The following is a 576,716-nucleotide window of genomic DNA, read 5'->3' as shown; positions in this document are numbered from 1 at the left end:
GTAATGCTCTGAACAGGGAACATAGTTGGCAAGTGAAAGATGTGAGTAAACTCCTAATAGAATAGTTTTTATGAGAACCTTGCACAGTATTAACTTCCTGTGCATCGGGTTAGGAGCAACAAAGCAGTACTGTCATACCAATGTGTCACCTTCATTATTGGGTTGATCCCTGTACCAAATGGGGAAAACTACCACAATGGTGACTCATAGTATCTGTGTAATTTGGCGGAATGATGTTTAGTTCCATATGTGGTAATACCACAGTAAATTTGTGGCTATCTTGCATTAGTTACACCATATCACCAGCCTCTCAAAATTGCACCTCAAGGATTAGCTGAGTGATGTGCATCATCAACATTAACCAGTGCTCAAATATGAACTAAATATGACTGCGGGTGTTGCTTCTCAAAAAGATACATGCTCCAGTGCATTACAACAATGACAACCACCAAACAAACTACATTTGTACTTTCTACACGATTTGGCATCAATTGCAACATTTCATGACTCAGCAGGACAGATCAGACTAAATATGAACAATAACATTATACCCAGACCAAGCACCAACTGCATCAGCAGCATATTTAAATGCTGCTACGAAATACATCTTCCATGTATGGCAAAGTGCAACAGGTCATGCACTACCTGGATGTGATTCCCATATTTGTAACCATGACATGATTGCTCCCTGAGACTTCATCAGTTATGCTGTTTTACAAGACAGAATCAGTGAGACCACAACTAGGTCATGCTTCATGAGACTCAACACATGACCCACACTGCCGCCATTCTGGCTGGAAAAATCAGCACTCTGTTCACAACAGCAGAATGTGTATTTCCTTTGTTGGATTTTTGGATAATATCTCTCGATTTGTGCCAGTAATCTGCCACGTAGCAGAGCATCCTGACATTACTTGTTATGTCATACTTGCACCGTCCGAATGAAATAAATATGAAATGGCAAAATCTGCCTTCCTCCAATGCTTATCACACACCCTTGAACATCAGCTATGACAGATAATCTACGATGGACAAATTACCAACAAGACACTGTCCCAGCTATGGTGCTGGCTATAGGCACTATTGGATGCAAACCTCATCCCAAATGATGCATTATGGATTCTATGGATTGTCAAGCATCTGCCACCACTGCAACTTACTATGAATGCTCATGAGGCAGAGTCACTAGAGAAGAAGCTAAGCTTGGTAAACAGAATGTTCACTGTGTTACAGCATAGACAAAGCATCAATGCTGTAGATAAAAACACACCACACAGTGCTAGATGTCCGTCAAACGCCACACCACTCTGACCCATGTCAAAAGCGCACGTCAGGTACATCACCACCACCAGCCAGGAACAGGCCTGCACAATAGCCACACCACGATGCTCCTAGCAGGCAACAATGCATTATGCACCACAAAAATGCTAATATATGTCAGATCTGGTGACACCGCATGTAATGGCAGGCCTCCTTGCAACTACCCAAACTCGAAATGTGTGAAGCAGTAGGTGCACCAACCTGCACCAACACATCAAAAGGTCTATGTATTTGATTGAAGCATGCATAAATACTTCCTCATTGATACAGGTTCAGACATTGGTACAGTACTGAAGAACACAAACCTGAGACTATCCAGCACACCAACCCCACAACTGCACACGTAGCTTGCATATCAACCTGAATGCAACAACTAACTTTACCTTAGAGATGGGCTCAGATCAACTAATTCCAAAGACATTCTTCATTACAGAAATGTGTGAACCAGTGGTAGGAATCGACTTCCTATGGAAATTTTGCCTTTCACCAGATTTAAAAAACACAGTATTACTACATCATGACAGCGGACATCTCATTCAAGGGCTCTTCACCAAGACACCTCTTCATCCATCGGAAACTATCTCATGTCCTGTGGAGCATTACCATGGCAATGATGCATACTCTCATGCACTACAGGAGAGCATTATGATGATGGAGAAGCTAATGACAACACACCAGCTATATCTTAAGACCTGAAAAGCATCAGATGGTCTCCATACCAATTATGCAGCTTTACATTAGCACATACACATTGTGTCCATTGCACCTGCAGAGTTTCTCATGTGATGCAAGCCCTTATCACTCACACGTCATACAGTCTACTTTGGAAGTACCTCTGCCATGCCCACTCTGGCAGACCGCACCTCACCAGCACTACAACCCACATCTGTGCAGTAAATAACCCTGAGCACACCACACTGAACTCAGGTCAGTATGGTGCACTCTGTCTCATCTCTCAGCACATTGAACAAGTGTACGATCCCTCCAACTAACCAGTCATGAGTGAAATTTAAACAATGCACTGTCTTTAACTGTGCTCTGCACCAAATTCTCCTGACCCCTGGTCTGCCAATTCACCACAAAGAACACCAGCTGGCACTGGTTCATGCTTCTGCAGTACTAGCCATAGAAAATATTACTATTGCAATCAGGGATAATTCACCCTTTGGATAGCCCATAATTTTCCCCAGTAAACTAATACTGAAAACAGATTGTTCCTTGGGACTATGGTGTTAAAGAGCTCTCAACAGTCAAACTATACATGACAGTTATCTAATTACAAAAGTTCAAGACTTTACACACTCTCTACTGGGTGCCACTATTTTCAATATCACTGATTGCAGAAAAGCTTACTTCCAAATACCTATGATTCTGGATGTCTATAACACTGCAATAATGACACCATTTGGACTTTTTTGTTCCTATTTGTGCCTTATTGAATAAAGAATGCAGCTCAAACATGGCAGCAGCTCACTGATGGAGTTCTCTTGAAATCTAACTTTTGCTATGCTTACCTGGATGATATCCTAATATTTTCTGTCATCCCGCACAATCATGAACAGCATCTTGAACTACACACATCAAAAAATGTTCTGCATCACCTCAATTCTGAGAGTTCCAGAACCTGTACAGAAAACAGGAATAGAGATCAACATAAACATCATTTCCATCCTTTTTACTGCCCAAGAAAACCACATATTGCATGTTGTGAGACCTTCAGAGGTGGGGGTCCAGACTGCTGTATACACCAGTACCTCTAATACCCAGTAGCACATCCTCTTGCATTATTGCATGCCTGTATTTGTCGTGGCATACTACCCACATGTTCATCAAGGCACTGTTGGTCCAGATTGTCCTATGCCTCAACAGTGATTCAGCACAGATACCTCAGAGTGGCTGGTGGTTCACATAACCCATAAACAGCCCTTTTCAATCTGTCTCAGGCATGTTTGATAGGATTCATATCTGGAGAACACGCTGGCCACTCTAGCCATGCAATGTCATTATCCTGAAGGAAGTCATTCACAAGATGTGCATGATGAAGGCGCAAACTGTCGTCAATGAAGATGAAAGCCTGGTCGATATGGTTGCACTATCAGTCGAAGGATGGCATTCTCATACTGTACAGCTGTTACAGCGCCTTCAAAGACCACCAGTGGCAAATGTTGGCCCCACATAATGCCACCCCAAAACAGCAAGGATCCTCCAACTTGCTGCACTCGCTGAACAGTGTGTCTAAGGCATTCAGCCTGACCGGGTTACCTCCAAACACGTTTCTGATGATTGTCTGGTTGAAGGCATGTATGACACTCATCAGGGAAGAGAACATGATGCCAATCCTGAGTGGTTCTTTTGACATGTTGTTGGTCTCATGATTGCAAAGATGGACCTTGCCATGGACATCGGGAGTGAAGTTGCACATCATGCAGCCTACTGCACACAGCTTGAGTCATAACACGACGTCCTGCAGCTGCACGAAAAGCATTATTCAACATGGTGGTGTTGCTGTCAGGGTTCCTCCAAGTCATAATCCATAGGTAGCGGTCATCCACTGCAGCAGTAGCCCCTGGAGCAGCCTGAGCGAGGCATGTCACTGACAGTTCCTGTCCCTCTGTACCTCCTCCATGTCCGAACAACATCACTTTGGTTCACTCCTAGATGCCTCAACACTTCGTTTGTTGAGAGCCCTTCCTGGCACAAACTAACAAAGGAGATGTGATTGAACCATGGCACTGACCATCTAGGCATGATTGAACTACAGACAACACAAGCCATGTACATCCTTTCTGGTGGAATGACTGGCAATGATCGGCTGTCGGACACCCTCCGTCTGATAGGTGCTTTTCATGCATGGTTCTTTAAATCTATGGGAGGGTTTAGTGACATCTCTGAACAGTCAAAGGGACTTTGTCTGTGATACAATATCCATAGTCAATGTCTATCTTCAGGAGTTTTAGGAACTGGGGTGATGCAAAACTTTTTTTGATGTGCGTATTTCTTGCTGCCCTGATGGATGCAGGCATGGTCATATACAAGGATAAATCACATTTACAGAAAGAAAAGGTAACATTTCTTGGGCACATACTAAATGTGATAGGGATAAAACCAACCTCAAAATGAACAGAACACATTAAACATTACCACCTTTGCAGATTTACCATGGCCTATGATACTTTCTATTTATTGTAAATTTATGTTGGTATCTCCTGTCACATGTGGCAGTGATACAAGCCACCATCACTGACATTCTTGTGAGATGAAATATACAAGGGAAAAAATTAGAGTTGACTGGCAAACTGCAAGAAGTGTTCAAATTAGCCAAAGACCACCTTAGAAAGGCAACCACTTTGGCCCACGCAGTTCCCAATCCACAGTTTGTTGTCACAACAAATGCTAGTGATTCAGTCATTGGAATGGTCTTACAACAAGTTTTCATGGGTGAAGCACAGCTGCTTTGCTTCTTCTCAAAAAAACTCACAGCCACTCAGTCAATATAGCCCATTTTATATCATGAATTACTCGCGATCTTTGAAGCACACAGATCTTTTAGAGCAAACATTAAAGGAAGAGACATTGTTATCTATATAGATCACAAGCCATTCCCAGATGCAATATGGAACCCCACAACATGCATTAGTGTTTTAGATCAGTGTTATTTATCTACAACTGGATCATGACAGACAAGTAGAAGAGCAGAACTTCTCCAATCTGTTCATAGAATAATCCACAGTCGCTGGGCCTAACACTCAAATACTATGTGATGCATCTCTGAACATAATTCAGCTACTAGTACCAGGTCCATGTGCTGCATGATTTTCAAACAATTACACAACCTGTCACACCTGAGTGTTAGGTCAACAGTTCAGCTCATCATACAATGTTTCATTTGTGCGAACATTAAATGTGACTGTCGAGCCTGGACACAAGCTCGTTCGGTGTGCCGACACAGCAAACTTGATCATCATACACAACCTCAACTGGGACATTGGTACACCATGAGCACATTTCGCTGGGCCTAACACCCAAATACTATGTGATGCATCTCTGAACATAATTCAGCTACTAGTACCAGGTCCATGTGCTGCATGATTTTCAAACAATTACACAACCTGTCACAACTGAGTGTTAGGTCAACAGTTTAGCTCATCACACAATGTTTCATTTGTGCGAACATTAAATGTGACTGTCGAGCCTGGACACAAGCTCGTTCGGTGTGCCGACACAGCGAACTTGATCATCATACACAACCTCAACTGGGACATTGGTACAACATGTGCACATTTTTAAAACATGCATCTAGACATTGTTGTCCCCCTTTCAGAATCAGAAGTATACATACAGATAATTACATTACTGACAGAGTTTCTCGTTGGGTGGAAGCAGTCCCAATTAAAGATATTACAGCGTAGTCAACAGCTCCTGCAATCATCAGTGCTTGGATGCCTCAATGTGGCTGTTCTGGAATGATAATTACAGACCAGGGAAGACAATTTGAAACTGTTCTATTTGAGGCACTCCACAACCTCTGTGGCATTACTTGTAATTATATGAACGTGCCCCATCTTCTGAGTAATGGACCTGTGAAACATCTACATCTACATCTACATGACTACTCTGCAATTCACATTTAAGTGCTTGGCAGAGGGTTCATCAAACCACAATCATACTATCTCTCTACTATTCCACTCCCGAACAGCGAGCGGGAAAAACGAACACCTAAACCTTTCTGTTCGAGCTCTGATTTCTCTTATTTTATTTTGATGATCATTCCTACCTATGTAGGTTGGGCTCAACAAAATATTTTCGCATTCGGAAGAGAAAGTTGGTGACTGAAATTTCGTAAAAAGGTCTCGCCGCGACGAAAAACGTCTATGCTGTAATGACTTCCATCCCAACTCGTGTGTCATATCTGCCACACTCTCTCCCCTATAACGCGATAATACAAAACGAGCTGCCCTTCTTTGCACCCTCTCGATGTCCTCCGTCAATCCCACCTGGTAAGGATCCCACACCGCGCAGCAATATTCTAACAGAGGACGAACGAGTGTAGTGTAAGCTGTCTCTTTAGTGGACTTGTTGCATCTTCTAAGTGTCCTGCCAATGAAACGCAACCTTTGGCTCGCCTTCCCGACAATATTATCTATGTGATCCTTCCAACTGAAGTTGTTCGTAATTTTAACACCCAGGTACTTAGTTGAATTGACAGCCTTGAGAATTGTACTATTTATCGAGTAATCGAATTCCAACGGATTTCTTTTGGAACTCATGTGGATCATCTCACACTTTTCGTTATTTAGCATCAACTGCCACCTGACACACCATACAGCAATCTTTTCTAAATCGCTTTGCAGCTGATACTGGTCTTCGGATGACCTTACTAGACGGTAAATTACAGCATCATCTGCGAACAGTCTAAGAGATCTGCTCAGATTGTCACCCAGGTCATTTATATAGATCAGGAACAGTAGAGGTCCCAGGACGCTTCCCTGGGGAACACCTGATATCACTTCAGTTTTACTCGATGATTTGCCATCTATTACTACGAACTGCGACCTTCCTGACAGGAAATCACGAATCCAGTCGCACAACTGAGACGATACCCCATAGCTCCGCAGCTTGATTAGAAGTCGCTTGTGAGGAACGGTGTCAAAAGCTTTCCGGAAACCTAGAAATACGGAATCTACTTGAGATCCCCTGTCGATAGCGGCCATTACTTCGTGCGAATAAAGAGCTAGCTGTGTTGCACAAGAGCGATGTTTTCTGAAGCCATGCTGATTACGTGTCAATAGATCGTTCCCTTCGAGGTGATTCATAATGTTTGAATACAGTATATGCTCCAAAACCCTACAGCAAACCGACGTCAATGATATAGGTCTGTAGTTAAATGGATTACTCCTACTACCCTTCTTGAACACTGGTGCGACCTGCGCAATTTTCCAATCTGTAGGTACAGATCTATCGGTGAGCGAGCGGTTGTATATGAGTGCTAAGTAGGGAGCTATAGTATCAGCGTAATCTGAAAGGAACCTAATTGGTATACAATCTGGACCTGAAGACTTGCCCGTATCAAGCGATTTGAGTTGCTTCGCAACCCCTAAGGTATCTACTTCTAAGAAACTCATGCTAGCAGATGTTCGTGTTTCAAATTCTGGAATATTCCATTCGTCTTCCCTGGTGAAGGAATTTCGGAAAACTGCGTTCAATAACTCCGCTTTAGCGGCACAGTCGTCGATAACAGTACCATCGGAACTGCGCAGCGAAGGTATTGACTGCGTCTTGCCGCTTGTGTACTTTACATACGACCAGAATTTCTTCGGATTTTCTACCATATTTCGAGACAATGTTTCGTTGTGGAACCTATTAAAGGCATCTCGCATCGAAGTACGTGCCAAATTTCGCGCGTCTGTAAATTTTAGCCCATCTTCAGGATTTCGCGTTCTTCTGAACTTCGCATGCTTTTTCCGTTGCCTCTGCAACAGCGTTCGGACCTTTTTTGTGTACCACGGGGGATCCGTTCCATCTCTTACCAATTTATGAGGTATGAATATCTCAATTGCTGTTGCTACTATATCTTTGAATTTGAGCCACATCTCGTCTACATTCGCATAGTCAGTTCGGAAGGAATCGAAATTGTCTTTTAGGAAGGCTTCTAGTGGCACTTTATCCGCTTTTTTAAATAAAATTATTTTGCGTTTATTTCTGATGGATTTGGAAGAAATGGTATTGAGCCTAGCAACAATGACCTTGTGATCACTAATCCCTGTATCAGTCATGATGCTCTCTATCAGCTCTGGATTGTTTGTGGCCAAGAGGTCAAGTGTGTTTTCGCAACCATTTACAATTCGCGTGGGTTCGTGGACTAACTGCTCGAAATAATTTTCGGAGAATGCATTTAGGACAATCTCGGAAGACGTTTTCTGCCTACCACCGGTTTTGAACAAGTATTTTTGCCAACATACCGAGGGTAGGTTGAAGTCCCCACCGACTATAACCGTATGAGTGGGGTATTTATTTGTTACGAGACTCAAACTTTCTCTGAACTGTTCCGCAACTGTATCATCGGAGTCTGGGGGTCGGTAGAAGGAGCCAATTATTAACTTAATTCGGCTGTTAAGTATAACCTCCACCCACACCAATTCGCACGGAGTATCTACTTGGACTTCACTACAAGATAAACCACTACTGACAGACACCAACACTCCACCACCAATTCTGCCTAATCTATCTTTCCTGAACACCGTCTGAGACTTCGTAAAAATTTCTGCAGAACTTATTTCAGGCTTTAGCCAGCTTTCTGTACCTATAACGATATCAGCTTCTGTGCTTTCTATTAGCGCTTGAAGCTCAGGGACTTTTCCAGCGCAACTACAACAGTTTACAACTATAATTCCGACTGTTCCTTGATCCAAGCACGTCCTGTAATTGCCAAGCACCCTTTGACATTGCAGCCCATCCCGCACTTTCCCGAGGCCTTCTAACCTAAAAAACCGCCCAGTTCTAGCCACACAGCCTCCGCTACCCGTGTAGCCGCCAGCTGAGTGTAGTGAACTCCTGACCTATTCAGCGGAACCCGAAACTCCACCACCCTATGGCGCAAGTCAAGGAATCTGCAGCCAATACGGTCGCAAAACCGTCTGAGCCTCTGATTCAGACCCTCCACCCGGCTCTGCACCAAAGGTCCGCAGTCGGTTCTGTCAACGATGCTGCAGATGGTGAGCTCTGCCTTCATCTCGTAAGCAAGACCGGCAGCCTTCACCAAATCAGATAGCCGCTGGAATCCAGAGAGAATTTCCTCAGATCCAAAGCGACACACGTCATTAGTGCTGACATGTGCCACCACCTGCAGCTGGCTGCACCCTGTGCTCTTCATGGCATCCGGAAGAACCCTTTCCACATCAGGAATGACTCCTCCCGGAATGCACACGGAGTGCACACTGGATTTCTTCCCCTCCTTAGCCGCCATATCCCTAAGGGGTCCCATTACGCGCCTAACATTGGAGCTCCCAACTACCAGTAAGCCCAACCTCTGCGATTGCCCGGACCTTGAAGGCTGAGAATGATCCTCTGAAACAGGGCAGGCAGCTGCATCTGGCTCAGCCAGAGACAGTGCCTGAAACCGGTTTGTCAGACGCACCGGGGAGGCTTTCTGATCAGCCTAAGGGGACGCCTTTCGCTGCCTGCCACGCCTTGGAACGACCTCCCAATCAACCACAGGCGAGGGCTCAGCCCCACTGCGGGCAGCAACCGGGGCAACCACAGCGGCAGACCGATCTGGGGACAGACGGGATGAGGTTGACATGCCCGTGATACCCGAGTCCGGCTCCCCACAGTGGTGCCCATTGGCAACAGCCTCAAGCTGCGCGACTGAAGTGAGCGCCGATTGCAGCTGTGAGCGAAGGGATGCCAAGTCAGCCCTCATCCGAACACAGCAATCGCAGTCCCTGTCCATTCTAATCGATGTTTAACAACAGTTACTGAAACACGAGTCCGTGCCTAGATAACGCAAGCGGAACACGCAAAGAATGTATCAACTAACCTGTACAAATGCCTAACGACTGCGCTACAATCTGCTGAATTTACGATTACAGTAACTAAAACTCGAAATTGCACCTCCTATACGAAACTCTCACGCAATTTAAATAAGAATCTATGAAGTAAACACTAAAGCGCGATGCTACAACTGTCAAATACTATAATACGCCCGAAATATATGAATTAAACAATGCAAGTACCCAAAAACACGCAAAGAAATTAATTAAACTATCTAACAAATAAGTAAGCTAGGGTTATACGACTTGCTGCTGCAGCTGCTTATCCAACGGCGGCAGGGAGCACACTGACTGGCCAACCGACACTAGCCGTTCACAACAAAAACAGAAGACAGACGACTACGCGAATTTGCACTATTCAGGTACTAAGGCGCGATGCTACAACCCTCAAATACTATAATACGCCCGAAATATATGAATTAAACAATGCAAGTACCCAAAAACACGCAAAGAAATTAATTAAACTATCTAACAAATAAGTAACAATGGCACAAACCCTATTAGATGCACTAATGTGCCACAGAGGTCTGTGGATGGAAGCCTTGCCATGGGTGCTATTAGATGTTTGTACAGCATTGAATGAAGACCTATAAAGGTCACAAGGAGAAATCTTGTATGGAGAATCACTCACACTCCTGGCAGAGTTTGCTTTAGCAACCAATCCCCTGGAACCTGCATAATTGCCAGTGCTTTTCCAGAGGGTAAAGAGCCACATCAACCATAAATGAGTAGCACTCCCTACCTTGCATACCATAAGTTTTCATTCACAAGGCACTGAGTAACTGTGAATTTGTAATGCTACAGTATGATATGATACGATCAGCCTTATAACCACCCTAAAGTTTTAAAGTGAAACAGAAACTCGTTTGATACTTTGCTCAATGAAACAGCACAACAGTCTCATCAAACCACCAGAAACCAGCATGGTTCTGCATGAACACACAGCTGTCTATGACGTGGACCCAGAAGGATAGGACAATGGCCCATGCCAATAGCTAATTTGGACTTTGAACAGCCATTAAACATTGAACTTTAGATGAATGACTTTGATCCAGAGAACATCCTTCTGAAACTTGCAGACAGTGATCTGATAGTGGGTTCCTGTCATATTAATCCTGACAGATAGTTAACTGATAGCTCAAAAACTCACACAAATATGCCAGTTACCTGTGAATGTTGATTACACTGGTATATCTTCACATTTGTCAGCAGCTGGCATACTCAATATTACAGCCCTGAGGGACTCAAAACAACAGCTACAGCACACCACATCACAGACAGCTTCAGATCTTCCTATCTATGTGCCATCCCAGCCACCCCAGCCCTTGTTGCTGCTTGTGCCAAGCAAATCTCAGTATGGCTATCCCTCTTTTTCAGAAATGTGTATATTGAGTGGTATCTGTTCTATCAGACATGTTTAAGAGAAAGGATCCCACTGATTATATACATTCCTCACTGAATCATCCACACAGCAAGAGCACTGCGGGACAGTCCACGACAAGGAAAAGTCCAACAATGTCCTGCTTTGCAGCCAGTTACAACATGGCCAGTCAAAAGACTGCACATAACTCACGCAGGAAGGGTGAGGGGGAAGGGGGTGGTGTTCCATGGGGACGCCAACACAAGTAATGCGTCTTACCAGAGATCACACATGGCTGAGTGGAATCTCTGGCTGAATTCCTCAGAGGATAATTTGACTGAGAACCTTGCAGAATTGCCATATCAATGTGTAACCTCCATTATTGGTATCATCCCTGAACTTAACAGGGAAAGTTTCCACAAATACAAGAAAACATGGCAAAATGATAGACACTATTTTATGAAGTGGAAGTTTTAATGTGCACTGGAATTTTCAAAGCCCACCAACAATTTTCTGAGAAGTTAAATTTTCTAACTGGAATATTTCACAAATTTTGACAGGATTTATTTTTTACAATTTGAGCATCCTAGAATACAATAATTCTGAATATTGGTACTAACAACTTCTTAAATACACGGTCTTTGAAGAGCAAGATTCTACTGCAAAATTGAGAATAAGGAATTTTAATTAATGTGTTTCAATCCAAAAATAATTAATTATTTCACTGTTTGAGAATATTTTGTTACTTTCATGCAATCATGTGAAATTTGATTGAATCAGGAAGAATTTAAAGAATTCAGACATCATCAGTATGAGACAAATTACCAAAGTCAGGCAAAACGACATAAAGAAATTCAGCAAAGGGAGTGAACACCAATAATGATTTTTCCACAATAATTAGCTATCAATATTAAAAGCAAAGAAAATTTTCGAGCAATTTAACTACCCTCCCGACCTGGTACAGAAGCAAATAACCAGAGCCACTTCCTCATCCCCTCAAACCCAGAACCACCCACAGAAGAACCACAAAAGTGCCCCACTTGTGACAGGATACTTTTCGGGACTGGATCAGACTCTGAATGTGGCTCTCCAGCAGGGATATGACTTCCTCAAATCCTGTCCTGAAATGAGATCCATCCTTCATGAAATCCTCCCCACTCCACCAAGAGTGTCTTTCCGCCATCCACCTAACCTTCGTAACCTCTTAGTTCAACCCTATGAAATCCCCAAACCACCTTCCCTACCCTCTGGCTCCTACCCTTGTAACCGCCCCCGATGTAAAACCTGTCCCATGCACCCTCCCACCACCACCTACTCCAGTCCTGTAACCTGTAAGGTGTACACGATCAAAGGCAGAGCCACGTGTGAAAGCACCCACATGATTTACCAACTGACCTGCCTACACTGTGAAGCTTTCTATGTGGGAATGATCAGCAACAAACTGTCCATTCACATGAATGGACACAGGTACCAAACGAAAGCGCTGGCAGGTCGATAGACACACAAACAAACACAAACATACACACAAAATTCAAGCTTTCGCAACCCACGGTTGCTTCTTCAGGTAAGAGGGAAGGAGAGGGAAAGACGAAAGGATGTGGGTTTTAAGAGAGAGTGTGAGGAGTCCTTCCAATCCCGGGAGCGGAGAGACTTACCTTAGGGGGAAAAAAGGACAGGTATACACTTGCACACACACCACACACACACACACACACACACACACACACACACACACACACACACACACACACACACATATCCATCCACACATATACAGACACAAGCAGACATATTGCAACTTCTCTGCAACTTGTCTGCTTGTGTCTGTATATGTGTGGATGGATATGTGTGCGTGTGTATACCTGTCCTTTTTTCCCCCTAAGGTATATATATATAAAAATAGAAAGAAACTTCCACATGGGAAAAATATATTGAAAACAAAGATTCCAAGACTTACCAAGCAGGAAAGCGCCGGTAGACAGACACAGTAAATAAAACACACTAAATAAAACACACACACAAAATTTCTAGCTTTCGTAACCGACGGTTGCTTCTTCAGGAAAGAGGGAAGGAGAGGGAAAGACGAAAGGATGTGGGTTTTAAGGGAGAGGGTAAGGAGTCATTCCAATCCCGGGAGAGGAAAGTTTTACCTTAGGGGGAAAAAAGGACAGGTGTACACTCGTACACACACACATATCCATCCGCACATACACAGACACAAGCAGACATTTGTAAAGGCAAAGAGTTTGGACAGAGATGTCAGTCGAGGCGGAGGTACAGAGGCAAAGATGATGTTGAAAGACAGGTGAGGCATGAGCGGCGGCAACTTGAAATTAGCGGAGGTTGAGGCCTGGCGGATATTGAGAAGAGAGGATATACTGAAGGGCAAGTTCCCATCTCCGGAGTTCGGATAGGTTGGTGTTTGGTGTTGGTGGGAAGTATCCAGATAACCCGGACGGTGTAACACTGTGCCAAGATGTGCTGGCTGTGCACCAAGGTGTGTTTAGCCACAGGGTGATCCTCATTACCAACAAACACTGTCTGCCTGTGTCCATTCATGCAAATGGACAGTTTGTTGCTGGTCATTCCCACATAGAAAGCGTCACAGTGTAGGCAGGTCAGTTGGTAAATCACGTGGGTGCTTTCACATGTCGCTCTGCCTTTGATCGTGTACACCCTCCGGGTTACAGGACTGGAGTAGGTGGTGGTGGGAGGGTGCATAGGACAGGTTTTACACTGGGGGTGGTTACAAGGGTAGGAGCCAGAGGTTGGGAAGGTGGTTTGGGGATTAGTAACCAAACCAAATTGTAACAAATTACGTAACTAAAATAATACAAGATACATTACTGTAATTAAAGTTCAGAATGATTCTCTTATGTGAAAACTAAAGATATTACTAAAAGATATTGTTATTCAAATTTTGTATTTTATTCCTTATTCGGCTGTAACATCAGTATCTTAACATTTTGTAAATTTTAATTGTAACATTGAAATTATACAAAATTAATAATGGAAAATTTTGTGAGCAACTGTTAAAATTCTATATAAGCGAAAGCAGCAAGGCTGTGTGTCAGTTAGTTTTGTTGTTGAGTCTGCTTGAGAGTCAGTTTGTAAAATAGATAACTGATGTCTGTGAAGCACTTTGTTTAAATGTGTTGAGAATGCAGTTCTATTGTCAATAAATAATGAGAAGTTGCAAATTTATGTTCTTTCATCAAAATGAACACCAGGAAAAAGTTAAGTAATTTTAAGTAATGATCAAGAGGAATGTAGCATGGTTGTAGTATGCAAAAGCTTAGAATGATCAATCTGGTTGCACTGAAAAAGCTGCTACAAACATTAGGTACATTTGTAAAAGAAATCGATTAAAATATCACACACAACTAATAACAATTACTTACAAGAAGGATAGCTGTCACCTATTGGCAACACATGGAAGTAACAACAAAGTCATAGATGAATATTTGATGCAAAGTCAAATGTCAACAATGCCATCAGTTGTCAAGGAGATGTGCTATCAACACAGTACCTCTGCAGTAAGGCAAATGACAAGCCAGAGATGTATTATTTTCTAATTACCATAAGAATTATCCTGATGTAAATACATGTGTGGAGATTGGTCAGCAATCGTAGCACATTCTCATGGATGTTGTTACACCATTGGAAATAGACCTTAATTATGTATTAAATATTTTGTGTTATACTATCGCTAATGAAACTTTAAGACATTCAAGTCATTAGCAAAAAGCAATGGTTTTGCTGATCAGTATGCTACATGCTTGTGCCATGTAGTTCTTATTTCAAATACCATTGTGCAGTTGCTTTCTCTGAACAACTCTGTGTACAATGTTAAGTAGCTCAGATAAATATATGTTGGACTGGTTTGTAAATACTCACTCAATTTCTCTTCTGAAAATGAAATGCTGAAACACTTAAGTTTTACAATGAAATGAACACCCTTAGATGCTTACAGTCGTTGACATACGCCAACGGGGACAGATGAAATTGTGTGCCCCGACCGGGACTCGAATCCAGGATCTCTTGCTTAACTGGCAGACACTCTATCTATCTGAGCCACCGAGGACACAGAGGATAGCGCGACTGCAGGGATTTATCTCTGGCACGCCTCCCACAAAACCCACATTCTCAACGTATTGCCCCGCACTACATTCGTAGTGCCCCCAACCATTATACTCATTACTCGCAGTGTGTCGCCAATTACTGTAACAGTTCGGGCACTGTTTGTGCATTCACACAGAAGTAGAAGATGGTTAAGTGGGCGGTGAGCTTTAACTGGTATCTGTTCTTTCAGACATGTCCAAAAGAACAGATATCATCTTAGTATATATACACTTAAGTTTTCACATTCTTTTTAATACATTTGAGAAACACAGTATAGTATCATTATAAAAACATCACAAAATCTACACTACTGTAGTAGCATAGTGGATATAGTAACTCACAGGTATACATAATGTTGTGGACTTGATGTCACTCAACGTTAATTTTTTTTAATGTTCATCAAAATGATATCCTGATTTTACACCTAAGAATAAATTAATTTTGGAGGAAATTCAGCCTTTATAGGTGACGCACTGATCACCTTTCCTTAAGTGGTGATCTTCACATACAGAAGCATTCAGTTGTATCATTATGAAGAAATATCTGGAGGGTAGAAGAGTGCAAAGAATCTCTCCCGGGGTGAGTATCACTTTTCAGCTGTCACATGAGCAGTCATTGTAGTGTTTCTCACTCATTCGTGTTACCCATAGGTATGGTGAGAATGGCTGAAAACCAGTCATGTTCTTTTGTGAAACGCAAAAAGAAACACCATTAAAAAGTGATGAGAAACTGATAGTTCCCAATGCTTTCAATAAAATGCATTGCTACTGGTAAAGAGACTTGCAGCAATGACATCTAAGTTTACTGGTGTTTCTGCGACAAGTGTAATATGTGCGTGTGGAGAAAGATGCAATATGGCTAATCTGTCAACTCAAGGAAAGACAAGGAAATGAAAATCATCTGTCTTAGGAAAAAATGATAATTTCATTAAAAATGCTGTGGGGTTAAAGGTGCATGAAATTTTCTTCAGGAATGAAGTGCCTACAAGAAACAAAGTAATTCAATCTGTAAACAGTGGTGATAATTTGCCTATTTTTATTTTATAAATTGATGGAAGATGTTGGTTTTCAGTTCAGAAGCAGAAAATGAAGTAGTTTAATTAAGATAGGGAAGATATTGCTTTGTGGACAAGGCACAAACTCAACAGTGCAGGTACATGAAACAGAAGAATTTATTACCCTGACAAAACATTGGTTCATGCACTACACGAGACACAAAAATTGGGGCTGACAAATAGTGACTAATAGGAGACAAGCTTTCATTCCAGGCGTATCACAGGAGTTAAAAAATCATATGGAGAAAGGAAAAGGCTAATTATAGCATGTATGGGAAGCAACTGTGGTCTTGTGGAACATGTTGAATTGATTTTTGAATCAAAAAAAGTACTGGAGATTATCATAAAGACATTAATGGTGCAATGTTATTTAAAAGCTTCAAAGATATTACACCTAAATTAGAGCCGAACAGTGTTCTATTTGTGGATAATGCTTCACATCATAGTGTTATGGTTGAGCATTGACCACAGATATCTTGGAGGAAGAAAAATGTCATAAATTGGCCGCCAGGAAGGAGAGCACATGTCAATCCTACTGTGATTAATCTTGAATTTCTGAATGAGGTTGAAGCTTAGTAGATTGGTACATTATTGATGAAATGGCACAATGTGTGGAAGTCTTTGTTATTATGTCACTGCCATACCATTGCACACAACACATGCTTAAATTAATGCTTGAAGCTCCACTGCACATCACTGTCAAATGCTGGTGTGATTAATAAAAGAAGAAGCCAAATTGTGGTACTTTGATGGTATCATTGAATTTGTTGTTGAGCGGCTACTCATCAGTGCTGAAGATGGCAGCTAAATTGATGAAATGTCTTCTTCAGTTTCAGATCCAGAGACAGAAGAAGTTCAGAGGTCACCACACGAATGAGGTGAGTAATATCTTAAGTGGCTTCAGTATTTCATCATACAGCAAAATCTCCACAATATGCTCTCAAAAACGTACACTGCACTCATGAATAATTTATATACTGTGCTTATGCAAGTATTTTTTATGTTTGTTACAGAATATCCTCCAAAGAACCGTTCAAGCCTCAGGTATGCATATAAAATATTGTCAAACATTCAAATATTGCAATTTGATACTAATTATTATGTGAATTATACAATTAATATGGGTGTTCTGGTTTTAAACCAAATAGAAAGCTCATGATTACATCAGGTTCAAGTACACTTAACATCCAGACTGTATAATTGGTAGGAATATCCTTTTAACATTGAAGACCCTAATTAGCTATTTTAATGACTACCAATGTTCACTAGAATTTATATTTGCTTCATGTTCTTTTCACATTGTACACATTATTTCATCAAAGTCTGCAATACAGTAGGTGAGCAAAGTAAAATATTTGCAACATAGTTTGCAATTAAAGAGAAATTATGTAGTCCTTTATTACAGATGTAAACATATACTGATTTTCAGCCCTAGCAATCTTTTGAACTACATGGTTATTATTAAATAAAAGCAAATTTAATTCAAAGCTCCAGTTTGAGTTAGGATAATTATACAAATTATATTTTGCTTATAAATTAATCAAACATAATTAATAATTAGTTTTCATACATTAACTTGTTTCACACTGCTAAACTGTTTATACTATGTGGTTATTATTAAACAAAAGCATATTTAATTCATAACCCCAGTTTGAGTTAGGATAATGACACAAATTATATTTTGCTTATAAATTAATCAAACATAATTAATAATTAATTTCCATACATTAACTTGTTTCACACTGTTAAACTGCTTATTTTACAAACTATCTATACATACTCGTCAGGAAATAATGTACTTAAATTATGCTGTCCAAGTTTACCTCTATGTATTGATTTTCTATTGTAATTTTGTAAATTTTCATCTTACATAATACTATTGATTGTTACTAAAAATATAAATAGACATGAAACAGCTCTGTCATTGCACATAGTGTAGACAGTTTTCAGAGAGAGAACATGTAGTCAGTTTGTAACCTAGTTCTTCATTGCCGTACACCACCTATGCAATTTTTTGTGTTAACAAATGCCTAGTTGAAAATAAGTTCCCCAACATACTAAAAATTTCTAGACTTGTGCCCATATACAAAAAAAAGGGAAAAGAACTTTCCCGCTAGTTACAGACCTATATCCATAATCCCAGTTTTTTCAAAAATTTTAGATTCGATTATGTATGAGCAAGTTAGTGCTTACTTGGGTAAACTAAATATAATTAGTGATAAACAGTTTGGATTTAGGAAAGGTAAATCCACAATGGATGCAATGGACTCCCTCGTAAAATTAGTCCAGATGTGTTCGAGGCTAGGGACTATGCCTAGGCTACATTTTGTGATCTGAGCAGAGCCTTTGACTGTGTAGAGCATGACATTGTGCTGAATAAGCTAGTGTACTATGGTTTTGATGGCAACAGTATAAATATGTTCAGGTCTTTTCTAGCGAACCGTCAACAAGTTGTGTGCATTGGTAGGGAGAAATCAAATTTGGTTAATGTTAGGTACGGAGTCCCTCAACGGTCGGTGCTTGGACCTTTACTGTTTATACTAATGATTAATGACCTGCCCTTATTCATAAATTCTCATACAATATTGTATGCTGATGACACAACTTTTCTACATAAAAGCTCCGATCTAGGTACAGTGAAAACACCGACCGAAAATACCCTCGCTCAGTCCTCATTACGGTTCAAAACTAACGGCTTCTTGCTAAATGAAAACAAAACCCAGACACTTTACTTTAGCCCCAAAGAGATTCCTAACTACCAGGAATTAGAAACTGTTAAATTTTTAGGTGTTACTATTGACAATAAATTGGTGTGGGAACCACACATTAAAAATATATTGGCTAGGCTTTCAAGAGTTATTTATCTAATTAGAAATTTAAAAAGACATGTTCCCAATGACTATGTGAGATTATCATATTTTGACTTCTTCCAAAGCATCATCTCTTACAGAATTTTACTGTGGGGTAGTAGATGTCATGTAAATGACATTTTACTTTTACAGAAGAAAGTAATAAGAACAATAACGGATTCTGATAAAACAGAACATTGTAAACCTCTGTTTATTAAATTGCAGTGTCTTACAGTAGTAAACTTATTCATCTACAATGTTTTAATGTACATTAGAAACAATGTGTCTAATTTTGTGTTGATAAGTGATATTCATAGCCATAATACTAGAAACAGAACATCTGTAGACATACCACATCATAGATTATCAAAATTGCATAACTCTTACCTAGTTCTTGGACTAAGGATGTTTAATAGACTAAGTGCTGACTTTAAAGAACTGCCTGTAAACGTCTTTAAAGCTAAATTATACAAGCTACTAGTGAACAATCCGTTTTACAGCATTGATGAATTCTTTGAAGATGAAAATAATGTATTCTAACGTGTACCTATTTTATGTAAACCAATTTACATTGATATAGTAATTTATGTGGAAATATATGTTCTTGACTTTGACTATTGCTGTAATCAGCTGAATGACAATAAAATTATTATTATTATTATTAAAAGAATTTATTGCAACTCCTGAACTATCATTGATGATTTCTATGATGTGGAAAAACTGCTACAATTTCTTACAGCAACATATTTGAACAACAAGACATCAGCAGCAAAGCAGATAAGAAGATCTAAAAGTTGAGTATTAAATTGTACCAGTGAGTTTACATCAGCCAAGAACTTTATTGACATTTGCACTCTTATTAGTTTCAGTCTAAATTTTCAGTACAAACACCACATTTTGTGTATCTGGTGAAGGATCACTTTTATTATTCATTTTTGGTGAGATTATTCAATGAGATTTCAGAGTGAACATTACTATTAGCAGTTTTAAATAATTATATTTACAGACATTCCCAGCACTAATGTTACACAGTGTTTGCAGTGCAGTTGTGGTCTCAAAGTTTGAGATTTGAATACCATCTGGACTATGGACAATAGTGGACAATTACTGAAAGGACTCATGGAACACTCGAATGCATGTTATTGTATGCCAGACTGTTGCCTCACATCATAACACAACAAAAAAAGGCAAGTGCTTCTTCTGTTAATGTTTTTCAGTCAGTTTGTTAGGGGTTGATATGCCATGTGTGATTCTTGTGTTAAGGTTGTACTGGGTTTTGAAAAGTATGCATGTGATGAATTTGTACATTTTTTTCAAAATGATCATCAGCACTATAGTGATATAGGCATGAGTGTCAGCCTGGATCATAGTAACAACAAAGTGCAATAACGTCAGTCGTCAAATTCAGAGTTAATTACAAAGCAGGGAAAGGATTCTAAAGATAATGCAAACAGTATTTGTTTGCTGTTCCAGTGATTTCAGCAGCTAGATCCATTAAAAGACCTTTCTGATCAGTTAATAACATTTTCTGTGAGAAAAAGTCAGAACAAAATAAGAGTATAAAGAAAAATTTTGAGCAAATGGGAATAGGTTTAAAAGAAATTTAGGAAGACTCAACACAGGTTAAAAAAATGAATTTGTACTGTTGAGAGAGTTGCTAAAGTATAAGCTGAACTATGGTAGTTGTATTTAAACAATTTACTGTTATAGAATTGAAAGTAGTGGGCGAGACAATTACTGTTGTTGAGGAGAAATTAAGAGAAACAGAGGAAACAACAATTAAGGAGTCAGAGAAGAATGGTCAGGATTTCAAGGATATGCATAAACATTTGAAGTTAGAGTCACAGACTTTATACAAAAAGTAATTAAGTAAAACAGAAATAAAAAAAAGAATTATTCATTGTAAGTGGAAATGTTGAGGATTGTAACAAGAATATAAATGTAGTTACCTCCAAAGTCAATCAATTAAAAAGCAATTTTTATGCAAATAATTTGATTCATTATTTTTTGTTCGGTAATTATTCAGCTATGTGATTTTAAAGTACTTTGCAGGAGATCATAAGACCTCCTTTGTGCTGATGCAAAGGTAGTCAAAGGCATGGCAGATCATTTCAAACTCAATTAGTTAAGAAGCTTTATCCTAGGCTAACCAGAGTACGTTAATCCAGATATGACACTTGAAGATTTTAAAAAGTTGTTTCTTAGTCAATTTTGGTCAGAGAGCAAGCAAGCTAGGATTAAGAGTGAGTTTTTGAATGGTTCCCGTCACAGAGAACATAACATGAGAACAAGGGAAATCTATGAGAGACAGTTACAAACATCCTAGATGAACTTCTTCAGATTGATATCTTAAAATATACACTCCTGGAAATGGAAAAAAGAACACATTGACACTGGTGTGTCAGACCAACCATACTTGCTCCGGACACTGCGAGAGGGCTGTACAAGCAATGATCACATGCACAGCACAGCGGACACACCAGGAACCGTGGTTGGCCGTCGAATGGCGCTAGCTGCGCAGCATTTGTGCACCGCTGCCGTCAGTGTCAGCCAGTTTGCCGTGGCATACGGAGCTCCATCACAGTCTTTAACACTGGTAGCATGCCGCGACAGCGTGGATGTGAACCGTATGTGCAGTTGACGGACTTTGAGCGAGGGCGTATAGTAGACATGCGGGAGGCCGGGTGGACGTACCGCCGAATTGCTCAACACATGGGGCATGAGGTCTCCACAGTACATCAATGTTGTCGCCAGTGGTCGGCAGAAGGTGCACGTGCCCGTCGACCTGGGACCGGACCGCAGTGACGCACGGATGCACGCCAAGACTGTAGGATCCTACGCAGTGCCGTAGGGGACCACACCACCACTTCCCAGCAAATTAGGGACACTGTTGCTCCTGGCGTATCGGCGAGGACCATTCGCAACCATCTCCATGAAGCTGGGCTACGGTCCTGCACACCGTTAGGCCATCTTCTGCTCATGCCCCAACATCGTGCGGCCCGCCTCCAGTGGTGTCACGACAGGCGTGAATGGAGGGACGAATGGAGACGTGTCGTCTTCAGCGATGAGAGTCGCTTCTGCCTTGGTGCCAATGATGGTCGTATGCGTGTTTGGTGCCGTGCAGGTGAGCACCACAATCAGGACTGCATACGACCGAGGCACACAGGGCCAACACCCGGCATTATGGTGTGGGGACCGATCTCCTACACTGGCCGTACACCTCTGGTGATCGTCGAGGGGACACTGAATAGTGCACGGTACATCCAAACCGTCATCGAACCCATCGTTCTACCATTCCTAGACCGGCAAGGGAACTTGCTGTTCCAACAGGACAATGCACGTCTGCATGTATCCCGTGCCACCCAACGTGCTCTAGAAGGTGTAAGTCAACTACCCTGGCCAGCAAGATCTCCGGATCTGTCCCCCATTGGGCATGTTTGGGACTGGATGAAGCATCGTCTCACGCGGTCTGCACGTCCAGCACGAACGCTGGTCCAACTGAGGCGCCAGGTGGAAATGGCATGGCAAGCCGTTCCACAGGACTACATCCAGCATCTCTACGATCGTCTCCATGGGAGAATAGCAGCCTGCATTGCTGCGAAAGGTGGATATACACTGTACTAGTGCCGACATTGTGCATGCTCTGTTGCCTGTGTCTATGTGCCTGTGGTTCTGTCAGTGTGATCATGTGATGTATCTGACCCCAGGAATGTGTCAATAAAGTTTCTCCTTCCTGGGACAATGAATTCACGGTGTTCTTATTTCAATTTCCATGAGTGTAGATTGGCAAATAGAGTTGAATGGGATTAGTCTATGGGACAGGTGATTCAATAAAGGAATTTTTGGAGTATGCAGATAAATTGAGTAGGTTATGGAAGAGAAATGACATATGACAGTAATAGTAATCAGAGGAAGAACCATTACCAGAGGGGGAGGGGGGGGGGGGCAGAGTACTCTCATAATCAACAAGATCAAGATGATAGAAACATGAGAAGAGATGGATATAATTTGAGAGATATGATAGGCAAGACAGGAGGAGTGATGATAGATGTCTTGATGTGAGAAATAGACAGTGGGAAAATTAAGGAAGGAGAAATGCAGATAGGAGAGGACAGAAATTAACAACCAGTGAAATTGATAATCATCTCCTAGGGAGCCTGTCAATCTCAGGTGAGATGTAGATACAGAAACCAGGGTAGTCAAAACAGAGTTAAGAGAAGGAGCAAAACAGAGGTAAGAGGAGGTTTAGCATTTTTTGCTGATAAATTTTGAGATCTCAAGGGTAAGTAAAGACATAAGTTGACCAAAAAATGTAAGGACTTCCATATTTATCCCCCATTCTGTCTTGTTTTAGGGCACGAAAACAGCCAGGTTCATATGCACACATGTCTAAACTGTAAAACATGAAGACAAAGAGAGGAGTTAAAAATGACACATCCTACCCCAATGATGAAAGAGAAGACAGCTAAAAACAGTGACATGGAGAAAGGTCAATAAAATACACAATAGAAAAATGGAGGTCCAGAAAATTAAATGGCGTTCACCATATTGATACAATGGATAAAAAGTAGAACGCAGTTGACAGCCCATGTGTTGTTCACTAAAATGGCCGATAACTCATATGGCAAACTTAAACAGGAACATAACCAGTAAAGAAAATGGTAGACAGTTAAAAGTTAGGGGCAATGTGCACAAAGTGCTGGGGGAGCACCACTTAACAAATGGCGATGACTAAAAAGGCAGTGGCCAATACGCAACCTAGTTAAAATGACCTCCTCATGGCAGGAAGTGTGAGAGGAGCTCATCCAAGTTGCTGGGAGAGGCTTAATATTCCGGAGCTTATTCCCATGAAGGGAGGACCAGTGGCGATGCCAAAGTCACACCACCTTCTGACAGATGTCAACACAGATATCATCAAAGAGAAAGTAAGAACTAGTGGGCTGAGGTATGAGGACTACAGCATTGGCAGCAGTGTGAGCAGCCTCATTTCCTGTAAGACCAACATGACCAGGAACCCACATAAACATCACAGTGGCTCCATCATGAATGAGTGAGTGCAAGCCTTCCTGGACCCGTTGTGTGGAGAGATGGATGGTGTACAGTGTACAGAGGCTTTGAAGGGTGCTCAGGGAGTCTGAACGGATTGCAGAATTGAACTGCTGCTGTTGCTGGATGTACTCCATGGCCTGATATAGTGCGAAGAGCTCTGCTATAAATACTGAGCAGTGTGCCAGAAGTCGATACCAAAACACGTCAATGACAAAGGCACACCCGACACCATAAGCCGTCTGAGAGCATCAGTGTACACAAAACTACAGCAAAATTCCATGTTGTGAAACTGAAGGCAATTGAGCAAGGCTGGTGTAGTGTCCTTAGGAAACGAATGAAGGCCAAGGTTAACATGGGCTTTGTAACACCTGCAGTGCCTCTCGGTGTTGAAAAAACAAAAATAGCTCCCAAATTAGCTTCCATGTCCTTAAAATATCAATTCATAAAATGACCCGAGTCCCTCCACAACCATTAATTACGAAAAATAAATAAAAAACAGAGGGAAATATCTAGTATAGAAAGCAAAAGAAAAGGAAAGGAAATTTTAATTATAAATTTTAGATACATGGGAAGGGGAAAAACAGTAGATAATATTAAAACATTAGTTATTCCAATATGTAAGAAAATCAATATTATAGTCATAAAACGTAGGTCTGGGACACCAAAGGTAGTGTTTATTAAAGTATAAATAGTCATACGTTGTAATTACGATATTCCATTCTCTAGTCTATCCTAGTTCGGAAGCTATTTAGGATGTACAGCTTTAGAGAACAACAATTGGGACTTTATTAAATGGGATCAAGAATAGATCGTGAGAATAGATCGTGACGAGATTGTTTTTGAGGACTGTCTATTCAAGACTTTAATTTGGAGATTTATCAGATTAAATAAATGAGAAGGTGAATAGTAATCCCTTTGGCTTCGATGTCAATTCGTCTGAATATTTAAATGCTTTACTGAATTGAAAATTTTAACTGGATTCGGACTTTGAATTGTGATAGTGGGAAACTTTAACGTCATGCGACTAGTGATCATAGTTAATCACAGTTTGCAGATATTAAATAGAAATAACTTATTTACCGAAAGTGACAGGATATTATCTAACATCTATAATGCCAGTGGGAATCCTACTTAGAAATCTAATTAAAGAACTTCTTTGAATGAGATCGTATGAGTGAACCTATTTATTAATAATTCTTGTCAATAAACTGACGTCATTAATTTGAAACATAATACAAGTCTCGAACATTAATTTAACTTAGATTAATGAAAATTAAGGTTATGTGATCTACGCCAAGAACAAACTAGTGATTCGTAACTAAAACAATTGAACAAAAGGTTAAAGTATCATCATCTGTAAACATTGGTAGTAGAGTTACTAAAGATTTTTTCTCTCAGAGTTGGGAAGACCATATGTGTAGTGACCCACATTTAACATTGGGTTTTAAAAGTAATCAAACCGATACTTAGCCAGGACAATATTAAATAAAAGTAAAACCCTTCAATGACAGTCAATGCGTAAAAAATAAAATCAAACTTTCACCTGTTAGACGAAAAAGCAAAAGCAGAAAAAGGTCTGCTACAGCTGCTGCACGAAGCGAGGGTGGTGAAAAGTCGACACCCACCAGGTAAGTTGCAGGGAGTGGGAAATTAATCTGCCAGAGTGAGAGCCAAAAGCAAACTCAAGGAGGTAACAGAGAAGAGGGACACACCCCATATTGACAGTAAAAGGAGTCATTGAAGAAGGAGCCACAGTACAGGTGGCCATGCACGGCAGACAAACAGCATGCATATCTGCTGAGGAGGATGTCACAGCAGTAGGACAGCAGTAGTAGTAGTTTGCCAGCTTCTGTATACAGTCTTTCAACTGGGCTAGTGCAAAAGGCACCAGTGGCCAAACGGATACCACAGTGATGGATAGTATTGAGATGACACAAGAGGGACGGACACGCAGATGCATAAACAAAGCACCCGTAGTCTAGTTTCGAACAGACGAGGGATCCGTACAACAGGTGGAGGATGGTTTGATCTGCACTCCAGGAAGTACCATTGAGGACATGTAGGACATTGAGTGACTGCATACAGCAGGCTGCCAGGCAAGACGTGTGAGAGGACCAAGAGAGTTTCCTATCAAGCAGGAGCCCCAGGAATTTCGTAGTTGCAATGAATGGAAGAGCAACAGGCCCAGGATGTAAAGATGGTGAGAGAAATCAATTGTGCCATCAGACATTCATACAAATGGTTTTGTCAGTGGAAAAATGAAAGACATTGTTGATGAGGTAATCGAGACATTGTGTTGATGAGATAAGCAAGACATTGCTGAAGACACTGCTCAATGAGATAGGTCTATGAAGAACTGCAATAGTGGGCAAAATAGTCAACAAAAAGGGAGCTGGAGACACCTGGCAGAAGACTGGCTATTATAGAGTTAATGGTGATAGCAAAGAAGACGACCTTCAGGACTGACTCCTGAGGCACACTGTTTTCCTAGATAAATGTGTCTGACAAGATGGAACCCACAAGTGCATTCAAACCTCAGTCTTTTAAAAATTCTTCAAGGAAATGGGGAGGTGGCCACAGAAGCCCCAAGTGTAGAGAGTACGGAGGATACCAGTACTCCAGTAGATGTTGTAGGCTTTGTTGAAATTGAAAAACAAGGCCACAGTGTGGGATTTCAGCAGAAAACCATTCATGACCTGTTTGGACAAAGCAACAATATGGTCAACTGCAGAACAGCAATCTCAAAATCCACACTGTGCATTGACTAATAAGATGCGAGACTCGAGCCACCATACCAGCCAGGCATGAATCATATGTTCCATCACCTTGCAGAAACAGTTTGTGAGAGAGATGGAGCAGTAACTAGAAGGAAGATGTTTGTCCTTACCAGACTTGGGTAGGTGTATGACAGTGGCTTCACACCAGTGTCTAGGAAACTTGCCCTCTGCCCAGATGCGATTCTATGTATTAAGCAGAAAGTGCTTGCCCACAAGAGAAAGGTGCTGCAACATTTTAATGTGAACAGCGTCTGGCCCTGGGGCACAGGATCTGCTCCCTCATAGTAAAGGTGGCATTGTAACACACACAATTCTGAGAAGAGAAAGGTATCACCTGAGTCTCCTCCACTCGTTTCTCCAATGGAGGAAGGCAGAATGATAGTGAGAGGAGCTCAAAATTTCCGCAAAATGGCGGCCCAAAGTTTTGAAGACAGTAATAGGATCCACGATGACATCATCTGCTACTGTCAGACCAGAAACTAGGAATGGATTTTGGTGCCAGAGAGCCATTGGACATTGGCTCACAAAACAAAAGAGTGGAACTGTTAAAAGAACTAGTGAATGAAATCCAGATAGTTTTTTGGTTATCCTGAAGAATGTGATGTCACTGTGCATGCATCTGTTTATAATGAATGCAGTTTGCCATCATAGGATGATGATTAAAAATGCAGACAGCACTTTTCCATGTGTGAATTGCGTCGTAGCATGCCTCAGTCCACCAAAGGACAAGGACATGGTGTGGTAAAACGGAAGTGCAAGAAACGGAATGTTCTGTGGCAGTACACATAAGGTTTGTAAAGTATTCCACCTGGTCATCTCAGCTGGGGAAACCATGTTCATCGAAGGTCGCCAGGGAGGAGTAGAGCCTCCAGTCACTCTTAGTAAACTGTGGTTTGGATGAGCACGGAGGTGGGGTAGGAGTCAGCAAATAGATAGCACATGGGAAATGGTCGATTGAGTAGGTTACAGAATGGACCACTCAAGACAATGGGCAAGACGGGCAGTGCAGAAGGATTGGTCCCAATGCTAACAGGTGTTTGAGGACTCTGAAATGAACATGGATGATCCTGTGTTACGGCAGAAAACGTTAAGTTGATTAAGAAGGTCAGCCAAGAGGGCACTTCAAATCGGATGGTGGGCAGTAGAAATGGGTGGGGTAGCTGCCCAATAAGTTGGAGGAAGTTGGCCCTGGTGACACTGAATGATGAAGGGATGTAAATAGTACAAAAGGAAAAAGTCAAGTGAGGAAAGGAAAAGGCTAGTTGCAACAGCTTGAAGAAGGGTAGTCAGGGAGTTGGGTTGACTATGAACATCATCCCATATGAGCAGCAAGACTCCTCCATGAGTTGGAATGCTGTCCTCAGGCAGAAGGTCAAAATGGATCAGGAAGAAATGTGAAAGCTCAAAGCATTAGTGAGGATGCAATTTGTTTCCTGAAGTCAGAGTACAAGTGGATGCTGCAATTCTAAAAGCAGCTGTAAATCCTCTTTGTTGGTCGAAGGCTAAATGTTCCATTGGAAGAGAGTCATGATGAGGAAAAAATTAAGTGGTGTCACCTTGGCAGCTGCCAAGTGCCAGCCTGCGAAGACTCACTGCTACAGGGCACTGAGGCAGGAGGATCCTGCTCCCTGAGGTCCGGAAAAGTGTTGGCTTTCTTCTTCTGTCAGACTGCGGAGTCCAATCCAGAAAAACAACAGGTGGTGCACACTGGCAACATGGATGTTGGCCGTATGAAGGTATCACATGGTGATACAATCGAAGAGGATCTTCGAGTCGGTGAAGGAGAAGACCATTTTCCTTTTTGGACTTCTGTAAGCATTTCTGGTTAGCAGAGGAAGACTGAGGTGTTGGCTGGCTGGAGGGCTATAGGAAGTCTTCAAGAGAGCATTCCTTCTCTTCTTTCTGGCCTTCCAGTTGTGTAGTTGCTGACTTTGCCCTGTGAGATGAGAGTTTGATAACTTGTCTGGTAGTAGCGCATCGGGTTTGGAATTTAGGCTAGACTGTGAGAACCTCATAACCTGCTTTGATCTTGGTTTGAACCACCACTCTCTCAAAGGCGAGAAAAACAGTGCGTGTGGGCACTAAAGAGGCATCTACCTTTTTCATCACTTAATGGACGGCAATGACACCCTGATCGGAGAGGTATGTTTCTATTTTGGCCTAGGTCAGACCATTGAGCAGCCTAGTGCAAATAACACCACAGGAAGAATTTAGTGTTAGAAGGACCTAGACACAAACAGTATAGCCATGGAGAAGTAAAACAGCAAGCAGTCTTGTGCTTGAGAACCAGAAGTAGTCTCCAAAAGCACAGTGCGATTCCGTAAACAAGAGCAGGATTTCACAAGAGCAGGATTTCACAGAGCTGGCAACTGCATCAACACATTTTTGAATAATAAACGGATTTACCATTGCAAAGGACTGACTGTCTTCAGAACATGAAACCATGAGGAACTGTGGTGCAGCTGGGAGGGTCTTTGAATCATTAGTCTCATTCTATTTATGTTTTGTAGACATTTATTGTGAAGATGATTGCCTCACTGCCAGAAAAACCTCCATGATTGCCAGTGTCTCCAATGGCATGCGCCTTCCAACTGAGGTCCCCTTTCACAAGGGGGTGTACCTGCCTTAGGTAACTGGTCACATCAGGTCGCACCCCTTGAACACCTGACAGAGGGACCAATTGGCAATTTGGAAAGTGACCAGCTCAGGCAATCACCCCTCTCTGCCCCTGGTCTGTACCAGGGGGTATGTGTGTACCCTACCCGTTGACCTGGGGATGGGAATTGCATGTTACCCCATCATCTGTTATGTGTCAGACACATGAGGCTGCATTCAGGAAGGAAGAAGATAAAAGAGGAGCCGCAAACACTGAAGCAGAGGAAGGATAGGAGAGGGTGAACAGATCCCTGGTTTCCCTGACATATTTTAAATTCCCTGATATTCTCTGATTTCCCTGATTTCCAGAACTTGTAGTAACACTGTGATCAAAAGCTAGTTGTCATCAAAGAAGTAATAGGGATTACCAAGTAAATATAGTTGATTTTGGTAGAGAGTTTTTGGAAAATATTTTGAGGTAAATAAAAAATGAAGAATAGAAAGTAAGTCAGGCATTTGAATTGAGTGATGATGTGTTGACAAATCTTTTTGATGGAGCTAGAGATCAGTATTTATCAATTAATCTTAGCAGTTGTAAAAATGTTGATGAATTTGGATTGATAAATTAGATGAATGATGAGGTTGTGTTTACTCTGGGTGAAATAGATATGGTGGAGGTTGATAAACATGTACTTAGGGGGGAAGATAGTATGTTGAACATGTTATTCATGAACCTGATGGCATAAATAATATTACTTTTGATGATGATGCAAATGTTATTCATAAGATTGATTTTTATGTTTTTGTTACCTACAACTACATCTAAATATATACTCTGCAAACCACAGTGAGATGCATGGCAGAAGGTACGACCCATTGTACTAGTTATTAGGGCTCCTTCCTGTTCAATTCACGTATGAAGTGTGGGAAAATGATTGTTTGAATGGCTCTGTCCATGCAGTAATTATTCTAGTCTTACCCTCACAATCCCTATGTCAGCGATAAATAGGGGTTGTAGAGTCTAGACTAACCATTTAAAAGGGCAGTTCTTGAAACTTTGTAAATATCAGTCCCTTCAGTATCTCTGTGACACTCTCCCATGGATTAAACAAACCTGTGACCATTCGTCCTGTCCTTCTCTGTATAGGTTCAATATCCCATTAGACCTATTCAATACAGGTCCCATATACTTAAACAGTATTCTAGTACTGGTCAACATGAGTGGTTTGTAAGCAATCTCCTTTGTAGACTAATTGCACTTCTATTCTCCCAATAGACCAAAGTCTGCCATCTGCTTTACTCATGATTGAACCTATGTGATCATTCCATTACATATCCCTTCAAAGCATTACTGTCAGGTAGTTGTATGAGTTGGCCAATTCCAACAGCGAATCATTGATATTATAGTTACTAGATACTATGTTTTTTTTTTTGTGAAGTGCACAATTTTATATTTCTGAACATTTAGAGCCAGTTGCCAGTCTCTGCATCATATTGAAATCTTAACACATTCCAAATCAATCTTTATGCAGCTTCTCTCAGACAATACTTCATCATAGATAACTGCATCATCTGCAAAAAGACTGATTTTAATAATAATATTGTCCACAAGGTCATTAATATACAACATGAATAGCAAAGCTCCCAACACCCTTCCTTGGGCCACACGCAAAGTTACTTCTATATCTGATGCTGTTTCTCCATCCAAGATAACGTTCTGTGTCATCCCAACCAAAAAGCCCTGAACTGAGTCACAAATTTCACTTGATACCCTATATAATTGTACCTTTAACCAATAATTGTAGGTGTAGTACTGAGTCAAATGTTCTTCAGAAATCAAGGAACATTGCATCTACCTGGCTGCCTTGATCCAAGGCTTTCAGTACGTCATGAGAGTAAAGTGAGAGTTAGGTTTCACATGATTGATGTTTTCAAAAATCATGCTGGTTGGCACTGAAGAGGTCAGTCGGTTCAAGGTACCTCATTATGTCTTTGTTCAGAGTATGTTCAAAGATTCTGATGCAAGGATATTGAATGGTAGTTTTCTGAATCACTTCTACTACTCTTCTTGTAGACAGGAGTAACCTGTGCCTTTTCCCAAGAACTGGGAACAGTTTTTTATTCAAGGGATCTATGATAGTTTATAGTTTGTAGTTAGAAGAGGGGCTAACTTAGCTGCAGTATAGAATCTGACAGGGATTCTAGCAGGGCATGGAGTTTTGTTCAATTTTAATGATTTCAACTGTTTCTCAACATCACTGACATTAATAATTGTTTCATTCATCTTTTCAATGGTACAAGGATTAAATTGTGGCAGTTCTCCAGGGTTTTCCTTTGTAAAGGAACATTTGAAAACAGAATTAAACATTTCAGCTTTTGCTTCGCTACCCTTATCTTGTCTCATTTGCTAGGGACTGGACACTAACTTTGGCACCACTGACAGCCTTTACATACAACCAGAATTTCTTTGGCTTTTGTACAATATCATTTGACAGTATTCTGCCATGGTAGTCATTGAAGGCATCACACATTGCTCTCTTGACAGTCATATGTGTTTCATTCAGCATCTCTCTATCGATAGCCATACACTGTGTTTTACACCAATTATGCAATAATCTCTGTTAGTTCAGAAGTTTCTTTTCAGTGACTGTATACCACGGAGGTTCCTTCCCATTATGAACTGTTTTACTGGATACATATCTGCCCAGTGCATGGTCAAGTATTCTTTTAAACTTGAGCCAGAGTTCCTCTACATGATCCCGACCTGTGCTGAAAGTTTCAAGTTCCTAATCAAGATATGACATTACCAATTATTTATCCAGTTTAGTGAACTACTGGATACATATCTGTACAGTGCATGGTCAACTATTCTTTTAAACTTGAATCAGAGTTCCTCTACATGATTCTGACCTGTGCTGAAAGTTTCAAGTTCCTCATCGAGATATGACATTACTGATTATTTCTCCAATTTAGTGAACATATATAGCTTTCTGTTTGTTTTAGTTGTCCTTTGTTCTTTGGTAGTTATTTTTGCTACAACTGCATCATGGGCACTGATACCACTTTTCGTGTGGACGTCCTCAAAGAGGTCAGGTCTATTTGCTGCCATTAGATCCAATACATTTCCTTCATGAGTTGGTTCCTAACTATGTGCTTTTGGTAGTTTTCAGAGAACTACAGGATCTCTTATCACACTCACCACCAACAAGACTGAAACTTTGTCAATTAATTGTTGAATGATTCCAGCTTCCACACAACTGAAATGAAGTTTCCTCTGAAGCTTTTAGTTACATCAGTCTGGTGGACAATAGAAGGATCCAGTTATCATTTTATGCCCACTGTTGATACTGAGTCTTGCCCATACAGTCTCATATATAGCTTCAGTTTCTATCTCAGTGTATTTGAGTTTTTTGTTTACTGTGACAATCATCACTTCCATTTTCCAATTGCCTATTCTTTCAATATACACTTAAATTTTCCCAAAAAAATCTCACTGCTATCAATTTCAGGTTTCAACCAGCTTTCTGTACCTAGTACTGTGTGAGCTTCACTGCTTTTCATGAGTGCTTCAAACTCTGGCACTTTGTTGCAAATGCTTAGGCAGTTTACCATTCGGATTTTGATACTCTCACCTGTGGGAGGCATTTCTTTTCAATCTCACACTGATACTTCTAGGTTTTGTACAGGTATTGTTACCTGGGTTGGATGTAGAGCCACCAAATCTAAAAAACCATTGTGTGCACCCCACACACAGTCAGCTACCTGAGTAGCAGCCTCGGATGTGTAACTACATCTAGTGCATACCTGATCTATTTAGGGAGACCCTACAGTTACCAGCTCTATGGCGCATATCCACGAACCCACAGCCTAGCTTGCCACAGAACTTTTGAAGTCTCTGCTTCAGTCCTTCCATTCGACTCAGAACCAAAGGGCCACAATCAGTTCTGGTAACAATGCTGCAAATTCTGGGCTTCATTGAACCTTCTCTGGCAGTTACTGGAATGACCCAAGAATGACTTCATAGCCCAGACGACATGCATCATTTGTTCAACCTACACCATAATCTATAGTTGGTTACACCCTGTTCCCTCAATGGCTGCTGGAATAGCTTCTTCAACATGTTAAATGAGGCCTCCAGATGCACACACTGAGTGCACCTGGTGTTCTTTCCTGTCTCTTGCTGCTGTTTTCCTTAGGGGTACCATCATTCACCTTACATTTGTACTGCCAACAATGAATATGCCCCTGCCCTTTTGCGTTTTCCAGCTTCTGACAACATACAAAACATGTTCCCCCAAAATCAGTGAAGTGAGCCCCATTGGGTCAGTTTCAATTTCCATGAAAGACAGCACCTCAAACGTTTGGTTATGGGATCGATAGTACACCCTGAGTTGTCTCTGATCCCCATCTACTCTGTACAGGTCATCTAGATCTACCATTGGCACATCACTCACAGTCAAGTGGACAGGTAATGATAGATCCTGTACTTCTGCAGAAGAGACAGAGTCCACAGGAGATCAGAGTACTTGAGGTACATCTGATAATCTGGTACGGGTATCGCTCTTGGTATCTCTTCAAAAACACTGATCTGCAGCAGCTGTCAGTTGTCTGACAGTAATCAGGGCGATTTCCGCTCATCCCATGTTTGGGAACAACATTCACAGTGGGGCTGCATTTAAGCTGGCGCAATGTATTACAACACAGTGAAAAAAGACTTTAAATTAAACCTGATGATTATCTTTTAATCTGTTGAGCTAAAAAGCTACTAATTCTCTATAAGAATTGAAAGACATACACAAAACAAGATTTCCATTAAAGCAACACAAAAACCTGTGGTAAAAATCATTAGTTTCCTAAAAAGTTTTGATGATAATTATAGTTGCTAGCAAACTCGAAATCCAAGTTAATTTATGATAAATGCACATAACAGGCTATATAGGGCTACTCCTCTTCGAGGGAAAACTAGATGTAACACAAAATGTTAGAAAATCTGTTAACAGTAACTACATCACAAATTTCTTACAGGTTGCTCATAGATTATGCAAAGGGCAATGGCAGCTTCTAAAAATTCTCAAAAATATACATTTATTTGCATTTAAAATAGAAAGAAACTTCCACATGGGAAAAATATATTAAAAACAAAGATTAACAAGACTTACCAAGCGGGAAAGCGCCGGCAGACAGGCACATGAACAAAACACACAAACACACACACAGAATTACTAGCTTTCGCAACCGATGGTTGCTTCTTCAGGAAGGAGAGGGAAAGACGAAAGGATGTGGGTTTTAAGGGAGAGGGTAAGGAGTCATTCCAATCCCGGGAGCGGAAAGACTTCCCTTATGGGAAAAAAAGGACAGGTGTACACTCGCACATACACACATATCCATCCGCACATACACAGACACAAGCAGACATATTTAAAAGCAAAGAGTAAGGGCAGAGATGTCAGTCGAGGCGGAAGTACAGAGGCAAAGAAGTTGTTGAAAGACAGGTGAGGTATGAGCGGCGGCAACTTGAAATTAGCGGAGGTTGAGGCCTGGCGGATATCGAGAAGAGAGGATATACTGAAGGGCGAGTTCCCATCTCCGGAGTTCGGATAGGTTGGTGTTGGTGGGAAGTATCCAGATAACTCGGACGGTGTAACACTGTGCCAAGATGTGCTGGCTGTGCATCAAGGCATGTTTAGCCACAGGGTGATCCTCATTACCAACAAACACTGTCTGCCTGTGTCCATTCATGCGAATGGACAGTTTGTTGCTGGTCATTCCCACATAGAAAGCGTCACAGTGCAGGCAGGTCAGTTGGTAAATCACGTGGGTGCTTTCACACGTGGCTCTCCCTTTGATCGTGTACACCTTCCGGGTTACAGGACTGGAGTAGGTGGTGGTGGGAGGGTGCGTAGGACAGGTTTTACACCGGGGGCGGTTGCAAGGGTAGGAGCCAGAGGGTAGGGAAGGTGGTTTGGGGATTTCATAGGGATGAACCAAGAGGTTACGAAGGTTAGGTGGACGGCGGAAAGACACTCTTGGTGGAGTGGGGAGGATTTCATGAAGGATGGATCTCATTTCGGGGCAGGATTTTAGGAAGTCGTATCCCAGCTGGAGAGCCACATTCAAGGTCTGATCCAGTCCCGGGAAGTATTCTGTCACAAGTGGGGCACTTTTGGGGTTCTTCTGTGAGAGGTTCTGCGTTTGAGGGGATGAGGAAGTGGCTCTGGTTATCTGCTTCTGTACCAGGTTGGGAGGGTAGTTGCGGGATGCGAAAGCTGTTTTCAGGTTGTTGGTGTAATGGTCGAGGGATTCAGGACTGGAGCAGATTCGTTTGCCACGAAGGCCTAGGCTGTAGGGAAGGGACCGTTTGATATGGAATGGGTGGCAGCTGTCATAATGGAGGTACTGTTGCTTGTTGGTGGGTTTGATGTGGACAGATGTGTGCAGCTGACCATTGGACAGATGGAGGTCAACGTCTAGGAAAGTGGCATGGGATTTGGAGTAGGACCAGGTGAATCTGATGGAACCAAAGGAGTTGAGGTTGGAGAGGAATTTCTGGAGTTGTTCTTCACTGTGAGTCCAGATCATGAAGATGTCATCAATAAATCTGTACCAAACTTTGGGTTGGCAGGCTTGGGTAACCAAGAAGGCTTCCTCTAAGCGACCCATAAATAGGTTGGCATACGAGGGGGCCATCCCTGTACCCATGGCTGTTCCCTTTAATTGTTGGTATGTCTGGCCTTCAAAAGTGAAGAAGTTGTGGGTCAGGATGAAGCTGGCTAAGGTGACGAGGAAAGAGGTTTTAGGTAGGGTGGCAGGTGATCGGCGTGAAAGGAAGTGCTCCATTGCAGCGAGGCCCTGGACGTGCGGGATATTCGTGTATAGGGAAGTGGCATCAATGGTTACAAGGATGGTTTCCAGGGGTAACAGACTGGGTCCGGATTCCAGGCGTTCGAGAAAGTGGTTGGTGCCTTTGATGAAGGATGGGAGACTGCACGTAATGGGTTGAAGGTGTTGATCTACATAGGCAGAGATACGTTCTGTGGGGGCTTGGTAACCAGCTACAATGGGGCGGCCAGGATGTTTGGGTTTGTGAATTTTAGGAAGTAGGTAGAAGGTAGGAGTGAGAGGTGTCGGTGGGGTGAGGAGGTTTTGTAGGGGGCCTAAGGTTCTGAGGATTCCTTGAAGCTCCGCCTGGACATCAGGAATGGGATTACCTTGGCAAACTTTGTATGTAGAGTTGTCTGAAAGCTGACGCAGTCCCTCAGCCACATACTCCCGACGATCAAGTACCAGGGTCGTGGAACCCTTGTCAGCCAGAAGAATGATGATGGATCGGTTAGCTTTCAGATCACGGATAGCCTGAGCTTCGGCTGTGGTGATGTTGGGAGTAGGATTAAGGTTTTTCAAGAAAGATTGAGAGGCAAGGCTGGAAGTGAGAAATTCCTGGAAGGTTTGGAGAGGGTGATTTTGAGGAAGAGGAGGTGGGTCCCGCTGTGATGGAGGACGGAACTGTTGCAGGCAGGGTTCAATTTGGATAGTGTCTTGGGAAGTTGGATCATTAGGAGTGGGATCAGGATTGTTTTTCTTTGTGGCAAAGTGATATTTCCAGCTCCTACCCTTGCAACCACCCCCGGTGTAAAGCCTGTCCTATGCACCCTCCCACCACCACCTACTCCAGTCCTGTAACCCGGAAGGTGTACACGATCAAAGGGAGAGCCACGTGTGAAAGCACCCACGTGATTTACCAACTGACCTGCCTGCACTGTGACGCTTTCTATGTGGGAATGACCAGCAACAAACTGTCCATTCGCATGAATGGACACAGGCAGACAGTGTTTGTAGGTAATGAGGATCACCCTGTGGCTAAACATGCCTTGATGCACGGCCAGCACATCTTGGCACAGTGTTACACCATCCGAGTTATCTGGATACTTCCCACCAACACCAACCTATCCGAACTCCGGAGATGGGAACTCGCCCTTCAGTATATCCTCTCTTCTCGATATCCGCCAGGCCTCAACCTCCGCTAATTTCAAGTTGCCGCCGCTCATACCTCACCTGTCTTTCAACAACTTCTTTGCCTCTGTACTTCCGCCTCGACTGACATCTCTGCCCTTACTCTTTGCCTTTAAATATGTCTGCTTGTGTCTGTGTATGTGCGGATGGATATGTGTGTATGTGCGAGTGTACACCTGTCCTTTTTTTCCCATAAGGGAAGTCTTTCCGCTCCCGGGATTGGAATGACTCCTTACCCTCTCCCTTAAAACCCACATCCTTTCGTCTTTCCCTCTCCTTCCTGAAGAAGCAACCATCGGTTGCGAAAGCTAGTAATTCTTTGTGTGTGTTTGTGTGTTTTGTTCATGTGCCTGTCTGCCGGCGCTTTCTCGCTTGGTAAGTCTTGGAATCTTTGTTTTTAATACATTTATTTGCATTGATATACATTGAAACGTTGGCTGAAATATGAACCACAAATGCTGATCTGTGATCTCATGAAACCTGTATAAAATTAGAGCTGATTTGCTAGGAATTAAATTACGTACCCAAGACACTCGTTTCACTAACTTATTATAATATACTTTTGTAAGAATCCAAAAATTCTGAAACCCACCTATTTCTCATGAAACTGTACAATGAAGTGTTTTGAATGGGTATGGCCTACCAACAAAAATTTTAAAGGAGCATGATTTAGTTTAAGCCCATAATTGATGACGATAATACTATGATGATAAAATCTTCTCGAGTTGACAGCTGAACCAATGTGTTGCTCTCCAGCAACGTTTCAGCAAGTTTCTTACTTGCCATCTTCAGGCAAAGTGTCGGGTTGATGTCTCATCTGGATCTTTATGCAAATCAGGCACGAGCAGAAATGGCGAGGTGGCACATGGTGTGTGGGGGGGGAGGGGGATTAGGGGGGAAGGGGGGGAGCCTCTGGCACCGGGTCCCGGCATCTCGACTCGGTGCGCCCTGTTTATTCCATCTGTCCCCACCAACCTTCCTCCATCAGTGCAATTCAAATTTCCACCCTATGCTTAAACTGACGAACTACACTCCTGGAAATGGAAAAAAGAACACATTGACACCGGTGTGTCAGACCCACCATACTTGCTCCGGACACTGCAAGAGGGCTGTACAAGCAATGATCACACGCACGGCACAGCGGATACACCAGGAACCACGGTGTTGGCCGTCAAATGGCGCTAGCTCCGCAGCATTTGTGCACCGCCGCCGTCAGTGTCAGCCAGTTTGCCGTGGCATACGGAGCTCCATTGCAGTCTTTAACACTCGTAGCATGCCGCGACAGCGTGGACGTGAACCGTATGTGCAGTTGACGGACTTTGAGCGAGGGCGTATAGTGGACATGCGGGAGGCCGGGTGGACGTACCGTCGAATTGCTCAACACGTGGGGCGTGAGGTCTCCACAGTACATCGATGTTGTCGCCAGTGGTCGGCGGAAGGTGCACGTGCCCGTCGACCTGGGACCGGACCACAGCAACGCACGGATGCACGCCAAGACCGTAGGATCCTACGCAGTGCCGTAGGGGACCGCACCGCCACTTCCCAGCAAATTAGGGACACTGTTGCTCCTGGGGTATCGGCGAGAACCATTCGCAACCATCTCCATGAAGCTGGGCTACGGTCCCGCACACCGTTAGGCCGTCTTCCGCTCACGCCCCAACATCGTGCAGCCCGCCTCCAGTGATGTCGCGACAGGCGTGAATGGAGGGACGAATGGAGACGTGTCGTCTTCAGCGATGAGAGTCGCTTCTGCCTTTGTGCCAATGATGGTCGTATGCATGTTTGGTGCCGTGCAGGTGAGCGCCACAATCAGGACTGCATACGACCGAGGCACACAGGGCCAACACCCGGCATCATGGTGTGGGGATCGATCTCCTACACTGGCCGTACACCTCTGGTGATCGTCGAGGGGACACTGAATAGTGCACGGTACATCCAAACCGTCATCGAACCCATCGTTCTACCATTCCTAGACCTGCAAGGGAACTTGCTGTTCCAACAGGACAATGCATGTCCGCATGTATCCCGTGCCACCCAACGTGCTCTAGAAGGTGTAAGTCAACTACCCTGGCCAGCAAGATCTCCGGATCTGTCCCCCATCGAGCATGTTTGGGACTGGATGAAGCGTCGTCTCACACGGTCTGCACGTCCAGCACAAACGCTGGTCCAACTGAGGCGCCAGGTGGAAATGGCATGGCAAGCCATTCCACAGGACTACATCCAGCATCTCTACGATCGTCTCCATGGGAGAATAGCAGCCTGCATTGCTGCGAAAGGGGATATACACTGTACTAGTGCCGACATTGTGCATGCTCTGTTGCCTGTGTCTATGTGCCTGTGGTTCTGTCAGTGTGATCATGTGATATATCTGACCCCAGGAATGTGTCAATAAAGTTTCCCCTTCCTGGGACAATGAATTCACGGTGTTCTTATTTCAATTTCCAGGAGTGTATCATGTACCGCCAGGTAATAGTGACAAAATTTTGAAGCCGAGTATAACTAATTTGAAGCTTATAAAGAACAGAAAGAATGGCTCTGAACACTATGGGATTTAACTTCTGAGGTCATCAGTACCCTAGAACTTAGAACTACTTAAACCTAACTAACCTAAGGACACCACACACATACATGCCCGAGGCAAGATTCGAACCTGCGACAGTAGCGGTCGCGCGGTTCCAGACTGTAGCACCTGGAACCACTCGGCCACTCTGGCAGGCCAGAAAGAATGACAAGGCAACACTATGTAAAGAGCCGAGGAATAAATGTGAAATCAGTATATATTCCAATAGTCATGGCAGAGGAATCACAAACATTTTACGAAATGATCACAGTGTTAATGTCACCAGTGTCATCAAACCAGGAGCTCGTATGTGTGAAGTTGTTAATAATTGCTCCAATAAAGAATGGTGCATGGTAGTAATAGCAGGTGCTAATGGCTTGTACAAAAATAAACTCAAAGAAGCCACTAGATGCTTAATGAAAACATTGAGATCACGGGATAAGCAAACAACGATTGTTGTGGGAATTCCACACAGGCACGACCTTCCAAATTTCTCATGTGAACAAAGAGATCCAGAAAGCCAACAGATTGTATTGCAAAATCTACCAAGCCTTTCAGAATGCATTATTCCTCCCTACAGGGACATGGACCGTGAATTCTTTACCATACATGGCATGCACTTCAATAGGAGGGGAAAATCATTTCTTAGTAAAAAAAATCATGGAAATTTTTAGAAGTGCTCATTGCACACCTGATTTAACAACTATACCTCTACCTCAGACAGTACTAACAGTTTCACAGAATGCTAATCATAGTCGATCAAAGTGCAGTGAAGTGTCCCAAACCACAGGAACAGCACCAGAAGATTGCTCCCACACTGACAGTAGGACTACACAGTCAGTGTCAACACCAGATACCTCCCAAGAAAAAGTTATGCTAGCATCGTGAATACAGTCCCAGCTTATGTTACAAATACAGAAGAAGCAACACCAGCATCAGTGTCCATTGAGCAGAGCAGAAGGAAAATAGTACTGCCACCTTCCCACCTGAATGATTTTTTAGTAGAAAACAGAGCAAAGAAGAACAACACAAGATAAACAGGTCAGGACTTCATTTGAGGTGAGTCGTTCATCAGAAATGACTAAAAGCAAATTAAATCCAACCTTCTGCCACTTCATATAATGTATCATAATGTTCAGTCTCAGACTAACAAATTGCAAGAACTAGAAATAACACTGTGTTCTGACCTTCAAACAGAACCAATGCAATCTGGCAAGTTGTAAAGAAAGAAACCAAATCTTACAAAAATAAGAGTTAATAATACAGTATTAAAGGCTGGCTTGGAAAACATTAATAACCCACAGGAAGTAGCTAATATGTTTAATAACTATTTTATAAATGTAACAGAGAAACTAGTACAGTAGACCTATAATAGAAAACAGCATACAGAAACAGGGAAAAAAGTCTCAGGCAGATCAGTGTTCCTGTACCCAACAAATGTAGAAGAAGTACAGGTTACAATAAAAAGTCTCAAAATGAAACACTCTGCAAGTGTAGATGATATACCTGATTTCATTATAAAGAAGTGTGGGGACTTGATTACTGAGCCCTTAACCCACCTATGTAAACTATCTTTTGCTACAAGAACTTTTCCTTCATGTTTGAAAATGGCAAAAGTAAAGCCATTATACAAGAAATGAAACAAAGATGGTATTTCCAACTACAGACCACTGGCACTTTTGTCTGATTTCTCAAAAATGTTAGAAAGGCATTTCAATAAGAGGCTAACAGACTTCTTAGAGTATAATGGCATTCTGTCAGAATCTCAACATGGATTTAGAGCAAACCATTCAACCGAATCAGCAGTTCACTCCTTTCTATTAGAGGCACTGATAGCATTAGGCAACAAAAAACTTACCATGGGCATATTTTTAAATTTGTCAAAGGCATTTGACACCATAAATCATGACAAATTGCTACACAAACTAGAAAATATTGGCATTATGGGAACAGCTAACAACTGGCTCAGCTCTTATTTAAGAACAGGGAACAATATGTGGAAACAGATCAAGAAAGGGACAATGTCATTAGGAAATATAATTTCAAGCTACTGACTGTTAAATATGGAGTACCACAAGGATCAGTAATGGGTCCTGTTCTGTTCTTACTCTATGTAAATTACCTAAACATAAGCAATGACAGCAATAAAATATTTCGATTTGCTGATGATACGAGTGTTCTAATTACAGGAAACTCAGACGAAACTCTTCTAAAAAACAAAAGAAGCCACTAATATGCTAACATGTTACTTTGATGATAATGACTTAATAACAAACACAGAAAAAACTGTAGCTTTGGATATACAGACAGCACAAACAAAAAATCTGATATCACCCAATCTAGAGCTATATGGACAGACGATTGCCAAAGCAGCCTGTACCAAATTTCTTGGACTTCATCTACAAGACAACTTGAAATGGAAAGCACATATTGAGCAAATGAACAAAAAGTTAAGTACTTCTTGTTTTGTGTTGCATACATTAAAAATTTGTACCAGCTACAACACCCTTCAGTGTGTATATTATGCAGTTGTACACTCTCACCTCTGGTATGGGATTATGTTCTGGAGAAATTTTGGATATGTCATTAAAACATTCAAAATTCAAAAAAAAATTATAAGAATAAGGGAAGGGATAGATAATCGCAAATCATGTAAACTTTTGTTTCAAAAAAGGATGATCCTGCCACTTCCTTGCATATATATACTTGAAAATATAATGTATTTAAAGTAAAACTTACATACAAAAACACCACTCATCACTCAAAATCACACAAAAATGGCTCTGAGCACTATGGGACTTAACATCTAAGGTTATCAGTCCCCTAGAACTAAGAACTACTTAATCCTAACTAACCTAACGACATCACACAACATCTAGTCATCATGAGGCAGAGAAAAGAAAATACACAGAACACGGCTATGATACAAGACAAAAATTGGATGTACATGTTCTAAGCACCAACACAAACTTATTTCAAAATGGCCTTATCCATCCTAGTATCAAACTATACTATGCCTTACCAGATACCATTAAACACATACTAAACATTCGTCACTTCAAATCTAAATTGAAGCTGTACTTGGTTGATCACTGCTTTTACACACTAAATGAATACCTACAAAACTACATTGTTCTATGTTAACCCAATGTAGTCTCATTCAGAAGAAAATTTGTATTTTATCTCTATATATAGTGTAACAACATTTAATTAAGTATTCCTCATTAATTAATATATTAATGTGTGTTATTATGTACAAATATAATATAAATGGGAAACATTCCACATGGGAAAAATAGATCTAAAAACAAAGATGATGTCAAACGAAAGCATTGGTATGTTGATAGAGACACTAACAAACACAAACACACACACAAAATTCAAGCTTTCGCAACCCACAGTTGCTTCATCAGGAAAGAGGGAAGGAGAGGGAAAGATGAAAGGATGTGGGTTTTAAGGGAGAGGGTGAGGAGTCATTCCAACCCCGGGAGCAGAAAGACTTACCTTAGGGGGTAAAAGGGACTGGTATACACTCGCACACACACACACATATCCACCCCCACATATACAGACACAAGCAGACATATGTAAATGCAAAGAGGTGGGCAGAGATGTCAGTCGAGGCAGAAGTACAGAGGCAAAGATGTGGTTGAAGGACAGGTGACGTATGAGCGGCGGCAACTTGAAATTAGTGGAGGTTGAGGCCTGGTGGGTAATGGGAAGAGAAGATATATTGAAGGTCAAATTCCCATCTCCGGAGTTCTGATAGGTTGGTGTTAGTAGGAAGTATCCAGATAACCCGGACGATATAACTCTGTGCCAAGATGTGCTGACTGTGCACCAAGGCATGTTTAGCCACAGGGTGATCCTCATTACCAACAAACACTGTCTGCCTGTGTCCATTCATGCAAATGGACAGTTTGTTGCTGGTCATTCCCACATAGAAAGCGTCACAGTGTAGGCAGGTCAGTTGGTAAATCACGTGGGTGCTTTCACACGTGGCTCTGCCTTTGATTGTGTACACCTTCCGGGTTACAGGACTGGAGTAGGTGGTGGTGGGAGGGTGAATGGGACAGGTTTTACACTGGGGCGGTTACAAAGGTAGGAGCCAGAGGGTAGGGAAGGTGGTTTGGGGATTTCATAGGGATGAACTAAGAGGTTACGAAGGTTAGGTGGATGGCGGAAAGACACTCTTGGTGGAGTGGGGAGGATTTCATGAAGGATGGATCTCATTTCAGGGCAGGATTTGAGGAAGTTGTATCCCTGCTGGAGAGCCGCATTCAGAGTCTGATCCAGTCCCAGAAAGTATCCTGTCATAAGTGGGGCACTTTTGGGGTTCTTCTGTGGGACGTTCTGGGTTTGCAAGGATGAGGAAGAGGTTCTGATTATTTGCTTCTGTACCAGGTCGGGAGGGTAGTTGCAGGAAGCGAAAGCTGTTTTCAGGTTGTTGGTGTAATGGTTCAGGGATTCAGGACTGGAGCAGATTCGTTTGCCACAAAGACCTAGGCTGTAGGGAAGGCACTGCTTGATGTGGAATGTGTGGCAGCTCTCATTATGGAGGTATTGTTGCTTGTTGGTGGGTTTGATGTGGACAGATGTGTGAAGCTGGCAGTTGGACAGATGGAGGTCAACATCAAGGAAAGTGGCATGGGATTTGGAGAAGGACCAGGTGAATCTGATGGAACCAAAGGAGTTGAGCTTGGAGAGGAAATTCTGGAATTCTTCTTCAGTGTGAGTCCAGATCATGAAGATGTCATCAATAAATCTGTACCAAACTTAGGGTGGGCAGGCCTTTGTAACCAAGAAGGCTTCCTCTAAGTGACCCATAAATTGACTGGTGTATGAAGGGGCCATCCTCGTACCCATGGCTGTTCCCTTCAATTGTTGGTGTGTCTGGCCTTTGAAAGTGAGTGAGGATGAAGCTCGCTAAGGTAATGAGGAAAGGGGTTTTAGGTAGGGTGGCAGGTGATCGGCATGAAAGGAAGTGCTCCATCGCAGTGAGGCCCTCGATGTGCAGAATATTTGTGTATAAGGAAGTGGCATCACTGGTTATGAGGATGATTTCCAGGGGTAACAGATTGGGTAAGCATTTCAGGTGCTCAAGAAAGTGGTTGGTGTCTTTGATGAAGGATGGGAGACTGCAAGTAATGGGTTGAAGGTGTTGATCTACATGCAGTACTATCTGGTATACAAAAGATTTTTGTTTAGAAGACACAATGTAGATTCAAAAACTGGTAGCCGGAAAATATACTAGTCAGAACAACACATTGAGAACCTTATTAAACACATATGCCACAGTTTTTGTCACTTTGGCACTAAGAAATGTGTTCAGAAAATCCAGGAAAATGTATGTTTAAACAACATTAGAAGGAGAGTAAGGAAGTGCGTAGTTTATTGTGACATATGTCAAAGGCTACAAATCAAAAACGTAGAAGTTTAATGTAAAACATCATACCAAAGAAGCTACAACTCATTGGAGTGGATTTATTTGGGAAACTGTCTCATTCAAAAGAAGGTTATACTTTTATTTGTAATAGTAGGTTTGTTTCAAAATTAGTTAAAGTTTAAGGCAACTGGTAAGAAGATTATTCATAATATTACAAAAGGTATTTTGCCAGATAAGATCAGATAGATTAGATTAGAGATTAGATTAATACTTGTTCCATAGATCATGAATATGACACTTCGTAACGATGTGGAATGTGTCAGGTTAATGAAAGATGTCTTTACAAGATATTACATTACACAAAATATTGCATGACAGTAATGTTTAAGTTAGTTTTTTTTTTTCCTTCCCTTAATTTATATCTAAAAATTCAGCCAATGAGTAGAAGGAGTTGTCATCTAGAAATTCATTTAATTTATTTTTAAATGTTGGTTGACTATCTGTCAGGCTTTTGATGCTGTTTGGTAGGTGACCAAAGACTTTTGTGGCAGCATAATTTATCCCTTTCTGTGCCAAAGTCAGATTTAACCCTGCATAGAGAAGATCATCCTTTCTCCTGGTGTTATAGCTATGCACACTGCTATTATTTTTGAACTTGGTTGGATTATTAACAACAAATTTCATTAAGTGAATATATATACTGTGAGGTTACTGTGAGGATCCCTAGATCCTTAAATAGTTGTCTGCAGGATGACAGTGGGTGGGCTCTAGCAATTATTCTGATTACACGTTTTTGAGCAATGAATACTTTTCTACTCAACGATGAATTACCCCAAAATATGATACCATACGAAAGCAGTGAATGAAAGTAGGCATAGTAAGCTAATTTACTGAGATTCTTATCACCAAAATTTCAATAACCCTAATAGCATACATAGCTGAACTCAGACATTTCAGCAGACCATCAATGTGTTGCTTCCAGTTTAACCTCTCATCAATGGACACACCTAAAAATTTTGAAAATTCTACCTTAGGTACAGACTTCTGTTCAAAGTCTATATTTATTACTGGAGTTGTGCCATTTACTGTATGGAACTGTATATACTGTGTTTTATCAAAATTTAAAGAGAGTCCGTTTGCTGAGAACCACTTAATAATTTTGTGAAAAACATCATTTACAATTACATCACTTAATTCTTGGTTTTTGGATGTTAATACTATACTTGTATCATCAGCAAAAAGAACTAACTTTGCATCTTCATCAATATGGAATGGTAAGTCATTAATGTATATCAAGAACAGTAAAGGACCTATGACCAAACCCTGTGGGACCCCGTACTTGATAGCCCCCCAGTATGAAGAATCAGCTGTTCTTTTAACATTACATGAACCACTTATTTCAACTTTCTGCATTCTTCCAGTTAAGTATGAATTAAACCATTTGTGCACTGCCCCCCTCAAACCACAATGATTTAGCTTATCTAAAAGAATTCCATGATTTACACAATCAAAAGCCTTTGAGAGATCACAAAAAATACCAATGGGTGATGTCCAGTTATTCAGACCATTTAATATTTGATCAGTGAAAGCGTATATAGCATTTTCTGTTGAAAAGCCTTTCTAAAAACCAAACAGACATTTTGTTAGTACTTTATTTTTACAAATATAGGTTGCTACTCAATGCATTACTTTCTCAAAAATTTTGGATAGAGCTGTCAGAAGAGAGATTGGGCGATAGTTGTTGACATCCGACGTATCCCCCTTTTTATGCAATGGTTTTACAATGGCATATTTCAGTCTATCGGGGAAAACACCCTGCTCCAAAGAGCTATTACATACGTGGCTGAGAATCCTACTTATCTGTGGGGAACAAGCTTTAAGTATCTTGCTGGAAATGCCATCAATGGAAGCCAGTTCACAGTGATGGTTTCAAAAGAACATAAAGCACATACCAGTCTGTGATTATTCACCTTCATGTAATCCAACAGAGAGATATATGAGGGTTGTTGACACTTAAGTAGGACATATTGTAGCAAAGAACAAATTAATGGGCCATCTAACATCAGACAGTTTGAAGTCATTTTCAACAGTTTACAGCATTCTATGGCTGTATTTTCACCCTGTGAAGCAAACTTAGGTAAAAAAACTGCTAATTTATTAAAAAACTGTTTTAATTATTCTGTTTGTACAGAGAGAAGAGGTGGTTAGAAAAATGTGTGGTTATGTCACAGTAATAGAAAGCAGAGACATAATAGAAAATTGAAAGCTACACAATTTAGAGCAGGAGATTGGGTAATGCAAAGAGTTCTGTGAACTCTAAAGCCATAAAAAAGAGATAAAATTTTTTATGAGATTTGTGTAGAACCTTTTGAAGTTTTAAGGAGTGCCATATCCTAACATGTACAGACTTATTTATCCCAAGTCTAGGAAACTGTTTGGACTCAGGAATATCACACAATGTAATGTGTTTGAAAACTGAAATTTATCCCTCATGGGGATACACACTCTTTGTGTATTATGCATGTGGCTTACTTATGACAGCAACATGTGACATTTGTTTCTTCAGCTACACATTATCCATGTCACATCCACACACACATCCTCAGATACAAACCTAATACTTAAACATGTACCTACAATTATGTACATTTATACTGGAATGTAACAATGTCATCAAAGGAAAGTTGCTAATCACCATATAGCAGAGATGTTGAGTCACAGACAGGTACAACAAGATGACTGTCCCAAATAAAGCTTTCAGCCAGTTTCCTTATTCCTAGCCAGAACCCAGTCCTACACACTGTTCCTGCATTATTGCTTGGTTCATGGAATCCTCCCAAATGGCCTTACCATCAAATTACCCATCTTCGGCTGCCACCCCTCCTTCCACAATGACCTTCACCTGTTCAAATTCTGCCAACCCTTCACCCTCACCAACATAGTTCTGCAAAACTATATCATCCAAGCCAAAACCTTCTTGCAGTACCTTCTCTCCATCCACAATCCCAAATTCCTGGAACCCATAGCACACCCTGAAACGGTTGCCCTGCAGAAACTAGAGCAACATGCACAATTCCACCTCAAAAAGCTCTCCACCTTGCTCATTTTCTACTACTGCTTTGGAATACCACTGTCCGACACCTCTACAACAGCTTCCAAACCTCCTCCACATCCACTCATAGCTGACAACAAACCCTCTCTCACAGACCTACTACATTTACTCCACCCTCCAAAACTGCCTCCCACCATCACACAGAATTCAGACCCTAAACAGACCAGAAACAGTCATGAACCTTTCCTCCAGAAGTCTAAGCCACACAGAAATAACAGTCCTTCCCAAAGGTCTCACCTTTTGCCCCATTTCCAAATTCAGTCATGGAAGACTTGTTAAATACCTGCTCTCCTTTTCCCAGTCCCTACTGTGGAAACACTTTTTTGCCACCAACTCTACCAATCAGACTCAACCAAAGACCAATGCTGAACCCTGCCTAACTCAGTTCACTCCTCCATCCAACCATTATCCACCCCCACTGCTCCAAATCAGCCCCTGTTAACTTTCCACAGTTTCTTAACCTTGCAAATATGACTGTGACCTACGCCATCACCCTATTGAGATTATCAATATTATGAAGAGTTTCATTGCAGAGTTGATACACTAATTTTTTATATACTTAGTCTGATTGTTCATACCATGGCACCAGAATTGAAACACTATTATTATGTGTTAAGATTGAAGATCACACAAGCTGTGTAAGTTGTAATATACTACATTATTCATGAACTTCTGGTCATGCATTCTGTTAGAAAAGGGAAACATTGTTTGCAGCAGAATTATTTGTGTTTTGCACTTGTTTGTGTAATCACAAACTATACATGTATATTTAATGGAATGCATGACCAGTAGTTCATGAATAATGCAGTATATTACAACTTACACATCTTGTGTGGTTTCAATGTTAACACATAATAACAGTGTTTCAATTCTGGTGCCATGGTGTGAATAGTCAGACTCAATATTGAAAAAATTAGTGTATCAACTCTGCAATGAAACTCTTCATGACATTGAGAGTCTCATTAGGTTGATGGCATATATATATACAGACACGCACATGCAAAGGATACCCCAATTTGCAACTTTCCACTTCTTATCTCGTTTTAATATGTCTTTATTATCACAAATGTGACAAAATTAAAATGAAATTTTTCAGAAAAATATTGCTTGAACAGTATGACAGGACTAAATCAGGTGCCACAGTATCACACAGATATTAAACAATCTTGAAGGAAATAGTACATTGTTAAAAGCATGTAATACTGATTGTAAACTTTCATTTGTAATTTGCTTTATATATTTGTTTGTGGATAAATGTAGTCAAAAAGCGCCTTGTCAACAGTAGTAGTTGACAAACCTGTTCTGGGAGGTCTTGTTACAGAACACCCTCCAAAGAGCCATTTAAGCCTCAGATGCATGTATAAAATATTGTCAAACATTTGATATTACAATTTGATACCAATTACTATGTGAATAACACAGCAGTTTTTATTTGTTTATTTATTTAGGAACCAATAGATCACACAAAGGAAGTTCTGTTTAGTTGCCAAACAAAAACCTCATCATGTTCTGTACCTGGTGGAAGGACCTGTTTTATTACTCATTTTGGTATTTCTACTCAATGAGTTTTCAAATTGAACATTATTATTTAGCAGTTTTAAGTATTTATATTTCTCACAGTCTTTCAGGAGCATATTACTGTAGTGTTACTGTATATTGATTTATCCCTTTTGAAATTTAAACGGACTTTCAAGTTTTATTATCTGTCTGCTGTATGTCAATTTTATTAATTGTCTGCAGTGTAATGTTGGGTCTAACATGCTTCAAAATTTTAATACTTTTGATATCAACTATTTCAGTGTTCCAGCAGTTTCAAATACCTATGTGTAAGAAATGTCAAAATATAGCAATTGGAAACAGATTAAACAATACATCATTAATATGAATTTGTGGAATGTCTGACAGGTATGGGTGTGCTTGCTGCTTATGATATGAACCAGTAGCATATTAACCATAAAGTAGTAAATGTTTAGTTGCAACTATTGCAGAATGTAACGTATGTTGGAAATACAATTTTTGTGACTTTATTGATGTTTGCAAAAGCCATAAATGTGCTGTCTGTATGAAAAGAAATTTTTACAAAATTTCATAAAGATTCAAACTGTATGCCAAACTAGGACTTGAACCTGGAAACCTGCCTTTCACAGTCAATGCTCTTACAGGCTCAGCTATCCTGCTAAGACTAACAACCCTTCCCTACAGTTTGTGCATGGGGGCTAGTGTATATCTTGCCACTCTAGTTTATCTCATACCAGCTGGTGGATGGCTTTTGCTGTATATAGTTTGGTATACCCTTAAAATTGCAATGTTAAGCAAATACATGTCTATCCATGATAGCTGAGTGGTCAGCGTGACAAAATGTCAATTGTAAGGGCCTAGGTTCAATTCCCAGCTGGGTCAGAGATTTTTCCACTCAGGGACTGGGTGTTGTGCTGTCCTAATCATCATCATTTCATTCTCATCAACGTGCAAAAGTGACGTCAAATCGAAAGACTTGCAACCAGCGAACAGTGTACCTGACAGAAGGCCCAAGTCACACGACATTTACATTTTAACAAATATATGGCTTTATGTTGTTGATTTATATGACCAGTTGAAAAATATTTTATTATATGACATTTTCTGTTACTGTATGCCTACTACACTTTAATTCTGCATATGTTGAACTTTACTGCATGTTAGACTGTCCCACAGAATTTTATGAAAATATGATGAGTTTCAACTGTTATCAAAATATGACCAGTTGATTGCTAACAAGGATGTTTCAACTGGAGTAAAGTGGGCAGCACACCCTGCCCTCCACCCCTCCCCCCTTTCCCCTCCCAGCTTACAGGAAAAAGAAAATATAATGTAGCTCAGGTATTCTTCTTTCTGGACAATGATTTAAAAGTCACGATTTAGTATGTCTTTAACAGGGTCATAACTGAAACTTTTGTATGGCTACTTACAAGTCACCATTCACCTCCTGAAATATTAAAAATACTTCATACTGACAGGTCCAGCCCTCTCCCCTTCCCTTCCTCTCCACCTCTGCTACAAACCATTATATGGGCACCATTAATAGATTACTCTTTGTATGTCTTTTCTATTTTCATTTAGGTTTTATTCTTTTAGCTAAACTACCAGTGATTGTTTTTATTGGTATTTTAATTATGTTACACCTTGCATGCATTTCAAACTCACATAAAATGGTTATGCAGCCAAAATTGTTCAGTAGTAATGAAACTGAAATAAAAGGATATTTTAATCCAATTAATGACAGGGAGTATTATAGATTACTGTCATTCAGAAAATTTGTTTAGGCAGCAGATCCCATTACAACTCAAATACAAAGAATAAGGAATAATAGTAACAAGACAGCGTAATAGATTCAACAATCTTAAAAGAAAAGTACGAAATAATAATTCTCTTGGAGCATATGGCAACTGCCGGGAAATCTGTTTTCTTTAATCTCTTCAGCAACTTTAAAATTATTAAAGGAAAGAAGTAGACACTCTAGGTAATAACTTGTAATACATAAATGTCTATAGTATAATCACACATTAACAAAGTTTTTAACATTACACTGAGGTTAACTTTGTGCATTGTCTGCTTTTCTTCTGCTAGATATTCATTAATGATTGATTTACAATTTCACAAGTAACACATGTATATATTCCACAAAAATACTATTTATTGGATAACAAAAATCAAGCATTAAACCAAATAAATGGGAGAAAAGCAAAAATTCATCTGCAGGTGACTGGTGAGATGTGCATAGATAAACAAGACAATTTAGAATAATGCTGCAATTTTGAGTTATTGCTCTTTGTCTTGTTTAAATACCCTTCACCCTTGTCTTTCCCTCACCTCCCCCCCCCCTCTCTCTCTCTCTCTCTCTCTCTCTCTCTCTCTCTCTCTCTCTCCACCCCCCCCCCCCCCCCACACACACACACACAGCACAGTACAGGACAGTGGCTATAAACTGCTGACATACTGTAAGAACGCAATGTTTCCAGTACTTTTTCTTCTAATTTTTATTTTCTCCTTCAATCTTTTACTTAGCACATTCTGAAAACAGACCTGTAGCTCACACTGCCAACCAACATTCTGAAAACAGACCTGCAGTTCACACTGCCAATCAACCCTTCCAGTTCCACATATTTAATTATAATTGCATGTATAGTTTTTCAAGGAGGCTGTACAGAAGACCACTTACCATTATTTTTACATTTTACAGAATCTACATAGCTCTTATCTCTTTATTAACAATTTGAATTATTTTGTAAAATTATTTCTATTAACAATATTAGAGAAGGAAAGTTGCTACTCACCATATAGCGGAGATGCTAAGTCGCGATATGCACAATAAAAAGATTCACACAAATATAGCTTTCGGCCATTAAGGCCTTTGTCAGCAATAGGCAGACACACACACACACACACACACACACACATACACTCATGCAAACGCAACTTGCACACACGTCTGCAGTCTCATACAGCTGAAACCACACTGTGAGCAGTATACCAGTGCATGATGGGAGTGGCAACTGGTTGGGGGTAAGGAGAAGGCTGGGGCAGGGAGGGAGAGGGATAGTATGGTAGGGGTGGCGGACAGTGAAGTGCTGCAGTTTAGAAGGAGGGCAGAAGAGAAGGTGGGGAGGGGGGGGGGGGGGGGGGCAGAGTAGCGGAAAGGAGATATATAAAAAGAAATTAAAAGACTGGGTGTGGTGGTGAAATGACGGCTGTGTAGTGCTGGAATGGGAAAAGGGAGTGGGCTAGATGGGTGAGGACAGTGAATAATGAAGGTTGAGGCCAGGAGCGGTACAGAAACGTAGGATATATTGCAGGAAAAGTTCCCACCTGCTCAATTCAGAAAATTAGGTGTTGGTGGGAAGGACACATATTGCACACGCTGTGAATCAGTCATGGAGATGAGGGATATCATGATTGGCAGCACAATCAGCAACAGGGTGGTCTACTTGTTTTTTGGCCACAGTTTGTTGGTGGCCATTCATGCGGACAGACAGCTTGTTGGTTGTTTATGCCTACATAGAATGCAGCACAGTGGTTGACGCTTAGCTTGTAAATCACATGACTGGTTTCACAGGTAGCCCTGCCCTTGATAGAATTGGTAATGTTAGCAACCGGACTGGAGTAGGTGGTGGTAGGAGGATGTATAGGACACGTCCTGCACCTAGGTCTATTACAGGGGTAATGAGGTAAGGGTTTGGTAGCAGCGGTTATGCAAGGATGGATGAGTATATAGTGTAGGTTCAGTGGACAGTGGAATACCACTGTAGGAGGAGTGGGAGGGATAGAGGGCAGGACATTTCTCATTTCAGGGCACAACAAGAGGTAATTGAAACCTTTTTGTTGTGCCTATCACAACTCAGCATCTCCGCTATAAGATGAGTAACAACTTTCCTTCTCTAATATTGTTATGTTGCATCCTGGATTTTCAATTGTTTGATTACTTCTATTACCTGTTTTTCTCATTTTTTATCCCTGTCACACCCATGCTGTCTCCATCTAGCATAGCCATGAACCATTGCTTATTCTACCTCTTTCAGTACTAAAACTTGTCTTCATTCTAGCCACATTCTCAGTCCCATGTCATCTTCCTTAAATCCATTCCAGCCCTGAAATCCCTGTGAAAACAATGCCTTACAGGAGAATTCGTCGCCGTTCTAAACAGACAGTGTATAAAATGATTGAGAACATCGAGTTTGCCACAACAGCTGGGGACAAGAAGAACCACAATCCAGTGAAGAGTGTTGCTGCTACTGCACTTGTTGATGGACCTTGTGTTTTCTGTGGTTGTAGACTTAATATTAGTATTGACATTAATGATACGTTTGATCATGGTAATGGTTGGCTCACTGTATGCATTGTACGTGGTGGTACTGGAGTTCCTAACGTACCTAGACTTGAAAGTTTTGTTGATAGAGACATCATTGCCTATTGCACCTACCATATGGCAGAACTTGCTAATAAAGATTTTGGTAAATCTGCTTATTCTACCTCTTTCAGTACTAAAACTTGTCTTCATTCTAACCACATTCTCAGTCCCATGTCATCTTCCTTAAATCCATTCCAGCCCTTGAAATCCCTGTGAAAACAGTTATCATAAAAATTGCTGTCTCTGATACCCAACCAATCTTTCAGAAAGTCCTTTGCCTTTACTGATCCAAAAAGAGTATAATTCTCACCCATCTGATCTGGTTAATTATATCAGTCTCTCCTTAATTATCTCTGTTCTTTTTACAAATTATTCTAGTCTATGATAGATATTTAGCTGCTTATACCTTTTTGAAATCAACACCCTTGCCCAGTAGCAGCTGAAACAGCATGCACAGTATCATTCAAGAAAGTTGTCTAAGATACTTAAATCTCATTCCAAAATGCAATCAAATAATCTATCATTTCCTTCAAACTCTCCCACCACCTCATCAGTGCATCAACACAATTAAACTCTCCAACCACCTCATCTGTGCATCAACACAATACAGCTGCCAAATCCTCCATTCTTAATGTGCTCTGCCTTTCATATACCCAGAAATTTCCTTCACACCAAATGGAACACATTAAACATGAAAACCCTCTTCAAAATAACTCAACACTTACATCTGTCTATGTCTTGAAAATCTGTCATGTACAGAAATCTCTGTGCTCTCCGTAGTTCTCACTTACAGTCTCATATTCCAGGTTAACCATTCTAGACTTGTCAGTGATCTGTTTCTCTTTATTCATTCACTTTAATAGAAGCACTTTACTGACCATAGCCAAGCCAAAATAAAATTTACACCTTGTCCACCATTACCAATCTCCCTCCAATGAAGATACTTTCCATCTCATTCCACCACCCAACCTGTGATAACTTGTTAAGAGTTTCTTACCTCTGACTTTTCTTCACCTTCATCCTGGAATCTGTTCCCTTTGTGTCCAACATCACAGCCGTGGACCAAAGTGTGACACCACACATGCAGAAGGGAAGCAACTGATGGTGAAGGGAGAGTAGTGAGGTAAGAGACCGAGGAGGGGGGTATATTGATAAAGGGGAGAGAAAGAGAAAGACAGAGGCAGAGAGAGAGAACTTCATTTCTATTTGTTGTTTACAGCCTGAAATTTACTTTACCATGACAAGAAAAATTTTTTTGTGTTGAGATATCACATCATGTTATAAATTCAACTAATATTATCACTACTGTTCATAACATACCTCCTACTAACCTTTCCTTGTGGGGAAATATCTTCAAGAGCTTTTTCTTTGTTCTGCAACAAAACAGAAAATATTTCATCATCAGTAATATTAATTGCTGCGCCATATTCAAAACAAAGTAATATCAGAAAGGAAGTTAAGAGTTTAACACATCATTGAAGACTGATATCACTACAGGTTAATCAGTGCAAGGAAATGAAAATTAGATTTTAAATCAAACAATGGAAAATCCAGTATGGAATGTAACAATACCAGAGAAGGAAAGTTGCTACTCACCATATAGCGGAGATGCTCAGTCGCAATAGACACAACAAGAATTTTGATGTTACATTGACATTAATATCATTAAATGTAGAATAAAAGCTCCCAGTGGAAAAGGACAGGAAAGCAAATCAATCACCTCTTTTGCAGAAACCATACTAGTAATCACCTTAAACAATTTAGGGAAGTCACAAAAACTTAAATTTATCTGGCCGGATAGGAATTTTAACTGCTTTCCCTTCTGAGATTAATGAATAGTTGAAATGGGAAACTATCTTTGTAAGAACTGTGGAAACAGGAACTGTGGAATTTACTGGAGGAAATGCTTGAAGTGAAACAAAGAACACAGATTTAGTCATTTATAATCCATTTTCTTACTTAAGCACAACATTAAATGTGTGCAGCAGATAATTGTTCACAGTGAATTGAAAATAGCACAGACAACCAATCACTGACCAAAGAGTCTTATTACCTCACTATCAATGTGGAGGTCCCTGAAGAGCCCATCGATTCCTCCCAGGAGAGTGGAGCACTAGGGAGAAGAGATCAGCAGAGCTCCTCTCACATATGTGTGCATGACTGACCATACCTCTGCATGTGGCATGTCTGGGTGATTTCGTGCCATAAGAGAGGTGTTGTGATCCCCATCTCCTTTCGGTACAGGTATATTGGTTGAGGAAGGATTGGTGATCTGTGATGGTGGGATGCTGGAGTGCAGAGATGACAGGGTATTGGATGCAGCAACATCAGACTCTGCTTGCATGCTAGGGCGTGACTGTTGTAATCCAGGATCTGTATTGGTAAGAAACATGTCAGCTGATAACCTCGATGTAATCATAGTTAGTTCTACATTACTAGGTGCATTGTAGCTTTGAATAAACAGTCTGTTAAAACTGTATCCTGGTGTAGTATTGATTTTATGCACAGTTTAATGGTGAATACTTTTCTATCAAAATATCACATGCGAGTTATGGGGGCACTGGGAGCATCACACACAGAGAATGTGTCCACAATGCCAGAATAATTCATCATACTGACCTGTGTTGCCAGTAGCTTATGTGCATTATGTGTCATGGCAGTATGTGTATGTCCACTGCTGATGCCTTGACAGTTGCTGTCTTGTTATTATTAGTTGTGCGGTGACTACAAGAGCTGCTCATATTGGTTGTGCTGCATATAAGAACATGTGTTGCCTAACTCACTTCTTATAGAAGAAATTTTGATCTTCTGCATCTCCAATTCTAACATTTGATAGCCACTAAGTAGCTGTAGAAGGTGGTTGAGTATAGCGCACATTGACGGTGCTTGTGGGTTGAGGTTCTCTGGAAATAGTTGTGATGCAATGTACAGATTCTCTGCTATTGGTTTGCTGGACTGTTCTTTGTGTCATACTTGGGGAGAGTTAAAAGTCTCAGAAGAATCTATGCTTAGGTTTGGTTCCTGAATATCTGCAACCAAAGATTGCAATGAAAATTTTTCACAGAGACCAAGGTCTGCAGCACAGGTATCAGCTAGATTGAGGAGTTGTTCACAGCTTGTAGTTGCACACCAGGTGCAAGAAGCTCCATTGGCAGGTTCTTACTAGGAATGGTACTGGCTTCAATCCGGATAAAATTTGTTTGGCCCATGTGTGTGAGCTATGGGTGGCAATGACCCAGAACATGTCTTGCATTTGGGTGGTTACATGATGTAGAGCAGTCACGCACTTTTTGACCAAAGTAAGTGTAGACCCAACAAAACAGGGATGACATCAGTGCATCTGTTGATGGGATGTTGTCATTAGGTGGTGGCACGTTTGTTGTGGCTGGACAAATGTCACCACCTTCATGGTGGGGGTGAGCATCATCAGTACCTTGGGAGTCCCGAATCATTTGATTTGCCTTAGCTGCTACTGACTGTCAGAAACATGCCACAGCCAAGTAAGTCTAGTACCAGTTGGGGTAAATGAATGAACCAACAAAATTTAAGACCAGTACCCTTAATAATGTCACACTGCACAATTGTTCTGTGTATTCTAAGCTGAGTATAATAAATTTCGTTATGACAGAAAAGGTTCTGGACGCAAATCAGCATGCATTTAGAAAGCATCACTTGTGCAAAATTCAGCTGCCCCTTTTCTTGCACAATATTCAGTGAACCACGGGTAAAAGGTAACAAGCAGATTCCACGTTTCTAGATTTCCAGAAAGCATTTCTCATAGTGCCCCACTGCAGACTGTTAATAAAGCTCTGAACGTACCAACAGGTTCCCACATAGGTGACTCGAAGACTTCTTAAGTCATGTCCTCAACAGTCAGCCTTTATGAGAAACAAGGGTATTATCTGGAGTGTGCCAGGGAAATGTGATAGGACCCCTCTTGTCCTCTACATGCACAAACTTTCTGATAGATATGGTGAGTGGCAGTTTGCAACAGTTTGTTGACAATGCTGTGGTATATGAAAATGTGTGTGAAATCTTATGGGACTTAACTGCTAAGGTCATCAGTCCCTAAGTTTACACACTACTTACTCTAAATTATCCTAAGGACAAACACACACACCCATGCCCGAGGGAGGACTCGAACCTCCACCGAGACCAGCCGCACAGTCCCACTCTCCTCACCCCTCAGGCAATCAAAATTCTCGTTTGTGAATGCTCGTGGCAAGCTGCGCCCTAGAATGGGTAGAACACAAACAGTGGACTAAGAAGAGGCAGAGACGGACAGGCTCTCCACTAAGGTAAAAAATAACTGTTGAAGTGACTTCTCACACATAGTCTGCAGACTGTCTTCATAATCATGCTACTATGTGAAATACTGGTAATGGTGGTGCATACTTTGTTTCACATTGTTGTGTATGTCATTACACTGGTATACTAGTGGGAGATTGCTACTGTCATATTTTTTTAATTGGTAGCATGACAGATGGACTTCTTAGATTTTTGCACGAGTGATTTTGAAATGCTGTATTTCTCTGCATTGCAATTTCATGTACATAATGTTAATGCGATGTACTAAGTACAAATGTAAATAACCTCATATTATTATTATACTAGAATATTTTATATAATTTGGCTAAAGTGCACGTAAAATGTCTGCAGCTCAACCAATGCATGCTGCTTTTGACAATTCGTTGTAAGAGGGTAACACTTAAAAGAGTGCCCTGGGGGACACCATTCTCCTGCTCAAATCAATAAGACAGTGTGTGACAATCTCTGGTCCAAAAAAGTGCTGAGACAGGAAAGACCGAATGAAAATTGGGAGGTGGCCACAAAAGCTCCATTGACGCAGTTGTGCAAGAATACAGTGTCTCTAAGTAGTATCGTATGCCTTAGTGATATCAAAGAATATGCCAATACAGTGATGCTGACGGAGGAAAGCCTGCTGAATAGCTGCTTTGAGAAGGATAAGGTTGTCGACCATCAACCGAAATTTTCGGAATCCACATTGAGAGAGGCTAAGTAGTTGCCTGGTCTCTAAAAGCCAGATCAAACGACGATTAACGATCTGTTCCAGGGTCTTTCCAACACAGCTCATCCAGGTGATATTCCGATAATTACTGAGACATTTGCGGTCCTTTCCTGGTGTGAGGAGAGGGATTAAAATTGCCCCCCTCCACGAGTTGGGGAAGACACCTGTCTGCCATATTAGACTAAAACATTCAAGGAGGATTTCCTTTGATGCCACTGGCAGATGTCGAAGCATGCAGTACCATAATTGGTCGTGACTTGGTGCAGTGTCAGAAGTTTCAGTCAGTGCCGATTCTAGTTCACACGTGGAGAAAGGGGAGTTGTAGGCCTCTGAACTGTTCGACCTGAAGTCCAACTTTTCCCTCTCGATAGTCGCACGTTAGTGACGAAACGCTGGATCCTGTCTTGCATTAGCAGTAGTTTGTGCAAAATACTCGTCCAGCGTCTGAGCAATATTTTTAGGTGTTGTTTGGAGGTACCCCTGGTTAAACAAGGCAGCTATTGATTAATGGCTGTGTTTACCGAATGGTTTCCCATACTTTTGAGGAACAATTGGAACGATTCATGGAGCTCAGGAACTCATGCCATGACCGCTTTTCGCTCTCTTTATTGTCACAGCGAAGCTTGGCTCTCGCAATTCGAAAGGTTGAGAGATTGTCCGCTGTTGGCGGCATTTAAACCATCGAAGAGCTGCAAGCCTGTCCTGAATTGCTAAATGGTACTCTTCTGTCTCCCAAGGGACAGGTCACCTCTGAAGAGGGCCAAAAGACGTTGGTATGGATAGATCAGCAGCGTGATGGATCACATATGTGATGTGATCCACCCATTCCTGGACACTGTTGTGGTGTTCAAACACAGCCAACTGGCCACACAATGTCCAGTTAGCCCTGCCAATCACCCACGTTGGTGGCTTCTGTTCCACCAACACACCATCGATTAGCTGAAGACGTATTGGGAAGTGGTCGCTGGAATGAAGGTCGTCAATGACCTCTCAGTGAACAGAGTCGGCGAGGGCTGGAGAGCAGAGAGATAGTTCGTTGGCTGAGAATGACCCAATAGCAACACAGAAATGAATCAGAGTACCAGCGTTTAGGAGGCACACATGGTTGGGGGAGTTGCACAATAACATCTGTGAAAGCCTCAGAGTCTACTGCATCCAGTGGAGGTATATAAAGAGAACAAACTGTAAGCCGCTGACGAACAGAAATTTCAACTGCAACTGCTTGCAGGTCGGTATCCGGGGAAAGAGCAGAGGAGAGGTGCCCATTATTGACAAATATAGCAACCCCTCCTTTGGCTCTTTCCCCAGTCAGGTCATCATTGCGATACAGGGTATAGCCCCATATTACAGAAGCATCAGATACTTTGAAATGTGTTTCTGGCAAACATAAGCACAGAGGGCGTTGCTGCGCTAGGAGTTTCAGTTCCTCCATGTGCATACTGAATCCATTCATGTTCCACTGTATATGGGAGCCATCTATCAAGGGGGTAGTACTTTCATGGTGGGGAGCCCACAATGGGTGGAGGCTCAGGTTTGGAGAGAGATGGTTGCCCCAATCCGACATCGAGCTCCATAGCCTCTAAAGAAGAATTGACAGAGACGTCAGAGAGGTCTTTGTCGACATCGCCACGCTGTGTTTTCTGTCCAGTTTGAGGTTTTGCCTTGGATTTTTTTTCCCTGGGTAGAATTTGCAGTCACAACTGTGGTTGCAAGTGTGGCAACATTGGACAGCGTACCATACGGAACCTTTGGAGGGGCAGGGAGCTCTACAATGTCAGCATCCACAGCTTTTTCTGAAGTTCTTAGTGGAGGAACAGGCTTAGAATCGACTGCAGCAACACAAGTGCAGGGACACAAGCAGGTACTAGTGCTGACACTAGCAGCCTCTGTTTGTGTAGCAGCATTAGCTTTCCATGTAGGCTATTTAATAGCTGAAGTGAAGGAGGTAGCAAAACACAGGGGCAGCATGGCTTTATAGAGCTTTTTTGCCCCAGTATAGGGGATTCGCAAAGTGTTTTTAAGCTCATGTATCTTCCGTTCTTCCAGATACATGCTGCAGTCCCGACTCCAGATGGGGTGCGGTCCAGAGCAATTCACACACTTCAGGCCTGACCACACTTCCCACAAGTAACTTCTCCACGACACCCAAGCACGTGCAAAGTGCTGGTATTTGAAACACCATACTGGGTTGGGTATATAAGGCCGCACACTTAAGCAAAGGAAACCTGCCTTAATATGCTTAGGGAGTTTCGTGCTATTAAACGTCAGGATAAAGGAGTTGGACTAAACAAGAACCCCACCCACCCTCTTCATGATATTTCGCACGTCAACTATTCCTTCTGGAGCCCACTCATCTTTCAGTTCCTCCTTGGGAATGTCCACCAGATCCCTGCACATCACAGCACCTTTGCTGTAATTCTGGATGGTGAGCAGCTCAGTTTCAATGGCATATTCCCCAAGGGATTGCGCGTTCTGTAGATTCTTAACTTGTTGGGAACTAGCGGTTTCCACCAACAGTGTCCCATTATGCAATCGCTTAACAGATTTCAAATTGCCAGCAATGCCCTCGAGCCCTTTTTGAATACATAAAGGCGAAACTTTCTCAAAGCTGCCCTCTTTCCTTTTAACGATTAAAAACACGTTCTGACCGCCAGCATGTGTTCTGTTGCTAGTCTTGATACCCTGAGATTTCGCTCCTGAGTCAGGAGGACTGGCTACACGTGCCCTCTTGTTGGATTGGTTGTTGGTACCTACAGCAGCACACCCTTCCCGCTGGGAGGAGGCAAAGAAGATTTTGAAGGCTCCATCTCGGTCCCACAAGCAGCTAGGGAACTAAGAGTCCAGCTAGACAGAGCCCCATGTGCCAAGGTAAACCTTATACAGCTAATCTGCAGCAAGTTCCACAGAGGTTGCCCGCTAATGACTGTTTCACCTCAACAGCCATGCATCTCATCAGTGCACAGCACACCTTGAAAAATGGTTCAAATGGCTCTGAGCACTATGCAACTTAACGTCTGAGGTCATCAGTCGTCTAGAACTTAGAACTAATTAACCCTAACTAACCTAAGGACATCACACATATCCATGCCCGAGGCAGGATTCGAACCTGCAACCGTAGCGGTCGCTCGGTTCCAGACTGTAGCGCCTAGAACCGCACGCCCACTCTATCCGGCTGCACATCTCACCGGCTGCACACTTTGAGATTGAGGGGTTATTTATAGAGGTTTATTCCATCCTCACGATCCAGCCGGTCAATCCAAGATCCCCATTCCTTGAGACACACAACTTTCCACGGCCGCGCCGCATGGTGGTCACCTAAGCATGCCCAGAACTTACGGTGACAGGGGACTGGCGGCGCTTACCAGTCCCCAGCTCAGGAACCCCAGGGTCGCCAAGCATAGCCGATTAGCATGTTATCAAAGTAGTATATGAACGCCAGTGGTACCAACGCATTTCAATGGGGCATACCTGGAGTTCGTTCTACATCTCTCAGTTCAAGATAACCGTGCAGAGTCCTCCCTACCAAAAAATTCTCAGTTCTGTTATTTTGTTTCATGCTTTATATAATCATACTTTCGTTAATAAGTGTTGTGGTACTGGGTCAAATGCTTTTCGGAAGTCGAGAAATACTTTATTAGTCAGATTTGATCCATGACTATCCCAACGTTGTGTGTGAAAAGAGTAAATTGGGTTTGATACGGTAAATGTTTCCAGGATCCATGTTGGTTGGCATAAAAGATGTCTTTCTGAGTGAAATATCTCATTATGTATTGTTACTTTTATATCTGTAACATCAAACACGGCACTATTAGCGCTCAATATTCACTTTACTACCAGCACTCAGTATTCACTTTACTACCAACAACTACTGGTTAATAAATAGAGGGCGTAGTAATCAAGATAAGTTCATTTGCGAATATATATTATGCAAGAACTTTCAGAAGGCCCATTTTATAGAAGCCTGTTAGGAGTGGACAAGGCAGGATCCTCTCCTACCCAGTGACTAGTGTGGTGAAGGTAGTCATAAGCAAAGAGGAGTCTCTGTATCCCTCACCCATAGCTAATAATTTTTGTAGCTTCTCTTGATAACTAGGCTCTCTACTGGTGAATTAGAATAATTCACAATCCTCGTTTTCTCATGTACAGACACTACCAGCCTTGCACATAGAAAAATAGGTCATTGTGTACAAGATTATAGTAGAAACTACATGGTGAATGTCATGTTTCGTTGTCGGTTAGTTTCGAGACAAGCGATAAAATGTACCATAACCCTAGGCCGATGTCGTACCTACCGCCGTTTTAGCACAACAAACAATACCAAAAACTATGAGTTTTGGAGAGATCTTTAATTTAGATGTATCAGAGGGACTGTATATATTCATAATACTCAGATATTAACACGCAAATCACCCAATACAACACGTTAGCTTCACAAATACTGAAATGAACACGACGACCTTTCAACTTGCTTCTGTCAACCAATTAGAGCAAACAACACGTGTTCTAGTCAGCGAATCACAATATCACATTTTTATAGTGCAAACACTGTGAAAAACATTAAGTATATCACACAAATAAAACAGGGATGGTCAATGTCTCAAATGGGTATACACGGTCCAGTTACATTGAAGAGACCACCGTCTGTGTTCGATATATATGTGCAATGACCAGTCACGGGCAGCAGGTGGCAGCATCAGCAGTGAAGAGCATATAAAGTGTGTTGGGAGGACAGGGAAAAACATTGCAGTCATTATCATATTGTGGACACAGAGCGTTTTATCTGACATGTACAAGGGCATGATCATTGGATTTTGTGGTAAGGGTAGACAGTTTGTGAACTGCCCATGTGCTGCTGTGGTTAAAATATGCTGTGCATGGAAAATGGATCTATCCAATGCTGGGAATGAGACAACTGTGGGGCATCATGGAATATAGATTACAGGGGTGAACAACAGCTGTGGAGGTATGTACAGGCGAATATAAAAGCAACTGTTGAGTAACTGAGCGCCCAGATGAACCAAGGGGTTACCAACAGTGTCTCCTCAATGGTCGTTCGGGAAACATTCCTGCATATGGACCTTTCCAGCAGGTGCCTGGAGCATGCACACATGTTGGCTGCTGTTTAGTGGAGACGAAGACTGGAATTTGGCCACCAATACTGTAACTGGTTGTCCACTGAACGGCGACAGGCGGCCTTTTCAGATGATTCACTTTTTATGTTCGATGACACTGAAAGTAAACATCTAGCAGCAATCGTCTGAAGCATCCAGGCTGGAGAGGGGAGTGTTATGGTCTGGTAGATGTTTTTGTAGCATTCCCTGGCTCATCTCACCATTCTGGAAGGCACACTGGATCAACATAAACATGTACTTATCCTTGGAGCCCATGTCCACGTCTACATCCAGTTCGTTTTTCCTCATCAAGATAGCATCTACCAGCTGGACAATGCAATGTGCCACACAGCTCGCAATCTATTTGTGCAGTTTGAAGAGCACCAGGATGAGTTTGCTGTACACCCCCGGCCATCAAATACCCGAGATTTTAACCCATCAAGAATCTGTAGGACCTTCTCGGTCGGGCTGTTCGTGCCTTGGATCATCAACCGAGAAATCTAGTGCAGATGGCCACAGAACTGGAATCAGCACGGCTCCACATCCCATTTGGTACCTTCCCGAGCCTCACTGAGTCTCTTCCTACACCTCTCGCAGCGAACTGTGCTGCAAAAGGTGGTTATTCAGGCTTCTGACAGCTGGTCGCATTAAAGTTGACGCGGCAGTGCGCAAACATTATAGTTACAAGCAAAGCAATGCGTTCACATACCTTTCATCCAGAGGAAAGGAGGCCCTAAAGGCGACTGTTTCGCCGAAGTATTAGGAGTTGTAGTCGCCAGGCATTCATGGAGCACTCTATGAAGGAACTATTGTGTTACAATTTTGCTGGGCAAGTAAAGTTTATCTGCCTCAACGAAGAAATGAAATAATACTTATTTCGAGCGACATGCTCAATGGCACATCACCATAAATGGTTCAAATAGTTCTGAGCACTATGGGACTTAATATCTGAGGACATCAGTCCCCTAGAACTTAGAACTACTTAAACCTAACTAACCTAAGGACATCACACACATCCATGCCAGAGACAGGATTCGAACCTGCGACTGTAGCGGTCGCGCGGTTCCGGACTGAAGCAATTAGAACCGCTCGGCCACCACGGCCGGCGAACATCACCATAAAATTACTTATAGAAGTACAAATTCTCCATTTTCTATGTGTGGAAAGAAGGACTTGTTGTATCCACTGGGTTCACAGCACAGTTCATTGTTAGGTATTGAAAACCATCAGTACCTAGAGCGCTGTATAACGTCCAGCAGTCACGCTGTATAACGTCCAGCAATCACTTACAATATTTGTCCCAGCATTGATTATTCTTATCAAGAATTCCTTAGCCTGTTCTTCTACAGACTCAAGGAATACCTTTCTGGATCCTTACACAATTCCACCAAACACCCACTGTCCTACGAATTTACTGCCATTACTATATTTTCTTTTCCTAAATTTCGCCGCACCTGTTTCAGTGACGATTCCTTGTCCCCCCTAACTGTTGTGATTTGTTAATCAGCCATTCGATACACACTTCGTTGTAGAAGGAAGGTAAGTGAATCACCAATACTTAGAGAAGTCGAAATCTGTGACTGTCTTTGGAAACCACAAGGACATCTACAAGGCACAACAGTCAGATATTTTTTTGATCATTATTTGTGAATTACAAATCCAAGTACCATTCCACATAATCTGCTTGGTTGTGCATTGCACACTGACAATGTATATCCCTTCTGCACCTTCTGTAGGGACCAAAACGGAACGTTTCCTCACTCGGCATAAATGTTGCTGCAGTGCTGCACTTCAGGAAGTCTGTGCTACGTGGAACGACATGATAATATTTGGTAAATGACCATAAAATGGCTTTATTTTTTTCTATATAAAGCCACTTCTCCCAGCAAACATCCACTACATTCCATTTCAGGCAGTAAGTAGTACACTCAATGCACAATCTTTGTTTCATTGTTCCTTTCTTTGTTCCGCAACCTAATACTGTATATGTACTTCATTCTCAGTGATCGTAGAGACGATCGTAGAGATGCTGGATGTAGTCCTGTGGAACGGCTTGCCATGCCATTTCCACCTGGCGCCTCAGTTGGACCACCGTTCGTGCTGGACGTGCAGACCGCGTGAGACGATGCTTCATCCAGTCCCAAACATGCCCAATGGGGGACAGATCCGGAGATCTTGCTGCCAGGGTAGTTGACTTACACCTTCTAGAGCACGTTGGGTGGCACAGGATACATGCAGACGTGCATTCACCTGTTGGAACAGCAAGTTCCCTTGCCGGTCTAGGAATGGTAGAACGATGGGTTCGATGACGGTTTGGATGTACCGTGCACTATTCAGTGTCCCCTCGACGATCACCAGAGGTGTATGGCCAGTGTAGGAGATCGCTCCCCACACCATGATGCCGGGTGTTGGCCCTGTGTGCCTCGGTCGTATGCAGTCCTGATTGTGGCGCTCACCTGCAAGGCGCCAAACACGCATACGACCATCATTGGCACAAAGGCAGAAGCGACTCTCATCGCTGAAGACGACACGTCTCCATTCGTCCCTCCATTCACGCCTGTCGCGACACCACTGGAGGCGGGCTGCACGATGTTGGGGAGTGAGCGGAAGACGGCCTAACGGTGTGCGGGACCGTAGCCCAGCTTCATGGAGACGGTTGCGAATGGTCCTCGCCGATACCCCAGGAGCAACAGTGTCCCTAATTTACTGGGAAGTGGCGGTGCGGTCCCCGACGGCACTGCGTAGGATCCTACGGTCTTGGCGTGCATCAGTGCATCGCTGCGGTCCGGTTCCAGGTCGACGGGCACGTGCACCTTCCGCCGACCACTGGCGACAACATCGATGTACTGTGGAGACCTCACGCCCCACGTGTTGAGCAATTCGGCGGTACGTCCACCCGGCCTCCCGCATGCCCACTATACGCCCTCGCTCAAAGTCCGTCAACTGCACATACGGTTCACGTCCACGCTGTCGCGGCATGTTACCAGTGTTAAAGACTGTGATGGAGCTCCGTATGCCACGGCAAACTGGCTGACACTGACGGCGGCGGTGCACAAATGCTGCGCAGCTAGCGCCATTCGACGGCCAACACCGCGGTTCCTGGTGTGTCCGCTGTGCCGTGCGTGTGATCATTGCTTGTACAGCCCTCTCGCAGTGTCCGGAGCAAGTATGGTGGGTCTGACACACCGGTGTCAATGTGTTCTTTTTTCCATTTCCAGGAGTGTATTTCAGTTAATACACAGTCGTTTGGCTGGTAACAATTAAATTTTACTTAAGATCCACTGAAATGTATAGCAGTGAAACTCAGAATCTTGGTTGTCACTTCACTAGTGACCCCGATATGATCTATATTCACAACACATGGTGAGAGACTTGATCGTTAGAATTGAGGCAGAGCTGTGACTGGACGCCACGACAGACATTCCTGTGCTTGTCCATAGCTCCACACACACTAGGTTTGAACATCGAACATTTATTCTTTATGTGTGTTTTCTTAGTGTGTATCACATTACTGTCATAGTCCGATCTACGAACGACAACGGTTCGCGCATATTTAGTCACGAACGATGGTTGCATTGTTGACGATTTCAAGTGACAGTTGCGATACGTGCATGCGCGTTCTTTCCATTGAAGGAAACATATATCCTGCAAATTATGTCTCCCCGTTGCTTATGCGGAATGTGTGTGTGTGTGTGTGTGTGTGTGTGTGTGTGTGTGTGTGTGACAGAGTGAAAGAGACATAGATAGATAGATAGATAGATAGAGGCAGAGACAGAGAGTTTACATGAACTTATAATATAATATACCAATGTATTAGAGTGAAGGTATGTGTACATTGACACACATGAAGGAGTTAGCTGGCATCTTAGGTTCTAATATTTTATGTCCGTTAAACAAACAGTGAAGACAATATGTGTAATGATAAGCCTGTGTTTATGTTGCTCTTGATTTGTTTCTATGATCCATGTTCACCATTATTATGAAAAATATTCAATCTTTTGATTTATTATTGACTATTTGCAAAGCAGAACATACAGCTTAAGTCTGAGGACGTTATTATCATAAAAATAAACAAAAGTGAAGTGTTCCATTCAATATTTTGCTCATCTCCATTTCACATTTTTATTGTCACGTCCTTGACCGGCAGGGAATCATCCATACAAACAAAGGAAGTATGTTACAGTACACTTATTCGCCTACTGCTTGAATATTGCTCAGCAGTATGGGATCCGTACCAGATAGGGTTGATAGGAGAGATAGAGAAGAACCATCAAGATCATTTAGTAATCGCGAAAGCGTTACGGAGATGATAGATAAACTCCAGTGGAAGACTTTGCAGGAGAGACGCTCAGTAGCTCGGTACGGGTTTTTGTTCAAGTTTCGAGAACATTCACCGAGGAGTCAAGCAGTATATTGCTCCCTTCTACGTATATCTTGCGAAGAGACCATAAGGATAAAATCAGAGAGATTAGAGCCCACACAGAGACATACCGACAATCTTTCTTTCCACGAACAATACGAGACTGGAATAGAAGAGAGAACCGATAGAGGTACTCAAAGTGCCCTCCACCACACACCGGTCAGGTGGCTTGCAGAGTATGAATGTAGATGTAGATGTAGACATGGCTCTGTTTTGTTCACGCGTAGTGATTTGCGAAGATGGGAAAAATCGAGATTCGAGCAGTGTTACGTACTTCGTAAAGAAAGGTATGAAAGCAAAGGAGAGTCATGCTGATTTCTAGAATACACTGGGGGGACTCTGCTCCTTCATATTCAATTGTTGCCAAGTGGACAAATGAATTTAAATTTGGTCGGGAGAGCTTACATGATGACCCACACAATGGTTGGCCAAGATGTGTCACTACTCCATAAATCATTGCAAAAGTGTACAAAATGGTCATGGAGGATCGCCAATTGAAAATGCACGAAATTGCTCAAGCTGACCAGATGTAATCTGAAAGGGTATATCCCATTTTAACTGAAGAATTAGAAATGAAAACATTATCTGCAAGATGGGTACTTCAACTCTTGACACTGGATCAAAAACGCATCGGAATGGACATATCAGAACAATGTTTTGCCCATTTTAAGAGAAACGAACAAGATATTCTGTGCCGGTTTGTGACCACACATGAAAAACAGAGACAAAACAACAGTGAAAATAGTGGAAACATGCTCATTCTCCGCCACCAAAGAAAGCAAAGAGAAATTCCTTTGGCAGGAAAGGTCTTGACATCAGTGTTCTGGGATGCGAAGGGGATTCTGTCTGTAGATTATCTCCCCTCTGGGCAAACAATTACTGGAGAATACTATGCTGACCTCCTGGACAAACTGCAACAAAAGATACGCATAAAAAGACCAGGTTTAGCAAGGAAGAAAGTTATCTTCCATCAAGATAATGCGCGCCTGCACACGTGCTGTCGCCATGGCAAAATTAAAGGAAATAAGGTATGAATTGTTGCCACACCCACCTTAATCACCTGATATGACTTCGTCAGACTTCCATCTCTTCCCAAAACTGAAAATTTTTCTTGGTGGACAAAGATTCATTTCAAACGAAGAACTGATAGCCGGAGTTTACAACTATTTTTCAGGTCTGGAGGAAACTCATTTTCGAGGTGGGATCAAGGCACTGGAACATCGTTGGACCAAGTGCATTAATCTACAAGGAGAGTACATTGAAAAATAGAAAATTTTCAGTGATGTAAGCACTTTTTTTCTATTCCATTCTGAGAACTTTTCAAACCACCCTCGTACTTTCAGTTTTCTACACTGTAGACTCTAAAGTCTTGTTGCTAATTATCACCTCCCACGCTCTCCCCATCGGCCCCTTCCTCCTCCCCTCCACCCCCCCCCCGGCCATTCCACACACACACACACACACACAGATATACGGCTATTCTTTTTCTACATCTGAACATCCCTTCATTATACACAGTACCATATGGTAAGTATATTCCACTTTACAATATCAAAACTGACCTTAATCGGGAATGAATCCAGAGAGAAAAGTCTAAATCCTACACATACTCTTTTGTATTTCACTAGCAGAAGAAATGGACATATCTAGCCGTACATTTTCATTTCCTTCTATGTGCGTGAACACCAATATGGAATTCGCAATTAGAAGTGACTGCTGCAAACGGCCAAAGACTCTGCTGATCAATCCTAAACATTTTGCACATATAACAACAAATTTAAAAATTTATTCAAAATGTAGCCACAACAAGGCAATACATCAACATAAACACATAATATAAATTTTTCCCCCTTTCACGTGTTTCTCTTCGCATAAGTTGCAACAAAGTAATTCATCACTGCTATTACAAATAAACAAATTTTAAAATGCAGCAAGTACATCTAGTATTAAAGTTCTGAACTCTACAGAAAGCGTATGCAAACATCAGTATCCTAAGGTCACATGACAATAGCAGTATATACACTGTAGATTAAGTCGAAATGAACAAATTACTACACGACACTCTCAGTCCATCAAGCAGGACAACAACCTCAATTTGAGCTACAAAAGCCACCTAAGCTACAGCGCCTGCGCACCGCCAGAAATTCTGGCTGAAATCGTTCTTGAAATTATAGAAGGAAAACATGTTCTTGCACATATACAATGTGAAATTAAAGTTTGTATAAATTTTACTTAAAATCTTGTGAATTTTAGCAGCATAAAATTAACTAATAAATTCTTTAGTTTGTATGGCCTTATGACCACGAAACTACATTGTTTGTAAGAGTTAAGTTTAGATAGAATTGTAAACGTAATAAGTTCTTGAATGACGTTTGCAAAAGTCTTTTTCCTATTATTACTTCACGGGAAAGTTTAAATTAAAAATGACGTTAACGAAATAGCTAAGCTGGTGGTATAACAGAGGGAGATGATATTGAAAATCCTGCACGGCGCAGGTGTGCTGTAGCTTAGGTCGCTTTTCTATTCCAATTGGAGGTTGCTCCTTGGCTTGAGAAACCGCTAGTGTCCTGTATGAAACTGACTGCCTCGACTTCTCCTACACCGCTGCGATGCAGTGTAAACCAGCGGTGGCCATACGCCCAACCAGGCTGGTACATTCCCCCACCACCAATCCAAGGCGTCTCAGCGCGAGGAGAGACAGGGAAACTGCGACCGCTCCACATTTAAATGGTACTGCAGCCACACTGCGTACGATTTGATTTTATATTTTAGATTTCCGACAACACAGATAGAAAATGAAACAAATGTTCAGTAATATTTAACTATTTTTGGCGCGCTGAAGATATGATATAATATGTATCTGTACTAGTTGTTGGCATATGGACAGCAGCAAACTACTTCACAGATTTTCGTACTCAGGTTGCCACATAAGTGTGACTTATTTAGTTCCACAATCGAAAAAAGGTCTCTCTCACACACAAATGTTGGGCGAAATATTCTAGAACTTTTGCAGTCTCAGTGTGAAGACGTGGAAATTCTACACGACGAAAACAATGTAGACGTTCTGGGCAGTTTGAATGTTAAAGGGACTCGTCTTTAAAACAGGAATTATCTTGCACATCAATCAGTTCCATCTGCATATGCACAGTGACACTTTCAGCTGAAACTGCACACGGTCTTGAAAGCAGCTCAAAAAGAAATGTGAGATTGGCAATGTTCGCAAAACGTTTACGAAACTGTCCTAGTAATTCTTCAAAAGACTCAACAAATTCTTCAGACCTAGCTTTTTCTTTAACGCCAGCGAACTTAGGGAACTGGAATGTGTTCGTCAGTATGTGTCCCTCCTACAACGCGACTTTCTTTTTAAATTCATCGCTAACAAATCAGAAACAAGATGTTCCTCACCTTCCAATATCTTACCGTGGCCAGTGTGCAGTCAAGTCCACTTAAAATGCGAGGTCCGAAAACCACTCCGGTTGTTCTAATTCTAGCGAGTCGATCAATGTACTTTTAAGTAACGTATAAAGCATACTCTTCGTTCAGCTCCATTGAAAATGTTCGCAGCTGACATGGAATAACATGTGTGACTTCAGGAATTTTACTATTCGTAAAACCAATTTCTTCACGTGATCCATGCCTGCAAATTTAGTACAAGAACTTCGTGATGAGTCCCGTTTGGCGATCGTTGTAATTTTTTGCTCTTTCATTGTCAACTAAATATGTAAGTCCTTTCTGCATGGTATTGTAATATCATTTCATAACAAATCTATAGTGCCCATCGCTTATGCGACTGCATAATAGTTATCGAGAATTTTGATTCCTCTCGCCAGTCATTCCCATTAATTTTTGAAGAATTGTGACAATAGAATTCTAAACTGCCATATTTTATGCAAACAGCCACTGGACCTATGAACGTCCTGCATATCACGAACAAAGAGCGAAGGGTAAACAGTACTGACACCACGATTCTGGCGAACTGAAGAGAGTAGTGCCGACCGAAAAATGTCACACCGCAGTACTCAATAAATGTCGCACAGTTCCGGATACTTCCGAGGAAGACCGAGCAAAGCCCAGACAGGCCGGGCCGTGGCCTGCATAATGTACAGGCGTGAAGTATGGCATGCTGTGGCCGGCCCTGGGCTAAACAGTTATCGTTTACACGCCCTGTACATATACTGAAGTGTCAAGTTCAATAACGGCTTCTGCACAAAGTACGGCTTAATGATTAAGTTTCATAGCGATCAAACACAAAACACTACAGGCCGCATACAGGGTGCGTTCCGAAAGTAATGCAATTATTTTTTTTTAAAGTAATTTATTGAACAGATTTGCACAAACACTTAAAATTCTTCAAAGTACTGTCCTTGGGCCTCTACACATTTTTTCCAGCGACTCTGCCATGACCGGTACGCGCCCTGGAAGGCGTCTTCTGGGACCTCTCGCAAGGTCTTCGTCACGGCGGATTGGATCTCGTCTATGGACGAAAAACGGGTTCCTTTCAGGGCTGACTTAATCCTAGGAAACAAAAAGAAGTCAGCTGGGGCGAGGTCAGGACTATAGGGGGGGTGGGGCAGCGTTGGCACCTGGTGTTTGGCCAGGAACTCGCGGACTCGTAGCGCGTTGTGGCAAGGCGCGTTGTCGTGATGGAGTTGCCAGGTAGCGGAGATGTCCTTTCTCGTCCTGACGACCCTTTTGCAGAGTCTTTCCAGCACATCCACGTAGTAGGCAGCGTCAACTGTCTGTCCTTGAGGAACAAACTCCTTATGGACCACTCCTTTGCTGTCGAAAAAGACAATGAGCATTGTTTTCACTTTTGATTTGCTCATTCTTGCCTTTTTGGGCTTAAAGGCCTTTAACCACTTCGAAACTTGTGAGTAGGACAGAGCAGAGTCCCCGTAAGCCTCACGAATCATTTTGTTAGTCTCCTCAAAAGATTTGTTCAGTTTAGCACAAAACTTAATCGCGTAACGTTGCTCGATCCCATTTTTTCCGTGACACGGTCGGCGCGCAGAGGTTTACAATAACAGACGTCCTGCCGCTTCCACAGCTCGGAGAGCACTGAAACCGGTTTCGCGGCAAAGCTTAGCGTCCCCCCACCTACTCCATGTGGCCCGCTCCCACTCCGACTACTAGGAGCGGCGCGGGAAATTCAATTGCATTACTTTTGGAACGTACCCTGTATAACTAATGACACACTTTCGTTCTGTGGGTAGTCTTGTCTCCACTAAGACAGAATCGGGTGTTTGGTACCGGGATCCTGTTGATCTTTGGCAATAAGAAATGCTGTATGCAAATTTACCGTATTACTCGGCCTCGAGCGTCACGAAATTGTTATGTATTCTGGTTGTTTGAGCTAAAATGATTGATGAAGTTGTTCCTGGTTCATCGAGATTAGCTACTGATGACTCCTCCTCGAAAAGAAAATGAGAAAATAAGAAAATCAGCAGGAGGTTGTATCTGGTAAGAAAATTGGCAAAAATATATCTAAGTAGTGACTTAAAAATAGTACACTATGGAACAATTTATCCATTTCTTAATTATGGTATTGAAGTACGGTGCTGTAGGACTCACCAGCACCAGAATAGAATTTTAGTATTACGGAAGAGAACAATTAGGGTAGTTCATAGACTAAAGTCCACACAGTCCTGTTGTAATACCTTTGTCCAACATAAATATTTAACAATAAGTTTCTTGCATTTCTATAAACTTATATATGCACTGAGTAGCAGAAAGAAAATAAATAAGTGCAGCGATTCACATAATTATGATACTAGAAGCAACGGTGAGTATTTCAGACAGAAGACCGAATTAAAAATAACTGACACTAGTCCTTATATTAATGGGCACATATGGTTCAACAAGCTTCTACTTACTTCAAGAAGTTATGAAACAAAGCTGTCCCACATGGAGTTAAAAGCTTTCCTAACAGACAAGTGTTTTTATTCACTTGGTGGATTCTAAGTTGCATGTCCTCTGTTCCAACATTTAATATATTTAGAACGTGAAAACAAATATATGTAAGAGTCATGTTAATTCACTTTATAACTCCTGACATACATGGCAATACACTTGCAAAAGTCCATATTTTGATCACTACGTACAAAACGTGTAAATAAATAAATCACCCTCCACAAGTTGGTACGAGGCAGAAAGCATTGGTATACCATAGTGTTCATTACGTAAATGATGTCAGGTGGCTGCTTCGTCTACAGCACTTTTTTCCCCAACTGTAGTCATTGGTGCTTTTTACTTTATTCCTCACCAATTCTTCCATTAGTAGCGCAAGAAAATGTTTGTGGACTGTACATTTTGCCCGTAGGCATTAAAATAAATTTAGAAATTCCGTGTTATTAAAGAAAGTACTTCATGTGGTAGGAATGACGCAATGAATATCTGTCTTTCTACTTGCTAGATGGATTACACGTTAAAGATCATGCTCCCGTTATTTAAACTATCGTTTTTGATTAGCCAAACAAGTACAACGGTGACTTACCAGCTTATCTTCTCGCGCAATAGATGACATTAAATCTAGAACGTAACTTGCTCTCTCTCGACTGTCGAGACTCCAGGCACGGGTGTCTGTACACGACTCATACCGTTTCAGACGACCTTCACTCCTTTTATGACATACAAGACATTGTTCTGCATCTCCCTTTCTGTTAAATAAGCGAGAATGCCTAATAAAAAACATGACTAAAATTTTTCATTCTTTGTACCTCCGATTTATACCACTGTTGCTATAGAAACGAGTAACCAACGACAGTTTTAGCAGTAGCCACTGGACGGCTATCTCTCTCATTTGAAATTCACGTTAAAAATTGACACTTCATCGTAAGTGGTACATGAGCAAATAAAATTAAGAAGTCAATCAGACAGCTGGAAATGTGAACCAATCGGTTCAAAGCAAAAACTGTCCGATTTTAAGAAAGCGACAGCGCAGTCTTCAAAAAGATATTTTAACATCAACACACACACACACACACACACACGTACTGGTGTGAAAGTCGATACGTTTTTTTAAAAGTCGTCATTTTCCACTTACGGCTGTATGAGTTTTTATTGTGGTCTTGCAGTTTTGATGTTACGCCATTGTAAAGGATCTAAAAACATACCAGGAAAATAGATTGAGGGAAATAACAACAATGTGAACAACAAATTCGGGAATCTGCTGACATGCAAGTTGCTCACGTGTTTATCCGTCATTATATTCTGTTTATAAGAGGTATTATATGGCCTCGAACTTCATGCCTTAATCTTTTCAAACAACGCAGTATAATGACTAAAACGTTTCAGTACGTATGTTCCTTGATTTGTTTAGTCATAAAGAAAACCATAGGTCTACTCAGTTTGAAACGAATCTCCAAGACTATAGCCAAATAATATAAAAAGCATAACACAAATTTTCATTTTAAAATATTTTAGAGAAGTACCTTCCTGCAATCTTATTTTGTATCAAAGCAGATTTCTTTAACAGTACGATACCGTAGTAAATAAAATCTTTCGTATAGACTTTTCATGTTCTTCACAGACTTGTAAATTCCATTGAACTGTTTGTGACAATATCTATTTTAGTCTTAAGGTGACAAAGAAAAACTATTGCGGAACAAATCACTGACTGTGCACCTCGCTACTGATGTGTAGTTATTGTTGTTGCACTCATGACATTTATATTCTACATATTTGTGTGCTGCTGGCAGTGTACATATTTCATGTATTGACTCGTTCCTCATTCAAACTAGTAGCTCACACATAGCTGTTGTAGAATTATGGAACACGTTTTATGCTCCTGTATTATGACGATAAAAATCAACATGGATTCCGCATATAGAAATAATACGGAAACTCAGCTCGTTCTGTTCTTCCATGAGATCCACAGAGCTGTAGACAACGGCGCTCAGGTTGCTGCCGTGTTCAGGAAGGCATTTGATACCGTACCGCACTGCCGTTTCATGAAAAAATACAAGCTTACCGAGTGTCGGGTCAGATTTTCGTCTGGATTCATAATTCTGTTCATAATTCATAATTCTGGGACGCCTACTAGAGAGGACTGATGGAAGAAAGAGTGAAGGCCCAACAAAGAGCGAAGCGTTTTTTCACAGGATCGTTCAGTCCTAGCGAGAGCGTTACAGACGTGCTCAACAAACACCAGTGTCTGACTCTACAAGAGAGGTGTTGTGCGTCACAGAGAGATTAAATACTGAAATTTAGAAACAATACTTTTCGTGGAGAGTCGGACAACATATTATCTCTTCCCGTTTCGCGATTTGACCACAACGAGAAAATTCGAGAAATTGGAGATAATACACAGGCTTCCCGACAATCATACTTCCCACGTGCCATTCGCAAGTGGAACAGGGAATGGAGAATCAGTTAGTGGTATCAGAAGTACCCTCTGCCACATAGCGTCAGGTGGCTTGCAGAATATTCATACAGATATAGAGGCGGTTCTGCAGAACACGTATACCATAAGTAAAAATAGATATATGGCCGCTCCAAAACACTTTCATTAAAAGTCTATCACTTTTGCACCGCTTGCAAGAATATGAATCGGGCTGCGTTTACGTTCGATGTGGTACATGTCCTCTCCCTTCCTTCCAGTCGGTACTGTCTGGCAGCGGAGGTGTCTCTGAACTGTATGCAAGCAGGCTGTCGGCTAAGGGGCTCCAGACTAGTTGAAATCTTGAAATTTTCAATTTTTCTTTTTCTATTGCTTAATGTACTTTCCCACTGGTGTCGCCACCTTCTTATGGACAATCGCATCATCTTGTGAACAGCCTTAAAGAGCTCCCCACGCATTCTACTTGATCATTCATATACACCGTGAACAGTAAAGGTCCTGCCTCACTTCCATACGGTATTCTCGAAATTACATTTACGTCTATAGATTTTGTTACGTTAAGAGATCTATCTGCAAGCAAGTCTTGAATACAGACGAGAATCTGGCCAGATACTCAGTAAGCTTCTATTTTTCACTAAACAGCAGTGCAGTGCGGTGTCAAATGCCTCCCTGAACAGGGCAGCAACCTGAGCGCCCACGTTTACAGCACTCTGGGATCTCATGGACGAACAGAGCGAGCATAGTTTTTGCAAGATCTCTATATGCCGAATCCATGTTGATTTTTATCGTCATAATACTTGAGCATAAAACGTGTTCCATAATTCTAGAATATGTACGTACTATTGCCTTACTTCTGGTTTATTCATCCATGTAAACAAAACACTGTCTCGGAATGACCGTTTTTCAAGACTCAGAACAGCTAAAGAAGGTAGGATTCGTCAGTTATTTAGGAGGTGGAGATTCAAAAGGTTTCAAAACAATTGAGGAAGAGAAGCCATATGGAGAAAATATAACTATCACTGAACTGGAGTGCATACGTCATGTAAAAGGAAAGCTGTATCAGCAGCTTTGTTTTACCTCTCTTCAACAGACGATAAACCCATTCACGTCCTATGAACTCCAGGAAGAGATTCATGGTGCAAATACAATAGAGAACAAGAAAATGGTGAGAAATTCATTTGCAAACTACCTATATCTTTTGACATAGTGCAGGTCTTGAAAGAAACTTTCAGAGATTTGTCAGATGTAAGACAGTTGAAGAAATGTCTTCCTGGCTGCACACAGAATCCTAATGAGTCCATCAACAGCGTAATCTGGGCATAAGTCCTAAGGTCTGTTTGTGTCAATTAGTACACTGCATTTTGGTGTCTTTGGTGGAGTGTCAACGTCCAATGAAGGAAATGGTGCTGGGTGTGAAGTCCTGAAGAGTTGGATGCAAATTGTTGGTTAAATTTAGATAAAGAAAGAGACAGGCATCAGAGAGAGCTGTTAGAGAACTTGGAACAAGGGAAAATAATAACAATAACAAGATTTTATTGTCATTAAACTTACATAAGCAATAGACAAAGTCAAATTACAAAATATAAACAAAATTATATGCAGCAGTTATAAGCACAATATTACAATAGTTTTATAAATAGTTAATAGATAGGAGATACAATACATAAAGTGAGGTAGTACAACCAAATCAATCAGATTGTACCAGTACAAAATACAGAAACTAGTCAGAATACAGAATACCAAGACAGGAAAACATATTATATACAAAGAAATATTACATCAGATTATAATAACTGCCCTTTGCAACTCTGCAGAGAAAAACAGATTAATGCTTATTACTAGCTGCTAACAAATAGGTAACTAGAACTGATAATGAAATAATAACATTATTACTAGCTACTAACAAATAAGTAACTAGAACTGCTAATTAAATAAATAATATAGTATAATGGGAGCAGCCAAAGTTTATAATATTATTTGTTTTTTACTGCAATCAAGAAATTCATCAAGGGAATAAAAAGGAAGCTCGACCAGCCACTCACACAGTTTTGGCTTGATCTTTTCAATATGACAATCGAATTTAGAAAGAGAAAATTTATTGCAACATTTGGAACCTATTACATGATAGCTTTTTAAAGACTTAGTTAAACGTTGAAAAGGTACATCAATGTGTTTCCTGTTCCTCATATTCTATGAATGTATATTTAATGTATATTTTCTCTTAGTTGCTGGTTTGATAAATTGTTCATGGTATGTACAACAACGGTATATATATATATATATATGTTTACAGTGCTCCAAAAAAGGCCTACGAATACCAAAGCCACTATTTTGAAAACCTAAAATGTCTAATTTATGAAGAAGTAACTTGTTGTTCACACAATCAAATGCTTTACTCAGATCACAAAAGGTGACCAGAGAAAACTCATTATCTTTGAATACCTGGAGAACCTTTTCAATGAGCGAATCAATAGCATGAGTGGTCGATCTATTTCTCCTAATATATATATATATATAGTGTGTGTGTGTGTGTGTGTGTGTAGATTAACAACAGTCATAACTTTAAGTTTCACAAACAATCAATCTACCAGAATCAGTGATAATTCTTACAACTTTTTTTGCAGTAGAAGAATATCATGTACATGGCTACAGTTTCCCCATAATAGTAAACCATAAGAAATAATGCTCTGAAAGAACGCAAAATATGCTGATCTAATATACTGATTGGATACATAACCTTTTAACCTTCTCAACAAATAGATTACTCTAGAAAGCCTAGCAGATATATAGTTAATATGGTAATGCCAATTAAGTTTACTATCTAAATATATACCAAGAATTTTAACATTATTTGAAACATTCAGGAATAAGGTATCTCTCAAGCTGAAAAACATGAACTGAGTTTTATTTTCATTTAATAAAAAACAGTTTGCTCTGAACCATTTTGATGCTTCACTGATAGTATTTTCTGTTATATTTTTTAACAATTCAATGTCAGGGTCATTGTTGATAAAGGTTGTATCATCAGCATGTAAGATTGAATGGGAACGTATATTAGATGGTAAATCATCAATCATAATCAGAAAAAGCAGTGGGCCAAGCACTGAGCCCTGAGGCATGACACACAAAATATTGAGTCCATTAGATCTATCTTCATTAATACAATCTGTTTACGGTGCCCCAAAAAAGGCCTACGAATACCCAAGCCACTGTTTTGAAAACCTAAATCTCTAATTTATGAAGAAGTAACTTGTGGTTCACACAATCATATGCTTTACTCAGATCACAAAAGGTGACGAGAGAAACCTCATTATCTTTGAATACCTGGAGAACCTTTTTAAAGAGCGAATCAATAGCATGAGTGGCCAATCTATTTTTCTAAAACCAAATTGCTCATTTGAAATAATAGAATTATTATCTAGAAAGCTACACATTTGGTTATACATAACAGTTTCTAATACTTAAGAAAAAACAGAAGTGAGGAATATGGGGCAGTAACCAGATGGACATTTTCCATCTCCATTCTTATACACAGGAACAACTCTACATAACTTCAGTGCATTGGGGAAAATTCCCTGTGTCAGACACTTATTTATAACATAAGTTAGAGGGCTGACAATGCATTCAATAACATTGTTCAATATGTTACAGGACATGCCATATATATCGGGACTGCTTGAAGACTTAAACTTATTTACAATATTTAAAACCTCCTGCTGCATCACTTCAGAGAACACAAAATTATGTCTGTCATGCCTAAACCCCGAATTACAAGTTTCCATCATTTGAGAAGCAGTTTCCGCGGGTTTAATGATTTTTTTCTGAATATCCCTAACCGACTGTATAAACAAGTTGTTAAAATCATTTTCTCAGACAGCTACTTCTTTTGGTTTGTCATTTTTGGTGACTGAGTTTATTATATTCCAAGCTTTTTTACATTTATTTTTTGATGCCTCGATACTTATAGTGTTATGTTGTTTTTTTACTTCAATAATAGCTGACCTATATTTTTCTGAGATTTTGTAAAGAATAAATTTGGATTGCTGAGTATTAATCTTTTTATTTAGCTAGAAAAACAACATAACTTTATTCTTTAAACTGGCTAATTCGGGAGTAAACCACTCTTTATTTCTCTTTTTGATTTTAGATTCACTGGTGGTTACTTTAATTTTACATTTTCTTAGCGAATAGTCATTTCAAACAAAGTATTGAACACTGAAAAAATTTCTCAAAAACACAATCAGCTGACAAATGTTCTATTTTAGCTAACATATCAAAACAAGTGAAGGAACTAAGCTGGGATCTAAAATTAAATAATTTTGTGTCATTTACAGGTCTTGTTACAACTAATTTGGACTTATGAGATGTATTGTGAGTTACAAAAGAATTCTCAAAAGTGAGAAATACACCATCATGATCAGAAATGGAAAGTTGACTACACCACATGAAAAAGTTGATCTTAAGTAGTTTTTTAGTATGTTATCAAGAGAGGCCAGGCCTCTGGTTGGTTTGGTATTGTGGTAGACAAAGTTAAATTGACTAAGTAAATTTTTAAATTCTCGTACACTGGGTTTATCTTCTGTGACATCAAAGTCAGCATTTAAGTCCCCCCCCCCCCCAATTAGTATCTCATAGTTTTTCCACTTGTTACCATTAAAAACCTCTAATAATTCCTCCAATTTTTCAACAAACAAAGAGGGATCACCATCTGGGGATCTGTACAGAGATAAAACTACTAACTTTTTGTCATTTATACATATTCCTGATTCCTCAAAATCCAATTCCCTACACAGAGAACTCGCATCTAGCTTGCTACTATAGCCCAGCAAAGAGTTTTTAACGTAGACTGCAGTATCCCCATGTGTACACTTATCCCTGCCGAAGTTACTAATCAGTTTAAACTCATCAAATTGAAAATAAAGCAAATTTTATCATATCTACACCAATGCTTATTATCACAAATCACATCAAACTGATTCTCTAAGGCAAATTCATTAAATATTAGGGTTTTACTACTCAGCCCTTGCACATTGAGGCAGCAAATTCTGAGACTTGGTTATTTTGTGAGGAATTAGAATCAGCACTGATATTACTATTCACTGCTAAATCAATGTGCTTGGTTAGACTAAAAAAGTATTATCAGAGTGTGCAGAGTGGTTATTACTGTATTCTAAGGCTATTGCATTATGGTACTTAGCTTGATTCTTGATTTTGTACTATGTCTAAAATATCATCTGAGACAAATCTTTTACCTAACCTATTTAGGTGAAAACCATGAGATGTATGAAACCTCCTACCAATGTTGCTGAGGTCAAAGAAAGTGACATTCCAAAAGCGTTTACAAATCTTAAACATTTCCTAGTTAGCCTTCTTCACCTCTAGACTGATGGCTGACCATACAGGTAGATCATACCGTGTTGGAACAGAAAAAACACAGATAAGTTTGGCACTCCAAAGATCTTGCAGCCTGTCTTTCAGTGAGGAGATAAGATTTTGCTTTTCATTTCTCACCACATCGTTTGTTCCCACCAGTAGTACAGTAACGTCGAGGTCTGACTTGACACTTCCCACAGCACTTTGGGTGGCTTCCTAGAAGCATCCCCCTGGCCTCACCAAACTAGTAACATTGAAGTTGCTTTTCTCCCTTATTCCAGCATACAGATTCCTACCTTGGCTATCAGTGTGAATTTGAATGTTTACGGATTTTCTAGGCCTAGAGAAGCAGACAAGCAGGAAAAAAGATTGCAAGATGACATGGAAGAGGATCCAGACAACACATCTTATGGAACTGGAATGCACGCATGACTTTAATGGTTGTTTGCCATAATCTGTATTTTTTAAGAATAAAGTGTACTTTTCCTCACCTTTTACTTGCCAGAATTTTTTCAAATTTAGAGGCTACACTACTCTGAGTATTGTGCATGTTTCAACACAAGGGTTTTCCTGTTTTATAAATCTCAAAGAAGTTAGAGCCTTACATACATAGAAAAAATAGCCTGTTTCTTTTTTTATGACCAATTTTTACAATGATAATTACTTTCTTACTAATCAGTTAGAAGTTCTTCTGTTCAAGTGGTTAGAAATTTGTAAACTACAATCCATATTCTTTACAAATTTTTATTACCATCTTTTTCTAATAAGAGGTACCATTCATATCAATGAAATTTATATCATTTAAATAGGGATTACGAACCTGTCAGATCCCTTAGAGGCCGATTCCCAACTGATGGCACGCAACGTCACGTAAAATCAAAACATTAGCATTTCACAATGTATTTCGAATGATGGCATCAACAAACGTCGGCAACGGGACAGAACAGAAAAGGAGGTCACCGTCAATGTCTCTTCACAAGAAAATGTTGAAGTTGACTTAGGTGGGGGGAATTGTGTGGTAACATCGGAAGTTAACCGATTTTCACCGTACCAACTCATTTTATACTAGTGAATCGTGTCTTTTTGTCTTCTTAATCTTTATTTTACTATTTTGCTTTGTTTCCATGACAAATTGCAAACGTTCTATGGCTACTTTGACACGTTTTCCATTGATTGTTGTTCCATAAGAGTCCACATACCTGAAAATGTAAAATGACATTAGGTTAGGTTAGGTTAGATAAGTTTTACAGCAGAACAGAGCTAAAACACACACGGAGTATATAAATAAGAATATAAATTGACAAAGCAATTTTCATTACATAACCTTTCATTAAATGGCCAACTCTGCTCTATTGAAGGACAGGCATATGGTTGTTTTTGTTGTTTTATTCCTAGGAAAAAAGCAATAATAGATACAGAAAACAGACTTTGTGCATTCGTTTGTGGGAATAAACAGTCAATCAATTGAGTGTGACATATGACCTGTGGAGGACTTCTTGTTTTTGTACTGTCTTTGTGATTTCTTCATGTATGATTTACAGTCCTAAATAAAGTGGTTATTAATACATCCACAATTAGTGTACATGTTTTGTACATACAACATTGGACAAAATTATAGAAACGCTGCTAGAAATGCATATTTGAACATAAATGCAAATGCTAGCCAAGTTTGTAGGTTGAACTGCTGTATTTGACGGTGAACGGCACCTGTGCAATGTTCTCTGTATGTAGCAAGTGTCAAGCATGGTCGGAACAGTGTTCTTTGTAGTTGTGTTTGTATTTCGTCGGAGGTACCAGATTTCCAACGTGGACAAATTGTTAGTACTCTTATCGATTGTTTTACATAATCAAGGTAGTTCTCCATTCCAAGATGACTAGAAATAGAAGTTGTTTTGAATATAAGACATTTTCCTACACCATATTTAAGCATGGTGGTGTGGCTCTGTTGTTGGTGTTTCCAAATTTGTGTTCACTCCTTTAGGCATTAGTTTCCCCTAAGTAATTGATGTGTCCAGTACAAGACTAGTCCCACAGCGGACGAATTATTTTTTGCAGTTTGCATAGTCCAACTTCATCATGGAGGACAGGCACAACCTGCTACATGCCAGATCAAGCACATACAAATGCAGATTGAGGTTCTGGAGCCCTCTTTGTCTGTGTAGCGATTGGTGGAAGCAGTGATGTGAGTAAATCGGACCTTGTACAAAGTGCAGTGATGAGCTAGTATTGGGGCAATAATCGTTCTGGCATACTCTGCATTGTTGCCAGATGTATCCAAGATGGTGTCAATGACGTCATTCAAGATGGCGATATGCAGACTTGGCAAAAGCACATGACATCAGTCAAGATGGCGGCCATGACGTCAGCTGATGACACAAGTACCATTATCGAAGATGGTGGCTTTTGGTGGGAAAGTGCCACGCCCCCTCCCCTCGCTTCCACTAGAAAAATGACGGCAAGTTCAAATTCCAACAGGATAATACATCACACCATGGCTATCCCTACTAGCCTAAGAAAATCGTGGCAAGATAGATCACTTGGGCTACCTCCACTAACCTAAGTCATCCGACTGCCACCTCTTCCTAGGAACTGGCGCCAAGTTTGAATGTTGGCAGTAAAGAAAGGTCACTTGGGGTTTCTCTACCAACCTAAAAAAATTGCAGGAAAGAAAGCTCACCTCCACTAACCTAAGTCACCTGACCGCCACCTCTTCCTAGGTATTGCTGGGAACAAGACACCGCTTGCGCTGGGCTGGTGGAGAGAGGAAGGGGTGTACTTTATTTATTTTGACACAGTTTATATATGGGTGGAGCATATATATGACAGTGATACAGAACACACCCTCTGATATACTTGGGATCACACCACACAGTATACAGACATGCAAACCACTAAAACACTCTGCAAATATGCTTGCCAATCGTCAGCTGTTGAAATCATGCACCAATCTTTATTCAAACAACTTAAGCCACTACCACCATCCAGTCTGTGTGTTCACCACGAGGTCCAAAGCCCAACTGATCTAGCACACAGTACCACCACCAGAGAGCACTGTCGTCCACTCCAGGATGTAATCCAAGATGGCCGCTGTGACATCAGCTGGTGACACAAGTACCATTATCTAAGATGGCAGCAAAAAGTGTGTTCACCACGAGGTCCAGTCCTAGTACACAGTACCACCACCAGAGGGTGCTGTCCTGCGTTCTGTGACGTAATCTAAGATGGCTGCTGTGATGTCAGCTGATTATGCAAGTACCCTTATCCAAGATGGCGGCAAACAGTGTGTTCACCACAAAGTATGAACCTAGTACACTGTACCACTACCAGAGACTGCTGTCAGCCGTTTTCTGATGTAATCCAAGATGGTGGTTTGAGGGGGAAAATGGCGCGAAAATAACTCAGCCTTGCCTGGGCTGCTAGGTGGAGAATTATTTTGGAACACTGGCCCTGACTTGTTTGGGGTCACAATATATAGTCTGCAGACCTGTAAACTACTTTTAAAAACCGATCTCCAGATGCATAGAAAACTCCTAATTTACCGAACTAATTTCAGTACAGGCATGCAGTCTCCTCCTAAACAATGCAGCACAGTGATGTGTAGACACACTCAATACTTGTAAACTGTCCAAATAACGCAGAGCACTACTTACAGATCTGCTCGCAAAATAATACAACAGACACGCAATCGACGCACATAAGCACCTCTCCTCACACCCAGTATACTGGACTGCACAGGAGGTTAGCGGCAGCTCCCTCAACGTGACGCAGCCAATAGCTGTCAAACCATACACAGACACCCGTTAAGGTCTTGCACGCATGAGGCAGCAGCATCCCTTATGCGAGACGCCTCTGGCCAACATGTGTCTTTACCACTGATGACAGAGTACCACAGGGCATATTGTTCCTAGCGTGACATGAGACATGCGTCTAAACCTGCTTAACTGCCCAGAATAACTGACGCAATGCTGCGAAGTGCATGCACATAGCTACAAACCTTAGCAAGCACATCTAACAAGGTTGATCTTGATGCCTGTGCTTCTGGAATGAATCTTAGTATCTATAGCGTGTATAATTTTCCATGTAAAAAATTTGTCTCATACCCTCGCGGTTATTGATGTGCCGAATCTACATGTCCCTCACGATAGAACACACAGTCATCTTCTCTAGCCATGCCACAACATAAACCATAGTAACTATACAATGCAATATACACACATTTTACACAGTATAAGCCACAGTAACTTTACAATACAATATATACACATTTTACACAAACAGTGCAGTTATCTTTTATAACTGTACAGCACCCAAAAAAATTATGGTACGCCTACACTTACACCGGCTATATGTCACGATGCTCCTGAGTCCTAGGGAAGCACTGTCAGCCATTTCATTATTTCTACAGACGTGACATACAGCGACAGCAAACTAATTTACACTGATCACCATACTGCACTGACAACTAAACTACGCACCGTACCATACATATCGTCAAATACGGAAAGACTCTTACTCAATTACACTGCTCTTCCACTGAGAACAGGAGCTTGAATATTGGAGAGTGAAACGGATCTCCAACATAACAATATATCACCGTGTACTGTGACGATGCAGTAAACATACAATTCATATCCTTCGCCATACAAAAGCATCTCTTTCACATCAGAGCACCCTCAGCGGACCGAAGTCACTGCCAGAACTGTTCTACAAATTCGAGTTCGTTTCCCCTTGCCACAAACGCATTACTGTTACTGCTTCGAACCTGCTTCCTTGCTTTCTCGCTTTTCTATGCACATTTCCAGACTCAGAGATTACAAGAACACACGTATTTTCACCTGGTTCGCCATAATATTATACCATTTTCGTGGTGCTTTCGATATCGAGCACTCCTACCGATCGCTAGCGCAACATAGTTCCCAAGATATAGATTGGAAATAACTTCTCTACAAACCCCAAATTTCAAAGAGTTGCAGCGGGCTGTAAACCAGTGTGTAACTAGAAACAAATAGAGGAAACTGATATTTCCAGTCTCAAATATCTATGTCGGTGATGTAACAGATTCCAAATCATCCCTATGATTTACAAGCCAACTAAGGTCTTTCCCATGTCTAGAGAACAGGCAAATGTGTCATCCACTTGCTAGATGCACACTGCACAATCGATCTTCTCTCTACCAAATAAAGGCGCGAAATGTGGAGAAGCAGTCAACTGAACAATTTAAATGGGAGGGAATAACAGTCCATCACAAACGCACCTCCAACACAATCTTCTCAAATTTCCACTCGATCACGAAAGCTACCCAACATATACTAAGTATTAGTTCGCAATACGGTTGTCTAGACTACAGCAAAGTTAACTCAGATACATTTCTACACTCCAACAGCCCTCTGAATTCGGATGGCTGCTGCCGCTAATGCGAAACATGAATCATTCCCACCACAGTCCATGCATACACGGAATCATTCTTGAAAACTGGTTACATATATGTTTTATCATTATACTTAAAATTTAATGTTACGATTGCAGTCTCAATTGAACGGCATTCGACAATAAGCAAAGTATTGGAAATACACCCTGCTGAAGGCTGTGGCTCAGGAAATGGAAATATCTGTACCTTCCTTACGACTGGACATAGCCATCTCGTTTACACATGTCGGAAAACAAGCACATACATTATAAGCCTAATGCTCAAATGCGAATGAATCACGCACTCCCTACTACTACTAAGTATAATACTTCATCAGTAGATGATTCCACGCGATGCAAAATAATACTGGCTGAAAATCAACGATAGGTGGACATGTCTCCTAGATTTTTATTGCTGTGCCTTAGAAAGAGAGACGTAATCGGTCAGATGTTAAAAAAACCCGATCGCAACAACTACTGTATGTTACCGTCACAAGCGGTCTTGGTTCTACAGCTGCACAAAAGTATCCATGTAAAAAGATATACCTGCTTTACAAATTGAGGTACGACATTACCTCTGATTGAGGTGGCTTTCTTCTGGATAAATACTGTGACGGTGATCATAGGAATGCGTGTTATCAGACCAACAAATAGCCCATGATGCAATCTCGTGATAAAATTACTGCATTTTGAAAGTGATTCGGCTAAGGAACGTGGTATGTAAGCGGTATTTGCAATTCCCTCACACCACCTCAGGTAGATAATTCTATAGTATTTGTAGCGCATTATGTTTCGATACCATATCAGAGGTACTACGACATATCCACCGAGTTACAGGCGATGACTGATTAAGAAGGAACACAAACAGTAGTAGTAATTGATGTGCTGTTGCGGTCGTAAGAAAATGTACACTATCTTCTCAAATCCCTAGTGTTACGCTGTCCACTAGAAATGATGTCCATGATTTGGAATCAGGGCTTTAAATTCAAATACATACTTGCGTTGGATCCTATTGACAATTCCTAAATATTACAACCACTACTCAATCATATTTCTGGCACTCTCATATCTTGCAATGAGTCACCTTTCTCGAACTTGTCTGCTACAGTAAAATTACAACCTGGATTTAGTCAGTCCCTATGGATCTTGCAAAATAAAATGTGTACATATTATATTATAAAGTTACTGTGGCTTACGTTGTATAAAATGTGTGTATATTGCATTGTAAAGTTACTATGGTTTATGTTGTGGCACGACTGGAGAGGATGGCTGTGTGTACTATCGTGAAGAACGTATAGATTCAGCACATTGATAACCACAAGGGTATGAGAGAGGTTTTTTACATGGAAAATTATACACGCTATAAATACTGAGATTCATTCCAGAAGCAAAGGTGTCAAGAGGAGACATCGATCGGTGTCAGACTGTAGCAGCAATCATAATATATAATTATAGTTACATTGGGAAATATCTTACAGGCTTCCAACATTCTTGTGAGTCTCGTATGTATTTGATGATCTATAGACAACTTCGCGGGCTTAACTGTCAATGCACTTCAGCGATCTGTGCAAAATAATTTTACCTCTGAAAGTCCCATCTGCAGAAAGAAAGAAAAGGTGGAAGGTGCTTCGATAGCAATGGCATCAATAATTCGGAGGGTAAATTCAATAAGAGACAATCGTAATGCTCGAACTCATTCACATCCTTTGCACTGGGATGTAGGAGCCTCTAAGCCTCTACATAGCTGAGGGAACGTTTGTGTGTGTTGAAAGCAGGAAGGGTAACACGTGATACACTGGGTACCACGTTACGTCTGCGAGAAAGACTACATTCGACATCATTCTGCATTATTTTCGTAAACATTTTCTGTTAGGGCAAGAATTTTCATGCATACAAGCTGAGACACCAAGAAAGTGAGCATTAACTATTTATGGGACACTATACAATTTCAAAGAGGTCAACTCGGTGCTTATTTTTTACACAGTCACGTGACATCAGCCTAAGATTGAGAACCTTGTTAGATGCCCTTGCGAAGGTTTGTAGCTACACGTGTGCACTTGAGCCAGTCACGCTGGGCAGTTAAACCAGGGTTAGAAGCGAGTCTCATGTAATGCTAAGAACAATATGCCCTGTGGTACTCTGTCATCAACGGTAAAGACACGTGCTGCCCAGAGGCGTCTGCCTTCTGTGCAGTCCAGTATACTGGGTGTGGGGAGCGGTGCTTATGTGCGTCGATTGCGTGTCTGTTGTATTATTTTGCGGGCAGGTCTGTAAGTTGTGCTCTACGTTATTTGGACAGTTTACAAGTATTGAGCTTGTCTACACATCACTGTGCTGCATTATTTAGGAGTCTGCATGCCTGTACTGATATTAGTTCGCTAAATTAGGAGTTTTCTGTGCGTCTGGAGAGCGGTATTTAAAAGTAGTTTACAGGTCTGTAGACTATATATTGTGACCCCAAACAAGTCAGGGCCAGTGTTCCAAAATAATTCTCCCCCTAGCAGCCCAGCGTAGGCTGAGTTATTTTCGCGCCATTTTCTCCATCAAACCACCATCTTAGATTACATCACAAAACGGCTGACAGCGGTCTCTGGTAGTGGTACAGTGTACTAGGTTCATGCTTTGTGGTGAACACTCTGTTTGCCGCCATCTTGGATAAGGGTACTTGCAAATCAGCTGACATCACAGCGGCCATCTTGGATTTTATCACGGAATGCATGACAGCACCCTCTGATGCTGGTACTGTGTACTAGGTCAGTTGGGCTTTGGACCTCATAGTGAGCACACAGAGTGGATGGTGGTAGTGGCTCACATTGTTTAAATAAAGACTGGTGCATGGTTTGCCAATTGACGATTAGCAAGCACATGTACAAAGTGTTTTAGTGGTCTGCATGTCTGTATGCTGTATAGCATGACCCCAAGCATGTCTAAATGGTTCAAATGGCTCTGAGCACTATGGGACTTAACATCTGTGGTCATTAGGCCCCTAGAACTTAGAACTACTTAAATGTAACTAACCTAAGGACATCACACACATACATGCCCGAGGCAGGATTCGAACCTGCAACTGTAGCAGTCGCGCGGTTCCGGAATGAGCGCCTAGAACCGCTAAACCACCGCGGCCAGCAAGCATGTCTAAGTGTGTGGCCTGTATCACTGTGATAGATATACTCCACCCCTAAATAAATTGTTCCAAAATAAATACTGTACCCCGTTCCTCTCTCCACTAGCTTAGTGCAGGCTCCGTCCTTTTGCCCACCAATCCTTAGGAAGATGTGGCTGTCGGGTGACTTAGGTTAATGGAGGTGAGCTTTGTTTCCTGCAATTTTCTTAGGTTGGTAGAGAAATCCCAAGTGACCTTTCTTTAATGCCGAAATTCAAACTTGCCGCCATTTCCTAGGAGGAGGTGGCATCGGATGACTTAGGTTAGTGGGTGTAGTCCAAGTGTCATTTCTTTCGTGCCATTTTCTTAGCTAGGTAGATATACGTAAATTGACTTTTCTACACCACCAAAATTCAAACTTGGCGCCAGTTCCTAGGATGAGGTGACGGTCGGATGAGTTAGATTAGTGGAGGTACCCCAAGTAATCTATCTTCCTGCGATTTTCTTAGGTTAGTAGAGATAACTGTGGTGCGATGCATTATTCTGTTGGAATTTGAACTACCTGCCATTTTTCTGGTGGAGGGGAGGGGAGGGGAGCGTGACACTTTCCCATCAAAAGCCACAATCTTGGATAACGGTACTTGTGATATCAACTGACGTCATGGCCGCCATCTTGGATGATGTCATATGCTGTTGCCAAGTCTACATGCCGCCATCTTGGACGATGTCATCGCCGCCATCTTGGATACATCTGGCAACAATGCATAGTGTGCCAGAACAAATATTGCCCCAATAATTCCGCATATCACAGTGCTGCTTCAGCACTACATAGTATCAGATATTCCTGCTATGCCAGAAAGTGACATTAAACCAAACGTTATGAAGTAATCTTCTTCAGTGCATTAACCCATGTTGTGACCACACAGCAGAGCTATGGAGTTCCAACCTACCAGCTCATGCATCTTATCTGCACCATGCGAACTACTGCCCGGCCTACTATTCGTGCTCAACCAACCCAAAACATGGTTCAAGATTCCAGAGAACATTTTTGTACTTCAGCAGATCACTTAAGACTACGAGAAGCGTACACTGGCGTTCAGCATGCTGGATCAGCAGGTGACGGCTTTTGCGTCAGACATATTTTGCACCCCTTTACAACAGCTATATCTTACTCTCAAAAAAACTTTAGTTTTTTGTAGTTTTGGCGTCATTTACACGCTGTGACTGATGGTAATGTGGTTTCTGATTGTCTGTTATTACATATCTGACAAAAACGGCTGCCTTCACAAGTACAATTACCCTTAACAGTGCACGAAGGGCAGTCATTACAGTAGTGGTCAACAGAGTGCACGCAACGCTAGATTCGGCTGCCACTGTCGTAGTGATGCTAACGGCAGACAACCCTCCAGTCAAGTACAAAAGACCGCGCCATACCCACCTGGTGACACGACACATCTCTGCCCCTCTGCCTCGCCATGACACTTACTGAGCGTATGCAAAGTCTGTACGCCAAAGTTGACTTGATTACCAAACATTTTGGGTGTTAATAAGCGCTTCAGATATACACTCCTGGAAATTGAAATAAGAACACCGTGAATTCATTGTCCCAGGAAGGGGAAACTTTATTGATACATTCCTGAGGTCAGATACATCACATGATCACACTGACAGAACCACAGGCACATAGACACAGGCAACAGAGCATGCACAATGTCGGCACTAGTACAGTGTATATCCACCTTTCGCAGCAATGCAGGCTGCTATTCTCCCATGGAGACGATCGTAGAGATGCTGGATGTAGTCCTGTGGAATGGCTTGCCATGCCATTTCCACCTGGCGCCTCAGTTGGACCAGCGTTCGTGCTGGACGTGCAGACCGTGTGAGACGACGCTTCATCCAGTCCCAAACATTCTCAATGGGGGACAGGTCCGGAGATCTTGCTGGCCAGCGTAGTTGACTTACACCTTCTAGAGCACGTTGGGTGGCACGGGATACATGTGGACGTGCATTGTCCTGTTGGAACAGCGAGTTCCCTTGCCGGTCTAGGAATGGTAGAACGATGGGTTCGATGACGGTTTGGATGTACCGTGCACTATTCAGTGTACCCTCGACGATCACCAGAGGTGTACAGCCAGTGTAGGAGATCGCTCTCCACACCATGATGCCGGGTGTTGGCCCTGTGTGCCTCGGTCGTATGCAGTCCTGATTGTGGCGCTCACCTGCACGGCGCCAAACACGCATACGACCATCATTGGCACAAAGGCAGAAGCGACTCTCATCGCTGAAGACGACACGTCTCCATTCGTCCCTCCATTCACGCCTGTCGCGACACCACTGGAGGCGGGCTGCACGATGTTGGGGCGTGAGCGGAATACGGCCTAACGGTGTGCGGGACCGTAGCCCAGCTTGATGGAGACGGTTGCGAATGCTCCTCGCCGATAGCCCAGGAGCAACAGTGTCCCTAATTTGCTGGGAAGTGGCGGTGCGGTCCCCTACGGCACTGCGTAGGATCCTACGGTCTTGGCGTGCATCCGTGCATCGCTGCGGTCCGGTTCCAGGTCAAAGGGCACGTGCACCTTCCGCCGACCACTGGCGACAACATCGATGTACTGTGGAGACCTCACGCCCCACGTGTTGAGCAATTCGGCGGTACGTCCACCCGGCCTCCCGCATGCCCACTATACGCCCTCGCTCAAAGTCCGTCAACTGCACATACGGTTCACGTCCACGCTGTCGCGGCATGCTACCAGTGTTGAAGACTGCGATGGAGCTCCGTATGCCACGGCAAACTGGCTAACACTGACGGCGGCGGTGCACAAATGCTGCGCAGCTAGCGCTATTCGACGGCCAACACCGCGGTTCCTGGTGTGTCCGCTGTGCCGTGCGGGTGATCATTGCTTGTACAGCCCTCTCGCAGTGTCCGGAGCAAGTATGGTGGGTCTGACACACAGGTGTCAATGTGTTCTTTTTTCCATTTCCAGGAGTGTATTTGGTCGTCTATTACTCGATCACTACCAGTTTCGTGGTGCTAAATGCCACATCTTCAGGTGAACATGATTACAATATTAGAGCGGAAAAGCTCGGAATCTGTTTTCCAAAATTCGTTGTCCGTCGAAACAAAACACCAGACAACGAATGTTAGGGAAAAAAGATTTCGAAATTTTCTACTCTAATGCTTTAATCATGTTGACCTGAAGATGCGGCTTTTAGCGCCACAGAATCGGTAATGATTTAGTAATAAAGGACCAAATACAGTGAAAACGGTTATTAATACCCAAGATGAATACTTATAGCTGTGGTTGCCCCACCTACAAGGTTGTCTGCAGATGGTCAAACAGTTTCCAACGCTATAACCATAGATCGGTCCTGGTAGAAGGATATTTTCTCAATGCTCCATTGTTCCTCAATTCTAACGTTTGCTGGCATCATAGAAGTTTTGGGTCTCAAACTATTAAAAGCAGTAATCCACGAATGTATCTGAATGCCAAATGCGACCTGCATTGTGCGTGACTGATCACAGCACTTACAAATAGTGCTACCAGCCGAAGAGACATCACTTCTCAGTTTTTTAACAGTCCATAGCACATGAGGAAACACATTGTTAGTAACAGTAAAGCACCTACACAGACGACTCAAGCGCTACTCCGGCGTACACTTCTGTGTCACAGTGGCTACATAGTTGTGAAAAAGTTTCTGCCATGGATTTCTTGATGGACTACTAGATCACTACCAGCACATTGCTAGTGTCTTGTGTAACTTACGTTGCGCCTGCTTACCCACTAAAATTGATGGCTGTAAACAACCTTGCTACCCTCATTCTTGGCCACAAAGCTTTAACGGTCAGTATACGTTTTGCTTCACGTTTCAAGTGGACGCCTTGATATTGGCGAAGTGGAAAGAGCAAACAATATTAATACTAATGACGACCATCAGCTAACACCAGCTATATGCAAAGACGTAAGAAGCTTTGGTGTATCGCTCAAAATACCCTCCTGGAAATGGAAAAAAGAACACATTGACACCGGTGTGTCAGACCCACCATACTTGCTCCGGACACTGCGAGAGGGCTCTACAAGCAATGATCACACGCACGGCACAGCGGACACACCAGGAACCGCGGTGTTGGCCGTCGAATGGCGCTAGCTGCGCAGCATTTGTGCACCGCCGCCGTCAGTGTCAGCCAGTTTGCCGTGGCATACGGAGCTCCATCGCAGTCTTTAACACTGGTAGCATGCCGCGACAGCGTGGACGTGAACCGTATGTGCAGTTGACGGACTTTGAGCGAGGGCGTATAGTGGGCATGCGGGAGGCCGGGTGGACGTACCGCCGTATTGCTCAACACGTGGGGCGTGAGATCTCCACAGTACATTGATGATTTCGCCAGTGGTCGGCGGAAGGTGCACGTGCCCGTCGACCTGGGACCGGACCGCAGCGACGCACGGATGCACGCCAAGACCGTAGGATCCTACGCAGTGCCGTAGGGGACCGCACCGCCACTTCCCAGCTAATTAGGGACACTGTTGCTCCTGGGGTATCGGCGAGGACCATTCGCAACCGTCTCCATCAAGCTGGGCTACGGTCCCGCACACCGTTAGGCCGTATTCCGCTCACGCCCCAACATCGTGCAGCCCGCCTCCAGTGGTGTCGCGACAGGCGTGAATGGAGGGACGAATGGAGACGTGTCGTCTTCAGCGATGAGAGTCGCTTCTGCCTTTGTGCCAATGATGGTCGTATGCGTGTTTGGCGCCGTGCAGGTGAGCGCCACAATCAGGACTGCATACGACCGAGGCACAGGGCCAACACCCGGCATCATGGTGTGGGGAGCGATCTCCTACACTGGCCGTACACCTTTGGTGATCGTCAAGGGGACACTGAATAGTGCACGGTACATCCAAACCGTCATCGAACCCATCGTTCTACCATTCCTAGACCGGCAAGGGAACTTGCTGTTCCAACAGGACAATGCACGTCCGCATGTATCCCGTGCCACCCAACGTGCTCTAGAAGGTGTAAGTCAACTACCCTGGCCAGCAAGATCTCCGGATCTGTCCCCCATTGAGCACGTTTGGGACTGGATGAAGCGTCGTCTCACGCGGTCTGCACGTCGAGCACGAACGCTGGTCCAACTGAGGCGCCAGGTGGAAATGGCATGTCAAGCCGTTCCACAGGACTACATCCAGCGTCTCTACGATCGTCTCCATGGGAGAATAGCAGCCTGCATTGCTGCGAAAGGTGGATATACACTGTACTAGTGCCGACATTGTGCATGCTCTGTTGCCTGTGTCTATGTGCCTGTGGTTCTGTCAGTGTGATCATGTGATGTATCTGACCCCAGGAATGTGTCAATAAAGTTTCCCCTTCCTGGGACAATGAATTCTTATTTCAATTTCCAGGAGTGTAGTACACGAAGCTCATGAGACTCTAGATTCTAGTAAGACGAAACCTAATAAGCCATTTGGTGGTGTCAATAACTGTTCGTAGCTGCAGACACACGAAGTCCAGGAGAAGTGCGAATTGGTCAAGACTGATAAAAGAATGTGACATGACCAGTTTTAAGGTTTAATATGTAACTTGTTGGACAGAGAAAATGAGTTACAAGCAGTTAGGAATGAGGTAGAAATTTTGAAAAGGAATGCATAGTGGTCAAAGAACTCAAACAGTGCACATTCTGTGGACTTTTTACTTGTGGCACAGATGTCACTGCAACAGTATGGTGTTAAGCATAATTCCGAACATTGTACTGTATGCGTACCACACAACGCTCACCTGTTTCACAATGCAGCTGCAGGATGGCACCAGAGCACCTAATAGACACTAAAGCAGTCTTTAAAGAAATACCTCAAACGGGAGTTATCCATCGGTCCAGTAGTGTGTGGTCATACATTTACACCTGGTTCATAATGGACACTTGCACTTGAAGTGAGTGCCAGAACGGTCCCAGATTGTTGTCCCATACACAACACACAATACTTCGGATGCGCACGGGCAAGCAAAAACATTTTCTCGGTTTTCAACAGCCGCAAGACTTGTAACCAGATTTATGTGGCATCTAATGGCACACTAAGATAAGCAGTGGTTACATATTTTGGTCTGTTTGAATTTTTGTGTATTCCATTCTGACTCAAAAACGCTGCTGAAACTTGGTAACACTTCGTTATGAATTTTTGAAGGAACTGCAATTTTGCTTTGCATGTCTTGACGTTATCTTAGTACTCTGGAATAACATCCAATCACATGAAAGACCTGTTCATGAAGAGCATCAGGAACTAAACAACAATGACATAGTGTTGAACGATTATGAGCGTATCAATGGAAAGCTTTTCCTGGCCACAGTATTTTACAGATGGTATCTACCCGCTACCAGAGAAGATAGTCACTTTTTGCACTGTTTTAAAGCCTCTGCAATGTCAGTGGTTGAGACATGTGTTTGGGAATGGTGAATTTTTATCGCTTTCATCTTCCCAACAACGGCTTCCATTCTGTCACCCGTCATGAATGCATTCTCCAAAGACAATACCACGAACAAATGAGTAGTCAAGTGGACTTTGGAAATGGACAAAACGTTGCACAATATGGTGAATTTCACTGAGGCAATGTTGCACGTTCACCCCATACTTTCTACACCAGTATCTACGATTGTGAATGCAGTTGGTGCTTCTCTACACGAGAAAGTCAACCAGAACTGGCAACTGTTAAGTCTCTTTTCGAAAAAATTGTAGCCAGAACAAAAGAAATTGAGTGTTTACGATAGAGAGCTTTTAGCATGAGGCATTCCCGCCCATAATTCGTTGTCTGACCAGCGACAACATACATAGAAAGTAGCCAATGGTGTTGGGCATTGATAATTTCAGTGATAAGTGTTCTCCTCGACAGTTTAAGCACATTGAACTTGTCAGTCACTTTACCACAGATGTATATCATATTAAAGTTGTGTAAAATATTGTAGGTGACTATTTCTCTCGCACCTACAATTTGACAAATATTTTGAACTGTAACTGTCACACCAGAGCTCAAGCGACAGATCTACAGCTGCAACTACTATCAAACGATTCTTTCATGGAAGTGTGACAGAAACAAGTTGAGGTGCCAGGTTGCAGTTCGAAAACATGGTGTGATATCTCTTAACAGGATCCACAGCCCTATGTTTCGCAGCAGTTTCACAAGACAGCATTTGACACTGTCCGCAATCTGGCACACCCAGGAGCCAGAGTCAGTATCAAATTACTGACTGATCATTTTGGGTGGTGTTCAATAAAGAAAGACACTCGGTATTAGGCTCATTCATTTCTGAAGTTCTAGCGATGCAAGGTGGAATCCCATGTATGTGCAGATGTCAGTCACTTTCCCAAGATTTCCAGTAATGTTTGGTCACGTACAAATCTGCGTTATTGGGCTTTTTCCTTCTACAGGAAGTTACAGGTATCTTTTCACAGCAGCTGACAGATGTACGAGATGAACACAAATATACCACTTGCTGACATCTCCGCCAAGACAACTGCTAAAACATCTGTCAGACTAGTGGTTACTACTGTTTGAAGCATTCCTTCAAAGACTGCTTTGGTGCCTATTAGGTGTTCTGTGGATGGAGTGGGCCTGAACTGTTATTAGACAATATGTGATATTTTACTTATTGTAGTACTGTTGCATCGACATACAATGCACGAGTGAATACTCCACAGACTGAACGTCGTTTGAGTTATGGAAGCACTGGACATTCATCTTCAAAATCTGTGCTTTATTCTTAACTCTTGCCAACAGTTTATATCTTAAATCTTGATTCTCATCATGTATCATAACCTTTTTTCATCACTCTTTATCACTTCGTACTTTTTGACTTCATGTAAGTTAGAAATCAAGGCGTGGAAGATGTTCTGCAGATGTTCTCTGGCGCCGCCAAATGGCTTATTAGTATTCGTCTCGGGAGAATCTAGAGCACGGAAGTGCAACCGGCGGCTTGCGGGCCAGATCTGGCTCACGTTTCGTTTTGGTGCGACCAGCGGTAGAAAGTCGTGAAAGGGAGAGAGGAGGGATGTATTAGAACACTGCAACTTTTGAAATTTGATGTAGTTTGTAACGAATTACCTGCAACCAGTTCTCTTATAGGGGTCTATTTTTCCACAAGGACATTAAAAGATGTGAGGAATTCCATCTCAGATGTTTACATTTACTTACGTGTCGTGAACACTGTTTCTTGACTAGCAGTGTTGCAAAATTTTGCAACGAAAATTTTTAAGAGAGCTATTGAATAAATTCGTAAATACAGAAACAATGCACTTAGCGCTTAAATAAATGTAGCCACCTGAAGATGGGGTGAATAAAATAAAGGTACTCTCAAAAACGTGTGTTTTGAGGCATAATTACCTGGCGTGGCATGTCGAGAAAAAGGAGCCCGTACACATTAACGTCTTGGACACTATAGTTTCGACTTTATGCGCTAGATGTGTTACTGTCGTGTCACTTGACGAGGTAGTCCCTGAGCTTAAGTACGTATGTGAACCAGGCCTGCAGTTCGCCGAAGGTTGCGCAAGTCTGATCTGAGTCTCATTCACTTCACATATTATTTTGACTGCTGCTTACAATTTTGCACGTCGTTGATGTTAGCTGATGTTTATCATAGTATTCATATTGTCTACCCTTTTCGCCATGTCAACAGAAGCCTTGGTTCTAATGACCAACAAACAATTCGTCGCATTTATTAAACGTGCGTTTCCCAAGTACACAGTAAGAGCGAAATGTGGAAGAAAATCGGCTACTAAGAAAGGCTGTCAGATGCTGGCGACCACAAAAGCCTGTTTGAATTGAGAAGCAAAACCTATATCGAATTTTGTGGTCATGAGTGATGAATGCCAATTTTGATTACAATCATGAAATGTAGCGGATCCTTGCGCCTAACGTCAGTTTTACATGAGGCACGGAGAGTGCCGAGCCCTGAGCCGATGTCAGTGAAGAGAATCAAGTCCGAAATTTTGTCAGAAATATGTAACTGCTGTGTGTAGAAGTATACACCAGAGGTAATAATGACTGAGTTATCTGAGTACATGCAGTACTACTATTTATGCCAGCAGTGGATAATGTGCTGCAGTCTGTGAACACTTGGGATTCGATATCTCCTTGGTTGGTGGACTTATTGTATGTGGTTGGGATCTATTAGTAGTGGGGCAATGTGGGTGCAAAGCCATTTTGTGGGTTGCCTACATCAGGAGCAGGTATGCACTGAGGGGCAGGCAAACCTATTTTTCTCCTTTGATTGAGAGGTTCCTAACCTAATGTTCTGGTAAGTGATTTTCCATGTCGCTCCACTTAACCCATTGTTCTCCCCATCTCCTCCCACTCCCCTCCCCCTCACTGCTAGAGATACACTTTCAGGTCTGAGTTACCTATTGTTCTCATTTGATTGACATGTACATAACCTACTGTCCTGTTAAGTGGCTTTCCATGTCACTGCACTTAAGCTATTGTTCCCCCATCCGCTGCTACAGGTACACTTTCAGGTCTGAGTTAATGGAATAGCCCCTGTCACTACTACCAGTTTGATTGACTACATAATTAAGTCAATCAATTAATTAACCTCTCTCCCTCTAGTAAACCCCCTCCCCACCCACCTTGCATCACTCCCAGAAAATGGTTGGAGAAAAAGACACAGTTGATTGGTCATTTGGAGCGAAATCGATTGCTGTGTATGAAATATTGTTTTAGAGGATTCAATAGGTTTGAAAAGGTGTTCAATGCGCTTTCAACTCCCTAGTTTCAACTTCTTTTCAAGGGCATCCAATCACTCATTCCTCCATTTGAAATACAAATGTACCTACATGAAGCATTTCTAGCGGATACCGTGGCATTAGAGATCTGAAAAGCTTGTGTATATTTCTTAAGACCTCAATCATCACACCATCTACTACTGTTTGTGCTCCTTCTCAATCAACCCTTTCCTATATTTCAAATGCACTATGGGGCTTAACATCTGAGGTCATCAATACCCTAGACTAAGAACTACTTAAACCTAACTAACCTAAGGACACCACACACATCCATGTCCGAGGCCGGATTCGAACCTGCGACCATAGCAGCAGCGCGTTTCCGGGCTGAAGCGCCTAGTACTGCTTGACCACAGCGGCCGGCCATTGCCTATAGCCCAGTGGATATATCACCTACCCTTTGACATTGCATTGAGACAGAATGCATTACAAATACTATAGAATTATCTAGCTGGCTCAGTGTGAGGGAGTCGCAAATACTGCTTACATACCTGAAGTCCTGAGGGGGCCTGGGATTGACTCCTGGCTGGGTTGGGGATTTTCTCCGCTCAAGGTGTGGGTGTTGTGTTGTCTTCAACATCATTTCATCACCATCTGGAGCGCAGGTCGCCCAATGTGGCGTCGAATGTAATAAGACTTGCACCAAGGCGGCCGCACCTGCCCCATAAGGGGCCTCCCAGTCAATGAAGCCAAACGCTCATACCATTTCCAGGTATGTGTCTGTGTTCCGACATGTGCAAAAGGGAATGACTATGTCCAGTCGTAAGGAAGGTATGGATTTGACGTCAAGTACTGTGATAGCAAAGAGAGGAGTATGTCAAGTCATAAGAATGCTTCATATATTTCTATTTCCAGAGTCACTGCCATCAACAGGGTGTAATTCCGATACTTTGCTCATTGTAGAATGTCATTCAACTGAGACTGCGATCGTAACATTTAGCTGTAAGTACAGGGATAAAATATATATGTGAGCAATTTCTTAGGATGATTTAGGTAATTCGCGTTTCCCTTTAATGGTAGGAGCTGTAAGAATGGAGAGGCCTGTTGGAGTGTAGGAATGTTGATCAATTAATGTGTTGTCCTCTAGACTAGCGAACTATGAAATTCAATGTGGACATGAGTTTTCACTGGGCCATTATTCCCTCCCATGTGAATTGTTTGGTTGACTGCTTCTTCACATTTCGCGTCTTTATTCAGTTGAGAGAACATCGATTGTGTTGTGTACATCTAGCATGTGGAAGGCACGTTTGCCGGATCTCTAGACATGAGAAACAACTTAGTTGACCTTGTAAATTATAGGGATGATTTGGAATCTGAGACATCACCGACATCGGTATTCTAGAGTGGAAATATCAGTTTCCTCTATTTGTTTCGAGTTCACATGTAAAGGCGCCCACAGACGGGATAAGCGCTTAGGTTTCGGGTTTGCAGAGAAATAATTTCCAGTCTATATCTTCGGAATTATGTTTCGTCAGCGATCAGTAGGCTACTGCTGTGTGCTTGATATCGAGAAGTATGGCGAAAATGGTAAAATGTTATGGCAAACCATGCGAAGATACATCTATTCTTGTAATCCCAGAGTCTGGAAATGGGTGTAGAAATATTAAAGCGTTTGTGCCGAGGGGAAGCGAGTCCGAATTTGTAGAACAGTTCTGAGCATGACTTCGGTCCGCTGAGAGTGCTCTGGTCACACGTTGGGGATGGATGCCTGCTTGGTCTCGCGGTATATACCTAGTGCCGCAAGTGTACGAACTGTGCTGTCTGTCTTTGCGGTATATGTACGAATGATGTAAAAGGGTTGACTTTGTATGGTGGAGGATATGAATTGCAAGTTTACTACATCGATATGGTACACAGTGATATATTGCTGGGTTGGAGATTGGTTTCATGTTCTAATATTTAAGCTCCTGTCCTCAGCAGGAGAGCAGTGTAATGGAGTAGGAGTCTTTCCGTATTTGATGATATATACGGTACATGGTGATATATTGATGGGTCACAGGTCGATTTCACGTTCTAATATTCAAGCTCTTGTCCTCAGTGGGTGAGCATTGTAATTGTGTAAGAGTCTTTCTGTATTTGACGATGTGTAGGGCACATTTCAGGGTTTAATTGTTGATGCAATATGGTCGTCTGTGTAAAATAGTTGTTTCCCGCTGAAAACCTTGCCTACAGAAAGAAGAAAAAAGGCTGACGGTACTTCCACACCGATGGAATCAGTAATTCGGCGGGTAAATTCGATAAGAACCAATCATAATGCTAGGTTCATTCGCAAGACAGCCTTTGTCCTAGGACGTAGGATTGTCTACAAACTGATTTGAACAAGATGGAGGCAAGATATGTATGGAAAGTTCTGAGAAAGCAAGTGTAGTGTTCTAAGACAAGTTGAGACATACAATCCACCTCTGGCGCAGTTGCCATCACTCATCCGCCACTGTGGCATTAGGATATCTCCAGACCTGTAGCTGTAGGATACCGAAAATTCATGACAATTTTTTCTCTTCTGTATGGCAGTGCTTCGAATTCTGTTTGCGTAATTGTTCTGAAACGCCCCTATCTGTGCTCAGTGATCTAGCCGGCCGAAGTGGCCGATTGGTACTAGGCGCTACAGTCTGGAACCGCGCGACCGCTGCGGTCGCAGGTTCGAATCCTGCCTCGGGCATGGATGTGTGTGATGACCTTAGGTTAGTTAGGTTTAAGTAGTTCTAAGTTCTAGGGGACTTATGACCTCAGAAGTTAAGTCCCATAGTTCTCAGAGCCATTTGAACCATTTGAACAGTGATCTATTTCCAAACAAGGAGAATGCTTTTATGATTAAGGATGTTTTTGTAAGTGTGCACAGACTTTTAGCTGTGTGAACGTTTAACGTTTCTGCGAGGTATATTGACAGCAGGACGAGCATTCCTAGGATGAGGTGGCAGTCAGATAACTTAGGTTAGTGGAGGTGACCCAAGTGACCTTTCTTTCCCGCCATTTTCTTAGGTTAGTGGAGGTTGCATTGTACTGATTGTATTTGATTTTCCAGCCAGGGAGTCGGTGTGGCAGGGGGCCATGGCAGGGGGGGCGTGGCACTTTCCCGCCATCTTGGATAACGGTAATTGCGTCATAGCCGACATCACGGCAGCCTTCTTGGATGACGTCATAAACAGCCAATACGGATGCCATCTGGATGACGTTATCAACTGACGTCAGTTGATGACGTCATCGCCGTCATCTTTGATAATATTACTTTGGCATAGAACCCCCCTTGGGGTTGGGTGACGTCATCGCCGCCATCTTCGATAATGGTACTTTGGCGTAAAACCCCCTTGCCCCATTACTTCTATTGTGCCTAATCCAGACCGCAATGCCATTTAGGTAGGCACATGGTTTAGTGCCACTGCTTTTGGTGTTAGCCACTGCAGCAGGCAAATCTAGTGTCGAATGTAGTCTGTCAGCCACTTCCAGTAACTTACATAATGGCTGGTGTTGTGCACTATTAAAGCTAGCATTACCTGCAACGACAGCAGTTTATATGAATATAAAATCATCAGAAACGACATTAGAGTCAATCATAACACATAAATGTTGCAAGAACTCTGACTGGTTTTTGTCACTCCATTTTTTATGCTTTTGATTAAGTAGTTTAGCGCAACGAGCAACTAGAACTGTTTTATAAGTAATGTAGATTTGTTGATGGAAGGAGGGGGGGGGCTGCAAAATAATGTGCAACATTAAGGCAGCCACGTGCAGGCCCAGGTTGCTGATAGCCAGTGTAAACACTGCTTGTGGTCTTGGTTGGCTTGCCGATGTGCAAAAATGTTGTTCATAATCACACACCATATTTCAGGTTGGGCAGGTACAACCAGCGGCACCCGTAGTAACAAACATGGTGTATAAGAACTGCATGAATCATCAGATGGAAAGTCTTTAGCTTGAGACTGCAGTTGCAATGTGGCTGGACGTCCCAGGTCTGATAACTTTGTCACGTTTGGTTTACTGTCACTTCCTGGTATAACAAGAATATCCAGTGCCCTGCACTGTGGGAATGGGACTGCAACATGTGTTTTCCCAACCGACGTGGATGATTGCATTTCTTTAAGGTAGGAACTGTGTATGGCGCTGCATCCACCAATTGTTGTAAAGGCGAAGAGAGCTTCAAAACCTCGATATACTGTTGGATGTGCTGAAACCCAATTCCTACTTATAAAAAAAGAACACTAATTCTGAATGTACTGATAATAACATTATTTAGAACACTAAAGCATGCACAAGGTGAAGTCTCCAAAAGTCAAAGAACAAAGACAAAGGTAGAATAAAGATAGAGAACTACTGCACAATTCATGATTCACTCTCGACTATCAATCACTTACTCCTACAAGCAACCCTCTCCCCCCCAATTATCTAGGGGAAACTAATACCAACATATAAAAATGTACACTAATAATGACTGTACTAGTAATCACTTTATTTAGGGCAGAAAAGCATGGTTGAGGCGATCACTCGACAAGTCAAAGAACAAACACAAAAATAGCTACAAAAACAGAGAACTATGAATATTTCATAGATCGTGGTACACATTCGCTTGAACAATTGTTAATTCTCACCTCTCCCCCCCCTCCCCCCTTCACTCCGCCCATTAAGTAGGAGCACTCAGCATATAGCGATACTGGAACTTAACATGTGATTCGGCTCTTAGGCAGATTGATGCTCATTGCGCTGGTGTAGCTGTACATGTGGTCGAAGACATGGCTGGTGGGTGACAGCTGGACATTTGTTCTGTAGATGAGATCTCCATGACCGTTTTTGTGCATTGCGTAATAAGGGTTTTTGCTGTGCTGTCCAAAGATGACAATAGTATGACCATTAGCAGTAAAACAGTTTCAACTAAAACCTTGTTGCTTTGGCATTCTTCAAGATCTCTGTTGTGTGATCCCTGCTTCATAACACTGGAGAAGGCCTGGTCTATGGTTGCTGAAGAGGGGTTAGAACTAAATCAGTGTGGAGCACTGTCGTTGCAGCAGTTGGCTAACGCTTTGTGTACGAAAATCGAGTGTTTGTTGTGGCGCTAAGCAAGGAGCCATCAGATCTTCCTGACATTTTCCTGAATTTGCTGCACAAGCTGTGGAAGTTCCGCCTAATCCTGCAGTGGTGCAGGTGAGAGGTACTCAACAAGAATCCTTAATGGCTCCTTAAACACGATTCAGCTGATGATGCTCTAATGCCATGTTCAGAAGGACCAGAGCAAGCAAACCCACCCATTTTTCCTGGTGACACAGAAGAGCATCTTCTAAATGTCTGCGTCACCTTTCGACCATACCATTGCTGGAAGAGTGTCAGCTAGTGCTGTGGTGGTATTGGGACAGTTTGTGTATGAGACTGGACTCGAATTGCCAGCCATGATCTGTTTAATGTGAAGGGGTCAGCCAAAGAGCGCTAACCAACTGGCAATGAATACATTAGCAGTCTTCTCGAATGAGATGTCTGTGACTGATATAGCTTTTACTCATCTGTGTCGTGCATCTTTCAGCTGCTATGAGTTCATATCTGTAATTTTATTAAGAAGGAAGAGGGCCAAAGTGTTCGACATGTGTGTAATGGAACCTGTGAAGGAGAGCCTGGAAAACGTCTTACATCCACATGTATATGGCATTGTCCCTTGCATTGATGGCACTGAAGGCATGCACAAGCATAAAACAGAGCACCTTTCTAGATTGAAGGCCACATGAAATGTTCAGACAGTAATTTTATCGTGACGTTGGTTGCTGGGTGTGCTAGTTTGTGGACACTGTCAAAAGCCATCTTGCAAACCCGCAGTAAAATGTAGGGCAGTCACTTCCATTGTAAGGCATTGTACCATATGTTCTAGCTACCACCTGGCACCTCAACTTTTTTAGTTGCAGTAACGTTGAAGGATCGTTTAATAACAGTTGTAGGTGAGGATTCACTGCTTGAGCAATGGAGTGATCTTGTAGTTCAAAATATTTGCCAAACAGCACATGCAAGAAAAATAGTGCCTTCATAAGCCATCGAATTCGCCTGATGAGACATCACTTCTTTGCAATGTCGCCTCATCATGACAACTACCGACTATATCCAAAGAACTCAGAAGTCTATGTACCACAGCCAAGGTTATGGGCAAGCAGTGTCATGCATTGCAACTATGGAATGGCCCTGACAAAAGGATATGTTCCTATCCCAAGAGTGCACGCTATTCTCATCCAAACCTACTAACACTTACTGGTATCAGAGGCGTCTTGCATCTCACGAAGCCATGTGTCTACCAAAACGACATTACGAGCTGGATTAGGCGCGACGATTACAGCACACACAAACAGCGCTGCCATTCAGAGAGCGGTCATCTGACAACTGTTCAAACAGCACAGCACATTGGTAAACACACTGTCAACAGCAGTAGAGCACCTACTCATTCATTTAAACCACTACTGCCTCGAGGTACACTACTCTATCACTGCAACATATTTCTGACAGTCTCGGTTTTATTGGTCGACACCTGCTCAGCCATCAGCACCCTTCTCTGCCTTGTGCCCATCTGATGTTAAGTGTGATAATCCGGATCCTTCATGACCGTAAACAAAGCTGACACTCCTAACTCATGGCCACATGATTCGATGTAGACTGTACTTCTCATTTCAAGTGGACTTTGGTGATCGCCAGCATCGCACATCGTACATTAGGTGCCGATTTTCTTAAGTATTTCGCCCTTCCTGTATACTTGAAAAACGCATGTCTAACAAATGTGACCAACGGTTGCTTGGTTACTGGAACTCAGGTTCGATCTTCTGCTGGCATGGTGAAAAGAACAGACAATATTAATACATATTTCAATCATCAGTTAACATAAACTACAGGTAAGAGAGTAGTGGGATAAGGGCAGCGTCACCCCACTCTTGATTGTTGCCAGATGTATCGAAGATGGCGGCGATGTCGTCATCCAAGATGGCGGCGTGTACACTTGAAACAGTTCATGACGTCATACAGGTAAGAAAAGGGCTCACTACACTTTCAACTACCTAGTTTCAACTACGTTTCAAGGTCATCCAACCCCTCACTTCCAACATCTGAAGTACAGGCACATAGATCGATGAATGTAAGAAATGTCTTAGGATTTTTGGTAGGTTAGCGAATAAGACAGGTAAATATTCTTATACAATACATTTATTAAGTCTTGCATATACATTTACACACAGAAAACAACGCTTTCCTTACTTTTGTTGGGTTTAGTTTTAATAATGTCCAATTTAACTTTTAACTTACAACTTAAATCAAGATCTGAATTATCTATTTCTTTCTCCAACTACTAATTTGACATATACAGAGAAGGTATATTCTCTAATTCCAATACATATCTAATTTTCTTTCTGTAAAATACTTGTTTTATGGCTCTGATACCTCTTGGAGTACTTCTAGGCGAGAGCATTTGGATATTGTAATTTTTCCTCGTATCTCCTCCATGACGCTATTGTTATGTCTCCCTGTGTGTATGTCGGCATCTCTTCTGCTCCAGATTCTCATGGGATTTCTGTATAGAACATTTAAATTTACAACCATTGCAAACGAGATGCCAATAAATGCAGTTATTCCATCAGTTTTAAACTTGGCAAATGTTTGTGCTGTTGCTGGATGGACAACATCCAGCTCGCAACACTTGGATAGAATATAAACATCCTTTTTAAGCCGATCCAAATGGGAATAGAGCTTAATAAACACATGTTTCGTGTATCCCTTAACATGGTAAATGTTCTCAATTCACTGATTTCGGCCAGTACACCAACACGCGACCAGTTTCCATAGCTGTTTACTAATGTTTAAATCCGTACATAAACCTGGCCTGCACATAGGCAATAGCTTCTTCCTTTTCCAGTTGCAGCTTATATTGCTCCTTTATAGCAGTTGTCTCTTCCATATACTCCAGTTTCCTTTTCTTTACTTCGAGGTCCTTCATTTCCAGTTTTCGTTTCTGTACACTTAATACATTAACTGCACTTAAAGGAGTAATTTCTTTAATGGGGGATGGCTTAAGTCGGTTTGATACATTGTCCTTTTTCGTAGGGCTTGTGGTATAACATTATTTGTAGGAACCAGTCCCAATTTGGCGATATCTATATTGGACAGTATTGTGAAGAACAGGGTTCTAGACTGAGAAAAATAAGTTTCTCCTGCTTTAACATAACATTTTTGCGTAATATTTATATTGTCTTTGTTGAAGTCATAGTTAAGAACCTCCACGCAGCTTACAGGTAGAAAGTTAAAACTGTATGCAGACAGAGCATAACTCATAAGCTTTTCTCGATGCTGAGAGTCAGGCAGACTTACTTGACTACCAGTCAATTTTCGAATGTTCTTATTACCCTAGTAGACAAACTTTAGAACGTTGTTAAAGAAAAAATATTCAAATGTGTGTGAATTTCTAAGGGACCAAACTGCTCAGCTTATCGGTCCAGAGACTTACAAACTACTTAAACTAACTTATGCTAAGAACAAAACACACACACATCCATGCTTGAGCGAGAACTCGAACCTCCGGCAGGAGGGTCTTCACAGTCAGTGACATGGCGCCCCTAACCTCGCGGCCACTCCTCGCAGCTGTTGTTAAATACCACACAGCAGCTATTCTGTAAACACCACATGGATACAATTGCCACAGAGTAAAGTGGAGCACATTGTAAATCCCGCTTGTTGGTGTCTGTCGCTACCAGTTTGAATTACCGCGATCGACGGTTTAACATCTGTGTGCGCTGGTAGGCTGAATAAGGAAAGTAGGCTTGACTCAGCTTGATGTAATAATTTATTAACAAAGCCCTGCGGGCAGAACAGATCATAATTCACTGCAATCAATAACTCGTGTGAAGGTACGGGCGGGAATACGGTGGTTGGAGCGAGGGTTTAATACCTTCCGTTCGTAACATGACGTATGTGCGAGAGGATAGGACAAACATGGCAGGAGTCCTATGTTGGTGAGGTTGCTATGGTCGGAGGTGAGCCACACGTTGTCACAGTTGACGGAGAAATGTACTGGGTGGTCGCCAGTAGGATTCGGCAGAGCGTCGGTAGCCATGAATTCTCCCAGCAGGTGTAATGCTTCGCTGTAAGCTAATTCGGCTGAAGAAGCATCCAGGTCTGGCTTGAATGTGCTTTGGAGTCCAAGTAATACCACAGATAGTGCTTTGGTCCAACCGGTGTCATGCCATATTTGGGCAGCTTTTAGGGAAAGGTGTCATCGCTCTACTAAACCATTGCTGACGGGGTGATAACTCGTCGTCCAGTGGTGAAGTGTGCCACAAAATTTCGTCAACTCTCGAAACAAATTGGACTCGAATTGACGTCCCCTTTCCGTCATAATGTGCAGCGGGCAACCAAAACGTGACACCCAGTGGGTGATGTCGGTGAAAGCGATAGTTTCTGCCGTAACATTGTCCACTGGTGCAGCTTCTGGCCATCGAGTGTACCGATCAATCATCGTAAGTATGTAACAGTGACCATCGGATGATGACAGTGGGCCAACAATGTCAAGGTGGACATGAGTGAATCGTGCTGTCGTGATTGGAAAGCTTCCTGCCGGTGAGTGGACGTGGCGATTTATCTTGCTACGCTGGCATTTCAAGCAGCATCTCGCCCATTCGCGGCAATCCGTTTGCATTCCAGGCCACACGTAACGCATTGTTACTAAGCGTGTCGTAGCTCGAATGCCTGGTTGCCATAAGTTGTGCAGCGAATGGAAAACGTCGTTCCGAAATTCCAGAGGTAGGAAGGGCCTCGGTTTCGATGTGGACATGACTCAGTTTGATGTAACAATTTATTAACGAACCCCTCGGTCAGAACAGATCATAATACACTGCAATCAATAACTCGTGCTAAGGCGTGAGAAAAGTTAAGTTCGCTAACTTATTCCGTATCTAACACTTGACTCACGCTTTTCGTCAAGGGGTAGGACGTGAAACAGAAATCAACAATCAAAGGGTAAATCACAGAACAAATGTCGCTTGTGTATAGCATCCCTGGCGTCCAGTGGGAAAGTTTCGCGGCACTGTACATGCAAACACCCGCTCATGTCACGGCGCTGGACGATGACAGAAGACGCCACAGTGTCTCATACACTTAAAGAGCTTTGCACTGGGTCGAACACACGATCCATTCTGTAGTTGTATATTGTGGCCTCCAGCCTGGTAATGCCATGGTCCTTAGCCAAAGAAGGCTTAAAAGTTTCCCGTAGTCGCGTGTCTGGAAACTTTATAAAATCTATAAGATGGTTACCTACAACTTTGTTTACTCCTGGACTTGTGATTTGACACATAAATTTGTTGTATACCTTTACCCTACAATTGGAGCTCATCCACGTTAAACAGTCTATTCCAGATGTTTTATCGTTGTCCACAATGACACTGCTGCTTCCCTGATGCTCTCCTTCCATGCAGAAGTCGTGGGTTGGTATTAGGTAGTCGCACATCTACATTTTATTAAAAATTACGGCAAAGTCTTGCGTTATGTCTAAATCCAAAAGGTAATAATCGTCTACAAGTAGCTGCTGCAATGTTCCAGGCAACTCCTCCATTAGAACATCCAATTTAACGTCCGCTAATTCCACTTTATATGGTGTAGCCACATGATTTTTATATTTCTTCGAAGTTGTTTCCAGTGGTTCCTTGCCGATTTTGTCCAATATTCCTCTTGCTGTCACACTGTCGCTTCCATGTAGGAGAAATGGTAGCTTCACCTTGACACCATGTCTTGCGGCGACGAACTTGAAGAATTTACTACGTAGATGATAGTTAATTGAGCCACACATCTCCTTCTTTAACATTACAGATCGTCCCTTCTCTAACTGCTCCTGACAGTCCTCTTGAGCACAGATTTTAACTACCATAATGTTATCGCAAAAGGGTTCTGTAATACTAGTAAGCACACTTGAATTCTTCTTGCTAAGGAGCGGTCCATCATCGGTGTAATTTATGTTGCCGATGTCAGAAGCAAGATTGTCCAGGTTCTTCAGTAGTAACCATAAAACAAAGCGTTCGCCATTTGGTCTCGTTCTCCTCCCAAACAGTTGAGGCATGTTAAGCGCTTTGGAGGAATCCATGTTGACACTTTCAACTACCACAGAAGACTGATTAATTGCGACTGTCATACATCCTTTTATACTCTGCAAATCCGAGATGATTGCACTTCCGGTCACGTGATTTCCGGTCATACACTCTGCTTAGATCCTAGCCCAGTTGCGGTATTTTGTGCACAAGGTGTCCGTGTGAGGGAAGGCGACTGCCCCCCGCGAGTACACCCTATCCCGCACCACACAATACCGTTCTCACGCTCGGATACTAAGATACATTAGTCCGTCCAGCTATTGCATTGCATCATCCCTCCGAAACTATGTCCGGGAACAGTGCTATACTCTGCTGTACGAATACCGTGCTGTACCAGCCCATCCGAAACCGAATTCAGGTACAGCCCCAGACTTTACTGTATGGATATTGCGCTACACTATACCGTCCAAAACCGTGTCCATGTACTCGCGGGGGGCAGTCGCCTTCCCTCCTTCGGTACAGTGTGGTCCACAGCCAGAAGTCTGTGTAGCCTTCGAAGGTCGTGGTTTGTATAAGTAGCACACCAAGTCCTGTTGTCCTGTGCATTGAGTTGAATGGGTTTCAGTCACTTTATGGAGACCGTTTTATGCTGTCCATTCTAATCAATCACAAAGTCGTTTGGCAATCCGTGAAGCACTCAGAACGGAACTATGTATGGTAGCCAGACAGGAGAACGTACAGTGTCATCCCATAGCCAGATGTGAGTCGATGTGGCCAGATCCTTATGTACGAAACCTACTTTGTTGCCATGATGTTGCGGACGATGCATATTAATTCGTGACATTCTCTCTTTTAGTTCAAAAAGGGTTCAAATGGCTCTAAGCACTATGGGTCTTAACATCTGAGGTCATCAGCCCCCTAGACTTAGAACTACCTAAACCTAACTGACCTAAGGACATCACACACATCCATGCCCGAGACAGGATTCGAACCTTTGACCGTAGCAGCAGCACGGTTCCGAACTGAAACGCCTAGAACCGCTCGGCCACAGCGGCCGGCTCTCTTTTAGACGTTTACCAAAATCGGACGTTTGTTCTTCAGACAGTAGGAGTGTAGCTTTGTCGATCAGTAGATCAGCAGGTAGGTGTACTTGACCACCAAGCACTAACTCTGCTTGTAAACAACCTTCACTGCTCATTAAAGGCTTAATAACACCGGAGGCAAACCTTCTGTCTACTTGGAGCCATGCATCACAGCCTGCCGTGATCAATGAAATCTTTCAACAAACGTGTTATTTGGTGGGTGGTAACTAGTAGCTCGAATGTGACTGCAGCTGTATATCTGTAGTGGCTCTGGAACCATATAAGCCTCAAATTGTCTTCTGTGGTCAGACATTATCAGTTGCAGTATGCCACAGAGAGCAAACTAGCCTCCCAGTAGTGTTGTAGCTGTAGTGTCTGCTGAAGCACTGCGAATAGGAAATGCTTCTAGCCAACATGTAAACCGATCCTCCATTGTCAACACGAAGCCACAATTTTCGGAACATGGAAGAGGTCCCACTGAATCAATATGTAGGTGCATAAAATAGGTTGTAGTTTCAGTGAACGTTCTCATAGGCGTGTACACATATCTGCCTACATTACTCTTCTGGCACTGTATACGACACTGAGATCAGCAGTGGGTATACTGCTGTGTTTCGTCAGCGGCTTAGTTGAAGCCCTGGCTCCCTCGTGTGCTAGATTATGAAAGGCACAGAAAACCTCTTTCCTGTGTCACAGTTGGAATGTAAGGACGTAATGTACCTTGTGATGTATCACACCATAATTTAAGTGCCAGCTCTTTCAAGACCGCTTTATCAAACATCAAACCATCAGATCCATTAGACAGCAACTGAGCCAACTCAGAGTCTTCCTTCTGATCTGTCGCTATTTTCTCGCAGTAGACTGCCTTGACACGAGCGCAGCCACATGATAAATAATCACCAGCAACATTATGTATCCATCGTCTGTAAAGTACTGTGCTATGAAGTCTGCTACGTGACATTGACGGGGCAATTCTAGATACGTCGTCTTGGAAAAGAACGCTGTGAGCGGTGCATGACCTGTATAAATTGTAAAGTGCTTGCCTTCCAGGTATTATTTGAAAAATTAACTGCTGCGTGAATTGGTTGGTTGGTTGTTTTTGGGGAAGGAGACCAGACAGCGTGGTCATCGATCTCATCGAATTAGGGAAGGAAGGGGAAGGACGTCGGCCGTGCCCTTTCAGAGGAACCATCCCGGCATTTGCCTGGTGTGATTTAGGGAAATCACGGAAAACCCAGATCAGGATGGCCGGACGCGGGATTGAACCGTCGTCCTCCCGAATGCGAGTCCAGTGCCTAACAACTGCGCATGCGTGAATTGCTAGTAGTTTACGGTCTGTAGCAGTCCATTTGCACTGTGCTTCTGTCGAGGGGTGGGAGAAAAATGATCCTCTGTTGTAACATCGGTACAACCGCCTCCTTGCTGACGTCGACCATGATAACCCATTTGGCATCATGACTAGGATTGTGTAATAGTACAGCCACTTCAAGGCGTCTTTAACGTCCTTAAAGACCTCCAGCAGATTCTCGTTCCACAGTACCATCTTGTTCCTAAGGTGAACTTTCCCTTCAGACGTGCAGTCCAAGGAGCCTGTTTTCCATCTGTCTTTGGAATATGGCGTTGGTAGAAATTAATCGTTCTCAAGGATCTTCATAATTCCTTGACACGTCTTGGAACCAGGAAGTCATGGATGTGTCGTACTCTTTCAGTGTTTGAAGACAGACGTTTTGTAGAAATGATAAACTCAAGAAAATATACGCTCTCTTACCCAAAAACACGTTTGTCTTTCTCAGTCACCATTCCGAAAACCTTAAGCCTCTGGAAAAGAGTTCATAGGTGCTCTTTATGCTGTTCCACCCTGCAGAGAAGACGAGAATGTCATCCATGTAACAAAACAGGAATGAAAGCCGTCTAAGAAGTTGGGGAATAAACCTTTGCCATGACTGTGTGGCATTTTTAAGACCAAAGCGCATAAACTTGAAATAAAACAAATCAACGAAGTAGTAATAGCCGTCTTCTTCCTGTTGCCCTTTGTAAATGGAATCTGTATATATGCCTTGTAGCAGTCAATAATACTGAAAACTGTCGCTCCTGCTGTGGCGTTTTTGCAGTATGCTGCCTGAGGTAATATATTTATCGGGAATAATAAGGGGATTTTTTTTTTTTTACTTGGTGGATAGACGACGCCCATTGCCTATCTGATGGAACACGATGCCTTCAGTAATCTATCTGTGTCATCCTCAGCTGCAGTGACCTTTCTGGCTTTCTGGGATAATCCTGTGGTAGGCCATTACTTGCTGAGTGTCATGCTTGCAAGATGTTCCCACGTTCCTATCTGTTATCTATGGGAATTCTTGCAGTACCGCCTCACACCTGTTAGAAACTTGCGCTAATTGATCCACTTCTAGGAGATGGTTAGAAGACAGGTCTGGAGCGAGTAGGAAGAACTACAAAAAAAAATCAGCTCCTAAAATCGGTTCTGTCACGTTTGCCATAAGGAATGGTCGTGTGAATATATGTTGTAGCCGAAAATCGAGTGTTAAAATCTTTCTTCCCATTATCTCAGTTCTGGAATTATTTGCCACCGTTAGAGTTATCGGAACCTAGGAACCATCGTCTGTGTAACTTCCAGCCGGTAACACACTGCAATCAGAACCTGTGTGTACCTAAAATGTTGTTTCAGACGTGTTGTCTCCTACAAATAACGGACGAGACTGCTTCTCAGTTGCACACAGAAGGCCTAACTGTTTTGTCAGTTGCCTCCTATCCGCCAGCTGCAGCTCCTCAAAACTCTAGTTTTCGATTACCTTCATAAATCTTATGCACTATCTTCCCATAGGCCTCTGACCTGCATAACAATCAATGCCTTCCAATGGCATAAAGACAGTCCGTTTATCCCGTTACACGTCAGAGGTACATGACCTGTTGACTGACACTCATTAAAGCGTGAGCCCGAGGAAATCTTCCCAGATGACATACCTGGGTATGTTCTCCATTGCCTATGCGTGGTAGTGATCGACTTCTACAAGCCCGGCACGGTAGATGCGCGAGAAAAAAAAGTAGTAGGCGAAGTTTTTGTCAACGAGCGCGTACGCCCTTCCATTGTGGTTGAAATAGTTTGGGAAACTGCACAGACTGATGCATTGGTGTGCATTTCTATTCTCTCGTATTTCAGAGCCGCCACCATGGCCTGTAATTCCCTCACGCACTCCGTCAGTCGTTATGTTCTGCTTAGATGCGTGGCTGGCACTATACCTGAGTCGGGGACACCTTGCCCGTCTTCACTGGTAACACTTGGTTCGAGGTCTCCAGCCATGCTGGTCTGTTCAACAGTGTTACAGCCTTTATGCTCTGAACATACAGACATCGTCTCAGCTTTTTTGGCCAAGACTGCCAAGGGTAATTCGATGTGTGCTGCTAAGGCAGTACTGGCTAAGCACATAACAAAATCATTGCCTGCTAGTGATTTTAGTTTTGCAGACATTTGTTCCAGCAACATATCACCAGTTGACATCTCCTGTAACAGTTTATGCAATCTGCTCTCTGGGGTTAAAGAACACTCATTGATTGATGCTGTTTTGAGAATCTCATGAGTTTCTTTGAATGCATAATTTGTGCCTCATCCAAATATGCCACCACACAATGAAATCCATCAAGTGAAACTAGGATGCCATGCTGCAAATATATGCTATCTGTCTGAACCATAGGTGCAGTCGTTTTGTCCACAAAGTGGCAAGTTTAACATTTCCAAAGTTCCCACCTGAAACTATGATGACTGTAAGTTTATTTGAAGAGCTTGCTTCTGCTGTGATATTCTGTGTAGCTGCATTTTGAGGTTGCTGCTGTGCCTCTGAATTGATTGTAGTGCTGTCAATAATGATTCTAGTTCTTTTGTTACCTTACGTGAATAGAATTGATGTAGACAAAGAATAAATTCCATGCCAGCTAGATAACTTAATATATTTGCCCTAAAGCACAAATTACAAACACGGCGGGTTAGGGCCAAAACATATCGAGAGCGAGCATAAGAAAAGTAGAACAAAGAAGCACATTTATAAAGATAAAACACATTGAAACATATCACTGGAGTCTATGTCCACTGATCGATATTAATTGCTGCTACAATCTTGTTTCTCCCTTCCATACGTATGGCGATTTTCATCAGTTGTTAATAAGTCCATTAAATGTTTTAATGTTTGTTGATCTTCAGATGTTGCCTACCTTGAGTGTCATAGACTTTCACAACCGTCAGGCAGTGTGCCGAATCGTAGCAGCGTTAATGACATGTCATCAACTTTTACGTTGAGTTATTGCATTCAAAGAAGCAAGTTATCAAAATGAACGAGATGCGTCACCATGTCATCTCCTGAACTCATATGAAAACTGAACAATTACGACTGAACAGAACCTGCAGACTGTTTTGTTTTCTGTTCAGACGGGCATGGAACTTGTCCAACATATCTCGCACACTTTCACACGCAACAACAATGCCATTACTTTTGCTTCGACAGATCTGACAATTATCTGACTTTCTGCATGATAAACATTGTACCATGTTTTCAGTGCAACATTAAACTCATCTATGAGTTTTGATGTCGCACCTGCTAGCGAAATCGCCAGTTTTTCTTCATCACCAACACATACTTCGTATACGCCATTTGGTACACGTCATAAATTTCATACTGCAAACTTCTATATGGTCCAGTTATTAGCCCCACAAAGTTTTTCGATACAATGGAAACCCTTTGCAGTCCTGTAAAACAGTTCAGATTTACAGAAGTAAACATTCACCATGAGAATGTGCGGAAGTTGCCCATGTATACACAATACGAACTGCACATATTCCACAACAAGAACTAATGCGTTTGTGATGTAACGAAATGCAAAACTACAGTACTGAATTTTTTATGACCCATAGACTGGGCTCAAAACCTATTGCAGAAACTTCAAGAAAAAAAATGGGCACAATATAAATCACTCACACAACATGGGTGCTACAAAGAGACACATGTATTTTAGGACAACAAAAGACACTGCATGGAGATTAATAATTAATATAAACATTTCAGTTCAACGTACTGGGCTACACACAGGACAATCTGTTGTCACCACTTTCATTTGGCGTTTACATTCATTGGCATCATCAACACACAAACAGATTATCATCTTTCAAGATAAGCTAGACTTCAGACTACACTTTACATCAGTCTCTCAGCACAATCAAATAAAGCAATTTCAAACAGATTCAAGTTGTACTGTACTCATCTAGTGATACATTTATTAATTTTATACTGCAAATTATGGCATTATAACTGTGACAAGAGTAAAACGCAAGGAAAACGAAACCCAAAGGAGGAATTCAAAAAGAAATTTCGTGCAGGAATAAAACTGGAGCAACAAACACATTTATAAATCAATATTAATCGCAGGCAAAAATGCTGTCTGCTATGGCAAACCAACTAACAGCCTATATGTAAATGACACCTGCAGATTCACCACCATTCCAAGATTTTAGAATTCTAGAAGGTGTAAGTCAACTACCCTGGCCAGCAAGATCTCCGGATCTGTCCCCCATTGAGCATGTTTGGGACTGGATGAAGCGTCGTCTCACGCGGTCTGCACGTCCAGCACGAACGCTGGTCCAACTGAGGCGCCAGGTGGAAATGGCATGGCAAGCCGTTCCACAGGACTACATCCAGCATCTCTACGATCGTCTCCATGGGAGAATAGCAGCCTGCATTGCTGCAAAAGGTGGATATACACTGTACTAGTGCCGACATTATGCATGCTCTGTTGCCTGTGTCTATGTGCCTGTGGTTCTGTCAGTGTGATCATGTGATGTATCTGACCCCAGGAATGTGTCAATAAAGTTTCCCCTTCCTGGGACAATGAATTCACGGTGTTCTTATTTCAATTTCCAGGAGTGTATGTCAAAACCTGTCCTAGTGTGAAAAATTTGGAAACTAAAAAATTTTGTGTGGAGCAACATACAGAAGTATGTGCATATAAGCATAAGCTGTTGTGCTATATGGCAGACAGAGGGGAGCAAATTATTGTTTGTGTGGATATCAATGAAGATTTTCTGAAAGTGTCCAACAGCAAGCTTGATCCTGAACTATTACTTGGTTCTTCCAATTTGATGTAAGTTATTGATTTTCTTACTTGGGTGATATATGAAAGCAGTACACTGACAGATAATGTTTTTATAGACCAAGATAAATTTAATCAAATAAACACTTTTCCTGTTAAGAATGGGCTGTCTGATCATGATGTGTGCTAGTTACAATATATGACATAGCTCCATACAGTAACAAAAAACAGTCTTCAAAAATACTGTGTTCAATTAACGATTCAACAATTGAAAATTTTAGGGAAACCGGGATGAAGTGTATGGGGAACCTGATGCTAATTTAAAATTGAATCTGTTTATGATATCTTTGAGAGGTTATTTGGAAATAGTTTCCCTGAGAAAACAGTGAAATATAATTGTAAGAAATCATCTAAAAAGCCATGGCTTACTAAAAGGATGAAAAGTTTTGTAAACAGAAAAGGGAAATGTATCTTATAGCTAAGAGGAGAAGTGATCCATAAACAGTGAAACATTATAAAAAGTACTTCAATGTGTTAAGAAAAGTTATTAAAAAGTCCAGAAGGATGTGCATTATGTCTGAGATTAGGACATCTGATAATAAAATTAAAACAGTGTGGAATATTCTTAAAAGGGAAACAGGGCAACAAGAGCACCGGAAGACTGTATTTCTATCAAACTCAAAGAAAAGTTCGTTAACAGGAAGTCTGAAGCAGAAAATATTTTCAACAATCATTTTTTAAGTGTTGTAGAGAAAATAGGACCCAGCTATTCATTAGAAAACGCAAGGCAGTATGTGGAAGATGTAGTACCTATGCAATTTGATAAAATTGAAATTCAACCCACCTCTCCTGCTGAAATTAGGAAAATAAAAAATTCACTCAAACATAAAGGCACACGTGGAATTGAGAATTGATGGCATTTCCAACAGAGTACGAAATGCTTGTCTTCAACAGGTAAGTAGGATTTTCAGCCATATATGTAGTAATTCACTGAAACAGGGCATTTTTCCAGACAGACTGAAATACGCTATTGTTAATCCATTGCATAGAAAAGGGGGTAGGTCTAGTGCTAACAACTACTACCCAATCTCATTTCTAACAGCTTTATCCAAAATTCTTGAAAAAGTAATGTATTCAAGAGTAGCATTACATGTCTAAAAATGAATTACTAACAAAATGTCGTCTATGTTTTCAGAAAAACATTTCAACAGAAAATGCTATATATACTTTCACTGATCAAATACTAAATAATTGAATAACTGCACATCATCCATTGGGATGTTTTGTGATCTCTCAAAGGCTTTGGATTGTGTTAATCATGAAACTCTTCTAGATAAGCTTAAATATTGTGGTATGAGAGGGGCAGTGCACAAATGGTTTAAGTCATATTTAACTGGAAGAATGCAGTAGGTTGAAATCAACATTACAACCAGTCTGCAAAAACCAGCAGAGTCCTCTAACTGGGGAGGTAGCAAGAATGGTGTCCCACAGGGTTTAGTCTTGGGTCCATTATTGTTCTTAATATATATTAATGACTTGCCACTCTACATTCCTGAAGATGCAAAGCTACTTCTTTTTGCTGATGATACAAGTACGGTAAACACACCCAACAAAAAAATCAGCTGAGGAAATCGTAAATAAAGTGATAACACTTTGAACAGAAGTCTCTTGCTAAGACAGGATATTCAAAATTTCTGAGTGCGTGCATTGATGAGAAATTGAATTGGTAGAAACATGTCGATGATCTGCTGAAAAGGCTAGGTTCAGTTAGTTTTGCTATTAGGGGTATTGCAACTTTTGGTGATAAACATATCGGTAAATAAGCCTACTATGCCTATTTTCACTCACTGCTTTCATATGGCATCATATTTTGGGGTAATTCATCATTACAAGAAAAAATATTCATTGTACAAAAGTGTGTACACAGAGTAATAGCTGGAGCCCATCTAAGATCACCTTGCAGACATTTATTTAAGGAACTCAGGATATTCACAGTACCTTCACAATACATGTATTCACGTATGAAATTTGTTATTAACATCACATCACAATTCAAAAATAACTGCGAAGTGCATAGCTAAAACACCAGAAGAAAGCGGGACCGTCACTATCCTGGGTTAAATCTGACTTTGGCACAGAAAGTGGCAAATTATGCTGCCACAAAAAACTTTGGTCATTTGCCAAACACCATTAAAAACCTGACAGATAGCTATCCAAAATTTAAAAACAAATTAAAACAATTTCTGAATGACAACTCCTTCCACTCAATAGATGAATTTTGGATATGAAGTAGTAACTGTAAAAAAAGAAAAAATAATAAGTATTATTATTTTGTATAAAGAAGATTTATGTTACAGTGACACAGTCCACATCATTGCAAAATGTCGTGTTCCATGGAGCAAGTATTAATGTATGTATATATGTAAGTATAGTACATTCCCATGAAGGAATTCATAGAATTTTTCCAAATTGTTGAAACAAAATTAATGCTTAAAGCTTTCTATGACGCTCTGACTATATCACTGGAGACTATAGAAGATATTTGCAATAAATCCGATAAAGAGCAGTTGTAGCAAGAAATAAAATATCATAGGCATGTAGGTGCGAAGGTGTACATTGCTGATAGATAAAAAGCCCAATAAATTCTTCAGTTTATGATTAAATGGTTATTTAATGAATAATTAGATTTACATCACCTACAGTCCAATACTGCTTGAAGATTTTGTCTCAGTCACATCATGGGAGAGACGTTTTTCTAAACTGAAACTAAATTATCTTCACTTTTCAATGAATCAAGAACGCTCAGTCAGTCTGTCCATTTCAATGATGTTACTGAAAAAGTCATAATAAAAGACATGAGAACATGTAGTGTAATAATATCAATAGTATAATTAATTGTACATAATTGTACAGGTTTTGTCTCCAAGCATACAAAATAAAAAGTAATTTTCTAATTCTATTCTTTATCAATTCTGTGCACTCTACCTGATGGTGGCTGTTCTAAATGATGATTCATATCACCTTTGTCTTTTATTACATATATTACAATTACTGGAGCATATTACTCTGAAATGCCAAAGTATTCAAATACAGTGATATGTAAACAGGTAGAATATGGCACTGCGGTCGGCAACGCCTATATAGGACAAGTGTCTGGCACAGTTGTTAGACTGGTTACTGTTAGTACAACGGCAGGCTATCAAGATTTAAGTTAGTTTGAATGTGGTGTCATAGTTTCCGCATGAGTGGTGGGTCACAAAGTCTCCGAAATAATGATGAAGTGGGGATTTTCCCGTACGACAATTTCATGAGTGTATCGTGTATGTCAGGAATCTGGTAAAATATAAAATGTCCAACATCACTGCGGTCAGAAAAGGTTCCTGTAAGAACGGGACCAATGACGACAGAAAAGAATAGTTCAACGTGAAAAAAGACCAACGCTTCCGCAAATTGCTGTAGATTTCAATGATGGGCCATCAACAAGTGTCAGCGTGCAAATCATTCAACGAAACATCAATGATATGGGTTTCCAGAGCTGATGACCCACTTGTTCACGCTTGATGACTGCACGACACAAAGCTTTACACCTCACCTGAGCCTGTCAACACCGACACTGGAGTGTTGATGACTGGAAACACATTACCTGGTCTGACGTGTCTCGTTTCAAATTGTACCGAGCTGATGGTCGTGTACAGATATGGAGATAACATTATGAATCCATGGACCCTGCATGTCAGCAGGGGACTGTTCGGGCTGGTGGAGGCTCTGTAATGGTGTGAGGCGTGTGCAATTGGAGTGGTATGGGATCCCTGACACGTCTAGATATGACTCTGACAGGTGACTTGTAGATAAGCATCCTGCCTGACCACTTGCATCCATTCATGTCCATTGTGCATTCCTATGGACTTGGGTAATTCCAACAGGACAATGCGACGCGTCACACGTCCAGAATTACTACAGGGTGGCTTCAGGAACACTCTTCTGAGTTCAAACGCTTCCGTTGTCCACCAGAACTTCCCAGACATGAACATTATTGAGCATATCTAAAGATGCCTTGCAACGTGCTGTTCAGAAGAGAACTTCACCTCCTCGCACTCTTACTGGTTTATAGACAGCCCTGCAAGATTCATGGTGTCTCTTCCCTTCAGCACTACTTCAAACATTAGTCGAATCCACGCCTCTTCGTGTTGTGGCACTTCAACGTGCTCACAGGGGCTCTACACGAAATTAGGCAGGGTTATCAGTTTATTTGGCTCTTCAGTGTGTAAGTAGTTGACTTTCTTGTTAGCCATAACATCTACATTTTTTTCTAATATGTGGGCTACAAATACATCACTTTCTAAGCAGACCAGGGGCTCTCAATTGGGATTGACACCCCAGGCCACCGACTTAGTCCACCACTGCTCACATCACGATTTTCATACAACTGGTTTTTTGGTTTCATATAAAGTTTATTTTAAGCAGATTTCAAGATTGTGGGATACATCATTCGCTCGTTTGTAAATATTGTATATGAATGCACACACACCCGCGCGCGCGCTTGTTGTTCTTGTAGTTGCAGAAACTGCGAAAGTGTACCTGAAGAGCACGTTTCGGTTTTTTTTTTTTCAATAAGAAAACCAGAACATACTGAAATCGAACAGAGTATAGTGATAATAATTACGATAACTACGACAGTATGCTGGTGTTTCGAAATACAGCTACTAGGGATCGCTCTAACGGTACTACTCAGTGGTGCTTGAAAGCTAAAGTGGCGTTTCAAAGTACAACAGAGTTGAATTGTTTGTTCCATGGCAAAAGTGACGCCATTGAAAGCTGCGTGCTCACGTATGCTGCTGCTGTGCCGTTTCAGTACCGGTATGCCACAAACTTCGGCGTCCCATTAGTTGCGTCTGTGCTGTCACCAGTTCGAGTTCTTGTGATAGAGCAGATGTCCCTTACCACAACTGGACTGGCAAGTGAAGCAGGGGCACTATACTGCACACGTGCTAATCACATTCAACGACACAACGCAAAGACACTTTTTACGTTTCGTTAACAAGTCGGGGAAAGGTAACGGCAAGCCTGTCAAGAAAGAAGCGTAGTAGTTGCCATGCTAAACTCGAAACCTTATAACAAATGCAGGACTGATTTTACATTTGCGTATAAATATACAAACATATCAAGTTTTGAAGTGTCATAGATCTGTACTTACTGAGGTAAAGACTCATATATGCTGCCTCTGATTGATATTTCATGATGACAGCAACCCATATCGAAGCACCAAGTTAAACTGTAATTGCGAGCGTGGCATGGCTCAACGAAGAGCCCTGGAGATGTCCTCCTGGAGCGGCATTTGAATAAAAAAAATCCAGTCCTCGCCACCGTACTAAAATATAATGCAAATTACACTGAAACTGCTTAGTCAGTCAGATATAATGTGTTTTTTAATGAGTCAGGTACTTCATTTTAGTATATTCAGCACTGTGTTTTACTCCTAGGAGGTAAACTTATGTGATGTGTTGTATCACACATGATTCCCAGTGACTACTAATGCCTGTTATCCCGATGAGTTATAAAAAAGCAAGTGTCTTTTTAACACTTGAGAGGTTACTCATGTGATTCATCCTCTAGCTTTGATTCGCATACGTGACACAAGATTATGTTTATCATAGACGTTCATCTATAATATCATATTGTTTTGCATATACACAGATTTTGGTCATCCGCGGACGAAATTCGTATTTGCGCTTCCAACTCGGATGACAAATACTGGAATCAATGTTATGTATGTAATCTACCTTGCATGAGAGAGGAATACAGGCCCTCATCCGTACTGTAGTGAGCATATGGAATAATTGTAACTAGCAATAAATAAGCAGTGTGAGATTCGCAGTCGTTTATGCAGCTAATTTTCAGTTTTAGCAACAATCTTGAGTGTACAGATAGTATTATTGGGTCAGTATGTACTGTGACGTCAAATGTTATTTAGCCAATGGGAGAAAAATGTTACGAGTTGCGCAGTGGCAGAATTTGTGTGGGCAGGAAATTTCGGCCATCTTGGAACTAAGTTTGTAATGAGTTGAGGTGGAAAACCAGGGGTTTACATGTTTATTATTGGATTCTGCACCATACCAATGGGTTAGTACATCCCGGAGACAGAAAATAAGTCTTAATATTACGTTTACAGGCTAATCTAGTGCTTCACAACTAATTCCAATCGTCACCTTTCAGTTTGTGATGTGGCTAGTTTGTCACTACAAGCTTGTTAGGTGTGATCATACGACAGCTTCAGCAGTAAATGCCGAGAGGAGCGACATCTGTGCAACATCGGCGTGGTCTTCGCTTGTTAAAGATTGGAACCGGAAGGATTGTAGCCCTTGTCGATTTGTGGGTGTTGTTTTTTTTGCCTTAGAAACGTAGGCTGCACTGCTCCTTGTAACGTCCACCGGCAGTGAGTGAATGTTTCTCTCGATCGTTTTCAGTGTTTCTGGTGGCACATACTGACAGTGCCTAGTAATTGCGTGTGCCGTGATCTCATGTGTTGCACTTGTATTTCGGAATAACACTAAGCAGACTAAAACAGGAACACTCCTGTTCTTCGCTGAAACTGTCTTACATCTGATATGGCAGTGGCGCCTACAGAGACTTTTTTTTGCTGCTGACTGGTAATTTATACTGCGAAGATAATACATTATGATTCTAATGAACTTCAGTGAGCCGTGGGCCTAATTTTAAATTGTATTCTCAGGATCAGAAATTTCCACTGTTTGTTTTCGTTCAATTTGTATTGACTGTACTTTGAGCAGACCGCTTCCTTTTGACACAATACTATAAATGATACTGAAGTACAAAATAAAATTAATTTGATTAGAAGCGGTGGCCGGTATTAATAGAAATGGACAGTTTGTGAGCTGTGCCTCAAACCTCGAACTCCATTTTTACATTGCTTAGGCTATGACAGCTAATACAGAACTCGTTTACTCACATTAGAATTTAGTTACAGCTGATAACACAATTACCATTCAAAGAAGTGGGAAAGGAATCAAAGACAACGTTTAACATAAAATTATCGTGTGGAAACAAGTATGCGACATCAGTAACTTAGTTTAATGCAAACCCGTTCAAAGTAAAACATTATATTTTTCGCAAACGTTTGTTGGCACCTAAGTGTTACAGCTTTGTCGCGTATGAGTACTGCAGTTCGATTGCCTTTTTCATTTAGTTCCACTGCCCTATTTAGATCTGTTAGAAGGAAAACAATCTAAATTTTCTTTCCTCCTCCAACAGAGAAATATGGAAGGTACATTGAGTCATCATCTTTACAGTTTGCCTAACATTTTTCAAGTTAATGTGTATGTAAATGTCTTTCTGTTGTTGCTTGAAGAGTTGTTTATGTAATGTGTACAATGAATTTAGAATAATTGAAGTACTTGTAGCAGTTTGCCCTGAAAAGTTTAAAAATATTTTTGATACATTTGTAACCTTTTATTTGACTTCCACTTTTCATTGTATAGCATTTTCGTTGTGATAAGTAAATTTATGTTAGTGCTTTTAACATTTTCACATAAGTGATTATCATAAATCAACAGCAACGTTTTCTTGTTTGTGAAGGTGTAGTGGGGAAAGGTGTGTTGGAGAACACTTCCTGGCTTCCATGGTAAGAGGAAGTGGAAAGTGGGACCTAACTGGCCACACCACTTCCATTTCTTCCTGGGCCCGCTGTTGCCGCCACCTCTCATTCCTATCTGTGCAGAGAGTGCAGCAATGTCCTCAACCATGAGAACAACATTACAGACTGTGCCTGAATCCCTGCCAGCTGACCATGTCAGCAATACAAAGGTAAGATTTTGTCAGTGGGATGTTTTTGATTTGTGTGGGCAAACGTATGTGTTGTGAAATTTGTGTCCGAAAGGTGTGTGTGGTGAAATTTGTGTCCAAACAAGTGGTGACTGAAAAGGAATACTGATACTGAAATAAAATGTAATAACATTTCCAATTAAGATCTTGTTGGTTGAAACTTTAGCAGTTTAAGAATTACAGCTGTTATGGGGACTCATCATTTTCGCCAAATGTAGATATTGCCATGGCATTGAGAATATTTAGGTTAAAGTGTGCTGCTGTTGAACAGCCCCCAACTGCACTCTCCTCTGCCTTGAAGTCTTGGTTATGTGGACACAGACCAGTAGTGCAGACAGTTCTCTGGCAAGTATTTGACTTATTATAATGAGGATACAGAGTAGCTGTATTTGCTGTCAGATCTGGATTACTATGAGTACCAAACTCTTTCAAGTACCAATGGTGGACTGTACATAGTTTTAACCTTGAAATTGAGCAAACCTGTATCTGGAAGTATGGTACCAGCTGTCTGCTCTGTCTCATCACATCATTAAATGGAGTACTTCAGCCACTCATTAAAATCTAATAGTGTGAAATCTGTCCCATAAGTGATAGTTATTCTGGTGATATCACATTTCTTTGCATCACCAACTCAGTACTTTCATAAATTACCTGGCCTTTGGGCTATGGTACAGATCAGTCTGTAATCTCAACCTTCATTTTAAAGAATAATATAGGATCAAAATAAATATTGATAGTTGTCTGTTCTATCTTTATTTGCACATTTATGATGTGGAATCCCTCACCTTTATTCCATGGGCACAAACTAACAACTGCTCTCAGCAGGTTCAACTAGTATCTCACTACTTTTGACAGTGACACAGTTAATTTTTGAGTGTCAGCTTGTATGTTTTCACATTCAGTGTTGATGTGGTGCCGTGACCAATCCCATTGCGTTTTGTAAAGTAAATGATTTGCTTATTGTTTGGTGTAAGGAATTATTGTTGGTGTGTTATCTGAAATGTATGTTAGAAACCTATTATTCAGTGATGTACTGTCTTGGGTTATCTACAATATTAGACAGAGGGTGTGAGGGCTTGATGTAAACTTAGTAAGTTCTCCTATCCCCCCACCCCTTTCCTCCTCATACATGTGTGGCTTTGCAACATTATTTCCATATTTGTCACTTCTGAAGTCTGTTCCATGATTCACATTTATAGCAGTGGGTGCTGTTGGTTCTGCTGTTTGTATCCCACATTGTACATGTGCACTGCAAGGAATATTAGTACAAATATTTTTTTCTTTTGTCTTGTTTGTGAAAATTGTGGGGAGGGAAACTAAGGCTTGTAATTAAGTTTTGTCTTAGGTTCACTTATATTGATTTGTCTGTTTTTAAAAATAATTATGTAGTGGGAAGGCAAAACTCAGAATAGACATGCATGAGGATGTGACACTTCTGTTGTATTGTATCTTGGTGGAGAGTATTCAGCTGTTCTGCAATAACTAAAGAGACCAGACAAACCAATCCCCTTGTAAATTTTGGTCTTCAAAAATCAAATATTTAACTTACAATGACACAAAGTAAGATAGAAATAAAGGATTAATATTTGGAACAAAAATAGTTTTGAATCTCTCCTCACATTTATAATTTAGAGTTTTTACACCTTCCTAAATCATATTTTTACAAATAGGAAGATGGTTTCTTCCAGATCTTTATCTGATCAGATTTTTTGGTATATCTTTAATGGCTTAATATCTATAGGACATCAAATTCTGACTATCCTCCCTTGGTTTTATTATGTTACTATGGTTGTTATTGTCTTTGGTATAAATTTTAGCAAACTTGTGGTTATTTCTTGATCCATAAATGCAGTGTGACTTGTCACTGTTACAAATGTTGTTTTGAAGATAAAATTGCCTGGTACATCAGTGTCACTATTATTCAAGCACTGCACCTAAATTGACTGAAGCTGTTCCCATCTACAAATATCTCAGTAAGTAATACATTGAATATGCTGTTAAAAGGACAAATTTTAGTACTTCTCATGATCACAAAGCCTATCGCAGATTTTTTTGCTCACCATACAGCTGGATAACCAAATACATTCAGGAATGAATAACTTCCAAGAAAACAGAAATTCACACACAAGATGTAAGCAGCCTGTACTTTTTCCATTCAATACAAAAACCAACAGCAAAAATAAAAGAAACCCTAGAAATACAACCATAAAAACAATTTCATGCATATATTCTGGTCAAAAAACAATTTCCGTAGAAAACTGTGACCACTAAATTTTTGCTGTTGGTTTTCGTCTTGAACGGAACAAGTACAGGCTGCTTCCATCTTGTGTGTGAATTTCTGTTTTCTTGGAAGTTATTCATTCCTGAATGTATTTGGTTATCCAGCTGTTTGGGGAGGGGGGGGGGGGGAAATCTGCGATAGGCTTTGTGATCATGAGAAGTACTAAAATTTGTCCTTTTACATATGTATGTTTGTGAATCTTAAGGAAGCAGAAGTACAAAAATTCCTACTGCTTTGTATAATAAGTAAGTGCCAGCTTTTTTGGTCTTCAGTTTTCTTCATGTAGTGCTTTCTGTGCACCAATAGCAGGCAGATGGCTTTGGCAATTTCAGTTTGTTATTGCAGTGTACAGAAACTGTACTGCAGATAGTAGTTTATTTAAAAGTTATGCCTTGAACTGTTCACAAATAAATACCTTTTTTTTTTAATATTTACTAACTGTGGTGTACCACATGTACAAAATATATTTAGTTTGTTTGAACAAATGAATGAAATACATTCTGCATTAATTGCAGATAATTAAAATGTATTTTCATAAATAGATGAACATTGCTTGTGTGTGTGTGTGTGTGTGTGTGTGTGTGTGTGTGTGTGTGTGTGTGCGCGCGTGCGCGAGTATATACCTATCCTTTTTTCCCCCTAAGGTAAGTCTTTTCCGCTCCCGGGATTGGAATGACTCCTTACCCTCTCCCTTAAAACCCATATCCTTTCATCTTTCCTTTTCCTTCTCTCTTTCCTGACGAAGCAGCTGCCAGTTGCGAAAGCTCGAAATTCTGTGTGTGTGTTTGTGTGTTATATTCATTGTGCCTATCTACCGGCGCTTTCCCGCTTGGTAAGTCTTGGAATCTTTGTTTTTAATGAACATTATGATAACTGTAGATGATACAAATAACTTACATTTTTCTGAGTGACCACATATTATGTAAATTTTCAGTCATCTAAAAATAATGTTGCTTGTCTTATCATGTCTGCTGGCCTGCTTTGTTACAAGGATTGACACCTTGAGATCTCCTTCACTCACTCCCCAGTGGCACTGCATACAGATTTACACATACACAGCAATCACAGTCCAGCTTATACAAATAATAAGAGTGTCAGTTGAAGCTGTATGGAAAACTATTTCCTGAAGCTGGTCTGTGAGCAAGTTTGTGACTTAAGGAGCTTGTTCTCACACTTCATCAGCAGGAAGCTTGCCTCCATTGGTGTAGCAGAAATTTGTGCCAGGTTCCAACAAGAAGAGTGGCAGCTGCCTGTGTTTATCAGGCAGTGACATACTGGATCAATCATGTGCAGTTTAGAATGGGGAGCCATAGTATTTAACCCCTTGATGTAAGTTTTAAGTTTCAACTGTCTGGGCCCAAAATGTTGACATGATCATTCGGTCTTCGTTCTAACAATTGTGCGTGACTTACAGGACGCAAGTATCTCTGTAAGATCAAACTGTCTTAATTTTGTGAAATATTGATGAGTAGCTACAACCACATGTAATAATGGTTAAAAATACCACAAAAGATTTATTTTAAGTCGATACATTATACCAGAAATCAGTATCATTTATCTCCAGTTCCTGAATACATTCAAAATTCGCAAAATTGGCGCTTCTATTAAAAAAAAATCAACAACACAAATCAATAATGTTTTAGGATGTGATATCATCCAAAACATACAGTTACATGTAATTAAAATTTGCATCTCTTGCACTCCTACAGTGTTTCACTGCATTTTTTTTTTATTTTATTTTTAGCACAAACGTTACATGGACTTGATGCCTTGATTTTGGTGCTATTGTGTCAGTGCATAGGAGAAAAAGTTCAGTGTTTTGCTTGCACTCTCTCTGGTAAATCTTGGTATTAACACTGGTCCTTATCCTTGATAATCTGGTATTGATATATTAGTCAGTAATGATTCGGCTATTTGTATCCTGTAACCAACATTACTTTTTTCCCCATTATTTAGTTTGTTGCAGAAAATTTATAAATCAAAAAGACAAATTTCTGACAGATAAAATAAAATTTTCCAATATCTTTCATACATTTTCTCATTATTGGAAGCGTGCTAGTATTCAGTCTTGCCAACCAATTCCAATCATTCCCATTTGTACCCAGTAACATGGCTTGGTTTAGAAGAAAGATTGAATTCTTGTGTAATCTACTGATTTGTGTCATGTCATTATTATATGAACATTTCACATAGCTTTCGTTTTAGAGCGAGTGTTACATTGTAGATCATTATTACATATTTCCTCGACTTAATTTTACTTTACAGTACTTTTTTTTGGCATATTCTTTCTGTTTGCATGTACTGTGCCAATGACATTTGTTTTATAATTGTGTTTTAATGTCGTAAATAAATTTGGTGAATAGTACAAATTATGTAGGCATAAAATGTGTCCTCTGTGTAATACCTACTGTAATAGCTCTTTGACAGCACTTCGAGGTGCAACCATCACTGTTTATCTTATCATAGACTGTATGTATTGTGAAGTCATAGCAATAACCTGAATCTGGCTCACATAATTTGTAAGATGTAATACTGGATCATATCATTTTGATCAATTGAATTGTTTGTAAGATATGCATCTCTTAAATTTCACGAGTGATACATCAGTAGTAATGTTCTGTTTCATTGTACAAACTGGTATAATTTTTTGATTCAGATACTTGATCACAGATTTTATTTCACTCACTTTGTCTTTATTGGCAGTCAGATTATTATTTGCAAATGTCTTGTAATTTGCAGATACATTTATAGCGGCACTTTTTTCCTGAATTTAGATGTTTCTGTAACGGCCCTTTTTGACCTGTTCAGTTGAATTCTTGGTTTTTCACTGGCATGATTATAATGAACAATGCAAAATATCTTTTAATTTCATTACAATCCTCAGAAAACCAGTCGTTATCAATTCTGTTTGGATTTGTTCTGTGTACTGGTTACAGAATTCTCCCATAACGTGTTATCAAATATTGTACTAAATTTATCTAGTTCTGTTTTACTTAGTCCTACCTGATGTAAGGTTGCCTAATTTAATTAAGCCAATAATCATGGTATAGTTCCAGATTTTTGAACTCTTTCAGAATTTCTTTCCAAATCCAGGGCTTAGTCTTTGTCAGCAGTATCTTCCTCAATAACGAGTCACCTGCATTTTTGTCATATGGTACTTGTGATGTCACTACTTTGCCTGTTGGTGGCAGAAAGATAAACATAATGCTCGCTGTTGTCATCACAACATGCTTTGAAAACATTTTGTAGGGATATGTCCTAATATTCAAGAACTGAGAACTGAGAATAACATGTAATTGGGTGTGATATAAAGGGAGAATACTGCATTTACTAGAGTATAAGGCAAGCCCCCTTTTTAGGCACTTTGAGACGAAATTTATTTTTGCCATATTCTGACTAATCAGAATTAAAAACTGCTTAACTGACATAAAGTATCTGCCAAAAAGTTAACATTATAGGTATAAACTTATGCCTTTTAGTGATTGTTTACATTTTAATAATACTGGAAGAAATAAAGTAAACAAAATGAAATGGTTTATATCAATTTTTGGAGCAGTTTCTTTTCCAACTTGCTTTATTTGCTAACCATGTAGCCTGTGGTATCGCTGTTATTAATCATCATCATGATTCTAGTAGAACAGCTTTGAAATTAGATCTTACTTGTCACAAATATTAGGCTGTTTCTTTGGCATGTGTTGCTAGTTCTGAGGTTGCTGTTACGGTGGGACCGGAGAACACAGCTGTATTTTCTTGTCTACATATCAGATTTTGCTCCTATACTGATATGAGAATGTTCCAATGTCTCTGGCCTCAAAACGTATTGCCTGCTCACCACTCTTATTGTCTATGTAGACACAGGTAACATTGGAGTAAGAAGCACTTAATATGTCACTGGCATACACTCTCCTGTAAAAATGAGTACTATTGTTCCGTATTTGTTCAATTTTTGAATCTGTTCAATTCTGACTACAAACTGATTTGGGCAAACTGCACTTGAAATGTGGTAGGTATTCATAAAAGGCCAAAGTATGTGATATAGATTCTCATGGTTAGCAGCACACAAAATTTGTTGTGTGCCCACTGCTTCCCTATCTGTGGTTATCATGGCTCTCAGCCAAGCTGGTGTGACTGTTCCACTTCCAATCCTTCAGTAGTGCTGAGCTTGAGCACCTGCAAAAAACACTTTGCAATATCTTCTAGACTGCAGATCATATGTAACACTTTCAGCTAATGTCTAAGTAGAAGATCACGTTTACAATTCAGTCCCATTCTTGAACTGTCACTTGTCCCATGATACAGTGATGTCTTTTGGTACTATCTCCACGATGGGTCTTGTTGCTGTAGTTTATTCTCGCAGTAACAGTTAGTCAGTTTAATAAGATTTATTTCCTTTGTTAGACATTTTATTCTGGATTAATTTTCTAATTTTCCTTCTTGTATCAATTGCAACTTTCAATCTTTTTCTAAAACTGAGTAAGAGCTGGTAATATTTTTAACTGGTATTCTAATGCATGAGCAGTGAAAGAATTTCTAAATTGCGATCCACTTAGGGGATGTTCCATGCCAAATCAACACAGTGTCCAAACCTCACCATCTGATTTTTTTGGAATTTGGCACTGATCTATTGTTCGTATAGACTAGGATGTCCATTCGTCCCGGTTTTTCCGGGACAGTACGGTGATAGTGTGGCAGAACAATTGTAAAAAGTGATTTGGGATCATCTGAGTGCATGTTGTAAAGGTAAACTTGTATGTGTACTAAATTTGTCAATACAATATTTATGTCCTAGTTTTTTTTCCCCCCAGGTTTTTCTCTAATTTATTTTAAGTGTCCCCTTTTTCAGTGAAAATGAAATGAACACCCTAGTATATACTTAGAAAATTATAAAATTTTACTGAGTTATGTAAACTTGTATCTGAATTTCATAGTTTTTAAGTTATTATAAAAGGGGTCAAAAACAGGGAACGGCAGTTTTTAGAGTTATTGTAGAAGCTTTCCCAATTGAGCTGCAGACCTGCAATAAATATAATTTTACAGCATTTTTCATGCACTTTCCTATGGTATGCAAGAATGTAAAGGTTAATACAAGAATATTATTTTCAAAACAAAATTTGAAATTTTATTTTTTTTAAAAAAAGGTACGTATTTTTAAATTTTCAGATTTATTCCATGAGTATCTTGTATTGTTGTAAATCACAGGCCAAAATATAAAATTGGTATTGATTATTTCTTTTTTTAATAAAGAAATTAAGACTGAAGCTCTACTTCTAATGATTCAGCTGTGTTCTCATGTTAATTGTTAGAATAATACTCTGTCATAGTGAGTGCAGCACTTCCTGATTGGATGTATTCCGAGTTGATTATGTGTAATAAGTTAGTTACTTGTGAACTCATGTTAAAGATTACTTTTTGTTTTGGCCAAATATGCAGAGCTTCAGTAAAACAAGGTGCTATTAGAAGCTATCAAATGACTTAAAATCAATCATGAAAATGTAAAAGGTTTGGCTAATTTTTGAGAATTGATTTTCTACTGTAACATTAAGTGTGTTTGAGTCGTCACACCCCCCCCCCCCCCCCCCTGCTCAAGATGGAAAAAGACACATTGAGAATACAATGTTGCAGTCCGTTACAGAAAACAAATCACTTTGTTAGAGACAGCATAAAGCTCAGGCATGTCATATGGCGGATGCTTGAAGTGTGTCCACAAGTAGACAGTTGTTCAAAAATCTGTGATAAATGTAGAAAGGAAGCTACTGTGTTAAAAAATGCACAGTCCCTAAGTGACAAAAATGTTGAAATGATCAGTCTCACTCAGAATTATTGCACAGTAATACAGAATTTACAACTACTTCAGAGATCGTTCAGCCACTTAATATATCTATTGAACAGTTGGGCGAGTCTCCCATTGCCAAGAGAAGAATGAAATACAAGAAATGTTACACATGAAAAGTAAAAAAAAGTTTCCATAACTGTGAAATTTAAACTTCTTTATGCTTCTGCTGAAAGTTTGTCATCAGAAAGCAATAGTGGTGTTGAGAAATGGGGGGGCAAAAAAAAAAAAAAAAAAAACTGAGAAACAAGTTTTCCAGTTTTAAAATTTGGATGAAAAGGCTAAAACTTCTAACATGTTTACCAGACAATTGGAGCATTAGAAAGATAATGCATGAATTTAATGTGCTGAACTACATAGCCAGCCAGTCACAGTCACAAAGTTCTTAAAGAAAAAGGCTTTTAGGAAGTTCCAAATTTAAAACAAGAGAAAAGCTTGCCAATAGAGACAGTCGAAATTTTACTTTTGTTTTATGAACATGTATGAGGTGAGTTCAAAAAATTCTGGAACATTTGTAATTTCACACCAATGGTTTGTTGTAGCAAAATGCTGTTGGCATCCCTGCACATGCCCATTTTTAATGTGTAATTGCTGGAAGTTTCACTGTTATATGTCTTATTGTTCAGTGCTACACTGAGTAGAACGTAGTCATGCAGATTGCAAATTTTGAGATGACAGAGTTATAGAAATGACACATCTGCATTAAATTTTGCGCGATACTCAAGAAAATCTTTACAGACACATACTAAATGATGCAGGAAGCCTACTATGATGAATGCTTAACTCACACTTGGTGTTAAGAATGGTTCACACCATTTAAAAATGACCAGATGGGAGTTGAAGATGACCCTCGTTCAGGATATCCTTTGACATCCACCGATGACACTCATGTCAGGAGCATCAACGAAACTGTGCGAGCCAATTGGAGACTGACTGACTCAGAGATTGCAGAAGAATGGAACATTTCAGTTGGATCATGCCATGAAACCCTGACACAGCATCTTGGAATCCATTGTGTTGTCAAGTTTCGCTTCACAATCTTTGAAGAGCTTTTGGATTACACAAATGAGAACTTATCACGCAAATGAGAACAAGATGTTCTGTAAGAGAATCATAACTGTTGATGAATGAGACGTATGTGTCTATGGTTATGGTGTTGTGACGGAGGGTCAATCTTCACAGTGGATTGGGAGAGGTTCTCAAAGACCAGAAGGTGGCCATCAGGCCCGCTCAAATGTCAAAGCCATGCTGATGGTTTTCTTTGACTGAAGGTTTTGTTCTTAAAGGCCAAACTTAATTGGTGGTACTATCAGGATGAATTGCGATGCCTGCGAGAAAAAGTGAGAATGAAATGTCCTGAAATGTGGTGAGACAGTTCAAGGCTCTTGCATCACGATAACATGCCCGCACGTTCATTCTTTTTGGCACATAACTATTGCACAAAAAAATAAATCACTGTGCTGCCTCATCCTCTGTACTCTTCAGAAATGGCATTTGCAGACTTCTTTTTGATTCCAAAGTTGAAAACACCTTGAAAGCACAAGGATTTGCAACAGTAGATGAAATAAAAGAAAATTAGCTGATGGTGTGTCGTGCAATTCAGAGAGGCATATCAAGACTACTTTCGGAAGTGGAAATGGTGTTTGGATTAGTGTATCAGTTATGGAGGAAAGTATTTTGAACGAGACCATTCACAATAAGTTAAAGATAAGCACAGAAAAATGTTATGGGCAGAGTTCCAGATTTTTTTTGAACAGACCTTGTATTTAGTTGGGCAGTGTTAGGGATTAAAGACTACATGACAGTTACTGATTTAGATGTAAGTAAATCAAAAATTTTAAAGATACTCATATTGTGTACCCTTACGGAAGTATACAAAAATTTTAAAGGTGGTGTTTCCAACATAAAAATTGGTTTCTCTAAATTTGCCGAATGTGACCTAACATTGTTATGTAAGCTGGTCAAAGTGGCACATATGCACTTTGTGTGTGTGTGTGTGTGTGTGTGTGTGTGTGTGTGTGTGTGTGTGTGTGTGTGTGTGTGTGTGTGTGTACAAATCACCAAAATGTGAAACTAATGATAGAAAATACTAAATTGAAATTTATGACAAAAGGTAAAGTTCGAAATTACAGGCAATGCCTCACGAGTACCTTGTAACCCATCGTCTATTGATTGCAACATGGGGAAATGTGCTTACTATCCAGGAAGAACTGAAATGCATAAAATTTTGGGAGGCTTCTTCACTCAAAATTCAATTGAAGAAACACCATTTCCCCAATGGATTTCAGTTGACCATTGTTATTTTGTTTTTAAAATGGGTCTGCTGCCCAGTACAAAAAGAAAAATGACCTCTTAAATGTCTGTTTAAGTGAGTAAGATTTTAAAGTAGAAGCAGAGTGGCACTTTTTTGCCACAGCACATGGTAAAGGGGCTTGTGATGGTGTTGGAAGATCTGTAAAGACTGGCAGTTCACGCCAGTTTGTAAAGACCCCATGAAAACCAAATGCAAACCCTACAGCAACTTTTTGAATGTGCAGTAGAAAACATTACCTATGTAGATTTCGCTTATTCATCTCAAGAAGATTATATTGAATCAATGTTTCTTGATAAATCACTTTGAACAAACATCAACCATCAAAGGAGCTCATCAATACCATACATTCGTTCCAAAAACTAGATCAAAAATATTGGTAAAAAACTTTTCTTTGGATTCAGATGTTTGTAAAAAGGAAGTGTCAAAATCTGATAAATTGGAATTAGCAGACATATTGGACTACTTCACTACTGTCTATCAAGGAAACTGGTGGCTCAGTTGTGTCTTACAGAAAAATGAATAACTTGATGGAGTAAAAATAACTTTTCTTATTCCAGTTTGGTCATCTACATCCTTCTCATATCCAAGAATTGCTGATATTCTTTGGATGTTTTGATGAAAATAAATCTCATGACTCCCACTGGAAGAACTTACACTTTACTTGAAAGTGATGTGTACCAAATGGATGAAGCCTTTTTAAACTTGAAGTGATAAATAGGTCCTGTTAGTTTTACTCAAATCTTTATCGCGACAATGTTCATGTTTATTTTCATGAAAATGTCAATATTAGTAATGTTACGTTAATTAACATGAGTACATAGTCTAATTATTGGAAATGGAGCTTCAGTACTCGAAATTGTTGTTGTTATTATTATTATTATTATTATTATTATTATTATTATTATAATTATTATTATTATTATTGTTATTTACTAATGAAGAAATTATCAACCTAAATTTATATTTTGCCCTGTGATTTACAACATTACTAGCTACTCATGGGTGGAAAAATTGGTAATTTTAAAATATGTACTTCTTGAAAAAATTAAATTAAAATTTTAAATTATGTTTTGAAAAGAATATTCTAATATTAACCTATATATTATTATAATGCCATAGAAGAGGGCATGAAAAATTACGTAAAATGGTATTTATCACAGGTCTGTAGCTCAATTAGGAAAGCTTCTACAGCAATTTTTTAAAAAAGCTGCTATTCCCTGTTTTTGGGCCCATTTTCGATTAACTTTACAGCCCTGTAATACAGAAATACATTGACATATCTCAGTAGAATTTCATATTTTTCTAAGTCTATACTAACAGTACATCTGTGCTAAATTTCAAGAAAATCTTAGACAGTGATGTAGAAAATTGTATTTTTGTGTTGATTTGACATGGAATGACATGGAATCTTTGTACATCATTACAGCCTCCTATAACAAAATAAAATATTTGTCTGGGTTCTGATTCAACTAATGTTTACTGTAGGACAAAATTTTCATTTTTGAATATTACCTTTACTTAAAAAGTGGCATTACATCTACATCTCATGTATACTCTACAAACCACCGTGTGGTGCATGGTAGAGGGTACGTCCCATTGTACCAGTTGTTAGGGATTCTTCCTGTTCCATTCACATATGGAGCATGGGAAGAATGATCGTTTGAATGCCTCTCTGCATGCAGTAATTATTCTAATCTTATCTTCATGGTTCCTTAAAATAATCATTTAAAGTTGATTCTTGAACCTTTGTTATTAGCCTTTTCTTGAAGCTTTGGTGTTGGTCTTTTGTTGAAACTTTATCACTTTCTTGGAATAATTTATGTCTATCTTTAAGAATCTTCCAGTTAAGTTCCTACACACACACACAAAACTGGTTGCACGAGTGATTTGTAAGTAGTCTCCCCAGTAAACCAAAGTCTACCACCTGCTTCACCGACAACTGAATCTATGGGGTCATTCAATTTTATATCTGCATGAAGTGGTACACCCAGATATTTGTGTGAGCCAATCTTTGCACCCCTTTGAAATTGTATCAAGATCTGACTGAATGTTTATGGAGCTTCTTCAAATAGTACTTCATTATGAGTAACTGCATTGTCTGCAAAAAACCTGATTTTACTATTAACATTGCCTGCAACATTATTAATATACAGCATGATCAGCAAGGGTCCCAACACACTTTTCTGGGGCACACTTGAAGTTAATTCTACATTTGGCGATGATTCTCCATCCAAAATAACATGTTGCACCCTCCCTACCAAAAAGTCAGTCAGAAATTTCACTTGATACCTCATGTGATCATACTTTCGACAGTAAGCATAGGTGTGGTATTGAGTCAAATGCGTTTTGGAAATCAAGAAAATACTGTATCTACCTGGTTTCCTTGATCCACGCCTTTCAGAATGTCATGTGAGAAAGGTGGGAGTTCGGATTTCAAAATCCATGTTGGTCGGCATTGAGAAGCTCATTCTATTCAAGAAACCTCATTATATTAGAGCTCAGAATATATTCTAAGGTCCTACAACAAATTGATGTCAAGGACATTGGACAGTACTTTTGTGGATTACTTCAACTAACCTTCTTATTGACTACCCTTTTTATAGAGGGGCCTGCAATAGAGTATAGTTAGAAGCTACAAATTCAGTATAGAATATGACAGAGATTCCATCGGGGCCTGGAGCTTTGTTCAGTTTTAATGATTTTAGGTGTTTTTCAACATCACTGAAACTAATACTTACTTCATTCATCTTTTCAGTGGTACAAGACTTAAATTGAGGCAGTTCTTCTAGGTTTTCTACATCTGTGTCTATAAAGATACTCTGCAAGCCACCGTACGGTGCATAGTGGAGGGTACCCTGTACCACTACTAGTCACTTTCTTTCCTGTTCCACTTGTAAATAAAATAGAATGAGAAAAAAATCATTGTCAATATGCCTCTGTATGAGCCCTAATTAATCGTATCTTATTTTGGTGGTCCTTACGCACTGTGTATGTTGGCAGCAGTAGAATTGTTTTGCAGTCAGTTTCAAATGCAATTTTTCTAAATTTTCTCAATAGTGTTTCTCGAAAAGAACATCGTCTTCTTTCCATGGATTCCCGTTTGAGCTCCTGAATCATCTCCGTAACACTTACATGTTGGTCAGACTTACTGGCAACAAATCTAGCAGCTCGCCACTAAATTGCTTTGATGTCTTTCTTCAATCTGACCTAGTATGGGTCTCAAACACTCAATCAGTACTCAAGAATAGGTTGTGTCAGTGTCTTGTATGCAGTCTCATTTACAGGTGAACCACTCTTTCCTAAAATTCTCCCAACAAATCCGAAGTCGACCATTCACCTTCCTTACCAAAGTTCTCACATGATCATTCTATCAGATATCTCTTTGCAGCGTTACACCCAAATATTTAAAGGACTTGACTGAGTCTATGAGGACGCTAGTAATACGGTATCTGAACATTACATGTTTGTTCTTCGTACTCATCCACATTAACTTGCATTTTTTCACATTTACAGCTAGCTGCCATTGATCACACCAATTAGAAATTTTGTGTAAGTCGTCTCGTATCTTCCTACAGTCACTCAACTTCAATACCTTACTGTAACACCACACCACCATCAGTAAGCAATCATAGATAGCTGACTGCCCTGTCTGCCAAATCATTTATGTATATGGAGAACAACAGTGGTCCTTTCGTACTTTCCAGGGGCACTCCTGATGAGACCCTTGCCTCTGTGAAGGAACATTTGAAAACAGTCAGTTTGTCAATTTTAGCTTTTGCTTTGCCGCACTCAATTTCAGTTCCATTCACTAGGGATCTGCTGCGGTAGCCATTGAAGGCATCATGTATTGCTCTTGTGGCAATCAAAGTGTTTCATTCAGCATCTCTCTATCTATTGAACTGTGTTTTGTTTTACACCTATTATGCAGTAATCTTTGTTTCTTTAGAAGTTGCTTTACAGTAACTGTCTATGATAGACAGTTTCCTTTAATTATGAACTGTTCTACTGGGTACATATCTGTCTAGTGCATGATCAGCTATTCTTTTAAATGTGAGCCAGAGGTCCTTTAAATGCCTCCACCTTTGTGCTGAAAGCTTCCTATTCATCATTGAGATGTGACATAAAATTATTTTATATAGTCTACTGAAAATGTATATCATTCTGCTTATTTGATTTGTCCTTTGTACTTTGGTAATCATTGTTGCCACGACCTTGTCATGGTCATTGATCAGTTTCATCATGGAAATCCTCGGAGAGGTCTGGTCTGTTTGTTCCCACCATGAGTGGGGTTCCTATCTATCTATTCTAGGTAGTTTTCAGAGAAGGCATTTAGTAAAGTTTCAGAGGTACCTTATCACCAACACCACCACTAACAAAACTATAATATTCCCAATTAATTGTTGGATGATTTACGTCTCCTTCGATGATTACAGTGTGATTGGGGAACTCGTGTACAAGTGAACTGATGTTTTCTCTGAAGTTTTCAGTTACATCAGGAGAAGAGTCTGGTTGGTAATACAAGGATCCAGTTGTTATTTTATGCTCACCCTTGATACTGAGACTTGCCCAATCAATCTCATATGCAGCTTCACTTTCTGATTTGAGTTTCTTGTCTACTGCAACAAATACACCAGCTTTATTTCCCGTTTGCCTATCCTTTTGATGTACACTTAAATCTTCCCCAAAAAGTCTCACTGCTATTGATTTCAAACAGCTTTCTGTATTTATTATTATCTGAGCTTCACTGCTTTTCAGGAGCACTTGGTAGCGAATGCTTTGGCAGTTTACCATTAGGATTTTAGTACTCTCACCTGTGTGAGGTATTTCTTTTGATCTTTATACATTAGGATTTTAGTACTCTCACCTGTGTGAGGTATTTCTTTTGATCTTTATACAGCTATCGTTACCTAGATAGGACGGAGAGTCGCCTAATCTAAAAATCCCCTGTGAGCACCCCACACGCCGCCAGCTATCTGACATTAAAGCTTGTATGTGGTATCTATATGTGTATGGCAACATTTATTGCAAAGGTGTTCAAATACAACCGAAGTTTGTAATATGATAGGATTTAATACTGTTTCCTCCTGAGCTTCACAAAACTGTGAAATTGTAGTTATTTCAATAGACTGTTGTAGTGGCAAGTTCATTGTTTCTCACGTAGCTCTTGCTCAAGTGCTGTGCAAGTCAGTGTTATGTGATTGTTTCAGCAACTTCGACGTTGTATCAAGCGCTTTGGCGTGTTGGAACAAGAGTGTCATTTGCCAAGCCTACCCTTTCGAATTCTTCAGAATAAATCTGCATGTGACCTCATTAACCAAAGCTTCATCTCTAAATGTAAAACGACCTCTGTAAATGTAAGCTACCCATGTATATTCTATTAAACAATGTAAAAATGTTGACCTCGGCAGAAGTAGTGGTTTAATCTGTGAATAGAAGTCGACCCTATATTTTTCAAATGACGAATTTGGGAAATACCTCATCTTATCTGGTAAATACGGTAATGCTGTATTGTGAGGCAGGTCTGAGCTGTGTGTGGTGGGGTACATCACAGGGTGCAACTGACGTACCATGGGCCAGGTCTGAGATGTTCACATTTGGCCTGGCTGACATACCACAGTTCAGGCATGTACAGTTTATATTTTTACTGACCAATGTACGACAGTACAGGTTCACGATTATCGCATTTGGCACAAATATCAGACCACGAGTCTCACACACCATCATAAATCACGTGGTTAATGACTACCTTTGATTTCTGTTAATGGGCACCTAAACACTGCAGGATATACAATTGAATCACATTCAGTTTCCACATGTATGTCCATTTTTGGAAGTATCAGTTGCATTAAACACATGTTAAAACTACGTATTTATACATTCTCCCTCCCCTCTTAGCATGGTCAGATTTGACGATATTGTTACTGTTAGATTGCTGCAGTTCTTGCCACTTCTTAGTGGTGGGAGTAATATGTTGTGTGCTACGGTCGCAGGTTTGAATCCTGCCTCGGGCATGGATGTGTGTGATGTCCTTAGGTTAGTTAGGTTTAAGTAGTTCTAAGTTCTAGGGGACTGATGACCTAAGATGTTAAGTCCCATAGTGCTTAGAGCCAGTATGCTGTGGGTTGAGGAAATGTGCTGGGAGACAGTGCTGAGAACTTGGCGCATCATACGTATTTTTTGCTGTGTTAGAAATAATGCGCACAACTAGATCAGAAAACGGTAATCCAAAATTTTATTAGTGTGTAATTCAGCCAGTGGTGTCCTTAATTCATGTCTAGTGTTTGACTGATTCTCAATCCATTCTGAGAGACTCTTTTGTGTAGAATGATTTACTTATATTTCATGGTGGAAAAGACAGTGAGACAGTTAAAATATGAAGAGAACTGGAACATTATTCACGAACTGGACAAAAATTATCACATGAAGCATTGCAGTATTGTTTCAACATTTAATATGATAGTGAACAAACTACAAGTAATTATGAAGGAGCATTTTTTGGAAGGAGTAAATGGCTAACATAGTGTGAGGTCTGTTTCCAGAACAAGAAAACATGCTGTTGAAATGTATAAAACAAACTCTTGTTTTGAATATTTCAATTGATGCTAGTGTGGTTTGTGCTGAAGCAACACATTTACTGAAGCAGATTTAAAAGCATCAAATGGTTGGCTTGAAAGATTCAATAAAGGATGTAATTTAGTGTGTAAAGGAGTCTGAGTTGAGGCAGGGTTAATAAACACTGACGCTGTTGAGTCGTGGAAAAATGCTTTTCCATCAATCATAGAAACATTTCCAATGTTGTGTTTAATGCAGATGAAATGGGCTTGTTTGTTTCGTTTTTTACCTGCCCAAACTCTTTGAGTTCAGAGGAGAAAAATGCTGCGGTGGAAAATTTAATAAAGGGAGCTAATTGTCTTATGTTGTAATAAATATGGAAAAGAAAAGTTGGGGCTACTTAAAAAATTAAAATGTGAAGAGGTGCTTTAGAAATTATGTAATTTCCATGTAAATATACATCTAATGCAAAGGCATAGGTAACAACTACTGTATTTGAACAAGTCTTGCATGCCTTGGGTGCATCGTTGGATGTTAGAAATATGGAAATCATCCAGTTCATTGACTGATATGCAGCACATCTGTGAAAAGTCATGTCTGTGTAATATAAATGTAGTGTTTGTTTCTCCCAACTTTACAAGTCATCTTCAGCAATTAGACCAAGACGTTTTAAAGTGCCTGAAACTAAAATACATGAAAATTCTTGTACAGAGGAGGCTGGCCTATCTTCATACTACAGAGTGAAAGATAATGATATTCGATCCTATGCATTTTTTAAGACGTGCCTAGGATTTTGTGCAAGAAAGCACAATCTCAAACTGAAAGAATTGCAGCACAAAATGAGGCAAGAAGAAAATACTATCATAGTGTTGTTAAATGTGATGAGGGCATTGTCGTCTAAGGCAGAGAAACAAGAAGAGAGTGAAGACATGGGTAACTTGGAAACCTTTGTATTATATATAGTTTGCTGTTGCTTAGAATATCAAAAATTTTTAAAGCAGTGGACATGGTTGGGGTAAACATTGTGTTTCGAAGTCTGCAAAAAAAGTGAGTGTATTAATTAAGTTGGACAACACAATATTAAAATTAGGATATTATAGTGTAATTAGTCTGAAGTGTACAATATATTGATAGTTTATTGAAATGACAACATCGATTTAACTACCAGGCACAGTTTGAACAAAAATTTATTGGGGCAGCTTGTCAGGAAATATGGTACTGAGAGATAACATATTACCTAAAATGTTTTACCATTAATTCCAAATTTTCAATAACAAAAACTAGATCATTCTAAAGTAGGTATTTTTAGTTTTTGTTTTCCTGCTCAAGACATTCAAAATCCGAGGTCCATTCAGAACTGTGCTAAGGAGGTTCCGCAGTATTACATCATCCAGCAGGATTAGCTTTTTTTTTTTGTCAGGGAGAGCGTTTTCTATTTTTCGCAGAAAAACTTGGGTACTGTAGGATGTTCCTTTCTCAGTAATTTTTTAAAAATTACTGTACCAATCAGTTTTCAAAAGGCTGTTACATAAAAAAAAGATAAAATTTTGTTGCTGTAACCTAAAAACACAATTGCCATTAATTTTCTTAATTTTTCATCTTAGGATTTACACTTTCAATTATATTACATTTTCCTTACTTTGATGCACATCTGAACAGCAACTTTTTCCATACATTTAACATCAAGAAATTAACAGAAGCTATTGTTGAAAATCAGAACAGCAGCTGCATGACATTTTCAAATTAATCTTCTTAGGATCATTGGCTGATAGTGTCTAGCTTCAGATGAACTCATTTCACTTCAACTTTCATTCACTCTACATGACCATTAGGGAATTTAATTGAATCGATTATTACGGAAATATATATTTCCTTATTTACTCAAGTATAAAATGACCCTGAATATAAGACAAGCTTTTTTTTTTTAAAAAAAGGAGGCTGCTTGAGAAGAACTTGCGTGCAACGTATTTTGACTAATACAAACTGTTTTATTGATAGAGTATATGCGTAAGAACGTTCACACTATACCTATCCTAAACTTATGCAATTTGAGATGATCTACAGCTTAATAATAGAAGGGGAAATAACATATATAAAAAGAAATGGGTTACAGTAATTTTTATCTTTTCCTTATTTGCCTGCTCTCGAAGTCAGTCTTTTGTGGTATCAGTAGTTCTGGTCATAGTCGTCATCATCAACAACCACCCCCCCCCCCCCCCCTGCCCCTCCCACCATGGGGATCGCCACTCATAGGTGGGTGCTATGGAGCCTCAACCTTTGCAGCATCATTTCACTTCGGTGCTGCATGTCTGTCCTTTTGCTGTTCCATTTCCCCTCTCTTGGGGAACATGTCTGGTCTGTTTTTGGAACTGTATTCTGTGTTTTCAGTAGTCAGTATCGGAATACTCTCCACTGTTTTTCATTCCATTTTTCTTTGTCACCTTCTCCTATCTTTCCTGCACTTTGGCATTTGAGGTTCCTCTTTTTCTTCTTCCTCCCTTTGTGCTTCTGAAGGCCGGCCCATATATTTTGATGCATAATACTTGACAGGGTAACACTTAATTCCCAGCTGTGGGTTGACACGTGGGGTTCGCACATACCCCCTGGTACAGGCCAATCCTGCCTGAGCTGGTACCTTCCCAAATTGCTGATTGGTTCCTCTGTCAGGTGTTTGGGTGTTGTGACCTCATGTGTGAACAATGATATAAGGCAGGTGCGGCCCCTTCAGAAGGGGTCCTCTAGTTGGAAGTAGCACACCATTGGAGAAGCTGGCAATCATGTGGCATTTCCTTGCAAAGAGCCAATCATCCTCACAGTCAACGGCAATGAAACGTAAATGGAATGAGGCTAATGATTCAAAGACCCTCCCATCTGGACCACGGTTCCTCGTGGTTTCACGTACTGAAGACAGTCAGTCTTTTACTATGAAAAATCCGTTTATTATTCAGAAAGGTGTTGCTGCAGTTGCTGGCACTATGAAATTCTGCTCTTGTTTATACAGTGTCACTTTGCTTTTGGAGACTACTTGTTATTTTCAAGCACAGCTACTGCTTGCAGCTTTGCTCCTCCATGGCTATCCTGTTTATGTCCAGGCTGATCAAATGCTGAATTCTTCCTGTGGTGTTATTTACACAAGGCTGCTTGATGGTCTGACTGGGGCAGAAATCCAAATGTGCCTTTCTGATCAAGGTGTCATTGCAGTCCATCGGGTGATGAAAAAAGTACATGCCTTCTTAGTGTCCATACACATTCTCTTTTTCATAGAGTGATTCTTCCATCAAAGATCAAAGCAGATTACACAGTCAGATTGTATATTCCTAATGCGATGCACTGCTACCAATGTCATTGTTACAACCAACATGGGAGTCCTGTCGACACCCAGCAAATGTGTAACCTGTGGTAGGGATGCTCACAAGGGTGATTGTCCGCCTCCTTTTCTGTGCCTCCTGCAATTGTCCCATGTATCTCGATAAATCAGGAGATCCAGGTGAAGGAAAAAGTGCTTTACCCAGCCACTCACAAGTTGTTAACTAATCGGAAACCCTTCGTTCTACCATCTGACACGTACAGTACTGTTCTTGCTACATCTCGCTCCACAAAGGACATGCAACCCCAAATTTAGCTCGGTGGTTGTGAAACCACCCAACATCGTGGTAGCACCACCAGCTGTGCAACACGCCACCAAACTTTCGCTTCATGTGCAAAGTCACCAGCTACACAACCGGTAGGCCGGAAAGGACAGAAGGAATACTCCCGTGAAGAATTCCTACATACCTCCAGCCAACCAACATCTGAGTGTTCCTCAGCCAGCCAGAAAGGATCCAAGAAGTCAAAAAAAGGCAAACAGTCTTCTCCTTCGCCAACTCGAAGATCTTCAACAGTATCACTACATGTTACCCTCGCCCTGCTGATCTCTGTGGCACTGGTGCGACCCACCAACCATTTTCCTGCGCCTGACTCTGCAGGCTAACAGAAGAATTCCGACACTTCTGTAGACCACGTGGAGCAGGATCCTCCTGCCTCTGTGCCCTGTAGCATTGAGTCTTCGAAGGCTAGCACTCAGCAGCCACCGGGGTGACACCTTTTCATTTTTTTAACATGGTTCTCCTACAGTGGAATGTTCAGTCTTTGATCCAACAAAGAGTATTTACGGCTACTCTTAGAATTGCAGCTTCCACTTGTTCTCCGTTTTCAGGAAACAAAATTGCATCCCCACGACTGCTTTGAGCTCTCGCTCCTCTTCCCTGTCTGTTTTGACCTTCCCCCTGAAGATTGCATTCCATCTCATGGGGAGTCATGCTGCTCATATGGGATGACGTTCATAGTCGACCCATCTCCCTGACTACCCACCTTCAAGCTGTGGCAGTTCGCCTTTTCCTTCCTCACTTGACCTATTCCCTTTGTGCTGTATACATCCCTCTGTTGTTCTCTGTCACCAGTGCAGACCTCACCCCTTTCTGCTGCTCGGTGACTTTAATGTGCCCTATTCCCTTTGGGGTTCTCTCAGAACCAGTTAGAGAGGTGCCCTCTTAGCTGACCTTCTCAGTCAACTTAACCTCTTGTGCCTTAATAGAGGAGCCTCACATTCCTTTCAGACTCCACTCACACCTATTCCCATTTGTACCCATCCTTCTGCACTGTCCATCTTACCTATCATTATGAGTGGTCTGTTCTCTTTTACACATACTCGACCAACTATTTCCTGTGTGCTATCCGGTTGCTGACACCTACCCCACCTATGTGCACACCCAAATGGCAGCTTACTAAGGCCGAGTGGATGCTTTACTCCTCCCTGGCAACCTGCGATGAACAACATTTCCCCAGTTTTGATGACAAAATAGAATATCTTGCAAACGTCATACTTACTGCCGCAGAATGTTCCATTCTTCGAACTACCTCTTTATCACGCCATGTCCCGGTCCCTTGGTGAACTGAGCCATGTCACGATGTAATTCACGCATGGAGACATGCTCTCCACATTTTTAACTGTCATCCTATGATGGCAAATTGCATTCATTATAAACAGTTAAGTGCACAGTGTTGTTGCATTATTCGGGATAGCAAAAAAGCTAGCTGGTTTTCATTCCACTCCCTCTTCCGTTGTGTGGCCCCAGATCCATTTGCCAGTTCCAGCTTGATAGTAACAGACAACGTCATCGTGGACCCTATTGCTATCTCCAACACCTTGGGCCGCCATTTTGCAGAGATTTTGATCTGGCCAGACAATGTTCACATTCAGATACCCAAGCCCATTAAGAACAAACACCTTCCTTCCAGCTACTGCCCCATTTCTCTCACCAGCTGTGTTTGCAAGGTGATGGAACATATGATTCACGCCCAACTGGTGTGGTGGCTTGAGTCTCGCAATTTACTAACCACTGCACAGTGTGGATTTTGAATGCGCCATTCTGTCAATTTGTCCACCCATATCATGCATGGTTCTTTGTGAAAATCTAGACTGTGGCCATGTTTTTTTTATTTGGAGAAAGCCTATGACACCTGCTGAAGGACTGTTATCCTCCGTACTCTTTACTTGTGGGGCGTCTGAGGCCACAAGCCTCGTTTCCTTCAGGAATTTTTAAAAGACACGAGTTTTTGAGATACGTGTAGGTTCTGCCTTGTCGGACAGCTTTATCCAGGAGAAAAGGTGTGTCTTAGGTTTCTGTCCTGAGCATCATCCTCTTCTTCTATTGCGGTTAACCCTATAATGGTCTGTCTCCCGCCGGCCATCTTCTGCTACCTTTTTGTTGACAATTTTGCCATCTGTTGCAGTTCTCCATGGACTTGTCTCATTGAGCAGCGTCTCCAGCGATGTCTTGATTGTCTTTACTCATGGAGCATCGACAGTTACTTTAGTTTTTCCACTGACAAAACCATTTGTACAGATTTCTGGTGGCACAATTGGTTTCTTCCACCATCTTTACATCTTGGGCCTGTTGCTCTTCCCTTCTTTGCTGGGTCTCCTGCTCTATAGGAAATTTTGTTAGTCCACCCATGTGTCTTTACCGGGCAGCCTGCTGTATGCTGTCCCTCAATTTCCTACGTGTCCTCAGTGGTACTTCCTGGGGAGCAGATAGAATTACCCTCCTCTGTTTGTTCCATTCAAAACTAGACTTTGAATGCTTCGTTTATGTATCTGCACATCCGTCCTTGTTACACTGTCACAGTACTATCCACCATCGTGGCATCTGTTTGACCACTTGCGCCCTTTACACTAGCCCAGTTTAAAGTCTGTATGCAGAAGCTGCCGAACTACTGCTGTCGTACCGCTGTGATTTTCTCCTCAGTAGATATGCATGCTGTGTGTCTGCCATGGCTGGCTACCCATCCTATGCCTCCTTCTTCAATGATTCCTTTGATCACTAGTATAGGGCATGTCCCTCTACTTGGTTACCTACTGGAGTTCGCTTTTGGCTCTTGCTCCGGCAGCTTTAACTTCACGCTACCAGCAACTTTCCTGGTGGGTGTGAACCCTTCACCACTTTGGCTTCGTGCGTCGGCCTGTGTTCACCTTGGTTGCCGTTTGCTTCCCTAGGTCACTATTCCAGCCTCGCTCTATTGCCTTCAGTTTCATGACCTTCGCATGGATAGTACCTTTGCATACGCTGATGGCTCTCAAGACTGGCCATGCTGTTGGGTGTGCCTTCGTCATTGGCACCAACATTTTTTGGTATCGGCTTTCAAAACAGTGCTCAGTCCTCACAGCAGAGCTCTTCACCCTGTATCAGGCCACAAAATATATCCGGCAACACAGGCTTTTCAACTGTCATCTGCTTTGACACTCTTAGTGCCCCTGAAAGCCTCTGTGTGCTGTACACTGTCCGTCCCTTGGTGCAATGGGTCCAGGATAGCTGTCACTTGCTCTCTCTTGGTGGAGCCACTGTGATGTTTATGTGGGTTCCAGGTCACATCAGTCTGACAGGAAATGAGCATGCCGACACTGCTGTCCAGGCTGCAGTCCTCATACCTCAGCCCGCTAGTTCTTACATTCCATCCGATGATCTCTGTGTTGCCATTCTGTCAGCAGGTGGTGTCACTTTGGCATCACCACTGGTAATCCGTTCATGGGAACAATCTCCGCTTTATTAAACCTCTCCCAACAGATTGGACGACCTTCTCTTGACCCTCTCACCGCGAATGGATCATTTTAACTAGGTTGCATATTGAGCAGTCCTTTTAGCCATCGTCATTTACTAAGTTGTGCTCCCCCATGAATTTCTGTGCATTGTGCTCAACTTTTGACATTCTGCCATTTCCTGATGGAATGCCCTTTTTTAAACTGCTTCTCATTTGTGTTTACTGACTGACTTATTGGCCATTTCAATTAATGATGTGAGAGCTGTTGAGTGCGTTTTACATTTTATGTCATAGAAATATGGCAAAGGCCATTTCATTGTTTTGGACCTTCATTTCTCTCTGTCTAATTTTCTAGACCTTTATCCACGTCCCTGTTTTTAGCAGTCTTCTCTTCCACTGATTGGGATTGACATGTAGCCATTTTTAACTCCTCTCTTTGTCTTTGTGTTCTACAGTTTTGACATGGGAGTGTATGACCCTAGTTCTTTTTGTGTCCTAAAACAAAACAAAACAAAAAAACAACAACAACAACATCCTAACAGCACAACTGAAACGACTGCAAGTGAACTAAGCATCAAATAAATATATAATCTTGGTTCTCACAAATATTTGGCCATTTCTGCCAATGTGTTGCATTTTCTGAGTTTGATACTAGAGTGGGACCTAATAACACAATTTTCATTATGTGAATGAAACAGGCATCAATCAGATTCATAAAAATTTGTCTTTGTGTTCTGAGTATGTTGTTATTTCCAAGGTTATGGTTATGGTGAAACTTGAGAAAACAGTTCCTCCATCTCTGGTTTCCAAGCATTATGTCTGCCCAACTGCACGGAACCAGCAGCTGATATAACCTCTTTTATTCCCATCATACCACAAAGTGAGTGTTCAGAATGGCCAAATATCTGACTATTAAGATTATAAATTTCATTGCTGCACAAAACATGCCAGTCCACCACTGGTCTTCATCTAGACTTTTACATTCTGCTGCGCAAATGAATACTATTCTCGAGTTTTTGTCCAATTTTAAAGTTTATTCAATTGGGATGGGTATGTTTTTGGGGATTCAGGCAAGTGTAGCCTCATACCTCCAAGGTCACACAGTGTAATGACAAAATTCAAGTGGGAGTAGGTTGAGTATCTACCTACATGTCACCCTGCAGATGGAATAGGGACATATCACTTCCAGTTTGTGAAACAAGGCTTCGACCACTCCCAGAACACATTAGAATAAAATTCTGTGTCCCATTCAGTATGTAACAGTTCCATGAACAGATCCAGATACACCAATACCACGGGAAATATTTTTGCTCTCTCAGCACATAATTAGGGAGAAGTACAAATGCAGTGAAAATCTGTGGATATGAGGTTGATCAATTTCCTACCAGTATAAAACTACTGTACCACCTTGACACATAACATACTCCTCGCTGACCATCCTCAGCCAAGGACTTACATTGCTCTAAACTCTTATAAAACTGCAGCTTACTAGTAGAGCTTGTTTGTAATAGAGTTCAAAAAAGATTAGGTTATACAGTAACACTAGATATACTTTTAGCCCACTACAGAAACCTGTCATCACACACACACACACACACACACACACACACACACACACACACACACACGTGAATCCCAGCAGAAACTTAGTATACTATCAGATTAAATATTAACTGTCATTGATTGTGATAGGGCTTCCTTCCTAGCTTCATTTTTATTTTTTCTTCTAAACCTCTTTTCTGTATACAGGGCCCTGCAATAAAATCACCCTCAATTTAGTAGATTGTCACAGAAAAACTAAATATGATAGAGAAAAATTATTTTTATTTATAAAAAATACGTTCTTTGCCATTTTGGATTATATTATTTTAAAAATTGTGTCTGCTAAATGACGTTGTCCATTGTTGACACATTGACAATTTCTATCTTGAAAGTTCTCCATACGTCTTCCTATCATTTCTCTTGAAATCACTGCCAATTGATGGGTAACAGCCTCTTTGAGTGCTTGCAGTATCGTGGGACAATGTTTTTACACTAGAGCCTTTTAAGTGTCCCAAAGAAAAAAATCTCACGGCGGTAAATCGGGCAACCTTGAGACCCATGCGATGTCTCCTTGCAGAGAGACAAAACGACCAGGAACTAACTCGCGTAGCGTTTCCATAGAACGATGAGAGGTGTGGGATGTTGCTCCATCTTGCTGGAACCACACTTCTTGATCTTCATGATCTGCAGTAAACTGGTTTAGCCTAGTTTGGAGGAAGGTCTCTAGCATGTGACGATAACAATTTGAATTAACTGTTACTGTGTGGCCACCTCCTTCGAAGAAATAGTCCCTACGCAAAACATTTGGTGCACCAAATGTCACATCAGGGCTGTGTAGTGGTCACTGGGAATTTCACAAGGGTTTTCTGCAGCCCAGTTGTGGAAATTGTTTGTTTACAGTTCCTGGTAAGTGGAAATGGCCCTCATCCGAAGAAATAAACAAAAGTGCCAGGTAGAATGTTTTGAAGAATTGTCTCACTCACAGTTTCAAAATCTCTTTCACTTAATTCACGGGTAACCATCATTTTGAAGGTGTGCATATGAAATTCTCTATGAAAAATTCTTCGTACACTCCTATCGGATAATCCCATGGCAGCTGCAAGTTTAAGTGAAACGCATTGGTGATTGTTGCACAGACACTCTTACAGGTGCCACATTATCTGGCGGTGTTGCAGTCTGAAGATGGCTAGTAGGTTTTCTTTTCAGTGCTGAACCTGTCTTTCTAAAGTTTGACACTCACAGTTGAATAATTTTTCTACCGAGGACACGATCATGTTGGTCAAGTTCGAATCGTGTCTGGAACGCTCACTGAGTACTAATCACAGAACCATTGTTACAAATAAATTCCTCCACAACAAATGCATGATGTTCATCTAGCCATGCTATTGTGCACACTGAAAATGACACGTACACCGCTTTCAAATAAAACACACTCCACATCAATATCTTCATTACAACTACATCAAATGCGGGAGGTTTTATTGCTGGACACTATACTTTTGCCACAATAGAAGTAACCTGGATTTTAATTGTCTGTCTGTTTTAAAAAATGCATTTATTGGAAAAATACTAGGCCTTGTTATCACTACATGGTCATTCCTTTTTCTCACAAGAACTCTCTGATAACAAACTCCCAGTTCCTTAAACTACAGCCAGTAAAAATGAGAGAGGAGAGTCTTACCAATTACTGAAACATAGCACCAGTACAGGGCTTACGAAAACATAAAAATAGTTCGAAGCATGGTCTAAAAGTGGCACTGGTTCTTTAAAACAGCCTCTACCTTCAGCTGATATACTCTTATTTTAGCAGGTGATGAGCCAATTTGGTAAAAATTTATAAATTTTGTAAAATGTCTGACTTTAACTTATACCTCTTTGGACACCGATTTACTGCAGAAGTAATAAGTAAGTATCAGAATTATCAATTGTAAATTAAGGTGAAAAGAGACAAATACCAAAATTGAAGGTGTTGGGCCGTAGACAGGCATATAAAAGAGATTGAAAACATTGCTAGCTTTCGGACGAATCCGTTGTGCAAGGTGGAGGACACACACACACACACACACACACACACACACACACACACACACACACACACACACACACACACACACACAAAATCGGTGCCACTACATTGTGCGAGCAGAAGGTAGTGTCGAGTGGGATTGGTATAGGAAAGAGAGATTGGGGGGGGGGGGGGGGGGGCAGCAGCAAGTGTGGAGGATAGGAATGCAGGAGTGAGAGGCAGTAGGTGCACAAGATAAGAATTTGTCGCATAGGCACCGGAGCCTGTGGGTCTGAGTGGAGCTGTTGTTGTAGTCCTCAGTCCAGAGACTGGTTTGATGCAGTGCTCCATGCTACTTTATCCTGTGCAAGCTTCATCATCTCCCAGTACCTACTGCAACCTACATCCTTTTGAATCTGTTTGGTGTATTCATCTCTTGGTCTCCCTCTACGATTTTTACCCTCCGTGCTGCCCTCCAATACTAAATTACTGTTCCCTTGATGCCTCAGAATATGCCCCACCAACCAATCCCTTCTTCTAGTCAACATGTGCCACAAATTTCTCTTCTCCCCAAATTTATTCAATACCTCCTCATTAGTTATGTGAACTATCCATATAATCTTCAGCATTCTTCTGTAGCACTACATTTCGAAAGCTTCTATTCTCTTGTTGTCCAAGCTATTTATCGTCCACGTTTCACTTCCATACATGGCTACATTCCATACAAATACTTTCAGAAATGACTTCCTGACATTTAAATCTTTACTCGATGTTAACAAATTTCTCTTCTTCAGAAACACTTTCCTTGCCATTGCCAGTCTACATTTTATATCCTCTTTACTACGACCCTCATCAGTTATTTTGCTCCCCAAATAGCAAAACTCCTTTACTACTTTAAGCGTCTCATTTTCTAATCTAATTCCCACAGCATCACCCAATTTAATTCGGCTACATTCCATTATTCTCGTTTTGCCTTTGTTGATGTTCATCTTATATCCTCCCTTCAAGACATTATCCATTCCGTTCAACTGCTCTTCAAAGTCATTTGCTGTTTGACAGAATTACAATGTCATTGGCGAACCTCAAAGTTTTTATTTCTTCTCAAAGGATTTTAATTTCTACTCCAAATTTTTCTTTTGCTTCGTTTATTGCTTGCTCAATATACAGATTGAATAACATCGGGGCTAGGCTACGACGCTGTCTCACTCCCTTCCCAACCACTGCTTCCCTTTCATGTCCCTCGACTCTTGTAACTGCCATCTGGTTTCTGTACAAGTTGTAAACAGGCTTTCGCTCCCTGTATTTTACCCCTGCCACCTTCAAAATTTGAAAGAGAATATTCCAGTCAACATCGTCAAAAGCTTTCTATAAGTCTACAAGTGCTAGAAACGTAGGTTTGCCTTTCCTTAATCTATTTTCTAAGATAAGTCGTAGAGTCAGTATTGCCTCACGTGTTCCAACATTTCTACGGAATTTGAACTGATTTTCCTCGAGGTCGCCTTCTACAGTTTTTCCATCTGTCTGTAAAGAATTCGTGTTAGTATCTTGCAGCCATGGCTTATTAAACTTATAGTTCGGTAATTTTCACATCTGTCGACACCTGCTTATGATAATGATAATGCCGAGGACCATGCTTCAGGTAAGGGGGGGGGGGGATTGCAGGACAGAACGTGAAGAGACTGTTAAGGTAGATGTGTGAGTGTAGTGAGTTAGCAGAGATTAAGGCCAGGAAGATTACAGGAATGAAGGACTTGTTGCAGGGATAATTCCTATCTATGTAGTTTAGAAAAGTTGTTGCTGGCATTAAGATCCAGATTGCACGGGTTGTGATGCAGTCATTGAAACTGAGCATGTAGTGTTTAGCGAGTTTTTAAAGCTTATTCTATTTTTATGTGGATTAGCACTTCCAGCAGTGAAATAATGCAGTTTATTGATCATGGGTAGTGTTCAGCCAATAAGTTAACCATTTCTTCCTGAACAGCATTTACAAATCCAATATCATGATCCATAAAATCATCTGTAAAGCAATGGTTAACTGTTATCAATTGATTTTCCTCATTTATCGCATAACACAAATGGGGTGGATTATACAGCTGCTTTTTGTCCAGTAATGCTGCCTTTCATTCTGATTTACAAAACTGTAGTTTTCAGCAAAGTCAGTTAACAGAATTGCTTCTTCTGGGGCTAAATGTTCTTTCAGACTTTTCAGGCCCTTTGTCTTACAGATAGAAGTGTGGTTTCAATGCCTGTAATTTTGTTAACAACAAATCAGTGTATTCGTCAACAAGTGCAGATTGCTTTACAAATTCAATCTGATGGTCTGGCCTTACGCAAGTTCATCGGCATCTTTGTAAGATAATGTTTCTTTCAAAAACTCTAATGATTTGTCATCACTGTGACAATCGTCACAGTTATTAAGCTTGCAGTCATAGTTTTCCGAGTCACATACAAGGAGTTTTATAAGTTCTTTATATGTTTATTGAACATGTTCCGCATCCAAAAGCAGTTTAATATTTTGGTGGCTACTGCAAACACACACTGAATGACTGTCAGAAACACGGCTAAAACACATCACATAAGTCTTAGTGAACAAAATTTAGAAAAACCAATGTTAATGTTTGGGTTCCACCATTTAAAACAATAATGTAGTTCTCTTAGGCTGCAGAGGATAATTCTTCTTTGCATGTACACATTCTTCTGAATGCCAACTTTGTCTTTTGCTCCTGATAACATTTAAGTATGTTAATAATTTTAGTAAAAATCACTTGGGCTTTACCTCAACAGTGATCATTTTACCTCATTTTGGCTTAGGAATTGATAAAATACCTCTATCTGTTAACAGTTTCCTTTCATGTTGCACTATGCACTCGCAAACATTGAATTCTGAAATGATCGTTTCTTTTGAGCAAGAGGGAGGAGCTGAAGCTAAGATTTGAATTTTTTCAGGCCTCCTTACACCAGCCACTTTTCTTCCATTAACAATATCATGATATCAAAATCTATGGCTTTCATAGCAATTTCATCAACCATTTTAGCCTCCCTACTGTTAGAAATTTCAATTTTGCAATCCAATGCTCTGGTACACCTTTTCTTCCAAAAGTGCTTCACTATTTCTAGCTTCCATTTGCAATAAGAGGCCTTGTTGTGATTTGGAATGGAATGAATTTTTAAGGGAAATCACCACAAATCATCTAAAGTTTAATTTGTATCCGTGATACTTTGACTTTTTAGCAATGACTCATGAAATGTCACCTACAGGTCACTGGTTCACTTTAATTTCCATAACTGATTTCAGTTTTTTGTTCACAAATCTTACAACATGTTGAGAAAAGTTGTTTTTGCATGGTTTGACACCAATTCTCAAAGTGCTTAATGAGTTACACAAAGCAAAACTTAGTGATCTCAAGGATTTTTGAACTGTCCGCCTGTGTGTTTTGAAACCATCACACCAAAGTCAAAAAGCTTTAAGTAATAATAACTGCGACAGCCACATATAGTTCTTTCTCATGTTGCTGGGGTCTTCAGTCCAAAGACTGGTGTGATGCAGCTCTACTTGCTACTCTATCCTGTGAAAGCTTCATCATCTCTGAGTAACTACTGCAACCTACATTCTTCAAAATCTGTTCAGTGTATTCATGCCTTGATCTCCCTCTACGTTTTTTACCCTCTGTGCTTCCTTCCAGTACTAAAATGAGGATCCCTTGATACCTCAGAATGTGTCCTACCAAACGATCCCTTCTTCTAGCCAAGCTGTTTCCCAATTTCCTTTTCTCCCCAATTCTATTCTGTGCCTCCTCATCAGTTACATGATCTACCCATCTAATCGTCAGCATTCTTCTGTAGCACCACATTTTGAAAGCTGATATTGTCTTCTTGCAATGTTTCACTATCATACACGGCTACACTGCATACAAATACTTTCGAAAAGGACTTCCTGACACTTAAATCTATACTCGATGATAACATATTTCTCTTCTTCAGAAGCGCTTCCCTTGCCATTGCTAGTCTACATTTTATATCCTCTCTACTTTGACCATCATCAGTTATTCTGCTCCCCAAACCGAAACTCATCTACGACTTTAACTGTCTCATTATGTAATCAAATTCCCTCAGCATTACCCAATTTACTTTGACTACATTCCATTATCCTCGTATTGTTTTTGTTGTTGTTAGTCTTATATCCTCCTTTCAAGACACTGTCCATTCTGTCTCACATAACTCTGCCACCTCAAATATTGCTGAAACAACAACAGATGTTCCGCAAATGTGTACTGCAACATGTTTCTCCTATCGGTGATGCACAGGTATTGACTCAGTCTCACAGCAAAGCGGACAAGAAGTGACATCTGGGGATTGTTTGATGTAGTACATGTCATCGTGTCTACCCTGTTGCATACCAGGACAGGGAGTGTGTACTTATGATCGGTAAACTTAAGACTGTTTGATTTCCCTGTGTTATGAAAATTTTTTGCAGAAAATTTCACAAAACTTATTCTGAGTTGTTATAACAAAGCTATAATTTGTGGAATATATCTAGAATAAGAGAGACTATGTTGTAGTAAGATACAGTTGTGATGGGTCTATGTATTTATAATCTATAAAATATGTTATTAGTTCCACCCAGGCAAAATAAGGATGACATAGTCTAGCTATTAATCCGCAACAAAGCTTCAAAGCCGAGTTCAGACATTAGTAGTCGAAAATTCAAACGAGGTCCTATACCATTGTCAGATCTGTTGTGTATTGAATAGGTTAAAATATTTTACAAAACTGAAATATCCCTGAATACAGATAGTTCACTTTGGGATGTGCTGTGGATGTGAATAGCATTCTCTGACCTGCACGGACATCTAGTGGAGACTTTCAGGTTCCAGGTCACACAGGTTTAATAGGGAATTAGGTGAATTACATTTTAGGCTGTTATCGTGTATAGGTGCATAAAGCAGCTCATCACTATCGAAGATGCTTCAGAGAATGTGCAGTATTGGAACAGTATTTTCCTACCTATTGTCCAGCACTACAGTTAACATGTCAGTGATAAGTTTCATTCAAGACATAATGTACTACAGGTGTACCACATTCACCTCGTAAACATGTTCCTCCAGGAAATGAAAATAAATGGACGTGAACTTGATGAAGCATGCTTAGGACTAATGTAAGCTTTCAATGTTTCGTCAACAGGAATCCTCTCCCTCTCCCCCAACACATACATTAGAGGATTTCAGGAAGGCTACTGGTGAAGAGTGGACCTGGCTTGATGAGCAACATCTCGGCCATCTTGGAGTCTGTGTGCCAAAGAGGCCCCAGATGCTTTACAGTGGAAGTGCTGAAGTGAAACAACACTGAATGTTACCTAGCAGAAAATTTTTGTTTCACAGAATTGCAAAGACATGTGTGTTTGAACAGACTGCCTTGACTTTTTTGGTTGTTTTGTCTTGCAGTGAAGTTTATATTCATAAAAGTTCCCTGCTGCCCTTGGATCTAAGCCCAAACACTTTTGGAAGGCGCACAACTGACGTAAAACTGAATCGTGTTGCTGGTTTTTGCAGTTGTGAGGTTACAAGGGGTCTCCTTACTATTTCTAAACAGTTAACCCATCAGTTGAAATTCAGATCATTTTTATTTTTCTTATCTTTAATGATTTTCATTACTTTATTGTAATATTTACTTCGTTAATATAGTGGCAAACTTTGCACAATCTTGTGCACATACTTTTCTAGAAACTGTCTTAATGTAGGATTCTGTAGTTTCCACAAGGGATTCCAGCACGAATATAAGCTTTACGTAAGTTGGGTACAAACTGCTGTTTGAAGCAAAGAAATAACCTTCCCAATAGTCCTAGAAGTGCGTTTTTGTGTCTGGTTGTACGGATTTGTTGAGAAATGAAATATTTCATTTCGTAGTTCATTTCCCCTGCGGGTTCGGGGGTTAGAATAGGCCTGCGGTATTCCTGCCTGTAGTAAGAGGCGACTAAAAGGAGTCTCAAACTTTTCAGCCTTATTTGATGGTTCCCCTGTTGGGTTTGACCTCCATCTCTCAAAATTTTCCGAAGAGCGAGCCGATTGGGGAAAGGGCGCCTTACTTGGTGCATTGTGTCCATCTTGCGATCAGACCTTTCGCCAGCTTATACACCGTTTAACTGCAGTCCTGTCTGCTCTCCATCTCTTGGGCATGACTCTTTTTCTGCGTGCAGATAACACCTTGCACTGTGCAGTGCCTCTTTCTGCACCGACGGCGATCATGGACCACATGTTACCTAACATCCAGCAAGGTAGCCAGTCCGTTGTGGTGGGGCTGCCATGTACCCTGTTGGTTGTAGCCCCCTGACAACACAGGGATCGCTCTACTGATGCCTGCGCCGTTAACTCCCCATGTATGCCAAGGAGTAGATGCCTATCCTCTTGGGGTATCGGGACTCCCGGCAACGGCCATCCTGCCAGGTGGCTCTTCCCGTGGCTGGGTGGCACCCGTGGGGAGGGCCCTTGGTCGGAGTAGGTGGCATCAGGGCGGATGACCCGCAATGAAGCGTGGTACATCGTCTCTCGCTGGTGGCCAGCCACCAGCAGTCTCCAAGCGTTCTCGGGCTCAGTTTAATGCTCAGAAGTACGATCCGAAAACTTTCCCCTCCCTGGCCACACCGTGGGAGGAACATAAGTCTCAGGATAGCAGTAGCAGTTATTCGCCCCGCTTCTTAGTTTGTATGAGGGTTGATGGGGAGTCTTTTTTCTCCACAAAGCCTCAGTTCTTCGTCGAGCATTTAGAGGACAAGTTTGGGGCGGTGGAGGGCTTGTCAAAAATGCGCTCTAGGTCAGTCCTGATACAAACGGCATCCTCTGCCCAGTCACGACGGTTACTCGCTTGTGACAAGTTGGGGGATGTTGCCGTTACGATCACACCCCATAAGAGTTTAAATATGGTCCAGGGAGTTATTTACCATAGGGATCTTCTTTTGCAGTCTGATGAAGAGCTGCGTGTCAATTTAGAGCACCGAGGTGTACATTTCGTCCGGCGCGTTCATCGGGGTCCGAAGGAAAATCAGATTGCTACCGGTGCCTTCATCTTGGCCTTCGTAGGGGATACATTACCAGAAAAAGTCAAGGTGATGGTCTACCGATGTGACGTTAAGCCCTATATCCCTCCCCCGATGCGGTGCTTTAAGTGCTGGAATTTCGGCCATATGTCTTCTCGCTGCACTTCCAGCCTCACATGCCGAGATTGCGGACGCCCATCACATCCCAATACTCCATGTGCCCCGCCTCCCATCTGTGTCAACTGCGGGGAGCACCATTTACCTTGCTCGCCAGACTGCCGAATTTTCCAGAAAGAGCGTAAAATCAAATGGACCAACTAACCTATACTGAGGCCAAGAGGAAATACGACCGACTCCATCCTGTGAGAATAACATTTTCCTATGCTGCTGCTACAACACCTGTGCTAGCCCCGTCTGTTTCTCCAATTGTGGCCGGATCGACGAGTAGTAAAACTCCTCCTGCCCCCACACCAGTGGGGGACTCTACCCACCGGGTTGCTCCTGCGCCACGTACCTCAGGAGCAACACCATCCCACCCATCAGGGACATCCGTCCCCACTTCTAAGCCGGAGAAGTGTCCAACTTCTTCGGCTTCTCACGCTCGCAAGGGGTCCCTTGGGTCCCTCCCTTCACAGGTTTCCGCCAGCGAGAAGCCTGACGACCGACAATGGCGTAGGTGCCCGCAATCAGCTGGTCGTAGGGCTTCATGATCATCCTCCGTCCCGGAGACTGAATCGGTGAAGCCCTCCCAGCTGGTGCGGCCCAAGGAACGGCGTGAGAAACCCAAGAAGAGCTCTCAGCCCAAGGAACTCGCGGTGGCAGCCATCCCATCGCAACCTTCCAGCTCTGCGTCTGAGGATGCGGTGGAGATTCTGGCATCCGCTGAGGACCTCGATCTCGCCGGTCCATCAGACGCCATGGAAAGCACTATCACAGGTGCTAAATCGGAGGCAGCAGGTGACCCAGCGGCGTAATCACCCTTCCCAGTCCCGTCAAGCCTTTCTCAGCCATGGACAACACCATCCTCCAATGGAACTGCAGCAGTTTCTTCCACCATCTACCTGAGCTCCACCAACTTATCAGCCTTCACCCATTGCTCTTCAGGAAACTTGGTTTCCGGCAATGCGAACCCCCGCCCTCCGTGGCTATCGGGGTTATTATAAGAACCGGACAGCTTATGAAAGGGTGTCTGGTGGCGTCTGCATCTATGTCCTGAACTCTCTTCACAGCGAGTCTGTACCTCTCCACACACCTTTAGAGGCTGTCGCTGTTCGGGTGTGGACGCCACAGGCTGTTACCGTCTGTAGTCTTTACCTTCCACCGGATGGTGATGTCGCGCAGCATGTCCTGGCTGCTCTCATAGCTCAATTGCCTCCACCTTTCCTGTTACTGGGCGACTTTAACGCCCATAACCATCTGTGGGGTGGGTCAGTGGCAACAGGTCGAGGCGCCATCGTTGAGCATTTATTGCCGCAGCTCGATCTCTTGATCTTAAATGATGGTGCCTTCACACACTTCAGTGTGGCGCATGGCACATACTCCGCCATTGACCTTTCCATCTGTAGCCCTAGTCTCTTACCGTCTGTCCAATGGAGAGTGCATGACGACCTGTGTGGTAGTGACCACTTTCCGCTCTTTCTGTCACTGCCACAGAGTCAGTCTTCTGGGCGCCCTAGCAGATGGGCTATGAATCAGGCTGACTGGGACTTGTTCTCCTCCACTGCCGCTATTGAGCCTCTCTCTAACGATGCCATTGATGCAGTGGTTCAATCGGTCACCACCGGCATCGTTACTGCCGCCGAATCTGCTATTGCCCGTTATTCTGGGTCCCTTCGGCGGCGGACTGTGCCTTGGTGGTCGCCTGAGATTGCTGAAGCGATTAAAGCTCGCCGGCGGGCGCTCCAGCGTCACAAGCGACATCCCTCAATCGACCACCTTATCGCCTTCAAACGGCTGAGGGCGCGAGCCCGCTGCATTATCCGCCAACGCAAGCAGGAGTGTTGGGAGAGGTATGTGTCCACCATTGGCCTCCATGTCACTCCATCGCAGGTCTGGGCCAAGATTCACCGTCTCTATGGCTATCGGACCCCTGTCAGTGTCCCTGCGCTCTCACTGAATGGAGCAGTTTGTCCCGTCTGGACTACGGGAGTTTGGCTTATGGCTCAGCATCCCCATCTGCGTTGCGGGTGTTGGACCCAATTCTCCACAGCGGGATATGCCTTGCCACTGGTGCCTTCCGAACCAGCCCTGTGGACAGCATACTTGTGGAGGCAGGTGTCCCTCCACTACGGTTACGACGCTAACAATTACTGGCTGCTTATGCTGCCCATGTTTTTAGCTTGCCCGGGCATCCAAATTATTGTGTCCTCTTCCCGCAGTCAGCGTTCATCTGCCAGAACGTCGGCCCTGGTTGGGTTGTCCGATCACCGTACGTGTCAAACAGCTTCTTTCCTGGCTTGGGTGTTTCCCTGTTCCACCTCCTTTCCGAGCCCCTCTGCGTACACCCCCGTGGTGTGTGCCTCGCCCTTGCCTTCGGCTCGACTTGGCACATGGCCCGAAGTACTCAATCCCTCCGGAGGCCATCCGACGCCGCTTTTATTCCATCCTGGCCACGTATCAGGGCTCTGGCGTTGTCTACACCGACGGTTTGATGGTTGCTGGTCGTGTCGGTTATGCTCTAACTCTAGGGAACCATTCTGAACAACGTTCGTTGCCGGCTGGCTGCAGTGTTTACACTGCTGAGCTGGTCGCCATCTTTCGTGCCCTAGAGTATATCCGCTCCTGCTCAGGTGAGTCCTTCGTTACCTGTAGCGATTCCCTGAGCGGTTTACGAGCTCTCGACCAGTGTTTCCCTCGTTCTCATCTGGTGATGGCTATCCAGGAGTCCCTGCATACTCTCGCCTGTAGCGGCAGGTCTGTGGTCTTTGTTTGGACCCCAGGCCATGTTGGTATACCCGGCAATGAAACTGTTGACCGCCTGGCGAAAGAGGCCACCAGTGCGCCATTTCTGGAGATTGGCCTCCTGGCGGCTGATTTGCGGGCAGTCTTACGCCGCAAAGTTCTCTCGTTTTGGGATGCTGAATGGTGCAGTCTGACCACCCCTAACAAACTCCGTGCCGTCAAGGACACGATGACTGTGGCGGTTGTCCATGCGAGCCAACCCCAGGGACTCAGTCGTTCTTTGTCAGCTCCGCATTGGCCACACCCGACTCACGCACAGTTATTTACTGTGTCGTGAGGATCCCCCTCTTTGTCGTTGTGGAGCGTCCTTGACAGTGGTCCATATTCTGTCGGAGTGTGCCCTTTTAACCGTGCTCAGGCAGACTTTTGCAATGCCTGACACGCTCTCTGCTCTTTTATCAGATGACTCTGCCATGGTGGACTTGGTTTTGTGTTTTATTCGGGCAGGGGTTTTTTATCCTTTAATCTGAGTTTTTTAGTGTTGATTCTGGCTTTTAGCCTCTGATTTTAAACTGAGTTTTTAAAGTGTTCTTGGTGGTTGGCTTTTCCTCTTTTTCTCTACGGTCGGCCAACCACCGTCACACGATGTGTTTTAATTAGTTTTGTCTGGTCTCTGTCAGAGTATTTCATGTCCTGTTTCGTCTGCTGTCTTTCCTGTTGTTCGTTTTTTATTCTCTTCGGCTGGTTTTAGTTTTTATGGAACAAGGGACCGATGACCATAGTACCCTTTAATCCCACAAACCAACCAACCGTAGTTCATTGACTGCGCACACATTTTGCACATACATTTACAGTCAGTAGGAATTACTTTTTATCTGAAAGTATTAATCTGCCTCCATGGCTGAGTGGTCAGTAGGGCAGAATGCTAAAACACTAGCACCAAGCTATTGGTTTCCCGATGGGTGGCTCTAGCTACATGCAAATTTCATTTTCAATGTAATTTTGTAGTTAACTGTGTAAAGAAACACTGAATTTTTGGCATATTACTAACTGCTTGTATAATGTCTCAATCAAAACTGAAAAAGAGAAATTTAGAACAATAACAAAACAACAGTTTGGCTCTTGCACCCATTGTTGCTTTTGAAGGAGGTGTGATTCAGTAGGTAACAAAGTAAACACAAGCAACAATTAAAATCTGTACCTACTGTTACCTCTTATGCCACGACATTAATTTCATATCAGTCAAGGTAATTACAAAAATTTGTTTTCAACAGGTATTTTAGTCTTCCCTCTACACGATCCGTATCTCCCACAGGTGAGCACACATGTGGCCTTCTTAGTAAACCTAACTATTCCTTGATATCACAGGATGGATTCTATCAGCTGCTCCCTTCTTTTAATAAAATAGTGCTGTTAATCTCTTTCCCCACAATTTGATTCAGTATGTCTTCATTAATTGCTCAATCTACCCATCTAATTTTCGGTATTCTTATGTAGCACTACTCTTTAAAAGTTTTTATTTTGCTCTGTGTATTATTTTTCATACACACTTCTATTCAAGATTGCACTCAAAGCAAATACTTCCAGAAAGAGACTTCATAATTCTTGAAATTTGTGCTTAATGTTAACATGTATCTCATTCAGAAGTGATTTTCTAGGGTTGCCAGTCTGCATTTTGTATCCTCTCTACTTTTGCTATTACCAGCTGTTTTGCTGCCGAAATAACAAAGCTCTTCTTACATTAACATTGTCTCATTTCCTAGTCTAGTTCCTTCAGTATGACTAAATTCCATTACGCTTTTTATGTTTGTTCATGAATATCATCTAACGAATTTTTAAGATATCCATTCTGTTAAATTGATCTTCCTTGTCCTTTGCTGTCTTTGATAATCACAATGCCATCAACAAGTTTTTATTTATTTTCTTAATTTATTTGCTTTGGTTGCAGCTTGTACAAATTAATATAATGGGAATAAGCCACAGACATGCTAAACTCCATTATCAACTACTGTCTCCTGTTACAGCCATACTGAGCAAGATGGCACAGTGGTTAGCACACTCGACTTGCATTTGGAATGACGATAGTTCAAATCTGTGTCCTGTAATCCAGATTTAGATTTTCTTTAATTTACCGAAATCACTCCTGTCAAATTCCAGGATGGCTCCTTTGAAAGGACATTGCCAATTTCCTTCCCCACCCTTAGAACAATATGAGCTTGTGCTAACGCCTCTAATGACTTTTTGTTGACAGACATTAAACACTTATTTTCCTTCCTTTTTCACATCCTATGACTTTTATAATTCCTGTGTAGCTTCTGTACAAGTTGCCAAAATAAAAATAACTCCTTGTATTGTATCTGAAAACTTCAAAATTCCAAACAGTATGTTCCGGTCGACATTTTCAAAATAAGTTTCTGTCTGTACAAATTCAGGGTCCCCCTGAATAGGTCAGGTGTGCACTATACGCCGGAAGCGGCTACGAGGGTAGCGGAGTACGTGTGGAGTGCACATGGGGTTTTTTTAGGTTAGAGAATTCCCTCCCTAGGCCCGACAAGACGCCTCCTGAGACACGGCAAGGCAGGAGTAGGCAAAATGCAACAGGGAATAACAATATTAATGTGCTAATAGAAAACTGCAGGAGCATCTATAGGAAGGTCCCAGAACTGCTCTCATTAATAAACGGTCACAACACCCATATAGTACTAGCGACAGAAAGTTGGCTGAAACCACATGTAAACAGTAATGAAATCCTAAACTCAGATTGGAATGTATACCGCAGAGACAGGCTGGACAGTGAAGGGGGAGGTGTGTTTATAGCGATAAGAAGTGCGATAGTAATCGAAGGAAATTGACGGAGATTCGAATTGTGAAATGATTTGGGTGAAGGTCACGGTTAAAGCAGGCTCAGACATGGTAATTGGATGTCTCTATAGGCCCCCGGGCTCAGCAGCTGTTGTGGCTCAGCACCTGAAGAATAATTTGGAAAATATTTCGAGTAGATTTCCCCACCATGTTATAGTTCTGGGTGGAGATTTTAATTTGCCGGATATAGACTGGGAGACTCAAACGTTCGTAACGGGTGGCAGGGATAAAGAATCCAGTGAAATATTTTTAAGTGCTTTATCTGAAAACTACCTTGAGCAGTTAAACAGAGAACCGACTCGTGGCGATAACATATTAGACCTTCTGGTGACAAACAGACCCGAACTATTTGAATCAGTTAATGCAGAACAGGGAATCAGCGATCATAAAGCGGTTACTGCATCGATGATTTCAGCCGTAAATAGAAATATTAAAAAAGGTAGGAAGATTTTTCTGTTTAGCAAAAGTGACAAAAAGCAGATTACAGAGTACCTGACGGCTCAACACAAAAGTTTTGTCTCAAGTACAAATAGTGTTGAGGATCAGTGGACAAAGTTCAAAACCATCGTACAATATGCGTTAGATGAGTATGTGCCAAGCAAGATCGTAAGAGATGGAAAAGAGCCACCGTGGTACAACAACCGAGTTAGAAAACTGCTGTGGAAGCAAAGGGAACTTCACAGCAAACATAAACATAGCCAAAGCCTTGCAGACAAACAAAAATTACGTGAAGCGAAATGTAGTGTGAGGAGGGCTATGCGAGAGGCTTTCAATGAATTCGAAAGTAAAGTTCTATGTACTGACTTGGCAGAAAATCCTAAGAAATTTTGGTCCTATGTCAAAGTGGTAGGTGGATCAAAACAAAATGTCCAGACACTCTGTGACCAAAATGGTACTGAAACAGAGGATGACAGACTAAAGGCCGAAATACTAAATGTCTTCTTCCAAAGCTGTTTCACAGAGGAAGACTGCACTGTGCTTCCTTCTCTAGATTGTCGCACAGTTGACAAAATGGTAGATATCGAAATAGACGACAGAGGGATAGAGAAACAATTAAAATCGCTCAAAAGAGGAAAGGCCGCTGGTCCTGATGGGATACCAGTTCGATTTTACACAGAGTACATGAAGGAACGTGCCCCCCCCCCCCCCTTCTTGCAGCGGTGTACCGTAGGTCTCTAGAAGAGCATAGTGTTCCAAAGGATTGGAAAAGGGCACAGGTCATCCCCGTTTTCAAGAAGGGACGTTGAACAGATGTGCAGAACTATAGACCTATATCTCTAACGTCGATCAGTTGTAGAATTTTGGAACACGTATTATGTTAGAGTATAATGACTTTTCTGGAGACTAGAAATCTACTCTGTAGGAATCAGCATGGGTTTCGAAAAAGACGGTCGTGTGAAACCCAGCTCGCGCTATTCGTCCACGAGACTCAGAGGGCCATAGACACGGGTTCACAGATAGATGTCTTGTTTCTTGACTTTCGCAAGGCGTTTGACACAGTTCCCCACAGTCGTTTAATGAACAAAGTAACAGCATACGGACTATCAGATCAATTGTGTGATTGGATTGAGGAGTTCCTAGATAACAGAACGCAGCATGTCATTCTCAATGGAGAGAAGTCTTCCGAAGTAAGAGTGATTTCAGGTGTGCCGCAGGGGAGAGTCATAGGACCGTTGCTATTCACAATATACATAAATGACCTGGTGGATGACATCGGAAGTTCACTGAGGCTTTTTGCAGATGATGCTGTGGTGTATCGAGAGGTTGCAACAATGGAAAATTGTACTGAAATGCAGGAGGATCTGCAGCGAATTGACGCATGGTGCACGAAATGGCAATTGAATCTCAATGTAGACAAGTGCAATGTGATGCGAATACATAGAAAGATAGGTCCCTTATCATTTAGCTACAAAATAGGTCAGCAACTGGAAGCAGTTAATTCCATAAATTATCTGGGAGTACGCATTAGGAGTGATTTAAAATGGAATGATCATATAAAGTTGATCGTCGGTAAAGCAGATGCCAGACTGAGATTCATTGGAAGAATCCTAAGGAAATGCAATCCGACAAGAAAGGAAGTAGGTTACAGTACGCTTGTTCGCCCACTGCTTGAATACTGCTCAGCATTGTGGGATCCGTACCAGATAGGGTTGATGGAAGAGACAGAGAAGATCCAACGGAGAGCAGCGCGCTTCGTTACAGGATCATTTAGTAATCGCGAAAGCGTTACGGAGATGATAGATAAACTCCAGTGGAAGACTCTGCAGGAGGGACGCTCAGTAGCTCGGTACGGGCTTTTGTTAAAGTTTTGAGAACATACCTTCACCGAAGAGTCAAGCAGTATATTGCTCCCTCCTATGTATATCTTGCGAAGAGACCATGAGGATAAAATCAGAGAGATTAGAGCTCACACAGAAGCATACCGACAATCCTCCTTTCCACGTACAATACGAGACTGGAATAGAAGGGAGAACCGATAGAGGTACTCAGGGTACCCTCCGCCACACACCGTCAGGTGGCTTGCGGAGTATGGATGTAGATGTATGAATGTAGGTTTGTAGATGTGTCCTCTGTTTTGGAGTCACTTAATGTTCGTAACTATTCCTCTCAAATAATTGCCTGTTATGAAACTTCCTGGCAGATTAAAACTGTGTGAGGATGGGGCATGAGTCGTGCTTGGGTTGCTCAGTTCGTAGAGCACTTGCCTGCGAAAGGCAAAGGTCCCGAGTTCGAGTCTCGGTCCGGTGCACAGTTTTAATCTGCCAGGAAGTTTTATATCAATGCACACTCTGCTGCAGAGTGAAAATCTCATTCTGTAATTGCTTTTTGTTGACTGTAAATATCATGAGAGAATAGGTGTTTTGTAACATAACAACAATTGCCTGGATTAATCACGGTTTACTTAATGTAACCAAAGCTGGGGATGGCAGCTAACAGCTTGTTGTATTTTGTAAAGACATCATAGTCACCTTTGACTAAAAAATTATTTATTTGCACGATTGGAGGTTATCAAGTGGCAATAAATGTGCTTTAGCACATGCCAAAATGTAATAATTTTCTGACATGCACAGGTACACCATTTGATGTGGGTATAGGGCAAAATTGTAATAGTGAAAGTAGATCACATTACAAAGGTGACTATGTCTTTTACAAAATTTTACATGACTGGTGAACCCCAACGATACAAAGTTTGAGGTACATAAAATGTACTCTTTCAAATATGTTTTGGTAGTGTATATCTTCCTGGTTTTTCCACCTAAATCAATATTTTGCCAGAATACTTTTCTAGCAGTGTAAGGTTCTGCAGAAACACTGTTAAAAACTATAAGTAAAATCATTATATTCCACTTCAGACCTTCGTGCTATGATAGTTGTCATTGAATAGTCTAATTCTGGTCAATGTTTACGAATCTTGTATTTGGTCAAAAATTATTGAAGTAAATTTATTAACACATACAATATGCTACAGTTGGAAAGCCAAGTTTTACTATTTATATATAGATCTTGTTAGCCACATGACAGTTCCTAAGATTTTGGGGCAACCATATTAGTTAGGTTCTGTAACACTTCGTTGGTGTCAGTGGCTAGCATTATTTCGAAAGATGGCCTAGATCTTGTGATAATCTCATTGAGCATCTGTTAAATTTCCACTTAAGAGACACTGTGGAAAGTATGAGAAGTTCCTTACTAGCTTCAGAATAAATCTTGACATAAAGATTGTTTATATATAATTAATGTAGTGGAATACTTTATTACACTGCTTGCGACACCAGGAACGATAGCAAATAATGTGATTTTACATATTGTGAGTATACAGAATAGTATGATCACAAGATTATATTTTTGGTTGAACAGGGTGCAAAATTTATTACACATAACTGCCAACGCTTTCCAGCGACAGTGTATTTAACATGGCTGAGGATCAAAGCAAACTGAGCTTGGATGAAGTATATGGATATGTCATTCCTTGCTACTTCTGCTCCAAGCCGCAGTTAGTTGTAATGATTGGCAAGTGATGACACGCCAGTCCCTCAGCTATCCATGATAGAACATTTTCAGTGGGTGAAACATCTGGGGAATGTGCTGTCCAAGGCTATAGCTGACCTCTCCCTGCAGTGAAATAGGTCAGGATAGCTGCTTAAAATATGATTCGCATAATAGCCGGATGTTTGATCCAGGTGCCACCATTGGAATCGAATTTTGTGTACAGTGTGGCATTATGTCACTTGTGTAACAAACCATACTCGGTTTGACAATAGTCTCTGCAAAACGAAGTGCACCACCTGAGAGTCTGTATGCACGTGAATTGTCAAATCTCATTAGCTTCCTTTTGTTGCTCTGTACATAGGAACAAGAAAAAATCATTTTACCTGATGACAAATTTCAATGTTATTTTTTGCTTAATTTAGCCTTTTCTTTGATTTTTAAAATTGATTTCCAACTTGCATATTGCAGTAATGGTTCAGCTTAAAACGCAACATACGGCCATTCACAGGAGAAAAGAAATGCTATTTGCATCCACAAGTAATTGATCTGCACACTTCAGTCTTTTTGGTATCTTGAGAGTTCAGATCATGGGCCTGCACCTAGTGTGAACCTCTGTTTGCCAACATTTGTATACTCAGATCTCATCTCTCCCTTATTAAAAAAAAGCTTCAGTATTTTATGAACCATCACAACTGTGTTTAATGAATGTAAGATGCCAGATGTTGAGTATGTTGTAAGCATACTTTTTTTTCTTGTAAACTAAGCCAGTTTTGCCCCAGATATCCATACGTTTAAAAAATAACCAAATTTATGTGATAACCATTTTCAATTTTAATTTCTCAATTGAGTGTGCTCACCTTGCTGCATCTTACAAAAAATTTCACCCAGGTTAGTCATTTTATTGGCAATCTTAAATTCTGGTATTCGCTGCAGTTAATTGTTGTGGCTATACAGTAACCTATACTCTGCCAAGCGTTGAGAGTAGCAATTCTTTTGGAACAAATATGTGTCACGTGAATCAAGCTTCACTAATGAACATGTGGCTGTACAAGAAGCGAACGTGAATATTTCTTTGTTATGTTTACACAAGTACTAACACCTCGTTTCCATTTTAGGTTGCGCTTAGTAGATTTCTGTATTGTCTCATGGAATTCGCACAAATAATTTTAAACTAAAAGAAGTACGTCACCCAGTTCACACTTCGAAACGTGTGACTGCTCGGAATTAACTTAGAGCGCTGCAGCAAGCGACGCACCCAAGAAAGGTGTGCTACCTCGCGGCCAATAGCGGAACCAGCAGAAGCTTCTGTCAGACAAGGGGCCGTGACGGCGAAGCGGCTAACACACTTTCTCTGGTAGTGTCGGGCTGAGCAGCATGGTGCACTAGAGGCAATCTGTGCACTCGCTCAGTAGTGGGTTGCGTATGTTCGTGGTGTGTGTGTGTGTGTGTGGTGCGTGTGTGTGCGCGTCTTTGCGCCTAAGATACGTGTCTGAAACCAAGGCATGCACACTGAAATGCCACTCGCCGCCACCCTCAAGAATCAGATGCTGCGCTTGTTCCGCCGCAGCGGCAGTAAAAGATCATCGTCCTCACGCAACGCAGCACTTTCGACTACGGTAGTGATATCAAATAACGCTGTTTCGGCTGTGGGAGGTAGCAGAGCGAGCAAAAGGCAGCGTAACAACCACCACCATCACAATCAGCCAGAGCAGCAACACCAACAGCAGCATCATAGGAACCGCGCCAGCAGCATGCGAGCAGAACATCACCACCATGCCGCACTGCAAGCTCGCAGCCGCCCGCGATCTTCGTCTGCTCATCATCCACATCATCAGCATCAGGTTATACAATCGCCGCATTTTTATACACATTGGTTGTCATCAACAAGATGTACTATATTAATTTTCACTACTAGGAATGCGGAGAAGGTACATTTATTTTTAAAAATAGTTACATTAAAACACGCACTGCTGCCGAATGAATCAGTTCGCGACAACTTCTTCGTAGTTGTCTGAATCAGAATTAGGCTGACGTTTAACAGCGCGAAACGGCCTTTGTGACAAACCACCACAAAAGCGATAAGACTTGTGTTGCTAATACACCATCTATAACTTTTATTTTACTTGTAGCTATCAGTTGTCTTTGTTCCCTGACGTTGGCGGAGCACAATTGTTTGTCGAGTGAGTCACCATTTGTCTACTGTCAACCATATCCCCTGTAGATTGCTTTTGTCGGAACCCTTTCCCCATACGGAACAAGAAAATTCTTTGGATGTACTTTCTTAGTATCGCAGTCTTAAATGAAATAAAATCCGGGGGTATGTTAAATTGGAGAAGGTTGTATCAGTGAGCGAATGTGTGTGTGTGTGGGAGGGGGGGGGGGGGCATTTTGTACTTGGAAGCTTATAAATATTTTAAGAAAGGTTTGACTGTCAGGAAGTTACACTGTGATTTTATTTACTGAACTAAAAGTTTCGGTAGTGTTGGCATCTACTGGGCCTTGGCTATAGACACTAGTTGAATGATTATATTGTAGCCTTCCAGCGGCCTTGTATTCTTTGTAATACTCAGTTTTTGTGTTTCTTGGTTTAGTGCACTCCATGTCATTTAAAGAGCTGGTCTTTACTTGACGCAGCACTTGCTTCCTGAAATGCACGTAGAACGCAAGAGACAAAGAAACGAGACAGCGTTATGACTTGGAAATACTCGCCACCTGCTAGTTATTTTTAGCGTTTTCGAAGATCACTGGAGGGCTGCGTGGGAGGCACTGGTCTCTTTTTATGTTTACCCACTCTGACAATTGTTTGCGAGAGAAATGAATTCACACTTTATACTTTCACGAACTTCGGACGTTTCAGTGCGTGAAAGCTTAATATGTGACAGAAAAGTAATTCGTAACAACTTCTTAGAAAATGGCGCAGTTAAATGTCATTCCGGAAATAGGTTACAGATAATTGGCACACGTACTGAAACTACTATTTACAAGATAATTAAAACTATAGAAATGAGTCTGGTGGTTAAGTGTCAGCATGAAGTAAATACAGAGAAAACTTTTAATGCGAAACTGAGGGGATTTGAATATTTTTTCCGTACTAAACGATGTTTTCGCTCTCCCCTATTTCGTGATAATACGAAACGTGCTGGTGCTCTTTGAAATTTTTGCTGTACTCTGTAAATTCTATTCGGTAAGGAACCCAGACCGCTTAGCAGTACTCCAAAAGAAGATGGACAAGCGTAGTGTAGGCAGTCTCTTTAGTAGATCTGTTACATTTACTAAGTGTTCTGCCAATAAAACACAGTCTTTGGTTTGCCTTCGTCACAGCATTTTCAGTGTGTTCTTTCCAATTTAAATTGTTCGTACCTGTAATTCGTAGGTATAAAGTTGAATTTACGGCCTTTAGATTAGGCTGATTTATCAGACTAAGGTTAAAATGACGACGTTATTCCGTTATAGCACCAGCATCACAGTCACCGTATTTGCAACAGGCCTTCACAGCCACAGCTCGCCCAGGCCCGCTCCAGCGCTTCATCTCAGTAAATGGTGTACCTATTAGAAATATGACAAACCTTCAGTGTTGCCAATAATGCTATTCCATCAAACACTAATTAAAACTGCTAGTTCTTCTGCCAGATCCTGTAGGTCTAGGTTGTTTGAACCAAACGAGCTACACGGTCACTACCTCTTCGTGTTAAGCTGTACTCAGACGTCTTCTCTCTGGTTAGAACACACTGCGATCAAACGTTGCCGTTGTTGGATCTCTGTTTTTAATTATGGTATACAGCGTATAGGTAGCAGTTCCCAATTTTGTACAGTTGTTCTTATTCGGCTTTAGATTTTCATCGGCTGCTTTAAGCAGTAGGTTTTCATTCTATTAAAGTGCCACTGAGTTCGCAAATTGATTAGTGTATTGACTGGTACCCAGAACATATCACAGCAGCCACCGTTATTTTGTTCGGTACCACGGAAAAATCAGTCAGTTAATCTGAGTGCCATCGCGTCTGCACAAAGCGAACCTCTTTTGTTCGTCCGAGAAGCGCCAGTTATTCGTATTAATCGATTTTTGTTTAGTGTTTAAGGATTAAACATGTTTGAAATTAGACAGTATTTTGTCGGGATCGCAATATTATTTCATGTTAATCTGTCCTTCGCATTAAGAGTTTTCATTCAATCATTTACTGTAATTTGCCCTAGTGTGAAGAAATAAGTAGAAAGGCACATTATTGTTTGATTACACTATAGGCAATCACTGGAAACTATGACAACAGTAAAATGTGTAGGAGAATGCATACTGAGCTGTACAGAACCAGTTGTAGGAAAGTCAGATGCCAGATTGAGACCAGTCGCAAAAAAATTTAATTCACGCAAGAAAAAGGTGGCTTACAAAACGCTATTTCAACCTCTTCTTCAATATTGCTCTGTCTGGCTCTCTTGCTGGGTAGGAGTAACAGATGAGATATAGGTGATCCCAAGAAGAGCAGTGCGTTCAGTCAGCTGTTTGTTTGGTTAAGTGCAAGGGCGTCATGGTGAATTCGTTTATTGCTAAGATTCAGAGAACCCACTTTGCAAGAAGACTCGGGTAACATATTAATACCACTCATATATTTCAGGAAATGACCATGTCTGTAAATAGGAGAAATTAAAGCTCGTATCGAAATTTGTCGGCAGTTCATTCCTCGCACCATTCATGTAGAAAACAAGAAAGAAGGGAAATGGTCATCAACAGAGTACTCCCCGCCGCACAGTAGGCACGTTTTCACACTCAGAAGAGCCACCAAATCGCTTTAATAATGATTGGAAGGTTGCCAACCAAAATATCGGAAAAAAATAATTGTCCCAAACGGACATTCGAAAAACTATGTATATTCTCTCCGCCGGAGCTTGGAGAATCACTGAATGAGGTGGCGTATAGATGTAGGAGGACAATGCTCAGAAACGGTCGAAAATAGTTGACAGACAGCAATATCAGGATTCTTATTGGTAAAAACTGATTTGTTCTTCTGCATACGATAGTAAAGATTCAAATCACACACATTTGTGGCTGAAACACATTATGAGTACGTGTAAGTCGTCTTGACATAAAACTTATGGTCTGTGTCGTTGTAACAAGGAAAAAAAAAGAAAAAAAACGGGATATTGAACACACATGAGCGAGAGTTTATGGGTCTAATAACCATTCATTGGCAATAATTCTACTGCGTTGTGGGTCGTTCACTCTATTGAATTTTAGAATTACTAACGAATTAAAACCTATTAAAAGGTAGGCCATATAATTTAGTTTATGAAAACTGATCCTTCCTCAGTGGCCTTAAATTATCTGTACGCCAGAATGCACTGTTCTGTTAAGTACTTCGCGCAGTACTGTTTGATTATTAGGTATTTTGTAGCATTATTATGAAGTGTCTTATGGACTTGTTTTTGCTATTTATGCGTCTGATCTCACCAACCTCTGTGTTTGTTTTCGTTTCGTTCGTTCTTCTGCTGTTTTGCATGCTGTTAGATCCTCCCTTCAAGATGTATCATTTTAGTAAGATTTTACACTCTGTACGTAAGCTTTAATTGAAGCATGTTCCTTGTATTAGAAAAAGGCAAGCTCCCGAAAGTCCTGAAAAATTATGTAGTTGCTTGTTCAGTGTAGCCATGAATTTAAATTTGAAATACGCACTTTAAGAACATTGGTCATTAATTTGAGAACATTGAAAAACTGAAGTTGCTTATGGAGACCTTAACAGAATGGCGAGCACATTATTTTCGTCTACATCTACATCATACTCCGCAAGCCACCTAATGGTGTGTGGCGAAGGGTACTTTCGGTACCACTATCTGATCCCTTCTATCCTGTTCCACTCTCGAATAGAGCGTGGGAAGAATTATTGTCTGTAAACCTCCGCACTGGCTCCGATTTTTCGAATTTTCCCCTTATGGTTAATATGCGACATGTATGTGGGGGGAAGTAATGTGTTGCCTGACTACTACCGAAAAGTGCTGTCCTGAAATTACAATAGTAAATCTCTCCGTAATGCACAACGCCTCTCTTGTAACGTCTGCCAGTGGAGTTTGTTAGCATATTCGTAACCCTTTCTCGTCAGCTAAACGATTCCATGACGAAAAGCGCTCTTTTCATTGGATCTTCTCTATCTCCTCTATCAGTCCTACCTGATAGGGATCCCAGATAGATGAACAATACTCAAGAATCGGGCAAACAAGTGCATTATAAGCCACTTCTTTCGTGGATGAGATACATTTCCTCGAGATTCTTCCGATGAATCTGAGTCCAGTGTCTGCTTTTCTCACTATCTGTTTTATATGGCCATTCCACTTCAGGTCGCTCTGGACAGTTACGCCTAGATATTTTACGGCAGACGCTGGCTCCAGCTGTTTGTCATATAGTGAAGCTGTACAGTAGTGCATTTCTCTTACTATGTATGCGCAATATAACTTTGTTTTAACGTTGAGGGTAAACTGCCAGAGTCTGCACCATTCACCAGTTCTCCGCAGGTAGTCCTGCAGATTCTTACTAACTTCTGGCGTAGCTACTTTGGTATAAACAACTAAACCCTCTGGGAATAGCCTTAAAGAGCATCCGACGCTTTCTAGCTCATTTATATATACATTGTAAACAGCAACGGTCCTATCACGCTTACCCGTGGTACACCGGTTATTAGATATTACCTTTACATCTGTCGATTTAGTTCCGTTAAGAGCGACGTGTTGAGTTCTAGCGGCAAGAAAGTCGTGAATCCAATCGCAGATCTGCTCAGATACTCTGTAGGCTCGTATTTTTTTCATTAGACGGCAATGCGGGACGGTGTCAAATACGTTACTGAAATCAAGGAACACTGCATCAACCTGAGCGCCGTTGTCCACTGCGCTGTGGATCTCAAGGAGGAACAGAGCTAGCTGAGTTCTTCGCGGAATCCATGTTGATTTTTTATAGATGAGATGTCCATTTTCCAAGATCGTCATAATTCTTTAGCATAAAACATGTTCCATAATTCTACAACAGATTGACGTCAACTATATAGGTCTATAATTGTGTGAATCTGTCTTAACGGCCTTTCTTAAAAATTGAAATGACCTGCGCTTTTTTCCAGTCGTTAGGTACCTTTCGTTGCTCAAGCGATCTACGATAAATTTCTGCTAGAAGGGGAGCAAGGTGTTTCGCGCAAACTTATAGAATCTTATAGGTATCTCATCCGGTCCTGAATCCTTTCCACTACCGAGCGATTGTAGCTGCTTTTCAATTCCGCGATCGGTTAACTCAATATCTGCCATTTCTACGTGCGCACGATGGTTGAAAGGAGGGTCAGTGTTACGACCTTCCGCGGTGAAACAACTTCGCAAGACGGGATTCAGTATTTCGGCCTTCTATTATCTTCCTTTTCGGTGCCGGTGTGGTCGCTGAGAAAATTAATAGATTTTGACCCACTTACTGATTTTACATAAGACCAAAATCTCTAAGGGTTTTTGCTCAGGTCTAGTGGTGGGCAGGAAATCGCGTATGTTAGAAATCACAGTGATTGAGAAGTCTCAGATATCACAGTAACAACTTTACAAAATCTAACTGCGATTTCAGTCACAGGTAGCAGTCGCAAGTAGCATTTCCCAATAAACCCCGTGAGCCATATGTTGGCCGAATTCCATACTGCTTTCTGCGATTTCAGTGACAAATCGCAACTAAGAGTCGCAAGTAGCAACTAAAAAGCGCAGTTAACAGTGCCATCTGTTGAGCAAAGCTCATACTATGCTATTCGCCACCGAGTCAACTGCAACTAAGAGTCACAAGTAGCAACTAAAAAGCGCAGTTAATTCTTTTCCTAGTGCCATCTGTTGAACGACGTACGTACTTCGTTATGAGAGCCTTGTGTCTCACGAGATCGGTGTGCTATGTGTGCGTATGAAGGACTTATTTATTAGTGGTACAAGTTCATTTTTGTTCATTTAGAGATACGGAGTCGTAAAGTTAAATGAGCGCTGAAAAATCTACAATTGAGATACCAGAAATATTCAAGCATATGGCTTCTTGCTAGAAATGAACCTTTATTAATGTTTGTTTGGATAATTAATTTCAGAAGCATTATAGACAGAAAAGTGGAGGTAATGGACTTGTACCACTATTGAAATAAGCCCTTCACATTATATGACGACATGCACATTCAGCATCAGTTATGATTGGCCAAACACAGCTGTGACTCTGAATGTATTATATTAATAAGAAGCAACATTGCCTTTTTCTCCTGAAAATATCAAGTAACGTAACAAATGTGATTCTACTTCCAATATGACAATTTTGGTTAATACTCCACATGTCTACAGGACTTTGCAATGTTAACACAGCAGAACTCGGACACCTGTATAAGTGTAGTGAAATGAAAACAGCATTATTGAGTCATATGAATGCCTCACTTTTATTCCGGCACAGTTCAAGACTCGGGATAAAAGTTTTGCCCCTGGTGTTTTACATGGCAACTTCACACACACGAACTTTTTGCTGACACTACAACCACCTACATAAGTAAGCTTTTCCTGTGTTACTTTCAAGTACTGCACTTAAGCTATTCCTGATTTAACTGGAAGATCTGTACTTCTCACTTTCATATAAACAGCCTCAAAATGCATATTCTATACCTTGGGGTATGTTACAGGTCAGTGTCCCACCAAGATTGTGGAGGGGGGGGGGGGGGGGGGCGGCGGCGGCGGCGGCATGTCACTCTTCAACTAGTGTTTACCAGTAAATATGTGGCGGAAAATTACGGGTATAGGACGGCTGAAACATGTGGAAAATGAGATTTTCATTATTCAATCACTGTATTTAACATTTATTATTCCTTTAAAATCGCATAACAACTCCAATAAAACACAGTTTAATCACTCATCTGCACACTTACTTGAGTTATCAATTTACTGAGTGACTGAAATGTAGTTCGGGTACCTGTGAACATAACTATGTTAGAATTCATTTTCTAAACACGAACTATTACGCTACTGTATGGCTACTTACATATTAATTACACTATTAATATTTTCACAGTTGTTTCTTTAATACATAATTAAAGCCAACGGAAGAACAAACGTAAAACTTACTTACCAATGACAGATTTGTTGAGATGCAATTTTCTGTGTGGGCAGATGTAACTTTTTCATACGGTGGTAAGTCGCAGAAATAGCAGAAGTCATAGAAATCGCGGAAGTAGCAGAAGTCACAGAAATCGCGGAAGTAGCAGTGACGGAGGGATACGCGACCTACGTTCCTTAACTGCGACTCTTAACTGCGACAAATCACAGTTAAGAATAGCAGATACTGAAAAGTATCATTCACAGAAATCAGTGATATCGGAAAATCGCAGTTTACCCCATCACTACTCAGGTCGGTTGACAACGTCTTAGTTTCAAAATCATTGAACGCTTCTCTCATTGCTCTCTTTACGTTCATTTTCGCTTCGTTCAACTTTTGTTTGTCAGCTAGGTTTTTACTTCTCTTGAATCTGAGATGAAGTGCTCTTTCTTAACGTAGCGTTTTTCTAACACGGCTATTAAACCATGGTGGATATTTTCCAGCCCTGAAAACCTTACTCGGAACATAATTGACTAGGGCATATTGAACGATGCATTTGAATTTTTCCATTTGTTTTGCACACCTTCGTCCAAGTCACCGAATATTTGACTGCTGAGATAGTCTGAAATTTGTATACTGTGACCCTTGCTGAGCAAATACATCCTCCCACCTTTCTTAACATTCCTTGTAGGACCCGTCATCATAGATGTTGTCACAGCCTTATGACCACTGATACCTTCCTCTACGTTAAGTTATTCGATAAGTTCAGGTCTATTTGTTGCCAGGAGGTCTAAGACATTACCCTCTCGAGTAGGTTCTCTGTCTGCTTATTTTAGTCGTAGTTAATTTTATAACAATTTATTTTAGAAACAGTGGCAAGTAATTTTGAGTTGCAGTCTTGTTCTGTATGCTAGAAAGTAATGACGTATAGACTTCAGGACCACAGGTAACACGATACGTAACTGTCCATCCAACAAAACTAGCTTTCTTAGAACCAATCCACATTTCGAAATATACTCTCTGTCTTCAGAATCAACCGTTATAGCCACGTTAAGATCTAGCGTAAATTTTAAGCTATTATAGCTGCTATCGACGTTATTTTGTTGAGGTTAAGTAACATCTAAAACCATTGTTCCAAATTTTAAGGAATTCTGTTAAAGTTACTTCATAGTTATTTTTTCCTGTTTCTCTTTCACAGCAAATCCAATCCGTGAAAGGTTTCAATTCCAGCTTCATTATGGCAATTGACATATGTCTAAAACTCCAAATACTGCACAGAGAATAAAGTGGCGGCAATTTCGCGCGACAAGTTGACTGTCTGAACTCCCAATGTACTGACTCCGTTTCGTTCCGCCACCGTACTGTTACATCCGGGTTTCGCCATACGTCATAACTTGAGCACGTCATGAAACCGTTTCACAAGTCGACTTCCCGTGTCGCTCACCATTGACAGTATGCCTGTAATGGAACGCGAGAGAATCTGCACGTTCCTTTATTTTTTATTAATTAGTAGTTGCTGCAGACGTCCCTCGTGGATCTATCTTGTCTTCTTGTTACGGCAAGTTTGCATTCATTTTCTTTGCTGCAGCCACCTGGTTTGCGGCCAAAAATAGCAAACCTCGCCTTTTACTTTAAGTGACTTATGTCCTACACTAATTTTGTCAACATTGTTTGATTTAATTAGACTACATTCCATTACCATTGTTATAATGTGTCGTTGGGTTTACATCTGTTCAAGGCGCTATACACACTTTTTGGCTGATATTCCAAGTCTTTTGCTATCTGTTAAAAATTGGTCATCGGCAAACCTTGAATTTAATTCAGTTTCCAAATTTGACGATTTCTTTTACTGCTTCCTCAATGCAGAGATTGAATAAGGACCCTGTCTCATTCCCTTCTGAACTACTGCTTCTTTTTCATGTCTTTCGATTCTTGTAACTGCAGTACACTTTGTAGAGAACCTTCCACTCTGTATGTTATCCCTTCTACCTTTAAAATTTCGAAGAATGTGTTCCGGTCAATCTACGAACGTAGGTTTTCTTTTCTACAATCTGTCTTTAAAGCTAAGTCCGTCTATATTAAAGGTGTGTTCCTATATTTCTCTGGAACCCAAACATATGTTCCCTGAGGTCAGCATTTAGCATTTTCTCCATTTGTTTTGTAAATGATCCGTGTTAGTATTTTGCAACAGGAGTGGGGTGCTAAAAACACTGGTGCCGAAGAAGTCCTCGGGGAAAATGGGACGAATATTGAGGAGGAAACACCGAGTAGGAACTGTGTTTTGTCCACCCAGTGAAACACGAGCATTATTGAAAAGTGTCAAAGACGATCTCGGTTTGCGGAAGGCCGGCATATGCCAGAGTCCGTGACAGCGTGGGAAGACTTACATTAGACAGACAGTGCGCACCATTGAAGATCGTTGCCGAGAACATCAGAGACACACGCGACTTAGGTACCCCAACAAGTCAGCGGTCGCAGAGCACTGTTTGAAAATCGCGAAATGGAGTGCCAACATACCGGGGTCTTGGTACAGACGTTTAAATACTGGGACAGTGTCGTTAGAGAGGCCATCGAAATTCGTGGGACGGACTCAACAACCACGATTGCGGCTACAACGACAGCAAGGCATGGGAACCAGCATTGATTCTAATTAAAAAGACGCTCAGCAAAGAAAACGAACGGGCGACCAGGGCGGACGAGGCAATTACACCGTCGCCACTACAGACGCCGACGTCAGCGTCTCAGCGACCGCCCTTGCGCGGCCACCCGCCCTCAGGAGCTCAGTTCGTTAGCGCACCTGACGACGGTGACATGTCTGATCATCGAAATATTGTGCCCGTTGGACACTAAGGACCGGCAGTATACTTGTGGACTATTCGAACAATATTTTTTAAATTTAATTTATGACCAATTTTGAGCTTGATGTCCTGCAATATATGTTAATGACATAAACTCAGTCACTTGAAAATGTCACATAAGGCCGAAATCTGGGTCGTATTTAAATAAAAAACAATACAGTCAAATGGCGGAGCGTTCATTTAAATATTATTGTATGACTTGCTCAGCAACATCAACAATTATCTGGTTCACTTGGGGAGTGGATGTACCGCATCTGTTAGGTCTCCGTGACGTTCTCTTTCGACAGTTTTAGAACCGCGTGCTGCCCTGAGCTTCCCCGATATAGACGGTTTTAGATTGATTTATTGAAAAGAAAACATCAGGTCGTGGTTTGCCAAGAGACCGGCACGGTGCCTTCCACCATCCATTACGTATGATGGTGAACTGGGGCATAGAACTGAAGCAGCATGGAATGATGTAACAGTTCATTCATCCAAGGCCGTTCGGCTCGACGCCCGGCTGGGTTACAGCAGCTTTTGCTACCAGAGGTGGCACCTCTGTGGACTAAATTTCGCACCTTATATGCTTCCAAATCACCAACGAATTAAATCATGTATTTTTATCATATTGTGCGCGCAGAATAAGTAAAGTTTTGTTATTTGCTGTTCTCCATTGTGTTGAGTTGTAATGGACAACAATGTACTTACGTTTCTGTGATGAGTAGAATTTTTGGCTGACTTGACTATGGTAATACGTCCATAGTTCACTTGCATTTCTGTTCTGTTGTTCATTATTAGACTTACTAATGGTTAATCCCTGTTTGATTTTGTTTTGATAACCCTTTATACATATGACCAGAAATCGTGTTCTTTCCGCCACGCAACTTATTTCCCATTCTATCTAATTGAAAGCTATTCCCTCTTCAGATTCTCTAACATACCAACCCGGTTAAGGAATCTAAAACTCCACCCTCTGACCTGCCGAACGGTAATTTCTTTTTATTTGTTTTGTTTTTTCCTCTCCTGTTTACATCCTCCGGGGTAGTGCGCTCACGGAGGTGTGAGTGGTCGGGACGCTATTTTAGCTGTAGAATATTTTACCCGAAAGATTATCTTCATCAAACCATACAAACCTACATGTTCTCAGTGTATATAACGGCTGTAATTTCCCCTTACTGTCAGCCGGTCACAGTACGAACATACCAAAGCCATGTTGAGAAATGTTAAAGGCCAGGTCAATTCTTGTCATATTCGAAGAATAGTCATGAAGTTACCCTGAACAGATAGAGGCTATTAGAGAGAGAGAGAGGGGGGGGGGGTGAAAAGTGAAAGTGCTCCTGCCACATCGACTAATTTCATAGGTAGACCTGTTAAGTTACTCCTCAGATGCCTCCAGAGCTCTTACTGACTGACGGTTTACTCCTCGTATGGATCCAGACCTCTTATTGACCGACGCCCGCGCTTATGACAAAAAAAGTGAGGCATCCAAAAGGGGAGGAAGAAACGAACGGTTGAGAAGTTATTTGTTGTTGGTTTCAGTGATTACAAAATCGAGACAGATTTACGAAGAACAAAGTAGGATGTGTCCACTTACCAGTATATCGTTGCGTCTATGTCCTGGATGCATACGTTGATTCCGTTGGGAAGCGTGTCATAAAGCCGTTGTATACTTCCCTGAGGCTAGCTGACCCACAATTTTTATGACTGATCCTTGATATACTGAATGCTGACACGGTGACAGTTGACGTCAGAACTGCTCCAACACAAGTTCTATCGGTGACTGCCATGTGGATTTCGCTGGCCACGGGAGCACCTCAAAATCATGTAGACAGTTCACGGAGACACGCGCCGCGTGTGAACGGGCACTGTCTTGTTGAAAAATGGCATCACGATACCGTCGCGTGAACGGTAACAGGTGAGGACGCAGGGTACCTGTGACGCACAGTTGTGCTGTCAAGAGTTCCCTCAGTAGCTTAACAGCCGTGACCTGATGTCATACGACTTGCCATACCATGACGCCAGCCGTAACACCATTGTGCCTCCCCATAATAGTGGAAAAAATTGAGACCTCTCACCAAGTCACCAACGATGGTCATCAGGGGTTCACTGCTGAACAAAGTGCGACGCCACCACTCCAAACTCAACAGCTTGTTGTAATGTCAACAGCATCTTACGCATGGGGCGATAATTCCCTAATTCGGCTGTTGCTAGTCTAAGACTATTGATGCGGAATGATACAGAATGTTGCAGGGATTCGAATCCATTACTTGGTCTGTAGTGGCAGGCGCAGATGTGAAGGGGTTTAGATGTGACAGGTGCACAATATGGCGGTCCTTCCTTGTGGTGGGTAGAGTGGTCGACTGGAACCTTGAGAAGTATACCTACACCTGTCTTAACGTTCTCGTGCATTCAAACATCGGGCATTTTGTGACACCCGAATGCCCCACAGATCAGGATATTGTACGATCGACCATCCTCTCATATGGGGAGACACAGTGAAGCCCCATTCAAGCTGTCAGATGCTGATAACGTTGTCTCACTGAGGTACGCAGCATCTACGTGCCTTCAGTGACCACTAGACATTTGAGGCTGTTCACTCTCCTTATATACCTCACAAAGAGAGGTAACAACACTGATGCACTTTGATGGTCGTTATGCCTGTCACAGAGAACTGAAATTATAAATTATTTACATATCCGCTGACTGTGTGTATGCGTACCGTTTACGAAGTAACATTGACATCCGACAGTCTTATATGTGCTTCACGTTCCTTGTCAGGCAGTTTACGCCCGCGAGCCCATACGCGCACACACACACACACACACACACACACACACACACACACACGCCCACTGCAAGGCACAGCGATTAACATGAAATATTAAAAAAAAAAAACAGTTGCCAGCTCGAAGCATGAAAAAGCCCACCGGATTAAGTAGTTGTACGCGTTGTTAGTAGATCACGAGTGTACCGAAAACCATTTGAGGTTGACACATCCGCCTGTCTAGTAATATACCGTCACACCAGATAGTAGATATGTTCTGTGTGCGTTTGGATGTTTTACGTGGGATGAAATGGTGTCACTTGTACGTCTGCCATCATCTCTCACTGACAAAGATTACCGGACGCTATTGCCCGACCACGTAAAGCTGTTTTTCCCCTACGGCATCTCACAGGCGGCCTGTATTTTGATAATTCATCACTTAGGCGGTTGCGCATTGTGACAAACTTACCTAGGGCTCCGCTACTGCCAACCTCATGAATCAGGACGTCTCACCAATGCTGGTTACTTCGAGTGTCCCTATACTAAAGCACATATTGGAAACTACCATAGTAATATAATCATGGATTTGTGTCGCACATTCATAACCAGTGAAAGAACCGTGTACTATAATTAAGAGAAGTTTATTATAAAAGAGAAACATGAAGTGGGTTACATTCATTCCCTTTAAGCGTTGAGGAAAATGAATGGTATCAGATTTGTTAGTAGTTTTATAGTATGTGACTCAGAGAAGCTATTTGAGTTGTGTATTCATACTGTATTTCGATTAAAATACTTTTGCGATGTGACGTTTCAGCCTGTCTAGTGGTAGGGGCCAGCCTCCAGTTAGTTGTCATTCAGTCTCAAACTCCACTTGCTCGCTATGTTGTCTGGTTTTTAGGCACATGCAGGGCCTTTCGCAAGTGTGGCTGGGTACAACACTGACCCCCTTACCCTCCAATAACACCACCACTACGGCCACCACCAATTCTACAATCTGTTAACATAAGAATTAATTGATTCGAGTTCTAGTTACTTTAAAGAAATTTCAATTGCTTATAATTTGTTGATAGTACTGGTTGGAATTTAATATCACTACTTTTCAATTAAATGTAAATTGTGGCCCAGACGTGTCGTTTATTTTTGTAGAAGGGAAAGAAACAGATCGAACGTCACAGTGCGTCGTGTAACATTTAATTCAGTTGACATAAGTTTGTGACAAGGAGAAAACACTGTCGTTGTTGCTGTACGGCGTTTAGCGAGAGATGAATAACTGAAACAGGCTTCAGCGGAGCTCTGCGCCACTTCCTTGCCGGTGGGAGAAAACTTTCACGGGAATGCGTTGTGTCGAACGATTGCGCTTTCTCCATATGTCCCCCTCCACGGTAACGTTGAAGGTATTTCATGACCACATACATGTAGCGTTGTAGTCCTCAGAGTAACTGGAACAGAAATATAGGGTTGCCAAATAAGACAGTTATTACGTCAGGCTCTAGGATCACTTAGGAAACTAAGCCTTCGTGTTATGGTTTTGCTAGAGTTCCTGGTGGTAAGAAATTTATCTAGTTGTTTATTGTTATTACATATAGAAAACTGCGTCCATTAATTGTCATTCTGTATCCTAGCTTATGAGATGGAGATTGGTAGCATAAATTAGTTGTAAATGAGTTTTTGACATTTCAGTTTGTAATTAACTATGCTTTGCCGTTGGTGAATAACACGATTTTTTCGTGGGACTATCGTTACTTCGTTTTTAACATTTGGACGTATTTTATTAAAGTTGTGGTCTAATGGTTTGTTAGACGAAGTCGGCAAGTAGCCAACTAAGTTGCCATGGTAGCGCGAGAGAGTGAGTATTTCTTGGCAAAGCATTGGCGTGATGTAAGCAGTGACGCGTTAACTTGCCAGGCGACAGCTGAGTATGACTGTCACTCCCTAATTTTGCGGTTGCGAATCCCACTCGTTCGCGTCTGAAATTCAGCACCCTACCTCAACGCATCGTACTTTCTACCGCTATCTCGTCTGATGCAGATCTTTTACAGGTAACAACGATATGTTATCAGAAAGAGATCAAAAATTTTGAGAGGGAAGCCAGGAGACACTTGCTTCACCTAGCATGGTTCTCTATTGCTACATACGCTTGTTTAATAGTGCAGTAGACTTCTCCTTTCAAACGAATAAGTGAAGTGTCAATTGACGCCGTATGCGCTCGGAATACTGTGAGAAGACCACGTTATAATGATTAGATTTCATCTATTTTTAAGTCCGCTGCAGAACATGAACCTGTCTCGCGACGTGGGGATTGAATTAAGATGTAATCGTTCCTGAAAAATAATTTCGTGTGAACTAAATATAACAAGGAAGGGGGTACTAACTCAATGAAATAAACAAGGATTGTTATTCTTTCGAAACTGAGGTGATTGTTTCTCCCCTATCATGTCACAGTTTTGTGTACTTAGAATGGTAACACTGTATTCCTGAACATTGAATAAAAGCTGTGACAGAAGCACGCTAAGTAGGCTAGCCGGTAGGCATGTCGCCCTGGCAGTACGACCATTAAACTACAATCCACTGTTCAGTACGTGGTGGACAGTGCTTCGTTCCATTAGCCACTATGCCACATTCCGTCCGCAAACTGAATCACGGAAAAAGTTTTAATTCCACAGTACGCACCCTAATCTCTTGTATTTTATCATTATTCGTATACGTGATATAGGCTATTATGGAAGTTGCAGAATACTTGTAAAGTCTTCAAATTTATTCTTGAGGGCTTCGTAAGAATCGTAGAATTTCTTCCCGATTATTATTTAAGTTCTCTGAAGATTTGATACTCATTCATCGCCTCAATCAATCCGTTATGAGACCCTAGCGTCTGCTGTCGCACTTTGCTTCTTGTATGCAGTTATTTCTGCTGCTGTGGTTTGACGCAGTTTTCCATTCCTGTCGCTATTTACCCTTCTCGTTTCAGTATAATTGTTCCATCCCACATTATCGATTTGTCCATCTGTTTCTTCCCTCCATTATGTTCTTTATTAGACATATTTTCTCGTTAAACGGCACCGGGGGTGAATTCCTTGCACAATCAGCCCGATTGGTCTTCGAAGTTTCCTGTCAAAGTTTCACAAATATCTAGAACTTTACGTGAAATTTTTCGTTGGCTGATATTGTCAATTTTTTGATGTTAACAGGTGTTGCTCTTTTAAAAACTGTTACACCTTGTGCAGTCCTTGCCGAACATTTTTCTTGCATTTTTCTTTACCTGTTCTGCTCCTGCAATAGCAAATTTCGTGCTCTTTCGCAACCCCACGTATTTGAACGATGCAACACTCTAGTGCGACCTTACATAGAGTACTACTCCATTGTGTGGGGTCACTGTCAAACTTCATTAGCAGCAGACGCTGAACGAACGTGCAGCTAGTGTCTGACAACTGATTGATAGTCCATGAATGAATAACAAATGTTGCAACAATATTCAATCGAGTTCTTTCTTTCTCGTATGTGAGTTTTACACAATGTAAGTTCTTTGGTCTCTTTTAATATTCGCTGTCCTTTCTAGCTAATAGTTTGATACAGTTTTCCAAACTACTTATACTACCACTTTTTCAGCACCCTGTTCATGTTTGTATTTAATCGTTAGTAGCGATATGAACTTCCGTTATCGTACATAGTTAAATCATTCCATATTATTTGCAGTTTTATCTTCGGTTATAATCGTCTAGTTATAAAGTATGTTTTTTACTTGGTTCGAAATTCACGAATGGATTGTGCCACGATTATTGTGTGTAAATAGATATAGACGGAAAGCAGGAATGTTTTCTTGGTTCTCTTCAAGAAAAACTAGTAAATTGTTTTGCATAGTGTAGTCACGGTCGATGTCTTCCTCTTAACTGGTCAAGAGTGTTCGAATCATAATAACGTTGCTTCGCGCATTATCTTATACCATAACAAATTGTTTGCGCTTTTATACGGTATTGTGCCCTCAGTCTTTTGTCCAAAGGACAGTACGTTATTAGCTATTCGTTATTTTTTAAATGGAGGTCGTTCTCACTTCCTGTCTTAGTCTCATGTGCCTGTAGTGATATGTATTCCGTTTCATGTGGCGCATGCATTATCCTTAATATACCATATGTTGACTGTAAAAATTGACGATGGGATGATGTGTCAAACTGGTGGACGGAGCTCTGCCCATCTAAGCAAGGTCTCGCTTGTTCGTTGCCGCCCGCTCAACCTAACACGGTACGGGCGACCTTCACTGCTGCCAACGTGGCAACACTGAACTATCAACGCCGTTCGCGCAGCTCCTGCACTATTAGGACTTCCACATAAATGAACACTGGGATAAATTGTTTGGAGCATTTGCTCGTCTTAAAAGCTATAGATAATAAATGCATAGATTACCTATTACTTTTTAGATAATAGCTTTTGTATCACGATGTATAATTCGACAGTTTGCACAAAATCGTAATGTAATCTTATCCCTCCTGTAGTATCGCGTTACCATGTCGGTATGAGAAGGTGAAATATGAGGCATGTAGAAACGAGCGGCGCTTCTTGCACTTGTAATGGCTCTGAGCACTATGGGACTCAACATCTGAGGGCCCTAGAACTTAAAACTATGTAAACCTAACTAACCTAAGGACATCACACACATCCATGCCCGAGCCAGGATTCGAACCTGCGACCGTAGCAGTCGCTAGCTTCCGGACTGAAGCGCCTAGAACCGCTCGGTCACCGCGACCGGCTGCACTTGTAATATTAATGTGCCTTATAACGCATCTTCTCATAGAATATAGGTTAAGGCAAGCATACATTTACAGATTTGGAGACTTGGGACTGCAGTCAACATTGTCAAAAGCTTACTCTGTCAAGTTCTAACGATGGCAGGGATATAATACAGGTAGCGAAAGGCTATTTACCATTTGCACACAAACCAGATGGCAGTTATAAGAATCGAGGGACATGAAAAGGAAACAGTGGTTGAGAAGACAGCGGTGTAACTTGTCCCCGGTGTTATTCAATCTGTTTATTGAGCAAAGAAAACAGAAGAAAAATTTAGAGCACGAATTAAAGTTCAGGGAGAAGAAATAAAAACTCCGATGACATTGTAATTCCGTCGGGGTAGTGAAAGACTTGGAAGAGTAGTTGAACGGAATGGACAGTGTCCTGAAAAGGAAGAGGATATAAGATGAACAGCAACAAAAGCAAATCAAGGGTAATAGAACGTAGTCAAATGAGATGAGACGATGCTAAAGGCATCGGATTACGAAGCGAGACAATGAAAGAAGTTGAGTTTTGCTATTTGGGCAGCAAAATAACTCGCCGACAAAGCAGAGAATATAAAATGCAGACTGGCAATGGCGAAAAAAACATTGCTGAAGATGAGAAATTTGTTAGCATCGAATATACAGAAGAATGCAGGAGATTAGATGGGTAGGTCACGTATCTGATGAAGAGGTACTGAGCAGAATTGGGGGAAAAATTTATGGCACAATCCGACTAGAAGAAGGGAGCTGTCGGTTTTTGACATGAAAGGATCACAAATTTGGTACTGGTGGGAAGCGTTGGGAGGGGGGGGGGGGGGATCCTAGAGGTAGATAAAGAGATGAATACGGTAAGCAGATTCAGAAGTATGTAGATTGCAGTAGCTACTCGGGGATGAAGAAGACAACAGTATAACGAAACCACGGACTCTTTGAAGACGTACAGTCCTTTAAATGTTCGGTGCTGGATGTTTCATTTTACTAAGGCAGGTATGGTTCACATTGAAAGTTTGTAAATACATCATTGCTTTGTACATAAAATCGACAGCAAGATTCAGATAACTTTTGGAATGTTGGGTTAAGCCGATTTCGTTACTGGATGTTCAGAAGTTTTTTATTCTTTTAAGCACACAGTATCTACCCTTGTATTCCCACAATTGTTACATATCTGTGGGTGTAACGCTTTCCGACAACAGTGTATTTGACTGTGACATAACACCTGCCGACATAAGAAAAAGTTATGATTCCACGTCCTTCGAGGAGTTCATTAGAGAAGACAGCAAAATCTCAAATAGGACAAGGAAGAAGAGGAACTTCCCGGCATTCGCTAATTTATGTTTAGAAACCACCAAAAACCAAAATCCGGATGACCAGATTCCCCTTTTCTCGAGTGAAAGAAAAGGCCTTTATCAATGCGTCTTTTCGCTTTGTTTTTGCCTTCGTATCGTCAGAATAGGTCTTAGTTACTGGTTGTTCATTTGTCATAAAGGTAATAGGATCCTCCTGTTGTACCAAGCGTATTAAGTAGATCTTCGAGGAGGAGAGAAGAAACTGTGAATACTGTTCTCTGACGACATTATTTCGCTTTTTGCCGAGCCTTTCTGTCGAAGCAATATTTAATGATCGTAATTATACGAATTACACGAGTTTAGAAATGACGTATGGTAAACGGTGTTGCATTCTTGCGCAACTAGACTGCAGAGTTCCAGAATATTCCACAGCGCTATTTAGTTCTCATCAAAGCTGAAGGGAAAGCCCCGAATTACATAGACGAGATTCAAATTGATATGAATGTTATTGACTCTACTGTTATAGTTGTACTGTGAATCTAGGCACATTGTTGAAAGCCTTATCTTAGGAAGTCTTCCCGAGTCACTGTGTTGTTAGAAATCCCAGAAGTAATGTAATTATGACATTTGGTAGTAACGCGTGTGCGGAACTGTAACAGATTATTTACGGAATTAAGTTTTAAAGTAACTTATCTAGTGTAGTGTTAGAGATACACACAAAATCTCAAGAAAAATGTCATAGTGTGTACAACGACTAGGGCCTGAAATCATGAAGAGTGACTTCTATACCACGAGTGTAAAAGGATACTGTGAAATTATAAATAATTGAAATATGTTTTAGCAAACTTCCGATGAATTCTAGCAAAACTATTTAAGAATCCCATCATATAATCACCAGTCATTCTACTGTTAATAAAAACTTTCCACACACTTGTCCATGCATTACAGTTTTGAACTCTACTCATCGTTTTCAGCCCTGTTACTTTCTAACCGGATGTACTAACCTTCCGTTTAATCGCCGTCTCTGCCTTTACTTATCTGTCGGTTCGAGCAAAGAACTTCGTTCTTTTCCGTGTACCAGCCATTTGTACATCGGCACCCACTTACATTTCATTGACATTAAAATAAGTACGCTTTCCACTCGATTTTGTTGCTGTAGGATATTTTGTTAGTTTTTTCCCGTCTCTCGTAATAGTTACCACCATTCATATTTTCATTTCTCGGTGAACGACGCACTATATTTGAATAATTCTTTGTATGAGAAGCTAAAGTCTCATTACAAGCAGTCAAATGGTTAATATACACTGGTATTAAAGTTTCTGCTTTAGGCACATCAATAGTTTAATTTGGAAAGCTCAATTTAGTTTAAAAAATCATATAATGACTTCTTCGATTTGTTGATATTTGTCAGTGGGCGCAGCAATATCTCAACAAAATTAGCGGTAGACCCCGTATGTTTCATGTACACAGATTCGTTCTCCCTAGTTTTCATCTATCCAAAGGGTTGCATGATGCAGCTCTCCACACTAGTTTATGTCCTGGAACTATTTGAATCTACTACCCTTGGACTTCCTTACTAAACCACAAACCTCCACCCCTTGTCCCCAGTTTTCAGCGTTTTCTGCAGCACCACATTTCAACAGCAGTTTCCGTTCTCTCCTTGTGTATTGTTTTGCCCCCGTTTCCCTTCCATATAAAACTACACTCCAAATAAGTACTTTCAGGAGAGGTTTCCTAACACTTAAATTTTTCAGTGTACACGTGGTTTTTTTTTTTCAGGCAATTCGCTAAAAGCTGCCCAATTAGCAATATTCGTATACTGCTTCTAGTGTCTCTTTTTCGTAATCAGATTCGCTCGGCATCACTTAATTCATTCCATTGTACCCCCTTTCGGTAGTTTATCTTTTGTGTTCATCTTACAACCTCTTTTGTACACATCGTTCTTTCTGTTCAGTTGTTTTGCACATTCTTTGCTGTTTTTTTGACAGAATAAACGTCATTGGCAAGCCTTAATATTTATCTGTTCCACTTGATAAAATATAGTCACGTGTGGTTGGTTAGATGAGCTGCAGCAACGTCGTTTCCATACCTTTTTTTTTAATTATTTGAAATGTGTAGTCACGTGATGCACCACTTTGTCGTGTTGGTTGTTGGATCCCGCATGCCGGTTTTATCTCGTAAGCGGGCGTGTTGGCTACGCCAGAAGCAGTTGCTATGCGCGCCCGCAGCTGCTCGTCCTTGCGACCTTGTGTTTACGCCTTTCACGTGGCCTGCAAGCAAATGCGCTCACGTGTACCAACCTGGATGCTTTTGGTCGGCAGGCCTTGTGCTGTTACTCCTTGATATTTCCACGTAATTGTGGGACTAATGTTTCCCGTGTCCAGATAGATTGCTGGAAACAAAAGACCGTTAATTGTACTGCAGAATTCCTGCCATTGTTGTGAAGCTCTCTATTTTGGGATCGGTAATAAAATTCCTTTATTTTTTTCTGGTCTCGGGTCTCACTATTCGTATCAATACTGGGTAGGCTTATCAGTAAAGTCATTGTTACATGATCTACTTAGAGAAACAAAGAAAAAACTAAACACAAAGATATTAAATATCAAAATCATACAAATTTTGTGATTTAGATTCTTAGTATGTTACTGTTCTCCGTTTTCTTTGTTTTCAAACAGATAATTTTATAATGACGTGATAAGAAGTCGAAACCCGTATAAGCTACCTGAAGCCTATTTCGCCTCGCAGATAGACGATGTCAAACCAGGTTTTACATCTCTAGGGTGGTGGGTTGTCACACAGCGATATAACGCCTGAGTGTATGTCATTTACATGCCAGTGCAATACGCAGCGGTGTCTTAGCGGCAATATTTTCCTTCATTGATATTGATTTTGTCGTAAAGAATTGTGAACCTACAGATCAAGGTCATTATTTTGATAGATGAGATTATACGCGTATTTCAGTCGCGCATGTAACCGTATATTGCTTTTTGTTTTGAAAAGACTACGCCCAAAACGGTTATAGAAGTAACTCCTAAGCAGTGGCAAATCTCCATTTTTCTGTGCTGTAATATTAAAATATTGTGGCTACTTATTATTATTATTATTATTATTATTATTGTTATTATTATTATTCAGAATGAAATAGTGCTATTAAGTCGATAGTAAACGACGAATAATATGACGCTAGCAGGCAGTACCAGCTACTAAGTTGATCAAAATTTCAACAGTTGAAATTAGTCTTACAAATAACAAAGGAACACCATCAAATGGTGGTTGCTTTGGAGTTAGTAAACTTCTCTACTGGCAAACTAGGAAATCGAAGTATAGTTATTGTTCTACATTAAGCAAAAAATGTCATCAGCCTGGAAGATTGTTACAAATATCATACATTATGTTAATTAGGATCTTGTAGGAAGCTGTATATCCATTCATTAATCGGAGATCCAGTTTTGTAGCGGATGTTTAGTATAATGATTTATTTATAAGAGGCGATCAAAAACTTTCCGTTCGAAGACCGTGCAGTCCATAATCGGTATGCTGATGAGGCAGGATTGTCGTGAACTGAGACATCAGGTTGAAGATATCCATTTGGGAAAACACCGTGTCGTGCTGTTTGAAGAAGTCCGTAACTGCCTGCTGAATATCCTCGTCTGACGGGAATCGTTGACCCTTCAGGGCCTTTTTTAAGGGACCAAAGCAGTGATAACGGCATGGGGAGAGATCATTACAGTACGGCGGATGCTCGAGTGTGTCCCGCATGAGTTGGCGTAACTTATGCGTTACAACGTTTGCGGTATGGGGACGTGCGTTATCAGTTTATCACGAAGCAACAGCAAGGAACCAAACGCACGATTCCACAACGGTGGTCTTCAACAGACATGCTGCCCAGTACACATCATCCATTCTCCGGTGGATGTCTACCGTTGTTTGTTCTTCGGCAGCACATTGGTCCTGTTCGGACGCATTTGGTAATAACGTCGCCATAAATCGCATTTCTGCGTTTACCGCACCCCGGAAAGACACGAATACCACACTAATCCTTTGCCTACACGTTGTTGTTCTTAAAGTACCCGCATCGGAGTTGCATATACGCCGCAGGAACGCTCTCAAACGGAAACTTCTTGATAGCTCCCTATAAATAAAGGTGAAAGGAAGCTGAATTGACCTGTTCCGTCGATGATATGATTGGCTATGACTGTAGGAGGAAAAATATTTCCCTACTCAGAAAAGAATACTGCACACCTGGGTTTTACACGTATTAATGAAAGCTATCAAAAGAAAAAAACTATTAATGACTGAATGTTGTCGATTTAATACGATGTCTAGAAAGACTTAATTTAAAATTAACAAATAGGTAAATATCAGCTGTTGGTTATCCGCTGCAATATGAAGGCCTTTTGTTGCAGTAAGGCCTTGTACGTAGCCATGTTCACACGGGTTGCACAATCATGTTTTCTTATTTAGCCTTCCCACCATCCTTTATATATTGATCTAGATCTTGTCCTTAGGGATCATCCATTCACTTGACTACCAATCCTGCTGACATCCATTTTATTTTGATTCCAGTCTTTCGTACATCTTCCACTCCAATCTTTTATCTGAAACACTAGTTCGTTTTCTCATCTCTTGCAGTAGCTCCCAACTGGCACTTGAACGCTGCTAACGCGAAAAAATAAATTTGTAGCACAGCTTGACAGAGTGAACCAGTAGCACAGGTTAGCGGAGCGTGAAGAGCTACATCACCATTAGTTTTCGGACTAATGCAACAACTATTATTTAGTCAGTTTTTTTTTTTTTAGTGAATGGCCGTCATAAGATCGTTGCTGGTCGAAATGAATTTTCTTTATGTCCCACAGAGCTTGAACTGTTACAGAAAACTGCATGCTTTTTACCCGTAACGATACCGACACATTTTCCGTAATGCGCGTTACTTATGCCGATCCTAAATAAATATTTAACTATTGCTACTTTTTTGAGGGCTGATAATGTCTAAGTAGGATTTAGAGTCTGAAAATATATTTTGTCACACTCGTAGCAATACCAACAGACTTTCAATATCGCGTAAGGCGAGGGAGGGTTATACTTCATGACTACCACAAAAAAATAAAAAATAAGATCCTTAACTGTTGTTGCCGTCTACTCACAACATACCTTTCAAAGAGATTTTTGCAGCGGAACTACGAACGCTCATCAAAACACAAAACAAGTATTTTCATGTCCATTTTGCATTACACTAGTTTCACTCTGCATTTGATACATAATTTTATTCTTAGACACGGAAAATTAAAATCAGAACTAATTTATGACATGCTATCAAATTTACATAATTAGGAATAACTCCATGTTTTGGCACAGTTTCACCCTCTCCCTTCATTTAATGACGTCTTTGCACGAAATGTGAGACATACAAATACTTGTCTGGCACTACAAAGATCGAAACTGAATGGTGTCTTTATAATAAAATGACTTACTCTATAGTTGTTCTAAACATCTTCATAACTTAATTGTACTATGCAACATTTTGATTGAAGTACACCAGCCCAACATATTATTTCTGCTGCTGTACTTGAAATTACGAACTACTTAGAAGAGCTCCATATCATCCCTCGTTACCTTACATATTGATGTGTAAGTAGGACCTTGAACCTGAAATATGGAATGACATTCAACGAGGAAAGTGGCATATACTACTAAGTCTTAATTTTTTTGGGTTGACTTCAGCAAAGGATCCAAAAAATATGTTGAACCAAGGTAAGGCCCTTGTGTTTTACAAACCTCGTACAGGTTCCACGGACATGTTATGACACATAAAATACGTTTTCATCCTTCAGACGCTATTAATTCCGACGACGACAATTGACCCACTGTGCGAATGACCGCGCCATTTTACTCTTTCCCCTAAACTTACAGCATAGATATTTTGTCGTGCTGTCTTTCTGAACTTGCCCGTAGTCTGGAGGCGCACCTTTGCGATTCGCTAAGTGTTCGGGTAAAGACCTCTCCATGTTTCGTGCTTAGTTGCTCTGCGGGCGTCGTCTTCAGAGGAACGCCGAGAACCCCGTAAAGTAGAAACAACACCCAAGAAACAATACATTTATATATGCAGTTACGTCGAGCCCAAGGTTTATAGTTCTTACTCACGCCTATACAGTTTTAATCTGCCAGGAAGATTCGCAGAGTGAGAATTTCATTCTGGAAATCTTTTCATCGATTTGCTTTTTATTTCCAACAGTACGCATTGCATACCGAGGCTGACTTTGCTTTAGGAACTGTTACTTTTTATGAAAAAGGCCTTGTTTTTAAGTGTAGTTGTGTGAATAGGACAAAAAAGTTTTAATGATTAACACTAATCATGGATACATATACTGTAAACTGACTCGTTCAACATAAAAGAATCGGTAAAAGAATTCATGGAACATGTAAATAACTAACTTTGTAAATGCTTCTTACTACTTCGTACGTACATCTTTTTACGACGAATTTCGTGCCTGTTTCTTACGGCTTTATACTTACAGTACCAATATTAACCATTTTATAATTATATTAAAATTACTTTTTAGTTGACGACTGTCTCTTTCCGCTACAGTATAGCCAGACCACCTGCATGCTCCAAGTGGAGCAATGTTGAAAGCGGCCGTCTTTGAGGTATGAAGGGAGCGCGACATGCTTTGTCGATGGCAAAGATGGAACTGTGGCAGACGACGGGTTTTGTAGCCCGAATTTGAACTCGTGTCCTGATATAACCACAACCTCGTGACGTGCAGGCATCCGAGAACAACAGTCTGCAGCAGAAGTGTTAATCACTCTCGCTTTGTTCACAACTATTAAAGCTGGCACCTACAAGCAACCTCAAGTGGAAAATGTTCAGTTTGAGTGCTGGGAAAAAAAGCTTTGAGCGCTAAAAGCAAGCTGTAATTTCTCGCTTTGATTGTTTACCAGAAACTGTACGTACACTGCCTACAGCGGGAGCTGCTGCGTTACCAATGGGTGAACAGTCCTGAATACATGATAAGCGACACTTGCAAATTCCAGACGAAAAAAGAATGATAGGAAGAAAAATTAAGAGCAAGTAAAAAAGTTAGTTCGATGAAAATGAAGCAGCAGATTATGGAAAACAAATCAAATACGTTTAAATCAATATACTGAATAAAAATAAGTAATTTTAATGAACTAAAAAGTTTTAAGCTCGTGATGAGATGACCTTCTACACGGCAGAAATGTTTCTTGAGCTCTACGTTACACCACATACCTACATTACAGTTATATTTATGACTCTCCAGAACCAGTCGCAAATATAACCTGCTGCCTTTAAAAATTTTGACGTTATTTGCGAAGCGTAAGGTCTACCTATTGTTGGCCGATCTCTGTGACAATGACAATTGTATATGTGACGCATAATCACCTCTTGTTCGAAACAAACCAGTAGTGTTTGGTTAGTGCTGTGTATGAAAGGTTGCGTTTGTGTTACTTCTGATGAATAGCGAAATAAAAGGGACAGGCCCAGGAAGCGGGATCCAAAATTCCAAACACGTCCAGAAAGCCGGAAAAGGAATCTGGAGTCAACTAAGTAGTAGTTGCGGCAGTTTGGCTACACAATGGCGAACAGTTCGTTCGCGAGCTGAGCGCTCTGATTGGAAGAAACCTACTCTAATGAAATGCCAATCAACAAGTAATTTCAAGCAAACTGTAGTATTACTGGGGTCAACATGACCTCATAGACGTTTTATAAATATCTCTCTCCCTTACTTTGAAAGTAGTTATTTTCAAAATATGTGGCTTTCTTCTTTGAAGCCAGTTGCGTTTTATAATTACAACACATCAGACAATACAAAATTTTGTACAACGTTGATCAAACTCGTCACTAAAAAATGGACTGTAGGTTTGTATTTATACAACTGACCCAAACGCTCATTCACAAATTCGTACGAGTAAGTGATTTATCACTTTTGATATAAAAGAAGACATATTGTACTTCTTTACTAGTTGCGAAATTGTAATGAAATTGTGTTCAGCAATCATTGTTCAAAACCAACGCTGGAAGATTATTACTAGTTCTGAATGTCTAGCAGCATGTCTAATAGCTGCGGCTGCGTAGTCCGACGGTTTCACTGTGTCAGTTGGTGGAATTGAGTGACGTGGTTGTTCTAAGTCTTGGCTGGTCTCCTTCCCATCATCCGTACCAGCTTATAGGATAGACCAGACTAACGCTCAGATTTCTACTCATCACACGCCTCAGGGTTGCCACAAGGCGGCATGTAACATGTTCATTCCGTGGATTCTAGTGTTCTTGGTTCAGTCCAGTCACTCTTGATTGCTACGGCTCGACTCTTCTTAGGCGCAGCCCTGATCAAGCCAACTGGTTCTGTAACATTGTTAAGTTGTAACTTAACAATTACGAGCCCTTGCGACACCCGTCCAGAGATACGTACATAATTTCTTATATCCCCAGATTAGAATTGCGTATATATAACGACAAAAGTGAACTAATCATCGAATAATCCATAGTTACGAAATGAAGTCTTATGGAACAATAGGTTTTAACACACAGTTTAATTGCACACTTGTGTACATGTCCGTCACGAGAAAGAGAAAACAACATACATTTATAGAAGTTGTCATCACATGTGGAGCAATGCTTCAGGCTTTGAAGATGTAGAAAATGAGTCTTCAAGATACGTAGATTATCGACATACCCCGCGTTCTACAAAATACTTCCCCGTTATACAAATATTATTCAGATTTCCCTTCTTTGCGGGATTGAAGATTATCATTAACAATTAAACTTGCGGCTGTAATTTGTTTTACCTAAACCATTATCAAATTTTCCTGTGGACTGACACACTGGAGATTGTGGCGTGACTTACGGAGCCGTAGGAACTGAAAGTGTTTGGCTTCCGAAGCCACAGCTCGCCTGTAAGATAGAGAGCCATGGTAATTGGATTATGGCCGGTGGTGGCCCATACGTCTTCGAGCAGAACACCATTGTGTTTTAACTGATCTTACACGCAGTGTTGGTGACAACACGATATATTTGGAATATCTCCCTAATCGTCGTTTAAACTGTAGATAGTTGAGCTGCAGCGACTAACGCTGTTCCTCAGATATTTCACGCAGTATAATTTATAACTGAATGTCAAATACGTTTGTGCATCGAGCCATAAAACATAACGGTAATAGCAGAAATCCTACTCCAATAGAGCAGCCCTTCCTTTTGGACTTAACGCTCTGGCGCAGATAGTACTGATTCCTGGTAGTATTATTATTTAGGATGATACCTGGCGAAACCTATTGCCTGTTGAGGAAATGTTCCAGCAGCTCGTCCACCTGTGAGTCAGCTGGCGATGGGCGGAAGTACCTGCAGGAATGTGCCGCGTTGCTGTGGGGCCCTCCTCGGGTGTGCAGCGTGTAAGTGAAGCCGTATTCTCCGCGTGTAACAGCGGAAAGTCAGCCACAGATCAGTTTTTCTTCTACTTCCGTGCCCCGAACAGCAGTTAGTCACGCTGAGCTAGAAGTCATTCATTTTGTGCGTAGTCATCTACTCGCATCATGTCTTTTCACGGAAAGGATTACGTGTTGCTTTATTTATTTCAACAAATAACTAGATGACTTGATTGTCATTTTCTCTCAAAAGCTTAGCCAGGAAATTATGACTACTATAAACTAGTACCTGTGCTCAGAGTAAAATGTTTACTGGCTGTAGAGGTTGCATGAAGCTACCTTACAATTTCTTAAAGATACATTGCGGCACTACGGAAATTTAGTGAAGCATCACAGAGACTGAGGGTGACAATCCTCTTGACTTACCGTAGCACAAAAAGTTCAAAGACGCGCAGCCGCACAATTTTTATAGGACACATTTATATGATCTTTTACCGATTACCCTCAGGCCTAAAACTGGTTTCACTCTTTGATTTTTTTCCCAGCACCAGAGTAAATGTTCCCAAACTTACCTATTATCATTTTGAATTAGGTGATAATATCGAATGGCACATTGCTTGTTTGATTTATTGAAGGCATGATATTTTGGTGAATCCTTCGTTATTTTAGCGACACTGTATGCTCTGTTTGGTTTTGAAATTATCAATTTCTCTTCCGAACTGTTCTTTAATTTTACCCCACCATTACCTTATTACTCTCTCGGAATTTTGTTGAAACTTTCATGACGTTTACTTCTTAACGTTATATTTTAATGTTGTGAACTGAGACGAGTCTGATGGTTCTGTACAGGGCTATTTGCAGGTAATTTTTTATTATATTTGCCGACAAGTTCCTTAATGTCGACAGTACCTTTCATACTTGTTAACGTACTTGCATCTTTAGCCGAGAAAGCTGAGATAATGTTTTAGAACCACATGATAGTTTGGTTAAAAGTACATATGTTTTGTGTTTTAACACTTTTGGTGATTTGGGCTGAAGGTAAATAAATTCGGTTATTTGTATCTCTGGACTTACTATTGTAACATTGCGTGCTGTAAACATAATTTTATATTTCTTAGAAGAATTTTTTGCGGTAGGTAGTGATGGATCATGTCCTTTTATTTGTTGAAGTTGTGTATCAGGTAACAAGATTTTTGCAGGTGTGGTCATCAAGTGAGTGTTAACTCACTGGGACAACATTCCTCTTTTGCATCCACAACAGATTCGTGGGAGAGATAATGTGGAAAGCCTGAGGTCGAAGAAATGCTGCCTCATTTCACTGTGTGACTTTTACTGAAGTTTTGTAGCATAGAAACAAATATTTCCTAGGTTTTTAGTATCCATTTAATGTAATCTGAAAGGAAGATATTATTTCTCTATTTTGTTTTGCAAGCTTCTTAATTACATTAGCATCTTGGTTACGCTACTTAATAATGCTTTTCCGTTGCGGTTGTTTTGAGTGACATGATTATAGAAAATACTAAGATACGTCGCTAGAAAACTGCAGTTTTTTACCACTGTTCTGGTGGTGGTTTTGTACTTTTTTTTTGTAAAGAAAACAAGTGTCGCTTGATCGTCCTTGTCATCTAATTTACAGCATATTAAGATAACGAGGCTGCTGCAGTTGTTGGACCTTGATCGGCCATTTCTTGTCATCAGTGAACAGCTATCTCTGTCACAAGCAGCAAAGTGCCTTCTCATCATCACCCGATCACCTGCACGTGTACTTTTTATTTATTATTGTTTTATCTGTTGGCTGCCCAGCGCTCGGCGATATAGGTAACTATTTAGCAATGTGGAATGAGACACTCTTACAGTTGGCATTGTCGCATCGAGGTTACTTTGTGTTAAATAAGCCAGAGGGAAAGCGAGGGAAAAATTATTAGGTAATTAAAAATTGTAGGTCTAGAATTGGAGATCTGTGGGACAACCATATATGTACAGTAAGACAAAACATCCATATTCCAACTCCATATTTTCTGGTATGCGTGTAAACAGTATCGAACGTAATTGTTTTTCCCCTTTAGAGATCGTTTAGAGATCATTCACTTTGTTTGCAACGTCGTACGCTGAAAATTTCAAGTTACATAGTTTTGACTTGTATTGTGCAACCCTGCGCCAAATACGGTACTCAGACTATTCGGACACCTAAGTTTTTCGACTTTTAATGGTTCCTCTTCTCAGATCCTTGTATTAACAAGACTCAAATAAACAAGAGTCTTTACACAAAAGTAATTGTGACGCAAATGTATTTTGATTTAAATGTTGTGTGTCACTACTGATTTCCGGGAAGTTCTGAAAATTGTTAGGTTGCATTAATTCCCCAAAATAAGAAAAAAAAAATTAACTGAAGCGAATCTAAGAGTGATTGTATGCCACCATTGCGGTTGTAGACCTAATTAAAGCACTATCTTACTTTGTCGAAATACCTCACATGAAGTGGATAGCTGCCGTCTCTCCAGCCTGGACAAAATGGGTACCTGTATTACGAGAATAATCCAAAAGCAGCCTAAAATCAGTGCTTTGAAAATAACCGTTGAAATAATGAATACTTAGCAATTATGAGATGTCGTATTAGATGACGTTATAACGATTATCTAGGAAGCAAGCCCGGACTAGGGAAACAATTAGAAAGAAGTGTCCACACCTCGCTGAAAATTAAATCATATTGCAGACTTCAAGTTTCTATATATTTCACGCCTGTGTGCGGCACACGCCAAAACGACTAATTTCAATAGTAAATCATGGATATGGGCCATTGCTTGTTCAAGGATCAGTAAATGCCGTCATTCAAGAAATCTTATTCCATTAAACAGACAATGAACAGCATGATATATATTAATATGTTGTTGTTGTTGTTGTTGTTGTTGTGGTCTTCAGTCCTGAGACTGGTTTGGTGCAGCTTTCCATGCTACTCTACCCTGTGCAAGCTTCATCATCTCCCAGAACCTACTGCAGCCTGCATCCTGTTGCTTGGTGTATTCATCTCTTGGTCTCCCTCTACGATTTTTACCCTCCACGCTGCCCTCCAGTACTAAATAGGTGATCCCTTGATGCCTCAGAGCATGTCCTACCAAACGATCCCTTCTTCTAGTCAAGTTGTGCCACAAGCTCCTCTTCTCCCCTATTCTATTCAATACCTCCTCATTAGTTATGTGATCTACCCATCTAATCTTCAGCATTCTTCTGTAGCACCACATTTTGAAAGCTTCTATTCTCTTCTTGTCCAAACTATTTATTGTCCATGTTTCACTTCCATACATGGCTACATTCCATACAACGCATTCGTGACACTTAAATCTACACTCGATGATAACAAATTTCTCTTCTTCAGAAACGGTTTCCTTGCCATTGCCAGTCTACATTTTATATCCTCTCTACTTCGACCTTCATCAGTTATTTTGCTCCCCAAATAGCAAAACTCCTTTACTACCTTAAGTGTCTCATTTCCTAATCTAATTCCCCCAGCATCACCCGACTTAATTCGACTACATTCCATTATCCTCGTTCTGCTTCTGTTGACGTTCATCTTATACTATCCTTTCAAGACACTGTCCATTCTGCTCTTCCAATTTTGATTTCTACTCCAAATTTTTCTTTTGCTTCCTTTACTGCTTGCTCAATATACTGATTGAATATCATCAGGGAGAGGCTACAACCCTGTCTCTCTTCCTTCCCAACAACTGCTCTCCTTTCATGCCCCTCGACTCTTATAACTGCCGTCTGCTTTCTGTACAAATTGTAAATAGCCTTTCGCTCCCTGTATTTTACCCCTGCCACCTTCAGAATTTGAAAGAGAGTATTCCAGTCAACATCGTCAAAAGCTTTAAGTCTACAAATGCTAGAAACGTGGGTTTGCCTTTCCTTAATCTTTCATCTAAGAAAAGTCGTAGGATCAATATTGCCTCACGTGTTCCAACATTTCTATGGAATCCTAACTGATCTTCCCCGAAGTCAGCTTCTACCAGTTTTTCCATTCGTCTGTAAAGAATTTGCGCTAGTATTTTGCAGGCGTGACTTATTAAACTGATTGTTCGGTAATTTTCACATCTGTCAACACCTGCTTTCTTCGAGATTGGAATTATTATATTCTTCTTGAAGTCTGAGGGTATTTCGCCTGTCACATATATCTTGCTCATCAGGTGGTAGAGTTTTGTCAGGACTGGCTCTCCCAAGGCCGTCAGTAGTTCCAATGGAATGTTGTCTACTCCCGGGGCCTTGTTTCGACTTAGGTCTTTCAGTGCTCTGTCAAACTCTTCACGCAGTATCATATCTCCCATTTCATCTTCATCTGCATCCTCTTCCATTTCCATAATATTGTCCTCAAGAACATCGCCCCTGTATAGGCCCTCTATATACTCCTTCCACCTTTCTGCTTTCCCTCCTTTGCTTACTACTGGGTTTCCATCTGAGCTCTTGATATTTATGCAAGTGGTTCTCTTACCCCTAGCGAGATAAGCCTCTACATCCTTAAATTTGTCCGCTCATCCATCCCTGCTTAGCCATTTTGCACTTCCTGTCTATCTCATTTTTGAGACGTTTGTATTCCTTTTTGCCTGCTTGACTAACTGCATTTCTGTATTTTCTCCTTTCATCAATTAAATTCAGTATCTCTTCTGTTACCCTAGGATTTCTACTAGCCCTCGTCTTTTTAGCCACTTGATCCTCTGCTTCCTTCACTATTTCATTCCTCAAAGCTACCCATTCTTCTTCTACTGTGTTTCTTTCCCCCATTCCTGTCAATTGCTCCCTTGTGCTCTCCGTGAAACTCTGCACAACCTCTGGTTCTTTCAGTTTATCCAGGTCCCATCTCCTTAAATTCCCTCGTTTTTGCAATTTCTTCAGTTTTAATCTATAGTTCGTAACCAATAGATAGAGACCACATCTGCCCCTGGAAATGTCTTAAAATTTAAAACCTGGTTCCTAAATCTCTGTCTTACCATTAGATAATCTATCTGAAACCTTCCAGTATCTCCAGGGTTCTTCTTCCATGCATACAACCTTCTTTTATGATTCTTGAACCAAGTGTTAGCTATGATTAAGTTGTGGTCTGCGCAAAATTCTACCAGGCGGCTTCCTCTTTCATTTCTTAGCCCCAATCCATATCCTCCTTTCGTCTCCCTTCACTACCTGAATAATTTCTTTTATCTCATCATACATTTCAATTTTTTCATCTGCAGAGCTAGTTGGCATATAAACTAGTACTACTGTATTAGGAGTGGACTTCGTGTCTATCTTGGCCACAATAATGCGTTCACTATGCTGTTTGTAGTAGCTTACCCGCACTCCATTTTTTTAAAATTCATTATTAAACCTACTGATTTTGTATTTATTCACGTGACCAAAAGTAGTGTTCCTCCTGCCTCCGAACTTCACTAATTCCCACTATATCTAACTTTAATCTATCCATTTCCCTTTTTAAATTTTCTAACCTACCTGCCCGATTAAGGGATCTGACATTCCACGCTCCGATCCGCAGAACGCCAGTTTTCTTTCTCCTGATAACGACGCCCTACTGAGTAGTCCCCGCCCGGAGATCCTAATGGGGGGACTATTTTGCCTCCGGAATATTTTACCCAAGAGGACGCCATCATCATTTAATCATACAGTAAAGCTGTATGTCCTCGGGAAAAATTACGGCTGTAGCTTCCCCTTGCTTTCAGCCGTTCGCAGTACGAGCACAGCAAGACAGTTTAGGTTAGTGTAACAAGGCCAGGTCAGTCAATCATCCAGACTGTTGCCTCTGCAACTACAGAAAAGGCTGCTGCCCCTCTTCCAGAACCACATGTTTGTCTGGCCTCTCAACAGATACCCCTTAGTTGTGGTTGCACCTACGTTACAGCTATCTGTGTCGTTGAGGCACGCAAGCCTCCCCACCAACGGCAAGGCCCATGGTTCATGGGGGGGTATATTAATATACTAAAAGGAAAATAGGCACTCAAACTCGAAATTTTGTCGAACAATAATGGTCCCAGCGTACAGAAATGAAAACTAAAATGACGCCTTTGTACGATGCTCCAGAACAGCAGTATTGTTTTTTCGAACTCCGTAGAAAATTTCTGAACTGCAGTAGAATTCCATGTTCTAAGCCATCATATAATCCTAAGAAGGAAAAATATCGGTAGTTCTGATACCGAAAATGTCAGAATCCATGTGTAATCGTGTTCCGAGTAGTTGATATTCAGGAGAAATAGAAAACGGTCGATAGCGCGGAGTTGGACGCTATTTTTACATGCCCATTTTTGCCCATCAACATTTCCAGTCTTACCTGTGTAATCGGAAACTAAACCCACACAGTATTAAACGTCAATATGCATTTCTGGCAGAACAGTTTTTGTAACTGCTGCGCAAAATTTGATTCATCATTGCACAAGTTTTTGTGCTCAGGTACCATTAGAAATCAAATATTCATGTTATGTTTTGGAATACTCTTTACACATCCAAATCACTTGTGCTTTAAGCTTTATTTTACTTAACGCAATATATTTAAAGCGTAATTTTTATTGCTCGCTTCACGTGGATAATAAATGTGAACTATCACGTGGCTATAAATCATTTAAATTCTGAAATGTTTGTTTACGTTATCGCAGTGATCGGTTTCGTGAAGACCACAGCCAGGGATAGGTAGGCTCCTGAATGCGGGTTAACCGTGCTGTAATGTACGTCTATTGTGTTCATTGAACACCTCGTGTGGAATTTAAATCTACTACTTACACGTGTACATGATTTTGCAAAACTCCTTATGAACTCGTGCCCGTTCGGTTGAAGGTTTTGGTGTTATAAAAGATGATCATTGCTTTTCCACCAGGTTAACGTAAACATTCTTTGCGAATAGTTTTAATGCTACCCCGTAAGTTGGTTGTTACTTCATAATTAGTTACGAGCCGGTAATTTGTAGAATGTCCACATGCACTTCACCTTTGGGTTCATACTGGCGAAGAGAAACAAGTAGGACATTTGACTTTGCAGTTTAATTCAGTTGTGTATATTTGTAGAGCAACTGGCGACGATGTAATTGAGATTTCTTGGCATTAGGTTTTCGAATGTCCAGAAAACATGCCCAGCCACGTAAGAAATTTTCTTCTTCTTTTGTCAGTTTAAGTTAAATTTATAAAATTGTATTTTTCTGTTTGCAGAAATTGTTTTGTTAACGTGGTGCTACACCTTTGGCAAATGCTGTATCCTATGGAATGCATTGGCTGTATTTACTCGGAAGGAAAGAAGACTGGGCTTAACGCCCCAATCTCCAGAGAGTTTATTAGATACTGATCGCAGGCTCGGAATGTGTTCTTTTCGAAGAATGGTCGTACTATTTGTTCTGAATCTTAAGAGAGATATTGTCGGCATTGGTTAGTGCACATAGTGTGTTGAAACAGTTTGAGTATCTGTGGAGCACAGTTTGTTTATGTTTACCTTTTTTACAGTTTGCCGTACTGCATAAACTTGACACATTTTCGTTAAATTTGCTTTGCTGGCCAGTGCCGCGAACCGTTATACAGGCTGCCCCAGTAAAAATGGTAAGTATTCAGGGATGAGACAGGACGATCATTCTAAGCAAAAAAAAAAAAAAAAAAATCCAGTAAACGAGCTAAGAGCAGTTTTTCATCTTAGCTATTGTGAAAAGCATCTCTTCCACTGAAATACAATACTAAAGCCCTTGATGTATACATTTTAGAGCCAATGTTTACTAGACTTTGCTTCGAGTGATCGTTTTTGTCGTATCCCTGAATATTCACCAATTCTTCTGGGACATCCATTATATGGCATACTATTATTGAACTGAGAACAGATATTAATTTTTAGCGGAGCTTTTTCATTAATTTCTGTCGGTGCAGTTATTCTGCAGTGACCAGATACATTTTATATACCCTTCGGAAATTTTTGTTTTGTACCGTCTTAAAATCTTATGTGCTCCACCACAGAAGAGTGGCTTTTGTTTTAATGTTTTTAGACATGTCTGTGGACGAAGCGCACAGGGATAAGATTGTTTATTCTACCTGTACTCCTACATACGAGGTGTGATAAAAAATACGATTAATGAATTATTATTTTTTTGCAGCAATTGCGGACAATACAGTCATTTTATGTGATTTGTCTTATTTCCTGACTTATTGAGACTAGCAACATCAATTCGGAACACGTTCAGAGTTGGCGGTGTCCAGAAAAGCACGAGTGAGATTGTGTCTTACCATACCTTTACAGGGTCCAGAGACGCATGAGTGAGATTGTGTTTATCATGAATATCGAACAATACCCGTTCAAGTCGCAAGAAAAGTGCCGGGGAAAATCATTAAATGATGAAATTGGTGTATGGCGATAGTACTGTAACTCTGAAGACTTGATTAGAAGTGGTATGGGCGATTTAAAAGTACGAATGAGTCGGAGAAGACGAGCAATGTTGGGGACGCCTATTAAACTCAAAAACAGAAGAAAACGTGCAAAAAGTGGCAGAAATTGTTTGTTAAAATAGAGAATAACTGTTAGAGAGCTCATGGAAGAAATTGCCGTTTCGTACGGGTCCATGCAAAGCATTTTAACCGATAAATTTGCGAATGAGACTCAAAATTTATTCCCAGGCTTTTGAGTGACGAATAGAAGGCTTCTTCATTGAAAACTCGAGTACCCAATGGATGGTCAGTGAATTTCTTCGCCCTAAAAAGGCTAGACGATTAAAATCAAACATCAAAGTCATGGTCTTTTCGATATAGAGGGCGTTGTGCGATCAGAGCATGTTCCAAGGAGGACAGCTGTCAACGACGATGTTTACAAGGGCTAACGCAACGTTTACGAAACGATGTACGAACAACGAGACCAGAAAATGGGCTAGTGACTATTTTCTTCATCACAACGCACCGTGCCATACCTCGCTTGTAATATGCGAGTTTTTGTTCGGAGAAAGTGTTCCTCTCTGTCCATATCCGCCTTACTCGCCAGATTTATCACCTAGAGACTTCTGGCTGTACCCGAAAATTAAAATCGTTCTTAAAGGAAAACTTTTTGTCGCCATTGCTGACGGAGGACTATAACAGAGTTGCTGAACGCCCTTTCAAAACAAGTCTTCTAGAAATGCGGCTAGTCATGGATTCAATGGTGGGATAAGTACATTGCTAGCCAAGGACAGTACATTGAAGGAGATTAACTCAAATTCCGTGCAAGCTTCTTACTTTGTTTCTAAACGAATTATTCACCGTATTTTTTGATCGCATCTCGTATATACTTCATTCTGTTCCAGGCTCTTGTAATTAAGAGAACGATTCCATTCAGAAGTCACTGCTTTGTTCCCAGTAAAATTTTAGGATGCACTTACACTGTTATTACAGATAGTGGTATTTCATTAATTCTGTTAGGCTGGTTTACACCACTATATGTCCATCTTGTTGTTTGTCGCGCAGTACCTTTTCTGAAATTAGCTTGAGTTACCTGTCCTATTTTTAACAGAATGGAGCGTTAAACAAACAAATCATTTTACTTCTTCTAGCATACTGTTTGAATTAAAAATTATATTACTTTCCTATTAAAGATGGAATAATTACAAGCAGTTTCTCTTGATGTATTGATGTTAGTACAACGAAGGTCGGTACTTAAGGCATCAGTGCTTTTTGATCACTGATCCTAGTAAACATTTCTGCCAAACATTTTTATGTAACGGATGGAAGGGGGCGAGCGTTCTTGTTTTGAGGGAGGCTAGTAAAATTCGTTACGGTGTCTTTCGTAATGTACATTACCCATTTTGAACACTTATCCCTGTATTTAACATAAGGCTGATAGTTTAGATTCGTATTGGTACTCAATGCAAATCACATTCATAATGATCTAGAAAAGATGATATCGAATAAGGTTTGTAAAACAAAGCTGAGTTGCATACAAGAAATGTTAATTTTTAACTGCATACTCTAGCAAAAGTACCAAAAGACTAATTTGCGTGATGTTCAAATTGATCATTTCGTCAGATGCAATTGCATTCAATAGGCACGCCAATACACCGCTTTTTCTCCCGTCCCTTAACAGTGAAGCACAAGGTAGTCTCTTCGGCACCAAAGTGCACGAGGAAGAGCGTTAGTTCTGATTGTTGGCTTGGGGGCTGTAATAATTTGGAGACTTCTTGCAAGAGTTATTCTTAATATTATTTTAAAAATATTTAGTGGTTTTAGTGAAAGCACAGCAAACTAGCTACGGACGTCAGAAGACGAGTTGAACTTTGTTCTCCGTGTGAACTACTATGTTAGCGCATCTTACATCGTACACTGTGCAAAAAACAAATTAGGAAACGCATTTCATGGTTTTTTTCACATTTACAGGAGTACTATTTCTTCACAACGAAATTTTAAAAAGTTGGTTGTACAGAGTGCCCTAGATGTTATGCATACTTCAAGGTCCTTAGAAAAAATTCATGTGAATGTGGTGCAATAGAGGCAACTGAGTGTATATATTTGTTTAAAGAAATGTAAGCTTGTAAGTATGATGCTATGTATTTATAAAATAACACCTTCTACAAACGAAGACAATGACACTGCGGAAAAAAACACGGTGCACACATGCTGTATTATTATATTAAATATTGTTGCTGTGTCTTTTTTACTCCAGCGACGATTAAAATCCTGAGCTGGAATCTTTTTGGTAGCACTGTAGATCTTCAGTGGCTGCAAGTATGTAGGAAAGTAGTTATATGTGACAGGAGTTGTCTAAATTAACACGTTCACATGTTTCCTGACAGTTCTGTATGAACTTCTGTGAGAGGAGGTGGCGCTGTCTGTCTGTAATTGTGATGACGTGGACTCGTGTTATCACCTGGGCGATAAAATCCTCGGGCCTCTTATCTGCGGGCGCTGTTTCTCGCTTTGTGAGGTGGTGTCTGTTGGCTCGTCCGTTGACTGTCCTGTTGCGTGTTGTGTGCGTCAAGACGCCGCCATTCTGGTTAAGGGTTTGTGTGTGTTCGTATTCGCCTACACACGATTTAGCTCCGCTTTCGTTGCACCGCAGACGTAGCAGCACCGTTCGCGACGGGCGCTGCCGAGTGAACTGGCTGGAGAAGACGGCCTTCGAGATCTGCCTGGGGAACAGCGCCATCTTGTGCTGGGCGGCAGCTCCGGTGTCGTGTCCTTCTATGGTGCTGGCCTGAGTAACGTTCGCCCGTAACAGGGCCTGGATCACCGAGGTATTACTACTTGGCAGCCACAAAAACCGCGCCGCCAGTTCAGTGAGGCCGGTGGCGTTCAGTTTTCGTTGCGTTGCGTGTAGCGTCATCGGGCTGCAGTGCACCGTCTGGCGACCGTGTGAAATGCTCTTGTCCTCAGGAGAGTCTGCAGTGATATTTGGAAATCGCGTAGATAGTTACTTTCCAGATTACATTAGTTTCTCTCTTTCGCCGGACCTTAAAAAAACTGTGAAACTTGTTCATTCTTAGCAAGTCCTGACATCGTTACGCACTGTTCCTAATATTATATTTGAAGAGTGCTAGCGCTGGCGGAGTTTTGTGAGTGATTTTGACATTGCTTCGTATTGCGTGAGAAGACATTTGATCGCTCCAGGTTTTGTTATATTGACATCGAATTTTCGTATGCGGTACTTTTAGTGACGTAAGTACTGTGTAGCAGTGAATTATTTTTCACGGTGTGCACAGGCGTTATTATTGTGTCCAGTTTCTCGATCATAATTTCGAAGCCAGTGGTGGGAATTTCCGGTGTCTCAGTGTGTAGTGTTTATAATGTGCTAGAGAATGGAGTAAACGCAGAGTGAGAGACTCGCGAACTGAAAATGGAGGACGTAGAACTTCGTAGCAAGTTGGTTCCGGGACGGCTGTCACGTCCCGCCTCTCATTCGGAAGATGTCCGCCAGCACCGCCACGTGGACGACGTGGGGTGCGCTCCTCTGGGCCGTACGCCTGAAGTAGAACGGCTGGCCGAGGCTGCAGCGGAGGCGACCCGCGGAGCGGACGCGGACGACTTGCCGCCCCCCGCTCCCTTCACCAGGCGCGCTTCCGACCGGCCGCGCTACCGGCCCGCCGAGCTGCCGCGCCCGCCTCCCAGGGCCCGCGCGCCGCCCAGCGTCGCACAGGTAGCTCGGCTGCGTTATGACACACACACACACACACACACACACACACACACACACACAGCTCCCTTTCCTCGCCTCGAATACTTGTTTTGTCCCATAACGGATAGTTACAGGTATGTGCGGACTACAGAAATGCTATCTACATTTGCAAGTATTTTATTCGCATCTGTGGATATTAAGGTTTTTCAAAGCACTTTTGACACTTTCATTTGCAAGGAACTCTTAAATTCTCACACTCGGCCATATTTAAGCTTTCGTCTTCTGAAGTCTTTATAATTTACATTCCTTAGAGCTGTGCCGTAGAAGCCAACCATAGGCAAATTTTGACACAGTGCAAGCTGTCACAATCTTGCTACATTCCATAATTTCTAGCATTCTGTAGTAATTACTGAAATTGATCTTGTGAAGTTCACTTGAACATTTCTGCAACATTCAGAAGTCAGATGAAATCATCTTTAAGGTAGTCATACTGTTTGGATATTCAGAGTAGTTATTGCAGGTATCTTTATCTACAGAAACCACATTACATACATAGTAAGTTAATCTTCGTGCCCATGTTTTCCTTGTGTAATGTGATTTCCTTGTGAAACACCAAAATGTTTTTGCTGTAGGAAGTAATTGAGGCTACATTTACAAGACAGTAAATACATTGTACTGCAGGAATGAAATACATGAAATTTGATTTCTGACATGTGTGATCCTGCTCTACTTGCAGTTTTTGAAAATTCCTTGTGCAATGATTCTCCAATTTGCTATGCTCTAAAATTTTGCTGTTAGATGAAAATGGGCTTTCATTTTGTGGCATAGGGCAATGGCTTATACCCATTATGTTGAAAACGTTTTTGTTTCCAGTGCGAAATGGTAGTCCTGCGGCTCTTCCATAATGATAGATCGGTGCACATTATCAGCTGGAGTATTTTTTAATTGCTTAACCAGTGCTGATAAATCTACCACATTTTTTTCATAGTTAATTCTCAAAGTATAATGTGCTGTACTTTTTGTTGTTAGAAGTATTTAGTGCTAACTGTTTCATAAAATTTTTAGAAAATTGTATCTGTTATTGAATAATTGACAAACAACAAGTACTAAAAGTTCATAAGAAAAATTTGTGTCACATTTCCCATTGTCGTCTCCAGGACATAAAAATTCAGAAACAAAACAATTTTTGCATTTTTCCATTACAACTAAATTTCAAAAACAATTAAAACAGTGCACACACACACGAGATGATATATTTAAGACTTCGTAATGCATTAAAAAGCTTCATGTGAAGAATAAATGAAACAAGTCAAATTTGTGCCTGATATCAACAAATGTTTTCATAGTAAAAAAAATCCACTACTACTTCACCTTTAATTACTGGCTGTTCATCACTATGTTGTGCGTTTCCTAGTTGCTTCAACAGTGGTTGCAGATGTTGGTCATTTTTAATTGTGGATTATCTTCAAGGCAAGGACTATAAATTTGAATTGAGCCAATGTTTTGTAATTGATGAAAACCAAGGAGATCATCTCCTCACTGTTTACAAAGTTAGTATGAAATGTTGTTGGTGACAAACCATCAAAAGCAAGATATCCCTAATAATCCACTTGCTTACAAGAAACAGTACTGGAACTTGGCCACCAGTATCTTATTACAAGACGATACACCTCCGAGAGTTTTTGGTAATGACTCCACTTCCTCCAGTTTTCCTTTTCTTTTTGAGGAGTAATACTGTTGATCTTTTGCTTGTTTTGACTCCTGCAACTTTTATGATCTCTCAGTATACTGATCTCTCATTATACTTCATCACCATAACATTTCCGCTTCATTAATTTTGAATTCATGGTCCAACAGGTCTTTAAGTCATGTGTGATCCTCTAACATTTACAACAGGTCCAGCATTTAATTGATTATATTCTTACCACAACATCAAAGTCTCTGAAAGATAAGGTGTACTCTGTTGTCGTTGTACAGATCTACAAAAACAAAGCTGCAAAATAATTGAAGATTGTGATTTAACAAACCTTGAAGATAAAATCATCTTTCTATAAAGAAGTGTGTCTTCTGCCAGCTTCAGTGGGGTAGTGTCTGTGTAGCATATGTGGTTGCTAAGAATACCTAGATGAAACTGTGTTACAGATTTTTCAGTTAGTGGCTTTTGAGTTGTCCGTGTAAAGCATATTTCACTATTCTTTTTTACCCATTTCGAACCCTTTCAGTAAGTATTATCTCCAGTGTTTGTGTTCTGATTATTATGGAAGGGCCGGCACTCTTGTGGATACAACTGTTATGAAATACATTCAATGTATCACAATCGTGAATAAGGACAACCATCAGCTGTAAATTGGAACGATGGCAATGAAAATTTGTGCCGGGAAATTGAGACTTTAACTCGGATTTTTCACTTACCACAAGCCGTCACCTTACCATTTGGCTATCCTTACACGACTCAGGGCCACACCCAGACTTCCATGTGTCAATGGCCTGTTATCGAACATCTATTATGTATATTCCCATACAAGTCAGACATTGTACTTGATAGTCGCTTGCCTGGTGTCAATATAATATTGCAGTGCCTGTGTTGTTCTGATTACAGTGTGAAGTTTTTAAGTTATCCAATTGCCATATATCGAACACATATAATGATATGGTAAACTGTATTAAAGACTTCAGAGCCGGCCGCGGTGGTCTCGCGGTTCTAGGCGCGCAGTCCGGAACCGTGCGACTGCTACGGTCGCAGGTTCGAATCCTGCCTCGGGCATGGATGTGTGTGATGTCCTTAGGTTAGTTAGGTTTAAGTAGTTCTAAGTTCTAGGGGACTAATGACCACAGCAATTGAGTCCCATAGTGCTCAGAGCCCTTTGAACCATTTGAAAGACTTCAGATTAGTTGTACGAGGCTCACTCCAAAAGAAATGCACACTATTTTTTTTAAAAATTCATCTTTTATTCTACATTTTTGAAAGTTTTACAGTGTGTAGATAGATCCTTTAGGAACAATATTTTCATTTCTCCACATAATTTCCATCCCTCTCAACTGCTTTACACCATCTTGGAACCAGCTCCTGTATACCCGCACGGTAAAATTCTGGACCAGCCTGTTGGAGCCACTGTTTGCCAGCGTGCACAAGGAGTCCTCATTTTCAAACCTTGTTCCACGAAGAGTGCTCTTCAGTTTCCCAAAGAGATGATAGTCACATGGAGCCAGGTCAGGACTGTAAGGTGAGAGTTGCAGTGTTGTCCATCAGAGTTTTGTGGTAGCTTCCATGGTTTTTTGACTGACATGTGGCCGTGCATTGTTGTGCAACAGCGAAACATCCTGCTTTTGCCGATGTGGTCGAACAAGACTCTTTAGTCGAGCTTGAAGTTACTTAAGTGTCGTCACATATGCATCAGAGTTTAGGGTGGTTCCACTTGGCATGATGTCCACAAGCAAGAGTCCTTTGGAATCTAAAAACACCATAGCCATAACTTTTCCACCAGGTGAGGGTTTTTTTCCCTCTCCCTTGGGTGAATTAGCATAATGCCACTCCATTGCTTGCCTCTTTATCTCTGGTGAAAAAAGGTGTGTGTGTGTGTGTGTGTGTGTGTGTGTGTGTGTGTGTGTGTGTGTGTGTGTGTGTGTGTGTGTGTGAGAGTGAGTGAGTGAGAGCCACTGTCAACATCCTGGGAACCCACCTGTCACAAACCTTTTTTAACGCCAACACTTTCACTATTCTGCAAACACTTCCTTCCCCTCTCCCAGCGTAGTGTGACAATTCGTTAACTGTGATGTGTCTGTCAGCAGTCACCAATTCGTTAACACTCTGCACATTGTCTGGAGTGTGTGCAGTACGACTCAATATTGCCGTGCCCAGTTTCAGCATGTAACCTGCTTGCCCACCAATTAACTGTACTGTGATTCACAGCAGCATCTCCATACACCTTTTTCAACCTCTTCTAGATGTTTCCCACTGTGTTGTTTTCACAGCACAGGAATTCTATGACAATATGTTGCTTCTGATGAACGTCAAGGTGTAGCAGCCATCTCGAAGACACGCTGTGACGGCGCCACTCACGGGAACAGGTTTAAAACAGTTTGAAAACAAGTGGGAAGGATGTATCTACACACTGTAAAACTTTCACGCATGCAGAATGAAAACTGTATTTTTTAAAAAAAATAGTGCGCATCTCTTTTGGAGTGACCCTCATACTACAACACAGGATATATGTTTCTGTCCCTATTACTCTCCATAGTTATGATTATGGCAAGAATGAATAATGTCAACATTACAAATGTAATTGAGTGTTAGTATTTTTGCATGCTATGTAACTGAAAACATCTGTTTGAAAACATCTTTTTGACAGAAGAACTGTTGTGATCTAGCCCTCTTTAGTTTTGGGATAACTCCCTCTAGCATTGCGAACTACTCAAAATTAGTGGATTTGTAAAAATGACTACAGTTTGCTGGTGAGAACACCAGTTACTAGAAATTTTAATGCATATTAATTGTTGTCATGAACTGTTACAACATTTAAAAATTATTTTTCCATGTGTGTAGGATAGCTCCTACTCGAGCACTAGTCCACGTTCCCCCATAACCATCTCAGTTGCTTCTTTCTCTACTTTTTAGGCATCCCTAGTTAATTTAACCTGATGCAGAGAGGTAGTTGCAGATATTTAGCTTTATCATGTAAACTATGCACACTATACACACATGAAGTTTTAAAGATTCTATGCAGATATCCTCTCCATCAGTTGGAATGCGAGTGGTTGTTTACCTTACTTTCTCAGGAGATTCAAGAGAATGTATTGTATAGCTCTGCCCTTCGATGATGATCTGCAGTTATTGTAGGTCCACTTTAAAGCCTGTGATATAAGGTTTATCACACAAAGTGTAATGGTGAACATAATTTTTTGAAATTTTCCTGGGCCATGAGTGTTCTTACCACTCACAAATTTCAGACATAGTGAACCAGCTGCCTGGGATGATGGCAGTCTTTTCAACTTCTTCTAGGTCACCCTCCTTTTGAATTCACTGTGAGTTTTTGCGAAAAGTTTGACTATAAATGACTTTGGAGAAGCATTGAAGTAGTGCCAAGTTAAAAGAATCACATTATCAATGGTAGGTTTAGGAAGACACTTTAGCAAGTTAGTAATCACAACATGAATAAATTTGCTACCCAATCATAATTTATTTCGTGATGGTCCAACTTCAGGGAACCAATTCCCGAAGGTATGATAAGGGTTTATTTGTGACAAGGTGATTGACTGTTGTTTGTGAATGTGAAGTCTGGACATAGTAGTATTGGATTGGTGAGCTCCTCACGTGCTTTCCCTGTAGAGGAAGACTTGGTTAAGCAAAACGGTTCATGCCTCAGATTGCTGTTGCCTATAGAATAATGTATCGTAATTGAGTGATAGCAAGCCAACTAATTCAAATCCACTTCCGTGGAATGGACCAGGTTTCAAATATCTGCAGTTTGATACATGCAGACCATGGAAGGATAATCATACTCAAATTAAGAACAAGGAACAAATAGGGAAGAATACTGTGCGCCATATCATGATGTAATTTGAACTATTGACACTCTATTTCAAGAGTACTGACCTATAGATTCTGTGACAAATGTTGAAATCGTAGGGAGCAAGAGGTCAAACGTCCCAAATAGTGGAATGTGCTAGTGCCATTGGCTCTACAATACCTCTCCCTCCCCCCTTTCCCTCATCTCCCCCTCCTTCCCCTTTCCCCCATGTCTCCCTCTCTCCCATCACTCTCCCTCTCCCTCACTCCCCCTCTCTCCCATCACTCTCCCTCTCCCTCACTCCCCCTCTCTTCTCTCCCTCCTCTCTTCCCCTCACCCTACTCCGCCCCCTCACCCAGACAAGCTCTGCCCCACTCTCCCCATATCTCTCCTCCCCCAATCTCTCACATTCTCCCACCTCTCCTCCTGCCTTCTTTATCGCCTTCCTTCTCACCTTACGTCTATTCCCCTCTTTCCTGCTCCCACTCTTTGCCCCTGTCCCACTCCCCCTCTTTCCCCATCTCCCCTCTCCCATCTCTCTTTCTTTCTCCCTTCCTTTTCTTTCTTTCTGGTTATTTTTTAGCATATTTATGTCTGGGATTATGTATTTGTGCAAGAAACCTGTGATGATGTGCATGTTGAAAAAAGTGTTTCCCTTCACAAATCAATTAACCCATTCCATTACATATGGAGATACTTTTTAAATTGCCTCTGTAACAGCTAGCCCTTTACCAGAAACTTTGTCAAATGTAATTTACTGTGAAACTAAGGCCCGAATAGATGTACACACAGAGATGCTACCATACGAGCGATGAGCACATCTTTGTCAGAAAAGATATTTCATAGTAGTGAAGATGAACAAGTGGTAATACATCTTAAGGTTTGCATATTAGAACCCATGTTCAATACACTTTTTTTTATTTCGAATGAGTGTTCCTGTCGTAGCCTAGTTATCGACCCGTGGGACGCCGAACTCAAAAACCCGTGTGAGGATTTTTAAGTGCTCACTTTTTTCATTAGTGTAAACTAAAGCTGAAGGAAAAGATACTACAGTGTGAAATTTTGCTCCAGGTTATGCAAAGACACATTATTTCATGTAGATTTTTCTATTTTTTGCCGCCTTTTCCCTTTTTTCCTCCTATTCTGTCCATAATCCACGTTTTCCAATTTTTCTCTTATTGTAACTTTTCAGTCATCTTATTAATAAGATTATCATTTATAAGAGAGATGATTTGAGAATTTAATTCTATTTGTGTATGGTTTCGAGTCAATATAGAATATTTAACTTTTATTTAACGTCTCCCCAGATGGCATTGCAAGTAGTAAGAATTCCGCTTACTGTTAGAGTGGGACGTAAAGCGCACCTGCAAAAATGTAAAATTGTGTTGACAACAAAACCACCTCTTCTCAATTTACTGTTATAGATAGCTTCCAAACCAGTTCACAGTGAGTGTATTTCATTCTATTCTTGTAATTTCACCAGAATCAATAGGTTGACTAGATTTTACCATGCTGAAAGTATCCAGTGCCAGATATTTTTTCTGGCTAAGGGATTCAAACAAGATCTCTCGAAACTTGGAACTGTTATCTGATGTACTCTGTGCCATTCAGGAATTTTGTATATGAGAAGTATCAGTACCATCACATCAAACAACAAATTTTCAGCTCTCGTCATCAAAAGAACAAGGCTCTCCAAAAAACAAAAACCACAACCTTTATTACGAAATGCATTTCCACAGTGCTCTTCAAAAAATTCAAAATTTGATAAAATTCAACATTGAATTGAGTGCAGGAATTGCACTCATTAAAAGAATCATCCAGCCTTCAGGAAACTACTTCAAATATACACAAAGATATCAGTGCCTGATGAGAGTACTTTAAGAAAAACTACTTGCAGCCTGTTTGCCAAGAAACTGCATAAAGAATCAAGGAGAAACTGTTAGGTTGCGTTCTGGGAGTCATTGTGGATGGAACATATACTTAGTATAACAGTATGTGAGGAAAATTTTAGTTTTTCCCAGTAATTTAAGCTGATGCTGTTAAAACAGTGTAGTGACGACTAGTGGGAATTGTCCTTTTACCTGTGTGTGAGCGATAATTTTTCTGATGTTTGATTGTGGTCAATTCTTGAGACATTGGTTGGGGAATGTAATAAGTTCCCCTATTCTTCTTGAACCATGCGTTATCGAAATTTCAGAACTTACCGTTGATGCACCATCTGCCACTGGAGTTGAGTACCTCCATAATGTTCTACACTGGCTAAAGAATTCCGTGACGAAGCACTCCAATCCACTCCACTCCACTCCTCCTCTCTCTCTCTCTCTCTCTCTCTCCCTCCCTCCCTCCCTCCCTCCCTCCCTCCCTCCCTCCCTCCCTCCCCCTCTCAATATCCCTCTCCCTCGCCCCCCCCCCCTCTCCACCCCCCCACCACCCTCATGTTCTAGTTGGAAAGGGTCCTAGGCCGATGAGCGGCAAGCAAGAATCGTTCGAAGTAGTATTTTGCAAGCTACTTCTGTTGTGGGTGAATTACATTTCTTTAAGATTCTTCCAATGAATCTCAGCCTGACATCTGATTTTGCTACAGTTAACTTAATGTGGACATTCCACCTTCCTATAGCTAACAACATTGTCCACAAAAAGTCTCAGAGAGCTTCCGACGCTGTCCTCTTGATCAGGCTTTCTCAAACTGAATAAGTGATCTGCGAAAAACTATTAACATGGTTTTTCTTTGACAGTTTGACAAAACTAATTATTTTTTAAAATTTGATTATGATTTCTGTGTTGTTAGTTAGGATTTACAATTGAAGAAATCACTGAATAGAACAAGTTTTTCTCATTTTTAAAATTCTGTTAACCTTCAAAAGAAACTGTATTCCATCACAGCATTTTCCAAGGTTATCGTCAGAGGCTAAATCTGGGAACCGTGGCTTAAGATAATTTGCTTGTATTGAACTCCTGATATTACCGTTATATCTGTCGATATCGCCCTGTCAAGACTAATGTAGTTCTATCTCTTAGAATGTTCAAAATCCAGTCAGAAATCTGTTTTGATACTTGGCAAGCCCGAATTTGGCTCACTAAACGACATTGCGAGACTGTATAGCATGTTTTCCGGAAGTCGAGGAATGCACCTGTATACACCTTTGTCTACGGCGCTCCACACTACTTACGAAACTTAGCTAGCTCTGGCCGTCGGTGATATCTGTTTGTGGGATCCATGTTTGTTTTTACAGAGCAGATTTTCCTTGTCCAGAAAAATCATGATGGGTAATCATACAACGTGTTCCATTGTTCTTCAAGAAATTTACGTCAGCGATTTAGGCTTAGCCTATAATTACGTGCATTACATCGACGCCTCAAACTTGAAAACAGGAATGACTTCTGTGTGTTTGTTTTCGCTCTTTTTTTTCCATTCAATAGGTAGCGACTAAACGATCAACTACTACTAGAAGGGAGCACGTACTTTCGCATAATATCTGTTCAGTTTCGCTGGGATCTTATCTGGCTCTGATACCTTTCTACTATTGAGCGATATTAGTTGTTTTTCTTTTAGGCGATCACTTACGTCAGTGTCAACAGTTTCGGCATTCGTACAATGTTTAAAAGAATGAACCGTAGTACGATTCTCGGTGATGAAAGAGTTTCGAATAATGAATTCAGTCTTTCGGACTTCTCACAATCTCAACTTCCGTTTCTGTGCAATTATGGTCACTGAGCGACTAATTTAGGATTTTTAGTCAGATCGGTAGGCAAACATTTTCGAATTCGTTGAACGCTTCTCTCATACATCTTTTCGCGCTCTTTTTGGTTTTGTTCATCTTTTGTTTGTCAACTAGACATCGCTTAAAACTGCGGTGAAGCTGTCTGTGTTTGAATAGTAACTTTTCAACACGGCTGTTTACCATGGTGGGTCTTCAGCATCCCTCACAATTTCTGTCGGTACGTACTAGTCTAAGGCGTGTTGTAAAATGCTTCTGAATTTCGTCAATTGTTATTCCATGTCTTCATCCTTAGTGCTGAATATTTGATGTTGACTGCTCACTTTGCAATTTGTTTGCTACCTCTCTTGTTTAACCACAGAAATTTTGTACCTTGATTGACATTATTTGTAATACCTGCAGTCAATGACGCCATCACCGCCTTAGGATCACAAGTACCCTCCTCCACATGAATGATTTGAAAGCTCGGTTATATTAGGTACTAGGAAGTCTTTAACACATTACCCTCATGAGTCTGTTCTCCAACTGCACGGAGCAATTTTCTGATACAATATTCAAAATATTTCGTACGAAAATTTGTTTGTGGCAAACGTTTTAATCGCACGACGCTAGCATTATAAAGCTGGGTAATTGAAGTCTCCAATCTGTAACAGGAAACATTCTCGCAGTTGTCTCCAACTTTTCTCTGAATCACGCTGCCACTATGACTCCTGAGGCATGTAGTCTGTAAAAGCATCGCATTAACACGGTTGATCCACCTGTAATGCTTAGCTTTACCTAGATTATTTCACATATATTTTCTGCTACAATGTCACTACATATTGAGGTCAACGGACTTTGTGTTCTAAGATTCCAATAACGTGGTATTTTTCTTGTAATTCAAGTTAGTGTATCAATAGAAAGGGAAGGAGGGGGAGATGAGGGAAAGGGGAAGGAGCGGGAGATGAGGGAAAGGGGAAGGACCGGTGTGGCCTAGCGGTTCTAGGCGCTTCAGTCTGGAACCGCGCGACCGCTACGGTCGCAGGTTCGAATCCTGCCTCGGGCATGGATGTGTGTGATGTCCTTAGGTTAGTTAGGTTTAAGTAGTTCTTAAGTTCTAGGGGACAGATGACCACAAATGTTACGTCCCATAGTGCTCAGAGCCATTTTAAAAAACAAAGATTCGTCGTGAAGAAAGACCTCATATTTCATGCGTGGTCGTAAATGAAATTTTAGATTTCATGAGGAACATAATGCGACAAAATAGTGGCATTTTGTCATTCCATTGGTGATACGAAAACGGTAGAGCAAATATGGTGGAAAGAGGTGAGTGCCTCACGTTTGCGTGTGACATGGCGTCACAAATCTAAGTATAGAATGAAACACAAGAGCAAATGAGATTCTCGTGCGAGAAGGAATAAGCTAGTGGATGTATTCTATTTAAATGTTTTGACGGAGCAGGTGGTACCCTATTTTAGTTAAATAGTCAGAATTGAAAAGATGATGCATACACGAACGGCATAGTTTCTAGGTATGTGATCTTGGTGTCTGTGGTCAATGTCGTAACTTTACGATCTTGGCAGTGGAGTCATCAGAAATGATTCACACGATTATTTTAATGTCGAATTTATTTTTTAACTTTTCGTTAACCGTATATTGACGAACTGTGTGTCTCGGACAATGTCAGCTTCTAAGTGATCATCTGCATGCAAATAAGAACATAAACACCAAAGTTCCTACCTAGCATGTTCGTTATTTATCAATTACTGAATGCTTGTTTTGATCTGATAGATCACTTCTTTCGAACACTTTTATTACTCTAAAAGTGTTCTGCATGACACAAAACTGCTTAAGATTGTAGAGTTCAGTTCCAATACGTCTCTAAAAACGAAGCAAGTGGGAGGCAATCAAATACTTGAAAAATTTACTGCAGTCATCACTATGTGCGTTTTATGTAAGAAGTTTCACCAACAGTTGACTAGAAGAAACACAAGACAGTACTGTGCCATTACATTCTCATACAATCAGGCAGGCCGTTTTTCATAATTGCATACTGTACTGTTGTATGTATTCATGGTAACGACACGGAATACAGTGTTGAGAATGGGCTAAAGGAACCATGCTGATTGAGATATTCCGTGTAGCTTGTACGTCGGCTTTTTGGCAGCGCTTAGCGATGCGTGATTTTTCTCACCTTTCGAGGTAAATCTTCGTATTGTGTTCGTTGAATATTTGCCGAGTTCACAAAATCAACGAATAAGCTTCAGACTCGTTTCAGTTACGAAAAGGAGAAATCCTTTCCTTATAATCGTCTAATGACCACAGAACGACCGGCGAATTCCAGTGCACATTGAATATACTCAAGGAATGGGACTACAAAAGGACACAAACTTTCAAGATTCTAAACCGTAGACCTTTGCACCTCTCTCCACTCATCAGCGGTACCTGGACAAACTTTCCGTGGATGGCATCACCAACTCCTGCGTCATAGCACGATGAATATTCGGATATTCATGTTATTGAAGAAAGCTGATATTTCTACTGATTTTTTCATTGACAGAACTCATACGTAGAAAGATTTTCGTTTGTCCGTGTGTCGCCACTAATTAAAAGCTACTTCTTTAGAGTTTTGACACCGCTGCTCTCTTGGTCACAAGTTCAGATGCCGTACAACAATGCTGCCTGTCCCAATCTTATTGAATTTCATGTTTATGACGTGTTGCTGCAATAATGAATATAAAATGGCGTGAACTCAATTTTGTTGGAGGCAGTTAGCGATTACCAACGCGTCGAACAGAAAAGGGGTCGTCTTGATCAAGGAGTCTACAGGCTTCAATGGAATTGTATTACCTACTCTCGATGCACAGCAAGACGAATTGACAATATTGACCAATGCAGTTCTTTGCTGGGATCTTTGTGATACGAGACTGTATAAATGGCTGCGTAGTGGGAGATGGAAGAATGTTGTCATGAAACTGCCTAAAGCTGAAAATGTGTGTGGAGTGTGGAAGGGTACTTCTTTAGCAGAGACCATTGACTATTGATATTATAACAAACAAAGAAGTTGTATCCGGTGAGCGGTAGTAACAATACGTGACTCCCGTTGAGTAACAACTTCTAACTTAGCGTGACTGATGTGTAGACATTAGTGGACGGTAACACGAATTAGTTCTCATACAACTGTGATTTCGAAATTCTGGGAAAAGATAATATATTACCCAAGATGTATTTAGAAGATATTGTTTTGTCCGTGTTTTGTTGAATGTATGTTGTTCTTGTATCAGCGTTGATACGGAAGAATGTAGGAAAGGTTTAAAAACAAAGATCTTTAGCGCTCGCAAATGTAGAACATGACCCTCAATGTTATGCTGTAAATTTCACCAAGAAAGCTTTCCAGGAGCATGTCGCAGACTGGTTTGCGACGACAAGACATTCTGGCGCATATGCCTTTGTGAATGAGAAAATCTTGTCTATCTCTGAAGAATATTATGAACGTGATTTAAGACATACAAAACTTCGTTTTGTTCGATGATAAAATGAATACTCAAGAAATGAGAATAGCGTTTTACTGCAGTTTTGAAACTATTATCTCCACTCAATGCTCATTACGGGGGACAGTTAGCCAGGATATGAAACATTCCATTCCATACTGCGTTTAACTGCGAGCAAGTCAAAGAAAAACTGGTTGGCGCAAAATGTTTGGAAAATACATCACAAAAGGACACTTCTCAAACCATTATGGGGATCAGAGGAAATAGAAGCTGTACTGTAATATGCTGGAATACACGGAGGGTGAAGCACTTGGATTACACGCATTCCAACTTCGAAGTGGTAGCCAGACATTTTCACTAGGAATGGCACCAAAAATGCTCTAACTACAGGACCGGCGAAGGTTGTTGTCCATAAAAAGTAAAGAATACTACAGAAAAGAGGTGGTGCAGATTAGCGTGTTTTCGCGGTATTTTTATTTATTCATCCTAACAAGATTAGGACCATCATACACTCTTACGTCTTACCAGGTATTATACATATTTCACATTAAGTTGTTAACGACATAGATGTTATAAGAGAGTTTAAGTTGGGGTACGACACTTGGAAGTGACTATAACACAGACAGATGGCAGTAGATGTGAGAAGAACTTTGAGAGAGGGATAGAAAGAGAAAGTGATAGAACAAAAGTAATGGAGATAGCGGAAAGAAAGTGGAAAGAAAGTGGAATGAATGACTGATGAACGAGAAGAGAAAGAAGCATAACTGGGAGAAGATTGAGGCATTTGCTTTGCTCTTTGACAGAGAGAAACCAGTGTTAAGGTTTCAGGGAAAATTATGAGGTCGATCTCTGTTTTTATGTTTCATGTTTACAGAAAATGGTAACGAAATATTATTTGTTAATTTAAATTTCGCCCTAAACCGGCAGCCAGCATAAGGCTGCAACACTCTTAAGAAATACCGTGTTGAAAATACACTTGTCGGATGTTCTGCCGGATCGTGCGTAAATCGCACAGTATTTCACTGATGCAACTGCTCGACGTCTTCATGTGGTGGTAGTGGCTGCTGTCACTACTGCAAGGCGCGACTTGTAATAGTGCGGCGGCGTCGACATTTATCGGGCCGGGAACAGGCAATATGCGTGCGCCAGAAGCCTGAAAAGTCACAAATACCATGTTTCTTACGTAGTTGTCCCCCCCCCACCCCCCCACCCCCCACACACACCCGTTCATTTTGCATCATCAAAATATTAAGAGACGTTGAATTTCATTATTGTTGTGTTGAATTCCATTGTCAGTTCTCTTTATTACAACAGTGGTGAATATAAATTTACCACGAAACGCATTAACGAGCCACCCTGAAGCAATACATGGGTGCTCCGTGCTGTGGGGTGAGCGCGAGCCAGCTCACACGAGCAGCCATACTGAACTGCTTGACTTAACTAGTGAGCTACCTGTGACAAGCCGGTAAGCGCTGCACCCCAGGCTCCGTCCAGATGCCACTCCGTGCAAGTGTTCTTCCGCCTGCTGCGTTCCTTGCCCTGGCGGCAGCAGCAGGAGGCAGCTACGGCGGGGCGCGCCCACACACACACACACACACACACACACACACACACACACACACACACACACACAGCGCGGGAAAGGGTGACTTGAGTGTGTAATTGAAATCACTCAAGCCCACAGGCAATGAAAAAAACGTTCATGTAACTGACGTAACCGACAAAGATTCTTGTCAGTCTATTCTCTCAAATTAAATAAAACCATTGAAATATGGATGATGATGTTTGGTTTGTGGGGCGCCCAACTGCACGGTTATCAGCGCCCGTACAAATTCGCAACCTTTGCTCGATCTCGCCACTTTCAAGAATGATGATGAAGTAATGAGGACAACACAGACACTCTGTCATCTCGAAGCAGGTGAAAATCCCTGATCCCGCCGGGAGTCAAACCCAGAACCGCGTGCTCGGGAAGCGAGAACGCGACCGCGAGACCACGAGCTGCGGAATGTAACGTGCAGGGTGACGTGGCCGCAGAACAGTTTTAATTCGACGAAAACACCGACTGAACGAAAAAGCAGTCGAGTGACCAATCGGTTGTTGAAACCGTAGGTTGTCCCATCACTACTCCTCTGAAAACGAAAGTACGTACAGCTCTTGCGTCAGTGTTTTTCCAACAGATGTCCGCTGGGACTTGGGCTATGAGTGCGGTACACATGAAAGAAATACATGCGTAGATGCCACATTCACAGCGACTATTGCCGACAATTTAGACTGATTTTATGCTTCATGTTACTGTTGCAAACCTCGCTGTAATTTGCGTTCCGTCTCCTGTTTGACGGACTGACATACAGGGAGAACGATAATCACTGATTGTTTGTTACTTGCGGATGTCTTCGTCCTAATCTTCCACGAATACCCCCTGTGTTGGAAAACTAGTCCACTTCGGCCAGTTGCAGTTTGAGACATTTTTACATCTAACACCTCACTGAAAATGAAATGTCGTGTGACGAGGGCCTCCCGTCGGGTAGACCGTTCGCCTGGTGCAAGTCTTTCGATTTGACGCCACTTCGGCGACTTTTGCGTCGATGGGGATGAAATGATGATAATTAGGACAACACAACACCCAGTCCCTGAGTGGAGAAAATCTTCGACCCAGCCGGGAATCGAACCCGGGCCCTTTGGATTGACAGTCTGTCGCTCTCACCACTCAGCTACCCCACTGACAAGCATATATCCACTGAAGGGTTGCACTGCAAGCTGTGAAAGACACGACAGTGAACCTATATTTGTATCAGTGTAAATATTACACTGAAACCTTAAACTGTAGTGTTTACACAAATCTACGTTCTGATATCAACATTATAGTTCTGAAATATGTATTTTCAGTATTTATTTCTCCAAAGTAATTTTCATTTTACGCAGCAGGACCATAGTGTAGCCGCTCATCTTTGCTAATTATGTATGTAATGTGTCTTTAATAGTTACTGTTAGAATTCTAAATTTGTTTTTTTGGATTATTACAATTGGTTTTTTTAATTATTGTAGCAGTATAGCAATTTATTGTGATTGTGGTCTTCAGTCCGAAAACTTGTTTGATGCCACATTCTACACACTATGGCATGCTATCCTGTGCATGTCTCTGTCTCTGCATAACTTCTGCAACCTACGTATGTTTGGAGTTGTGTAATGTAGGCAAGTTATGGTCTCCATCTGCAATTTTTACCCCACACACCTACCCTCATCACCAAATTCACAGTTCCTTGACGCCTCAGTATGCTCCATCAAATGATATTATATTTTTGTCAAATCGTGCAATAAATATATCTCGTCAGTTCAGTACACGTTCGTTAGTTGTCGCATCTATCCAGCAAATCTTCAGTATTGTTCTGTAGCACAGCATTTGAAAACCTTTTGCTCTCTTATTGTTTGAACTGGTTATTGTTCCGTTATCGCTTACGAACAAGATTACATTGTAGACAAATATATGTAGAAAAAGACTTTCCAACACTTAAAATTTACATTCGACTTTCACGAATTTATCGCTTTCAGAAACGCGTCTCTCCTGTTGCTAGTTAGCATTTTATTTCATCTATACTTCGGTCGTCTTCAGTTATTTTGCCTCGCCGTCTAGGGCGTCCTGTCATGGTTCGCGCGGCATCCCTCGTCGGAGATTCGAATCCTCCCTCGTGTGTGTGTGTGTGTGTGTGTGTGTGTGTGTGTGTGTGTGTGTGTGTGTGTGTTTTGCCCCTAGCGTAAGTTTTTAAATTAGATTAAGTGTGTAAGCTAATTAGGGACTGATGATCTCAGCAGTTTGATGCCATAAGATCTTGCCACAAATTTCCAATTTCAGTTATTTTAATGCCTAAATAGCAAAACTAATCTATTACTTTCAATGTCTTGATTCCTAATCGGATTACCTCAGCTTCGCCAGATTCAATTCGTCTGCACCCCATTATCGTTGCTTTTCTTTAGTGAAATTAATCTTTTCAATACAGTATACATCCCGTTCAATTGGTCTTCCAAGTCCTTTGCTGTCTCTTGATATAATTACGTCAATTGTATATTTCAAGCTTTTATTTCTTCTCTCTCATCTTTCCTCGGTTTCCTTTACTGATTGCTCAATATACAGATCATCAACAGCAGCAGTTATAAGCCACTCCCTCACTCATACACAACTACTGTATCCCTTTCGTGTCCTTCGAATCTTATAAGTGCAATCTGGATTCTGTACAAGTTGTAGATAACCTTCCGGTTCTGTTTTTTATCCCTGTTACCTTCAGCTTTTCAGTGACTCTAGGGTCAACAATGCCACGTCTTACTACATTCCTCCGAAACGTCAACTGATCTTTCCTGTTGTGGCATCTACGTGTCTTTTCAATCTTGTAAATAATTCATCATTCTTTCGCAACGGTAACTGAACTGAACTGATAGTTTCATAATACAAGGTGAGTCTGAAAAGTTCGGTGAATGGTCCATACTTTAAATACCGTGCTCTTAAGATGAGGCTGCCGCACAAATGCATTGAGAGACATGTCAACAAGCGCTCCATTTCGTGCAAATCACCGAAGTGAAGCAGCAGAACACATTGCGACCACCTAACAGTGTGTGAGAGAACTCGTGCCATTTGCAAAATGAACCGACGCTTTAACCTAAAGTTTTGCTTCAAATTAGGGAAAAAGGCGTCGGAACCTCGTGGAATGTTAGTACAAGTGTACCGTGATGAGTAGTGAGTAAAAATTGCGTGTATGAGTGGTTTAAACGCTTTAGAGACCGAAAGGAAGTTGTCAAAGATTAGTCGCGTTCGGGGCGATCATCGCTCACGATCTCAGACAACACCGAACGAGTGCGACGGACGTTATCAGATGATGGGGTTGTCTTGATAACAGAAGAATTGAAGATAACAAAGGCAGTGTAAGCACCAGTGATCACGAACATTTGAAAAGGCGGAAGATTTGTACCCGGTTTGTACCACACCCGCTGACAGACAGTGTATGACATGGTGTTCGTCGCCTTCGCGGCTTCACAAGAAAAAAGTCGACGACAAATTCCAAGATTAAGACGATGTTGATAACCTTTTTCTACAGCAAGGGTTTGATCATGAATTTATACCCGAGGGGCAAACTACCAATGCGGAAGTTCACGAGAGAGCTTCAGAATGGCTGCTGCAACGTATCCGATGGGTTCGGCCACAACTGTACCGTACTGGGCAATGGAATTTCCTGCACTGCAGCGGCCGGCCGCACATTACGATCTGCGTGATCAAAGTTTTCGCTCAATGCAACTGTTCAGCACCCATTTTAGTCTCCAGATTTGTCTCCGACAGACGTCCTTTTGTTTCCTCGCCTTAAATTAGCTCGGAAAGGCTTACGTTGCGGATATCCAACAAGGCGTGACTGGAGTGCTCCGAGTGATTCCACCAGGAGCGTTTGCTGAGAATTTCAAACAGTTTTCCAACTGATTTCAGAAGAGCGTGGTGATTACTTTTAAGGGCAGTAAAAGTATTTTGTTTGTAGCCTTTGTTTTCTGAGACCATAAAGGAACGTCTCAGACGCTCCTCATATTCACACCTTTTTTTTAATGAAATTTTTACGTTGTTCTTGAAATCTGCAAGAATTTCGCCTGTCTCGTACGTCTTGCACACCAGATGCGATAATTTTATCATAGCCGGCTTTCCCGAGCATCTCAATAAATGTCGTCTCCTCCTGGTGTCTCGTTCACAGTAAGGTCTTTTGGTGCTCTGTAAAATTCTTCTTGTAGTATCATATATCTCCCGCCTGATCTTCATCAGGTTCCTATTCCCTTTCTATCATATTGTTTCCGAGTTTGTTTCTTTTACATATCTCTTCTTTCTGTTCCTTCCATCTTTTAGCATTCCCATCTTTGCTTAGTACTAGCTTGTCGCCTGAGCTCTAAATATTCGTACAACAGCTTCACTTTTCTCCATAGGTTTCTTCCATATTCTAAATGCGTCATTTATCTTCCTCATTGTCTCGCGTGCTTCAACAGCTTTATATTTCTCCTCTAGCCTTTTTATACTACATCTTTTGAGGTCTGATTCCCTTTTGCTTCATTAGCTGCACTATACCAAGGAGTTTTGCTGAGCCTTGCCTGTTCGATCCATCGCTGGCTCTATATTTCGCTTCTCAAAGCTACCCTTTCGTCACGAGATGCGACGTAGTTGCAGCTAGAGAGAGAGAGAGAGAGAGAGAAACGTAAATATGGTGCAGTCACGAAATAATCAGATAGCATCATCGTTTTTGTATGAAAATGTAAGTACCCTATATAAACCAGTGAAACATCTATGGTGAGTATCCATTATCATAGCAGACTCAAAGTACTGATCCTGACAGGTAATAACATTTACAAAATTTTATACACAATGTTTAAGGGTATCCATTGTCAAGAAGACCGTCAAACCTGTCCTCAATATTCGCAACATATTACCAAGGACAAGTAGAAATATTTTTATTATTTGCTATTGTCTCCCATGTATTACTTGTAACATGATAAATAAGTTGACACAGTAAACCATTTTAAAATTACATGTTCGCCCGCTCTTATATGACCTTTTGTGACTTATATAGAATAATAAGTGTCCCTCTCAGCCTCAGTTAACTGTAGGTATTTGGCCATACGTCCTTAGTGCGCGCGAGCAACAGTTCAAAGATTTCGAACCAAGAAAAGCTGCATACACCCAACGCCGTGGTGCTCAGCTGGGCGGAGGCGATTCTGGAGAGCGCTTGCGCGCAGGCGCGGCCTGCGCTTCGCTTTGTGCCAGTGCTCCTCGCTCGGGCGCCTATCGATTGTCGGCGGGTAGTAGAGCGCGTGCCGCGGGCGGGGGCGCATGGCTAGGCAGCTTGCAGAGGCCGCACGCTGTCGCAGCCTCACCAGCAGCAGCCGCCTCACCAGCAGGCGCCAGGCCAGGGGGCGGCTGTGGGGACCCCTGCCCACGGCCCGCCGCCCCCGGCTGCGGCCACCGCCGCTCTACGGCCGGGGGCGGCGCACCGCCACCACCCGCACCGTCTTTCCGCACCTCCGGCTACTACGTCCAGGGCCACTCGCATATTCACGGTAAGCAGGAAGTGCGCGCGCGGTCGATTTCGACGCTTACCCTCTCATGCGGTAAGACACGGCCGTTGGCGCAGCTCTTGTGGCTGGGATTATTGTACAGGTATGCTAGTTTTTCCAGCATAGTGGCCTTGGGCGTAATGCAAATCATCTGAATACTACTACAAGTACCCTTCTAAAATGTCGAAGCGCGTTTTTCCCTCAGAAATCGTTTATGTACTCTCAAACTAATTCGGAATAAACTTGCTTTCCCGGCATGTTAAGGGTCGGACGCACCATCGCAGTTTTTGATGTTAAGAAATAGTGATTGCTTAGTTTAAGAATAATTTCTTTCTGAAGAATAATTACTGTTTGAATCTATTGACCAGTTCGGGGATGTTAATGTGTTTCATCATATTGGTAGCTATGAAGAAAGAAATGGGTCAAAGAAAAAAAACATGGTCAGTTGTGTATTAACTCGAATTCGAAGCATAAGTTACCGTAGGACTGCTTATTTTCTGTTGCGTCAAAGTACATCATTTTGATTTTGAGGAGACGAATAATTTGTGGACCCCAAGAAATGTCTGCAAGCAAGACAATCGATGGTTGATCACTGAACGATAACTTGGTCTATAGTCTCAGTAAAGCACGAATATGTTTTTTTTACAGGCATCGCTTCTCAGCAAACGAATTCTTGCTCTTCAAAGGTTTTATGCTTTTTGCCACTACTTCGTTGGAAACACGTCCAAACGAAACACTTTTGCTATATCTTTATATTCGAAAAATGAAGGAGCATACTGTTAAACGTGACGCAGTTTCATGGATTTTAGTGATCGTAACAATTTTTGTATCGAACGTAGTTGAATCCCACGCCGGTATTGTGCAAGGTGCACTTGGCGGTGTGCGAGTTTCTGCGATAAACCTGACCCTTTTGAAGTTTTGCCTGTAGTTGGAAATTGTCCAAGACAGATTTTCGTATTTCGTCACTCTGGGAGAGTTCTCTAAAACTGAATAATAGTTGCGTACATACACACGACTAGAAAAATAGGAGATACACTGTTGTGCAAATTGGGCCAATATTCCTTCTGCACAGATAACGTGCGTTCTGTGTGTGTAATATGTAACGCAAGTCACTGTTCGTTTGTTTCTGATACTCTTTTCTAGTTCCCGCGAGGAAAATGTCACAAGTGATGCCAATGTGAACTATAAATAGCGAAAAAAAAGATGTGCCCAAAACGAGGAGAACATTGTGTCTGAGAGGGTGTTCTGTTAATAATCATGTACTTAGAAGCAAAGGAAGAGTGGTGAACTATTTTTATACAAAATGCCAGACATGTTTCGAAATCACGCCTAAGGCAGTTGTAAAATGCAGGGTTGTCTTTGAAGCCGCAAACATCACCTAGGCAGAATTCAAGTTATACGTTACACAATGCCTGCTCTTGATATATCACATTAAGTTGAACTCCATACAATCTTTCTTCTTAAAATGCAGAAGCCAAATTTTGTAATTGACAGTACCGTTTGTTTTGAACTAGGTGTTATGCTGTAACAATTCAACGATTGATTTCTGTGCTCCTGCTTAAATTTTCATTCGCTCAGCTGTTGGAGAGGAGGAAGAGTAAAATTCCAACTATTGCAAATGAAGTGAAAATCAGCGACGTTCGTGTTAGATTTACCGTAATGAGAGCAATGGATTTAAAAAATTAAATGTTGTCAGAACTTCAGAAGTGGGATATTCAGATTACTCCTACCCCCCTCCTCCTCCTCCTCCTGTAGGTATGTGTCAAATGATAAACTTTGCTGTAATCTTTATCATTGTAGATTCGTCGATGTCGATTTTGACGCGTGTTATCTTACAGTGGAGCGGTACCTTTCCTTCCGATAACGGGAATGAGATGAAATACATTCCTCTTCATATCATCTTGGTAACTACACTACTGGCCATTAAAATTGTTGCTAAACCAAGAAGAAATGCAGAGGATAAACGGGTATTGATTGGACAAATATAGTATACTAGAACTGACATGTGATCACATTTTTACGCAATTTGGGTGCACTGATCCTGAGAGATCAGTACCCAGAACAACCAACTTTGGTCGTAATAATGCCCTTGATACGCCTGGGCATTGAGTCAAACAGAGCTTGGATGGCGTGTACAGGTACAGCTGCCTATTCAACTTCAACACGATACCACAGTTCATCAAGAGTTGTGACTGGCGTATTGTAACGAGCCAGTTGCTAGGCCACCATTGACCAGACGTTTTCAATTTGTGAGAGATCTCGAGAATGTGCTGGCCAGGGCATCAGTCGAACATTTTGTGTATACAGAAAGGCCTATACAGGACCTGCAACATGCGGTCGTGCATTATGCTCCTGAAATGTAAGGGTTTCCCAGGGATCGAATGAAGGGCAGAGCCACGGGTCGTTACACATCTGAAATGTAACGTCCACTGTTCAAAGTGCCGTCAGTGCTAACAAGAGGTGACCGAGACGTGTAACCAATGGCACCCCATACCATCACGCTGGGTGATACGCCAGTATGGCGATGAAGAATACACGCTTCCAATGTGCGTTCACCGCGATGTCGCCAAACATGGATGCGACCATCATGATGCTGTAAACAGAACCTGGTTTCATCCTAAAAAATGACGTTTTGCGATTCGTGCACCCAGGATCGTCGTTGAGGAAACCATCGCAGGCGCTCCTGTCTGTGATGCAGCATCAAGGGTAACCGCAGCCATTGTCTCAGAGCCGATAGTCCATGCTGCTGCAAACGTCGTCGAATTGTTCGCGCAGTGCTGCAAACGTCGTCGAATTGTTCGCGCAGATGGTTGTTGTCTTGCAAAGGTCCCCATCTGTTGACTCAGGGGTCGAGACGTGGCTACACGATCCGTTACAGCCAAGCGGACAAGATGCCTGTCATCTCGACTGCTAGTGATACGAGGGCGTTGGGATCCAGCACGGCGTTCAGTATTACCCTCCTGAACCCACCGACTCCATATTCTGCTAACAGTCATTGGATCTCGACCAACGCGAGCAGCAATGTTGCGATACGATAAAGCGCAATCGCGATAGGCTGCAATCCGACGTTTATCAAAGTCGGAAACGTGATGGTACGCATTTCTCCTCCTTACACGAGGCATCACAACGTCTCACCAGGCAACGCCGGTCAACTGCTGTTTGTGTATGGGAAATTGGTTGGAAACTTTCCTTATGTCAGCACGTTGTAGGTGTCGCCACCGGCACCAACCTTGTGTGAATGCTCTGAAAAGCTAATCATTTGCATACCACAGCATTTACTTCCTGTCGGTTAAATTTCGCGTCTGTAGTACGTCATCTTCGTGGTGTAGCAATTTTAATGGCCAGTAGTGTATTTCGCGTCGCTTATGGGCAACGTTCAGTTGTCTGATAGCCCATTTGATTATTTTGAGCATGGCAACCATGTTGATTAGGCTAATGGGACTGTACGTGAGTACTGACTTCGAGGATTCAGTGTAGTCTTAGAGCCGTCACGTACAGCTAACAGAGCGTGTCGTGGCCTGGAATGGAAGAGGGAATGGGTATGACTTTGAAAATGAACTTCTTTCCTTGTACGCATGTCCGCTGAAGCTACGCAGTGTTTGCTGGATGTCCTTCACGATAAGTCGCTCACCAACAAACCCCCAGGCATACTAGAGATGAAACTCGAAGGCCATGGTATCCTGAAATATGACGTCTAAGAGTTGTCTGACCGAGGGACATTACATTACACTGAAAATACTACCAGATGTAATGGTTGCAATTTCAGATACCCTTTAAATGTGGTGATCTAGATTATACGATGTACCAAATAACGCACGAAACCATCACGTTTCGTACTTACCTGTTCTGTTTCAGTACAGTAGAATATATTGTGGGCACCATAATAGCGTTCTAGACATCAGGACAAATGAAAGTGCGAGTCGACGGAAAACTGCATATTGCCCATCATTCAGTATGGTAGCAATAGAATTGACATGTCTGTAGCTGTCTTACATGTTTGTTATTTTAGACTAATGGAACAGACACTATGGCATGCGTTCCTTCGGCACGTTGCAGTGCTTCAGCACCTCGAAACATGACTGCGAACGAAATTGTTCGGTGCATAACAGTCAAGGGAAGGCGGCAGTCATCTCACGCTTCGGTTACATCCCGTGATTCAGCATTTGCTCTTTCATCCACGGATTCTACAGTCGTTTCATTGACGTAGCAGTATGTTCCGAATGTGTTGAAATGTGATACGGTACAACGAATTCAACTTTCTTAATGTCACATCATGAAATTCGGCCGTGGTCCAGGCCAGTACGTACCAAGTAAAATTAAAGATTCACCTTGGATTAATGGTATCGTTCTCAGAAAATTGTAGATGCAGAGCTTTGTCCGCGCTTGCCGCAAAAGAAAATATAGGGGAACGGAAAGAGAAAACTTAATGGCAAAACATCCATCCTCAATAAGAGATATTCGTGAAGCGTACAATGATTTACACAGCCTGATGCTGACGAAAGTTGGGAAACATAAGAAAGTTCAGTCGTAAATAAAATCAAAGATAGGATCCTACCTGTCCAAGCAATCCCTCGAGGACCAGTGTAGTGTTGAAACTTAAGATGACAGACAGAAGGCCGGAATATCGAATTCCTCGTTCAGATGTGTATTCACACGGCTCTGTAGCTCAATGGTCTCAGAAACCAAATCAAAATTTTCAGAGTTAACTCCCATAGCTCATAGGATTTGTTGTGACATACTGCTTCTTGCATGTCTGGCAGTTACTTGTGTATATGAACAATACAAAGTTGCCACATACACTCCTGGAAATTGAAATAAGAACACCGTGAATTCATTGTCCCAGGAAGGGGAAACTTTATTGACACATTCCTGGGGTCAGATACATCACATGATCACACTGACAGAACCACAGGCACATAGACACAGGCAACAGAGCATGCACAATGTCGGCACTAGTACAGTGTATATCCACCTTTCGCAGCAATGCAGGCTGCTATTCTCCCATGGAGACGATCGTAGAGATGCTGGATGTAGTCCTGTGGAACGGCTTGCCATGCCATTTCCACCTGGCGCCTCAGTTGGACCAGCGTTCGTGCTGGACGTGCAGACCGCGTGAGACGGCGCTTCATCCAGTCCCAAACATGCTCAATGGGGGACAGGTCCGGAGATCTTGCTGGCCAGGGTAGTTGACTTACACCTTCTAGAGCACGTTGGGTGGCACGGGATACATGCGGACGTGCATTGTCCTGTTGGAACAGCAAGTTCCCTTGCCGGTCTAGGAATGGTAGAACGATGGGTTCGATGACGGTTTGGATGTACGTGCACTATTCAGTGTCCCCTCGACGATCACCAGAGGTGTACGGCCAGTGTAGGAGATCGCTCCCCACACCATGATGCCGGGTGTTGGCCCTGTGTGCCTCGGTCGTATGCAGTCCTGATTGTGGCGCTCACCTGCACGGCGCCAAACACGCATACGACCATCATTGGCACCAAGGCAGAAGCGACTCTCATCGCTGAAGACGACACGTCTCCATTCGTCCCTCTATTCACGCCTGTCGCGACACCACTGGAGGCGGGCTGCACGATGTTGGGGCGTGAGCGGAAGACGGCCTAACGGTGTGCGGGACCGTAGCCCAGCTTCATGGAGACGGTTGCGAATGGTCCTCGCCGATACCCCAGGAGCAACTGTGTCCCTAATTTGCTGGGAAGTGGCGGTGCGGTCCCCTACGGCACTGCGTAGGATCCTACGGTCTTGGCGTGCATCTGTGCGTCGCTGCGGTCCGGTCCCAGGTCGACGGGCACGTGCACCTTCCGCCAACCACTGGCGACAACATCGATGTACTGTGGAGACCTAACGCCCCACGTGTTGAGCAATTCGGCGGTACGTCCACCCGGCCGCCCGCATGCCCACTATACGCCCTCGCTCAAAGTCCGTCAACTGCACATACGGTTCACGTCCACGCTGTCGCGGCATGCTACCAGTGTTAAAGACTGCGATGGAGCTCCGTATGCCACGGCAAACTGGCTGACACTGACGGCGGCGGTGCACAAATGCTGCGCAGCTAGCGCCATTCGACGGACAACACCGCGGTTCCTGGTGTGTCCGCTGTGCCGTGCGCGTGATTGCTTGTACAGCCCTCTCGCAGTGTCCGGAGCAAGTATGGTGGGTCTGACACACCGGTGTCAATGTGTTCTTTTTTCCATTTCCAGGAGTGTAGTTCGGTGTTCCTGTTCAGCTGTAATTCCACCTATAAGTGAATCAATTCGACGCTCGGAACAGCACAATGGCATATCATCTCCAGCAGGACCATGCCTAATACAGCATCGCGGCATTCAAACAAAACTTCGGGTTGTGGACAGCTTCGTCTTACTCATCGTCATAGTCTATCCGTTCATCAACTAGACAATACGGTTTTCGCAGGTCAAACGATATGTCAGTCCTTGGAAGAAAATAATATTTAACAGAGAATCAACATTGATTCTAGAAAGAAACTCCCGCGTGAACATAAACCTTTATTCACGTCTTATTTATAGGAGATGCGGGTGAATGGATAGATTGTCTTCCTTGATTTCCGAAAGGCATTATGCTATACCACGTTGTCGATTAATAACAGTTACACTGTCGTATTGAGTATCTTTACATGTATGCGATTAGCTCATTGAAGTTTTGAATAATAGAACTCACTTTCTTTTCTGCATTTTTTCCCATCGGGTATAACGTAGTAACGTCAAACAGACACAATAGGAGCACTAATACTTTCTTTATACGTAAATGATTTATCAGATGCGGTCAGCATTGCTGTCAAAATGTTCGATGGTGATGCTCGAATCTACAGGAAAGTGTCGTCGTTGGACGATCTTGTGGAAATGCTGGATGGCTTCAGATGGCTCTGAGCACTATGGGACTTCACATCTGTGGTCATCAGTTCCCTAAAACTTAGAACTACTTAAACCTAACTAACCTAAGGACATCACACACATTCATGCCCGAGGCAGGATTCGAACCTGCGACCGCATCGGTCACGCGGTTCCAGACTGAAACGCCTAGAACCGCACGGCCATAACGGCCGGCTGAAATGCAGGATGACTTTAAACAGTTGGTTGCAATTACGGGAAGCTGTCTGTAAATATAGATAAATGCTGATAATGCCCATAACAAAGAGAAGAATCCCAATAACATGCGATTACAAGATTGTGAACAAATCGAGTAGGGCACGTATTTAAATATTTAGTAGCTGTACAGTATGTAAAATCTGTAGCAGAAAAGTCGCACTGAAAGGTTCTGCGTAAGTGTGGTGCATTTGTAAAAGAGATGGCATACAAGATGCGAATGCCCCTAACTGTAGAGAACTGTTCCGCGGTTCGGAGTCCTTGTGAAACAGACATTACAGGAATCGAGCTTATTTTATAGAAACGCTGCTTGGATCGTCATTGGCCGATATAGGCCATACGAAATTGTAACAGAAATCCTCGGAGAACTTAAATGGGGATCTTTCAATGAATGGCACGTTGTTGTAGCGGAACTGTAGTGGTTAATGTAGAGAATCAGTATTGTAGAAAGAGATTGCGACAGCTCTGCTGGCAGCATCATATGTCTCACATGGGTTCAAGAGAACATCATAAGAGGATCTGAGCTGTGAAGAGAAGTATACAGGCAATCCGTTTTCCCTCGTACGCGAATGGAATGGAAAAGGAAATTTATAATATTGGTGCGAGGTCCACTCCCCCACATAGGTTAATGCTGTTTGCAGAATTATATGTTGGTGTCTATTCATTTTTCTTTCATTGTACTCCATTCGAACTCCGTTGATTTGTGCCGTTTGAGAGAGGTGCCCAGGCTCTTGCTTCACGTTTCCATTTTGTTTTATGCGAGGACTGCTCTGGCGTTTTAAACACCAACTCTCTGCAGTCATATGTGTTACTCGATGGTACACCACACATCCTCTGAGACACCCCCCCCCCCCTCCACTCTGGTTTATATAGACACCCACTCTGGCTTATTCACAAGTTTCGCTATTTCCGTATGTATCAGTTTATCGTCTTTAGTATTCTACATGATAGGCAGAGGATGATTAAGTGAATGGACGTACAGGGAATACACACGTAACGTCCCATATTGCCACTGTTTGTAATCAAATAATCATTAACTTTTTTAATCGATTGTGACATGATCATTGCACTCTGGTGTTGACTGAACTGATCGGTTACAGCAGTAACAGCAATAAGCCTGTAAATTCTTCCATCTGACAAGTTTCCTGTGGAACGTTGGACCATTAGGAATTCACACACACACCATTACTACTTTTTATTTGGTGCTCGTAGACGCCAATGGATACAATTAATTTCAGGGGCGTGTAACTGTTTGTGTAGTCAGATTAAAGTGGATTGTTGATGGTGTTTTGCAAATTTTCTTGCAACTCACTTGTCCTTTCACTAGGAGGACACTTTTTCCCCCTTAGCCTGTCCGAATCTTAACATAGCGACTGTTACGGCACGTCAGTAAAAAATCCAAATATGATGCTCACTGTTTCTGATAGATTAGTTTATTATACAGAATTACTATTGGCAATCATATGTGCAGCGATAGGCTTTACTGTAGTATATTTTGTAGAAAGGCTACAGATCGGTTCGACTTCCAACACCTGTCAAAAGTTGTGTTTACACCTGTCAAAAGTTGTGTTTACACGTGTAGGAAGGTGAGAGGCATTGTGGGTGAAGACATAACCTTTTCACAGATATAAGTTTTTCACCGCAGTTATGAATTCGGTGACTCACGCGAGCTTGACGATCATTACAAATCTTTTATTAGCTGACTTACATGAAAACTCTCGTCTTACTTTGTCAAAGTACCACGCTTAATGTTCCTTTATTAGTCATAATAGAAACTGCAGCAAAACTATGAGTAATTTTTTACTCAGATGAGGGCACTCTTGCTAAATAGAAACACAGAAGTTGCTTAAATCTGATTCTTGGTACATTAGGTTTAAAGTGCGGTTGTTATACTGGGAAATATCTATCCACCACTTTCTCAATTGCACTAAATCGTTGTGAACCAATGGTTGTATTTTGTCACTCACTGCACGTTTAGATATAAATGGATACATTTCAGAATTACTTTCTTGTGTTTTTCGTACCCACACGTCGACTTTATCTCCTGACATTGCACTTTCGTCTGTGGCGGCAAGGAGATTTGCGCCATTACGTCATAGACTAGCATTTGTCTTGTTGAGTATTTCAAATAAAAAGGAAAGCTAGTTTTGTGCTCCAGAGCTAATCTGATAATGCATCCACAAACTCGGTTTTGTTTTCTTGATCAGATAACTGCAGCATTGCACCCTCAACTTCATACATACGTTTAAGTATTCTCAATCTGGGTAGTCATGGACTCCTTTGTTCGGAAGAAGGTTACGATGCTGCGTTCCTAGCTCGTCACATATTTAGGCGAAGTCTCGACTTCAGAAGCACACTCGTAATGTACTTTATCATATAGACTTGTCCAAAACTGATCCAAATCCTTTCCAATGGACGCGACACCATTGCTGCTGCTGCTGCTGCTGCTGCTGCTGCTCAACGTCCCAGGATGTCGGGACACCCAGTTTAGAAAGTCGTGCCCCTAGGATATACTAATTTTAAACCGAAAAAGTTTCCTATTTGCTGAAGGCCAGCATGTATTACAACCTGGAACTTTGTCGGCGATTTTGGATAAGCAGAAAATCAGGAATATGCATTGGTTTCTCATTTCCTGGTATTTTCTCTCCCCCACCCACCCGTCTTGCTGACGGGAATGGAGAGCAAGAGACGAAAGACATCAGGGAAGATACATAACGGGTAATTAGAATTCAGTGAGCTTCAAATCAAGTCTTTCGAAATGATGCTGTTTAGCTATATATTTTGTCATTTGTATTGATCGTGAACGTCAATAAACTGTAGAGAAATAATTGTATAGCTGAATTTTTCTTGTATTTTATTGAGCTATATTTCGTCTTTTCTATTGATCGTGGACGTCAATGTGTTGTAGAGAAATAATTGTTGCTGATTTTTTTTTTCTAGTGTCTTATTGAGCTATGAGCATTATCAACAATTGCCCTGATGGATCAGTCCTGAAATCTGTGTACCGTTGAACAAGATATGAAATGTATCAATCAACCTTGTTATGGTTCAGAAAACGGCTCTCCATAATTGTATCTATGATTATATTTGCTTTATCATTCAGTGTGTTCTGTGCTTGCTAGCAACCTTGGTGCTGTGTAATAAATGTGTACTGTTGACGATCTTATCGCTTTGCAGATTGAGTAATGAGTAATTATAGAGGATTGTAATCCTTATTCATCGTCACATATTCAGGAAATATTTTAAACTGGAAACAGTTATCCATTTCACTTGTTAGCTCGTGCGTTATCGCTATTTCTGCCTACAGTGCCGGCCTGTGTTTATTTGATGTGATGATGAGCATTGTAAGACCGAAATGAATTTCAACCACGAAGTGTTCGTGATGTGTTTGTTGTTTTATAAATTGGTTTCAGTGAACAAGTCGCGGGAAGATGTTGCTGCGTCATTGATTCCAGCTGCATTGTTGCCAAGTTTACCGCGTGACAGTCGTGTGTAGGCTCTGTTGTCGGTTCACCATCAATATGTTTATTAATTTGTTGACGTTATAAGTGATGCGTCCGCAGCTCGTGGTCTCGCGGTAGCGTTCTCGCTTCCCGAGCACGGGGTCCCGGGTTCGATTCCCGGCGGGGTCAGGGATTTTTCACCTGCCTCGTGATGACTGGGTGTTTGTGTCGTCTTCATCATCATCATCAATCATCCCCATTACGGTCGGAGGAAGGCAATGGCAAACCACCTCCACTAGGACCTTGCCTAGTATGGCGGCGCGGGTCTCCCGCGTCGCTCCCCTACGCTCGGTAAACGGAGTATGGGACTCATCATCATCATCATCATCATAAGTGATGCATCTAAAACAAATGGGGAAGGTAACCATAACAGCAGACCATGATAAAAGGCGTGGAATACATTTCGTGCAGATGGTTGGAGGGGAGTAAAACTTAAGTGTAGTACAAGCACCCAGATTTGTTCTAAAGTTGTTGTTTTCAGACCGAAGACTAGTTTGATGCAGCTCCCGAGGCTGCCCTGTCTTGGGTAAGCCGCCTCATAACTACTGCAACCTACACTTTTCCGAATCTGCTTACTGTATTCATCTCTTGGTCTCCCTGTATGATTTTAACCCCCCCTCCCCCACTCTTCCCTAAACTGGTGATGACTTGATATCTCAGAATGTGCCCTGTCAGACAAATACCTTCAGAAAAGACTTCCAAACCCTTAAATCTACATTCAATGTTAACAAGTTTCTCTTCATCAGAAATGCTTTACCTGCCATTACCAGTGTACATTTTTAAATCCTCCGCCTCGGCCGTCGTCACTTTGCTGTCCAAATAGAAAACTCACTCACTACTTTCAGTGTCTTGTTCCCTAATATAATTCCGTTACCATCGGCTGATTTAATTCGACTACATTCCGTTGCCTCTGTTTTGCTTTTGTTGATCGTCTTATATCCTCCTTTCAAGACGCTGTCATTCCGTTCAGCTGCTCTTCCAAGTGCATTGTTCTCTCTTACAGAATTACAGTGGAAAACTTCAAAGATATTTTTTCTCCCTGGATTTTAATTCCCACTCCAAATGTTTCTTTGGTTTCCGTTTCTGCTTTTTCAGTGTGCATATTGAATAACTTAGGGGATAGGCTACAACCCTGTAAGACCCCATATGCAACGACTGTCTCCAGTTCATGCCACTCCACTCTTTACAAATGGCATCTGGTTTCTGTACCAATTGTGAATAGCTTTTCCCTTCCTTCAGAATTTCAAAGCGAGTATTCCAATCAACTATGTCAAAAACTTTTTCTAAATCTACCTTCCCTTAGTCATCTTCTAAGATAAGTTGTAGGGTCAGTATTGCCTCGTGTGTCCCGACATTTCTCCAGACTGATTTTTCCCGAGGTTGGCTTCTTCTAGTTTTGCCATTCTTCTTCTGTAAAGAACTCTTGTTAGTATTTTGAAACCATGATTAATTACACTGATAGTTCAGTAGTTTTCACAACTGTCAGCAACTGCTTTCCTTGAAATTGGAATTACTGCATTCTTCTTGAAGTCTGAGGTAATTTCGCTTGTCTCATGCATTTTGCACACTAGAGGGAAGGGTTTTGTCGTGGCTCTGTCTGCCAAGTCTACCAGGAGTTCTGACGGAATAACGTCTACCCCCATGAGGCCTTGTTTAGAATTAGATCTTCCATAACACTTTAAAATTGATTTGGCAGTACCATATGCCCCATCTCATCTTCATCTAAGTCCACTTCCCTTTTTATAATATTGCTTTCAAGTTCATCTTCCTTGTATAGGCCGTCTAAATCACACGTGAATTTTCCCTTCTTTTCAGAAGACTGGTTTACCAACTAAGCTCTTGATATTCATACAGCCGCTACTATTTTCCCCATACGTCTCGTTAGTTTTCCTGTAGGCGGTGTCTATCTTTCCCCTAGTGAAAAATACTTTTAAATACTTACGTTTGTGTTCTTAACTGTTCTTGCGTAACAGTATTTTCACGTCTTGACAGTCTCATTTTTTAAACGTTTATATTCTCTTTCACATGCTTCATTTGCTGCATTTTAAATTTTCTTCTTTCATCGATTAAATTCAGTCTCACTTATATCATCCAACAATTTCTGCTAGGCCTTGTCAGGAAACCTATATGGGCAGAATCTACGTAAATCTCTTCACACTGTCCTATACTGCTAGAGAGCGAATTCGTTCAGAATAGTCCTGTACGACACGTGCAGGATTCGTATGGGAAAGGCAACACCCCCACCGAGAGCGCTGCTCGTTTTCAGTTTACCGACTGTGACTATACCTCCCCAGCAGTTATTGTGTAGTTCTTTTCTGCGAGCAGGCAAAATAACTTCATTGTTCTCATGTTTCAATAGTGGAGTTGTTTTCAGCTTATTAAATGAATATTTATTTGTAGTTAGCGTCACCTAGTGTGTAAAATACTTTCCTGTAAACAAGGACGAAGTACGTAATTTGTAAATGTGATGTCTGTGTAGGGAAAGGTATAGGATTGGTACACTTGGCACCTTCTGCCATCTATCGCTGGCAGCGTATTGTAAACCTGTGTAATTGAGTTGTCACATTGTGGCGAATTAATGAGTGCCCAGAAAGACACTGCAATCGTACTAACCATTAATTGTGCTACTGGTGGAATGCATAATTCTGTTTGGAGTTACGGACAAAAGCCCACCCTACTTACATATAGTTGATCGATTCCGTCTTCGGTGCGTGATGTGTGTTGAGCCCAAAAATAATTTCTGAGGAAAGTGAATTTAAAACTTTGACGAAGCATGGTACATCAAACTAGTAAAATAAAGTAATTCACTAATCAGATGAATACGTTATACTATCTATTACAACGCTGTCTAGTTTAATTGATTGGTTTATTTTCTAATTTTGTTAGACAGAACGAGACGCACACAAGGTAATTTGGACGTTATACACTTGACGCAGAACAAGTTATTTTCGACACTTCAGTGACCTTTTTAATCACTTATGGTTAATGCGTTGTACACAGAGAAAAAGAAATTTTAGAGTGCTAGTTCGTTCTGTCAGATGTGTTGCGATGAAGAATTCATATTACGTTAGTAGTGATTGTTGTTCATCACCGCGCTTTGCGATTCAGCGGTGAAACCATAACTGGCCCGAAGAAGCTCCAGTAAATCAGTTTGATTCTGGGCAAGTAAGTCTCCATATTTTGGATACATCGCAACGAAAATTTATCCAACAGCAACTGGCACTGAACATTGAGCCACATTTCTGCCGTTTTCGAGAGCAGAGCCTCGATGTTAGATTCCGTAACATTACACCAGTGAGATCGTCAGATTACAGGAAAGATCTGCAGAAATAGATGTAAAACTTTTGAATATATGTCTACTGTTTAGCATTGTTTTGTTTGAACTGCAACAGCGCATTCGTTTGCTGCTGCTACGACATGCGCGCGACCCAGTGCCCCAGTAAAACAACCTCCGTCGTGCCGTACTCCCGATCAATATGAACTCCTGAACTGCACATGGCATCATCTGTTTGCCTTTGGAGTCTGTAGTTCAGCACGGAGGTAGCATTACAAAAGTAAATTCTACGTATCACATGCACCACCATCACTCCTCTGCGTGCAGTTACCAAAGCGCACAGCAAACTTATCAGATTTACGGAGCAAACTTATCAGATTTACGGAGAGTAGATGTGATGTTGCGCCAGTGCATCACTGCGACCAGTTGCAATACCATTCGTGAAGAGGAAAATCCATCTGGAGTGTCCCCAGTGCGAGGTGTTTGCTTGACATCTTTTAGCATGTGTGGCTCTCTCTCTCTCTCTCTCTCTCTCTCTCTCTCTCTCTCTCTCTCTCCCTCCCCCTCCCTGAGCGTAGTATGCCCCTCTACCCAATGTAGTATTTTCCCCCTCCACCTCTTCCTGAGTGGGCAACATATTTCTATTTATAAAAGCAGATAAAAATTGGTTTGTCTCCACTCCTTCCTTCTAAACTAACAATGTAAGTATAGGCCAGATGACGCTTGAATGCAAAGAAATAGTATCAGCGGCAGTTGAGAGATTTATACCGAATAAATTAGTAAAAGAGGATACTGATCTCCATGGTACACTAAACAGGCCAGGACAGTGTTGCAGAAGCAACGAAACCAAAATGCTAAGTTTAAAAGGACATAAATTCTCCAAGATTGCGGATATTTTACTGCAGCTTGAATCTTTGTGCGGACTTAAGTGCGATATTTTTTTTTAGCTTTCACAGTGGAAATTTCTCGAATCGGACAGAAAACCCAAATAAATTCTGGTCATGTGTAAAATACGCCAATGACAATAGATAGTATCTTCTCTTTGTCATACCAGTGGTAATATTACTGACAACCGCACCGTTAAAACAGTGTTACGAAAACAAAGTTTCGCCAGCCGATGTGGCCGTGCGGTTCTAGGCGCTTCAGTCTGGAACCGCGTGACCGCCGCGGTCGCAGGTTCGAATCCTGCCTCGGGCGTGGATGTCTGTGATGTACTTAGGTTAGTTAGGTTTAAGTAGTTCTAAGGTCTACGGGACTGATGACCACAGATGTTAAGTCCCATAGTGCTCAGTCATTTTTTAAAAGTTTTCCGAAATCTCTTCACCAAAGATTTCGAATCAAGAACAGCTGCTAACAAAACTAACTCAGAAGTAGTGTAGCAAAATGGCATAAATCTATACCACTATATAAACACAAGTTAGTGTTTGACGTTACCAAAAAATTTGAAAAGTTCCTTACTGATTTACTTTAGATTTGTACACGGTACTCCAATAAACATTCAGAGGGGGCATAGGGTACATCTCTTTTCAGTTGATATGGCACTAATATAGAAATAAATGAAAACCACTATTAACAAAACTCTTGAAATATCCTCACTGATTTACTTTAAATTATTACGTGAAACTCTAATAAATGTTTGGAAGGACTAGGCTACATATATCTACACACACACCGCAAAAGGGAAAACTTTGTGAGCAAAAAAATTTCGAAAATTTCCTGACCGATTTACTTACAATTGTTACTCGACAATGTGATAGGCATTCGAATGGATATAGGACACAAATTATTTTTGTACCGTGTATAAATATGTATGTAAAGGGGAAACATTGTTAGCTAAAATCTCAAAGAGTTCTTACATTTAGACTGACATGCTGTATATTTTTTAATCTACTATGCACAGATTTTATGTTACAATGGACTGCGAGAAAGAAAATGCTGTGCACGGCTGCAAAAATGTATGGCTTTGTTTTCTTTGTCACAGTTTTTTAACAGAAAACAGGTAAGCCCTCTTTATGACACATCAGCTTGTGATTATAGTATTACTACGGAATCTGAATAATCCAAAACTTCGTAAACCTACCCGTTTGCAGATTACAATATGCAAAATACTATCACTGAAGCTACAGTCGTAACAGATCCAGCAACATGAGAGGTCTCTCATACTTTGTACAGCAGTGACCCCCTCCCTGCTCCCCCAACCAATTTACCATTTATTTTAAGGACTTCAGTTCCAATCAGTGTTTCATTGGCAATAATACTAAACATGGCTGAAGATAACTGGGAGGGGGGGCAGGGTTAATAGATAAGAATCGAGAGGGTGAAGGAGAAAAGGACAGAGGAAAGGTGGTGGTGGTGGTGGTGGTGGTGGTGGTGGTGGTGAGGGGGGGGGGAGGAGTTGGGGAGAGGGAGGAGGAGGTAGTGGGCAGAGACAAGGGGAGGAGGAAGAGAAGACGGGGGTGGAGCAGATGGACAGAGAGGTGGTGGGGAGGGGGGAAGGTGGTAAGGATGTATATCCAATTCCCTTACATATTCAGCAATTGTGAAGCCTTGCCAGGTTCTCTAATCATTTAACAAACTAAACCAGGGTGTATACGACACTGGACAACCGGGATTTTTCGAATTGGAACTAAAGCCCTTAAAATGAATGGTAAATTGGTTGGGGGAGGAGGGGGGGGGTCACTGCTGTTCAGAGTAAGAGAGACCTCTTAACATGGCTGGGCAAATTCATATTCATGAGGAGGGGGCTTGTTTCACAAAGCGCCTAGCATCCAGCGCACGTTGGTATATTGTTCATTCATATGATTTTTGAAACACATCCCTGTTAGAATGTGTTCAAAAATATGAAAAAACTAAGTTGATTTCTGAATGAATCATAAGTTGATTTTTGAATGCGTGGACAGTGTACGTGATGTCTCTGACGGGGCTACACGAGCTGAGCGGAATAAAGCCGAACGGCTGATCGCCAACCGCTGTTTGAGGTTGATTGGGTCTGCGAATGATCAGCGTTGTTATAATTACTAGCGAAAGCCGTAGATTAAACTACCAGAGTGGAAATAAACGACTAACAGGAATAACAGGTGAGAATGATTACGTGTTATCTTCTCGATGTATCCAAGAAAATCAAATTTAGACAAAGCTTTTAGCCAGACCACTACACTAATAAGTGCCAGTTACGCAGACCACAGCTAGCAGGCGCTTAAGTTCCATTCTGGGAGTAGCGCGGAAAACGCGTTGTACGAACACGTAATAACGCGTAACCGGATAATCACGCAGGATAAATAAACCAGTGGGGTTAGTGAAGTTAACCGGAGAAAACGTTTTGACCCTGACAGGAATAGTTACAAATTAGTGATACGGTTGCTTGTTGGAACGAGGAAGGAGAAGTAACGGGGACATTACACAAATTATACAAGAATTTGACGATTGCAGACTTATATAAAAATTACTACCTTTCAATCTAATGCATGAGAAGCAGGAGCATATGAATGAAATGTGAAACTATTTCCTAACAGAAAACTTTTTGCTTGTATTAGGCCTAATAGGCATTTGATATTCTAACTTCGTGAAAATGACCATTTGTTCCAAAACAGTCTTGTTTATTTGGTGTGTATTAAAACTTCTGCAATATTAGACGGGCCTATTTCGCTTTATATATCACACAGTGAGAAAATTCACTTAATCATATCGAGAAACCACACCAGTCTATGATACTATTTGTATTTACAGCTTTTTCAGTATTAGACAACGACATTTCGTTTTTCCGTGTAGCAAAAGTTTGACAAACTTTGATGAGGTAATAGGTTCTTTACAGAAAGGAAAGCACACCATTTAAAGCCGTAGCAACATTAAGTAGAAAAATTTGCTAGACTAACGGATTGAAGAAATGTATACTGTCTTGCTTGTCTCTTGTCTTTACTGGTTTTTATGTATCCTATGTTTAATTTAATGTCACATATAACAGCAAGTTATTAGTTAATAGGCAATAAAGAGTGCAGATTTTCTGGAGTTCTTGTTCTCTCGGTTACAAGTAATCCCATCCACTATTAATTGCAAGTTTCTTTTAAAAGGGACAAGATGTCAAAACGGCCGAGCGGGAACGAGAGGCGCCACAGGACATTTTAATTTCTACTATCTTGGATATAGTTTGATATCATCAACTACAAGATATACACATTTGAATTCGACAGAGCGAAATACAGTGATGTGCGACGAAAGAATGCTGTGTGAAGATGCGTGGCACTGCACTGTGGCACACTTAAGACCAAAAAACACGTCTTACATTTCCTCAAATACGTATGTTTTAAGTATCAGACCCTTCAGAAAGATGTGCGCTGCAAAATGAACAATTTTTTGAAAAGTCGAATTAATTTTGGCGCCGTACCTCAAACGTTGGTGGTAGGGGGAGGAGGGCACTATCTAGTCTTGCCCCGGTTCGGAAATATCGTAGATCCGGGACTGATGCACAGAGTAGTCTATGTAGCAGTGAAGAGGTTGGTAGTCTCCACTTGACCCGTATTTACGTTTATTGATTTTACTGTTTCCCCTTCGTTTATTGCTCTCACGTCAAATGAAAACAAAACATTTCTGTGGCCGGGAGCTGTCAAGTGAATTAAAATACATTCACATAATTACGGAAGGCTAAAATAAGTTATTAGTTTAAGATTTTATTTCCACCTTTCTGACAATCAAGAATTAATCGCTTTCCAGAACAGTGAAGTTATTTTTGTTGGTTTGCTAAAGAAATTTGGCTTTTACTGATCTTTTCCGCTGAGGCAGTCCCTTTATTTGAAACGAAGTATTTAATTCCACATCATTGGCTAATTTAAAGTGTTCGCTGCATGTGCCCGTTATAATCTGGACATAGGAATGTGAACTTTAAGCCAAATTATGCATTTTAGTATGGTTCGCGAAATTCCGATGCTCTTGTATGCTCTAATGTCTTGTTTCTGTTATGATAGAAGATATTTTAATGTTTTACACGTACGAACATGCAGGCTTCCTGCGTCGTCGTTGCTGCGCAAGCGCGGTGGCGCCTGTCACCTGGCGCTGTGTGGCAGCTGTTGAAACGAACGTATTTCTAACAGTCGTGGGAAAATATTGCGAATGGTGGTTTGAAAAGCGTTGCTTCCAAAGTAAATTTTCTTTTACGCAAGATAAACTATGTGCGAAAATTTACGACGAATTTCTTAAATAACAGAGCGTTTGACTCTCATTTAAAAATCAACTCTTTCTGGTCGACTATTAGAAAAAATTCGTGTCCAAATGATGAGACATTTATGTCGTTATTAAAAATTTTACTGGCGCATTAGCGTGATGTACCTTAAAGTGTAACACGCGCAAAAAAGAAATATGTGGAAACTTAGATTCTCTTGCAGCTTATTAATCTTAGAGACCAGTATTACATGTGAATGTTTTGGTTTTCTTGTAACAGCACCATGTATATTACTTTGAACCGTTAACTTTTCCTATTTGTGTGGTCGCGCTACTGAATAGTGATGTTGCTATTGGCTGAATACGTCAAGTGTCCTATGCTCTGAATATTCGCCATCGGCTGGCGAGGTCACGTGACATGAGCTATGGCTGGCTACACATCGCAATCTCGATTTCAATACTTCGGAAAGTGACATACGTTGTTTCGTCGAATTTGAATTCATACTTTCGTCATACGAAAATATACAGCCTACATGTTGCTGCACATCACAGATCCTTCGAAAACGTGTTTTCCCCTCGTAAGTTTCGTTTTGTAAATTGCCGGGAAATTCTAAACCGGTGTAGAACCGTAACGATTCAATGGATTGAGAAGTTTCCGAAGAAAAGTATACTGTCACTTAATATGGAAAAAGTGTATTGTCACCCCGGGAGATATGGTATTTTTAACCGGGAAATCCGGGAATTTTTTTCGTTGTCCGCGTATACACCCTGTAAAGTTTTCTGACTGAGATAGTATGCCAGTTAGATTCCTTTCAGATCACGTATAGCTACTGAATCAATGAAAGATCCATACCTAAATACTGGAATGTTCGACAATTACATAATACTCTAGAATGGAAACAGAAGTCATCTGCTGAATTGCGGACCTATATCACTGACATTTATTTGCAGTAAGATTTTGGAACGTGTACGGTTTTCAAACATTATGAATTGTTTCGAACGTAATGGTTCATTGACAGATAGTCAGCAGCGATTCAGAAAATACTGGTCTTGTGAAACACAACTAGCTTTTTATTCACACGAAGTAGTGGATGCTATCTACAGAGCATCTCAAATTGATTACACATTTATAGATTTCCAGAAGGTTTTCAATGCCATTACTCACAAGTGACTTCTGATCAAAGTTCATGCCTAGAGAGTACCATTCAGGTACGCGACTTTCAGTATTTCGCATTAGAAAGGAGAAAGGTCACATCACTTAGTAATCAACAAAAAGTCATTGAGTAAAACAGAGGTGATATCTCTTATTCCCCAAGGAAGCGTTATAGGTCCACTGCTGTTCATAGTATGTGTTAACAGTGTTGGAGGCAATCTGAGCAGCCCTCTTAGATTGTTTGCAGGTGATGCTGTCATTTACTGTTTAATAAAGTCATCAGAAGCGCAAAACCAATTGCATAATGACATAAACACAATATCCGTAAGGTGCAAAAAGTGTCAGTCGGGTGATATGAGTGCTAAAAGAAATGCATTGAATTTGTTACACAATAAATCACCAATCTAAAGGCTGTCAGTTCAACTAAATATCTAGGAATTGCAGTATTTACAAACACCTTAATTTGGAATGAACACTAAGATAATGTTGTGAGGAAGGCAAGCCAGAAACTGTGTTTTATCGGCTTAGGAGCTGCAGCAGGCATACTAAAGAAACGAGCTACACTATGTTTGTCCATCCTGTGCTAGAGTATTGCTGTGTGGTATGGGGTCATTATCAGATATGACTGATGGATGACATCAGAAAAGTTCCAAGGAGGAAACTCGTTTTGTATTATTGTGAAATGGGGGGGGGGAGTGCAACAGATATGATAAATGAGTTGGTGTGGCAATCGATAAAAAAAAAAATTGTTATTCTTGCAGCAAGATCTTTTCACAAAATTTCAAATGCCAACTTCCTCCTGAATGTGAAAGTAAATCGTTGGCACCCACCTACATAGGATGGAAATGATCAATACAATAAAATAAGAAAAATCAGAGCTTATGCAGAAAAATATAAGTGTTAATTTTTCCTCTCACTGTTAAGAGTGTGGAATGATAGGGAAATAGTCTGAAGGAGGCACTTTCTTCTCTCTTGCTTCAGTATTAACAACCATCTTTACGGGGAAAAACAGTGGATCAAAAATACATGGAAATTAAAATTAGTTTTCTGATAAAGTCTTTACATAATATGAGTGGGTGGAAAGCTGATCAGAGTGATGTGCTCAACAGAAATGCTGAGTCACTGCATTTGGCAACATTACATCATGTGTAGTGGGGGAACACTTGTTGTGTGGCTGCTCAACTGATCCACTTTGCCTACAGTAGGGCTTCTTTCTTGTTACAAGCAGAACAGTCAGCTGCCATGTGTGTTATGTGGGTTGACAGTAGACGAGATCCCTGTCTGCATCTCAGTACTGTGGTGAGTCTTCTCTCTCTCTCTCTCTCTCTCTCTCTCTCTCTCTCTCTCTCTCTCTCTCTCTCTCTCTCTTTTGTGTGTGTGTGTGTGTGTGTGTGTGTGTTTTTCATTAGTAGATAGTACTTCAGCCTGAATATTTCCTAGGAGCTTATCTAGTTGCATAACAGTTCTGTTTATAGATTTGTGTATGACTATGTTTTATATATATATATATATATATATATATATATATATAATCTTTTACAATAAGGTTATAAAGTCTTTGAAATTGCTAATATAATGGGTATAGTCCATAGTTTCTCTCTGAGTATTGTCAAATATCTCTGTCTATGAAAGCTGTGTTTCGTCCTGCTTTTCAAAAAGCTGATGTAAATTTAATGTTCCATCATTGGCATAAGAAGCTTTTCCACAATCAACTTGTTGTTTTATGAGTACTATGAATGCTCTGTGATTTTTTACTCTGTTTATAATAATTATTGAGAAATAAAAAATGATATGATCGGCGTACTATACACTTCTGTTTATTTCTTTTAGATACAGGCATGTTACTGTGCCTGTGTTATTAAATTTTGCCACAAATGCATAGGATTCTAAAAATAGTGCCAGTAAAATGTTTTGATATGATGGTAATCAAGTAACTTAGTTTGGCCATTTTAACGTTGCAAAATCCACAGATCTAAAATCAGCAAACAAAGGTGTGTGGTATAGATGCAGTTAATGGCATGTTCAATATTTATTGGTGATAGTGTATGTAGATATCTTTGTGTGATTAACACAAGTATCCAGCTGAATGAATCAAGATTTTTTAATACACTAGTTAATGCTGATGATGTCATCTCGATTTTCAGAAAAGAGAAAGGTCAAGAAGGAATAAATTAGCTTTAATAAAATAAGTACTTATATAATATGAAAACATCAACTTGTGATATTACAATAATTATTTTTAAGGCAAAACTTCTGTTCATATTAATTTAAAAAAAAAGGAGTAGACAAGGTAAATCACTTTAACTACAAGGGCATGTTGAAAAGTAGTGCTGCTTAATTTACATGAAAACTCTTAAAACTTTAAATAAAAAAGACATTGTTAACATTCTGTGTCTCTATTCTTGATGTTTACATATTTATTTCTCAGTGTAGTCACCTCGACAACAAACACATTTTTCATGTGAGACCAGTTTGTTGATACATAGTCATTGCGGAATGTTTGACTTTGTTGATGGAATCACAACCCCGCCGCTGCTTGCACCACTTCATTAGTATCAAAGTGAAGTCCTTGAATGTGTTCCTAAAGTTTAGGAAACAGTTGAAATTAGAATTGGTACCAAATGTGGACTGTGAAGTGCATGATGAATGACAGTGAACTCAGTGTGTCACATTGTTGCAGCTGTCACTGTGCTTGTGCATGGTGTGGCATGGTCATGCTGAAGGAGAGGATGCTCCATGTGCGGATGAACTCTTAGAATCCAGAACTCAAGTAAAGCACGCTGTTTCTCAAGCACAGAGATGGTTACGTTTCACACCATCATGTTGAGCGCTACAGTTCAGCATCAGATGCTTGTAGATATGTAGACTTGGGAAAAATAAAGAAGTAGAATTTTAATTAAAAGTTGTTTTATTTTAAAGCTATTAAGTTTTCACATAAAAAAATTTGAAGAAATTACTTTTCAGTACGCCCTCATACCTTAGCTTTGACTAAACTTACAACTAATAATAATAATAGTAATAATAATATACACAATTAGTTAAGCAGTCTGACATGATATATTATACTATCAGCTGCCACCTAAAAATTAAAACATGTTAAAAAACATAAACTAGGAAAAAATAACATAATCCCTTGAATTTCTATATGAAAGATACTCATGGCATTACACTAGAAACAGGAAACACTCATTCAGAGTGCAGAAATGAAATTGTTAAGAGTTATCAAAGGCTTAAATAGTGCAGATAGATTCAGAAAAGAGGATATTAGAAATGGGCACCAGATAGGAAATATACAAGAAAAGCTTAATAAAACAGAAGTTGGAATAAATATTTATTTCAAAATGGACTTCCATTCCAGCATTTTTGTGAACATTCAAGGCCTATAAAATTCTTAAACTATGCTCTTCAGAGGCAGTGACAGCCTTCCATTCGAAATATTCATTCACTGAACTAAAAATGCTGTGTTTCAGATCACATACATAAAAATTTAGTTGCAGTCCAATTTTTATGCATAAATTTGCTTGTAGTTTTAGGTATTCTATTATATAAATTAAACACTTCTCACTAAGGAACGACACTCATCATGAAAAAATTTGTAACAGTTAATTTATTGACCACAAGTGTTGACCATTGTCTTTGGTTATTGGCCCCTTTGGCCCTATAGTGATAATACAACGGAACAGAAGATAACATGCTGTAGCAGCTGTCCTGTAGATAATTAATTTGCATTTAGTTTCTTTGTGATAAAGGAGTGCAGGTCAAAGAGTTTTCAGGCTAGATACTTCCACACTGATAAATTTTTTGTTATTGCAGTTGGTGATGTTTCTATTGTGTCTTCAAGTATAAATTACTTCTGTTGGATTTAAACCTAGTAGACAAATGCATTTGCCAAACCTTTATTAATTTCACATACATAAAGCAATGCCAAAGATCAAAAGTTAACTGAAGAAGAAGAAGAAGAAGAAGAAGGAGAAGGGGAGGGGGGCAATGTATTGTCACTGGGCACTGATACTGAATACTTGAGTTTGTAGTCAGATACTTTCTCACAGTACTCAAAAAGTAAGAAAATAGTACTACAACTGCACGTTTCCTTGCTGAAAGTTCTGCCAAAGAGTGCCTGTCATTTGGTACATCGTAATTCAAATAGTAGTAAATAATGCTATGGACAACAACCACATTCATGGTATGGTGAAATCTTAATAGCTGGAAGATTGTGTGGATATTTCAGCCATAAGAATTGGAAATTAAATCTAAAATTAAATTGTTTGTTCGAACCTCTGCAGAAATCAATGTATTAGTATATTTTCTTGATCTGTACTTCAATTTTAAAGACATGCTTCTCAAAACAATGGTTCAGATTTCATTTTTTAGCAGTGTGTTCATTATTGATGTGTTTCAATTTCAGACTCTAAGGAGTGTAATTACTTAAACAATTATCTATTTGGCCACTGAATGTATGCATACTGTATAACTTAAAACACTGTGAATTTATTTGCTATCAGTAACATACCTATTCACAATGCTTAATGCATAGAATGATAGCTAGTGATGCAAGTAGGTGAAAAAGACTCAGTTTAAATCTATGCTACTGTTAAGTGTCCACTGCGCTGGTACTGTGGCCAGCCTGGGAGTGGATTTTAGGCATTTGTTAAGGCAAATGTTTGGCCCCACTCTCCACCTCAGAAAATACGATAAACAATTAAGGTATGAAAGCCTCTATGTATTTCATAAATAGCATTGGACTCCCTCATTGTCATTTGCACAAATATAAGCTGCTCCATTATTACATTAAAAGGAAATATTTTGTATTTCTTTTACATTCACCTTCATTTTTAAACGGTTCCACATAATAAAAATATGTTAACCTTTTATTCTTATTAAAATACAACTATGTATAGTGAAAAGAAAATGAATGTCTCAATTTGTGGTAGTTCTGCTACTTTAATTTTCCGCATTCATAAGGTACTTGGCTCACATTTAGCAGGTTTGTAAAGTTATTCTGAAAGCTGTAATGGGAATGTAGTTTTTAAGCTGATCCTTTCAAGCATAAGCTGGCTACAGCTAATTATTCAAAAATTGTGTTTTCTAGACGGGTGAGAGTGCGTCATCAGCGAGTCGTGTATCATCGCGCAGCCGTACAGCCGATGAGCCACATATTGGGAAGTACAAGTTGCTCAAGACCATTGGAAAAGGAAATTTTGCCAAGGTCAAATTGGCCAAGCATGTGCCCACTGGAAAAGAGGTATTTATAAATAATACATTGCCACTTGACTGTAGATTTAGCACATTTGGTTCTTTCTGAATAAATTAGACCAGGGATTTTCAAACTATGCATCATAGTTCTCAAAATATGGTTCAAATGGCCTTGAGCACTAATGGGACTTAACATCTTAGGTCATCAGTCCCCTAGAACTTAGAACTAGTTAAACCTAACTAACCTAAGGACATTAGACACATCCATGCCCGAGGCAAGATTCGAACCTGCGACCATAGCAGTCTCGCGGTTCTGGACTGCAGTGCCGAGAACTGCACGGTCGTCATAGTTCCCAGGCAGGAACAACACATGTGCTTGTAGTGACAACTGACAAGTGGAACTCCTGTGCAGTGTAGTAGATAGTAGTTATATTTTTTGCCTTACTGATTTGTTTCTATTCAGTAAGAATTAGTTTGAAGTTTAATTTCGATGGATGTCTGTCTTCCGTGATTCATCATTCTTCCAGTGTAGACAACTTTTTAGATGTATTGTGTAGTGCTGAAATGCTGGAAGTATGGTGGCAGTTCCTTGAATTTCAGCTTTACACGTACTAACGTTAGAAATTAAGAATGACCAGTTTGTGTCATTTATTTCAAAGTCCTAGCAACTTATTGCATATTTCCTAATGAAATCACATTTGTTGTCAAATCATGGTAGTTTGGTAAACAAACCATGAGGATACTTTCCGGCTGTTAAAAAATAAATTCCTAAACAAGCAGTGACTACTCCAAACCTCTTTTTTAATGTAAATCAGCTACTGTGTAATGAAGAGCAAGAAACATCACACTTCATCAAGAAAAAGTTGGCTAGGTACATCACATGTTCTGTGCTTGTCACACAGATTTAGAAGACAAGAACTTCTGTACTTTGAGTATTAAAGTCTTTATTCATGGATCATTTAACTGAACTCTACTTACTTTCTGAAGCATTTTCAAATCAATTTGGTCAACAGAACTAGATCAGAGATCCTTTCAGTACAAAACTTCCATTAGTGCTTATCACTGTAGAACAATAGTCATTTGTTGAGCTACTGATTTTGTTGCAACAATAGGATGTAAGAACATTATAAATTAATTAAAATGACTTACATCAACAGTTGTTAATAATGAAATTACTATTATTATTCATTTGTTTTGAAATTTACTTCTATTTATTCCACACTTGAAAGACTGATGTAATGTGAAAAGGAGCTGCAGGTGATTATGCTCAGGTCAGTGGAGGCATGGACTCAGAAAGTTAGAAAACCACTGACTTTGACATAGGGACATACTGCACATATGTCAACTCAGTTGGTTGAAACTAAATATTGTGCTTGACTGGCCAAGTACACTGTAAATTGAAGTCTGGAATCGTCACAGCTCTTTAAGTTTTCACTCTCTCTGTCATTATGCTGCTGTATTGTGAGATGATAGCTGTAGTGGTAAAGTAAGATGTCAGCTTTAATCTTAAGGCAGCATGTGGCAGCTGTTAGTATGGAGACAGTTAAAGTAGAGATATAGTGACCAGAGAAAGAGCTGTTGTGAAAAAAATTTTGGCACCCTACCCATTTTAAGGTGAAGGGTGTAAGGTGCAGAGTAAGTAATAGTTCATAGGGAACTTGTTAAATAGTAACTGTTAGTTATCTTCTTCTGATAACTGTTAATTTGTAGTATCTATTTTTCACACCTCACTCCGTACCACACACTCCTCCTTTCAGATATTCTAGTCAGTACTTCTGCCTGATCCTTTTGTCTACAAATTGTTTGCATCAAATATACCTTCAGCAGTTTTCAGAGAGATTTCTTGTTTTCTCCGAGTTGGAATACCAACAATATGAGGGGAAAATAGATGCTACTTGCCGTAAAGATGCTTCATTGACTTGCAGTTGCACGCTTGCACAGATGCGCGCACATGACAGCCACCTCCAGCTGGAAGCTGGAATGCAACTGTCACATGGAAGCAGAAATCGGGGGGGGGGGGGGGGGGGGGGGCTGACAGTGGATAGCAGGGTACAGGTGGGGGAAGAGAAGAGCTTGTCCGGCATACAGTATAGGAGCTCGACTGCCAACAGATGCAGTGTCACGAGGCTGGGGGGAGAGATGAGATGAGATGAGATGAGAGGAGCGGGGAAGGGGAAAGACTGGGCAGCATACAAAGAGGGTGAAGGGACAAGGTTAGGGAGGAGGTAATAGGGCAGGAGAATTTCGGGAGCGAAGAATGTGTTGTAAGGATAAGGCTCTTCTGCACTGTTCTGAATAACTGGTGGTGGAGTGGAGGATCTGGATGGCTCGGGTTGTGAAGCTGCCATTGAAATCAAGCATGTTGTGTTCAACTGCATTCTGTACCACAGGATGGTCTACTTTGCTTTTGGCCACCAAACTGTGATTATTGCACAAAGTTGTGCTTCACACTGAAATACACTTTGTAGTTGTAAATGTAATCACATTGAAATGCTCCCATTTCATTTGTGTTGCTATCAGTATGAGAATACTATACAAAGAGCAATCGAGGTGTTCTCCACAATGACTTAACTGAAATACATGGTCCAGTCTGGTTAATGTGATCATCACCTATATCTGACATTATCGTCTAATAACCACTCGCACAAGACAGGTGGCAGTGGAGGGTATATGAAGCATGTCGGACACAGAAAATAATGTCTTTGTCGTATTGCGAAGCGGGTTGATTTACCTGATGTCGAAAGGGCATGATCATTGTCTTTTGGACCAAGAGGGGAAGCATTTTTGAAACAGCTAAGCTTGTAAACTGTTCGGCATGGCACTGTGGCTTTATCGTGCATGGCAAAATGTCGCTATCCAAAACTGATGCAGATGACGGGGTTAAACGACAGCTGTGGAGTTGTGCTTGAGTGAATGGATGTCCAACTGGTGAGAAGCTGACCAACCACATGAACTACTGCCAACACTGTATCACCAGTGATTGTTCAGTGAACGTTGCTGCATATGGGCCTCTGCAGCATTTACCTGGTTCATGCTTCCATGCTGACTACTGTTCATTGGCTATGGAGGCTGGAATTTGAATGTCAGAACAACAGGATGTCCTCTGAGCAGCAACAGGTGACTTTTTCAGACAATTCATGTTTTTTACTCCAGCAGCAGGAAAAATGTGAAAGAATTTATCTTGCAAAATCATGTGAAGGGTCTGTACCAGAGGAAGAAGCATTGTGGTCTGGGGAATGTTTTCATGGGGTTCCCTGGGTGATCACGCCATTTTGGAAAGCACATTGGATCAGCACAAGTATGCATCTATCCTTATGGACCTTACCCATGTCCTCTTGCAGTTTGTTTTTCCTTACCACAACAGCATCTACCAGCACATAATGCAGCTTGTCATACAGCTCACAGTAAATTTTTTCATGGTTCAAAGAACACCAGGATGAGTTTACCATAGGACAACCTCAGTCTGGCTGTTCGCGTGTTGAATCCTCAAACAAGAAACCTAGAGTGGCTGTGCATGGCACTGGAGTCGGCATGGCTTAGGATTCCTGACAATAACTTCCAGGACCTCGCTGACGTCCTGCATGTCTTGGCAGTGTTCCACATTCCAAAAGTTGGTTACTCAGGCCTTCGACAGGTGGTCACATTAATGTGACAGGACCATGTATATTGAGATATAGTCACAGAGCAACAAAAGTTTTAGTTTTTTTATTCATTTTAGACTCTCATACATGGGGTAAATTTCAGTCAAATTTGAATGAAATATTGATGTTTCAGAATATATGATATGATAGTGTAGTATGTAAGAATTGCTGACTGATTGGGATTGCAGTTATGCTTCAATCCAGAGAACACTCCAGTTGTTGGAATACTTCCACAAATTGAGATAGTTACACATTGTTGTAGCAGATAGCTGTATATTAGGTTGGAATGTGTTGATTTTCTCCCCTCTTCAACATTGTGAAGCTTATTGTGCTGTAGGACCATAACTGGCAGCCCACACTTCTAATGAGATCAGAAGTTGTCTTATAGATCATTTTCAAGCTAAAAAACACTGTGGTGGAATAAACTGTGGAACAGATTATTTCAAAACTGCTTGCAAATATATTTGGTGTGGTACAATGAGCAATACTCTCAAACTGATTTCTGAGCATTTTTAACTTACTTGGATACAGATCTTTATCACATTGTTGCGCATATTAAAATTGCTGCATTGTATGGTTTTGTAATCAGTTATAAATTTTGTGAGGTTTTTTGGCTTTTTGCTTGCGAAGTGTATCACATCTATGAACCTAAATTTGGAATACTGGTTCAAGAACGTTCACTTGTATTCTCAGCTAACATGTACAAATCCCAAAAGTGTCTACTGGCTTGCACTTAGGTTAATTGATAATAAACATAAAATAGCTATCAGTAAGAAATAGAAAAATGCTTCATGATGTTGTCAACTGAAGAAAAGTGGGCTCACCTTTATGATTGTATCAGAATTATGTACAAGAGTAGTGAAGAGATGCTCGTAGATAGTCCGTTAATGAATGCTTTCTAATTGTTGCTGAAGTCAGTCAGTACTTTGTGCTCTGAAATACAGATGCTGCCAACAACCACCTCTACAAATCAAACAGTTCTCTGAATGATCACAAACCGTTGCTAAACTTGTTTAGAAAATTGCTTTCGATAAATGTATAGTGCCCAGCGTGTTGCAAACTCACTCACATTGAAATTCGTCCGAGTGCTTTGTACTCGTATTAATGTGAGGTCTTGGTTTTGGGTTTTGTAAGAAACAAGCAAATAATAGATGACAGCAGTCCGGTAGCCAACATACTTTTTTTACCTGTGTACAAGACAAGGCTTTTTGCCCGAATCCATCATTCAGAAAACATATGGTCATCATGCATTCACATATTATGCTTTTGCAGCTGAATTCAATATTTGTGGCATTGAGTAATGGCTTCATACAAGGATTATTTTACATTTGCAGATGACACTTTGGTAGCTGAGGTCACAGACAAATTTAATTTCATGATTTCCATGGACTGGGAGTGGAAGCAGTGGCACCAACTTGGTCGAGCACCAGGTTGACTATGGGGAGGGAATGGTGAGCAAGGAGCAAATGTTGCAGTGACAACCACGGGAATGCCTCTCCTGTACCAATCTTTTTATGCACATCTACCATGCTTAAATGGCAGTTTCCCATGCACAATGAAGTCAGAACTGAACAAACTTTACAGTCAAATGGTCAACAAAAGTGTGCATTTGTACAGGAGACAAATTATTTATAAGTTAAATGTGTTTGTGTGGGTCATTTGTAACATGGCACAAAGTGAAACATTATCTTCAGCTGGTGATAAAGCAGCCTGTAGGGCATAGATGGTCCATATTTTTGCACAATAATGTTGCGTAAAATTTTCTACTACTCCACAGCACTGTTGATTTTTTAACATTACCAACATCTTATGAAGTGCACAGTCGACCCAAACTGGTCCTATTTATGACATTTCAGTAACAGGAAGCCAAGAGGAGAACATACTCTTGTCTTTCCATTTAGATTGTCATTTCTGTAAGACCAGTAAATAGCAGCAATGGATAATAGACAGAAACCACAACCATGACGTCATTGAGATACATGGGTCTACAAGTTGGTGGATTACAGTTTCTTCACACAGGCAGTACAGTGGTAATATTAAGTTGGCGGTGAGTCATGAAGGAGAGACCACAAACAACTTCGCTGCAGAAAGAAAAGTTGTTGTGACAATAGTGAGTATTCGCAGGTGATGTCTAATGAAGAATAATTAAAGAACAACAATTCCACATGCCAAGTTTTCAGTGGACTAAACAAAATATGTTTCTTGAATTGGAGCAGCAGGCTGTTCAGTATGTGTGACAGAAATATAACGAATGGTTTCCTATTACTCTGAAATTGTCTGGATAAGTAAGGAAGGATGGTAGAGGTGGAGGCTTACGTTACAGTGCAGAACAACACCAACTCAGAGACTGTACATGATGTTTGGTAAAAAAAGGTAGTAAGACAGATATTAATCATTGCCAACCATTCTCACTACTTACCAGCGTCTCAAAGGTACTAGAAATATTACACATGCAGGAACAATATCACCCTTCTCTCAAAATTAGACATTACGTCAATCTCGGCTTAGATTTCAAATGGTCTATTCTTGGAATATGCTATTTTTCTCTTCACCATTCAGAATGTACAAAATTCAAATGATATGATATTACCAGTTATTATTTTCTGTGACTTGCCGAAGCATTTAACTGTGTAGCTCACAGTATTCTCTTTGAGATACTCAGGTATTATGACATCGGAGATCTTTCCAAACTCTTTGAATGGTTAGGCATACTGACAACAGCCTCACAGAAATCACCTGACCATCTTACTGGGAAACCTTTAAGTCAGAGGAGAAAATTAGGCTAAAGGCATGAGAGGAATTTCAGTAATGTGTGCCATGTAACAGTCTTGATTCTATGGGAATGCCTTCATCTTGTGGTACTGGCAGTAGTGTCTACCTGCATGTATAAAGCAACAGTGAAATATGGAGCGAGCTTTCTTTGAAATATAGAAAGTGAAATAGAGTATCTTATGGATGTTAGATGTAATTTTTGTCAGCAGTGCACACCATTGTAGGACAGAAAAATGCACTAGAATGAACATGCGATCCCAGTGACAGCTTCCAGGGAACAAGCAATAGTATGATAGAAGATAAAATAGTATGATGACAGATAAAATTTAAAATAATGTTGTGTTCTGAACAGTTATTTTTGATTAGGGAGAATGATAACTTCTGTTAAAAACTGGGAGGGGGGGGGGGGGGTTGTAATACAAGTGGGGATGACAGTCAGTTGACCTTCATAAGCCCTTACTGCTCATGGTTGGTAGGTGGATTTGGGGGAGGGCACCAGAAAGCAAGGTCATCGGTCGCATCAGATTAGGAAAGGATGGGGAAGGAAATTGGCCAAGCCCTTTCAAAGGAACCATCCCAGCATTTGCCAGAACCAATTTAGGGAAATCACGGAAAACTTAAATCAGGATGGCCAGGCACGTGTTTGAACCGTTGCCCTCTGGGATGGAAGTACAGTGTGCTAACAACTGTGCCACCTAGTTTGGTCTCTGCTCACAGTGTCTGAGCAACAAGCCTGGAAGACTGCACACCATGCCATTATCAGATTTTGTTAGGTCATGAAAACTTTCAGTATTACATGCTTGCTTAGCAATAGGAGTTCAAAGAGCACCATAAATGAGTTGTAAAATGAGACATCATCACCTGTGGATAAATATTACAAACAAACAAAAAATTCAATATTATTTGTGATCTAGCTGAAGGGGGTTTCCGGAAATGCTTGTCAGTGGGATTAAATTATGGGAACTGCCATATCATCACCACATAGGAACCATGCCGCCTTGACCTTTGACTGAACAACTTAAAATGTCCTGGTCAGTGTTTGTAGATCAAATGGATGCGTTTTTTAACTGCCTCATCACTTGAGATGAAACTTGAGTACTTTGCTGCACACACCTGAGTGAAAACAAATTAGGAAGAGAAAGGAAGGGAGGGGAAGGTAAGGTAAGGTAGCTCCACAGAAAGCCTTGATTCTTGACAACTGCAAGGTGCTTGAAACTCTTTATAACTGAACTTGTACCCCTCATCTTCTCTCCTTCAGAATTGCACCATCAACACAGCACATGGCAAAACCAACCATTTAAACAAAACTTTCTTGTCCATGAGAATGCCTTCATACATACAGGAAATCTGTTTCTAGAGACTAGATACAGAGTGATTCAGGAGGAATGTCACATAATTTGTGTGGTTATTCTACATGTGAAAATAAACTGAGAAAGTCCTATGAACATGTGTCTGATTTTTCAGTCATTATGGAACTGGAGCAGTTTGATGACTACTCACTTCCATGAATGATAATGAAGACGAGAGAATATTACTGAAATGCTGTATAGGCACTATGGTGAACAGAATAATGACGGGATGTATGACTGATCTGTGCAAGAAGAGTTGTTGAAATAGGGTGCCACCCACACAATGCATTTGCCAATGCATTGGAGGGTGTTGCATATCGATCATCATCTTAGTTGGCTTTAATGCATGCAACAGCATTGGTAATGCGAACAAGTTCTTCACACATCCCTCTTTAAGTAATTCCATAAACAAAAGTATAATGGAGTGGATCGGGTGATCTGGCATGGCAGGTAATGAGTCGGCCATGGCCAATACGTCATTCAGAAAATGTATTATTCAGATATTGGGATACTCGACTGGTACACTGGACCAGTGAGCCATCATTTTGCAGATACATTTGCCATTGTTGCTCCAATGTCGCATCTTCCAAAAATACAGGTAGATCTCCTGTCAGGAAATTTGCATATGCTGCAGCTCTCCTGCAATTTGGCAGGAACACAGGCCTATTACAAGATCATTGATCATACAACTCCATATATTCACCGAGAACCTAACTTGGGATCTTGTTTCCCTAGTGTCATGTCTCCATAGCCCATTATTAGAATTGCGAGTGTTCTTAATACCATTGCTTGTAAATGTAGCCTTGTCTGTAAATAAAGTGTACTGCATATGTTCACCCATTCACAAAATTTTCAGCTGCTTATTGAGTCACCTGGATGCAGATGTTACATGAGCTGCTCATGGAATGCGTACAAGCTGCTGGAATGTAACGTATTTCACTCGCATGCTTGTGGAATATTGAACGGATGACTAAGGCGCCCAGTACTTGTGGTGGGACTCCATTATACCATTACAATAATGTCTAACCTTTCCTCAACTGACTGGATGGCCTTGAATTCTGTTGTGTACACTGGATAGTGTTGAATTCACCTAATGTTCGAAAAACCCTCGGAAATACCTTGGAACTGGGGGTTTGTCAATCAGGGAAACATCTCTGGCTTTCTGTCTAGCCCCAAGGGCACTGCTGTTAAAGTACCCATACACAAACAATATGTCTGCGTATTCTGCATGGGTGAATATTATGCGACATGTTGGTATTCACAGACACAATGAACTTAATCAATTAAACATTTTTCGCATACAGTGCGTACAAAGACTCACGACTCCTCAGTGATCCAACCTATGATTGTACACTATGTATTCTTGCCGCTGTTGCCTAGTGTGACATTACAGTGCTGCCATCTGTTGCAGAAGTGCTTCACACCTTTTGTATGGATCACCGGCCGGTGTGGCCGAGCAGTTCTAGGCGTTTCAGTCGGGAACCACGCGACTGCTATGGTCGCAGGTTCGAATCCTGCCTCGCGCGTGGATGTGTGTGCTGTCCTTAGGTTAGTTAGGTTTAAATAGTCCTAAGTTCTAGGAGACTGATGACCTCAGATGTTATGTCCCGTAGTTCTCAGAGCCATTGGAATCAATTTTTTTGTGTGGTCAGTAATCTGTCACACCATTATTGTGTCCACCACAACCCTACACTGCTTTACGGTAAGTAATGTTCACACTTGTCTTCATATTCATTCTGACTGAAAATCAGCCACATGTTCAAAGTTTTTTTTTTTTTTTGTCCACATGTAGAATCATCTCTTAAACTATGTGACAGTCCTCCTGAATTACCCTGTACACGCCACTCTCAGCTCTCATTTTCAGGAGAGTATACACTTTCCGAGAAGTGTGACAGCAATATGGGTGGAGGCATTGCCATGAATGTGGAAGACTTCTCATATTGGTTGGTTATTCTTTGCTGTGTTGATGGTACAGAACTTTAAGAAAGATAGTCAAAAAACCACTTTCACCTTCCAGCTGTTTCTATAGGCACTTGCACTGCATCCTTAACCTAATGGCACATGGAAAGTGTAGTGTCTGCATAACATCGGATGTGGAGTGTCTATGCTGGGCACCCTGTTTGGCCATGATCAAATGCACTTTCTCATTATCTACCTGTTACACCAGTGGCAAATGCAGTAAAAGTTCTGAAAACATTACTATTCTGTTTGCTGTAGTGAATGGTGCATACAGTCTCCAACTCTGTAGAAGATGTGTTTAATTCATTTGCTTAAGTGTGTGAAAGCTTCAGAGTATTGGAAAAGAAATGAGGAGCTGCTGAATATGCAGGACGGTAGACATGAATGTGATGAAAACACTGATTATGAAGCTGAGAGAGAGAGAAGAGTGCCCCATGCTCCCCCTTATATATATATATATAAACCCTCTTTTACGTTTTTGTGCAGTCTGCATTTTAAAAAAATACACAGAATTGAGGAAAACGTTAAAAAAAACACACAATCAAGGAAAATGTTGAACCCCTCTCAAAATACGAGCAAAAACACACATAATTGGCATATATGATTAAAAATTGCATTCTTCTCCAATACTTCGTATAAAATCTAAGTGTAGGAAATTAAATGTACAGTAAAATATTTATATAACCATTTATGGTAATAAATTCATCGGTTCTTAAAAATCACAGATGTGTAACAGCAAACAAAAACTCAGAAAAAATTGAAATCCATATCTGTGTACAAGGTAATGAAACTATTTTCCGACATGCTACAACCACAAATTATACATTCAGAAGGTACATTTTTGAGAGATCACCCTTTGTGCTTGAGAGATCATCCTTTGTGCTCGCCCAGAAAAAAGCAAAAATTGATGAATGTGAATTAAATCGAAAACATCACAGCAGCTAAGTGGTTAAACCATAAACATAAATGTCGACATCTGCTTAATAACAAACTTCTGTCATCATTGCTGTTATTGTTTAATGCTTTTCTGATGAGCCACTCTTGACGTGCTCAACACCATTAAAGTGTTAGTTTAGGCTTGTTGAGAGAAACACACACAAAAAAATGAGTTTACTTCGCCCATTGATATTCCAAGCCAATAAGGTGCCTGAAGCTGCTTCGGACAAATCTTCCCAGCAAACCCCTAAAGAGAAGCAAGAGAGCAAGCAAACTAAGAATTAGTCTGCTAAGAGGCAGGACCCTCTGGTGGCCCCAACACTACCACTCCCTCTCAGTCCTGCATCTGAGGATGTGGTGGAGATCTTGACGTCCCATGCGGATCTGGCTCTCACTGATGCCTCATCCACTATAGAAATAGCTACAAATAGTCAATCGGTGGCAGCAAGTGACCCTGAGGCATAACCTGCCTCCTAGCACAGTTCATGGCTTCCTAGCCTCACGATAGCATCATCCTCCAGTGAAACTGCGGAAGTTTTTTCCACCGCCTGGCTGAGCAACAGCAACTGTTAAGCTTTACACCTGCTTTCTGCATTGGCCTTCAGGAAACCTGGATCCTGGAAATGCGGACCCCTGCCCTCCACGGCTACAGGGGATATTACAAGAACCGTAGTGACTATAACAGAGTGTCAGGTGCAGTTTGTGTCTTATGTCGTGAACTTGGTATGCAGTGAACCAGTGTCCCTTCAAACCCATCTTGAAGCCGTGGCTGTCAGGATAAAGACAACATTGGAAATAATTGTCTGCAATGTTCATCTTCCTCCAGATGGTGCAGTACCCCTGAACGCATCGGCTGCACTGATTGATCAACTCCCTAAACCTTTCCTGCTTTTGGGAGATTTTAACACCCATAACCCCTTGTGATGTGGCACCGTGCTTACTGGGCAAGGCAGAGATGTCGAAAATTTACTGTCTCAGCTCGGCCTCAACCTCTGCCTCTTAAATACTGGTGTCTTCTCCAACCCCCCACCCCCTACCCCTCCCGCCCTCAATATCAGTGTGGCACATTGCACATGATACATTTTTGGCCATTGATCTCTCGGTTTGCAGTCCTGACCTTGTCCCATCTATCCACTGGAGAGCACATGACGACCCGTGTGATAGTGACCACTTCCCCATCTTCCTGCCACTGGCGCGGCATCACGCCCACAGATGGCCTACCCAGGTGGGCTTTAAACAAGGCAGATGGTGATGCTTTCACCTCTGCTGTCACAGTGGAATCTCCCCCACTTGGTAACATTGATGTGGTGGTTGCGCAGGTAACTGCAACGATCGTTTCAGTGGCGGAAAACGCAATCCCTTGTTCTTAAGGGTGCCCCGGCAAAAGACAGTCCCTTGGTGGGTGCCGGAAGTCGCTGAGGCAATTAAGGAGCATCGGCAAGCTCTACAGTGGCATAAGCGGCACCCTTCCCTGGAGCAACTTGTAGCCTTCAAACGCCTCCGTGCCCGCGTTCGCCAGCTTATCAAAAGACGGAAACAGCAATGTTGGGAAGGTGACGTATGGCAGCCAATGGTCGAGAGTTATCCCTCCCAAGTCTGGGAAAAGATCAAACGAGTTTTTGGGTACCAGACCCCAACAGGTGTTCCCAGTGTTAACATAAATGGCGTGTTACCTACCAATGCAAAAGCGACGGCCGAGCACTTTCCTAAGCACTATGCTCATACCTCTGCGTCAGAGAACTAACCCCCACCCCCAGCCTTTCGCCTTCTCAAACGGCGGATGGAGTGGAAAGTCCTCTCATTCACTCATTCATTAGATGCCACAGTGAACCCTGTAACACCACATTTACGGAGTGGGAGCTCCTCAGTGCCCTTTCACAGTGCCCCGACACAGCTCTTGGGCCGGATCGGATCCACAGTCAGATGATTAAACATCTCTCATTTGACTACAAGTGACATCTCCTCGTGATCTTCAGCCCGATCTTGTGCGATGGTGTCTTTCCATCGTACCAGCGGGAGAACACGATCGTACCAGTATTCAAACCCAGCAAAAACCCTTTTGATGTGGTTATCTATCGCTTGTCAGCCTCACCAACATTCTTTGTAAGCTGCTGGAATGTATGGTGTGTCGGCAGCTTGCTTGGGTCCTGGAGTCCCGTGGCCTACTGGCTCCTTGCCAGGGTCGTTTCTGCCTGGCTCCTCTACAACTGATAATTTTGTGTCCCTTGAGTCTGCAATCCAAACAGCGTTTTCCGGAAACCAACACCTTGTTGCCGTCTTTTTTTTATTTCCGAAAAGTATATGACACCACCTGGCGACATCATATCCTTGCCACATTATACTAGTGAAGTCTCCAAGGCCTGTTCCCGATTTTTATCCAGAATTTCTTGTCGCTTCGTACTTTCCGGGTCCAAGTTGGTGCCTCCCATAGTTCCCCACACATCTAGGAGAATGGCCCACCAGGGCTCTGTATTCAGTGTTTCTCTATTTTTAGTATCCATTAACGGTCTAGCTGCGGCTGTAGGGCCGTCTGTATGTAGACAACTTCTGCATTTAGTACTGCTCAACCAGTACTGGTGTTGCTGAATGGCACCTACAGGGAGTCATCCACAAGGCGCAGTCGTGGGCCCTTGCCCAAGGCTTCCAGTTTTCGGCCACAAAGTTGTGTGTTGTGCACTTCTGTCTGCATGGTACTGTTCATCCGGAACCAGAACTTTACCTTACTGATGATCCTCTTCCTGTAATGAAGACATATTGATTCTTAGGACTGGTTTTCAATGCCGGATTGACTTGGCTTCCTCACCTTAGTCAGCTTAAGTGGAATTTCTGGCAGCACCTCAATGCATTACTCGCTTGTGGCAAGTTGGGGGATGTTTCTGTTGCCATCACACCCCATAAAAGCTTAAATATGGCCCAGGGTATTATCTTCCACAGGTACCTTTTTCAGTAGTCTGACGATGAGCTATGTGCCAATTTAGAGCAGTGAGCTGTTCATTTCATCCGTCATCCATCGGCGTCTGAGGGATAAACAGGTTGCCACTGGTGCCTTCATCTTGGCCTTCGAGGGTGACACACTGCCTGAGTAGGTCAAGGTGGTGGTCTGCTGCTGTGATGTCAAGCCATATATCCCTCCCCCAATGCGGTGCTTTAAGTGCTGGAAGTTCAGCTATATGTCTTCCCACTGTACTTCCAGCCCCCCTGTCGAGATTGTGGACGTCAGTCACATCCCAATAGTCCACGTTCCCTGCTTTCCATCTGAGTCAACTGTGGAGAGCATCATTAACCTTGCTTGCTAGACTGCAGGATTTTACAGAAAGAGAGGAAAAACATGGAATATAAGACCCTTGACCAACTAATCTACACTGAGGCTAAGATGAAATTTGAGGACCTACATCCTGTGTCTATGACTACCTCATACGCCGCTGCTACGAGAACAGTTGTCGCCCTATCATTTCTTCAAATTCCTGTTGCGCCTCGGAAACGGGAGATGGTGGGGGGGGCACCTCCCTCCCTGCTGCTCCAGCACCACCTAATTTGGGAGCTTCTGAGCTGGAGAAGCGTAAGTCTTCTTCGGCTCCTCTTGCTAGGAAGAGGTCCATTGGGTCACTCCCTTTTCAGGGTTCTGCTGATGAGAAAGATGCTCCCCGTCAGTGGCTGAAGAGGGCTTCATGCTCATCCTCACTCCCAAGACAGATTTAGTGAAGTCCTTCCAGCCAGGGAAACCCAAGGAACAGCACAAGAAATTCAAAAAGAAGACCCCCAAGAACAAGGAACTTGCAGTGGCAACCACACCAGTGCTACTTACAAGCTCTGCGTCTCAGGATCGGGTGGAAAGTCTGGCGTCTGCTGAGCACCTGGATCTTGCCGGACCCTCGGGCACAGTGGATATAGACTACTCAGGCAAAATGTCATTGGCAGCAGGTGACCCTGAGGTGTAAACTGCCTCATTGACTGTTCCATGCCTTCCCAGTTCCATGATGATGTCATCTTCCAATGGAAATGCAGTGGTTTTTTCCACCACCTGGCTAAGCTACATCTACTGTTAAACTTTACACCTGCTTTCGGCATTGCCCTCCAGGAAACCTGGTTCCCGGCATTGCGGACCCCCTTGTCTCTGCAGCTATAAGAGATATTACAGGAACCGTAGCGACTGTAATCAAGTGTCAGGTGGAGTTTGCGTTTACGTCCTAAACTCAGTCTGTAGTGAAACTGTGCCCCTTCAAAGCCCGCTTGAAGCTGTGCCTGTCAGAATATGGACAACACAGGAAATAACTGTCTGCAATGTATATCTTCCTCCAGATGGTGCAGCACCCTTGAATGTATTAGCTGCACTGATTGATCAACTCCCTAAACCTTCCCTACTTTTGGGAGATTTTAATGCCCGTAACACCTTGTGGTGTGACACCATGCTTGCTTGCCGAGGCAGAGATGTTGAAATTTTCGTATCTCAGTTCGACCATTGCATTTTAAATACTGGGGTCGCCACACATTTCAGTGTGGCTCATGGTAGTTACTTGGACATTGATTTATCAATTTTCGGCCCAAGACTTCTCCCATCTATCCACTGGAGAGCACAAGATGACCTGTGTGTTTTGGACCACTTCCCCATCTTCCAGACACTGCCCCAGCGTAAGGGCCAGTGGATGCATGTCCAAATGGGCTATAAACAAGGCAGACTGGCTATCTTTCACCTCTGATATCACCGTTTACTCTCCCCCTCATGGTAACATCAATGTGATGGTGGAGCAAGTGACTATCAGAATCATTCCTGTGGCAGAAAATGCGATCCATCACTCTTTAGGGTGCCCCTGGCGAAAGACAGTCCGTTGGTGGTCGCCAGAAGTCACTGAGGCAATTATTGTGTGTTGGTGAGCTCTACAGCAACATAAGTGACACCCTTCCCTATAACATATTATAGCCTTTATAAGCAGCTCTGTGCCCATGTATTCCAGCTTATAAAATGACAGAAACAGGAGTGTTGGGAGTGGTACATGTCGACCATTGACTGCCATACGTCACCTTCCCAAGTCTGGACGAAAATCAGATGTCTTTTTGGGTACCAAACCCCAACAGGTGTCCTTGACGTTACCATTAATGGCGTGCTATGTACCGATGCAAATGCAGTTGCCGATCACTTTGCTGAGCACTGTGCTCGAGCCTCTGTGTCGGAGAACTATTCCCCAGCCTGTCGCACCCTCAAACGGTGGATGGAAAGGAAAGTTCTCACGTTCACTACACAGTGAACCGTGTAACGCCCCATTTATAAAGTGGGAGCTCCTCGGCGCACTTGCACATTGCCTTGAAACAGCTCCTGGGCCGGATCTGATCCACAGTTAGATGATTAAACATCTCTCGTCTGACTACAAGCGACATCTCCTCATGATCAACCGGATCTGATTCGATGGCGTCTTTCCATCGCACTGGTGGGAGAACACCATCATGCCAGTGCTCAAACCTGGTTAAAACCCACTTGATGTGGATAGCTATCAGCCTCACCAACATTGTTGTTAAGCTGCTGGAATGTATTGTGTGTCAACAGTTGAGTCGGGTCCTGGAGTCACGTGGCCTACTGGCTCCATGTTAGGGCGGCTTCCACCAGCGGTGCTCTACCACTGATAATCTTGTGTCCGTCGAGTCTGCCATCAGAACAGTTTTTTCCAGACACCAACACCCTGTAACCATATGTTTTGATCTACGGAAAGTGTATAACATCACCTGGCAAAATCATATCCTTGCCACGGGTGGGGCCTTTGAGGCCCACTCCTGATTTTTATCCAGAATTTCTTGTTGCTTCGTACTTTCCATGTACAAGTTCGTGCCTCACATAGTTCCCCCCATATTCAGGAGAATGGGTTCCCACAGGGCTCTATATTGAGTGTGTCACTATTTTTAGTGGCCATTAATGGTCTAGCAGCAGCTGAGGGCCATCTATCTCACCTTATCTGCATGCAGACGGCTTCTGCATTTCGTAATGCTCCACCAGTACTGGTGTTGCTGAGCAGCACATACAGGGAGCCAACCATGAGCTGCAGTCATGCACTCTCGCCCGTTGCTTCCAGTTTTCGGCCATTAAGTCTTGTGTCATGCACTTCCGTCGGCATCGTACCGTTCACCCGGAACCAGAACCTTCCCTTAATGATGGTCCACTCACTGTAGTGGAGACATCATATCGATTCTTAGGAGTGTTTTTCGATGTCCGATTGACTTGACAACCTCACCTTCGTCAGCTTAAGTGGAAGTGCTGGCAGCATCTTACTGCCCTCCCCGGCCTGAGCAACACCAATTGGGGTGCAGATCGCTCTACTCTGCTGCAGCTCTACAAAGTCCTTGTTCAATCCCGCCTTGACTATTTGAGTCTGGTTTATGGTTTGGAGGTACCCTCAGTGTTGCGTTTATTCAACCCAGTGCACCACTGTCACTTTTGCCCAGTGACGGGGGCTTTTAGGAGGAGTCCGGTGACCAGTGTCCTGGTGGAGGCCAGATCCTACGTGCACAACTGCTCGCCAGTTACATTGCACAGATTCGTAGTTCTCCTGCGCATCCAAATTATCGTCTCTTTTTTCCACCCGGGGAGTTCATCTCCTGCATCGGCGGCTTAGAACAGGGCTAATGATTGCGGTTCGCATATGATCCCTTCTGTCTGAACTGGAGTCCTTCCCTTTACCACCTCCCAATCAGGTCCGTCCGCATAGATCTCCATGGTGTACACCTAGGCCGCAGATTCGTCTAGATCTTTTGCATGACCCTACGGACGCAGTTACTCCTGTTGCTCTCTGCTGTCACTTCCTCTCTGAAGTGGTTTACATCAACAGCTCAATGGCTGATGGTCAAGTTGGCTTCGCCTACATCCACAGAGGTCATTTTGAACAGCATTCCTTGCCTGATGGCTGCAATGTATTCACGGCAGTGCTAGTGGCCATCTCTCGTGTACTGACTCCTTGAGCAGCCTACAAACTGTCGACCAGTGCTACCCTCGTCATCCTTTGGTAGCGTCCATCCAGGAATCTGTCTGTGCCCTGGACCAGTCTTGTCATTCAGTGCTTATTTGTGTGGACCCCAGGACACATCGCCATTCCAGGCAATGAACTTGACTACGGGCTGGCCAAACAGGCTATAAGGAAACCACTTATTGTGATCGGCATTCCAATAACTGATCTGCATTTGTTTTTACGCCACCAGGTTTTTGGCTTTGGGAGACGGAATGCCATAACCGCAGTACACACAACAAACTGATGCCATTAAGAAGACTACGAAAGTGTGGCATTCCTCCATGTTGGCCTCTCGCAGGGACTCTGTGGTTCCGTCTGCTTCTCATTGGCCATGCTTGGGCGATCTGTAGCTACCTCCACCATTGTGCTTTTAGGGTGGAGGTTTTAATGTGGCTGGATTCTCCTTTTTATTCTCATGGACAGCCAGCCATGGTAATTTGTTTTGTTGTTTTAATCTCTTTTACCTGCTCCTTGTGTTTCTGTGGTTTTCTTCTCCCTGCTGTCCATTGAAGTGTTTGTTGCCCTTCTGTTTTTCTTGTGGTTTTTCCTTTCTCTCTGTTTTGTGTTGTCAGTCTTGCTTGTTTTATTCTCACTCTTGTGGCATTCTTTTATTTGGAACAAGGGGCAGATGACCTAGTAGTCAGGTCCCTTCCCCCCTCTTTTAAACCAACCAACCAATTATATGTCGGCTCAGTGAATTTCTGTACAATGTGTAAAGTGTAAATTTGAAATAAAGCTCTGATGCTATAGTTTCATACCTCTATCACTGCTGCCAATCTTTACGATCAACAATGTTTGTTGGAAAGTATATGCGTGTGTAATGTATGTAGTTGAAAGGCTCAGGTAAAAGGTGAATTGATTGAGGCCATACATTGCAGGCAAGTGGCCATCATGACAATGCCCCATGTCATACGGACACTTTCATCACAGAATTTTTTACCTCAAAAGGCATTCCTGTTTTTCCACAGACACCCAGATCACCTGATCTGAGTACTTGTGACTCTTTTCTTGTCCTGACAGTGAAAAATATCTTGAAAGGATGTCATATTGAGACTCTAAAGAACATTCAAAACAAAGTGTCAGACATGTTGAAGTCCCTCCCAGTTGAAGCCTTTCCGCACTGCTACCAAGGGTGGAAACGACAGCTCCACTGATGTAATGCTGCCCAAGGGAACTAATTTGAGGGGGACAAATTATTGTTGGAATGCAATAAAAACTTCAATAATTAAAATATCAGTCTTACTATTTTTCACACACCTCATACTTTGTTTGTGTACACAGTGGGTCAACAGTGAAAAGTCCCTTCACAATGTGAATTATCATTGTTGAAAATCACATGGATGTCGGGCTTGTAAACTGCAGCAACCAGGCACATAACACAAGTAGAGAAAATTTAATGGAGACAGTAAATATAAGAGTACACATTTCAAGTGCAGAGTGGTAGCACATGTCTTTCATATTATTTGTATTGTAATGTCAATTCACAAAAATGTATTTTGAGATGGTTAAGATAATAAAATTTTCAGATATTTCTTTCTTCCCATGAAAGCTGAAATAATTCAAGTGTTTTGCTTTGGTAGAAAACTTGATAATTAATTTGTTGTAGGCACATGGTTCTAGCTTTGTCCTAGATTATAGATTTCTTTTCTTAACATAGACATTCATACTCATTGTGTAGTGTATAGGAACTTCATACTGTGTTTTGCACTGCCAGTTTTCTACTGTGTGTGTGTGTGTGTGTGTGTGTGTGTGTGTGTGTGTGTGTGTGTGTGTGAAATACTAATATGCAGCCCAAACATTATTTATATTAGACTTCAGACATGTCTTATATACAGTATTTCTAAGAATAATGGATATTACTACCTGTCCTAAAGCACGGTCAATGCCTACTCCATATTGTTTCTCAGTGAAAGTAGATCAACTTGATCGCTGCAAAACAATCCTTTGGTATATTAATATTTATGTACAGCATATTTTGAGGTAAATATTTTAGTATTTCTTGTTTAATTATAGTCTCTCTTGTTTTACAGGTAGCCATAAAAATAATTGATAAAACACAACTGAACCCTGGAAGCCTGCAAAAGGTAAATGAAATTTATCTATAGACAACTCTTCTTTAAATTAACGTTACAAAACTAAACCCATATCTGTGATAGATAAGATTGAATGTTCATTAAAGTTTCTAGGTTGTTGGTCTGGGTTGGGGTGGCGGGTGTGGAAGCAGTGATATAATATAATACTTATATTAAAGTTAAAAAATTGAATATGTTATTGTTATACTCCTGCTGCTACTACATTCTGCAATGTAACTATGAATACGTGTATTCCATTGTCTAAATTAAGATGATACAATACTGTTGCCACCCTGCCCATTGTCCCCTCTCCGTCCTGTCGCTGCCCCACCCCATTTCCCCTTTCTGCCCTGTCGCTGCCCCACCCCATTTCCCCTTTCTGCCCTGTTGCCACCCTAGTCCCCCCCCCCCCCTCTCCGCAGTGTCGCCGCCCCACTCTGCCTCCTCTCTCTGCCTCCCTTCTCCTCAATGCCGCCGCCCCGCTCTGGCTCCCCTCTACACGGTGCCGCCGCCCCGCTCTGGCTCCCCTCTACACGGTGCCGCCGCCCCGCTCTGGCTCCCCTCTACACGGTGCCGCCGCCCCGCTCTGGCTCCCCTCTACACGGTGCCGCCGCCCCGCTCTGGCTCCCCTCTACACGGTGCCGCCGCCCCGCTCTGGCTCCCCTCTACACGGTGCCGCCGCCCCGCTCTGGCTCCCCTCTACACGGTGCCGCCGCCCCGCTCTGGCTCCCCTCTACACGGTGCCGCCGCCCCGCTCTGGCTCCCCTCTACACGGTGCCGCCGCCCCGCTCTGGCTCCCCTCTACACGGTGCCGCCGCCCCGCTCTGGCTCCCCTCTACACGGTGCCGCCGCCCCGCTCTGGCTCCCCTCTACACGGTGCCGCCGCCCCGCTCTGGCTCCCCTCTACACGGTGCCGCCGCCCCGCTCTGGCTCCCCTCTACACGGTGCCGCCGCCCCGCTCTGGCTCCCCTCTACACGGTGCCGCCGCCCCGCTCTGGCTCCCCTCTACACGGTGCCGCCGCCCCGCTCAATTTCGTGTTCCTCTTATCACCATGTCAGCACCCCTCTGCCTTCTAAAATCCATGATGCCCCTCCCCTTCGACCACAGTACACCTTGGCTCAGCGACCCCCACAGCCCAGACAGCAGTACTGCCCTGTCACCAATGCACATCGCCGCGCACTTGTGCCTCCCAACCCTCTTCTCCCTGTCGAGCATGTGTATGCCCCGGGACAACTGTGAAATCCAGAAAAACCTGGGGTTTTTTTTATCCCTGGGAAAACATGGACATTTAATTTTGAGTTGAATTATTGTAATTTTGATTTGTAAGAACTAATATATCAACAAAGAATTTTATTTTAGCCTGCTACTGCAATAGTAAAACACAAACAAGTGAAAAACACCAATATAAAACTTAAGTTGCAAAGTAAATGCACCATTTAGAGCAACAAAACCAATGCTCACAAGCATCCTTGATCAACAAAATGTGTCGAAGACCATGTGATACTTCGTAACAACGGACTGCTTTTGATGAACATGTTGTCATAACTGTATCAATTTGGTTCGTTTGAGCAGTTGCTGGCGTGTGCATGTTCAAAGCTGAAGTTGCATATGAGCAGCACTGTCTCCAGCTTCTAGACACTTCAAGTGTGGCTGTCAAATATATAAGCAGTCGATGTGAGCAGCCAGATGCTATGTGGAAAAGTTTTTCTGGGGTGCCCAGCTGCCAGATTTGTGCATGTGCAGGGAAGTCAGACTTGTAATGAGGAGTGGTGTCCACATGACCTGTGTTAACGTTTAGTAATATTGCTGTTCTCCCTTCATTTACAGCTTTAACATTCAGTGAAAACAAAACAGATTTCTGCCTAGGAAGTTAATTCAAATACATTCATATAGTGATGTAAAACTAAAATATGTTATTAGTTCCGGTTTCCTTATTTTATGTTACTGGCAATCACACATTAATCGCTTTGATGGACAATGAAATTATTTTTGTTGGTTTGCTAACGAAATTTGGGTTTTATTAATCTTATCTGCAGAGGCAGTCAGTTTATTTGGAACAAAATGTTTCAGTCCATAATACTACCCAGTTTCAACTGTTCACTGAATTTAAAGTGCACGTTTTCATCTTCTGGTACATATGGCATTATGCCACAATAAAGAGCCAAATATGAGATAATACAGTAATGGTATGCCAAGAGAATTGGCTTGATAAAAACCACACTGAAGAGCTTCAGCAGAATTACATGTCTTCTGTAAAACACACTATTTTTTCAATCACAAGACATGTTTCAGTGCTTGTCTAGTACCTTTTCTATGCTTAACATTATTTCTTAATTTGAGTTGTTTACGGCTTAAATTTACTAAACGCCGTTCCTCAGTAGATTACAGACTGGGAGCACACATTGTGTATCATTGTAACTGGCTTTATATTTACTGCTGGTGTAGAATATGAACTGCCAATTATACAGTTTCTGGGTGACAACTTACCTTGTTAATTTTTATACAGCTTGAAAAAGTCATGGGAAGCATGTTGTTCTTAGTTCTTGTATATACAAACTACTAATTGTTATTTTTGCAAGAAATTTGTATAGCTTATTACTAGCTTTAGCAATGCTGTGTGGATGTAAACTTGATTGGAAATGCAACCTAACGCAACATTAAAGGTACTCTGAGTTACAGAGTCTAATTTTGGAATTAATATTGTGCCAAGGACTGCCCTCTAATTTTGCATTCCTTGTCTAGATACAATATATAAAACAATTGCCCTATGAACGACGACTATTTGTCCCCTCCAAACAACATGCTGCACTGATGCCCCATTACATATTAAATTCCAAACAGAAAAGGGAAGAAAGATGTATGAGCGGAGCAAAGACTAAGCAAGGGCTGTGTGCATTATCATAGCTACTCAAGCGAAGTAAATTTTGTCTTTTGATGCTCTCTGGCAACTAATCAAACTGACCAAAAATTTCTAACAGGTAGCGGAAAAGAACTGTGAATGGTGGTTTAAGAAGCACTGCTATCAAAGTAAATTTCCTTTTTACACTGGATTAATTATGTTTTGAGTGAGGCTGTGCAGTGAGTTTTCTTGAATCTCAAAGCTTTTGACTCTCATTCAAACCTTAACACTTTGAGTACAGCCACTTAAAAAAAAAAAAATTTGGACACAGAAGACCACCCATTAGTACCATTATTTCAGATTTTACCAGCATGTTTGTGTTTTATATATTGCAAAGGGGTAATATATGCTAAAAAAAATTATATGAGTAAGCATAGCTTTTCTTGTATGTACACTATACATTTATAAATTTAAACAAGGAACTTGAGTATTTGTGTGTTCGTGCAACTTAACAGTGATATTGGTATTAGCTGACTCAGTGTCCTATACTCTGAATATAAGATGTCATTTGCTGGCGACTTAACATATCCTGAGCAATGACTGACTAACAGAAGTGCCTCACAATCTTGATTTCAGTGATTCAGAAACTAATGTGCTGAGTTTGGTGGAATAATATTTTTGGAATACGAAAATCTGCTGTGCATCAAAGATCTTTCCAAAACACATCATTTTTTTTTCTTTTTTCTTTTTTGTGTGTGTTTCATTTCCTAAAGTGCCAGGGACAGGTTTTAAGATTCCAGGGGGAAGCACAAAGCCACTTAACACAGAGAAAGTGTATCCTCGCCACCTGTCGCCACCACCGTGTGCGTCGTGCACCCTGCCCTGTTGCCACCACCACCACCACCACCACCACTCTGCAACCCATTGCCATTTTGCTCCCCCCTCCCCCTCCTCCTCCTCCTCCAACACTGTCTGCACTGTCATGACCCAGAATTCCCCTTAGTTCCCACTGTAGTCACTGGGCACCCAATCCTGTCCGCAAAGTCACCACCCCCCTACCCCCTTCTTCCCTCCCCTCCCGCACTTTCCGCCTTGTTGTCCCCATCGACCCTTCCTCTCCCCACTTGTCACCCGTTTCGTTTGGTCATTCAGATCTATCCTGTAGCTGCCACTAAGCACCACCACCACCGAACGCCCCCCCCCCCCCCCCCCCCGCCACTATCCCTACCACGAGCTGCTCCCCACTACCAAGCTGCTGTCGCATGCACCCTTTTTCTCCTCAATATTACCACCACTTTTCAATGCGCCACTGCTGTGCTTCTTGCTTCTTGCTTCTGCCTTTTCTGCCTTGTTACTGCCTTCATGCCACCCTGTTGCTGCTCTCGTTACCTCCCAGCCGTTCCCTACAACTTGGCCTGCTCACCCCTCCTCACATTCACTTAATCCAGCCTGACCACCTCTCCTTGTCCTAACATTCAATTACTCCAGCTTGGCCGCCTCTCCTGTCCTTGCAGCCATTTACTCCAGCATTTCTTCCTTGATTTGTCATGTGTGGGATGGAAATTCATTCTTCAGGAGGTTTTTAATTTCCGAGAAACTTTTCGCCTTATTTTCTCATTTGTTATTTTCATGAACTAGTAATTTATCTATATTTACATTGGGTGCATTTAATTTTTCTTTGTAAATTCTATTTGTTTGCACCTATTTTAAATAGCATTGCATGTAATACACATTGTTATCAACACATTTATTGGTTTTCTCATGTTTCAGTTATTCAGAGAGGTTAGGATAATGAAAATGCTAGACCATCCAAACATAGGTAGGTATGAATAAATTTGTTATTAATGATAACTGTCAAAACTTGATCTTGCTTTTATGTTTACATTGACTTATAAGTCTCTCTCTTTAAGTAATTCAGAAGGAACCCAAGAACTGTTTCTTGGAAATTTCCTGATTTGCATCACTGTAAATTTGAATCCTTCAATATTCACAGAAAAGTAGCTTTAGGTGTAACACCAGTTTTATGTAATGGGGCGGAACTGCTATTATGTACATTAGTGTGTTAACAACTTGAATGCTAGTTTATAATCTGAGCTACAGTTTAGAATGATTTTTCATGGGCATATACAATACAAACACTGCTTCTATTTTATCAGAACTGCCCTTTACCATGAACTGTGTAACCTGTAAAGTTAGTTTTTGTTGTATGTTGATCCATATTTTACACAGTAACTTCAGTGGTTCATTGCTGTTCGATTACAACTTTGTCTCTGCTCCTGTTGGTGTGGGAACAACGTGCAAAACTTACTACAAGTATTAATAAGTGGCATAAGCACCTTTAGTTGCAATAAAGATGTCAGTGTGTCCTGTTGAAACCTCCCACATTTCAGAGGCCCAGGAGGGTGAGGGGGGGGGGGGGGGGGGGGGGGGAGAAACTGTAGATAGGATAATGAAATTGAAATTGCACCATATGCGACAGCATCTCAAAGAACTTATGTTCACATGTCAGATGTCCAGACTGTTGTCACCAGAGTTCAGCATGATCACATGAAGTGAAAATGGGGTTTTCAGAAATAAAGTAGCCAATTACTGTGTAAAGAAATTACCATAGGTTGTATAACTGTCATTTACCTTATGATACCATTCCCTTATTGGTTTCACGTAAGTTTCTGACAACTAGAAGTGTTCTGAAGCACTAAGCCGTGTACTGCCAGAATGTTCTAGAGAAGACAGTGGAGGACGTGAGACAAGTGTTTCTCAGAAACCTATGTAAGTCAGTTTGATAGGCACCTAGGCAACTGAATGTATGTCAAGCAACATTGCATTGTGCAGTGTACCAGCTTCTTTGTATGCTCACAGAGTGCAATTTCGGCAACTTCTGATGCGAAATGACAAACCATGACAATAATTTGCTGCAGCGTATTGAAATGAATGCCATCTTCCTAGAAAGGTGTTCATTCCGAGATGAGGCAATCTTTTGTTCCAGGAATTGTTAATCAGCATAATGTTCAACTCTGGAGTCAACATCATCTGCACGTTATCATTGAACATGTTGGTGACAACCCTAAATTAAATGTCTGGTGTGGGCTGATGCACGACAGGATAGTTGGACCATTCTTCTCTGCAGAAAACACAGTGAATGGGTCATCGTATCAGGACATGTTCGAGCAGTTCGTGTACCCTTAGATACAAGACTTGCAACCCGGTTTCATTATTTACCAAAATGGAGCTCTGTCATATTGGTCAGTGGCTGTTCATTAGCTCCAAGATACGAAATCACCCAATCCCTAGATCGGACATGGAGGACACATTTATCTGAACACCTCATTTCCCCAACATTACCCTGATGGATTTCTTCGTGTGGGGACTCAAGAAGGATCTCACGTGTGCTACAAAAGTTGAAGATATGCCTGTGTTACTACATCATACTACTGATCGATTGTGACAGTGACAGAGAACATGTTACAAATAACACTGCAAGAAACTGAATACAGAGTTGATATTCTTCGTACTGAAACTGGATCATGTATAGAAGTGTATTGATGATAATTAAATAAATTCTTTGAGATGTTCCAGTCTACAGTGCAATTTCATTTTTATATCTACTGTAATTTTTTCTCCCCCGTGTCTTAGAAATGTGCAGGTTCGAAATGGACACCCTGTACTTTGTTGACAGACTTTGAAGCAAATTTCATTACTGAACCCTGCAACACAGTTCTTCCTACTTTCTTTTGCGGTGATAAAATTTCATGATGGGGAAGTCTTGCTGTGAGCCATTCTTTGGTTGTAATAGATTTACTGCATCATCAGTTGTTAAGGCTATTTCTCATTGAGCCTTACTTTGCAGTTCTTGTTTTGGTATTCTTTTCAGAACTAATTTGAGCATGCTTTCATGCCTTGAAATTCACCAGTCAGTGTTTATCAACACTCTATCCTTTATTCCTCAGATACAGTTTAATTTCCATTTGTTCAACACAGCTTTTGACTTTTGATACCTCCAGCACTTAATGACGACACCTCATTTTGAAGTGTTAATTCCTGTGATACATAATTAACAGTATTTGAGTCCTTGTAATAGTAGTAAATAATAGTAGTAAACAAGTAGGGCAAATGTTAATGTTTAATTCCATATTTTTAATTCTTTTATTTATTTATTTCTTTATTTATAATTTTTTTCAAAGTCAGTTTGAGTCCTCTATCAAGGGCAAACAACTTACTTCCTTCCCCACTTCCTTTCAACTTGGATATAGTAGAGTCATCATTAGAAGGTCTCTGACAGTTACAGTTGGCTTGGCATTGCTGCTGCATGCATCTACGTCAACCATTGCACTTTGCCATTGGAAGTGGTCAAGAATTTTCTTTTGGTGACTCAGCTATAGTCCTCCATCAGTTTTGGTCTGATTTTCATGTCTTTCCTATCTTTATTTAATTTACAATTAATGGGTAATTACAATTGAAAACATTACTTCTTTTATGTTGATGTGAACTTTTACACTGGCTTCTTGGTCTCATTAAGTTAGTTGATGGTTTCCTAGAGTAATGGAATATTCTTTAAAAGACAGGATGTGCATCCACATGAGCAAGGCAGATTATCCATCCTCTTGTGTTAAGTAGGAAATCTGGGTTTGAGTGCCAGTCTGGAACAAATTTTTAACCTTCAGTATCAACTTATAGTGTGTCCTATTGTGGCTGGTGTCTGTGTGTAAAAGAATTCTTTTGCTGTTGGAATGTTTTTTTTCTCCAGCACGGAATTTGTAAATTTACTCTCTTAAATTATTGCACTCCAGTTTATTTAAAGAAATTTGTTGTGTAATGGATTTTTATGAATTTTTATTCATTTACAGTAAAATTGTTTCAAGTGATTGAAACCGAAAAGACTCTGTACTTAGTGATGGAATATGCAAGTGGAGGGGAAGTTTTTGACTACTTGGTCCTGCATGGTAGGATGAAAGAAAAAGAAGCAAGAGCCAAATTTAGACAGGTAAAGTGTACTTTTATTAGATATAAAAAAAAAATTAAGCATGCATAGGTATGTTTCTCTTATTGAGTTTTCTTTAATTTTCGTTTATTGGAGTTTTCTGTACTGGCATTTTAGCTCCTGTTTTAATTGGTTTTATTATTATTATTATTATTATTATTATTATTATTATGGTTTTTGTTGTATAAGTTCTCTTGAATTTGTGTGTTTGGCTATATCATTTAATCTCGTAAAGTCATTAATTATGATGCTTTTTTTGCATCTCTGTCTTTAGTAATAGGACTAACATAACATTTACAGTATATGTATTAGCTGATTAGAGTACTTATACTGGTCTCAAAGATGTAATAACTGTTCCGTGTTCGTAAGTTCACAAATACCACTCAGTTGGGTGTTCCATTAGTGGTACTATCATCAGCCACATACCATTAGGTGGCTTGTGGACTGTGATGTTGATGTAGATCTAGAGCAGGCATCAGCAAACTAGACCTGGGTGCCAAATCTGGCCCACTGCCCGCAACCTAAAAATTTTTACATTTCTAAATTCTTAAAAAATTTAAAGTAGGATAATACTACTGAATGAAACATGCAAATTATGTGATAGTAAGATGTCAGCTGAATTGGAATAATCCTTCAGTTTTGGCTATGTATTGCTGTTGACTGGCAACACACTCTGATGGTTGACTTGGAAAATGGGGCAAAAAAAAAAAGTGTATGGTACTTTTGTGTACAGGAAGCGTACTGTGGAAGCCGGGCATCCACACTGCCACTGTGATGGCATGCAGTTTTAAGTTGATACTGTTACCAGTGCCACATGTATCACTGTTCTTCAATATTTTGTTCTCATTTCTAAAACAACTGTGTTTCCATCGTGTTGCTATCAGAACTACAAAAGGAGAGAAAAGCTGACTTTGAACATCATTATTTTAAGGTAGAGTGGGCTTAAAATTATTTTTTCACTGAATTAGATGGGAAAGGATTGTTCCTATTGTGTAGTGACACTATAGCTGTACAAAAAGTGTGTTATGTGCTCTGGCATTATCAGACCAAGCATTTGCCACAGTGTTTCCTTTCCAATTCACTGAGAAGATTGAAAAATGAAACTGAGGCTGCAACTAAAATAAGTTTACAAATTTCTCATTGTTAGCCAAGGACTGGAAACTATTTACTGATAGTAAGTTACTTAAATCATGTCTGATTGTAGCACCTGAAGAAATGTGTCCTGAGAAAATAGATTTGTTTAATTCTATCAATCTTTCCTTGAGAACAGTTGCTTCAAGAGTTGAGAATATTGGCAGCAACATTGGTAACCAATTATTTAACAAGGCTCATAGATGCTGTGCAGTTGCTGCTATTTATTTGAGGAGTCAGTGCTGATTTCAAAGTGACTGAATAATTACCTTCTTAGAGTAGTCTTTGTGGAATAACTACAGATGAAAATATTTTCAAAGTAGTTGAGAAAACATTAACAAAGTATAACTTGTAGAGGGAACAGTTTATGCTGTCACAACTGTAAAAATGTGTGTGGTATGGACACATTCCCCTTGCTATCAAAAATTCCAAAAAGAAATGAAATCTCCATTTCCTAATACAGTCTGCAAAAGATGTACTTTCCAAGCTCAAACAACAGTTCCAGATATGCCCTCAGGTCTTGATGAAAATGCAGAAGACATTTCTATATTTTAAAATATATTTGACTGTATCATTGAGAAACTTCCACCTGACGTTCAGATGGACGTAATTAATCTGCAATGTGAGAATATGTTCTTTAAATGTCTACAAGTTGATGAATATGGCGAGTTAAGATCAGATGCCCCAAGTTTGATCTCTGTATTTGGTAGTACCTATTTGTGTGAAAGACATTTTCAAAAAACACGGCAAATTTTAAACCAGCGATCTTCAATTGGGACTTTTTAGAACAGGATAATGTGTTACCTGATGTTGCACCTGACTCAACAAACTCCACCAGCATGTCAACAGTGATGGATAATTTACATACAACAAAGCAATCACTAATAGGAAAAGAATTGACAAAGGTGTCAACATCACTGTCACAATAGCATGCTGTTAATCACAGTAATATAGAAACCCATATTCCCTTATGTGAATTGGAACAAAATGATGTATTTCAAACTGCCCAGAGCCTAATCAGGCTAAGCCATCCAGATATAGTATGCTATCCTACAAAACAACACACTGACAGAATGATTCTCAGAACAATAATGTCCCAATAAACCCCAGGGAACCACGTGATCTACTAAAAACCTTATGTACCAGAAGATCTGAAACCCTAAACCTTGAAAGATTTTACAATGAGTGGAAGCATGGATAGATGCCTTTCATGAATATTTTAGAACGAAATTCATTACGAGAAACTGTAGTAAGTGCAGAAATTCCCACAGTTACAGAAAAACTGGATACCTACATGGCATACATGTACCGTATTTATTTGAATCAAAGCCGCACTCGAATCTAAGCCACACCTGAAAAATGAGACTCGAAATCAAGGGGGGGAAAAATTCCTGAATCTAAGCCGCATCTGAAATTTGAAACTTGAAATTGAAGGAGAGAGAAACTTTTTAGACCGCACCGCCAAATTGAAACAAAGTTGGTCCATTTTAATGTGAGACACAATTTAGGTCTAATGAATGACGATACAGCTACAGTAGTTTGGTTCGAGTCGTCAGCTTGGCAGTTAAGCTTCACCAGGTAGCCATTGCTATGTGTCAGACGCTCCGTCCCTATTTATAAGGGTACTCTTTCTTTTTCACATGCTTCGTCTGGTTTGAATTGATTACTTATTTTTCTTTGATCTGATAAGTGCCATTCTCTTGGTTATAGGTGTTTACATCGAAGCTGAAAATGCATTACTGTACTGTCATGCATTGTTTGTCGCATTCTGATGAGTGTTTACGATCAGTTGCCGCGTACAATTGAGAGAGAGAGAGAGAGAGAGGAATAGTCTCATTAGCGAAACAATGGCAAGAGACTGCTATTTGTTTTCTTTGCTGCTTTCTTTGATAATGATCAACAACAACCAAATAATAGGCTGCATATGATAGATGATGTTCTGAACGAGAGTTTAGTGAAAATTTTTCTCCGTTTGAAAATCTTTGCAGACGCCTCTCTAGTACATTACATTCTGCACAAAAATTAGAGTTATCTTAGATTTAAAAATCTTGTCAGTTGCCGTGCTTCATTTTTGACTGTATCACTATTAGGCATAATAATAATAATAATAATAATAATAATAATAATAATAATAATAATAATAATATAAACATGACATATGTATATTCTTCCGCATTTGCTGTTGTCTCACTCTTGTTTCATCGTTTATTAGGCAGACAGGATTTAAATGAGATAGCAGCAAACACGAAAGAATACATAGCAAAATGTTTATATTCGTATTGTTCTTATAGTGAAGAGAATATTGCATGTGATTCACAATTCATAATAGTTCCTATTAGCTACCATCCCTTCTCACAGGTAGGAAAAAATTCAGAATGTAGAGTTCGCCATATTGACAAACATCCCAAAGAGTCTTGCCACTCGGATTTTCGTAGTACATTGAAATGCTGTTATATTCGAAGATGAACAATACGGAATTTGTATTTACTTCGTTGGATAATGTATGAAAATGCAGTGGTCGAAACTCAGGGAAGAGAAAAAATCTCATCTTCCAACTTTTTTTTAATTTATTTACTGACAGAGAGGTTTTGGCATCAGTATTTATCTTTGTGCCTGCAGAACATGCCTGTGTAGCGCTACATATATTCAATGGCAGAGGTTAGTTGTGGCAGCACCTACCAACATTTTTCAGAACTTCTGCTTACTTTAGCACTCGATTCTAAGCTGCAGGCGGTTTTGGGGATTGCAAAAACCGGAAAACAAGTGCAGCTTAGATTGGAGTAAATAGGCTAACAGCCCATTGTGGGCAACTCAAGCTCTGTACCAATTGTCTGAACAGTTACCAGTAGCCAGACGCAGTGGCAGCATAAAGTAAAGGTTAATTACAGAAGACGAAAATAAACAACAGCCAACTACACAGAACAAAATCTGGTTACAGTTGACTTAAGAAGCAACATGCACATAGGGTGTGATGTTAAGATGATGGAGTCTCAAGACAGGTTTTGTGCAGCATAAACTACTGGATTATAACAAATTTAAGAAGTTGATCATAACAGATTACTAGGTACAGATTGCACAGTAGGTATTTCACCTGTCCATATGCATGAGAGGAAGAAAAGAAAAACTTCAGTGGAAATGGTACTTGCGAAGATGTATTGAATGGAGTACTACCACAGATCACCTGAATATGGAAGTAAATAGGAATATAAAAAAAGGGAGGAAGGTTTATCTGTTTAGTAAGAGTAATAGGAGGCAGATTTCAGACTACCTGACAGATCAAAATGAAAATTTCTGTTCCGACACTGACAGTGTTGAGTGTTCATGCAAAAAGTTCAAGGCAATCGTAAAATGCGTTTTAGACAGGTACGTACCGAGTAAAACTGAGGGATTGGAAAAACCCACCGTACTTCAAAAACTAAGTTAGGAAACTACTGTGAAAGCAAAAATAGCTTAACTGCAAATATAAATGCAGCCAAAACCTCTCAGACAAACAGAAGCTAAATGATGCCAAAGTCAGTGTAAGGAGGGCTATGCTTCAAGCGTTCAGTGAATTCAAAAGTAAAATTCTATGTACCGACTTGACAGAAAATCATTAAGTGGATTGAAACAGCATATCCAGACACTCTGGAAAAAGGTGTTTAGTATTTCAGCTTTATGCGTGTCATCCTCTGTTTCAATGCCATTATCATCCCAAAGCTGTTTCACAGAGGAAGACCGCACTGCAGTTCCTTCTCTAAACAAACGAAAAAATGGCTGACATCGAAATAAGTGTCCAAGGAATAGAAAAGCAACTGAAATCACTCAACAGAGGAAAGTCCACTGGACCTGACGGAATACCAATTCGATTCTACACAGAGTACGCGAAAGAACTTGCCCCCTTCTAACAGTCGTGTACCACAAGTCTCTAGAGGAACAGAAAGTTCCACACAATTGGAAAAGAGCACAGGTAGTTCCAGTTTTCAAGAACGGTCATCGAGCAGATGCACAGAACTATAGGCCTATATCCCTGACATCGGTCTGTTATAGAATTTTAGAACATGTTTTTTGCTCGCGTATCATGTCATTTCTGGAAACCCAGAATCTGCGCTGTAGGAATCAACATGGATTCTGGAAGCAGTGGTCGTGTGAGACCCAACTCGCTTTATTTGTTCATGAGACCCAGAAAATATTAGATACAGGCTCCCAGGTAGATGCCATTTTCCTTGACATCCGGAAAGCTTTCGATACAGTTCCGCACTGTCACCTGATAAAGAAAGTAAGAGCCTATGGAATATCAGACCAGCTGTGAGTTTTTAGCCAACAGAACACAGCATGTTGTTCTCAATGGAGCGATGTCTACAGACATTGAAGTAACCTCTGGTGTGCCACAGTGGAGTGTTATGGGACGATTGCTTTTCACAATATATATAAATGACCTAGTAGATAGTGTCAAAAGTTCCATGTGGCTTTTCGAGGATGATGCAGTAGTATACAGAGAAGTTGCAGCATTAGAAAATTGCAGCGAAATGACGGAAGATCTGCAGCGGATAGGCACTTATTGCAGGGAGTGGCAACTGACCCTTGACATAGACAAATGTAATGTATTGCGAATACATAGATTGAAGGATCCTTTATTGTATGATTATATGATAGCGGAACAAACACTGGTAGCAGTTACTTCTGTAAAATATCTGGGAGTGTGCGTACAGAACGATTTGAAATGGAATGATCATATAAAATTAATTGGTGGTAAGGTAGGTTCCAGGTTGAGATTCATTGGGAGAGTCCTTGGAAAATATAGTCCATCAACAAAGGAGATGGCTTACAAAACATTCGTTCGACCTATACTTCAGTATTGCTCATCAGTGTGGAATCCGTAACAGGTCGGGTTGACAGAGGAGATAGAGAAGGTCCAAAGAAGAGCAGCGTGTTTCATCGCAGGGTTATTTGGTAAGCATGATAGTGTTATGGAGATGTTTAGCAAACTCAAGTGGCAGAGTCTTCAAGAGAGGTGCCCTGCATCGCAGTGTAGCTTGCTGTCCAGGTTTTGAGAGGGTGCATTTTTGGATGAGGTATCGAATATATTGCTTCCCCCTACTTATACGTCCCAAGGAGAACACGTATGTAAAATTGGGAGAGATTCTAGCACACACGAACCATACACGGCTGGAACAGGAAAGGGAGGTGATGACAGTGGCCCGTTAAGTGCCCTCCGCAACACACTGTTGGGTGGCTTGCAGAGTATAAATGTAGATGTAGATTAATAGAAATATGGTATGAATTCTCATGGATGGGAAAGGTGTAACCAGCCTGGAAAGTGGAAAGTACTGTTGTGATGAAGAGTATTAGTATGGTATTCTGCCTTATGGCAGGTCGTGCCGTGGGTTAAGCCTCTTCCGCTTTTGTTAGTCATTAGCCAGTCTTTTCATTTCTGAATATTTGTCTCCTTCAATATTGTCCAGAATTTGATATCTTCTTTTTCCTCTTCCCCCTTTTCTCTCTCCACCATTCCTTCTATTCCTTCCTTCAATAATCAGTCCTTCCTCAAGCAATGTCCAGTCCAGTTCCGTTTTCTTTTTCTGATGACTTTGAGCACGTTTCTTTCTTCTCCAACTCCTCTTAAAACTACTTCACTCTATACTCAGTCTTCCCATTTCACTTTTTCCATTCTTCTCCATATCCACATCTCGAGTGCCTCCAATCTTCTTTCATCTTCCTTCCACAATGTCCCGGTTTCTGCACCATATAGTGCAATGCTCCATAGGTAACATTTGGCAAATCTTTTCCTCAGATCTTTGTTTAGTGGTCCACAAAGTAATTTCTGTTCCTTCTTGAATCCTTCTTTTGCCATTGCAATTCTTTTCCTAATTTCTGTTGAGCAATACCTATCATCCATTATTACACTTCCCAAGTAATTGAAGTTATTCACTTGCTGTACTTCATCTCCCCCTATTTTCATACAGCATTTTCTCCCCTTTTCCTCAAGTTACCTAGCTTTTTATTTTCTTCTTGTTGATCTTCATTCCATATTCTTCTAATTTTGTGTTTGGATCATCTAACATTTGTTCCATCTCTCTTGCACACTCTGCCATCACAACCATGCCGTCTGCAAATCTTATACACTCCAGTTTCCAACACCCTATACAGACTCCTCTTCTTCCATCAAAACTTTCATTAATAATTTCCTCCAGATAGATATTGAACATTGTTGGTGATAAACAACCACCTTGTGTTATGCCTCTTCCCAGTTAAATTTCTTCACTCATCACACCTCCTATTCTTGCTCTTGCTTTCTGGTTCAAATATAAATTTCTAATTAGCCGTCTATCCCTCCAGTCAACTCCATGTTTCCTTAGGATTTCCACCGGCTTGTCCCATCTGACGCAGTCAAAAGCGTTCTCAAGATCAATGAACACAACATACACCTTCCTTTTCTTCTCCATGTACCTCTCCCCTATCACTCTCAGTAGCCCAGTGGCATCTCTAGTTCCTATTCCTCACCTGAAACCAAATTGTTCATCTCCTATTAAGCAATTCAGCTCTCCATATAGCCTGCTGTTGAGCGGCCTTGGCAAGAATTTGGCTGCTTGCAATATCAAGCACACTGTTATTTGTGTAATGAAGAAGTCCTTTAATAAAGCCCGAGCCTACACACAAACTTACAGCTCAATTCACCTATTAAATAGTTATGCGTAAGTCTACAGAATATTGCTGTGTAACGTCTTGTAGATCCATTGGAAATATTATAACCTCTACCCACATCTGTTTGACCTTAGGTAGGAAAAGAATCACAGATGACATTATCAATGAAATACTGTAAATTCCAGCATTGAGCAAAATACTTGTAGACTGTAATAGCAGTACTAATTTAGGCAGCTGTGATAATCTCTGGATGGTTTGGCTCTATTTAAACTTATCCAAGAAATGTGGTTTCTTAAACCTCATTTTTTTAAAACTTATTGTAGGAGTAGATTAGCAGAATGCCATGTGGGTAGTATCAAACTAATTAAGGAACCTAAACAGAGGGGTTTGCAAATTAAAATTAAGGTTCCACCTTCTTGGATATTGTGACTGAATCCCTATTACGTCTAATGGCTAGGATGAACATGCTGTCACAATCATAGCATATTCAAATGATCTGGCTGTTGCCGTAGCAACAGAAGACTGAGAGTGAAAAGCAAAGAATACAGAAGAGAATATGGCACTTCGCGAATCACAATGAATGAGACAATGTACATAATGCTGTAAAGTACCCTCTCTAAAACCCTTTCAGTCAAAATAAACAACATAAATGTCAAAAGAGATAAGTAACAAAATACTTACACCATGATGCAAGGTAAAGTTTTGATGAATATATTTGAATTATAATGAGAAAAACTGTAAAGCTAAAAATTAAACTTGCGAGACTCAGCACTCCAGAAAAAAGACTCAGCACTGCAGAAAAATGTTTAGAGGTAGTATGTAACAGCTTGTTAAATGAAGCTAGACAAAATTTTGACTGTTAGTCCTTAATATATGGCACATGTTAAAAATGTGCATTGCTCATAAAATAACACAGAATAGTCTTACTGCACAGGGATACCAACACAACATAAATATTAACTTAAGTCTAATATGCCTGAGGTTAAAATATATGTATATTACTTTTGTGAATAAGATTCTATGTGTACTAAATAAGTAATCCTCACATGCTTATACATAAAGTAATGCCATTAAATGAAAAGAAAGACAATTTGTTTTTTGTTTTTGTAATTCCAGATTGTTTCTGCTGTGCAGTATTGTCATCAGAAGAAAATCATCCACAGGGATTTGAAGGTAAGCATGGTAGGGAAGTTCTAGTTGGAATGATCATAAATTAACTGCAACTGATTTCTTTGGAATTGGAATTACTACATTATTCTTGAAGTTCAAGGGTATTTTGCCTGTCTAATATATCTTGCCCACCAGATGGCTGGCTCTCCCAAGGCTATCAATAGTTCTGCCGTAATATCATCTGTTCCCAACTTTCATCTTTCGGAGCTCCGCCAAAGTCTTCTTGGAGAATCTATCTCGCATCTCATCTTCACCTACGTAACTTCCTTTTCTGTGATATTAGGTAATAGTTCATCTCCCTTGTATGGACAGTCTATATACTCCTTCAACCTTTCAGCTTACCCTTCTTTGCTTAGGACTGGTTTTCCATTTGAGCTCTTGATACCCATGCAGCTGCTTCTCTTTTTCCCCCGAAAGCCTCTTCAATTTTCCCGTAGACATTGTCTATTTTTTTTTTCCCCTAGTGAAATATCCCTCTAAATCCATACATTTGTCCTCTATCCATTCCTGCTTAGCCATTTTGCAGTTCCCTCAATCTCATTTTTTAAACATTTGTCTTCCCTTCCACTTGTTTCATTTGCTGCATTTTTAAATTTTATTCTTCCATCAGTTAAATTCAAAATCTCTTAATACCCAAAGATTTATCCTAGGCCTTGTCTTTTTGTCTGTATAATACTCTCTGCCTTCAATATTTTACCTCTTAAAGCTTCCCATTTATCTTCTACTGTAAGTCATGGTTGCTCAGTACTAACATGAATTTTTTTGCAGCAGAATGAAAAAACTGGTGGAAGGTGACCCCAGGGAAGATTATTTTGGATTCCAGAGAAATGTAGGAACATGAAAGGCAATACTGACCCTAAGATTTGACTTAGGAAATAGGTTAACAAAAGACAAACCTATGTTTATAGCATTTGAAATTGTTGATTGGAATACTCTCTTTAAAATGCTGAAGGTAACGGAAGTAAAATACAGGGAGGGAAAGTACCTTTTGAACTTGTACAGAAAACAGACGCAGTTATAAGAGTTGAGGGGCATGAAAGGGGAGGGAGTGGTTAAGAAGGGAGTGAGACAGGGTTGTAGTCTATTCCTGAATGGACAGTGTCTTCAAAGGAGGATATAAGATGAACATCAACAAAAGCAAAACAAGATAAGTGAGAGTAGTTGAATTAAATCAGGTGATCCTAAGGAAATTAGTTTAAGAAATGAGACTCTTTTTGTTATTTGGGTAGCAAAATAACGGATAATGGCCGAAGTAGAGGGGATATGAAATATAGACCAGCAATAGCAAGAAAAGCATTTCTGAATAAATGAAATTTGTTAATTCAAATATAGATTGAAGTGTTAGAAAGTCTTTTCTGGAGGTATTTGTCTGGAGTGTAGCCATGTAAGGAAGTGAATTATGCACGATAAACAGATTAGACAAGAAGAGAATAGAAGCTTTTGAAATGTGATGCTATAGAAGAATGTTGAAGAGAAAATGGTTTGATCACAGAACTAATGAAGAGATACCGAATGGAATCGGGGAGACAAGAAGTTCGCGGCACAATTTAACTGAAAGAAGGGATCAGTTTGTAGGACACATTCTGATATATCAAGGGATCAGCAGTTTAGTAATTGGGGGGGGGGGGGCAGAATAAAAATCATTGAATCATTGAGGGGAAACCAGGAGATGAATACAGTAAGCAGATCCAGAAGGATGTAGGTTGCAGTAGATATTCCAGAGATGAAGAGGCTTGCACAGGATGGAGAAGCCTGAGGAGTTGCATCAAACCAGCTCGGACTAAAGACCACAACAACAACAGCAATGAGAGATTAACTGCAAACAAGCTGTTAATGTTAGAATTGGGTTCTGCTACTAGGACGTCCATGTTGATATTGAGAGTTTGAGAGGGAGCAGACTGCAGATCATTTGTGTGCAACGATTTGTACACTGTGATACCCCAATTTTCTGAATGTGTGAACAATCTGCCCAAATCAATAACAGTGCTAATTTCCATCTTGTAGACATGTAATTGTGTGTGTGTGTGTGTGTGTGTGTCTGTACCACTTGGCAAGCACTTTTATAAGTAGATGTGTTCGTAATTTTTGTTGATTTTGTTGCATGATATCCTTTCTTATTAATCTCTCCCTTCTCCTCCCTCTGCCCCCCCCCCCCCCCCATCCCGTCTCTCTCTCTCTCTCTCTCTCTCTCTCTCTCTCTCTCTCTCTCTCTCGACTGTAGAACATACAGTGAAAGATGTTGAAAAGGGTTTTGGGCAAGTAACTTTAGTCCAAACAATAATATTTTAGTCTTATATTTCCTGACATACTATATGAAGGATGAAAAATGTATGGATCAATTGTTGTTGTACACAACTCTGGAATTGGACTAAAATGAAGTGACATGATACCTAAGATGGAAGGCAGGCCATCCATTATGTTTATAACAACATTGTACCATATAATCAAAAAGCTAGTGCTTTATAAAAGACCGAAATATTTGTAGTTTAAAGTGTGTCTGCTTGCGGGTAAGAACATTGGCTTGAATCATATTTTTAACATTGAATTTGCTCTTGGCATATAATTGTCAAGATTCAGCCAACATGCTGGATGACCATGTACTATTGTGGTGATGTGTGGTCATCAGATTTATGTTATCTGTGATTTTCCTAAATTGCTTGTGGTTCCTTGGGAAAGGATGCAGCTGAATTTTTATCCAAAACACCCCCAGTCCGTGCTTGTGATCAAAATGATGTGAAACCCAGTTCTTCCTTCCTTTGTTCATTATGCTATATAGATTATGTGCAGCCCCTGTATTTCACAGTATACAATTTCTGCTTTTGCAATTCTTTTGCTTGCTTACAGCAACAATGGAAAAACAAAAATTTACTTAACTTTCAGCTTTTCTTCTGTCAGTCATCATTCACACGCCGTTCTACATTAACGTACTTACTTTGCAATCCACCGTACTGTGTGTGACAAAAGATACTTTCTACCACCACTACCCATTCCCTTTCATGGGCCACTCGCAAATGGAGTGTGGGGTTAAATTGTCTATATGCCCATAAGACCTTGATTTCTCTTCTCTTGCCTTTGCAGTCCTAATTTGGATTTCCTTGTATCCTACACCCCCACTTCTGTCTGTTCCTGTGCTAGAGGCGGTATTTCTCTATCAAAAATGTGCCATTATAATCAAATGTTTTTTGTTATAACTCTTGACCAGTTGTTAGTTTGTAACTTATGTGTCACTCTGGGAACTGGTACTGATACTGTTAAGCATTGTCAGAACATAGAAATGCAGCATTGCGAAAGAGTTCCTCTTCTGTGTGCATTGTCCGAAAAAGACTATAGTCCACTTGACCCATCATAGCTTAATCTTCATTGTTGTACCCAAGTGACTGTTTTGTTCACTTAATTTGCCTTTGTTAAGTTTTCAGGTAAATATTGCTGTTGCATTCTGTGATGTAAATTGTAAGGTGCTTAAATGGTGCTTATTAATTGGTTTGACATTGTACTGAGAATTTGTTGCTGGATAGCGAAATGAACATTAAAATAGCTGATTTTGGATACAGTAATGAAGTCACCACATATGTTTGTAATTCATTAGTGACAGTGTTAATATGTAATTGAAGCTTCATTAATTCATTTGCCTACTGCACTAATGTTAACTGTTTCCACACAGGACCTTAGTTTTTAGTTTTGTATATCTTGGAGAAGGTGCCTTTTATTTGCATATGATGAAGGAAACTGCATTTATGTATTCCTTTGTCTCATTTTAGGTGATAACTAAACTAGTATTCATACTTCTAATCTACATCCACTGTAAGTCAACTGTTCTTAATAAAAAAATATATTTAGTGAATATTATTAAGTAATAAAATGCTAGTAATGTCAACCTCTGTTTATTTCTGAAGAGCAATTGTGTTATATTTATATCTGAACATATATTATCTTTTTGTCTATCTCCAGGCTGAGAATTTGTTGCTGGATAGCGAAATGAACATTAAAATAGCTGATTTTGGATTCAGTAATGAATTCACACCTGGGAACAAATTGGACACTTTCTGTGGCAGCCCACCATATGCTGCACCAGAACTTTTCCAGGGTGAGTTTTAAAATGATATAAAGATGGCTCATATAACATTTTTGTAGTAATTGCAAAACTCTGCAGATAACCATCAATTAAATGGTGTAGTACTAAATATTGGCCATCATATTTACACACATTGTAGTTTCTCTAACTGGCGAACAATTTTCATAATCCATAACATGCAAGCAATCAAACTGTCTTCTGACCAAAAGGCTTGCATCAGGCTGGAAGTCTGTTGACATTTATTTATATTTTAGTTTTGTTACACACAGTGGGTTTTTGAAAGCCTCTTTCATGCTAATTAGTGCTGCCTCTCCACAGAAATCATACAGGTTTAGTGTTGTACAGTGGCCTTCATTTATTATTTTCAGCTCAAGATACTGTAAATTTCACACACACACACACACACACACACACACACACACACACACACACACACACACAGAGAGAGAGAGAGAGAGAGAGAGGAGAGAGAGAGAGAGAGAGAGAGACTAACTAAACACAATCTCCTTTAAGCAAACCGATCCCATTGATTGGATATCTTTAGGACATATCCAATCAAACAGCCTCCTTCTTTTGGTCATGTTGTGCTGTGAATCTCTTTTGCCGTAGTTCAGTTGAGTATCTCTTCATGAGTTGTCCAGTCTACCTGTCTAATCTTCAATATTCTTCTGCAGCAACATATTTCGAATATTCCAGTTCTCTTATTGTTTGGCGTGTTTATCATCCATGTTTCACTTCTGTACTGCAGGCAAATGTAAAACACATTTTATACTTAAATTTTTATTACTTATTGAAATATTTCCGTTTTTCAAAAAAGATTTTCTTGCTTTTTCTGGTCCGCATTTTAATATCTATCTACTTCGGACATTGTTGGTTATTTTGCTGCCTAAATAATGGAAGTAATGTACTACTTTTAATGTGTCATTTGCTAATCTAATTCCCTCTTCATGGCGTGATTTAATTTGATGACTCACTGTTGCCCTTGTTTTTGTTTGTAGATGTTCATTTTGTAATCTCTTTTCTAGCCACTGTCCATCCCATTGACATGATCTCCACTCTACTTGTGATCAGTAAACCTTGGTTTTGTTTCTTTTCCCTGAACTTAAATTCCATTTACATTTTTCCCCTTTACTTCTTGCTCACTACACACATTAAGTAATATAGAGGATAGGTTACAATCCTGCCTCGCTCCTTGTCATGTCCTTCAACTCTCGTAGCTGTAGCGGTATGTGTAAAAGTTGTAGACAACCTTCTACTATATATCCCTGCTGTCTTCAGAATTTCAGACAGTATATACCAACCAGTATTGTCTCTAAATCTACAAATGCTATGAATGTGTTATTGCTGTCCTTGAGTCTATCTTCCAAGACATGTCGTGCGATCAGTATTGCCTTTTGTGTTCCTAAAATTCCTCAGAACACAAGTTAATATATCCGCTGGATCAACTTCTATTTTTCTCGTACTCGTGCATGCTTCTACAGTTTTGCTTTTCACCTCTAACCATTTCTGCTATGTCATTTTGTAGTTTCTATCAATCTCATTTCTAATAAAATTTGATATATCATATGTTGTCTGCGAGTTTCTGTTAGTAATTATGTGTTTACCTGTTTGATCCACAGCTGCCTTTGATCTCTCGAAGCCACTCATGTCTTCTGTTGTTATCCTTTTCCCTGTTTCTCAAATGCTCCCTTCTGAAGCACTGAACAACCAGTGGTTCATTTAATTTGTCCAATTAAGCAATCGATCTGAAATCTACCAGTGTCTCCATCTCTCTACCATGTATACAACCTCCTTTGATAACTCTTACCAAATGTTGAAATTGTGCTCCATGCAGGTTTGGACCGGGTGGTTCCTTCTTTCATTCCTCTCATCCTGTCCCCGATTTCCTACTACTTTTCCTTAATTCCAATCCACCATCACATTTAAATTTTCATATCCCTTAATAATATAAATAATTTCATTTGTATATTCTTGAAATGTTGGGGGGAGGGGGAGGGGCGGTGGTTGATGACAAACCCAACAGCCACCACCATACTAAAAGTTTATTTGCATATCTTTTTCATGACAATGCATTTATAGACCTACTTCTGCAGTAATCTTTTTTGATTTTTTGTTGATAACCCTATACTCACAGGACCAGAAGTCCTGTTCCTCCTGCCTCTGCACATCTCTAAATCCCACAATGCCCAACTTAAACGTATTTGTTTCTCTTTCCAGTTCTCTGACCTGCCTACCTGATTAAGGGATCTAACGTACACACTCCAGCCCTTAGAACGTCAGTTTTGTTTTACCTGATTTCATTATCTGGATTAGCTCCTGTGTGGAAAACCAATTGGGCTAAAGTGTCCATTTTATCTCAAGACTACATTATCCAAAAGGATTCCATCTTCTTTAGAACATACTTTCAAGCTGCATTTGCACTGGACATATAACAGCTTTAGTCTCTCATTGCTTTCATCTGTAGTCTCTTACTGCTTACAGCTGTTCGCAGCACCAGCATAGCGATAACATATTGAATAACATTGCAAGGCCAGGTCAGTCACTTATCGTCACCAACCCCTGCAACTACCGAAAAGGATTCTGGCCCCCCTTCAGGAGCCGTACGTTAATCTTGGCTTTCCATAGATACCCCTCCAATGTGCTTGCATTTATGGTACGGCTATGAGTATCATGGCATGCAAGCTACCCCGCCATGTTGAAGTCCATGGTGGGTAGGCAGTTAATGACGTCAAATGGAATTAATAGCAGATAATTACATAATGTACTACCTTGTCATTTCTACACTGGCAGAATTTTGTTTAATATGGTGCTTTATTTTTGTGTAAATGATCTTACAATATTTTGTTAAGTGTGAAATTCTTAATTTAACACTCTGCTATTGCATGAACGTCTCAAAATCTCTTAAATTATACATTTCATGTGTTATTCTGGATAGTTAAAGCGTAAAGGCTTTGTTGTACTCTTCCTCTTAATGTGGCCTTGAAGGCAGGCAACTACATTTTAATTGTGTTCATCTTATAACATAGTTCATTTTCTAATTTTGCAGGAAAGAAGTATGATGGACCAGAAGTTGATGTGTGGTCTCTGGGTGTGATATTATATACATTAGTGAGTGGATCACTGCCATTTGATGGCTCTACGTTGAGGGAACTTAGGGAAAGGGTGCTGCGGGGAAAATACAGGATACCTTTCTACATGTCAACAGACTGTGAAAATTTACTCAAGAAATTCCTGGTACTAAATCCTGCTAAAAGGGCATCATTGGAAGTGAGTTACTTCCTACTCATTTTTAGTTTTGTGCTATATAGCATTGGAATTAATGTCATATTTATCTTTTGTGTACAAGTGTGTGTGTGTGTGTGTGTGTGTGTGTGAGCGCACGCACTTATTGACTGACTAATAATACTTGTTTTTATTGTATTGTATCAGTAATACAACTCCAGTTTTGGAATGATTTGAACTACATTAACTTTCAGAACATAATGAAAGACAAGTGGATGAATATGGGTTATGAAGACGATGAGCTTAAGCCATATGTCGAACCAGAGCCAGACTTCAAGGATCTGAAAAGGATAGGTATGATACTTTCTGGTATTATTTTGTAATGTTATGAGGCTGTTAACATATATAGATAAAATAGCTTATATATGCCTGATGACTTTGTAACTAAAAGTCTAAGAAGCCGACCTTATCTAGGGTATTGCACAGGTCGCAGGTGGCAGATAGTGAACATTCCATCAGATATGGTGGCCAGCTGCGAATACAGAATAAGCAGTCCTGGACCAAGGCAAAACAGAACCAAATCCACTTTGTGTCTGTTTTGTAGCAGGCGGCAAGCTTGTCAGCTGCTGTTCCCCAGTGGTGCGGAAATGCAGTGTGTCTCACCAGATACACCAGAGTCCTTTGGCCAACTTAAAAATAAAACGAATACATTTTTTGCAACACTTGATGTACAAACACTTTTGCAACCAAGTAAACTTCGTAAAATGAAAGATACCGTATTTACTCGAATCTAAGCCGCTCTTTTTTTCCGGTTTCTGTAATCCTAAAAACCGCCTGCGGCTTAGAATCGAGTGCAAAGCAAACGGAGGTTCTGAAAAATGTTGGTAGGTGCCGCCACAACCAACTTCTGCCGTCGAATATATGTAGCGCTACACAGGCATGCTTTGTAGGCACAAAGATAAATACTGGCGCCAAAGCCCTCTGCGTCAGTAAATAAATTTAAAAAAAAAGGTGGAAGACGAGCTTTTTTTCTCCGCCCCGAGTTTTGACCACTGCATTTTCATACATTATCCAACGAAGTAAATACAAATTCCGTATTGTTCATCTTCGAATGTAGCAGAATTTCAATGTACTACGAAAATCCGACTGGCAAAACTGTTTGGGATGTTTGTCAATATGGCCAACTCTAAGTTTTGAAGAGATGGTTGCTAATAGGAACTTGATGAAATGTGAATCACATACAGTATTCTTTTCTCCATAAGAATAATAACAATATAAACATTTTGCCATGTATTCTTTCGTGTTTGCTGCTATCTCATTTAAATCCTGTCTGCCCAATAAACTAAGAAACTAGAGTGAGACAATAGCAAACGCGGAAGAATATCGTGACATTTATATTCATATTATTCTTATGCTGACTAGTGATACAGTCAGAAATGAAGCACGCCAACTGACTAGATTTTTAAATCTAAGATGACTCTAATTTCTGTGCAGAACTTGATGTACGAAAGAAGCGGCCGAAAAGATTTTCAAACGGAGAAAAATTTTCGTCTAACTCATTCAGAACATGTTCTATCATACGCAGTCTATTATTTGGTTCTTGTTGATCATTATCAAAGAAAGCAGCAGTGTAAGTAACAACAAATAGAAGTCTCTTGCCATTGTTTCGCTAATGAGACGATTCCCTTTTTTTTTTAATTGTATGTGGCGTTAGCGCGCAAAAAAGCAAGCCATGCCGCGATCGGCGACAGGCCGTAAACCCGCACTGTCAGAATGCGGCAAACAGTGCATGACACAGTACAGTAATGCATTTTCAGCTTAGAGAGACGTAAATACCTATAACAAAGAAAACGGCACTTATCAGATCAAAGCAAAATAAGCAATAGATTCAAACCAGACGAAGGACGTGAAAAAGGAAGGGTACCTGTATAAATATGGACGGAGCGCCTGTCGCATAGCAATGGCTGCCTGATAAAGTTTAACTGCTAAGCTTACGACTTGCAGCAAACTACTGTAGGTCTATCGTCATACATTCAACCTAAATTGTCTCTCATATTACAATGGACCAACTTTGTTTCGATTTGAACACAAAGGAAAGCCAGTCATCAAAAGCGACATTGGCTGATTGTACCTCGTGTGGTCATGTAGATCCTTACATGAAATAAAACATCAAAGTAAAGTAAATAAATTTGGATGCGATGTTGATGGCATGTATTTTTTTGAGCTAAAATTGCTGGCCAGTATTTCTGTCAAAGGAAAAACGTTCAATACTGTCGATTGACACACATGAAAGATCACACATTAAACTAGCTTTTGGAACTACTAGTTCCTACCTTCAGAAGGTGGGAGGGATGATTTGGGGGGAGGTTGAAAAGGAAGCGCATGTCAATCTGATACCCCAGGATGAAAGAGATCCCTCTGTCGTCTCCTTTCTTTTTAACTTTGCCCAACTTACCCATCTCACCTCCCCCATGAAAATAGATAATAGGTCTGAAAGCTAGGATAGTGTGTGTACTTTTATATGTAGCCATCAGAATTATTGAAAATTTCCTCTCGCGAAAGTAAGTATAGGTTAGCAATTCTCTCTCTCTCTCTCTCTCTCTCTCTCTCTCTCTCTCTCTCTCTCTCCCTCTCTCTCCCCCTCCCTCCCTCACCCCCCCCCCCCTCCCCCCCCCCCCCAATCTATCTAGCTATTTATCTGTCCACCTGGAGTGAATTTTCTTTTAACACAATGAACATGTAGCTTTATGTAATGTCGAAGGTAAAAAGTGATGATAAGTAGGAACTGAATATATTCTGAAAAGAATATTTGGTTTTCTGTGATAATAGAAAGTAGGAAGAAAATATCCATATGAGTAACTTTTAATTTTAGATCATGATTTCTGGATTTGAAGTAACCAGTAACAATAGAGTCCAAAGTACTTTTTGTGTGCTTGATGCTAACTCATGTTCAAGCAAGTGGGAAGAAGATCGTTGTCCAGCTGTGCTGTTTTCCATGGTTTCACCAAACTGATTAAAGCAAATGTCAAGATGATCACGTACACTTGGAGCTGGTATTTTGTTTCAGCATATGCCGAGCAATGGCAGCAGGTTATTACTTTTCATGGTGATGTTGTGCATAGTAAACCTAATTTCACTTTGCATCAGTCATTTTCACCATTTTGTCAGTTAAACCGCCTTTTCATATTCTGCAGTGAATTTGAAACGGGGGGGGGGGGGGGGGGGGGTGTTGTATGAGGAGCTCAACAGTATGAGGAGGTACAGTCAAGTGTTGTGCTGAAGGAAGGTATCAGTGTTTTGGTTTTGAGAATATAAAATAGTAAAGCTGTCCTTGACCTGACAATTGATTTTAAACTAAAATATTTTACAGTTGATATAACTCTTTAATTAAAAAGTTCTGCACTGTTCTCATCATACTTATTCCACCAATTACAACAGATATGGTTTGCATTCAAAAGTGTAAGATTTTATTGTGATATTTTCTCTTAAACCGAAACATTTATGACCCACATATTGCTAATGCTTCATTATTTCACATCCTGGCTGTTTCATCACCAAGGGCATTCCTCAGCACAAACGATTTTTTTAAACATTGTGAATTGTGTATGGACACTGGTTTCCTTTTTTGTGAATTGTGTGTAGACACTGGTTTCCTTTTCACTGTGACTGTAGTAAGTTTTCTTTGCTCCAGCTAATGTGTTAATGTTGCTAATCAGTATTTAATAATTTTGTCTTTTCTCTTCTGGTCACGTGAAGTAGAGCCTGAAACGGAGTATACCTCAATTAAAAATACACTCCTGGAAATGGAAAAAAGAACACATTGACACCGGTGTGTCAGACGCACCATACTTGTTTCGGACATTGCGAGAGGGCTGTACAAGCAATGATCACACGCACGGCACAGCGGACACACCAGGAACCGCGGTGTTGGCCGTTGAATGGTGCTAGCTGCGCAGCATTTGTGCACCGCCGCCGTCAGTGTCAGCCAGTTTGCCGTGGCATACGGAGCTCCATCGCAGTCTTCAACACTGGTAGCATGCCGCGACAGCGTGGACGTGAACCGTATGTGCAGTTGACGGACTTTGAGCGAGGGCGTATAGTGGGCATGCGGGAGGCCGATTGGACGTACCGAGGAATTGCTCAACACGTGGGGCGTGAGGTCTCCACAGTACATCGATGTTGTCGCCAGTGGTCGGCGGAAGGTGCACGTGCCTGTCGACCTGGGACCGGACCGCAGCGACACACGGATGCACGCCAAGACCGTAGGATCCTACGCAGTGCCGTAGGGGACCGCACCGCCACTTCCCAGCAAATTAGGGACACTGTTGCTCCTGGGGTATCAGCGAGGACCATTCGCAACCGTCGCCATGAAGCTGGGCTACGGTCCCGCACACCGTTGGGCTGTCTTCCGCTCACGCCCCAACATCGTGCAGCCCGCCTCCAGTGGTGTCGCGACAGGCGTGAATGGAGGGACGAATGGAGACGTGTCGTCTTCAGCGATGAGAGTCGCTTCTGCCTTGGTGCCAATGATGGTCGTATGCGTGTTTGGCGCCGTGCAGGTGAGCGCCACAATCAGGATTGCATACGACCGAGGCACACAGGGCCAACACCCGGCATCATGGTGTGGGGAGCGATCTCCTACACTGGCCGTACACCTCTGGTGATCGTCGAGGGGACACTGAATAGTGCACGGTACGTCCAAACCGTCATCGAACCCATCGTTCAACCATTCCTAGGCCGGCAAGGGAACTTGCTGTTCCAACAGGACAATGCACGTCCGCATGTATCCCGTGCCACCCAACGTGCTCTAGAAGGTGTAAGTCAACTACCCAGGCCAGCAAGATCTCCGGATCTGTCCCCCATTGAGCATGTTTGGGACTGGATGAAGCGTCGTCTTACGCGGTCTGCACGTCCAGCACGAACGCTTGTCCAACTGAGGCGCCAGGTGGAAATGGCATGGCAAGCCGTTCCACAGAACTACATCCAGCATCTCTACGATCGTCTCCATAGGAGAATAGCAGCCTGCATTGCTGCGAAAGGTGGATATACACTGTACTAGTGGCGACATTGTGCATGCTCTGTTGCCTGTGTCTATGTGACTGTGGTTCTGTCAGTGTGATCATGTGATGTATCTGACCCCAGGAATGTAGCAATAAAGTTTCCCCTTCCTGGGACAATGAATTCATGGTGTTCTTATTTCAATTTCCAGGAGTGTATATTACACTGCACACACTAAATACTTGTAATCGTCAATCGTTTTCTCTTAATTCCTTCAGTGTTTTGCTGTTACATAGAGTTATGCTGTTGACTGATGATGGAAACAAGCAAATTTATTTAATTTTAAGTAGCAATGTTTATGGAAAAAATATATACACTTAGACACACACCAATAGAAATGCACACTGGAATATATCAGGGGTGTTCAAAAGAAAAGGTATAAAATGACAGTGGATAAAATTATTCAAAAGTAATCCCGAGAGGCCCGAGTACCACTATCCCACTGTTTTAGGAGGAAAAGGATTCCTTTTCGCAGAATTCCTGTGGATGTGATTGTAACCAGTTCTTCACTGTGTCCTTCAGTTCATCATCTGAACTGTTGCGCCTTCCTTTGAGATGTTTTTTTAGCTGACCAAATACACAGAAGTCACAGGGCAACGTGTACAACTGTAGGGCTGATCTCGAGCTGCTCCCACTTGAACTTCGACCATTACACTTTGTGTGATCTTCAAGAGGGGTGGACGTGCATTTTTGTGGAGCAGAATCGCTCTCTCCATTAGTAGCTAGGCAGTTTGCTCTTGGGCTTGCATAGGCTATGGGGTGTGTCTCAGCATGTGTGACTGTTAATGTTTTTTCCGTTATCAAGGAATTCAGTGAGTGTCGGACATGACGAAAATGACAGTGGGCATCACCTTGCCTCCCATGGGCACAGCTTTGAATATTTTAGGGGGGAGGTTACAATGCATGTTTTCATTGCCTATATGTCTAATTGTCCAAAAGTGGAGTATACAAATTTCGACCAGTTTGGTTGTTACAATGTTTTCTACCTTTCATCTGAACACTCATTATACACAGAAGAGCCAAAGAAACTGGTACACCTACCTACATATCAGGGGTCCCTTATCACCTCAACTGCACATGCCCCGCACCATTACAGAGCCTGCATCAGCATGAACTGTCCCCTGCTGACATGCAGGGTCCATGGATTCATGAAATTGTCTCCATATCCGTACACATCCATCTGCTCGATATAGTTTGAAACAAGACTCGTCCAACCAGGCAACATGTTTCCAGACATCAACAGTCCAATGTCAGTGGTGACAGGCACAGGTGAGGCATAAAGCTTTCATGCAGTGATCAAGGGTACATGAGTAGGCCTTCGGCTCCAGAAGTCCATATCAATGTTGTTTCGATGAATGGTTCGCATGCCAACACTTGTTGATGGCCCAACATTGAAATCTGCAGCAATTTGCAGAAGGGTTGCACTTCTCACACTGACTGATTCTCTTCAGTCGTCATTGTTCCCGTTTTTGCAGGGTCTTTTTCCGGCTGCAGCAATGTTGGCGATTTGATGTTTTACTGGATTTGTGATATTCAAAGTACATTCGTGAAGTTATGTACAGGGAAATCCCCACTTCCTCGCTACATCGGAGATGCTGTTTCCCATCGCTCATGCACCAACTATAACACTATGTTCAACCTCACTTAAATCTTGATAATTTGCCATTGTAGCGGCAGTAACCAATCTTAACAACTGTACCAGACACTTGTTGTCTTAACATGTTGTCGACAGCAGTGCCATATTCTACCTGTTCAAATATATCTGTATTGAATACCCATGCCTATACCAGGTTCTTTGGCACTTCAGTGTAATATGTATATGACAAAATGACATCAATGAAAATGCAGTACAGAATATAATTTGTATATGAGGTAAAACGTGCTGAGTGGTAGATACAGTGTTGAAAGGGCGTGACTTCTAACCCACTGCTTACTGTAGCACTACTTCCTTTTTTATGCGTAGTATTTCATCCTCATAGAAAAGAAATTCAAACCATGTCTGGAGTATCGTGCAGTGCAGACCAGCTGTTATAGCTTCTTCTGCCATAATACACCATTTGGAAGTGGCATGGAAACGCACACAGTCAGCATACTGCTCCCTCAACCCTTTTCGGTTTTCCAGACCTTGGAGATGCTACTTCTGATTCGTGTAAATCATCAGTAAATCTCAATGGGCTGAGAGTACCCCATTCCAATTCTTCCAAGGAAAAATCTGATCTGAAACAGAATATACAAGCAACGACGAATAGCAATTTCAGTATGAAATTACGCATGATTATTCGTATTGTTTCCCAAAGAGAGGAATGTCCATTGTCAGTGAAGTGTAACTCAAAACGAGATGGCTATTGTCTATGGTTATTGTCTTTCAAAAATGCTAGAAATGTAAGGCTTCTATCAATCCCAGTTTTCATTGAGAGGCAATGGAGGAATTTTTGGTGTTCTAGGCCCCATACGTTGTAAAAATTGTTCAGTTTGTTTTACGAATGTGAAAATCCAACTAAGTGAACTAGAGGAGAGTCATCTAGATTAAGCAATGCTTTTCACAAACTGCACTGCCAAGATTAACACTGTAGTCATTTATAGCGACACTGGTGAAACATTACACTTGACAGTTCACGTTATGTCAAGTCAGGTTGCCTATACTGCAATAGTGATGCAACAGCAACCTGTATACAAATAACAGATGATACAGATTTCCATTCTACCTTGTAAATGTAAGCTATTGAGCAATAACAATTTATTTTTTAGTCGCTGCCACAATGACGGCTTATAAACAACTGCGTAATACTGTAGATATAACTATAACAAAGCACACTCTTTTGATGATGGAGGATAGAAGTACAGGAAAAAAGCATTTGATGATGACCAGTATCTTGAAAACAATGCAGTACATAAATTACAAAATAAATAGTAACTGAGATGGTAAATTCTTACTCCTAAGTTTTGTTATGACACTGATGTAATAAATAATCAATATTCGTAGCTTTTTACACAGCAGTTTATGGCGACAATGGCACAATTTCATCCAACTCACTGTCATTATTGTTTTCGGAATCAGTAACAGAACAGTCTTCATCACCAAGGCAAATCATTAGCTGTTCATGATCATTAATGATGCCTTCCATTGTCCGTGCTGCTTGTGTAAGTTGTTAAACATGCTCGAAGTTTTTCCTCCACAAGGCTGCGTCCACAGTCGCAAGAACTTCACGCAACAGCCTTTCCACCTACGTTATTGTTGAGGACTTATTATGGTTCCTTATGTTTGTCTTCAGATCACTCCACACTACGTTGATGGGGTTGAAATGGCAGTGATATGATGGCAGCCTAATTACAATATGATGCTGCTCCACGGTGATTTCATCCAATACATATGTAGGCATCATAGGCTTATTTTCTTTTAACAAAGAAATATGACAAGAGCTTTATCTTGCTCGTATCTGCAGCAACATTTCGGGCCTGCAACCACTGCACGTAACTTCTTTGTAGTAGTTTGTGGTTGGTGCTTCGTTCAGTAGCACTGAAATGGTATATAGTGCTCTCCATTAATATTGCTTTAGGGCCCGAAAACTATTTTAAAAGTTTCCCAAACCACTCGACAAATTGTATGTGGTCCATGTCTTCAAGGTAGTCACCTGTCCTTTTTTATTGAGAAACTAAAAGTACATAAGGAACAAAAGCACTGGAAGAACATGCATGGACTGCTTCTCTTCTCATCAGCTTATTAGATTAGATTAGTTTTTCGTTCCATAGATCCGTGTTGAGGAGATCCTCGTGGATGTGGAACAAGTCACTTTTTTTTTTTAACTGAAATAACAATACTACTAGTATAAATATATACAACACATCATTTGTTTCTATTAAAAAATTCGTCAGTGGAGCTGGAGGAGTTGGCCGCTAGTAAGTCTTTCAGGCTCTCTTTAATCTGATCTCTATTTGTAACTAAATTTTTTATGTTTGCTGGCAAATTATTGAAGATGAGTGTTCCTGAGTAGTGGACCCCTTTTTGAACTAAAGTAAGTGCTTATAAGTCCTTGTGCAGATCATTTTTGTTTCTGGTATTGTATGTATGAACTGAGATGTTTGTTGGAAAAAGATAGATGTTATTTAGGACAAATTTCATTAAGGAGTAAATATACTGAGAGGCAGTAGTCAGTATACCCAGTTCTTTGAAGAGGTTTCTACATGACGTCCGTGAGTTTACTCCATAAATAATATGTAATACACGCTTTTGGGCTCTAAAAACTTTTGGCATGAAAAGTTACCCCAAAATATTATACCATATGACATTATGTAATGAAAGTATGCAAGCTTTTTCACTTTTATGTCGCCTAAGTCTGCTAACACTCGAATTGCAAATACAGATTTGTTAAGGCGTTTCTGCAGTTCTGTGGTGTGCTGCTCCCAACTGAATTTATTATCAAGTTGTAATCCCAGGAATTTAAGACTGTCAACCTCTTCTATCTGCTCTTCTTCGCACTTTCTGCATATGCTGGGTGGAAACCTCTTACAGGTTCTGAATTGCATATAGTGAGGCTTTTCGAAGTTTAATGTCAGTGAGTTGGCTTTAAACCATTTATTAATATCCATGAAAATATCATTAGCAGATCTTTCTAGAACTATACTCGACATACTATTTATTGCAATACTTGTGTCATCTGCAAACAAAACGAACTCTGCTTCTTGCAGTGTAACTGATGAGAGATCATTAATGTACACAAGACAAAGCAATGGCCCTAAGATGACTACTACTACTTGGTATGCCATCCGTTCAGCATTAATTGGCAGTTTCCCCAGCATTAACCAATGTTTTGACTAGCCATATTATGGAATGAATGGCCCGCCCACAATTTTCTGCAAGAATGTGCTGTGAGCCATTACAAAATGTGCCTTTTCTAACATGACTTGACACATCTATCGAGCACTTTGTAGTGGAAATCCATACTTGTCAGCACAATTTTGAGTGAAGTTTTCCCAATCCTGAAAAGTTTACTTTTTTTAACAACACTAGCGACTTTGCTGTGGTAGGATAGTCATTCCTGTCATAGTAAACATAAAGGTGACTGTGAATAGTATTAATCTGCAAAGAAACTTATGTTGGTGCAGGGTGTATACGACCCGAGAGATCCGGGAAAAACCCGGGAAATTTTTCATCCGGGAGAAAACCGGGAAAACCCCGGGAATTATTTAGAATGCCGAGAATTTTTAGTTTTCAGCTAAATTTTTGTAATTTTGGTAAGAACCAATACTCTAACAAAGGATATCCCGCTACTGCAGAATAATACCACGGCATTAAAACATGAAAGAGAGAAAAAAACGAAAATAAAACTTCAATTGCAAAGGAAATGCACCATATAAAATAACTCTGTGCACGTACAAGCATCTGCCAACAGCAAAATGTGTCAAAGGCTTTAGGAAGACTATGCAATGCTTCATAACAACGAATTGCCTCCAATGAGCGTGCTGTCACAACTGTTCACATTATTCATTTAAGCAGTTATGAGTTGGCTCATGCACACACACATTTTAGTCGCGTAGGAGTAATACCTTCTCCTGCTTCTGGCTACAGAAATGTGGCTGTTGGCTGTGTAAACAGCAGTAGCAGCAACCACCCACATAGGGTACCCGGAAAAATTTTACTGGCGCGCCCAAGGTTTTGGACATTTTTTGAACACATCTCAAGTTGATTTCTGAATGAATTATAAGTTGATTTTTGAATGCGTACATAGTGTACATGATGTCTCCGCCAGGGGAATCCTCGTCACATCTAGAAATGAACTTTCCTGCAAACAAAACGCAACTGGCCTATACGAGCTGAGCGGAATAAGGCCAAACCGATGAGTGCCAACTGCTGCTTGTTTGTGGGGTTGATTCGGTTTGCAAATGTTCACCGTTGCTATAATCACTAGCGAAATCCTGAGATTCAGACTACCAGAGTGGAAATAAATGACTAACAGGAATAACAGGTAAGAAAGATCATGTATTATCTTCTAGGTGTATCGAAGAAAGTGAAAGTCTGTCGAAAATTTTTGACCGGATTGCTACACTACACAGGGCCAGTTGTAGTCCCCAGTTAGCAGCCGCTTAAGTTCCATTCTGAGAGTAACGGGGAAAACGCATTATACGAACACGTAATAATGACTGACCGGAGAGTAATCACTGGGTAACTAAACCGGTGATTGTGGCAGATTTAGTAAAGTAAACCAGAGAATGAGTTTTGACAGTGTTAGGAAAAGTTACAGACTTAGTGGTGTCAAGATTGTTTGTTAGAACGAGGAAGGAGAAGAAACGGGGACATCACACACATTATGGAAGAATATGACGATTTATACAAAAATTTTGTTCTAATACTTTTCGGTCTCGTTCAAGAAAAGTTGGAGCGTATGAATGAAATGTGAAACTATTTCCTAACATAAAGCTTTTTGATTGTAGTAGGTATTTCGTATTGGTACTTCGTGAATTATATTGTCATACTATAAAAATGATCATTATTTCCAAAACAGTCTCTCTTATTTTGTGTGTTACAATTGCTGCAATATTGGAAAGGCCTATTTTGCTTTTTCCAACACACAGTGACAAAATTGACACATTCAGATCAAGAAACCACATCAGTCTTGGATACTACTTGTATTAACAGCTTTTTAAGTATTATACGACGACATTTCAATTTTTCTTGTAGCAAAACGTTTGACGAACTATAGTGAGGTAATAGTGCCTTCCAGAAAGGAAAGCACGCCATGTAAAGCTGTAGCAAGATTAGAGAGAAAAGTTGCTAGGACCTAAGCATTGAAGAACAGTGTACTGTTTTGCCTGTCTCTTGTCTTTACTGGTTTTAGGTATCCTATATTTAATTTTATGTCACACAGAAGAATAAGCTGTTTGCTAATAGGCATAAAAAGTCCAGATTTTCTGAAGAGTTCTTGTTCTCCCGGTTACAAATAATCCCATCCAGTATTAATTGCATTTATTTTTATTTTTTTAGAGGGGCAGGATGTCAAACCGGCTAACTGGGAGTGGGAAAGGCTCTACAGGACATTTTAATTTCCACTGTCCTGAAATAGTTTGATGGCATGCATTGCAAAATATACACGTTTGAGTTCCACAGAGCGCAGTACAGTGGCGTGCGGTATAAGAATGTTGTTTGAAGAGGCGTGGCACTGCACTTCGGCACACTTTTAAGTATCAGACTCTTCAGAAGGATGTGCGCTGCAAAATGAACTTATTTTTGAAAAGCATTATTTTTTTTTTTATGATTTAATATAGTTCACGAAATTCCGACGCTCATGTAGTATCCTCTGAAGTTGTGTTTCTTTTATGACATAGTGTAAGAAAGATCTTTTAATGTTTTACACGTACGAACATACTGGCTTCCTGCATCACCGTAGCTGCGCAAGTGCGGTGACTCCTATTTTCTGGCACTCTCTGGAAACTGCTGAAATGACACTATTTCTAACAGGTTGCAGGAAAATATTGCAAATTGTGGTTCGGAAAGCGTTATTTCCAAAGTAGATTTTCTTTTACGCAAGATGAACTATGTGCGAGAATGTACAATGAATTTCTTAAATCACAGAGCGTTTGCTCTCATTTAAAAATCAAATCTTTGATGACGAGCCATTTAGAAGAATTTTGAGCCCAGATGACCAGAGATTTACGTTGGCATTAAAAATTTTACTGGCGTATTTGTATGATGTATGTGTAACATGCCCTAAACAGATCAACGTTATATGTGAAAGCTTAGCTTCTCTTGTAGCTTATTAATCTTAGAGACAAATATTACATCAAAAGCTTTGCTTTTCTTGTAGGAACACTATGTACAGTAACTTAAACCATTAGCTTTTCCTGTTGGTGGAATTCGAATTTATACTTCCGTAATATGAAAATTTTCAACATACATGTTGCTGCATATCAAAGATATGTCCAAAATGTGTTTTTTCCCCTTGAGTTTTGTTTTCTAAAGTGCTGAGAAATTCTATGCTGCTGTACAAAACCATATCCTTTCAAAGGATTGATAAGTTTTACAGTTCCGACGGAAAGTATACTGTCACTTAACATGGAAGAAGTGTATTTTCACCTGGGAGAAAACGTATTTTTAATTGGAAGATCTGGGAAAAATCTGGGAATTTTTTTTCCTTGTCCACATATACACCCTATTGGTGACAGGTTGAGGCTGCCTTTTTCCATTTCCAGGAGTTGGTAAAAATACATTATCTGAACTAGATGCCACAAAATCACTATGGCTAACATCTGCATCTCTCGACTTTTACAACAACACTCCCTTACGTATTATTGTTCTTGCACTAATTCCACTACTTTATCGTCAGGAACTGAAGGCTGTCCATGAATACTTAGGTATTCTTTCTCCTGCTCGTAAAACTAAGGAGTTCTGCATAGTAACTCCAGGGCCTGGCTGTGTATAGCAGCACAGCTCACCACAAAGTATTGTCACTAGATGAATGAATGATTTTCTATGGCATTTTTCAGGTATCTGTGTTGGTCTGTGCTTTAGAAACTCATACACAGTAGAAACCGACCACAGTGCACGTTGTTTATGTATATACGAAACAAAGCCATCAGCACAGGAGCTGTGACACAAAAGCGGGAAATGATTACAGTCTGGAATTCGTTTGTGCCACATGCCTGGATCTCTGAGCTTCTTGTTCTTCACTTGTTAAATTGTGATGCTGCCAATCTGAAACATATACGTTAAGTGCAAAGCTTCAACAGCCTCGGTGTAGACTGTATGTACTGGAACTAACTGTAGAGAAATGATGTCGTAACAATTCTTTTTTTTAAGTGGGGGAAAGACAGCAGAGGATATTGCAAAAGATAACAGCAGCTGGAAAATGATGGGCTGGATATTGTGTGGTGCAGGACTTAAGGTTATGTCAGTGTCGCTTCAGTGTCAGGTGTTCATGGCATTGAAAAATTTGAGAATTCGATCCAAACTCTCTGTTCAGTCATTGTGCCAGTCATTCCTTAAATCTTTATGAGGTTCATGCATTCTCATGTAGTCCCTCACTTGTCACGTGTCTTGGAACTGTAGAGGAGATATATTCATTCTCCTCGTCATCTACGTATAAATTGGGAATTCTTGTAAGAGATTGTCTTATACTTGCTGGAGTGCTGATTGTTAATTATAATTCAGTTAAACCCATGAAAGAAGGTGAGGAGATAGTTTTGAGCAGCATGGAAGATAATGAAAGATCCATCTAAGGCAAATCTTGATACGAGATCTGACACAAGATACTGGAGGCAGTAAAGTTGGTTTAACAATGTTTACAGTCTCCAAAAATGACTTTTTGGATAAAGGACTCACCAAATTAAAAACATTTTATGAAATTTGAGTGACGGAACAAACTAAAATTATGGACAGTGCTGTTACTCTGGCACTAAAAGAATGCAGTGATATGGACATTAACATTCATCGATAAGGAGGAAGAAGGGTAAATGAAACAATCCAAATGAACTAGCTTATGACATTGGATATCCGATTGGGGAAGTAGATTGTCAATTACTGCTGGAATGCGTAGACTGTCTGTAGAAGGAAATGTCATGACGATACGCAACTGCCAAAATTTCCCAAATTTTTGAAACAAAGTGTATACTTGAAGCTTCCAATGATGGTCTAGCTGCATTACTTGAGAAACTTGTAGAAATTTATGATCAGTTTGATGAGAAGCAGATGCAGCAAGAAATGAAAAAGTATCCTAGGAATCCATGTGCATCAGAGATGAATGTGGATGGTGCTGCTATATGGGCAGCTGAAGAAATTTTTCAATTTATAATGAAATGAAACTTTAGTGAATCATTACCTTGTAAATCACTGTTGCATCATACGAGAGAAGCTTTTCTAAACTGAATCTAATAAAAACTAATATTAATGGTACAGTGAATCAGGAATGTCTAGCCAGTCTGTCTATTTTATCAACTGAAAGAAACGCTTCAAATGAAATAGGTTTAATCAGTGGTATTGAAAATTTCATTAAAATAAAAGCACGAAAACGTATCACATAATGATATCAATAATAAGTACTGTCTCATACTAAGGTTACAGAACTAACTGATATTATAAATTTATAAGCTGTGTTTCCAGAGCTATAAAGTAAAAGATAATTTTCTTTTCTTTATTATTTCTATGCAGCCTGCCTGATGGTGTCTGCCCTAAATGCTGATTGGTGTTCTACATTTCTCACTTATAACTTTGAATGTGTACGGGTATATTATAATTACTAGAATGCAGAGTGGAAACATAAATACATTGTTTCTTTTTTGTCAGGCATTACATATTATTATTATTATTATTATTAATTTTTTTTTTTACATAAGTTTCTGACCAACACAGAGGCCTCATTCTGTTTCATCATCCCGGGCCCCTTGGTGGCTTAGTCAATCACTGATCCCGAGTTTGAGTCTTGGTCCAGCACACAGTTTCAACCTGCACACTCTGCTGCAGAGTGAAAAATTCATTCACTTGTCAAGTTGCTTTGGGTCATTCCAAGCCAAATCATTCAGAAATTTTAGGAAATGGCACCCATCATCACACAAATCCTTGAAATTTTGGGTAGTGGAAGTTTACCTAGATATTATATTTACATTTCCAAAATGTAAATGTTGCAGGTCAATTACTTTTTCACTTACAATAAAAAGAAGTTGTATAGATTCAGGAATTCAAGCTTTCATAGACGAGTTCCTTTATAATTTAAAAATGCAGTAGTTCCTACAGTTTTTGCAGTGTAAGCTAGATCTTTTTAGTTAAAGAGGAAGGTGTGTATTTTTATAGTCATGCTTCTTGTAGTGAATATCCATCATCTACATCTCAGAAAAAAATGTAAATAATTTCTTTTATACAAAATCCATGCATGGACGTTATAAGTTTTTATGGTATTGCCCCCGCATAGATACCTTTGAAAATTTTAAATATTACTATTAATATACCATTATGTCACACACAAAAAAGAATCAGTTTGTAGAAATAATGGGAAGTGCGAAAAACGACGACGTTATTGTAAAAGAAATATTAAAGTTGCTAATTCATGACTACCATGCGACCACTAAATTGCTGGGCTTGGCTGCACTGGATTTCTTTAGGAACAAACCATATCTGAGAACACTGTTTTATTGCCATTACATGTATTGCATCAACCAGTTCTTTTGTTTTGAGTCGTGTTCACTAAGCATTCAGTTCTGAGCTCATGTACGGAGTTGTACCCACAGTTAACTATTGGTTAAAAATTCTTTTGTTGTAGTTTTTAACTATTCATTCAAAAGCAGAAGTAAGTCCCCTAATGTTACAATAATAATTTGAAGTACTTTCATAATGAAACAATGGGATAGAATGATTTTTCATTATTTTATTACTTTTTCAGTTACACCAATCATCTTTTGAATTATTTATGACAAATATTGGTTTTATGACTGAAGCAGTATGGAAAGTACTAGTAGGCAGTGTTTTCTTAGACAGTATCTGCAAGATATATGTGATAATGATCTGGCGTGTGTGAATGACCTGATGAGTGAAGAACAAGAAATTTTAAAATGGCGAAGCAACAGTCATTCATACTGTGATTAAAGTGTGTGTGTGTGTGTGTGTGTGTGTGTGTGTGTGTGTGTGTGTGTGTGTGTGTGTTTTAAACACACATACAGATACCTGCGCAGATTCTCTCTACAAGTGCCATAATTTTTTTATTTTTTTACATGGATTTATGAAATTTGTTTAGAAAAGGCAAAGAACTTCAAAATGAGAGGCTTTAGCATTATTCCTGGGAAGAAAATGTGCCCAACCTGTATCAAACTTATTAATGAAAGAGAAACAAGCAAGTGACTACTCATCACCGGACTATATAAATGACAGTATTGTGAAGGTGCAGACTCCTGAAAAATCTGTGCTCAACACCAGCTTAACTAGCTTAACTTGCTTAGGAGTATCTCCTGTAAAGCTGCATTCAGTTGCTCAGCATAGTCGGAATGCAGCAGCCAAACTAAAATTGGAATAAGCAGCTGGGGCTCTGAAAACTGAAATTTCACATACATATCAAGTTCAGCTGGCTGCTGATGCCAGAACTATCCCCGACAGTACTGTATTCTCTCTATTGAAAATCCTGAAGACAAAGTAGGATTCTTAAAATTTGCTTCTCTTCGACCAAAACAGTGTGCACTTGGAGGATCAACAGGGACACATACTGTGTGTGTGTGCATTTACCACCAAAACATTCAACTGCTTCTAAATTCCATTTCTATTAAAGAAACAGACCAAGATCCAATTCAAATAATAACATGTGATATAAATAACTGAGCCTGTATGCTGCGTCTGTGTGAAAAATGCCCCACCATTTCATTGCTTCAAACCCACTTAGAAAATAAAACATAGGATTATGATCCTGATGAGATGGTTCAGAAATATCTGCTACCTTGAACATGACCTTAAGTGCAGCTGATCCTTTTTTCTACCAGCCATGGCAAATCTCCCTGTGATGGTATTGGTGGCACTGTTAAGACTAGTCACAAAAACAAGTTTGCAAAGAGTTTATAAACATAAAATACTTACAGCTTCACAGGTATTTGAATTCAGTCATGAAAACCTGCAAGGCCTTTAATTTCTCTTTGTTTCAAAAGATGAAATGGTACAAGTCGGACATTATCTTTCTCAGCACTTCACAGGTGCAAAAACAATTCCTGGAATGTGATCTATGCATCACATTGTACCAGTGTCTCCAGTCAATTTCAGTATTGTCCATGATTTCTCAGATGCACTTCCGCCACTAATGCCAGAATGCACTGTGCAGCCCAACTGCTATGTTGCTTGTGCATATGACTCTTCTAAGTATTTGGGAATTGTTGAGAGGGTGAATTGTGAAGAAGGGAAGGAGATGTTACAGTAAGGTTCATGCATCGTTATGGACCATCCCCATCCTTCTGTTGGCCTGTGATAATGTTGTTTGTGATGTTTCTTTCTCTCATATTCTGTGTGAAGTTCACATCACCACAGCAACAGGCCGTACTTATTCTCTGAGCAAAGAGTCCTCAAAGTTGGTGAAAGAAAAGTGGTTCTCATACAAAAAAATATTATCTAAGCATCAAAGTGTCTTTTCACATGTTTAGTTCTGAATCAACTTGAATGCAGATTGGAGCACCAGCATTTTGTGCAGTGTTGACAATATTGGCTTTGGACAGATTGCTTAAATATTGTAAACAAAATGCTATGTATTGTTACATTGAGTTAATCTGATTATGGCAGAGGTAAGAAAGTGTTCATATGTCATGTAATTCACAAGTCGCCCTATATTCTATACTATGCCATTTTGTTTCATATATTGCAAATTTTGTTCAATTTGAATATTGTTATGTGCACTTACGTTGTTAATGTCTCTTGGGTAGTAATTGTATTTCTCTCCAGGTTATATATAATTTTTCCCCAGTTCCATTCATTTCTCAAAACTGGCTTTTTGTGTGATGAAAACTTAATTATTTGTAGATCACTTGCTAATTTTTTCAATGTTTTCCAGAGGGGGACAGCTGTCCAAAATATTTTTTTCTAATTTAATTGGACAATTCTAACATGTTTTCAGAAACTACATTTTGAAAAGGATATTCAGGGAAAAACTGTTATTATACCATTTTTTGTTTAAAAACTGCAGCCAATTTTCAAATTTCTACAGTTTGCTTCAGAGTAATGCATTGCGCAAACTTTCAGCAATTGCTACCAACAGAATGTATGTAAAGCAATAAAAATTGACAAAGGATCATGATATTAGAAACAAAAGCAGTACACAAAATCTCAGTTCACAACTAGATAATGGGTGTCATGGCCTGGGTGACTTGACGTGGAATGACCCTTTGTGTTTATTTAGTTCCGGAGGGTTGACAATATAAAATCAACAGCAGTTCTGTGTGTATGAATGCTATTAAGTAATGACCAATATTCTTATTATCATAACTCAACCTTTAACATTTAGTGCCTTGTTGATGAAGTGAAATCATATTTTGGTTGATAAACTACTATTCCAGTTAATATGATGTCTGATGCTTGTAACACTGTATAATTCTTATTACAGAAGCCTTAGTTAGCATGGGCTACACCAGAACTGAAATTGAAGAGAGTTTAGCAAATGCAAAATACGATGATGTTTTTGCAACGTATCTTCTCCTTGGAAGGAAGTCATCAGATGTAAGTGTAACGAGAATCAGTGTTATTAGATGGCTTCTCTCTCTCTCTCTCTCTCTCTCTCTCTCTCTCTCTCTCTCTCTCTCTCTCTCTCTCTCCTTAAGTCGTCTGTCAAATATTACACAAAATACAAAAGTTTCAACTTCTAGATTTAAAAAATGTTAAATGGGAGTATGGAAGTTGATTGTTTAATTATGTTTTGTATAATGGAGCCTTCTGCATGACAAATTTCACTAAGAGTTCTTAAATCACAACTGAATAAATGTAACTCATGCAAAGAAAAATTGTTACTACTGAGGATCAAAGAGGCATATGTATTTGTAACTTTTTAAAAATATAGCTAGACCAAGATTAAATAACACAGCAAATTAAATAAAGGAAATTGCTTTTAAGATTGGAGAAGCCAGAAGTTAGTCAATTAACAAAAATTCAGTCTAGTGTGCTAAAGTATAGCTCCAGAAAACATGTAAGGCAAAGACTACCGATACCTGCAAAAATCTATGCAACAGTGAAAGAAATTAAAGATAAAATTAATGCAGAAGGTAGCTGCAGGAAGAAGGGGAATAGTAACAGGAATAATTATGATATAAATAGAATAGAAAATGCTTGTTGAATGTAATATAGCTCTCCATTAAAGTTCCAATTATTTTCTTTTACAGCCTGAAAGTGATGGTTCGAGATCTGGAAGTTCTTTGTCACTTCGTAATATTCCACCAGCCGTGACCCAGGGTAATGCACAGTCACCTTCTCATGGGCACCGTGGTGTACATCGATCAAGTTCAGCAACGAATGCCAAACCTAGCCGGAGAGCGTCCTCTGGTGGTGAAACTTTGCGTGAGTCACCAGCTACTGCTGCTGGGGGTGGGCATCTCTGCTCAGTTCTGTATCCCACTGCACTAGTAGTTACCATCATAGTGCACTTCGCATAATTTCAGGCTTTCCAGTAGTGCACTGCCAAAATGCGCTTTTAGTTGCTTCCATGTTCACTTTCAAACCAGCATGTCACCATCATAGTCGTCTGACATTTGTGAACATAGCCCTAATTGGAAGATACATAGTGTTCACATGGGAGTTGCAGTAAAAGACATTTTTATACGAAGTTGTTTACCCCGTGCTGTAAATGTTGACAGTTTTTTTGGTATTGCTGCCATGTTTGGTGCTGGAAGTCTCCTGTTCTGTGATCTTCCTCACCATGTTGTAAAATCTGATAATGAATTGAAATTATTTAACTTTGGGATGAACAAGTATTATCAAAAAGTGACTTTTTTACTATGTATACTGTGTCTTTACTTATGTGTGTAGCTTTACTGCATTTGCCTGCACATACGTGTGTGGCTTTGCTGTGTTTGCCTGCAGACTGTCAAATTGTTATGTGCAGTGGGTATACAAGGAGAAATGCCTTCCTTACTGTGTATAAAAAATTCTTTATGGACTACATCTGGTATCAGTTGGATTGCAATAAAAACAAAATTTGTATTATTAACATAAAATTTATTTAAAAGTCAGAATTATTTCAGATTTAGTTGTCAATAAAAAGTAATTTGTAGGCTTCGTGATTTATTTTATCAAGTGTTACCAATTTCTATCAGTAGGTAATTTTTTCATAAGTGTTTACTGAAGGAAAAAGGAGGTACATGAATATGTAAGTTGTTACGAACTGAAAAAGACTGACTTCTCTGGTGTTTTGGTGTTTTTCATTACTTTTCTTGGATCTTCCCAGATCAGTCAGACACTCAAGGACACCATAAAAATAAATATTCAAAAAAATTAGCATTTCATGCTCAAAAGCACTCTTGTGTGCTCAAAAGTACTCTCACTCAAGCCTCATTTGTAATTTTAATTCATTGTTAATCTGTTAAGTATTTTCTCAATTATTCAATGTCTTCGAATGTGAAGCCTAACATGATTCCCACTTTTCATTTGTTCCATTTCTTTGCTGTTCTTGCTGGATGCTTGTTTGCAGTTCACTACTTGAGTCACTAAAATCCCATTTAACGCACTGTTCACTACCATACGCAATTCACTTTAACTTAGATTTATTTCACTTTTCCTTGATCTTGCTCTTAATTGCTTTCCAAAAGTATACTAATGAATATAAGTTGGCATTGTCTGTTTATACCCTTCGGAGTTGTAACATACGTGCACCATAACAGAGTAATGGACCATACAGAAACATTCTCGAATATTTTGCAAAGTTCTATAACATTTGCAAACCTTCTGGAAGATTCTGTAGCTTTCTGGAACAGTCTAAAACCTTCTAGAAGTAACATTCTCTCCAGTCCTGGCCACTTAAGCACTCAATTCTCAGCTGCTTCAGTGACTTCTCATGAGTAATCCAGTGGTGTCATACCCTCTTCTGTCACCCATGTCTTCAAGCCCAACCTCTGTGCTTCCAAAGCAAAACCTTCTCTAGGGATGGGGTATGGGAAGTTACCATATCATGTAACCTCCAAGGGACTGCAGATATTTGTTGCGAAGGTACAATGGAATGAGGGGACAGACCATACTTAACATTTATAATATACAGTATATTGATTAATTATTATCTCAGTTATTGGCTTTGTTCTGGTTGTTGGTTAGGATAGAAAATATACGACTAACAGCCGCTAACTTTTCCATATTGCAAAACTTACCCACCTCGGTCAGTGCAAAATATTATTTATCCTCTCTTTCCAACAACAGAATTTAAAATATTACTCAATTTCTAGCCTATGATTACCTTCAGGGGGCAAAAGATCTAATACTGCCAAAAGATCCACACAAAAGTTCATACACCACCTTAGCGTTCAGAACTATTAGATCCTTTCTCAGGGAGGAGAGAAAGAGGTTAGAAAGGAAGGGATGGTCAAGCAGACTCCAGGGGTAGTAGACACATGTGTTGTGTGCATCCTTTTTAACCTTCCCCCAACTTTCTCTCTTTCCTGGGGATGTTCTAAGGCTGGGACAGTGTGCATAATTTCAAGTGTGTACTAAATATTTTACCTATTGAGGGTAAGTACTAACCATCAATTCTGTCCCATGCTGTTACAGAAAATGACGTGAAAGCCAATACACACACACACACACACACACACCCATTTTTGTTTTATTTTTCTATATATTAACATTATTTAACAACTTCTGCTATTATGGAACATCATTTGTAAAGATTTTGCATTGAATACCATCATATTGTTTTTTGGTCACTCCAGGACAAGTTTGTAGTGCTTAATTAGGAAGAAATTCTAGTTACTGGATGTGACATCAGGATGGTAAACATGCATGGATTTAATAGCTTTGCAGCTGAAGCATCATATCATTTGAACATACTTGAGAACTAAAACTATTCCAGATATCATATTTCCATCTGTGCACTAGTACCAAGTGGGGTGGCACAACGATTAAGCACACTGGACTTGCATTCGGGTGAACGACAGTTGAAACCCACTTCTGGTCATCCTGATTTATGTTTTCTGCGATTTCACTAAATCGTTTCAGGCAAGTGCCACGACAGTCTCTTTGAAATGGCACAGCCGATTTCCTTTCCTGATCTGAGCTTGTGCTCCATCTTCTAATGACTTCATTGTCCATGGGACATTAAACACTGATCTCCTCCATCTGGGTAGTAGTGAATTGCGCTACTCAGTTTTATATATTGTTATATGTTTTATTTGACACAACTTCATATATGGCCATTTAGGTCTCTCTCAGATTCATCATATCACTACATGAGGGGGGGACTCCTTTCTCTCTTCATAATGTAAAGTCATTTGTAGTGGGAATATTTATTTTCATATATATTTTGAATCACCACTGTAAGAAGGAAAAAGCAAAAATTATACTTTTTAAAATTGACATTTGGTCATGGCGTACAGCCATCCATCACAATGCTACTTCGAACTTTGCTTCCTTCGAACTTTGCTTCCTTCGGACTTTGCTTCCTTCGGACTTTGCTTCCTTCGGACTTTGCTTCCTTCGGACTTTGCTTCCTTCGGACTTTGCTTCCTTCGGACTTTGCTTCCTTCGGACTTTGCTTCCTTCGGACTTTGCTTCCTTCGGACTTTGCTTCCTTCGGACTTTGCTTCCTTCGGACTTTGCTTCCTTCGGACTTTGCTTCCTTCGGACTTTGCTTCCTTCGGACTTTGCTTCCTTCGGACTTTGCTTCCTTCGGACTTTGCTTCCTTCGGACTTTGCTTCCTTCGGACTTTGCTTCCTTCGGACTTTGCTTCCTTCGGACTTTGCTTCCTTCGGACTTTGCTTCCTTCGGACTTTGCTTCCTTCGGACTTTGCTTCCTTCGGACTTTGCTTCCTTCGGACTTTGCTTCCTTCGGACTTTGCTTCCTTCGGACTTTGCTTCCTTCGGACTTTGCTTCCTTCGGACTTTGCTTCCTTCGGACTTTGCTTCCTTCGGACTTTGCTTCCTTCGGACTTTGCTTCCTTCGGACTTTGCTTCCTTCGGACTTTGCTTCCTTCGGACTTTGCTTCCTTCGGACTTTGCTTCCTTCGGACTTTGCTTCCTTCGGACTTTGCTTCCTTCGGACTTTGCTTCCTTCGGACTTTGCTTCCTTCGGACTTTGCTTCCTTCGGACTTTGCTTCCTTCGGACTTTGCTTCCTTCGGACTTTGCTTCCTTCGGACTTTGCTTCCTTCGGACTTTGCTTCCTTCGGACTTTGCTTCCTTCGGACTTTGCTTCCTTCGGACTTTGCTTCCTTCGGACTTTGCTTCCTTCGGACTTTGCTTCCTTCGGACTTTGCTTCCTTCGGACTTTGCTTCCTTCGGACTTTGCTTCCTTCGGACTTTGCTTCCTTCGGACTTTGCTTCCTTCGGACTTTGCTTCCTTCGGACTTTGCTTCCTTCGGACTTTGCTTCCTTCGGACTTTGCTTCCTTCGGACTTTGCTTCCTTCGGACTTTGCTTCCTTCGGACTTTGCTTCCTTCGGACTTTGCTTGTGCTCCATCTTCTAATGACTTCATTGTCCATGGGACATTAAACACTGATCTCCTCCATCTGGGTAGTAGTGAATTGCGCTACTCAGTTTTATATATTGTTATATGTTTTATTTGACACAACTTCATATATGGCAATTTAGGTCTCTCTCAGATTCATCATATCACTACATGAGGGGGGGACTCCTTTCTCTCTTCATAATGTAAAGTCATTTGTAGTGGGAATATTTATTTTCATATATATTTTGAATCACCACTGTAAGAAGGAAAAAGCAAAAATTATACTTTTTAAAAGTGACATTTGGTCATCGCGTACAGCCATCCATCACAATGATACTTCGAACTTTGCTTCCTTCGAACTTTGCTTCCTTCGAACTTTGCTTCCTTCGAACTTTGCTTCCTTCGAACTTTGCTTCCTTCGAACTTTGCTTCCTTCGAACTTTGCTTCCTTCGAACTTTGCTTCCTTCGAACTTTGCTTCCTTCGAACTTTGCTTCCTTCGAACTTTGCTTCCTTCGAACTTTGCTTCCTTCGAACTTTGCTTCCTTCGAACTTTGCTTCCTTCGAACTTTGCTTCCTTCGAACTTTGCTTCCTTCGAACTTTGCTTCCTTCGAACTTTGCTTCCTTCGAACTTTGCTTCCTTCGAACTTTGCTTCCTTCGAACTTTGCTTCCTTCGAACTTTGCTTCCTTCGAACTTTGCTTCCTTCGAACTTTGCTTCCTTCGAACTTTGCTTCCTTCGAACTTTGCTTCCTTCGAACTTTGCTTCCTTCGAACTTTGCTTCCTTCGAACTTTGCTTCCTTCGAACTTTGCTTCCTTCGGACTTTGCTTCCTTCGGACTTTGCTTCCTTCGGACTTTGCTTCCTTCGGACTTTGCTTCCTTCGGACTTTGCTTCCTTCGGACTTTGCTTCCTTCGGACTTTGCTTCCTTCGGACTTTGCTTCCTTCGGACTTTGCTTCCCTCGGACTTTGCTTCCCTCGGACTTCGCTTCCCTCGGACTTCGCTTCCCTCGGACTTCGCTTCCCTCGGACTTCGCTTCCCTCGGACTTCGCTTCCCTCGGACTTCGCTTCCTTCGGACTTCGCTTCCTTCGGACTTCGCTTCCTTCGGACTTCGCTTCCTTCGGACTTCGCTTCCTTCGGACTTCGCTTCCTTCGGACTTCGCTTCCTTCGGACTTTGCTTCCTTCGGACTTTGCTTCCTTCGGACTTTGCTTCCTTCGGACTTTGCTTCCTTCGGACTTTGCTTCCTTCGGACTTTGCTTCCTTCGGACTTTGCTTCCTTCGGACTTTGCTTCCTTCGAACTTTGCTTCCTTCGAACTTTGCTTCCTCACAATGGAGGACCTGTGCAACATACTGTGCAAGCAGCAGATAGAGATTGCCAACAGTCACATTTTCATACCAACTGGTCTGTAACTTACATAGTGCACCTCATGGAAAATATCACATCTTGTTAACTGCTATTCGTACATAAGAAATTAGTATATAGACTTAATCTGCTGAAAGTTAAACAAAATGTTGAAAAAAGAAGTGACATTGATCTTAGTGCAAAGCATGGTAAAGTTACGACATTTTTGTGTATTTTTTTGGTTTGTTCCCCTTGCTCCCTGTGTTTGTTGCAAATGAATAATTAATAAATGTAAACACACTCTTTACAGTTGAAGTATCTTTATGTTTCCATTATTTTATTCAGCCCAGGGTGTTCTAGTATCATCTGAATATAATAGTGTGATGGTTTTTCTGGGACAGTAATGCTTTCATCACTTTGATCTGATATTAAGTGGATTGCAGTGATCCTTCAGTTTGTCATTCAGTCATACACTGCATTACTTTTCAGTGCCATTCTTCTGTGGCACCCAAACAGTTAAGTGCTCCAGAGTTATTACCTTGGTGTAAAGAATTGACCTAAATATTTTCAAATAACGCAAGAAAAGGAAGCTAGATTTTAACACTTCCATTTTTTGCATCTCTGCAAAAGTTGTGTTGCTATAGGGTAAGATAGAAATGGGAAAATAATCATTAATCAGTAATGACTTTTTTAGTTGCCAGGAGAAAACCACACAAATATTTGTGAAAGTAGACATGCATTTCATGTTGTCGGTGTCCGTATTTATGAGGGATGTTTGAAAAGTCCGTACAAAGTCTGAGAGATGGCACCACTGGCTCGTATCGAGGTAATGTTTAGTCAGTAGCATATTTGGAAAAAAAACACACACGCAGTTTCAGCCATATTGGTGTATTTCTTTGTGTTTGGCATTCGTGTGAATCAAGGAAGTCAAGTGATTGTCAAAAAATGGACAAAAAAGAATTTCGTGTGGTGACTAAATATTACTTTATGAAAGGACTGTCTTTAGGATTCCCAAGGGATAATCCTCATCGGCTATCTGGAAAAGGGTAAAACTATTACAGGTGCATATTATTACTAATTATTGGACCATTTGAAAACCGAGCTGCAAGAAAAATGCTGATGATTGGACCTCAATAAAGTCCTTTTCCATCACGACAATGCACCGGCACACACCTCAGCAGTAGTGGTCGCAAATTTAATGGAAATAGGATTCCCACTAGTTTAATATCCTCCTCCTCCCCCCCCCCCTCCCCCATTCTCCAGACTTGGCTCTCTCGGACTACTATTTGTTCCCAATTTGAAGAAATGGCTGTCGGGACAAAGATTTTATTCAAACAAGGAAGTGATTGCAGCAACTAATAGCTATTTTGCAGACTTGGACAATTCCCATTATTGGGAAGGGATCAACAAATTAGAACACAGTTTTACGTAGTGTATAAGTCTAAAAGAGGAGACTATGTAGAAAAATAAAAAAGTTTTACCCCAAACACGTAAGTAGTTTTTATTTTTGCACGAATGTTTCAAACGCCCCTGTAAGTAATAGGAGTTCTCTTTGATTAGAAGTTTCCTAACTGTTTCAGTTACTATGAATTCAAATATAAACATCATAATTACTGCAAGTAGAAATCATGCAAAATTAAAAGCACATCTAACACTGAGCTTTCAAAATCAAGGCTTCTTTCAATAGGATCCAGAGAGATAATGGAATTTGGCATTTGGAGATGTAACTTCTGCGGAATAGGTATTCAGACAAAAATATAAAAGGAAGGCATTTTGATATTTTAATAGTAATTAGTATGTAAATATGTACTATTAATTTTTTACCTGGATTGTCAAACTTCTAAAATCAACTGTAAATTCATCAGGGGCTCCAACTGGGACACCTAATGTGAGCAACCATAATCATGCACCAACGAGTAATTTCAAGCGTCAAAATACTGTAGACTCTGCAACAATAAAGGAGAATACAGCGCGAATAAATTCAGCAAGTGCAGCAACGCGCCCAGCCCCTCCAAAAAATACGGCGGCCATTCCAGTATTAGATTCAAGTAAGTGGTCAAGATACTTCTCCATTCTTGTGGGCTATTTTTCATGTTTTTAGTTCAAATTTTATTGGCATTCTGTGCATGATAGTTGCCAACGAAAGACTAGTTAGTTACGCTTTCAAATTCATTCTTTATTTTGAAATTGTAATTACATTCTACTCTCTGGCTTTTATTTTCATTACATTTGTTAAATATACGATGACAGTATGAGAGAAGATTTCTTGTGTCATGCACTTTATAAGTTACCTTCAACTTCCAAACAGTGGAGCTGATTAATGATGAAAGTGCTGTGGATTTTAAGGAAAATGTAAGTTTACAGTGAGCCTAATACTAACACTGAATTCAAAATGATTCTTAATGTGTTTATATCCTATTTTGAAAATAAGATGATGTTGTTGTTGTGGTCGTCACTCCTGAGACTGGTTTTATGCAGCTCTCTATGCTACGTTATCCTGTGCGAGCTTCTTCATCTCCCAGTACCCACTGCAGCCTACATCCTTCTGAATCTGCTTAGTGTATTCATCTCTTGGTCTCCCCCTACGATTTTTACCCTAAACGCTGCCCTCCAATGCTAAATTGGTGATCCCTTGATGCCTCAGAACATGTCCTACCAACCGATCCCTTCTTCTAGTCAAGTTGTGCCACAAACTCCTCTTCTCCCCAATTACATTCAATACCTCAATTGTTATGTGATCTACCCATCTAATCTTCAGCATTCTTCTGTAGCACCACATTTCGAAAGCTTCTATTCTCTTCTTGTCTAAACTATTCATCGCCCACGTTTCACTTCCATACATGGCTACATTCCATACAAATACTTTCAGAAACGACTTCCTGACACTTAAATCTATACTCGATGTTAACAAATTTCTCTTCTTCAGAAACGCTTTCCTTGCCATTGCCAGTCTACATTTTGTATCCTCTCTACTTCGCCCATAATCAGTTATTTTGCTCCCCAAATAGCAAAACTCCTTTACTACCTTAATGTGTCTCATTTCCTAATTTAATTCCCTCAGCGTCACCCGACTTAATTCAACTACATTCCAATATCCTCGTTTTGCTTTTGTTGATGTTCATCTTATATCCTCCTCTCAAGATACTGTCCATTCCATTCAGCTGCTCTTCCAAGTCCTTTGCTGTCTCTGACGGAATTACAATGTCATCGGTGAACCTAAAACTTCTTATTTCTTCTCCATGGATTTTAATACCTGCTCCGAATTTCTTTTGTTTCCTTTACTGCTTGCTCAATATACGGATTGAATAACATCGGGGATAGTCTACAACCGTGTCTCACTCCCTTCCCAACCACTGCTTCCTTTTCTTGTCCCTCAACTCTTATAACTGCCATCTGCTGTCTGTACAAATTGTATATAGCCTTTCGCTCCCTGTATTTTACCCCTAAGTCTACAAATGCTAGAAACGTAGGTTTGCCTTTCTTAATCTGTTTTCTAAGATAAGTCATAGGGTCAGTAGTGCCTCACATTTTCCAACATTTCTACGGAATCCAAACTGATCTTCCCTGAGGTCGCCTTCTATCAGTTTTTCCACTCGTCTGTAAAGAATTCGTATTAGTATTTTGCAACTGTGACTTATTCAACTGATAGTTCGGTAATTTTCACATCTGTCAACACTTGCTTTTTTGGGATTGGAATTAGTATAGTCTTCTTGAAGTCTGAGGGTATTTTGCCTGTTTCATACATCTTGCTCACCAGATGGTACCGTTTTGTCAGGACTGGCTCTCCCTAGGCTGTCAGTAGTTCCAATGGAATGTTGTCTAGTCCCGGGGCCATGTTTCGACCCAGGTCTTTCAGTGCTCTGTCAAACTCTTCATGCAGTATCGTATCTCCCATTTCATCTTCATCTACTTCCTCTTCCATTTCCATAATATTGTTCTCGAGTACATTGCCCTTGTATAGACCCTCTATATACTCCTTCTACCTTTCTGCTTTCCATTCTTTCCTTAGAATTGGATTTCCATCTGAGCTCTTGATATTCATATATGCGGTTCTCTTTTCTCCAAAGATCTCTTTAATTTACCTGTAGGCAGTATCTATCTTACCCCTAGTGAGATAAGCCTCTACATCCTTACATTGAAATGCTCTTGATTTATGGTGAATGTAAGAGAAATGTTCAGGCTGATGTTGCCTTGTATACTGGGCATCTTTCAGAGAAAATTCTCCTTCGTTCATTCTTTTACGCAGTTATGAACGTATTTATGTCTGATGGCAGTGTACAGACCGGCAAAAGGAAACAAAGCAAACATGTTAAAGGAGAAGCTAATGAAATAGCTGTACTAGGGGCAGTGCACACCCACTCACGGATAAGGATCTGGCAGGTAGACTGCGATTCCAATATGTCTGTAAGTAGTATTGTCACAATACTGCATTGTCACAATACTGCATTGTCACAAATATTATCCATACCACATGTCACTGCATGAAGAACTGCCTGGTGCCGATTTTCATAACATGACACTTTTTCGTGAATGGGCACATCATCAAATGCAAATGATCCCCACATTGTTTGCCGAGGTACTATATTCCAATGAGTCTACATTCATAAATAGTGGTAGCATTAGCTGGCATAACATACTTCACTATAGTGTAGACAATCCCCACTGGTTACGGCGTGTTGACCGACAACATCCTTGGTTAGGTAACGTATGGTGTAGCCTCTTAGGAACAAACTCATTGGTCCATAATTTATCAACGGCAAATTGAATGGACACAGATATCGTATGTTTCTGGAACAGGAACTACCAGTACTACTGAAGGATGTTGCTCTGGACATTTGACAGCTTATGTGATTTCAGCATTACGGTTGCCCATCGCATTACACAACTGAAATACAGGAGGTATTAGACCGTGTTTACAGTAGCGATCAGCAAAGGTGCCTATTAATTGGCCCACTACATTGCCAGATTTGATATCGCCAGATTTCTTCCTGTGGGGATACTCAAAAGATAAGGTGTCCCAGCAAGTGCCAATATACTGTGAACACATGCTGAACAGCATCAGCTTCTGTCACTTGTACAGTCATTTGAAAGTCAGATAACCAAGTGTATTGAAGTTTGCGGTACAGTCCTTGAACACTGATTGTAATTGGGAAAGTAAAACAATGTTCATCTCATGCCGTGGACACAGTGGCGTGTCAAGTGGTCCGCTGCTTGATATGTCAGAGGAGTACAATGTTGTGAATGGGGTTTCCAATTAAAAGTTATCAAATACTGGCCTGGCCTGCCCTTACAGCATGGAGGTGTGGTCCCACTGGATATTCAAGGATCATTGAGTCATAATTGTGTACCCATTTCTATTCCTCCAATCACAGTGCCAGCTATGGCAAAATGAAGAAAATGCTTCAGACAAAACACACGTAGATTTTGCCATAGAATTATAATCTGATAGAAAAACCAGGGGTCCTCATTGAAGATATCCAAGTGGCACACTCAAAGGGTGTCGTGGTGAGTCGAGTGTGCTACTGTTGGATGCCCCCCTCCGAGACAAACAAATTGGAATTGTAACTTTTTTTGGTTATCTTCAGTTAAAATGAACACTTTGTATATTTTCTGATTACACAATAAAAATCTTAGTGACTATCAAAGACATTCTGTTGTGTCAGTTATAATATTCTATTAGGGTAGTTAAGTTTTTGTGGGATATGTGGTTCAGCAAATTCCTCGTTTAGTTCTTATTTAACAAAAAGAATGCAGGATGTTACATTAGACTGTTAAAGTAATACAAAGAAAGGCAGCTACAAAGCTGTGTGGGCAGAAATTACAGTGGGAGTTTGTTCTTGCTTTATTTTAATGACCTACAATTTTATATGAATCAGGAGGCAGATGATACAAGCAGTCTTGTAAAGCCGAGCAAAGAAGCATCTGTTTAGAAATCATAAATGATAGTGACTAAATGGGTTTACAGACATGTCCTAGCTTTAAACTTAGGAAACGAGTTTGCCCAGTTTGCCAATTCACGTAGTACACCTACAAGAAATGATAAAAGGGGAAAAAGTCTTAAGTTCTTGGGAGTGGGTATTGATGACAACTTAAACTAAAGTATCTGGGTTCGGCTACTTTTGCTATAAGAAAAAGTGTGAACATTGGGGATATAAAAGGCAGTGACTTAACATATATATTCATTCATTGATGATTGGCATAATACTCTGGCGTAACTCTTCACTTGGACAAAAAGCATTCATTCCTCAAAAGAAAATAATCGCTCACACACATACGTCTTACAATTACCTCTTTAAGCAGTTGAGAATGTTAACCACATTCTTGCAGTAAATTTATTCAGGTATTAAATTTATTGTCAGCAAGGCATCTAAGTTTGACAGTAACAGATATTCACAAGTTCTACACTAGAAGGAAAAATGATCTGCATTACCTTTTAATGAATCTAACTTTGACACAGAAAGTGGTGAAATAGCTATAAAACTCTTTGTCAATCTTCCGTGGAAGTAGTGTGTCTGAAAGATATCAGAAATGTTTTCAAATATAGATTAGAGATTTCTCCTTAACACTTTCTAAACCATAAAGGAATTTTTGAGTAGAGATACAGTCATACATAAAAAGAAAAGAAGTCTGTAAATGGCCAACATGCTGCCATGTGCCATGTTTGCTGGTGTATAAGACACACCACCTTCTGTAAAACTTTATTTTTTTTTGTGGAGGGGGGAATTGCTTAGTTAATACATCTACTACAAAACAATTACAGTAGAGTCTCATTAATCTGAACCAATTGGGACCGGACCTTGTTTGGATTACCGATTTGTTCGGGCTAGCCGGAATTATGGTGCCGAGTTTCTTGAATGAAGTATATCAACCAGATAAGTAGCTACACCATGGTAACTAATGGGAACAAGTTTGAAAACGATGGCTCACTCTCACTCCCTGTCCTTGGTGTTGTGCGGTGTTGAGACCTTTGTAGTGTCTGGGGTCAGTGCACTGCCAGTTGACTCACAAAGTGCTTGGTTATGTTAGTTATCGATCGCTGGCTTGCATGACAGTTGTATTGTATTCGTTCAGGTGTAGTGGTGCATGTATTTTTGTAATGAGTAAACGGTAACATACGATGTTAACTCTCAAAGAAAAACTAAACATTTTGAAGTGGATAGACAATGGTGGGAATGTATCTAAACTGGCAACGGAACTGGATGTTAGTAAAGCAACCATTGGTAATTGGAAGAAGAACCCAGTGAAGCTACTACAAATGATACAGACAATCCCTGGATGTGAAGAAGCTAGTGAAGAAGACATAGATGAGTGGATGGGGCATATGTGGAGAACCTTACTGACACTGCTGTGACTCAAGATTAGGAAGAAGGGGACTGTTGTGACAGAAGTGACAATGAGCCTGAGAATGACACAGGAGAGCTGGTTCCACAGTGTGATGCAACAGAAGCCCTTGACCTCGCACTATGTTATTTGGAGCAACAGCTCACTGCTACACTTGCTCATGTAATGTTTATGAGACGATGGCACATCTATGCGTCATATAAAAGACTGTCTTCATTACACCATAAAACAATGACTTAGTTTTCGTCATCTGAAAAGTAGGGATAAAATGTCTGCTGTATTTTAGTAAGTTTGACAGCTGTTCTTTCATTGCTATGCATTGTTTAAACCTAATGTTTTCTTGCCAGTTTTTGTAATACATGTTTACTGTACTGTGTAAATTAAGGTAGTATGGAAAACTGTGCAGTAAACTGCTGTACATACACACTTAATGGCCGAGTGCACCAATCTCGATTAACAGTTAACTGTGGTTAAGTCGATATATAACCCTGTTCAGTGCAGTATTCTGGTGCACCAACATCAATCTAAGTTAAACGAGGGAATCGACCGCGGTTATATTTAACAGGGGCTCTTTCCCGGTTTTTTCGACATAACCACGGTTTTAGAAGCATACGCTATTAAGAAGGCGGCGCGTTATGATGTTATTGATGGCATTGAGGAAGATTTGTTATACCTTGACCATTTAAATCATGACCGAAATCATGTTGGAGTGATTGTGGAAAGGGGAAACCCTTTTGAAGATTATGGTGACAGTAAGTTTGAAGAGAGATTTCGTCTGTCGAAAGAAACAGTGTGGTGGTTATTAAATCAAATTAATGATAGGTTAGAATTTCCTACTGATTGGAATAACGTTGTTTCTCCAATAAACAGACTTTTGATTACTTTAAGGGCATATGCAACAGGTGCATTCAACATTCTTATTGGGGACAACAGTAATATACATCGTACAACAGCACAACGAATCATCAGTGATGTATCAGACATCATAGCATCACTGTCTCCTCGCTTTATAAAATTTCGTACAAGAGAAGTAGTGCGCTCTGTGATGTATGGTTTTAGTCAATTGGACGGATTTCCTGGCGTTCTTGGTACCTTGGATTGTACCCATATAAGAATTCAGTCTCCTGGAGGACATAATGCTGAACTTTTCCACAGTAGGAAATTATATTTTTCCTTTAACTGTCAAACCATTAGTGATCACAATTTGTTAATAAGAGATATTGTCGCTCGATGGCCGGGCTCTGTGCACGACAGTACCATATTTCTCAACTGCGCTCGCAGAGCTCAATTTGAATATGGAGAAATACCACATGGTCACTTATTGGGAGATAGTGGTTATGCATGTAAATCCTACTTGTTAACTTCACTTTTAAATCTGCAAAATGAAGCAGAGCATCAATATAACAGGTCTCATATTAAAACTAGAAACACTGTTGAGAGAAAATACGGTATGTGGAAGAGAAGATTTCCCATAGTATCTGTAGGAACAAGATGTAATCCACAGGAAGCAATGTCAATCCTTGTGAGTACGGATGTCTTGCATAATATTGCAAGGAGTACAAGCAGTGAAGACCCACCAGAAGATCCTGAAATTTCTTGACTTTTTAATCAGTTACGTGATGAGAGAGGCTCCAACATTGAAGACAACGAACTAGTGCTACCTGGACAGCAGATGTATCATGATGATACATTACCTGGAAGAGCAGTTCGCTGTGCTATAATTAATGAACATTTCCGATAATCTAACATAAATTCAGACATTGTTCATAATGAAAAATTATGATTATAGTTATGAGATTTTGCCGTATTTTCAGTTTTTCAGATTATTTCAGCATGTAATCTATTTTGTTTCTGCTGTCTAGCGAACATAAAAGTACTCACTGAACTGGGTGTGTGATGCGAAACTTGAGGTTTTGTTGTGCCATGGACAGGATGTGCTGCCTACAGACAATTACCCAGCTGCTGCTTTTCTGAGATTTTTTTAGTGTGAAACTGTTGCTAATTCATTATTAAAGATATATTTCTTGCATCACATTGGTTGTGAAAGCAATGCAGTTCTCTCTTATTTACATACATGTTCAGTTTCTGTGTATGTACTTAATTTTGAGAACAAATAATTCCATTACATTTAGAGAGTGTGAGAGTAAAAGCGAGTGGAATAAAATATAATGGATATTCCTGTATTATGTTCACTATAGATCCTAAACATCTCTTAAATTTTCTACTGTAACAACAAATTTGTGAATGCCCAACAGTTTTGCTATATCAAAAGAGCACATTCTTTATTATTAGAACCTTTCAGTTTAGAGATTATTTTACTGCACTTCTCAGTATTAATGCAGTCTTATCACCTAGATTAGCTTAAATTGTGAATATGCAGTACACATATGGGCACAAAATAAATAATCATTTGTGTAATAACACAAAATGTCAGATTGGGATTGTTTATTTGTTAAATTGTTTCCATATTAATCACTACTATTTATTTACAATATCATTTTCTTAAACATAAGTGTGTGTGGCCATAAGGTTGTGCAAAGAATTGAATTGCGTTGTTACTTCTAGTCAGTCATGTGTGTAGCAGCACTTTACACAATATTATGTACAACTGTATGGTATTAAAAAATTACATGAAATTTAAGACAAATTTGTGTTTAGAAATTGCCACCAAAAAAAAGTTATCATTGCTACAAAAGGCAGTGGAATGTTGTCAGCAATGTCTGATACTTTGGGGATCAGTGCAAGAGCAATAATTAGTTAAGGAGTGTGCTACTTCGGAAGATATGAAAGCAGAACTGTAATGCTGTGGGTTGACGGTACGAAGTGTCATACTTCAAGTTATTACTGAGGGAAACTCCCTCCCTCACTCTGTCACTAATACTGATGTAGTTTTTTCACATATTTAATGCTCACCTGTAGAGATGGGAATTCCTTGTCATTGCATAGTGCCACAGAAAAATGCCTCACTACAAATACAGTTGTGGTAGAAGTTATGGGTTCCCATCATAAACATTAGCAGGTGCAGAATATTGCTAAGAAGGCCACACATACTATGACTACTATAGCAGAAAACAGTGACCCATCATAGGAATGCATTTCTGAAAATATCTTGCTACAAATTTTGCTGTGATAAAAGTTATGGGCTGACATTGTAAACATTAACAGGCGCAGAGTATTGCCAGAAAAGCCACACAATGCTAATCTCACTACTGTCCATATTAGCAATGTATTATTCAATAATGCCTCTCTACAAATACTGTTATGATAAATGTTACAGGTTTCCACCACACACATTACCAAGTGGTGTGGCTAGGAAAGCCACATATGCTATGCTTGCTTTTGCAGAAAAGAGAACCCACCACAGCAATGTATTTCTCAACAAGCCTCACTTCAAATTGTATTGTCATAAAAGATATAGGTTCCCATTATAAACGTTACCAGGTGCAGAGTATTGCACAAAAAATGGCACACACGAAATTATGATTTGGAGCACTTTCCCTCATAATTTAATATGTTAGGATATTCTGGTACAAACAATGCAAAACATGATAACATTGGGCCTCATGTATATAATTGTTACAGCACATACGTTCATTCAAAGTTAGAGTAACAAGAATGCTTTATTACTATTATTTTGTTTCATTAACAGTCTACCTCATTGTAAAGTCATTTAAGTAGAAATTGGCACCTGATGTTATGGCTGCAGGCCTACAACTGACATGTATCTTACTTGTGTAAACTGCAGTGTTGCTAATCTGTTTTTATATATGAAGTAATTCTAATTTTAAGTGATTGGATGAAACTTAGTCCAGACCAAATAAGGTGTAAGCAGATATTAGACAGACACCAACTAGGATAGAAGCAGTATCACTAACAGGACAAACACAGAGAAACAATTGGAGCTGTGAGACAACTTTAATACATTAGACAAAATACAAAATAGCACAAAAAATTAAAAAAAAAATCTCTGTCACAGGAAAAAAAAGTCACGCGTCACTGGCATTTTTCTTCTTCCAGTACTTTAGTTTTTCTTTCAAGACTAGAATCTTTAAGTTTTTTATCCTGAGCTCCTTTTGGTGCTCTGCCTTCATCACGAGTAATTGGGCCTCCAGTAGTTCCACTCTCTTCTTGCACACATTGTCAATCACTGTTCCTGAAACTGATGGCCTTGGTTTTGCAGGCATCCTGCGACGATGCCATGTATTTTTCAGCGTGCAAATGTTTTCATTGGGTTGACCAGGAGACTGTAAAACAGATTGCAGCTGGGTGACATCCACCAGAACATTACTTAGTATTACGACAGGTGTGTGGGAAGTTCTTGGTTGTGTGCACTCTGCTAACTCGACAACTGAAGCAGGTGGCATGTTCTCACTGCACTGCACTGCACTGCACTGCACTGCACTGCTCTCCATGTTGACAACATCCACAATCATGCTAAACTGTGCATCGGAATCATATGCATTTGTTAACGGTTTCATTGAGGAACCAACAATTTCTAATAGTTTAGCCCGATAATGGATCATGGTTTTTTTGGGTAGGCTTCCCCCCACCTGTTTTATAAATTTCCACCTTTTCTTGTGCAAGGTCTTTTCGAAGTCTTCTTTTCATATTTTCATAACAGGTTTTCAGCCTGTCACAGGGTCTTTTTTTCACACCTGAAATTAAATAAATGTAGTTTGTAGTACCATAAATTAATTCTTATATTATTTACATTCATAAGTCTATTTTGCATTCTGAGGCTCTTAACTTATAACTGCAATAAAAATCTAAGATCTGTATGTGGCTTTTGTTTACACATCAGTTCATTAAAAAGAAAGTGGTATAGGCATATATGAAGAATACGGCACAGGGCTAAGTGAGAAACGTATGTTCACAATTTTCAACATAAAAGATTCTGTTAGTCACATAATATTTAATTAACAGTAGCACGGCATTGGATTTTAAATTTAAAACTAACAAAACAATTCCAACCGTAAATGTACATAGTCCTATCACGATTTCCGTGGTACGCCAATAACAGTTTCAAATTTCAAACTAAAAGCCAGTGTGTGCCATATCCTACACTTACGATGAATATAGAAAAGTTATTCATTTACAAGTAAACTTACCAGGAGTAGAAGTAAATTGCGCCTCCACATGGGACCACATTGCCTGTTTTTCTTTTAAGCTGCAGCCGTCGGTTTTCTTATTTTCAAGAATGGATGCATTTGCACCCACCAGTTCCAGAACTACATCTATCTCGTACTTCGAGAAATTCGGTGTTCTTCTTTTATTCTCCATTATTCTCCAAAAAAGAAACCAACAGATCAGAAATAGGTACTGAGGTACATACACACGCTTCTGCTTGTCGACGGAAAAAACTGCAAAGACAGAACGTGGCACCAGCAATTATCTGTGCAATTTTATGTTTACTAACATATTTGCGTTGCCAGGGCACGTTCCATTGCAATGTAGAGTGTTTACCGCAGTCAAATGCACAGTTGGCTGATGATGGTTTACTGACCAGCGATTAACGTTGGTGCATTGCAGAAACATTTTAAATGTGATTTACTTTTAACCATGATTGCGGGACCTTGGTTATCATGCTTTTTGAGCGGGGTTGGTGCACTCGGCCATTAGACTAACATTTTTCATGTTTGGATTAAGCGAACGTTCAGATTACCGGGCTTCGGATTAGCGGGACTTTTCTGTATAACACATATGTGCACTTACATCAAACTTCTAGGCAATGTAAATAGGAAAAAGTGCTCACCATTTAATTTGCATCCTCAAATATACAAAATTGAAGCTGTCATGTCAGAACCGGAATCTTTGTACAGTAAATTAACATCTGTGCCATCTAGTGCCTTACTGATCATACACTTCTCAAACAATTTAATCATTTTTGTAGCGTCCCATGGAGCTCTGACCCACTCAAAAACTTGAGAAATGTTAGGTCCCTCCCTCTCTCCTTCCTGATGATGTAGTTACAAAATCTGTAGATTGCGTTCATCTGTCCCACTCCTCCTCCGTAAGTCCTTTAAAGGGTTTGTTGATACATTCATCTGCTGGCCGGAGTGGCCGAGCAATTATAGACACTACAGTCTGGAACCGCGCAACCCCTATGGTTGCAGGTTCCAATCCTGCCGTGGGCATGGATGTGTGTGATGTCCTTAGGTTAGTTAGGTTTAAGTAGTTCCAAGTTCTAGGGGACTGATGACCTAAGAAGTTAAGTCCCATAGTGCTCAGAGCCATTTGAACCGTGTTTTTTGATACATTCATCTAATGATTGAAGTGAACTAGTTACCCCTCCTAGCATTAAAGCTAACTTGAGACTTCAGTTCATTCGGTCTATTTTTAATGTCTTCTGCTCTGTGAGAATGAAACTGATCGCATACTAACAGGGCAGGCTTCTTCAGTCGGTCTCCAGGTCACCGAGACCAAATTGTATCTACCTATAACCTTATTCCTTCTCCATTCATCCATTGTTACTTACGAAGCTGTACTTGCGTGTTATATTGATAGTGAACTGTGGTTTGTGAGACTAAGTATGGAAAGTCTGGCAAAGCAACCTGAAGCAATGTTATGCTGTATTGACACTATGTAATCTTCTGTTGTACATTTTGAGAAGGAGCATCGAAAACCGGAAAATAAGAAACATCAGAGATCAAAACGTCGCCAGGACCAGCCATGTCCTCCACCCTGTATTGTGTGTAGTCTATGTGACGAACTGTTTCATGCCAGCATTAGTCTGCTGGGCATCTCTGCACCTACAGAAGAAAAATAAAAACTTGAATACAAGTATGAAATGATAATATTGTACGTTATTTAAATTTAAATAAGGCAAGGAATAAAGAATTTCACACATTGAGGCGAGTAAATGGCCGTTTATGCCGTTATTAAAAATGTTGCTGGCTCATTTGCATTTGACATATCTTTGGCAAAAAATATTAAAAAAGATCAATCTTAAAGCTCTGTTTTCAATCTTCATTTTAGTCCTCTGATCCATTATGAATTTTACAATAAATATTACAGAAAACATAATTTTCGTAAAAAATGTGTGACGTGATTTTTTTTTTTAAGCGCTCACACACATAATTAGATTTTGTATCATAATGTTGAAGCATTCTGTGGTATACAAAGATGATGACTTCTCATTAGGATTTCTAATCTCAGATACAGAACAAAAGCATTTGTTGCAGCGTCTATGAACTTGTGACAAAATAGATTTTTTCCATAACTTCATTTACTACTTCTTGAAAGGATGATAAAAATAATCTTATCACGTTTATCAATCCCTGTTTTTAGTTATATATTAAAAACAAAGATTCCAAGACTTACCAAGCGGGAAAGCGCCGGTAGATAGGCACAATAAATAAAACACACAAACACACACACACACACAGAATTTCTAGCTTTCGCAACCGACGGTTGCTTCTTCAGGAAAGAGGGAAGGAGAGGGAAAGACGAAAGGATGTGGGTTTTAAGGGAGAGGGTAAGGAGTCATTCCAATCCCCGGAGCGGAAAGACTTCCCTTAGGGGGGAAAAAAGGACAGGTGTACACTCGCTCGCGCGCGCACACACACACACACACACACACACACACACACACACACACACATATCCATCCGCACATACACAGACACAAGCAAACATTTGTAAAATCAAAGAGTTTTTTTAGTTACTACAATAGAGACTAGGATCTGGCTTTGACTTTATCTTGGGACCATCCTTTGTACGAATAGAAATGTCCGAGGCTGTCATTTTGTGAATGGGTGTGATATTTCCTCATTGACACAGACTTATGCCTTAGGATGTTTCGCGTGGGTAAAATGACTTTTTAAATTCTTCTAATAATTGATCAAAAAATGTCTGATTTTTGACATGGCATCATGCTGAGGATGATTTGTGGGAATGTAGGCAGAATTGCAGTTCAAGTGTAAATTTGAAAGTGTGGCCTTGGATCTATTTCTTATCATTATAGTCCGTGGGAAAGCAATTGGAATAAAACCTATTGACATACCAGTAAACTGTCAATTTTGATTTCGTAATGAGCCATACATAATTAGGGACCCAAAAAACCTGCATCTAATTTTGGCAAAATTCCCATCTAATATTTTTTGTTCATTTGTAAATCTTGAGACTCACAAATTTAAATGACTGTCACAGTATTTATGTGAGGACAAAGCCTCAACGTTTCAGAATTGACCCTTAAAGAAGAGTTGATTGAGGAACTTTTTAACTGAGACATTTTCCTTTGAAAAAACTTATATATATCCTTTGTTTCCTTCTTTTAACTGCATGTAAGTTTTCAACATATGATTGTTCTGTTGATAAGCAGCAGCATTATTTTTCCCGCCAGTGAACTGAATACATATCTGATTTATAGTGTGTCTCAACATTATTTTCCCACTCAATTTGATAATTACAGAATCTACAGAATATTAGTTTCAACCTTTCATGAGCATTCGCGGCCATGCTACCAATACTGGACAAAACTAGGTATAGAATCAGTAAGGCACTTGATATAGAAGTAGAACCCCACTTGATTGCATGTTAGGGGAAGAATTCTGGTGTGGTCAAAATATGGCAATAGTTTTTGTTCTCCAGTCACTATAGTGAAGAGTGCAGATACTATAAATTGGCAGATGTCTGCAAGCATAAATGAACTAGAATTTTGACTGCCAGAGAGGTGAGGGGTGCTGCAAGGGAACAAGTCCTGCCTTCTTATGGCAGGGCAGCAGCCTACACCCGTGTTCTGTGTTTCAGCGAAAACAGAACTGACACATGGTCATAGGATTCACAGATGCCTTGTTGTGTTGTGAGGGTCATAATCACAATTTGTGATGGAGCATGATTAGTCTTTCTGCTAATTTCAGAATAAATAAATAAAATAGGGGAATAGCTCCTGTGCAGTATCTTGCTGAGATTGGTAGTGTGTTGTAAACGAGATAGTTTAGGCTTGATCTCTAGCAGTATTAGATGCATCCACAGTTCAAAACTCCAACCACATAAAACAGCCATGTTAAAGGTTTCTGCATTAAGTCAACTATTGAACTTAACTAGCATTCAGAAATGGTGGTCGTACATTGGCACCAGTTTTTGTATACTACCATCATTACTTGTGGCTTCGTGGTTATTCAATCAAGTCACAACAGTGTCCTTCAAGTCTTCATTTGCAAAACATTTACCAGCAAGGTGCTCTTCCAGTTGTGGAAGCAGGAAAATGATCTGACGATGCCATGTCTGGACTACAGGGAGGATGCTCGAAGTTGTCCCACCAGAATTTCCTTCACAACAAGGCCTGTCTCTGCCAGGCAGTATGTGAATGTGCATTTCCATGTGACACGACAATTCCATGCGAGAACTCGCTTCTTCAGTGGTTGTGGATAGCCTGACGAAGACATTAAAGTGTAACGCAGAATGTGTCACTATAGATTAGTGTGTTGTGGGGCATGAAGTCATTGTCCCAGAAGGCAGCAGCCATCAGTTTTTTAGTTGATGCAGTTTGTTTGAACTTATGTAGCTGCTGAGAATGATACCACTCCAAGGACTGTTTCTTCATGTAGGTGTTTATGAAAAACCCACCTTTCATCTCGTGTAACTATCTGATCAATGAATGTGTTGCCATCCCTTTTGTAACTCTCCAAGAATGTACCCTGAAGTGCTGAGTGACAATTTCATGCACAATTAAATGAGGCAGTTCCTGTTCTCTCGAAAGATGCGACCCGCCTTTTGTTTCAGCATATCTGTGATGATGGAGAATCCCACTGATCCCTCTTCATCACGAACATCTTTCCTCTCATTGTTATAAATTATGCGCCACTTCCAGACACCTGCTGCATTTATTACACCTTCACCATAAATGGTAATAAGATTGCTGTGATGAATGTCATAGGGTCAGACATTTTCTGTGTGCAGAAATCAAATAACACCTCACAGTCGGTGGGATTCGCAATCAGTACGGCCATAGTCACAGCTTTCTCTGCACATATCAGGTCTGACTTCAGTCACATGCACCAACTGTCACACATCACACTGGACACCAGAAACTGATAAATGGTTGCAACAAGAGAGTTGCATGGACTGAATGTGCAAACAATTTTATTTTCTGGATGGCCCCCATATGACTTGTTATGCAGAGTGTATCTAATAACAGACCATTCTGACACGCACAGTTTGTGTGGCACCAGAGAATTGGGTATTGATAAGACATTGTGTCCGTGCACTTTTTTACGCCAGCTTTTTTACACACATTATCTTCCCAAACTAGACTTCACCAGCTGATGTGCAATACCAGTAAAGAACCATGCCTCCATCCTTGCTGCCTTCCCTGTTTTCCTTTCCCTGTTGCTTCATAACCTGGGTTGTGAGTAACTAAATCCACTTTCCCTTCTTCCCTTTCTTTCCCCTCTCTTCTCCCTGATGAAGGAACATTTATTCCGAAAGCTAGGAACTTAAATTTTCGGTTGTTTTTTTTTTGTGTTTCTATCGGCTGTACTGAGCTGAGGTAAGTACTGGCCAGCCCCTCTATCTCTTTGTTAGTAATTTTCACATCTTTATATGAGATTTTCCATTAATTAGTTAGATCTACTATGTGAACTGTAGCACAAACAGCTTTTGAATAAACTTTCCTCAAACAGTGAACAAACAATATCACAATAGTGGTTCCTTATAAAATCTGTACTGTACTACAGTGTATAACACACTCTACAAAATAGTCAGTTATTTACAGTATTTGCTGCAAGCTACTGTGGATTCATTTTTTGTCAGCATTCTTAGTTGGATCATTCCACACATTCTCTTTTGTGCTTTTTGTTTTATATTTATCAGGTGTGACAGCTGAATATGGTTTGTTCCATTTTGTTGTTCCATCCACATCTTCTCCTTCCTCTTTGTCGTACAGCTCCGACCATTCTGCAGTTCCTTTCATTCAGCATTCATAATGCCATTGTCATCTGTGCTGAAACTTCCAGCCAGATTAAAATTGTGAACCTGGAACCTTTACCATTCGTGGGCAAGCGCACTACCAACTGAGCCATCCAAACACGACTCACGAACATGCCTCACAACTCTACTTCTGCCAGTACCTCCTCTCCTACCTTCCAGTACCTCCTCTCCTACCTTCCAAACTTTACAAAAGTGCTCCACCATACCTTGCGAGGCTAGCACACCTGGAAGAAAGGTTGCTTTGGGGACATGTCCTAGTCACAGCCTAGGGGATTGTTGCCAGAGTGAATTTCCACTCTACAGTGTAGGGTGCACTGATTTGAAGCTTCAAGGCATAGCGCTCAATGGATAAAGCAGTTACTGTGAATGGGAAAGGTACCAGGTTTGGTTCAAGTGCTCAGTACAGAACATCACATTGTGACTGAACATATCTGCTGTCACAACTTGTCGCTACATTCTTCGTCTGTTGCATTTTCATCATTGGAATATACTTATTCCAGCAATTTCTAGTTCTGGTCAGACTGATGCTTTGCATGACACTACATGGCTACGTGCAGACTGTTGTAAGATTTTCATACCGCACTGTATCAGGTTTTTGCTGTATGAGAAATTTTTCTTTGATTACATGGAGCCCTCATGAAATAAGATTATTCCGTTCTTGTTTCTTTATTTCTCACTTTAAGTTGCCACCCCTATCCTACCACGTATTGTGCTGATATGTTGGACCTGTACTCCTCTTTATAAGGTACTATTGTAATGGAGCAAAGTTCTCTCATAATTTCTATATTTTATATGTGCTTTGGTAAATGTGTAGTTCTTGGTTTGGGAAACAAAAAGTAGTATACCAGGGCCAAGTTAGGAGACTGGGATGGAGAAAATACTGCAACTATGTGACCATTTAGTTGACGGAGACAGTTTCTTCCAGAGTGTGTGTCTTCTTGATTCAAAGTTCTGGTTTCTTTAAAACACTTGCATCATTCACAGTACCACATAAGCCCAACAAATACCTTGTGCAGTGCTCATTGTGTAGCTGTTCAACCAATTTAACACTATTGTATGCTTATTTCCTTGTTTGCAGGAACCTTACATGTGCGCATATATCCACAGAGATTTTTTTTTATATTTTTTTTTTCTAAAATTTGTCTTTAAAGTGACAAACACAGTGTATGTGCTGTCTTCAGTGGCCACAGCGTGACAACAGATGATTATATTGGAAAAAAGTAAACAGTAACTGCCTGTCAAACATTCCACTACAAGCTCCCAGGGCAAACAGGACGCTGACTGTAGTGATTGGTGAACTCTTTCAAAAGATTAGTCACTTTGGGAACACACCTTGTATTTCCTCCCTTCTTGTTTCTGAAAATCTACAGTGATTCAGAATGGTACAAATTCCCACACCAAACTATTAAAGGATTACTGACCAACATCATTGCCAACAATGATCTTGAGAATATTCAAGTTATTTTATACGTAGCATTTGACCACAATTTTTAAATGTTGAAGAGACTAAATTAATTCAACCATCAACATTTTCAGATTGATACTAGTGCACCACTATTACTGACTGAGTGCTTACACATTGGTAATACTTATTCCTTTTGTCTGCACAAAGTGTGTCTTATTACCTTTTCACCTATATGATCATAACTGAACATGGCTAAACAGTCAAAAGATTCTCATTTTCTGATGACTAGTAATGAAGTTAGTGGAAAATTGTCTCAACGCCATGTCAAATACTTTATTTAAATTATTTATTTCTGAAATTACTAAACAGTTGACAATATGCTTTTGTGTAACAACCTGAATTTGTCTTCTAGGTGCAGCAAGTGGAGCAAGCCCAGGGAAACCTCGAAGTGTCACAAAATCTAATACTATGTCTGGTAATCGTGCGCTTACTCCTGGTGGTTCTGTGGGCCGGAGAACAACGTTAAGTTATGAAGCAAAGGCTGCTTCCAATGAAAAGACAAATGCTACCATTGAGAGTCCCAGGTATGACTACCATTGACTGATGCTGACAACAGTGTTCAAACATGTAATAAGTTTTAATTTTCATGCGTTAAATGTTCTCTTAGCATAAATTTTGTTGTTTTCGTAAATATTGTGCAATTAGCTTCCAAATAGCTGCCTTAAATAATTTCTTAAATTGAAAATTACTTTTTATCATTGTCTTTTTAGTTTTTATTTTCACCCCTTTGACAAGTTCTGATAACCGTTTGAAGATATTCTCCATAAAGCAACATCAGTTAACCATACTCCCGTGACACAAGAGAATGAGACTGCTTACATTACTAGGAAACTGTTTGTCTTGGTGTACTACATACAACGAAACCCCACTTTTACACTTTTCAAGGGACTTCAAAAAATGGTGTAAACTGCGGGAAAATGTAAAGCTGTAAAAGTTACGTATAGTATAGGATACCCCCTTGATCTTTATGTATGATATATGTACATAACAGGCATCAAAAGACTTGTCAGGGACTTTTTTACTGTCTGTTGAAGATTTATTATGTAATAAAAATCGCTGATGTAACTGGAACAGGTAAATGTCTGGGAAGTACAAATGTTAGACACAATTTCATGTTAAAATCGATGTTTTTAAAAGCCTGCAGCTGTCATTCATCATTTAAATAATGAAATACTGCTAGTTACGTATTTTTTCATGCTTAGCATGACACGTTTCGAGAATTTTTTCTCGTTGTCAAGTGCAAATATGTATTTTGTGTGGTGTTTGAATATGTGTTGTTCTGCGTTTCTTGCACTGTAGTCATCTTTTTGAGGTTATCGTGTACTGTGCCTCATCAGTTATGTATATAGCCAGACACACGACAAACTATTACTCACATTGTTTGTTTGTGTAACATCACAAAAAATACGGACATAAATACTGAACTCAACAACAAGAATAAATTCTCAAAACATGTTTTGCTCAGCATGAATACAATACGTAACCAGCACTGTGTTTACACTAAAAACATTTGAGCATTGCAAAGTGAGTGACTGTGTCATCTAGTGCTCCATGTGGCCATACGCCGAAACGCGCTAAATATGGCTCAACAAAGGCGTCACCATGATAACAACCACCACGAAACTGCATTTGCACAGTAGAGACAGTTTGGAAATGGTTTTGATTGGTCACAATATTTTCAATTGAATGAACCTAGTTACTCCCATCAGCCACCACGCGATTAGAGCTTGGAAGCAGCAGGAGATACGGCATGAATTGTTACAACTTTTGCTCGTTTACCAGTTCAAATCCACTGAGTTGAGTGCCCTGGTGTCAAGAAACTTAACCATTTAATATTTGTAACACTACTGGATGGCCAAAATCATGCCAGCTTCATATTTTCTCCGCATGCATTTTTTCATGATGCGTAAATTGCAAGAAAATTATAAATATGTTGATGCAAAATCAGGTGCAGATTAACGTTGTGGGCATAGGAAATTTGATGGGACCAATAAAAAATATTGTAAATGGAAGGAAAATGTTAATTCCAGGAAAGTAAAAGTGGGGTTATACTGTAACTTTTCCAATCATGAACTATGTCCTTACACTGAGACTGGTCTCATCAAAACTGGTAGACTGTAAACAGTGCATGAGAGTGAGTTGTGTTCATGCACTTTCCCAGAAGGCAGAATAGCAGAATTCCTGCTTAGTTTTATGAAAAAGACAGACAGAAATATTTTCAGTTGTGGAAGGAACAGAACAGCTGATATTTTATCCATAATGGTTAACCTTTTCGCTGTTGTGGGCATGTATTACACGTCTCCATATGCTGTTTGTCAGGTGTTGTGGACGTGTGTACACACGCTGCTTGGATTTTCCTGCAGTGTTGTGGACATAAGAATGCGTCCTGAGCCACCAACCTGTCACTACTGTGGATGAATTACTTCCATATCACGGTGAATAAAAAAGTTAAGAGTACTTATCGTACAACACATGTGCCATCGTCTGGGGGGGGGGGGGGGGGGGGGAATCAATATCTTGAATCAATTGACGGCTTTTATGACCACGTGATTCACTATGCACAAGGACGACGTTAATGGGCTCATCGTGTGCGACTAATCTTCTGATATAAAAACCAATAACTCGATAATGAAATGAGGTAATCTTCCTTACTCACTTTTAAATGAAATTTAGATATCTTATCTACATTTCATTCATTGTAAAGAAGCTAAAATCAATACACTAAGGTTACGCAAGGCGTTTTTATCTGTACAAAATATTTAAAATTTTGTGGAATGTTTTACTTAACTTGAGTGCAGCGCCGGAACTGTGGTCTATAATGAAGAGAAATTCAGTCTTTCTCTGAAGCAAATACTGTAAGATGGGCTAATAGTTTTTGAAAAATCAGATGATAAGTATTTCGTATCATCTGGAACGCCATCTCTCAGCAAAGGCACCAGCATTTGATGAGCAGTACCATCATAACAAAAGCCACTTCAACATGGGATTCAAAGAGAAGGTCTGTAGCAGCAAAATTAGGCTGTAGGAAATACTCCAACTAGCCACAAGTTTCTGGTTTTGGGATTGAGCCCATTGGCAGATAATAGCATTGATTTCTTGACAAGTTTTACATTTGTGTCCGAAAATATAACAAAGTTTTTTTAACTATATATAGTTTACAAAATGCTTTAGGACACAAATGTAAAACCATTAGTAGAGTGTGTAATTACTACAACTTTTTTATATTGTAGCACACTAATGTAAAACTTCACAAGAAGTCAATGCTACTGTCTCACAATGAGGCAGGCCCAAAACTAGTAACAGTACAATAAAATCATTTCTAAAAAACTTTTGGCTGGTTGCAGTATTTTCTGCAGCATAAAATACAGATGTGTGTAGTCTCAAAGGGCTCTTATTTTGAAGGTAACTGCCATTCATAGAACATATTTACTAAATACACAAATTTGCACCATCAAGTCTTGTTTCTTTCTTGACAAGCCTTGTACACAGTCCTTTTTTGATGGATTAGAAGCCCCGGAATTGGTTGATTTTGAAAAACTTTCATAGCATAAGGACCGAGGTCGAAAAAGGGTTCACACTAAATGCCGAGACAAATAGTAATGTAGTAATACAAGTAATCTTGTTTTTTCGTGTTGTGGTGGTAGACCTATTTTCAGAGTCATTTATGGTGAATATTAAGTGGTTGTCACTCAGTAGCTGAATGAGACAATTAAAAAAAAAAAAGAAAAAGAAAAGAAAAATCTATGGTAAAGGTAGCATGGAGAAATATTTAGCTACTCGTATATAGGTCATTTCTTTTTTCTCTCTTTATGTGTGTGTATGTATGTGTGTTGTGTGTGTGTGTAGCTGCTTAAGACAGTTTTTTCTTGTACCCTTATTATTTACTAACATTTTGCATTACAACAGCATACTCATGTGTTGTGCATCCTTTTGGCATCTGCTAAAACAGGAATTTTTTGGAATGTCTCGTTGCATGCAATGGTTCATAGATTCTGTTTAGATATCTCTTCATTTTGTGAAGATGTCAGTGGTTTTGGTAATGGCATGTTAAGTTTTCACTCTCCATTTGAAATAAATTCTCGCTCAATTCATGAGTTGGAGAACAAAATTTTTGTATGATGAATGACTTGACTTATGAGCTGTAGCAGTGTGTGGGAGAAAATAACAAGAATGCTCAGAATACATGTAAAGATGTTGGAAAAACATTTCTTCCATAGTTAATGCATGCAGATCCATTAATAACCTTCTCAGATAGTCTGCTTCTTTCAGATGTCATATGCACTTTGAACTGTGACACAGGTATATGAAGCAGAAAGCAATACATCTGAAGATATTTTGTGTTGGTTTTTCAGGTGCATATTAAGAAATGTATATAAAAGTTTTTATACTATCAAATATGTAACTCTGAGTGAAATCAGACATATCTGAACAATTGTGTAATCATTACCCAGCAAAACACACACACACACACACACACACACACACACACACACACACACACACACATCCTAAGTTGATTTGTACTCAGCTGAAAAAGAGTGTATAGTTTGTCTGAGACTGTGAATGCAGGGCTATGCTGCATAGTTTTACATAGGTCATTGCTTGTATATACAACAATAATAAAAAAATAATGCCCATCAATAGACTTTTAGTGTACATTCACATTGAAAAGTTGATTATAAATGTACATAGTAAGCTACAGTGACTCTCTTCTTCCATACTTTTCAAAGGAGTTCTGAAAATGAAAATGGTGGGAAATAACCTTTTAAGCTCATAGTTCATAAGACATCTGTGAGCTGCTTATTAATTGTTGTCGTTTAGTCGGAAACCATCAATCTTGTGTAGATTTGGCATAAGGGCACTTTTGTAAAATTCTTTTATTTTATTTTTTTATTTAATGAAAAACCTACTTTTCACCATAAAAACCAGAATCCTAATCTGTTTTAACTTCTGATGGTGAACTTTTTCTGGATGCTTTCCAGTTTCATGAATACAGAGTTAACATCTTCTGCACAATAGATTTTCTACTGTGTATTTTAAAAGCAAGGATAATGGCCAAATCAGAGGGCTACAACTGTGCCAGTCACAAAGTGTTTCAACTTTTCAAAACCATCAGCGCTGATGCCTAAAATTACTGTAAGGGCAAACTTAACGATATTTCCCCCCACAGCAATTTCACCTTTGAAGGCAAACTGTTTTACTTGAAAGAACATGGAAGAAGAGACATCTTTCATTGATGTTTGAAGATGTCCTTTGGTTCATAGTGTTGTGTAAGCTCTGTTAACATACCAGTGTCACTGACAGTTTTTATATTCACTTTATTTTCTTCCCCATATATAGTTTTGTAGACCAATTTCTAGTGCTTCTTAAAGCTGCCGATCCACATGTTAATTGCAGAGAAATCCTCAATTCAGAGTATGTTAGCCACCTTCAGCACTTTTTTTTTTTTTTTTCCCACCGGTATATTGGATGCATATGCTGCCGGAAACCAGTTCTTCATAATTTCTTCCAGCTCCATACGTTTCAAGCAGCTTGCCCCCCTCCGCCCCCCCCCCCCCCTTCTTTTTTTTTACCAGTATCTGCATTTTTCAAAATTGAATGTTGTATTCCAGATGGTATTCAGTTTGGACATGGTATATTTAAATTTCATGCAAGTGCAATGTGTGTTCTTTGATAAGTATCAATTTTCTTGAGATTTTTTACTTCTCTGTCTTTGAAGGAGCCTTGTTGTGGCTGCTCATACTATTCTCTATCATAAAACTGCGACAGAAAAACAAAATGCTTTTACTTAAAACAAACAGCTAACAACACAAATGGAATAACTATGAACAGTGACTGATGGGAGTAGCTACTTCGATTAAAATCAGATGGCCTTAATCGATATCAGAAGCTTTCTCGGCACAGCCACCAAGTTTTAGATAGAACACAACACAACACTGTTCAGTGGGTTTGTATACTGTAAATGAAACTGTATTATTGCTCACAAATACTAGGAAGTGGATTTTGTGTGTACGTTATCATAATCCTCAGGAAAAGTTAAAACCCAATTATGTTCTATAAAATATAGAAATATAATAATTTACTATAACAACACCTTAGTATCATATTTCCATAAAAGTTTGATAAGCAGAAGTACAGAATAGCTACAAATGCTGTTGAAATAAAACACAAAATACTGCCTACAGCAATACTAAAGTGGAAATCTTTTGATTATTTTCAACAGTTCCCTAAAAAACATTTCTGCTCCTTCAGGTATGTAAAATGCCTCATAAGATTTAAGACATACTTTTTCTTTTCCTTGTTGACCACATTCTTTTCCAAGGTGGTTGCTTTATTCACTTCGTGGATTGCCATACTTCCGCACGTCATCCATACATTATTTGTGTCTGTTATGAGAACAATACCTTCTGATTGGTGAGCAGTTATTTTGAAAGAATCTTGGATCATAGGGTTCCAGTGCAATGGACTTCACTTCATAATCTTTATTTAGTATCTCCACCATGCCCCGAGTATGGGAGCTTTACTTAGAGAACATGCTTCGTCACAAATTAAACCTGACTGCGTGCCTATTTAAAACACATAATTCTCATATTTTCCAAATATTAAAGTTGTGCAATTGAAAAATGGAAAATGTCACTTTGAAATAATTACAGTACAAGAGAAATTAATTTATTTTATTGTCCCTTCAGCATGTAAAACACTAATCTAACAATGCCTGACTCATAAAGTCTTGTGTCAGCTGTTAGGTCCGTCACTTCCTTACTGAAGTAACCATAGTTACGTCACACTTCCACATCAGTTAACATTAACTGATCACAGAAGCCTTTTCATTTTATGTTCTGTTGTCAGTACGTTCCTCCATGAAAATTACTGATTCAAAGAGACACACACAATGCAGATTCAGCCATAAATCCCATAACTAATTCCACACGCCCTTCCAGGAAATAACTAATTAACACTTTTAACTCTTAATTACACTTTCTAGCAAATTCTTCATACGATTTGTCCATAATGTGACTGCTCCATGCTGAAGCCCAACAACTCTGTGAGCCCACACAGGGATGGTACATGACCACTGCCATTTTGGGGCATTGTTACCATTGTACAGCAAGGCAACATTCCATCCACAAAAAAAAGGCATGCTCAGCTTAGAGAGTTACACAAGCCCACTATAAGTAAGGAGTACACTATTGATACGTTAAACCATCAGAGATGGAAAAACTCCTTACAAGTTATCTATGTATTTGCAATGTAGCACTATATCAGATGTTAAGGTTCACTACTGCAAAATATGGATTGATTTGTTTATGGGGGAACAAATAAAACTATTTTGCAGAGGCAGCCTTAGCATTCAACTTAAAATGACTAGTAACATTAAAGGATGAAATTATTCCCTTTCAAGAAGGATTAAGTGTTGCATTAAGTGTTGAACGTACTCTTCCCACCATTTATTGAAATAATTTGTTTTTCTTTTTTTAATTTGTGCTGAAGTACATTCTGGCAGGAAACCGTCATTGCCAGTCAGTTTACTTTTGTTCTGGCAGAGTGTAAATACCTTAGGAGTAAAGATCACCACTCATCAAAAAGCAGAAACATCATCAGGCACACACAAAAAAGGAAGAAAACTTGTTGACTTTAAAAATAAGAGTAATACTTTTTTGAGCTCGATCTCACAACCGTGCACACACATGCGCACTGCCCCTACATGGTGCTAGCAGGGCAAACAGTGCTACTGCTCCATTTCGGCAGGTGGACAGGTTTTGAGAGGAGGGGTTGTTGGGATGTGGGAGGGAGGGGTGGCAGGTGCACAGGCTAGGCCTCTGACACAAGGTTGTCAGAGCCAGTGTGGAGCAGCGCACACTGATGTTGATGTGGGGATGTGAATTGGGAGAGAGTGACAGAACGGAGGAAGGGGAAACTGTTGGGTGGAAGGCATGGAGAAAGTGGGCTACAGGAAATTAAGGCCAGGTTTGTTATGATAGCGATGGATTTATGGCAAGGATGACTACCATCTGCATAGTTTAGAGAAGTAGGTCGTCAACGGAAGGATCCAGATGCCCAGGTTGTGGATCAGCCACTTAAATTGGGCATGTTACACTTGGCTACATGATGTGCCACCAGGTGGTCAACACTGTTCAGGGCTACAGTTTGTCTCGTGGACAGCTGGTTGATAGTCATACTGACAAAAAGTTCTGCAGTGTTTGCTGGAGATATGATATATTACATGGCTGCTTTCACAGTGGGCCGTGCCACTGATGGGGTAGTATAAGGCTGTGACAGGACTGGAGTAGGAAGTGCTTGGTCAGTGGATGGTTGGGTGTTGCACCTGTGGTTTCCACAGAGGTATGATCCCTGTGGCAAAGGGTTAGGAGTGAGAGAGTCATAGGGGTCGACTAGAATGTTTTGAAGGTTGGGTGGGTGATGGCACACCACTTTGGAAGGGTGGGAAGCATCGCGGATAGGATGCCCCTCATTTCACTGTGTCGTGATAGACAACCAAAGTTATGTCCGTGTATGTACCAACCAGCTGTCCACCACAGCGAATGGCTGCTGCCAAACTGTTGCTTAGAACCAAGTTAGCCACCTGGTGCCACAACATGCAGCTAAGCATAACATGCTCAGTTTCAGTGGCTGTTCCACAGCTCGAGTTGTCTGTGTCCTGCCCTCCACATCCAGCTTCTCTGAACTATGCAGATGGGAGTTACCCTTGCAAAGCCTCCTTCACTCCGATAATGATCCTGGCCTCAATTGCCGGTAACCCAGGCTGAGTTTCACTTTCCTCTGTCTTGTCACCCCCTCCCAGTTTGTGTCCCAATGTCACCTTCAGCATGCACTGCTCTTCACTGGCTCCAACAGCTTTGCATTGTGTGTCTGCTACCTCTTCCTGCCTTCACTCCTAACTGGCTTCCTCCAAGCTACTAGTCATCCACTGCCAACTTTTCTGACTCTGTCCCCCTTTACCCACCCCAACCAGCACAAAACTCACCCCAACTGACACAAACCCCATTCCAGCCTGCCCACCTGCATCGTTAGTTCTGCCAGTGCCACGCAGGGGCATAGGTCAGTTTGTGCGTGTGCGTGAGATCTGGCTCGAAGGATTACTCCAAAAGCTTTATTTTTTGTGTTTACCTGTCAATGATTCAACACTTCTGCTTTTTGGGGAGTGGTCTCCTTCACTCCTAAAGTATTTGCAATTCTTTTTCTGCAGCCTTCACACAAATTTGTATTGTAAAAAATGATTCTCTGCATTTAGTATATTTCATTCAGTGACAATAGTCATATCTTTTAAAGAGTAAAATAATCGACATTTAGGTACTGTGTTTGATGCACTTCACATTTGTGAAGTCTCATTTGCCATGGCTTTCCTACTGTGTTTGTCCTCCTTCCATAACATCATTTACACATTATAACCATCATATCGTAATTAAATGTGTTTCATGTATAATCTCAATAATTCCTCCATTGTATCAGTTGATTGGGTAAAATTGCATTTAAGTGCAAACTGTCTTAGTGCCATGGAAACAAGGTGCAACAATTAGCAAGCTGGTTTGGTGTATCGTGGTTAGAGACCACTGCTTCATTTGAAAGCTTCATTTGAAAGTTTAATTGTAATCATAGTTAACATTTTATATTGGCCGTGATGCTAAAGTTCATATGGAGCACTTAAGTTAAGCAGTATAAGAACTTTTTGATACTGCTCTCAGAAAGTCGAAGAAATACTGACTTGTGCTAGTGCAAATTACAAAAAGCTTGCAGCTCACAGTGTTATGGTTGAGCATGTTAGATTTAAGAAATTGCATCAAAATTTGGGAGTTCAAATGCACAAGTAAAATAAGTTTAGAACTGGACAAATAAGTATTAGCAAGTGTGTGTGTGTGTGTGTGTGTGTGTGTGTGTGTGTGTGTGTGTGTGTGTGTGACAATTATGAAGAGACATTTTGTGGAAAATGAGGATTATACTGTTTGTTTATTTCACATTATGTTTGAATGTGGCAGTTCATTTGAAGTTGGCCTGTTGCTTCATGACAGCATTGTCAGAAGCACACAACTCTTCTTTTGCTAACTATGTTTCATTGTTGATATAATTATTTACTCACTTCTAATTTGCTTTTTAAAAATTAAGTTCATTCTTGTTGTTTTTATCTAACAGCTAATGATTGCTCATATGTTCTACTAATAAATTTCATTTAAATAATTACTAAACAGCACATAAAGATAAATTCATTTTCCATGAAGGACAGAAACATGGACATGTATGCAAGCAATAATTTATTGAAAGCTCTTTATTTCCTCAATTTTTATGTTATAAACATGATTCATTCTGTTCTTACTAATTCTGCATTTGTAATGTGTTACTTTGCTTGGCTGCAAGTCTTGCAATTTTAGCTTATTCTCATTTTTAAGCACCACACGCCTATCTTTCTGTCCTACACCATGACATACCGTGTGCAGCTAAATCAGTAATTTGCTACAAAAGCGAATAGTGCAGTGGTTATTTGTGTTGTACAGCACGTTGGGGGCAGGAGACAGCTTGCCGGTAGCTGTTCGATCGGCTAAGGGCCATATCAAGTCTGCGTCCATCTCAACATCTGGCAGGGCCGAACATGCGACCTTAGAAACCCCTATAGATCCTCTCAGGCAAAGGTAGTATGCTGTCTGCTCAGTCCCAGTTCCTTTCTATAGTTACTATCCTTCCAGGCAAGCTTAAAGAGAAAGTGTTTCAGAAACTTAGCCAAACTACAGATACTTAGGTAGCTAATGCCATCTCCGCTTTCAGTTGATGAGCAGCTTATTTCCTTCTTACCTAAAACTTTTTGTGGTGTTTCAAAAATAGTCTGGTGATAGTAGTTGACAATGTTGCTTGCATACATCCCAATCCTACTTCCTGTTAAGTTAGCATTAATTTTTCCCTTGCTTTTCTTTCATACATGCTGTGCTTTTCCTGTTACTGAATGCTTGTCTTATTGCTATATATTGTGAAATTTCCATGTTGCTTTGTGTTGTTTAGTTTTAACATTTGTATGTGCTGACCATTGCATGTTTGTATTAAACTTGTTGTAGGTACTAACTCTTACTTATTGATACTGATGTGCTGAAATGTTGTTTCATTGCATGAGAACTTGACTATGTACTTAACAATGTTTTTGCTAGGCACAGAGACGATTAGACTCATGACAAAAAATTTACAATTTGCCACTTTAAAGAATGAGAGTGACAACCACAGTTCACATTTTGATCAAATATTTAATTAATATTGCTCTTTAAATATACATTCTGTATTGGCAAGCTGCCTGGAGGGTTTGTCCCTCTCCCCCTCCCTCTCCCCCTCCCTCTCCCCCCTCCCTATCTCCCCTCTAATACCAATATGTAATAACTCAAGATAATTTTATGTACAACACTGTAGTATATAAAATTATCATGTTGTAGAGAGAGAAGTATGCAACACTTCAGAGTTTTATGTAAAGTATAGGTAGTTCTCTTATAGCAGTGTTTCATATAGTTAGTGTGCTTGTATCTTTAGCTCACATTTTTCTCAAGAGTTTTGTCCAGTTATGCGATAGTAATCAATAGTTGTGTTTACTATTATAAAAAATCTTGTGTGACCTGCTTACTTTCATTAAGTAAAAAATTAATGTCCAAATTTCAGTTTGCAGTCAAGTTAATGTTATTTTCCTTACATATTTTGATTACTTCCGTAGTAGACTCCTACTAAACAAGGCAAGTTGTTGACCATATTTTCAGAAGGAAAGTTGTGTCTTCCATAACAAAACCAAGAACTCAATTTTTAAAGTGTAAAATTGTATAAACAGAAAACTTGCTTATCTGTTACTCTTCAGTTACACATCATAATTCTCCAGACCAAACTGATCGCTCAAAAATACAAACAAGTAAAATAGGCAGACCTAACGGATACTTTGGTGTTCTAATAATAAATTTATTAGCACAGTTCTTCGTAAATGTTACATGTTAGCCTTTGTCTTCTTCCCCCCCCCCCCCCCCCCCCCCCCATTAATTGGACATGAAATTAATATTTCCACCAATCCATTAATTGTGGCGTTAAATTCCACTTCAGATGTAATTTTAAACGTCTGTGAAAATATTGTTAGCCCCTTAGTGGCCAGAGAAAAACACTATTAAGACCCAATATTTTTAAATTGCTAGATACAAATGAATGTTAGTCTTCAAATTTGTCACAGAAGTGTCAGGAGCTGTTTATTCTTTCTCACAGTTGCTGGTTTTTTATTTTAATTTTTTATTAAATAATGAGTACTTTAGCACCCTAAATTATACTTTTGTTTGTATTATTGCATGAAATAAGACCACAATGGTGTTCGTTTGACTACTGAAACTCACTGTCCTATATAATGTTAAGTGGGACACTTAGTACCTGAGTTTTTAAGAAAAGATATTCTATTGCTTGTCATTATTTACTTTTTGTCAACATTATTCTGTCACGCAGTTATGCTTTTTATCAGTACTTGATACTGCAGGCTCTTCATTACCAAATGTATAATGTCGAGACTTATGTCCTGTAGCTACCACAATTCATTGATTTATTAAAATGTGTGTGTATTTTGTCAAAATATTCAACATATGCACTACACATGAAAGATTTTATGTTTTCCTCAAACTCTGTACTCACTTTAATATTAAGTGTTTCTGGGTCTGTTAGATTGTGTATTGCACAGTATGGTGTGCTTCAAAAGTGTTGTTTCTAGTTATACAATTAACTGCGGATCATTAATCAAAGAATACGGTGTTTTATGAAGCAGTCCGATAACTTTTTCTAGTGAGATTTATTTCATAAGAAATTCATTGTTGCTTACTTATTTTCGGGGGGGGGGGGGGGGGGGGGTGGGGGGGGGGGGGGGGGGGGAGTTGTCTGCGGGGAACAGTAAATGCTGCTCTATCTGACTAAAATTATCTAGACACCTATTAATGAAGGTGTGTGTAACTTTCACCATGAACTTTGCAGGAGACACATTCAATGAGGTGTCTGAATATCTGTGGAGGAATGGCAGCCCATTCTTTTACAAGAGTCAATACCACAGAAGGTAGTAATGTTGGAGGCTGCGATCAGCAATGAGTTCGACAGTCCAGAGGTGTTCCATTGGATTTAGGTCAGGAGCACTGGCAGACAAGTCCATTGCAGGAATGTTATTGTCCACAATTATTGCCTCGCAGCTACTGCTTTGTGACAAAGTGCATTGTCATGTTGACACAATGAAGCGTTATCTCCGTACTGTTTCTCTGCTGTATGCAGTACACAGTGCTGTAAAATTTGTTCATGTCCTCCTGCATGTAGTGTTTTCTTAAGCAAAATAGGGACATCATACACTAACCATTTCACTGATGGCCTTACTGATAACAGCAGTTAATGTTCTCCATGCAATGACCAAAGCCAAACCTTTCCAGTGGATGCCACAGGATATAGAATGATTCATCGCTCCAAATTACTAGTTTTTCAATCGTCCACTTTCCAGTGGTGTTGCTTTTTACACAACCTCAAGTCTCATTTAGCATTTGCTACCGAAATGTGTGGCGTATAAGGAGCTGTTTAACCATTATATTCTGTTCTTTTAAACTACCTAAACATGGAAAATGTGCTAACTGAACTGCTGGAAGAACATTGGAGCTCACGAGTGATCCTTTCTACTGATTTCATGCTGTCTTTTACAGCTTACCCGCTGCAATGCTGACCAGTCCCTATTTGTCTGTACATGAGGTCTGCATGGCCTTTGCTTGCTTATGGTTATTTGTTAGTGTTTTTCGCTTCGCAATCACATCACCAGCAATCAACCTCGGCAGGGTTGAAATGTCATGATGGACTCGTTACTCAGATGCCATCCAGTAATACTAAGTCAGTGTGTTCCATTCTGCTGTTACTGTTTCCTACTTGTTACATGCACGCGCCGCGCGCGCGCACTAGCCAGGATTTTAATCATAAAATCACAAGACAGTTGTAGACTGTTACTCTGTAACTATGTTTGTTGCTCTATAACAGAAACATAAGGGATGGCTTTTCTGCAAAGGTACAGTTGATCTCACATTTTTGAAGAAACTAAGAAAATAGAATAATTTGAGTTTTTTTAATTATTTAGATTTGATCAGGACGAAACCAGTACTACTTCCAAATCAAATTATTAAGCACTGTGTCTCATGTGGAGGGAGGAAAGATAAAAACTCTTAAAAATTATTTGAGCTGCACTGAGTACAAATGCTGAAATGAAAAAGTGTTAATGAACTCTCCTGAATCTCTTAAATCCTTCCGCTGTGTAGATGTAAGTAATAATGGTTGCCTCATCACTGTAGTTAATTGTAAGAATAAACTGCAAGATATAGGCACAAAGCTCAGGCATAAAAATAATGTAACTTTTGAGAACATCTCAGAAAAAAATGTGCAACAATTTTGAAAAATCTATTTTCAACATATATGTTTTTATTTTATTGCAGGTAATTTAGTTTCATTGTACCGAAGCATGAAGCCAAAATATCGACATAAACCCACATCGTAATCTACCACACTGTATTGCTTTCACAATTGTTTCAGAATTTTTCACAGTAAAACACAAAGAACACCTACAACTTTGAAATTTAAATATATTTATCCACGTTCATATTATTTACAGATACATTTTAAAAGAAGAACTTATAAAGACTCATAGTTTTCAATTCTTCTTCTTTTATTTATCAGTTCTCTTAGAACCACAACTAGCCATCTTCCTCAAGTACACTAGAGAAACGACGTAATTGGGGGGATCGACTTATGAACACTGAGATTTATTTTGTAGCTTAGTGACTACCCCAGATGATGATTCTCCATCACGGTCGAAATAAGTACGTGATTATTTACATAATACAATTCAGGTTCACGAAGCTGCTCCTTTTTTTTTTGTGTTGTATAAATACCTGAGCCATATATATCACACATTTTGCGGTTGTATCATTCAACACGCGATCTAGTGTTTAGCAACAGTTAAGTGTAGTCTTCCAAAGCAAGATGAAGAGATGAAAATTTTCTGAGTGACACTCATTAAGTATGGCGCATAATGCACTATTCAGTTTTAAAATTTGACTCTACTAAGTGTGTAAAATGTCCATTCCCACTTTTTAAAAAAGGGAAAAAAAATATTTGCACAGTGTTTTGGAAGAGGCAGAAATAATTCTTGCAGATCGCTGGGAGTTGAATAAACCATTGACTGATTGTTTCAGGGCTGATGCTGAATGAAACACTGAAATTTCTGTTAAACTACAGTTCCCTGCTTTCAGTGCAATAACTGTCCAAGCTAGCCTTATGAGCTCTGAGCCTGCCATGAAATTTGGCTAGACTCCTCTAACCACCTCATTTCAAACAGTTGTATGTGCTGAGAGTCTTAACGCTATAACACATTGTAGTAATGTGAAATAAGGAAGTGTACATTTTACTTAGCATACACGTTACTCTTTGTTCTAAATAATGATGTCATCACAAAATAGAAAAAAAGTCTGGACAGCATCAGTCCAGATTTTTAATGAACATTGGCCACTAATAACAAATGATGAAAATGTAGATAAACAGCAATGATCTTACTTTCTGTACACTGTCTGATAAAAAGTATGTACAGTCCTCTGTAACGTGGAATTGACCAGACCACTAGTTGTCACAAGAGGCGGATCCGTCAGCATAAAATACAATGTTGACAGCCATACTAGGTGCCCCGCCCCCAACACACACACACACACACACACACACACACACACACACACACACACACACACACATTATTTTACGCAGCAGCTTAAAACAGTCACATACTTAAAAGTTGCTTATAACACTACAAACAACAATACCAATCTCACAGATACACAGTGTTTATGTGTCAGTATTTAGTGAACTAGAAATGGGATAAACAAAATACTAGGGTTTGTCTTTCAGTTACGTTAAATAAATAAAAAGGAATAATAATGTTGCGGAAGGGCTGTGGAGCCAAATTTACTTACTGTCATCACTCGTTGCGATCTTTTGTCAAGATTTTGTTTTCCTTTGAGGAAACTAATTTTTTCCTGTCTGTCATTGTTTCTTCACTGTCATGTTTGTTTCAGACTTCCACCACTCTGTGAGATGTGTGGTGTGCTACTTTCAGTTCAGCCTATTTTGGCAATGTGTGTGTTATACAGGGTGAGTCACTAACTATTGCCACCTAGAATAACTCCAAAAATATGATCGCAGCATGAAAATTCGTGGTACAGAAGTTGCACGGGACAACAGCGGCCATAATATGAAATTGGTTTTCTGTTGCTGGGTGGGGTCGCGTCAGAGATATGAAGATCAACTTTTTTGAGGAAAAAAAATGGTATGCTATAGTTGGGTACTCATTTTCTGATAGCGGCTATTGAGACAAATCCAGTGATGTGTAACAGTAAGTCTTTGAAGGTCAAAAATGTGGCTTGAATGTCCATTTACAGAAGGTGTTCGAAGTGATGACCATTGGTATCAGTGCATGCTGCAATCTTCTTGTCATGGATTGAGTGGTATTCATTATCACCTCAGCACTTATCGAAGCACATGCTCTGACAACTCTCTCTTGTATATCATACAAATAGTAAATATTCACTGAATATGGCATATCCATCGAACATGCCATTGACATGTAAACGTCATTCAATGGTTTCGCAATGCAACACTAATTGGAATGGTAAGATTAGTATCATCAAATCAAACGAATGTGAATGATGTATTCCTTCGAAGAACTAGTCAGTATACTTCTAATTTATGGAGATTGCCAACTAAATTCAGTGAGAGTTAGAGATTTAAATGCTGAATGATATTCTCAACATACTCACCCTACACATCGTACATTTAAATATGTGTATAATAAATTGAAAACTACTGTATCTTCAACACATCAGAAACATATCCGGCAAAGGAAAGTTACTAATGAAGAAATGGAAATTGGTACTTTTGCCACTGTGGTTTGAGATCCTTGTGTCAGTTCGCGTCAAATCACAAGGGAATCTGGCAAGAGCCAGAGCAGTGTTGTTTGTGTTCTGCATCGCCATAAATATCATCCTTACCATATCAGTCTCCACCAAGAACTAACTGGTACGGATTGTATGCATTGCAATGAATTGTGCCGATGAGCTCAACTTCAGATTCATAGGGATGACACATTTATTAATTTGATTTTATTTACTGATGAGGCTACATTCACAAACCCTGGAAATGCATTATTGGGCAACTGAAAATCCACGTTGGCTGCGGTGAGTTGCACGCCAAAAACCATGGTCGGTGAAAAGTATGATGTGGGATTCTGGGGGACAGAATTAAAGGCCTCTATTTCATTTAGGAAAATCTTAATGGTAGGAAGTGCACCACATTCCTGCAAGAAACATTAGGACTGTTGTAGGAAGAAATACCTTTAGAAACAAGGAACAGAATGTGGTATTAACACAATGGATGTCGGGCACGTTTTTCGCTGATGGCTAGAAATGAGTTGCATAGACAATTCCCAAATTATTGAATTGGACGCGGATGAGATGTGTCATAGCCAACTCGTTCGCCAGATTTGACCTCTGCCCCCCTCGTTGTGGGGATTCGTAAAAGACATTGTTACAAAGACGTTCCAACTACATGTGAAGATAAGTGAGAGAGAATTGTGCAATCTTGTGTTGATAAGTGCACATATCACAGCACAGCAATGTGATAAGGAATACCACTCAATTCATGATAAGAAGATTGCAGCACTGCATTGATTGCCAATGGCCATCACTTCAAACACCTGTAAATGGATGTTCATGCCACCTTTACGACCTTCATTGATCTTCAAAGACCTTACTGTTATACATAGTTGGATTTGTCTCGATACCTGCTACCAGAAAATAAGTACCAAACTGTAGCACCCCTTTTAAAAAAAAAAAAAAAAAAAAAAAAAAAAAAAAAAAAAAAAAAAAAAAAAAAAAAACGAAGTTGATCTTCATATCTCTTACATGACCCCACCTAGCAACAAAAACCAAATTCATATTATAGCTCCTGTTGTCCCATGCAACTTTTGTCCCACAAACTTTTCAGCTATTATCGTACTTTCAGAGCTATTCTACAAGGCAATAGTAAGTACCTCATCCGTATACTGATATCATGGCAGCCCTTAGTCTCGATGGAGATCTGCCGCCATCCTTGCTGATACCGATTCCAGTGTTACAAGGGTGTTGAAATTTTGTGAATTGTCAAGCCTCATTCCTGAAGTGTTGGGGAAGGTAGGCAGACTTCAATGCCTTGTAAACTGCTCCACATGTGGAGACAGGCTTCGTCAGGACACTGGTGACCCATGATTTTGAGTACCCCTCAGCTAAAATAATAATATTCACTGTTCTTAATTTGTATTATTTTCTTTTTGATGCATTTGTTGTAATTTATTTCAGTCATATATTATTTGATTTGTTAAGTAAACTCTAATACTTAACTTGCACCATTTCTGTCTCCTGTTCATTGCTAAAGCCCATCTTCACCAGAAGCAAGCAGTACAATGTCATAACCAAAATAGTTGTGCAAATATTTAACATTAACCCATATTCGATTACTCAGGACTAAAGGTCTGAAAACTACTACTAGAAACTTTTGGGAACTATTTCGTTAATATAAAATGTCTGTGCCTGACTCCTATTTCAGTTCTTAATTTTTCAAAGTCCTGATGATGTCCTGTTTGAAGTAATAGCATTAAAATATATGTCAGTATACAAATGTCAGTTGCATAAAATTCTTGTTACTCAATGGAGGTTCATGCAGATGTAGTTGAAACTAAATCAAAAACTTTCTCAAGCTCTGTAAATTGCAGACATCAGTAATCCACACTAATTGCTTTGTTTTACCTGATTAAAATGCAGTAGACACATCAATTGTCACATGAACAAAGCAGAGAATGTAGCTACCATTCAAACTACATGAATCCTATTCTTATATTTCACCTACTTACAATTTCCTGCCAATCTGTCCAATATGTCCCCCGCATCCTATTCCAATCTTGTTGTGGGTTTTAGTCTATCAGAGGCAGGGTCACTTTTGAAAGCAGTCAGATCATATACCAGCCTTACAGTAATTTCTGCTGTCTGCTGATGCAGTGAGCTATTTGGCACTGTATTCTTATTCTGTGGGCATGCTGCCTCTCTTCCTCCCTCTCCCCCTGCATGGTCATCCAATTTCCCCGATATTCTGTCCCATTCATAGCCAAGTTTTCCTTTCCACTCCCTGCCACCTTTGTTCCCTCAACCTCTCCTTCTGACACACACCCTCATGCCAGTTGGTTACAGTGCTGGCTAATGTAGTCTGCAGGGACACTGCAATTGTGTGTGTGTGTGTGTGTGTGTGTGTGTGTGTGTGTGTGTGTGTGTGTGTGTGTTGTGTGTGTGTGTGTTTGTTTGTTTGTTTCTCTAAGCTTTCTTGGACTTCCAAAAGCTTGCAACATATTCGATCTAGTTTATTTACCTATTGATGACTCAACACTTCAACTGTTTGATGAATTCTACTTTCTCACGTAATTTTTCGCATTTTTGCACTACCATGGATCCTTCCTTCTTCCATCTGCGTCAATACAGAAAAGTTTCGTTATCCCTAGCAAGATCTCAGTCTCACATACTGTTCCTGTGTTGTTGCTTGGCTCATGAAATCCCTGCTAATGGCCTTACCATCAAATTACCCATCTCTGGTGCCACCCTTCCTTCACAATGACCTCCACCTGTTCAGATTCTGCCAATCCTTAGCCCTCACCAACATAGTCCTACAAAACCATATCAACCAAGCCCAATCCTCCTTGAGGTGCCTTCTTTCCATCCACAAAATTCCTAGAACTCGTAACACACATCGAAACTCTTGCCCTGCAGGAACTTGAGCAACATGCACAACGCCACCTCAAAAAGCTCAACATCCTGCTCACGTCCTCCTCCCACCTTGCAGCAACCACTGTCCACCACTTCTGAAACAACCTCCAAAGCTCCCCCACACTCCCTCATAGCTGACAAACCCTGTCTCCCAGACATACTACACTTACCCCACCATCCAAAACTCCCTCCCACCACCACACAGAACCCAAAACTAAACAGACCCGCAACACAGTCACGAACCTTTCCTCCAGAAGCCTTAGTCCCACATAAATATCAGTTCTTTCCAGAGGCCTTACCTTTTGCCACACTCCCAAATTCAACCACACAGAACTTCTCTCCTTCTCCTGGTCCCTACAGTGGAAACACTTTTTCACATCAACCCGACCGATCAGACTCAACCAAAGACCGATATTGAACCTTGCCTAACTCAGTTTCATTCCTCCATCCAACCATGATCCACCCCCACTGCATCCAAATTGCCCTGTTAACTTTCCAAAATTTCTTATCCTCGAACCTTTCTTCACCATCATTCCTCAAATCCATCGACATGCATACTAACCTTACATCCGCAGAAAGAATTGCAGTCCACCATCTAAAAGCTGATACCGATCTTATAATCCTACCTACATACAAAGGCTCCACCATCATTGTTTTGAACCGCAAGGATTACGTGGCAGAAAGACTCCGTCAGCTGTCAGATACTTCCACCTACAAACCATGCCACAGTGATCCCATTCCAGCAATCCAGCAGGATCTCCAATCACTACTCACATCCTTAGACCTGTCCCAGAACCTCTCCCCAGAGTCCATCTCTCTACTTACCCCTACCACTCTCCACACTCCCACCTTCTACATACTTCCTAAAGTCCATAAACCCAACCATCCAGAACGGCCCCATTATGGCTGGTTACTGTGCCCCCACTGAGAGAATCTCTGCTCTCATAGACCAACACCTTCAACCTATTACCTGCAACCTACCCTCTTATATTAAAGATACCAACTATTTCTTGACCGACTCTCCACGGTTCCTTTCTCTTTACCACAAGGTGCCCTGCTCGTCACTATTGATGCCACCTCCCTGTACCTAAACAGTCCTAATGCCCATGGTCTTACTGCTATCAAACACTACCTTTCCAGACACCTATGGATTCTGAACTAACAACCTCCTTCCTAGTTGCCGTGATCAGCTATATCATCCCCCACATTACTTCTCCTTTCAAGGCATTACCTACAAACAAATCTGCAGTACGGCTGTGGGAACCCGCATAGCACTATCCTAAGCTAACCTGTTCATGGGCCATCTAGAGAAATCCTTCCTAAAAACCAAGAATCCTAAACCCTTCGCCTGGTTCAGATTCATTGATGACATCTTTGCTGTCTGGATTGAAGGTGAGGACACCTTATTCACATTCCTCCAGAACCTCAAAAACTTCTCCCCAATTTGCTTCACCTGGTCCTACTCAGCCCAGCAAGCCACTTTCTTAGTCAGTACCTCCGTCCATATCAAACCCACTAACTCCCAGCAATACCTCCACTTCGACAGCTGCCTACCCATTCCATACCAAGAAGTCCCTTCCGCACAGCCTAGCCATCGGTTGCTCAACGCATCTGCAGTGATGAGCAGTCCTTCTCTAAATATACCGAGGGTCTCACTGAAGCCTTCACTGACCGTAATTAACCTCCCATCCTTGTACAAAAACAAATCTCCCGTGCCTTATCTTTCCAGTCTCCCACCACCTCCCAAAGTCTCACTGGCCGGCCACAGAGGAGCATTCCCCTCGTAACTCGGTACAATCCTGGACTGGAGCAACTGAATTACATTCTCCGCCAGGGTTTCGGTTACCTCTCGTCATGCCCTGAAATGAGAAATATCCCTACCCACTATCCTTCCCACCCCTCCTACCGTCCTATTCCGCTGTCCACTGAACCTGCACAATATACTTGTCCATCCTTACCCACCCCTGCTCCTAATCCCTTACCTCATGGCTCATACCCCTGTAATAGACCTGGATGCAAGACTTGTCTCATAAATTCTCCTACCACCACCTACTCCAGTCCGGTTACTAACATCACCTATCCTATCAAAGGCAGGGCTACTTGTGAAACTAGTCATGTGATTTACAAGCTAAGCTGCAACCACTGTGCTGCATTTTATGTAGGCATGACAGCCAACAAGCTGTCTCTTTGCATGAACGGCCACTGACAAACTGTGGCCAAAATACAAGTGGACCATCCTGTTGCTGATCATACTGCCAAACATGATACCCCTCATCTCAATGACTGCTTCACAGTCTGTGCCATATGGATCCTTCCCACCAACACCAGCTTTTCTGAATTGCACAGGTGGGAACGTTCCCTGCAATACATCCTGCGTTCCCGTAACCCTTCTGGCCTTAACCTTTGTTACTCACTGGCCTCACCCATCCAACCCCCTCCCTGTTCCCATTCCAGCACTACACAACTGTCATTTCACCGCCACACCCTGTCTTTTAATTTCTTTATATTTCTGTCCTTTGTGCTACTAACTCCTTCGCCCCCTCTGCACCTTCTCTCCTACCCTTCGTCTAAACTGCAACACTTCACTGTCCGTCACTCCCACCATACTATCAGTCCCCGTCCCCGCCACAGCCTCCTCCTTACCCTAACCCAGTCGCCACTCCCAACATGCACTAGTGCTGCTGGTGTGCAAGTTGTGTGTGTGTGTGTGTGTGTGTGTGTGTGTGTGTGTGTGTGTACTGCTGACAAAGGCCTTAAGGGCCGAAAACTAGAGTTGCGCTGTGTAGCTCTATAGATGGCTATTGTTTTCACCTACAGCCATTTGCGCTTCGCAGTTTAAAGCTGTCAAAGGTGCTGCCATGTGTCAGGGATGTCAGTTGACTCGACTGTAGGAGTACACTAGTTTTAAGGAATAAATGTATTAAAACTTCATGCATGATGCAGCATTTTTTCATGTATCTCCTGATTCGTGTGTCACATAATAATATAATTTTGTAGCTACATTCAGGAGCATCTGTGGATACTATGTGCAACATTTATTATTTTGAATAGAGTTAGATAGTACAGAAGTATTAAATTGAAATCTCACGTGTGATGCGGCAATATTGAATGCTTCTTATTGTTCATTACGTCATATCTCCTGAGCTGTTGTAGGGAGGTGATTCTTACCCCATAGCGATTGTTGCCCAACAGTAAGGGATATGGGTACCAAGTGCAGTTTGAAATTGGTGTTGTGTGGTTTAAGAGATGAGGTGGGTGGGGGGGGGGGGGGGGGGGGGGGGAGAGAGAGAGAGAGAGAGAGAGAGAGGGAGAGAGAATGCGCGCGCGCGCACACACACACACACACACACACACACACACACACACACACACTTTTATAATATGTATGGATTCTGTAAACATTTTTGTAAATAAGATCTGTCTCATCTCTTGAACTACTCAAATGTTTAAAGAAATATCAGTGCAGTTTCATTTTTCCCTGTTAGTCACTGTGCTATCTGATTTAACTGATTAAATGTAGTGTCTACTCTATATTAACTTGATATATCTCCCCCCCCCCCCCCCCCCAATGCTTATTGTATTCAGTTGTTTCTCCTAAAATAGCTATTTTGTTCAATTTGAGACTTTATTTTCCTTTATTTTCTTTATACTGGCAATATCTTTTAGTGTTGGCATTATTAATTTTTAAATAATGCCCTCTTTCTTTTCTGTCAGTTCAGTTAATTTTTTCTGAGACTCGGAACTTTTATTTAATTTAATCTTGAGCTATCTCCCTCCTCTTTAATAAATTGTATATCCAGGCCACTGAAACTTTTCACATGACATAAGCGTTTCAAGTTGGCAGCGTAATAGGTCAACAAGTGAAGAACGAGAAGCATGGGGCGTAGACCAATCCCAGTGTGGTAATCACTGCCGGTCATGTCATTAAAAAGCTCCAGTTTTGCTGGCTATATTTGAAGTGAACCAAAACATACATTGTGTGTTCTTTGTACTGTGCTTGTACGTTAACCTATGCTTTGTTTCATTGTGGTTTAGAAAATTATGATACTTGAAAAAACTTTGTTCACCTAGTGACAGTTCTTTTTGTCAGTGGATGCCACTGGACAGCGAGGTGCTGTAGTTACTACAGAGATATTGTGAGTTTTACGAGCAGGAGAAAGAATATTGAAGTATTCACGGGCAGCCATCAGTTCCTGCTGATAAAGTTGAGGAAAAAACATCAGAAGTTCTTGAAATTAGTGCAAGGACAGTAGTAAGTAAGGAAGGGAATGCTGCAAAAGTTGAAAGATGTAGACATGAGCCGTAACAAATCCAACCCATTCACATGGATTAGGTAGTATATTGTTAGTGGCTCCTGGAGAGAGTTGGGGTAGCTTCACCCTATCACCAACGTATTCTTTCAAGACTGGTCTATTTCACAGGCATATTTATGATCACTACAGCAGGAATGCCTCTCAAATTAGTGTCATTTAAAAAAAGTGAACTTTTCAGGAGTGAGAAAAGTCACTAACAATTGTGCTGAAATGTACGAACTTCTGTTACAAAGTTCTAGACGAATGTGAAGTCCTGTTAGAAACTGCGTGCATTGTTACAGCTCGAAGCATTTCTTGCACAGACTTGTTGGTAAAGAAATTCATTCAACTTGTATTTGTGAGACGGCCATGAAGACAGTTTGGGCACTGGTTCCGACTATAGTGATGATGGGAGGGTTGCATGGAATTATGCCATTGTCACCGTAAAATTGTGAGTGAAGAACTAGGAATATTGGTTATTTATTGCATCATGGACCTTTGCCTTTTGCGGGCAAGTGCTCTACCAACTGAGCTACCAAAGCACGACTCGCGCCCCATCCTCACAGCTTTACTTCTGTCAGTAACTCGTCCACTACTTTCCACTTACCCCCGAAAGGCAAAGGTCCCGAGTTCAAGTCTCGGTCCGGCACACAGTTTTGATTTGCCAGGAAGTTCGTTCCATATTGTTCGCAAGATATTGGTCCTCATCAAATGCTTATTTCCTGTATTTCTTTGCTTCGTTACTGAAAGTGCATGCTTCATTGATTATATGTACTTTACTATGCAGCTGTTTATTTGCTGTCACTGTGGTAGCAAGACAAAAATGGGTTGCTTATATATACTGTTACTGCTCAGTAGCTTACATTTACCAGATGGAACAAAAAATAGTATTGTCTGCTATATGTATAGAGGCTTTTATTGCAACACCACTATTGCAGTATAGCCTACCTAACTTGACATAATGGGAACGGTCAAGTGCAATGTTTCTCCGGTGCAGGTATATATTTCTGTTTTCCTGCCTGATGAGTCTGTTTCGGTGTGTATGTACTTACTTTTGCAACATTGTCATTGAAAGTAACTTGAGGAAATAATTGCAATATAAATACAGAGTTTTTGGGTCACAGATTCTTAGATAAAAAAGTTGTCAATGCCAAATGTGAAAATTTATTAGTGAATGCATACATTAGTTAATGAAATCAATAACTCCTAGAAACTTCATTTGAAAACCATAACTGAACACACTGATCCACTTCTGTCACTCATTCAGGAAACAGAAGAAATAATGAAATGTTTAATGTTATTTGTTTCAACAGAGTGAGATTGCATCTGCAATCACTTTGTTAAATGTAATTGGAAAATGAATTATTAACGTCAGCTAACACAAGAGCTACCTGTTTAACTTTCAAACAGTAATCAATGTTCAAGTTTATTTCCACATGTTATAAACGTCTGTGTTTGTGGCTAAGCTTTGCTCGAGCTTTTGTTTTCCAGTACCTTCAAGCATATTGTTCACAACTATTCAAATAATCCGCTATATTTCCCTCAGAACTCCTACCTCAGTTACCTGTTCTTATTGTTTCTTGCAACTGAAGAATCTTCTAGTAAAGCAACTAAACATCAGTGTGCGTCCTGAAAATTATAACAGATAAACATTGCAGCTTTCAAGTAGGTACGGTAAAAGAAGAGCTATAATGTTGTATTCTGGCAGGAGGAATATATGTACACAATGTGATCCAAAGTATCCAGGGCACCTGACTGAATATGACTTAAAAGTTCATGGCGTCCTCCATAAGTAATTCTGGAATTCAATATGATGTTGGCCCACCCTTAACCTTGATGATAGCTGCCACTCTCACGGGCATACGCTCAATCACGTGCTGGAAGGTTTCTTGGGAAATTGCAGCACATTCTTCATGGAGTGCTGCACTGAGGAGAGGTATTGATATCAGTCGGTGAGGCCTGGCATGAAGTCGGCGTTCCTAAAAATCCCAAAGATGTTCTATAGGATTCAGGTCAGGACTTCGTGTAGGCCAGTCCGTTGCAGGGATGTGATTGACATGTAACCACACCTTCCACAGACCGTGCATTATGGACAGGTGCTCGATCATGTTGATAGATGCAGTCGCCATCCTCGAATTGTTCTTCAACAGTGGGAAGCAAGAAGGTGCTTAAAACATCAATGTACGCTTGTGCTGTGAAAGTTCCATGCAAAACAACAAGGGGTGCAAGCCCCCCTCCATGAAAAATACAACCACACCATAACACCACTGCCTCCGAATTTTACTGTTGGCACTACACATGCTGGCAGATGATGTTCACTGGGCATTCGCCGTACCCACACCCTGCCATCGGTTCGCCACATTGTGTACCACGATTTGACACTCCACATAACATTTTTCCACTGTTCAATCGTCCATTGTTTACCCTTCTTACACCAAGCGAGGTGTCCTTTCAGCATTTACCAACATGATGTGTGGCTAATGAGCAGCCGCTCGACCGTGAAATCCAATTTTTCTCGCCTCCTGCCTAACTTTCATAGTACTTGCAGTGTGGATCCTGATGCAATTTGGAATTCCTGTGTGATGGTCTGGATAGATGTCTGCCTATTACACCTTATGACCCTCTTGAACCGTTGGTGGCCTCTGTCAGTCAACAGACGAGGTCAGCCTATACGCTTTTGTGCTGTACGTGTCCCTTCTCGTTTTCGCTTCACTATCACATTGGAAACAGTGGACCTAGAGGTGTTTAGGAGTGCGGAAATCTGCTCTCACAATGTTTAGTGATTACTGAGGTCACTGATATGGAGTATCTGGCAGTAGGTGGTAGCACAATGCACCTAATATGAAAAAGTTTGTGTTTGGAGGTTGTGGAAATACTTTTGATCAACTCTGACTTGAGATTGTAAAATGTAGGTAACATTTAAGAAGTTCATTCTGTATCAGTCAAGAAGATGTGTAAAAATCCAATTTTTGGGCCAAATAGGTTTTATGAAATCGAATGATAAAGTGTGTCAAAGCAGTCGAAACACCATGTGTCTGCACAGTCGAGCAGTGCAGTGATGACAAAATCGCGGAATGCGGGGAGCACACCTCTGTAGCAGCGAAAGGGTTAATGCGGGTGTGGTGGCTTTACTTCATAAACTGCGCGCTCCCCCCTAAACGTAAGTTTGCGAGCTATACTATGGCGCTGCTTCTCTTGGCACCTACAACTGGCAACACAGCAATCTCCCGCGTCTGGGTGGGCATGCACGAACCGCCAAGATAAAAGAATTGAACTATAGTGCCTCACCATACTGTTGTCAGGGTACAGTTTATTATTTTTAAAGTGCTTTGCACTTGCTACATGATGTTGAATGTGATTTCGGTGGTGCTTTTTAATCAGTTGTCACTCTGAATACAGTCACTACTAAACTGTTTTAGCAACATTATACATTCTTCCAGCACTCATTTTGGATATCAGCATATTGGATGCTGATAAGAAAGAAAAATTAAACAAGCATCAGAGCGCCACCACAAGCTATACTCGTCACTGTGTATGACATAACAAACCTTGAACCGAATTTGGTCATGCAATGATCAAAAGATATGTACCCTGCAAACAATCAGCTTGGCAGCCATTTTAGGCACTTAATTAGTAGTCTCTTAGCAGAAACTTTTGTAATTTTCAAAATTTATTAATGTAAATAATAAAGATGAGAACATATTGTTGTTTCACTTTGCTTTTTGTTAATTTTATTCAGTTTTTAATAATGTTTTGTCAATTTTCTCTTGCATACTTTTTTTTCCCCCCACTGTATGTCATCAGTTTAAACATTTCTGCAGAAAGTATAATGGTTCCTTTTTTTTACTTCTGTTGCGTCAGAACTTGATTTGTAAACTATGAGATTTCAAACTGGAAATAAATCACTGGAAAGATAATATTATAAAAAAGGATAGATTGCTTCTCACTAAATACTGGCGATATTGAGTTGCGGGTAGGCACAACAAAGAGACTGTCAAACAACTAAGCTTTCAGCCAAAAAGAAGCCTTCTTCCAATTTAGAGAGAGAACACACACACACACACACACACACACACACACACACACACACACACACAAGAGCTGCGCGCGACCACTGTCTCTGGTAACAGAGGCCAGAGAGTGAGAAGCTGTGCGTGATGGGCGAAGCAGTCTGGGTAGTAGGAGTAAGGCCTAATGGCTTTCTTTCCATCTTGCAACTCAATGTTGGGGAAAAAAAACCTTGTTTCACAAAGCACCTAGTCTTCAGCGCACGTGGTGTATCGATTATTGATAGCCGGTCGGTGTAGCAGAGCGGTTCTAGGCGCCTCAGTCTGGAACCGCGCGACCGTTACGGTCACAGGTTTGAATCCTGCCTAGGGCATGGATGTGTGTGATGTCCTTAGGTTAGTTATGTTTAAGTAGTTCTAAGTTCTAGGGGACTGATGACCTCAGATGTTAAGTGCCATAGTACTCAGAGCCATTTGAACCATTTGATTGTTCATATGGCTTTGAAACGCATCCCTGTCGGTTTTTGAACACATTCTAAGTTGATTTCTGAATGATTTGTGAATGCGTGCATAGTGCGCATGATGTCTGTCAGGTAAATCCTCATCGCACCTAGAAATAAACTTCCCTGCAGACAAAAAGGTCTATACAAGATAAGCGAAGTAAAGCCAAACGGATGAATGCCAACCGCTGTCTGATTATGTGGTTGATTGGGTTTGCGAATGATGAGCATTGTTATAATTACTTGCGAAATCCATACATTCAGACTACCATAGTGGAAATAAACGATTAACAGGTAAGAAAGATTACGTATTATCTTCTCGGTGTAGCTAAGAAAATGAAATTCTGACAGAAAAGTTCTGGCCAGATCGATTTACTGCTAAGGGCCAATTGTACACTCCCCAGCTAGCAGCCGCTTTAACTTCTATTCTGGAAGTAGCGCAGAAAACGCGTTGTACCAACATGTAACAATGCCTAACCGGAGAATAATCGCGGGACAAAGTTAGTGAAGTTATACGGCGAATAAGCTTTGACATTCACAGGGATAGTTACAGAATTAGTGATGACAAGACTTTGATAGAATGAAGGAGGAGAAGAAACGGGGACATCACACAAATTAAGGAAGAATATGACGATCCCAAATTTGTATAAAAATTTTGCACTACTACTTTTCGATCTCGTGCTCGAACACAAATGTTGTATGTATCAGACTATTCAGAAAGATGTGCACTACAAAATGAACATATTTTTGAAAATTCAATTTCTTTTAGAAATTCATGACTCCCTATCTCAAACGCTTGTGGGAAGGGCGGAGTATTGCTCCGGTTCAGAAATATCGTAGATCCGGGGCTAATGCACTGAGCAGTCTGAGTACAGTGGGGAAGTAGGTAGTCTCCATGTGACCTGTGTTTACATTTTAGTGATTTTGCTGTTTCCTCTTCCTTTACTGATCTCACGCCAAATGAAAACAAAACCGATTTCTGTGGCCGGGTGCTATCAAGTGAATTAAAATACATTCACATGATTACAGAAGGCAGAAATATGTTATTAGTTTCAGATTTTATTTTATTTCCACCTTTCTGACCGCTAAGCATTACTGACCTTGTAGAACAATGAAGTAATTTTTGTCGGTTTGCTACAGAAATTTCCTTCTATTAATCTTTTCCACTGAGGCAGCCAATATACTTGAAACAAAGTGTAATTCCACACTATAGGCTAATTTTAACTATTTGCTGCATTTCAAGTGCACGTTTTCACTCCTAGCACATATCGCATTATGCCATAATACAGAAACAAACATGAGATAACACAGTACTGGTACTCCAAGAAAATTTACATCCGAAAACCACATTGAAAAGCTTAATATCAGGTTGATGTCTACTTCATTGGGAATTTGCACATACAAATGTGGACTTTAAATGTGTACATTTTAGTATGGTTCACAAAATTCCTATGCTCTCAGAATATCCTCTTATGTCTTGTTTCTTTTAGGACAATGTAAGATCTTTTAATGTTTTACACCTACAAACATAAGGGCCTCCTAAGTCGTGTAGCTACGCAAGCTCGTGGCGCCTCTTATCTGGTGCTCTGTGGCAGCTGCTGAAACGAACCTATTTCTAACAGGTCGGTGGAAAATATTGCGAATGGTGGTTCGAAAAGCGTTACTTTCAAAGTAAATTTCCTTTTACGCAAGTTGAACTATGTCAGAGATTGTACAATGAATTTCTTAAATCACAGAGCGTTTGACTCTCATTTAGAAATCAACTAATGACAAGCCATTTAGAAGAATTTCGAGCCCAGAAGTTCAGACATTTATGTCGTTATTAAAAATTTTACTGGCTCATTTGTGTGTTATATCTTAGTGTAACACGAGCATAAAAAAAAACCAACATTATACGTGAAAGGTTTGCTTTTCTTGTAGCAACACTGTGTGTATTAATTTAAACTGTTAACTGTTGCTGTTTGTGTGTTCACGCTAGTTAAGTGATGTTGCCATTGTACTTGTTTGTGCACATCGAAGATCTTTCCAAAACGTGTTTTCTTCCCTGAGTTTCGTTTTATAATGTGCCGGGGAATTCTACGCCGTGTATAAAACCATAAACATTCAAAGGATTGCTAAGTTATACAGTTCTGAAAGAAAATATACTGTCAGTTAACAGGGAAAAAGTGCGTCTTCACCCGGGAGAAATAGTATTTTTAATCGGGAAATCTGGGAATTTTTTTTCCTTGTCCGCGTATACGCCCTGTTTAAACAAATAATTCGGCCTAAGCCTTGTAGTAGAAGAAATCGTTAAAAAGAACCAATTTTTCAATGTATACAGTTAATCAAATGGATTGATTTGAATTATAATTTTTGTACATTTAACTTCGAACAATGTGTAGTTTCAGTACCTGTTATTGTAATGATATACAAGGGCCGATTTTTGGTCCTGAGACAGTCAGTCCACAGCCGAGTTTCAGTTGAGAAACCTGTGTTGCTTAGATCAACAACAATGCATGAGCTTAACTGTGAAATAAGTGTAACATAATTACGCCATATGTTAAAACAATGAGAGTGAGAGTGTCTTGTCTCCATACGTACTTTTTATTCTTCAAGAAATGTGAACTATGTAGTTAGGCTTTTACTGCTCGTAGATGTTCAACAGGAAACTGTTGTAGCAGTATGTGGATGTTCACCTGCAACCTATTAATGAGGCTTATCAGAAGTGAAACAGTAGTGCACTGGCTATATAACTGTGTAGAATTGGGGGGGGGGGGGGGTGAACAGTGAAAGTAAAGCACTGTGAAAATGCAAATGTACATCGTTTAAAGTAGTCGGTGTTCACAACACACTTTTCAGCCAGTGTAGCAACGCAGTACATTGACACCGAGGACAACAAACGAAGAAATAAAGCAAGGAACGCTACAAACAGATGTGCCCTGTCTCTTATATTCAGGTTGCAGTCAAGAAGGAAGGTACTAACTGAATTTTGGTAATTAATAGTCAGCATTTTACAATATTGTAACATAAAATGTGCAAACAATGTTTGAAATTCTGTCAGTGAATTATTGCAATGTTTAGGTTATTAGTGATGATTAAAAGATCTCTATTTTTATTTAGATAATGCAAATTTCCACATAACAGCCCACATGAAGTCCAGTTGTTCTCTTACTAATTTTCCAAACCCAACATGATTGGCAATGTTAGTTTTGAATACATTTCTTCTTTGAGAAAAAACTGGATTCACTCACATGAATCTTCTAGCTTAAAGAAACTGAAATACTTCCCAGTCAAATAAGAAAGAGTCGTTCGAAAAATGTAACAGCTGTTCATATCATCATTAAAAAAAAAAGAGGTGACGTATCATCATTTCCCTTTCCTTTGTGCTCATAACAATGAGATACTACAACCTCCATCTCGATGTAATAGGGGGAAGGGGCTCTAATAACAAGAAATGCTTGAAGATGAGCTTGTGACTGTCACTTTGTGTGGAAATTTTGTTTTGTGATTATATTTGGTGCTAAAGATACTCGTATGACAGATAGGTGGTATAATATTTACTCCTGTTCTCAGGACATTTCTGTTCATAATATTTTATGCATACTGAACAGCCACCTGAAAGAAGTAGGGTGTGTCTTTTTAAATAGTTTGCTTATATTATACGTGCCATGTCTGATATGGTGCTAGACCCAGAAGACATCATAAACCAGGACAGGATATACTGAGTGGACCAAAAAGAATCATTAGATTATTAAAAAATCATAACTATATTACACACATGAAAAAAGTTTTGCATCACCTTGGTTTCGAGAGCTCTGGAACCTGTACAGAAAATGGGAACGGAGATCAACATAATCATCATTTCCGCTCTTGTTATTGTTCATGAATACCACACATTGCGTGTTGTACCACCATGCAGCAAGACCTTCAGAGGTGGTGGCCCAGATTGCTGTACACACCGCTACAACTAATACCCATTTGCACATCCTCTTGCATTGCTGCATGCCTGTATTCGTCGTGGCATACTACCCACAAGTTCATAAAGGGACTGTTGGTCCAGATCGTCCCATTCCTCAATGGTGATTTGCTGTGGATCTCACGGAGCGATTGGTGGGTCACGTTGTCCACAAACAGCCCTTTTCAATCTATCCCTGGCATGTTCAATGTGGTTCATGTCTGGAGAACATGCTGGCCACTCTAGTCAAGCCATGTCATCACCCTGAAGGAAGTCATTCACAAGATTTGCATGATGGGGATGCAAATTGTCATCCATGAAGACGAATGGCACGCCAATATGCTGCCGATATGGTTGCACTATCGGTTGGAGCATGGCATTCATGTATGATACAGTCGTTACAGGGCCTTCCATGACCACCAGTGGCGTGTGTCGACCCCTCATAATGCCAACCCAAAGCAGCAGGGAACCTCGACCTTGCTGCAGTTACTTGACAGTGTGTTTAAGGTGTTCAGCCTGATCGGATTGCCTCCAAACAAGTCTCCGGCGATTGTCTGGTTGAAAGCAAATGCGACACACTTCAGTAAAGAGAACGTGATGCCAATCCTGAGCAGTCTATTCAGCTATTCGGTGTGTTGTTGGGCCCTCTGTACAGCGCTGCATGGTGTCATCATTGCAAAGATGAACCTCCCCATGGATGTTGGGAACAAAGTTGCCCATCATGCAGCCTATTACACACAGTTTGAGCTGTAGCATGGTGTGCTGTGGCTGCACAAAAAGCATTATTCAACATGATGTCATTGCTGTTAGGGTTCCCCGAAGCCATAATCCATAGGTAGCGATTATCCACTGCAGTAGTAGCCCCTGAGCGAGGCACTTCACCGACAGTTCCTGTGTCTCTGTATCTCCCCCATTTCCGAATAACGTCACTTTGGTTCACACAGACACACCTGGACACTTCCCTTGTTGAAAGCCCTTCCTGGCACAAAGTAACAATGTGGATGCAATCGAACTGTGGTATTGACAGTTTGGGCAGGGTTGAACTACAGACAGTATGAGGCGTGTACCCCTTCCTGGTGGAATGACTGTAACTGATCGGCTGTGGGACCCCCTCCGTTTAATAGGCACTGCTCATGCATGGTTGTTTTCATCTTTGGGCAATTTTAGTGACGTCTCTGCACAGTCAGAGGGGCTGTGTCTATGATACAATGTCCACAGTCAATGTCTATCTTCAGGAATTCTGGGAACCGGGCTGATTTATAACTTTTTTTGGTGTGTGTGTGTTTGAGATATGTGCATGAACAACATAATGTTGAAAAAAAGAGCAAATCCTTGAGTTTTACATGGTCCCCGCGAGGAAATAACAGTGTGCACTCATTTCAGTTCTTGTAAAAATGGTTTCGGGGCAAAAGAAAATATTTTGTGTTCTAAAGTTTCCACAGTGTGGGTCAGCAGTAACTATTCAGCTTGACTTTTGTACTAGGTATGGTGTGCATCCTCTTACAACATAGAGCAATTTCGGGAAACAGGTTGTTTGTGTAAAATCACAAAAATGTGGCTGAATCTGTTGATTTCTTGGAAAGAAGTTGGCAGGTACTGTTCATCAGTGTTTCTACACACGAACACAGCCATCACCTTTTGTCAGAGGAAATCTGGACTAGGTTGTGAATAACGCTTTCCTCAAATGATGAAATTACCAGCTGACATGGTGACAGCAGAACTGAAGGCAAGCAATGAAATGTGTCAAGTGTAGTACTCGAACAGGACGTCTTGGTCAATAGGTCCATTCTCATAACCTGATCCTTACAGTCTGATCGGAGCAGCAGTTCCAGTGGCCCTTCTGAGATCATCTTACAGTGCTCTGGTAGCAGCCGCATGACATTGCAATGCAGAGATGGTGAGATATCGGTTTTTACACAGGGTTTTAATGCATTGGCACATTATCCAACATTCCTTGCGTGCTGCCGTGTGTCCATGTGGTGTGTCTGAAACCTAAGGATGACTGATGGAGAGACGTTAGCACTTGCAACGATGGAACAAGAAGTCTGTTCTTTTTGGCTCAGACTGACTGCCCCTGCTACTTGCACTGCATTAAGATGTCATGTTGCATGCGCTTGCTTGAATACAGCATCCACAAGTGACAACTGCCATCTGTGTACCCCACTGGAGGAGACTAAGGCAATGGTGTGCACATCCTTCGTAGAGGTCACCCGACACACTAATACGTAACCAGGGTGTATACACCCCAGGAAAAGCCTGGGATTTTTTTTTTTATCTAGGAGAAAACTGGGAAGACCCCAGGAATTTTTAGAATTTTGGGAATTTATCATAGTTTTAGTTTTCCGTTAAATTTTCGTAATTTTCGCAGATAAGAATAGATATTCTGACAAAGAATTTTACTTTAGCCTGCAACTGCATAATAATACTACAGTGATAAAACATAAATAACACCAAAATAAAACTTCTAGTTGCAAAGAGAATGTGCCATTTGCAACAAGAAAACACATCTCTCATACAACTGCCTGCCAACAGCAAAATGTATCAAAGGCTTTAGGACGAAGTCCGTGCAGCACTTAATATTAACTGTTCTCAGTGTGCTTAACATCACAAGTGTTTAAATTAGGTTCGTTTGAGCAGTTGACAGTGGACTTGTGCATATTTATAGAGCTGAAGTCATAAAGAGCAGCACCTTTCTCCTGCTTCTCGCTACGAAGTGTGGCTGTTAGCTGCATAAGTAGTAGACACAAGCAGACAGATCAATCCAGAAAAAAAAAAAAAAAATTCTGGCTTGCCTAAGCTGCCAGTTTCACGCATGCACAGAACAGTCAGAGTTGCAGTGAGGAGTGACCCGTGTTGCTGTTCCATGGTTTTGCTGTTCCGTCGTCGTTTATAGCTCTCACGTCAAATGGAAACAAAATGGATTTCTGTGGCCAAGAGCTATAGAGTGAATACATTCGCATAATTGCGGAAGGCTAAAATATGTTATTAACTTCAGTTTTTTTTTTTTTTTTTTTTTTTTTTTTTTTTTTTTTTTTTTTTTTCCCACATTGTTGGTACTTGGTCGTAATTGGCTTCCCAAAAACCACACTGAAAAGCTTTAGGAGAACTTTACACATCTGCCTTCCATTAACCACAATGTTTTTTGGTCCCACGTCATGGTTCAATACTTGTCTGGGACTCCTCTAGGCTTGATGTAATTTCTTAATTTGTGTTATTTACGTATTAAATTTACAGAGCACCATTCTTCAGTAAGCCATAGCCCGGCAGCACATCGTGTTTGTCATTGTAACTGCCCTAAGGCTTTGTATTTACTCCTGAAATAGAATAAAACTGCCACTTATGTATACAGTATCTTGGCTTCCCAAATAACTTTGTTAATTTTTTATATAGTTTAAAAAAGTCTTGAAAAGCTTATTATTCTTAGTTTTGGTGTCTACAAACAATGTTTGTTTGTTTGCTTTCTTTCTCCAAGGATTTTTTTTCCTTCTCAAAAGCTTTTTGCAGTGCTTTATGGGTGTAAACTTGATTGCAAATTCTACATAACAATATTTCTAAGTATGAGTAAAAAAAAAGTAAATAAATAATAATTCTTTGAAGTCACCACATAGCAAAATATTAGGGTACTTTGAGTTGTAGAGTCTACTTTTGAAATGAATATTGTGCCAAGGACTGCTTTTTAATTTTGTACCTTGATAGGATATGATAAAACAATTGCCCTAAGAACAATAACTCTGTATCTCCTCTCTGAACAACATGCGGCAGTACTGCACATGGTCACATGATACCCAACAACACATGAAATTCCAAACACGAGTGTGACAAAAGGAGTTTGAGCAGAGCAAACACCAAGGTGGGGGGGAGGGGGGTGTTTCGTTTCCTAAAGTGCCAGGAAGTTCTACGTTGGACTATATAGTCTGTACCATTCAAAGAATAGATAAGTTTTAAAAATCCAAGGGAAAATATACTGTCATGTAACACGGGGAACATGTTTTCACTTGGAAAAATGTGTGTTCCTAATCGGGAAAAAGTGTACTTCTAACCCGCAAATCCAGGAATTTTTTTCCCTTGTCCACATTGACAACTAGAATGAGTTTAGTTGTTATATACATTAAAAGTGAAGATCTCAGGCTACACAATAAGACCGCAGGTACTCTCTGCATCAAAATAGATTCAGCATACTGGATGTGGACACAAGTTTTCATCTAACACTTTTGAGCAATGTGTATGTGCTTGTCTGTGCACACATTAATACTGTCTGATCACTGCAATTGTTAGAGGAAATAATATGCAATGACATTTTCATATGCGTTTGTATTTAAAGCCTTTTTACTGTAGCGCATGTCATTAATCAGAATTTCAAATTGTTGGTAGTAAATTGTTATGTTCCTGAAGTGAAGTGATTACATCTTCAAAGATTTAACAGCAAAGATCTAATGCATTATTAACTTTTAATTGAAACACTTGTTTACCATTCATGATAGAAACAGTTGAGAGTTCTCACTTAAATAATGCACTGCCGATAGTACCATTTTAGCAACAAACAGAACTGCTTGTGAATCTTTTTTATGTTTTTATTAAACACCTTACTGCATGTTATACTATCACAGATATGTTGCCTTCTTTTTAGAATTTTCCTTGTGTCTCAGTATAAGACTTCAAAATGCGTGTGTAGAGAGATTTTGATAAGAATGCCTAAGTATACCATTAATAAATCTCAGAATTATATATTAGTTTCTAACACTGTATTTGGGATTGCAGCACGGGAGTGAGTAGTGGAGCGGGCACGGGTGCTGGTGGAGGAGGAGTGACCATGGTAACAACTGGTGGTGGTCGTGGACCACCAGTTTCTCCGGCTGTAAGCAACAGACAGCCGTTCCCTCGCAATGTCCCAAGTCGCTCAACGTTCCACAGTGGACAGAATCGTCGTAACCATACGGCTGCTGCGTACGGGCTGGCCACTCCTCTCCAAACGCAAGACACGTCTGCAATTACCCATTCGGGCAGGACATCATCATTCTTTTCTAAATTATCCTCCAGATTTTCTAAGCGGTAAGTGTCTGTCAAATTAGATAATAACGTAGTTTCTGTAGTGTTTTAGACAACCTCTCATACTTCCTGAAGTTAAAACAGTTACACCTCAGCAGCAATAATTCGGTAATGTGTTCTTCATTATATCATACATATATATGTAAACCAAATTATGTTTATTGTTAATGTTATATGTATTGATTTTCACTGTACATGTTGAGTACTGTGGGCCTCATTGCTGTATTTCATAACACCAATGACTGTATGCTTAAGTTCTTTTCAAAGATCATCTTAAACATGTAATAATCTCATGACTGAAACTGAAATCAGTCTGATATGTTATTTTCTTTGAGTGAACAATGAAAGGGAAGGAGATACTCTTCAAAGTGTAGGCATGGCTAAAGTTTAGGTATTCAGCGAAAATTCGCAAGTAAATAGTAATATCCAAGAATTTGCTGAAATGTGACTGCACAATTGATCCGATGTAGTTTCTGTTTGTTCAACTGTAATAACATTGTAACTTACGATAGATGCTTAAAACTGTTGGTCCTTTTTGTAGACCATATATTCCAGTCATTTTGTTGTAACAATGAAAAAACAAAGATGGACAGATACGTAGGTCAATGGTAGTTTGTTGAGGGCATTCAGAAAAGTATTTGTTCTTAAGTTACATGAAAGGAAATGGATTTGGGGACAACTGAATCTTCAAGCAGTTGTTTGCATGCAATTTATGTTGTAATAATTAGATATGAATGTTAGGAATTAAGGATTGCCATTCCAGTGCTGCTGAAACAACAGAGAATTATTATATGTGATTATACCACAAGTCGTAACTGCTCCTTTCACATATGATATGTGAAAGATACTGCTGTTACAATGGAAGTCATAACAAGGTTTCCTTCTCGTTTTTCATTAATAGAATGACCACAAATTATAAGCATTGGTACCATTTGGTGGAAGGCTATTTGAGGATTGTCCTAAATATAAAACTGAATGTGAAAAATATTTCCTTTCTCTATTGCCAGTTGTAGGATGTGAGTAGAGTTAACAAAGTCGGCCCATATTATTTCTGTAACTACATACGAAAGTAGTTTTGCAATTATTTAATGCTTATAAATTAACAGTACATATTTGATAAAAAGCATTTATTACGGCTGCAGCATGTATCTTGTTTGAAGACAATGTTTAATTTTAGCCTACATTCAAGAGTCTCGCCTGGAAATAAGATCGTTTGTTCTAATACAAATGTTCAGAATATTAGTAGTTTGCACCCTTCATTTTACTCAAGATTTACAAGTGTTTACTTGCTCCTGCTGTGTCATGTACTCTACGCTGTTGTGACAGTTCAACTCGAATTAATCTTTTGTGTATTGACCAATAATAGCAAAGGCAATAAAACAATGTGACAAAAAACACCCAGTAATGAATTACACTACACGTGTTTGTGTATCCATTTTTATGTGGAAATTAATTCGTTGACATCCATTGAGAAGTAGCCCTTCAGAATAGCATGTTGTTAAAATACTTGTATATGACGAACTTAAACTATATGTATTAAAGAAGTTGATAGTTTCAATGTAAAGATGCCCATTGTTGATGACAAATCGGGTGTTTTGGTGTGTGCGTGTGTGTGTGTGTGTGTGTGTGTGTGTGTGTGTGTGTGTGTTTCAAAGATGAAATAGTAATGGGCTTTTTCACTTTGTCTGTTTTGATACCTTGAGATATAAAAATACTTTACAGTTAAGAAGTTGAGACATAGAATTTATGCTGTTGTATGGCAGTTATACATTGGAATGTTTCCTGGCAGGAATTTGTTAGTGTATATTTAATTAGGTCTCTAATGTTCATTGGGAAGCAGAGAGAGCAATTTTCGTATGAACATAGGCTTACTAAGTGTAGTTTGTCATACTTCAGGTTTTATTTACACATTGATACATAAAAGTTTGAGCTATTTCTGCACTAGCTGCTAAACGTTAACACTCTCCCACCCTCCTCCCGCTTGCTGTGTGTGTGTGTGTGTGTAACAAAATAAGAACCTTGGTTCGGGGGGGGGGGGGGTTGTAGTCTACCCAATTTAAAAAAATTTATATTGGGACAGGTGATGGAATATCCAAATGTGATGGGATGTGAAGCAGCCATTGAAGTTGAGCATGTTGCGCTCAGCAGCAGGCTCTACCACTGGGTGACCAACTTTGCCGTTGGCCATAATTGGATGGTAACAATTCATTTGCATGTACTGCTGTGAAAGTTATATCCAATTCTATGCAATACTTTGCACAGTATAGAGAAATTCTTAGTAAGACTGTCACTAAGAATCATACCGCCAAATCTGTTCCACAAATAGATCTCCCACACCTCTTCGACGTAGGCCTTAATCTCCCAAACGACCCCTGTAACCAACTGCAGAGGAACAACTCTGGCCACCCAATTATTACTCAGTACCAATCCAGACTGGAACAGATTAACCACATCCTTTATCAGGGCTTTCATCTATCTTTCACCTTGTTATAATGTGAATAATGTGCTGCCCAAAATTCTTTTCAACTCTTCCAATGTAGAGCTCAGATGCTCGCTGAAACTAAGAAAACTCATGTTTCATCCTTATGCTACACTTACAGCCAACCACTGCAGAAGACCCACATAAAAGGACTGTCCTCTAGTAACACACTCAACAACTCCCCTGGTAGCAACATAATTCCTTCCATTTAATTTTGAGGTTTTATGTAAGGTTTTCATCTTTTTGTGACATATTCTTTATTGTCAGTTAGGTGCTCACTCAACCAGCTTCATCAGTAAATGTCTTATAATTATGTTGCACAGAGAGGCACTCTCATTTTCTTACAACAGTTTTAACTTGGTAAGGAGTGAGTCACAAAACACACTGGTGAGAAGTATATTAATTAATATCCTTTTCACTTACATTACATTTAAATTATTACAAGGATCATGGAAGTGAGCATATCCAACAAAACAGCAAACAAAGATTTTCTGTCAATCACATTGCATATTAAGACACTCTTAACTATTCAACCTATTCTATTCCAGTCCTGTCACTCTGATACGACTTTTGCCCAGCCTTATTATATTGACAGTGACCATTAATCATCATGCAAATGAATTGAGGAGTCTAGTGAGAGAGGGAGCTATTCCACAAAAAATGAAATATTAAGTCTTGTCCATTTTCATTATTCTAATAACATATAGTGTCAATCCTGGGATCTGGAACAAAGTGGCATAGTTCCTGCTCTTTGTGCAGCAGTTGTTCAATCTTCTTGAATGCAGCCTTATAGTCATTTTGAGAGAGAGGAGGAGCTATGACACTTACTGATTTCTGCTATGTGAATTGCAGACATCCTGTCATAAGAGTTGCAGATTTATCATTTGTAGGGGAAGAACATATTGTTCCAAAATGTAATTGTTCCTTTTATATATCAGTCCTCTTATATGTATTAAACATAATTTGCATTTTGTCCGTACATTGCAGTAAACATGTTGGGTCTTTCTTCTATGTAAGTAAGTTGTTGTGCTACTAGTAATCCTGTTTTACAATAATGAGAGAAAGTGGATCCATGCCATCGGGGAATGTTGAAAGTGGTGGTAAAAATGCAGAAATAACCCTGATAAATGAAGAGAATAGGTGTAAATAGGAGAAAGAACAGTGGGAACTAGTATGTGAGTTATATAACCAGTAAGAAAGTAGGAGCTAGAAACTGTAATGATGGAGGAATGAGCAGAAGAGAGAACTCATTTGTTTTTCACGTAACATCAGCGACTGGGACAAAGCGTAGAGTATGTTTTAAAGCTTTTTGTGATATATTCGCAGTGTCACAGAAAAATGTCAATGGCTAGAGGTGACAGGTATGTGCTTAAGGTTGGTGAAGATGTAGTTAGCAATGAAAATGCCATTGAACTTAATACATCACATCACGGAAATAGATAGATGGGCAATGTTAAGCACAAGAGAGTGAAGTCTTGTTGGATACTCTTAGACCACATTAAAAAGTTTCCGGAATACAGAAGCTCTTACTAGCAAAAAGACCATACACATAAGTTGTAAGTTGTAAATGTGAAATCCATATCTGAAGTGCTCTACCTCTACGAAAGAAAATTTTAAGAATCAGGAGTTCTACCTGTAAAATGTGGCGCATATGCCAAAGTTTTCAATGTAGATCAGCTTTAAGCATAGGCTTGTTCCAGTAATGACAGTGACCAGAGGCATTGTTCTACCTAAGGCAGACGTGGGTATACAACCTTTGCTTCCACATTTGCAACTCTTAATTCGGATATTACGTTTATGAGACCAGAAGATATTGTCTTACAGGGTTCATCATAAATTGCGTCATGTATCATGAAACATCTTAGTGATCCTTCAAATGTTCATTATAAAAGAAGGTTGATTCTTTCCTCAGACTCTTGCAGTGGACAAAACAAGCAATAGAGTGTACTATTCTCTCCTTGTCAGAGGAGCCTATGACTTGATTCAGAATTATGTCTTTTTTCTTGGACATACCTGTCTACCCAGTGACAGAGATTTTCGCACAATAGAAAAGAAAATAAAAAAAATACATTTACACTCCTGACCAGTGGTACGACGCAGAAAAAAAAAAGCCGAAGTTGAAAACCCATTTACCGTCATTCCAATGACAACAGAAGATTTCAGGGTTTTCAGTGTTGAGCACCAAAATAGTACTTAGTAAATAAACTTTTTATATAAAATTCTCTGTTAAATGCCCATACAGCACATCCCAAGAGGCTGTAGACAGAACTTTATACCAGGGCTCTCTGAACAAAGAATGAAAGATGGTACTCAGAACGCCCTTTCAGTGATGAGAAAATAGCTTGTGGCACAACTCTTAGGACAGCAATAAGTGAAACAAGGCAAAAGAAATGGATTGAAAGCTCGGAGAAAATGGACATGTCACATAGCAGCAAAATGGCATGGAAATTGATCGGAAAGCTCAATGGGGACCCAAAAGAAAGCAAAGACATGGCTAGAGTAACACCTAATCAAATTGCGCATAAACTACTACTGAAAGGCAAGCCCAACAAAAAATGTGAGAAATGCAAGTTACAACGTGATATGACCGAATGTCAAAAATTGGGTGCTAACCCATTTAACCACTGCTGAAACGTTTAAAATCCCCTAACTCTGGAGGTAGTCCAATGTAATAGCACTCATAAAACCAGGAAAAGAGCCTGACTCACCAAGCAACTATTGACCCATATCCATTGTGCACCACCATCTCAAAATGTGTGAAAGTCTGATACGTAATTGAATCAGTAACATTATTGATTCAAAGTTAATCCTGCAGCAAACTGGTTTAAGACCAGGTAAATCATGTACTGGCCTGATCTTGGCACTCGCAGAGCATAAAGATGAGAGAGATGAAAATAAACTGAGAACGAGCGTTGCTCTGCACAATCTAAGTGCCATCTATGATACAGTAAACCAGCGGAAATTATTACTCAGAATCTGTGGTACTACTAGGGACTGTCAACTAAAAAATGTATAGAATCCTTGCTGCAGACTTAACAATTCTACGTTGCCGTGGAATGGGGGAAGAAGTCATTGGAGAAAGCGGAAAAAACACCCTTGCTCAGGTAAGTGTTCTGGCTCCCATCCTGTTCAATATATATACAAACGACCAGCCCATTCCCAGAGATCAGAGATATTTTCTCTGTGCTGATGATATGCGTATCACAGCACAAGGGAAAACCTTTGAGGAAGTGGAAGTAATGTAGGAAAATACCCTGGAAGCTGTTTCAACATACATTGCTGTCAGAAATGAAAGCAATTTTGCAAGGTAGCGTATTTTGCCATAAAATAGTATAAACAGGTGATAGTAAAGTAGAAACAGTGTAAATAATACACAAAGTAAACAACTGCAGCGTGCATTATTGTAGACAAAAATGGTTTTAGATATTTTCTACTTAACAGATGTCCACACACATTCCAATAACTGGTTAATGTGCTCAGTATGGCATGTGACCACTTCTGGCAACAATACATACCTGACAATAATGTGGCATGCTGTGAATGGTGTCATCAGTCTCATGTTGAGGCAATAATGCCCATTCTTCTTGCAGAGGTGCTCACAGTCTTGGAGAGCAATTAGTGGATGCTGATGTGATGCAAGCTATCTCCCTTGTGCATCCCAGACATGCTGAATGGGATTCAAATTGGGAGAGCGAGCAAGCTGTACCTTGCGTGCAATATCTTCCATTTCCAAGTAAACATCAACCAGCTGTGCTCTACAAGATCGAGCTTTATCATTCATCAATACAAAGCACCTCGCAGCAACCGCAAATAAGGTTCCAAGACCTCAACACGATACCTGAAAGCAGTTAAACCTTGCTAATTCACCCATACAATTTCTTGAAGAGGTGTTCGGGTGATAAACGTAATCCTTGCCTACACCACTAGGGTTCCTCCTCAATTTGGGTCTCTTTTCACAGTGTTTGGGTCCCGAAACCATGTTCCCTCCAGATGTGAATCCATTGAGAGTTGTTCTCGACTTAATTGGAACTCATCTGTCAAAACAACATTGGGACACTGTTCAACCGTCCGGGTGGCATATTGATGACTCCACTCTAGACGTTGCCTTCTGCGAAGACATATTAGAGGTAGACATGCAGCAGGTCTCCAACAATAAAGGCCACTCTGCAGAATCCTTCTGCATACTGTTTGCCTTGATATAACACATCCTGTGGATGCTGTAATCTCACATCCCAGTTGCCATGTGGTACTAATGCGGTACTGCTGTGCCCTTACAGTCGAATAACGGGACACTTTTCTGATATCACACTTGGTCAGCCTGCCCTGGTCTTTGAAATACAGTTTTGGTCTCTTTACACTGTTGCTACATCTGAGAAACAACAGAGGGATTCACATTAAGCCATCAGGCAACATCAGTTTGCAGCTGTCCTGCTTCCTTCCTTTCTTTCTCTAGCCCTCCACCGCAGAGGGTCTGGTAGGCATCATTTATATGCCATACTGCACCATCTGTGACTGTGTACCAGGCTATTGTAGATGTGGGGCTAACCAGCAAACATACCTCGTTTCATAGGTGTCCTGATGTCATTGTGGCATGGTTATCCCTTGACCAGAATGTCATCTTCCATGCAGAACATGATCATATCGTCATCTGGTTGACAGTTTGTATGATTATATCCTGAATTAGACACAGGACGGGAAATTGCGGTTTGGTACTTTAATTTTGGATGCCAGTATATTACAGTGACCACTCTCTCAATCCAAATCCCTCCAAAATGAAAGTTTGCACTTTTCACCTGTACACACGCCTAGCAAATTGGATGTTACACATTAATTGGAATGGATCTATCCTTGAGCGCACAGACCGGCTTAGTGACGCTTGACAGGTCCCTCACATAGAAACATCGCTTTGAAGAAACCCAAACTAAGGTAGCTGCAGGGGACAATATCCTTAAAAAGCTAATTGGAAGTAAGTGGGGCACTAAACTTACTGTGCTTAGAACCACTACTTTAGCACTTTGCTTTTCTGCTGCTGAATACGCATGCCGTGGATGATCTAGATTGGAGCATGCAAAGAAGATCAATACAAACCTTAACAAAACCTGTACGCTTGTCACAAGACTCTTTAAAGCCCACACCACTGGAAAAACTCTTCCAAGCATCAGGTTGCAGCAGTCCCAAGTCTCATAGAGTAGCTCATGAATGTAACGAGCAGTTCAAGAAAACATTTGACGAGCGCCATCCATAATTTGCTAGCCTTTATGGATTAAAAACACTAAAATTAAGGTATTGGTTCCTCAATTACACTTTAGAAGAACCCCCTGTCAGCTACCCTGTTCAGAATGTCCACGAAGTGGTGCCAAAGTAAGCTATAGGTCATGGAAAATACTAAACCATATCATAACTGGTGTAGCCCATGTAAAAATCAATTTGATAAAATGGAGCCCATTACAACCCAACAGTGATAAGTGTGACATTTGAGAAATATAAAACTTGGAACATCTAACATGCCAAAATTGTCCTGCATGTTGCTCCTTATGTGACCTGTGGCTAAGCAGACATGAAGTCTTTGATGTAGCCTATTTTGGTCTAAAAATATTGACTGCTTCAGACACGAATAAGTAGAGGACATAGGAAATTAAGTGCTGAGAAATTTGATAAACAACCAGGCTTGCTCTTCTTCAAGCTTCTATTCTGATATGGAAGAGTGGTACAGACTGGAACTCTTCATGAAGATGCCAGTTATCACTCCAAAACCCTTGGCTGATCATTCTTACATGATTCAACTTCTTGAGGAAGTACCACTACTCTGTCTATGCAGAAGATGCATATCAGTCCTGAAGTTAAAAGATCTCATGTTACTAACGCTGCCACAGATAGCTTCAATTTTTCATGATATTTACCGAAACCTGAAATCCCCAGAAACTTAGGACAGGGAAGATACTCCAGAAGAGAAATGAAGTTTTTTGTAGTTGATATGTATGCCAGATAACAAGACTTACACTTGTGAAAAAGTATTTCAACCAGGATAAAACTATTTAATATGTGTTTTTTTAATTGTTGTATTAATTATAGCATCCAAGGTCATATTCAGTGGTGTTTACATTAAAATTGATATTTTTCCTTTTGCATAATTTACATAACAATAAGAAGAAAGAAGTTACCCCTTTATTGTACACTGCTTTAGAAAACCCAAATTATTTTAATTTCTTCTCATAATGGCATAGCTCCCTCTCATTAGACCCCTCAGTTGTCCTCGCCAAACTGTAGCAAAGAACAGATTTGGGTAGCATTGCACGTACTCAACTTCAGTCTCTGTATCACAATACATGACATTTGAATTCCCCCCCCCCTCCGTCTCCACCAGCTCTTACCCATGCTACTTCACTTTAATGTAATTCTTTTGTTGTATAACTTACACCTATACTTTTCTATCTCCCCACCCCCTTTCCTTCCAGAGCTAAGAATGCTATTTGTTTATGTGCCACAGGTAGTGCTCTCAGCTCATACTAGGATGTGCTCAATAATGCCATATGCCTATTAGGCTGTTTCCTTCCTTAGCTGCTATCGCTCCCTCCCATGTGTTACTTTCTTCCCCTTGTTCTTTATACCCACTGCGTCTAAGACAGCCCTATCTCAGTCAGGCTGCTGTGCCCCTGGACATTGTAGCCATTGTGCTTGCATACCAGTTTATTAATTCTGAAGAAGGTATAGTCCGAGTTTAATCTTACTTGAATACCTGCCAGTCGCTCATAATTTCGGCTACATGGTGAGTAGGTAAAGAAATTGAGAGCAGTATAAATCAACGAGGTACCTTTACTCATTTCATTGTTTAAAATTGTAGATTGTTGATTTTGCCTCGAAGTACACTCAGCATTGATAGGAAATTGCGCTTGACTTACATGGTTGCATACATAGTGCCTCTGAGCTGATTGGAACTGCAGCACTATGAAATTCCCAAATAACTATAACGTACTTCTGTTATAATTCAGTTAATGGTGTCAGAAATTCTGAACTAATCAGTACCTTCTGGTACTACTGTAGTTGACATTTCCTGCTGCTATACATTGGAATAAATAGATGAAGATGTCTTCGTGGGTGCATTAGCTAGAATGTATCAGCCGAGGTGTTTCTTTTTCAGTTGTCATAATATACGTATTGTTCCTGGGGAATATTTAGTGAATGCACAGAGTATATTGAAGGTAATGGAGAAGTTCATTTAGCATTTTATCATTTACTCATTGATAAATTACAATTGTTATATATGAATTTAATGTGTGATGTGCAGTATTTGCCAGTTTTTGAATCTCTGGGAATTGATGGTGAACTATAATGTGCTACAACATTTAGAGTCCAAGCAATGTGACAAGTCATATCTATCCTTTATGTACTATCATACAGACATGCAACCACAGTTTTTCATTATTGAACCTTTTTTTGTCTCTATTTCATATTCCCCTATATCACAATCTTACTCTTCATTACGTATGTATTTTTCAATCACTAATCGTAGAAAACTGTAACTGGAAGAGTGTTTTCAATAAAGCATCTTATTAGCAACTTCCATAACATTTGAGCCTTGCGAATCTTTTTATTTTGATGATGATAAATGCTAGCTTTCAATTTCCATATCTTCTGCTTTAAAAATTACATTCTTTATTTGAGATTTATGTTTGTGTACTCTTTGGTCCTGTAAAGAATATCCTCTCTTCTGCAGTAAAGAAGGATGAACATCCCTTGACAAAACAAATCTGTTTTCAATAAAGTTCTTCTAAGTGTGTGACAGCTTAATGTGATAACATTATTTCAAGCATTAAAGTTAATAAAAGCTGCCTACAATACCAGCCGAAACATACATTGCTCTGTCATACATGACACCATCACACACACTCAGCCCATGCCCTTAAAATACAAATCTCATTGAAAATTTCACATACATTATATTGCATAATTATCGGATAAGTGAAATACTGCATGTATTTTCTCAGGTATAATTTCCATATTTATGATTAAATTGATTGGATTTCCGTTTGACTACCTTTTGCATTGTGTTTAGCTGCAGTTACATGCTGCTGCAGTAATTTACTGTGGCAGTGATGTTGATCAGTTGAAAGTTCATCACACGTAGGGAGTACTGGTGTATTGCATCCGCTATAGATGTCACTGTCTATGAACATACTGAAAAGTACAGAGCTGTGTATTTTACAACTTATAATCACTAAATATTTTGCATTATAAAAGGAAACTTAACAACCATTTGGGTGATGGTTCTGTTTCATAATACTACATTTTTTTTAAAAATTTGCAATCCTTGTTGGAAGAGCTGCTTTCAATCTTATTAATACATCCATCATATATAATTTACAATCGAAAATGACCAATTTTGCTTTACAGTATTCATGTGCCATATATTCGATTTATTTTGAAATCGCAAGGGCAGGATGAAATTGAAGCATAGAAATAGTGTGGCATGTTCATATTGATTGGTGGTATCAAGCACCATATACAGCGTAAGAAATCTTGTTTTGGTTTTAAAGAAGATATTTTCAGTTATTCCAAAGGAGGACCTCAACCAGCATGGATGTATAAAACCAGCTTACAGCGTCTAAAATTGCTTTCATTCATATTAGATATAATTTCATAAATACATAATACATAAATTATTAATAAATTAAAATGTTTAAGTTTTCTTATATTTTTTTCCTTGTTTGCGTATGTCTCTCATCTTCCTGTAATTATTTTTAATTTAACATTATGTAAAACTCATGACGCAATTTTTGTGCTAACTATGAAGTTTTGTATAACTTTCAAAAATATATCATTTCCTTTTGGCTCTAACTTTCCACAAGGTTTGTTTTGCATATGTATTTGTCTGTTAATCTCTCTCGACAACTGCACTTAGTAGTATAATTATATCGATCACAACTGAAATTATATTTAAATTTTTAGTTCTTTTCTTTCTTCTACCACTACTCACATCTTCTTGTCTGTTAGGGCAAATGTGCTAAATTGAGTGCAAGAGGTTTCCTATTTAATACTATAAAAGTTTATCTGTAATTTAGCCAGAAGATAAAGGTATGAATTTTTAACACTGACAGGCAGTTTTTCTTTCTGCTTGTTATTCTTAGGACCTAAAATTAAGAGGGGAGTTGGCGTCACAGAAGCAGTGAACCTTGCTGAGAAAAACTGATGCATATGCGTGGCTCTTGGAGTCACATTACGCATCTTCAGAGCTCTGCATTTGATTTGGTACAGATCATTCAGTATGTGAGGCTCACATGTGGGGTGCTATCAAGCTTTAGGTCTTTATGAGACCAAAGACCAGACTGTAGACAGCTATTTGCTTCACATGTATTTTGAAAAGGAATTGTTACTATCCAATAAATTATTAATTTAACTTTCGCATGAAATCTGCAACATTTTTTTATTGTTGCAGGTATAGTTTATTTTGATAGATAATCAATTTTATGATTATCTAATTGTATTGTAAATAGAAGTACACAGGAAATAGGTCTAGTCTACCTTAAATATTATTGTAATTTCTTATTCCATTTGAGAGACTGTTTTGTAAAGGGTAGCTGTAAACTAGTGTGTGCCATATTATAACACAAGAAGTCAATCAGAAATTTACTCCAAACATGAGCAATATTATTGCCTTAAAGTATTCATACTTACCTCAGCTGCACAATTACATTAATGTGTTAATGTACTTGGTGTACGTGATTCTGGGTTTCATATATTAGTTATCCACACACAACTGTTAGTGCAAGACTTAATGCGGTTCCAGGGTTGAAACGTTGCTTCAGAAGACTGTTTATATGCCTCTTCAGCTGCATGCCTATATAAATAAATGTGCATCTCATTTGGGGGAACAAATACTTATGAATGAATGTTACCCTATGCTGTCTACCAAGCAACTTAGATTGGCAATGATAATCTAAACATGCTGCCTTTGTTTAGTTCCTTTAATTTTTTACATAGGTATAGAAATTGAGTGAATGGCTCAACTTTAGTCAGCTTCTTAAATTCCCAGGTTTTTTTGTTGTTTATGCAGTTTTGTATTGAGTGACTAATCACAGTGTATTTATGTAAACATAGACGACTTTTGAGTCGTATACATCTCACAATATTTCATATGTAGCATTCTTTCTTCAGTAACTACAATACAGTGTCAGGGTAACAGTTTATTTTCATCCTTTGTGCGTGTACTAAATAATGCTGTTTAGTAGTAACTAAATCAGTATTGTCAGTGCATTTAAACAAAAGACATGACCAGCATTATGCGATCATAACCTGTATCTCTTGAAAATATTATTGTTAATACTCAGAACAATAGTCCATAAACATTTTCTGGTTTAAAACCACAAAGTCGATATTTATTTCAAATGATATTAAGAATACAGGACGTGGTGCCTGGCTTAATCTTGCCATTACTACAGTTTGATCATATTTGACAATTTTTCAAAATTCACAGTGTCTTTTGACTGCAAAACATTCCTTTAATAGTTGTGCATGCTGAGTTAGTAATGAGTACTTAAGCAGTGCCTTTAGAAAATTTGTCAACTCTTGTATTTGCAGTAATTTCATTTCAGTAGCAATTTTTGATGCAGGCTTCTTCTCAGATGCCTTAGTTAAATATGACTCTTTTGTAAATTACTACTAAACCTTGAATTGTTACCAGTAACACATGGTACATTGTTAACAATAATTCTCACTTTTTTATATTAAATTCAGTGTTCTGTTTTCTGTTAGTTGCACTTTCTAGATATGGAAAGTGTTTTATGTAAAGGACAACTTTTCTATAAATAAATAGACATTGTTAATGCTGGTAACAGTACTTCATATTAAAGTGAAAAAAAGTGCTTGTGCATTGCATTTACTTGCTTACTGAATGAATTTTCTTAAAGATCTTTTATGTATACTACACATAATTTGGTTTCAGCTCAAACTGTTGATAAGCTCTTAAATTGTATGTTATAAAATTAAATCGCATCACACAGAAGAGTATATTATTTGAGGTACTCATTTATTTGATTTTTATTTGCATAAATATTGGTCAGAAATCCCTTTTGTGCAACTGTATGTTTATTTTGTGTGTGTACAATTTAATATATATATTATATAGTTAATATATATATATATATATATATAAACGCATCTTGTTGAAAGTTTTAAATTTTGAATAAAATTCTTTAATACATTTCTACTATATGATCATTTTTTTGTTTTTTGCCTTAAATATTTACAAGAGGATTAAATATTAGTAGTAGTACACATTTTTTATTACTGCTTTATACAAACACAACATCCAAAGCAACCAAGACACACAGTGAAGTATTGTCAGAAAAAAATCAGTCTCTCTTAAGGAAATGGTTTTCACAACAAATTTTATTTTGTTGTTACAATATTTGAATAAACATTTTAGACTTGGCTTACCCCATTTTTAGCAGTTTTGCAGAAATGTAAATTTGATAGGTGTAAGTATTTTAGTGTCTTTTTGTGTGTTGTGTATCTTTTCTCTCTTCGACAAAAGAACAAAAAAATCGAGTTTATATTTCTGAGATCCAGATCATTGGCTTAACACTTACCAACATGGAAATTGAAGTTGCTGGAATCAGCATTTACTTTGTTGTTTCTGTTTTTATTGTGTATTTAACCTAGAAACTCCTCATAATTCACTTTCAAAGAACACAGTATTGTTGAGTTGTAGAGAATAGGTTTCTTAAACAATTAGTTTGAAGATAAAATTTAGATCGAAATTTCATGATAGATTAAAACTGTGTCATATTAAGTCAAACTTCAGGCAGCACTATTATCCACAGATTAGTTATTTAGATGTTTAGATTAATTATTCATTCCATAGACCCATAAAAGAGGGAATCCTCCTCAGTGTGGAACATGTCAGATAAACACATTACGATAATGTAATTAGAAAGACTTGAGTTTCATTCATTTTAATGATCCTCAGTCAATAAACAGTAAAATTATGTACATGAATTAAATTTAAACTTCTAATATTAGAGGTATCCCAAGAGACCTTCATTGTCACAGTACAATCCTCACAGTGTCAGTACCTTTCCTCTGCTTTCAAAATTGTATAAAGGTTTTCTTGCATCTGTCGCAGAACATGCACTACATGGAGAAAGTATATAAGGCACTGAGAACTATAAGGGTCCAAAGCCCGGAGACAAAAGTTTTGGGAAAAATGAGTGTTTATAAAATAAAAATTTGGGTACATACCACCAGTCCCATAGGTTTTACATTTTTTTCGGGTGTGGACCTACAGCACAGATAAAGCTAGTTCCCCCACAAGATCATCATATATCAGGAGCATGCATAAAAGCTACAGTCTCAAAATTGATGGTGTGCTTTTGGTTCCGAGTATCTCATATGATAGCAAATGTTGTAAGGAATGGCTGTTATTTGGTTGCTGTGAGATGTACTTTGTACTGGACCATGAGGTGTGTGCAGGTAGCTCATATGGTAGCAGCTTTCTTTATGAAATGATACGTCTCAGTTTAAGCACTGATCCTTCACACACTGTTAATGGATTATAAAGGATCATTCATGGATTAGTATCATGTATATATTTGGAGTACACAACAAACAGTGTGTTTTATTAGAAAAGTAACTCAAACATGCACACCACAAAAGTTAGTTTGTATGTATTTCTGCAATTGAATTTTTCCTTTTTTCTGAGTTACGTATGCAGGGTAGACCTGAACTGGTTGAAGTGCTCCAAAAAGTTTTAGCTATTTCTCATAGTAGATATATAACAAAGAATTATTTCACTGTTGCACATTTTATCCATATGTTTATCTAGAACATAAATAGATATGTGCACAGTGTTTTTGTCACGGTATATCAGAGCATATAATTTAAGCCAAAGTAGCATGCTATATGATATTACATGATTATATAATTTCACAGTAGTGATGATATCTACTTAAAATAAGTAAGTTGGAGGACATGTACACTCATGATCAGCTATTAAACTAAAATGAACTTTCGTTTGTTGTAAGGATAAGGACAAGTAGATGTCAATAATTAGAGTTCACAATTCTTTGAGCCCAAATATCAGGAGATGTCGCTTTCCATGTGTTGGTGCCACAGTGGAAAGCTAAATTTCGAAGGCAGCATATGAAGTGTGAAATTCGTAGCTCATTACTGCTCCTGGCTTTAAAAGAAATAGGTTTTGGATTAGCAGCACTCAGTTTTGTTCCATATGTATAGTGGCTTTACCTTTTTCTATTTATTTCTGTTCGCCTTTCTCTGAAACATACTATAAAGAATTATTGTAGTCGGTGCTAGCTTGAATGTTAAGGCAAGGATTGAGATAATGTGGGAATTAAGTTAATTCAGCAACGACCATATGTGAATTCTGTAAAGTGAAATTTGAAAATGTAAGTTAACATTTTTGTCAAATGTATAGTTTAATGTTTGTAGTAGCCCCAAAATTAGTTGTTTTTCAGTAGGTAAACATCACCAAAGATTTATTTATAAGGTTGCTTTTCCTGAAGTGATAAGGAGAGCCAAGAAAATTGTGGTTCATATCTATGTAGTCTGTACATTTGATACAGATTTCTTGAGTATTAATGCATTGCTTGAATATGGTTGAATGAATGTTGGTTCTTTAACAAAATTATCGTAACATGCTCAGAAGAATTAATGACAAATATTGAGTCATCAGCATCTGAAGATGATTCATTCCATGCTGTTAGAAAGCAAGGGGTGCATTTGAAAAGACGGCATACCAAGAAGAGTGCACCATAATAACAGATTTTTTGTTTGTGGCATCATGCCCTTGTTGTTCTAGTTTGAGTGACTTTTAATTGACTTTGCCACCTTCCAGAACTGTCTACTAGTGGTATTTTATCCTCCAGCGTCCAAAAGGAAAAGTGTCATAGATTCAGGGTACTGTAGGTTTCATAACTATTTGTTGAGAATTTTCTGTCAACTGTACCATTAACCAACTTTACTATGGTGAGTACAACTATTGCATCTGTCTTTATTCAGTTACTGAAAAATAAGTAAGTTACACTACAGCTGTCATTACTGTGGAGACAAAGAAAAACATTAATTTTTCTGTCAATGTGACCAATTAATTCTCATAGAATAAGGACATGGTGTAGGCAAATTATGTTAATCCTTCATTAGTATCTGCACTTAAGTTGAAACTGTGTGCTAGAGGAACAGTTGTGCCTTAGTTATAGGCCTCAACTATTGGATTTGTAACAAATTAATAGTAGATCCATATGGTGCACAAATGGCTGGTAAAATATTATTGTAACTACATTTTGTGGTTGTGATGAACTCCCTCTTGGGAGCCATGGGGATAATAACTGTGTTTTGCAACACTATTTTATGTTAGGTGCCTGTGACAAATTACTGCAGTAATCTAAATGAGCTAACAGGAGAATTTCGTGTGTTATTGTTACAAAAAGAAAAACAGACCTGTTTATATCTTCAGATTGTCTTGCGTTCTGTAAAAAGATCCAAGTTCCATTAGATAAATTCAGTCGGAAAGTATTTCAGCATATATTTTAGAGGATATGTGCAACATATTACTGTTGTGAAGTTTGTATATCAATTAACACTCTGTCATCAATGGCACAATTTTGTTTTACACACCACATGAAATACATCAGTTTGTCAGAGTACAGCAACCATTAGATAACCTTATTTTATGAAAATTGTTCTGAAATATAATGCTACTTATCACACCTAGCACTACAATGTATTCAGAAAGTTGCATTATGTATCAGTATTAAAAGTAATAATATAATGAATATTTGAAAAGCCTAATAATTAACATGGTGCTTCAGTGTGACAGCAGGTAGGTCACCATTTATATAATAAGTGGAACATGTGTACCAGATAATACATGAAAAAAACTTAGAGTAAATCTTCATAGTTACCTTTTCTTAAAGTAATGTAAATGTGGGCGAAGCAAAATTTCATCGTATGATGCAAAACTCCCTTAATCCCTTGTCAGGCAGTTCAGTTTGATGTTAAATGCTGATACTTCAGAAAATCTTGTGGGGGGGAGATATATATGAAAACCATACACAACAATTACAATGATGCAGTTTAATACTTATCCACCCACCCTTCTCAGAATTATGTTGGAAAATAAAACTGGAGTATTGAAAAAAAAATTGTTTAAATGTGTGGCTTTTGTTGGGCCAGTTTGTATGGTAACTCTGTAAGGTGATAGTGTTCACTTTCATATTGCATAAACCTTTGTGTTATTAATGTGATAATGATTAGTGCACTGCATTTTGTGTTGGTAACATTTGACTTGGTGTCTAGGAATGGTTCAAAGAATTTCTTAAATGATGATATTAGTAAAGCTGACAAGAATCATACCTACATCACATAGACATGGGAGCAGATTTGAGTTAATGTAAATAAGAGAGAGACCGCATTTAGGACAATATTAAAATGGCTATGGGATCTTTATCTGTTGAAATTTAATGTCGGCTCAAAGAAAATAAGTCGGGAAGAGCTGAACATCGTGTTTTGTGATTCAGTATCTAAACTTTATTTTCGCTGTATTTTATTTTATTTTGTAGATTAATTAACTGTTTTATCCTGCTCCGAAAACTGATAATTACTTCTTGACACTGATTCATTACATTCTTATAGTAGAAAAAAGTTTGTTCGAGGTTGTTAAATTTGGAACATGTAACTTACATTCCAGGGTGTTTAATCTTTCAGTACTTGAAGACATTTAAAATGTAATGTTTTCTTATGTTTGTACAATTTGTCTTTGCTTCAAAATCAGTGAGTACATGTACATGAATTCAGTAGCATATGAGATAGCAGTTTTTTCAGTGGTGATGTTTGCAGTCAATTGTTTCTTAGTGTTCAGTTATGAACCACACACTGTGTTTATCAAGACCATTCTCTCTCTCTCTCTCTCTCTCTCTCTCTCTCTCTCTCTCTCTGTGGTGTGTGTGTGTGTGTGTGTGTGTGTGTGTGTGTGTGTGTGTGTGTGTCCTTGTTGACTCCTGAAAATATCTCTGCATTCTGGAGTTCTGTTTGAAGCTGAACCAATTGCTGATGTTTGTTCATGCCCTGAGAAAAGTTTGCATTTGTAGTTGTGCATTTTTGTTGTGGATCTTGATCATGTTTTCTGGGATTAAAACAGTTGTTTAAAATATCAGGAATGAAAAGGTCAGTGTCAGCTAATAAATACTGGCATATCAGTCATTGGTCATTGGTTTGTGAAATACGCAAGTGCAGTCCTAGTGTTGCTTGATTCTTAAGTTTGCAGTTAATGTTTGTAATGTAATGTGCATTTTTTGTTTGTTGAAGTATAATGTCTTTTTGCACAGCACTTCATAATATGTGTTGTTTTGTTTTGACCCATCATTGTTTAGATTTGCTTTCTTTTTGAATTTCAGACCCATGGATACGGTCCCTAAACATGTAGTTAGGTACGTTTACCCTTTTTACGTATATTGTAGTATATTAAAGATTTATTTTAAGTGTTCCATTGTTAATTTTTTACTGATCTTCATTTAAATTGGTTTTGTTCATATCAATATGCATGCAAACACAAACGAGAATTAGCTTTGTAAATAAAAAGCAAAGGGAGAGATCTTGGTCACTAAAATTCCACACAAGGAAGACCTGTATAAATATGTATCTTTGGGAAATGTTGTACGTGGTAAGTACTGTCAAGGAGTTTGATAGACAAAAAATATGAACTAAAAAGCAGTATTTTAGAATTAAATCAATTATGTTTGATAGTTCGCCATTTAACAATAAATTATTGGTTTCGGCTAGTGTGTGTGCAGGGGGGAATCGTTATCCTATGAAAAGAAAGTGGATACAGAGTGTGCATGCTATTGTACAGAGTCAGATACACATTCAGGTTTTAATTATGACTTTTTGTAAACCTCAGTAAGTATGAAGTAACTGTCATTTGTGTGTGTTACTTCACTTAGAAGCAAGGAAAGAAAATTTGTAAGTACAAAGACATATGTAACAGACATTGAACTACTTTCAGTTTTAAAGTCTCATCTCCTCCCTCCCTCCCCCCCCCCCCCTCTCTCTCTCTCTCTCTCTCTCTCTCTCTCTCTCTCTCTCTCTCTCTCTCTCTCTCTCCCCCCCCTCCCCCCTGCTATAAATTCCTAACTATTTACACCACAAAGTTTAAACAGTGACATGTTTCAGAATAATTCTCCTCTACATATGTGAGCGCACACACACACACACACACACACACACACACACACACACACACACACACACACAATCTTTTTTAAAAAAAATTGTCATGGTTTTCTGTGGCAGCTTCAGACACATCTTCACTGCCTGTCTCCCCCCACCCCCCCCACCCCCACCCCACCCCCTCATGGAAAATTGTTGATGCAGTAGCAGTCTTAACTAATCACCATTCTGAGTGCACTTTGTTTTGAAGTTCAGAAACTGTTTGCAGAGTTGTGTAAGAGTAAGAAGGAACTAGGAGATCTCTCTACAACTGCTGTCTTTCTTCTTCTTCTTCTTCTTCTTCTTCTTCTTCTTCTTTTTAACCCTCCCTAAGAGCATGCTCGATAAGCAAGAACATCACCTTGATGAAAAGACGTATTAGCTGTCTTTGTTGTCAGTTTTCTTGCACTGTTGAAAAAAACTTAATCCTCAAACAAATTCATTTGATACAAGACTTTCAGTAGTATCCTTCAGAATGCAGTGAACTGGAAGGGCATCTAAAATGTTCCCTCATTCCCATCCCCTTTCCTCATAAAAAACAAAAAGAAAGGAGGGGGGGACAAAAACCTGCCTTAATTTTCTCCACACTGTGAATAATGTGAAATTTCTTCAGTGGTGACGAGTCACTGTATTGCCATGGTGTAGACTGCTGAACTGTTGTGCCAGTGCGCCCATAACTTACATCTATCTCCTCTTCAAATCAATGAAACAAATTAGTATGCTCTGTGCTTGTAGGCAGAAGAGCACTATTTTTGTTTGGAAAATGCAAACTAGCCTTAAAAGCTCCTACAAGAGCCCTGCCTGCATGTTGTAAGGTCAAACCTTTATAAGTGTGTGCACCTCGTTCTCGGAAGACATTTAGGGACACTGTAGAACTATTTTCCATATAAAGCAAAGGTACTGGTCGTCATGAAATGACATTAGTGAAACCAAAGCACATCACAACACAAGTTTGGCTAATGTAGAAGTAGCAGTAAAGGAACATAGGAATATTGTAATGCAAACTTGGTTTTAAAATGAAGGGAATATAATGAAATGAAATAAAGTAAAATAATAATAATAAGCACTGATACCGTAATGTGTATGCATGTACGTTTAACAGATTATGTAACTTATTGATGTTTTGTACATAAGGTATTTACCTATGTTTTGTTCATAAGGGGTTTACCTATTAAGAAACATTTATATGTATTCCAGTCATTGGTTATTTGGTTAATACTTCTCATTTGTTGTTCACTTAGGTAATTCACACTAAATCACGACATTTCAATTCAGTTAGGCAACTTTGATATGTAAATCCTGTAACATCTTTGTAGTAACCTCATATAACAATAGTCAAAATTTTATTTTATGAAAATGTGTGTGTGTGTGTGTGTGTGTGTGTGTGTGTGTGTGTGTGTGTGTGTGTGTGTGTGTGTGTTGTGGGAAGGCAGGACAGATGTATTAATGTGAACAAAAAATCTTTACATTATCATCTGCATTTTCTTTTAAAATAGTAGTCACGGTAAAGATTAATTGTATTTAAATTTTTATCCACAATTACAGTGAATAAATCTCTTACAGCAGCACTGTCAATGATGATCAGGTTAAACCTCGATCATTAAGATTCACGTGGAGTATGAAGACAACATCATCAAGGGACCCAAATGAAATAATGGCAGAAATACGAAAGGTAATGTTTTCTCTTAAGCAATACTGCAGTAGTGCAGAGAATAATTTCAAAGTTTAATGGTAAATGTAGAATGAACATTTATTATTTCCTTCTTGTCATTACTTTGTAAGTGTTTATAGCTTGTTCTATATAAATTTTACAATTTCAGGTATTGGACGCTAACAACTGTGATTATGAACAACGTGAACGATTCCTTTTGTTGTGTGTGCATGGTGATCCAAACACAGACTCACTTGTTCAATGGGAGATAGAAGTGTGTAAACTCCCTCGACTGTCCCTTAACGGAGTAAGATTCAAGCGTATCTCTGGAACATCGATTGGTTTCAAGAATATTGCATCGAAGATAGCGAATGAACTGAAGCTGTGACTACCCGTTCTAGAGGGAGGCTGTAGTGAGGATGAAGGTGGAACAGCACCTCATTCCACATCAACAGCTCCCTCAAGAGGCTGACGATGGAAACTTGGCCCACGGCGGCCATGGCGATTCAGGCGATAATCTGTGGAGCCATTTGAAGATGAATGCTTGCCCCCCCCACCCCTGCAGCTCAACCAGTATAATGCTTGAATATGTAGAACACCACTTCCTTACTTCATGGAGCAGTCAGTAGCCTCTGTACAGTGTTCAAAGTTCGGCTTTTTATTTTTATTTTTTCTGCCCTTCGGTAGTGTGATGATGTGGCTTAGGCAAGAAATGCATTTCTTCATGAAGCAGGATTTGGAACTTTCATCCATTAATGGCTCAGACTTGTATATACTCAATGATCCATGAAAAATAATCTCTTCCAAAGTGCTCTGTTTTCACAATTTATTTATTTTCATTCTGTAAATATTTCAGTTACCTTCAGAATCCAATCCACATTTTCTACAGTCCTTGAGATTTCACCTAAAGATTTTATACAGTTGGAACATTTTTCAGTAATTGTATGGAATTAACATAAAATTGACATGAAATTTAGTGTAAATGAACTTATTCATTTGTAGGTCTAATGTTGTAATAATCACACATTTGCTGTTTTATATTTGGCACCATGAAATCAATGGGGCTGTTGATCTCAGATATTCGTCATGTACATAGTGATTTTGGGAAATAACAGCAATTTTCCACTGTTTTTGCAGCATCATGTTGTAAGCAAGGCTGAAGCTCTGAAATATTTGTAAGATAATAAAGACTCACAGTGTAACTTGCAATATTCAATAGCCTATTCCTTGTTTCAAATAGCATAATTCGTAAAATAATGGTTTTGTGCTTCTTTTAATTTGTAATAGGGGCAGAGACAACCTGATTAAATAGACAGGCCTTCCTCCTACACCTCTGCTGCGCCCTTTCCTGTCCCCCCCCCCCCCTCCTCTCTCTCTCTCTCTCTCTCTCTCTCTCTCTCTCTCTCTCTTTCCTCCTCCTCCTCCTCCTCCTCCCCCACCCCCACCCCCACCCCTCGCCCCTCCTTGACTTCCATGAACGTACTAAATATATTTCGGGTTGTTATCCACCAGTACATGAAGTAGTGCTGCTGTTCAGTGTTTTGGGGGCGGGGGGGGGGGGGGGGGGGGGGGGGGGGGGGTTGGGAGAAAGATATGTTAGTTTATAGGGTACTCCTAGTGGACAAAAATGAGGTCGTAGGGCCATCTGTACTTAATTGTCATCATTTTTGGTGAGTAGTTTTCCAGGTCAACCTAACCATTCACACGAATATTGAACCTAAACCCTAATTTTGGTAAGTTACATTTCTTGTGTTTGTTGTTGAATAGGCCATTGCAGGTTAGTCAAGGAATGTGAGAATTGGATTGTGGAGAGGAGTAGATAATGACTGTTAACAAAAAGCACCTCATAATATCTTACTGATATATACTGGCTTTCAGTGCTTTTGTTGTGTTAGTTACTTCATGTATCTGTGGTTAGTAACACTCTGCCTTATGCCCTTGTTTGTTAAAAATAAGAGGAGGCAGGTTAGAGACTATGAACTCAACAGAGTTTTAAATTTAAAAAAAAGTGGAGAGATGAATCATCTGAAACTAAATCATAGGGAAAGATTTTTTATACCCTCTGCCTATGGCACTTATGGTGTATGATTTCCTAAGGGAACACTAGCATCACAGATGTTTTTATAATGTCAGACATTTTTATAATATGTATGCTTGTGGTGCATAGTTATGTCAGTCTTGCTACTTGTATGATCGGGTCAAAAATTCATCTGCAAACTGTTGGAGTCAGTGCATTTTTCAGGTACTCTCACAGTCAAGTAAGTAGTCTAATGAATGTGGAGTTGAGTTCAGATATCTACAAAATGGGACTGTATGCAGTCCTGAAAAATGAAATTTTCTAGTGCCTTATTTATGTTTCCGTATTTATTAAATTCACTTGGAAAATATCAGTAAATGTTGAAATAAGCATGTGTCAAGAATCAGTTAGCATCATTTGGTTTCCTCTGTTTCTGTTGTTAATACTCATTTAAAATAGAGTTTCCTTTATAAAGTAAATACCTTTGTGAGGATCAAAAGTATCAAATAAGAGACTCTGGTGTATCAATAGGTTTGACCTATTTGTGATAAATAAATTACTTTGATACAGCCAAAATTAATGTAGCTTTTCAGTGATTACAATTTTCCATAAAAGGTTTGTACTGCCTAATTCACCACTATGTGTTATGATGGTCAGCTGTCAATTTATGTATACAGCACGTTGTGTCTTGAGCAGTGACAGTGTAATTAAATTGGGCATCTTGACAGAGACTTAATTTTCAACAACATTCATGTATAACATTCATATATACTAGGTTTGCGGAAACATCTGTTACCTGAAACTTGCAAGAATCAAAGTTTAAAAAAAAATTATTACAAAAAGTGATTTGATTCTCAAACTCAACAAACGTAACTTAGAAGTATAATTTTGTGTGTGTGTTTCAGACATTAAAAAAAAATCATTAATTCAGATCTTTCCTAGCCACATTTGCATATACTGTGAGAACTCCATGTTGTTTCTCTTGACAGGTTCTCATACAAGTGATTTCTCAATATTTTTTATTTTTTTATGTCAGCATTAAAGTGTTTTGAACTTATTTGTAATACTAGCAAAAAAAGTTTGATTTGATTCAACAAATCCTCAGAAATGGAGCATAAGGGATCTGAATATGTCTGTCTGCTGATTTGTATGTTAAGAATTGAAAATTGTGTACTGGTTTTTGGTTTGGTAGAGGACAATCACTTCGAAATATTATATTACTCAGCTGTCCAAAGAGGTAACTTGCAGTATACCAGTAGTACTTCACTACAAAAAAAATTTAAAAAATAAAATAAAAGATGGTTGCATATATTCTTGCTTGACTATGCAACTGAACAGTAACATTATTCATGTTTTATGCTTGTCCTGCAGGCATTGAAACATGTGCAGTTTGCTTAGACTTTTCCCCCTGAGAATTAAATTTGTTACATCTGATTGTGCAAATTCTTAGTTTTCAATAACAAATTATAGTGAGGCATTGAAGTTTGGTAAATGTGTTAGAGCACTTTTAACGACATTTTAAATACAAGAAACTCTGTTGTTGGAAGGAAGATAAAACTCATTGATAAGTAGAAGAGTTGTGTTAAATGCAGTGGAAAAATTGTAGTGATTAGCCTGTTTTAGTCTTTAAACAACCAAATTTCGTTACAATGTTTTAAAAATCAAGCATTAGTGGGAGTAATTCCATTTTTGTATTCTGTAACAGTAATACCACAGTTAGATTACAGTAATAAAAACTTTTCCTCAAGAAAGGAGCATGATTTACAACTGTTCATTGCTCAGTAAAAATACTATGTTGACGGCAGAAAATGTGATTGAATTGAAATCTTTTGGAATGTTGAATTTGTAAGTTATGATCAACTTTTTCCTATTCTTTAGGGATTTTTGCAGGCTCTTTCTTCATTTTAATGACAACTACTATTCTTGTGCACATTGAAAATACAGTATAATTACCTTTAGATTGTACATTCAGTATATGCTCAGCAACTAATCAGCATGGAGCAGAGACATGCTTGAAATTATTGTGTTCTCTCTCTCTCTCTCTCTCTCTCTCTCTCTCTCTCTCTCTCTCTCTCTCTCTCTGTGTGTGTGTGTGTGTGTGTGTGTGTGTGTGTGTGTGTGTGTGTGTGTGTGTGTGTGTGTGTGGCACGGGGTTACTTTTCAAAAGATTTTCCAATGCAATGAATGTGTTTCTTGTTCAGTTAACATTACAATTCCTTAATTACCTCTTTCTTTCCATATATTCACATAAACCTTCATACTTCATTTATATTTTAGTTTACTGCTTGTTTTGCCCTATTGAATCTCCACTTCACTTTCATTCTGCTGGGACAGTATAGAATGTATGATCACTTTAAGGGCAGTTTTCTGATCATTTTGAAGCTTCTACACATCATTTTTCTTCTCTTGTTACAATAAGCAAAAAGGCATTTCTTTATTATTATTATTTTAAAAAAATTATTGCTTTTCTTCACAGTAAGGTTTTTTGTGTGTGTTTGTGTAATACAATCATCATACAGTGACTTAATAAACAGTATGACAAAGGCAGTGACATTTGTAGGTGGTGTCTTCTTTCTCTTCTGGACAAGGTTTTCATACTAAATTTTACAAGAAAGTGCTAATTATTTGTGTTGTGCAAAAAATCTGTAGCTTGAAAAAAGTATCCGCATATTAGTAAATCCAAAGATTGTCTGCCAAGTTAGAAAAAATATGCATGTATTTCCTTAGAAAATTAGCAGAAGTTTGTTTCACATTTGCTTTAGTACATTGGTTTAAGTCTCACGTGTTCTGCAATTTCTATAAGCTCATACGTTAGCAAATTTGAGCGTGAAAATGGATAAAAATGTGTGATCATACAAAAATTAAATGTACATTTCATTTGATAACTAAATTAATACTTTGTGAAACATTTGATCGTCTAAGCAATGCGTTCTATTTCATTTGTGAGTATTGTAAACAGTGGTACAGTAAACCTTTTGCCTTCGTGGTTAGTTGTCTTCATGTGTATGAACTTACAGATTCCTGAGTGGTGAATGTGTTTCTTCATGAAATGTGATACGGAAGAGAGTGAGTGTAATTTTTTGCCATAAGTAATTAATGAAAGAAATAAATGTAAAGAGCTGTAGATACACACATTACTCCTTTAGTTTATTAAGTGTGCTAAGTCAAGTCAGGATTGTAAGCAGAAGTTCAAACAAGGCATTAGGGACATTATAACCTAACCGTTGCGCTGATTTCCAAATAATTTATGACTTGTATGTTAGAGTTGATTTGTTGATATATTACTACATAAATTGATAAAGGGCTCAAGGTGATGTCCTGAAATATATATTTTTTGTAATGATATGTTGATTAATGAATATGGAAATTATTCATTGCCATTTACCCTTATTAGCTATTTCATATTCATGTATGAATAATTTGATTATTTCAGAAAAACACACACCACACCTACTATGAACACATTCGGCGTATCTTTATTGGAAAAGATTATCAGTTGTATGCAAACTGCGTATTAAGTAACTCATAACATCAAGAAGCCCTTTTGTAAAATTTGTTTAGCTCTGTGGATTTGTGCATCTTCTGTAATTTTAAAATCAATTGCTCCGTCTTTGTCAAGAACTGTGCAAAATATTAGCAATTTTAACATCATCAAACCTTGTGCAATCTGTTCATTTAAAAGGCATGGTATGGCCGCTGTTACCCTCAATGCGCATTTGGGCAACTTCTTTTTACATTTACTGTTACCACAAGTACATTTACTACTAAGCATTTCCTTTTCCAGTGCTTCTCAAATTCCAAGACTTTGGCTAATAATTATTCCCCTTTAAGAGACTCACTTAAAAATAAAATTTAAGCACGTTCGTGGTAACCGCAGTATCTTCCTACTGTGTGAACCTCTTTGTGGGTGGGTACCATGTCTGGCAGCTTCTTCTCTAGGTTGAATTCATTCATTTGTGTATTGTAGCCTCATCAAAAACAAACAGCTGCAAGAAACTTCTTCATAACACTTCATCAGTAATAAACTATCACTTCATTGGTTCATACTATTTATTCTTAAACCAATGAAATCTTAAGTAATAAATTAGCAAAAGAAAGAAAGAAAAGGCTGATGTTTCTGCTATTGCATTTAAATACCTGGAATTACAGGAGTACATTGGTATTTTTCAAAGAAAATAGCTACCCACATCTGTTGCAATAAAGGCCTTTTTACATTGTACTACTACATTTCATGCAATGAATTCCTATGGAGTCCTAACTTGTTGCTTTGTTAAGTGTGAGGCTGTTGAATACTTTCGCATCAGATATGTACTTGAGTTCTGAACCATTGACAAGTAATTAAAGTTCACATGAAAAAAAACTGTGCTGTATATTATCATTGTGCAAATCACAGTTCATATGAAAACAGATTTTAATTATCAGCAACAAAAACCATCAAGGAGTAATGTAACTGAAAGTGAGTGTCAGAACTCCAAAATATTTATATAAGTGCACTTACGTACTTACGCAACTTTCTCTCAGCTCAGTTGTGATATGTTGTCCCAGAAGGTAAATAAAAGGTTGAGTTTACACCTTTGATTAGTACATGTAGGTCACTAGCAATTTTTTATAGTTTTTGAGCCATATTTCAGAGCCATTGGAAGATCATTTTTGTAGGTTAAGAATAGTAGCAGATCCAAAACCAGTCTTTCAGAATAACACATCGTCAGTCCATGTTACCCTCTGGTAAGACACCATCCATATAAGAAGGATCTCATAATGCAGCAACATTTCAATGTGCCAAATACAATTTTGTGGTCCATACAAAGCTTGTTAGGTTACAAAACATAGCTACAGGATAATTTTCATTATTTAGCTCCACTGGCACTTCATTTGTGAAGTTTTTATGGCTTTCTCTGTGGAAAAATGTTTACAGGAGCCAAAATGAGAGACAGTTAACCAGTAATTCTAAGAAAAGTTAGTCAATGTACTATATGTAAATGAATGTTACTACATTAAATTTGTCTGTCAGGACATAAGAGAAGAGTTGCTGGCTGGTTACAAATCATTGACTTTTATGGCCACTGATTTCAGTGTGACATCATTTCTACCACACCTATTTCCTGGGAACTATATTTGATTCACATTGGTATTTTTGTTTGTTTCTAGTTAAATAATATTTTAGACTGCTTTATAAAATAAAAGTTCAGATAAACCATGGACTCTCACTTTTACTTCCAAGTCAATGTTCCACAACATCCATCCTTTGAGAACTTTATTATGGAAAATAATTCAAAGTTGGATCATAGCATCTCCAGGTGTCCTCAATCAGTGTTATTTGACATAAGACAAACATTTTAAATCTTCACAATTAATGATTCGAGACATTTCCTACTGCTGGGCTAAGAACTGTTAGAACTATTGGTACTGCTGGGTTCTTCATGTGCACAGTTATTACAACTTCAAACTTTTTATTCATAGAAGATGTTTTAATGGAAAAGACTAAATGAATGTCCATATACTCTACATTTTATGGTAGAACTTAAGACTGAACTGAACTTAATTTTATGTAATAGTTTCTCCCTTCTTGTCATCTAAATCTGATTTTGTTCCCTCCACATCCCGTCCCATCATCAGCAATACATTTCACAAGTCACATGGCCTTCCAACATTCACCTCTAGTCCAGTAGTGAGTGACATCTGTATGTTTGACAGTTCCTATTTCTACCATGTGAAGTACATTCACAGTATATTCTGCCATACAATCTCTTAGCACAAAATATACCTATAACGTATTGTCGTGTGATAAGAGGATCACACAGGAAGTAATGCCTCATTGTTGTTTCAACAACAATGATTTATTGCACGCAATCAAAATTATACGCACAAAAGGAGGACATTTTATGCACACACTATTTTGCCACATGATCTATTTCCAGTTCCTCCAGTGAGACATAAGCACCTGTGTGCCCTTGCCAGTACCAGTCCTTGTTCTGGTCCTTGTCCTGTTCAGTGCGAGACTCACTCACAAATGCAGTTGTTTGATGGCCCAAAGAAGTGGAAATTCAAGGGAGTTAGGGCTGTAAAGTGGATGGGGTAATACAGTCCAACCTTGTTTTGTGATTAATTCAGAATTCTTTAGGCTTGTCTGAGACCAAGAGTTATTACACTGAATCAAAATATCCCCTGGGTTGGTAAGGTGCCAAAGTCACTGGAAACACATCTTTGAGTGCGCCTAATGTGTTCACGTAAGTCTCTGAGCTAATGGTACTGCCTCGTTGCGCACTTGCGTGAATACATCTATTCCCCTTACATGGTGCCTGCTCTTTGGCCTGCGGATATGGATGGGTAAGGCAGAAGGAGAGAGACAGAGAGAAGATGTGCAGGACGAAAGGTTGGGGGTTGATAGTTAGTAACTGATTGGTAGCTGGTTTGAGGAATGCAGGAGGGAATGGTGGCAGGTGCACAAGCTGGGCAAGTGATTGTCCAGGTGTTGAAAGTGGCGGAGATCACCCATACTGAAGTTGACATGGGTTTGTGAATTGATGATGTATGTATGATAGGATGGAGGAGGGGGAAGCTGCATGGTGGAGGGTGTGGGAGCAGTGGGTTACTAGAATTGAGGCCAGGAGCAAAGAAAGTGTTGCAAGGTAGCTTCCATCTGTGTAGTTCAGAGATGCTGGTGGTGGAGGGAAGGATACAGATGGCTCAAGTTGTGAAGCAGCCACTGAAATAGAATATGCAATGCTCAGCTGCATATTTTGCCACCAGGTGGTCAACAATGTTCTTAGCAACAGTTTGACAGTGGCCATTGCTTCTGGTAGACAGCAGGTTGGTAGTCATACAGGTATAAAAAGTTGTTCAGTGCCTACATGAACATGACTGCTTTCACAGGTGGCGTGACTTCTTATGGGGTAGGCTAACCCTGTGACAGGACTGGAGCAGGAAGTGCTTGTTGGGTGTATTGAGCAGGTCTTGCACTTAGTTCTTCCAGAAGGATATGATCCCGTGGCAAAAGATTGGAAGACGAGTATCATAGGGATCAACTAGGTTGTTGTAGTAGGTTGGATGGGCAATGATATACCACTTTGGGAGAGTTGGCAAACATCTTTGGAGGACATCCCTCATTTCACAACATCACGGTAGGTAATCAAAGCTCTGACGGCAGGTGTGGTTCAGTTGTTCCAGTCCAGGGTGATTGTGGATGATGAGTTTGCCTGGGGGAGCACTCCTATGTATCTGACACATAGGGATGGTGGGAGGATTTGAGGTGTGTAAAGAAATGGCACGGGCAGTCTGTTTGCGATCTGAGGGGTTGAAGGGAGTGGGGTGTCTTGTCTGTCAAGGCCTTCACGAGACGTTCAGTGTACTGGGGAAGAGAATTCTCATCACTGCAGATACTTCATCCTAGGGTGGCCAGGCCGTATGGGATGGATTTGTTGGTGTGTTGTGTGTGTGTGTGTGTGTGTGTGTGTGTGTGTGTGTGTGTTGTGTGTGTGTGTGTTGTGTGTGTGTGTGTGTGTGTGATGGCAGCAGGTTGAATGTGAGTGGAGTTGTCGGAGGTTGACGTCAACATCTAAGAAGGTGGTATGTTGGGTTGAGGAGGACCAACTGAAGCAAATAGTATAGAAGGTGTTGAGGTTGTGAAAGAATGATAATGATCTTGGCTCTGAGTACGGGCTGCATCACAACCTGGGCCAACTGTACCCTGCCCTCCACCATCAGCTTATCTGAACTATGCAGATGGGAGCTGTCCTTGCAACACAATCTCCACTCTTGTAATTACCCTGGCTCACTGCCACCACACCCTCCACCCAAGTTCCCCTCTTCTCCATCCTATCACCCCCTCCCAGTTCATTTCCCCAACTCACCTACAATGTGTGCCACTCCACTCCGGCTCACGACACCCATGCATCTCATGCCCAGCCCATGCACCTACAACCTCTCCCTCCTGCATTCCTAGGTGAATTGCTATTCACCTACCCATCTGTTCTCCCTGCCTAATGCCTCTCTCCCCTCTGCACACCTCACTCGACATTCCCCCACCCCAGCCTAGTCCACCTGCTAAAATGCAGCAATGGCATTGTGCATCCAGCCGGCATCATGCCCATGCCTCATGTCGTAGTATAGGTTGTGTGTGTGTGTGTGTGTGTGTGTGTGTGTGTGTGTGTGTGTGTGTGTGTGTGTGTGTCGGTGTGGGCATACGCTCTTAACTCAAGAAAGGATTACTCCAAAAGCTAGCGTATTTCAATCCGGCCAGTACTTGTCTACAAATCCGACTCTCCTCAAACATTGATAATCCCTGTCTATGCCTGAATTATCACTGCTCCTCTCAATTGGATTCATCAACCTTCAGAAAAGATACTACATAGCATTAAAAAAAGAAAACACCAGACGTAGTAATCCTTATGTCAGTTCATATGATTACAGTAAAATGTTGTAGTATGCACATACAATTATCAACCTATGACATTTCTTGTCCCATTTGTAGGATTTGTTTCCTCTGCTTTAGTTTATTAGTCTCTTTCATTTATCTTCACCATATTCTCCTACTCAGAATGGCACATTTTGTAATTTAGGATAGGAGATTTTGTTATAGGGCTTGGAATGACTCTTCCTTCCTTTCAACACATGTATCACTTATTTTTCCTGCTTCCTGTCTTGCCTTATCCTCTGCTGAAGTAACTATTTGAAGCAATGCCAAACCCGATTCAAACAAAGACTCTTGCCTTTCATGAATATTGCTCCATCACTCAAGGCATGTGACTTTTAATTGTGGACCCACTCACGGAATCTAACTCCGCTTATTTCTCAGCATTCTCTGTAAATTCTCTCATGAGGCTATAGAACCGTCAGTTTCGGGAGATAGCGTGCAGCCTTGGCCACTTTCTCCAGATTGTAACTGTTAGAGTGTACAGTGTGTTTCATAATTTGTATTGCAGGCTTCCGGGGGTCGAAGAGCAGATTTTGTGGTTGAAGATTGGATCACTTTCAAACCTCCTACTTCGAGGCACACACACAGCTGGAGAAGAGAGCATCCTGTTGTAATCATGACGACACATACCCCTTTCATCTGAAGATAACAGTTGCAAGAAACTGATACCTAACATATAGGAGGACTGACAGTGGGGCTCCATGGATGTGACACACTCTCAAATTTGAAGAGGACATCTTCCATAATGTAGAAGGGAATCTGCTGATGACTGCTTGAAACATTGCTTATGCGAAGTAGACTCACATAGAGCACATGCTTCAGAGCTCATTGGCTCTTTGCTATTTGCATACCTTAAAGTGGAAGATTTGAAAGTGATCTTATCATGAAACTTATTTTACATACCCATTGTAAATTTCTGGAAATGTGATCCTGTGTAATGAGTCCCCTCTACAACCCGTAGAAGCCTGTATAAGCAATTGTGAAATACCTTGTATATTGTGAACTGGTCTGGAAAGCATGCTCCGGTGCCTCAGTGGGTTTTAACCCCATCTTCAGAATACAGGTTGAAGGCCCAGTTCATACAGTTTTCACTTGTACATGAACAACACAAGACTAAAGGATTTGAGGTGCAATTTATGTATGCCAAATCGGAAATCTTTCTGAATATTAATTTTGTAAGTAGATTTTAAAATAGTTCTAGAAGTATGTTACTGACTGTTTATGTAATCGCATGTTTTTTTGTCATACATAAACAATATATTTCAGTCATTTTTTGGATTGAATTTTTTTGTAATTTGATAAATGAAACTGTGGGTCATTTATGCAAATGTGTGTAGATGTAGTTTGTTATTTTTGTTTTATTCTTTCTGTTACTGACAGCCTTTCACTTCGACAGAAAACTTACGAAGTTTGTTCTAAATTCAAAATATCTGGTACCTGTACATATTACAGAAGTATATAAATGTGGAAATATTGTTAAATTGTCACAGAAGTAATTTCATTGAGTTTTTAATGTACTCTTAACTAAAAAAATCCATTAATTAATTTATCCTTTTCAGCTTCTATTTACAGAATATCATTCTAGTGGAGTTGGTTGATAAAATGTTTAGTCGTGGATTTTTTTTTTTTTTTTTTTTTTTTTTTTTAAAAAAAAGCTCCATTGCTCACCCAGTGTATTTAGGTTGTAACTATTTTGTTTGTTCTTCAGAAAAAGTAAGTCTAACTGAAAGTTCAAACTTCCAGTATTTCAATGAAGTAAAATTTTAATATAACACTTCATCACATCAAATGGGTACAGTGTACCAGTACAGACTATTGTAAACATATTTTTTGTCAGTTGCAGTTTGTGGTAACCCTAGTGAAAAGAGAATCAGTGGTCACTGAAATACTTGATAAAACTAAACAGCTTGAGGAATCCAACCATTTTACAACAACAACAAAAATTATGTGGCTTAGTGGTTAATACACTCTGCTTGTAGCAGACTTTACTTGTTTCTTCAGCTTTCCTGATTTGCGGGAGGGATTTTATAAAAATTGGATTTCATTTCCTCCTGACGTAAGTGTGATAGTGATCATCTCATGACAAATGCCTTTCTCACATACTGTTTTTAATTAGTTGATCAAATGTCATCTGTAGGGAAGCATCAGTTAGGTTAGAATGCTTTTTTATGCTGTTTCTCATTGTTCAGCAATTTTGCAGTTGGGAAGAACAAAATGCGACATGCTAACATCAAGGTTTGTTTTCTTTTAGAAAAATCAGAGATGATGATAATACAGTCCCTCTGATTTTTTAGGTGTTCAGGCAGGAAGCATTCAGACAGAGAACAACAGATGAAAACCAACATGGTAAACAGTGTTGTTTCTTTTTCCATATGATTTTTTCCCCTATGTACCAGTATTTACTAGAAAGACCACCTCAAATTTAGCCAAGTCTAAATAACTTTCACACATACTCTCTGTATTAACCGGATCTGTCCCTCAAAGACTTTCTCCGCTTTCTTAAAATGAGGCACATAAATTTTTGAGGACATAGTAGAGAACAAACAAACATTGTTGAAAGTTGTATGTAGTAAAATTTCAAACAATGGGTGAAATGTTTGGAAGGTGAATTGAAGATGATGCAGTTTTGTCTATATTCTACAGTAGAGTCACTTGAAGACAGTGAGGCAGCAGAACACATTTTGACAAACAAGTAATGAGGACATCTATCATGTGTAGCTAATTTTGCAGCAAGACAGATTTGCAACACTAAATTATAGCTGAAGAGTTCTGTATGACATTTGGGGGCATTTGTGCTGTCAGTACCAATATATTGGGCAAATTAAAAAATGTGTATGCCCTTTATTTCACATTTTCTTATTCCAAAGTAATCTACACCTCACTGCAGTCACTGATTAAGTCATGGGGTTTTGAACTGTACTATCAAAACAGCTGGAATGTGAACGTATCTAGAAAAGTCGCTCTGTGAAGTATGTCTGATCAAATTTACTGAATTGTGTTTCCCAGTCTACTCAGCATAGTCCACCAGAAGTACATGCCATAAATGCTGATTTATACCTCTGCAGAGCTGTCATGAATTGATAGCAGAAACTCATTCAATGTATTAAGGCTTAATTGCAACACACACCTGTGCTTGATTTCATTATACATAGTAAGCTTCTGAAATGGCTTGTTAGCAAGGAAAAGCTTATGCCATATGGCTTGCTAAGGCAATTCTGATGACAAGACAGTGACCAATATGTGTTGAACTATGTAAATTCGTTTTGGCTCCTTGGACTTGGAATGAATTTTCATCAAAACTTCTGATTTTCAATTTGTTGGGCAGGCTGAGCTTGACATTTAACTTCAACAGTTCTGTAACAGTTAGGACAATTCTGCTGTTACCATAGTAGCTCACTAGTCTATCACATTCTGCGTGCACAATGTTTGTCAGTCTGAAGGAAACAAACAAACCTAAAAACGTGAAAGTTACGCAATAGTTTTTATATATTCATTGTCATTTACTGTTCTCCTGATGGACCCACTCATTATTTCCCATAGCTCTCTTCACAAGGAGAACCTTCAGGATTGTAAAATGATATAACAGAAACAGGAAGATGTGAAAAACTAGTTTCATAGATTGAAGTAACATTTAATTATTATTAAATTACTGTGGCATATCTATATTTACAGATGCTGTAAAAGAACCTAGTACAATGGCAAGAAAAACAACTGACTGACGGTTCAAGAGTTCTCAACTTCAAAGACAATCGTGAAAAAATTGTCAGTCCCATGTTGTAATTACATGTCAGCAATTAGTGACAGTCAGAAATGGCATCTATAATCATGCTACAATTAGTAATAAATATTTAGCCACTCAGAATGTGAGACAAGAGCAAATAGGTGGTAAAAAAAAAAAAAAAGTAGATAAATGGCCTAGCAAGAGTTGCTAAATCCCGTCATTGCTGTGATCTACAGAAGCTTAACACAAGGATCTTTTGGAAGTAAACAAATGACCAGAAAATGAAAATAATAAAAAAATAAACTGAATAAGGAAATACTTATTTTGCTTTCTGAAGTAAATCACTTTTGTCAATTACCACAGCTCCGAATGACCTTGTTACAGCTTGCATGGATGGTGAGCAGCTTTTACCAGCAAACAACTAGATTACTATAGATGGCCGTCAAGGGGGCGTCTTAAAGATAATAACAGTCTTTGGGCCATTACACTCTACTCTCCCATAGAGAGTTTTGTATATATTGGAACAAACTCTTGAGACTGATGCAACTATACTGGTCAGATACACTCAAATTGATCCTGTGAGTGAATTATCGATGACCTTAGGCTGGCTTCATGTAGTAAAGGCTTAAGAGTTTGAGTTTTTTCAGGGACATCTGTAGGATTAGAGCCTGCCGACTTGCACTGTAGTAGTACTATTAGGTATTTGTATGGACACATTTGTGGGAGATATTTTGTGACCATCTGATAGGCCCTTAGGAATTAAAGTATTATAGAGAGATACCCAGTGACCCATGTGGAATATGGACCAGTACACTGGAGGATGATGGTTCAAATCCATCAGATGCTTATTTAGGTTTTCCACGATTTCCCCTAAAACCCTTCAACACCATACTGTGCAAGTCACTTCACTGTGTGTGATGGAGGGTACATCTGGAATTGCTCCCTACCCTCCCCCCCCCCCCCCCCAACCTCCTCCTTTGTTCCATTTAAAATGAGACATGAGAAAAATGACTGTTGGCATGATATCTGTCTTGCTTGTAACCTGCCCTTGTTATATTCCAATCTCAGTTCAGGATTTTGCTGGTATTCACTTCCAGTTTAAACTAATTTTCTGTTCCTAATACTATGTAGATCTTTAAAAAGCAATAGTGATTTGGAACCTTACAACGGATGGTCCTGCAGTATACTACACTGAAGAGCCAAAGAAACGGGCCTAATATCGTGTAGGATCCCCATGAGCACACAAAAGTGCCGCAACATGACATGGCATGGACTCACTATAATGTCTGAAGTAGTGCTGGAGGGCCGCCGCGGAGGCCAAGCGGTTGTAGGCACTTCAGTCCGGAACCACGCGACTGCTACGGTCGCAGGCTCGAATCCTGCCTCGGTTTAAGTGCTGGAGGGAATTGACACCATGAATCCTACAGGGCTGTCTATAAATCTGTAAGAGCATTAGGGGTAGAGAGATCTCTTGTGAACAGCATGTTGCAAGGCATCCCAAATATGCTTAATAATGTTCACATCTGGGGAGTTTGGTGGCCAACGAAAGTGTTTAAACTGAGAAGTGTGTTCCTGGAACAACTATGTAGCAATTCTGGATTTGTGGGGTGTTGCATTGTCCTGCTGGAATTGTCCAAGTCTCTCAGAATGCACAATGGACATGAATGGATGCAGGTGATCAGACAGGATGCTTATGTATGTGTCACCTGTCAGAGTCTTACCTAAATGTATCAGGACTCCCGTATCACTTCAACTGCACATGCCCCGCCCCATTAGAGCGCCTCCACCAACTTGAACAGTCACCTGCTGACATGCAAGACCCATGGATTCATGAGGTTGTCTCCACACCAGTACATGTCCATCCACTCAATACAATTTGAAACAAGACTCGTCCAACCAGGCAACATGTTTCCAGTCATCAACAATCCAATGTTGGTGTTGATGGGTCCAGGAAAGGGGTAAAGCTTAGTGTCACGCAGTCATCAAAGGTATATGAGTGGGCCTTCGGCTCTGAAAGCCCATATTGATGATATTTTATTGAATGTTTTGCATGCTTGTTGATGGCCCAGCATTGAAATCTGCAGCAATTTGCCGAAGGGCTGGTGCCGTTCTTGCTGGATCCTTTACCAGCCACAGCATTGTCTGAGATTTGATGTCTTACTGGATTCCTTGTATTCATGGTACACTCGTGAAATGGACATATAGGAAAATCCCCACTTCATTGCTGCTTTGGAGATGCTGTGTCCCATCATTCGTGTGTCAACTATGACACCACGATCACACTCTCTTGAATCTTGATAACGGTACATTGCAGCAGCAGTAACCGATCTAACATCTGCTCCAGACACTTGTTGTCTTACACAGTCCCGTATTCTGGCTGTTTACACATCTCTATATTTGAATACGCGTGTCTATACCAATTTCTTTGGCGCTTCAGTGTAATTCCCAGGAATGGGTCCTCTAATCTAGAAAAATCATCATGTTACTTGAGTAGCCACTGCCTTTCTGCTGTAGTCCTGAAGAAATGGAAAGACAAATGGCAAGATAGTATAGAATTCAATAAACTGTGTTCCTTTAAACACATCACCAAGGTCTGCCAGACTCCATTATGAAGCTCACGAATGGAAGGTACTGCATAATATCATCTCAGAACTGGACATGCTAAAAAGACTTGTGAAATTCTATTGTGACAAGGACAACCCCTACAGTGCATCTGTGGAGAAACTAGCAGTTTGCCACATAGTCAAAGATTTAACAGCTACCCAAGACCTGCAATATCAAATGGACCTATAACACCATGTGTCAGGTTGTCTAGTATATGATGAAACCACTATAAGCTCTGCACTACACTTTCAATGAAGTAGTGGATGTTACAACACGATTAAAGAACCTACTATCTGTCATGTTTTGGGGAGTTGAGAGGATGGGCCCCTCTTGGCCAATTTAGCTGCAAGGTGCAACCCAATCTGTTCTTGGTTACCATTTTAACTTTCATACAAAGCTTAGTCTTATTTTTGGCAGTTGCATTTTGGTTGACTAGTTACCTATTTGTGTACCTAATACAAAACATAGTTTAATAGTAATGAAGCAGAGAAAGGGAAAAAGGCTCATACCTACATCTTCGAATTCCAAGAGAGGATTGAGGGACTAATAAACACGTAATTGAGTCACTTTTATATGTACAGTCCATTACCATCCGTTGCAAAGTGCTCACCTGATCATTTTGTGAAATCCTGTAATTCTACTTGGTTCGCAACTGGTGGGAGACATAGATGACAGACGTTCCTGTCTGTCAATCTCAGGACATACCCCAGGGCATAGTTGCTGGCAGGGAACTTTTCAGATGCTTGGGTGAGAGCTTGACCACAGATGTTTCTGCCAAGTAATGGTGCACAATCATAGAGTAACCTCACCTCTTGTCAACAATTGTCAATTATTCCGATTAAGTTCGCGAGTCCAGAGGAAAATAAGGGAAGACAGAAAGATAAAGAATCTCCACCAAAAAAAGATAGAAAACTGACATTAGTGAATGTAGGTGGGAAGAAAAAGTGTTCAACACCATTTACGAGCTAGCATAATATGCAGACCCTTATTCAAGTCTGTTATGCTGACTGAAGTGCACTATAAAATTGTGACGTCGTTGAAGCTGTTAGAATTTGTTTCTTTGATAGCAACTGAATAACTTGTGTACTTCTGACATTTTCGGGCAAATGATGTATTTCTCTGTGTTGAAATTTCTTTGAAGTTGTGCCAGAATGATGTACTAAGCACTTACGACTTATTATTATGTTAAAATAGTTTATGCATTTTTGGCACGTTAAAATTGTGATTAGAGACAAGTTTGGTGGCGGAAGGGTAAACAGTAATAAAATTTGTCACTCCCCAGAACAAACCACGATTCATAGCTGCAAAGTGAAGGTCTCCTCGACACACAGGGACGAGTGTAAGATTATGCAAGAAAAGACATGGCAGCATTGCATAATAGCTTGAATAAATTTAATAAATATAACAACTCTCACCATTATAGTTTTCATTTTCCATTTTTACCTTAGGTGCACACAGTACAATACGAAAGTACCGCTTTATGCACATGCTACTTGAAAATAGTTGCAAAAACTGTGTTGTCACTTATCAATGCCACAACAATCTGTTAGGCACTAGTTTAATAAACACAATGTCTACGTGTCTCTATGTACTCTGTAGATAATTTATTTTATGCTTTGCATACTGTGACATTACATATTGCGGTGTATTCATTTACAACCCGCTACTGGTGCTGCCATCTTAATATGTAATTTTCTTTCAGTGTTTAGGTTATGGCCAAATGTATTATTAACACGTTCGCCGCGGTCACCAGTGCGGGCCGCTAACGCTCTAGGCGGACACTTGTGAGTGCACGTGAGCTGAGAGCCGAAATTATTCCCCTGCGAAACCTGTAAGTGCATGTTGTGCACGTACGTAATATTGACAGCGAATATAGGCCAACGCCTGCACAAGAGGTGGTGCTAGATATAGAAATAAAAGTACGCTTTAGCTGCTTGCCGATCATGTGATAAATGCTGCATGCTGTCTGGCGTTTATAAGCGTCATATGCATTTATTGCAAACAATTTTCACGACCCTCTGACTTGTTGATTTTATTGCAAACTGGAAAGAAAATGCAATTCAAACAAGCGATAAATTCGCTCCATTGAGGAACAATTAGTCTGAAAACACCAAAAGATTTATCAAACGGAGAAAAAGAAACAGGACTCATCTGCGAATCCCATATAAAAAATAAGTTCGCAATGTGTCGAGGTGATTTTTTTATAGTAAACCACAAATAAGTCTGCATATTATACAGAAATCTCATGTTCTGAGCAATCAATGTAACAACATTTTACTAGGCTATCGAGTAAAACAAACACTTTACAAATCAAACACGAACAGATCTGCCTCTGAAAATACATCATCTCATTACATTACGGGTGTGTGATCGTGCAGCAGTTCAAACAGAATCCAGGTTTGTTTCAACCCGTTATGCACACGTATGGTGTATCCGTACGCTTGACCAGTTCCGCACACGTACATAGCTTCCTCGCAACTTGCTTCTTCCCTTCAGTTGCGTCCCGCCTTTTCACAGTTCGTGCCTTTACTATATTTGTTACGCACACCTTTTGTAACGTCCGTTGGTGGAAGTACTCCATTTATTATTTGTATTCTGTAATCATACGACGTCATTTTATGCCCTGAGTATTTATTGTATAGGTATTGTGAATTGAACATTAGCATGTCATCTACATGAAAGAATGGTTTCTTTGGCCAGCGGATAGTCTTTCGTTCACATAAGTAATATACTATCTGGTCCTGCCTATCGGTCCCACACATACAACTATTATAATATTTGACAATTGGCAGTGCTTTCGAGACTATTTGCTGGCGTGCATTCGGCAGACGTCACATTGTATTAGCATGTTCTGTGGAAATATAGAAGACCTCTCATCTACTTCCATTTGCCGATCATTACGCCGTCCGAATATCGTGCAATAGTGTCTCCTTCCCCTAGTTTTGCGCATTCCACGTCTTTAGGGGTATTTCTCCTATTTACCCTTCGTGTCCCGGCTTCTCTTCCAACAAATGTAATACTATCTTTTCAGCATGCCCTTTTCTCCCCATACCACCACGCATCCCCGTGTACACAGCGCATTTATTTACGAAACCGTATGGATTATTTAGCATGTACAATTCGATGCCCTATTTATTCCTTGTGTTCTGTATACACTCCTGGAAATGGAAAAAAGAACACATTGACACCGGTGTGTCAGACCCTCCATACTTGCTCCGGACACTGCGAGAGGGCTGTACAAGCAATGATCACACGCACGGCACAGCGGACACACCAGGAACCGCGGTGTTGGCCGTCGAATGGCGCTAGCTGCGCAGCATTTGTGCACCGCCGCCGTCAGTGTCAGCCAGTTTGCCGTGGCATACGGAGCTCCATCGCAGTCTTTAACACTGGTAGCATGCCGCGACAGCGTGGACGTGAACCGTATGTGCAGTTGACGAACTTTGAGCGAGGGCGTATGTGGGCATGCGGGAGGCCGGGTGGACGTACCGCCGAATTGCTCAACACGTGGGGCGTGAGGTCTCCACAGTACATCGATGTTGTCGCCAGTGGTCGGCGGAAGGTGCACGTGCCCGTCGACCTGGGACCGGACCGCAGCGACGCACGGATGCACGCCAAGACCGTAGGATCCTACGCAGTGCCGTAGGGGACCGCACCGCCACTTCCCAGTAAATTAGGGACACTGTTGCTCCTGGGGTATCGGCGAGGACCATTCGCAACCGTCTCCATGAAGCTGGGCTACGGTCCCGCACACCGTTAGGCCGTCTTCCGCTCACGCCCCAACATCGTGCAGCCCGCCTCCAGTGGTGTCGCGACAGGCGTGAATGGAGGGACGAATGGAGACGTGTCGTCTTCAGCGATGAGAGTCGCTTCTGCCCTGGTGCCAATGATGGACGTATGCGTGTTTGGCGCCGTGCAGGTGAGCGTCACAATCATGACTGCATACGACCGAGGCACACAGGGCCAACACCCGGCATCATGGTGTGGGGAGCGATCTCCTACACTGGCCGTACACCTTTGGTGATCGTCGAGGGGACACTGAATAGTGCACGGTACATCCAAACCGTCATCGAACCCATCGTTCTACCATTCCTAGACCGGCAAGGGAACTTGCTTTTCCAACAGGACAATGCACGTCCGCATGTATCCCGTGCCACCCAACATGCTCTAGAAGGTGTAAGTCAACTACCCTGGCCAGCAAGACCTCCGGATCTGAACCCCATTGAGCATGTTTGGGACTGGATGAAGCGGCGTCTCACGCGGTCTGCACGTCCAGCACGAACGCTGGTCCAACTGAGGCGCCAGGTGGAAATGGCATGGCAAGCCGTTCCACAGGACTACATCCAGCATCTCTACGATCGTCTCCTTGGGAGAATAGCAGCCTGCATTGCTGCGAAAGATAGATATACACTGTACTAGTGCCGACATTGTGCATGCTCTGTTGCCTGTGTCTATGTGCCTGTGGTTCTGTCAGTGTGATCATGTGATGTATCTGACCCCAGGAATGTGTCAATAAAGTTTCCCCTTCCTGGGACAATGAATTCACGGTGTTCTTATTTCAATTTCCAGGAGTGTATATTGTCTAAATGACAATGGTCCTCTCCAAAGAATTTATTGATTCATCTAAAGACAGAAAGAATGGTTTCTTTGGCCAGTGGATAATACATTTGACACGTTGTTAAAATAATTCAATATAGGGAGTACCTTATACAGTCTGTCATCTGGTTTCGGGTCTGCTGACTCTGGATTTTTCGCAAAATGCAGTAAGCGTAAGATGAACAAATATCTCTCTCTGCCCATACTCATCGCGACTCCTCTATTTTAGAACAGCGGGTCTTTCTTCCAGTTTTCTTGTAATCGGGCATATTTGACATTATCCATATCTAATGAAATACCCAGGAAGACTAGTATTTCTCATATACTTAAAGGTTTCCAGTTACTAATCCGAGAGCCCTCTTGCGTATTTTCGCTCGCAAATGTATTGCGTGCGTTACCGTTAGTTTCATCGACTACGAGTTGCTGTATGTGATCTGTCACCGGTAGCCTAAAGAAACCCATTAGCGTATTGCCAACATATTCGACAGTTCTGCTTCCACACTGTCATCACTATGGTATGTTTCTGCAGTCTCCAAATTCCAACCACCGTCCTCTGGTTCGTCACCTCTGAACTCAACATCACTATCTTCTAACACACCCAGTAACTCATGGTCAGTATATTGTATACTCTTTTTCGGGTTAGAAGGCCCCAGTGTTGGTTGATTCGTCGCCATTGCAAACTACGCACAACACAGACGACTAAAGACGAAAACACACAACTGGAGACAGGAAAACGTTACTCGCTATTTCGTTTGTTGCTTGTACTGCCACGTGTGCACAGCTGAACAAACTTAACTGAGTACTCAGCTAGCTAACGCGCCGCGCACTGGCTTGTTCATGCGGAAACGCCTATAAGCGTCAGCCGCAGAGCCCGCCTTGTCTGAGGTGATTAAAATCACAATAAAGAAAAAAAAACGAAAGTGTTTGATGGTCCTGGAGCACTGTGGTAAACGCACAATGTAACTTCGCCTTTTTTTTTATTTTAAAGCAAAGGAACTGGTGGAAGTCTAATGACTTGGGGTAGGTGCGGAATGTGTCCACCCATTGTCAACCTGAGCTTGCAATAAAAAAACATGCCGAGCACTGTACATAGTATAAATGTAGTGTTGAGAGTTCAGTGGGCTGGGTACCCAGCATAAAAGACATTGTGCTTATTTCCCCTTCACTTCTCCTCACCCCACAGCAGCCATAACAGTAGGTGGTGATCTCGAGTTCACACTCCCAGAATCCCATGCAGAAGGACCAAGTTACACAGTTGAGCCCAAACATTATGACTTCCTGCATAATAGCATGTTGGTCCACCTTTGGAACACAATGGTGAAGCGATTTTGCATGGCATGGTTTCAACAAGTCCTTGTAGGTTCCCGGAGGTATAGAACACCTGGTGCCTACACATAGGTCGCGTATAGTTTTAGGGCAGACTCCCAACAGCACCTCAGAGGTGCTTCAGGGGTCAGAGATTAGGCAAATTTGGTGACCAAGGACGCCGGCTTCTGACAGACAGTTATCCTTCCGAGAGATGCCATCGCTACCAGGGAAAACATCATGCATCAAGGAATGCAGGTGGATCACAGTAATTCTCATGTAGTCCACAGATGTCATGGAAACTTCAGCTATCACTAGTCCCAAGGAATAACTGAAAGAAACTTCCGAAACATATGTGAAAAAAACTAAGCCACACAGCCTCCTTACCATTTTCAAGCTTGCTTGCCTACAGTCTGTGGACCTGTTTTCACAATCATAGCGCTGAATGAAATAATGATAATGGTCAGTGCACACTCCTATTTTACATTTTGGAAATTTCAAGGTTGTCAAAATTGAAATTTTGTTGCTGTTACAGTTCTTAAGCTAGTTAATGGCACATGTTCTTGCAATTGCTTGGATCTTATAGCGGAACAGTACACTAAGCACTGATTTATTTTATTGTTATTTTTATTAAAATAATAGGCATTTACACCACATTAGAAGTGGGGTGATGGAAGTTATATTTAGGTCAGAAGGAGGTGTGGTGTGCAAGGTCAGATTATTGCCAAGGGGTTATGTGAGCATTTTACATGGTCAGGTCTATCCCATGGTGTAGTGTTTGTTCGCCAATAGTGATGCTGTCTTCCAAGATGACAGGGACACTCTTCACAGGCTCGCATCATACAGGTCTGATTTTGTGAGCCTGAGGATAAATTTCCACATCTCCCCTGACAAGTAGTCACCAGATCTCAATAATAATCAGTATTTTAGGTCTACTTTGGAGACAAGGGTGTGTGATTGCTTTCCTGCTCCATCTTTATTCCCCAAAGTTGCCACTATTTTGCAGGAAGAATGGTACAAGATTCCCTTGAAAGCGACATAGAACCTGTGTGTATCCATTCCAAGATGACTGGCAGCTGTTTTGAATGCCAACGGTTTTCCTATACAATGTTAGACATGGTGATGTGTCATGGAGTTTCCCATTAGTCACCATTCACTAGTTCATACGTCTGTAGTCGATGCAGAACAGTAGAATATTTTATCAGTTTACATGTTCCTTCAGAAAATAGCAGTGTTGAGAACGCCAAGTACTTACATTGCCTTCAAGAATTTCACGTCTTTATTGCTTAGGTCTACATGCTTCTACTGCCCATTAAAATGGTTTTCCTGGTAGTATAGCCCTAAACCGCTCATCCAGGGATCATCTGAGGTTTGTGCTCTCTACTAAAAGAGGATCATCATGAAACACTATCACCAGAGGGCAGAGAGAGAGACGATTATGAACAATGACATTCAGGTATTCTATGAGGTATTGCCTAAACCACCACAGCTGCAGCGACTGTCAACAGGATTGTTCAGGATCTATCGAACCTATTCTCAGTTAGCTATGCCATGGCACAACCTCAGTAGCAGCAGCTAGAACATGAGTCTTAGCTATGTGCTGGCAGAATACTGCTATTTATCAATACATACAATTTCACTGCCAGTGGATCTAAATATAACACCTGCAGTGACTTGGGTGTAGTAAATGAAATAGAGAATATTCAGTATCTCGGTACTAGAGTGCAATATGCGCAGTATGAATGGAGTATCTGTGCAGTATGATAGGGTTCATAGAGGGAAAGATGTCTGAATACAACCCATCACATGCTCCTATTAACGTCAGTATGTCAAGTGATGAAGCTTCGATTGTCGATATATATATATAACAGAGAGAGGCAGTATTGAAGTTAGAATCTGGAGGTGCCCTCATATACTTTAAACGTTCAGTTGTAGTGAATCTAAAATCCTTTAGAGTGCTTTAGTGATTGCAGCAGACTGAGCCTTTGGCGTACATATTTTAGAGCTGCATACAGTGACTTTGTAGAGCATTTGTGCACGAATAGTGTAATCATAAAGCAATTAGAACCTCACACAAATGCATGAAGTCAACTAGTGTAAAACAATGTAAGTGTTGAGCCTATAACCACAAAATCTGTGGAAACTAAATTTACTGAAGGCTAATTGCGCTTGTAGGCCTGAATATGATTCAGGCTAAATTTAAGATGTGGAGAAAATAATTATTTGGTCAACACCAAAAAACTGAATGATTGTGTTGCACTGTATATACACATGAATAAAGAAATAATAATACAAAAAATTGTTCTTATTCTCACATCACATTCCACCCTGTGATAAAAAGAGGTACAAAAACAATCGCTACTTACTGAGAGGATCAGTGCTGATGCATGTGCTGGACCAAGGTGGAGTCCAGATATCAGCCCAATACCCAGTAGCCCAGCTCCAGGCACCATACCTCCCACCCCACCCCACCCATCCATACTATAATGACCACCTACCAAAGCCAATCACCTCAGAGCTACCCTTGAATTGCCTGGCGAACAGATTTTTTGTCTTGCAGTTTAATATTGAGCTCTTTGTGGTGATGTGTAAATGCTTTTGTTCTTGTAGAACAGAAGCATGTGAATAATAATGTAAATGGTGATAATTATTACCAACATCTAACATTTTTTCAGATTAATTCTATCATCTGTAATAATTTGTCGGGATTAGGTTCTTTTGTGTCCCTCCCCCCCCCCCCCCCCCCACAGATAGCCGTACCATTGGTGCAACCACAATGGAGGGGTATCTGTTGAGAGGCCAGATAAACATGTGGTTCCTGAACAGGGGCAGCAGCCTTTTCAGTAGTTGCAGGGGCAACAGTCTGGATGATTGACTGATTTTTCCTTGTAACACTAACCAAAACAGCCTTACTGTGCTGGTATTGTGAACAGCTGAAAGCAAGGGGACACTACAGCTGTAATTTGTACTGTATGGTTAAATGATAATCTCGTCCTCTAGGGTAAAATATCCTGGATGTAAAATAGTCCACTATTCAGATGTCCCGGCAGGGACTACTCAGGAGGACGTCGTTATCAGGAGAAAGAAAACTGGCGTTCTACGGATCAGAGTGTGCAATGTCAGGCCCCTTAATCGGGCAGGTAGGTTAGAAAATTTAAATAGGGAAATTGATAGGTTGAAGTTAGATATAGTGTGAATTAGTGAAGTTCGGTGGCAGGAGGAACAAGACTTCTGGTCAGGTGAATACAGGGTTATAAATACATAATCAAATAGGGGTGTAGGAGTAGATTTAATAATGAATAAAAAAATAGGAGTGTGGGTAAGTTACTACAAACAACATAGTGAACGCATTAATGTGGCCAAGATAGAAACGAAGCCCACACCTACTACAGTAGTACAAGTTTATATGCCAACTAGCTCTGCAGATGACGAAGAGACTGATGAAATGTGTGATGTGGTAAAAGAAATTATTCAGATAGTGAAGGGAGACGAAAATTTAACAGTCATCTGTGACTGGAATTCGAAAGTAGGAAAAGGAAGAGAAGGAAACGTTGTAGGTAAATATGGAATGAGAATACCCACCCGGTAGAATTTTTCACAGAGCATAACTTAATCATAGCTAACACTTGGCTCAAAAATTATGAAAGAAGGTATACATGGAAGAGGCCTAGAGATACTGGGAGGTTTCAGATAGATTATATAATGGTAATACAGAGATTTAGGAACCAGGTTTTACATTGTAAGACATTTCCAGGGGCAGATGTGGTCTCTGACCACAATCTATTGGTTATGAACTGTAGATTAAAACTGAAGAAACTGCAAAAGGTGGGAATTTAAGGAGATGGGATCTGGATAAACTGAAAGAACCAGAGGTTGTAGAGAGTTTAAGGCAGCGCATTATGGAACGATTGACAGGAATGGGGGACAGAAATACAGTAGAAGAAGAATGGGTAGCTTTGAGAGACGAAATAGTGAAGGCAGCACAGGATCAAGTAGGTAAAAAGACGAGGGCTAGTAGAAATCCTTGGGTAACACAAGATATATTGAATGTAATTGATGAAAGGAGGAAATATAAAAATGCAGTTAATGTAGCAGGCAAAAAGGAACACAAACGTCTCAAAAATGAGATCGTCAGGAAGTGCGAAATGGGTGGTTAGAGGACAAGGATGTAGAGGCATATCTCATTAGGGGTAAGATAGATACTGCCTAGAGGAAAATTAAAGAGACCTTTGGAGAAAAGAGAACCACCTGTATGAATATCAAGAGCTCAGATGGTAGCTCAGTTCTAAGCAAAGGTGGGAAAGCAGAAAGATGGAAGGAGTATATAGAGGGTCTATACAAGGGCGATGTAATTGAGGACAGTATTATGGAAATAGAAGAGAATGTAGATGAAGATGAAATAGGAGATGTGCTACTGTGTGAAGAGTTTGACAGAGCACTGAAAGACCTAAGGCGAAACAAGGCCCCGGGAGTAGACAACATTCCATTAGAAGTACTGACATCCTTGGGAGAGCCACCCCTGACAAAACTCTGTCATCTGATGAGCAAGATGTAAAAGAGAGGCGAAATACCCTCAGACTTCAAGAAGAATATAATAATTCCAATCCCAAAGAAAGCAGGCGTTTACAGATGTGAAAATTACCAAACTATCAGTTATATAAGTCATGGCTGCAAAATACTAATGCGAATTCTTTAGAGACGAACGGAAAAACTGGTAGAATCCAACCATGGGGAAGATCAGTTTGGATTCTGTAGAAATGTTGGAACACATGAAGCAATACTGACCCTATGACTTGTCTTAGAAAACAGATTAAGGAAAGGCAACCTACGTTTCTAGCATTTGTAGACTTGGAGAATGTGTTTGACCATGTTAACTGGAATACTCTCTTTAAAGGTTATTTAAAATTTGTACAGCAAGATGACATTGTAATTCTGTCAGAGATGGCAAAGGACCTGGGAGAGCAGTTGAATGGAATGGAAAGTGTCTTGAAAGGAGGATATAAGATGAACATCAACAAAAGCAAAAAGAATATAATGGAATGTAGTCGAATTAAGTTGGGTGAAGCTGAGGGAATTAGATTAGGTAATGAGACATTTAAAGTAGTAAATGAGTTTTGCTATTTGGGGAGCAAAATAACTGCTCATGGTTGAAGTAGAGAGGATATAAAATGTAGACTGGCAATTGCAAGGAAAGCGTTTTTGAAGAAGAGAAATTTGTTAACATCAAGTATAGATTAAGTGTCAGGAAGTCGTTTCTGAAAGTATTTGTATGAAGTATATCCATGTATGGAAGTTAAATATGGACAATAAATATTTTGGACAAGAAGAGAATAGAAGTTTTCGAAATTTGGTGCTGCAGAAGAATACTGAAGATTAGATGGGTAGATCACATTACTAATGTGGAGGTACTGAACAGAATTGGGAAGAAGAGAAATTTGTGGCACAATTTAACTAGAAGGAGGGATCGGTTGGTAGGACATGTTCTGAGACATAAATCATAGAGGAAGACCAAGGGATGAATACACTAAGCAGATTCAGAAGGATGTAGGTTGCCATAAGTACTGGGAGATGAAGAGGCTTGCACAGGATAGAGTAGCATGTAGAGCTGCATCAAACCAGTCTGTGGAGTGAAGACCACAACCACAACAGGTTCTTTTGTAAATAATGACAGTGATATAGCAAAAGATAACCATGATTTTATTAACAGTAATTTTTCACTTCTTTTATGCTTTATAGATACACAAACCACGGTGAAAATAATTTTTTATGCACTTTAAAGATGCATGCAGTGGAACTTCGATTTTAAGTTCTCTGATTGTATGTTGGTTTTTTTTGTTTTTTGCGATTTGATGCCATAAATTCATAGTTGCTGCGAGACACCCATGAGAACAATGCTAAAACTGCCTGTATTTTACTGTACTTTCCTTCTTAGTAAAGTTCACCTCGATTCTATGTCTTACTCGACATTTCGCTTGACTTCAACCTGTTTTCTTCCTATTGATATTTGATGTGACTGAGTAAGTTATAAAGTTGCACAAAAGACAGACTGTTCACACCACAGGTGGTGGTGGTGGTCGTGGTCGTGGTGGTCTTGGAGCTAAGGGAATAGTTTAGGCCATTGAGGAAAGAGGAGACATGAAAGGAAATGCTGACACAACTTGCAATGTTTAGCTTTAGCGCGCAATTATGATCCAATACTGATAGACTGTGGCAGCAACAGGAAAACAGGACAGTCGATGAAAAGTGTTCCAGGCCGAGCCAATATGTGACAAAGGGGCCCAGCTGCTCTCCTTCCTCGTGCCACTTATAACTCTCCTCTTTTGGCATGTATTTCCGATGCACTGTATTCACCAACAATATCGATCGACAATCTATTAAATTCAAGACTGCGTCTCAAAGAATATGCTAATTCAAAATCGAGGAAATGTTGACCATTTCTGGCTAGTTGGCTCTTATTGGTTGGAGGAAGCCAAAGGAGCGGGTCAAGGTGGTCCGGACACTCCCTGTCACCTAAATGAAATTACACAGAATCTAGTTGCTGTTTACTGAAACTGAGAGATGTGAGGGGTGATCAAAAAGTTTCTATTTGAGAGCGATGCTGCAGCATATATGCAATGTAGCATGGCTCCAGTGCTGGTTTATAAGCACCATCATGTGGGTAAGGGATTAGTGGGACATTCATGTCTTTCCAATGTGCTTATGGTAAATGCGGAAATTTGAACAATGGTCACCTTATTACTAGATGTGACCGAACAGGACCAACTTGTTGTCATTTTTTTCTTGATGGTTAGAGGAAAAACACTGGTAGATAGCTACCTGAGAATGAAGAATGTGTATGGGGCTGTGTGTGTGTGTCGAAAGTGGGATGGTACTATAAAGGGTGCTGCTGCTTCATGATAATGCATGTCCTCCCATTGCAAATGTCATAATGCAGAAGTTACGCCAACTCAAGAGGTAGACACTCAAGCACCTGCCCTATACCCCTGATCTCTCCCCCAAGCGATCTCATGACTTCAATCACTTAACTGATCTAACCGCCGGAATGTTGAATGCAAGCATGTCGGATGTCAGTTTGTTAGATGGAGTTTTATGCCTGTACAGGAGCTTATGCCTGTACAGGAACGGGTAATGCTATTTGCGGATGACGCTGGAGTTGTCCGATGGCACCCCAAACGTTCTCGATTGGAGACAGATCTGATGATAGAGTAGGACAAAGCAACATGTGGACACTCTGTAGAGCCCTGGAATGCCGTTCGTGAATGGAAGCACAACAGGTCGAATCACCACATTGACATACAATTTTGCAGTCGGAGTGCATGGGACAACCGCGAGAGAGCTCCTGCTTCGTTCGAAATTGCATCTCACACCATAGCACCAGTTGTCATCTATTGTATGTAGCACGCAGACAGGTCGGTCGCAGGCCAAATGACCTCCTCCTGGCCAAAACACAGTGATCGCTGGCACCGAGGCATTACCATCTTTCATCAGAAAACACAACAGACCTCAGCCTGCCCTCTAATGAGCACTCGCTAGACACCACTGAAGTCGCAAAAGGCAGTGGTTTGTTTTCAGTAGAATGCATTCTATAGGGCGTCTGGCTGGCAGGGCTTGAACTAACCGATTTGTAACAGTCCGTTGTTACGGTAGTGCCGCGCCATATCCAGTACGATGCTCCACAGCCATACGCCGAATACGATGGTTTTCTCTATCGATACTGCCACGTGGTCGTTCGGAGACCGGTCTTCTTGAGACCATACTTCTCGTGACAACCGCAGTTATATACCGCAGTCTTTGCACTGGCTACAATCGTCCCGACTCTTTGTGCAGTTGTTGTCTTTGTGGTCTTCAGTCCTGAGACTGGTTTGATGCAGCTCTCCATGCTACTCTACCCTATGCAAGCTTCTTCATCTCCCAGTACCTACTTCAACCTACATCCTTCTGAATCTGCGTAGTGTATTCATCTCTTGGTCTCCCTCTACGATTTTTACCCTCCACGCTGCCCTCCAGTACTAAATTTGTGATCCCTTGATGTCTCAGAACATGTCCTACCAACCGATCCCTTCTTCTAGTCAAGTTGTGCTACAAACTCCTCTTCTCCCCAATTCTATTCAATACATCTACGTCTACATGATTACTTTGCAATTCACATTTAAGTGCTTGGCAGAGGGTTCATCGAAGCACAATCATACTATCTCCCTACCATTCCACTCCCGAACAGCGCGCGGGGGAAAACGAACACCTAAACCTTTCTGTTCGAGCTCTGATTTCTCTTATTTTATTTTGATGATCATTCCTATCTATGTAGGTTGCGCTCAACAAAATATTTTCACATTCCGAAGAGAAAGTTGGCGGCTGAAATTTCGTAAAATAATTGAACTGACTTCTAATAAGCTTGTAATGTCAGTTGGGGACAGGGTAGAGCATATGAAGTGCGAAAAGCGTATGAAGAGTGATTCTTGAGAAAGGCGTTAAACAATAACGGCAATAGTGACAAAGTTTGTCGTTAAGCAGATGCCCACATTTATGCTTATGGTTTAACCACCTAGCTGTTGTGATATTTTATATTTTTCTTGCTACTTATTTAGGCATGTACAACGAATAAAATTAAAGTTATGTACCTCTTAATTTATTTTACACAATTGACAAAGACACCTTAGCTTGAAGTTGCTGAAAGTATCTCTGTCTGGACCGATTTCTATTCGCCGAGTCCTCCTCACTGCATTTACATCAGTTCTTTTAATTAAATAGAACCCACCAGATTATCGCCTTCCAACCTAGCTTAAACCTATTGTTTGTAGTGTGTGATCTAATATTTTAATTTGGTAAATATTTTACATTACGATGCACGATTTCTATTAGCAGGTATGATTTCGTTCCGCTGCTATGGCTGGATTTTAGAAATACACTGTTTTGCACTCTCGTGGCTATTGTACTCGTACCCGCAAATTTTACATTTAAATGATCATTTGTATTTTAATTTTCAAAACACTGCAAGTACAAACAGGCAAATGAGGTAAAACACGTACACTAATCAGTGATGTGTGAGGAGCAAAGACTATGCACTGTCAACTGTATGGACACAGTCTAATACATACAATCATGACACATTCTGGTGCGAAAGTTGTTACTGTTTGACAGCTGGAGTGACACTAATCGTGATAAAGCAGACAGTCGCATGTGTCATAAGGATAATGTTTATTTTTAATTATTTTCTACATAATTAACGAAATAGTTGTTATATTGTGGCTTAAATAGTTAAGAGAAGTACATTACTAAGAGACATGAATTACTGTGAAATACAGTTGAAAACAGCTGAAGCACAATGAGTCACTGATATGAGCTACAACTTATTCAGGAAGAAATATTTCAGAATATGTGTATATTTGCAGCATATTCCATTGAAAGTGAAAGAATAAAAACATGAGAAGCATGCATTTCTGCTGTCTACCGGTATTGTCATAAGCACTTTCCTTGACATTTAAACATTTTTAAGGAGTGTAATAATTCGTCAATTCTTACACTTCAATCGACTTTCTAATACACTAATATTTTAGAAAATGTAATTACTTTTGCTTCAAAAGCATTTTGTTGAAGTTTCTTGCTTTTTTTTGGCTTAAATTTAGCAACAGTAACTTGTAATTGGTTTCTTCTGTGTTAGGAAACAATTTTATTGCTTTTGACAACTTATTATCACGTCTGCCTTTCCCTTAAGTTACAGTTGTAGTGACTTATTTGATACGTTAAATAATGTAGGTATTACATTCCATACCGCTTTCCTCGATTCCACATTCACGCATTTAGCAGAAAGTGTACCAAACAAAACACTGCTTTGTTGGGTAGATGTATGACAGCTTTCAGCAAAAGGTCGGGTCTTTGGTATTCAATAGATTTGTTTGTTATGAACGGAAAACGACATTGTTCAGTAACGTCCGTAAATTAGAAGACTATCGTTAAAATTAAGTTGAAAATCGAAATAAAAGTTGTATTCACACTCAAGCAATATCGTATTCAGCAATTTCGCTTGCTGGCTGTTTGGGGCGCTGCTGCTGCTGCAGGTAACAAACACGAGAGGAAGTGTCGCGACTTTTATATTAGACTATACAGCCACAGTCTAGTAAATCCAGTCATGACACTCTGCGATGAAAAGGTTGTTACTGTTTTGACAGCTGGAGCGACAATAGCGCTCCAAGCGGTGAGAAAGAAGATACTCATTCCCATTGTAAGGATAATGTTTGTTTTTAATTATTTTACTTATGATTAACAGAGTAGTTGTTACATTCTTGGGTTCTATGCGTTAATAAATTACGAAGAGACAAGAATTAATGTGAAATAAAAGTAAAAACTGCCAAATCCTACTGATTCACTTATATATGCTGTATCTTATTCACAAAAAATACTTTCAAATATGTATATAAACGCAGCTTCCTCTGCTGAAAGCAAACGAATGTAGACATATACTCCATGCATGAGAAGCATGTATCTCTTTTGAAGCATCTAATGATAGGCTCTTTTCTCAACACATAAAAATTAGTTTTGGTGTCTAATGATTCGCTCATTTTTACACTTCATTTCCTAACACACGAAAGTTTTCTGCAAATGTAATTAAGTTTACTTTAAACGCAAGTGTGTTGGTGAAACTTGCCATTTGTGACTCAGATGTAGCAGCAATTGTGAACTCGGTTTCATCTTTATTGGGAAACAGTTTTATTGAAAAGTCTTGAAAATCTCTTCGGGTTTGCTGCCGGATCCTAAAATCAACTTGACTCGATATTTCGGCGATCCAACTGGACGCCATCTTCAGGAGAATGCTGCTTGCTGATGAGTCCCGCTGAGAACTAACGCCTGGCTGCAAAACGACGTCCTATATAGCCCACCGTGCAGTACACGGCGCGTGCGCCGCCCGTCACAGTTGCTGCCCTCCAAGACAGGGAAGGGGCGCCGCCCCTGGTAAAAATTTGCGGCAACGATATATCGCACTCATGGTCGCACCGAAGAACGTTCAATTTTGACGGGGGATAGTACCGGATTCCACGTCCTGCTAAGAGGAAACCCATTGTCTCTATTGATTAAATTATCCGCCAACCTAATTTCAATCGCCTCTTTATAAACACTATTCCAAAAACTGGAAATGTTGGCAACTACCACCGTTTCGTCATATTTCATGCCGTGTCCCTCATTTAAACAGTGTTCTGCTACTGCCGATTTTTCCAGCTGTTGTAGCCTCGTATGGCGTCGATGTTCCACACACCTGTCATGAACTGTGCGAATCGAACGACCAATGTAAGCTTTCCCACACTGACACGGAATTTTGTATACACCGGGTTTCCTAAGCCCCAGATCATCTTTTACAGAGCCAAGTAGTGCCCTAATCTTAGAAGGCGGTCGGAACACACTTTTGATGTTAATATTCCTTAAAATTCGTCCAATCTTAAACGATATACCTCCTGCATAGGGAAGAAAGGCCACCGATCCATGTTCCTCTTCATGCACCTCCAGAGATGGTCCAAACTCCATAGCCCGACGAATCTGCTTCTCGGAGTATCCATTATCCTTAAAAGCAGCCATCAAATGCGCAAGTTCTTGGGTTAAGCTGTCCGCGTCGGAAATGGCATATGCTCTCCGTACCAAAGTCCTGAGGACGCCACTGCGTTGGTAGGGTGGATTGCTTTGAACATGTTCTAGTCACTTCTGTGTGTTTTTACACTCATCTAGAGGTGTGCTGGCTTATTTGGAACATTAAATAATGCAGGGTCTGTATTTCATACTCGTTTCCTACGTCTCACATTCACTGATTTGGCTGAAAGCTTAGCGAACTAATGTCCACTTTGCTGGGTAGATATACAACTCCTTTCTGCAAAAAGTCAGGTCTCCTAGTGTTTAATAGCAATTTTTGTTATTAAAGGAAAACGACATTTTCAGCAAATATCTGGACGTTATGAAAGAAACTTAAATAAACTGTTCTGTAATGTACCATTTTGCACCTCCCAAGGTCCTTAGGAAACTAAAGAATCACAAATGTGGTGTCATTTTTTAGTCATTGCTGATTTTTATGGCCATACATGCACACCCTATTGTAAAAACAATGTTACAAATCAGTATAAACATTAGCATTCACACTCATCTGATATCACATTCCAAAGTGTCGCTTGCTGACCGCTTGGTGGGCTACTGTCGCCATGGATAACAAAAACAGACAGAGTTTCACAACTGTTATGTTAGACTGTGTTATTGTGCAGACCAAAAAATTTATGCATTGCGTACATACTCTGAACTGTAATGGCTACCCTTTTGGTAGGATGCCAAGCACTCGGTTCCTGTGGAGAAGGTGAATGGACAGGATTTGGTCCTTGATGATAGCTGTCGCTAACGTTTCTTCCCTAGCTGGACTAAGTTACATTCATGTCAACTGTATTTGTATTTGCTGGATCCCAGAACATTTCACCCTACTTTCTGCAGGAATTGAGGGTTAGTGTAAATTGAGAGTATGATATGCCTCATACTAAACAAATAAATTGGGAGAAAAAGTCTATAAACTGCATACAGTTCGGGTTTACAATGAAAATGTTGCTTGATATATCATATTACAACAAAACTAACCAAAATAGAAGCTGAAGACAATAAAAAACACGATAAGGAGTTTGCTTGCATAGCAACCACATATCACTACACTTAAAAGAGAGCTTATAAATGTATAGCATAGGTTAAATGTAGAACAATATTCCATTCTTCAATATGCCAACGCAACTTCAAAATGGAAAAGATCGTTTTGTGCAAAAGTGACCTAAAGAATTGAACATTAAAATAAAAAAACCTCTAAAATCAAATTATTGTGGCACTAATAGAAGAAATAGATATTTTCAAATGTGTGTGTGATGACTTTGTGGATATTAGAACAGAAAATTAGAGCACAATATATAGTGAAAAAATAGTAGATACTAGCTCCAGAATTTCGACTCACAAAACTTCGTGTCATAAACGGTGCAAGAAAAAATGTGAAAAGTGATATCAAGTGAATCGTCTCTATGGTACAATTTGACTTTCGACATGGTAAAATGGACTCATCGCTGACAGAAGACATGAAATTGTTCGCTAACTGGAAATGTGAGGAATGTAGGACAAGAGCCGATATTATGAATCAATATGAAGTTTACTCTACTGATTCTACAACAGAAATACGCAAGATAACAAACGGAAAGCCATCCAGTTCCACGAAGAAATCATATTCTCACAAAAGCAGCACAGAATAGATTACACCTCGACTACCTCATAAGAAAACGAACAGCACAAATGTGAGTAGTTGCTCTGTCACTAATTTTTGTACAATTCCTGAATATGAGTATGGATATTCTACTCTAACTCATGAAGCCAACGACAGCCATCACCAAGCGTCAGTACAAACAGGACATACTCCAAATAAAACTGTGATATATTGCTTTCATCTACATACCACAAGGGTCTACAAAAATTATACTACTGATACCTAATAACATAAAAATTTTGTCAGATAGTTTCGGAAGAGGACTGGCTATAGAAACGAAAACAGATGATGCAGCAGACGTGTTCAAAATGGAGAGAACAGTGAAACCTAATGCAAGAAATTATCGTCAAAAGACTATGCAGTAATTATAGGAGGTGCCAGTGGTGTATATCATAACTAAACAGTTGCAGCAACAAAAACATTGAAAGAGTCACTGGGTAAGCTAACACATACTGATGTAATAGTGGCTAAAATACCTCACCGGTATGATCCTGTTGTGACCACAATATCGACTAATCGATTAACTCCAGTGAAATGACTGTGTACGAACTTCTTTGAGATGTGTTGATGGCTTCTTCAACGTGTTTTGAGTGTATATGCATCTGCACATCTCGCAAGTGTTTTGATGCTTAATAAATCATTTTCTGTGCTCTATGACTGAGTTATTTGTTTGTAGTTCCGTTCATTATCTTTTACATTGGTGACCCCAACAAGGACATGGGTAAACCAGTGACAAGAGAGTCAGATTCATCACTGTTGCATCCTACTTTGAAGCCATTTCCGTTGTCATCAAGCAACAGCTCCTACTTCGATCACGGCTGACCAAATAGGTCATCATGCTAATCTGGACCTGCATTATGCTTTGTCTCCAATAAACATGGGTAATGTGAAACTGCCGACATTCTGGTCGACAAACAGTGAATTGTGGTTTATTCAAGTGGAAACAATATTTTAAATCACCAAGTGCACCATGATTTTGATAAATATGCGTTACTGTTAGCACAAATGGATTCTGATCACTTCCAAAGTGCGGAGCATGAACAATCGTATGCTGACTTGAAACAGGCTGTAACTGAACAATAAAACCTGGCGCTAATCTCAAACCTATGTTCATTTGAAGCCTTTAGAGCTGCTATGATAATCATGTTCGTTTGCATACAAAGACTTGTAGACTGAGACTGCTTTATGTCTTATATGGCTCAACAAGCTGCCCACGAAGATACTTCCTGTGTTAGCTGCAGAAACTAATTTGTCACTGGCAGATTTAGCGAAGAAGGCGGACACTCTGACTACCTACTGTGTCGAAAGATTTCATTATGATCACTTATTGTGTGCATCTGAGAGCGACCCCAAACCGCACATACTCTCAGTGTAACAACTAGTGGCCCTGTAACACACATGACTAGAATGGAAAAAACTAGCTCAGATGCATGCTGTGCCACAACGTTTACAAGACACGCAAATGATGCCTGTGCTGAACTTCAGCGTCAGTTTGCATTCCGCAACAAATCTCTAGGGCGCAAAAAACCAAATTTCGTTAGTAACACAGTTAACTCTCCCACTTGGTGTTGGTTTCATAAAAGGTTTGGCACTAATGTAAAAAAGTTTCCTGCACCATATGCATATCCAAATGGAAGCGACGAGCATCAGTGGCCATTCCCGCTCGTCATCCAAATGAAACATGCCTGACCACAGCCAGCGTCCTGCATTGCAGCAATGCGATGGTCGCAGTGCTACAACATTCCAGCAGGCTGTTTATCAAGGACAGGAACGCTAGTTACAAATTTCTTGTCTACTCTGGCTTGGAAATCAGTGTTTTCTCATGGCATCTATGCTCTGAACCAACTTCAGCCACATCCCATACGTTGACTGCAGCAAACAATATTTCCATCAATACATATGGCGAACATGAAGTTTCACTACATTCCTGCCCTCATGTCTGCCCATTGTGGAAGTTCATTCTTGCTGATGTTAGTGGTCTGATCATTGGAGCTGATTTCCTACTTCTTTACAAGGTGATGCCAGATTTAGTCAATAGCTATCTAGTCAGAGTGCACACTACAATTTTACACCCAACACATTGTCTGCACTGGTTCATGATGAATGTCCTGAGCTTGCTTTGGCTCACATGAAGATTTCAGCAGTGGTGTGCACTAAATGCAGACCCCAAGCAAATTTAATTTCTCTTCTTTGCATTAAAATATTCTCTAATTTGGTGATTATTTCTTCTTTAATTTGATTAAAAAATTCTTATGGTTCAACAATATTATCATTATTATTAATTCCATAAGTTATTATTCTTGATTTAAAAGCTGAAACTTTTCTATGATTTCGATTAGATGATTTGAAAAAATCTTCATCATCTAGAAAACTGAAACCTAGTAAATTTTTCTGATAATTTTTTTGCTGAATTTCTTAATTTTTACCTACTAGGAGTGCTTTGAAAATAGTTCTCATTATTGTTATTAATATTTTTCTTCTTGTGGTTATTAATTTTGTTCTCATTTAAAGATTTTTTACACAAATCGTTATCTTTAATAATTTTACCATCAGGTTTTTAATAAGATCAATTAATTGACTTCTTCTAAGTTAAGAATACTTTTTTATTTTTTTGTTTTATGGATTTGATGAAATTCTTTTAAATATTTTATATTCAGTTCATTATAATTATCATGGTTATATATATTGGCAATATGATTTATAATAAGATCGATTAATTATTGTTTATCAAGTTTTGAATAATCCTTTAAATTTTCTGCATTAGCAACTGATTGAAGTTCTTTTAAAGTTTTATATTTTAGATCTTTCTTCTTTATTTCTTTATCCTGTTGTTACCTATTATAATAATCAATAAATTCCAACAGATCTTCTCTAGATACAATTGAATAACGATTTTCTTTAAAATAATTTTCTAAATCTTTATAACTCAATCCATACTTTCCTTATCATAATTTTCTAAGTTCTTAAATAGTTCATGTTTGTTGATCACTTATTTTCCATTGTATTTACATAGAATGGAATTCGATTTTCACTGTCATTAAAATGTTTTTAGTTGAAATGTGCCTTTGAGATTTGAGGTTTGATGGTTCTTATTTATAAAGAATAAAATACATTAGATTTGAAAAATGAGAACTTGGTTTTTTTTTCAATTTAGGCAAATGAGATTTTTTTGGTTGGAAAAAACTGTGAAATTATAATCTTGGTGTATATCCTGGAATTTTTAATCCAAAATGCACTTTGTCCCAGAACTTTAATAAATGTACTACCACAGATGCATCCTGTGCCTGGAATGACTGACGTTTCCAGTTTATGAAGGAAGCCACCCAAACTGGCGAGGCTGGGGTACAAGTACGCAGCTGACCTAACCATATAGCCCTCTAGGAGGTTGAATAGCGAACTAATGCTCAGTATGTCTTGGGCAGCCTTCATGATCGTGTGGGGTGCGAGTATTCTGAATGGAAATTTGGTAACATTCAATATGGGCAAGTGTTAAGCCTGGAATATCATTCTCTCCCATGTAAATTGAGCGGCTAACTGCTTGTGCTGTCATTCTACACGTTTCCCGTCATTATTTGCTTGAGAAAACATCGGTTGTGATGTATATTGTGTGTATCTAGATCGTGAAAAACAGGTGGAAGAGACGCTTTCCAGTTTTCTTGACATGAGAAACACACATGGCTGATTATAAGTTGACATTTTAAAGCAGAAGGACGATTTGAAACCCGTTATATCATTAATATCGGTATTCGTTAAAAAGAATAAAATATGAGTGGAACAATTCCTTTGTTTTCGAGTTTTCACATAGAGATCTTCACAGAATGAATAAGTTTCTAATCACTCAGACCATCCCATCTCGCCACTGCTCTTTAGAATTTTGTGTTTCTAGAGATATAATTTCCACACTTTATCTTCAGAATTACTCTTCACAATGATATCGAGAACTACCGTCTATACGGTGTGGTATTCTGGTAACCCAAGTGAAAATAAATATGTTCTTGTAATCCCAGAGTCTTGAGATGATCGTAACTCGTTGAAGGAACCATGGTAGCAAGCAGACCAGATACGAAACAGTACCATCAGCGGATGCCTTTGTGCCAGGGGAACCAGTCCAGCCTTTGTATAACAGTGCAGAGAGTGACCGCAGTCCGTGGAGAGCGTTCTGATGGCGTATCAGGTTAGTGTGTAGGGTGGGCAGTTGACTCGTAACCGTTGGCCGCGTTGGATGTCGGACCGATGTCGGGGGAAATATCTAGTGCTGCCACTATATACAATGCATGCGCATGTATTTTTTGGGATCTGTCTGTCTTCGCGGTATATGTATGTGTCTCTGGTCGTCGATAACTGTATGCAGGATGCAGAACGGATGACTTTGTATGGTGCAAGATACGAAGTGTGTTTTACTACATCGATATGCTATGGGGGTACAATCGCTTGAGGTGCAATAGCTTCGTTGGAGGTCGGATTCTCGCCGAAAAATTCAAGCTTTTCGTGACAGTAGCAGAGCAGTGTAACTGATGAAGTGCCTTTGGTGGTAGTTTCCGTATTTCATAATCTGCAGAACCGTTTTGCAAGGCTTATACGTCAATGCAATATGACTAGTGTATGTTTTTCGATCTATGCAAAATACAAAATAGCTTGCTGCTGAAAGTCTCGAAATTTGTCTGTCTTCTGGACTGTGCTCCAACACCAGCAGCAGTTTCGCAAGTAAATTCAGTGAGAACCAGTCAGAATGCTCCACGAACAAGGCAGGGGCAAGGTATCTACGGAAAGTTCTGTGACGTCTGAGAGAGCATCTCCAGACCAGCAGTTGTATTACATCGAAAATTCTCGTCTGTAGGACAGTGCATCGAATTCTGTTTCTATTTTTTTCACGATCTTTTGTGGGATTCGAAACATGTCATGAACTTTTAGATATGTAATTGTTCTGAATTTCCTGTCTGTGCTTCGCCACCTGTGTGCTTCGAGAAGTGAGGAAAATAAAATATAAGAGCCTTACATCCCTTACTCCGGCAGCAAATGTAAACTAAGGCCACCCATTGTTTCACAAAAGTGATGAATACCGCAGCGGCTGTAGGATTCAGAAATTTTTTCTCTCTCTGGCAGTGCCTTCAAAGAAACTCGAAAAGTGGTGAACATCCTGTTTAGAGTTATAGATATTTATCTCTGGCAGCCCTGTAGCCAGGCGACTAGCGCGAGTTTTGGTGTTCTCGTAAAGATAAGTAATTTTAGATTATGAAAACAAATAGTTTAGCACTGATTACGTGTTAAATAGGTGTATTATTTTGCCTTTTAAGCGTACCATTAAAGGTTTCATTTTTCTTTACGTAATAAAGGAGAAAACGCGAAAAGATCGTACAGTCGTATTTTCTGTTTACGTTTTGCCGCAGCAAATCTATAGAATTTCGTTTAGTTGTTCTTTGCTCTCTTCAGCAATTTAACTGTAGTGTACCTCTTCATTATTTAACTCACATTTCCGGAAAGTAGCGTAAAGTTTAAGTTGCTGTGTCCGAAACTTTGCATTGTTGTTCGTGTTTACACTGTCGCGTGTAGGCCAAATTTGTGGAACCATATTTTCGTGTTTATCTGTAATGTAACTGACGTATTCTTAATAAATTATTACGCTTATCATTAGTGAAAAGTGCTTATTTTTCTGTAGAATTGTTAGGTCCGGGCTTTGGTGTGGCGGGAGCTGTAGTTTTTTCCATGTGGGTGATTGTAGTGGTGTGGGAATAAGGCATGTAAATGAGACTCGTTCAGTTGTTTTGTAGGATTTGTAGTAGAGTGGAAGATACTAGAACAGGACAGGACAATTGCCGACCTTCAGGATGAGTTAGACAAGGCCAGGGAAGATCTTGACAGGTTAAGGAGGCGGAAGGGTAAAGAGAGGTGGGAGGTGGCAACAGGCAACAGGAGGAACAGGCCTAGAACTTTGTCTGACAGCTTCATGGTGAATGTAGAAAATAGATTTGACCTGTTGCTTGAGTTAGAAGCTGGTGAGCTTCAAGCAGTTGCAGGTGTAGACAGGCCACAACAAACTGTCAGCAGCCAATTGAAAAGTAAGAAGGTAGGGAAATCAGTAAAGTGAAAGAAAGTGTTGTTGTTAGGTAGTTCCCATGGAAGAGGTGTTGGCCAACTTTTGCAGGATGAAATAGGATCAGAATACCAGGTCACCAATTTTTTAAACCTAGTGCTGGTCTGGAGAATGTGACAGAGGATTTAGGATCACTTTGCAAAGATTTCACTTAGGAAGACAGCATGGTTATAGCGGGTGGGGTAGGTAATAGTACAGACAAAGATCCTGGATATAGTATAGAGTGTGACCTAGCAAAGATTGCATCAGCATCGAAGCATACTAGTGTTGAGTTTGTATCTGTTCTTGGGCGCCATCACCAACCTCATTTGAACTCTTCTTTCAACAGAGTTGATTTGGAGATGGAAAGGCTGCTTATGTCGGGTGCAGGGTGTGGTGTCACCGCCAGACACCACACTTGCTAGATGGTAGCCTTTAAATCGGCCGCGGTCTGGTAGTATACGTCGGACCCGCGTGTCACCACTATCAGTGATTGCAGACCGAGTGCCGCCACATGGCAGGTCTAGAGAGACTTCCTAGCACTCGCCCCAGTTGTACAGCCGACTTTGCTAGCGATGGTTCACTGACTTCTACGCTCTCATTTGCCGAGACGATAGTTAGCATAGCCTTCAGCTACGTTATTTGCTACGACCTAGCAAGGCGCCAGTATCCGTACTATTGATATTGTGAATCATGTACCATAAAGAGCGACGTTCTCCATTAATGGATTAAAGTTAAGTATTCCACCAGCTACGTCCGTTTTTCTCAATTCTAATTCCCTTGTCATGTTCCAGACGTCACGCCAGCCTGCGTGAGCTGAGAAGCTTGCATTTCGGCCTCCTTTAGAAAAACACAGTTGGCTCTCCTGCCAACCACAACATTGGCGACGAGAGTAAAGGTGTTCTTGTCGATATTACCCTGATTTACTTGTGTAATTTACAATCCCCAGATATACTGTCCGAATTTTATCGCTTACTGAATCAGCAGACGCAGGCCTTACTGGAAGCCCTTGGACAGCTCATCCAGGGTCAACGTGCAGTGCAAACCGATGCGGCAGCAGCCGCTTCACCGCTAATGCAGCCACAACACGCTGTTGCACCCACTTTTCGACCTTTTGATGGTGCACTGGAAAGCTGGACGGAGTGGTCACGCCAATTTGGATTCCATCTCGCCGCCTACAGAATTCAAGGTAACGAGCGGCAGCCATTTCTGCTGTCTTCCGTAGGCGTGAATACGTACCGTGTGATAGTCAAATTATTTCCCCGACGCGACGTAGCAACTCTGTCCTACGAAGAAATTTTGTCTGCATTAGATGCATATTTCAAAGAATCAGTCAATGTAGTTGCAAAAAGGTATACCTTCTTTCGTACAAAACGTACGGCTGGTCAGACTAATCGGGAGTGGGTTTCAACCTTGCAAGGCCTTACTAGGGATTGTGCTTTTGAATGTCAATGTGGACTCCCTTATTCAGATACTATGGTACGTGATGCAATTGCACAGGACGTTTCTGATGTTCGTATAAGGGAACAGATTTTGAAACTAGCAAATCCCTCCCTTCAACAAGTGCTGGACATATTGGATCGGCAGGACACACTTGACTTTGCTCAGGAATCATTTGAAACTTCGCCTGCAGTGTGTCAGGTTCACTGTCCTGCCAGGCGAGCTGCACGGAGCAGTACACAGCCCTCGCGCCCGGTTGCGCCGCTGCCGCCAGGCTCTCAGCCACGTGTGCCGCGCCGGCAAGCTAATGCAGTGATCAAATCATGCCCGCGGTGTGCTACTAAACATTCGCGTGAGAATTGTCCGTCACGCCAAGCTATTTGCTTTTATTGTAATAAAAAATGACATGTTCAGAGTGTTTGCCAGAAAAAGCTCAGATCGGAAGCTCAAAACCGTTCCAGGCTCTTTGCTTCGCGCCGGAATCGGAATCGAACCAAGAATACTCAGGCTCGCGAAACTTCGCCCATGGAAATTCATGTAGTTCATTACACTCCGCGCAGTGCCACTCTCTCTAACAGTGACTGTGTTCCTCCAAAAAATAGTGTGCGTCGACATCGCCGGAACTCCCGTCAAGTCGCAAGTGATTATGTACCAGTGTCAGTTCACGTTGCACGAGACAGTCGCTCTTGTCGTCAGCAGGACAGTAAACTTTTTGTAGACTTGGACATTAACGGCAAAGTGATACCATTCCAGCTCGATACCGGTGCTGCAGTTTCACTGATCAATCAAGACACTTACAAACTGCTGGGCACACCGCCGTTGCGTGACGCAAATGTTAAATTATCCAGCTATTCCGGTCAAGTTATCCCTGTGGTAGGACAGTGCAGCCTTCTTGCAATATATAGAGGACAAACAAAACTTGTGTCATTTTACGTCCTTCGTTATTCTTCTGCAGTAAACTTGTTTGGTTTAGATTTATTTCAGTTGTTTAACTTGCCTATAGTAAATCAGGTCCTATCAGTGAACCAGACTGTGCCTTCAGACAGTGTTTCTCGTCTATGTGAAGACTTTGCAGACATTTTTGCACCAGGCCTCGGTTGCGCTAAGAACTATAAAGCACATTTGGAACTGAAAGTAAACGCGCAACCGAAATTTTTCAGAGCGCGCAACGTTCCCCACGCATTGCGTGATGAGGTCGCAAAAACGTTACACGATTTAAAATCACAAGGCGTAATTGAACGTGTGCAGGCTTCTCTCTGGGCATCACCCTTAGGAATTTTGCCAAAACCTTCCGGAAAGGTGAGACTTTGTGTGGCCTACAAGGCAACAGTGAATCCACAACTAGTGGTTGCAACTTTTCCTTTACCCCGCCCGGACGAACTTCTTGACAAACTGTGCCCGGGTAAATATTTTTCGAAGTTGGACCTCGCAGATGCGTAATTGCAAATACCAGTGGACGAAGAATCCCAGCGCGTTTTGGTGGTTAACACGCATCTTGGTTTGTATCGATTCAAATGACTGCCATTCGGGTGTGCATCCGCCCCTGCATTGTTTCAGCAATATCTACAAACTGTTTCTGCGTCGGTCCCTACTGCAGCTAATTATCTGGACGATATTCTGATCTCCGGAAAGAAGGAAGAAGAACATTTGGCCAATCTCAGAACATTATTTCAGGTCTTGCGACAAAATGGTCTTCGCTTGCGAAAGGATAAATGTGTGTTTTTTGCTCGGGACTTGCCATATTCGGGATATGTACTCAATGCCCAAGGCATACATCCCAGTCCAACGCACCTTCGTGCCATACACGACTTGCCTTCGCTGCAGAATTTGAAGCAGCTACAGAGTGTGCTGGGAAAAATCAACTATTATCAAAAATATGTTCCACACGCCTCTTCCATTTCAGTTCCGCTTCATCGCTTACGCCGTAAAGGTGTCCCGTTCGTCTGGACGACGGAATGCGAACGCGCCTTTCGCCAGTTGAAATCGGCGTTGCTTTCCAATACTTGCCTTACGCCATTCGATCCCCGGAAGCCCCTTTTGTTGATGGTGGATGCATCGGATTTCGGGATCGGTGCTGTGCTTGCGCACAAAGTTGGATCGCACGATCGCCCTATTGCCTTTGCGTCCAAATTGCTCTCGTCTACGCAAAGAAATTATTCACAGATCGAGAAAAAAGCATTGGCTCTCGTATTTGATGTTACAAAGTTTCATGATTTCTTGTATGGTTTTCACTTTACCATAATCACAGACCACAAACCATTGACATTGCTTTTTCATCCGACCAAGCCTGTACCTCCACCTACAGCGCAGAAATTCATTCGCTGGTCTATTTTCCTCTTGCAGTACCGCTACGATATATTGTATCGGTCCACTGCTAAGCACGGAAACGCTGATGCGTTGTCCCGCTTGCCTGTTGCTGAGGATAGGGCATTCGATTCCTCCGAACTTGCTTGCATGTTCATTGATGCGGAAACCGATGACGTGGTCGAATCGTTTCCGGTTGATTTTCGTCATGTAACTACAGCCACAGCTGCCGACCCTGTCCTTGCTCCCGTTCTGCGTTTTGTTGCTACGCAATGGCCCTTGTCAAAGTCACGGATCGGGAACCCGTTGGTTCGCCGATTTTTTGCTCACAAGGAGAGACTTTTTGTACGACGTGGTGCTATGCTGTTGCGTTCTGATAATGATCAGTCCAGGGTCGTGGTACCACGTTTGTTACAGTCTTCTGTCTTACAGCTTCTCCACCAAGGACATTGGGGTGTAGTGAGAACGAAACAACTTGCTCGTGAGCACTATACTTGGTTCGGACTCGATGCCGCGATTACGAATATGTGCTCTTCTTGCATGATGTGTGCCGAACAACAATCAGCACCACCACGCAAATTCTTTGCATGGCCAAAAGCCACTTCCCCTTGGCAACGCTTACACATCGATTTTGCTGGTCCATTCTGGAATGCTCGATGGTTGGTTGTGGTAGATTCATTCAGTAATTTTCCTTTTGTTGTCCAGATGTCTTCCACGACATCGTCTGCCACCATCCAAGCGTTGTCTGCAATCTTTCGCATTGAAGGTCTTCCACAGACTATTGTTTCCGACAATGGCCCACAATTCATGTCCGCAGAATTTCAGTCATTCTGCAAAGCCAATGGTATTCAACATCTGACGTCCACGCCGTTTTCGCCACAGTCAAACGGTGCCGCTGAACGATTGGTCAGGACTTTCAAGTCACAGATGTTGAAGTTAAAAGAGTCGCATTCTCGGGAGGACGCGTTATTGCTCTTTTTGTCCTCGTATCGCTCTCAGCCCCGAGATGGTCGCTCGTCGGCTGACTTGCTCCACGGTCGTCATCACCGAATCCTGATGTCTTTGCTGCATCCGCCGCATCAGGTTCCTGTGCAGCGGCAGACACCTGCTTTTGCTCCAGGCGACGTTGTCTACTATCGCCACTACCGAGGTTCACGGCGTTGGCTCGAAGGGCGCATTCTTCGCTGCCTCGGACGCGCTATGTATCTGGTTTTGGGGGCCTCTGGTGAGGTGCGTCGGCATCTCAATCAGCTGCGCCTCTGTCGTCGCACGGGATCTGCCGCTCGCCGTCTGCTTTCAGCGACGGTGCCGTCCGGTCAGCGCCCCGGGGACCCATCTACTGGCTGTCTTCAGCCCTAGGTGTTACCGACGCTGCCTTCCATTTTGCCCCATGGCGACGCGCCGCCGCCACCGCCGCCGCCGCCGCCGCCGCCGCCTGTTCTCCCGCCGGCGACGCCCGCAGTGGACGCTTCGCTGCAGCCGCTGGGCGCCTCCCTGGTCACGCGCCGCCGAACGCTTCTCGTGACCAGTTGTCCTCCCACATGAAACTACTGCCCGCTCCGGACCATATGTCGTCTTCGCCCGTCGGGTGCCCCGGCCCGATGGAGGTCGACCCTTCGGCCCCTCCTTTCTCTCTACGGGCGCATACACCGCATGTTGGCGTGCACCCTGGAGCAGGTTTTCAGGCGTTTCCTAGCTCCCCGCGGTCCGAATGGCAGGATGCGGGTGACACAGCCTCGCCTGTTGTTAGGCTCCTCACCTTGTCGCATACGTCAACATGCGGTCCTCCACACGGCGGGCGGAAGCCTTATTGCACAACCGTACGCCGATTTGCGGGGGAGGAATGTGGTGTCACCGCCAGACACCACACTTGCTAGGAGGTAGCCTTTAAATCGGCCGCCGTCCGGTAGTATACGTAGGACCCGCGTGTCACCACTATCAGTGATTGCAGACCGAGCGCCACCACACAGCAGGTCTAGAGAGACTTCCTAGCAATCGCCCCAGTTGTACAGCCTACTTTGCTAGTGATGGTTCACTGACTTCTACGCTCTCATTTGCCGAGACGATAGTTAGCATAGCCTTCAGCTACGTTATTTGCTACGACCTAGCAAGGCGCCAGTATCCGTACTATTGATATTGTGAATCATGTACCATAAAGAGCGACGTTCTCCATTAATGGATTAAAGTTAAGTATTCCACCAGCTACGTCCGTTTTTCTCAATTCTAATTCCCTTGTCATGTTCCAGACGTCACGCCAGCCTGCGTGAGCTGAGATGCGTGCATTTCGGCCTCCTTTAGAAAAACACGGTTGGGGCTCCTGCCAACCACAACACAGGGTCACACATTGATATAGTTCACGTTGATTCTCTCAATAGGTGGGATTATACTAGGCATGGCCTTCACTTCAACAGAAAAGGGAAGGGTAAACCGGTTGGGAAAATAGCAGGAAAGTTAAAGGGGGGAGGCACTGTCATGAGTGATAATGTACCAGTGGTTATAGGGTTCAGAAAATACACTTTTATAACGTAGGGAGGACAGAAAGAAACCAAATTTTAAGAGAGGTTAGGACTGAGACAAACCTTCAGTTTGAGAAAGAAACCAAAAGACATAATTCTAGCTTGTTACATCAGCATAAACAGCTATTGGTTAAGAATTTTCAACAGTCAACAGATATTTCGACTCTACCCAATTTTAATTAAGTCAATGTGAAATGTCAGTTATCTTTATTGCAGCAAAATATTCGAAAACTGGGAAATAAAATTAATGGATAAGTTATCTGCATATATGAAATTTTTGTTGTTGTGATGGTCTTCAGTCCTGAGACTGGTTTGATGCAGCTCTCCATGCTACTATATCCTGTGCAAGCTTCTTCATCTCCCAGTACTTACTGCAACCTACATCCTTCTGAATCTGCTTAGTGTATTCATGTCTTCGTCTCCCTCTACGCTTTTTACCCTCTACGCTGCCCTCCAATGCTAAATCTGTGATACCTTGACGCCTCAAAACATGTCCTACCAACCGATCCCTTCTTTTAGTCAAGTTATGCCACAAACTCCTCCCAAATTCTATTCAGTACCTCCTCATTAGTTATGTGATCTACCCATCTAATCTTCAGCATTCTTCTGTAGCACCACATTTCGAAAGCTTCTATTCTCTTTTTGTCCAAACTATTTATCATCCATGTTTCGCTTCCATACATGGCTACACTCCATACAAATACTTTCAGAAATGACTTCCTGACACTTAAATCTATACTCGATGTTAACAAATTTCTCTTCTTCAGAAACGCTTTCCTTGCCATTGTCAGTCTACATTTTATATCCTCTCTACTTCGACCATCAACAGTTATTTTACTCCCTAAATAGCAAAACTCCTTTACTACTTTAAATGTCTCATTTCCTAATCTAATTCCCTCAGCGTCACCTGATTTAATTTGACTACATTCCATTATCCTCGTTTTGCTTTTGTTGATGTTCATCTTATATCCTAGTTTCAAGACACTGTCCATTCTGTTCAACTGCTCTTCCAAGTCCTTTGCTGTCTCTGACAGAATTACGATGTCATCGGAGAACCTCAAAGTTTTTATTTCTTCTCCATGGATTTTAATACCTACTCCAAATTTTTTTTGTTTCCTTTACTGCTTGCTCAATATACAGATTTAATAACATCGGGGAGAGACTAAAAACCTGTCTCAATCTCTTCCCAACCATTGCTTCCCTGTCATGTCGCTCGACTCTTATAACTGCCGCCTGGTTTCTGTACAAATTGTAAATAGCCTTTCGCTCCCTGTATTTTACCCCTTCCACCTTCAGAATTTGAAAGAGAATATTCCAGTTAACATTGTCAAAAGCTTTCTCTAAGTTTACAAATGCTAGAAACGTAGTTTTGCCCTTTCTTAATCTTTCTTCTAAGATAATTCATAAGGTTAGTATTGTCTCATGTGTTCCATCATTTCTGCGGAATCCAAACTGATCTTCGCCGAGGTCCGCTTCTACCAGTTTTTCCATTCGTCTGTAAAGGATTCGCGTTACTCCTGGGGCTTTGTTTCGACTCAGATTTTTCAGTGCTCTGTCAAACTCTTCACGCAGTATCTTATCTCCCATATCGTCTTCATCTACATCCTCTTCCATTTCCATAATCTTGTCCTCAAGTACATCGCCCTTGTATAAACCCACTATATACTCCTTCCACCTTTCCGCCTTCCCTTCTTTGCTTAGAACTGGGTTTCCATCTGAGCTCTTGATATTCATACAGGTGGTTCTCTTTTCTCCAAAGGTCTCTTTAATTTTCCTGTAGGCAGTATCTATCTTACCCCTAGTGAGATAAGCCTCTACATCCTTACATTTGTCCTCTAGCCATCCCTGCTTAGCCATTTTGCACTTCCTGTCGATCTCATTTTTGAGACATTTGTATTCCTTTTTGCCTGCTTCATTTACTGCATTTTTATATTTTCTCCTTTTTAATCAATTAAATTCAATATTTCTTCTGTTACCCAAGGGTTTCTATTAGCCCTCGTCTTTTTACCTACTTGATCTTCTGCTGCCTTCACTACTTCATCCCTCAGAGCTACCCATTCTTCTTCTACTGTATTTCTGTCCCCCATTCCTGTCAATTGTTCCCTTATGCTCTGCCTGAAACTCTGTACAACCTCTGGTTCTTTTAGTTTATCCAGTTCCCATCTCCTTAAATTAGCACCTTTTTGTAGTTTCTTCAGTTTTAGTCTACAGTTCATAACCAATAGATTGTGCGTCAGAGTCCACATCTGCCCCTGGAAATGTCTTACAATTTAAAACCTGATTCCTAAAACTCTGTCTTACCATTATATAATCTATCTGATACCTTTTAGTATCTCCAGGATTCTTCCATGTATACAACCTTCTTTTATGATTCTTGAACCAAGTATTAGCTATGATTAAGTTACGCTCTGTGCAAAATTCTACCAGATGGCTTCCTCTTTCATTTCTTCCCCCCAATCCATATTCACCTACTACGTTTCCTTCTCTCCCTTTTCCTACTCTCGAATTCCAGTCACCTATGGCTATTAAATTTTCTTCTCCCTTCACTATCTGAATAATTTCTGTTATCTCATCATACATTTCCTCAATTTCTTCATCATCTGCAGAGATAGTTGGCATATAAACTTGTACTACTGTAGTAGGCGTGGGATTTGTGTCTATCTTGGCCACAATAATGCGTTCACTATGCTGTTTGTAGTAGCTTAATCGCACTCCTATTTTTTTATTCGTTATTAAACCTTCTACTGGATTACCCCTATTTGATTTTTTATTTATAACCCTGTATTCACCTGACCAGTAGTCTTGTTCCTCCTGCCACCGAACTTCACTAATTCCCACTATATCTAGGTTTAACCTATCCATTTCCCTTTTTAAATTTTCTAACCTACCTGCCCGAATAAGGGATCTGACATTCCACATTCTGCTCCATAGAACGCCAGTCTTCTTTCTCCTGATTACGACGTCCTCTTGAGTAGTCCCTGTCCAGAGGTCCAAATGGAGGCTATTTTACCTCCGGAATATTTTACCCAAGAGGACGCCATCATCATTTAACCATACAGTAAAGCTGCATGCCCTCGGGAAAAATTACAGCTGTAGTTTCCCCTCGCTTTCAGCCGTTTGCAGTACCAGCACAGCAAGGCCGTTTTGGTTAGTGTAGCAAGGCCAGATCAGTCAATCATCCAGACTGTTGCCCCTGCAACTACTGAAAAGGTTGCTGTCCCTCTTCAGGAACCACACGTTTGTCTGGTCTCTCAACAGATACCCCTCCATTGTGGTTGCACCTGCATTATGGCCATCTGTATCGCTGAGGCATGCAAGCCTCCCCACCAATGCCAAGGTCCATGGGTCATGGGGGTAGGAAAATTATATTACAAAACCAATAGTCAATGGCCTCTCAGACCATGACATGCAGTTCTTTCTGTTAAATGTTAATACTAAAGAGGATATAAAATCTGTTAATTCTGAGCTCAAGACGGTTATCAATAAATTAAAAATTGATTATTTTAGGACATTCCTCAGAGACATTCACTGTAACAATGCTCATGGCATGAATGAAAAATATAACACTTTTGCTAATAAAGTGCCTACCTTATTTGAACTCTGTATTCTTCCAAAACTAACAAAGGTTAGAGCAAAGTCTACAAAGAAGCCATGGATTACTCAAGGAATAGGGGTGTCTTGTAAAACAAAAAGGAAACTTTATCTGTCAATCCGAAACAGTTCTTATTTTGAAGCTATAGCACATTACAAGAAGTACTGGAAAATATTCAAGATTGTAATACAGACATGAAAGTAAGTATATTACAAGGAAAAGAGACAATATGGGATATAGTGAAGGAGGAGACTGGTAGAACCAGAGATGAAGAGGGACAAATAACGTTAAGAGTAAATGATACATTGGTGACAGATGTGTATAGTGTTGCAGAATTTTTTAATAAACATTTTACAACTGTTACTGAAAAGATGGGGTTGTCAGGTTCTGTAGCTGCTGCTATGGAATAGCTCAGACCATACATTTCAAGTAACTTCCAATAATATGAATTTTTCCCTCACTACCCCTGCAGAAATAATTTCCATCATAAAATCTTTAAAATCAGAAACATCTAGTGGGTGTGATGAAATATCAACAAAGTTAATTAATGAGTATGATTCTGAGTTAAATAACATATTAAGCTATCAGTGTAACCAGTCGTTTATCAGTGGAATATTTCCTAAATGGTTGAAATATGCTGAAGTTAAGCCACTGTTTAAGAAGGGAGATAAAGAAATGGCATCAAATTTCCGTCCAATTTCACTTTTGCGAGCATTCTCAAGAATTTTAGAAAAGTAATGTACAATCAGCTTTATAACCATCTGATCTCAAATAACATACTGTCGAAGTCACAGTTCGGATTTCTAAAGAGTTCTGATACTGGGAAGGTTAACTACACTTACAGTGTAAATGTGCTTAATTCATTAGACAAAAAATTGCAGGCAGCTGGTATATTTTCTGATCTGTCAAAGGCATTTGACTGTGTAAATCACAATATCCTTTTAAGTAAATTAGAATATTGTGGTGTAACAGGAAATGCTGCAAAGTGGTACAAATTTTATATCTCTGGTAGGAAACAAAGGGTGTTATTAGGAAAGATACATGTATTAAGCTACCCATCTGGGTACTAATGATATGTGGGGTTCCACAAGGTTCCATTTTAGGTCCCTTACTTTTTCTCGTGTATATTGGTTGGTTGGTTGCTTGCTTGGGGAAGGAGACCAGACAGCGTGGTCATCGGTCTCATCGGATTAGGGAAGGACAGGGAAGGAAGTCAGCTGTGCCCTTTCAGAGGAACCATCCCGGCATTTTCCTGGAGTGATTTAGGGAAATCACGGAAAACCTAAATCAGGATGGCCGGACGCGGGATTGAACCGTCGTCCTCCCAAATGCGAATCCAGTGTCTAACCACTGCGCCACCTCGCTCGGTTTCTCGTGTATATTAATGACCTTTCATCAGTAACATTAACAGATGCCAAGTTTGTTTTGTTTCCGATAGCAAATCAAGTGTAGTCTTGAAATATCGGCTAATAAAATATTTGTAAACATTAATAACTGGATCCTACCCAATTCTGTGTCATTAAATTTTTAAAAAAAACACGCTACATGCACTTCAGAACTTGTAGGGGGTGTCCCACGAGTATATGCCTAACATACAATGACAAGTAGATAGAAAAAGTGGACAGAATTAAATTATTGTAATTACAGCTTGATAATAAATTCAGCTGGGAGGAGCACACCACAGAGCTGCTGAAACATCTTAACAAATCTCTATTTCAATGCAAACTGTCAGACATAGGTGATATAAAAATAAAAAGCTGGCATACTATGCTTACTTTCATTCCATAATGTCATGTGGAATTATTTTTTGGGGTAATTCATCAAACCAAGCTAAAGTTTTCTGGGCAAAGTTATATGTGGTGTGAACTCAAGAACAGCCGGCCAGTGTGGCGGAGCGGTTCTAGGCGCTTCAATCTGGAACCATGCGACCCCTAGGGTCGCAGGCTCGAATCCTGCCTGGGGCATGGATGTGTGTGATGTCCTTACGTTAGTTAGGTTTAAGTACTTCTAAGTTCTAGGGGACTGATGACGTCAGATGTTAAGTCCCATAGTGCTCAAAGCCATTTTTGAACTCAATAATATCTTGCAGAAGTCTGTTTAGGGAACTAGGGATACTAACTACTGCTTCCCAATATAATTTATTCCTTAATGAAATTTGTCATTAAAAATATATCACTTTTTCAAACCAACAGCTCATTTCATGGAATCAATACTAGAATAATTTTCCCAAGGATTTAAAGTCACTTACTCTTGTACAAAAAGGTGTGTATTATTCAATAACTTGCCAACAGCCATAAACAGCTTAACAACCAATGAAATTCTGTTTAAGAGAAGCCTAATAGATTTATCAGTGGCCAACTCCTTCTACTCCATTGATGAATTTCTCAGTGGAACCAACTGATTAATATAACTTCTGCACAATTTCAGTGCAGTAATGTGTTCATTGTAAATAAGTATTATAGTAGTTCTATTACATGTTTATTACCTTATAAATAAATAAATACTTTTTCTATTTTAAATTCAGTGCATAAGTGTTTGTAAAATGATTCTTTCATATAGTGTCCATTATAAAAATGACGATTATTCCATTTGGGACCAGTGGAAGGTACATTAGCTTATTTGTTTCAGTTGTAAATATTTGTCATGTATTATTGTTTTTCTCACATGTTCTACATTCTGGAGGACCTCTTCACTAAGGATCAACTGGAATGAAAGTAAATCCAATCTAATCTAAATATCGTCTTTTTGGTGTGTTAAATTGCATTTCGCAGCTGGTATCGGTTTTGGGATCTATTTCTCACAAAAACGCAAGAAGTGTCTCGGGAGGAAGACTGGGAGGTTTCATAAGTGTGCCGTGATCTCTTTAGAGTCTGTGTTAAAGTGAAAAGGTATATACTGCAAAACTGAAGTAAACTATTGTGCAGTGACCTTTGTTGAAAGTATAGTTAGCGATATATTCTATTGCATTTAATAACTCCTGATGCAGCTTGTGATCAAAGACAAAAACACACAGAGTGTCTCAGGGGGGTTTCACAGGTGTGCCATGATCTTTTTGGAGTCTGTGCTTAAGTGTGGTGGCGGTATTCCCTGAGTAAAGCGTGTGTTTACATCGCAAATTGTTTAAGTATTCTTGCGTCATCTGCAAAGCTCTCTCTCTCTCTCTCTCTCTGTCTCTCTGGTTGTGCAGTCATACATTTAGTTCTCATGATGTCTTCAAGAGATATATGTGACAATATTCCGCACATTAGTTAAACACCAAATGTTATAACTCCTGAGTTAGTTCATGTTCAATGACAAATAGTATCCGTGAGCCAGGGGTGAGGTAGAGAGGCTGGGGTTATTTCCATCACTGCAGGAAGTGCTTAGTGCACGGCCACCCTGTGGCAACAACATGCCGGGGCTGCGAGCATGGTGCGTGGCTTCTTCCAGTGGCCTGTATGGATATCAGCGCAATCCAACTATGGGCACCCTGGGTGGGTGGCCAGACAAGAGGAAATTTTTCATGTACTTTTAAGCAATATGTTACAATGTAACTATGTGGTTCCTTACATGATTGGAATGAAATTGTGCCATATGTATTTAACATTGTATAAAGCTTTTAAAACACCAGCGTCAATTTAGAGGCGTATTTCTGAAATAAATAAACGATATTCTTAAACAAATTCTTTGAACAATGCTTTGTGCCGGCCAGTGTTGCCGAGCGGTTCCAGGCGCTTCAGTCTGGAACTGCCCGACTGCTACGGTAGCAGGTTCGAATCCTGCCTCAGGCATGGATGTGTCTGATGTCCTTAGGTTAGTTAGGTTTAAGTAGTTCTAAGTTCTAGGGGACTGATGACTTCACATGTTAAATCCCATAGAGCTCAAAGCCATTTTGAATGCCTTGTGCATTCTATATTACTTTACAGCTGTGAGTTCTCCCAGTCCAGCAGCTGGGTACAGATGAGGTTAATTTCCTAACATTTTTCCTCAGACCACCATCTTGGATTACATCACAAGTGGGGAAGAGGACAGGGAGGGAAGGGGGAGGACCAATGGTGCCCTCCCGACCTCAACGTGAACACACTGGATGGACCTACTGTCTACTACTCGATCAATAACAACTCTAATTCTTTAGATAGGCAGTATACCGCAATGTATACAAAATAAAGACCTATGTCCATCCTATCCAGCAATGCAGCAGAGACTGAGTGCTTTCCCACCAATTTCCAGACAGGAATAGGGAGGGTAGGGATAGGGAGGAGAGAGAAGGAGTGAGGAGGGAAGGAGAGGGCTTGGGTGGGGGAAGGTGAGGGGAGGGGGTTGGAGTTAAGGAGTTAGGTTACTGGCAGTAGCCCAATTAACCTATTTTCCCACTATAATTTGAACTTCACACCACAGTGTCATGGCAACATTGACCTGTCTATGGCGACCATCTTGGATCCACCATCTTGAATTAACTTGGCAACAATGCTGAGTGGGGTGATCCTTTCTTTATTCTAATACTAACCAGTTTCTGAAATAACTCTTTTTTTCTTGGTATTTCCTGTAATAAAACTAAAAATCGAACAAAGGCTGAAGATTTTTCACTCTCTGAATTTCAAGATACATACTATCAAAATATTAAATTAAACAAGCAAATAAAGAAAACTGATAAGTAGTTGAATATTATAAAAAATCAGCAGTATCCTCTTAATGATTCTAAGTTTTTAAATCCCTGCTCAAAAATCATGTTGTGATTGGGGAGCTTACCAGTATTTTGGCATTACCATGAGTCAGCGCTAAAGGATGAAAACTAAGATCGAAGAATTCTGTTTTTGGCGTTAATTTGTCCACTTTCAAGGGCTATATACAGATAAAAAATACTATGAACACAAATGCAGCATATCAGCTACTTTCTATTTTATTGTATACTAAATTTTAATTTTTGTTATGTTTTAACTTATTAGCATTACCAGAAAATCCTTTATCTTTTGTTACTTCAGAGAAATAGCTGACAAATCTTTAATCTTTTAAAGCTAATCAAGTATTGTACTTCACTGTTATGTCACTGCATAAAAATATTTCCAGACTAGGGTTAGTGCCATTCCGCAATACACTGGATGTCTAACAATGACAGCACGAAATTATTGTGTGTACCAGGTGTGCACACTGTTCGTAAAACGTGCATTGCTTTGAAGTATTTCATTACAAAAATGGGAAAAAGCGGTCAGTGTTATTTTAATAACAAGTTGATTGGTATACACATCTCAGCTACGCACATTTTAGTGCAAAGACGTCTTTCTTAAAGATATAGAGCCTGTGGCACTTAATTTTTCAGTCATGGGATCGTGATGTATTGGATATAAGCCAGACATGGTAGCTACCTGACACTCACACGCAAATTGATGAAATAACAAAACTGCCAGTCCGCTGACTCAAAATAATTTAAAAAAAAAAAGATCGTTGTATACAAGGAGAGAGAGAGATAGAGCGAGAGAGAGGGAGAGAGAGAGAGAGATCTGTAGTTTGCTTCGCAGTTGACATGGGAACTAGCCTGAGATACTTCATTTTGTCATGGGCTCTAAACTGCTCCAGCCTTCCAGTGCACTTTTCTTTAGGTACCCTTCATTAACTGCTTCAGGAGTTATATCTGGAGCGGAATGTCACACCTTGAAGACGTCACAAATGGTGCTTCAGAAGACGTGCCATGGGAAATATTAAGTCGTTAATATGGCATCCAAACAATTTGCTTCACGTTCTTTAAAAAAACTCGAAATTAAAAAAAGATCGACATTGCACAGTAGTTTGCATGCACAGTGTTAGGTTTTTAAGCAAAATTTCAGTAAATAATCCAAATCTAATTTTATTTGCCATCGCGATTGTAACTGATGACATATGAAATGACAATTGGAATTTCAAATTTCGAAGTGGATTTATACCGTCACGGTTATGGAGTCCCTGTCCACTACAGTTTTGCTAATTGTATTTTCTTTTTTAAAAGTAGTGAGAATTACTAAGTTGAATGGTTCTCTCAGCTACACCAGGATGAAGAAGGAGGGAGGAAAGGCAGTACTGCATGATAGGATTGTAACAAAAACAACAAAAGTATTGGGGCAAGCGTGATTCTCTGTCACTCTGCATTTTTGCCAGATGTATCCAAGATGGCGGCGATGACGTCATCCAAATGGCGTCATGTAGACTTGACAACAGTGCATGACACCATCCAACATGGCGGCCAAACGTCATTAAAGGTGGGGTATTTGGGTGACAAGTTTGAATTCTGGGGGGTAAGTGCCATGACCCCCTCCTCCAGAAAAAATGGCTGGATATTCAAATTTCAAGAGGGTAATGCATCACACCACGGTTATCTCCACTAGGCAAAGAAAATCGCGAGGAGATAGCTCACTTCACTGACTGCCAGTTCCTCCTATGAATTGGCACCAAGTTTAAATTTTGTTGGTAAACAAATGTCATTTGGTGTTTCGCTACCAACCAAAGAAAATTGCGGGAAGATCGGTCACTTGTACTAACCTAAGTCATCCGACCGCCACCTCCTCCTACGAACTGGTGCCAAGTTTGAGTTCCAACAGGATAACACATTACACCACAGTTATCCCTACTAACCTAAAAAAATCGCTGGAAAATAGCTCACTTGGCCTACCTCCACTAACCTAAGTCACCCGACAGCCACCTCTTCCTACAAACTGGCGCCAAGTTTGAATTTTGGATGTAAACAAAGATCATTTCGTACAACTCCACTAATCTGAGAAAATGGCGCGAAAGGAATGACACTTGTACTAACCACAGTCACCTGACCGCCACCTCCCCCAGAAAAAAAGAGGGGAAGTTCAAATTCCAACAGGATAATGCATCACACCAGTTATCTCTACTAACCTAAGAAAATCGCGGGAAGATAGGTCACCTGGCCTAACTCCACTAACCTAAGTCACCCTACCTCCACCTCCTCCTAAGGATTCATGGGAAAAGGACATGGACATAAGTTTTAATTCATTTTCATGCAATATGACCATCCAGTGTCTTCACCATGAGTTCTGGACTCCAGCCGACTTAGTACACATCGCCACCACCAGAGGACACTCTCATCTTTGACATAATCCATGATGGCAGCAAACAGTGTGTTCACCACAAGGTCTGTACTCACACTTACTTAATACACAGTACTGGCACCAGAGGGCGCTACTGTGACGTCAGATAATGATGGAAGTACCGTAATCCAAGATGGCGGTAAACAGTGTCTTCACCACAAGGCCTAGTACATATTGACACCACCTGAGAGCGCTACCATGTACTTCGAATGATTTTTCGCGAGTGCCACGCCCACCTGGACTTGGAGGGAAATAGTTGAAGTCTCCACCACGATCCTCAACCGACTGCCACATTCCCTTACCAACCCATGTTGGCGGGCTAACGTGTACTAATGTATACTAACGCGCACTGTTGTGAACTAACGTGCACAGTGCATGACGTCATCCAAGATGGTGGGGCGAAATGGTTGGAAAATGACTCTGGCTATGCTAAAAATAAGTATTTATTATTTTGCAAGTAATGTCTCCATCAAGAGATCTAGATTCCAACAGACCTAGTACACATTACTACCATCAGAGGGTACGGTCATCCCTCCTGTGACCTAATCCCAGATGGTGTTCTGTAGGCGGAAAATGGCGTGAAAATGACTCAGGCTGCGCTGGGTTGCTGGGGAGAGTAAGGAAGGAGTGCATTGTATTTGGTTTGGAACATTTTGTTTAGGGCTGGAGTATATTTATCACTCTGACGAAAAACACTCGCCCTGATGCATTTTCATCCACAATAAACAGTCTGCACACACCCAGACAATTCCTAATTTTCCGAAATAATTTCAGTACAGACCTGCAAACTGATCCTTTATAGCTGCGTGGGATTAGCCGAGCAGTCTAAGGCGCTGCAGTCATGGACTGTGCGGCTGGTCCCGACAGAGGCTCGAGTCCTCCCTCAGGCATGGGTGTGTGTGTTTGTCCTTTGGATAATGTGGGTTAAGTAGTGTGTAAGCTTAGGGACTGATGACCTTAGCAGTTAAGTCCCATAAGATTTCACACATATTTGAACATTTTTGTTCCTAAATAATGCCGCACAGTGATGTATAGACACGCTCAGTACTCGTAAACTGCCCAAATAGTGAATGGCACAGCTTACAGGCCCACTCACAAAATAATAAAATAATGCAATCAAGGCGCGCAAGCTCCAACCCCCCCCCCCTCCCCCCCACACACACCCTGTCCACCAAACTGCAAAGTGATATGGTCGTCAGCTGTCAAACCATCAAACCATGCACAGAGGCCAACACACATGAGGTGGGGACATCTCGTTCATACTTGATTTCTGAGAAATTCCCATCCAAATACATGTTCACCTAGACACACATGCTGACATGATGGGGCAGGAGCGCAGCCATGAGCCACCGCTGAACGCAGGAGAAAGTTGCATCTGGGTGCTGTTGATGTCGCAATCAGATCTACATCTACATCTACATCTACATCTACATCCATACTCCGCAAGCCACCTGACGGTGTGTGGCGGAGGGTACCCTGAGTACCTCTATCGGTTCTCCCTTCTATTCCAGTCTCGTATTGTACGTGGAAAGAAGGATTGTCGGTATGCTTCCGTGTGGGCTCTAATCTCTCTGATTTTATCCTCATGGTCTCTTCGCGAGATATACGTAGGAGGGAGCAATATACGGCTTGACTCTTCGGTGAAGGTATGTTCTCTAAACTTTAACAAAAGCCCGTACCGAGCTACTGAGCGTCTCTCCTGCAGAGTCTTCCACTGGAGTTTATCTATCATCTCCGTAACGCTTTCGCAATTACTAAATGATCCTGTAACGAAGCGCGCTGCTCTCCGTTGGATCTTCTCTATCTCTTCTATCAAAACTACCTGGTGCGGATCCCACACTGCTGAGCAGTATTCAAGCATTGGGCGAACAAGCGTACTGTAACCTGCTTCCTTTGTTGTCGGATTGCATTTCCTTAGGATTCTTCCAATGAATCTCAGTCTGGCATCTGCTTTACCGACGATCATCTTTATATGATCATTCCATTTTAAATCACTCCTAATGAGTACTCCCAGATAATTTATGGAATTAACTGCTTCCAGTTGCTGACCTGCTATTTTGTAGCTAAATGATAAGGGACCTATCTTTCTATGTATTCGCATCACATTACACTTGTCTACATTGAGATTCAATTGCCATTTCGTGCACCATGCGTCAATTCGCTGCAGATCCTCCTGCATTTCAGTACAATTTTCCATTGTTGCAACCTCTCGATGGGAGCGAAGACTTATTTACAGAGTGCAGATGCTCTAAGCAGGGCCGCGCACATGTGCGATCAATGCTGACAATGTGAACCCTCCCCCTACATGCGGTCCGACAAAGAGATAGTTGCCGATCGACGCTGCAGAAATCTATTCCAGAGTGCCACAAGCTGCTTTCTCCTAGGCGTTTGTAACAGACCATGCGTGACTTGTTCAGCAGTGCCAGCACACCCAGCGTCACTTACATCTCGCCACGAAACGACTGCATGGCGACTCGCCTTCTAAAACGTTCTCAATGTTATTCTTACGTCAAATGGTTTTGTAAAAATTAACAGCCCCGTCGACCTCTTGGGAATTGTACAATGTCCCAGAAATAGTTGACGTTCGCTTTCTTGATGTATTCTCGGAAAGTTTCGCCCTAACAGAAAGTGTTTACGAAAATAACACCGAATGCAGTCTTCCTCCCTGATCTAACATGATAGCCTCCCTGCTCTCAGCATACGCAAATGTTCTCACTGCTATGTACAGGCTCCTATATCACAGTACAAAGGATGTCAATGATTCGAGCATTATCATTGCCTCTTACAGAGTTTACCCGCCGCTGGTATCGAAGCACCTTCCGCCTTTTCTTTCTCTCTGCCTACGCGACTTTCAGTGGTAAAATTATTATCACAGATCGCTAAATGGCATTGACAGTTAAACCAGCAAAGCTGTCTACAGATCGTCAAATTCACTACTGGCCATTAAAATTGATACACCAAGAAGAAATGCAGATGATAAACAGGTATTCATCGGACAAATATATTATACTAGAACTGACATGTGAATACATTTTCATGCAATTTGGGTGCATAGATCCTGAGAAATCAGTACCCAGAACAACCACCTCTGGCCGTAATAACGGCCTTGATACACCTGGGCATTGAGTCAAACAGAGCTTGCATGGCGTGTACTGGTACAGCTTCAACACGATACCAAAATTCATCAAAAGCAGTGATTGGCATATTGTGATGAGCCAGTTGGTCAGCAACCATTGACCAGGCGTTTTCAATTGGTGAGAGATCTGGAGAATGTGCTGGCCAGGGCAGCAGGCGGATATTTTCTGTATCCAGAAAGGCTTGTACAGGATCTGCAACATGCAGTAGTTCATTATCCTTCTGAAATGTAGGCTTTCACAGGGATCTAATGAAGGGTAGAGCCACGGGTCGTAACACATCTTATATGTAACTTCCACTGTTCAAAGTGCCATCAATGTGAACAAGAGGTGAACGAGACGTGTAACCAATAGCACCCCATAAGATCATGCTGGGTGATACGCCAGTATGGCGATGACGAATACACGCTTTCAATGTGCGTTCATTGAGATGATGCCAAGCACGGATGCGACCATCATGACGCTGTAAACAGAACCTGGATTCATCTGACAAAATGACGTTTTTCCAATCGTGCACCCAGGATCGTCGTTGAATACACCATTGCAGGCACTCCTGTCTGTGATGCAGCGTAACCGAAGCCATGGTCTCCAAACTGATAGTCCATGCTGCTGAAAACGTCATCGAACTGTTCATGCAGATGGTTGTTGTCTTGCAGACGTCCCCATCTGCTGACTCAGGGATCAAGAAGTGGCTGCACGATCCGTTACAGCCATGCTGATAAGATGCCTGTCATCTCGACTGCTAGTTCTGGCCATTGGGATCCAGCACGGCGTTCCATATTACCCTCCTGCACCGACCGATTCCATATTCTGCTAACAGCCATTGGATATCGACCAACCCCGAGCAGCAATGTCGCGATACGGTAAACAGCAATCGCGATAGGCTACAATCCGACCTTTATCAAAGTCGGAAACGTGATGGTACGCATTGCTCCTCCTTACACGAGGCATCACAACAATGTTTCACCAGGCAACGCCGGTCAACTGCTGTTTGTGTATGAGAAATCGGTTGGAAACCTTCGTCATGTCACTACGTGCAGGTGGCGCCAACCTTGTGTGAATGCTCTGAAAAGCTAATCATTTGCATATCACATACCTCTTCTTCATGTCAGTTAAATTTCGCGTCCGTAGCACGTCATCTTCGTGGTGTAGCAATTTTAATGGCCAGTAGTGTACATACGAGACTCACAAGAATATTAGAATCCAGCGAGGTATTTATCAGTGTAACTACAATTAAATCTTACTATTGCTGCTACAGTCTGACTCCAATCGATGTACAGGTAATGTCTCGTCTTGACGATAGTGCTTCTGGAACGAAACTCAGTATCTATAGCGCACATTATTTTCGACTTCAAAAATCTCGCTCTACCCTCATGGTTATCAATGTGCTGAATCTATACGTCCCTCAAGATAGACACAAGTCATCTTCCTAGTCATGCCATAACATAAACCATAGTAACTTTACAATGCAATATATACAATTTTATTCTATTTGGATTACTTTCATTAAATACAGCATCTGAGCTGAAAAATTTCTTGCATAGTTTTGTAAATCAAGAGAATCAAATTTTGTTCCTAAGCCATACATAGTTATTTGTTTTCTAGTTAAAAGTTTCAGTAATCAAACTGTTCCTTCAGATTCTTTTTCACAAATTTTTAATGTATCACTGTTGAATTCTACTTTTAATTTTGCAATTTATTTAAACTGTCCAACAGGTCTTAATCCAAAAACATTAACTTCACTGTGATTAAAAAACTGTAACGTTCTTTCACTGATATTTATTTTTTAACATCTCTTCTTTTAATCTTCTTTCTTATTCATAACTCACTAACAAAAAATTTATTTCTGATTCACTTGATGTGTAGTTTTATTTAGCTGGATTATCATCTACCCATTCACATTGTGGAATATCATTAAATTCTTTTAAATAATGTCAGTCATAAGGAATCATTGGTTTTTCAACTTCTCTATTTCCTTCAGTTTCCTTTAAAACATTTTCTGCTAATCCTTCAATTCCCTGGTTATATTTTTCTATTGTATTGATAAAAAGTTGATCTTTTTTAAATTTATCATATTCTGTTCTTTGTTGTTTTTCCGTTTCCTAAAATATTCTTTTAATTATTCCTTTACCTTTATTTTGTTTGGCTTTTTTAACACTTTCTGGATAGTATTTTGCAACAATTAATTTAGAATAAAAAATAACATAATTATTTTTTATTTTTTAGTTTTCTTGTTTATGTTTATCATTTACGTTCAACATTTTTAATCAGTGTTTGTTTTTATTATTTCTGTTGAGTGTTTATATTCAATGTTTACATTTAATGTTTTCATCGAAAGACAATATTCAATGTTGATTCAACTTACCAAAAATTCTTAAATTTTTCTCAATATTTACCTTCATTAATTTTTCTTATCATATCTATTGTTGGAACATGTAATTAATTTTTATTTCAACATTTACTACATATTTCTTCAAATCCATCAAACTTCAAATCTCCACCAACAAATTCATGAAAAATATTATTTGAATTTGCATCATGTTGTCTAAAAATATCTTAAAAATTAAAATGACCTCTCACTAATTGTTTTGGTATATTTGGATATGTCTAACTTCAGTAAAAACAATATATTTCTTTATGTAAAATATTCTCTTACTGTTTCCTGTTTTTCTAGAATGAAGTCATCATAAACTACAACTAATTTATCTTTGCAATCATCTAATGGAGTAATGTCATTATTTTCAATGCAAGTACAAATTTTTTCATGATTTCATCTTCAATTTTTTCACATATTTTTACAAATTCTTGATATTTTGATTAAACTAAACTTTCTGAATAAACATACAAATGATTAATTTTTCCACATTAACAATTCTTGAGCTAAAATATAGTAATTGTTCATTAATATTTTTTCACAACCACTTGGTTCTATGGTTGTACATCGAAAAGTGTTTGGTAAAAGTTTACCATGTTCATTTTTTTAATTTCTTGTATGTAATTCTTATTCTTGGTTCTCTATCCATCATTTATTTACATAATTTTTTCTAATATCAACGAGTAGATTATTTCAATTGAGTGATAATTCTTCTGCTTTGAAAAAAAGTGTTCCAATAAGAGGAACTTATAAAATCGTTTCACAATTTGGTTTCTATCCATCTTATTTAACTCCAAATAATACATCAAAAATAGTAAACTTTACTGCAATATAGAAACAATATAAATTCATGTTGGCCAATATAGTTTGAAAAATTTAGAAAAAATTATTCATTCGAAAAATCCAACGATTCATATTAAAGGAGATTGAAATATTAAGTAGAATTGTTATCGTAAGTGATATATAAATCAATATATATATATATATATTACAAAGATAAAGAAAATTTGAACTAGATATTACTAGTTATTAGAATTCCACAGAATTTGATATGCCTTACTTCATTTTTGTTGTTTCTCAAACTTTTGTTGTTGTTGTGGTCTTCAGTCCTGAGACTGGTTTGATGCAGCTCTCCAAGCTACTCTATCCTGTGCAAGCTCCTTCATCTCCCAGTACCTACTGCAACTTACATCCTTCTGAATCTGCTTGGTGTATTCGTCTCTTCGTCTCCCTCTACGATTTTTACCCTCCACGCTGCCCTCCAATACTAAATTGGTGATCCCTTGATGCCTCAGAACATGTCGTACCAACCAATCCCTTCTTCTAGTCAAGTTGTGCCACAAACTCCTCTTCTCCCCAATCCTATTCAATACCTCCCCATTAGTTACATGATCTACCCACCTAATCTTCAGCATTCTTCTGTAGTATCACATTTCGAAAGCTTCTATTCTCTTCTTGTCCAAACTATTTATTGTCCATGTTTCACTTCCATACATGGCTCACTCCATACAAATACTTTCAGAACGACGTACTGACACGTAAATCTATACTCGATGTTAACAAATTTCTCTTCTTCAGAAACGCTTTCCTTGCCATTGCCAGTCTACATTTCATATCCCTCTACTTCGACCATCATCAGTTATTTTGCTCCCCAAATAGCAAACCTCCTTTACTACTTTAAGTGTCTCATTTCCTAATCTAATTCCCTCAGCATCACCCGACTTAATTCGACTGCAGTCCATTATCCTCGTTTTGCTTTTGTTGATGTTCATCTTATATCCTCCTTTCAAGACACTGTGCATTTTGTTAAAGTGCTCTTCCAAGTCCTTTCGTGTCTCTGACAGAATTACAATGTCATCGACGAACCTCATAGTTTTTAAATGAATTATTTGTTTCTTTGTTATTTGATCGTGTTAAATTACCAAATTTTAATGTAAAGAATGGAAGAAATGAAGTTTTTCCTCAAGAACTATGGAATCTTGAATCACCAAGTGACTTGTTAAAAGCTTATGATTCCCTTAGAGATTGAAAAAAATAACCAATTAAATAATGATTTATTTGTAAGTCCATTCTATTTTATTCAAAATTATAATATTTATGTAATTAATGTGTGTATAAGTATGAATGTTGGAACTACTCAAAAAACAACAGTGAAATTATATCCATTCTTCAATGAAAATATTTCACATGATGCAATAGCATTTGTTATTATATATTATAAAAAAATTTAACTTATGATTCAAAACATAGAATGATTACTGCAAATTTCTAATTACATAATAGAAAAAGAAATTTAAAAAAAATTAAAGAACTTTTAATTTCTTGTTTTAATTCCCTTTTGAAATATTTTCAGCAAACTTGATAAAATAAAAATTGTGAACTTCAGCTATTCAAAGAATTAAAAACTTTAATTTTTAATTCCTATAATTTAAATAAACATTAATGTTAGCATTGAAAATCCATTATCTGAACTTAACAATTATGGTAATGCTTATTCAAAAATATTCATTAAATTATCAGAACTAAAAAAACATAAATCATATGTTATTTAAAAATTGAAATTTTTCCTGTTAAATTTTGTGATAAAATTTTATTAAAATAAGATCAACATACTAAAATATTTGCCAATGAAAATTAGAGAAAAATGTAAATATAAATGTTATGTGGTGAGGGCCTCCCATCGGGTAGACTTTTCGCCGGGTGCAGGTCTGTCGAGTTGACGCCACTTTGGCGACCTGCGTGTCGATGTGGATGAAATGACGATGATTAGGACGCCAGAACACCCAGTTCCTGAGCAGAGAAAATCTCTGACCCAGCCGGGAATCGAACCTGGGCCCTTAGGATTGACATGCTGTTGCACTGCTACTCATAGCGGACATAAATTACATAAAATTGTAGGATTACAATTTATTTACCGTTCTAAAAAAACAAATAAAGATAGCTCAGTTCATGTTTTAGAACTTAAATAAATTTTAAAAATTTTGTTTTTTTCTTTTTAAATAAATTAAAATTTCGTTTACTGTAATTTTCTAAGTTTTTAAATAACTCAACTTTGTTAGCCAATTTGCTTTTGTTTTATATAAATATAGAATTTGTTTTGTTCAATATAGTCAAATGAGATTTTTTGGTTGGGCAAAACTATGAAATTAGAATCTTGGTTTGCATCCTGCAGTTTTTAATCCAAAATGCCATTTGTCCCAGAACTTTCATAAATATACTACTCTCTGCCATGCAGTCCAACACACCAAGCAGCATTGTTCTAGGAAGCCAGCAACATACTTATAACACTACTTATAATTAAATATTACGACTGAAACCTCAATCTGATGACATTAAACAATAGGGGAAATATCGGAAATACTCACTCCTAACAACTGTGGCTCTGAAAATATCAAAATCTGTTTCATTATTATGAATGGTCATAATTTCCACCAAAAAATATCTATTATTCATCTTATGGCTATGGACGAACTGAAATCATATGCAACTCTTGTTCAAACACGAGGAAGGATGTGATACTTCCCACAAAAGTGCATGATGTACCTCTGGGAGATTTCACAAGTGTGCCACAATCTTTATAGTCTTTGCTCAAATGTGGCTGCATGCATTACAAAACTGTGTCAAACTACTATGCAGCGATCTATTTGGAAGTGTATTTAGAGACATATTCAATTGTATTTAATAACTCACGAAGCAGCTCATGCTCAAGGACAAGGGAAAGATGTATTTCCCAAAAATGCGTATGAAGTGTCTCAGGGAGGTTTCACAAGTGTACCACAATCTTTATAGAGTTTATGTTAAAGTGTGGTGGTACTATTCATCCAAATAGGCCGTGTATTTACATCGAAAATTGTTTAAATATTTTTGTGTCATCTGCAAAACTCTCTCTTTCTCTCTGTCTCTCATTTTGTGCAGTGGTACATTTAATTCCTGTGTCGTCTTCAAGATATATATGTGACAATATTCCGAATATTGCTTAAACACTAGATGTAATAACTCCTGAGGCAATTCGTGTTCAATGATAAGTGATACTGTGCAGAAGGGGTGAGCTTGGAGGCTATGGGCATTCCCAGCGTGACAGGAAGTGCTTAGCACGTGGCCAACCAGTGGTTACTGCATGCTTGTGCTGCAAGCCTGGTGTGTGGGTTCTTCCAGCATCCAGTACGGACATTGGTGGTTCCACATCCCTCCAGCACACCCCAACTCTTGGCAGCCTGCACGAATGGTGAGGCATAAGAAAGTTTTTCATATACATTGAAGCAGTCTGTGAGAGTCTAACTACATGCGAATATCCCCTCAATTTTTCCCAGATGAGTCTCTTGGATTAACGGTAAGGGAGGAAGAAGGCCAACAGCACCTTCTCATGGTGCTGTTCTGAACTAGATCAGTTGGACTTCGCACATCAAGGTGAACAAAGTGGATGGAGCCACTGCCTAGTGCTTGATCAATGACAACACAAGCTGTTTACATAAACAATATACCACAGTGCATACCAAATAAAGACTGCTGTGCATCCTATCCAGCAGCCTAGCACAGACCGAGTCCTTTCCCGGACAATTTCCAGGTGGAGAAGCGATGGGAGGGCAAGGGTGGGGAGGGGATGGGGTGGGATGGGGAAGGGAGAGGAGGGGCGAGTTAGGTTAGTGGAGGTAGCGGAGTAACCTATTTTCCTGTGAAAATTTGAACTTCCCACCATGATGTCAATTTGATGTTGCCATCTTGGATTCAACATCTTGAATAAATCTGGCAAGAATGCAGAGTGGGGTGGCGCTGTCTTTGTCCCTCTACTCTGGTTATTCTAAGCGGTTTCAATAGCCAGGTTAAACTGACACGGAAAAAACCCAATATCACCAAAAACCATTTGTATCAGCGAATACCACATATCCTATCAACATATTACAGCATCCTCATTCCTGTCACCTTGAGCTGCATGAAACAATAACTTAAGGGGACATTGTGTGTGAAATTTGTTGAAATTTTACATTTTCAGTTTTCTTCTCCATAAAGTACTTTTGACTTTCCTGAATATTTCGGTATATATAATACACTAAAATCAGACAATTGTGAAACATTCAAATAATATCTGGAATGTTGACATGCGACTGCCAAATTTCACAGCTACGCATATACTGCCACAGTTGAGCAGTCATATCTTGGGAACTACACAGTCTAGAAGGCTGTAAATTGCATTATTTGTGCCTATTGCTACGTCTCAGAAGTTGGCATTACAATTAACAAATCAGTCCTTTGTTTCTGATACTAGTTTTCGTAGGAAGTAGTATGATTATTGGCTAATTCTGTAGTAAGCTAACTGACAGCAGTATTATGGGAAGGCAATTAGAGATAGCTGTGACAATTTAGAGAAGATGAAAAGAGCTGTGTGGAGCACTTTCTTTCATCGAATATCAACTGACGAAAAGCCATGCCATGCTATGTGTCCACCTCCACCAAAAACTTGATGTAAATATAGACAAGGTGAATTTTTCTGGCACCCTGTGTGTGAATTTACACATAAACATTCTCTTCCTTTGGCAGTAATGGAGGCAATCAAACCTATTTTCAGAGATTTGGCTAATACTGAGCTACTAAAGAAGTGTTTACATGGGAAGACCCAGAATGTAAGTGAATCCTTAAATAATGTTGTGTGGTGCTCCATATCTAAAAATGTATTTGTTGGCCTTATGACTCTAATGTTAGTAGTGTCTGATTCTGTAATAACTCTTAATGGAGAGAACTATGAAAAACTTAAGGTTCTGGAGAAGTTAGGGGTAAGATTTGGACAGAAGGGAGCTAAAGGACTGTGGGGACTGGATGAGATTCATGTACGTGAAGCAGAGTTAGCTGCTGACCAAATGACAAAAGAAGCAAGAAAGAAAAGGAGGAGGCAAGTACTGGGCTGTTGTGACACTGAAGAAGATACAGATTACGGGGCAGGGCAATTCTAGTGCTTAAAAGGCGCAGAAATGAAGGTCTGAATAAGAATTTGCAATAACAATGTTTTAAACCTCAGTATCTCTGAACTACATTTTTTGCAATAAAAGACCCGTTTTCTAGAAAAGTACTCATAGTAGAGACGAAATTTTTGCAGTATGCCAAGTGTGATATTCAACCAATATGAAACTAGAATAATTAAAATGACCAAATTTGTTTTGTTTTTATGTTCACTTATTTACAAAACTCTGTCAAAAAACTGAGTGTTTGGAAAAAAAGATAACATGCCCCCCAATACAATTTTAGTAATAATTCTAGTTCAGTGTAGCTAGAAAGGTGCATTCAGTAAATTGTAAGATGGTGTCGTAAAAGTTTCCAGGATAATGGCTCACAAAATTCCATAATTTAATATTGGTGGCATAGGACCTACAATTCCCTGTTAATATCCAACACAAACAACAAAAACAATGTCTAATAAAATAATGTCTGGGGTCAGAACATATTTAAAGAACTCAGAAAACATCAGCGAATAGCAGAATATATATATATAATTAGTTCTACTGCATAAATTTATAATACGCAAATTGTGATTATAGCAAAGATAGTTGTAGTTCCATACGGTTAAAATCTAATTTCATGACTGAGATAGTGTCCAGTCTTCCTACAACCTGTCAACAACAAATTATGCTAAGAAGATACTCACCAGCTACTTACAAAAACTTCTATTTGTGAACTATCTTGGATCAGCATCACCATCATTTTGTGCAAACCCTCATGGTAGATGTACCATATAGCATTGTATGTGTGGCAGCCTAATTTTGTTTGCACAATGGAATTCTCACACCTACAAAAGTTTAAAATGACCCTCTCATTGACAGAAAACATTTAGAGTGCAAAAGGTTGTATAAATGCAATGTGCCCAATATCAGATTCTACCCTACGTGTAAGTGACAGAACATTTGATTTACTTTCTTTAGACTATGCCCCATCTTATCAGATGGGCCAAAATTGGCTGATCCTTTATAGCAGTAATAAACTCAAGACATACAGCCTCGCTAGCACTTTCAGCAAAGTTAAGCAGACACATTTGCTGTGAATGTTTCCTTATCCACTGAAACTAAGTGCTGATATCACTTACTGAAGTTAAACAGCTGTTATACTTGAGATAAACTTGGATTCAAATAAAAATTAGTATGAGAAACTTAAAGCAAAATTAAATTTCAGAGGAAGAACAATATTTAACCCAAAATTTAGTTGAATAAATCCAGAATTATGCTCAATAAACCAATTTATATTGGTATAATATACTTTATTAAACTAAAGAATTAATGTGCAGTTTTCACCACTACTTTATAAAACCAAAGTATATAGAAAATATTGAGCTTTGTTATCAAGCTATTGTCAGTTATATCTATAGTATATAAATTGAAGTTTCTTATCAAGTTAAGAAAAGTGACTGATAAATTTGATAAAGTGTTTATCCAACACATAATATATATCTAACATTCCAGAAGTAAATAAAAAAGTTTAAGGTAAAATGAAAGGGGAATATCATGGAAAAATGGAAGAATTTTTTGGTTTGAGATCAAATACATTTGTAATTGTGTAGGATTCCATGGCCAGAGTCAGTCGACATAAACGTTTTTTGGGGATGTAACCACATCATAAGTATAAAACTACTACCTATGCACATCACGGTCAGTTTTGACGTGAAGTCACTATTTACGAACGTACCAGTAGATGAAACTATCCACCTCCTTCAGGAGCATGTCCCATCAGACATATGCGAACTGGTTGAGTTGTGCCTGACTTAACATACTTCAAATGGGAAAGAAAATACTATGACCAGACAGACAGCGTAACAATGGAGTCTCCCCTGCCTCCACAGGCAGCTGACATATTCATGGAAGCCTTTGAAGCAACGGCCCTTGGTTCAGCTCATTTACGCCCATGTCGCTGATTCAAATACGTGGACGACACATTCGCTGTTTGGCCTCATGGTGAAATGGAGCTACACAAGTTTCAAGAATATCTGAACAACATGCTTGGGAAGATACAGTTCACACTCAAAGTAGAGAAGAATGGTCCAATTCCATTTCTAGACATCGGAGTATACAGGACAACAGAGGGTACACTGGGACACAGAGTATATCGCAAGCCTACACATACAGACAGTTATCTGAAAGCCCAGTCCTACCACCACCCAGCGCAGAAGAACTCGGTCATCTGTTCTTTGGCAATCCGTGCAAAGCATCTAAGTGATGCTCAAAACATAGCACCTGAGCTTAAAAGGCTACCCACAATATTTATAGCCGGTGGCTACAGCCATACGTCGATCCACACAGCCTTGTCGACAAACACTAGCAAGAAAGATAAGCAAGAAATAAACAAACTGCAGCCAACAGTGCACTTACCTTATGTGAAAAATGTTAGTGATCGAATAGGCAAACACCTTCACCAGGTTGGGGTGCAGCCTCTCTTCTATAGTGGTCGCAGGATCCAGGACATGCTAGGCTCCACTAAAGACAAGATAGATGCATTACACACTTCAGGAATGTACAATGTGGAATGTGAATGTGAAGAGACTGGCAGGACAATAACAACGCATATTCGGGGACACAAGCGCTATATTCGTCTAGGGCAACACAACAAAACTGCAGCGGCAGAACATCAGTGGAAATGAAATAAAATTCAGCGAACCCTGTGTGTTGACCAAGCAGCCGGTTATGACGAAACGCAAAACTAGAGACGCCATCGAAATACTTAAACACCCTAACAACAAGAATAGGGAGGATGAACTCAGGATTGCCCCACCTTGGCTGCCAGCAATCAAAGTCCAACAGAATGAACTGTGAACATGAGGCACGAGCTCTATCGGCGAGTAATTGCCACCACGCGGCCAACGTCTAGCATTTGGTAAACAGCAGCCAACTTCTCATTCATTAGTGACGACCAATCATGGCACGTAAGATGTTACGTTCTCCCTCCATAGCAACAACCTATTAAAATAAAGTTTCCTCTCCTTTCTTAAGTGACCAACAAAACGAACTTTTTTTGAAAATTATGATGTAATGGCATTCACAGTGAACAGTAACAACAAAATTTAAAGGATACTGCATAGAACGCACCAGCAGTCCCAGAGGAAAGCCGCTGCAACCATGGCCGAAATGTTGTTTTTTTTCTCCACCAGTAGTAGTTTTATACATTATGACATAGTACCACACCCAGAAAACGTATATATCAAATACATTTGATTATAAAATTGCTGATATTTAGGACAATAAATTCTCAAGTGGCAAAAAATATATTGCAAAAATTAAACAATTTTGCAAGATAATATGTACTGTTGAGTGGTAATTAAGAGGGGTAAATAAATTAGTGAAATCAATGTGAAGTGAAGTAGAAATTAGAAAATAAATGAAAAACTTAGTTTAGTTTAGAAGAATTACACACTGGCAAACAGCGGGCAGAGCAGCAGTGACAGAAGAGCCAATGACCATGAAGTCAGCACGTTCTGGAGAAGCCATCGCCCTCCCCACATAAGCGGACAGTGTCGATTCAGAGTGTCGATTCAGCCGTCAGGGCATCGCCCAACTGGCTCACGTGTTTCTCAATTGTCACATGTGATCAAAGGCCCTCGCCTACATTCCAAGAGCCAATGACCGACGTTAAGAAGATTCTTCGAAGAGCTTTTCAACATGACAGAAGAGGCAATGACCGTGAAGTCGTTCACCTCCAGTGAACTGAAGTGAATAAATACGCAAGATGAAGTGGACCCGAGAAGAAGAGTAGTTTTCAGTCAGTTTTGGTGCTGAAGACCCTCATGCAAGAAGAGACTACATCGTACACAGAAGCACCAAGTCCGCCACTGTGATGGAATAGCAAGCAGTATCCTCGCCGCCAGATGACAGAAGTTAGAAGGTATTTGAAGACTGTTTATTATGTACCCGGATGACTCGTGAGGAAGGGAAGGAGACACCCTCACATCAGCACTCACCTATGAGCTTGGATGAAGATTTGACAGCCGAAGACTGGCAAGCTGGAGTCCATAGTTCGAGTCCGGGACACTGGCCTTCCCCCGCCGCGCACCTCCGCTGGCCGACGCACTACACTGACACATGAGGCTGCTTAGAGAAAAGAAACACTGGGACGCCACATCCAAGGTATCACCATACGATTCACGACTTCATTCTTAATAATTAAACGGGCCACCACGATGCGCATCTCCAGTGAACTGGGCGAGACGGCGACACGAGATACACACTGCCAGGCATAATCAGACGCCGCCGCCGCAGCTGCCGCAGCAGAAGGCTTCAAAAGCGACACAGCTGCCGCTCTCCCAGCCAGAACATCCAGTAAGGAACCAGTTGTACAAAACTTTCAATAAAAGTTATCATGTGCAAAAATGCTGTTTCATTCTACCTCAAACTCGAGCCAAGGAAGAACCCACCCTGCCCACATGTTGTTAAGAGAGAAAAAGTAATTTATTTAGTGTTTTTTACCCTGACATAATGCTGTAGAATCAAATGCCCTTTACAGTAATGCTCATCCTGACAGTTGACTAGCATCAAAAGAGAAAGCTCAGGTAGAGTACTGTTTGTTGAATAATAGAGAACAATAGAGAATCATGAATTTAATACAAAGGAAAAAACATGAAATTTATTCAGTTGTGGTTAATGAAAAGGCATTTAGTCCACATATGATAAAATATACATTCTGGAAAATAAAATAGATACATTACCATAGGGACATAACAGAAAAAGTACATTAACAGAACTTATAAATTTATTTGATAGAATTTTTCTAAAGATGTTGAGTTTGAAGAGATTATTTATATTTGGTATGTGCTAGAAGCCATTTTTTTATTTACTTCAAGGTTTATTTTTACTCTATGGAATGATTTAAATTCTACCAAATACGATATTCATTTAAACATTGTCTACACATTGGCCTATAAGACCTTTTGTGGCATCTGTAAATTAAATTATCTGTGGATTTCTCAATTTCACAAGTTTCAATCCTTTGAGTCTGAATCGCTTCCATTAATATGGAAAAAAATTTAATAAGGGAAAAGTTAGTTTTATTCATTAAATTTTTCTGGTTATAAACTAACTTATTTACAGATATTATCCACAGCAAGTTATCATATAATGATAAACAGGTATTAATGATTATTGATGAAAATTATAATCTCTGGTTTAAAGTTAAGAATTTAGCAGAAATTTTAGAAAACAAAATAAAATGCATAAACCTTGAAACATATCGATGAGAAAGACTCAAATATATTGTAAAAACTAGACCCCTTCAATGTGAAGATATTAAACGAAATGAAAAGTTAACTATATTTAACAATCAAGCAATTTATATTCATTAATTTTATCACCTAAAAATGACAAAGCTAAAATACTTTTAAAAATTGTTAACAAGCAAAGTTTTATCACCAAAAAATATGGCAAATATAAAATTAAACACGAAATACTTACTTTGTATGAAAAATAAACAACAAAGGTAATTGTATACAGCAGTTACTATAAATAAATAAATAGATAAAAATGAAACCATCAAATTAAAATACGATAGGATTCAATGTAAAGATGAACATACAAAAATTTAAAAGATTAATTAAAATGAAAAATACAGTACCATCCCATTTTTACCCCAAGCATTTAATCAAAAATTAAAAGCAACACATGTTTTTTAAAACCTTTTGATTGTAATTGTCAACTGAAATATTATGTAGTTAAACGGAATGAAATGTATTACAAAATAACTGAACTATATTCACAATATATGAGGGTCAGTCAAAAAGTAATGCCTCCTATTTTTTTTTTCTACGTTTAATTGTCAGGAAATTTAAATGCAATTACATAGGTTGAAAACCACAACATTGAGGATCATTTTGTCATTTTTCAATGTAATCTCCGCCCATCTCTACAGTTTTGGTCCATCTTTGAACAAGGGCATGTATCCCAGCACGGTAAAAATCACAGATCTGCTTCCTAAGCCATTGAGGCACGGATGTTTTGACGGCCTCCTCATCTTCAAAATGAAACCCACGATGAGCTTCTTTTAGTGGCCCGAACAGATGGAAGTCTGATGGTGCCAGGTCAGGGCTGTATGGAGGATGAGGCAAAACTTCCCATCCAATTTTGACAATCTCGTCAGAGGTGTGACGACTGGTGTGTGGTCTTGCATTGTCATGCAAAAGAAGAACATCTGCCATTGATTTTGTTGGGCGAACTCGCTGAAGACGTGCTTTAAGTTTTTTGAGGGTTGTGACGTATTGAACAGAATTTACTGTGCATCCCTGCTCCAAAAAATCAACCAGAATCACACCCTCTGTATCCCAGAAAACTGTTGCCATAACTTTCCCTGCCGATCGCACAGTTTTGAATTTTTTCTTCCTCGGCGAGCTTGTGTGACGCCACTCCATTGACTGCCTCTTTGATTCGGGTTCAAAAAAATGCACCCATGTTTCGTCCCTGGTCACAATTTTTTTCAGAAACTCATCTCCCTCCAAACGGAAGCGCTGCAAGTGTTGGGAGGCTATTGTTTTCCTTGCCTCTTTATTCTGATCGGTTAACATTCTTGGAACCCACCGTGCACAAACTTTTGAGTACCCCAATTGTTTAATAATCGTGATCACACTGCCTTTACTAAGAGAAATAATGTGACACACTTCATCTGCAGTCACCCGACGGTCACCACGAATGATGTCATCAACTTGCTGAATGTTGTGTGGAGTCACTGCACTCACCGGCCTGCCGCTCCGCTTTTCGTCAGTCAATGGTGTTTGCCCTTCAGCTTCCATACAACGACGAACCCAACGTCTAACAGTGCTGACATCCACTGTCACAACACCATACACCTTCTTCAGTCTTTCATGAATGCGTATGGGCGTTTCACCTTCTGCATTCAAGAATTCAATCACACAACGCTGTCTCAAACGAACATCGATGTCGGCCATCTTACAAACTTCTGCTGTGCTGCCACCTGTTGACACAGAAAGTTACTACTGCAGTGGATTGCAGAAGGTGGTTTGAGGAATGGCGCCAAATTCAAATTTTTCACTTAACTTAATTTTTTTAAGTAGAAAAAAAATGGGAGGCATTACTTTTTGACCGACCCTCGTACATCCAAATTGTTTGGAAATGTTAAGAATTAATTATGGAAGAAAATTTAAATGCTGTATTTTTTTCAAAATTATTTCTATATTTTGAATGATCACTCCCAAGAACAATTATTTAATGATATAATAAACTTCATTGTATTTTTTGAAATAATCATAAACAATGCACATTTGTTCACCAATTAAATGAAGTGAATAATTAAGTCATCGGTTGACTGATTTACAAATGTAGATAAATATCTTTAGGATAACAAAGAGATAAAAAATGAAAGTCTAGATTTTAAATTTTTTATATAAATTTTAATCAATAAAACTTTTCTTTATTTAGCCAATTTTTATATGTAATATCCAAACTTAACAATTTAACATTAACTACGTTATCTTTCATTTCATGACTCTTTCTAGAAGAAACACATCATGATATTTTGTTTTTTTGTAACCAATAATCATAAAAACTTCATTTACATGTTTCAGTTTATGTGTAGGTGAATTAGTTAAAACTACTTCATTTATTTTAGATATTTCTGTTGACGAATTAGGGGGGCATCCAGGGATAATTGGAGTGGTAGGAATTCGGATGTTATCAATATGTCCAACACAAACGTCCATCATTTTGAACCTTCTCTCAAGCTACACAAACACGTCCTCTTCTGTCACACTCAGCCAGCACACTCGACACTCCGCCAGCCCTCACTGCCGCAGGCAATATCAGATAGGTAGGCGCATTCTTTGTTCACGCTAAAGGCTGTGCTATCCGTTAATTCCAGACGCCGGCTCCTCGTGACCGCTCTTGCAGGCAGCCGCAGTGCACTGTGCAACAAGTAGCTGCAGCTTGGACATATGCAATAGTTCTAAACAATACCACCCCCACATAGACCCATCAGTTTAAGAGACCTGCTTCATCCAATCCGAGGCAATGATGTTGTTGACCATACACCTAGAATTTCGCATGAATTTCCTCCTGTTTATACGAGTCGTTTTCGAAGATAGAAGAAATCGGACCATGCATGCGCTTTCACGTAGTTAAATTTCGTTACTTGTAAAAATCCTGCACAGGACTATTGCATAGACTACATTCCCTCTAAGTATTCTTTCGTCAGGTAGAAAAATACCTTTTCTTATCCGTTACGTCATGCATCACAGGACTAGAACATTAAACTCATTTTCGGCTCCTGACTGTCACAGGACTCCCCCTCATTTTGAACTCTCTCTTAAGGTAACCAAACGTCTCGCCACATATGAAGACTGAAGTTGCAACTATAAATTTCATACTATCACTTTATAAATTCGGTAACGCATTTGATTTTATTACAATGGTTTGTTCTCCCTGTATAGGGGGAAAATTGAAATGTCGTTAAAAGATAATGCCACAATCAAAAAAACACCAAGGGGAGAATCATATCCCTGGTGCCCTAGCCATCAGCTACATCCGCCAGGTCGCATGTCACTGGTATCAAATTGATAGGCTAATTAATTAAATTGATCATGAGAGTCACTTTGCATGGCGAGTAATTTTTCTTTTTTAGTAGTCGGATTACACTCACCAGGTAGTTCAAACGGGATTCCCTGGAAGGAAGACGATGTTCTTTTCGAGGAACATTATTGAGAATCGACATTTGAAGCTGACCACAGAAGGATTCTACCGCAGGCAACATATATTACGCATAAGGACAGCGCTATTAAAAATATGATCACAATGACTATGTTACCATCACCCTGCATTAAAAATGGTCTTGGTCCTACAGGCACACACAAGGGCTACTGATAGTATAACGCTTTCCGGTAGGAACGCTGTCAGTGATATGGAATCAAGTCCCTTCATTCAACCTTGTACTTGCGTTGGATCCTATGGACACATCATTTAATTATTACAGCCACTGGTGAATAATTTCGTGCCGCTCTCATATCTCGAAACCTTTTTCGAACCTACCTGCTACAGCAAAACTCCAACGTCGTCTTAGACAATATCCTCTGCATCCTGTAACTCTTCCTCAATCTCTGCCCTGCCTCCCTGCAGCTTCGTCCACGTGATCGTCCAAATTTAAGTCGGAACTGAACAGAAGTCGGAGAGCGCTATATCCATCACCTTCTGCAATCCATGTAGAAACAGATAATGCAACAGGACCTACTTTCGACCACTCGGTGGAAATGGGAACATGTTCTCGTAGCTCCGCCAACGAAGCTTACCACGGAAGGATTCTACCTCCGCCATCATACTTACCCGTAACGACCGTGCTATTAAAAACACGAACACAATGACTATGTTACGGTCACGCTGTGTAAAAAGCAGCCTTGGTTCAACAGGTACACACAATAGTTGCGGATAGTGTTACGCTTTCTAGTTGAAACGCTGTAAGCGTTATGGAATGAAGTCTTTCCACTCAACCACATACCTGCGTTGGAGCCTATGGAGATGTCTTTTAATGATTACGGCCACTAGTGAATCATTTTAGTGGCACTCTCATATCTCGAAACCAGTCACCTTTTTCGTACCTATCTGCTACAGTAAAACTTCAAAGTGGTGTTAGATAGTCACTATGTATCTTGTAACTGCTTCTCAGCCTCTCCCCGCCACCCCTGTAGCTTTGCTTTGTGATCGTTCAAATTTAAGTCGCACCTGAGCAGAAGTCAGAGAATGTCATATCTACCACCATCTGCAACCTGTGTAAAAACAGAGTAAGCTGAGTAAGTGCGACAGGACCTTGTTTCGCCCACTCGATGGAAATGGGAACATGTTGTAGTGTCTCCGCCAACGGTGTATGAAGTGTAAGGTCTGCGCCAAAACGAAACTTTCTCCTGCAACACGAGGTAGTATAACTCTTTCAGGGTAGGTGGAACAACGTGTGTAGCACCATTCGTCCTTGCTTCAATGTGTGGAGGTACAAAAAATGTACCACTTAATTTTGAAATCCTGACCCATCCAGTATGAAGGTATGTTTTCTGAACCACCCACTCTACGTAATTTGGTAGTTCCCACTATGACAGAGAGAAGTCAGAAGTAACGTTGCTCCATGCAGTCTGTCTGTGGCGATTGTTGTTTACTGCAGTGTGCGCAGTGTTGCTGGTTTTTGTTCAGTGCGACTGAGTGCGTCATTGTTTCCGCCTTTACGTGATACATTGTTAATTCATCTGTTTATTACAGGTAAGATAATGACTGTTATACATTCAGAATCACTCTAGAACTGACAGTTCTTAGATATATTCTGTAGAAGACGAGTATTTCGTGAATTATTCAGAATCCAAAATATGTACCGCCAATTATCAACGTCCCTCCACTAAGTGAGACGCTGCTTTGAATAACGAGTAGTATTCCACATTTTGATCATTGTTTGTGCAAGAAATTGCATGTGAGTGTAATTGAAGTTTATATATGTAATTTGAGGCGTTATCTTCCATGTCAGTTTACAATGAATGCTTTAGGGAAGAATTGAAAGATGATGAGATAATAGCAATACTCCATGCTGAAATACCTTCAGGTCAGAGTTCATTGAACGAAGATGCAGATTTTAGTGGTGACGACCCAGGTTACTGTGTACCACATTCAGTAATCGTTATTTCTGAAACAAGCTCTTCATACAAAAGTGATTCTCCTGAAAAAATACACAATCAAACAATGGACTTGTCATGTCACTGTTCTGGTGGAACTGTATCCAGTTCAGTTGCTGATCCAGAGCAAGTACCAGCACATAATGCAGGTGACTAAAATGCAACTCCCACTGATGTAACATCACGTAAACAGCCTCCCCGGTGCGGAAAAACAGAAAAACCCAAAAAAATTCCACCTTTTTCCTGAGCAACTGGTGCTGTTGCGCATGTGAGAGACTTAGAGGATTCCATTCCCTATAATTTGTTCAAATTGCTCATATCTGATGATGCAATTCAGTGGTTTGTTATACAGACTAATCTTTATGCTAAACAGGAGTACCAGAAAATCGGGAAACCTTAAAAGCACAATACATGCAGGGAGATGGAAACTTTTCTCGGCTTAAACATTCTCATGGGCATAAAATCACAGACCAGTTACAGGGATTACTGGAGCTCTGAGCCCAATCTTCATGATACCTACATTAGTTCAGTGATGATTGTTAATCGTTTTGAGTGATTTTTGTCTCATTTGCATCTAAATGGCAACAGCTGCAAATGCCAAAGCGAGGTGGGGAGGGTTTTGATAAGCTATACAAGTTACAACCGTTTTTGTCTGTGATGGAGTGACAATTTCAAAAGTGCCTATCATCCAAGTGAATATGTAGGTGTAGATGAGTCAATGATCAAATTCAAAGACAGGTCACCCTTGAAACAATACTTACCTAGAAAAAAAAAAAACAATCAAAAGAGGCTACAAAGTGTGGATGTTATCAGACAAGTCTGGTTATGCACTAAAATTCGACGTTTATACTGGTAAAATAGGCAACACAATGGAAAAATGTCTTGGAGAGAGTGTAGTAAAAGAGCTTCTGACAGGTCTTGAAGGGAAAAAAAACATAAAGTTTTCTTTGACAGCTATTTTACCGTGTACATCTGATAGAGTATCTGAAAAGGAAACAAATTACATGCATGTGGTACTGTAAATATATGAAGAAAGAAGCTACCTAAGCTGAAACAAGACAAAGGATTGAAATGTGGTGAATTGTAAAAAAGAACAGTGCATTTGTTGTCAAGCTTTCATGATCCAAGAACCACAACAGAAGTACAGTGGAAAGAAAAGGATGGAACCGTGACACAGCTGCCTTGCCCTCTACTGCTAGCTGATTACATTGAAAATATGAACTGTGTTGATAAATTTGATGAAAGGAAGTCAACATATGAAACTAATAGGAAGAGTAAGAAATGGTGGCTTTGTATCTTCTGGTACTTTATTGATGGAAGTGTCATGAATACCTTTGTGCTGCACAAGGTACTGAAGCTTGAAACAATGACGATGAAGAACTTTTGGAGAGAAGTGTCCAGAATCTTGTGAGCAACGCCCTGACTGCTTCAAGGGAGAGAGACAGGTACCTGAGCAATACTCTCTATTTATGCAAGAACAGATACTGCATCCAATACTGCAATGTAACTTGAAGAGTGGTGGTACACATAATGTACAACCACTGTTCTTGAAAGACTCTTTTGAAATGTATCATAATGTCTATTAATACTTTTATTCTAATGTAATTATACAACTTTTAACCAATTTTTTTATAAATTGTGCAATAAGGCTCGAAACTTGTCTCATACCCCTGTGCATGAAAGAGATAAAAGACAGTATGGACAATTAGGGTGGTGTTTCTTATTGGGAAAATTAGGAAGACTCTACATCTTACAGGAACTGGAAGAAGGACGACTAAAATGCTGCTGCATTTCGATGCAAGCTACATACAGGTACTACAGTCCTAAGGAAATCTGCGTTCTGGAAAGTGCATTCAAGTCTGTCACCTATACATTCTATCATCGTTATTTTGTACCATCCAACAGAGAAAAACTACGAACTATTAAGATCCACTAACTGCATCCGACAAAGAACTCAATATGATTTTTACCGCATCTGTCTCTTCCAATCTATCGAACACAAATACTGTCTGTGTGCGGGCATCGAGCGTATGTGGTGATCCTATTAAATATACACGTATTGAGTCAATGGAGCAGGTGGTCAGTGATAGACAGTAAAAAAGAATATCGTATTCTGAGAAGAGATGAAAATCTCCATCTTCGTGTTTGGAGACGTTCGTTCACACATACAAACAGGGAGTGGCCTCTTGAGAGACACAAAGACATGAAGCGAGTCCGGAATTTGCCGATCAACCGAATGCCCCCACTTGATGCTTTGTTTGGGGGTGCGAGATCAAAGGAGGCCGATATTCTGTCCGTGGTCGGTGGTATTAAGTAACGTGATTTGTAATTAGCTCAATAGGCTCTTTTGACCTTCGTGACGGCGTCCTCACGATAGACACACAAACAGGAGATCTCAAACAGTGGCTACTGTACTGCACTTCATTCCATTCATGTTAAGTAGACCCCTTTTGCAGGGTTTAACTGTCAGTGCAATATGTATGTTTTTCGATCTCTATAAGATAGTTTGCCGGTGAAATTTTCTTAATTTGTCCGTCTGCAGAAAGTGGCGGTGAGTTTCGAAGTATGTCATGAAATTTTAGGTACGCAGGTGTTCTGATTTTTCCGTTTGTGCTTATACACCAGTGTGCTTCGAAAAGTGAGGGAAATAAAAAATAAGAGTCTTAATATCCTTGACTCCGGCAGCAATTATAAACTAAGCCCACTCAACGTTTCTTTGCGCTATCAGGATAAAAAAGCGCCGCAATTGTTTAAATATTCCATACTGTCTTGTACCACAAACTATTCAAATAAACAGTATCCTAAATTGCAGTCAGTTTACCGACAAATTCTTTAACTAAATGAATAAACTATATTACAAACATTGCCTTGTATCCCATAAACTACTTAAATAAACAATGTTGCACACATTGTCTAAATTGTTTGAACAGTATTCTGTACACTGTAACAGATTTGCCACCAAATTCTTTAAATAAATAAATAAACTATATTCCATACAGTACCATAAATAAATAAACAATATTCCACACATTGTCTAAATTGTTTAAAAAATATTCCATACACTGCAACCGATTTCCTGCCAAATAGCCAATCAGGTGAGTCTTTTTTCAGCCAGTTTCAAGGGAGAATAAGGGAAGAGGGGAATGGAGGGTTGGGTGATTACCAGAGGGGGAGGGGTTAGTTAACTAATCGATTTAATCAGATTGATAGTGTGGGTGGGGGCTATTCAAATAACTCTGACTTGAAAGTTTACCTGTATCAGAGAGGGAAAAGGCGTAGGGTTGGAGGTTTCTTGGTGGATTGGGAGCAGGAGGGGAAGGGGAGGGGTGGAGGAAAAATAAATTAAGGACCTGTCAATCAAAACCAAAGATTATCCCTAAGGGTCATAATCCTCTTAGCAGAACAATAGGTCAAGGACCTCAAAAGAGAACAATGTGATTGCCCCTGAATGTATACCTGCCCCTGAATATAGGCAACCCCCACTAATAAAACGTGCAGTTGTCCTAGTTGCCCTATTACTAATGTTAAGTACCTCATTTTACAAATAATTTTGTTCATCATTCACTTCATTTTGCACCATTTGCCAGAGACCCCAGGAATATAGAAACGAAAATGACTGCATTGCGACTAACAAAGTTGCTGCATCTGTTCATATGAACAAGCTTTCGCCTATTTCTGTTAGCTTCTGTAGCATTGTCAAAACTTCGTTGTAATGTTTCATGTCATGTTTCCTGCATCACTTCTTGTGCTCCAAAGTGTGTCCTAAATCTTCTTCAAACTCTTTCCTGAAGCAGCAGCAGGACCTGCCAGTAGTATGTGGAACAGAAAAGAAAGCATAAAATCATTCAACTATGTCAAAGAAAGTCACGAAATCCATCTACACTAAAACTGCCCACAAACTAACTAGATTCAATGAGTGGTTTGAGCAGGGCACAAATATGGCATTAGTGTAGATATATTTTATTCTTTGCTTTAGAACTGGTTGTCTTCGTGCCACTTTAGCAGCACTGTCATAAGCTTGCTATCTACAACTCTTAATGTCGAGTGCAAGAGTGTTGAGCTTACTTAACTTTATCTCATTTTACCCTCAGCTGTTTTGTTTTAATGAAACTTATAAGAGATACCATTACCCATACTTAAGGATTCTCTGTCATCACAGTTCGTAATACTTTGCTTGTTTGATCTTTGTGAGAAATATCTGAGGTACATCGAACATCATGGAATAATACTAGGCCTTCTGAATCTGAACCATAATTTTGGGCGAACTTCATTCCCTACAATTTGAATAAACTTGTCTTGAATTTCTTGTGACATGTAATTTAAATTTTTTGGCCCACTTTTAGTCTTACAAAATGTTCTAGGTGAATGGGATCATACTGTCACATCGATGCATCAGTTCTATAAAGTTGCCTCTGTTGGCACTAGCGAGATCTTGGCACTGGCTTGAAGAAAATCTTAAGTGGGAGACTCACACAAATTGTATCTCAAAAAAGCTATCAACTGTGTGTTAAATTTTAAGGATATCCAAAAAATCAGTCACAAAATCTGTTCTCATACATGTATATTCTGCTTACTTCCATTCTACATTACAGTATGGAATCATATTTTGGGGAAACTCACCTGGAGGTAGATATATTTTCAAAATGCAGAAAAAGGCAATACACATAATATGTAATCTAAGACTCTCGAATCATGCAGACAACATTTCAAAACAAATGGCATTATGACACTGCCCTCTGCTTACATTTATAATATCGTCTCATTTGTCAAGTCATACCTGTTAAACAATGACTGTACTCTAGAATTCAATGGAGATATTCATAACTATGCAACAAGGCAGCAATCTGACCTACATATGATTCAGTCTAGAGCTACCAGCTACCAAAAAAGTGTTTTAAATGTTGGGATACAAATGTATAATAATTTACCAAATGAAATCACAGCAACAAAGAACCCAAGAGCCTTCACACATAAGTTAAAAAATATCTCTTGGGCCATTGCTTTTATGCAGTTGATCAATTTTTTGAAAGGGGTTAAAATTGTAAACTATTTTATGATAAATGTTCAATTAGGTCTGCAAATTATATACTGTGCATGTCTATGAAATATACTGGATTATTATATACTGTGCATGTCCATGAAATACACTGGACTACTTTACTATTACATTTGTATTGGCTGTTTGTATTTTACCATACAACATTTGTATTTACTGTTTTGTTAAAGATAGCTAGGTTCCTCATTACAAAATAATATAAAATTAATTTATTACTTGCAATAATGTTCTCTTGACCTGTTTAATATCGTACATACAACCTTAAAATTCTATGATTTGTATTAACTGTTTTGTTTAATATAGATAATTTCCTTGCTACAAAATAATGTAAAAATCAATTTGTAAAAATTACTTTTAAATAGCTCTCTTGACCTGTCCAATATCATATGTACAGCTGTACAATACTATGATTGCCTGGAACAATAAAAATACAATACAATACAATACAAGTCTTCCCTTTGGCCACATAGTGCCATATTTTGTTTTGCCAGGAATCTTATTATATCAAACATTCTGGTTAGAATTTAAAGCCTTTTCTATTTCATTTGCCACTACTTCTTGCTCTTTTTTACCAATAGTTTGTCCTTTCTGCCATATTGTTTCCAATTACATCGATCTGCAAAACTTTTGGTTGCGTATAGCACACAATTGACAGTTGCTGATCATGGAGTTCAGTTTCCACCGGTATTAAAGCTGTCAAAGGAGTAAAGCTTTCATGCATTTGGTGTGTATGCATTCTCAAACGACAACAGAAGTAAAACAATGATGCTCCAGAAGGAGAATAAGCCAACTAAGTCTGTACAACTTTTTAACTATTTGCTAATGTGCACCAAAACCATTTCTCCATGAGCTGCCCCCTTGACAATACTACCATCTTGGTGGAGTCTATGTCTCACTCTGGTTGAAACGTGTATGCAACTGTTGGCTTTTCAGTGAAGTCTAGGATGTCATCATATTAAGAGGAATTGCATGTTTCAACCTATTTTTTCATGCTATTTTCTAACATCGTTTGCAACAAGGTCTGGAGAAACTGACGTGATTACAATTTCTTCTGTTGCAATTTCAGTAGTTGCATCAGAAACAAGTGAAACTGACTAATATTCAGTACCAATTACAGGTCCTGTCAAATCATCACTGTTAGGTACTTGTACTGCTTCAGCTTGTTCTTAGTTTTGAGTAGCACTTGTATCTGAAGAACTCGCATCTTATGGCCCTGGCTTAGATTCAGGCATCTCCAAACGAATTTTCAAACTGTAGTATAGCCCCTTCATTTTTTCTCGTACTCTCCTCCTTAGCTTTCTTCTTATTTCGATATGATGCTCCACTTTCTCTTATCCTCCTCAGGGTCAGGTGTGCTACAGCAACACAAAATTATAATAGAAATCAAAAATAATAATATCATGAATGCACTGTGAGCATCTATAAGATTAAGTCACATATAAATAATACTTTAAGATGGATAAATAATATTCCACGTGGGTAAAACCGCAAAGCCATTGAGAAATTTAAGGAAATACCAAAGTTAACATGAACCTTAACCCTCCTAAATATTTGACAAGTCGCTTGGAATAAATAAACTAGACTTTATAGTGGCTAACAAATTTAGGAACACATAAAACTTAATTTAAAAAATAAACCATATCAATGCTTCACTGTTATTCTCCAAAACAAAAAAGCTGAATAAATTAAATATCACCTGCTCACCACAATTTCTATGTTCAAGGACAATAACTCAAAAATTCAAATGACACACTAATTGCGTTTATTACTTGACAACAGCAGATCACAGCTGACTGAGTCTGTTTTGAAATTCAAAAACTGAAATTTATTCTCTTATTTCATGTAAAATATTCGACAAGCTTTTATTTAACTTCATGTACATGTAAGTATGGTAAATTATGGCTACTGGAGCTCAACATTTTTTTTTCCTACTGTAAAATATTAGTCATAAATAATAAGTTTTATTCACATGAGATAACTTCCAAAACAACAGAATATCTGCAGGGAAACAAGTTGTTATTCAAATATTAATCTGGCATAAATTTAAATTATTTTGGGACTATGTTAAACTTACAGTTGACTAACTTGAGCCCAGTTCTTTTTACCAGTTATTCAATAACAATTTGTACTGTTTTGAGCTGGCAGAACTACAATTTTGTTTTCAAGGAATGCCTTAGGGTTACAAAAAGAAGAAAGGAAGAAATGCAAAGATAGTTTGCTTAAAAATTATTAAGCAAGGTGAAAAGGAACAAGCGAAAGGTGCATGTATTTGTGTGCATTTACTGAGAAAATATTTTACAAAGCATTTATATCGAAAGTTAGGATACCATATTCAACATGTCTTGTCATGGAAACAGCGAAAAACCTTTCAAGTATTAGGAATAATTTTAACCGTTTGTTTGTTGCATGGCCAGTGGTTATTACTGGTATAGTGGGTAGTAGGATTCACTAAAAAAATTCTGAGTTGTTAAAATATTCACTTTGAATTTGATGGGATTCGTATACATCATGGTTTGGAATTCACGGCCAACTGTGGATCCCCCTGTAATTGACTGGGTAAGCTAATTTGAAGGTCAGAGGAATGCAACGTCATATCACCTTGCAATAGCACCATGCCTAGTAAAGCACTGAGGTGTTCCAAACAGTCTTCGGATAGATGACTGCTTTACGTTACTTACATACATTGAGGGAACTTTCACTGGTAAGTTGTTCTAGCTACAGTTACAATGGAATACACGGGTTGGAGAAAAATAACTAAACACCACGAGAAATGCGTACTTGAACATAAATGCAGATTACAGCTACGTCTGCAGGATGTGGTGTTGTAATTGATCACAAACGGCACCTGTGCAGCGTCCTCAATATGTTGCACTTGTCGGTCATAGTCAGAACAGTGTTCTGTGCAGTTATGAGTGCATCATGTTGGAGCTAAGTGGGTGGAGGTGTAAATACCTACAAACGCAGCTAGCGAGCAAGGACTGTAATATCTGTGACTAGACCAAAGACTGGAGTGTGTTCCAGGTTGGCTCTGTATATACAGATATGCTTCTTGTATTGCACTTCTCATTAAATTGTGTTTTTATATCGTCCTTCTCGTCTTGTTAATAGTGTATTCTTACCGCCTCATAGTGAATTCTACCAAAATAGTATTCTTCCATACACCGTGACAAGCAGTAACCGAATTTTCATCATGAACGGTCTGCTATGTATTAAAAAAGCAAGCATCTTTTGTTGAATTCGCAATGCCACCAGCTGCACACACCATCCCATCTGGATAAACCTCATGTGAAATGCCCTGACAGTGTAATTACTGTGCTCAAAACAATCCAGTGATAAAATTTAAGTGCTGCACAAAGTTAAATTATACACCAACTGCTGGAACAACAAATAGCTCGTCACAACAATAGCTGACAACAGACAGCCTATTGCTAGACGTTGAACAATATTACACTGTGAATTCACACCCCTATGCATTGAATCAACATGTGGTGACTGAGTCTAATAACAAACAATTTCATGAAACAGTTGTGTCTACTGTTAAACATGTTTTGCTCAATAGTTTATGCATCCCACATCCACATCCCTGAACAATAAGTTACTATCAACATCAGTGTGTACCAACCAATGAAGTGGAACTCGCCATTGAATGTGATATACACTCCTGGAAATTGAAAAAAGAACACATTGACACCGGTGTGTCAGACCCACCATACTTGCTCCGGACACTGCGAGAGGGCTGTACAAGCAATCACACGCACGGCACAGCGGACACACCAGGAACCGCGGTGTTGGCCGTCGAATGGCGCTAGCTGCGCACCATTTGTGCACCGCCGCCGTCAGTGTCAGCCAGTTTGCCGTGGCATACGGAGCTCCATCGCAGTCTTTAACACTGGTAGCATGCCGCGACAGCGTGGACGTGAACCATATGTGCAGTTGACGGACTTTGAGCGAGGGCGTATAGTGGGCATGCGGGAGGCCGGGTGGACGTACCGCCGAATTGCTCAACACGTGGGGCGTGAGGTCTCCACAGTACATCGATATTGTCGCCACTGGTCGGCGGAAGGTGCACGTGCCCGTCGACCTGGGACCGGACCGCAGCGACGCACGGATGCACGCCAAGACCGTAGGATCCTACGCAGTGCCGTAGGGGTCCACACCGCCACTTCCCCGCAAATTAGGGACACTGCTGCTCCTGGGGTATCGGCGAGGACTATTCGCAACCGTCTCCATGAAGCTGGGCTACGGTCCTGCACATAGTTAGGCCGTCTTCCGCTCACGCCCCAACATCGTGCAGCCCGCCTCCAGTGGTGTCACGACAGGCGTGAATGGAGGGACGAATGGAGACGTGTCGTCTTGAGCAATGAGAGTTGCTTCTGCCTTGGTGCCAATGATGGTCGTATGCGTGTTTGGCGCCGTGCAGGTGCAATCAGGACTGCATACGACCGAGGCACACAGGGCCAACACCCGGCATCATGGTGTGGGGAGCGATCTCCTACACTGGCCGTACACCTCTGGTGATCGTCGAGGGGACACTGAATAGTGCACGGTACATCCAAACCGTCATCGAACCCATCGTTCTACCATTCCTAGACTGGCAAGGGAACTTGCTGTTCCAACAGGACAATGCACGTCCACATGTATCCTGTGCCACCCAACGTGCTCTAGAAGGTGTAAGTCAACTACCCTGGCCAGCAAGATCTCCGGATCTGTCCCCCATTGAGCATGTTTGGGACTGGATGTAGCGTCGTCTCACGCGGTCTGCACGTCCAGCACGAACGCTGGTCCAACTGAGGCGCCAGGTGGAAATGGCATGGCAAGCCGTTCCACAGGACTACATTCAGCATCTCTACGATCGTCTCCATGGGAGAATAGCAGCCTGCATTGCTGCGAAAGGTGGATATACACTGTAGTAGTGCCGACTATGTGCATGCTCTGTTGCGTGTGTCTATGTGCCTGTGGTTCTGTAAGTGTGATCATGTGATGTATCTGACCCCAGGAATGTGTCAATAAAGTTTCCCCTTCCAGGGACAATGAATTCACGGTGTTCTTATTTCAATTTCCAGGAGTGTATTTCACACATTGTCCACTCCTCCCATGTTGTATGATGTGTCTGAACTCACGCCCATCTCACGCCTGCAGACACAAACTGTTGGGCATGATGATGCACTGTGCTCTGCGTTCGTTACCTCGGCACAACCTCCCATGCTTTCAACACTGAACTGGACGACAGTGATAACACCACCCTTCGGACATTTGCATTCACCCAAACTTGTGTGTCAACTCAGAGTACTATGGAACAGAACAGCTGGTGCTATGGTTTGGCAAAGATTATACAAACACCACAGCAGCAATTAAACAAGCCCTGCATGGTGAACAGCTCAAAGACGAGATACCATCGCAACTTTTGTACCATCTACAATCCACTTTACGGAGCCCTGCATCATCAAACTAAGGAAGCAGATACAGATAATGCTAATACCACATGACACAGAGCCGCTGGAGAAACGCTTGGCGTTCGCAGATGATTTGTTTATGTTATTACAGCATAGTCACAGGCAGCCACAGCACCCACACAGCACTCTACAAATTGACAACCCCCTCCATGTGCTGGAAAGTGCTGGGAGCAGCCAAATTTCACTGATAGTGATGCCACCTCCACTTCACAGTGGTAGCACCGAACAATGCAACGAAGGGTGCAGTAGTTACTAGACTAGTGGTACTTCAACCAGTTCGGCAATGCTACAAGCAAATGCCACGCCCCTTACAATTCCTCAAACAGCAAGTGTGAACAATTACAGGCATTCTGACTTGCACAACTACATCAAGTCGCCACCAACTGCTACTTGTGTCACAAATACACACCTCCTCACATGCTTACCGAGGATACAGGTAATAAATACCTTCACGATCTGAATTCTGGTATATACTTCCTTGTCAACACTGATTCTGATATTCTCCATACCCTTAAATGACACGACAACAGCTGAGGGCATGTAACCACTCCAACAGCATGCAGTTAACGACCCCAAAATCAGAATGTGTGATCCACGACATGAAATCTACACCTCTCAAGTCAACACCAACCCACATGGGTATTCTACGTCACCAATGTCACAGAATGTGTGTTGGGCATCGACTTTCTTCGTCATTTCGGAGTCCCGCCTGCCATCACAACTGCCTGGTAACTCGACAACAGTTCTATGTGTGAATGCATATTCTGTGAGTGTGTCACGATGACACAGGAACATCTTGTAATGCATTAGCTTTATAATAACAGTCTGATGAATATGATACATTCTGTGTGAAAAATGCTTCCCTACTCCAATACATCAATAACACTTTGACTGCCCACCCATCAGTTTGTTAACAGCTGTGACAGTCATCACCACATATGGTACCAAACACCACATGGACACATGCATGTACATGTCCACACCACTGACTCCGTTGCACAGCACGAACGTTACTACCACACTATCTGCTTCACCTTGTGTCACCTTGTGCACTGCACCACTTTGTTCTGAAAGCCCAACATAATAAAGGCTAGAGCATGTACAATCCACTGTGCACCGAATCTAACAACAAATGGTACACCTGTGAAGTATAAAGCATGGCCAACTAGCATTGGCTAACTTGAATGCTGCTAAAAAAAGTGACTGATGAGATGCTGGAAGCTGGCATTGTTCATCCGTCCGACTGCTTGTGGTCATTGCTCATCAAATTAGTACAAAAGAAAGATGGCACTAGCCCCTTTGAGTCGGTTACATTGACCTCAACATCTGGAAAGTGCATGACATTTACTGAGTACCAAATATACAAGATTTTACTCATACACTGGCAGGCAAATACACCTTTATTGTAGTTGAATGTATAAAAACCTATTTACAATTCCGTATGCACATCGATGATATCGTGAAAGTGGCAATTATCACAGTCTTCACCCAGTACAAGTACCTTTTAATGATTTACAGGTTTGAAAACGCAGCACAGATTTGGAAACGATTCATTGACAACATCCTCTTCCACTCCGATAACTACTATGTATAGGTCAGTGACATCCTTATTTTGTCACCCAAGAGGAACAAGAGGTACACCTCTATCAAGTTCTAAGAACTTTACAAAACAGCGCTGTGTTGATCAGTCATGAAAAATCTCAACTACATCAAAAGTAAGTCAACTTCCTTGGAAACTTAGCAGTGTCACAGGCATCAAAGCAACGCCAGGCAGGGAAGACGCCATACAATAGCTCCCACTACCACTAACATACCACAAACACCGACGTTCTCTCGGAATTTTAAATTTCTAGCGACGCCATCCGCCACAAGCAGCTGCCTTACAGCATTAGAAGCATCACTCGCAGATGCTTTATAAAATCAAAACAATAATGGTAAAATGAAGATTGAATCGACCGAGGATATGTTAAATGTTTTTGAACGCACCAAAGGGCGTCTCGCTAACGCAATCACGCTCGCACATTCTATCCCAGATTTTCAATTGACTGTTACCACTGATGTGTGTGACTCTACTATGGGCATGGTGCTACAACAGTCTTCATTTTTTCTCTAGAAACCTGACAGCTTCCCAGTTCAAATTGTCGGTATTCCACTGCCTTACAAGGCAGGTAAGTACTTCCATACAGACACTGAAGGCTGGGACGTTATTCTTCCAGAGACCACAGGTCATTTGCTGAAGTTATAAAACACCCTTCGAAGGAAGTTGCCCCAAGACGTTTCCAACACCTCAATTTCACCTCACAGTACTCAACTGATGCACCACGGCACTTACAAGGTGCAGACAACATCTTTGCCAATTACCTATCGAGGGTTGCTATCATCTCCCTGTGCTTCGACTATGAACAGCTAGCTGCCACCCAACAAACTGATTCTAGCATTGTCGAACTACTACACAGCATCGACACCAGCCTCAGGACTGAAAGATGCACCACCCCAGACAACAGAATATGATCCTATGTGACATCTATCTCAACAAAATTCAATTGCTTGTACCACTAACAATGCACCATGAAATTTTTAACAAACTGCATGGCCTTCCACATCCTGGCATTCACCCCAAAGTCCGCCTAATCACTGAATGTTTTGTGTGGCCTAACATTAAGACAAACTGCTGCACCTGGGCACAGACAAAAGGATCTTGTCAACGTAGCAAGATGGGATGACACAACCAATCACAGCATGGCCAATTCGAGATACACACAGCTCGCTCCTGCTACCTACACGTTGATCTTGTGGGCTCCTTTCCTGACTCAGAACGTTACAAGTTCCTCCTCTCCATCATAGAGAGGGCTTCAAAGTGGGTCAAAAAATGCCTATTAAAGACATTACAGCTCAAATGACAACATGTGGTTTTGTTGACATTCGGATCTTACGCTTTGGCAAATAAGAAGCCATCACCACACACCAGGACTGGAAATTTGAATTGGCGCTCTTCACAACACTGTGCAATCTATGTGGTATGAATCATATCCTCACCTCCACCTATCATCCACAGATAAATAGCCTGGTCGAGAGGTGGTATATGACTCTTATGGTGGCTACCATGTACCATAGGAGATCTTGGGACAGGGGCTCTGCCTTAGTTTCTTCTTGGATTGGGCATGGCCAACGAGAAAGGTCTGTAAAAATTGTTGGTTGAAATCTTATACTGTGATGATACAGTGTAGCCTACACTCCAGGCACTTTATTCAGGCCCATACAAAGTCATCAAACCAAACATATACACTTTTGACATCACTATCAATGATATAGTCACTACTGTCACCAGTAATCGGGTGAAACTAGTATTCAGACTTCAAGATAACAACAGCCCAGACAGTTCCAATATAACCAGGTGCCACCCATCTCTAACAAACATGCACACAGTCAGATCCAAAGCAGCACAATTTCTAGCCATCCAGCTCAGTGTCGCCACCTTCAGCCCTAGTGATGTTTCCACCAAACTTTTTGGTGATGGCTTAACTATAACCATTCTTAACTAGGACCTGCCTCAGAACAATGCTGCCCGTATTTGACAACTGGAACACACTTCCAAACAACATTGATTACATCAACATCCTAGGCCCTAGGACCATTCACCCACACTGCACAACACATCAGATGTATCAACAGGGAAGACAGCATGCGCAATGCTGCCTTCGCATCTTGTGTAGCAGCCAACATCTAAGTATGGGCTCACCTGACGACCTCTAACAACATCTGTGACCATACCACTTGTTTGGCATAAGCACTGCACCCAACAACACAGCACCTACCACTGAGCAACAGTCCAACTATACCCCACACTAGCACCAGATGCATCACAGTCCATAGCAAGAAATTACACTGACTGCCAACGAGAAATGGTCTGACTGTGCCTTACTCCCACATCAGTCATGTCATGGTTAGTCATGCACACCTGCACCACCAAACACTGTACTCCAGTCACCTCTGTGCCAACTGTCTCATTAGTCATTGTTCAAAAATGGCTCTGAGCACTATGGGACTCAACTGCTGTGGTCATTAGTCCCCTAGAACTTAGAACTACTTAAACCTAACTAACCTAAGGACATCACACACATCCATGCCCGAGGCAGGATTCGAACCTGCGACCGTAGCAGTCGCACGGTTCCGGACTGCGCGCCTAGAACCGCGAGACCACCGCGGCCGGCATTAGTCATTGTCCCAATGAATGTTCTCCCATCAGTGCTCTGCACCATGAGGGGGAGTGCTGGGCTTTGTGGGGATATCAATACCTACGACCACTCCTAGTGTGCAAGGACTGCAATATCTGTGACTTCACTAGAGACTGCATTACATTGCAAGCTGGTTTTGGGAATGTACTTGTTATTAAACTGTGTTTCTATATCGTCGTTCCTGTTTCGTTTCTGCTATATTCCTACCGCCTCTTAGTAATTCAAACGTGGTCCAAATTGTTCATTCATGTGTAGTGGGTAATCCATAATGAAGGTGGCAAGAGCTTCCGTCCCGGGAGAAGCTATCACTATGCTCAGTTTATGAGAGATGTTAGGTTCATCTTGGTGATACTTCTCCATGACGTCACTATAAAGTATAGATGCACACTACTGACTGACATAGACTTTTGTGGTGATATCAAATTCTGAGAATCTGGAATTTCCTTGTTTTAGTTGGAGCACATATTTATAGTTTTTCAGTTACAATCTGTATGAGTATAAGTTGCTTCAAATACAAATGCTATCTGTTATAATTAAATGTAAGGTAAAGGTATGTCTGTGGTTTAAGTCTTCATGATTTCAAATATAAAACAGAGGAACAAACCAGAACCCACCATGATGCTGTAGTTGGTGTAAATATTGGATTACAAAGAGAAATATAGTTTGTGTGCTGGTTCCTGTTCTACTACCTATAATGTTTCTTTTTTACTTTCGCTTTTCTGAAAGTTTCTAGGACATTATTAATTTGATAGAAGTGTGTTCGGTAATTCTCAATACATACAAGAATGATCCCCCAAAGAGAGAACTGTCTTGTCAGCAATTTACAAACTGAGCATGACACATAGAGATGCCAGTAAATATTCAAATCATCTAAGAACCACTCAGAATAAGAAGTACAGAAAAGACTGATACATTTGAAATAATTGAAAGGTATCTTTTTCTCAGTCTTTGATAAGTTATAGAACAAAATTTAGAAGCTAGTTATTTTAGGAGACTTCTTTTTTCAATCAAGGACATCTTCAATTAAAGAACACAACAGACGAAATATATTCTGGTACTTGTTAATGAAAGTTCCTGCAGCTGTTTTTCTAGTTATTTTGGTTATTTTCAGATGCAAAGTGAATTGCTATTTTTCGCACAAATTAGAATATACATATATACATCACACAACCAACACACTTTCAGCACTGGGGGAGTTTACTTTTATGTACTTTTCGTGATACATACGAAAATAACGAGTATGAAGTTGGCAGATTTTCACATTCAGAGAAAGAAAATGCAGTAAGAGTTTAAAAAATTTCAGCAAATCTACCAACTGCAAATATAAGTTGCTGCTTTTATTCATGTTCAAGAATGGCTACCACAATCAAAACAAAAACCCATACTAACAACATTTTTATGGTTGCTGGAGAGTATTATGAAATACGATTTTTATTGTTCTAGGGTGTATATACGTTTGTATATGTAACTAGACGACGTTATGTTATGTATATGGTCCCCAACTAAATAAACAGGTAAGTTAACACAAGGTCAGTAAGCAGCTCAGATCGAATAGGGTGAAGCAGGATGTGACGTATTCACTGATGTGCAGCCTAAAAATACATTTAAATTTATTCATACTAATGAGGTGCACACAATGATACTGCATTTTCAGACAGCATTTATGAAAGGAACGTAACCACGTTAACCATACATTACTTTCATGCTTTGGAAGCAATTTAATATTTAAAACGGAACAAACCAAATTATTTCTAACAGTCATTAAGTTGCGGCAGCCAATATACCAGATATGAGCTTTGTGCCACGTGAGACTCGTCGTACTCGGACTTGATGTGACTACAAAAGTCGATTGATTCCCAAACAGTCGAAACTAGGCATGGGCACATCGTAGTGAGGACACAGAGACGTATCACCACAGTACACCTAACATCTCCCTCGGCATTCTGAGAAGTGACGCCAAAATAATGTGCCACTCAATACATCTATGTGACAGACGTCACACTGATTTGTCATATTTCACAGTTTTGGTTCCAGTATGCTGTTTCAATGCTGTGGCACACTGAAGATCTATCACAAAAACGACCCAGTCTCATATAATCAAATTCAATATCGAAACATCAGCAGTAATAGGTTTCAAGAGATTGTAACATGAAGAATATTGAAGTTTCAGTTTGGAAGTTCTTGGGGTAGTCTACCAGTAGTGATGAAGACTGTTGCTTATAGAGTAATCTTAGTATTGTAACACTTTCTGGAACGTTCTTATTCAAGTAACAGTAATATGTTCTACAATAATCGACGTTACAGACACAAAAGTAGGGTACGCTCTCAGGAATGAATTTCTTCGATTTTATGACTTCGGACTGATTCGAAACGAAGGATGAAATTGTTGTAAGCCGCTTTTCCTAATATGTCATAATTTCCGAGGGTATGGTTAGGCAGGAACCGAAGAAAACAGCCTAAATAAAGTGAATCGAGTACCAATGGCATCTATATTCCTTGCTTGTCACAAACATCTGATTGTTTATTTCCGAATACATCAAAATTTCCGAGGTCGAGTTTAGACAGATATTGATGGCTTGTCACAAATATGTGGCTGTGTATTTTCGAATAAGTCGCAAGTTAGCCAGGAACATAAGAAGACTGATTAAATTTCTATTGCAAATGTATGTACCCTGAACAGAGATGTTTGTCAGTATCGCTACCTCAGAACATAAAACTTTCAATATGATTCTTCCTAACGAGTAACTTTCGCTGGGAAAGAATATCGCTAGACACAATTGAGTTTCAGTCGGTTTTAGCTTCTTGCCTCATATTGACAGGGAGTATCTTTGACCGGAATGATTTTCTTGCTTGGAATATAAGCAGACGTCATCTAGGGAGAGTTTGTTTGCACCCAATAATTAACATAGCGACGCTGTCTATGTCTCAGAAGTGTTCAGGGTGGCAGCAACAAGCAACACTGGCCGCCATATTTTATAACATCAACTCAGTCACCATATTGGCCAGATGGATACAACTCAACGACCTATATAAACGTTATAAACCTCTTTGACACAATAGTAGCTTTGTTTTTCGATTGAAATCTGACATACAAGTATTTTCTCTAAACCATAAATTGTGTCTAGTGTATATTCCAAGTGGCAGAAAGTATATTAAGGAAATGTCGAACATTGGTAGTGGAAACTAATTCTCTCTAATATTATATCTTGTTGCATTCAGAATGTTGGAACATAGAGAGATTTTATTTGCTGGGTCTGATCACCCAATGGTTTCCTATGAATTTGGAGAGGAATGTTATTAGTGTATTAGGATGATAAAGCTGTTGTTAAAACATAACCGGTACTTACCTTGTCGATGATACTTTTGCAAAACTAAAGCAATAGACGACAGAGAAAAACTACGAAGATGAATGTACATAAAGTTAATATTGTTTAATGGACAATAATGGGCCTTTCTTGTAAATTGGCCTACTTAATGAAGAAATATAATCTCAGCTACATTTTATCGTCGAATACCTGTAGGACTATATAAGACAGCCATATTTGTTATTAAACTTGTCAATTTCTATAAATCGTAAATATGTTTTATTTTATTTCTCTTTTTTGCTTTTAGCTTGTTAGACTGGCAGTAGAGATTTATATTACAATTCAGTGCTCAACATACAACAGTATGTTTCACTTTATCCATTATCAAATGGTTCTTTAACACCTGCCACTGTAAAAACAATTGTTTGGCTTGTTTAACAGTAATACTTGCTTTTATACAATAACAGTAGCAGGTTGATATCAAATAGTGCCCTGTAGGATGTTGACTCATGCAAGAGGTTACACAATAGTATTAATATTCACCCTAAATGAACTGATTATAAGGGATTTCGTAAATATTCATTATTGTGAAACAAATAGCTTAACGTGACATGACATAAACCATTACTGTCTTGGCTCCCATTACAACTGCTCAAAGGCACATAAAAACGGCTTAACGACATAACTACAAAAATCCTACCTAAATATATGTAATGCTCCTTAAAAACGGTAACTACGCATTCGAAGCATGTTTTTAAAGTTTTGTTTACTCATTATTTGCTTTTACTATAAATATCAATGATCTACCAAGGTACCTCTGATAAATATGCAAGGCAGTACTTCAAAGCGTGAAATGTCATTAGAGTTAGAAGTAGCACAACCGAATGCAAAAATTATATGCAAAATCGCCTGTATCTATGCGGAAAGATAATCTGTAATTAGAAAAATACGCTTGTTGACATTGCAGTAAAGTCACCAAAATAATGCAGAAGCTCGCAGATCGAAAATATCACACTTATGGTAGCATATTACACAACAAAAACACCTTGTTATCGGGATCATTTCTCGAAACGCAACTTTTTTGTGACTGGCAGCAGAAAATGCCGTTGCATAACAAAAAGAACTAATATGATCCAATGTTAACATACAACTAGTTCCCAACCTGTCCCAAAATATGGCAGCTATGTTTCCAATTGGCTTCAGAAATGGCGGCGCCTTATTGTTTATGGAGGTAACAGGTCATTGTTTCACCCAAACGAGCTAAGGAAATGACGCGAGAATGGACATTGCCGAACATTCATGGTATATGTCGATACTTCGATCAGTAAATACAAATCGAGTTGACGTGAAAGTTGCATATGGCCAGCCAGGGCCATGGACTGTTCGTTGACTACACGGTAAAACCTTGTCGCTAACACATGGATAAATCATAAAGCTATCTGTTGTATTCTAATTAATTATACTGTGCCTGTCGATTCATCCATGGTAAAATATCCATAAGATATATGTCTTCCAATTATATTTATAAAATTATACGCAGTTTCTAGACTTCAATAATGAAATGCAGTATTAGCAGACATACTCCAGAAACAATGCATGTAGAATCCAAAAAAGCATGTAATTGCAATGACAAAAAAGAAACAAGGTGATTTGTTGCAAAGATAGTATGACTGAAAAACAATAATGGGCCTTTCTCGTAAAATGGCCTACTTAATGAAGAAATATAATCTCAGATACATTTTATTCTCGAATACCTGTAGGACTATGTAAGACAGCCAGATGTTGTCACAGACGCCTAGTTTTTTATTTATATTTCTTGTAGGATATATGAAATTACTCCAATTAGCACATTTTTAACATTCATTTTGACATTATCTCTGCTATTTCCGAATTTAATGTGGATGTGATTCATACAACTATTTAACAAGTAATTTAACTATATTATGAACCAGTTACCAGTGCTCTTATGTGAATATTATTTTTGTGACAGAGTTTTTACTGTGTTATACGATTTTCGTTATGATCAGTGTATGATCTCCAGCCACACAAAGATAATCGTGGCTCCACACACAGAACTGTAGAAATAGTGTACCATAATATGTTATTAAAAAGTGACAATAATATATGCTGCCTACTACATGATAGTAGGTAATTGAACATAATGTGCCAAATAAATAGTGGGGTGACTGTGTGATTTGACTGGCAGTTGATTCGGCATAATGTCTGCAGCTTCTGAACCTGTTTGCACCAAGGAGTGGGGTGGTTTCTGTCGACAATTTGTTTTGTGTTTCAAAAAAGTGTAGCATTGCATTTATTTCTTTGTGTGTCATTTACAAATTAGTCATCTGTATTTGGGATGTATTCCCACATACCAGTACTGAACGGAATTGCAAGTTTGTCCATTACTCAGCAAAAACAGTCCGAAGTTGTTTCCTTCATCTGCATCCAGATACTGGTACTGAAGACGGTTTTGACAGAGTGACAACATTATTTTAGTACTGTTTCTTCTGTAACCCTCCTCAGTATGTAGTGTGTTGTTTGTTGCCATTTGTCAGTCATAGAAAGGTCTTTATTTGTAACAGTTTTAGCCACTTGTGCCTCAGAGTAATTGATGTGAGGACACTGAGGATCCCACTCTTTGGTAGCGTACAGCACAGTCATCATCACTGTCATGAAAATGAGATGTGAAGCAAAAGTTGCAGACCTCAGTCTCTAGTACTAATGTGGTAGAATATGGAAGATCTAGTTCAGTCTGGTGTCAGCTTAATCATTCTTTTTATTTTATTTATTGTGTTTAAAATTGTGTATGATTTGCACCTTATCCTTAGCTTTTGAATGTATTTGGTTACCAATTAAGACTAGCTCTGTCGATACTGTTGTGCTGTTCCCTTCTTTACTGTGGAACAGCAGATTTGTTCAAAACCTGAGAACTGACTATGTTATATGCCCAGTTTGCTCTGTTCTCAAATGTGTTTTCATTATTTTACAGAGATCAGTTTCCTTTTTACATACTGATTATTACTATTTTCTATGAGCAACTTGTAAGCCTTACATTATAATTTGTAGTGAATAATTCTTCTAATATACTGTTACAGTAATATGAAGCTCCTTTTTGCATTAATGATTACCTTTTTTAATCTATCATTATTTATGGAAACTGACAATTATCAAGTAATTATTTTGAAGCTCCCTCTTGAAAGTTTGCTGAAATTTCATTTATGCATGCATTTAATTTAGTATTAAAACTGCCAGTACAATACATAGGAGACTATCATAAGATGGAATTTATGGCTGCAGATTTTTTGTGTACCTCAAATTATTAACTGGTCCTGAATTGCAGAAACACTGAATAGTTGAGTCCTTTCTTAGCTCTTTCAGTTAAAAAAATTTCATTAAAAACTCCCCTCAAGATTATTTATCCTTTGTTTAGTATCAGATGTAGCAGGTATGTTTGCCATAAAACTACTGAACTGATACAAGTGTGACTCATGAACTGCCAGCCCTTACTAGCATACCATCAACTTTCATCACCCCTGCACAGGCCTAAAATTGCAGCAGATCTACAACAGTGGGCTACTCGAGTGTGTGTCCATGTAGAAGTTTGTGGTGTATCATGAGAAGTGCAGCAAATGACCACTGTATACACTCAATCAAGTTGCTGAAGCACCCAATAAATAGCTTTGTTTGAAGCTCTTCAGCAAGAGGATAGGTCCAACCCTATTTTAATACCGATCATATTTTTAAATGACGTTTTACATTATAATAACTTGTTATTTTTGTGGTCTTCAGTCCTGAGACTGGTTTGATGCAGCTCTCTCCATGCTTCTCTATCCTGTGTAAGCTTCTTCATGTCCCTGTACGTACTGCAGCCTACATCCTTCTGAATCTGCTTAGTGTATTCATCTCTTGGTCTCCCTCTACGATTTTTACCCTCCACACTGCCCTCCAATACTAAATTGGTGATCCCTTGACGCCTCAGAACATGTCCTACCAACCGATCCCTTCTTCTAGTCAAGTTGTGCCACATACTCCTCTTCTCCACAATCCTATTCAATACCTCTTCATTAGTTATGTGATTTACCCATCTAATCTTCAGCATTCTTCTGTAGCACAACATTTCGAAAGCTTCTATTCTCTTCTTGTCCAAACTATTTATCATCCATGTTTCACATCCATACATAGGAAATACTTTCAGAAACTACTTCCTGACACTTAAATCTACTCGATGATAACAAATTTCTCTTCTTCAGAAACGTTTTCCTCGCCATTGCCAGTCTACATTTTATATCCTCTCTACTTCGACAATCAACAGTTATTTTGCTCCCCAAATAGCAAAACTCCTTTACTACTTTAAAAGTCTCATTTCCTTATGTGAGTATCTAATTCCCTCGGCATCAACCGACTTAATTCGACTACAATCCATTATCCTCGTTTTGCTTTTGTTGATGTTCATCTTATACCTTCCTTTCAAGACACTATCCATTCCGTGCAACTGCTATTCCAAGTTCTTTGCTATCTCTAACACAATTATAATGTCACACCATCTCTGACAGGGACAGTCTCCAACAAGAATTGGACCATCTGAAGACCGTGTTTCAGAGGAACGGTTACAAGGAAGGGAAAATTCGGAAGGCTCTACATCCCACACCTGCAACACTGGCGGAAACTTACGATGAACCTCAGGAGGCGGTGGCCTTGGCTATTATTCCGTTTTGTGGGGCCTTATCCCCAAAAATTGGACGCATTTTACGTAAACACCAAGTGAAAACCGCCTTCTGTCCTCCACGCAAAACCAAGAGCTTTCTTGGTAGTGGCAAGGATAACCTTGGTCTACATAAATCATGGGTTTATCAGATACCTTGCCCATGTGGTAGTGTATATATAGAGCAGACCATTCGTACCATTGAGGAACGATGCCGAGAACATCAACGGCACACTAGACTGCAACAGCCCAGTAAGTCGGCAATCGCTGAGCATCGCCTGTCGAACCTCCACAGCATGGATTATGAGCAAACCAAAGTCCTGAAACAGACTTCTAAATACTGGGACTGTGTCATCAAAGAAACCATAGAGATCAGAGTAAGGGAGCCACAACTAAATCGATACAGCAGTTACATCTTTAGCATGGCGCGGAAACCCGTGATCACCTGTATTAAGAAGAGAAAGAATATTTCCCAGATTGTGCCGACTTCGGGGTAGGAGGGAAGAATTGCGAGAGCGGTGCGGGAAGACCTTCCTGAACGAGAAGGCCTAGGACGCAGCGCCCATATGGCTGGAGAACGGACACTGTACCTGGACCACACACGGGGCGTGGCGGGAGGGGGATTGTCCTATATATATATAGATGGCGCCGGCCCACCGCCGGTCAGTACATCAGCGCACCTGATGATGGCAATGTGGTCGATTTTCGAAATATTATGTCCTATGCACGCTCATACCAGGCTGTTCAGCCGAGATTTATTTGGTCATAAAATATGCCTGGAGAAATTGAAGAATCACATCACATACCTCTAAGGGGAGGAGATGTATCACAGCATGAAAACGATCGACAATCTGCGTCATTAGAGAAGTCGTCTACTGAGTTCTTTTGTTTTTCTTATGAAGTGCCGTGAAGAACATATGGTTCCGAATTTTACTAAGGTCAAGCATCACATCGACTCAATGGCGACCAGAAGAATCAAGAAACATGCCAGCCTAGCTTTGGTACTAGAGAGAGATCGCTTCATACAGTGGCTCTTGGACACTACCAGCAAAGAACTCCTATAGTTACATCTACAATTGGCCAACCAATTCAACCCCTGGACGTGGGACTGAGTTGATGGGGTCACATGGGCCACAGCCGACTCAAACCAGAGGAAGTCAGCCGAACGACAGGCATCCAAGTTTGAACAACCTCCTGATGGCAGTGAAAAGACCATCATCAGTCCCACTAACTAGGAACTCGGTGATGACGCTATTTCGGTTCAAAGAAAGAATTTCGCTCCGACTCCTAAAGACGTACCCATTGCTGACATCATTAGCACAGGGGAACAAACAGCTACTCGACTTCCACCAGAAGCTACTGAAGAAGTTCATCGCGAAACCTGCAGAGCTCTAACCAAAACAAAGCTGATGAAACCGAACATCTCCTACAGGGAGAGGATCACCATATGGGAACTAAGAGAAGATCCAAATATAGTAATACTACCTGCAGACATGGGCAACGCAACAGTGATCCTATACCGACAGGATTATGCTGGGCGCATACTGCAAGATTGACACCGATCCTACCAAGAAGACCGAGAGGAAGACTCTGGCGCTTCTCAAGGATTCCGGCTTCCCTAACGAGATTACCAAGAAGCTATGCCCGAGGGCTGCTGTTCCTCCTAGACTTTACGGATTGCCAAAGGTTCACAAGGAATCGATTCCGTTATGTCCCATCGTTAGCAATATTTGTGCCCCAACGTAACTTCTCGCCAAGCACCTCAAACAGCAGTTTAGCCCTTACATTGGGAAATGTACAAACCATATCCATAACTCCTTGGATTTCCTGGGATGCATCAATAACGTCGCGCTTAAGGAATCTGACATACTGGTGAGCTTCGACGTGGTATCTCTATTCACTAAAGTTCCGTTACAAGAATCCTTGGAACTCTTCAGACAGAAATTTGATGAAGAGACCACCAAACTTTTCAGACATGTTTTTACATCATTTACTTCTTATTTTACGGAGAATATTACGACCAGACAGAAGGAGTAGCCATGGGGAGTCCACTCTCACCCGTTGTCGCAAATATGTACAGTCGTTCTCAAAAGTATCCGAACGACCTAAATTGCATTTCGGCTCATTCGCATGCAACCCACATAACGCAGCTGTCTAGCAGAGCCTCTAATCACTCTTCGGTACAATCGTTTTACTATTGAATGCGGTTCCATCAAGTCACCACTAGATAACACTGCTCTGTATCGCAATAACTCAAGATGTAAACTAATACCACGATACTACAAATGGCAGGGAACACCTTATGACAGATAGGACTGTCCTTTAGACTTGTAAGCTCACATTGATTACAATAAAGGACATACCTGAAATGATACCACTCTCATTATTACGTCAGACATGTAATGCACGTAGTAAGTTGGTCGTAGTCATCATTTCCTCTTCAAAGTAACATACGTACTTATTATTTAACACAAAATGACATTAATAATAGAAATTATTCACGAGCAACAAGTTGAGAATGTGTATGAACTTCAAATGACACGACGAACCGGCTCGTTCTGTATATGGATTTAAACCAAGGTCAGGTAGACTAAGCAAAGATTTCGTTACTGACGGAAACTAACAGTCATTCCTGACTAGGCATACAGAGAGTGATATACCTCGATTTTAGACAGTACCAGTTAGTTAATATCAACTTTAAATTAGGTAACGTAAACATTTTTAATGGACGGGAACTCCTACCCAGCATCAATTGTCCCTGTTAACGAACTACGAGAGAAGTTAAATATTGCTTCTTCACAAGTAACTTACTTGAAATGCCGTGAGGTAAAGCTTTGTGTTGGACAGGGATTTAAACTCAGAACCTAATAGGATTGATATCGAAGCACAATCAACTGTGAGATATCGTATTTTTGGGCAGTAGCCTGATGTAACGGAAATTACGAGAAGAAACATTAATTTTTTGCTTCCCAGGACTAAAACCCGGGCCGGCCGGTGTGGCCGAGCGGTTCTAGGCGCTTCAGTCTGGAACCGCGCGACTGATACGGTCGCAGGTTCGAATCTTGCCTCGGGCATGGATGTGTGTGACGTCATTAGGTTAGTTAGGTTTAAGTAGTTCTACGTTCTAGGGGACTGATGACCTCCGATGTCAAGTCCCATAGTGCTCCGAGCCATTTGAACCATTTGAACTCCAACCCGGCACCTCTCACTGTTATATTCTAGAGCAAACGAACGTTAAATATGGGTTTGTTACACCAGCAGCGATATCTGAGCATGTTTGAACTAGAAGTAATATGACGAGGAGTTCAGTGCTGACTGGGAATCGAACCCCACACACATCGCTGTTTACTGCACACACAAAGAGACGTCAGCTACTGAATTCTTCTCCATTAGCAGCTCAGAATAACATCCTTGAACTTACAGTGATATCGCAAACAGTTCTGTCTCTCACTGGAAGTCAAAACCATCAGATATCGCTAGTATTGACAACGAAAGAAAATACATTAAAAATTAAAATTATAATTCACCAGTCGACAGGTGTTCTCAGGCTAGAGCTTGATAATACATAAAGAAAACTTTAGTTCCAGGTCAGGATGCGAACCCATTCACTCCAAGTATGTGGATATGTTCAGGAATGTGCAGTTTTGAACAAACAACAAATTGTAGTGGAGCTGTACTGTCACGAAGGCATCAAATTCCCAAATTCCTCGTTAAGGGCAGTCTGAGATGCATTCCCAGTTCAGAATCAATTTTATCGACATTCAGAAGCTCAAATAAAAGATGGAATCAGTGTCTTGTGACCATACATAGCGTTTGTTTCGTCACTAGAAATAAAGAACTAGTATAAGAAAAATTACTAGTGATGGAGTTTCTACATGTCGTCACTCGTGACTTTATTGTGATTCAACCTAACATCTATTTGGTAGACAAGGAATATCATGTTCAATGTGAATTTCAGACAACAATGCCATTGTACCTTATTCACTTGGGGTAGCCAGAAGAGAAGAGAATCTGTCTCTCCCTATCAAAAATCATCAGCAGAAGTTGGAATCGAACCCAGACCATAAGTATACAAACCTACCATCAATCCAACAGACCACCATATCATGTTCTCCAGGTTTCATTCTTCTATCGTAACGCTGTTGAACCACACTGGATGAGATTTCTGACACACAGGCTCCCTGTAGTGGTTTGCAGCATGTTCAGTACATTCATTTACTTGGTTGACCGAATCTCCACAAGCTAGTTGCCTCAGCTACCCAGTGCATACATTCGACTCTATTTTGTGATCACTGAAATAAAATCACGTAACTGCCACCTACACAAAACTGCCAACAATGTAGGATGCAGAAATTTAAATAGGAAGTTTTCCTTTCCACTTGAGCTACTACAGTGCACTATCTGTTTGTTGAAAACGTTGGGCAGTGCAAAATAAAAGCTGTAACTGTCTGTCTCTCAGAATCTAGATCTGGCGATATGCATTATCTCACAGCACTGTGGAATGCTGAAGTACTGGAGGAATCGTTGTCGACTTCTGGTGCTGCAGTAGCTATGTGTCAGCTGGTAGTGTAACTGTCGGCGTCGTGCACTGTAGATAAGACGTCGTGAATTCAAGTGCAATCACTGCTAAATTTTTTAATACGTAATTCTGCTGGCTGATGCAGTTATCAGTCTAATGGAACTTTGAACATAATTCCCTTCACTTCTCAATCCAAAATAATCGCATGTTAAAAAAGTGCTAACTTATGTGACATTTTGTTCTTCTTTCAGGTTTAATAGACGACCAGGCAGCAGATGCATCTCGAAACTTTTGCATTATGTATGGGGAGAGCGCATCTGCCAAAATACGCCAGAAAAGTATTTTCTACATTAGCTGTCGTGTGGTAGTGGCATTTTATTCTTCGTCAAACCTTGTTTGACAGCTTTAACTCAGAACAAGTTTTCTACATGCATGTAAACAATAAACTGCATGTGCATTGTCAGACTGTTATAGATAACATCAGAGAATTCGCATATATCGTTGATGATTAATTTCTCTCCCATGTTCAATATTGCTTTAACAACACTAAAAGAAACCTTACGAAAATTGTGCGCTGTATTACAATAAATGAAATAAAACTACCCATGATAACCTTATGACGAAAGTCTGTTTTAATAAAACTGAATATCTGTGCACGAGCGTGACTCTATCGGCACACTACTCACTTAGATTTCGATTGAGTCTGTGTTTAATTGGTATGCTGTCTCATACTGAAGAGGTGTGCAGAGGTAGCATTTCATAAATAAAGTTATGTACTCCTAGAAACGAAAAATTTGCTTGTCAGCAGCGGAAAGAGGCGTTACCTGTTCTGCAGCATTATAAGTTTTTCACCATTGCGCTGTGAGTCGGAAGTATTTTCTTGCCATTTTGTTATTGATGTTTGGTCTGACAGCTTGTAGCTCTTTCACCGAAGGGATAAAAACATCACAATCAGTGAGACTGGAACTGCAAAACAATATAATAAGCTTTTTCATAGATCAGCACGTTACCACATAGCTAGCGAGTAGATATGCACTTTTAATTCATCTTACGAGGCCAGTAGTGGCTACAACTCGTAAACCGCTGTTTAAAGTACGAGATTAGTTGCGATTTCCACGTGCAACGACTTGCCTGGGCTGAAAACAGTAAATTTACAATCTTTTGTTACACCTCAAGCGACAATAACTCACATTATTCAAGGGGAATGACAGGAAAAATCGAGTGAACTTTGAGACTTAGTTCCGTACACACCAGGAAGTAACTAGTCGATCACAGAGTTGACAAACATACCTTGCCTTGTTGCCAAATCATAGTTACAGTACCAGCAGGAAGAAGACAAACCGATGTGATCCAACAGCGGGCAGGGAAGTGACCATATCTGGCAACTAAAAGACGCGGCTGCTACGGCCTGGACTACGGAATGCGCCTGACTCGCATTTCTGTAACTATTTAGGGACTGGAGCGTAATTACTAATAATACTGAGGACAGACTCCAAACCAAGCATCATAAAGCAGTATCTCTCATAGTTGTTTTTATATTTTTTTTGTAAGTGTACTCAAAACAAAGAAACTCATTCATGGACCTTTTTGTGCCTCGCCGGTAGTCAAGAACTACAAACAAATAAAAATTAAAAAAAGGATATGCGTAAGAGAGTGAGAAGAGAGAGAGGAGAGAAATAGTTGAAAATAAAAAATAATGAGAGAGAGAGTAAAAAATTTTTGTAAAGAAATTGAATCATGGTATGTAAAGAAATCTTTCATTAAAATGACATGTTTCACACCAATACGAAATGGTTTATTCAGGATCTATGGAACAAGTATTAATCTAATTTAATCTAATCTAATCTAATCATATTGCTGAGTAGCCATGAAGAGTCATGAATTACCGAAATTTTCGCCAATATCAGTATCCAAAACTAACCTTGAAAATAAAAGACGACGGTTTTTGTAATAAACCGGGACTCCACTCATGACCCTTTCGTCCCTGTTAACCAACCACAGAAGATGTCTGATATACCTCCATTCAGAAGTAACAAAGAGTGCATGCATTTAAAGATGATGTGCATGAAGTGAAATTCTGTGATGGAGATATGAACCCAACACGTAATCGGATTGTTAATTAAGTAAAATCAAATGTTACATATCGGTTTTTTTACCACCTGCTAGGTGTTTGAATGTAAAATGAGGATACAAATTTTTGTGCCTGAGCGACAAGCGAACCGCACATCTACCGTCCTTTATCATCCACAAATATAGCTTAAGTATCAATTGCTTATTCACCAAAAGTAAGATGTGTGCGTGTTTGACCAGAAATAACGACACCTATTCCGATTACAGAGCGAGGTGGCGCAGTGGTTAGCACACTGGACTCGCATTCGGGAGGACGATGGTTCAATCCCATCTCCGGCCATCCTGATTTAGGTTTTCCGTAATTTCCCTAAATAGTTTCAGGCAAATGCCGGGATGGTTCCTTTGAAAGGGCACTGGCCGATTTCCTTCCCAATCCTTCCCTAACCCGAGCTTGTGCTCCGTCTCTAATGACCTCGTTGTCGACGGGACGTTAAATACTAACCACCACCACCACCTGTTCCGATTGTTGGCAACACATGAACAGACATTAAAAATGCACGTTAATTTTCTGTAGGAGGCCGGTGTGCACGTGAGAGGACTTGAAATGAATTTATAAATATTTTTGTACTGTATCAGGATTTGGACCCACATACTTACCTTTGGAGGAGGCCTAGAGAAGATTGCAGCCTTGGGAAAAGGAACGAAATAATTGAACTATACTGTTCTGAGAGATTCAGATCCTCGAAAGAGGAGATACGAATTCGAATCACAGTCCAGCACCAATTTTTTCAAATTCTCTAGTTGAATCAAGCACAAGTAAAATAGGAGTCCTATTCCTTTAAATGGCTATCAGTTCAACAAATAAAATAAAATTTTCTAATTTAAGCAAGTTTGCTGGCGACAGTATTTCTGTTTACCATGACTTCCGCCTATGTCATTTCCCAATATAAACCGGCTCTGCCCTGTTGGTAATGAAGGAACGTGATGTTTAATGCGGATTCTGGACTATAATGTCTTTCTCTTGAGTTTACCAGAGGTAAAGTAAATTTGTTTGTGCCTCTTACGCTACAGTCTGGAACCGCTAAGGTCGCAGGTTCGAATCCTGCCTCGGGCATTATGTGTGTGATGTCCTTATGTTAGTTAGGTTTAAGTAGTTCTAAATTCTAGGGAACTGATGACCTCAGAAGTTAAATCCCATAGTGCTCAGAGCCATTAGAACCATTTTTGTGCCTCTTAAAAGTAAATGCCTGAACCCACGCATTGCACCTGTGATAGTTCGTTCCACCAGACCATTGTGGCCACATTTCCCAGGCCCTGGAGTGTGATGTAACGGATGATGTGCTTAGCTTACAAACTTAGTCAGAGTGTGAAAAATGCGAGTCTATTAAATGATTAAGTAGAAGCAGGCTTCTGACGCGGAGATTATGCCATTCTCATGTCAGCAGGGTGTAAAGACTTTTCTAGGCATCATAGCCTCGATGTGAAGCCAAAAAAATCCACTTGGATGTGTGAGGTTACCTGATAATTCGATTATTACCGTCATTATTACTATCATTTTCCTCATACCATTGCTGGAACACATGTGCTCGAAGATCATTTAACGCCTTTTGGTCATTATAAAAGTAGATGTCCAAGAACAGGTTTTATCCCTGTCTACGGAATCCTTTTCATGTTAATATCAAACATCAGTTATTACTCGTAGATTACAGAAAAACTAAACTAACTGATGAAGACGCAGCCTTTCTTCATTTACTTGCACCTAGAAATGGCTGTCGAATACTGCCAAAACAAAAGCCAAGGGATCTTACTGCCTTCCGATATATGTCATTGTCGGTTCTTCCATATGATTTGGTCGATGTGACCTATTTCAAGTTGTGTATGATAGAGACTGTTTTAGAAAATGGTCTGGTGGAACGAACTATCACAGATGCAATGCGTGGGTTCAGGCATTTACTTTTAAGAGGCACAAATTTCCTTTACCTGTTGTAAACTCAAGAGAAAGACGTTATAATCCAGAATCCGCATAAACATCACGTTCCTTCATTACCAAATGGGCAGAGCCGGTTTACGTTGGGAAATGACATAGGTGGAAGTCATGGTAAACAGAAATACTGTCCAGAATGAGATTTTCACTCTGCAGTGGAGTGTACGCTAATATGAAACTTCCTGGCAGATTAAATCTGTGTGCCGGATCGAGACTCGAACTCAATACCTTTGGAATTCGCGGGCAAGTGCTCTACCAAATGAGCTACCCAAACAAGACTCACGACCCGCCCTCACAGCTTCAATTTTGCCAGCACCTCGTCTTACTTCAAGTCCTATCACGTGCACACCGGCCTCCTACAGAAAATTCCTGGTGTGTACGGAACTAAGCCTCAAAGTTTACTCGATTTTTCCTGTCATTCCCATTGAATAATGTGAGTTATTATCGCTTGAGGTGTAACAAAAGATTGTAAATTTACGGTTGTCAGCCCAGGAAAGTCGTTGCACGTGGAAATCGCAACTAATCTCGAACTTTAAATAGCAGTTTACGAGTTGTAGCCACTACTGGCCTTGTAAGAGGAAACTAAAGTGCATACCTCCTGCATGTGATAACGTGATGATCTAGGAAAAAGCGTCTTTTGTGGTTAGCAGTTCCAGTCTCACTGACTGTAACGTTTTTATCCCTTCTGTGAAAGAGCTACAAGCAGTCAGTTCAAACATCGCAAAGCAGTTCGCAAAAAAATACTTCCGACTCATAGAGTAATGGTGAAAAACTTATAATGCTGCAGAACAGGTAACGCCTCTTTCTGCTGCTGACAAGCAAATTTTTCGTTTCTAGGAATACATGACTTTATTTATGAAATGCCACATTTGCATACCTCTTCGGTATGACACAGCATACCGATTAAACACAGACTCAATGGAAATCTAAGTGAGTAGTATTTTACTAATTCGTGTCGATAAAGGCACGCTTGTGTACAGATACTCAAATTTATTAGAGCAGACTTTCGTCAAGTCACGAATGGCGACATGTAGAAACTCTATCACCAGAAACCTTTCTTATTCTAGTTCTTTATTTCTAGTACGAAACAAACGCTATGTATGGTCACAGGACACTTATTCCATCATTTATTTGAGCTTCTGAATGTCGATAAAATTGATTCTGAACCGGGAATGCAACTCAGACCGCCCATAACGAGGAATTTGATGCCTTCGTGACAGTACAGCTCGACTACAATTTGTTGTTTGTTCAGAACTGCAGATTCCTGAACATATCCTCATATTCCGCGTGAATGGGTTTCAATCCTAGCCTGGAACTAAAGTTTTCATTATGTATTATCAAGCTCTATGAGAACACCTATCTGCTGGTGGATCTTAATTTTATTTTTTAATGTATTTTCATTCGTTGTCAACACTAACGATATCTGACGGTTTTGCCTTCTAATGAGAGACAGAATTATTTGCGAGATCACTATAAGTTCAAGGATGTTATTCCGAGTTGCTGGTGGAGAAAAATTCAGTAGCTGAGGTCTTTTCGTGTGTAGTCAACAACGATGTGTGTGAGATACGATTACAAGTCAGCACTGAACTATACGTCATATTATTTCTAGTTCAAACATGCTCACATGTCGCTGCTGGTGTAACAAATCCATATTTAACGTTCGTTTTCTCTAGAATATACAGCGATAGGTGCCGGGTTGGAGTCCTGGGAAGCAAAAAATTAATGTTTCTTCTCGTCATTTCCGTTCCATCTAGCTACTGCCAAGAAAATCCGATATGACACTGTTGATTGTGCTTCGACATCAATCCGATTAGGTACACCGAGTGAGATGGTGCAGTGGCTAACACACTCGACTCGCATTCGGGAGGACGACGGTTCAATCCCGCGACCGGCCATCCTGATTTAGGTTTTCCGTGATTTCCCTAAATCACTCCAGGCAAATGCCGGAATGGTTCCTTTGAAAGGGCACAGCTGACTTCCTTACCCGTCCTTCCCTAATCCGATGAGACCGATGACTTCGCTGTCTGGTGACTTCGCTGTCTGGTCTCCTCCCCCAAACAACCCCAACCCAACCCGATTAAGTTCTGGCTTCGAATCCCTGTCCAACATAAAGCTTTACCTTACGGCATTTCAAGTAAGTTACTTCTGAAGAAGCAACATTTAACATCTCCCGTAGTTCGTTAACAGGGAAAATAGTTGCTGGGTAGGAATTCCCGTCCATTAAAAATGTTTACGTTACGTAATTTAATGTTGATATTAACTAACTGGTACTGTCTAAAATCGAGGTATATCACTCTCTGTATGCCTAGTCAGGAATGACTGTTAGTTTCCGTCAGTCACGAAATCTTTGCTTAGTCTGCATGACCTGGGTTTGAGTCCATATGCAGAACGAGACGGTTCGTCGTCTCATTTGAAGTTCATACATATTCTCAACTATCTGCTTGTGAATAACTTAAATTTTTAATGTCATTTTGTGTTAAATAATAAGTACGGTATGTTACTTTGAAGAGGAAATCATGAATACGACCAGCTTACTACAAACATTACCTATCTGACGAAATAATGAGAGTGGCAACATTTCAGGTATGCCATTTATTGTAATCAATGTGAGCTTACAAGCCTAAAGGACAGTCCTATCTGTGATAAGGTGTTCCCTGACATTTGTAGTATCGTAGTATTACTTTACATCTTGAGTTATTGCGATACAGAGCAATGTTTTCTAGTGGTGACTTGTTGGAACCATTTTCAATAGTCAAACGACTGTACCAAGGAGCGATTAGAGGATCTGCTAGACAGCTGCGTTTTGTGGGTTGCATGCGAATGAGGCGAAATGCAATTCAGGTCGTTCTGATGATTTGAGCATGACTGTACATGAAACATTTCGAGGAGGAAGCTCTTGAACTAGCACATCTAAAACCCACCTGTTTCTTTAGATATGTGGGTGATACCTTCGTTATCTGGCCACATGAAAGAGATAAACTGGCAGACTTCCTCACACATCACAACTCCAGACACGAGAATAGTAAGTTCACCATGGAGATCGAAACGAATGGAACACTCCCTTTCCTAGATGTTTTGATTAGAAGAGGAGCTGATGGCACTTTGGGCCACAGCGTGATAGGAAGAAGACGCACATCGATTTGTACCTACATGCGTATAGCTGCCACCACGCGGCATAGTAGAATGGCGTGCTCAAAACTCTTGTACACAGAGCTCACACCATCTCTGACACGGACAGTCTCCAACAAGAATTGGACTATCTGAAGACCGTGTTTCAGAGGAAAGGTTACAAGGAAGGGCAAATTCGGAAGGCTCTGCATCCCACACCTGCAATACTGGCGGAAACTGAGGATGAACCTCAGGAGGCGGTGGCCTTGGCTATTACTCCGTTATGTGGGGCCTTATCCGCAAAAATTGGACGCATTGCACGTAAACACCAAGTGAAAACCATCTTCTGTTCTCCAAGCAAAACCATGAGCCTTCTTGGTAGTGTCAAAGACAACCTTGGTCTACATAAATCTGGGATTTATCAGATATCTTGCCAATGCAGTAGTGTATACATAGGACAGACTATTCGTACCATTGAGGACCGATGCCGAGAACATAAGTGGCACACAAGACTGCAACAGCCCAGTAAGCTGGCAATCACTGAGCATTGCCGGTCGGAACTCTAAGGCATGGATTTTGGGTTAAACAAAGTCCTGGCACAGACTTCCAAATACTTGGACTATCTCATCAAAGAAGCCATTGAGATCAGAATAAGGGAGCCACAACTAAATCGTGACAGCGGTTACATCTTTAGCAAGGCGTGGGAACCTGCGATCACCCGGATTAAGAAGAGAAAGGATATTTCCCAGAGTGTACCGACTTCGGGGGAGGAGGGAAGAATAACGAGAGCCGTGCCGGCGGACCTTCCTGAACGAGAAGACTTAGGACGCAGCGCCCAGACGGCGGGAGAACGGACGCTGTACCTGGACCACGCGCGAGGCGCGGACTGCACCGACTCATAGGAAGCGCCTGATGGTGGCGCGGGAGGGGGATTATTCTATATATACACTCCTGGAAATTGAAATAAGAACACAGTGAATTCATTGTCCCAGGAAGGGGAAACTTTATTGACGCATTCCTGGGGTCAGATACATCACATGATCACACAGACAGAACCACAGGCACATAGACACACGCAACAGAGCATGCACAATGTCGGCACTAGTACAGTGTATATCCACCTTTCGCAGCAATCCAGGCTGCTATTCTCCCATGGAGACGATCGTAGAGATGCTGGACGAAGTCCTGTGGAAGGGCTTGCCATGCCATTTCCACCTGGCGCCTCAGTTGGACCAGCGTTCGTGCTGGACGTGCAGACCGCGTGAGACGACGCTTCATCCAGTCCCAAATATGCTCAATGGGGGACAGATCCGGAGATCTTGCTGGCCAGGGTAGTTGACTTACACCTTCTAGAGCACGTTGGGTGGCACGGGATACACGCGGACGTGCATTGTCCTGTTGGAACAGCAAGTTCCCTTGCCGGTCTAGGAATGATAGAACGATGGGTTCGATGACGGTTTGGATGTACCGTGCACTATTCAGTGTCCCCTCGACGATCACCAGAGGTGTACGGTCAGTGTAGGAGATCGCTCCCCACACCATGATGCCAGGTGTTGGCCCTCTGTGCCTAGGTCGTATGCAGTCCTGATCGTGGCGCTCACCTGCACGGCGCCAAACACGCATACGTCCATCATTGGCACCAAGGCAGAAGCGACTCTCATCGCTGAAGACGACACGTTTCCATTCGTCCCTCCATTCACGCCTGTCGCGACACCACTGGAGGTGGGCTGCACGATGTTGGGGCGTGAGCGGAAGACGGCCTAACGGTGTGCGGGACCGTAGCCCAGCTTCATGGAGACGGTTGCGAATGGTCCTCGCCGATACCCCAGGAGCAACAGTGTCCCTAATTTGCTGGGAAGTGGCGGTGCGGTCCCCTACGGCACTGCGTAGGATCCTACGGTCTTGGCGTGCATCCGTGCGTCGCTGCGGTCCGGTCCCAGGTCGACGGGCACGTGCACCTTCCGCCGACCACTGGCGACAACATCGATGTACTGTGGAGACCTCACGCCCCACGTGTTGAGCAATTCGGCGGTACGTCCACCCGGCCTCCCGCATGCCCACATACGCCCTCGCTCAAAGTTCGTCAACTGCACATACGGTTCACGTCCACGCTGTCGCGGCATGCTACCAGTGTTAAAGACTGCGATGGAGCTCCGTATGCCACGGCAAACTGGCTGACACTGACGGCGGCGGTGCACAAATGCTGCGCAGCTAGCGCCATTCGACGGCCAACACCGCGGTTCCTGGTGTGTCCGCTGTGCCGTGCGTGTGATCATTGCTTGTACAGCCCAGTCGCAGTGTCCGGAGCAAGTATGGTGGGTCTGACACACCGGTGTCAATGTGTTCTTTTTTTCCATTTCAAGGAGTGTATATAGATGGCGCCGGCCCGCCGCCGGTAAGTACATCAGCGCACCTGATGATGGCAATGTGGTCGATTGTCGAAATATTGTGTCCTATGCACACTCATACCAGGCTGTTCACCCGATATTTATTTCGTCAAGATACAAAGAGGTTAACTAGAAAAGTTATAAATCTGACATACAGTATTAGAAACAGAAAAGCATTACACAGAACACTGAGTAGACTCGGATAATGTGTGCACAAATTGTGTTTTCAAACCCTGGTGGTGAAGGTGAAGTTCTGCTAGTAGTATCATCAACAAAAATTTAGGAACAGAAAGTGGCCTTTCTCTTTATCTCTTTTCAACACCAACGTCACTTCTGCAGCAACATCAGTTCCTGCTTTAGGAAAATCAGTAACTTGTAACACAATATGATGGTATCAAATTATATGTAGTGAAGTGTTTATTTAACATGTCCCTAAAATATAATTCAGAAAAAGAGACTTTTTTGTATCCTAGTGGCCATTTCATGACTGAATAGAAAACCTGGGAAATACTAACACATTTGCCTTAAGGTGTAATTAGCCCTCTCTCATTTGTGTCCATTATATTTTTCCTTTAACTGATATGGTCTGCATGTAAGTATAGAAAAGAAACAGAAATTTATTTTTTTTTTAAATTGGCAGTAAGTGATATCTACCAATGTAAATAAACATTGTCACTTTATGTACCTTGAAATTCCACAACCAGGTAACATGCCACCATTGTCGTATATTGTAATGGTGGAGACTACCACATCTGTGCAAGGATTGTGTGTGGTTTATACTTTCCAAAAGAGGAAGTGGTATAGTGAAGTACCACAATATTTCTTCTCCACTTTGGAGAGAAGACAACTGTGCCACGCGAAAAGAAATACAATGATATGAATTTTTGAATAACTTTGCTCTCAAGTAATATTTTAATAAAAAATCGTTGCAGCTACTAACATACCTTGATGTTACACAGAAGGCGATCTGAAACTGCAACTCCTTTTGGCTTGTCCGTTGCTTACAAGCAACATGAAAGATCCAGCTGCAAGAATATGTAAATACAAATATAAATTGTACAGTGCATACATTTGCTTAAGTTAATCCACTGTAACTATGGGGTGTTCAAAAACTCGCTCTGCAGTGCTGTATGATTGTTAGCCGCGCGTGCCTTATGATTGTCCGCCTGCCTGGGTTACTTCCCTTCAAGTGGACTCTTCCCATCGTTCCACTGTTTCTCTTATCTCAGCCAGCGTCAGTAGTATCGTTGGTGTTTGTAGTTATGTGTTGATGTGAACGTTTAAGTTTAGTTTCTTTGTTCGTTTGTTTCGTTTTTGTCACTGTTAAAATGCTAACCATTGAAGAACGCGTGTTTTTAGTCGAACAAGTGTTCTAAGGTGGCGGTAAATACACAGTTTCAGTTCGTCAAACATATAATTCAGTTTTCCCAGAGGCAACACTGCCACATCGCGATACTGTGCGAGATTTGATTAACAAATTTTGAAGTACAGGTTTAGTGACATACGCACCGAGAAGTGGTCATCCTAGCGTTTTGTCTGAGGATAAACTACTCGATATTTCCGATAAAATGTCCATGAGTCCGAACAAGTCAGTAAGAAAACTCGTCCAGAAAATCGATATTAGTGTCGGGACAGCGCACACTATAAGGAAAAAACTACAACTTTTCCCATACAAAGTGACAATCGTGCAAGAACTGAAAAAATACTGATGATGGCAAGAGACTGCATTATTGTCAATGGTTCAAAAATTTCGTTCGACAAAATGGAAGGGATATTCTTAATGAAATGTTTTTCACCGACGAGGCGTGGTTTCATTTATCAGGGTACATGAACTCGCTAAATTCTCTGCTCGAGATATCTCATAATGTTAGACCTCAGAATATGTTCTAAGATTCTACAATAAATCTATGTCAAGGATATTGGACGGTAGTCTTGCGTATCACTTCTACTACCCTTCCTGTAGATGGGTGTGACCTGTGCCTTTTTCCAAGAACTGGGCATGTTCGAGGGATCTACGATAGACTCTAGTTGGAAGAGGGGCTAACTCATACGCAAATTCAGTATAGTATCTGACAGGGATTCTGTCGGGGTCTGGAGCTTCGTTTAGTTTTAACGATTTCTCAACACCATTGACACTAATACTTACTTCATTCAGCTTTTCAGTGGTACGAGGATTAAACTGGGGCAATTCTCCTGGGTTTTCCTTGTAAAGGAACATTTGAAAACTAAGTTAAGCATTTTAGCTTTTGCTTTGATACCCGCAATTTCAGTTCTTGTCTCATTCACTAGGCAATGGACACTAAACTTTGGTGCCACTAACAGCCTTTACATACGACCAGAATATTGAGTCAGATTATGATTACAGGAGAAGTGCTTGTAAATTTATGAGGATACGATTCTGCAATTTTCTTATATAAAAACTTTCTTTCTTCAGAAGCGTATGGTCTGCATTTAAATGAAAGGCCTCACCAAGAGATACTTCTATTTAATCTCTTGACACCAGGCTGCAGAAAGAAAGGAATAAAGGAGAATAATACTGATTTTTGGTTGTGTTTTCCTTCAGCCACTAAATCAGTCATAGGAAATACACATTTGACAAAACAGAGAATATGTGTTAAAAAAAATAGAGGAAGCAAATAAGTAATAACACCTAGCGCGACAGGAGCATAGATTTTTTTCCATCTCCGACAACAAATGGTAAATTTTTTCTTCTTATATTACAAATAAAACTACGCAAAAATAGAGAGCTCGGCCTTTGTACACTCGATTTTTTAATTAGACGCTTTTCGTTTCCCTCCATTGTGGAGTCTCTACGAGTACGTCTGTCGAGCTCTATCACGGCCGTCGTCAATAGACGCGGCCGTGCCTGTATCTAAACTGTATGCAATCAATGTGTCTTTGATTGCGTCATAGATACTTGAAGGGGAAGTATTTTGTTATTTTTTTGTTTTTTGTAAATAAACGTTTTAGGATGTATTTGAACTCGAAATTAAATGTACTGAATATGAAATCTAAATCACTGTTGTAAATGACCAGTTTGTAAGGACTTATTTTACTGTACATCTAGTAACTATGAAAATGAAGTCTTTTTGTAATATTTGCTGTACATGGAATTGTGTTGCTATCTGATTCGTCCACGTCAAAAGCATATCTACATAATACATTGTACTTTTTCGTAGTTATTTTTTGATTGTCACTTGCGAAAATGGATATCCAAGGAAGATACAATGTTCGGAGTCCTGGTAAGTAATTTAACTTATGGTGTCATATTATGTGTGATTGCGGAAATTGCCACAGTGTCGAGCTTACAAAACGTGTGTTTTATTTCTTCCTCACCATAGCAGTTAAAAGGTTAATGAGAGAAGCGTGTGAATTGAAGGATTCCACGGAAGAATACTGGGCACGCCCACTAGATGACAACTTGTTCGAATGGCATTTTACTGTGCGTGGACCGCCGGCTACCGACTTTGAAGGTGGAGTGTATCATGGAAGGATAATACTACCAACGGAGTATCCAATGAAACCTCCAAATATAATACTGTTAACAGTGAGTAGGCCTATATGCTGACTATAAATTTGTACATTCAGTAAAAAGGAAGGACAAGCAATGCTTCCGCAGCTTTTTGAAGACAACGTTTTGTTACAACTTTGCATGAGTGTGTACGTTGATACCGGTTTCATCTCTCTATATCATATTTTGAGACAGTGTTAGATGAGCATCTCACTTTTGTAGAACAGAAATACAGTATTTAGGAGTTGCCACATTCATTATAAATTATAAATTTTGTGGATAGCAATATGTGGGAGCACGCGCAACGGACGTAGGTTTGGAAAACATCAGGGGCACCTGCAGTTAACTTTAATCTGTTCATGTATCACCCTGAAGCTGTACTTACCTATTTAACACGCAAAAACAAGGAAATAGGTTTTACTGGTGATTTTAGTGTGGGTTTTTGTAAAAACTCTTAATGTAAGAATTTATTAGGCCTACAGTCAGTAACACTATCACTGAACTTCTTTCCTACCATAAGCTTCCCAACTAGGGTGACTAATCGCTCACAAACAGCCATTGATAATATCTTTATAGAAAGGTCTAATGAATAGATTTATATTACAAAACCAATAGTCAAAAGATCTCTCAAACGGTGACATGCAGTTTCGTGTGTTCAGTGTTAATAGTGAACAAGATATAATATCCACTAAATCTGAGTCCAGGAGAGTTGTCATCAGTAAGCCAAAATTGACTAAAATTGATTGTTTTAGGACACCCCTCAAAGACATGAGCTGGAGTTATGTTTGCATTGCTCATGACATGAATGCAAATGTCCACCATACAATCTTTAAAATCAAAAAAACCTCTAGTGGTTATGATGAAATATCAACAAAGTTAATAACAGAGTGCTTCAGAATTGAACAACATATTAAGCTACCTGTTTGATCAGTTATTGATCAATGGATCATTTCGTGAATTGCTGAAATATGCCTTTGTTTGAGAAATAAGTTAAAAAAGCGGCATCAAATTTCCATCCAGTTTCATTGCTGCCAGCATTCTTGAAAGTTTTAGAAAAGGTAACATACAGTTAGCTTATTAATTATCAGACAACGAATAGTTTATTGAAAAAAATCACAGTTTGGACTTCTTAAGGATTCAAATAGTGAGTAAGGCTATCTACATGCACAGTGAGAATGTATTTCATTCATCAGACAGTAAATTAAAGGCTGGTGGTGTATTACGTGGTTTATCAAAGGTGTTTAACTGTAGATTGCAATAGGCCTATCCTTTTAAGCAAATTAGAATATTATGGTGGAAACAGGAAAGTCTGCAAAATGGTTAGAATTTTATCTCTCTGACAGAAAGCAAATGAGGCCAATAGGAAAAAGATGTGTGTTAAGTTATCAGGCATTATCCAACTGGAAAGTCATTACATGTGGTATCCCAAGGTTCCATCTTTGGGCCTTTACCTTTTGTTGTGTATATCAGTGACTTTCCATAAGTAACATTACCAGATAGCAAGTTTGTTTTTCTTGCACATGACCCAAACATTGCAGTGAATAGCAAATCAAGTGTAGTCGTAGAAATGTTGCTTCATGGAGTTTTCATGCACATTAATAAATGGTTCGTTGACACATCTTTGTCATTAAGCTTATAGAAAAATCTCTGTTTGCAGTGGGGATGTTGTAAAACATAACTGATGTAAAAATGAAAAAGCTTTGCCCATAATGTCATGAGGGATTGTTTTTGTGGTAACCCATCAAGGCAAGCTAAATTTTTCTGAGTCCAAAAATATATAACTTGAATTGTTTGTGATGTGAACTAAAAGCATACGGCAGAGGCCTCTTTAAGGAACTGAGGACATTAACCACTTCTTCCCAGTACTGTATATTTATGCCTTAATGAAACTTTTCATTAAAAGTATATCTGCCCCCCCCCCCTTATTTTTTTTTTTTTTAAAAAAAAGACCAACAACTCACTTGAATCAGTACGAGAAATAAGAATAATTTTCATAGAGATTTAATGCCACTTGCTTTTGTCCATAAATTTTTCCAAGCATATTAGTGGGCTGACAGCCATTTTGTGAATATGTGTATGATGTCTATTGGCGTGTCTACTTCCGTGCTTGTGCTATAATCCCCCACCTTTAACCATCCTTACTTGTCTCACTTTTCCTTCCCTTAGTGGAAGCCGTTGATGTTCACTCAGTCATGTCTGTGTTTAGGTTCTGCTTTGTTTTCCACTATATCTCTTTACTTTATATTAACTTTTTGACTAATGTAATTTTGGTGAGCTTCTGGGTTAGACATCCATTTTAAAAAAAATTTTGTAGTGTGGACTGACTTGGGAAGAACACCTTAGATAGCTCAAGCTGCCTCCAGCCATAAAAGACCTCTGTGCACAATAACTGTGGAGACTCATTTATGCACTTAAAAGCTACTGCAGTAGTGGATCCAACATGGTGCGGTTGTTAGGTAGCATTCTGGTAGAGTCCTAGATTACGACTGGGATTACAATCGTGATACTTGAGCTGCTAGCTCCCCACAGATGCCAAGGAGAAGATGCTCATCTTCTGGGGGCATGAAGACTCCTAACAATGTCTGTCATGCCATATGAGCTCAATGTGGCTGGATGGCAGTAGTGATGAGAGAACTTGATGAGAGCAGGTGACATGACTGTGGACGTTTTGAATGTGAAATGCATCAAATTAAATCATTACAATGGCTGTAATCATCCGGCTGTTACAAAAGGTAACTCGCTATTTCAATGCAAACAGTTACGATCAAACAGTTTTCCCTGCTCTCCCTGTCCCATTGGAACAGGGACAAGTCAGAAGACTGGGAACCAAACAATTTATTCAGTACCTTTTGTGTTCTAAAATGGGTCAGGATACTTTTATGGCAACGAAGCCATTAATTTTCATTGAATAAATAGAAGATAAATTTGGAGAAGTAAACACACTGACAAAAATGCAAAATGGGTCACTGTTGATTAAGCTGTCTATGCTGCACAGTTTGAAAGGCTCCAAACATATGAAAGGCTTTGTGAGAGACCAGTGACTGTTATTTCACATAAAACTTTGAATAAGGTACAGAAGTTATTTTGCATGAAGAAGTCTCACTGCAGGCAGGTCAGAAGTTATGAACTAATATAACAAGTTGAGGTATGCATTTTGTCCAGCAAATATAAAAAGATAAAACAGGTAACTAAATAGATACAATCACTTTCATCCTAGCTTTTGAAGGATATCGCCTCCCTGAAAAAGTTATAATATGCCGGTGCTATGTGAACCTTACATCCGACTGCACACTAGATGTTTTCAATACTTGTATTTTGGACATGCCATTACAATGTATGGCAAATCCCATATATAAAAACAGTATCGGGTAATTTCTGTGTAAACTGGTAGAACACAATCCCCCAGTTTCACTGGCTTGTCCTACATTTAAAAACGAAAAGAAAATACAAGAATATAAAATAATGGACTGCCTATTGTATTCTGAAGAAAGAATACTTTCATCCAGTCAGTACAATCGTCTGTTATGCCAAAGTTGTGGCACCACACCTACCACAGTTTTTGCAAAACCAAATCTGCCACCTGCTATAAACCAAGAACATACAACCAAAACCAAAAGATTACCTGCAAGAGAAATCTCCATCCCTCTTGAATCCTTATCGCACAGAGTTGTCAGTAGCCTACCAGCAGATAAAACAGGTGGTGCTTCATGTCCCACACAATAGAGGAAGACCCACTTCACAGCTTCTTCCTTCCAAAATATGACTGATGAACTGTTAGATTCTATTCAGTGGTTAAAAGTGTAATATGTCAAGTTGAGGCCTACAATCTGCCCACATCTTGTGGTCGTGCGGTAGCGTTCTCGCTTCCCACGCTCAGGTTCGTGGGTTTGATTCCCTGCGGGGTCAGGGATTTTCTCTGCCTCGTGATGGCTGGGTGTTGTGTGCTGTCCTTAGGTTAGTTAGGTTTAAGTAGTTCTAAGTTCTAGGGGACTGATGACCATAGATGTTAAGTCCCATAGTGCTCAGAAATTACACAAAGGAAAACAGCAAAAAGAGGAAAGGAAGGGAAATTAGAAAAAGACGAAATAAACAAAGCAAAGCTGTGATTTTTTGGTTCTGATGGAACTGGAACTCTCCTTGACAGCAGAAAAATCTTTGAATAATATGCCAACCACACAGGAGGGTTTGAAACTCTCTGAAGAATAACATATATCACCTTCGTCCATACCAAGAATGCCGATGCATTTACAGTGATTTTATGATGGAATTGGAGTGGTTTTTATAGGTATATGAATGAAATTTGATTATTAATCACAAAGTATCCCACAATATGTATAGCAGGCAATGCAAGAACTTAAATTTTTAGAAGACTATCTCCTACTCTCACACGAGATAACCAATATAGAAAACACAGGACTAGCATCTGGAGATGTTCATACACTAGTCAAATCAAACATTTTCTGTGAACAAATACCAATGAACACTAATCTCAAAGCAATCCCATTTGAGTACAGTTAAGCATAATGATGACAAGATATTACCTACAGAGAAACGAAAGGCCTAATTACATAGATACCCCTTCTTTACTTTTTACTAGAGATTTTAATGCCCATAATCACTTATGAGACAGTGAGATAGTGACTCGTAGAGGGCAACTAAAAGAGGGTTTATTCCCAGATGTTGATCTTTACCTCCTACATTCTGGGGCTTCAGCTCATTTGATCACCACTTGTGGTTCGTGTTCTGCAATGGATTTGACGATATTCTGTCTCAACCGTGCATCTATTATGCAATGGAATATTCACAATAGCCTTTACACTAGTGACTATATCCGGCTATTGTATCACCAAGCGAGATGGTGGAGCGGTTAGCACACTGGACTCGCCTCCTGATTTAGGTTTTCCATGATTTCCCTAAATAGCTGCAGGCAAATGACGGTGTGGTTCCTTTTACAAATTGTGGCTGATTTCCTTCCCTATCCTTTCATAGTCCGACTGCTTCTCTAACTATGTATTGGTTCCTAATTTATGCCACACTGTTTTTTTGTCACAGTGGTCACTATGAAAAAGCTATTGGATGCTTTTACTGCTAAAGCACAGATCACAATGGAACAGAAAAGAGGATCGACAAGGTAGTACAAAGTGCAGCGGAAATTAACATCCAACCTTTAAAAACTACAACAGCATTCCCTTCAGGTCCCGCTAGATGGAAATCTGTTCCATGGTGGTTACAGAGAGATTGCAGAAGCCATGAAGAGAATGAAAAAGGGCTCTACATCGCCATAGATGACAACCCTCTTTAGAAAATTTAATTTTATTCACAAGATCAAGGGTGAAAGTGCATTATTTAGTGAAACAAAAGAAGAAGAAATGTTGGGAATGGTATGTCTCTTCAGTGACAGTACATTTCTCAGCTTCATAGGTGTTGTTGAAATTATGATTGATTAGTGGATTTGAAACAGTAAATAGAATCCAGGGAATCCTTAACAAAGGGAAAATTAAATCAGTTCCTCTGACATTGCTGAACTTTTAACAGTATAGTATGCATAAATATCGATAACTAGGAATTACCATCCTACTTTCCTCAGTATCACCTTTATCAGAGTTATGGAAACAAAATAATACTTTAAAACAATGTATGGATACATCCCCAGAACCCGACAACATCTTATTTTAAAAATTTTTAACAAGATTTGGCAAGATGGTGAATTTTCATTGCAATGGAGAGAGAATATGACAATTCCTGTATTTAAGCCAGAGCAAGACCCAAAAAATAGAAATATTTACAGACATGTCAGCCTAACAACTAACTTGGGTAAACTATTAGAAATTATAGTTAATGCGTGGCTTTGTTAGTGTTTGGACTCTAGAAATCTCATTTCCTTATTTCATTGTGGATTCCAAAGGTTTTGACATGCCATTGATCATCTCATACGATTGGAGTTTGTGACTATGGAGACCTTTTTGCACCACTGACATTTGATCAGTGTTTTTTGATTTTTGCAGGGTTTACGGTACAAGGTGGCATAAAATTTTTTGAACTGTGCATGAGTGTGGATTTTTGAGGAAATATGCCTGTCTTCATGCAAAAGTTTTTATCACTTAGACTGTTTAAAGTCAGGGTGGGCACGGCCATCGGTAAACAGTACGTGCAGAAAAATGGAATCCCATGAGAATAAGTTTTAAGTGCAACATTTTTTGCAGTTGCACACACAGTGGGACGTACAGTCACACCAGCATTATATGTCCGTGATCGTTGTTTACATTATAGATCTATATAGTTTTGTACTGCAGAATACCAATTACAGGTACCGATACAGAGGACAGAAAAATGTACACAATCACATGTTCTGCACTTCTGTAGAATACAATCTGCCCACCCCCATTCAGAACTATACCTTGAAACCCACATGACTTCCAATCTGAAGAGACTCAGTACTGTCCATTTCTGTGGTAGCAGTTCATGGGGTGCAAATCAAACTGTTTTGTTAACTCATTTTATCCCAGTTCGACTGGAAGCATTGTTAATGAGTCAGCAGCACAATCCATCCTAGAAATATTAGACCATCACAATGAAGTCCCTTTGCCCAATGGAGCTTTCTGAATGGGCCCAGTGATAGCCTTCTTATAGAAGCGAGAGTACAAAAATTGAAACTAAGACGCCAACAAAGCTTATTAAAACTTGTTATCAGAATTAATCAAATACCATACCACCCAAGTCCCCTCATTTTATTCCACAATCCTGCATGTGCTTACTCGTGACATCTGAACATCAGTAACACTAGGACTGGAAGATCTTCGATCAGACCTTCATGATCCTCCAGTTATGTTATATGTTACTCTTAAACATGAATCCCTCCATGGTATGTTCCCTAACGATCTATAAGATGAACATTTGGACACAAAAGACAGGGTATCTCCCAATTATTATCCCAGTGCATTTTATTATGTCATCCAAGAGTATCTGTATTTTAATCTCCTTTACACAGTTGTCCCCAAAGATAATAAGAGTGGCTGTGCATACGTACACACTCAGAACCAAGAACAACTTTGTTCGATGAGGTTTCGGTATTGCAGTCGGCTCATGTTGACTTTTTGCCACGATATTTCGGCTAGCAATCGACCAGCCATCTTCAGTCAGTGGAGACTGCAATTTCCTGATGTTGACTTTATAGCAAAAATTTGTGCAGAAACCCATGCGCATTGGCGGCTGTCACAGGAGCGTCCTCTGTCGAAATCCGCACTCTCTGGAAATACTGTTCTGTCTGTGGCACAAATGTGCATGCATAAAGGTGAAAACTACATGTTTGCCCTTTGTCAAAATGTGCACTCGCATCGCTAAAAACCAGACATCAGATGTCACAAGATGTGTCATTATGAATAAACTGCCTTCCTGTCAGAAGAAATTAGAGAGATCACCGGGTCCCAAGCCTTGTCCAGTTGAAAACCACCATCAAGATTTATCAGATTTTGTGCTAGGTGTATTCTCACAGATTCTTTAATTGTTGTTGTGGTCTTCAGTCCTGAGACTGGTTTGATGCAGCTCTCCATGCTACTCTATCCTGTGCAAGCTGCTTCATCTCCCAGTACCTACTGCAACCTACATCCTTCTGAATCTGCTTAGTGTATTCATCTCTTGGTCTCCCTCTACGATTTTTACCCTTCACGCTGCCCTCCAATGCTAAATTTGTGGTCCCTTGATGCCTCAAAACATGTCCTACCAACCGATCCCTTCTTCTAGTCAAGTTGTGCCACAAACTTCTCTTCTCCCCAAACCTATTCAAAATCTTTAATTACTGAATCCCAAAAAATTTTCGCTGGGGCCAAGATTTTTGTGGCAGAAAAATCCATAGCGTGTCCTGTGGTAATACAGTGCTTAGCCACGGCCGGCTTACTGGGTTGCGAAATGTGAGTGTGGCACTCGAGTTCAATGCATCTTTAATGTATTGTGTGTGTCGTCTGACCGATGTAAGCTTTGCCACACTGGCAAAGAATTTTGTAGATCCTTGTCTTCTGCAGACCCAGATCATCTTTTACCGAACTGAGAAGGGCACTAATCTTCACCGGTGGCCAGAAGATTACTTTTACTTGATATTTCCTTATGATCCTGCCTATTTTAGTAGAAATGTTGCCGACGTGACGGACACTCACCTGAAGATGGCTGGACGATTGCCAGCCAAAATATCATGGCAGGAAGTCAACATGATCCAATAGCAATCCCGAAACCTCATTGAACATTCAGTACTCTGGGAAAACTTAAAGAATCAAAAGACCAATATTCTCTACTAAAATTTAGTATTTTTACTACAGTGTTAACTACAAAACATAATGGCTTTCCCTGGATGAGATTTTTTATGTATGCAGCATCTCTTTGGGTGCCTTGCAAACAAAAGACAAGTGCTGTCCAAAACATCCATTGTATACATAGCCATGAACAACTGGGTGGTCTCTACTGTACAGGGATATCCATAGCTTTTTCTCTGGACACCAAACTATGTTGGCATTCCAGATAATAAGCTGGCTGACAGGCTAGTCAAAGAAGCCACGAGGAAGGAAATACTCAAACTAGTTATTCCAGGTGCTGACTCGAGGACACATGTCCATGACATGTCCTTAGGAAATGGGAAAACAAATGGCAAGGTAGTCCGCAACTGAATAAACTATGGACCATGAAACACACCACCAAGGTCTGTCAGGTTTTGCTAGAAGCTCAAGAAGAGGAGGTATTGGCTTATGCTGTCTCAGAATTGAACATATCTAAATAACTCGAGACTTTCTACTATGAAAAGAACAAACCCCCACGTGTGTCTGTGGAAGAACATTGTTTTGCTACATCCTGAAGACTGTAAGACTATCAAAGATCGGCGACATCAAATGGGCCTAAGGCAACACTTGTCAGAAATTCTAGCAAATGATGAAACAGCACCACCCAGTCTGTTCTTCACACCTGACCCTGGCTTAGACAGCAAAAATCTCCATTTCTTTAATAACCTAAGATACTACATGTATTAGGTTGCCAGTTTAACTTCCAAGCAGTGATCTTAGTTTTCTATTCTGAGAGTTGAATTTTAGTAGGCTAATTACCCATTTATGTACCTAGTACAAAAGTGTGATAGAGAGGAACAAAAAAAAAAAGGCTTGTACCTATATTTTTGGATGCCAGGTGTGGATAAAGAGGCTAATAACCACATATTCAGAATCATCATCTGTTATTCATGAACAAACATTTTCAATAACTTGTCAGTGATCACAAAAAGTTTTACTAGTAGTAAAGTCCAGTTTAAGAAAAACTAAAGGATTTATTGGTAGCCAACTCCACGTCTCTCAGCGACTAATTTCAAAAGCAGTGAACTATGTGTTGCATGTGTGATTGATAACGTCAAATTATATGAGTATTACGTCTAAGCTGACTTCTGCACAAATTCAGTGCAACAATGTGACCACATAGTATTGAGTATTTAAATGTTTTGTCACAGATTTGTTGTTACCTTCTAAATTAAAATGTGTTTCCAGATTTTTGACTTATTCCACTTCCATGAGGAACAGTTCCTTAAAAATTTCGAGAACTTTAATATGGTATGACATCAAAAGTGCACTTATGCTGCCAATTAAGATTAGAGCCCTTCTTGCGACTGAGGAAACCTGGAGCATACAAGATTCTGTGCCATTGTGGGATGGCATATGTTGGCCATATTATGTATATTATACATTATCAATGTGTAGAACATCATTGTAACACTCATTTGCTCCAGCCAGAGAAATCCGCAGTGGTAGAACACTGTTTTAATTTGTTGAAATCACTTTAGAAGAATATTTTCCACATCACGTAGATATACGAATGTTCTTCCTTTTGGAAGTCTTTACTTTTGGCATTTAAGAATGCTTTCATATTTTTGAATATATTGTACATGTAGATGGCACTATAACGTATTTCTTCGCCATGTCGGAAACTTTTGTTGGTTCATGAGGATTAGATTAGATTTACTTTCATTCTAATTGATCCATAGTGAGGTGGTCCTCCAGGATGTAGAACATGTCAGAAAACAATAATACATGACAGATATTTAAACTAAAACAAATAAGCTAATGTACCATTCCACAGATCCCAAGTGGAATGATCGTCATTTTTTAATGAACACTATACGAAAGAGTCATTTTACAAATACTAATGCACTGAATCTAAAATAAAAAAAGTTTTTTATTTATTTATAAGGTAATAAACAAGCAATACAACTACTATAATACTTATTTACAGTGAACACATTACTGCACTGAAATGGTGCAGATGTTATTATATCATACACATAAATCAGTTAGTTCATCAATGGAGTAGATGGAGTTGGCCAGCAATAAATCCTTTAGGTTTCTCTTAAACTGAATTTCATTGATTGTTAAACTTTTTATGGCTGCTGGAAAGTTATTGAAAATGTGTGTTCCTGAATAATGCACGCCTTTTTGTACAAGACTAAATAACTTTAAATCCTTGTGAAGATTATTCTTATTTCTAGTATTGATTCCATGAATTGAGCTGTTGGTTTGAAAAAGTGATATATTTTTAATGACAAATTTCATTAAGGAATAAATATATTGGGAAGTAGTAGTTAGTATCCCTAGTTCCCTAAAGAGGCTTCTGCAGGATGTTCTTGAGTTCACACAACATATAACTCTTACTGCACGTTTTTGTGCCCAGAAAACCTTTCGCTTGGCTTGATGAATTGCCCCCAAAAATAATCCCATATGACATTATGGACAAGTTTTATTGATTCATGAGGAAGTATGGGTGTCAAGGTTTGTATTGTCAACTGCTTTCTAATTATACTGTTGTTGCCCATTTCTGTCCAGTTTTGTGTCTAGAAAAATTAGAATTTGTTAAAAAAATTACTTATATTTCTGCAAACAATTGCATTTTCAAGTCACTGTTGACTGCACAGTGCTGTTACATTGGCTATCTCTATTATTCAGACACTTGTTAATTGAAAAAAAAACACTGTTCTAATCACTTTGCCTAGTTCACCCCAAACTGTGTTGCTTTACTCTTTACCTGCCATGCAGCTATGCAAATGCTGACACACTTACCATTCTTAGATTCCTCAGATTTTCGTCTCAAAAGGTTTCATGATGTCAGGGTGCACGCAAGTATTGCCAAATTGTAACACACCTGTTTTCTTCCAGATATGTAGACCATGTTCAGAGGATGTCACAGCAAGGTATTTGTAATATGGAGCAACACATCATGCAGCTCACTGTGATAAATCTGCATAATGCAGCTTTCCCAAAAATGTTTCCTATTCACAGCGCTAGGTTTGCATCTAGTGACCAAAATTGGAACAATTTTTTTTTTCCATCGTAAATCCAGTCAGCATTTATGTACTAGAATGTGTACCAAGTTTCACTGACATACAGTATTACAGCCCATGTGGACCTCTTTGATTAGCTGCACTTTATAACACCGCAATAGAAGAGAGCTGTAGCCCATGGGGAGCAGGAATTGGAATTGTAACAAAACAGTTCTATGGATGATTCAAGGAAAGACAGTAAGATGACCACAGATTCTTACCCCATTCTAAATATCACTGAAACAATTGAGTATCTTGGGCAATACTTATATTTGTCAATGAGGGATTTGAGGAGTGAGTACTATCAGTTGGAGATGATTTGAGAGGACAGACCAGAGACAGCATTTGTAGTACCTTGGGATGTTAAGACTATAGAAGGATGCCATTTGCTTTGAAAAGTGCACCAGCACCATGTCACCATTTTTTTTTTAAAAAAAGTAGAGTGTTGAAGAGATTAAAGCCCCATAAGTGTTTAGTGTATTTGGATGACATATCTTTATACAAGAACACAGGTATTGGCCAAGGGAAGTATTCAGGAGATGACAGACTGCACATTTAATACTGAGTACCAAGAAGTATCATTTTGTTTTGGAACAGGTAAATTACTTGGGACAAGTAATTAGTAAGGATTGTGTGAGGACCGATCAGAGATTGATACAGGTGGTATGAGATTTTCCAGCATCAGGGACAAGCAAAGAATTACAGCTGCCTGAGACATGGTCTGGGCAGCTGCTTCCCACACTAAGTCTACTTTGTAAGACTTTATAGCACAGCACAGCAGACCTACCATTTGCATCTACTGGTGCCAGACCCCTGGCAGGAGGCAGCTAGTCGTATTGCAAATGCATCATTCTTCCCTCATCACCTCAGAAGATACAAGCTGTGCCTGAGGCACTGGGGTGTGAGCATTCAACAGCAGATGGCAGACACAGTGAGAAGAAGAACTGTTTTGCTAATGTCAGGGTCTGGGCCTACTGACAGATGGCTGGCTTGCTGCCTGGCACGATGTCAGTATCAGAGGGTGCTGACGCATGTACCGTTCTGCTGGGCAGTGGCCAGCTATTGGTTGACAATCACCAGCCAGCCTGCTGAAGTGAGGCTTGTTTGCCTCACATTGACAACTAAGAAATGTGTGATTAAAAAGTAATAAAGTGTTTTTTGCAGCCACCAGTCTTTCACTGGGCCCCACCAGGTTGCCACACAGCCCACTCTCCCACATGATCTGCAACAGAGTTATGTCAGAGATTATACCAACCGCAACAGTGTACAACTTTCTCCAGTTCTTCTTGCTCTAATTCATTGTGAATCACATTGTTTGTTGGATACTTGTTAAATTAATAGCTATTTTCTAATATTAGTTCAGTATGATGCTGATTGATGCAAATGGGAGCTCTGTGTTTATTCATTAAGTAGCTGAGAGATGAAAAGCTGCTCGTTATGTCACTAATTGTGTCATTAATCAGTAATCCACTACCCCACAGTTCCAGTCTCATCATCCCTTTAAATTGACCCTGCTCATAGCAGTTTATGATGACCACTTTGTGTCTGAACATGTAATAGATCCCGTATGTTCAGGTTATTTGAAAGTAAGGGTACAGTGGCAGTAAATAAAGTAGGCCTCCTCTTACTTCTGCTTTCCCTAAAAACAACTGTAACTTGAAAGCCTTTTCATTTGTCTGGACAACTTGGGTCAAGCATACACAAAACCCGTTCCTTGCTACTCCCTTGTCATGATAGGCACAGCCTCACAATTACTCGCTTGAAGGCACTTATGGTCATCCATGATTGTGACATTACATCATCCTCCTCCTCCTCCTCCTCCTCCTCCTCCTCCTCCTCCTCCAGCCACCCTCTTTAAAAGGCTGAATGCTTGCAACTCTTTCCACATACGCATCATGAATGAATAAACCTTTCTGTTATGTCAATACATCCTCGTGTTTCCCAATTCCGTACACAGTAAACTCCCTACCATGCCTACAGCTACAAAAACCTCAAAACAGGTAAAGTAAATCTGCCTATATTGGCAAAAACAAGAAAATTACATGAAAAAAACATAAACTTCCACAACTTTTACAAGGACTCCGTATTTTCTACACAATTAATCACAAAGAATAAATACTGTCAAAATATACATGATAATCTACCTATTTACTTGTGTGATCTGAGTGTGTTCAGTGTACCTCACATGTGGCTTGCATGTGTGTTTCAGTCTTCTTGCTTCACTTTTTACGTGCTCCATCTTCCCAGGCATGTCACTATTACCTGTGGTAACCTGTCTGGAGCGTCATTAAAAGGACAAGTGCACCCTTCATGGACAATGGCTGTCCATGTTGCCAGTTGCAGCTTAACTTTTACCAGTGACATCATTTTCACATCTTGGTACAGTACCTGATATTGCATAATAAATTTCTTCGTCTTACCCTTCAGTATACACCAGCCAGTTAATACCACTCGTGGGCCAACCATATACTCTGGGGATTCCTATGCTGTCCCATTTTCTCGTGATGCTTGGAGTGTCTTCATGTTCACCTACTGCACTCACTTCCACACATCCTGTAATGTTTTAGCAAAGTTGCATACAGGTTCCGGTTTCATAACCTCAAATGGTGATGGCATCTTCCTTCCACACACTATCTCGTTTGGCAGGAGACTGATACTGTCATGCACCTTTGAATTATACACAGCCATAACATATGGTAGATAAACATCCTTGTCTTTATGGTGACTATTGACATAATAGCTCAGCATCTTCCTGGTTGTTTGGTGAATTTGTTCAGTTCTCCCATTAACTTACGGGTGCAACAGTGTAGTTCTTAGTTTCCAGATACATACCAGGTGACACAATTATTTCATTAGCTCTGACATAAGTTGTTGCCCTGATGTGTGATTATAGTCTCAGGGATGCAAGGCTTCAACAAACAGTCATTTAATTTCTTGCTCAGAATATGAAGCCTGTAGGTGCAGGTTACACCTCACATGTATCTAGGTAATGGCCTTGGAGGCCAAAACCAGTCATGGGTTCTAAAATAAAAAGAAAAGTGCAGTTGGTGGTGTCACATTATTCTAAACTAGTTGTCTACTATCTACTGTGCTATGTATTTGCTTTCTGATTTTGAGTGACAGTCACTGTGACATATCACAAAAAATGATTTACAATTATCAAAACATAGCAGTTATTCACTGACATCTGTCTAAACAGATATAAGCTGTCTGTCTCAATCATATTGAGTGGTTGGTTGCCTCTGTTAACCCCTGGAGCAGTTCAGGCTGTGGTTGCTTACATTGTTTCTAAATGTGACCTTTGCCCACACTTGTAGCACCTCACACCTGCAAAGAAGATGCTCCTTTGGTCTTGCATTCCTGTCGGCACATCCAACTCTTCTAACTCTGTGATTCTTCTGATGCAATTGGCCAGACCTCTGGGGTTTCCTGTATAGACCCTCCTCTACAATACCACATGGAAGCCCCTTTAGAAAAGCATCCAGTATTCTATGCTCTACTTCCTGAAGAATAACACTGTTTGCCTCACTGTTCTCTGTCAACTGATAGGTCTGAGCATTTATTTCTCTTATATAAACTATCCACCAACTGATTTCACCTCTGACACACTCCACTCATTTGCACATGAAAGAACCTGTTTTGTTTCCTATAGAACCGCAAAATCTCTTCCTTAAGCTACCTGACTGAATATGATTTGTCAAGTCCTCATGATATTTAACATACGACTTAGCTTCACCTGTTAAGTTCAGTTTGCCATCTGCAATAGTTGTTCAACTGTCCGGCCGCAGTCTTTTGGCTGATTCTAGGCCACCTATTAATGCCAACACGTCCTCCACTGTCTGGCCTGAAAAGGGGATAGTGCATCTGAATGTTGTCTGCCTTAAGAACCTCTATTGCATCTAATAGAGCTTGAAATGCCTCCTGCGGGGAAACAACCTGCTTATTTGCCTGTGACATAGCGGAACCTTTATCCACCAAAATTAAATATAACACAATAACAGAGAAAAAACAAAGATGGCAGAAATACAGACTCTTTCAATAACAACACACTGCTTTTAATCATTTTATGCAATCGTCATTGACTCTGTGCGCAGCTTGGCAAAATGACCATAGCACTGGGACACGTGACACATAAGACACTGCCTGTGCAATGGCCCAACAGAATGCACAGCTTGCATCTCATTGGCTGCATGATTGTCCCCAGTATTTTCTGATATGTTCTCCCAACCCTCCCCTTGCACACAAACAACAAAAGGAGGGAGAGGAGGGGGGAGGGGGAGGAATAAGTCCACTCATCATGCTGCATCATCAAAGCTGCAAGATGAACCTGGCATAAATGTCCACAATCCAATCATTTGTAGCAGCTGAGAACTTTGACACTACTTGTTGAAGTAATGATATATGACCTCTGTGGTGGCAGGTGAAGCTGGCTGTGATAGGTCTGGCTGTGTGGCAGTCCACCTCTAACAGCGTGGTTGCAGTGGAGTGGTGGCAGCTGTCAGGCAATGGGGCAATGGACTCTCGTGAAAACAATACTGGTTGTATTAGTCCTTCATTCCATTTGAATTACAGCAGTGGCTACAGAGTTGGATTGCTGTCAGTGGCCCCCATGACATAGGTGGCCATGGCTGGTGAAATGTGTCGAAGTCATCAGTGGCCTGCCAAAAGGATGCTGAACTGCATGTTCCCTCAGGTGATGCTGGCAGCCAGTAGTGAGCTGCTATCAGCTCACTGGCAGTGGTGCAAATTATGGAGTGTCACCAGTTGGCATGCAGTGAATGGACAGTACATGACCAGATGCAGCTCACCTAGTCCCATTGCTCAGCATGGCGTGTATCGGGCTGGACTATATCAAATCATGACATAACAGGATGGATGATGGTGGTAAGTGCCAGCAAGTATGATAAACAGCAACAGTGTGTGCCCACACTGGACAAAGATCAGTAGCAATGTGCACCCTACTCTTGCTCGGGAGCTAGGTGGCCCAGACTTGTACTCACAGCCTGCCATGAAGGTTGCCATCAGGAGATTGTAGTCACCCATTGATGGCCTGACAGTATGAAGGCATGAAGTTAGCAGCATTCAGACTCAGCACTGACATTGGCATGCAACTATTGAGTGCGAAGTCCTATGGTGATGGCTTGTTTATTCATCTCAGTCAGCAGATGGGCTTAGACCTCTCCTTGTGACTAGTGGTTTGTGATGATGACTGTGTAACTGAATTTGGCAGTGTGTATGCAAGACTGGTCAGCCAGTGTTCCTGAAAAGGCTGTGGTCGTGGGCACTGAGTCATAACAAGCCACGTACGTTGGGCGTAATCATTGGGCAACCATGACAACATTTCCCTTTTCTTTCCTGTTATGTCAGTGCCTCCACAATACATATCAGTGCTGCATTGTGTAAAGCACCTACTTTCAGAGGTGCTGGCAAACTTCTTTTGCAGTATCAGCTCACTGACTAATTGCTCTTGTGCCAGGATTCTTAGTTACTGGGACATCTGTGATGCTTTCCTTATGTTTTGTTTTACTGAATCTGTCACAACAGCCATTTGTTATGCCAGGCTGAACTGAGGTGCAACAAAATATTAAACCAAATGTGTGCCAGACAAGACAACAGAGCTGAAATAGAAGTGCCATTGGCACACAGACTAGCTGCCTCACAGTATTCCTGCATTGTTGACACAGAGTTATTTCCTAGTTGTTGATACAAATGAATATGCTTTCCTGTGCTTCATTAAGTTTATGGAGATTAAGCTACGTCTTATACCCTGTAAGCTAATAATTGGTTAACGAAACAAATTGACTCTGTACAACATCCACAATTTCATGATTTTCATTTACAATCAATAACATAGTAACCATGGGCTAAAATAATAAATTGGGAAAGTGTGGTTTTTGGACCACTTACCGAAAAATTGGATGGGTCAGCCACCCGATAACAGATTAAAAACTATTCCTAGGAAGCATGACAGACATTTCAGTGAGTTTTGAAATTTATATCACATCAGATCAACTTACTATACCTTCTTCTTAGTTTGATATAGTTTGCTAAAGTGTAGAATACAGAATTCTCTCTAACACAAACACAGCGAACTGGAGGTACTGCTCTTTGGCAGAATAAGCAATTAGCTCTAGAGTATCTGGTGGCCATCCCTCTTGCAGTAGTGCTGTTCCTCGAAATTTAAATCTCTCTCTCTTGGGGAGGTCCCCAAGTCAACCACTGGGAATCTGCACTGATTACCTCCATTGCTATGCTGTGAATAAAGCTGTGGTGTCTGCTGAAGCTCCAGAAATGCAAAGTGCCTTGCAGAAGACATCATTTTTATGCGAGATGATTTCTGGTAGTAAAAAAGTTTTCCATTCAAGACTAGTATCAGAGGTAATTTCACATTACGCTGTCACCCACAGTATGGCAGTGGCTTACGATCCACAGATTAAAGTCACCACAGAATCCTATAATGATACATTGACAGATATACTCTTGGTGTATGTTGATGGCAAGCACAGAGACTGGGAGACAATAATGCCCATTGTTACATTCACATGCAACACGCTGAAGCAAGAGACTACAGGCTTCACATTGTTCTTTCTACTCCATGGTCGTGTCAGTGGATACATTCTTCCCATTTCAGCTGTGTGATATGGAGGATACCTGCATGAAATACGTGATCACCAGGTCTGAAGAAGCAAGGCAGCTGGCTCATGTATGGACTTTGGACACAAAGGAGAAAGATTGAGAGTGCTGTTAGGCCAAACAGTGGCCAGTGAGATATAGTCTGGGAGACTTGGTATGAATGTTCACACTGTATTGAAAAGAGGGGAAAGGAGGACTATTGGAAAAGTTGCTAAAACCTTTTGTGGGCCACATTATATCATTTGTCACTTGTTGGACGTCACATATGAAGTCAAGATTATGATCTTTCACGAAGACAAAAGCACATAGATGTTGTCCATGTCCTCTGTATGACTCAGTACTAAAGTCCAGATTGGCGATGGGAGGATCGAGGAAGCTGAAGACATATTTGTCAATCACGATTCTTCGACAAAAGGGACTGCCTTCAATGCTCAGTGTGGTTGAAGAGGATGTAACAACATGACTATGATGTGAGGATGTGCCAGAGGAACATGGACAAGATCTAGATCCAGGGTACCATAGTTGGCTGCAATGACAGCTTCTGAAACAGTGGGTTACTGTTACTCCAGGAGAGGGAGCAGTGCCGCAAGTTGTGGTGCATACAGTGCGAGACAGTTGTTAGGAATGATGTCTGGCATGTGTGTGTCGCCATTCAAACACAACCACCAGAAGTTATTTCTTGTTTAATTATCATTTCTGGAAGGCTCTTAGAATATCTTATGTTTGTAAGTTTGCATGATCTGGAATATTCACTGTTTGTATAAATAACTGCACTATATGTCCAGGAGCTGCTAACATGAATAATGTAGAGGTAGATATCCTCAGAGTAGTGAAGCAACTTAAATCTCTTAACAAAAACACGACTTCTGGTCCAGATTGTATACCAGTTAGATTACTTTCAGAGTATGCTGATACAATAGCTCCATACTTAAGAATCATATACAACCGTCCGATTGACAAAAGGTCCATACCCAAAGACAGGAAAGTCACACAGTTTACACCAATATTCGAGAAAGGTAATAGGAGTAACCCACTAAATTACAGGCCCATATCAGTAACGTTGATATGCAGCAGGATTTTGGAACATATATTGTGTTCAAACATTTTGAATTACCTCGAAGAAAACAATCTATTGACACACAGAGAACACGGATTTAGAAAGCATAGTTCTTGTGAAACACAATTAGTTCTTTGCTTGCACGAAGTGGTGATTTGCAATTGACAAGGGATTTCAGATTGACTTCGTATTTCTGGGAAAGGCTTTTGACTCTGTACCACACAAGCAGTTTGTAGTGAAATTGCATGCTTATGGAATATCGTCTCAGTTATGTGACTGGATTTGTGGTTTCTGTCAGTCCCCAATGTAATGTTATAAGCCCTTTGCTGTTCCCGGTCTATATAAACAATTTGGGAGACAATCTGAGTAGATGTCTTAGGTTGTTTGCAGATGATGCTGTTATTTATTGACTAGTAAAGTCATCAGAAGATCAAAATAAATTGCAAAACAATTTAGAAAAGATATCTGTATGGTGTGAAAATTGGAAATTGACCCTAAATAATGAAAAATGTGAGGTCATCCACATAATGCTACAAGAAATCCATTAAACTTCAGTTACACAATAAATCAGTCAAATCTAAAGGCTGTAAATTCCACTAAATACCTAGGTATTACAATTATGAACAACTTAAATTGGAAAGAACATTCCGAAAATGCTGTGGGGAAGGCTGACCAAAGACTACATTTTATTTGCAGGACACTTAGAAAATGTAACAGATCTACTAAAGAGACTGCCTACACTATGATTGGCCATCATCTTTTAGAATACTGCTGTGCGGTGTGGGATTCTTAAGAGATAGGATTGGCAGAGTACATTAAAAAAGTTCAAAGAAGAGCAGCATGTTTTATATTATTGCAATATAGGGGACAGAGTGTCACTGAAATGATACAGGATTTGGGGTGGACATAATTAAAACAAAGGCGTTTTTCATTGCAGTAGAATTTTCTCTCAAAATTTCAGTCACCAACTGTCTTCTGCGAATGTGAAAATATTTTACTGTTGCTGACCTGCTTAGGAAAAAATGATCACCATAGTAAAGTAAGGGAAATCGGAGCTTGCACGGAAAGATATTGGTGTTCGTTTTTTCCGCACACTATATGTGATTGGAATAAGAGAGATTTGTGAAGGTGTTTTGGTGAACCTTCCGCCAGGCACTTCTATGTAATTTGCAGAGTATTCATGTAGACGTAGATTTAGATCCATTCTGTGCTGTCTATTGGTGTTCGTAATAAATGTGCTTACACTGCTAAGTGTTGTATTTAATTGAATACCCTGTTTTTGGATTTGACTTGTGTGGTGACAGTAAGCATATCAGTTTACATTTAGAACTCTGTTAATTTCATTATTCTGTTTTGTTTGTTATTTTTTGTAGTTCTATGACTAAATTCTTCTGAAGCATAATAAAAAGAACTAATCTACTGCTGACACTTCCTCACTCCGTGCAGCAACGCTTACTTAATATGGCTTGTTTAATGTTCAGTTTTTATTGGTGTAAGTATCATTCTTTCCAATTAAATGATTTTCTAAGGTGCTCATTTTCATGTAATGCAAAAGAATCGATGTAATTATTACTGTTTTTTTCCCAAAAAGAGTGTAGGAACACCTTGTAAGAAATTATAATGCATGCTGCCACTAATGTTTCCTTCTTATTGGTCATTATTTTCATTTATTTATTTTTGTAGCATCAGTCATTTGCACCAGGCATGTTTCAGAAATCACATTATTTTTGGTAATTAATTGATTTGTCCCATCCTTAGTTGAATGATAAGAAAGGTTATCAGTCTTTGTCGTAATTGCAATTGCGTTTGTCTTTTTGCCAGATGTGTCAGAAGGAGCAAAATGTCAACCTTAAGATAAATGCAGGACTTTCTCGAAACCTGTCAAAACTTTGTGTGGGAGCTCTCAAAATGTTACTGCAAAGCTGATGTTCTGCAAACATTTTGCTTGTGTGAACTAGCCTGAAGGTGTTGAAAGAGTTGAATGTGTTTCCCACTTCTGCTTTTCCTGGGTGCATTTGAATAATTATGGCTGAAATGTCAGAGGCTGCAGATGAACATCATCAGCCTGGATATTTACCAAAAGAAATTCAATAATTGTGGAAGAAGACATTTGATAATTACTGGGGATTATGAAAACTACCGAACTGTATTTGTAGTGTTGACAGAAAGTGCAGCAGGATTACAGCTCCTGCTAAATCTGGATCAACTTTTTATAATTCCAGTCTGTAGTCTTGTGAGTTTTTTTTTATAGACGAAGATTATTTTTACCTGTTGATGTTGAGGTGTATGACCACATCAGTGTGTTTCCATAAAACATTATTTGGAGATACACTCCCACTTCTGGAACCTAAACTTTTGCTGGAAGAAGACTGCAAATTTGATTACTGTTTTGCTCAGTTGAAGCTTTTCTTCTCACTAGATACGTAATGAGACTCTATCTTCGTAGACAGTTAAACAACAAAAGCCATGTTTAATTATGAATTATCTGGGAAAGAAGGGCTGTAGAATGTACTTTTGGTGTGTTATATTAGTGTCAAAGATGTTGGTATTGGATACTATAAACTGGGTATACTTTGACCACTGTGGTTACTTTGACCATTCATACGCCAAAAATTTTACAGCTCTCTGCTGGCTCTCAGTTGGGTGTGTAGTATATACTGTTTGATGGTAAAGTTCCATCAATATACGCTAAATTGACCTGAAAATCTGTAGCATAATGGGAGTTCTAAGCTAAGTTGGAAAATGACAATTTGGTTGTGAGTTGATGAAGCTGACACATTTGATATCTTGGTAATAACTTTATTGTTATGGTACATATTTTATCCATTAAAAATTTGATTAGCTAATTGTTTGTGTGTGCCATTGTAATGATTTTGTAGTGCACTGCAGTCTGATGGTATTCGTAGGTTCAGTATTTTCTACTACAATTGTTAAGAACATGATTTAGTTAACATTGGTATAATTTATGTAAAGCTGCCTTCTTATCACATCAAATACTACTTACAGCCAAATGGAAGATTTGAAGTAAACAAAAAGATTTGTTTGAGCATATCTGGCCATCACCCAGAAACATGGCAACCCTCGTGGTCCATACGTACTGCTCTTCTCGCACTGATAGCATTTATGCCAACTCCTGGAAGTGGTACAATTGGATCTTTAGACTACACACCAGAAGAAAGGAGAAAACTAGCTCGTAGGTGAGTTTTGATTGTTTGTGACCTAGGTATTGCAGTTTGTCATCTTGGTTACAGACATGTTTATAATATATTGCAATATAATATAATAATCATCTACTCCTTACTTTATTCTTAAACCCTACATTTGTAATAAGTAATTGGGACTACCTGTATTCTGAAAAGTGTATGTTATCAGTCGGAGAGTTTTTGTCGTCTTATAAAAAGTTATAGACAATATTTTTAGCTATATTCAATCAGTGGCTTTTTCTGGATGTAACTTTTACTTACTTACAATTCATTGAATAGGTTAGTCTCATTCACATCTAGTTTGATTTACTTTACTCCAAAGAGGGCTGTGTTTGTGAGGAGGGCACTGTTATTGAATTTATGCATGTATTTTATTGCACCTTTTATACTTATGAAAATGGTATTAGAAAGTCATAGGTGGAGCACAGATGAAACAAGAGTGAAGGTAAATAGTCATTGTCTAGTTAAAAGTGCTGAGCAGATGAGACAGACAGACAGGATTGAGAAGGTTCCTGAACTTTTGGACTGTTAGCTAACCGACACAAGCATGACTTAATGTTGCTACATTCTTATTCTGTTTACTTGCTGCTTCTCCCTCCCAAACATCAGTCTCCCCATTTCTGATCCCATGCTACTCTTACCAACCCTACATGACAGTTCATCTCAATCTGGCTGCAAAGCTGGAGCAGTGAATTCAGTGTAGTTAGCTGTAGCAATTTAGTCAAGTGGAGTAATGTAACCAGACATACGTGTGTGTGTGTGTGTGTGTGTGTGTGTGTGTGTGTGTGTGTGTGTGTGTGTGTGCGCGTATTTTCTTTAAAAAAGAAATCTCTAAAGGAGAACAGGAGAACATCATCTGAAAAACTGACCTAATTTCAGTTTATGCCTCAACTGTACATTGAGTGGTTACCTTTTCTCCTTCTGTTATTTTTACACATGTTGTTCAATTCAGTCATGACTTGGAAAAAATGGTTTCTTTACACTGATTGCAAAAGTGACAAGTCATAAGATACATAACAATGTTAGAAGCATGGTCTTTCCTTGATATTTAGTTGTGGAAACTTCATCTAAGCATATCATTTACTTGTGAAAAATAAATCCTATATATTTCTAACATTTGTGATGGATTCATCTGGATGCTGTTGCATAGTAAGCAGTATAAATTTACTTATTTTAATTATTTTCCTCAGACTTTTTAATTTTTTGAAAAATCATGGTTGCACATGGGGGGGATTACTCAATTTATTTCACAGCCAGTTTGTCATTAGCAGACCATCATCAGGTCTACATCCAACAAGAAACCAAAATAAGACAGAAGAAAGGACAGCCATACACAACCTCAAAATAAATCCTGCCCTAATGATCCTAGCCCGCATCTCGTGGTCGTGCGGTAGCGTTCTCGCTTCCCACACCCGGGTTCGATTCCCGGCGGGGTCAGGGATTTTATCTGCCTCGTGATGGCTGGGTGTTGTGTGATGTCCTTAGGTTAGTTAGGTTTAAGTAGTTCTAAGTTCTAGGGGACTGATGACCATAGATGTTAAGTCCCATAGTGCTCAGAGCCTAATGATCCTACCCGCAGACAAAGGTTTTTGCCATTGTTGTTAGGAATGACAATGACTACCTGCCAGAATGCCTCTATTAGTTATTTAACTACTCTGCCAAAGTGATCTCATCCTAGAAGTCCAGCGTAACTTCCAGTCCCTGCTTAAAGCCTTATTCCCTTCCTAGGACCTCTCCCCTGAATCCATTTCCTTCCTCAACCTTATGGCATGCTGCACACCCACCTTCTACGTGCTCCCCAAAATCCACAGTCTTGGATGCCCCATTGTAACTGGTTATTGTGGCTCCACAGAAAGAATTTTAACCCTCATTGACCAACACCTCCAACTGTCTGCCCGTAATCTAGACTGCCACCTCAAAGATACCAACCACTTCTTTTACTGACTCTCCACCATCCCTTTACTTTCTGGATCTCTACTCATGACTGTTGACACCATTTCCTTATACACCAACATCCCTCATGCCCATGGTCTTACTGCTATTGAACGCTACCTTTCGTAATGTCCTTCAGACTCCAAATCTACTATCTCTTTCATCATACACCTTTGTAACTTTATCCTAAATCACAACTACTTCTCCTTTGAAGGGAAGGTATACAAACAAATCCTTGGCACAGCTGTAGGCATTGGCATGGCACCCTCCTATGTCAACCTATTCATCGGCGTATGCCAATCTATTCATCGGCGATCTACAGTAGACCTTCCTAGGCTCCCAAAACACCAAACTCCTAGTCTATTTCAGGTTCATTGATATCTTCATGATCTGGACTCATGACCAAGACCCTGCATCCTCATTCCTTCAGAGCCTTAACACCTTCTCTCCTATCCGCTTCACCTAGTCCTCCTCAAACCAGCATACCACCTTCCTGGATGTTGACCTCCTTCTCTTTGATGGCTTCAGCCACACCTCTGTCCACATTAAATGCACCAATGACCGTGCTACCTGCATTTTGATAGCTGTCATCCCTTCCATACCAAATATCCCTCCCATACAGCCTGGCCACCCAGAGATAGCGTATCTGCAGTGACAAGAACTCATTTGCCCAGTCTGTGGAGTGTCTCACCAAGGCCTTCACAGACAGGCACCATCCCCCAGACCTGATCTGCGAACAGATCTCCAGTGCCATTTCACCACAAACCACCAATCCTCCCACCAACCAGAAGAACGAGCTACAAAGGAGTGCCCCCTTTGCAACACAGAAAATATATATATAGAAACTTCCACATGGGAAAAATATATTAAAAACAAAGATTCCAAGACTTACCAAGCGGGAAAGCTCCGGCAGACAGGCACATGAACAAAACACACAAACACACACACAGAATTACTAGCTTTCGCAACCGATGGTTGCTTCTTCAGGAAGGAGAGGGAAAGACGAAAGGATGTGGGTTTTAAGGGAGAGGGTAAGGAGTCATTCCAATCCCGGGAGCGGAAAGACTTCCCTTAGGGGAAAAAAAGGACAGGTGTACACTCGCACACATACACACACACATATCCATCCGCACATACACAGACACAAGCAGACATATTTAAAGGCAAAGAGTTTTTTCGCCTTTTGCCTTTGCCTTTAAATATGTCTGCTTGTGTCTGTGTATGTGCGGATGGATATGTGTGTGTGTGTGTGTGTGTGTGTGTGTGTGTGTGTGTGTGTGTGTGTACACCTGTCCTTTTTTTTCCCCTAAGGGAAGTCTTTCCGCTCCCGGGATTGGAATGACTCCTTACCCTCTCCCTTAAAACCCACATCCTTTCGTCTTTCCCTCTCCTTCCTGAAGAAGCAACCATCGGTTGCGAAAGCTAGTAATTCTGTGTGTGTGTTTGTGTGTTTTGTTCATGTGCCTGTCTGCCGGCGCTTTCCCGCTTGGTATATATATATATATATATATATATATATATATATATATAACCCAGTATAGATTTAAGTGTCAGGAAGTCATTTCTGAAAGTATTTGTATGGAGTGCAGCCATGCATGGAAGTGAAACATGGACGATAAATAGTTTGGACAAGAAGAGAATAGAAGCTTTCGAAATGTGGTGCTACAGAAGAATGTTGAAGATTAGATGGGTAGATCACATAACTAATGAGGAAGTATTGAATAGGATTGGGGAGAAGAGAAGTTTGTGGCACAACTTGACCAAAAGAAGGGATCCTACCCCATCAGAAGACCACCCACCTGTGGAACCAGCCATGTCATATACCACGTCTGCTGCAATCATGGCATAGCTTGTTATATTGGTATGACTGCTGACCAGCTGTCCACTGGGATGAACAGCCGCTGCCAAACTGTGGCCAAGAGCAAAGTAGACCACCCTATGGCAGAACACACAACTGAACATAAAATAATTGATTTCAATGTCTGCTTCACTACCCGAGCCATCTAGATCTTCTCCTTCGCCACCAGATTTTCTGAACTGCACAGATGGCAGTTATCCTTACAACACATTTTCCACTCCTGAAATTATTCTGGTCTCAACTTATGGTAATCTATTTTCCCCACAGCCTCTGCCATACCGTTTACACCTCCTCTGTTTTATAACCTCCTCCCTATTATCATCCCCTCACCCTCTCTGTGTGCTGTCTTCTGTCTTCTGCCAAGGCACCTGCTCATCTTTCCCTTTTCCTGCTCATCTCCTTTTTAACTCTCCACCCCACCCCACCCCACCCCACCCCACCCCACCCCACCCCACCCCACCTCCTTGCCCCACAGCCTCTCGAAGCTGCACCCGTTGGCAGCCTAGTTCCAGCACACTCAGCCAGGCAGTGCTCTTCTCTTCCTCCACCTGTACCCTGCTACTCCCCCCCCCCTCCCCCCCTCTTTCAGATTCCTGCTTCCTATCTACATGACAGTTGCATTCTGGTCTGAGCTTCTGGAGATGGGGATCATGTGTGCGTGAGGTGTGCTTGCTTGCGTGAATGAATATGTGTGAATTTCCTTTCCTAAAGAAGGCTTTGGCTGAAAGCTAATGTGTAAGTGTTTTTCATTGTGTTTGTCTGCAACCAAGTGAGTCATCTTTATGGTAAGTAGCACTCTGTCTTTGCCTTATATTGTAAAGATAAGGCACAGTTAGTCATTACAAAATCAATCATAAGTATACTATTCAACTTTATAACCTATTGAGAACTTATATTGTGAAATTGGAATCAGATGTGTAACTACTCAGAACAACTATCAACCATCATGGCACAAGCCAACTACATAATCAGGAGCATAAATAACATCCAGTAATTATGTGACGAAGCACTTGCAACATTCGATCTTCAGTAATGAATACATTATAAAAAATTTTTGGCTTCTAGGAAGACATACCACGCTTAACCAAAGAGCACTATAATTTTAAATCACAGGTATCACTTTACCTAAGGTCCTTAATAGCACTGACGCCAAGAAGAGTAAGTGGAAACATGAAGCCATCATAATATCAGTGTAATGATTGAACATGTCATGTTGTGAAAATATTAAAAGTACTCTACCTCTCTTATGTGCTTATAAACCTTCATTCCTTTATACCCTTTTTTGTGCTTGTATCATATATGACTTTGTACTGTAATAATCTTAAAATATAGTCCAAGTCATTGCCTACTTGAATAATATATCATAGGTCATTGATGTCAAAACAGATCTGTTCGACTCTAATGAATGTAACCTCACTTTGTGGATTGTACTTTATCGTATTGCCAGCTTGGATTAAGAATCTCTTATATCCTTCTGATACCATACAAAATTTCTTTTCAGCTAAGCTACCAGTGTGCCCTCCAATATAGCTGTGGTGGTTGTAGTATTGCGTTAGAATCTTACTATATTTTTGAACTTTGTCACCTTGATTCAGATAAACTGTTTCGTTCATTTGCATCTTAGCAATGTTTGAGTAATGCTTAACGGTAGGTAGTTTAACCGAATAAGTTTTATGGGGAATATGCTTCGTATTATACAGGCGGCTACAATAGTGTAATATACTCATAATGTGCTTGATAGTGTTAGATTGTCCAATGAGAAAGCTGACTGTACAGTGTCATTCAAATGATGCAAGATATACATAATTATAGAAAACTGATACAGTATAAAATTTCTAATAGAATAATAGACTAGGTCCATTGGTTGTACATTCACTTCCAGTACATGATTAATCAATTTTATACTTCTCATATTGTTAATTGTAAGTTACTTAAAGTCAGCATTGAGTTATGATTGATTGAAAACTTGTATATTTTTACAAATTTATCCCTTTATACCCCTCTTATTGGTATTTGTCACATGCTTAACTCCAAACTGTGATAATCTTAAAAAAGGATCGAAGCCACTGCTTACACGATTATTTATTATTAGTTTTTATTGTCATAATGCAGTTTATGTTTGGTTTTTATCCTGCTACCTATTTGGAATAAGAATCTATACATACCCTTCTGATGCCACAAAGTATTCTTTTTAGATAAGCCATTTAACAGGCAAACAATACAGTATGAGTTAAAAAGAACTTTAGAATTATATGGAAATTTATGAAATAACTTACAGAATCACTAGATGTGTCATTTCGTAGCAAAATACCTCAAGTTTCACATAAAAGAGGTAAGTGTCATTTTGGTTCGATATGACTACCATTTGTGATGTAAAGATCCCGTAAAAATCAATTTTTTCCCAGAGTCATTGAGCAATTTTGGTGTAACTTGCACAACAGCCATGTAGATTCAATTTTTCTGGCCGGCTAAAACTGTTTGCTACGTGAGGAACATATACACGGTCTTTAATGAAACCTCAAAGAAAGAAATCCAGTAGTGTTAACTCTGGGGAATGAAGTGGCCATGCAGTAGGTCTTTCATGGCCAGTCCACTGACCTGGAAAGAGAGATCAAGGAAATTTGAAACTCCATGAGTCAGTGAGGTGGTGCACAGTCTCGCTGGTAGTAAACTATCCCATTTCAGTCAGCTTCATTGATCTCCGGAATAAGAAGTTTTCAAGCGTATCCAGAAACCAAAAACACACAGCAAGCATGCTCTGCACCAGTGAAAGTATCAATTTTAACATGCACTGTGCTTGTGCTCCTTTTGGTGGAATGCTTTACTAATGCACTATGTGAATCAAACTTGAGTTTGTTTGCCACAAAGTGACATTTCTACCGATTCTGTAAGTTACCTACATGCGCTTTTATATCATTCCAAAGTTGTAAAGCCCTTTTTGACTCACCCGTATAGCATCTGTAGCGATAGTATTGCAAGAATATGTTGGTATAATTTTTCATCTTATTGTCCCCTCTCAGAGGAACTTATTGAATCAAGCATGTCTTAGCAGTATTTGAATGATGCACAACAATAGGTGCTTGATCCTGAATTATCCACACATCTGATAGTGATTTCACAACTTAAGTTCTCAACAGGCTATAAATGTTGAGTACAATATTTATGATTGTTTTTTAATTACTCATTGTGCATTATTGTAGTTTTTCTGCATGTAGACACCTGAAGATTGCTGATAATGACTGAAACTGGTTGTGTAATAAATTGGGTAATGCAGCTGTAAGCAGCCACGATTTTTCAGCAGTTTTTACAAGCTGTATATTATTGCTGCCACAAAACTTCCTTGCAAAATAAAAATGTGTGCCATACTGGGACTTGAGCCTGGAACCTTTGCCTGTTGCATGAAAATACTCTACCAACCATCACTCACCCTTTACATCCACCAGCACTCCTTCTTTTATTTCAAAGTCCAGCAGCACTCAAAATATTCTAAATACAGTTGGAATATTTCTATGTCCTGTTATGTAATAACTTCCAGAATTTCTCCAACTCCAAAATATTTGTAAGTCCATCAACTCAGCAAACTAACAGAAATTTTCTGTGTCCACCTGCAACCATTTCACTCCTCATACCAAAATGCTCTGTTTTTACCATTGACAACATGACTGCCCTTTTACATTTTTTTAGCCTTTTCCCTTTTATTGTTCTGATATTTCTGAGATGTCACACTATCGGAATGGACCACATTTGAAACAAGGGACTGATGACCTTGCTGTTTGATCCCTTAAACCCCAACCAACCAACCATAATGCTCAATAGCATGACTGTGTGCAACTGTGCCCAGTAAAGGAGTGCCTGGACGTGTGCTTCTCTCCCATATTTATTGTCAAAGTAACAATTTCTCAGTGTCATTCAATTTATAAGATGCTTCAGCAATTAAAATTCCCTTAAGTTAGGTATGTTATTCATATCAATGTAAGTGTCTTTCCATTGCCCGTCTTGTGATATGTTTATAAATTTTGTGCTTAATATCTGTAGTGCAGTGTGTACAGTATTGAATTCATGTTCTTCAGTGTGAAAGTTAACACAAAGGCAAGTCACTTAATATTGATGTGAGGCGAGTATTTCATCATGTGTTGTGAAAGAGAGAATCACCAGCTTTTATGTAGTAATCGTAACAGAGAGTAGGTTCTATCTTGGGAGATTGGAATTGTGATCACATTTTTTTTATTTTCTTTAACAGATTGAGTGCACCACAAGATGTAGCATTGCAATCAACTTTTATTTCTATCTTCTTTATCATGCTGTATCAGTTTTCTCTTTTCTAATTACCATTAAAAGTATTTTTACTAGAATTGTATGCAGAGCATGGAAGAATACTAATAACTCAAAACTATATATACATTCATAACTTTTAGTACCAGATCAACGTTCTATCTTATGTTGTGCTTTGTTTGAGGCATCTCTCGGCTCTTTAATGCATCCAATAATACAAACATCTTTATGGCTCTGTAATTCATAAACTAAACATTCCTGCCACAATCAGGATAGGCCTTCTCTCCTTTGTCTCATAGAGGCCATTAATTTTGTATGCTTAGCTTTTTCGAAACTACTTTGCTTCACGTATTTCCTATTATGCGTGTAATCTTGAATTTTTATGAATAGGATAGTTACTACTCACCATATAGCGGAGATGCTGACACACACACACACACACACACACACACACACACACACACACACACACACAGACTGCAGTCTCGGACAACTGAAGCCCCCTTCATTGTGGCTTCAGCTACCAGAGACTGCAGTCGGTGTGTGTGTGTGTGTGTGTGTGTGTGTGTGTGTGTGTGTGTGTCACCTATTTGTGACAAAGACAAAGACCTTGTTGGCCAAAAGCTTTTGTGACAGTCTTTTTGTTGTGTCTGTCTGCGACTTAGCATCTCCGCTATATGGTGAGTACCACCTATCCTTTTCATAATATTGTTACATTCCATCCTGGATTGTTCATTGTTTAATCTTGAATTGCCCGTTAACCAGCTGCATACATTCACAGCAGACGCAAAGGACCACACACCACCAAGTGTGTTTGCGGTTCAGCTCTGGCTCCTCTTACTGTTCTGCCTTGACACACAATGTGTCGGAAAAAAACACTTTCGCCAAGCGTGCGACAAATATGTCATCTTCAGGCTGAACAGTGAGCTACCTTCTCGCTCCTGATGTGTGACATCTTTGTTCTGCACAGTACATGCCAACAACCTTACACCCTAAACCATCAGAACTTGTGAGTGCATTTGTGTGCACTGTATGGTTCAATGGGAAGGGCATAATCTTACAGTACACAGTCACTATTGCTTCCACGGAGAGATCATCCTTTACTGCACCCCTACCCCTTCCACAAAGTTCTCTCTGTCAAAGCATTTCTTTCTGAAATGTTTTGAAGTCATTTACAAAAATTTTTAGGGACAAAACTCTTTCAGTCTTATTTCTTGGTGCTATATTTGTAATCTGTTTACCACTAAGGAAACTAAAATAGTAGTTGCAGCTAATCACTTTCCACATCTCAAGTACTGTCATCGTAGCTTCTTATTGTGGCTATTGTATAATGAACACATTGGTTTTAAAAGTGGCATAAAATGTAAGAAACGACTGAGAATGCCATTTATATGTCTTACCAGTAGATTAATACTGCTTAAAATGTGTGTACATCTATGTTCAAACACATACTGTGCAAGACATTGTATGGTAGATTAGATTCAGTTTTCGTTCCATAGACCAAAAAAAGAGAGAGAGATGATTCTCATGCGTGTGGAACATGTCAGAAAGTATAACATAAAAACATAAAACATTTGAATACAATATTAACTATCCTGATCATTTATCAGGAGATAGTCGAAAATAATCTAATACAATGCAGTAAACTGGGACAGCTATTATTTACCAAATTAACACACTGTCAGAACGAAACACTCTTACCCACTATTAATAAATTTATCATACGCAGAATACCTAACCTTGACTGTTGTGATGAAGTGTTGTCAAAACTGAAATCTAACAGATATTTTTACTTAAGCTGACTTAACAGTCTCTGTTGAGATTGAGGAATTGCCTATCAAAAAGTCTTTCAAACTCTGTTTAAACTGTGCTTTATCTGAAAGCAAGTTCTTAATGGTTGCTGGCAATTTATTGAAAATGCGTGTTCCTGAATATTGGACCTCTTTTTGTACCAAGGTAAGTGATTTTCGGCCTTTGTGTAGATTATTCTTATTCCTAGTATTGATACTGCGTACTGAGCTATCGGAAATAGGGATGTATTACTTGCAACGAATTTCATTAAGGAATAAATACACTGAGAAGCAGTGGTGAGAATACAAAGCTCCTTGAACAGGTTTCTACAAGATGTTACTGAATTCACACCACAAATGATTCTTATCACACGCTTTTGCACCCTAAAAACTTTTGCTCGGTTTGATGAGTTGCCCCAGAATATCCCATATGACATAATGAAAGTAAGCAAAGTATGCAAGTTTTTTATATTTATATCTCCTACATCTGACATCATTCTCACAGCAAATACAGACTTGTTTAGGTACTTAAGCAATTCTGTGGTATGCCCTTCCCAACTGAATTTATTATCGAGTTGTAATCCCAGAAATTTAACACTGTCAACCTCTTCGATCTGCATGTCTTCATATGTTGTGTTCATGCTGGAAGGAAATCTCTTACAGGTTCTGAACTGCATATAGTGGGTCTTTTCAAAGTTTAATGACAAAGAATCAGCTTTAAACCACTTATTAATATCAGTGAAAATTTGATTAGCAGCTATTTCTAAATCTATACTTGACTTAGTACTTATTGCAATGTTTGTATCTTCTGCAAACAAAACAAACTTAGCATTTGGCAATGTAACAGATGAGAGGTCATTAATATACACAAGAAAAAGCGATGGACCCAAAATGGAACCTTGAGGAACACCACATGTTATTGATTCCCAGTCAGATGAAGACTGACTGCTTACTGCACAGGTATTTCCCAATGACACCCTTTGTTTCCTGTTAGATAGATAAGACTCAAACCATTTCGCAGCATTGCCGGTGACACCATAATACTCTAATTTACTTAGGAGAATGCTGTGGTTCACACAGTCAAAGGCTTTTGACAGGTCACAGAAAATGCCAGTAGCCTGTAATTTATTATCTAATGAATTATGTACATTCTCTAGATCAGAACCCTTCAGAAATCCAATCTGTGATTGGGCAATATATCATTTGTAGTCAGATGCTTAAGGAGACGCTTGAACACAATCTTTTCAAATATTTTTGAGAAAGCCGGCAAAAGTGAAATTGGTCTATAGTTTGATGGTATCTCTTTATCCCCCTTTTTGTAAAGAGACTTAACTTTACTATATTTTAGCTAGTCTGGAAATGTTCCGTTGAGAAGAGATTGATTACACAAATAACTTAAGATAGAACTTAACTCGCATGAGCACTCTTTGATTAACTTTGTTGATATGTTATCATACCCTCTGGAATACTTAGATTTTAAGGATTTTGTGATGGATGCTACTTCTTTGGGAGATGTGAGTGCCATTTCCATTTTACTGAAGTTATTTTTAAAGACTGTTCTCAGATGCTCCATTGCACTGTTCACCGAACCTCATAACCCCAAGCTGTCAGTAACAGAAATGAAGTAGTTGTTTAAGAGGCTTGCAACACTAACTGTATTTGTTACCGAAGTTTCATTTATTTTTAGAGCTATCTGTTCCTCTTCCTTTTTGGCCCCACCTGTCTCTGTCTTCACAATGTCCCATAGAGTTTTTATTTTGTTACCTTATGTAATTATCTTTTTCTCATAATAAAGCTGCTTCGATTTCTGGATTACTTGCTTCAGTATGTTGCAGTATTCTTTGTAATGCATTACAATTGTAACCTCAGAGCTGTTCCTAGATAGTAGATAGTCTCTTTTTGTCCCACATGATATCTTTATTCCTTGTGTAACCCACAGTTAATTTTTTTACTTGTGTGCGAGTTGATTTACATTTAGGGGAAAACAATTCTCAAATGTGGAAGCAACTTTATTAATGAATGCTTTGTATTAACAATTTGAGTCAGATGTATCGTAAACAACTATCCAGTCCATGTCTTTGAGCAGTTTCCTGAATTTCTCAATTTTTGACTTATTTATTACCCTCTTGTACTCAGATTTAATAGATTATTTTTAATCCTGACAAGTTTCAACTATAACACAAGATGCTGCATGTCATGATCAGATAGCCCACTTAATATTGGTTTTGTGATATGACTTTTTTCCCTAGATTTGCATACAAAGATATTATAGCAGTCTCAGAGCATTTACATATCCTAGTAGCAAAGTTCACAGTAGGAACTAAATTGAATGATAGTGTTGCTGGCTGCAATAATTGTTCACTGACAGTGCTTTTCAATAAATGCACATTAAAATCTCCAGCAACCACTATTTCCTTGTTTTTTGCTATGGGGTGGGACAGTAGAGCTTCCAGATTTTTTAATGAAAAGTTTAAAATTTCCTGAGGGAGATCTGTAGATGATGATGATGATGATATGATGATGATATGATGATGATGATGATGATATGATGATGATGATGATATGATGATGATGATGATATGATGATGATGATGTAGTAGTCCCATTCTCCGTGACGGAGCATAGGGGAACGATGCAGGAGACCTGCACCGCCATACTAGGCAAGGTCCTAGTGGAGGTGGTTTGCCATTGCCTCCCTCCAACCACAATGGGGATGGATGCTGATGATGAAGACAACACAACAACATCCAGTCATCTTGAGGCAGGAAAAATCCCTGACCTCGCCAGGAATCAAACCAACGACCCCATGCTCAGGAAGCGAGAACGCTACCGCGAGACCATGAGCAGCGGACTACCTATTATTATAAAGGACTTATTATGAAAACTGCTTCTGTTGCACAAGCTTCTAAGTGCTGCTCTGAACAAAATTTATTAATGTCATATTCTTGAAATCAAAACAGTTTCTGACAAATATGGCAACTCCTCCTTTCTCCATATTTCCACTACAGAAATAAGAACCTAACTTGAATCCTGTAACATTTATCATATCTATACCAGTGGTCACATGATGTTCAGAGAGGCAGATTATATCAACTGGTTTGCTCAACTCTAATTCTTCAACACAAATAAGCAACTCATTAAGCTTACCCCTTAGTCCTTGGGTATTCTGATGCAGTAGTGATAGCTGATTTTATGCACTGGCTGAATTACAACTGGATGAACTTGCAGTGCTGTTGGCGTACCTCCCACCTCTGAAGTCATATCGTTGTTTGATTAATACTTCAGTCTTCTCCTTAATCGTACTAAGGGCGGGTTCCTTGCCTTGCTGAGTCTGTAGCCTCTGTCAGGTGTTATCAGTTCACCCTTGGTCCCTGTTTGGATGGTTTCTCTTAAGGCACAGCCCAAATATTCGGAAGTTTGTGCCAAAATACTTGTACAGTCATATTCCATACCATGCTTTGTGGATAAACAGTTCTGCAGATACCAACTGTGATAGTTGAGCGTGTTACTATTGTTTGCAGCAGTGATCTCAGACTGTGCACACCACCTGACCTCTAATCTTCTTTTCACATTGACTGGAGACTCTGTACACCTCAGTCTTAAAATATCTGAAACCATCCTTGAAGCTCCTTGTCTTAGTCACTGGTCAGAATAGTGTTAACCCAATCTTTTCTGTTTGTCAGTCCAATCTTCTCAGAAAAATCACCAATGTATGGGATGAAGCCAGTAGCCACTTATTTTCATCATTTTCCTTGTGTCTCTGTAGGTTGTCCTATTGTTGAGGAGTGAAGTGTGCATTGGATCTACCATTCTGGGTAACTTTATTTCTGTGACATTGTTCTGTTTCTCTTGGGAGATCTTCCTTGTTGTAGATGATATGAGTACTGTGTATCAGTGTTAGGAACACCCCTTTTCTCTGCAATGTATGGTGGCGATATATCCACATGCAAGTATTAGTCTGTATCTGTCTTCTGACGATAATATGTCACCAAATGTGCCATCTACTCTTCTTGCAACCAGAAGATTTAGATAGAGGCTGGTTAGAGGAATTCCCTATCTCCATTGTTAATCTGATTGTAGGCTCATTGGGGTCATTGAGTTTCTCTCGTCCATGTGGCAGAATCACAAAAATACACTCCACGTAACAGAAGTAGCAGTTGGGTTTCTACAGGACTTCTTCCTCGAAATGCTCCTCGCGCACGTGTTTGCAACCACTAGTGAGAGCATACTGCCCATGTCAACTATAATAGTACGTTCATCTTAAGGTCCATAGAAGAGAAAGTAATTTGATGTTAATACATTCCTGAAAAGGTTGATGGTTTCAAGGCCAAATTTCTAGCTGGTAAAGTTCAAGAAGTTCTGAAAGATATTCACCAGCAGCAGGTGTTACCACTCATTGCAAAGGAACAGAGTGCTCAAGAGGCCGACACATAGGGCTTGTACTCTCGCAGATAAGGAAAGACTCCGACCGAGAAATAAAATATCTGAAAAAACATTTTTTCAGGATAAAATTCAGTCATCAGTGGCAGATATATTTTGACAATGCTTTACTAGTTCTGACAAATTAATTTTTTGTCTTCAGAAGCTTAATGTTGGTTTAGCAGATGTCAGTATCTTCTTCATAGAAACATAATGCAATGGTATGCTTCTATGAAGAAGATATCGACCTCTGCTGAATCAACACTTAAGCCTCGGAAGATGACAAGTTAATTTGTCGAAACTGGTAAAGCATAATAAAATATATTTGGAACTGATTACAGAATTTCATCCCGAAAAAATATATACTACAGTTGCTGAAAATTACTGCCATCAATAAAATAATGGAAAAAAATTCTGGAAAAATAGAATGATTTGCATATCCAAAGAGCACTGACAGAAGAATAGCAGAAAAATGAGCCCACAGCCTTTGTCCCTCACAATGGCACTTTATCAGGAAAGAACGGATGTTTCCTCCTAAAACTAGGGTACTGCAAGTGAATGTCGAGGATGAACTCGGACTGTGTAATGCTGGGATATACAAGATCAAAATATCAAAATATGAACCAATGCCCAACTGATGAACCATGACTGTGGTTGCATTCTCAACAAAGCAAAAGGACCCTCTCTCTGTGTGATAAATAATGAAGGGTGAAGTGTTCAACAAACAGAACAAGATGGCTTCTGAGGCAGGTGGAGTGCCAACAGCTATGCCATTGATACCACAGACTCAACTAGCATTGACCTTTGGGTGTGGGCTGTGTACTGAACTCTGCTTCAGATATATCACCTACAACATGCCTCCAGGAAATCTATCTGCTTTGATAGCCATATGTGTTAAAGAGCTGCTTCCAGGATGAGGAGTTGCAATGGCCCCAGATCGAATCATCCTGGCAGGTTAATGATAAGGGTCAGTGTGCTGGCCAGTGTGGATGTGGTTTTTAGGCTCTTCCCCAAATCCCACTTAGCTAGCGAATACTGGGCTGTTCTAACATTTGTCTGAGAAAGGTTACTGTTTTTACTTTCTTCAGCTATCTAAAATTCTTTCTTACTCTCAACACTCTTAACAAGAGACTTCCAAACTAAGAACTAAACCTTTCATTTAGCAAACACAAACATGGTCACATATAAGTTGTTACTTTTTATTTGTGGATTATTGGTTTTGAATTGCTACCCGAAATCAGAATCAGTGTCCTTGGTGGTGGTGGTGGTGGTGGTGGTGGTGGTAGTAGGAATCACTGACATGGAGCAGGGCCATTCGTGCGGGCATTGAGAACACACCCAAATGATGCGATGACAGCATGCAATTTGATTAAAGATTGTTTTTAGTACACTTAAATCGAATATTTAACTGATATCACTGGCATTGACTTCACTGTACACTTGATTACAGTTCACGAGCTTCTTCTTGGAAGCACTCAGTGGTGAAGAACTTTATTCATTGTTGCTTGCCCTAACCTCAATCTCTGAATGCAAACTTCCACCCGGACATATTTCTGTAGAATCTATTTCCCTTATTATTCCATCTCTTCTTAAATATTTCCTTTGATGGAATCATATTAAAGAGAGAAACACAGCTCAAGAAGCAACAAGTCCAAATATACACAACAAAAGGTATAGCACAACTTACAAAATGTGAATGGTCCCATGTGCTATATCACAGATAGAAAGTGATATCAGAGCAACCAATGCAGCCAACCTATGTAGCAGAATGCTTACTTTAAATCAACATAAATCACCACCTTCTAGAGCAAATAGTTCGTGAGAGATCTTGTCATAACTGAAAAAGTGCTCATGGAACATGTAGAAATTACTTGTACAATACAGTATTTAAAATAAATTAAAAATACTTAGTCTTCTAAAATCAGTGAAACATGCGTCAGATTAAAGAGAAAACTCCAACAACAATTTTCTATATAAAAAGAAAAACAATTCTACATTTTATACCCACATCATCTTTCATACTTTTGTTAAATCTCCATAATTTCCTCACCGGTTGCTTTGAAATTTTGACACAACATTGCATTCAAATATGTGTGTGTCTTTACATACCTACTGTAGCACCACATATACTACATAAATATATATGTAGTAATTATAGGGGAAAATCAGTAAAAATTTAAAAGTTCATTTGTACAAAATTGCAAATCTCTGATCGCTTTGAAATTTTGACACAATACTGCATTAGAATATGCATCTGCTTTTATATACCTAATTTTAACATATGTGTATACAAATAAATATGTAATTTATAAGGGGAAAGATCATTATCAAAAATCTAGAAAAGTTCTTGACTAATTTACTTTAAATTTTTACAAAACACTTGATGGAGAAAGAGAGGAAGAGGTGATGTAGAAAGAGAAGGAGAGGAGATGATGATGGGCAGAGAGAGAGAGAGAGAGAGAGAGAGAGAGAGAGAGAGAGATATATATATATATATTAGGATGTATGTTCAATTCCCATACATATTAGAAACATGGGGTTTCTTTCCTATTTAGTCAGATGAGCCACAGCAATGCATAGCTGCAAACAGCTACTTGCATAATCAATTCTACCGTTACAAGGCATGAAATGCTCTGGGTTCCATGATACTTTGTTTAGTATTAATCTCTATACATAAAAGGCAATGTCCTGAATGACTGACTCACTCACTGATTTATCATCAGCCATCCAAAACCACTAAGAATAGAGACCTGAAATTTGCAGAGGATGTTAATCATATAGTGTTGGCATTGTTTCAGAAGGAATTTTTTTAATTCCACCCCTAAGGAGGTGAAATGAGGGATGAAAAGTTTTCTAAAAATATGTTCCTACTGAGGGATTTTTCAAACTAGACCTATAAAAATTGGTATTTGGTTAATTGGTGAGAAATAAAGAAATGCATGTTTCAGCATTTTTGGAAATTTAATCCCTATGGAGATGAAATAGAGGGGGGGGGGGGAGAATTTTAAAAAATATAAATCAGTATTAACAAGCTGCTAAAGTATTTTTAAAGCTACATGTGCGAAAACTGCTATTTAACTTCTTGGTTACAAATAAAAAATTAAAAAAAAGTTGCTGAATGTTGGACTCTATAAGATTCCATTTCTGTACAGCGACTATGGAATATAATATTATAAGGAATGTAGCAACCAGTCGCTCCTCAATTAGAAATATATGAAATATCAGTTCCTATGGGGATGAAATAGAGGATGAAATTTTTTATAGAAATGTTTTATTATGCAACCATTTTTGAAGCAAAACCTATGAAAATTTGTAGTTTGCTTCTCTGTTAGAAATAAAAAAGATACACATTACACTATTTTTGAAAATTGAGCCCATAAGGGGGTGAAATAGGGCCTCATTCATCATCGTCCAGCACAAAGTGCTAAGAATAGAAACTGAAATAAAGAATATAAATTTGAAATTTGGATAAGGTGTGGATTTTATACAGTAGGCATCTTTTAAGAAGGTATTGTTCGAAATTCTACTCCTAAGGGGGGGTGAAATGTGGGATGAAAGGCTTTTTGAAAAATGTTGCTTTTAACGCAATTTTGTAGCTGGAGCTAGGAAAATTGTTAGTTGTGTTCTCAGTTATAAATAACAAATATGTGTGTCAGCATTTTTGGTAATTTAGCCATTAGTGGTTGGATATCCCTTTGAAAATAAATCATTATTAAAGAAATGCCAAATCATTTTTAAAGCTACCTCTATGAAAATTGGTATTTGACTTCTCGGTTAGAAATAAAAAAGAAAAAATGTTTTTCAATTTTTTTGAAAAATCAACTCCCCAAAGCAGTGAAATAGGGAATGAAAAGTTTTATATTTTTTAAAAAAATGTGAAGCATAATCTATGAAAACTGATATTTTACTTCTTGGTTAGATACAAAGAAATATGAGTTAGGGGACAAAAATTTCTGTGGAAATATCACCACGAGAACACAAAAGCCATGATTAACACAATACCTAGGACTCCATTACCAGAATAGCTTTTTGGTCATAAGTACATTCGGAAAAGACTGTTTCTATGGTCTTAATTAGTGTGAAAAGTTTAGACAGTGTTACAATTTGTGAACAACATAAAATTTCTATTGAAGGAAAAGAAAAACATATGTGCAGACATAGTCCACATGAGCATAGCAGCGAGCAGTAAGGTAGTAAAGTTATAAAATGAGTTCAGTAGCCAGTTAACTCCCCACCCTCTCCAGTATATCATAGAGCTGTCAAGTCCTCCAATTCCTTAGACTCGCCACCAAGACAGGAATGTGAAGAAATATTTCTGTATTAAAATGGAGCTTATTATTCAGTTGAATAAGGACAGCTTCAGGGCTTGGAGAAGACTTGAAATTTCTTGTAAGGGTAGACACCTTATGCTTGTATCTCCAGAAGAGATACTTAAAGACTTAAATATACCAAGATATTGTGAAAAGGGACTACAATTTGGATGAAATTACAAAAAGATATGGGCAGGAAATCATACAGTTGCCATCACATTGTTATTTTAATACAGTAAAAGATATATGGGTGTAGAGGAAACAATAAGTTGCCAGTGGGCCTAATAAATGTGCCATGCCCCTAGAGTTACTGTGAAAGGGGAAGAAATATAAAAATAAACTTTCTCGCTGAACATGTGGAGCAGTTGGTGTCAAGCTTAATATTCTTATGATGTATGTGTTAATTGTAGCAATCGGAAAAATTAACTTGAGAAACTAAAATTACCAAGATAGAGTATGGCTAATCAGTACTTAATTTCAGAAGGCAGAATTCCAATACTCCAGAAAGAATTATTTAAAAGTGAAAAAAACTATTCCTAACTTTTCAAACTATTAGCATCTTCTGTGGAGAGGAATGAGAGATAAGCTGTTGAACATTAGAGAGAAGGGGCAGGTCACTCAGACCCCAGCATTACAGGGACTGTTAGTCCAGGTCATGAAGATGCCATCAGTTAATGTGACTCAAATGATGAGTGTGGGATTCTAGGTGGCTAGAAAGGGTTCCTCTGGGTGGCTCACTAATAGGTTGGCATAGGGTGGGGTCGTGAAGGTATCCATTGCTGTGCCATGAATTTGTTTGCAGCTGATGCCTTCAAAGGAGACTTAATTGTGGGTAAGGATATAGTTGGTCCAGGTGACCTGGCAGAAGGATGTATATTTGTCAGTTTGCACTGAAAGAGGTAGTGTTCAGTAAAGGAAAGACCATGGACATTAGGGAGGTTTGCATTGACAGTGACAAGCAGGTTGCCAGGTGATAAAGGGACAGGAAATGTTGAGCTTAAGTAGATGTAATGGTTAGTGTCTTTCATATAGGAAAGTAGGTTCTGGTGATAGGCAGAAGGTGTTGGTCCACAAGGGCAGAGATTCTCTTAAGTGTGGGAGGAAAGTCAAGCAGCAGTTGGACATCCTGGGTCATAGGGTATATGTATTTTAGGAAGCATGTAGTAGGTATGATTCCAGGGAATAAAGGCAATGGGGAGGGAGATTGATTCAGGAGAGTGTTTCTGGAATGAACTTGGGAGTTTGAGGAGGGCTGGAGATCATGCTGTATTTCTGGAATGGGTTCATTATGTCAGGGTTTGTAGGTGGTATATCTGATAACTGGAGGAGCCCCTCAGCCAGCTAATCCCTGTGGTTAATACACACAGTGGTGGAGCCTTTGTCAGTAGATAGTGTTGTAAGGTCAGGAATAGTTTTTAGGTGGTGGAATGTGGTTCTTTCTGTTGCTGTGAGGTTGGTTTACTTGTTGGGGGGATCTAGTGAATGAAGATACGGCATGATTTGAACTTGAGAAGGTATGGAAAGTTATCAAAGGACAATTCAAGAGAAGTGGAGGCGGATCATGGCTACACGGATGTGTAAATTGACTAAGTCAGGTTCGATATTGGTTTTGGTAGAGAATGATTGGTAGGGTTGGTTGTAATGAAGTGTTTGCATTGTAGGAACTGGAAGATGCAAAGAAGTTCTTTAAGAAGCACAGCAAAAATTTGTGAATGGGCTAAAAGGTGAGCCTTTCATAAAGGACTGATACTTTTGTGCGACTGAAGCTTGTGGACGACAGATTCAACACTGTGTTATGGGCCTGTTTGGACTCTGGGTTCTGTAAGGTTATGAGAGAGAGGTTGTGAGGGTGTGATAGATGTAGGAGGTCTGCAGGCAGGGTTTTGTGATTGATGAGGGGAAAGTATGGGTGGTTTCTACATCCATACTCTGCAAGCCCCCTGACGATGTGTGGCGGAGAGTACCTCGAGTACCTCTGTCGGTTCTCCCTCCTATTCCAGTCTCGTATTGTACGTGGAAAGAAAGGTTGTTGGTGTGCCTCTGTGTGGGCTCTAATCTCTCTGATTTTATCCTCATGGTCTCTTCGCGAGATACACGTAGGAGGGAGCAATATACTGCTTGACTCTTCAGTGAAGGTATGTTCTCGGAACTTCAACAAAAGCCCATACCGAGCTACAGAGCATCTCTCATGCAGAGTCTTCCACTGGAGTTTATCTCTCATCTCCTTAACGCTTTCGCGATTACTAAATGATCCTGTAATGAAGCGCGCTTTTCTCTGTTGGGTCTTCTCTATATCTTCTATCAACCCTTTCTGGTCCGAAACAGACATCGATGAGCAGTATTCAAGCAGTGGGCGAATAAGTGTACTGTAACCTACTTCCTTTGTTTTTGGACTGCATTTCCTTAGGATTTTTCCAATGAATCTGTCTGGCATCTGTTTTACCGACGATTAATTTTATATGGTCATTCCATTTTAAATCACTCCTAATGCCTACTCCCAGATAATTTATGGAATTAACTGCTTCCAGTTGCTGACCTATATTGTAGCTAAATGATAAAGGATCTTTCTTTCTGTTTATTCGCAGCACATTACACTTGTCTACATTGAGATTCAGTTGCCATTCTCTGCACCATGTGTCAATTCGTTGCAGATCCTCCTGCATTTCAGTAACAATTTTCCATTGTTACAACCTCTCAATATACTACAACATCATCTGCAAAAAGCCTCAGTAAACTTCCAATGTTATCCACCCAGTCATTTATGTATATTGTGAATAGCAGCGGTCCTACAACACTCCCCTGCGGCACACCTGAATTCACTCTTACTTCGGAAGACTTCTCTCCATTGAGAATGACATGCTGCGTTCTGTTATCTAGGAACTCTTCAATCCAGTCACACAATTGGTCTGATAGTCCATATGCTCTTACTTTGTTCATTAAACAACTGTGGGGAACTGAATCAAACGCCTTGGGGAAGTCAAGAAACACGGCATCTACCTGGGAACCCGTGTCTATGGCCCTCTGAGTCTCATGGACGAATAGCGCGAGCTGGGTTTCACACGATCATCTTTTTTGAAACCCTTGCTGATTCCTACAGAGTAGATTTATAGTCTCCAGAAAAGTCATTATACTCAAACATAATATGTGTTCCAAAATTCTACAACTGATCGACGTTAGAGATATAGATCTATAGTTCTGCACATATGTTCAACGTCCTTTCTTGAAAACGGGTATGACCTGTGCCCTTTACCAATCTTTTGGAACACTATGCTCTTCTAGAGACTTACGGTACATCGCTGCAAGGAGGAGGGCCAGTTGCTTCGCATACTCTGCGTAAAATCGAACTGTTATCCCATCAGGTCCAGCGGCCTTTCCTCTTTTGAGCAATTTTAATTGTTTTTCTATCCCTCTGTCATCTATTTCGGTATCTACCATTTTGTAATCTGTGTGACAATCTAGAGAAGGAACTACAGTGGAGTCTTCCTCTGTGAAACAGCTTTGGAAAAAAGACATTTAGTATTTCGGCCTCTAATCTGTCATCCTCTGTTTCAGTACCATTTTGGTTGCAGAGTGTCTGGACATTTTTTTTTGATACACCTACTGCTTTGACATAATGGAGGTTCTTGTAGTAGTGGTTGTTAGTGATAGTCCAAGACAAGACTATGAGGTGAATAGATCGAGATGGCATTGTGCATACTGCAAGGATTTCGATCTGGGAGGTGGGATCCAGGAAATGGAGATTGCAGAGCAAGAGGATTTATGGATGCAGCAGAGGTAGTACAAGAGAGCTTGGGCCTAAGTTATATGATTTTGTAGGACTATGTTTGTGTGGGCTGCAGACTGCTAAAGATTTGAATAGATAGAGGTCATTCTAGGAGGATAGGTTTAGTTGATGGGTAACGTAATGGTCTGGCAATTTGGGGGGGATTGCAAGCAACACAATGCAGGAACAGTATGTGGGACTGGGTTTTAGCTAGTTATAGGAAAACTTTGGTGTATTGGCAGAGATGAATGGAAGAGGGACACAGAGTGGAAGATTAAAAAGAGAGAAAAACCTAAAATATATGGGAATATATTAATCATAAAAATATATTTCAGTTTTAAAAATCTAAAATGATTACAAGTGTGAAAAGGGTAGTTTCTATGCACCTTGTAGCAGAGATGCTGAGTTGCAAATAGGCCAAACAGAAAGACTGTCAGAAAGTGAGTTTGGCCTTCATCAGAAATAGACAACACATGACCACAATCTCTGGATACTGAAGCCAGAGCCTGTGGTTGTTTGTGAGTGTGTGAATGTGTTTTATTTATGACAAAGGCCTAGTTCGCCGGAGGCTCACATTCTGACAGTCTTTGTCTTGTGCTTATCTGTGACTCGGCATCTCCGCTGTATGGTGAGTAGCAACTATTTTTTTTTTTTTTTTTTTTTTTTTCATAATATTGCTACTTTCCAGCCTCGATTTTCCATTGTATGATTACAAATGGCATTATTGGGACTGTATAATATTGGCTGCAAAACTAGAAACCTGCAATATATCTAGTCTTTCACTGTTGTAAGCCAAAGGCTGTCTGTATACTGCTTAGCATTAATAGGCCACTGTGTGATATTTTCAGTGGGCTCTTCCAGGTTATCTCAAGAAAACTAATTATCAGTAAATAGACTCTGGTTCTGATGTTAATCAAATTTTCAACCTGACTCGTGACCATGTCCTTTTGTTATCTAAGGAGTTGTACTCCTCTGGCCTGATCAGCATAAACTTTTTCTCAGAGTTTCCATTAATGACCTAATTTTGAACAGCTTGACGTAATCTTCATGTTCTCTTGGAATGATGTTACCATTATTATCCATGTGCAAGAAGTTCCTCCATTTATAAAATCAGCCTCCAAGACATTCTGCATACAGTAGGTTCATTACGAGTAGAATTAACCAGGTACATTCTGTATTTTGGCTTTTATATAACTCCAGCTAGATGTTAACTGATTCATTTCAGTTGCTGTCATGTTGATACACTTTCCTGGCTTTTCTGTAGAGTACTGGTGTGGAGCTGGGATGAAACTTAACAATGTATGTAACTTTGCAACACATCGAACATTTTCAACCAAACATTGTAGATACATAAATTACTAAGTGAAAACAAAATACTCTCATGTAAAGAAACTTATGGCTGTCACTGGGCAGGTGTACAACTATTGTTAGTGTTAAATCCATAATTTTCATGGTCACATGGCTCATTGGTGACGACAGTCCTTGTAACATTTACTGCTAGATGCGGCCTGTAAGGGTGAGAAGGGATTGGCATTTAAAAATAATAACAAAAAATGAAATTAGTGTCAAATTCATAGTTTTCTGGATTGCTTTTCTACTAGTTGATAGTCTCAGTTATAGCTTAGTGAGAAAGAACATTTTTGATCATTCTACAACATTTTATTGGGAACTAAACATGCAATAAATAATTTTCCAACATTTTTATTTTCTATGGAACTGGTATATATTAGTAACCAAGCAACACAAGGTGACCAGTTGGTGTATTATGATAGTCATTTGCTTAGTGTGACCAGCCAACTAGACCTTATGAAAAATGTTATTAAATAAAGGTCTGACTTAGAGCTATTTCAATACTGCTACAGAAAGTGACTTGGTTCCCCCCCCCCCCCCCCCCTCCCCCCTGCTGGAATGTTTTATGCTATTGTGTTCTTTTACGATAGGTGAAAGGTATTCGTTAATAATGATACCATTATGGATTCAAAAATATATTCCTGAAGGATGTAAATAACTCTTTTGTACAGTTTTTAAACTTAAATTTGAATTAAAAGCTATGGAATGGGTCCATTATTGTATTGTTGCAGGTCACAGCAGTGGGAGTGCCAGAACTGTGGAAAGATTTGTGAGCACTTGTCAAATTCAACATGCCTACCACCAACAAAAGAAGAATCAAACCTTATAAAGCAAATAGCTCTGAAGGTAAGCTCTGAACATATAATGTGAAATGTGGCTTGTAAAAGGTAACTTTGGTTAATGGAAATGTTTTTTCCTGTATGTAATTCAAATGTTGTTAGTTGCAAGGTGTTTTGTGAATCAATGCTATCTTGCCACTTAATTGTTCAGATTGTAGTTAAAATATGTAGTTTTTGGAAGAGTTCATATGATTTTAAGATGAGTTGTCCATTTTGTGATGAGAAACTAAATGATTTCTTAGGGCATGATTAAACATAATAATCAGAATTCTATAATGTTTGTAAGATGTGAAGAAAATATGAAATTTTCCTGAATTACTCAGGGAGAGGAACCATCCGAGAGTGCAGATGGTACTTTGCGACAGCGCCGAGCAGATGTTGCGACAGCAGAACTAGTCCAGCAAGGCATTCCAGCTGAACAAATGGTTGGTTCTGACAGGAGTTCAGCTGCCAGTAGTGATTCTCGAGGAATGACTGTTCTTGTTTGGTTTCTGCTTGTAGCTATTGCATTTCTTATTGTGCGGAGGGTGTTCCTCCTTTAATTTACTTCTGCTTGTTTACAGCTTTCTGTAAAGTGAGATTTATTAAAAATATTGCATTTATTAAAGATGTGAATATATTTTGTTTTTAGTGGTGGGGAGATTTAGATTATTGAATAGTGAATTTTCTGTTTTGCTACAAATGTAATATATTTCTGTATATTGAGCCCAGATTGTACTAAAGGCAAATATGTTATATTTTGTATGATAAACTTGTGTATGAAATGAAACAACTCGAGAAAGTCTAGAAGCGAAAGGTCTATTAAAAGCCATGCCCATTACCCCAGTGATGTTATAGTCTGAGCTGCTTCTGTTGCTCTAATGTACAGAGCTCTAGAGATGTCTATCATGCTTTCATAATCCTTTAATAGCTGGAATACTCTTCTTGTATGGTGTAATAAATGTTTTCATATTTGATTTAGGAAAGTAAGAAATCCTTCCTAGTCACTTTGTGTTGCTGTAAAACTGTAAATAAAGTTATTATAGAATTTAAAAAATGAGTATGAATAGACGGGACAGACCTGTTAACAATGGCTGGAAATTTCATTTTCTGTAATGATATTGTACTAAACTCCTTGATACCTTCCTTTAACAATGCCAGATGTGGTTGATTTTGTATTGTTGCAGAAGGTAGATACGACACAGTAATGTCATCACTGCCACTGCACTGAAAACCCAAGAGTATTTCATCAGCAACTTATTCCTGGAAAGTCTGTATGTCTGATCAGTATTTTAACATTGACTTAGTCATTCAGTGGCTGTGATGACACCGTAGTTTGTAAGAAAGGAGGATGGTATGTGGCATTTGAAACAATGGGAAAAAGTCTATAGATAGGTCCCATTGTTAACTTCCATTTTTTGCTATCCCATTAATTATGTTGCTCACATTCTAGAGGCCTAGGAGTGCAACCAATTAACAAATTACGTAGTAAACTGACGTGCCCTGTGTCTCACTTTAGCTGTGCCCTGAATGAATAAAGTTGTAGTTGAGTATTTCATTTTCATCCTGCTTTTAAATGAGATCTGGACTACCAGCAGCTTTTGTAAACTGGCATATACCGTTCTGTACATGCACGTGGAATAAATTTTAGGGTTTAAAGATACAACTTCAAATTTGCAGTGGAAACTTACTCATTTCAATCACAATCATATCAAGTGCAAGATAACTCCCACTTCAAACAAGCAGTTAAAATACGATGTTGACATGGTGAATGAGATCTGTTCAAAAAATTATGGAACATTCATAATTTCG

At 40.2% G+C, this 576,716-nt stretch overlaps 3 protein-coding genes across 51 annotated transcripts in view; 2 read left to right on the top strand and 1 right to left on the bottom strand.

Moving 5' to 3' along the window:
* Positions 1-75,954, bottom strand: part of LOC126364314 (uncharacterized) — a 570,142-nt gene extending 494,188 nt beyond the window's left edge. For all 5 annotated transcript variants that reach the window (XM_050008043.1, XM_050008046.1, XM_050008045.1 and 2 more), the window contains exons 1-2: positions 75,681-75,954; positions 55,959-56,000 (exon numbers count right to left, since the gene is read on the bottom strand). In XM_050008043.1, coding sequence (XP_049864000.1) covers positions 55,959-56,000; positions 75,681-75,878 — 240 coding nt within the window. In that variant the 5' untranslated portion in view covers positions 75,879-75,954. The remainder of the gene's footprint in view (positions 1-55,958; positions 56,001-75,680) is intronic.
* A 49,410-nt stretch (positions 75,955-125,364) lies between these two features.
* On the top strand, positions 125,365-409,417 carry LOC126363857 (serine/threonine-protein kinase MARK2-like). Of its 45 annotated transcripts, none has more exons than XM_050008003.1 (21): positions 125,365-125,472; positions 125,566-125,999; positions 126,946-127,173; positions 212,669-213,742; positions 258,766-258,918; positions 278,546-278,599; positions 283,198-283,246; positions 286,272-286,408; positions 295,274-295,330; positions 299,276-299,411; positions 302,446-302,666; positions 302,876-302,975; positions 321,728-321,840; positions 322,497-322,698; positions 329,975-330,157; positions 348,197-348,368; positions 358,353-358,487; positions 385,186-385,476; positions 404,359-404,391; positions 406,733-406,841; positions 406,990-409,417. In XM_050008003.1, the coding sequence occupies exons 4-21, from the start codon at positions 213,443-213,445 to the stop codon at positions 407,206-407,208; spliced, it is 2,664 nt and encodes an 887-aa protein (XP_049863960.1). In that variant the 5' UTR covers positions 125,365-125,472; positions 125,566-125,999; positions 126,946-127,173; positions 212,669-213,442; the 3' UTR covers positions 407,209-409,417. The 45 variants fall into 45 exon arrangements, with proteins under 45 accessions (XP_049863960.1, XP_049863966.1, XP_049863965.1 ...); XM_050008027.1 differs by lacking the exon at positions 212,669-213,742 and having other exon boundaries at positions 125,367-125,472; positions 125,566-125,721; positions 125,817-125,999; positions 322,497-322,671; positions 406,736-406,841; XM_050008009.1 differs by lacking the exon at positions 125,566-125,999 and having other exon boundaries at positions 322,497-322,671; positions 406,736-406,841.
* Positions 409,418-527,426: 118,009 nt separating this feature from the next.
* On the top strand, positions 527,427-576,468 carry LOC126363841 (ubiquitin-conjugating enzyme E2 J1-like). Its single transcript, XM_050007996.1, has 5 exons — positions 527,427-527,895; positions 527,995-528,200; positions 550,196-550,386; positions 574,818-574,932; positions 575,249-576,468. The coding sequence occupies exons 1-5, from the start codon at positions 527,859-527,861 to the stop codon at positions 575,465-575,467; spliced, it is 768 nt and encodes a 255-aa protein (XP_049863953.1). The 5' UTR covers positions 527,427-527,858; the 3' UTR covers positions 575,468-576,468.
* Positions 576,469-576,716: the final 248 nt, after the last annotated feature.

The sequence above is a fragment of the Schistocerca gregaria genome, chromosome 1, assembly GCF_023897955.1.
Source record: "Schistocerca gregaria isolate iqSchGreg1 chromosome 1, iqSchGreg1.2, whole genome shotgun sequence".
NCBI classification, from domain to species: Eukaryota; Metazoa; Arthropoda; class Insecta; order Orthoptera; family Acrididae; genus Schistocerca; species Schistocerca gregaria.
Note: the sequence above shows the minus strand (reverse complement) of the source record. Positions and strands in the feature narration are given on the sequence as shown.

Bases quoted from the DNA above. Each gene is read 5' to 3' on its own strand.
- LOC126363857 (XM_050007998.1), top strand. From the start codon at position 173,075: ATGCACACTGAAATGCCACTCGCCGCCACCCTCAAGAATCAGATGCTG. The intron at 278,600-283,197 runs GTAAATGAAATT...CTCATGTTTCAG, and splicing joins ACCCTGGAAGCCTGCAAAAG to TTATTCAGAGAGGTTAGGAT. The intron at 322,699-329,974 runs GTGGGCATCTCT...TAAATTCATCAG, and splicing joins ACCAGCTACTGCTGCTGGGG to GGGCTCCAACTGGGACACCT.
- LOC126363841 (XM_050007996.1), top strand. From the start codon at position 527,859: ATGGATATCCAAGGAAGATACAATGTTCGGAGTCCTG. The intron at 528,201-550,195 runs GTGAGTAGGCCT...TACTACTTACAG, and splicing joins CAAATATAATACTGTTAACA to CCAAATGGAAGATTTGAAGT. The intron at 550,387-574,817 runs GTGAGTTTTGAT...GTATTGTTGCAG, and splicing joins AGGAGAAAACTAGCTCGTAG to GTCACAGCAGTGGGAGTGCC.